This window comes from Dendrobates tinctorius, unplaced genomic scaffold (assembly GCF_039654945.1).
Source record: "Dendrobates tinctorius isolate UK_male_01 unplaced genomic scaffold, ASM3965494v1 ptg000075l, whole genome shotgun sequence".
NCBI lineage: Eukaryota > Metazoa > Chordata > Amphibia > Anura > Dendrobatidae > Dendrobates > Dendrobates tinctorius.
In genome coordinates this window covers 19,617,584-20,194,299 of record NW_027361743.1, presented here as the reverse complement: position 1 = coordinate 20,194,299, position 576,716 = coordinate 19,617,584, and the positions used below count along the sequence as shown (strand labels likewise).

At 45.2% G+C, this 576,716-nt stretch overlaps 3 protein-coding genes and 1 long non-coding RNA gene across 11 annotated transcripts in view; 1 reads left to right on the top strand and 3 right to left on the bottom strand.

Annotated features, from left to right (window-relative positions):
• Positions 1 to 110,672: 110,672 nt before the first annotated feature.
• GJB2 (gap junction protein beta 2) lies at positions 110,673 to 127,037 on the bottom strand. 3 transcript variants are annotated; one of them, XM_073583063.1, is made up of 2 exons: positions 126,879 to 127,037; positions 110,673 to 112,381 (listed from the first exon to the last, which is right to left on the bottom strand). In XM_073583063.1, the coding sequence occupies exon 2, from the start codon at positions 112,361 to 112,363 to the stop codon at positions 111,617 to 111,619; it is 747 nt and encodes a 248-aa protein (XP_073439164.1). In that variant the 5' UTR covers positions 112,364 to 112,381; positions 126,879 to 127,037; the 3' UTR covers positions 110,673 to 111,616. The 3 variants fall into 3 exon arrangements, with proteins under 3 accessions (XP_073439164.1, XP_073439163.1, XP_073439165.1); XM_073583062.1 differs by lacking the exon at positions 126,879 to 127,037 and adding an exon at positions 126,520 to 126,655; XM_073583064.1 differs by lacking the exon at positions 126,879 to 127,037 and adding an exon at positions 125,706 to 125,859.
• A 79,518-nt stretch (positions 127,038 to 206,555) lies between these two features.
• On the bottom strand, positions 206,556 to 474,536 carry CRYL1 (crystallin lambda 1). 4 transcript variants are annotated; one of them, XM_073583059.1, is made up of 8 exons: positions 474,190 to 474,536; positions 407,346 to 407,453; positions 352,656 to 352,782; positions 278,330 to 278,491; positions 276,817 to 277,011; positions 223,996 to 224,101; positions 215,277 to 215,383; positions 206,556 to 208,988 (listed from the first exon to the last, which is right to left on the bottom strand). In XM_073583059.1, exons 2-8 carry the CDS (start codon positions 407,426 to 407,428, stop codon positions 208,875 to 208,877), a joined length of 894 nt encoding a protein of 297 aa, XP_073439160.1. In that variant the 5' UTR covers positions 407,429 to 407,453; positions 474,190 to 474,536; the 3' UTR covers positions 206,556 to 208,874. The 4 variants fall into 4 exon arrangements, with proteins under 4 accessions (XP_073439160.1, XP_073439159.1, XP_073439162.1 ...); XM_073583058.1 differs by lacking the exon at positions 474,190 to 474,536 and adding an exon at positions 449,527 to 449,684; XM_073583061.1 differs by lacking the exon at positions 474,190 to 474,536 and adding an exon at positions 402,727 to 402,767.
• Positions 474,537 to 507,502: 32,966 nt separating this feature from the next.
• IFT88 (intraflagellar transport 88) overlaps positions 507,503 to 576,716 on the top strand; it is a 141,777-nt gene continuing 72,563 nt past the window's right edge. For 2 of the 3 annotated variants that reach the window (XM_073583056.1, XM_073583055.1), the window contains exons 1-16: positions 507,503 to 507,636; positions 511,750 to 511,873; positions 530,112 to 530,174; positions 536,479 to 536,535; positions 539,372 to 539,425; positions 539,975 to 540,038; positions 540,126 to 540,195; positions 544,238 to 544,328; positions 544,637 to 544,741; positions 544,977 to 545,079; positions 549,729 to 549,843; positions 550,042 to 550,273; positions 559,587 to 559,657; positions 560,206 to 560,292; positions 560,677 to 560,776; positions 575,908 to 575,994. In XM_073583056.1, the coding sequence (XP_073439157.1) occupies positions 511,787 to 511,873; positions 530,112 to 530,174; positions 536,479 to 536,535; positions 539,372 to 539,425; positions 539,975 to 540,038; positions 540,126 to 540,195; positions 544,238 to 544,328; positions 544,637 to 544,741; positions 544,977 to 545,079; positions 549,729 to 549,843; positions 550,042 to 550,273; positions 559,587 to 559,657; positions 560,206 to 560,292; positions 560,677 to 560,776; positions 575,908 to 575,994 (1,386 nt within the window). In that variant the 5' untranslated portion in view covers positions 507,503 to 507,636; positions 511,750 to 511,786. The remainder of the gene's footprint in view (positions 507,637 to 511,749; positions 511,874 to 530,111; positions 530,175 to 536,478; positions 536,536 to 539,371; positions 539,426 to 539,974; positions 540,039 to 540,125; positions 540,196 to 544,237; positions 544,329 to 544,636; positions 544,742 to 544,976; positions 545,080 to 549,728; positions 549,844 to 550,041; positions 550,274 to 559,586; positions 559,658 to 560,205; positions 560,293 to 560,676; positions 560,777 to 575,907; positions 575,995 to 576,716) is intronic. The other variant, XM_073583057.1, reaches the window with a different exon arrangement.
• LOC141096451 (uncharacterized) lies at positions 539,812 to 565,783 on the bottom strand. Its single transcript, XR_012233688.1, has 2 exons — positions 565,499 to 565,783; positions 539,812 to 540,244 (listed from the first exon to the last, which is right to left on the bottom strand). It is a non-coding gene; the product is annotated as an uncharacterized lncRNA (long non-coding RNA).

The following is a 576,716-nucleotide window of genomic DNA, read 5'->3' as shown; positions in this document are numbered from 1 at the left end:
CCATTTTTCAATTTGGCGTCATGGATAATGCAACCTTGAAGAGGTGAGTATCTCGGGAGCAAGCCAATGGACCCCAATTTCTCTCTTTGAGGCCACATACTTTCAAGTCCACTAGAAGAATGGTTTTATCTCTCACTTTCTTTATGACCATGATGCTTCTCACTACCAAAACATCCTAAAAGAAGACTGAAAGCGAGTGTAGTACCAGGACCCTTAAATTGCAAACTCTCTCCCTGTCTGGCCAGACCAGCCGTCGCCTTTGAAAAATTGAAGATAAATTGGGATTCTTCCTCTTAATCAAAGCGTAGTAAAGACTAGGAATGCGCAACCGTCTTGACATTCCTATCAGCCGTCCATCTGAGCATTTAGGATACCCTCTCTAGGTCCATCTTAACACCTGTGTCCTAAAAGATACATCTTCGAAACTGTGAGGATGCTGGAAGCATGTCTATGGAAGAATTGTTAGGTCTGTGTGGAGGCAACCAAGAAGTCAGCTCATGAACAGTCAGCAGACCTGGCGGAGAAGATGATATCACTGGTAGGCGGACTGGATGCTCATGGAGCAGGCATCTCTTTTGACATGATTATGCACAATGAATCATTTTCCTGGATCTCCTGTCCAGAACAAGCTCATGAGTTGCAACCTAGGAACACCCAGGAGGTGTGGATGCAACACACCAGACAACACATAGAAGGCAATCTTCTCCATATGCAGCATTCCTATTCGGAGTTCTACTTGCTCAGTAACAACTTGAATGACTTTGGATAGGGCCTATCCCTTGAGGGAGGACACCATCAAAGGACTCTGAAGGCATTAAATGGGAATTTGATACATATCCACCATGGCTTGCGGCAAAATATTTCCCTCCAAACCAAAGTCGAGGTAGGGCTAGTCGAACGAACCAGTCGCCTCCATATAATACAGATACATTCAGAGTCAACTGTGAGAGAAATTACTCTTGCCCAGGGTAGCTTCTCTGATAGACCCTAGGCTTTGGAGTTTCTATAGCTTCTAAAGACAAGAACAGATGAGATGTTGCGTGCTACAGCAGCAGTAGCACAATCCCTTGACATAACGGTGTTCTGGCTGCTGCTCAGCCAGCCTAACACGTTCAACCTGCATAGGTTCGGAGAAGATGGCTGCCTCAGAAGGCTGGGTAACAAGCGATCTCTGGAAGTACACAGCGATTTCCTCTCACGCGTCCCCTCTCTGGTTCGTTTCTGGAACCTGAGGTCAATCCATATTGTCAGGGAAATTAGGTTGTCTAGAGTAGCAGGGTTGTCTCAACCAGCCAGTGGCGGATTATAATGAGGTCAATTTGGGCAGTTGCCCCGGGCCCAGTGGGGTTAAGGGGCCCACAGCCCAGGCCAGTAAATTGCCCCATTATAATCCGCCACCGCGCAGGGCCGGATTATAGGCAGGGCAGGCGGGGCTTCAGCCCCAGGGCCCCCACCACAAGAGCTTCTAAGGAGGCCCCCACCACATTCCTGCTGGCTGCTGCAATGGCACTCCATCTTCTCCCCACCTAAAAGTGAGTGACCGTGGGGGCGGCATTATGTGCTCTGCTACCAGCAGCATCTACAAGTAGCGTGAACGCTGGTGCTGCTGGTAGCGTGCAAATGCTTGTGATGAGATCACAGGAGGGAAGGTGTCAGGGCCCCGATCATGTGACCCCTGTCTCCTCCCCTCCTGTGACCTCATCACAGGTCCTGTGCGCACAGCACAGAGCACTGAGAGCAGCCATGTATGTGGAGTGCGGCTCTGCGGGTGGAGGTAGGTGCTGGAGGCCCCATTATTCCCTATGTGGAGTGAGGCTCTGCGGGTGGAGGTCAGTGCTGGAGGCCCCATTATTCTCTATGTGGAGTGCGGCTCTGCGGGTGGAGGTCGGTGCTGGAGGCTCCATTATTCTCTATGTGGAGTGCGGGTGGAGGTCAGTGCTGGAGGCCCCATTATTCTCTATGTGGAGTGCGGCTCTGCGGGTGGAGGTCGGTGCTGGAGGCTCCATTATTCTCTATGTGGAGTGCGGCTCTGCGGGTGGAGGTCGGTGCCGGAGGCTCCATTATTCTCTATGTGGAGTGTGGCTCTGCGGGTGGAGGTCAGTGCTGGAGGCTCCATTATTCTCTATGTGGAGTGCGGCTCTGCGGGTGGAGGTCGGTGCTGGAGGCTCCATTATTCTCTATGTGGAGTGCGGCTCTGCGGGTGGAGGTCGGTGCCGGAGGCTCCATTATTCTCTATGTGGAGTGTGGCTCTGCGGGTGGAGGTCAGTGCTGGAGGCTCCATTATTCTCTATGTGGAGTGCGGCTCTGCGGGTGGAGGTCGGTGCTGGAGGCTCCATTATTCTCTATGTGGAGTGCGGCTCTGCGGGTGGAGGTCAGTGCTGGAGGCCCCATTATTCTCTATGTGGAGTGCGGCTCTGCAGGTGGAGGTAGGTGCTGGAGGCTCCATTATTCTCTATGTGGAGTGCGGCTCTGCGGGTGGAGGTCGGTGCTGGAGGCCCCATTATTCTCTATGTGGAGTGCGGCTCTGCGGGTGGAGGTCGGTGCTGGAGGCTCCATTATTCTCTATGTGGAGTGCGGCTCTGCGGGTGGAGGTCGGTGCTGGAGGCCCCATTATTCTCTATGTGGAGTGCGGCTCTGCAGGTGGAGGTAGGTGCTGGAGGCTCCATTATTCTCTATGTGGAGTGCGGCTCTGCGGGTGGAGGTCGGTGCTGGAGGCCCCATTATTCTCTATGTAGAGTGTGGCTCTACGATTCGTGACCCCCGTCACGTGACGAGGGGGGCCCACAGAGTCTGAACTGCCCCGGGCCCTGGCTACCCTTAATCCACCCCTGCAACCAGCCATTATAATGTGACGGAGCAGACAAACGAGAATTAACTACAGGAGCATAAGTTGCAAGCTGAGTAGTCACAGCCACAGTAACTACAACTTGGGCTAGAGTGGATGAAGGAACGTATTCACTGTCTGCAGAGAGAACAAAATTTTTGCCTCCTGATTTCGTTGATGGATTATCTCTTGGTATAACGCCAAGGTCTGAGGGGGTCTTGAGATCAGCGGGGTCCATAGCCTGTAAGAACTGTCCCGCACATGGATCCTGGACCCACTTTGCCGTGGTCTGTGCTTACCCTTGGAGGGGCATGACTAAGTGGCCACATGTTTTTTGCTAGAGCTCCCAATGGTGGAATAAGGCTGAAGCTGGAGGTGGCCGCCAGGTACCACTCCAAGGGCAGTAACTGGTACTGCAGATTCTGACCCCAATGGTCAGGATCGCAGGCACAGACTATGAGTCCAAGACAGGACCATCCGGTCCTGACAGTGTGGATCCTGAAACACTTGACAGGATAGACACAGATGTAGGCTCAGAAAGTGCAGATCAATCGTGGTGTAAGATCAAAAAAGAATAGTCAATGGGTCACCACTCCACTCCAGGTTGTGGTGCTCATGGAAAGGAAATGCAATGGAAGGTGATGGTCCTGGCACTCACGTATTGAGTAATTGCTGTTTATCCAATGCACAAATTCAATCAGACATTTCCGCCCATCACATGCTTTCTTCAATAGTGCAGTCAAGATATAAAGGTATACTTATATAGAATCACATTAAGGAAAAGACATCATATATAAAGATGAGCGGGGACCCCCTGATGTTCGGGTCAGGCAGGTTCTGCTGAACAGTTAAACAAAGTCTGGGTTCAGGTACTGGAAACAAACAGCAAGAATAAAGACAAAACACACTTTTCCTTTTTTATTTCAATATATCAAACAGTTATTCTCACCTAACGCCCATTCCATTGAATCTCTCGTCTCTTGTAATAAAACAAAAGTAAAAAAAACAACAATATCCCTCACCTGTCCGTTATTCTGTCCCATGCCGTAATCCATGTCTGGGGATTACTAATTTTGAACCTGGATGGTGTCAAGATGCGACCGTCCAGGTTGAGACCCAGTGGTGAATGAGCCACTGGTCACTGAGGCTGCGTACCCAGGAGGGCCAATGAACTGTGGTGACCTCCCTCCAGTGAGATCACCGCTAGCACAGTGAGGAAAATGTCTCACGGTGCAGAGGGGTGTTCACCGCAGTTCAAATTCATTGCAGTTAAATTCTCCTGGTGAACTGCAGGAGCCCGACTGGAAACGCAGCCTCAGTGATGCGCGGTAACCTCTATGAGGTTCTCAGCCTGGACGGTCGCATCTTGGCACCGTTCAGGTTGAAAACTATTAATCCTTAGACATGGCGTGTGACAGAACGTCGGACAGGTGAGGGATATTGTTGTTTTTTATTCTTGTTTTATTACAGGAGACATGGGATTCAATGGAATGGGCATTAAAGTAGGTGAGTATAAGGCTATGTGCACTCTGGAAGTTACCGCGAGAGTTCCGGAATTCCATTCCGCGGGAAAATCGCATTTTAAATTCCCACGATTTTCCGGCGGAAAAACTAGCGATTTGCAAGCGTAATTAGCTTGCAAAATGCTAGCGTTTTCCATGCGATCTGGAGCATCGCTTGAAGAACTGATTGACAGGCTGGTCACACTCGTCAAACATAGTGTTTGAAGAGTGTGACCCACTTTTTACTCCTGAGGCTGCCTCTGCAGCATCAGTAGTAAAAGATAAAATGTAAAAAATAATAAAAAAAAATAAAAATATTGTTATTCTCACCTTCCGGCGTCCAGCGCAGCCTTCCCGCCTCTCTCCACGCTCCCGCGACGTGATCACGAATGACCGCGAGACGTCGCACGCGAGATCTTGACGTCATCGCGGTCATTCTTGCAAAGGATTACTGGGACCGGGAGCGTGGAGAGAGGCGGGAAGGCTGCGCGGGACGCCGGAAGGTGAGAATAACAATATTTTTTATTTTAATTCTATTTTTTTACAGGGATATGGTACCCAAAGCCCGGAGGACAGTCTCCTCTCCTCCGGACCGTGGGTACCATCCGCAAATGTTCTGCTTACTTTTCGCATGGTGGGCACAGCCACATGCAGGAAGTAAGTGGAACAATGCAATCCTATGGGTGCGGGATTGCCGCAATTCCGCTAAATTAATGAGCATGCTGCGTTTTTTACCACAAAGCGATTCCACTGCGGAAAAAAACGCAGCATTAGCACAGCATTGCGGAATCCCATAGGATTGCATGGGATTCTTATTTTTCGCGTTTTCGCGGCAAAATCGCGCGTTTAAAACCGTGAAAAAACAGCAACGTGTTCACATAATAATAATAATAATAATACATTTTATTTTTATAGCGCCGACATATTCCGCAGCACTTTACATTTCATAGCCTAACTGTTTTTGTTATTTTTAAATAAAAAAGAAAAGTGTGTTTTGTTTTTATTTCAAATAAAATACTTTATTCTTGCAGTGTGTTTACTTGCAATATAACTATAGGATTAGTAATTGATAGGTGTCTTATAGACCCCTCTCTATTACTAATCCGTGGGCTTGATGTTACCAGACAATACAAAGGTAACATCAACCCCACAAATATTACCCCACTTGCCACAGCTACAGGGCAAGTGGAAAGATCCAGACAAAGCGCCAGAATTGACGCATCTAATAGATGTGCCTTTTCTGGGTGGCTTCGGGCCACTATTTTTATGCTGGGGGGTCAATATCCATGGCCCCTTACCAGCCTTAGAATACTAGCCCCCCCAGTTGTCTGCTTTAGCAAGGCTGGTTGTCAAAATTGTGGGGAAACCAACAAGCCATTTTTTAAATTAGTTATTTCAATAATTTAAAAAACAGCGTGGTGACCCCTCTATTCTTGATAACCAACCTTGTTAACGCTGACAGCTGAGGGTTGCAGCCCCCAGCTGTCAGTTTTCCCTGGCTGATTACCAAAAATACAAGGGAACCTATGCCACTTTTTAAAACTATTTATTTAGAGCGCAAGCACCGGCTGATGAATATTCCCATCAGTCGCTCCTGCTGTTATTAGTGGCAGCAGGCACAGACTGATAGTACAGTAGTCCCATCAGCCTACACCAGTGACCAGAGGTAAACTTTTTACTTCCGATCACAGCTACTACCACCTTCTTCTCGGGATTGTGACTTATTCAATTATTTGGAATTTAAATTGTACAATAGTATGTTTTTATCTTTCAAATAGGATGGAAATAATATATATACACACGTGGTCAAAATTGTTGGTACACATTTCCTAAGTTTTGGTTTTTTTTTAAATTTCTGTGGAAGCATGGATGAAAAGCAGTGTCTGACTTTCATATGTTCATTTTCATAGATTTTTGATTTATTATTACTTTTGTCAGATTCAAGTTATTTCTGTCACCATTGTGAGTTTTTCTGTCATTAAATGAGGGGTACCAACAATTTTGACCACGTGTGTATACTCACAAGGGAGTTTAATTAAATAAATAACATTATAAAACATTAAATAAAAATAGTTAATCCTATAAGATTTCCCTGTCTGGATGCGTAAAAAAACTCCCCCTCCCCTTTAATAACGTTACTACACTGCACAATTTAAACAATGGTACGTTCCATATTTCTTGGTAGAAATAAAGGAATATCTAGGTAACTTAATCTCACCTCCCATGTCGGCTCGAATCAATTTATTTCTAATACTAGGTAATGTTTTTTACAATTTATTACAAATTAATGGAGGATTTTAAAATTCCAAAATGTCGGGGTGCGCTTGATGTAAAATGTGCCAGTGCTTTTCAACTATTTGATCAACTTTAGTATTTATGGGATGAAATTCTCTAGATGTTGTCTTAGATGAACTTCTCTCAACTGCGGTATCCATTTCAGCTTTATCCAAAGGTGTATAGGAGAACACCTTGTACGAAAATTGGTTTTCATCTCTGTAAGTCTGAGTTCACATGTAAGGGGTACAGAAACAATCCTATGAGCCTTCTGAAACTTCGATCTCGGAATTGCCTTTAATGAGTAGGGATGTGCACTTTCAAAACATAGTACACTATTTTTACCTGTACTTTTTTTTTTTTAAAAAAAGGTCAATGTCAAAAACAAAATTATAAATTTTAATAATGAAAGTATCAAGAACATTATTTTATTATAAACTACATGACATGGTGAATTGTAAGTCACTTCAAATGCTATTCAAATAATCCTGAAAAATTCTCAACATTTCCAGTGGCTCCTCCCATATGCAAATAATATAATCTATAAACCTGTACCACATCTTTACATGTGACTGAAGCAAAGTGTGGTTATATTTAAAGTTTTCTTTAAAAAATAAAGCCATGCATCCATTTGTGTATTGTATTTACTCAATACGTGAGTCCCAGGACCTTTTCCTTCTACTGGTGCAAGCTCAGACAGTGCATATCCTGGAATGAAAACCCTTGACAGAATGGACACTGGTACTGGTTCAGGGAGTGGCTGCAGGGTCAGGTTCTGCCGGAGTGGCTTTCAGGTTCAGGTACCACTGAAGCAGCTTCAGGTGTACAGGCACCGCCAGAGCGTATTCAGTTTCAGGTACTGGTGGAATGGATTCAGGTCCAGGTGCTGCCAGAATAGATTCAGGTTCAGGTACTGCAGGAACGGTTTCAGGCTCAAGTACTGCTCGAGCGGCTTCAAATTTAGGTACCGCCAGAGCAGTTTCAGTTTAAGGTACTGCCAGAATGGAATCAGGCTCAAGTACCGCAGCAGTGGCTTCAGGCTCAGGTATCTCCGGAGCGGCCTCATGTTCTGGTAACACGAATAACAGGAACAGGTTAGAGTTCAGACTAGGCAGGCTCAGCAACAGTAATAGGTTCAGGGACCTGACAACTAACTAGCAGGGACAAGTTTAAACTAACACAAAAGACTGCATAGTACAGGCATCTCCATACAGAGGGGGATGCCTTAAGCACTAGATGCCTTCCAGCTATTGGCTGCAGGCAGATTCAAAGTGCACATGCTACCATTTTAAGAAGCAAGGAGCTCGCATACGCACTATTTCTGCCGGGAGATACGCCTGCCGTGTGCTGGCCCAAGAGCAGAAATTTGTGGCAGAACAGGGAAACCCCACCGAGCGGCCTTGAGTATGTCAGTATCCTTGCCTGAAAGAGGGAGAGGGAACATGCACGGATGCCAACATTATATACACATGGATGGTACACGAATGCCACATGGATGACGCACACATAGACAAATGGATAGCACACGGATGACACACGGTTTGAAAAAATGTATACACAGATTTTAAAACTGTGAAGACTGCAGATATACTGCTGACAACATGATACTGTTTGGGGACAGTTTTGATCTAATAGTGAATGTTCTGTCCTCGTTATTCTTTCTCAGCCAGTGGAAAGAGGCTGGGAAACAAGCGTTGAACGATTTCAATAATCACACGCGTTTAGCGGCCTGAACTCAGCGCATGTAACTACAACCGACATGTTTCTGTGTGATGTGCAATATGTTAGCATTTGGAGCCCCATTTTAAACTTTTTCCCATGGCCCCACTTTGCCTAAAACCGGCCCTGGATACATGCAGTTATTATTTTGGATTACACGATTAATAACATTAATTAACCCTAGAACGCATACCTGGGGCCTCGCAGGCCTGCCAGGTTACTTGTTTTCTATTTTCTGTAAAAGTACTTTAGTTAGAATTTTGAAAATCTAGGTAATCCTCAGGTATATAGTTGTTAGTAATTTCCAGTTATTCATATATTTTTATGCTACCTTTTTTTGGGACTACCCCATATTCACGCACCTGGGGCCTTTAAGGCCTGTACTAGGTTTACATGTGATACTCAGTCTTTTTGTCTGTATTGTTGCTGGGGAAGAACTTTTATGACTCTGCTATTGCTGGGAAGAGTGTGGGTTCTGCAAGACAACATGGTCATGTGATCTTGGAAGGGAGGCTCCCTCGCAAAGTCATGTGTCTCTGACCTCATCGCAGGTCTTTTTGTCCTAATTGCTGGAGAGACTTTGGAGGAAGAAGTCAGCTTTCTTTTGTCTGGAAATAGAAACTTTCTGAGCTCCAAAACCAGAGGCTTCTACTGCACTACAAGAAAGTGATCTGTTGGAGGTAAGAGGAGGGGGGCTGCACTTTACCTGCTTTATATCGCTTGGTGTGCTGGGACCCTAACAAAGAGTCTTATCACATACTGTTTACAGTGCACAAGCCTGATTGTAATATTTTTTTTTTTCTTTTTAGTTTACTGACATCTAAAATTACAATGGCACAGTCTACTTCCAGGGGATTGACTGACCATGAAATCGAGGTGATTGTTTTCAATAGTGATGAAGAAAGTGAAATTTCTTTGTCTGATGAAGAGTACATGCCACCAGCTAATGTATCAACTTCATCGTCCAGCGATTCTTCAGATGATGAAGAAGTAGTGGATCCAGCAGAACGTTCAAATAGAACATCTAAAATGAATATTTTTTGGAACAGTACTGCTGCGGCTCCTGCACGCACCCCATCACATAACATTATTAGAGTTGCTCAAGGAGCTGTCGGAATTCCCCAATTCATGTCCAAAAGAGATGTTTTCTGTAAATTTGTTTCGGATGATATTGCAGATGAGGTAGTTTTGTGTACTAACGTAGAAGGAAAACGTATCGCGTCAGGAAGAAAAAAAACATCGAAAAATATAGCTAAAGAGGAACTATATTGGCCTTACTCTTCTGGCAGGGTCGACAAAATCATACGATGTTCCAATCAGAGAGTTATTTCAGAACCCATTTGCAGATCCACACTACAAAGCTACTATGTCCATCAATAGATTTGAGGGTATTCGGAGATGCCTTCGTTTTGATGAAAAGAGAACTCGCCCTGTGAGGTTGGCAACCGATAAATTAGCCCCTATTAGCTATATCTGGAATCTTTTTATCAAGAACTGTACAAAGCTTTACCATTCCAGTGATAATGTGACAGTGGACGAGCAACTTCTTGCCTTTAGGGGACGTTGCAAATTCATTCAGTATATGCCCAGTAAGCCAGCTAAGTATTGCATAAAAATTTTCTGGATGTGCGATTCAGCAAGCTATTATGGGATGAATGGTCTGATTTACTGTGGCAAAGAAGCTGATGCTCTCGTCCAGAAAGACCTATGTTCCGACATAGTAAAAACACTTGCTCTACGGATTACGGATCCATTACGGATCACCTCCTGGCAGACTCCAGCGCTAGTGGGAATGCATCCTTACTTTGCAATTGTAAAATACATTTTGAAAAGTATTTTTATTTGAGTTATTCTGTGTTATTTGCACACAGGCCTAAAAGGCCCCAGGTGCGTGAATATCGGGTAGTCCCAAAAAAATGTTGTTATACCGAAATGCCTATAACATAAAAATATATGAACAACTGGAAATTACTAACAACTATATACCTAGAGTTACAAAACTCTAACTAAAGTAATTTTGCAGAAAATAGAAAACAAGTAACCTGGCAGGCCTGCGAGGCCCCAGGTATGCGTCCGCCAGCCTTAGCTGGGGTCACCAGGAGGTCAGATCCATTACGGAATCCCGTCCTGGCGGACCCCAGCGCTAGTGGGAATGCATCCTTACTTTGCAATAAACTTTGAAAAGTATTTTTATTTGAGTTATTCCATGATAATTGTAAACAGGCCTAAAAGGCCCCAGGTGCGTGAATGTGTAGATTTCTATGGGTATGCGTTCTAGGGTTAAAAGATTAATAAAGTTTGTTTCAAATTCATCTTGAGGCAACATCAATGCTTCCATGTTACGCTACCTGTTTTCTGATTCATCCCTGTCTCCCTTTCTTTCTTCTGTGTTCATTCCCTCCAGACACATTTCCTAATGAGGTCTGTGCATTAGTTGAGTCCATTATCATTGTTAGTAAAATCCAAGTTGCGACCTGTAGTGATAGCTACTGAATAAGAATCACACAGATATGCTAGTTCAAAACGCGTAGGCTATTGTTAGATTTTTCCAGGATGTCCTGTTTTTAATGGTCGCTATTTTTTATATCTGGATGTTCAATAAAACGTTTATACTTTTATCTAATTTTTGGAAATTAAGTGCTCGTTTCCTTAAGTGTTCTAACAAATTATGCGCTTCCCTTCCAACTGGAATTTCTCATCTGAGCACTTCCCATGAATTCATCATTTGTTTGAGAGGTGAGCTGAAAATATATCTACTTTTTCTATTGTGAGTGACATCTCCTGTCACCAAGCGCTGAAGTCCGTATTTTTTCATGGCAGTTTTTAATATAACAATTCTGTCTTTGGATAGCCCTGTTGAAAACATGTTCTGTATGTGAATTACTTTTTGTTCCGCAAAAACTTATAAATACATTTTTTCTCAAACTATATAAAAAAAACTGTTATAATTGATTCTCTGTGAGTCTGTTTCGGAGCTCTGTGTTGGATTTACAAATATCCATAGCAATCGAGGCATGTTCTTTTTCGTTTTGCTTAAGCACTAAATGCATCAAGTTACAGAAATGCTCAAGATGCTTTTGTTTCCATTATTTTTTGAACTGATCATTGAGAATAAATTGTGACAGTTCTCTGTAAAACCTTTTGGAACTCTATTGCATTCCTCGTAGGGGGGAACAAAGAAAAGTGCAAAAATAGTGGACTTCCCATTCTATTAAATGGCTGATTTTGAATCCATGTATTCTGGTGTTAATCACTTCTAACACGTCTTTAGAATTAGATTGTCAAAAAAATGTGTCTGCATCCTGTCTCCTCATAGTTACTAAGCACTTGTAGCTTCTACGATTGTCACAGCTATTTCCTGTCTACTTCCATATTAATTCAAGAATGGATAGACGTGTGCACAGATCAATAGAACGTAATTGCAAAAGTATATATATAAGAACGTGAAAGGAACTGGGTCGGCACTATGTTGCGATTAATGCAATGGTATAGTAGCTTGCTGGTTGAATATGAGAGCAGCAAAATAGCTTATAGGATGGTGCTCAATCCCCAATAATGAAGGGTATTGTATAGTCCAAGTGCTAAAGAAATGGCATGGCACTCAGCAGGTAAAATCAGATGCTGTATTATTTTTTTTAAGGTTTGCCTCCAGAAAATTGAGGGTAGGCAACACTATCAAACAAATTAGACTGTGGAAATTTTGAGTGTTCTTACCATTCGGAGCACTGAATGGTGGTCCTGTCCAGAGGCCTCTAAGAAGAGCAGGTACATGAGTTTCATCTGATGAAATGTTATATGCTTATCTGGTTTGTATTACTTGCCTAAAGTTGAAAAGGGTTAAAATATTTAGGAACCAATCTTCTGATGTTGTTTCAAGAGACAGGACTCAAACTTTTAGTCTAGATTATCTGCAGTTTGTAGAAGCCTAGCTTATTCTGGTAGTGTTCTTGGTCCAGTCCTCCCTAACCTACCATTTTAAGTCACTGAAGAGCATTAGGCTTGCTGTGGGAAGGCCAAAGAGACCCTAGGAGATTGATCTGTAGTGATTTTTTTTAAAAGGCGCCACTTGATGATTTCTGGCATGGAGTAAGACTTAATCTAATCTGTAGCTTTTACCAGGCTGTGCTGGATCACTTGATGCAGAAATGGCTTCTCTTAACAATATACCCCATGATGGAGACAGGGGGTCTTAAAAGGCTAATAGTGATTAATGGTCCACTGTGGCAGATTGCAAAACATTGAGGTTTGATTGCCAGAGCTCACACATCCTGCACATCGCCTAGTGGCAAGTAATGAGGAGGTATCCACTTGTGGTTTGCTGTGAGCAGTTGCAGCCAATTCTGACAGTAACCACACCCCTTTTCTTGATCCACCGTCTCCACTTGTCCAAGACCTGTCCCTGCATCCCTGAATGAAACTTGTTTCTGAGAGAGGGTTGAGGGTGGGGGAGAGGCAGATTTGCCTAGGAGACTTCCTGACTAGTGATGAGCAAGTATGCTTGTTGCTCGGGTGATCTCCGAGCATGTATTCAGGCTGTCAAGTAGCTGCAAATCATGCAGTTGCCGCGACAGAAACTGAATCTCCGAGCACTTCCAAATACTCGGAGACCACCCGAGCAACGAGCATAATCGCTCATCACTATTCCTGACTATTCCAGAAGCTCAGGAAATCATGGCTAGAGCCTACCAGATGTTCCAGGAGAGATGGAACTTGTTTCTGAGAGGGTTGAGGGTGGGGGAGAGGCAGACTTGCCTAGGAGACTTCCTGACTAGTGATGAGCAAGTATGCTCGTTGCTCGGGTGATCTCCGAGCATGTATTCAGGCTGTCAAGTAGCTGCAAATCATGCAATTGCCGCGACAGAAACGAAATCTCCGAGCACTTCCAAATACTCAGAGACCACCCGAGCAACGAGCATACTCGCTCATCACTATTCCTGACTATTCCAGAAGTCCAGGAAATCATGGCTAGAGCCTACCAGATGTTCCAGGAGAGATGGGAAGTATGCTGTGATATAAAGGTGAACTAGGCAACAAATAGCGCAGACACAAAATATTGGATGGTTTCTTTACTGAATTACTTTAGCACAAACTTTTCAAACAGTTGCAACTCTTGACTTAACTCACGATTTCAAGTAGAGGAATAGTTTCTTTTCTCTTAACAAAAGCAGGAACTGAACTATGCTGAAGACCACTACAACAGTCTCAGTATGGTAACAATATGGTAAGTATTGCTGGAACTGAACCGTGACAGTCTCTTAAATAATCAACATCACGCTTTTCCAAATTCTGGATTCTTTACCATCACTTGCATTCATTGTCTTTGCACATCAGATGCCCTTTCAATCTTTGTAGGTTCTCTTGTGTTTTATACTGCAGCGCCACTTTACCTCTCTGCATGTGTCTCCTAAATTCAGGACTTAGTGGCTATTGAGGGTGTCTATGTGTATGTTGCGGATAGCTCACTACTCTCTGTACTAAGCACCAAGACAACCTAGTCATCTCTACTCATCCTGTGATTCTGGTATCCTTCTGGTGCTTCTCTACTTTTGCTATTCAGTTGCACTTTTCTCATGCAAGTAAAGCTACTGTACCTTCACCAAAAGCACTATTTGGTTAGGCTTGGTACAGTGAATGAAATAATTATTTGTACCCTTGCTGATTTTGTAAGTTTGCCCACTGACAAAGACATGAGCAGTCTAATAGTTTAAAGATAGGCTAATTTTAATATTGAGATAGAATATCAAAAATAAAATCCAGAAAATCACATTGTATAAATTATATAAATTTATTTGCATTTTGCAGTGAGAAATAAGTATTTGATCCCTCTGGCAACCAAGACTTAATACTTTTTGGCAAAACCGTTATTGGCAAGCACAGCAGTCAGATGTTTTTTGTAGTTGATGATGCGGTTTGTGCATATGTCAGGAGGGATTTTGGTCCACTCCTCTTTGCAGATCATCTCTAAATCATTAAGATTTTGAGGCTGTTGCTTGGCAATCGGAGCTTCAACTCCCTCCATAAGTTTTCTATGGGATTAAGGTCTGAAGACTGGCTAGGCTGCAGGGGATCGCAGGGACTCCCCTATATATATCGCAAACATTTTTTGGTTTAGAATGTAAATATACTATTTATCTGTATGTATATTGTTGCCTTATAATGCTGCTAAAATGTATATTACATATTGTATTTTAGGGAGAGCGTTGTAACCTTATTAGGCCACTAGATGGGGCACATTAGTAAACTTAGGATAGGTTCTAGTTAACATAGGAGGGATTACTGTGGATAAAACTGAGGATTTCTGGATTTGTGGTCAGTAGGGCCAGGGTGCCCAGACAGCTCGGGTGGGCTTTAGAGTCCAGGCAGCACAGCAACGTTGGAAGTGAGAAGCCCAGCCATCCAGGGCCAGTGGTGCATCAGTACAGGGACACAGGTTGATCAAGATGTGGCAGATTACTACATGGGTAGATGCCCTAATGTCTGGGGTGAAATGGACGAGGGAACTCCTGAACGTAGTAAAGCCGAACAGGGAGGACGCTACGGTACCGGGTGAGATAGTACAACCCGGAAACCTACTGAATGATGTAGTAAAGAACACAGGGAAATAGAAGGATGTGAACTGTGTGGAATTCTATACCAATGCTGTAACTCATATGGACGTGCTGCGAATGAAAACAAGTTTAGTTCTTCGTTTAAAGTTGGAAATTAACTGTGTCTCTGTTTGTGCTCAATCGACCGGAAAGGGTCTTCAGCTACCCAGAGGAGACCCTGAAGGTGTGGGGAGCAGAGAGGCAGGTATACTGATAAAGAGACATTGTATTCATGTGGCAGGAGAACAGGGCACATTTTAGCAAATGCTGTCAGCCACGACTATGGCCCTGGCGTTCCCTCACAAGGCCATTACCTTAATGTGGTTCTTTTTGAACCACTCTTTTGTTGCTTTGGCTGTATGTTTTGGGTCATTGTCTTACTGGAAAACCCAGCCACGACCCATTTTTAATGTCCTGGCAGAGGGAAGGAGGTTGTCACTCAGGATTTTATGGTACATGGCTCCATCCATTCTCTCATTGATGTGTTGAAGTAGTCCTGTGCCTTTAGCAGAGAAACACCCCCATAACATAATGTTTCCACCTCAATGCTTGACAGTGGAGATGGTGTTCTTTGGGTCATAGGCAGCATTTCTCTTCCTCCAAACACGGCAAGTTGAGTTAATGCCAATGAGCTCAATTTTTGTCTCATCTGACCACAGCACCTTCTCCCAATCACTCACAACATCATCCAGGTGTTCATTGGCAAACTTCAGATGGGTGTGCACAAATGCCTTTTTGAGCAGGGGGACCAGGCGGGCACTGCAGGAATTTAAACCTTTACGGCGTAATGTGTAAACCAATGGTTTTCTTGGTGACTGTGGTCCCAGCTGCCTTGGGACCATTAACAAGTTCCCCCATGTAGTTTTAGGCTGATCTCTCACCTTTCTCATGATCAAGGATACCCCACGAGGTGAGATTTTGCATGGTGCCCCAGATCGATGTCGATTGACAGTCATTTTCTACTTCTTCCATTTTCTTACTATTGCACGAACAGTTGTCTTTTTCTTACCCAGCGTCTTACTTATGGTTTTGTAGCCCATTCCAGCTTTATGCAGGTCTATGATCTTGTCCGTGACATCCTTATAAAGCTCTTTGGTCTTGCTTGTAGAAGTTAGAGTCTCACTGATTAATTGAGTCTGTGGACATCAGTCTTTTGTAAAGGTGAATATGTAAGACAGCTGCCTTTAATGCAGGTAACGAGTTGATTAGGAGCATATAACTGGTCTGTAGGAGAAAGAACTCTTAATGGTTGGTAGGGGATCTAATACTTATTTCTCACTGCAAAATGCAAATAAATTTATATAATTTATACAATGTGCTTTTCTGGATTTTATTTTTGATATTCTTTCTCTCAATGTCAAAATTAACCTACCCTTAACCCCTTAATGACCGCCAATATGCCTTCATGGCGCCAGTTAAGGGTACTTAAACCACAGTGCCATTAATTAACGGTGCTGAGGTTTAAGGTTATAGCGCCCCCCAGCGTCAAAATTTCTCCGGGGTAGCCGAGACCCCAGAGAACAAGATTTGGGTCGGTTTTTACTGACCCCGGTGTTGCGATTGCCGTTATTAAAAGTAAGATTTGCCATTCAATCTCTCCTCTGATGTGATCGCACATCAGAGGAGAGAAAGGAATAGGGTCCCCCGATCACCCCCCCATTACCACCGGAGTCCCTCCATGCCCCGTGATGTAACCTTGCCTCTTCTTCCGGGAGATAGTGGCAGGCGCATGCACAGAGATCTGCCGGCCGGCACCCGGCAACAATAGGAATTTTTCCTATTGGTTCATTTTGATCACTCTGATAGACCCTATCACAGTGATCAAAATAAAAAAAATAAAAACCCCTTTTATCACCCCCTTAGTTAGGGAAAAATAATTAAATAAAAAATATATATTTATTTCCTTTTTTCCATTAGGGATAGAGTTGGGCTAAAGTGAGTTGGGCTAAAGTTAGGGTTAAGGTTGATCTAGTTAGGGTTAGGGTTGGGCTAAAGTTAGGGTTAGAGTTGGGCTAGAGTGAGTTGGGCTAAAGTTAGGGTTAGGGTTGGGCTAAATTTAGGGCTAGGGTTGGGCTAAAGTGAGTTGGGCTAAAGTTAGGGTTAGGGCTAGGGTTAGAGCTAGAACTTGGGCAAGGGCTAGGGTTATGGTTAGGATTACGGTTAGGGTTGGGATTAGGGATAGGGGTGTGTTGATGTTAGGTTTGTGGTTAGGGTTATGGATAGGGTTTGGATTAGGGTTAGGGGTGTGTTGGGGTTAGGTTTGTTGTTAGGGTTATGGTTAGGATTGGGATTAGGGTTAGAGATGTGTTGGGGTTAGGGTTGTGGATAGGGTTATGGTTAGGGTTGGGATTAGGGTTAGGGGAGTGTTTGGGTTGGGGTTGGAGTTAGAATTGGGGGGTTTCCACTGTTTAGGTACATCAGGGGGTCTCCAAACGCAACATGGCACAACCATTGATTCCAGACAATTTTGTGTTCTAAAAGTCAAACAGTGCTCCCTCCCTTCTGAGCCCTGCCATGCGCCCAAACAGTGGCTTTTCCTCACATATGAGGTATCGGCGTACTCAGGAGAAATTGCACAACAAATTTTGTAGTCCATTTTCTCCTGATACCCTTGTGAAAATAAAAAAAATGGTTCCAAAGTAAATTTTTTGTGAAAAAGTAAAATGTTAATTTTTTCCTTCCACATTGCTTTAGTATTTATTAAGCACCTGAAGGGTTAATGAACTTCTTGAATGTCATTTTGTGCACCTTGAGGGATGCAATTTTTAGAATGGTGTCACTTTGGGGTATTTTCTGTTACATTGATCCCCAAAACTCACTTCAAATGTGAGGTGGTCCCTAAAAAATGGTTTTGTAAATTTTGTTGGAAAAATGAGAAATCGCTGGTCAACTTTTAACCCTTATAACGTCCTAACAAAAAAATTTTTGTTTCCAAAATTGTGCTGATGTAAGGTAGACATGTGGAAAATGTTATTTAGTAACTATTTTGTGTGACACCACTCTCTGATTTAAGGCCATAAAAATTCAAAGTTTGAAAATTGCAAAATTTTCAAACTTTTCACCATATTTCTGTTTTTTTTCATAAATAAACGGAAGTCATATCGAAGACAGTTTACCATAACATGAAGTACAATATGTCACAGAAAAACATTCTCAGGGCAGTCTCACACGTCCAGATAATTCTGGTACCGTAGAAAACGGTACCGGAGCTATCCGTGTGGATGCGTGGCACCTCCGTGGTGCACACGTGTGGCAACCGTGTGCCACACATGTGCCGTATCAGGACCACACGGACGACCACCGGGAAAGAAGCGCTACAGTAAGCGCTGTTCCCCAGCGGTTGGAGCTGAACGCGGCTGTAATTCTTATCTCCTGCTCTGCCGGCAACAGCGCGCGGGAGAGAATGAATGAAAACCCAACGTGGGGTCTCCCTCAGTTTGTGAACCAACCCAGCAAAACTCACAGCTGGGGGCTGCTATTCTTAGGCTGGTAAGGGGCCATTGATCTTGGCCCCCAGCCTAAAAACAGCAGCCCACAGCAGCCTGCAGCAGCCCAGAAAAGGCACATCTATTAGATGAGCCTATTTTGGAGCTTTGTCGGGTTCTTCCCACTTTCCCTGTAGCCATGGCAAGTGGGGTCATAAGGGGTTAATGTCACCTTTCTATTGTAAGGTGACATTAAACCTGGATTAGTAATGGAGAGGTGTCAACAAGACACCTATCCATTACTAATCCTAGAGTTATTCAAGGGTTAAATAAACACACACACAATAAGAACAAAGTATTTTAATGAAACAATACACTACTCACAGTGTTTAAAACTTTATTATACTCCTAATTCCATATCGACGCCATCAGTCTCCTGTAAAAAAAATTATAATATAATAAACCAACAATATCCATACCTGTCCGGCGTTCAGTTATGTCCCACGGCGTAATCCATCTCAGGGGTTAATCAGTTTAGAGGCAGAACGCTGCTAATGTGACCGCTCCAACTGTAAACTACTGGGGAATGAATGGAAGCAGCCGGCGCAAGCTCAATAACAAGTGGTGACGTCACAGAGCCTGTGCGCGCTGCTTCTCCTTCATTCCCCAGTAGTTTACAGTTGGAACGGCCGCATTAGCAGTGCTCCGCCTGTAAACTGATTAATCCCCCCCTGACGAAGGTACGCCGAAATGCGCGTCGGGGCTGGCACATCCCGGGGACTAAAGCAGCTGAAAGGTATCCACACTGTGCTTGTAATTTTATTCATTTTTTCATCACTTTATTTATATTATAAGTGTTGATTCACCGCATTATTGTTGCACATTGCACTTAATTTGTGGTAATATATTTATTGCTAATCTGCTTTGCACTTTATTTGTGGCTATATATATTTTGCCTTTTGTACAGTTTTTTTTGACTGCACTTTATATGATATTATGAATTTATTTTGGCTGTTTTGCACAAAGATATTATATTGACACTAGCACTTTTTAATTTTGTTTTATTTAGCATTGTGTGATATTGTTTGAGAAATATATGATATCAAGTGACTACTACTGTCCCCAGGATGTGCCTTTATCTTGGCATTGGCCTCCCCTCATTATTACTAATTTTAATTATATATTTATATTTTATTATTGGATATCTAATAAAAATAAAGAATTTTATTATTGGACATAATTTCGTTTTTTCTCGTTTGTTTTATCTTATTATCCGAGTTGTCCCTTTTTTATCTTTCCATGGGTGCATTATTATTTTAAGGTGAATTAATTATGCATTGCACTTTCCTTGAGTCATTTTATCTTAATCCCCCCGAGATGGATTACACCGTGAGACGTGACTGATCGCCGGACAGGTATGGATATTGTTGGTTTATGATTTTATAATTTTTTACAGGAGAACAAATGCATGCAGTGGGCAGGCTCACTCACTTGTGTACATAAATACATATAAATATTATATGTTATATGTGTTGGCATTGAAATTGTGAAATATTTCTACTAGAAACTTATTGCAATTACATGTTTTATTATACACATGCTTATTTCCTTTGAATGTACTGCAACAACACAAAAAGAGAAAAAAGGGCAAATTGGACATAATTTCACACAAAACCCCCAAAATGGACAAAACTAAATTGTTGCACCTTTCCAAAAATGAGGGTAAACAACTTTGTTTCAAACACGTGATTCTAGTTTCTACTTGCCTATGGCAAGTAACAGGTGTGGCAATATGGAAACCAGATAAAAAGGGTAGAGGTTAACTCAGCCTTTGCATATTTTGTCTCAGTGTGCCACGCTAAGCATGGGAACAGAAAGAAGACAACTGTCTGAGTACTTGAGAACCAAAATTGTTGAAAAATATCAACAATCTCAAGGTTATAAGTCCATCTTCATTGATCTTGATGTTCCTTTGTAAACAGTACACAACATAATCAAGAAGTTTACAGCTTCCAATTCACACAAAGGAAATAAATGTGTATAACAAAACATGTAATTGCAGTAATTTTCTGGGAGAAATACTTCATTTTCTGGAACAATTTCAAGGGAGCCACACTGTTCAAAAAATAAAAGGAACACTAAAATACCATATCCTAGATATCTAGTGTGAGGTAGTGACCGGTGTCATATGTGAGGGTCGCTATGTGTCCCCCAGGATGCGCTCAGAAGCGTATTAGATCCGCTGGAGTACCTTGTGCTCACAGCAAGTTGCCTGAGAGTCACAAGGCAGAATAAAAGTGAGTGTGAACTTGGTCAAGTTATGTGACCAAGGAATTGTTCAGGAAAACCAGGTATGGGCTTTTATTTTTGAAACGGACTGCAGGAAGGTAGTGGGGCCAGTCCGTTTCCTCCAGCCCCGATCTTATAAGTAGCCCATGGCCACAGAGTCTGGTGGAAAAAAAAACTCTACAAGGGGGTTTTGGGTGTGTCAGTTTTGGTCCTGCAAGCAGACAGAGCAGTTGGTCTGCAGCGCACTCCCTGTGTGAGACAACACAGGGCCAAGTGGAGCTAAAGGGTCTGGCACCCCTGCATACACGGCAGTGCAGTTGCTTACGGCAACCGGTTCCGGACTGTTTTGTGTTTTTCCCGGCTTTGAGCTGGAAGATACAGCGTGCTGAGCACTGTGTTAGTTTTGGACATTAATCATGTTTTGTTTTGATCTTGCTTGGGTCACTGCCTCATCACTGCACAGCGTGGACACCGCTGCATTACACTAGATATCACTTAATGACTTATTCCAGTTGCAAATCTTTATTCATTACATAGTGGAATGCGTTGAGAACAATAAAACATAAAAATGATCAGTGTAAATCAAAATTAATATCCCATGGAGGTCTGGATTTGGAATAATACTCAAAATCAAACTGGAACATCAAATTACAGGCTAATCCAACTTCGGTGGAAATGCCTCAAGACAAGGAAAAGCATGTTCACACTGGCCATAAAAGCAAACAAAATCAAAGGAAAAAACAATGTGTGCATATACCCTAATGAAAATAAATAAGTAAAAAAGCACTTTGTTTATTTTCATTAGGGTATATGCACACACAGTTTTTTCCTTTGGTTTTGTTTGCTTTTATGGCCAGTGTGAACATGCTTTTACATCCTGCATGTCATTCAAGTCTACTCCAGTGCAGTTTTTTCAATTTTTTTGTTTTTCTTTAGCATTCAGTACAAATAGGGTGTGGCCTTCTTTCTACTGAGCTGAGTAGTTCATATATAGTCCCTCTCAAGCTGCGTGTCCGTTTGGGACCCGGAGACTCTCTGCCACTAGTCATACTAGGTAGGTTTTAATGTTAGAGAGTGTACTTACTGTCCCAAATGGGTACACCTTGCCGTGGTGGGACAGTTTTATGCTTTTTTGATCAAAACAGTGTTTATTAAGTACTCTATGTTAATTATTTAATGCACTTGCTTTTCTACTTATTTATTTTCATAAGGATATATGCACACATTGCTTTTTCCTTTGTTTTCTTTTATGGCCAGTGTGAACATGCTTTTACATCATGCATGTCATTTAAGTCCTGCCATGTAGTTCTGGGCTGATTCCTGACATTTCTCAGAATCATCCTTACCCCACGAGGCGAGATCTTGCATGGAGCCCTGAACCGATGAAGATTGACAGTCATCTTTTGTTTCTTCCATTTTCTAATAATTGTGCCAACAGTTGTTGCCTTCTCACTAAGCGACTTGCCTATTGTCCTGTAGCTGTCATGGGGTTACCGCAACAGTCTGGAGCCAAGTGACCGCAGCGTCTGATAGCTCCTAATCCAGGGCTGAGGAGTAGCACTTATCCTTCATTTTAAACGTGTTTATTTCTTTTGGCAGAACAGGGGTTAATTAGCCATGTTGGAAATCCCTGTGCTCACAGCTGAGCTCGGTTAGCTACTCCTTTCCCTTTTTCCCTGGCTGCACATCCAGTTGGAAGAATGTCTCAAGTGGGGTACCACAGGGCTCTGTCCTGGGCCCTGTATTGTTCAACATATTTATCAACGATTTAGATGAAGGAATTGAGGGTAAACTGATTAAATTTGCTGATGACACAAAGCTAGGAGGGATTGCTAATACTAGACAAGAGAGAGAGAGGATTCAAAACTATATAAATAAACTGGAGAAGTGGGCAGCAACTAACAGAATGGTTTTTAACAGGGAAAAATGCAAAGTACTACATCTGGGCAATAAAAATGAATAAAGCATATACAGAATGGGAGGAATAGGGCTAAGCAACAGCACATGTGAAAAAGACTTGGGTATACTAATAGATCACAGACTGAATATGAATCAACAGTGTGATGCAGCAGCAAAAAAGGCAAATGCAATTCTAGGATGTATTAACAGAAGCATACAATCTAGATCACGTGAAGTCATTATTGCCCTCTACTCCTCTTTGGTCAGACCTCATCTGGAATATCGTATCCAGTTTTGGGCGCCACATTATAAAAAAAGACATCAACAAACTGTAGCAAGTTCAGAAAAGAGCGACCAGAATGGTGACCGGTCTGCAAACCCTGTCTTATGAGGAAAGGTTGCAGGATTTGGGAATGTTTAGCTTGCAGAAGAGAAGACTGCGAGGAGACTTAATAGCTGTCTACAAATATCTCAAGGGCTGTCACATTGCAGAAGGATCATCTTTATTCTCATTTGCACAAGGAAACATACAGTTAGGTCCATATATATTTGGACAGAGACAACATTTTTCTAATTTTGGTTCTAGACATTACCACAATGAATTTTAAACAAAACAATTCAGATGCAGTTGAAGTTCAGACTTTCAGCTTTCATTTGAGGGTATCCACATTAAAATTGGATGAAGGGTTTAGGAGTTTCAGCTCCTTAACATGTGCCACCCTGTTTTTAAAGGGACCAAAAGTAATTGGACAATTGACTCCAAGGCTATATCATGGACAGGTGTGGGCAATTCCTTCGTTATGTCATTCTCAATTTAGTAGATAAAAGGCCTGGAGTTGATTTGAGGTGTGGTGCTTGCATTTGGAAGGTTTTGCTGTGTGTTTAATACAGGTAATGAGTAGTGATGGGCAAGCACTAAAATGCTCAGATGCTCGTTGCTAGGGTCAAGCAAATTGGAATGCGACCCCAATGTAAGTCTTTGGGAAACTCGAGCATTTTTCCGGCACCCCCCCGATGGTCTGCAAAGGGGCTAGAAATTAAGAAAATCGATGAGAACAGTGCTTAAATGACATGGAAACAGCATGGGGAAGACCCCTGGAAGCATTTCTGACTCCCAGGTCACTGCTGTGAACAATGTTGTCAGAGTCAGACTCACAATAAAACATACAGTACAAAAACGAAACCAAAATGGATTTTCTAGGGATGTATGTTATGGGTCTCCCATAGTGTTTGCCTATGCAGTGAATGCAAGGGCTGTCAAAAATTTGGAGGCACTCCAATGCCCCTTGGAAGAGACGTGGAGGAGGGCCTCATAAAGAAATGTTCCCATTAGAAAAGAGCGGGTCTCCAATACTTGTAATACCCATGCACTAAGTGTATGGGCTGACAAACATTTACCCCTGGGGGGTATACATGAACAAACTGTATATCAATTTTTTTTATGGGCATCATAAACACCCTATTATGTGGGTGTTGCATCACGGACCACAGTCACCCTGGTGATAGGTGATATGGTGGTGGAGGATGAGGAGAAGAAGGAGGGCAACAGCAAACAGCCAAAATCAGGAAGCGTGTACCCATGTGTGGGTTTGAAGAGGTGCATGGGAATAGACCTCCCAAAAAAAGACACTGGATTTGAGTTTATGTTAAGCTGCTATCATTCGGTGGTGTTGAGAAGTCTGGTCCAATCCAGCCCTTGTTCCTTTGTTTAGGAGTCAGCCTGTCAGCATTTTCAGCTGACAGGCGGATGCGCTTATCGGTTATAATTCATCCAGCTGCACTAAAAACCCGCTCTGAAAAAACGCTAGCGGCAGGGCTGGCCAGGACCTCCAAGGCGTTGAGAGCCAGTTCATCCCATGTGTCCAGCTTGGATACCCAATAATTATAAGGCACAAAGGAATCATGGAGGACATTGCTATGGTCAGCAAGGTACTCCCTCAGCATCTTCCCAAACTTTGAACTCCTTGTGAAAGTAGCCTGCGCCTCAGGTCCTGTGCGATGGGAGGATCTGCAAAAACTCTCCCAGAACTTTGACAGGGTTCCCCTGCCTCTGCTGGACTGGAGTTGTCTCTCTCGCTTGTACTCCTTGGCTGTCCAAAGAACCGTGACCTCTGCAGCCAGCATTTTCAGAAGGGAATTTTTTACTAATTCAGCAACAAGGGCCTTCTGGTACTGCCCCATTTTAGTAGACCTGTCTGCCTCATGAATAAGAGGTAGGACGTTCTCCTTGTAGTGTGGGTCTAGAAGTGTCATCAACCAGTAATGACTGTCACCCAAAATTTAGAGAACGTGAAGGTCACGGGAAAGGCAGTGTAACATAAACTCAGCCATGCGTTCCAGTCTGCTAACAAGCAAGACTTCCATATCCTCATCAAGAAGGATGACTGACCATACTCGCCTCCTCCTCCCTGTCCTCAGGCCAGCCACGCTGAACAGATGGTGTGACAGTTCTGCAGGTAGTACTGTCTATATAGAGCATGAAACTAGCTCCTGTTCTTCCTCCTCTTCCTCATTGTCACCCAATCCACGTTGGGATGAAATGAAGCTGGGCTGTGTGTAATCGCCCTGTAGGGTTCCTTGCTCCATCTCATCATGCTCGGCCTGCAATGCATCCTGTTTGATTGTGAGCAGAGAGCATTTCAGAACACAGAGAAGCGGGATGGTGATGCTAATTATGGCATCATCGCCGCTCACCATCTTGGTGGAGTCCCCAAAGTTTTGGAGCATGGCACATATGTCTGACATCCATGTTCACTCCTGAGGTTTTATGTATGGAGTCTGAACTCAATACTGATGGCCTTGTTGATGCTGGTAGTCAATAATTACCCTCTTCTGCTCACAAATCCTTTCCAATATATGCAGATCCAAGGTGTGGGGACATCACAGACCAGTTGGTGAGCCGGAAGCTGCAAATGCTGCTGAAGCACGGCAAGGGTAGCGGAAGCTGTAGCTGACCTTCTAAAATGGGCACACAGGCGGCGTACTTTGACAAGTAGATCCAGCAGCTCTGGGTAGGTTTTCAGAAACCGCTGAACCACGAGGTTAAGTACATGGGCCAGGCATGGTTTATGTGTGAGCTCGCCTCAAAGCCGCCACCAGGTTCCGGCCATTGTCACGCAGGACCATGCCTAGTTGTAGGTTCAGCGGTGTCAGCCACAGATCTGCCTGCTCTTTCAGAGCTGTTCACAACTCTTCAGCATTGTGCGGTGTGTCACCTAAGCATATTAGCTTCAGCACAGTCTGTTGCCGCTTGGCTGAGGCAGTGCTTCCAGCTTGTGACTGTAGAGGAAATCCTGATTGACCCAGGGCCCGCAATCCTCGGTATCGGAAAGACGTGTTCCATCCCAAGGTCCGACTGGGTTCCGGCTTCCACTATGTTAACCCAGTGTACCGTCAGCGAGTTATACCATCCCTGCCCACAAGCACTTGTCCATGTGTCCGTGGTTAGGTGGACTTTCCCAGTAACTACGTTGTTGAGGGCATGGCTAATCATAGAATCATAGAGTTGGTAGGGACCTCCTGGGCCATCTGGTCCAACCCCCTGCTCAAAGCAGGATTCGCTAAATCATCCTAGACAGATGTTTGTCCAGCCTCTGTTTGAAGACTTCCATTGAAGGAGAACTCACCACTTCTCGTGGCAGCCTGTTCCACTCATTGATCACTCTAACTGTCAAAAAGTTTTTTCTAATATCTAATCTGTGTCTCCTCCCATTCAGTTTCATCCCATTGCTTCTAGTCTTTCCTTGTGCAAATGAAAATAATGATGATTAGTGTTGAGCATTCCGATACCGCAAGTATCGGGTATCGGCCGATACTTGCTGTATCGGAATTCCGATACCGACTTCCGATATTTTTTCAATATCGGAATTCGGCATCGGAATCAGAAGTTCAAAGTTGATTGACGGCCTGACGTCATCATGATGCGCGGTGTGTGCGCATCATGATGCGCCGTCATTTCGGGCCTTCCGGGGGTCCCTGCCGGCCTGCCGGGGGGCTGTGTGGACTGCCCGGGGTCGGTACCGGCCTGCCGGGGGGCTGTGCCGGCCTGCCGGTGGTCTGTGCACCCTGTGGGGGTCTGTACCGGCCTGCCGGGGGGCTGTGCCGGCCTGCCGGTGGTCTGTGCACCCTGTGGGGGTCTGTACCGGCCTGCCGGGGGGCTGTGCCGGCCTGCCGGTGGTCTGTGCACCCTGTGGGGGTCTGTACCGGCCTGCCGGGGGGCTGTGCCGGCCTGCCGGTGGTCTGTGCACCCTGTGGGGGTCTGTACCGGCCTGCCGGGGGGCTGTGCCGGCCTGCCGGGGGGCTGTGCTGATGTCCGGGGGTCTGTGCAAGCATCGTCCGATGGGACTACAAGTCCCATCGGGCGATGCCTGCTACCATGACAGTGATTGACACATTAGCCAATGATGGGACAGTAGTAGTCCCATCATCCGGCTAATGTGTTAAATGTTAAAAAAAAAAAAAATACTACATACATACTACATACATACTACATGCTACATACATACTACATATATACTACATGCATGCTACATACATACTACATGCTACATACATACTACATATATACTACATACATACTACATACATGCTACATACATGCTACATACATACTGCATGCTACATACATACTACATACATACTACATACATACTACATACATACTACATGCATGCTACATACATACTACATACATACATACTACATGCATGCTACATACATACTACATGCTACATACATACCACATACATACTACATACATGCTACATGCTACATACATACTACATACATACTACATGCATGCTACATACATACTACATACATACTACATGCATGCTACATACATACTACATGCATGCTACATACATACTACATGCATGCTACATGCATGCTACATACATACTACATGCTACATACATACCACATACATACTACATACATACTACATACATACTACATGCTACATACATACTACATATATACTACATGCATGCTACATACATACTACATGCTACATACATACCACATACATGCTACATACATGCTACATACATACTACATACATACTACATACATACTACATGCATGCTACATACATACTACATACATACTACATGCATGCTACATACATACTACATGCATGCTACATGCATGCTACATACATACTACATGCTACATACATACCACATACATACTACATACATACTACATACATGCTACATACATACTACATATATACTACATGCATGCTACATACATACTACATATATACTACATGCATGCTACATACATACTGCATGCTACATACATACTACATACATACCACATACATACTACATACATACTACATACATGCTACATGCTACATACATACTACATATATACTACATGCATGCTACATACATACTACATATATACTACATGCATACTACATACATACTACATGCTACATACATACCACATATATACTACATACATACAATACATCCATACAATACATACATAGACATACAGTACATATAACATAGAGTAACATACTTACCAATACTTGTCACATTGTTCCCCGAAGCCATTGTCTTTTCCGGAATAAATATTAACATAACAAACCACAAAAATACTCACCCACGATCCGAAGCAGTCCACGAGTGTGTCCCACGACGATCTTGGGTAGAGAACGGCAGCATCAGATGATGCTGCCGTTCTCTACGGGCTGCAGGAATCCAATGACGGAAGGTAGGTATCCTTCCGCACTGTATTCCTCCGCCACTTAAAAAAAAAAAAAGTCCCTAGTCTCACTTTATGCCATTGCTGCGTGGGAATTTCCCACACAGCAATGGCATAAAGTGAGACTAGGGACTTTTTTTTTTTAAGTGGCGGAGGAATACAGTGCGGAAGGATACCTACCTTCCGTCATTGGATTCCTGCAGCCCGTAGAGAACGGCAGCAACAGCTGATGCTGCAGTTCTCTACCCAAGATCGTCGTGGGACACACTCGTGGACTGCTTCGGATCGTGGGTGAGTATTTTTGTGGTTTGTTATGTTAATATTTATTCCGGAAAAGACAATGGCTTCGGGGAACAATGTGACAAGTATTGGTAAGTATGTTACTCTATGTTATATGTACTGTATGTCTATGTATGTATTGTATGAATGTATTGTATGTAGTATGTATGTAGTATATATGTGGTATGTATGTAGCATGTAGTATGTATGTAGCATGCATGTAGCATGCTGTATGTATGTAGTATGTATGTAGTATGTATGTGGTATGTATGTAGCATGTAGTATGTATGTAGCATGCATGTAGCATGCATGTAGTATGTATGTAGTATGTATGTAGTATGTATGTAGTATGTATGTGGTATGTATGTAGCATGTAGTATGTATGTAGCATGCATGTAGTATGTATGTAGTATGTATGTAGTATGTATGTAGTATGTATGTAGCATGCAGTATGTATGTAGCATGCATGTAGCATGCATGTAGTATGTATGTAGCATGTAGTATGTATGTAGCATGCATGTAGTATGTATGTAGTATTTTTTTTTTTTTTTTTAACATTTAACACATTAGCCGGATGATGGGACTACTACTGTCCCATCATTGGCTAATGTGTCAATCACTGTCATGGTAGCAGGCATCGCCCGATGGGACTTGTAGTCCCATCGGACGATGCCTGCACAGACCCCCGAAGCCTGCACAGACCACCGGCAGGCCGGCACAGCCCCCCCGGCAGGCCGGCACAGCCCCCCGGAGCCTGCACAGACCACCGGCAGGCCGGCACAGCCCCCCGGCAGGCCGGCACAGCCCACCGGAGCCTGCACAGACCACCGGCAGGCCGGCACAGCCCCCCGGCAGGCCGGCACAGACCACCGGAGCCTGCACAGACCCCCTGGCAGGCCGGCACAGCCCCCCGAAAGGCCCGTACAGACCCCAGAGAGGCTGTACAAGGCAAAAACAGGGTTTTTCTTATTCCGATACCGGAAGTCCCATAGACTTGAATGGGACTTCCGGTATCGGAATCGGCGATACCGATACTTTTTTTAAAGATCGGCCGATCCATTCCGATCCGATACTTTGAAGTATCGGACGGTATCGCTCAAATCTAATGATGATCCTTCTACAATGTGACAGCCCTTGAGATATTTGTAGACAGCTATTAAGTCTCCTCTCAGTCTTCTCTTTTGCAAGCTAAACATTCCCAAATCATGCAACCTTTCCTCATAAGACAGGGTTTGCAGACCAGTCACCATTCTGGTCACTCTTTTCTGAACTTGCTACAGTTTGTTGATGTTTTTTTTAAGATGTGGCGTCCAAAACTGGACACAGTATTCCAGATGAGGTCTGACCAAAGAGGAGTAGAGGGCAATAATGACTTCACGTGATCTAGACTGTATGCTTCTGTTAATACATCCTAGAATTGCATTTGCCTTTTTTGCTGCTGCATCACACTGTTGACTCATATTCAGTCTGTGATCTATTACTATACCCAAGTCTTTTTCACATGTGCTGTTACTTAGCCCTATTCCTCCCATTCTGTATATGCTTTTTCATTTTTATTGCCTAGATGTAGTACTTTGCATTTTTCCCTGTTAAAAACCATTCTGTTAGTTGCTGCCCACTGCTCCAGTTTATTTATATCTTTTTGAATCCTCTCTCTCTTTTCTAGTATTAGCTATCCCTCCTAGCTTTGTGTCATCAGCAAATTTAATCAGTTTACCCTCAATTCCTTCATCTAAATCATTGATAAAGATGTTGAACAATACAGGGCCCAGGACAGAGCCCTGTGGTACCCCACTTGAGACATTCTTCCAACTGGATGTGCAGCCATTTACGACCACTCGTTGGGTCCGATCACTAAGCCAGTTATGAAGCCACCTAACAGTTGCCTTGTCCATTCCATACCTAGCCATTTTTTCAATAAGGATTGTGTGAGATACTTTGTCAAATGCTTTGCTGAAGTCAAGGTATACTATATATACAGCATTTCCCTGATCCACCCAATCAGTGATTCCGTCATAGAAGGAAATTAAGTTAGTCTGACATTGAATTAGACTTGAATTCATTTAGGTTAGCTAAGTGTTTCCTCACTATATTTCTGTTTATAGATATCCTGGATTTTTCTATTCCCTTCATAGGACAGTGAAGAACAGTTGATGTTACATTTCCTTTCTGAGAGAAAACAGATGCAAAATAGGAATTTAAAAGTTCGGCCTTCTCAACATCCTATCTTACTATTTCATCATTTTCATCCTGTAAAAATCCTATAGCATCTTTGACTTTTCTTTTACTTTTGACATATCCCCAAAATCCTTTGTTATTGCTTTTGACGTCTCTTGCAAGCCTAAATTCATTGTCAGCTTTAGTGAATCTGATTCGTGCCCTGCAGGTTCTGCAGACAGCATTATATTCTTTAGATATGCTTCCCTCTTTCCATTTTATAAACATTTCTTTCTTCCTTTTTAGCACGTGCTTAAGTTCTGTGTTCATCCATCCTGGTTTCCTTAAATGCTTCCTATTCTTCCCTCTTTTCGGAATTGTTAACAATTGTGCTTTGAGAATTTCATTTTTCAAGATTTCCCATCCTTCCTGGACATTTTTGTCTTTAAGGATATCCAGCCATTGGATCCCTCCAATTCTCTTTCTGAATCCCTTAAAATCTGCCTTTCTGAAATCTAACCTTGACGTCTGAGTCTTCACAGGTCTTCCTCTAGTTATCCAAAATTCTAAAATAGCATGGTCGCTACCTTCTAGGGTCCCAGCCACTTTTACCTCCTCAACCATTTCCTCCCTGTTTGTTAGGATTAGATCCAAGGTAGCAGATCCCCTTGTTTTCTCCCCTACCTTTTGGAAGATAAAGTTGTCAGCAAGAGAGGATAAGAATTTTCTTGACCTGTTATTTTTGCCTGAGAGAGATTCCCAACAAATGTCTGGATAGTTGAAATCTCCCATGACAACTATGTCATATTTTCTGGAGATAATGTTGTGAGACACATGCTTTTGTAATGCGGGGACAGCACAGAGGGAGAAATAGTGGCGGTGGGGGACCGGGTACCGAGGGATGGCTGCCGCCATCAGGTTGCGGAAAGCTTCCTTCTCCGCAAGCCTAAAAGGCAACATTTCGAGCATAAGCAGTCACGAAATGTGGGAATTTAGTAGTGTGGCCTGTGGGGCATTGGCTGTGTAATTGCGCTTGCATTCTGTTACGGGCTTGCGGAACACACCATAATATAATGATCGTAAGGTGCGCTCGCAGCCCGGGGTCCACCGTGCAGAGGTGGTAAACTTCTGCTTAGTAATGGCGGATGTATATAGTGGTATACAGAGGTCATACGCGGGTTAACATCACCCGGTGTGAACAGGAGCAGACTCTGTTACATCACAGAGCCGCAGTACCGCGAAACTTAAATGCTGGAGTCTGTTAGCACTCACAGAGCTCGGCAAGGGGGCACTCAGAATGTGGTCATGGAACTCTGCCCCAAGGACACGGGGTCAGAGTCCCTCTAGACCTTCTGAGCACGTGGCGTCGCACCTGCGGACACCACTATAGACGCTGACCATGGAGGAGTGTCGAGCACGTGCACCATGGCGAGTAGAGCCACCGGTGGACACTGATCCCAGTCCCTGACTCAGCCTCTACCTACACCTAGACCTGGGCGCTTGACAGGCTAGGCTGCACAACACATGCGTTCCAAGGGTAGGGGTTTCCAATGAGTCATTCACCAGAGACATTCATACATTCATACAACACTCACTCCACATGGTCTAATCTTTGTCTATACTAGTGCATGGCCATGCAGCCATGCGACTCTTTTATAGCAGCATCCTTCCGGGTCCTTCCTGATGGTCCAATCTGAGCTGGAGAAGGAACTGAGCATATGACCTCCGATCTCAAATGAGAGAACGTCCCACGGGCATGCTCAGTGGTCCGAAAAGAGGACTTAGTCCCTAGAGTAGCTCGCTGCTTACCAGCATGTGTTGCTATAGCTGTACCAGAGGTGTCAGCAGCAACCAAACCTACAGAGCTGGTCTGAGCAGCGTGCCTGGATCGACGAGTCTGCAGAGCAGCCTCCTGTGCAGCCGGAGAGGAATGGGAGACTGCCGAAAGCAAGGCTGCACAGGATTAGTGTAAATAGGAGGACAAAGGAGCAAATAAAATAGCAAAAAGTTTTATTAACATCATATCAATAACAACATGTCTAATAGTAAAGAATTGGTACAAAATAGCACAGTATAAGTTACACGAAAGGAGAAGGAGATAATGAGGGTAAGTATCTCAGGGCAAAGCGCTAGCACAGGTGGTATTGATGATTAGGTATATATGGACCCCCCAAAAAATAAGGTGCTGATTGCCCAGCAAAAATGACAGGGCATATGTGCAATATCAGTATTGGGGGCAACATGACCACTTTAAAAAAATAATAAGTGCTGCGCTCAGGGTGAGAACCATAGAACAAAGACCCCAGAGCTATGGTGTGCCACACCAGTTACACCAGTTATCTGTGGGAGACCCCCGACGCACGTTTCGCCCAGCATCAAACAGCTTTCTCAGCTTTTTCCACTTGAGAAAGCTGTTTGACGCTGGACGAAATGCGTGTCGGGGGTCTCCCACAGATCCTTCTTTGGTGTCTCACACTTGGTTCTCATTGGTAAGCGCCGTCCGTCTTTTTCACTCCTTTATGGGTTATATATAACCATCTTGGGCGGTTCAATGCTGGGACCTTCCACCTGTAACCGGTGTGGCACACCATAGCTCTGGGGTCTTTGTTCTATGGTTCTCACCCTGAGCGCAGCACTTATTATTTTTTTAAAGTGGTCATGTTTTCCCCAATACTGATATTGCACATATGCCCTGTCATTTTTGCAGGGCAATCAGCACCTTATTTTTTTACCTTTGTCCTCCTATTTACATGTTTACATGGAGCTTGAGTCCTTTTTCTAGCTTTTGTGTGCCAATTGGCACTGTTTGCCTCTTAACATATGATGCTACCTGATGTTCTCTAATATCTGTAATAGGCAGCAGAAACTACTGGAACGGATCCTCTTGCTATATGCACTGAAGTCTACCACATACACTGCCTGCCTAGCACTGATATCTATGCAGCTTTATTAGTACTCAGAAGGACTCAGAAGGTTAGTTGAGATCAATATGTGTATTATATATGGTACACCCACACTAAGTACGAACCAAACAAATCTCTCCCTAGCTCAGCAACAACTCTCCCTACACTGCCTGATTCCGGAGCAAACTGTGAAGAGCGTGGCGGCCAGGCCCGGATTGGTAATATGCCCAACCGGGCATTTTCCCGCCGGGCCGCTGTCATGTGGGCCGCGTGCGGCAGCGCCCGCTCATCTGACCGCTTGCCAGCTGATGTGGCCACTGGCCTGGCTGTTGTTCCTGCTGCTAGCCCTCTGCGCGCACTGCAGGGAGATAAGCCACCACGCCCCCCCACGCACCCCATCCTCGCCCTAGCATGAGACCTCCCCCCCCGCAGCCACTCACAGCGTCGCTTGCCTGCTCTCTTCTCTGTACACAGGACCTGTGATGAGGTCACAGGAGGGGAGGAGTAAGGGGTCACATGATCAGGAGCCTTTTTCCAGACCCCTGATCATGTGACCCCTGACTCCGCCCCTCCTGTGACCTCATCACAGGTCCTGTGCGCACAGCCCTGCCTCTTGGTGTCTGCCGGACTCTGCTGTGCTGGTTGTCATGGTGCTGGATGAGGTAAGTATGTGTGGGGTCAGGAGGGGTTTACAGGGTAGATGTAGCAGACTGTGTGTATGAGGTGTACAGAGCGGAGCCGTGTGTGTACGAGGTGTACGGAGAGGAGCCGCGCATGTGCGAGGTGTATGGAGCAGAGCCGTGTGTGTACAGAGTGAACAGAGAGGAGCTGCGCGTGTACGGGGTGTACAGAGAGGAGCCACGTGTGTACGAGCTGTACGGAGAGGAGCTGGATGTGTACAAGGTGTACGGAGCGGATCCACGTGTTTACAAGGTGTACGGAGCGGAGCTGGATGTGTACGAGGTGTGCGGAGCCGTGTGTGTATGAGGTGTACAGAACGGAGCCGCGTGTACGAGGTGTACGGAGCGGAGCCGCGAGTGTAATAGGTGTACGGAGCAGAGCCGCGTGTATACGAGGTGTACGGAGCGGAGCCGCGTGTGTACGAGGTGTACGGAGCGGAGCCGCGTGTGTACGAGGTGTACGGAGCGGAGCCGCGTGTGTACGAGGTGTACGGAGCGGAGCCGCTTGTGTACGAGGTGTACTGAGCGGAGCCGCGTGTGTACGAGGTGTACGGAGCGGAGCCGCGTGTGTACGAGGTGTACGGAGCGGAGCCGCGTGTGTACGAGGTGTACGGAGCGGAGCCGCGTGTGTACGAGGTGTACGGAGCGGAGCCGCGTGTGTACGAGGTGTACGGAGCGGAGCCGCGTGTGTACGAGGTGTACGGAGCGGAGCCGCGTGTGTACGAGGTGTACGGAGCGGAGCCGCGTGTGTACGAGGTGTACGGAGCGGAGCCGCGTGTGTACGAGGTGTACGGAACGGAGCCGCGTGTGTACGAGGTGTACGGAACGGAGCCGCGTGTGTACGAGGTGTACGGAGCGGAGCCGCGTGTATACGAGGTGTACGTAGCGGAACTGTGTTTGTACGGGGTGTACGGAGAGGAGCCGCGCGTGTACGGGGTGTACGGAGAGGAGCCGCGCGTATACGGGGTGTACGGAGAGGAGCCGCGCGTATACGGGGTGTACGGAGAGGAGCCGCGCGTATACGGGGTGTACAGAGAGGAGCCGCGCGTATACGGGGTGTACAGAGAGGAGCCGCGCGTATACGGGGTGTACAGAGAGGAGCCGCGCGTATACGGGGTGTACAGAGAGGAGCCGCGCGTATACGGGGTGTACAGAGAGGAGCCGCGCGTATACGGGGTGTACGGAGAGGAGCCGCGCGTATACGGGGTGTACGGAGAGGAGCCGCGCGTATACGGGGTGTACGGAGAGGAGCCGCGCGTATACGGGGTGTACGGAGAGGAGCCGCGCGTATACGGGGTGTACGGAGAGGAGCCGCGCGTGTACGGGGTGTACGGAGAGGAGCCGCGCGTGTACGGGGTGTACGGAGAGGAGCCGCGCGTGTACGGGGTGTACGGAGAGGAGCCGCGCGTGTACGGGGTGTACGGAGAGGAGCCGCGCGTGTACGGGGTGTACGGAGAGAAGCCGCGCGTGTACGAGGTGTACGGAGAGGAGCCGCGCGTGTACGGGGTGTACGGAGAGGAGCCGCGCGTGTACGGGGTGTACGGAGAGGAGCCGCGCGTGTACGGGGTGTACGGAGAGGAGCTGGATGTGTACGAGGTGTACGGAGCGGAGCTGGATGTGTACGAGGTGTACAGAGAGGAGCCGTGTGTGTATGAGGTGTACAAAACGGAGCCGTGTGTGTACGAGGTGTACAGAACGGAGTCGCGTGTACGAGGTGTACGGAGAGGAGCCGCGCATGTACGAGGTGTATGGAGCGGAGCCGTGTGTATACGGAGTGTACGGAGAGGAGCTGCGCGTGTACGGGGTGTACGGAGAGGAGCTGAATGTGTACGAGGTGTACGGAGAGGAGCCGTGTGTGTACGAGGTGTATGGAGAGGAGCCGCATGTGTACGAGGTGTATGGAGAGGAGCTGCGCGTGTACGAAGTGTATGGAGAGGAGCCACGCGTGTATAGGGTGTACGGAGAGGAGCCGCGCGTGTACGGGGTGTACGGAGAGGAGCCGCGCGTGTACGGGGTGTACGGAGAGGAGCCGCGCGTGTACGGGGTGTACGGAGAGGAGCCGCGCGTGTACGGGGTGTACGGAGAGAAGCCGCGCGTGTACGAGGTGTACGGAGAGGAGCCGCGCGTGTACGGGGTGTACGGAGAGGAGCCGCGCGTGTACGGGGTGTACGGAGAGGAGCCGCGCGTGTACGGGGTGTACGGAGAGGAGCTGGATGTGTACGAGGTGTACGGAGCGGAGCTGGATGTGTACGAGGTGTACAGAGAGGAGCCGTGTGTGTATGAGGTGTACAAAACGGAGCCGTGCGTGTACGAGGTGTACAGAACGGAGTCGCGTGTACGAGGTGTACGGAGAGGAGCCGCGCATGTACGAGGTGTATGGAGCGGAGCCGTGTGTATACGGAGTGTACGGAGAGGAGCTGCGCGTGTACGGGGTGTACGGAGAGGAGCTGAATGTGTACGAGGTGTACGGAGAGGAGCCGTGTGTGTACGAGGTGTATGGAGAGGAGCCGCATGTGTACGAGGTGTATGGAGAGGAGCTGCGCGTGTACGAAGTGTATGGAGAGGAGCCACGCGTGTATAGGGTGTACGGAGAGGAGCCACGCGTGTGCGGACCGGAGCCGTGTGTGTATTTGGTGTACGGAGCGGAACCGCATGTGTATGGGGTATGCGGAGCGGAGCCGTGTGTGTACGGAGTGGAGCCATATGTGTACGGGATGTACGGAGCGGAGTCAAGTGTGTACGAAGCATACAAAGCGGACTTTTCCCACGGACACAGGAGTACACGGCGGAGCCCCGAGGAGCATTTTAAAACTCACACATGACGTTCCACCGGAAGTGATGTGCTGGAAGCTGACCGGAAATGAGATAATTTCATGAGGAGATTGTGACGGAACTAGGAATGCTTCAGTTCCATCACCATGTCCTCCTCCGACAGCGCAGACAGCAGGATCGCCTTGGAATCGTGGATGCCGGCCATATGAGCGGATCATGATATGTTCTGCACCGGGAGGCTCAGGTGGGCACTACAATGGGAGCCGGGCTGCTATAATATCTTTATAGAACCTTTTATTTCATTCTCTCGTTTTCTTTCTTTCTCTGTTCTTTCTTTCTCATTCATTGTTCTGTCTTTCCCTCATTTTCTTCCTCTCTCTCTGTTCTTTCTATCTCTCTCTAATCTTTCGTTGTTCTTTCTATCTATCTCTCTGTTCTTTCCCCTTTTTATTTCTTTTTCTTTCCCCTCTTTCTTTCTCTCTGTTATTTCTTTCTTTTCTTTACTTCTTTCTTTCTCTCTCTGTTCTTTCTTTCCCCTCTTTCTTTCTCTCTGTTCTTTTTTTCTCTCTCGCTCTCCTTTCTTTCTCTCTGTTTTCTTTTTTCTCTCTCTCTGTTTTCTCTCTTCCTTAGTGCCAGTCAGTGTGCCCATAATGCCAGCCACTGTGCCCTCAGTACCAGTCAGTGTGATCAGCAGTGCTAAATGGGTGCGGTTGGGTGTGGACATCGGTGTGACTAGTTGTGAAATGGATGTGGCTGGGTTGTGGCCTAAAATTTGCAGCGGAGCGCTGCGCGCGCCACTGTCTTTCTCCCTCTTTCCCTTCTTCAAAAGTTGGGAGGTATGATAGGGGCGGCTGTGACCAGGGGGTCTGGTTGCCCAATGGATAGCAGTTCTGCCAGGAATTCTGTCACCGTGCTTACAAAAGGGACAGAGCTTTGGGAGGAGTACTGTACCTAAAAGCAATAAATAGGACTGAGCTGAAATACTGGGCACAGCTGTGACTACATGTTATATAGTCATGTTAATCTCCTCTCACTTCATGTAACCTACAAGTGTACAAAGATATTATATAGTCACCATATGACTAGTGGCCTGTGTAACTTCAAATGCCAGGGCTGAATTTTAGTCCCAGTCCGGCCCTGGTGGCGGCAACAGGTCTGATATAGCCCTCATGACGCTGTGCGGACAGACAATCACTGTAATGCCACAACCAACATGGCTGCAGCATTACAGTGTGTTGCAGACAATCCTTGCATGTTCTTTGGCTCTAAAGAGCGCCAAACATGCAGGGCGGGGAACTGAGCTCCCGCCAAGCAACCCCGGAAATACTCGGCGAGCGCCGAGGATCTTGAGCAGTGAGATGCTCTGGCGAGCACCGAATAGTGGCGAGCATACTCGTTCATCACTAGTGAAGAGTAGGAGGCTTCTTAAAGGAAAACTAACAGGTTTGTGCGAGCCAGAATTCTTGCTGGTTGGTAGGCGATCAAATACTTACTTCATGCAATAAAATGCAATTTAATTATTTAAAAATCATACAATGTTATTTTCTGTTTTTTTTTTTAATTTTTAAATTCTGACTCTCACGAGTCTACCTACAATAATAATAACAGGTCTCTCCATTCTTTGTAGGTGAGAAAACCTGCAAAATCGGCAGGGTATCAAATACTTATTTTCCCTACTGTATATGACTATATATGTATGTGGCGCCCCTGAGGCTCAGTCGCCACAGAGCTACTGCACCTTCTCCTAAGGTGTGGTGCCCCACCATCCAGGTAAGTTGGAGGCTCCTGATCACGCTCCAATACTCACACCCCACACAATAGAGTAGTTCAGCAAAGCCACATTGCGGCTCCTTGCTTAGAGAGAAGCAGAGCACCTTTGGTGGTTCCCTGCTTGGAACACTAGACGTGCTGGGAGGTGGGTGGAGTTTAGAATACATAAAAGAGCGGGATGGTTTAGGATTACAGGTCAGTCTGAGGGAGGAAGTCACTCAGAGAGGAGTGAGGAAAGGAGATTCCTGGAAGAGGGATGGAGGAAGGAGTGCTGCAGCTACCTCAGTGACCTGAGCCAGCTGGCACGGGAAAGGAAAGGAGAAAGACATTGAACTGAAGCCTGAGCTTCCATAGAAGGGAAAAGACAAGTACGGAACGTAGAAGTGAAAGGGAACACAGAGGACGTGGGTTAGAGGAAGAACCCTGCCTAGAAGTTTTAAGGGCAAGGCCGTGGCCCCGTCCCCGAGGTTGTATGGGCACTAATGGTTCTGCAGCAGACACCGGTGGAGTAGTGGGCTGTAAATGCACTACTCCCATCTAAGACTTGGGGGCACAACAGCAACACAGATAGAGAGCCGGGACTCAGGAGTAGAGAGTCCCCGAAGCAGGCTTCAGCTGTCTGCCATACAAGTAGAGTTCTTGGGAACATCTGTCAGGAGGAACTCCAGTGTAACTCAGTACTAGGAGATCTTCACACTTAAAGGCGCTATAGAGGAGACATTCAGAAAAGGCACATAAGTTGGCGAAGTGTTGGAAGGGAGCATTCCATCTTGCCTGGAGGTTGACTGAGTCCCTGACCCGGAGGACACGGCACAGAAGCGGGCACTACAAACTGTCAGTAAAGCTTTGGAACTACATGCCCTGGTGTCCTCCATTCCTTCCTGCGTCCATCCGCCTGGCACTGCTACATCCCCTGCGCCAAACACTACACCATCTAAGTGTCTCCACATCTACACTGCCCTGGGACAACAGCCCTGCCTGTGGAGGGCTATAACATCATTGCTGCACCACACCATCTGTCCCGGAGGATCTGTCTGCAGCGTCGGCTTAACACCTCCCTTGCCGAGCACCACAGGTGGCGTCACAAACTATTCATCTAACTACATTCCACCATTCCCATCTTTCTATTACTTGGGCGCCCAGGGCCACGGTCCGGGTCACCGCTGCTGTGACACATCCCGCTGATACCGGCCCAGTACCGAGTACCCCACGGCCCTGCGAGGGCAACCCATATTCATACAGTGGAAGGTGAAAGTTTGGGCACCCCTGGTCAAAATCACGGTTATCGTGAACAGTTAAGCAAGTTGATAATTAAATTATCTCTGAAAGGCCTAAAGTTAAAGATGACATATTTCCTCTGTATTTTGTGCAAAAAAATTTTTATTTATCTTTTACATTTTAAAAATTACAAAAAGGAAAATGGGTTGATGCAAAAGTTTTGACACCCTAGGAAAATTGTGTGCTTAGATAACATTAACCAAGTTTTCAGACCTCAATTAGCTTGTTATGGCTATGGCTTGTTCACTATCATCATTAGGAAAGTCCAGGTGATGCAAATTTCCCAGCTTTATATAAACTCAGCCTCCTTTAACATTGTGCCAAAAAACTGCTGCCATGGGTTCTTCTAAGCAGCTGCCCACAAAGCAAGAGAAGGCTATAATAAGATTGCAAAGCGTTTTCAAGTTGCCCTTTCCTCAGTACAAAATGTAATTAAGAAATGGCAGTTAACAGGAACAGTGGAGGTCACTATAAGGTGTGGAAGACCAAGGAAAATTTCAATGAGAGCTGCTCGTAGGATTGTAGAGAGTCAAATCAAAACCCCTGCTTGACTGCAAAAAAAACTTTCCGAAAGATATAGCATACTCGTTGTTTTACTGTACAGAGCCACCTGTACAAATATGGTCTTCATGGAAACGTCATCAGAAGAAAAGCTCTCCTGCGTCCTTGCCATCAAATTCAGAGTCAGAAGTATGCAAAAGAACATCTAAACAAGCCTGATGCATTTTGGAAACAAGTCCTGTGTGCTGATGAGGTTAAAGTAGAACTCTTTGGCCACAATGATCAAAGGTATGTAAGTCTAAGGGAATAAAATAAAATTACTGTTTTACTTTTATTCCCTAGTAGGTCCTGGTACAGTATGTTTTAGTGTAATATAAGTTAGTGTGTATTTGCTGCTATAATGTGGTACTGCTACATGATTATATGTAGTACCGCTTATAAATGATGGTACTGCTACAGTAATATGTGTATTACTGTTTTCTGTAATTATGTATAATTAATATGTTCTTTTGTACTGTAATGTATATCTAGTGTGTTAATACTGTATATTGTATTTGTGCTTATTATAGGGAAAGTGTAGTGCTTATGTTTGGCCACTAGATGGGGGCATTCTAGTGTCTAGAGCAGTGGTTCCCAACCTTTATGGTCTTGAGAGCCACATTCAGCTTAGAGAGAGGGTCGCGAGCCACATTCAGCATTGAGAGGGTTACGAACCACATCCAGCTCCCACCCCCCTCAAAGTAGTGTCAACCAAACCCCCATTACAGGTATAATCATAACCAAAGCTTTTCCACATAAATCACTCCAAAGCAGTACACAGATCCAGGGGTTCCCACATTCCCCCCTTACAATATTCTCCCATCAAAGACTCCCAACACACTGTCACATTCAGCTTCAAGAACCTCCTCTAACAGGTAGTACCATCCTTCAGCATACCATACCTAGAACATCTCTAAACACCAAGACAGTATATGTGCATCCAGATCTGCTCTTCTGTGCAGGGCTAATCACAAAATTCACCATTTTGAAATGCACTCTTTATACCTGTTTGCTAGACCTAGAGCTAACGCACCAAGCTGGCACACAGTCGCGAGCCACATGTGGCTCCCGAGCTACAGGTTGGGAACCCCTGGTCAAGAGCATTTAGTTAGGATTTAGTATAGGAAATAGTTAACTAGGAGGGGCATGCTGCAGGGTAAGCAGGAGCTTTTCCTGAAGCTTTTTCCCTTCCCCATGACAGCACTGTACATGAGAGATGGTATCTGCCCCCAGGAACAGGAAACCTGCAGCAGAGATAAAAGGGGTGGCACCTCTCCCACTCAGTTTGGTTTCCTGTTCCTGCAGGATGGATGCCTAAGGCACACTTCATACCTCCGAAGCAATCCCCCTCTGATGATTCCTGGTCCGGAGACCAAGGTCCGCGGTGTGGATGGCAGCTGGGCGTGGTGGCGCGCGCCTGTCATCCCGGCAATTAGGGAGCTGCTATGTCACGCGCCTCATCCCGGCGGCCGCTCCTGTCTGAAGGCTGGGGGTGGGGCCTGTCCATCTTGACGCTGGCGCCGAGTTGATGGGATGGCTTCCGGGTCGTGTGGGAAGTGACGTCACATGACGGGGGATGCGGTGTGCTGAACATTTCCGGGGGAAATTGCTTAAGAGGCATGCACACCGCTCCCACCGAATAACATATAAAGGCACAGTGTGCAGTGGATGTGGTGGCAGCAGCTTCTCAACAAACATGGCGGACCCTGCAGCAGAACTGCTTGTACCGATAGAGGAGACAAACCCACAGGCTACCGTGGTACCCCAAGGCTCTAGTGGGTGAGTGCAAGGCAAACATATCGCTAATAAATATTTCTGCGTCACGCATGATAACCTGTTCAATTTGATTAAGAGGGAATGAAAAATAAAACAAACAAAAAAATGTCAGTTTTGCAGACCCTGAAACGTAAATACCCATTTGATGAGGAAATGGGAGAAAGACCCTAGGTTGGATGCTGCTATTACTAGTACCGCTAGGGGGATAGTCCTTCCATTTGAGGACATGGATGCCCTAAAAGATCCCCTAAATAAAAAAGAGGATGCCTTCCTAAAATCAGCTTGGGAAGCGTCAGCGTGGTCATTTAAACCTGGGGTAGCTGCGAATTGTACAGTTCATGCTATGGTCAAGTGGTTAGAGGAGTTAAGTGAGCAAATAAAGGACAAATGTCCAAGAGAAAGACTAGTGGATGCTGCGGTTGACTCCGTCCGATGTGCCGCCCATGCATGCGGCCTACCAAATTCAGGTCGCAGAGCACTGTGGTTAAAAAAACTGGGATACAGGCTTTCAATCAAAAGTTAAGCTGTGTGCGGTCCCTTGTGAAGGACAGTATCTGTTCGGAAAAGCATTAGATGAAATCTTGGAGAAAGCGGTGGCCAAGAAAAAACGGTTCCGACCACTCCCCTACTCTAGACGTCATTGGGGTCACTCTCTGCTACCCTTTCAGGAGTCAGGGAATAGAGAGGTCGCGGTCGCTCAGACGATAGGTCCATGCGAGGAAAATCCTGGAGAGAGAGGAAAGACAGAGGGTTCCTCTTCAATAAGCCTCCCTCTAAACCAGATTCCAAGCACCAATGACGCCAAATTCCCGGTGGGAAGAAGACTTCGATTTTTCGTCCATCAGTGGTCAGCATTACCAGCCTCACAATGGATAACCAACCTGTTATCTGAGGGCCTATGGCTAAATTTCATCAGCCTACCATCTCAGCGAACGATGGCGACTCGTGTGGCCAAGAAAAATCAAGCCACACTAGAGAAGGAAGTTCGTCTCCTCATACAGAAGGAAGTGCTGATAGAAGTACCAGCGCAAGAAATAGGGAACGGATTCTACAGCACCTTGTTCCTCAAGCCAAAACCAGACGGTTCTCTGAGAACAATCTTCTATTTGAAAGCACTAAATCGTTATATCGGGTAGAGAAGTTCAAAATGGAAACTCTAAAGTCAGCAGTAAGGCTACTTTATCTAGGCTGTTACATGGCAGTAATAGATCTGACAGATGCTTACTACCATGTACCAATTTGTGGGGAATATCAGCAGTACCTAAGGTTGGACAAGTTCCCACTCATTTACAAGACCAATGTCTTCCCTTCGGGGTGGCGGTAGCCCCTCGGATTTTCACGAAGATAATTTCCGAAAAAGCATCCTTCGTGAGAAAAGAAGACATACTACTGGTCCCCTACTTGGACGACTTTCTTGTTGTGGCAGATAGCAAGGAAGACTGTGTAAGGGCAGTCACGAGAGTGCTAGAGGTTCTGACCAGACTGGGCTGGATGATGAATCTAAAAAAGTCAAGGTTAGTTCCAGCTCAGACACAGGAATTCCTCGGGATTCAGCTAAATTCGGTCAGGCAGATTGTGTCCTTCCGGAGAGGAAAATTCTGGCCATCCAACAGAAGATAAAGCAGATGCAACCTGGTCAATTCATTTCAGTGAGAGGGGCAATGTCTCTTCTGGGTATCCTAACAGCAACAATCCCAGTGGTCCGATGGGCGCAAGTCCATACGAGAGAATTACAGTGGCAAATACTGTCCGAAAAGGCGAAGGATCCTCACAATTTAAATCGAAAAATTCTCTTGTCACCACAAGTGTCAGACTCTTTAAAGTGGTGGCTGAGGGCCGAAAATCTAAACAATGGCGTACCTTGGTCAGTTCAGAACCCATTGGTGCTGACCACGAATGCAGGTCCGTTAGGTTGGGGAGCACATCTAGCAGGCCAGATTCTACAGGGCCAATGGGAACCCTCAATGAGAGCAGCATCCTCCAACCTAAAAGAGTTGGTGGCTGTAAGACAGGCAATTCTTCATGCAGAGGAAGAGATCAATGAGAGGCATTTGGCAGTTTTGTCCAACAACAGCACAACCGTGTCATACATAAATCGACAAGGAGGAACAAGGTCAAGGACTCTGATGGAAGAAACCAGAAAACTGTTCATATGGGCAGAAAGTAATCTTTTGTCCCTGTCAAGCACACACTTGAAAGTAGCGGACAATCTTGTGGCAGATTTCTTAAGCCGTCACGTGTTACACCAGGGAGAGTGGTCCTTAAGGCTATGTGCCCACGTTGCAGAAATGCTGTGGAAATGTCGGCAGCATTTCCGCAAGTCCCTGCTGCAGGTAAAACGCATGCGGAATTCGCATGCGTTTTCCTGCAAAACACTTGCGTTTTGCAAGCATTTTTAGCTTGCAGAATGTTAGCGATTTCCAAGCGATTTGTAGCATCGCTTGGAAAGGTGATTGCCATGTTGGTCACGCTTGTCAAGCATAGCGCTTAACAACTGTGATCAACTTTTTACTACTGATGCTGCCTATGCAGCATCAGTAGTAAAAGATAGAATGCAAAAAAAATTAAAAATAGGGATATGCTCACCTACTGTCGGCCCCCGGTCCTCAGCGACGCTGCCGGCAAGCTCCGTTCCCAGGGATGCATTGAGAGAATCACCTCAGATGACGTAGCGGTCAAGCGACCGTGACGTCATCTGGGGTGATTCGCGCAATTCATCCCTGGAACCGGAGGATGCTGGCAGCATGGCTGAGCGGTGGGAGGATTCCGGGGGCCATCAGAAGGTGAGTATATCCCGATTTTATTTTATTTTATTTTAATTCTATTTTTTACAGGGATATAGTACCCAGGGCCTGGAGGAGAATCTCCTCTCCTCCAGACCCTGGGTACCATCCGCACATGAAGCACTCACTTTACGCATGGTGGGCATAGCCACATGCATAAAGTGAGCATTTCAATGCAATCCTATGGATTTTACAGAAATAATGAACATGCTGCAGATTTTACCGCTATGCGATTCCGCAGCAGTAAAATCCGCAGTATGGGCACAGCAACTGCGGAATTCCATAGGATTGCATGGGGGTATATTTTATTAGCGTTTTTTAAGCGTTTCCACTGTGGCAAAAACGCGGCAGAAATGCATAAGAAACACAATGTGGGCACGCAGCCTAAATCAGGAAGTATTTGGAGAAAATTGTGCCATCTGGGGTATGCCAGAAGTGGATCTGTTTTCCACAAAAGAAAATCGAAAGGTAAACAGATTCTACTCCCTAAATCCAAGGGAAAACCCGAAGGGAATGGATGCGCTGCTGCACCGTTGGAAGTTTCAACTAGCTTATGCGTTTCCCCCGGTTCCGCTGATCCCGATAGTCCTGAAGAAAATTCGAGAAGACAAGACACGAATAATTCTCGATGCGAAATTCTGGCCAAAGAGGGCATGGTTCACGAGGCTCAGATGCATGTCCATCTCGGACCCATGGATCCTTCCGGATATCCCAAATCTCCTGAACCAGGGTCCAGTAGTACATCCTCAGGTGCACATACTCCATCTTACAGCTTGGAACTTGAGGGGGGACTCCTACTAGCAAAAGGGTTCTCAGACCCTTTAGTTGCCACTTTGCTCTCTAGCAGAAAGAAGGTCACATCGGACAAATATCAGAAAGTCTGGGAAAAATTCCTGGAATTTTCGGGACGACGGTTGTCCAATACAAACCAGGAAGTCCCAATAACTGAAGTTCTAGATTTTCTCCAGAAATGACTAGAAAGAGGATTATCTACTAGCACCCTAAAAGTGCAAGTTTCTGCCCTGGGTGCGTTGTTTGACCAAAAACTCGCTGATCACCCTTGGGTTTATAGATTCATTTGAGCCTCTTTTACAGCCAGACCCTTGAAATCACTGCCTAAGGTAGCTCCCTGAGATCTAAATGTAGTTTTAAATGCCTTAACTTCTCCTCCTTTTGAGCCTCTTACTTCTATATCGGTAAAGGCCTTGATGCTACAGACAGTTCTCCTGGTTGCCCTGACGTCGGCTCAACGTATTTGCGAGCTGCAGGCTATCTCGGTGAATCCCCCATATACTACTTTTCTGGATGACAAAGTAATTGTAAAGACTGACCCGGCCTTCCTTCCGAAGGTCAATTCAAAATTTCACAGGGATCAGGAAATAACCTTGCCATCCTTTTGTGCCAACCCAAAATCCCAGGGAGAACAAACCTTCCATTGTCTAGATGTCAGATGTTGCCTACTTCAATATCTAGAAGTATCAAAACCTTGGCGACAGTCGTCGGCCCTCTTTCTCTCCTTCCAGGGGACAAATGGCAAAAAAGGTCTCAAAATCAGCCACTGCACGGTGGCTTCGTATGACTATTTCACTTTCTTATTCTTTTTCAGGACGAGCTCCCCCACTGGGTGTAACGGCTCATTCTACAAGGGCTATTGTCACATCCTGGGCTGAAAGGGCGAATGCGTCTGTAGAACAGATTTGCAAAGCAGCGGTATGGTCTTCACCCTCCACTTTCTTCTGTCATTACAGGCTAGATCTAGGACTTTCAAATCTTGCCTTTTGGGAGAAAGGTGCTATCTGCTGTTGTCCCACTCTAGGAGTCTCTTCTATTTTTCCTCTCATGTACGGTGCTGTCATGGGGAAGGGAAAAAATGATAATTACTTAGCGGCAATTTGATTTTCCAGATCCATGACAGCACCGTAGTAATTCCCGCCCTGTCTTGGTGATGGTTGAGTGATGCACAAAAAAGGGGGTAAAATTTGTAGATAAGGTTTCGTTAAAAGTAAATATAATATACATATGTGAACTAATAAGGCGGTTACCTTGCATACTCTGAAACACACTGAGTGGGAGAGGTGCCACCCCCTTCTTTTATCTCTGCTACAGGTTTCCTGTTCCTGGGGGTGGATACCATCTCTCATGTATAATGCTGTCATGGATTTGGAAAATCAAATTACCTGTAAGTAATTATCATTTTTCCTGAAGAGTAGTTCTTTCGGGCCAGGGTGCCCTTCTGTGAGCATAGGCCTAAGGGCCCAGGATTAATACCCAATTCACTTGCATGAGCTTAAATGCTTAGATATAACTTAGCAGCTCCATAGCGTTCAAGCTAGAAGCCCAGCCATCCACATCATCAGGCCAGGACAGCAGCAGGCCAGTACAACAGGACTAGGAACAAAGACTTGAAACAGAAGTAGTGACAATGCGGGGACATCGGTGGCTCCAGAATATGGCAACTTATCACTTGGGCTGATAACCCCTCAGATCTGGGGCAAAACGGCTGAGATAACTTTCAGAAATAGTGAGTTTGAACCAGGAGGATGCTGTGTCATCGCAAAGGACAGTACAGAAGGGCAGGTCGCTCGCCATGTGGCAACTGACTTCGGGAGATGATAATCTTATGTCTGGGGCGAAACAGACAGGTGAATATTTACCCGTAGCAGAGCTGAACAGGGAGGATGCTGAGGACTCATCTGGGAGGGTCCGATCCAGGTACATGCTGTGTGTCAGTGACAGAAGTGCAGGGAAAGATGAAGAAACGTGTATTGTGAAACCTGTGATTAATGCTGTGAAGTACATGGATGTGCTGTGTAGCGAAACCAGTAAAGTTGCTCATGTAAAAGTTGGAATGGACTGTGTCTCAGTTAATGCAAAGCCCTTTGGAGAGGGTCTCCTGCAGCAGAGAGAAGACCCTGAAGTAGCTGGACCTGGAGACACATGTGTATTGACTAATGGACATTGTTTTCATGTAAGAGGAGGCCAGGGCACAGATGTACAAGAGTGCTCGGCCATAACTATGTAAGAAGATGAGCCAGGACAGAGTCAGCAGTTCCCTGTACACTCTAGGGCCAGAACTATCGGGACTGTCACCACTGTTGCCGGGGGACGATTCATCTGAGTGGAGAGGACCTTTGCACTGGACAGCAGGGGGCATGGGGGAGATAAAGGGGGTTGAGCGCGGGAATGGGAGAGATTTGGAGGGAAGGAGAAAGGGGAACAAGGAGAAGGTTGACTCACTCCCCACTGCTCCGACTAACGCCTCAGCCTTTAGTCCCTTGCAGATTGACTCACGAACAGACTGTGTCCTGACTGAGCTGCCCCTGAACGTTCCCGTACTGGTCAAATCCTTCCTGCCCCCAGTGAAAAATAGTTTTGTTCGCTCTACTCATAGCGAGTACTTCAGAGGTTCGCACACTGCCGCTGTCTGCGGGCCTGCATGCTGTCCGTGTTCTGCGCCATCCCAGAGGAATCAATGAAAGAGACTGTTTTTACATTCCAAGGTACTCAAGCCAAGCGAGTCCGGATACATCGGCTTGGTCAGGAGACATTGCATTTTGTTCCTCCATAACAGAGCCAGAGACATTGTGTACAATCTACGACGCCGGCGGGAGATATTCCAGCCTCTCCCCAACAAGAACTTCAAGTGACAAGTTACTTCCTTCGTACAACTTTTTCCCCCAAATATTGTTTTTGTTCAAATTCTGTTGTTGCACTCCGTGTTCCTGTGACTTTTCATTGTTGATCTTACCTCCCTGTGTGGATTATACCTTGTACATCAATAACCTTTATAAGTAAATTCTGTTAACCCCTTCTCTGCCTCCGGCTCTTCACTGCATTCCACGAACCTCACTCTAGTACCGTTACATTTTGGCGTAGTTGGCAGGATGCAGTCTAACAGCACAGAGGCGGCAGAACAGGCAGCTGGGCCCACAGCCAGTATTTCTCTGGGGTACATGTTAAATAACTTCAAACAAGAAAAATTATAGCCAGCTCACCCAGTTAGACGTCCTTAGTGGTTCTGCTCACTGCAAGGAAGCCGCATGGAGTTGTAATGGGAGAGGCACACCCATGTTGCAATAGAAACAAAAACCAGCAAATAATTCCAGCGGATGCTTCCTACTTGGCCATAAAATCCATTTTATTTTTATCTTTTAAAATAGTTCCATGTGGCAGAAACCCAAATATATACAGGGGGTCAGAAGAAAAAAAAGGGCACACTGCTGCTTTATGCGTGCAGACTACGCGTTTCGACCTTACTATTTTAAAAGATAAAAATAAAATGGATTTTATGGCCAAGTAGGAAGCATCCGCTGGAATTATTTGCTGGTTTTTGTTTCTACATGTTAAATAACTTGCCTAAATTTACGGGGTCCAACACTATGTTGCGGAGTTGGACAGAGCGCATAAGGGGTATGATGAGAATGCACCCTATGACCCCCACACTAGAGGCCGAGCAGGCCATTATGGCTTTGGATGGGGAGGCTAGAGACTCAGTGATGTTGCGTACCCCCCGAGACCGTGATACTTTTACCAAAGTACTCCAAATCTTTGAGGCGACCCATGGGGACCCCACTGACATAGGAGAACTTAGGACTCGCCTGTTTAGTGGCATGCAAAGAGAGGGGGAGAAGGTTACACAGTATATGAATGCGCTGCAAGAGTTACACACTGCCATTGTTAGAAAGGATGGAGTGGGAAAAGGGCTGGCAGATGTGTTGCGTGACTTGCCTGCGGGATGCCCTGACCAAGCAGACCCTGAGATAGCGGGTTCGGGTGGACCCTCGTATCACTTTTGCTGACAAAGGAAAAGATGCCCACTTACGTGAACAGGAGCAGAGGGTGACGGTCCCGGTAGGGAAGGTCCAGAGTGGTGAATTAGCAGTGAAGGCAGTTGCTGAACCCCAATGGGTTGAAGAGATGAGAAAGGAGCTGGTGAATATTCAAGGGGAATTGACTCAGATGAAAAAGAAAGTTGAAACCGGTCAGTATGCAGCCAGGGGCCAAGGTGATGCAGATGCCCGTAATGATGCCAGAAGGTTCCACAGACAGAGGCCTTTCGCTTGCTATAACTGCAGGGAAGTACGACATATGGCTAGGGAATGCCCACGGTGGAATGGGCCCCGGCCGCGCCGTCCGTTAAACTAGAGGGCTCCAAGCCAGGGGGGAAATCGCCCGGAGCCAGAATGGAAAGGAAGGATTAGTGAAAGTCCCACAAATCTGGTGTCTACGTGCCCGCTGGTCTGGGCCAAGTTCGATGGTCGGGCCGTGCATTGCCTGGTGGATACTGGGTCTCAAGGGGCCACGATGCCCGAAGCGTATTTCTGTCGACACTTCCCAGAGACTCTACGGCCTGAGTGGGACCCGTTAGTAAAACTGACATCGGCAAATCACTTCCCCATCCCGGTCTCAGGAGTGGTGTGGATGCAAGTCTCCTTGTGTGGGAAAGATCTTGGATGGAAGGGTATAGTGCTGACCCTGGGAGAAGCCCGTCACGGTCATACTGTCAGCCTGGGATGAATATCCTGAAAGAATTCGAAAAACTGCTCATCGATGAACCTTCTCATTTGTCCCTGAAACAGTGGAGTCCGCTTACCCCCCAGCAACAAGTGTTTCAACGTCTAATTCATACAGCTCGAACTCAGGAAGCCTCTAGTCATGGGGAAACACTAGGAAAAGTAGTTGTGCCGGCCTCCACTAAACTCACCCTACCACCAGGACAGACCGTCAGGGGTGGGCTGGGCCGGGGAGCAGAGGGGCAAATGCCCCCTGGGCCGGCCCCTCCACAGCTTATTCGGGCTGCCTGGTGTGCCCGGAGCCTAATGCCGGCACTGTGCATTTAAGCCTGTACAAGTGCTGGCGGCCGCGTCACAGGGTGCGCACGTCTGTAGGACTGACCCCTGCCAGCAGGAGAGGAGCTTGTCAACAGGAGAAAGAAGGTGAGCACAGGGCCGGAGAGGCAGGAGTTCGCTGATAATCTCCCAGTGAGTAGCTGACAGGATTGGCTCACCTCTTAGTATGTTCAGCGAGGGGGGGGAGGGGGTTCCACTCTGTCTGCAGCCGCTCTACCTGAGACAAAGTCTGATTTATAGCAGCAGCCTGAACCCTCACACAGATCAGGTTGCTGCTGTCAGTAGGGTCATCGGCTCCAGCGTTACCTGATCTGTATGTAAGGTCAGTCTGTAGCCATAACTCAGTAAGAGTCAGATAATAATTGTATCCATCCTGGCCCTATTCTGTAATAATATCCCCACTCTGTGCTCTGTATGTAATAATGTCCCCGTCAATTAAATAATATCCCCATTTTGGGCCCTCTATGTAATAACATCCTCATCCTGTAATAATGTTCTCTGTCCTAGCCCTATCCTGAAATAATATCTCCGCTCTGGATCCTGTGTGTAACAATGTCCCCGTCCTGTAATAAGGTCCCCATCCTGGGCCATGAATGTAATGTCCTAGGCCTTGTATGGAATAATGTTCTCATCCTGGGCCATTTTTGTAATAATGTCCCCATCCTGAGCCCCATCCTGTAATAATGTAGTGATCCTGTAATAATGTTCCCGGCTTGGGCCCTATATGTATTATTGTCCCCGTCCTGGGCACTGTATGGAATAATGTCCTTGTCCTAGGCCATGTATGTAATATTGTCTCCATCCTGTAATAATGTCCCCCGTCCATGGCCCTATTTGTAATAATGTCCTTGTCCTAGGCCCTGTATGTAATAATGTCCTTGTCCTAGGCCCTATATGTAATAATGTCCTTGTCCTGGGCCCTGGATGTAATACTGTCCTTGTCCGGCCCTGTATGTCATAATGTCCTTGAACCTAGGCCCTGGATGTCATAATGTCCTTCTCCTAGGCCCTGAATGTAATAATGTCCCCTGTCCTGGGCCCTATGTGTAATAATCTCCTTGTCCCTGTCTTGTAATAATGTCCCCTTCCTGGTGCTTTGCTTAAACACATTTAAACACACAAAAAAATATTTCCTCTCATCTTTCCTTGCTCATGGGGCAAGCAGCATCTTCTTTCTCCTCTATATCTGTTGTGGGGGAAAGAGCGGCACATGGCAGGGACGTCCAGCACCGTACATAACAGGCATGCCGCTGTCAGCTGCCGCCTCTGGTAGGGCAGTGGTCACTAGAGCACATTCCGCTGCAAATTGGGCAGGTGTAGACGGCCACCTTACTCCACAGGCTCAGTCATGGTTGCACCCTCATAGAGCCACTAGGTGTTACATACAAACGGCCAGTATAACATCTGATGTTCTGTAGCTATCACATATAGTAAATCAATACAGATGAACGAATCTATTCGCAGGACGCTGGTTCAGAATCCACATCGTGTGTCCGTGGCTACCAGACGGTGACACTGCAGCCCTCCTTCTATCTGCAAGCATCTCTTCTTTTGATTTGCAGCCTGACGCAATGACAATTTTGCAACGTCACACATACATGACATTGGGCCAGGTACAAACTAAAGGAAAAGCGATGTATGCCATCCAATAAGAGGAGTTTCAAAGGGCTGCCGTTCAGTGGCCACAGAATACTGTCAGGGTCCCCTTACCAAGATCCTGCAAATTAATTCACTTTCTCATGTATTCCCCTATATATTGTACTAGCTATTGAACCCGTTCTACGCCCGGGTGGCGAGTATTTATATTGGTATATGGTCTCCATCCTGGTATGTGCTGCTTCCATCCTGTGCCCTAATCTTGTCATGTGCTGTTACCATCTTGCGCCCCCATCCTGTCCTATGCTGCTCCCATCCTACGCCCCCTTCCTGTCATGTGCAGCCCCCATCCTGTGCCCTCATCCTGTTTTGTGCGCCTCCATCTTGTCATCCTGTAATGTGCTGCTCCTATCCTGCGCCCCCATTCTATCATGTGCTGCTCCAATCCTGCGCACCCATTCAGTCATGTGCTGCTCTCATCCTGTTTTGTGCGCCTCCATCTTGTCATCCTGTCATGCGTCATTCCCATCCTGCACCCCTATTCTGCAATGTGCAGGTCCTATCCTGGGGGCGAATTGTGGGCGTCAGTTGCATATTTAAATAAATCAGTGATGTGAGCAGGGGGAGCATGGGGACACGGGGACATTGTGGGGCCGGAATCATCACCTGCATAGACCGCGCTGTCCGGCGCCATTTTTTTGGTGGGCGAAAATGCCGTGATGTCAGGAGAGGGTGGGATTGTGCCGCCGAAATCGGCGCCTGCACAGTCCGTGCTTTCTGGCGCCCTTTTCTTTAAGACACACTGCAGTGTCTCTTCAAGAAAATGGCACCGGAAAGCGCGGACTGCGCAGGCGCCGATTCCGGTGCCACAACCTGCCCTCTCCTGACATCACGGCGAGACCCTATGGAAATACCGGATCGGTAAGTTGTTGTGCCGGAGCTTGCAGTATGCATTCAGTGCTTACGCATACCACGATCTCCTGGGCCACACTTCTCATCCCCGGATGTGTTACTCTGTGGGGTTCAGGCTGCGCAGGCGCGTCGTGTTTGCGCAGTCTATAAAGGCTTCGGACAGAGTGATGCTCCTAGCATTATATTATAGATGTGGTGTACTATGTGTACATTATGCACAGACATCAGATGCTATGCACAGGATAATATGTGATGAGTAAAAAAACACGAAAAAAGTAATTGGAGGTACAGTAACTATGTAGTGCCCAATATTTATGTGTGGCCAGCTTTACTCCAGGTATATGCTTTTTATCGAAATGTAGAAAAGCACGGTATACTCTGCTTTACTGCACTTCTAAAACGTATCCTTGACTGATACGGAAGCATAATGTGTACTACATCTGATCACTGCAATCTGTGACTTTGCAGAGCAAAACCTTTCAATTCATTTTTTGTGTTTTTCTATTTTGCAGATGTACTCACTTGGCTGATTTTTGCAACTGTAACATGAACAACCCTTAGGCCGGGACTGACGGCAGTGTATTCTCTCATGAGAGAATCAGGCCGATTATGCTAATGACAGTCGGCTGAATTTGAAACCTACAGCATGTCAATTCTTCATTTTGCAGCATTTTTATACCTAAAGAAAGCAATGAGAAAATGAAAAAATGCTGAAAAACAATGCAACAGCGTTTTTCGCTGCATTTTTGAGGTCTTTTGGTGAACAAAACTAATTTCATTAAACATGTACTGTAGACAAAGCACACATTTAATCTGCACCCAAAAATGCCACTAAAACACTGGAAATTTGGCGTTTTTACTGCTGAAAGAGCAGATTTTTGCTGCAGGAAAAAAAGCTACGTGTAAATATAGAATAAGCTTAGTTTTGGTAATGTATCTGTGTAGCAGGCATGGTGGTCTTACTGCTTCTATGTAGTGTGACAGTATCACTGGCACACTGTATGAAGGGACATACATGTCACTGCGTATACTACAGTCATTGATGTAGAACCAGATTATTTTTGCCTCCATCACGCCAAGTGCTGAGAGGGTTAATTTTAAAGTTACAATGGGTTGGTTTTATTTGAGCACCCATAGCATGGTAGGGAGGATGCTCATCATATCCCCTCTAGCCAGGGCCGGCCCGAGAGATTACGGTGCCCTAGGCGAAACTATTTTGTTGCGCCCCTACTATTCTTGGCAGTAGATGAAAACTTGGGATATAAATTTAGGAGCAAAATAAACCACAACAACAATGATTAATTAACTCTCTCCTAACTCTTTAATCTTCTGAGAAGTTGTATAGGACAAATATATACAAAGTAATCAATAACACAAAACAAAAACGACCATAGGTAATTAAAATTTTTGTTTCCTTGCCTTTTTTTTTGAAAAGGATGACACTAAGTCACCGAGATTAATTTGTTTAGCAACTTCAGATTCTATCGAAATTGTTGCCAACCCAACCAACCTCTCGCGTCATATTTGCCCTTAAATATGTACACTTTTCTTTCCATCCCTAAAACTTTTTGCCTTTTGAAAAGATTTTTTATAATTTTTTTCTATTTTTTCTCTGGCGCCCCCTTTGGGTCGGCGCCCTAGGCGGCCGCCTAGTTCGCGTATACGTTCGGGCCGGCCCTGCCTCTAGCAGAGCCACATCGGAATGTGTACTAGCAGGACCTGCGGTGATGTCAATGTCATGTAATCATCACATAGTCCTGGTTCAATACCTGGACATGAGAGACAGTCTGGGTGGTGTGTGGCTCCAGGAGGAGCGAAGAACATTGCCAGGTGTCTGCAGGTGGAACCTGCAGAGAAAAGGTTTCTGTTGCACTTTATTGGTTTTGTTTGTTTTCCGTTAAGCCAGGAAGGCTCTACTTTTCTTTTCTAAACCCTGCCTTGGTCTATGCTGACTTTAATAAACCAGCAGGTGTTTCACTATCAAAGTGTTTCTATGTCTACCTGAAGAAGCAGCTAAGTGTGTCAACCCCTCACAGTAGTTATGGTAGTTTGGTTCTCTCTGTGTAATGATCATCAGTCTTGATATACTGTAGTAAGCTCGCCTTATTGATGAATTTCATATTGTAAACACAATAAGGATGGGGCGCTGCTCATGGGCCACTGCTGTGTGCTTGCCCCCAAGGCCAAAATTTGCCAGCCAGCCTCTGCAGACCGTACTGACTCTGCCAGTCCAAGCACATGCCCCCCTAGAGGGGGTAGAAGTACAGTTGGAACCCTCTGTAACTGAACAATTGCCTGCAGGACTCTTAGTGGCATGGACACTGACCAATGTACATGAAGGGACGGTGCATGAACGCTGGGTTAATTTGACGGATCAGGAAATTGTCGTCCCACACAGGGGTGAAGTGGCGCGGATAGTGGGCACGCCTGAAGAAACCATACCGCCCCAGGCCATACATTTGGAAGTAAATCCAGAAGACCTGTGGTCAGTAAAGGTTACCACTTCTCTGACAGCCGAACCTCAATACATCTAAGAGGGTCGGCGCATACTGGATCAGATGAGCACCAAACTATCTGAACTCATGCCCACCCAAGTACAACAAGTGGAAGCGTTACTGGGGCGATACAAATCCATGTTTGCGAATCATGAGGATGACTTTGGCTGCACTACGGCTATTACTCATGAAATACCAATGGGGATACAATACCCATTCGAGAACATTATCAGCAAATTCCCCCTCAGTTATATCAGAAAGTAAGAGATATGCTCGGACAGATGCTACAGGCGGGCATCATCAGAGAGAGCCAAAGTCCTTGAACAGCCCCCATTGTGCTGGTGCGAAAGAAGGGTGGGACACTGAGGTTCTGTGTAGATTACTGTAAGCTCAATGCCTGCACCGTGAGGGATTCATACCCTCTGCCCCGGATTGAGGAATCCCTGTCTGCATTGGGGAAAGCCAAATTCTTCTCGATGCTGGATCTCGCCAGTGGCTACTGGCAAGTGCCCATGTCGGAGAAGGACCGGGCAAAGATGGCCTTTATATTACCTATGGGCCTCTTCAAATTCAATAGGATGCCATTTGGCCTGGCCAACGCCCCCGGTACGTTTCAACGATTGAGGGAGAGATGCTTAGATGATTTGAACTTTGAGGCCACACTCATTTACATGGATGACATCATAGTATATGCTGCCTCGTTTGAAGATCACCTGAGGAGATTAGAGCAAGTACTGAGCCGTCTGCAGAAATATGAACTAAAGGTGAAACACCAGAAGTGCCACTAGTTTCGGACCCAGATCGAGTATCTGGGCCATGTTGTTTCAGCTGAAGGAGTAAAGCCATCACGGGAGAAAATCACGGTAATTCACAATTGATCGACCCCGGAGACTGTAAAGGATGTCTGAGCGTTCCTGGAACTGACGGGATATTATCGTTGTTTCGTGAAGAACTTTGCCCGTGTGGTGAAACCTCTGCTCGAGCTTCTGAAAGGAGTACCTCTGAATGCAAAGGGCCGGTCCATCCGTTGGGAGGATTGGTAAGAGAAAGCGTTTCGTGACTTGAAGAAGGTGCTGACCGAAGCCCCGATACTGGTCTATGCGGGCTTCTCTATACCGTTCATTATCCACACCGACGGAAGCTTGCATGGACTTGGGGCTGTGTTGTCACAGGTGCAGGATGGGAAAGAGATGGTGATTGCTTATGCTAGTCGGTCCCTTCACGATTCCAAGCGCAAGCCGGACAACTACAGTTCCTTCAAGCTGGAATTGCTGGCATTGGTGTGGGCTATGACAGAGAGATTCGCAGAATACCTGTCCAGCATGGAGGTGTTGGTGTGCACGATAATCCGTTAGCGCATCTGGAGAACGCTAAGTTAGGGGCCCGGAACAGCACTGGGTGGACCGGATGGCGAAGTTTCTATATAGAATCGCTTACAGGAAGGGGGCGGAGAATACCCACACCGACGCCTTGTCCAGAGTAAGACGTGTGACACCTGGAGAGAGTAAAGATGAGATGCTGTAGGAGGAGATTACCAAATTCCAGAAGAGTGCTGGGACAGTGGTGGCTACGCTGGACCAGATATGAACCCCCCACCATGAAGGAGTGTTGGGAAAATCTCGACATGAGTGGGTCCTGTTGCAGCAGGAAGACCGTGATATTGCTTTGTTTAGACAACGGGTGACACTGAAGAAACTGCCCAGTCAAGAACAGAGGAGTACTCTGACTCCAGAAGTGCTGAAGATACTCTGGCTGTGGGAGCGCCTCCAGATGAGAAACAGGCTATTATATTGGAAAGTCCAATTGCAAAAAGAGTTGGGAGCCTCCTGGCAGGTGGTGATTCTGGGGACGGTGCTGTCTACAGTAGCCACTGAGGCTCATGGAAAAAGGGGCTCACTTTGGTCTTGAAAAAACTTTCCAGTGGCTACAGAGGTTAGTCTACCACTCTCGGTTAAGAGCAGCGGTTGAAGAGGCTTGTAGACTGTGTTGGGCATGTGAATTGGCCAAATCCCCAGAACAAAGTGCTCCTACGCAACCTATAGTGACATTAGCCCCCCTGTAATTGTTGACCGTCGACTACTTGACCATCGGGCCGGCCCAAGGATATGACCACTGTCTAGTGATGGTAGATCATTTCACGAAGTTCTCTGTTGTGACACCCACTCAGGATTAAACGGCCGAGTCTGCTGCACATGCCATCTGTAAAAATTTCAACCAGGTCTATGGATGTCCGCAGCGAATCCATTCTGATCAAGGAGCCTGTTTCTTGGGGAGAGTAATGGATGAGCTACATCAGATCTATCACGTACCACTCTTACGGAAACGGGGCCTGCGAACGATTTAACCATACTCTAATCCAGATGTTATGAACCCTGGAAGACGATAGGAAGGCTCGGTGACCCAAGTACGTGTCTGAGCTCATGTGGCTCTACAATAATCGAGTCCACCAAACCACTGGTTACACTCCCTACTCCTTGTTGTGCAGCCTGGGGGACCCGGGGGAGGACTACCCACAGACGGGGGTGTCAACCTGGGTCTGAGAACATCATCACCGGTTGCAGACCTTACATCGTCTAGTACAGACTCGGCTCTGGAAGTTGGAGCACCCTAAGAAGCTCCCTCTGTGGAGGACAGATCTTCAGGTTGGTGTGGGAAAAATGTCCACGGGAGGGACAAACTGGAAAACCGGTGGGAAGGTAGGCCCTACAGAGTGAAACGTTGTGTTGGTACAGAAGGACCTGTATATGAGATTTATCCAGAAGGAAAAGAAAATGCTCCCACTCGAGGAGTACACAGATGTATGCTCTGGCCATGCCTCTCAGAAGACCCTGTACAAGAGGAAGAAACACCTGAGATTCCTGAGGTGGTGCCTCCCATGACAGAGGAAGATGAAGAGGAAGAAAGTCCCAAGCAACAGCTTGAGGATATGCCTGTTAGTCAGGGCCCTGAGACCCCGGAAGAAAATGTTATGGTGGGTACAGTCTCCCAATCGTTACAACCAGGATCAGTTTATTTGGCAACAAGTCGCTAAGAGAGACAATCAACGGTCTAGTGTTTCTCAAGATGCCTCACCCGTGGAATGGCGAGTGAAAAGAGAGGGGGGTGTAAGAAGATGAGCCAGGACAGAGTCAGCGGTTCCCTGTACACTTTAGGGAGGGAACTATCAGGCCTGTCACCGCTGTTGTCGGGGAACGATTGATCTGAGTGGGGAGGACTTTTGTACTGGACAGCAGGGGGCATGTGGGAGATAAAAAGGTTGAGCGTGGGAACGGGAGATATTTGGCAGGAAGGCAACAGGAGAACAAGGAGAAGGTTGACTCCATCCCCACTGCTCTGAATGCTAACGCCTCATCCTTTAGTCCCCTGCAGATTAACTCACCAATAGACTGTGTCCTGACTGAGCTGCCACTGGACGTTCCCGTACCGGTCAGATCCTTCCTGCCCCCAGTGAAAGATAGTTTTGCTCGCTCTGCTCATAGAGAGTACTTCAGAGGTTTGCACGTTGCCGCGGTCTGCAGGTCTGCATGCTGTTCGTGTTCTGCGCGATCCCAGGGGAATCATTGAAAAAGACTGTTTTTTACATTCCAACTTACTCAAGCCAAGCGAGTCCAGATATATCGGCACAGTCGGGAGACAGTGAATTTCGTTCCTCCGTAACAGAGCCAGAGACATTATACACAATCTACGATGCCGGCGGGAGATAGTCCAGCCTCTTCCCAACAAGAACTTCAAGCGATAAGTTACCTCTTTCATACACCTTTTTCCCCCAAATATTGTGTTTTTGTTCAAATTCTGTTGTTACACTTAGTGTTCCTGTGACTTTTCATTGTTGATCTTACCTCCCTGTGTGTAAATAACCTGTATAAGTAAATTGTTAACCCCTTCTCTGCTTCCGGCTCTTCGCTGCATCCCACGAACCTCACTCTAGTACCTTTACAACTACACCCCTGGACCTTCCTTACATGTGGAGAAAAAAGGGCACAGAATTTCAGGAAAAGAACATCTTGCCACCATTAAGGATGGGGGTGAATCAATCAGGTTGTGTTGCAGCCAATGGCATGGGGAACATTTCACGGGTAGAGGAAAGAATGGATTCAATGAAATTTCAACAAATTCTTAATACAAACATAACACCATCTGTAAAAAAAAACAGACTTTGCAAAGAGGATGGCTTCTACGAATGGACAATGATTCTAAACACAAGTCAAAATTCACAATGGAATACCTCAAAAGGAGCAAGTTGAAGGTTTTACAATGGCCCTTACAGTCCCCTCATCTGAACAGCATTGAAAATCTGCGGCTAGACCTCAAGAGCTGTGCCTGCAATATGACCCCAGTAATCTCACAGAACTGGAAAATTTTTCCAAGGAAGAATGGATGAAAATCCCTCAAGCAAGGATTGAAAGACTATTGGCTGGCTACAAAAAGCGCTTACAAGCTGTGATTCTTGCTAAAGGGGGCGCTACTAGGCACTAGCCATGCAGGGTGCTGAAGCTTTTGCATTGTTCCATTTTCCTTTTTGCAGTTTTTAAAATGTAAAAGATGAAAAAAAGACTGTTGACTTGAGTTTAGTCTGTGTGCACATCCTCATAATCTCATATTTTGATTCTCCTTCCTCTACTTCCCGGTGTTCCACTGTGTTGTTTGTGACAGCATATTTGTATGATCTGTATTGTTGTTTATCCCTGTCCACCTTCCCTTGTTTTTCTGGTGGTGCATTCTCATACACTACGGTACTACTACTCCCCACATCCCTGGATGGGGGAGGGGACAGATCATGCTGATATAGGAGCTCAGCAAAGGCACATGACCCCGGGTCTTCACCATTAGAAGTAATTTGAGGAACAGGGATAGACTAGCGCGCCCCTTAGCTTTGAGGGATAGGGAAGGAGCCCCTAGCTCCGGGATATCCTGCTACCGAGCAGTGACAACTGCTCTAACGTTTTAGGCAGGTTTGAAAAAAGTCCATGCAGATACTTATCCATCATCATACAGTAAGATTAGGGAGATGTCTGACTCCAAATTTATTCTGCTGCAGAAAAACAACCCCAAAGACACAGCTAATATCATTAACAACTATCTTCAGTGTAAAGAAGAATAAGGAGTCCTGAAAGTGATGATAAAGCCCCACAAAACCCTTGTCTCAAAATCATCTAGTCTGTGTGGGATTACATGAAACAGCAGAAGGATTTACACAAGCCAACATTCACAGAAGATCTGTGGTTAGTTTTCCAAGATGTTTGGAACAGCTTCCCTGTCGAGTTCCTTCAAAGTCTGTGTGCATGTATACCTAGAAGAATTGATGCTGTTTTGAAAGCAAAGCACAGTCGCATCAAATATTATCATGATTTAGATTTCTATTTTATTCATTCACTTTGCCTGTAGTTAATTGATAAAAACAAACTATTAACACTTCTATTTTTCAAGCATTTTCACTTTGCATAATTTTTTTATTACCTGCCTCAAGCTTTTGCACAGTATTTTTACTATATACAAGTGCTTCTCACAAAAGTAGAATATCATAAAAACGATTGTGGCATTTGGTATACGCTGTTGCTGATTGCATTTTGCATCCTGCAACTATGTGTGGAACTGTTTCCGAGGCTTCTTTGCATAGTCTGGACCTTGGGTCTTTTCTTGTACGGCAGATCCCTGCCTCTATGGATCTGGTACTTAGTGCCTGTTCTTGTGCCACTATGAACAGTGCCTTTGTACTGTCTTGGAGTCCAGCTTTCTCTAGCTATTGATTGTATTTTCCCATATCAGTCACCTCCGGTATCTGTCGATGGAACAGTGGTTTGTAATAGTTTTTCTTGTTCCTGTTCTTCCTAACAGGACTGTTGTTGCTGCCTTAGTCTCTCAGCATTTCATCCACATCCTTTGATGCCATTTTTCTGATATATTCTTAGTCTTTCAGCATCTCATCCACATCCTTTGATGCCATTTTTCTGATATATTCCTGGATACTCATTGTTTCGTCCATGATGATGGCTTGGTTCCTCAACATCTGACACAGACTTTGTTAATCTTGGCGACGCCTGAGCCTGCATGTCTCTCTTTGTTCGTGATACTCGCACGTATGTAAATATACAGTACAGTGGGTATGGAAAGTATTCAGACCCCTTTAAATTTTTCACTCTTTGTTTCATTGCAGCCATTCAGTAAATTCAAAAAAGTTCATTTTATTCTCATTAATGTACACTCTGCACCCCATCTTGACTGAAAAAAACAGAAATGTAGAAATTGTTTAAAATTTATTAAAAAGGAAAACCTGAAATATCACATGGTCATAAGTATTCAGACCCTGTGCTTACACACTCATATTTAAGTCACATGCTGTCCATTTCCTTGTGAACCTCCTTGAGATGGTTCTACTCCTTCACTGGAGTCCAGCTGTGTTTAATTAAACTTATAAGACTTGATTTGTAAAGGCACACACCTGTCTATACAAGACATCACAGCTCACAGTGCATGTCAGACCAAATGAGAATCATGAGGTCAAAGGAACTGGTCAAGAAGCTCAGAGACAGAATTGTGGCAAGGCACAGATCTGGTCTGCAAAGGTTACAAAAGAATTTCTGCAGTACTCAAGGTTCCTAAGTGCACAATGGCCTCCATAATTTTTAAATGGAAGAAGTTTGGGACCACCAGAAGTCTTCCTAGACCTGGCCATCCAGCCAAACTGAACAATCATGGGAGAAGAGCCTTGGAGAGAGGTAAAGAAAAACCCCAAGATCACTGTGGCTGAGCTCCACAGATGCAGTAGGGAGATGGGAGAAAGTTCCTCAAAGTCAACTATCACAGGAACCCTCCACCAGCCGGCCTTTATGCCAGAGAGGCGGAACCCTCTCCTCAGTGCAAGAAATACGAAAGCCCGCATAGAGTTCGCTAAAAAAACGCATAAAGGACTCCCAGACTATGAGAAATAAGATTCTCTGGTCTGATGAGACGAAGATAGAACTTTTTGGTGATAATTCTAAGCGGTATGTGTGGAGAAAACCAGGCACTGCTCCTCACCTGCCCAATACAATCCCAACAGTGAAATATGGTGGTGGCAGCATCATGCTATGGGGTGTTTTTCAGCTGTAGGGACAGGATGACTGGTTGCAATTGAAGTGCAGAGATATCTTAGATGAAAACCTCTTCCAGAGTGCTCTGGACCTCAGACTTGGCCGAAGGTTCTCCTTCCAACAAGACAATGACCCTAAGGACACAGCTAAAATAAAGGAGTGGCTTCAGAACAACTCTGTGAACATTCTTGACTGGACCAGCCAGAGCTCTGACCTAAACCCAATTGAGCACCTCTGGAGAGGCCTGAAAATGGCTGTCCACCAACGTTCACCATCCAACCTGACGGAACTGGAGAGGATCTGCAAAAGAAGAATGGCAGAGGATCACCAAATAAAGGTGTGAAAAACTTGTTGCACCATTCCCAAGAAGACTCATGGCTGTACTAGCTTAAAATGGTGCAATGAAACAAAGAGTACAAAATTTAAAGGGGTCTGAATACTTTCCGTACCACTGTAAATATACTATGCAAAAGTTTGAGGCAGGTATGGAAAAAATTATGCAATGTAAGAGTGTTTTAAAAATAGAAGTGTTAATAGTTTGTTTTTATCAAGTAACAAAATGAAAAGTGAATGAATATACAGTACATATACACTCACTGGCCACTTTATTAGGTACACCATGCTAGTAACGGGTTGGACCCCCTTTTGCCTTCAGAACTGCCTCAATTCTTCGTGGCAGAGATTCAACAAGGTGCTGGAAGCATTCCTCAGAGATTTTGGACCATATTGACATGATGGCATCACACAGTTGGCGCAGATTTGTCGGCTGCACATCCCTGATGCGAATCTCCCGTTCCACCACATCCCAAAGATGCTCTATTGGATTGAGATCTGGTGACTGAGGAGGCCATTTGAGTACAGTGAACTCATTGTCATGTTCAAGAAACCAATCTGAGATGATTCGAGCTTTATGACATGGCGCATTTTCCTGCTGAAAGTAGCCATCAGATGTTGGGTACATTGTGGTCATAAAGGGATGGACATGGTCAGCAACAATACTCAGGTAGGCTGTGGCGTTGCAACGATGCTCAATTGGTACCAAGGGGCCCAAAGAGTGCCAAGAAAAAATTCCCCACACCATGACACCACCACCACCAGCCTGAACCGTTGCTACAAGGCAGGATGGATCCATGCTTTCATGTTGTTTACGCCAAATTCTGACCCTACCATCCGAATGTCGCAGCAGAAATCGAGACTCATCAGACCAGGCAACGTTTTTCCAATCTTCTACTGTCCAATTTCGATGAGCTTGTGCAAATTGTAGCCTCAGTTTCCTGTTCTTAGCTGAGAGGAGTGGTACCCGGTGTGGTCTTCTGCTGCTGTAGCCCATCTGCCTCAAAGTTCGACGCACTGTGCGTTCAGAGATGCTCTTCTGCCTACCTTGGTTGTAACGGGTGGCAATTTGAGTCACTGTTGCCTTTCTATCAGCTCGAACCAGTCTGCCCATTCTCCTCTGACCTCTGGCATCAACAAGGCATTTCCGGCCACAGAACTGCCGCTCACTGGATTTTTTTTCTTTTTCGGACCATTCTCTGTAAACCCTAGAGATGGTTGTGCGTGAAAATCCCAGTAGATCAGCAGTTTCTGAAATACTCAGACCAGCCCTTCTGGCACCAACAATCATGCCACGTTCAAAGGCACTCAAATCACCTTTCTTCCCCATACTGATGCTCGGTTTGAACTGCAGGAGATTGTCTTGACCATGTCTACATGCCTAAATGCACTGAGTTGCCGCCATGTGATTGGCTGATTAGAAATTAAGTCTTAACACACAGTTGGACAGGTGTACCTAATAAAGTGGCCAGTGAGTGTACATTAGTATTGAACTTGTCACTAATTTTCTAAGTTATTATATTTACAAAGGTGCTATTGACATGAAGCTCTCACCAGATGTCGGTAACGTCCCATCCAATACACACAGGTAAAGAACTTAAACAAAGATGTCCATAAATTAAGCTATTTGTAATAATGAGAAATGACACAGGGAAAAAGTACTGAACACATGAAGGAAGAAAGAAAGTGTCCGGTCTTGTGCTGAATTCAGCTATTTGTTCAGAACTAGTCTGATCGCTGTCAGTTTTTTTTTCTGTTCTATTTCCAGTGATGTCATTATATTATCTTTCAGGTCCACAGCAAAATGAACACTAAAAGTAACTGTCTATTCTATCCAGGATAGCATATTTGTCACCTTGGAATTTTACAGTGGGCCCTTTAGCTGTCATATTTTACAGAACACAGTCCTCCTTCTAGGCTGGGAATATACAACACGTCTTTTACCAGCATGGTTAAATTCTGTTCATTTGTACTGAGGCACATCAAGGTTCCATGTCCAGTATCAAGTGCTTTATATTATTTCCATTACCAACATAAATTATTTTCAGATTATGTAAGTTCTGTTAATTTAAAGGGAGTGTGTCACACCCAAAATTGCATTTTAAATGGCTGTACAGTATTGAAGAGGACTTATCCCCTATAACAGTCATACTAGCACTGTACCTGTTCCTGGTACACTGCCTGATAAAATAACTTTTAATTTATTTGCAAATGAGGAGGCTTCAGTGCACTTTTGGCATGACTAAGAGTTTGGTGCACTGTTATGCCTTCTCACTTGCATTTTAGGGCTGTACCCCTGGTTTTGTTTGACAGTGCTCGCTTTCCAGGGCAAGCACTGTTTGAATGCTGCTGGCATGTGTGTGGCCACCTACCCATGGCATGGCCATGCACTCTTTCCTCCCTACCTTCCTATGCCTATGCGGCCTCAATAGTAAAAGATAAAATGTTAAAAACGATTAAAAAATAAAAAATCGGGGTATATTTACCTTCCGACGTCCCGCGCTGCCATCCCGAGCCTCAGCGTTCCCAGTAATGCCTTGCGAGACCTGTGATGACGTTGGTCTCGCGTTGCTATAGTGATCTCGTGAGACCGCTAGAGTCACGCGAGACTACGTCATCACAGGACCTTGCCGCAAGGCATTACTGGGAATGCTGAGGCCGGGAATGCAGCGCGGGACATCGGAAGGTAAATATACCCCAATTTTTTATTTTTTATTCTTTTTTTTACAGGGGTATGGTGCCCAAGGCCTGGAGGACAGTCTCCTCTCCTCCACACCGTGGGTACCAACCGCACATGAGACGCTTAACTTCTCGCATGGTGGGCATAGCCACATGCGGGAAGTAAGTGATTCTCATGCATTCCTATGGGTGCGGAATCGCGGCAATTCTTTGCGATTCCGCACAAAAGAATGATCATGCTGCGATTTTTTCCGCGATGCGATTCCGCTGCGGAAAAAAGCGCAGCATTAGCACAGCATGTGCGGAATGCCATAGGAATGCATGGGGGGCGTTCTGTACACGATTTTTAAATGTTTTTGCAGCGTTTTCGTGCCGAAAATCGCGGCAAAAACGCTTAAAAATCGCATTGTGGGCACACAGCCTGAGGGTAAAATGTCACATTGGCAGATCCCCTGAGGTGTCAGAAGAGCAGAACCCCCCAAAATGACTATTTTACAAATTACACCTCTCAATTAATTCATCTAGGGGTGCATTAATCATATTGACACCACATGTTGGTCACAGAACCGCACACTACTGGGCAGCGAAGAAAAAATAATTATTTTTTTGCCACAAATATAAGTTTTAGCCCCAGATTTTACATTGTCACTTGGGGAAATAGATAAAAATTGCACCAAAAACATCACAATCCCCATATGCGGATGTACTGTGCTGTTTAGCCACACAGCAAGTCTTGGGGAAAAAAATGCTATTTGACACTTGGAGAACAAATTATCGTAGAATAATTTGCAGACTCCTTTAAGTGCCAGAAGAAGCAGAATCCCCCTCAAGTGACCCATTTTGAAAATTACACCCCTCTGGGAATTTATCTACAGATGTATTGACGATTTTGACTCCATGGGTGTTTGCTACAAACTAGCAGCAGTGAATGATGCAGAGTGAAAATTGCGAATCCGCGAGTGAAGTGCCCGTACGTTGTAGTGCCCATACATTGTAGTACCTATACATTGTGCCCAGCTTGTGCTTCTGGAGACATGCACCTGTAAATTAACTGGGTTCTCATCACTACCAAATGCCAAACTTGGATGCTAACTGCGGTTTAGGCATACTGTGGGGCTCAGAAGGGAAGGGGCATTTCGTTTTGGGAGCACAGAATTCACTGAATTTTATTTGGGGGTGAGGAGCCATAGTGCTTTTCCAGAGCCTTGGTGGTACCAGTAATGTGGAAGCCCCCTATATTTCCATTGAGAAATAACGAACTTGCTTTTTTTGTGTACTGAGTTGAAGCTTTTATTGGGAACATTTTACATAAAATGTGACATTTACCATGTGCTCTGAACACTTACATTGGGGTTTCTATCTAAATCTCTGAATGACATGATTCAGATGAAACCCTCAAGGGATCCATTAACTATAATGAGGTAGCAGAATTAATTACTTTGTACTCCATCTGGCGTCTGTTCAGCTGTTTCCATCTTTTCAGAGGTGCACAAACAGTGTGGCTGACCGTGCTTTTATGCATGCTTAAAAATATGGACACCACTGGATTTTAGGTCAGATAGCATCTACCGTGCCTCCATATGCCTCAATATAGGGAATATTCAGCTGGGGATTCTGCCTGAATCACATATTTAAGAGATTTACACGGAAACCCTGGCAAAAGCACTCGTCGAAGAGCTCAGGATAAATGTGAGCTGAGCCTTACTGCGATCTTTGGGAGGCAGAATGAACAAATCAACAGCAGGTGAAGAATTGGTTTTATTTATTCTTTACACCGTTCTTCGTGAGGTATAAGTGATTAGACAACTTTATTGTGCAGGTCGGTGCGATTACAGCGATACCAGATTTTTATAGTTTTTTATTGTTTGGTTGCTATCACACTAAAAGATGCTTTTTTGTACAAAACAAAGTTTTTGCATCGCCATATTTTGAGAGCTGTAATTATTTTTATATTTCTGCCAACAGGATCATGTGAGGGCTTGTTTTTTATGGGACGAGTTGACATTTTATTGATTGGTACTATTTTTGGTCACATAACGTTTCTTGATCGCTTTTATTTCGAATTTTTGGGAGGCGAAAATTAGCAATTCAGGAATTGTTTTTTGGGATTTTTTTTATGTCGTTCACCATGTGGTAAAATTGATAAGGTAGCTTTATTCTTACAGTCATTATGATTACAACAATACCCCACTTACATAATTTACATTTTTTTGCGTTTTTACACAAAAACTGTTTTATGCAAAAAATAATTATTTTTGCATCGCTTCATTCTGAGAGCTATATTTTTTTTAATTTATTTTTGCCTTGATGGAGCTGTATGGCAGCTTATTGTTTGCAGGATAAGATGATGTTTTCAGCTATACCATTTTTATTTACATTCGACTTTTTTGTCACGTTGTATTCCACTTTTTTATGGTGTTCACTGAAGGAGTTAACTAGTGGGACAGTTTTATAGATCAGGTCGTTCCGGAAGCGGCGATACCAAATATGTGTTCTTTATATTTTGTTTTTACATTAAATATATGTATTTATTTAATATGTTTTCATTTTGTTTGTTCTTTATTTTGTGATTTATTTTTCTTTTTTACTTTTGGACCTTGTCCCTCCACGGGACATCAAATTTCCCTGCCCTGATCGTTGATCAAATACTCTGCAATGCTTTTGCACGTGTTAGCTACTGCTCTGAGTAGCAGCTTGCAGGTCACCGTCCCTGGGTGACTTCGGGGCCGTCTTTTGGACAGTGGTCACCATGAAGAACATCGGTGCAATGTGATTGCAATTGTGTTGTGCCGATTGGAGCAGAGAAGGAGCCCCATCCCTCTGCAATGCCGATCGATGTTGCTGTCACTTTCAAAGGGGTTAAATGGCCGCAATCGGTTTCAGCACTAATCATGGGCATTGCAGCAGAATGTCAGTTCTCATATAGAACTGATACCCGCAGTTGATCGCTCGTCTTGACCCTTTGCGATCATCACGCCATGCATGTACTGCAGTTTGCGGGAATGCATCTACCTCGGCACCATACATGTACGGCAGATGTCGTGTAGTAATTAAGAATAATTACACTGTCAATTTCTGTGGAGTTTTCTGTTGAGTTCTGCACAAGCTTTTTTATTCTCTGATATTTATCTATTTCATGGAACTTTACAAATTCTAGTGACAGGTACAGTATGTCTCAAGTGTTGTCTATAGTGTAGTAATCAGTGCATCAGATGTGTTAGGTAAACTACATATGGCTGCAACATGAGCTTCCTTTATATCCTCACCCACTGACCACAGGTGTGTGATCACTTCCAACATTGCACTCAAGGTATGTGCTACTGCATATCTTTATCCTTGAGTCTCATACTTATAACAATTACTTTTCTTGTCCCATTTCTAATTATTATTCTCTAGTCTCTGAAGGAATAACTTCATAAAAGTCATCTCTGTGCAGTAACATTTCCACTTTAACCTCCCCAAGCTGGTAATTTTTATTATTCAATTTGGCCACTGTACATTCTGAGCTCTTGGCCATTTTCATTTTTTCCAAAACATGTATATCCTGAGTTTCTTATTTGTATTTGTGGCGCCCCTGAGGGTCCAGTCGCCACAGAGGTACTGCACCTCAACCTGAGGTGTAGTATCCCACCTTTCAGGTAAAGTGGAGACAACAGACCGCGCTCTTACAGCTACAACCAACACACACCCTAGAATAGCAGAGCACCCTAGTTGACCCCTGCTTGGTTCATAAAGGGTGTTGGGAGGTGGGTGAAGCTTAGGTTAAGAGCAGGAGAACTGAAGGAAGTCAGGAGCAGTTCCCCCTTGGGGGGAGAAGTGAGAGGACGTGTGCGCAGCCGCTCCCTGTTAGCAGGAGCTCCTGAGAAGGACGGTGATTGAAGGAAGCTCCCTGAAGTGGGAAAGGGATTCCCAGAGGCACGAGTGGAGAGAGTGCTCCCCGTGGGGCTCGTTCCACGCTGACGGACGTCAGGTGGGGGAAATCCAGGTCGCAGAAAGGTCTCAGCCCCTAGCCTAGCGGAGTGGACATCAGGACTTAACTAGAAAGCTGACAGCTGAGGCAACTTTAGAGGCCACAGCCACTAACCACAGTTATCTTCTCCGGAAAGGCAGCCAGAAAGGAGCAAGGAAACGCATTGGGCACGTTATCCGACAAGGTCCGCGGCAGCTGGCCTGGGACACTGACTGTGAGGTGCTGGGAAGGAAGAGGAGTAGAAATCAGCAAAGTGAGACTGCCAGGGAAGGTACACACTGAAGGGAATGCTGGAAAGGCGTTCTCCATCTGTCTGGAAGTTTGCTGGATCCCTCACCCAGAGGACGCAGCACCAAGCGGGTACCTGTGTACACCAGAACTGTGAGTAAAGCTTTGGAACTGCACCCAGCTGTGTCCTTTGAATTCTTCCCTCAGCCCTCCCTCAGCACTGCTACATCTCTTGCCCAACACTACATCACCATCTTCTATAACATACATCTGCCCTGGCACAAAGCTCTGCCTGTGGAGAGCTATTCCAACTCTGTTGCATCACACCATCAGTCCCAGAGGATCTGCACTGCAGCGCTGGTCGCCTCTGATCAGATACCACAGGTGGCGTCACAAACATTTATTACATTTATTGCAAAAACTCTTTACTTTCAGCCCTTGTAAATATACCCCCTTTTCTTGGACGCCCAGGGCCACGGACCGGGTCACCACTGCTGTGACACTGCCCTTTTAAGACGGGGCCCGGTACTGAGTATTCCCACTGCCCTGGCGGGCGCTCCATATTCAGAAAATGTGAACCTCTAGAATATTCCTTGTACTGTATCTCTTTGTTCATCAAGTTGCACAATGCTATTTCTCCGTTCAGGGCCAGTTTTAGGCAAAGTGGGACCCTAGGCAAAAGTTTAAAATGGGGCCCCAATTGCTAACGTATTACACTATCACACATAAACATTTTGGTTGCATTTACGTGTGCTGAGTTCAGTCTGCTAAACGAGTGTGATCGACAGTACTGAAGTCGTTCAACACATGTTTCCCAGCCTCTTTCCACCGGCTGAGGAATAATGATGGGACAAAACAATCACTAATAGATCAATCTGTCCCTATACATGTTATCAGCAGCATATCTGCAGTTTTCACAGGACGATGTACTGCTGAGAACAATGATTTTTGTTCCGACATAAACAATCCAATCACTCGATGAATATGCAGCATTTTGCTTGTTTAGTATAATAGTATAATGAACCCCATAGTCCTCCATATAGTATAATGTGCACCACAGTCCTCCATATTGTATAATGCACACCCCATAGTCCTCCATATAATATAATGTGCCCCATAGTCCTCCATCTAGTATAATACACTCCCTATAGTCGTACATAAAGTATAATACACTCCCTGTAGTCCTCCTTAGGCCAGGGTCAGACTTGTGAGAATCTCGCATGAGTCACGCATCTTAATACCCGGCACTGCCGTCGGAACTTGGGGCCGTAGTGTGCGGCTGCATGTATTTCTATGCAGCTGAGTGCTCCAGTCCCGAGTGCCAGCGGCAGTGCCGGGTATTAAGGTGCGTGACTCATGCGAGTTTCTCGCAAGTCTGACCCCGGCCATATAGTAAAATACACTCATCCATCCTCCATACAGTATAATACACTCCTCAGTCTTCCATATAGTATTATACACTCCCCATAGTCCTCCATATAGTATAATACACTCCTCATAGTCCTCCATATATTAAAATACACTCCTCAAGATGGTCGTTTCTTATTCCCTCCTTGGATACACAGTCTAGGAACAGACTTAGAAAACAATTTGAGAGCACCAGATGGTACCTGCTACAAAGCATTGGAGGACAAGCACCAATTTAAGGAATTTCTTTAAATGATGACATTTGCAGGAAGGGGAGGGAGGGGTGGGATAAGGGAAAAGGTGGGATTATGGTTTAATGTCATGAAAATACTGTAATTGTTTGTACCCCTTTTCCTTGTTGTTAAATTAATAAAAACAGTTTAAAAAAAATACACTCCTCAGTCCTCCAAATAGTATAATACACACCTTGTAGTGCGCCATATAGGATACTGCACCAAAAAATAAAGTGAACACTATTCCATTTGCAACATGCTGTTTGTGTTCCCTCTATTTCTTTGAGCAGTATACAATGCACCCCATGGTCCTCCATGTAGTACAATTCACTTCCCATAGTATAATGCACCCCATAGTTCTTCATATAGTATAATGTATTCCCCATAATCCTTAATACAGTATACTGCAGCCTCCATATAGTATAATGCAGCCACCCCATAGAGCATAATGCAGCCACTTCACAGAGTATAATGCAGCCACCCCACAAGAATAATGCAGCCACCCCACAGAATATAATGTAGCCTCCCAGAGTATAATACAGCCCCGCCATACAATATAATGTAGCCCCCAATAGAAAATAATGTTGCCTCCTCATAAGGTATAATGCTGCCCCCTTATATAGTATAATGTAGCCCCTCCATAAAATATAATGCAGCCCCCCATATAGTATAATGCACCCCATAGAATATAATGTAGCCCCCTCATAGAGTATAATGCAGCCCCCCATAAAATACAATGTAGCCACCTCATTTCGTATAATGTAGCCCCCATAGAATATAATGTAGCCCCCTCATAATCAGCCCCCTTACAGGATAAAATGCAGCCCCCCTCATATAATATAATGCAGCCCCCATAGAATACAATGTAGCCCCCTCATATAGTATAATGCAGCCCCATAGAATATAATGTAGCCCCCTCATAGAGTATAATGCAGCCCCCCACAGAATACAATGCAGCCCCCTCATATAGTATAATGTAGCCCTCTCATAGAGACTAATGAAGCCACCCCTTACATTATAATGTTGCCCCAATAGAATATAATGCAGCCCCCATAGAATATAATATAGCCCACCGGCCCATAAAAAATAATGTAGCCCCCTCATAGACTATGATGCAACTCCCCTCAGAATATAATACAGCCCCAAAGAATATAATGTAGCCCCCCAATAGAATATAAGGTAGCTCCCCCTCCCCCCGAGAATACAATTCAGCCCCACAGTCCAGTACTCACTCACTGATATTTAAAAAAAACCCAAAACAAATAAAACCACACAATACTCAACTCTCCTCTTTGTTCCCCACGCTGCTCCCGGCTCGACTCTGGTCTCAGCAGCTGCACTGCCCGGCACACAGTGGGTGCGCAATGAAGTGACGTCAGAGAGGGAGCATCATCTGACACTCTCTCCTCCATCATTGCTTTCAACTGTATCGACGTAATGACACCGATATAGTTGAATGCGGCGCTTGGGGGGGGAATCGGTGTCGGGCAAGCCCCTCAACTCAAGGGCCCCATAATGGCTGCGTGGTGTGCCATTTTTAGCGGCATGCCACTGGCTGGGGGCCCTTGGAGGAGCGGGGGCCGTGGGCAGCTGCCTAGTCTGCCTGCCGCTAACGCCGACCCTGTCTCTGTCTTTAATCTGGGCCCGTAACCTGTTGCAGATTTTGACCTTTCAGCATAATAATATTCAGCACTTAGACATTGAGGGAGAATGAGCTGTTTTACTTGAGATATTGTTTTCATCATCACAACATGGAGAATTACAAGAGGAAAACAATCACATAGTGAGAAGTCGTACAGTACAGTATTAACAAATAACAATTAACACAGTGCTATCTGCTGCCTGCTCAACGCAGTCCCCAAAAACATAAGCCTGTAGCTGTTGTTAATTCCATCAGTTTGGTCAAAGTCTACCATTCTGGATGACTGTTATCTTTTATCCATCGTTAGAGAGTTGAGATGAAAATGGAATATCAGCTCAATAAAAGTATTTAGAGGGGGAGGTTGATAAGGTATTGACACTTTTGTTAAGCGTTTATCTTAGTACAGCTCTAGATTCACAGTTACACTGCTCAGTATTAGTTAATTTTTTGCTGTAAATCTCACAAAAGGCCCAAAAATCTGGAAAAGCCCCAGTTTTCTTTAATTGATATGTGACAGTTTATAATATAAAGTTATTTATTTTGTGTTGCTCTAGATATATTTCTGTATCGATTACTTGGATAGCAGCTATGCACATGTCTTCAAATGTTTGTTTGTGTTTTCAAAAATTTGTGACATCTATGTTTATGCCTAGACTTGTTATAAATTAGGAAACATGAAGATACAAAGATGTTGCTGGATCCCAAATAATATTTGGCAGCACTATATGAAGGCTATTTTCTACATTTGCTGTGCAATTTCTGCAGTTGCAGTTCCATACATAGTATCAGAAGTAGCTCTTGCGGGGTCACTCCATAAAAATTTCCAGTCTGAAGTGGTCTGTGTGTCACTGTTTGAATCAGAACACAAGTTTTCCCTTTGCTGTAAATTATATGTTGCATTATCAAGTTACCTTATATAACATAATGTAACATTATAATAAAAAAACAACAGTCTACGACTTGCAGTAACCCTCGTTCGACCCCACTGCTGCACGACCAGCACTCCACTCACCTACTGTATCCTCACCCATCCCTTGTAGATTGTAAGCCCTCATGGGCAGGGTCCTCTCTCCTCCTGGACCAGTCGGTAACTTGTTTTGTTCAGGGTTATTGTACTTTTTTTCATTATATATACCACTTTTCACATGTAAAGCGTCATGGAATAAATGGTGCTATAATAATGATTAATAAATAATAGTATCAATGTTAAAAATCTTTTACTTTTCAGTTTATTACATTGCTTTGTTTATTATGTAATTATTACCTTAATCCTAACACTAACCATACCCCTAAAACTATTACCAACCCTAATCTTAACACTGGCAGTAGCCCTAACACCAATCCTAATCCTAGTTTTAGTAAAGAGTAAAAATAACATGTAAAATTTAAAATTTATTATGATTTGTGTTTTTTTTAATAATACGTTCATTATTAAAAAAATAATAATTCTGTTTTCATATTGGACATTGGGGCTTTTTTAGGCTCATACTTCCTGCCCTTTCAGGAAGATTTTTCAGCAGGTTCCTTATCATCAGAGACAGGATCCACCAATCACAATAGTTAATGTCACAGCTTCCCCTGCCACCCTCTCTTTGCAATAACCTTTGCAAACACTCACCTTGTGTCCCTACTTAAATCAGCTTAAGTCCGGGATCACACATGCGAGAAACACGGCCGAGTCTTGCATGTTAATACCTGGCACTTGGGAGCGGAGCATGCGACTGCATGTATTTCTATGCGGCTGCACGCTCTGATCCGATTGCCGGCTGCAGTGCCGGGTATTAACCCCTTCCTGACATCAGACGTACTATCCCGTACATGGGACCCGGGCCCCTATGCCCATGGACGGGATAGTACGTCTATCGCGATCAGCGGCGCCCACGTGGTGAGCGCCGCTGATCGCGGCTGGGTGTCAGCTGATTATCACAGCTGACACCCGGCACAATGTGTCAGGGGCAGTCACGGACCGCCCCGACACATTAACCCCTTGCACACCGCGATCAAACATGATCGCGGTGTACCGGGAGTTAAAGGGAAGCATCGGCAGGGAGGAGGCTCCCTCCGTGCTTCCCTGAGCCCCCCACGGCAGAGCAATGTGCAGCGCTGCTGCTGGGGGCTCCTTTCCTGCAGGCCCCCGAATCCAAGATGGCGACGGGGGCCTTCGGGGGCCTGCAGGAAGCTGGCTTCCTCAGTGCCTGCAAAGCGCAGGCATGAGGAAGCCTTGTGCACTGCCTGTGACAGATCGCTGATCTGTCACAGTGATCTGTGATGTGACAGATCAGCGATCTGTCACAGAACAGTGATGTCCCACGTGGGACTATTTAGTAAAGTAAAAAAAAATATAAAAATAAAGTGTTAAAATAATTTTAAAAAAATCGCCAAATAAATAAAAAAAAAAAATATTCCCCCAAATAAATCCATTTTTTGAAAAAAAAACAAAACAATAAAAGTACACATATTAGGTATCGCCGCGTCCGTAATGACCCGCCCTATAAAACTGTCCCATTAGTTAACCCCTTTAGCGAACCCCTTAAAAAATAAAAATAAAAAACGAAGCAAAAAATAATGATTTATTATCATACCGCCAAACAAAAAGTGTAATAACGCGCGATCAAAAAGACGCATATAAATATCCATGGTACCACTGAAAACATCATCTTGTCCCGCAAAAAACGAGCCGCCACACAGCATCATCAGCGAAAAAATAAAAAAGTTATAGCTCGCAGAATAAAGCGATGCAAAAATAATTATTTTTTATATAAAATAGTTTTCATTGCATAAAACCGACAAAAACATAAAAAAAGACCTAAATGAGGCATCGCTGTAACCGTACTGACCCGAAGAATAAAACCGCTTTATCAATTTTACCGCACGCGGAACGGTGTAAACGCACCCCCCCAAAAGAAATTCATGAAACGCTGGTTTTTGTTCATTCTGCGTCCCAAAAATCGGAATAAAAAGCAATCAAAAAATGTCTGTGCCCGAAAATGGTACCAATAAAAACGTCAATTCGTCCCGCAAAAAATAAGACCTCACATGACTCGGTGGATCAAAATACGGAAAAATTATAGCTCTCAATATGTGGTGATGCAAAAACTATTTTTACAATAAAAAGCGTCTTTTAGCGTGCGACAGCTGCCAAACATAAAAACCGCCATAAATAGTAAATCAAACCCCCCGTTATCTCCCCCTTAGTTAGGGAAAAATAATAAAATAAAAAAAATGTATTTATTTCCATTTTTCCATTAGGGTTAGGGTAGGGTTAGGGTTAGGGTTAGGGCTAGGGCTAGGGTTAGGGCTAGGGTTAGGGTTAGGGCTAGGGTTAGGGCTGAGATTAGGGTTAGGGGTGTGTTGGGGTTCGGGTTGGAGTTAGAATTGGGGGTTTCCACTGTTTGGGCACATCAGGGGCTCTCCAAATGCAACATGTCGTCTGATTTCAATTCCAGACAATTCTGAGTTGAAAAAGTCAAATGGTGCTCCTTCCCTTCCAAGCTCCGACATGCGCCCAAACAGTGTTTTACCCCCACATGTAGGGTATCAGCCTACTCAGGACAAATTGCAAAACAATTTTTGGGGTCCAATTTCTCCTGTTACCCTTAGGAAAATAAAAAATTGGGGGCAAAAATATCATTTTTGTGGAAAAAAATGATTTTTTTATTTTCACGTCCGAGCGTTATAAAATTCTGTGAAGCACTTGGGGGTTCAAAGTGCTCACCACACATCTAGATAAGTTCCGTGGGGGGTCTAGTGTCCAAAATGGGGTCACTTGTGGGGAGTTTCAATAGTTTAGGTACATCAGGCGCTCTCCAAACGCACATGACACCCGCAGACCATTCCATCAAAGTCTGCATTCCAAAACGTCACTACTTCCCTTCCGAGCCCCGACGTGTCCATACAGTAGTTTTCTCCCACATATGGGGTGTCAGCGTACTCATGACAAATTGGACAACAACTTTTGTGGTACAATTTCTCCTGTTACCCTTGGGAAAATGAAAATATTGGGGACTAATTGATCATCTTTGTGGAAAAAATACGATTTTTTTATTTTCATGCCCGGCATTATAAACTTCTGTGAAGCCCTTGGGGGTTCAAAGTGCTCACCACACATCTAGATAAGTTCCTTAGGGGGTCTCGTTTCCAAAATGGGGTCATCTGTGGGGGGTTTCCACTGTTTAGGTACATTAGGGGCTCTCCAAATGCAACATGACACCCGCAGAACATTCCCTCAAAGTCTGCATTCCAAAACGTCACTACTTCCCTTCCGAGCCCCGACGTGTGTCCATACAGTAGTTTTCTCCCACATATGGGGTGTCAGCGTACTCAGGACAAGTTGGACAACAACTTTTGGGGTTCAATTTCTCCTGTTACCCTTGGGAAAATAAAAAAATTGGGGACTAATTGATCATGTTTGTGGAAAAAATACGATTTTTTTATTTTCATGCCCGGGCATTATAAACTTCTGTGAAGCCCTTGGGGGTTCAAAGTTCTCACCTCACATCTAGATAAGTTCCTTAGGGGGTCTAGTTTTCAAAATGGGGTCATTTGTGGGGGGTTTCCACTGTTTAGGTACATTAGGGGCTCTCCAAAGGCAACATGACACCCGCAGACCATTCCATCAATGTCTGCATTCCAAAACGTAACTACTTCCCTTCCGAGCCCCGACGTGTGTCCATACAGTAGTTTTCTCCCACATATGGGGTATCAGCATACTCAGGACAAATTGGACAACAACTTTTGGGGTCCAATTTCTCCTGGTACCCTTGGGAAAATAAAAAAATGGTGACTAAAAGATCATGTTTGTGGAAAAAATGCGAATTTTTTATTTTCACGCCCGTGCGTTATAAACTTCTGTGAAGCACTGGGGGGTTCAAAGTTCTCACCACACATCTAGATAAGTTCCTTGGGGGGTCTAGTTTACAAAATGGTGTCATTTGTGGGGGGTTTCCACTGTTTAGGTACATCAGGGGTTTTCCAATCGCGACATGGTGTCCGATCTCAATTCCAGCCAAAAACGTCAAATGGCGCTGCTTCCCTTCCGAGCTCTGCCATGCGCCCAAATAGTGGTTTACCCCCACATGTGGGGTATCAGCGTACTCAGGACAAATTGCACAATAACTTTTAGGGTCCTGTTACCCTTGGAAAAATAAGAATTGAGGGTGAAAAGATCATTTTTGTGGAAAAAATATGATTTTTTAATTGTATGGCTTTATGTTATAAACTTCTGTGAAGCCCTTGGGGCTTCAAAGTTCTCACCACACATCTAGATAAGTTCCTTAGGGGGTCTAGTTTCCAAAATGGTGTCATTTGTTGGGGGTTTCCACTGTTTTGGTACATCAGGGGTTTTCCAATCGCGACATGGATCCGATCTCAATTCCAGCCAAAAACGTCAAATGGCGCTGCTTCTCTTCCGAGCTCTGCCATGCGCCCAAATAGTGGTTTACCCCCACATGTGGGGTATCAGCGTACTCAGGACAAATTGCACAATAACTTTTAGGGTCCTGTTACCCTTGGAAAAATAAGAATTGAGGGTGAAACGATCATTTTTGTGGAAAAAATATGATTTTTTAATTGTACGGCTTTATGTTATAAACTTCTGTGAAGCCCTTGTGGGTTCAAAGTTCTCCCCACATATCTAGATAAGTTCCTTGGGGGGTCTAGTTTCCAAAATGGGGTCACTTGTAGGGGGTTTCCACTCTTTAGGTACATCAGGGACTCTCCAAACGTGACATGGCGTCCGATCTGAATTCCAGACAATTTTGCATTGAAAAAGTCAAACGGCGCTCCTTCCATTCTGAGCTCTGCCATGCGCCGAAACAGTCGTTCCCCCCCACATGTCAGGTATCAGCGTACTCAGGACAAATTGCACAATAACTTTTGCAGTCCAATTTCTCCTGTTACCCTTGGTAAAATAAAAAAAATTGAACCTGAAGTACTTTTTTTGTGAAAAAAAGTTAGATGTTCATTTTTTTTTAAATATTCAAAAAAATTCCTGTGACGCACCTAAAGGGATAATAAACTTCTTGAATGTGGTTTTGACCACCTTAAGGGGTGCAGTTTTTAGAATGGTGTCACTTTTGGGTATTTTCTATCATATAGACCCCTCAAAGTGGCTTCAAATGTGATGTGGTCCGTAAAAATAAAATGGTGTTGTAAAAATGAGAAATCGCTGGTCAACTTTTAACCCTTATAACTTCCTAACAAAAAAAATTTTGGTTCCAAAATTGTGCTGATGTAAAGTAAACATGTGGGAAATGTTAGTTATCAAGTTTTTTGGGTGCCATATCTCTGTGATTTAAGGGCATAAAAATTCAAAGTTGGAAAATTGCAAAATTTTCAAAATTTTCGCCAAATTTCCATTTTTCTCACAAATAAACGCAAGTTATTTGAATGAAATTTTACCACTATCATGAAGTACAATATGTCACGAGAAAACAATGTCAGAATCACCGGGATCCATGGAAGCGTTCCAGAGTTATGACCTCATAAAGGTACAGTGGTCAGAATTGTAAAAATTGGCCCGGTCATGAACGCGCAAACCACCCTTGGGGGTGAAGGGGTTAAGATGCGAGACCCGGCCGTGTTTCTTGCATGTGTGATCCCGGCCTTAAGCTGATAAAAGAAGGGACATAAGACGGAACGTTCACTTTTGGGGTGTTTTATTTTTGCTATTTAAGACCGATATCGGGCAGAATTAACCTGAAAAAGACACAATGTGCACATACACAAATAGCTGCACAAAAAGACTAAATAAAACCACATTGGGCCATATTTATCAAGCTACATGCACCATAATTCAGGCACATTTTTATGACCTGCACCATATTTATCATGTATTTTAGACACTTTTTGCACCTTGCCCAACAAGGGGGCATGGCCCGGTTGAGAATGGGCGTGACATACAGGAAAAGAAGTATACCTATAGGTGATACAGCATGTGTTTAAAAGTGTGCAAAATTTGAAGCAAATTTCTGGCCTAAAGTAAGCCAACAAATGGGTTTCACATTTGCGCTTTATAGCGCAGCGACGGCCTGCGCACGGCCGCCGCTAAGCCCGCCCCCTGCCGGCTCCCTGCCCGCCCCATCTGGTCATCGCCGCCTACTAGCGCACATGGACGCTTGCGAACTGCGCACCCTATCTTTAGCATAGGGTGCGCTGGCCGTGCGCTAGCAGAATTTTGCCGTGCGCTGCGCTCTTTTGAAGGTGTGCTGTGCGCGCCGAAATGCAACATGCTGCATTCGGTGCACACGGCGCACCTTGAAAAGTGCGCAGCGCACGGCAAAATCCTGCTAGCGCACGGCCAGCGCACGATCTGCGCACCCTATGCTAAAGATAGGGTGCGCAGATCGCAAGCTTCCATGTGCGCTAGTAGGCGGCGATGACCGGATGGGGTGGGCAGGGAGCCAGCAGGGAGCGGGGCTTAGCGGCGGCCGTGCGCAGGCTGTCGCTGCGCTATATAGCGCAAATGTGAAACCGGCGTTAGACTATGGTTTTGATGCGATGTTTTTTTAGCCAAAGCCTGAAGTGGATTTAGAAGTAATAGTAAATATGAAGGAAGACCCAAGAGACACACAAAACACATTCCAGACTATAAATCTGAACAGAATTTTCTGCCAAATTTTAGCAAAATGACGAATTCAAATTTTGACAGTTTAGCTTATCATTATTATTAGTCCCTTAATGCAGAAGATTTTTTGGCCTATTTTTTTATTTTTAATATCAATAATTAGATATCTAATATTTTTTGTCATTGTTTTTGTTCCCATAAGAAAATTCCTTTTAAAATGTAATTTATTTAAAATGACATTTTATGACATTTTCTTTCTTAGTCTTCCTAAAAGGTAATAAAAGAACTCTGGGGACCCCATTTTTTATTTCTCAGTCTTTATGACTGTGGCCTAAATTGGAGCCTCTGGTACAGGGCGGACTAGTCCTAATCAGTTATGCAAGTCACTGACAGAGCTGATCTGCTAAGTCTGCGGTAACGGCAATAATTAGAGAGGGGCATGTGTCCCTAAAGTAAGTGTGCATGCCGTGTCAGGTACAACAGCTGAGCCATGGGACAGCATGGGGCCAGGGCAACAGGTATCCTCACATCTCCTGTAGCATCTCAGAGAGCCTTACAGAAGGGACATTTTGGCAGCAATGACACTCAGACGACGCAGAAAGCTGAAGATATGGTTTGTTCCAGAGAATTGCCAGCACCATTAGGTAGCTAGCAGTTGGGAAGAGTATTGGCCTAGGGTGTATTCCTCATTCCGACGATGTCTTATCCATGGTTTTCCTGGATATAATTCTATTATAGTCTATGGGGCTGTTCACATGTCCATGTTTTTTGTGCATCATGTGTCCACTAAAAAAAATCATGGAGACATGTTCATTTTTAATCACCGTGACAGATAAAAAGCCCCAATACAAGTCTATAGGTCTGTGGAAATCATGGACACCACACAGATGCATCAGTGTACTGTCCATGACCTCTCCATGATTAACATCGTAGTTTATTGGAAAAGCTTTCTCATTTATTAGTTTATCCATACATTAAGATGACTGATGAAACAATGGTAAAAACTGACCAAACACTGATGAAACTCGGATCCAAAAACACTGGTGACACTCAGACCACTAACAAAGACAGATGTCTAAATGAGGCCTACACAGGGCCACAGAGAATCAAGAAAAGCTTCAGCTTCAGAATTTCCAAAGCAAAATGGATCGCTACGGCATATTCCTGAATGATAAAACCCAAGGAAAAAAACAAACATGAACATATACTCTTCATCAAATAAATCTACTATTTACTTGTTGAAGGGAATAAGCTTTTTTTTTCTCGTTTTCGGTTTGGTCTATGAAGTGGCCACAGTGTGAAAGTGCTCTTGCACTTTGTATTATACCAGCTTATAGTGCAGCTCAGTATTTTGGCTTTGCTGTTATCTCTCCATTTTGTACAAACCGTGGGATGTGGCTCCCCTTTTTGAGCTAAGTATTCAATCTATATAGATTTCCATGGATGGTTGTCTAAGTCGGGCCCTGTCCTGCTCTGCCCTTATCCACATTGACATCATTTGACACATGGTAAGGTTTTAATACTAGAGACAGGTTAGGATCATCTCGATGGGTACACCTTGATGTGGTGGGATGAGTTTTATGCTATTTTCATCAAAATAGCATAACTAAGGCTGGTTTCACACTTGCGTTTTTTGTGCTGTTTTTTTCCCTATACTTTAACATGGGTGCGCATAGGTGCGCATACACATGCGTTTGTATGCGCATGCGTTTTTTGTAGTGTGCGCTCGGGCGCACAAAATGCATCCTGTTGCATTTTTTGTGCGTCCGACTTGCCCCCCAAAAACGCATGCGCACGCAATGCGTTTTTTTTTTACAGCAAAACACCCATTATAGTCTATGGGTGCGCATACGTGCGCATTGTAATGCGCACGTATGCGCAAAAAAATGCATGCTTTTTTAAAAAAAAAAAGTACCAAAACCCACAAACAATGCACACAAACGCATGATGCGTTTTTTTCATGCGTTTGTGTGCGCAAAAAAACGCGCAGCAAAAAACCACAAGTGTGAAAGTAGCCTAAGTACCCTATATTATTTATTACCATTCACTGATTTACATGCTGTAGGGTATATGCTTATGCAACAGCCCTGGTATGCGGCTTTCTGTTCACTGTTATCCACCTCCACGCAGCGTCCACAGCCGATAGAATTACCACAGACAACAGGTCTCGGGGATAACAGCTGCTTTACCTCAGCGGAACGGGGAGATATGAACCACTCTGGGATGACTCAGCACAGGCTTAGCTGAGTACATGGGTCCCTCAAACAACGGGGGCCATCTCTGCAATATTTCAGAATACAGTTCAACATATAATTTTACAGTCTTTTAGGATGAAAGGCTCCCCCTCTTGAATATTGTAATATTATCCGATATTTATTAGTTGTACGGTGTATATACTCGTATATTGTATTTTTGTTTTTTCCTTGAGTTTTGTCTATAAAATGGCCACAGTATGAATGTGCTCTTTGCATGTATACCAGCTTATAGTTCAACTCAGTTTTTTGGTTTTAGTTCAACTCAGTTTTTTGGTTTTAATATTGCTGAATTATAAGAGTGTGAGGGCCATGGGGTAGCCCCCCAGCGTAGTCTAGAAACTGATGCTCAAGTGTGAAAAAGAGATCCATACCAGAGTTAGTTATGAAAGACCAATGTGTGAAGAACTGTAGCCCTGTAACTGAGAAAGGTAGGCCGCAAGTGTGTGCAAAGTGTCAGAAAGCTATACTACATACTTTTACTGCCAGAGAGAGGTGACCTTGAAAGGGGTTGTGATCAACACAAGGAGCATGTGTTGCGCTCCTCAATTGATACAAAAGCAGTTGCAGAGTGACAGAAGTGTTGCTGAGGAGAGTGCCATCAGACTGTCGCATGTATCAGCCAATGGTCGCATGTGTGAACCAAATTTCATTAGGGTGAACTACCTTATTTTGTGGACTATAAGACCCACCCCAAATTTCAGGGAGGAAAATAGCAAAAAAAGTTTTTAAATAAAATGGAGGTTTGTATTATAGTCTGAATTTATGGCAGCTTACAGGGGGCGGCAGTGGTGGATAGGGTTCACAGGAGGAAGGGTCACTGATGCAGGAAGCTGGCTGCAGCAGTATGGCAATGCTGCAGGCCACGGGCTGGGAGAAGGGAGTGCTCCGACGGTGCAAGGCTTCGGGCTCCAGCAAGTAGGAGCGGAGTCCCCACTCTCCACATTAATTTCCCAGTGGTGGGCTTCAGGAACATGGCCGCTGGAGGCTGCGCATGTACAGATTAAGATCTCGCACTGCCGAGACTCCCCCCCCAGCCTGGGACTTGCAGCTTTGCCCTACTCCTGCCACCGCCAGCTGCCTGCGACAACGACCCCGCAACAAACCTGCCTCCAGGGACCCCACTCAACCGCCGCTGCACCATCTTGTAAACTACATTCAGACTATAAGATGCATCCCCATTTTCCTCACAAATTAAGGGTGGCAAAGTACGTCTTATAGTCCAAAAAATACAGCATCTCCCTTTTACGATCATTAATTCAAACTGTTGTCTTATGTAATATTGTAGAAACCATCAAGCTAGTTGTCTTCTTGTAGGTAAAGTGCTTAATTAACAACTATGTGTACCAACTATGTGTACCAATCTGAGTCTGGGAGGTGCTGAGCTCCCTTCAGGTGTTCCCTGTTCCAGTGATTACTTAGCTACTTAAAGGGAACCTGTCACCTCATTTTTCACATATAAGCTGTGGCCACTGCCATTAAGGGCTTATCTACAGCATTCTGTAGATATTACATGCTGTAGATAAACCCCCAATGTAACCTGAAAGATTAGAAAAACAAATTAGATTATACTCACCTAGTGGGGCAATCCGGTCTGAAGGGCGTAACAGGTCGGGGTCCAGCGCCTCCCATCTTCATGCGATGACGTCCTCTTCCTTGCTTCTGCCGCAGGCTCATGCGCCGGCGTACTGATTTGCCCTGTTGAAGGCAGAGTAATGTACTGCAGTGCGCAAGCGTCGGGCCTCTCTGACCTTTCCTGGCACCTGTGCACTTTGCTCTGCCTTCAACAGGGCAGAGAATTACGCCTGCGCAGGAGCCGCAACAGAAGCAAGGAAGAGGACGTCATCGCATGAAGATGGGAGGCACTGCACCCGGACCTGCAACGCCCTTCAGACCAGACCTCCCCTGGGTGAGTATAATCTAACCTGTTTTTCTTATTTCAGGTTACATCGGGGGCTTGTTGCTGTAGATAAGCCCCTAATGGCGGTGACCGCAGCTTATATGCGAAAAATGAGGTAACAGGTTCCCTTTAACTGAGTTGTCTGGCCCAGATAGCTGCCTGTCGTAGTTTTCAGCACTTTGTGTCTTGGTCCTCTGTGCCATGTTCTCAGCATTCTAACTTTCTGATACTTTGCTGACGGACCCTGGACTTTCCTATTGACTACCCGTTTGTATTACCCCTTTTGCTCTGAACTGCTATCTTCCTGGTATTCTGACCTTAAGGCCCCATCTCACTAAGCGATCTCGGTAGCGAGATCGCTGCTGAGTCACAACTTTTGTGACGTAACAGCGATCTCACCAGCGAGATCGCTGTGTGTGACAGCGATCAGCGAGCGGCCCCCCTGCCAGTATCGCTGATCGCTGGAAGAAACCTCTGGACATTTCTTTGGTCGCTGGTCTCCCGCTGGCCAGCACACATCGCTGTGTGTGACAGCTGGAGACCAGCGATCAGGTGTAAAAAATAATAAAAAAATAAAAAATATAGTTATTCTCACCTTCCGACGTCCTGTTCAGCTATCCTGCCTCTCTCCACGCTCCGGTCCCAGTGATCCTTTGCACGAATGACAGCGAGACTTTGTTATCCCGCGAGACCGTGACATCTCGCGGTCATTCTCGCAAAGGATCACTGGGACCGGAGCGTGGAGAGAGGCAGGATGGCTGAACGGGACGTCGGAAGGTGAGAATAACTATATTTTTTATTTTGATTCTATTTTTTACAGGATGGCAAGCGATGCCAGGCGCTCGGCATTGCTGTGCAGATCGCTGGTGAAGCTGTCTGTGTGACAGCTCACCAGCGATCACATAGCGACTTACCAGCGATCCTGACACCTTGATATCGGTGTCGGGATCGCTGGTAAGTCGCTTAGTGTGACGGGGCCTTTAGACTGTTTGTTTCTTCCCCCTGTTGATGACCTACCCTCCTGGCTCTTGACCTCCGACTCCTTGACTACCCTGACAGGTGGCTTGTCCATGATAGATGACTCAGCAACACAGCAGGTACTTGCTGCTTACCTGCCTGGTATGGCAGGTGCCAATCTCTTCAGGCAAAGAGGGGCCACAAATCACTACTGTAGGTGATTGTGCGGCATCCCCTGATGACAGGTCGTCAGAGCAGTGGATTCTCTTCTGCTCTGCTCTGTTAATGCGGTGTGACTAACATCAAAATGCTGTCAGACGGCTCCCAGCTTTCTAACTGCAGGGAGCCAGCTGTCAGTCAGCATGATGTTGGCAGTGACGCCCCTTCGACAGAGCAGCCCGGAAGACAAAGAGCTGCTCTGTTGATGTGCAACAGCTGAATCACCTGCAGGAGCAGTCAATGACTGCTCAATCGATGATGGATAAAACAGGTAGAAACTGTTATAAAAATGCCAAAGGGTGCAACATTTTTAAAATGCTTTGATGATTCGGCTCCACAGAGTAAACAGGTTTTTTTTTCCTCATTCACTCTCTGTCTCTTAGTTTGTGCTACAGGTTTCCTTTTTGCCAACACTAGTTTTCCTCTGCAATGTTATTAAAGGCCCCCATACAATTTAGACTAAAGGCAGAGGAACTGGCTCATATCATCGACATCATCCAACAGTCTAATGTGGATGTGGGTCTCAGGGAATTTATATTGAGCAAGAGAAGGTTCAGCACGTTGGAATTCTAACTGCCAACTCTTTTGTTCTTTCATGTGATAAGTTGCCACTGGGAAAGATAACCATTGTCCGATGGACCACTTGACTGACAGCTTTCTAATGTGTATGTGGGCATTAAAAGACATGGAAGACAGTTATCAGAGATATGTGAAGGATATACAAATAGTTTATGTTCTAAACTACATCTGACTAAGGCTGGTTTCACATTTGCGTTTTTTAGCGCTGGAAAAAAACGCACACCTGCGCATGCGTTTTTTCCCCTATATTTAACATGGGTGCGCATACCTGCGCACTGGTCAGCGCATGTATGCGATTTTCATGCGCTGCGTTTTTTTGGGGTGTGCGTTGGGATTTTCCAGACGCAGCATGATGCATTTTTTGGCCCTGCAAAAAAGCGCATGCGCACATATGCGCACGTTTTGCGCTAAAAATGGCCATTATAGCCTATGGATGCGCATATGTGCGCACTGGCATGCTCATGTATGCGTTTTTTTGCATATGCGTTTTTTTTTTTAAACCATGGAATTTAGGGGTTTGGGTTAGAGTTAGGGTTAGTTAAGGGGGTTTAGGGTTAGGGTTATGGTCAGGGTCAGGGTTGGGGTTAGGGTTAGGGTCAGGGTTAGGGTTAAGTATGGTTTTGTTAAGGATTAGGGTCATGGTTAGGGTCAGGATTAGGGTTAAGTATGGTTTTGTTAAGGGTTAGGGTCAGGGTTAGGGTTAGGGTCAGGGTTAGGGTTAGGGTTAGGGTTAGGGTCAGGGTTAGGGTCAGGATTAGGGTTAAGTATGGTTTTGTTAAGGATTAGGGTCAGGGTTAGGGTCAGGATTAGGGTTAAGTATGGTTTTGTTAAGGGTTAGGGTCAGGGTTAGGGTTAGGGTCAGGGTTAGGGTTAGGGTTAGGGTTAGGGTCAGGGTTAGGGTCAGGATTAGGGTTAAGTATGGTTTTGTTAAGGATTAGGGTCAGGGTTAGGGTCAGGATTAGGGTTAAGTATGGTTTTGTTAAGGGTTAGGGTCAGGGTTAGGGTTAGGGTTAGGGTTAGGGTCAGGGTTAGGGTCAGGATTAGGGTTAGGGTTAGGGTTAGGGTTAGGGTCAGGGTTAGGGTTAAGTATGGTTTTGTTAAGGGTTAGGGTCAGGGTTAGGGTTAGGGTTAGGGTCAGGGTTAGGGTTAGGGTTAGGGTTAGGGTCAGGGTTAGGGTTAGGGTTAGGGTTAGGGTTAGTTAGGGTTTAGGGTTTGGGTTAGGGTTAAGTATGATTTGGTTAAGGGTTAGGGTCAGGGTTAGGGTTAGGGTTAGGGTCAGGGTTAGGGTTAGGGTCAGGGTTAGGGTTAGTAAAGTCATGGTTTGGGTAGGGTTAGGGTTAGGGTTAGGGTTAGGGTTAGGGTTAGGGTCAGGATTAGGGTTAGGGTTAGGGTTAGGGTCAGGGTTAGGGTTAAGTATGGTTTTGTTAAGGGTTAGGGTCAGGGTTAGGGTTAGGGTTAGGGTCAGGGTTAGGGTTAGGGTTAGGGTTAGGGTCAGGGTTAGGGTTAGGGTTAGGGTCAGGGTTAGGGTTAGGGTTAGGGTTAGTTAGGGTTTAGGGTTTGGGTTAGGGTTAAGTATGATTTGGTTAAGGGTTAGGGTCAGGGTTAGGGTTAGGGTTAGGGTCAGGGTTAGGGTTAGTAAAGTCATGGTTTGGGTAGTGTGAGGGGCCACCTAAAAATGTTGGAAAAAAACGCAAACGCGGTAAAAACGCACTAAAAACGCATACAAACGCATAAAAACGCTGGGTTTTTTTCATGCATGCTCATAAAAATGCTTGAAAAAAACGCAGCAGTTGTATGCTTATGTATGCGTTTTTTCAATGCGTTTTTTTGCGGGAAAAACGCGCTGCAAAAAAAAGCAAGTGTGAAACTAGCCTAACACAGATGTGACATTTTGGGGAAATATTTTTATTTAACCTTTATAAACTAGTGTACCGATATAGTGATTGGAGTGACACAAATCTACAAGATTGGAGAAAAGTGAACTAAGCGCACCTCAATACATTTGTATATGCGGAGGCACTATCACTAGAAATTTCTTGGGGTGACATCCCTTTCAGGTGGAGATACTATATCACTGTGAGCAGATCAGTTGTGCCCATTTTTGAAGATTCACATAATTTAATTCAATTAAATGACCTATATAAAGGTTAACGGAATTGTCCAGACCCTGAATCATTGGCAGGAGTTGACTGTGACCGCTCTGTGCTGGGAGAGATCGGCGCAACAGGCAGGTAGTTAGAAACTACCTCCCTGTTAATTCTACAGCCCATAGTAAAAACATTACTCCTGGATAACCCTTGAAGAAATCCAAGAGTTTGTCTGGCATTTGATACAATAGTTTATAAATTTATACATGTTATTTCCTCAAAAAACTCAGATCTCTAAATGATCCAGAAGTGGTTCACAAAATAAACTTTTTATGACACGCTTGTAAACGTAGTTAACTTACGTGCCTACATGAATCCAAGTGTGGAACTACTTTTGAGAATTACAAACTATATTTTATTTTCCTTGAGATGTGTTTGGTGTTAATTGCAGCTATATGACTCCATATATTTTGTGCTATATGTATTTTCTATTATTATGATGTATTTCAAGTTGGATCCCTATTCAAGGGGTAACGTTTCTCCTTGCGGAGAATCACATGACAAACCTAGCATTAATTTCCCAGAGGAGCATTGCAAGGCTTAAAAGTCTCCTCCCCTTGGCATGCCAAGCTTGACATGTCACTCTCCACAAGGAAAAACGTTATCCCTTGGATCTCAGTCAGACTCCTCTCACCCAGCCAATCCAGATCTGACGTGTTGTACTGACGTCATCTCCCCTGTTGTGCCCCATGTAAAGATTCCTGCCCTTGGGAAGTACCCAAGTGATACCTGATAATGTCATCCCTCCACACCACACGACCTATCCCTACACGTATCGACCCTCTATTAGTGGCCTCTTCAGGGGAATATCGTAAGTTTTGGAGTAAAGATAAGATGGTAGCAAAAAATATATAAAAGGCTGTGCAGTGGCACTTGGCCTAATAAAGGGCATCTAATGCTGGGCCTCAGTGATGCCAGATGACCCCTATCCTATGTATGACCATGGAATGAAAACTAGAGGGATCTAGCTACAGTACATCATGCCACCTCACACTATAATTTCATTCCAGGTACACTAACAGTTCAGCATTATATTAATTTGGTAGTTTAACTAGTGGCATGACCATTTCTCTAAAGAGTTCCAGGATCTATTTTTGTACAGGACTGCTCCAGACTGCATGTTACTGGTGCTACTGCTTACAGCTTGCTTGAACTAAATGTGCTAAAATGGCACGCAGCGTTTCCAAAATGATCTCTCATCGAGCACATGTGGGATGTCATTGGTTGACAATAGCAAAGGAAGCTGCCACCAGCAGATCTTGATGATTTGCACAAAGGCATTCAGTGAGGCAGAGCATTCCTCAGACAACCAATAATAACCTCACTGACAGCAGCCAAGGTATGTAAGTGAGAGTATCTCTGCACATGGGGCTCATATTCGAGACTGAATAAATTGAGGTGTTTTGACATTTTTTTTTCCATTTTTCATCATTTGCATATCATTAACATTCCTACTGATCCTGTGATTTTCATAATTAGATGGCTCTTGCTTCTTGGTGTTGCAACTTCAATGTTGAGGTGTGTAGATAGACAGACATAAACCAGTCTGCCAAATTGCATACAAAAATGAAGGCACCAATCCCAGTATAGAAAATCTGAAAAATGGAATAGCCCATAGTGACAGAACATTACACAGAAAAGTTGATAGTTATCACATATAAATATTAGATAGTCAGAGTGACAGGTAGAGATGACAGAACTGTAGCCAGGTTTTTCTTCGTTAGTTCACAGCCCTCACCCTGTGCCGAAATAACCTGCCAAGCGGCCTATTGCACCCCCATTACTCCTATGGGAATCGGGCCCAGGGGACACATGCCTCGGCTGCACTCACCCCTTCTTGTCCTCTATGCCCCTAATATGATAGATATATAGACAAGGTAACAGAAGCGCTGACATTACACAAAATATCATTTGGATCACTCGATCTTTCCCTTTCAGGCTGTGACATTGTAATAAAACTCATCAATCCAATAAAGAGACACAATGAACTCAAGGACCTTCATACTGGAAAGGTGAGTGAGGCATACATAACATGGGTGGGCAGGCGCCCGTTCCCACCGGTCACCATAGCTGCGCCATATAAACACCAGAAGGAATGAGACAAATGGCGCCATGTTTGTACAGGCATGTTATTACAATACACTGGATGGCGGCTGAGCAGACAGGAATTTATTTCACCACTCAATCACAAGCATGACTCGATTTCTTTCGGACTTTTGATGATAAAACGGACCTTGATGCACATAAAATCCAACCTCAATTCAGTAAAACTAATTAGTAGGGTAACAAGACTAAAGGTTATAATATTACAGGGCATGTCAGTGGCGATTTACCACTGATGTCTGCAAATAATGTAGCACCAATAACGCACTCTTGTGTCAGAACCTGATTATTACAGAGGTGAGTAGCGTTACACGGGCATTGCTTATCTTTTCCGACTTTAACAGTCTGGCACAGATTACTTTTGTACAAAATTGACATGTGTATAGTCACTGTTTATAAAGAGTTTCTTCAGCAGCTGCAGCATGAGTTATACAGTTCAGTGCTGCAAGATAATACATAGCTAAACTGCTGCAAGAGCCTATAATACACAACTGAGCTGCTGCAGAACAATACTTAATACTTGTATAATACACACCTAGTATGCTGCAATACAATGTAATATGCTCCTGAGCTGCTGTAGAGCAATATAATACACATAATATGCTACAAAACAATATAATACACACCTGAGCTGCTGAAAAACATTATAATACACACATAACCTGCTGCAAAACAATATACTACACACCTATTATGCTGCAAAACAAAATACACCCGTGATGTACTGCAAAACAATATAATACACACCTAATATGCTGCAAAACAATATAATACACACCTAATATGCTGCAAAACAATATAATACACACCTAATATGCTGCAAAACAATATAATACACACCTAATATGCTGCAAAACAATATAATGCACACCTAATATGTTGCAAAACAATATAATACATATAATACACACCTATTATGCTGCAAAACAAAATACACCCGTGATGTACTGCAAAACAATATAATACACACCTAATATGCTGCAAAACAATATAATACACACCTAATATGTTGCAAATCCATATAATACATGCCTAACATGCTGCAAAACAATATAATGAACACCTAATATGCTGCAAATCCATATAATTCACGCCTAATATGTACAAAACAATATAATAGACACCTAATATGCTGCAAAACAATATAATACAGACCTAATATGCTGCAAAACAATATAATGCACACCTAATATGCTGCAAAATAATATAATACACACCTAATATGCTGCAAAACAATAATATACACCTGTGTTTTTGCAAAACAATATAACATACACCTAAAATGCTGCAAAGCATATAATATGCACCTAATATGCTAAAAAAAAAGTATAATATACACCTAATATGCGAAAGCACAATATAATACCCACCTAATATTCTGTAAACAATATATCACACAGCTGATCGGTTGTAAAACATAATAAACAAGTAGACTGCTGCAAACAATACAATACACATCTAAAATGCTGCAAAAGAATAGAATACACACCTGAGTTTCTGCAAAACATAATACACCTGTGCTGCTGAAAACAATATAATACACACCTAAAATGCTGCAAAACAATATAATACACACATAATACACTGCAAAACAATATGATATACACCTAAAATGCTGCAAAGCATATAATACACAGCTGTGCTTCTGCAAAACATAATACCCACCTGTGCTGCTCAAACAATATAATACATATCTAAACTGCTGCAAGGCATAAAATACACACATATGCATCTGCAAAACATAACACACACCTGTGCTGCTGCAAAACAGTATAGCACACACCTGTGCTGCTGCAAAACTGCAGACTTTTACTTTTATGTGGTCACATCGGGAGTTCTTGTAACTTACAGTACAAAACATACAACCCCATCTTCTGCCAACACTGGGTGCAATGTCTGGCGGTGACGCACAGGGTCACAATTCTGTTTTCTGGCTGGTGACTCTGATGACATATAATATACAGTATAGACTCTATATTGCATTCCTGTATATTACTGTTATGCTGTAATGTCTATTGTCTGCACAAGTCCCCTCTATAATGTAAAGTGCTGCGGAATATGTTGGCGCTATAGAAATAAAATTATTCTTATTCTGCATACCGATTGTAATCCTATAGCAATAGTACGATTACTCTTTATGGATGAATTGCGGCAGTGTAAATCCCAGGACTACGACACTGGAAGCATTTAACTCTCAGTTATCTTCTGTCATCTGATTAATAATTACACATTTATGTTACACACTCAGATTCTGATATACTTTGTACAAGCCGCATAACTAAATGACAAAATATCATTTATTGCACAAACTCTATGGCTTATGATAAAGTTAATTCACTTGATCAACATTTAGCACGAATCTAGGATCAGTTTATTAATAATCATCATCATCATCATCATCATCATCATCTTTAGATCCCGGCATCTTCCCATCGCACAGTGTTTACAGCATGCAATATAGTAAGGTTTGTATCTGATTGTGTCCAGCAATGCAGAAATAATCAGGCGTGATAAGTCTCCTATTCAACAGGAGTCCATGAAATATATGAATGCCGTTGCATCAACAACAAATGTATGTAGCAAATCCCCCCTGCTTTACATGTCTGTGTGCCGCCCTGGGACATGCTTATCTCAGCAAGTCTAGATGTGCTGAACCAGGGGAAATAGTGCCAGGTCAACGGATGCTTACAGTGAGCCGGGGGCCAAATCAGACATACCAGCACAATTACTCATTTGTACTGTTAATTCTTGCAGCTTTTTAATCATCCCTCCTATATGAAGCGATATATTCCTACTGGATCTATAGGTAACTCGGTGTCCCCAGGGACAGAGGTTGTCAGAGTACCATTACATAGTGACCTGACAAAGTGGAGAGTTCTAACAGGAACAGCTATGCTACAAGGATGAAAGTCTTAATCATCCCTCCTATATGAAGCGATATATTCCTACTGGATCTATAGGTAACTCGGTGTCCCCAGGGACAGAGGTTGTCAGAGTACCATTACATAGTGACCTGACAAAGTGGAGAGTTCTAACAGGAACAGCTATGCTACAAGGATGAAAGTCTTAATCATCCCTCCTATATGAAGCGATATATTCCTACTTGATGTATAGGTAACTCGGTGTCCCCAGGGACAGAGGTTGTCAGAGTACCATTACATAGTGACCTGACAAAGTGGAGAGTTCTAACTGGAACAGCTATGCTACAAGGATGAAAGTCACCTGGGAATGATCACATAATACCCCTATAGATATAGATCATCCAACACTGCTCTGTGCATGTTATCGATGACTTCATACTTCAAGGATGTAGTATGCAGCCCCAAATAGATTATATCAAACTTTTAGCAAATATCTAGTACAGATAGATATGAAATATGGAGATAGATATTATTAAATATGGTAAATATTAGATAAACATGAGACAGAAAGACCAATAGATAGATATTAGATGATATGCAAATATGAAATAAAGAAATATATTAAAGAGATATCAGATAGATAATAGATAAATAGATGATATATAGATAACAGATTGATGATAGATAGAAAGATGATGGACAAGTAACTATGAGATAAATAGATGGATAAAACATTAAATGAATACATATATGATAAATATATAAATATGAGAGATAAATAAATACATATAAATAGATAATAGATAGATAGATGATAGATAAATAGATAAATAGATAATAGGCAGATAATAAATAGATAATAGATGCACAAGAAACTATGAGATAAATAGATGGATAATAGATAGATACATATATGATAAATATATAAATATGAGAGATAAATAGACCGATACATATAGATAGATGATAATGATAGATAGATGACAGATAGATAATAGATAGACAAGTAACTATGAGATAAATAGGTGGATAAAACATATTAAATGATTACATATATGATAAATATATAAATATGAGAGCTAGATAGATGATAGATGATAGATAAATAGATAATAGATGATAGACAGATAATAGATAGATAGATACACAAGAAACTATGAGATAAATAGATGGATAATACATAATATATAGATACATATATGATAAATATATAAATATGAGAGATAAATAGACAGATACATATAGATAGATATTAGATAGCTATAAAATAAATAGATTTTAAATAAATATTAGATAGATGTGAGCTAAAAATAAGTTATAGTGCATAGATATTGATACTGATGAGTGGTAGGCTGTTATTTCTCCCATTAAATATATATGCATGCAAAAACTAAGAACAACGATAAAAAAAAACAACTATTCATAAACACACACACATTCTCTGTACACATTCACAGTATCAGTATAACTTCTCACTAGCAAACTAAATAAAGCTAAAATGCTCCGCAGCTCCGGCCGCCCCTTATGTATTCAGTAGAGGTTTTAGATAATGGTATGTGATCCTGGAACTGGCTGGAAATGTGATCTGCGTGATCGCCGGTGCACATTCACATCACATGCCTGCAGACTACACTGTGCTGTTATACAACCATTATAGATCCAGAGATCCATCATCCCCACCAGCAGACTGGTCATTGCTAAAGTCAGGGCTACCGGATGAAGTTGGGTAATTAAGAATCTATTCTACAGCCAGTTAAAGCTGAGCTCTAGTGTACAGGACGGCCAATGAGCAGGTGTGAATGGTACATTAGGGAAAGTTTCAGGACATCTTAAAAACCCAGCCCTCCCACTTGCCCACCACCCAGAACACCATATCTGCAGCTTACCCAACAGTCCTGACTGCAGCCAGCCAACTCTACTCATAGATCTCTTCTTCTGGGCATTTGGTGACAGCCAAGGTGGAAAAAACAAACTTTAGAAAAGTGTTTGCAGGTAACAGGGGTGTCTTAATGTTCCAAAGAGTCCAGGGTCTCCTCTTCACCCATCTCTGCTGTCACATTCTGTGAACATGCATGGCTGAACCCAACAAGTTAGCAGCCGGCTGGGCTAGACCACGCCCTTCATGCCACTTCTACACCCTGGTCTTTGTCCCCGGTGGGTGAAGCCGCCCTAATAGCCCACATCCCTGCTGTACACTCTGCATGCTGGATATTATGGAAGGGAGGAGACCCAGATAATACTGAAAAGGTCAGGATGTGACGTGGTCACTGACCCTGAGTACACGAATGCAGAAGAAACCTCCATCACTAAATAAGTTATTATATTCCGTTTGTGCTCCATAGTCTCATACAATGGATGTCAACACATTTTTTTCCTTTTTTAAAGTGATAAAACATATTTTTTGCATTCTTTGTATATGGTGCTACAGACGATGATACCACTATATAATGTATTTTAGGCCTCATTCAGACGTCCATAAGTCAAAAAGAGCTTTCCACAGCTGTAACCTGAACCCCTAAAAGTTTATGGTGCTCTTTACATGTCCGTGTTTCTCTGCCGACCCAGTATCTGTTTTTGAACAAAACTATCCATACACCTATGGATTTGTGAAAAGCAATTTGCATACTTCCAGTCACATTCCGACTAGACGTGCTCGGCCTCACTCAATACAAGTGAATTGAGCGAGGCTGAGCATGTCTAGTCCAAGGGCGGCTGTAAGGAGGTGGCGGGGACCCTCACGTGCCTCCTCTCCCCTGGACACTGTTCACATGATTACATGCCGCACCTCACTGTTTATTGATGTGAAATGTAATGTTTGTGGGTCGCCCTCCCAGGGCTGTGGGATACTCGGTACCGGGCCGGTGTCATTGGGATGTTTCACAGCAGCGGTGACCCGGTCCGTGGCCCTGGGCGCCCAAGTCAATGGGGGGTTTGTAGTGTAGTTTAAATGAATAGTTCGTGACGCCACCTGTGGTGTTCGGCAAATGAGGTGTTAAGCTGACGCTGCATGCAGATCCGCTGGGACTGATGGTGTGGTGCAGCAAAGATGGTGTAGCTCCCCACAGGTGGAGCTGTAGTCCCAAGGCAGTGTAGGCACAATGGATGAGGAGAGGCGCAGAATGAATGGAGGACATTGGTGCTTGTAGTTCCAAAGCTTTACTCACAGTCTGTAGTACACACAGGTGCCTGCCTCCGGGCCGTGTCCTCCGGGTCAGAGACTCAGTCAACCTCCAGGCAAGATGGTAGGCTCCCCTCCAACACTCCACCAACATGTACCTTTCTGAACGTCTCCTCTAGAGCGCCTTTATGTGTGAAGATCTCCTAGTACTGAGTTACACTGGAGTTCCTCCTGACAGATGTTCCCAAGAACTCTACTTGTATGGCAGACAGCTGTAGCCTGCTTCGGGGACTCCCTTCTCCTGAGACCCGGCTCACTATCCAAGTGCTGTTGTGCCCCAAGTCTTAGATGGGAGTAGTGCATTTACAGCCAACTACTCCACCGGTGTCTGCTGCAGAACCATAAGTGTCCATACAACCTCGGGGACCGGGCCCCGGCCTTGCGCTTAGAACCTATAGGCAGGGTGCTTCCTTCCAACCCACGTCCTCTCTGTTCTATTACTCCTTCGTTCCGTACTAATCTCTCTTTCCTATGGATGCTTAGATTACAGATCTATGTCTTTCTCCTTCTTCTCCTTTCCCGTGTCAGCTGGCTCAGGTCACTGAGGCAGCTGCAGCACTCCTTCCTCCATCCCTTCATCCAGGGATCCTCACTCCTATCCGGGTGGCTTCCTTCCTGACCGACCTCCTGTCAGCCCGTTCTCCAACTCCGACTGAGCCCTGAAATTCAAACCTTCCTGCTCTTGTATGTATTCTCAACTCCACCCACCTCCCAGCACGTCTAGTGTTCCAAGCAGGGAACCACCAAAGGTGCTCTGCTACCCTCTGAACATGGAGTCGCAATGTGGTTATGCTAAACTACTCTGTTGTGTGGGGTGTGAGTGTTGGAGTGTGGAAAGGAGTTCCCACCTTACCTGGATGGTGGGGTACTACACCCGGAGAGAGAAGGTTCAATACCTCTGTGGCGACTGAGCCTCAGGGGCGCCTCATACCCCCCACGTTAAACACAGCACATCCGCGGGCTGCAAGGTAAACAAAGTGGACAATACAGGAACATACAAAATTTTTGTAATGCTGAATAAACATTTCTTATACTATACTTCCCAATATGAGAGGCACTTGTTCTTGAACGTTGCAAACAATTCCTAATTATCTATCTAAAATTCCTACTATACGTAATTCAAAGTGCTATTTGTCTGTTACTCGCATCAACACATTTCTTTATCACTTTTCCCTTTTTCCATTTTCTACTTTCACTGTCTCTGCTAGACTTAGGACAACAACCGCAAATACCTGGTCCGTCACCTATCATTTTCAATTCTTTATTCATATCTCTCACTTCTTCATTAAAACATTCCTAATTCTATAATAAAGGCATTTCCTAGTTACCAATACTTTATAAGACACAACATTATCAAGTACTTCACATTAAAACATTCAAGAATTCTTGTAAGTGCTGGACACCGCTCCCAGCCGGGTGTTAGGCGTCAGATTCCTGGCACTGCACAGCGGGAGTCCAGAGACAGACATCCTGAGGTCTACCCATTCTTCCTCGACCGCTCCAGGTGTTGCTCAGCAAACACGGCGAGCCAGGCTTGCTGTTCAGACTCACTCTGACAGCCTGGATGTTGCTGCCACCTCTGGTGCAGTAATAGCAGCACAACCTGCTCTGCAGGGAACTGCTCCTGAGGCTAAGTCCTCATGCCGTGCTACTGGGCTTGCCCGCAACTTGACCTCTCACTGGAGAGCAGTGGTCACATGCTCAGGTCCTACGTTGGATCTGATTGGTCCTTCCCAAGCTAATGGAAGGTCCCGGAAGCGCATCGCTATAAAAAGCCCGCATGGCGGCTCGGCGATGCGCTAGTGTAGCATATTATGCTGTGTGTGTATGGTGACGGATGTGTGGACTGGTGACTGACGCATTATGAAACCCCTTCCCTCGGATATTACGAATGGTGACAGAGAGTTGGATAGTCAGTCTCAGCTTGTGGCAAGCTACACGCCACGTGATCCTCGCCTACACTAGCGTCTGTTGGCACCCGTATCTCAGCGCCGACGTCTGCGGCTTACCTGCCGCTGCGCTGCACTAGCCGCAGCTACTCTTGGTCGCTGTTGCGACGCCACACGCAGGCCTCTGTGACATTAACAGAGCCGCGTCTCAGCATCACATTGCCTCTTGCGACTCTGTGCCAGAACAGAGCCGTCCTTAGCGTTCGGGTGACGTTAACCCGAGCGCAGTACCTCATTGATTAGGTGCATCTGCCATTGTTCAGCAGCGGTCTTGTCACCTACCGCACGGTGGACTCCGGGCGGCGAACGCATCTTCTGTTATTTTATATTTGGTGCGTTCCGCCGTCCTAACACCGGGATTTCTTGCAGTGTCCTTTGAGGTAGACTCTATCTTCATAAAACGTCTTATGTAAAACCAAGAGAGGGCACCTAAAGAGGTGCAACTATTTACAAACACAGTTTTGGATCATACAGCGTCCATGATCTCCACAGTTCCAATTGTCGAAACGTTGCCAATCAAAACAGGGCAACACTGGAAAACCAAACTAGAACATGATGAAAAACAAAAGGCACAACGGTGCTAAATACCCTCCTGGGTAACGAGATTGTTAATGCTGATCCCCTCCTGCGGCTCTGGAAGCTGTTGAGGAACTGCTACCAGGTGTAATACTTTGGGTGTCCTCATCCTGTTGCTGGTTGCTTGCTAAACGCATGTAGTCTGCCTCCCAAAGGGTGAGATAGGGACTGGTCGGGGTAATGGAAAGGGCCATGGAAACATCAACTGCTTGCGGGGACGGCATATCCGCTACCACCGATGGTACCTCTGCTGCTGTTGGGGACTCAGCCGGTGCTGTCGCTAATTCCTCGGAATCTGACTCTTCTGTGTCCATCGGGACCTCGGCTGGCAGCACTGCAGCCTGGGGTCGTAGTCGGAGGTCAACCGGGCCATTCCTATTCGTGGGTTCCGCTCCCAAAGCTAGGGTCTGACCCAGAGCGGTAATCGACCCACCGCTCCCAGCCGCGGTTCTGGCCTTGGTACCTGGTGATGGACGGCGGCTGCCGCAACTCCCAGAGTTGGTGTTGGGATGGACCGCAGCTGAATTCGGGCAGATGCAAGATCAGTTCCTGCCGGGGTCGTCGGTGGAGGCTGGCGCAACCACTCCCGGTCCAGATGGGGACGCGGTCCTGGCCCTCCATTATGCTCCAGAGCCCTCATGTATCTCCTCCGAACTGGGCTCACCTAATGACAATATCGGTTGTGAGGTGGTGGCGGTCGCTGCAGAGGATGTATCAGCGGTCGCAGCCTCCGCAGGGGCAGCCTGGGGGCGAGAGACTTCTCCTCCCCCCTTCTTCTGACTTCTCTTTCCATCATGGCATTCTGGCGTTCTTCTTCCTGCCTCGGCCCCTTTCCCGCCACTTGCTTCTTCTGCCCCTCCTTCCGGGGGCGGCATCTTCTTCCAGCGCCTCCATACCAAGCCAGTATAAGAACCCCTTGGGGGGTGAGCTATGTTGCTGTCACATAATAATTCAGGCAGGGGAGGCCCAAGACTCTTCGCGGTATTTTCCTAGGACCTCCCATCTCTTCACGCCCTTCTCCGCGCCAGCGGCCATTTTTAAGATTCATGTCACAGTCTATTAAATTGGGTCTTCTGCACATTTTCAAAAGTTCAAAGTCCAACAAATCTTAGGCACACAGAACCCGATGGCATCGGGTCTCGTCATCCTGTTCGTGACGCCAAGTTGGGTTGCCCTCCCAGGGCTGTGGGGTACTCGGTACCGGGCCGGTGTCAGTGGGATGTGTCACAGCAGCGGTGACCCAGTCCGTGGCCCTGGGCGCCCAAGTCAATGGGGGGTTTGTAGTGTAGTTTAAATGAATAGTTCGTGACGCCACCTGTGGTGTTCGGCAAATGAGGTGTTAAGCCGACGCTGCATGCAGATCCACTGGGACTGATGGTGTGGTGCAGCAAAGATGGTGTAGTTCCCCACAGGTGGAGCTGTAGTCCCAGGGCAGTGTAGGCGCAATGGATAAGGAGAGGCGCAGAATGAATGGAGGACATTGGGGCTTGTAGTTCCAAAGCTTTACTCACAGTCTGTAGTACACACAGATGCCTGCCTCCGGGCCGTGTCCTCTGGGTCAGAGACTCAGTCAACCTCCAGGCATGATGGTAGGCTCCCCTCTAACACTCCGCCAACATGTACCTTTCTGAACGTCTCCTCTAGAGCGCCTTTATGTGTGAAGATCTCCTAGTACTGAGTTACACTGGAGTTCCTCCTGACAGGTGTTCCCAAGAACTCTACTTGTATGGCAGACAGCTGTAGCCTGCTTCGGGGACTCCCTTCTCCTGAGTCCCGGCTCACTATCTAAGTGCTATTGTGCCCCAATTCTTAGATGGGAGTAGTGCATTTACAGCCAACTACTCCACCGGTGTCTGCTGCAGAACCATAAGTGTCCATACAACCTCGGGGACCGGGCCCCGGCCTTGCGCTTAGAACCTATAGGCAGGGTGCTTCCTTCCAACCCACATCCTCTCTGTTCTATTACTCCTTCATTCCGTACTAATCTCTCTTTCCTATGGATGCTTAGATTACAGTTCTATGTCTTTCTCCTTCTTCTCCTTTCCCGTGCCAGCTGGCTCAGGTCACTGAGGCAGCTGCAGCACTCCTTCCTCCATCCCTTCATCCAGGGATCCTCACTCCTATCCGAGTGGCTTCCTTCCTGACCGACCTCCTGTCAGCCCATTCTCCAACTCCGACTGAGCCCTGAAATTCTAAACCTTCCCGCTCTTGTATGTATTATCAACTCCACCCACCTCCCAGCACGTCTATTGGTCCAACCAGGGAACCACCAAAGGTGCTCTGCTACCCTCTGAGCATGGAACTGCAATATGGTTATGCTAAACTACTCTGTTGTGTGGGGTGTGAGTGTTGGAGTGTGGAAAGGAGTTCCCACCTTACCTGCATGGTGGGGTACTACACCCGGAGAGAGAAGGTGCAGTGCCTCTGTGGCGACCGAGCCTCAGGGGCGCCACATACGTGTATTGTGATGTCATGTTGTCATGCTGCAGCACTGCAGGTAAATGCAGAGCAACGCAAACTCCACTAGATGGCAGCAGAGTAGAGATAGGGCTGAAATCCTGCTCAGAGCAGACCAGTAGAACTGCAGCGAGGCTACCACCAGGGGGCAGCAGAATAGTCAGACTAGCCGGGTCGATACCAGAGAGTAGCGTAGTACCAAGGGGAATCCCAAACACAGTCAGAGGAGCGCCAAAAGGTCAGTACCGGTCTGTAACAGAAGTACCAGAAGGAAGAGACAGAATCAGGTCAGAGCAAAAGCCGAGTCGAGTACCGGGGAATCCAAACACACAGGGACGCATTCGGGACGGGTAGGAGAAGAGTGAACAGACATGGGCAAAGTCAGCTAAACGCAGCAGGACAAATCAGGGTCTCACCAGAGCCAGCTACACACGCCGTAGGCAGGAAAAATAATTGGCACTGCCTGCAGGATGCAGCGCAGAGAAATAGCAGACCCAAAACTGGAACGAGGCAGAGAAAGTTAACCCCTGGCATGACCAGACCGGGAAAGGAGAGACAAGACCCAAAACCCGATCTGGATCATGATACATGTACCTGCGTATAGGGTTAGGATTAGGGATTGAAGTTAGCATAGAGTAACAGCAGGGTTAGAATTAAAGGGGGCATATTAGAGATAGGACTTGGAGTGTCAGTTACATCAGGCAGCATAGGGGTTAAACAGATGGGAGGGGCCACAGAGCTGAGCAGCACAGAATAGGGAGGTTTGGGATCGACATTTCCTGATTAAAGCCAGAGCTCAGGGAACCTTGCCCAGGACAAGGTGCATGCAGCAGTGAGTCCAGATAGTCTGCCGGCTGTGAGGCTAGAGTTGCTATGGCAGAAAAGGGCCTGAGGTGGAGAATCGTGAATGCAGGCACCAGCTTAGGAAATACAGTCCCAAGAAGGATCTGGGGTCTATAGACCTGGGCAGGAGTAGATGAGATGGCGTTCCTGGCACCTTTCCCAATTGGAACGGGATGAGAGGAGGGCAGAGAGCTGGTGACACAAGAAGCACGGATGGGACAGAGATTGTCCAGAGATACAGCAGGGAATGCCAGAAGGAAAAAGAGAGTTTACAGGAACAATGGAGGCTTCCCGGAAGGCAGGGAAAGTACAGAAAATGTTGCACTGTCTGAACTGTGCTGCCTATGTGATGAATGCACTGCTGTCCAGGAAAGTTAATATTTTGGAAAAAGACCTCGACTCCGAAGAGGTTTATGGGGCTCAGCTGAGAGCCCAGACTCCCAGAGCTCCCAACTTAGATGAATAACCCCTGTACTGCCAAAAGGAGTTTACTGCGCTGCGGTCTTCTGGCTCCTCTGTTGCTGTAACCCCATGACAGGTGTTCTCAAGTTCTTGAATAGCTTTAATTAAACAGCATGAAAAGAAGCAATTGACTTGCTTTTTCTGTCTGCTGTCATTCTCCTGCAATTAAAGCTTTTGTCTTTTATAGTGTACAGCTCGTTTCCACGGAGTCCGGCCTCTAGTGCCTGACCAAGTGTGTTCAGAAGCTACATTGCTGGAGAGAGGTTAACTTTTAACATCCCAGCCATTTCTCTCTATACAACAGTTCATGTATTCATCTCACTCCCAAAACCTCTCCCTTTCTTGCAACATCACCAGACAACAGCTTTCAGAGAAGGTCTAATCAACTCACTACTCTCTGCTCTTGGTATCCAGAGCTGTGTGCTTGTTTAAATGCCTTGATATCTTTATGTGTAAATGTGAGCAGGTTGCAGGATGCAGTGACAGACGGGAGACAGATCAAGGGTTAACGTATTTACTTGAACAGGGATATACTCCATGCAGTGAGTTAAGCAGTTTTGCAGAGTTATTGCAGTAATGGGGGAAAACAAACAAGGAAATAAGGTGAATGAAGCAACACTGGTGATCAGGTAGAAACGAGTTCAAAGGATAACTTATCCGGTCAGTCGGCTCCCAGATGCTGGATTCAACGATGTGGAGCGGTGACGCCGACAGCAGTCAGTGAAGGCTTGTTCTAGTGATGTCCTGATGGTGACAGCTCGTCTCTGATACCCCTCGCAGGGTTCTGAATCCGGGGATTGTGATCACGGGTAAAGTGTGGGCCGAAACACAGTTCAGACCCATCGTGGCTTGGCAGATATGGACCGGGGAGTCGGGGCACAGTTCACAATGAATAATAGGATATAGGGTGCACCATAATGTCAAATATCAATGTAAACATATGAGAGGGTGCATGGGATAATCCATGAAAAGGGTAAGAGAACAGACCAAGCAAAAGAATGGTATGCACACCTAATAAATCTATGAGAAATAGATATGTAAAAAATGCTTTATTTGGAAAAACAGAACACACAATTAAAACCATTTAAAAACAAGACAATCAATGTCCCAGGGCACAGTTCACAGTCACGTACCCGGTCTTTCTCTGAAGCGCTACAAACGCGGCACAAGCAGGACTACAGTGTTCGGCACCCTGGTTTGGGAGAGCCAGTGGGGGCACTCCAAGTCTCTATCCACAGTCGCTGTGGGTGGCCAAGAGGATTCTCAGGGGTGGGCCTGTGCTGCTTCCTTCTCCCTGCCACGCGCTGTCTGTTCCCACCAAGTCTGCTCGCTTTTGCGCATGCTCCGCTCACCCTGAGTTAACTATGCCCGCTGCTGCTGAGTGTAAAGATCAGTCTGGTTCCTTAAAGGGAATCTGTCACAGGATGTTGGAGGCCTATGTAAATGGCCTGGGTCCGGTCCGATGGGCAGTGTTTCTTCTTTTTTCTCCACCCCATCCGTGGCCTAATCCACGATCTTCTCTGGTATTAGAGTAGTTCTTCTCCATAGTTCGCACGTGCGCAAAGCAATCTTGCTTCGCGCATGCGTAGTATGCTTTGCCCAACTGCGGGCAAAGCCGATAATCATTACTGCGCATGCGCCGGTACACTATGTCCCGGAAGTATTTAGCTGTGTTCCGGGACATAGTGTACTGGCGCATACGCCAGTATGGGCCCTTCATACTGTGTATAGGGAAGCTGTGGGCCCCTCATACTGTGTATAGGGGAGCTGTGGGGTATCATACTGTGTATAGGGGAGCTGTGGGGCATCATACTGTGTATAGGGAAGCTGTGGGCCCTTCATAACTTGTATAGGGCAGCTGTGGACCCATCATACTGTGTATAGGGAAGCTGTGGACCCCTCATACTGTGTATAGGGAAGCTGTGGGGTATCATACTGTGTATAGGGGAGCTGTGGGGCATCATACTGTGTATAGGGAAGCTGTGGGCCCTTCATACTGTGTATAGGGCAGCTGTGGACCCATCATACTGTGTATAGGGAAGCTGTGGACCCCTCATACTGTGTATAGGGGATCTGCACATGTTGAGACTCAGGGGACACTATTAAATGTTAAGTGGGCACTTAAGAACCATTATTGTTATAGGGGCACTTAGAGTTTTGTGACTGTCAAAGGTGGCATCATTTCTTTATAGGGACTAAATGTGGATACTGTTATTACAGGGCCACAGTGGTGGCATTACTATGTGGGGCAGTAAGAGGAGCCCCGTTTTTTGTACAGCAGTTGCAGTAATAGGGACACATACGGCAGACACAGTTAAGTATTGGGGTATCAGTAGGATGAGGAGTTTGCGCGGGTTGGGAATAGATGGGAACATTCCTGGAAAAGTGAGAAATTATATGTGTCTTTGTTGTAATATCTACAGCTGAGTCCTGGCTGGAGAATTTGTTGTGCTGGTCTGGGCCAGATGGAAAAGTGAATGTTTCCGTCAAAAAGAACGTCACCTGTAAGTCCCTATTTATAACTGTACTGTAATCTCCTATATGTTCTGCAGTAGTGGTATCTAGCAACATATAGCAGTAATAACAGTGTTATTTTTTCATAGAGATTTATTTTCAGTAATACCACAGTCATTGACTGAGGTTCCCCTATGCCCACAATTAGGGTGCACCACTGTAGTTGTAATCAGGGTTACCTGGTTAGGTGTCCGCTCAGATGTTTCGCCCGCCCCTGAACTAAACCCCTAGCTACTCCTCTGTTATCAGTCCATATAAAATGCCGATGATCACTTGACAAATGAGCAAAATGCACATTTGTTGGGTTATTGGATTGTTTGTCATTTTTTAACATTTTTGTAATAGACAGCACATTGCCTAGTGTAGGTTGTGATGATGATAAAATAATACTGTATGGGGCAGCAAAAAATGATTTAAAGACTGTTCTGTCTCCATCAATGTTCGCCGGCCTATTTTAGACAAGCCTGTAAATAAGTGTCAATTGACTATATCATAGAAAAAAATTAAAATTCCAGAAGACATCTCCAGAGAGTGACATATCACCCTCACATTCAACATGTGGAAATGATTAATTGTTGCTGGTAAGAGATAAAACTAATTACAATTAGGGAAGAGAGAAGCAGCATAAAACTGGAAGTGGTTGAGAAAGAGTTATCATGTCAGCCTCCATTGAAGTCGGGACCTCCTGCAGTGTCCAGGTAATTACAGTAGATAAATGCTGTTGAGAAAAAAACAGCAAGACTGGGATTTGTTTATTGAGAGTTAGGGAAGTACCTTTCTCAGGGATAGAGCTTCCTCTGGTCAAAGAATCTTCTTATACATTTTGAAGTCAGTGGTCAGTGTTGAATATTGGGGTTTTGTTATTGGAGATATATTTTTGGCGTTGCAGCACAGGGATGTACATAACGTATTCAATCACATCACCGTAAGGCCAGCACAAAAGCTCCAACTTCATATCGTTCCAATGAATGGGGCTATCCATGCCATGTCTCATTTCAATAGACAGGTAAAATCGCGATAAGAAAAATGACGACAATATCTCTCACCTGGGACCTCCAGGGGTGAAGGTATACTGAAATTTTGGGATTTCATAAAATTCTAAAGGGTCAGCACATCCCACATTCAGCCCCCCACATAAGCTCATCGATGGGAGGTATGTGGATGTAGCCTTTATTGGATCTCTATCCTTGTTCATTCTGGAAGGCATACATTCGCAGTGAGAGTGGTCTATTTTCCCAATTGGAGTACTTCTCTCCTCTAAGCTCTAAGCCATTTCAGTGACATCAGGTCTAGTAATTTTCTTTCATTATTACTTTTTATCTCATGTAATTGTATATATTGCATTGTTTTGTTCCCATTTTTTCTAATCTTTGAATATTTTTATAGACACTGCGTACCTTTCTGGATTAAATATATAAAATTTAATAGCACTGTTCCTCTTGATCTGTAAACCGCACCCCTGAAGCTATATTCTACGTGTAGCGGGTGTCCAAACGGCCTGTGCTAAATGATTGGTGGTAGCAGCTAGTAGTTGTTCCCTTTTGCTATTGTGGAGTTGGCAGTGATCGCATAAGGGTACATACGTATAGTCATACGTATATATAGTGTATGTTTATATGTATATATATATGTGGAAGCAGCCTCAACCACATACATCCTTCATCCGTCAATTGCGTAATTGTCTTTATGATTGGAGGCAGCAGAGTGTCATCCCCTGACAACAGGTGATAGCGGAGGGATCTGTGTGATCTCTTCGATGTCATCTGTGACAAAATGGTAACGGCAGTGGGTTCTGCATGACCCCTCTGACTGTTATCCCTGACAACTGGTGGCAGCTGTGGGATCTGTGTGATCTCACCAGTGTCATCAGTGAGATCTATGATCTATCCCAGGCCATAGATCTTAACAGCTCATTTACATATTAAGAAAATTGTGGATTTCCTTTGAATAAAAGATCCGATCACAGAGATCAAGGTATGATTTTATTCAACTTTCTGTGACCTGTGTGCCCATACAGATGGCTTAAGAGGGTTGATTCAGTTTAAAAATGTATTTTTCAACAATTAAAATGCAAAGTAAATGAACAAAAGATAATCTAAATCAAACCAATAATGGTGTGACCTCCCTTTTCCTTTAAAATATCATCAAACCATCAATTCTTCTCGGTACACTTGCACACGGTTTTTGAAAGAATTACACAGGGAAGGCGCTATAAACATCTTGGAGAACCAACCACAGATCTTCTGCGGATGTCACTTGTGAAAATCGTTCTGTCTCTTCTTGTAATCCTAGACAGATTCGGTGATGAAATCAGGGCTTTGCGGGGCCATATCATCACCTCTAGGACTCCTCGTTCTACTTCACGTTGAAGATTGTTCTTAATAATGTTGGCTGTATTTTTGGGGTCATTGTTCTGCTGCAGAATAAATTTGGAGCAAATGAGATGCCTCTGTGATGGTATTGCATGTTGGATAAAACTCTGCCTGTATTTCTAAACATTGAGGACAACATTAATTCTGACCAATTCTCCAAACTCCATTTGTTGAAATTCATCCCCCAAACTTGCAAGTGACTTCCATAATGCTTCACAGCTACCTGCAGACATTATTGTACCGCTCTCCGGCACTTTTTGGCAAACAGACTGCCTTGAAAAGCCTCATCCTGAGGCAGAATATAGACCTACATTGTAAAAGTGCTTTCTGGTCAACACAGATCAACCTTGTGTGATCCAGCTAGTTGGAGTTGAAGTCACCTGACTCAGAAGAGGACCAGGGCGATGCTGAAAACAGGGGAAGGCGGTGATTTTATTTAATGACTGTGTGTTTCAACCTACATATGAAAACGAGGATCATTATCATCACTTTGGTATAAATGGTTACTCATACACCTGACTATAACTATGTAAAATCCCTGACTGTGCGAGTGTATCTGGAAGATCTGATGCTGTTTTGAAGTGAAATGATGATCACACCAAATATTACCCTTTTTTTTACATTTCTCTTTTCTTTGCATTTTGCTAATTGATAAAAAGAAACTATTAAGTTTTTGAAAACATTCTTACTTTGCAGCAAGTTTCCGCACCTGCCTGAAAGTTTTGCACAGCACTGTCCACACAACAATGAAATTGCAACACCAAGAAGGAAAATCGTGGAATTCTGGAAATCAAGGGATCGATAGACATTTTACTGATATGGAATTGATGACAAAATGGAAACAACATTTTTAAACCATCTCAATTTAGTCAGTTTTGAGTATGTGCGCCACCTGCAGAAATACCTGTACTTACACTACATGCCTTGGAGTTCAGTCGGTGAGGTTATTAATGATTGTCTAGCGGAAGAAACTGGACAAGCAAATTATAAAGATAAACTACACATCGGTGAGAGTCAAGCCCAGAGATTCTGCTGGATGTGGCTAAACATATGGGTCAGCCATGCTGCTCACAGTAGCACAAGCGACATGCTGCCTGGTGAAGTTCTGCTAAAAAAGTGCTCCTGAGATACTTTCAAGAAATGGCACTGGTTCTGATGCCTAAGGCATCAGTGTCTACACAAACCATCAGAAGGTGCTTGCGCTTCATTGGGATATGAGCCAGATGTTCAACTACAGATATTCCATTAACCTCACGCCACCGCTGTCAAAGGCTATCATGTTGCAGAGCAAGGAGGCAATGGAGGTCTAGCTTCTTCAGGGATGAGTCCCATTTTTACCTTGAAGACCAAATGGTCAACGTCATAGAGACTTTCACGAGGGAACATCACATTGGTTCTACTCCTAGGATTATGGTGTGGGGTAATATAATGTACGGTAGCCAAACTCCTCTAGTCTTCATTCCAGGTACACTAATAGTACACTAATAAAAGTGTTACATTAATTTGGTCATGGGGCCAATGATACAGCCATTTCTCCAAAGTATTCCAGAAGCATTTTTCAGCCTGACAATGTCAGGCTGCATGTTGCTTGTGCTACTGTGAGCAGCCTGCAGGACATGAATGTACTACCATGGCTCTCAGCGTTTAAAGGCTTGTATGCCATCTGTTACGTCATTGATAGGCAGTTGCAAAGGGAGCTGCCAGCAGCGGATCTTGATGATTTGCCCAAGTGCATTCAGCATGGCAGAATATTCCTTAGACAACCATTAATAACCTCATTGATAGCAGCCGAGGTGTATAAGTGTGGGAATTTCTACATGTGGCTCACTCAAGACTGAATAAATAGAGGTTTTAAAATTGTTGTTTCCATTTTTTCGCTTGCATATCATTAACATGTCTATCAGTCGTGTGATTTCCAGGACTTTTCCTACTTGGTATTGCAATTTCAATGTTGAGGAGTGTGTATATATAGTGCTCAAAAAAATACCACACACCCTAGTACATTGTGATGGTTAAGAGTTCCCTTTAAATTTTTGAGCAGTATATATATAAATTATTTTTTAATTATTCCCTGGCAGCGGATATCCACTATTTAAAGTTTTTGTCTAATTTTCAACAAACCTTATGTAGAATGAATGAGAAAAAAAGAGAATAAAAATTATTTATTCAAACTAAAACATACACAATAATACAAAAAACAATTTTACATTCTGACAATTGGACTTTCGGCGCTCCCTCTAGTGACCTATTGCCGGAAATACAGCTGTGAACAATTCGAAAAAGTACAGTATGTTCATCTCGCATTAACAATTGCCTTGTTCTTCTGAAGAAAGAATCAGTTCAGCTGTAAATCCAAAATACAAGCATGTGTAACCCCAAGGCAGAAAAAAACCCAATATAAATCCATTTGTATGCAGTGGTCAAATTAGCAGGTATCGTTCCTTATTTCATTCTGAAAGGTAAAATAAAACATAAACACTATACTTTGGATGCCAAGTTTCAAGTTCCACCATAAGTTAAGGAACGTCTAAACCTCTACGGTCCTCTTCTGAAGCAAATGTATCGTAGACAGCACTATGTACACTGCAAGGCAGTTCTAAGAAGGATAAGGACAATCCTTTTCTTATGTTAGTGCACGCTTTACTGCTACTTCAAATACTAACATGTATTTGTACAAAATATTCCAAGGCCGAAAAAAAGTTAATCAGGCAGTATATTCCAGGCTAGCCTCCCATCAGTCACCATTTCATTGCACAGGCCTGATAATAAAAAAAAAAGTGGCAGTGATTTCTTCAACATACAGTCAGAAAATTTGCAAAACTAAAGTTATCCACTTAAGTAGCAATTGTATCATATAAATAGTAAAAATAATACCCTCCAAAAAATACAGAAAATGCAAAAATACTAGTATGTCATTTATAATCTACAGTTTCATATTCTGTATTCCACAAGTTTTCCCATTTTGTCGTACAACTGATATTTTTTTTCAGAGCTATTCTGCTGGCGTACTATATGAAACATCATTTTGGCAGACTGGGTTCAACAACTAAAAAAAAGCCCCATATATGACAGCTTCTGTTGGGTTTTTGAATCATTGCTCCTTCTGTTCATTTAATATGTTCTGCTTTTCTTCTTTCCCAGAAATATGGTTGACGTGTTTCTTGGCGTTTCTCCGAGATCTTCTGAAAAAAGCTTGGATGATGAGATAGCACAGCTCTGCCACATTGAGTACCATGCAAATGCCAGACACAATGATCATAAAGAAGGTAAATATGGTCTTTTCAGTAGGCCGAGAAATAAAACAGTCAACGAGATTGGGACATGGCCAGTTTCCACATTTCACTAGACGTTGCATATGGAAACCAGTATAAAGGATGTGGAAGAGGTACATAAAAGCAGCTTCAAATATGACTCTGAACAGGATGCTGGTGGTGTATGTCCACCATAAGGTGCCTACAATTCTAATTTTACGTTGCCTCAGTTCTTCCAAGTTCTTTTCATCACATTGTCCCTTCCTTTGTAGTTGCTTTTTCTCTTCATGTTTTAAGTAGGCTACATGCATAGCAACCAGAAGAGCTGGCGTGGCTACAAAAATAAGTTGAAGGCACCAAAGCCTGATGTGAGACACTGGGAAGATGTGATCATAGCAAACGTTCTTACACCCAGGCTGTAAAGTGTTACAGACAAAATCTGACTGTTCATCACCCCAAACACTCTCTGCAGCCACCACCAGGATCATAATGCGGAATATGAAGAGAACAGAAAGCCAGATTTTGCCAATGCTGGTGGAATGTTTGTTGACTCCTCCAATGACCTCATAAAGTGTTCCCCAATCCATGTTGTTCGTAGACCGTTTCTGAAAAAAAAGATAGAAAGCATTTGATGAGCAAAAAGATATGTATTAAATATAGACAGGAAAAGGGTTGTTCACTTAAAAAAATTCAATATCTGGCATGAAATCAGAATAAACCTTTCCCGTTTTAGGTCAATTAGGATTACCATAATTATTAATATTTGCCAAATGCCAGAATAATGAGAGCGAGAAAATGATTTTGAGGCATTTTTATTACTTACTGCAAAGTCAAAAGTTTACATACACTAAGACTACTATGCCTTTAAACAATTCTGGACTGCCCATATGATGATGTCATGTGTTTGGAAGCTTCTGATTTCTGTTTTTTTGGTAATATCTGAGGAAATTAGGGACACACCTGTGGATGTATTTTAATGCACACCCTGCTTCTTTGTGTAGCATCAAGGGAAAGTCTTAAAGAAATCAGCCAAGATATCAGAAAGAGAATTGTGGACTTTCACAAGTCTGGCTCATCCTTGGGTACAATTTCAAGATACCTGAAGGTGCCTCATTCATCTGTACAAACAAGTATATGCAAGTACAATTAAGATAGGAATGTCCAGCCATCATACTGCTCAGGAAGGAGACAGGTTCCGTGTCCCAGAAATGAATGTGCTTTGGTCTGACATGTGCATATCAACACAAGGACAAAAGCAGAAGACCTTGTGAAGATGATGGCGGAAGCTGGTAAGATTGTGTCAATATCCACAGTGAAACAAATACTGTATCAACATGGGCTGAAAGGCCACTCTGCCATGAAGAAGCCATTACTCCAAAAGAAAACATAAAAAAGCCAGATTAATGTTTTCAAATGCACAAAGGAACAAAGACCTTAATTTGTGGAGACATGTCCTGTGGTCTGATGAAACTAAAATGTAATTTTTGGGCATAATGACCATTGTTACGTTTGGAGGAAAAAGAGAGAAGCTTGGAAGCCTAAGAACACCATCCCAACTGTGAAACATGGGGGTAGCAGCATTATGTTGTGGGATTGTTTTGCTGCAGGAGGGACTGGTGCACTTCAAAAAATAGATGGCTTCTTGAGAAAAGAAGATTGTGTGGCAATACTGAAACAACATCTCAAGAAGACATCAGTTAGGAAGTTAAAGCTTGGGTGGGAATGGGTCTTCCAAATGGACAATGACCCAAAGTGTACTGCCAAAATGGTAACAAAGAGGCTTAAGGATAACGAAGTCAATGTTTTGGAGAGACCATCACAAAGCCCTGATCTCAATCCTATTGAAAATTTATGGGCAAAGCTGAAAAGTAAGGTGCGAGCAAGTCGACCTACAAACCTGGATCAGTTACACCAGTTTTGTCAGGAGGAATGGGCCCAAATTCCGAACAACTATTGTGAGATGCTTGTGGAAGGAGATCCCAAACGTTTGACTCAAGTCGTTCAGTTTAAGGGCAATGGTACCAAATACAAATGAAATGGATGGAAACTTTTGACTTTGTAGTAATTAATAAAAATGCCTTAAAACATTCTCTTTCTCTCATTATTCTGGCATTTGGAAAATAATAATAATTATGGTAATCCTAATTGACCTATAACGGTAAAGGTTTATTCTGATTTCATATGCGTTATTGAGAAAAACATGCAGATGTGTCTTTTTATATAGTGTATGGAAACTTCTAGTTTCAATTGTATATATATTACTAATAAACACATGCAACAATCATCATTTATGTCTTCGTCGCAGCATTTGCCTCATTTCCGACTTGAGCTTGAAATAGGAAATTTTCTCCTATGTTTCCAAGCCATCAGTACTGTGTGTGAAGGGGGCTGGCTGACCGATTCATTTCAACAGGTCGAATTATAGACAAAGAATGGCTTGGCAATTAAAATTACCAGTAAATGTGTCAACACAAGAAACTTTCTCCTGTGTCAAGTCCAAGCCGGAATTGGATCTGCCATGACCGAAACTGGGACAAATGGGGAGCTTTGCTTCTACAAATCTATAAGGAAGTTGAATATATATATAGTTATATCTTTAAACATTTGGAAAATTAATTTTATTGGCCATCCTCTTTAACTTAATTTAGTTAAGTCCTAACTATTTAAACAAGACCCAGAAAACACTATTATGACCTATAAATAAGACATATCACATCAGTCCAAATGGACGGAGGTCCAGAAAATGGAACTTGCATTAATTCTGAAAAACTGAAAAAGTTGATTTTAAGGTGCTGTCACACTTAGCGATGCACCAGCGATCCCGACCAGCGATATGACGCGGTCAGGATCGCTGGTGCATCGCTAAATGGTCGCTAGTGAGCTGCCACACAGGCAGATCTCACCAGCGACATCGCAGGGGTCGGGGGCCGCTACTTACCTGTCAGACGAGGCGATCCTGACGTCCTCCCGCCCGGCTCCATGCGTCGCTCGTCGCCACAGCAGGAAGCGCCGCAGGAAGCTGACGACGAGAAATGGCTCAGGACGTTCTCGCGCGATCAGCAATAACCAGCGGGGGAGCCGGTCGGAGGTAAGTGTCAGACACAGCGATATCGCTAGCAATATCGCTGCTACGTCACAAGTTATAGCGATATTGCTACCGATATCGCTTAGTGTGACACGCCCTTTAGTTCAGACCTTATCTCATTGGAAAGATCGGCATGCCCTTACAGACTTTCACATTTTTTTGAGGGGACAGAATACAAAGCTATTTAACCTCTCCATTGAAAATTGAATTGAATAATTTCTTTTAATCAACTGGTTCCCAGATGCTAAATGATGCGAATTATGCGATATGGTAATCAGAGATGTCATGGGTGTTTTACATTAACATCTTTAATATAAAATTATACAGAATACCTGCTGAATATTTTATGAGAAGCTTGTGCATGACACAGATTAATAAAGCACCAGACAATTCTTCCACTTCTGTCTATATGTGACCCACTATATATAGTGTGATCCATTATTTATAATGTGAATATATATATATACATTGTATTGTTTAGTGTTCTCTTTATTTTTTTGAGCAGTATATATATATATATATACTGTATATATATATATATATATATATACATATATATATATATATATATATATACAGTACAGACCAAAAGTTTGGACACACCTTCTCATTCAAAGAGTTCTCTCTATTTTCATGAATATGAAAATTGTAGATTCACTCTGAAGGCATCAAAACTATGAATTAACACATGTGGAATTATATAATTAACAAAAATGTGTGAAACAACTGAAAATATGTCTTATATTCTAGGTTCTTCAAAGTAGCCACCTTTTGCTTTGATTACTGCTTTGCACATTCTTGGCATTCTCTTGGCATTAGCACTTGTTGGCCCTTTTGCCTTCACTCTGCGGTCCAGCTCACCCCAAACCATCTCGATTGGGTTCAGGTCTGGTGACTGTGGAGGCCAGGTCATCTGGCGTAGCACCCCATCACTCTCCTTCTTGGTCAAATAGCCCTTACACAGCCTGGAGGTGTGTTTGGGGTCATTGTCCTGTTGAAAAATAAATGATGGTCCAACTAAATGCAAAGCGGATGGAATAGCATGCCACTGCAAGATGCTGTGGTAGCCATGCTGGTTCAGTATGCCTGAATAAATCCCCAACACTGTCACCAGCAAAGCACCCCCACACCATCACACCTCCTCCTCCATGCTTCACCGTGGGAACCAGGCATGTAGAGTCCATCCGTTCACCTTTTCTGCGTCGCACAAAGACACGGTGGTTGGAACCAAAGATCTCAAACTTGGACTCATCAGACCAAAGCACAGATTTCCACTGGTCTAATGTCCATTCCTTGCGTTCTTTAGCCAAAACAAGTCTCTTCTGCTTGTTGCCTGTCCTTAGCAGTGGTTTCCTAGCAGCTATTTTACCATGAAGGCCTGCTGCACAAAGTCTCCTCTTAACAGTTGTTGTAGAGATGTGTCTGCTGCTAGAACTCTGTGTGGCATTGACCTGGTCTCTAATCTGAGCTGCTGTTAACCTGCGATTTCTGTGGCTGGTGACACGGATGAACTTATCCTCCGCAGCAGAGGTGACTCTTGGTCTTCCTTTCCTGGGGCGGACCTCATGTGAACCAGTTTCTTTGTAGTGCTTGATGGTTTTTGCCACTGCAAAAACTTTCAAAGTTTTCCCAATTTTTCGGACAGACTGACCTTCATTTCTTAAAGTAATGATGGCCACTCGTTTTTCTTTACTTAGCTGCTTTTTTCTTGCCATAATGCAAATTCTAACAGTCTATTCAGTAGGACTATCAGCTGTGTATCCACCAGACTTCTGCACAACACAGCTGATGGTCCCAACCCCATTTATAAGGCAAGAAATCCCACTTATTAAACCTGACAGGGCACACCTGTGAAGTGAAAACCATTTCTGGTGACTACCTCTTGAGGCTCTCGTCAAGAGAATGCCAAGAGCGTGCAAAGCAGTAATCAAAGAAAAAGGTGGCTACTTTGAAGAACCTAGAATATAAGACATATTTTCAGTTGTTTCACACTTTTTTGTTGTTAATTATATAATTGCACATGTGTTAATTCATACTTTTGATGCCTTCAGAGTGAATCTACAATTTTCATAGTCATGAAAATAAAGAAAATTCTTTGAATGAGAAGGTGTGTCCAAACTTTTGGTCTGTACTGTGTATATATATATATATATATATATATATATTTTTTTTTTATTTTTTTTTCAGGCCCCAAAACAAAGGATGCCCTAATAGCAACGTTAACAGGTCAATTTACCTACACCTATTTACTTTGTATGGCTGCTATCAGTGAAAATAGATATTGTTTCAGTTTTGATAACTCTCTTCTCGACCCTCTCCAATCCGGTTTCCACTCTTTTCACTCCACTGAAACTGCCCTCACTAAAGTCTCTAATGATCTACTAACAGCTAAATCAAATGGTCATTACTCCATGCTAATTCTTTTGGATCTCTCTGCAGCATTCGACACTGTGGATCATCAGCTCCTCCTCACTATGCTCTGTTCCATTGGCCTCAAGGACACCGTTCTCTCCTGGTTCTCCTCCTATCTCTCTGACCACTCCTTTACTGTATCTTTTGCCGGTTCCTCCTCCTCTCACCTTCCCCTTACTGTTGGGGTTCCTCAAGGATCAGTCCTAGGCCCCCTCCTCTTCTCCTTGTACACTGCCCCTATTGGTCAAACAATCAGTAGATTTGGTTTCCAGTACCATCTCTATGCTGATGACACCCAATTATACGCTTCTTCTCCTGACATCACGACAGCCTTTCTAGAAAACACCGGCGACTGTCTAAACGCTGTGTCTAATATCATGTCCTCACTATATCTGAAACTGAACCTGTCAAAGACTGAACTCCTTGTGTTTCCTCCCTCTACTAATGTACCTATATCCGACATTGCCATTTCTGTGTGTGGTTCCACTATTACTCCCCAGCAACATGCCCGCTGTCTTGGGGTCATACTTGACTCCGAGCTTTCCTTTGCCCCCACATTCGATCACTGGCTCGCTCTTGTCATCTGCACCTCAAAAACATTTCTAGAATTCGACCTTTTCTTACGTTTGACTCCGCAAAAATTCTTACTGTTTCTCTTATTCATTCTCGTCTTGACTATTGTAACTCTCTTCTAATCGGTCTCCCTCTTACCAAACTCTCCCCTCTCCAATCTGTCTTGAATGCTGCAGCCAGGATCATATTCCTCGCCAATCGTTACACCGATGCCTCTACCTTGTGCCAGTCAGTTCTGCTGATGACCTGAGGTTAGCATCCTCAATAATCAGAACCTCCCACTCCCGTCTCCAAGACTTTACACGTGCTGCGCCAATTCTTTGGAATGCACTTCCCAGGTCAATACGATTAGTCCCAAATCCCCACAATTTTAAGCGTGCCCTGAAAGCGCATTTATTCAGACTGGCCTACCTCCTCAACACATTAACCTAATCTATCCCTGGGTGTCACAGTCAAAAGTTTTACCATAACCAGGTTCCCCGCATCATGTTCCCACATGCTTTATGCATCCATTAGCCCTCTGTGTCTGTACTGTTACACACTTATTATGGCTGGTCCATACAATCAGGGCAACTGTTACCACCCACCTTTCGTGTCTCCCTCTTTCCTCATAGACTGTAAGCTTGCGAGCAGGGCCCTCTTTCCTCTTGGTATCTGTTATGATCTATGTGATTATTGTTATGCTGTAATGTATATTGTCTGTACAAGTCCCCTCTGAAATCTGAAGTGCTGCGGAATATGTCGGCGCTATAGAAATAAAATTTATTATTATTATTATTTGTTTTTTCCTACGAGACTGACACAGACAGACATGTCCAGACATCACAGATAAGGAATATTTCCTTGTGTTCCACACGGATTATTGACATGTGTACAATAAGACTAGATACGTGCAGCGATGACTAAGGTTTGGCGCTAACTAAGACGGTCTTAAGCTATTATGTGACTGGAGGATTCTCTGCCGGGAGCGGGCGGTCATGTGACTGAATTTATATGATATGCATACTCCCGCCACATTCCAACTCGATGGGCGCAGCTTCGCTCAATGTAAATGTATTGAGCTAGGCCAGAAACAGTCTAGTCATAATGTGGCCAGGAGTACGCACATCGAAGTGCGCGCAATGTGAAAATTTACAAGTCTACAGTTACACAGAGTGACTGCAGACTTCTTGTAGCTTAAGACCGGACAACTCCTTTAATTTAAAGGGGTTTTCTTTATTCCCAGTGCGAGTGGGGCTGTAAGGAAGTGGAGGTGTTTCCCACACTCCCCCTATGTGAAATGATGTAATGCATTATGGTGTTTGGAACGTTTAATGATTTTTATCGTTAGTGATAGAGTTGTGTTGTTCCCAGCACTAAATAGCAAACAGGGAGACAGAGTTAATAGTTGTGACTAGCCCAGAGTGGGAAAGGGTTAAGTGAGAAGACAGTAGAGTTTCCCGTCAGAATGACAAGGTTGAGCCTGCAGTAGTAGCACGCCTCTGGTCTGGCTAGTCAGCGGAATCGCATGCAGTAGTTGCTTTTGTGACAAGAGGGAGATGACCAAGTCAGGTAGCAATCTCCTATGAGAGAAACGACAATGAGAAGGAAGTGAGCAGTGTCCTGAGTCGTTCCAGAGCAAAAGAGAGGAAAGGAAGAAGTATTGGATCCTGGGACAGGAGGCCTAGCGGGACAGTACAGAGTTGGCTGTCAGACGGGTAACAGGACGGAGAAGGAAGGATAAGCAAGACGAAGCGGAAATGCCCCGCGTGGTGGTCCAAAGGCTTCAATAGAGTGGAAAGCTGAGTAGTGGCCATGTCGGCATAGAAAACTCCCCTATGGGGAGAAGGACACGTAACCACAGTTGGAAGTATAGGACTATTGCATGCTGGACTTTTGTGCCATTATTGGGGATGAGGAGGCTCGGGAATAATGTGCTGAGCTGTGTTGAGGCAGAAGAGCTAAAAGAAGGACAAATCGAGAGTGACTCCAGGATAGAGAAAGGACAGTGTGTGATAACATTCTATGTCAGAACAGAAATGTCCTTGAAGATGAATGCCTACTATCTGCTCTACATAGCTCCTCATAAGTTATTCTTAAGTAAAAATACATTCATTTATGAACTACGGTCTCCCTCACTGAACTCTGTAAATTCTGGCTGGCCTATGCGGTGGTCTGCAATCACAGCTAAAGTCCACACACCCAGTGAGACCCCCATTGTCATGTAGTATGCCGGGGTGTGAAGGTCGGGTGCCTCGCCCACAGCTACTGCCCTGCGCCACGTTGCCGGGCGGTTACGTGACTACAAGTCTGCGATTTGCCATCACGTCCCGATTATATTCATAACCATTTCATTCAATGTTCTATTAAAAGAGGCATAGGAGAATATTGTCAGCACATGATGGGAACTTTGCAAATCGCCTACGTGTGACCGACCACGTGATCGCTCACTCGTGCTGGGAATACAGGGGAATTAGGACAATGGGCACATTGCACACTATCACGATTTGACGATGTGCGGTCACATAGAGCGACTGCATAAGTTTATTTAGAGCCCTTTACATGATCGGTGGGAATTTGTTTTGTGGGTACTGCAGATGGGCTCATATTCATTTTTTAGGACCCTTTCGACTTTACAGAGATAGGTGATCAATATAAAAGTACTGCAAATCCCCGTACGGTACTATAAAGTATTGTAAAACACATTTTATTCATTGTTTGCTCTAATCTGGAAAGCGAAATCACTCCGGATTAATGTTTCATCTGTATTTGTGCATTGTGCTACCGCTAAAGTCCAAGGGTCAGGTGAGAATGCGATCTATTCGCCACTAGGTGGTGCTACAACATCACAACCAGTAGGAATGTCGCTGGTATTTTCCACCAGTATCTGGCTCATCCTATAGATCTATAAATGACTGATAACCTTATTGACTTTCGATTTTTGGGAAGATTCCTACGCCCACTATTCACATCATGCACTAAAACTGTCATCTGAGTCACGTAACAGGTGATGGTACAATCGAAGAAAACCATATCAGGCCAAAACAGTAACTACGTTGTAAAACAAAAGGATTTCACTTCACTGTGGTCAAAACCTGACCTATGAGAAATCTGCTTCTACCACAGAAGTTGCTTTTCACACCATCAGTGATCTCTGCACATTGAGGCAGACCTATTAAAACTGCAAAAATAAAAGTAGTCTTGGTGGCCCATGGCAACCAATCACAGTGCAGCTTTCATTCTAACTCTGTAGTTTAAGAAATAAAAGCAGAGCTCTGTTTGGTTGCTATGGACAACATTAATCGATCTACCTCATTGTGCGGTACACATCTCTGAATAATCTTCCCCCAACAATAAAGTGTATAACACAACAAAAATACCATAACAAGGAGTACGCACGCTGTGTAATATATATTACGTACATAATCTGTGTGACTAAACGTGACACAATGTGACTAATGATAGTAATAACTGGATACAACCTGTTCACGTTTGAAGATTTGGCTCTTCCGCTTATTAAATGCATAATTAATGGGTGACAGCCAAAATAAGGCTCTTGTTTGGTCAGACTGGAGAAACTTTGGGTCACCAGATACTATAGCTGATGGCTTTAGAAGAAAGTATCAGGGATGTTGAAACCCAACATGGCCGATCTTTCTAAACCTCAGTTTAGGCCAAAGGGACATGAGCTGAACATCTAATATACATTAGTCCAACTGAAATTTGCAGGGTCGGAGGACCTGAAAGCCTCCGTAATATTAGACCATTGTCGGCCAAACCCGCGGACATCTGTTGGCTCGACTGATGGTCTATTGTGTAAAGGGGTCTCCTGACAGGTGATATTGGGGGAGTTAAACATACAGAGCCAATCCTTTTGTTCCTGATCGCGGGCACGTAGCCTCTGTTTCCTCTTCAGCTTCTTTTTTTGCGAGCTAAACATGAGGAGTCCATTAACCAGTTTCTGAAAACTCAGTAATGATACAACTTACTGCTCGCTTAACGAGGCCTTGCTGTTTTATTAGGGGTGTCCAAATTCTTTAAAGCCTTTGTTCTGCCCTATAGAAGGAGGATATGGGTGCCTCGCAGGGTTAAAGAGACAGAATTCCCTATTTTAGGCCAGCCTCATATTTTACACTTACACACACTTTTGTACAGCCATAAACAACACTGTAATATCCCGAAAAGACGGCTAAGTAGCACTTAAAGGGATTGTCCAGTGAAAATAAGCTATTTCCTATCCACAGGACAGATAACTTGTTGATCGATGCAGGTCCTACTTTTATCCCCATTAAAATGGCATGGCAGTGCGCACGTGCGAACTATGCTCCATTCATTGCCTATGGAGCCGCGCTCGGGTTTTTCCAGCAGCCCCATAGAGAATGAATGGAGCAGCAATGACCTGTCACACCACTTTTACCCCCAATCTACCAATCAGTACATATTCTAGTGGTAGGAAACTCACCAATCAGCAACTTATTACTTATCCTGCAGATAGGTGATAACTTGATTTCACTGTACAATCCCTTTAAATATATAATGAGCCTGTGAAACAACTGTACTGAAAGTTGGGCCAGTTACGTCAGCAAATTGCAGACATGACTGGCTCCATATGCAGATCTCTGTGCTCATCCGCATAGCTGGTTATTGAGATGCCCCATTCTGGTCTATGAAACGGACAAAACTAGTGCATGCTGTGATTTAATGAAATCACTGGTGTGTGCAGGCGCACTTACAGCTCTGGCAAAAATTAAGAGACCACCACATCAAATCCCTGTCATGGCCAGCCCAATCTCCAGACCTGAAACCCAGTGAAAACCTCTGGAATGTAATCAAGAGGAAGATGGATGGTCACAAGCCATCAGACAAAGAAGAACTGCTTAAATTTTTGTACCAGGAGAGGCATAAGGTCACCCAAAAGCAGTGTGAAAGACTGGTGGAAAGCAGCCAAGAGGCATGAAAGCTGTGATTAACAATCAAGGTTATTCCACAAAATATTGATTTCTGAACTCTTCCTGAGTTAAAACATTAGTATTGTTGTTTCTAAATGATTATGATCTTGTTTTCTTTGCATTATTCGAGATCTGAAAGCACTGTTTTTTTTTTTTTAATTTTGACCATTTCTCCTTTTCAGAAAAAAAAAACAAATTATTGCTTAGAAATTCGGAGACATGTTGTCAGAAGTTTGTAGACTAAAAGAACAATTTACATTTTACTCAAAAATATACCGATAAAGAGAAAAATCAGACAAACTGAACATTTGGAAGTGGTCTCTTAATTTTTTCCAAAGCTGTATTATTTTTGGAATAGTGTGCTGTCCGTTGAACATATAGACGTATAGCACACTGACCGAAAATATAGCCTGCCTTAGGGTAAGTTCACACATAGTTTGTTTTTTTGAAGGTAGGCAAAACTGAAATTTTTGCAGAATCCAGTTCAGGAAACACTCCTTTTTATTAGTTTTTTTCTGCAACAGTTGATCTTTTACAGACTTTTTAACCTAAAGGGATATTCCCATCTCCAAGATCCTATCCCGAAATATAGTTGGTATAATAATAAGAATATTAACAAATACCTACAATTAGAAATGTAGTAAAGTTCTTCTGATTTGTTATGTCGCTTACCCCATGTGCAGGGCATTGAAGTAGCTTATGTATTCATGGTTACAACAACTCATATAGTGACAGTTAGCTAGTTAGTTAGTGATCATGACCATGGATATCTAAACTACTGCAATGCCCTGCACATGGGGAAAGTGACATAGAGAATCAGAAGAACTACACTACATTTCTAATTGGAGGCATTTGCTAATATTATCATTATTATTACCACACCTACTACATATTGGGATAGGCTCTTTGAGATAGGAATACCCCTTTATTGTGTCAAGTTTGGAGCAGATTCCAAGAGGAAGCCACTCAAAGTAGATTCGTGCAAATCTAGTTTTTTCAAACAGGCGTTTTTCAAAACCTTTGAAAGGAATAAAACAAATTCTGATATGAGAAACGAACTGAAACGAATAGGAAGAGTCTTTCACGCATTTTGTAGCACATATATTTAGGCAGATTGGCTCCAAAAAGACACATTAAAAACTGTATGTGAGCATGCCGTGGAGTTGTGTATGAGCATTTCTGCAACATAAATCTAGGGATGTACCCTCAGATCAACATAAATCTAGGGATGTACCCTCAGATCAACATAAATCTAGGGATGTACCCTCAGATCAACATAAATCTAGGGATGTACCCTCAGATCAACATAAATCTAGGGATGTACCCTCAGATCAACATAAATCTAGGGATGTACCCTCAGATCAACATAAATCTAGGGATGTACCCTCAGATCAACGTAAATCTAGGGATGTACCCTCAGATCAACGTAAATCTAGGGATGTACCCTCAGATCAACGTAAATCTAGGGATGTACCCTCAGATCAATATAAATCTAGGGATGTACCCTCAGATCAACGTAAATCTAGGGATGTACCCTCAGATCAACGTAAATCTAGGGATGTACCCTCAGATCAACGTAAATCTAGAGATGTACCCTCAGATCAATATAAATCTAGGGATGTACCCTCAGATCAACGTAAATCTAGGGATGTACCCTCAGATCAACGTAAATCTAGAGATGTACCCTCAGATCAATATAAATCTAGGGATGTACCCTCAGATCAACGTAAATCTAGGGATGTACCCTCAGATCAACGTAAATCTAGGGATGTACCCTCAGATCAACGTAAATCTAGGGATGTACCCTCAGATCAACGTAAATCTAGAGATGTACCCTCAGATCAATATAAATCTAGGGATGTACCCTCAGATCAACGTAAATCTAGGGATGTACCCTCAGATCAACGTAAATCTAGAGATGTACCCTCAGATCAATATAAATCTAGGGATGTACCCTCAGATCAACGTAAATCTAGGGATGTACCCTCAGATCAACGTAAATCTAGGGATGTACCCTCAGATCAACGTAAATCTAGAGATGTACCCTCAGATCAACATAAATCTAGGGATGTACCCTCAGATCAACATAAATCTAGGGATGTACCCTCAGATCAACATAAATCTAGGGATGTACCCTCAGATCAACATAAATCTAGGGATGCACCCTCAGATCAACATAAATCTAGGGATGTACCCTCAGATCAACATAAATCTAGGGATGTACCCTCAGATCAACATAAATCTAGGGATGTACCCTCAGATCAGCATAAATCTAGGGATGTACCCTCAGATCAACATAAATCTAGGGATGTACCCTCAGATCAACATAAATCTAGGGCTGTACCCTCAGATTTCTGATGCGGATGCGCAGTGCATTTTCCCCATACAATGGGTTTCTGAGTGACATGCCTTCTTATTTCTGCAGCAGATTTTTCCCACCTGCAGCCGGAGATGAGCACTGAAACTTTACGGAATATGCATGGGATACAGATTTTTTGGGGAGATTTAGGAATAAATTCCACTCCAAAAATTTCATAAATTCTGACATGTACAGTATAAATAGCAGTAAAGTACCAAAATGTTCTTCTCATTAGGTTCAGTCTTTAAGCCTATGACAATGGCTTGTCACATGCCCATCACAAATATTCTCTAAAACCTATCTGACTAAACTATACAAAAATCCCATATTATTAAAACCTAAGTAAGTGCAGAGTCCTTCTTAGTGTCCTTCTGCTTCAAATACCACCGAAAAGGTAGAAACTGATGTTACTCTATGTACGGTGTAAGGCAGCCACCCTTCCCTGACTATGATGAAAGCTTCTTGTCCTTGTGTTCACTGATTGAGACATCTATAGATTATGATTAATCTCTTACATACGTATCAATGATATGAAGATATCCCACCACCATCCCAGTATCAATCATACACACCTGAGATCTCCTTTCCGAAGAAAGTTATGGGCTGGATTTTTGAACCCTAAAATCTCACTGATCTGAGACGGACAATTCCATGTGACCTCAATAGGTTGGTACTTATATATTATAATCCAGGTGTGTCAACATACACCCTTAATGAGTGCGAGTTTTGTAATCAGTAGTTGAGCTCTGTCGAAACATGTAATAGGATCAGCCATATCCAACGCAGGATGTATGCTATAGCTGATGAGCATAGGCTGGAACCAGTGTAGGAGTTATTTTAATGGCAATAAATCCTGTCCCTACATCACGTGTATTAAATGTCTTACAGGTCATAAATCCACATTCACCCCAAGAATGAAATTCTATAAACCATACCATGTGCATAAACTGATAACTGTCCCAGAGACCCCAACCAGGACTGAAAATCTCAAGTTCCTTAAAGCCCCTACGAAACATTTAGGTCAGTTTTCCTCTTCTTGAAGTCGTAAAGACAACCTTCTTAGTAGACCAATCTTATGTTAAGTAGACTTCTAAGATGGTGATGAGTAATTAACCTTAATATTTTAATTCATTTGACAGAATTAACCCTCCCGTAAGATTTCCATCTATTATGGACCAGTATAGGTGTCACCCAAACAACAGCATTTCGTACATTCTCCAGCTAGATAGGCAAAGACGTTTCTGAAGACACTAGACACCGGCTGGTGGAGCTTGAAGTATCATATGCTAGGTAGACCCACAGAAGAGAAACCAAGTCCAGTAGAGGTAAAATCCCACCACCTTGACCCAATATCTGGACCTTTCCAGCCAGTTCTATCATCAGTACCTGCTTAGAGTCCATGCTGAGAAGGTTGAAATGGTCACAGACCCAATGTTAGCAGCTCATGCTAGATGTCCTTCCTCCGAAGCTAGTCTTCTATGTGAATTACATAGAAGATTCAGCCCGTATATTCATCAAATACTTTTGCTCTGGATGCTTCGTTTGTTGTGAACGATTATATCATATTTTTAATCTTGTTACCCGCGCGTGGAGGAGTGAATCACAACATATTTATGTACATCATGCGTATTTACTCCCAGTAGAGCGTGTGTTCTGGAAATGGAATGTCTATGCAACATAAGGTACACAGCACCAGTCCAAAGTCATGACAGGTGATAATGGAATGAGGAAGATGAAGGACTCACCTGTACACAGATGGGTGGCCAACGTATCCAATAAGCTGTGCCCACAGCACAGGGCACAGAACTGTCCCACAGGTGAGATCTAGTAGAAATCCAGAATGACTGCCTGCTTCCGAAGCCCAGGTAGGAGGTCACACCTCCACTCTCCAATCTGATGCTTCACTGGATTCCTCAGACTATTTATTAGTGCCTCTCTGGTCCCTCCCATTTTGCTCACACAGCTTAAGCTATTCACCTATGTCACCAGACCCAGTTGATCATTTATCCCGACTGAGAAGACACAAGTTTGCAGAAGTTGACAACCCGCTGCCCCAGGCTGCCTATCATTGACGGAATGACGTGAATAAAATACGTTTGATGAAATAATGAATGTAGATGCGATTTTTGTACACCAGTAGTTCACACCTAGCATTTTTGCAGCATTATTTTTCTTTCTGCGCATTTTTTTCGTGCTGAATATGCCACATTTTATAGTACCAGTAAGATAAATGATTTTTCAAAAATTTCATACACACTATGACGTGTTATTTCCTTGCTTTTTTTTTGAGCTGTTGTTTGTCTTATTTTTTTTTAATAAACTGCAGCATATCAATTCCGCGGAATTTTTGCCCTGCTTTTCAAGCACTCCTGCCAACACTGTGTTTTTCATGCAGCGAAAAATCGATGCAATCAAGCGCTGTCTGAATACGATCTTAAGGTCTGACTTACCCGATCGTATACATCCTACGAGTGCTATCTGATGCTTTATCGGATAGCACTCGGACCAATGTTATTCTATGGGGTAGAGCTGATGACCAATTTTTTTCACTGACAGAATCTCAGTGAAAAAAAAAATCACAACATGCTGAGATTTTATATTGAAATCGGATGCCACTCACCCATTCAAGTCTATGCGTGCTTGGAGAACATTGGACTGCACTCGGATGACCTCTGAGTGCAGTCCAGTTTTCGATGACTCGCAGAATTGAGAAGATGGAGAAATTTTGTTCTCCATCTTCTTCTTGCAGTGTGCTCCCATTCTCTCACCCTATGGCATCGGGTCACACTATGCTGACACTCTGAGCAAACTCTGATCAGAGTTTGATCAGTGTTTTTAGTATAATCGGCCCGATTTCCTTGGATGAGGGAATCTATGGTCACCTGACCGTAAGCCTCAGGCTCATCCAGACGTCCGTGCACATCAGTATGAGATCAGACCACAAATGCACGAACTTGCCATGGGTCTCCCGTCTCCAGCATGATAACTACATGGATTTCGATGAGGCTGTTGCATTGGGAGAGACACAACCGGTCCATGCTTTGTGGTCCAATCTCGGACCACTTTGCATCAATGTCTGAATGAGCCTTTAGGCCGGGATCACACATGTGAGAATCACAGCCGAGTCTCGCATGTTAATACCCAGCACTGCCGCCAGCACTCGGGAGTGTAGCGTGCAGCTGCATAGCAATACATGCAGTCGCATGCTCCGTTCCATAGTATTAACATGCGAGACTCAGCCGTGTTTCTCGCATGTGTGATCCCGGCCTTAGAGTGAATCTATGTGGGGGGGGGGTTTAGAATTTTTGGTGCTCTAGACAAATGGTTTATAATTTCTTTGTACGACCACCAATCCATAGCAGCCTCACACTGGGAGTTGTAGTGCCTCAACAACCAAACAAGGACTGGGCGCACACCAATGCTATCAATACATTAATAATTATGTATTTACTAGTTATTTCAATAATAGCGGTTGGTCTAGGAGTAGGTAAACCAAAATATTATGGGAAACTTTTCTTTACAAATCTTCCTCATTTCATGGCCTCAAAAGTAATAGGACAAGTTAACTTTACCATGAATGAAATGTTCATTTTTAATACTTTGTAGAGATTCCTTTACAGTCAATGACTGCCTGAAGTCTGGAAGCCATGGACATCACCAAACACCTGGTTTCCTGCTTTGCCAAACCATTACTGGGCCTTTCTGCCTTAAGATTTGCCTTAAGCATTTGAAATGCATCCTCTATGGGGCTGAGATCTGGCGATTGACTTCTCCATTGCAGAATATTCCTCTTCTTTGCCTTAAACTCCTGGGTTGCTTTCGCAGTATGATTTGGGTCATTGCCCATCTGTACTGTGAAGTGTCGTCCAAGCAACCTTGCTGCATTTGGTTAGATCTGAGCAGAAAATATAGCCGTGTACATTTCAGAATTCATCCTGTTGTTTTTGTGTTCAGTCACATCATCAATAAGCACTAGTAACCCAGCACCATTAGAAGCCATGCATGCCTATCCCATCACATGGCCTCCACCATGTTTTACAGATGATGTGCTGTGCTTTGGATCATGAGCCTTTCCAAGCCTTCTCCATACTTTCTACTTCCAATCATTCTAGTACAGGTTGATCTTAATTTCATCTGTCCAAAGAATGCTTTTATAGATTTGGGCTGGATTATTTAGATGTTTTTTGGCAAAGTTCAATCTGTCCAAACTGTTGTGTTGGCCACTCCTAACATTTATATGATCTCTCTGATGGATTTCTTCTTTTTTTCAGTCTAAGGGTATGTGCACACGTCGCGGATTTGTGTGCAGATTCACAAATGATGTACAGTACCATGTTAGGCTATGGAAAATAAAAAACGCTGTGCACATGCTGCAGAAAATACAGCGCAGAAACGAAGAGGTTTATTTTCTGCAACATGTCTATTTTTTGTGCGGATTCCGCAGCATTTTTACACCCATTCCATTATAGGAATCCGCAGGTTTAAAAACGCAGCCCAAATCTGGACAAAATCCGCTAGAAATCCGCACAGGAAAACGCGGGTCACTTTACCTGCGGATTCTGCAGATTCTGCACCGAAAAATCCGCACACTAATCCGCAAAGTGTGCACATACCCTAAGGATGGGTGGTTTCTCTTACAGCTCCTTTGACCACTTGTTGTGAGTTCACAGCAACAGCTTCCAAATGCAAATGCCACACATATAATCAGCTCCAGACCTTGTACCTGCTTTATTGATGGATTACTGAGGGAATAGCCCATGCAGCTCATTTAGCTTTGTAGAGGCAGCTGCATATTAAAGAGCTGGAATTCCTAAACTCTTACTCCAATTAGAATGTGAACACCCTCAAATTAAAGTTGAGAGTCTGCGCTTTAAGCCCATGTTGATTATATAACTGTATATTGAATATGTTTTGGTAAGCAACTAAAATGGCAAGACTTGTGTCACTGTCCAAATATTTCTAATATGCCTAAAATCAATTTTATAACTCTGCTAATTAGTGGGTGATTTGTTGTGAGGGGGTGGGAAGATTGCTTTCCCCAGAGTAATCCTCCCACTAATCATGTTTGTGGGAGTGACATGATTTGCAAAAGCGGTATCACCACTGGCTTTTTGCAAATCTCTGCCTCCTTGGAAATGTTCAGTAAGCAAGGTGTAAGCTCCCCGGCCTCATCGGCGCACTGAGCATGATTAATGTTGCATCGGTAAATGGGAGTAAAACACTTGTGAGTAACTTTAGAGCAAGTATAAGGAAGGGGGTGGTAAGGGGTGCGATACATTTTGGCTTTGGCATGACTCACACTATGAATGAGGATACAGACGCCTACAGAAATTATTTATATTACATAAAATGCTCTAGAATATACTATAGATAGGCAGGGATTGTGTGCGGCATTTTATAAAACTTTGCATGCAAGGGTCTATTAAACAGATAGCCTACCACCCACTAGGAGGATTGAGTGTTCCCTGATTTCTTGATATTCCCTAATTTCCCTATGACCGTCTTGGCTTGGCCAAGCATGTATAGCGTTTTATTTGGAAGGTGGTGGGGGGCTGCTGTCAGAGACCACTGATCCTGCTAACCCATACAGGAAAAAGTGGCAAATTTTTCTTATTTTAGATAAGTTCTTCTTCACACAAAGTTGTAGTCCCGTTTTTTAAAATATAGAAAAAAAAGTTTGTGGATTAAAGAGTTGGTAATCACATTTTTTCAGATTATGGCATTTTGTGCAAACATTTTCTAAGGATTTCTAAATTTCTCTTGTGAAGGATAAGGAGAAAAAATTCCATACTAAGTGCATGCTGCATTTTGATAAAAAATGCAATTAGCTTAAAAAATGCCACTAAAGAACCACAACGCAAAACACTGTTTATGTGAACATTTTATTAGAGACTGTAAAATCATATCTGGGCCCGTTTTTGTAGTAAGGTAAGGAAAAATAAAGACTAAAAAAAGAGGAGAATCAGGTCTTGTGCCTGTAAAGGCCCCATCACACTTAGTGAGATTGCTATGTGTGATACTTACCTCCGACCGCTCCCCCGCTGATTATCGCTGATCGCGCGAGAACGTCCTGTGCCGTTTCTCGGCGGCGGCTTCCAGCCGGGCTTCCTGTTGGCGCCGACGAGCGACGCGTGGACGCTGGCGGGAGGACACCTTCATCGCTGCGTCTGACAGGTAAGTAATGACCGCCGACCGCTGCTACATCGTTGGTGAGATCTGCCTGTGTGGCAGCTCACTAGTGACCATTTAGCGATGCACCAGCGATCCTGACCGGGTTGTATCTAAGATTGCAAACAGGGATTGATGCACATTGAATGCATTCAATATACTGATTCCTATGCATAATTAGATTTGTAATGGTTTTTGAATTTCCTTCTTTCCTTGCCAAAAGCAACCAATGCACTAATAAGCAAATAATATCACAATTAGCAGGTGTTGCTCAGTTTCCTGCACCTGTCCAAATCCAATTATTTACCAATTAATCAGTAGACAACACCTATAGCCACAATCTGTATGTCAATAGCCCATAAGTAACACTAATATAAACACATGTAATGCAAAAGAAAGTGCTGGGTAAAGTAGAACATGAAGTGAATCAATCACTTTATTGCATCGCATAAATATGGAAGACTATTATATCATAAAAATAACAAGATACGCACAAAAGGAGGAATCAAGGAAAACATTTGGGGTCGGGGAAACGAACCTGGAAACTGTGAAAACATAGCTAGGATTCAAGATCAATGAGAAAAGCATGATTAAATGGTGAGAGACTCTCCATAGAACACAGATGAACAGCGAAAGAACTCAGAAGAGCTTATATCTCAAAAGGAATACATATAGGTACATGGTACAGTTCAAGGAAGATCATTAATAAAGCCAAGTTTTTTGTTACCAAAGTACAAAGATATTTTATTATATAACTAGCAGAAGACCCCTGCGTTGCCCGGGCATAGTAAATAACTACGGTTAGTTATAACAAATTATAATGATTATATCTATATATATAAAGCTGAGTGTAGAGCACCGCCCTTTCCACATAGCCACATTCACTATAATATCCCACATCATCCCGTCAGCCAGAGCCACCAGACTACTACCACTAATATCCCAAATCATCCCGTCAGCCAGAGCCACTGGACTACTACCCCTAATATCCCACATCATCCCATCAAAGCCACCTGACTACTACCCCTAATATCGCACATCATCCCGTCAGCCAGAGCCACCGGACTACTACCCCTAATATCGCACATCATCCCGTCAGCCAGAGCCACCGGACAACTACCACTAATATCCCACATCATCCAGTCACAGCCGCCGGACTACTACCCCTAATATTCCACATCATTCCATCAGCCAGAGCCACCGGACAACTACCCCTAATATCCCACATCATCCCGTCAGCCAGAGCCACCGGACAACTACCCCTAATATCGCACATCATCCCGTCAGCCAGAGCCACCGGACTACTACCCCTAATATTCCACATCATTCCATCAGCCAGAGCCACCGGACTTCTACCCCTAATATTCCACATCATTCCATCAGCCAGAGCCACCGGACAACTACCACTAATATCCCACATCATCCCATCAGGCAGAGCCACCTGACAACTACCCCTAATATCCCACATCATCCCGTCAGCCAGAGCCACCGGACTACTACCACTAATATCCCACATCATCCCGTCAGCCAGAGCCACTGGACTACTACCCCTAATATCGCACATCATCCCATCAGCCAGAGCCACCGGGCTACTACCCCTAATATCCCACATCATCCCGTCAGCCTGAGCTACCGGATTACTACCCCTAATATCCCACATCATCCCGTCAGCCAGAGCCACTGGACTACTACCCCTAATATCGCACATCATCCCGTCAGCCTGAGCTACCGGATTACTACCCCTAATATCCCACATCATCCCATCAGCCAGAGCCACCGGACTACTACCCCTAATATCCCACATCGTCCCGTCAGCCAGAGCCACCGGACTACTCCCCCTAATATCCCACATCATCCCATCAGCCAGAGCCACCGGACTACTCCCCCTAATATCACACATCATCCCATCAGCCAGAGCCACCGGACTACTCCCCCTAATATCACACATCATCCCATCAGCCAGAGCCACCGGACTACTCCCCCTAATATCACACATCATCCCATCAGCCAGAGCCACCGGACTACTCCCCCTAATATCGCACATCATCCCGTCAGCCAGAGCCACCGGACTACTACCCCTAATATCGCACATCATCCCATCAGCCAGAGCCACCGGACTACTCCTCCTAATATCGCACATCATCCCATCAGCCAGAGCCACCGGACTACGCCCCCTAATATCGCACATCATCCCGTCAGCCAGAGCCACCGGACTACTACCCCTAATATCGCGCATCATCCCGTCAGCCAGAGCCACCGGACTACTCCCCCTAATATCCCGCATCATCCCGTCAGCCAGAGCCACCGGACTACTACCCCTAATATCCCACATCATCCCGACAGCCAGAGCCACCGGACTACTACCCCTAATATCCCACATCATCCCGTCAGCCTGGGGTCAGAACCAGAGCGCTGAGTGGATTTGCCCTGACTTCCATACCAATGATCCCTTTTATAGAACCCTGGGGTCAGAATCAGAGCGCTGAGGGATTTTCCCTAACTTCCATACAGGAAATCCCTTTAAGAGAGCTTGGGGTCAGTACCAGAGCATTTGAAGGCAATTGCCCTGAATTCCATACCCGGGGATCCCTTTAAGAGAGGCATGGGATCAGTACCAAAGTGCAGAGAGGATTTGCCCTAACTTCCATACCGGGGATCCCTTTAAGAAAACCTGGGATCAGAACCAGAGCGCTGGATGGATTTGCCCTGACTTGCATACCAATGATCCCTTTAATAGAACCCTGGGGTCAGAATCAGAGCACTGAGGGATTTGCCCTAACTTCCATACAGGAAATCCCTTTAAGAGAGCTTGGGGTCAGTACCAGAGCATTTGAAGGCAATTGCCCTGAAATCCATACCTGGGGATCCCTTTAAGAGAGGCATGGGGTCAGAACCAAAGCACTGGATGGATTTGCCCTGCCTTCCATACCGGAGATCCCTTTAAGAAAGGCATGGAGTCAGTACCAAAACGCTGAGTGGATTTGCCCCAACTTTCATACCAATGATCCCTTTAAGAGACCCTGGGGTCAGAACCACAGAGCTGAGTGGAACAGTCCTAACTTCCATACCGGAGATCCCTTTAAGAGAGGCCTGGGGTCACAACCAAAGCGCTGAATGGATTTGCCCTGACTTCCATACAGGAGATCCTTTTAAGAGGGAAGATTTGCCTATGGGATGGAGGATGTGTGATGTGTATATGGGCAGGAAGGGGGGGATTCATTTGTCATGTGCTCTGTGCTCCTTTCTGGGGGGCAGACAATGGCTGGGAGCTTATGTTCTCGGGGATGCTAGATTTCTCCCACCATATCAGTGTCTGCTGAGGTGTTGTCAAGTAGGAAAACTTGCTCATAGTAACCAATCACAGCTCAGCTTCTTTTAACCAGCTCTGGTGAAATGAGAGATGCTTAGTGTTTGGTTGCAAGGAAAACTGTTGCTCATAGCAACCAATCACAGCTCAGCTTCTTTTGAGCAGCTCTGGTGAAATGAAAGATGCTTTGTGATTGGTTGGTGATACACACACACATGCATACATACTGTACATACATACATTCAGTTTTATATATAGCTACAAAAAGGCAAAAAGTAGACATACAGTAGACACCATATACAAAGTTCATAAATGCTAAAAACCAGTAAACAATGATGCAACTTATGGTGTGACACAACAAGCATCAATAATAATACATCAGGGAAAAAGATATAGTAACGAGATTTTATATGTAAGTATTATTATATTCCACAGATGTTGGTAAAGAGCTATGAAAGCCCAAGTAAAACAGGGAGAGGGGAGGTTAATGACCACCAACAGTCGGGGGGATTAGTGGACTAATTCCACCCATGTAAATAATGAGACCCAGAATCCCAGGGCACACAAGTACAGGCCCCCATAAATAGGGATACCCAGCCGGCCCCACGTTGGTCTCAGGGAGATCCCCCTCAATTCCAATCCATAAACAGGGACCATGTAATATGGGGCTAACAGATAGTAAGAGTGTTCTTACCCATATTGAGATGCCTGCGTGTCACGCTGAGGCCCCAATGTGCGTTTCGCTACCCGCTTCGGGGGGCAGTGTGCTGAATGTTCCGCACAAGTATATATAGATGCGAACATAGAGGTAAGTATTAGAGATAAGCGGAACGATCCGCGGCGGATTGAGATTGAGTTCACATAAATTGGAACACTTAATAGCTGTCTACAAATATCTAAAGGGCTGTCACATTGTAGAAGGATCAACTTTATTCTCATTTGCACAAGGAAAGACTAGAAGCAATGGGATGAAACTGAATGGGAGGAGACACAGATTAGATATTAGAAAAAACTTTTTGACAGTTAGAGTGATCAATGAGTGGAACAGGCTGCCACGAGAAGTGGTGAGTTCTCCTTCAATGGAAGTCTTCAAACAGAGGCTGGACAGACATCTGACTGGGATGATTTAGCGAATCCTGCTTTGAGCAGGGGGTTGGACCAGATGGCCCAGGAGGTCCCTTCCAACTCTACGATTCTATGATTCTATGATTCTATGAGACTTGGTTTATGGATCACAAAAAAAAAAATTCTTGACATCATGTCCCTCACTGCTGAAGCATCAGAGAGCAGGCAAATTTCATTTTACATTGCTGCGTCGGCTTCCCCATAATGTCCTGCAGCTCTGACATCTAGCGGATCATACATTGTATATTAGTGGTCTGTACCTGGTCCATCACAGATCAGCGGCTCCCAAAGAAGCATAGTTTGTACAGCAGAGTTTATTTACATACTCCAAAGTAATTGTGTAAGTTACTGTCTTCTGTAGAGTATAAGCTTTTATGGTCAGTAGGGTCCTCTATCTCCTATAGGGTGTAAACTTTTATGTTCAGCGGGGTCCTCTCTCTCCTGTAGAGTGTAGGCTCTTATGGTTAGTAGGGTCCTCTCTCTACTAGTGTATTCTTTTTTGTTCAGCGGGGTCCACTCTCTCTAATGTATAGTGTAAGTTCTTATGATCAGCAGCGTCCTCTCTCCTGTAGAATGTAAGCCATTATGGTCAGCGAGGTCCTTTCTCTACTGTAGAGTGTAAGCTCTTATGATCAGCGGGGTCCTCTCTCTCTCTCCTGTAGAGTGTAAGCTGTTATGATCAGTGGGGTCCTCTCTCTCTCTAGTGTAGAGTGTAAGCTCTTATGGTCATTGGGGTCCTCTGTCCTGTAGAGTGTAAGCTCTTATGATCAGTGAGGTCCTCTCTCTCTCTCCTGTAGAGTGTAAGCTCTTATGGTCAGCGTGGTCCTTTCTCTCTGGTGTAGAGTGTAAGCTCTTATGGTCAGCGTGGTCCTTTCTCTCTGGTGTAGAGTGTAAGCTCTTATGGTCAGCGGGGTCCTTTCTCTGCTGTAGAGTGTAAGCTCTTATGTTCAATGGGGTCCTCTCTTTCTCGCTTGTAATGTGTGAGCTTTATGGTCAGTAAGATTCTCTCTCTGTCTCTCTTCTCCCCCATGTATATTTTATGTGCAATTACAAGCTTTCCAGAATTTAAATTCACGCAAATTTATTCGCTGCAAATCGAATTTTGGGGGGAAATTCAACGAAGTTGAGGAGGAATTCAAGTTTCAAAAGATTCGCTCATCCCTTTTAACCACTCGTCAAAGATGAGCCAAAAAATAGATACTTTTAGTGTTAATGAGGTGGGAGGCATGGATCACTGACCTATACACCAAATATGCCACCCACACCAGCAATACTAATAATAATAATCTTTCTTTTTATATAGCGCTAACAAATTCCGCAGCGCTTTGCACACATTAGCATCGCTGTCCCCATTGGGGCTCACAATCTAAATTTCCTATCAGTATGACTTTGGAATGTGGGAGGAAACTGACGTACCCAGAGGAAACCCACGCAAACAAGGGTAGAACATACAAACTCCTTGCAGATGTTTTCCTTGGTGGGATTCTTTTAACCAGCTAACCACTGAGCCACCGTGCCGCCCTAGAAACTAGATCATGAAAGCAGAAGTAGATCTGCTATGTGTATAGCAGTTACAGAAATATCAACAAATGGAACCAGGGATCAGCTGTACCAACACGCGTTTCACTAGAAATGCTTCGTCTGGGGGTTTTATTGACCAAAGGCAACCAGTGCGCTAATATACAAATAATATCACAATCAGCAAAGTGTTACACAGTTTCCTGCATTAGTCCAAATACAATTATTTGCCAATTAACCAGAAGATCTAACAGAGTAAAACCATGACTGGAGAAGGGTAAGACATTCATTCAAAGTTTATCCTCATAGTGTTCTAAAAATTAGTGGCTTCTTGACTAATGGGAATCCAAAATACCCACAGAAATTAGTTTTCTACTGACTTTTGCCACCAGATGGGAAAAATGTACACATTAGATAGACCAGCCTAAATCAGCAGGTCTCATTATCATAATGGATTGTCCATCTTTGGCAATGATTTTTTCTTACTTAAATACCTTTAATTGGGACTAACTATAATTTTTGCATTTGCGTTTGCACTGTTTTCCTTCTATAGATGTTGTCTATTTCTGGTTGCAAAATGAGTTAACTGAAAACTCATCAGTCAGCCTGTTATGATGCTCCAACAGGGAATTGGAAACTCTTATCTGTCTTTTCTGAGCTCCTCTCAGCTGCTTTATTACCATAGTTGAATGCGCAGGGACACGAATAGCGTGTAAGGCTATGTGCACACGTGTGGAATTGCTGTGGAAAGTTCCGCGTCAATTCCGCAATTTCCGCGTAAAACTAGTGTTTTGCAAGCGTAATTAGCTTGCAGAGTGCTAGCGTTCTCCAAGTGATCTGTAGCATTGCTTGGAAAACCGATTGACAAGTTGGTCACACTCATCAAACATAGTGTTTGACGAGTGTGACCAACTTTTTACTATTGAGGCCGCCTATGCGGCATCAGTAGTAATAAGATATAAAGTTAAAAACAATAAAAAAAATAAAAATTGTGATATTCTCACCTTCCGGCGTCCCCCGCAGCATTCCCGACCCTCACGATGCTCCTGGCAACTCCCGTTTCCAGCGATGCCTTGTGACAATGACCCCAGATGACGAAGCATCACGCGAGACCACTACATCATCACAGATCATTGTCGCAAGGCACCGTTGGGAACGGGACTTGCCGGGAGCATCGCGAGGATCGGGAAAGCTGCGAGGGCTGCCGGAAGGTGAGAATATCACGATTTTTTCTTTTAATTCTTTTTTTTAACAGGGATATGGTACCCAGAGCCTGGAGGAGAATCTCCTCTCCTCCAGACCGTGGGTACCATCCGCACATTTTCCGCTTACTTTGCGCATGGTGGGCATAGCCACATGCAGAAAGTAAGCGGAACAATGCAATCCTATGTGGGCGGAATCCTCGTGATTCCGCAAAAAGAATGAGCATGCTGCCTATTTTTCCGCGATGCGATTCCACCGCTGAAAAACACGCATCATTAGCACAGCATTGCGAAATCCCATTGAATTCAATGGGTTGCGTTGTGCAAGCGTTTTTGCAGCGTTCACGTCGCGAAAATACACGGCAAAAACGCTAAAAATCCGCAACGTGTGCACATAGCCTAAAAGTCAAGTGGTGTAATTTGTTTTATGAAACCCAATTGCAAAAGATTTTTAGCCCCAAGTAAATGCACTTAAGTTAAAAAAAATCACAAAGGTGGACAGTCCAAAAATGCACTGGATTTCACTGAACACTATACAAACAGCTTAACCTATTGATTAAATCAGTTTGGTGGTCCTCTTGTGATTGTCCCATTGTGATACAGTTTATCAGTTACAACAATGATATCTACAGGGAAGACATATTACAAAGAGTATCTTCTTTGGACAACACCTAACACAGATAATTAGGATTACTGAAATGACTGAATGTTTTATTGTCCTAAACTGAGACACAACAAGCGTATTTATCCACAGAAATGATGCGCCTCTCAGGTCCCATCACGCCCCTTTCTATGACATTATTTTATATCTTCTTGACGATATTGCAGTCATTAAGGTAATAACACTCTCACATACAAACATGTAGTGTTCATTGCTTAGCCGTAGGCCCAAAGAAGAGAAGAGTGCGGAGACAGCGGGGATTAAATATTCTCATTAGTAGATATAAGGTGGATATAGGAGACTATGAATTCGCAAAATCCTCACTTACTGTTCAACATGTTATAAAGTCCACATAATCAGGGAAAATGATCGAGATTTTATGTAGAGTACAATTATAATATAGTCACGACTACATTCTGTACACTACGTGCTAAAGTTCATGTGAAGCAGCAGCACGTTCTACACGTTGATGACTGGAAGCAGAATAATAATAGTATTGCATCAGAATTAAAAAGATATAATATTTAATAGAATATATAGTATATATACAAATATATATATATATATGTGCATCTCATAAAATTAGAATATCATCAAAAAGTTAATATATGTCACTGCGCATGATGGCATCAGTCTTGTAAAACCAGAATAGTTTTCCTCCAGCACACAGCGTGCTGGGTTAGTTTAGATTAAATTATATAATGGGCTGGTTTTCGTGGACATTCATAGAGCGGGGAGAAGAACGTCCATGTATCTCCTCCTGCAGCGCTGCCTGGACCTGTGTGATGTCAGAATCATGTGATCAGTCACATGATGGAGGAGTCACAAGGTCTGGGCTTAAATGGCTGACTGACAGAGTTTCCAGTGGTCAGTGGTTCCTGGAGAGATAGGACTCCGGGAAGGTGTGTGCTCAAACTAAACCAGGGACATTGCTGTCTGTGAGCAGGCTGACCCCACTAAGACTAAGAAAAGGACTGTGGGGTTTTTTTTTGTTTCTTTGTTTTGCCCAGAGGACTGTCTTTACTTTCCCAGCTTGGATTTTGCTGCTTCAATAAACCAAGCCTTTTCTTAAAGAGACAGTGTTCCAGTTTTACATCTGTGTCCAGCCGAGTGAGCTGCTCTACCGCAATATAAAGTATATACAGCTTTGGCAAAAATTAAGAGACCACTGCAAAATTTTCAGTTTGTCTGATTTTTCTCTTTATAGGTATACTTTGGAGTAAAATGTAAATTGCTCTTTTATTCTATAAACTACTGACAACATGTCTCCAAATTTCCAAGCACTAAGAGCAGCACCACCCCCTACATCTCCTCCCTCATTTCGGTCCATCAGCCTAACCGTCCGCTATGCTCTGCAAACTACTTTCAACTAACCTCTGCACTAATCTGTGCCTCCCACTCCCGACTCCAAGACTTCTCCCGTGCTGCTCCTATCCTCTGGAATGCTCTACCCCAAGAAATCAGGACTATCCACAATTTGCATAGTTTCAGGCGCTCCCTCAAAACACATTTGTTCAGAGCGGCCTATCACGTTCACTAATCAAAGTCATTCAATGTGTAAGTGTGCGTGTGTGGTACTAGCAGGTACGCAGGATGCAGTGACCAGTCACGAGACGATTTGGTGCTTTCTATAATAACGTTTATAGGGCTGGAGGGAACTTTCCTCAGTCCCGGCCTGATCAACAAAAGGGGTAACAAGGGTTGCCCTCGCAGGGGCTCTAAACAATCAAACACAAACGGGGTAGAACACGACTACGTCCGGCAATAGCCGGTCACTATAGGGCCACGGTATGGCCGACTACGGGTCCTTAATTATATAGTCAACTTAGCCGTCCAGACATCCCTAGCCATCCGGGATGGTGGTCTTTCGGTGTAGCAGTCACTGTGCCCAGTTGCTGAGGCGTTGACGAAGTCTTCGCGCGCTCCGGCGCTCTGATGACATGGGAGCCCCACAGGCCCCGGCGGAGTCCTTGGACAGGTAGACCGCAGCCCCCGGATTGGGAAAAGTGGCAGCGGCGTGGGGTGGCAAAGGGCAGGCCACCTGCGCAGCTAACGGCTGCAGCGGGGGATCCGCAGCAAGCAGAGGCTCGGCCCCTGCTGTGGCCCTGAGCGGGACAGTGGTGGCTGCCGACGGCACTGTACTCGCCGCGACCACCGGTGAGAGCAGGGCAGCTGCGGGTGGTGAGGAACAGGCCGCAGCCCCACGCTGGAGCAAGGCGGCAGCGGCCACGGGCGACCGCGGGTAGGCCACAGCCGCAGGCTGAGGTGAGGCGGCAGCGGCCGCGGGTAGAACTGAGGCCGCGGGCTGGAGCGGGGCAGCAAGTCTCGGATAATTGTCTTGGCGCCGTCCCTCTGGAGTCCTCAGTGAGCATCTTCCCTTACACTGGTAAGTCGCTCTAGCTTTCAGTCGCTCCCACGGTCTCCTCCTGCCTCTCTCCCGGTCTGCTGACTCATCGCCCCAGGAATTTCCTGCCCCCTTTATATTGGTCCCTCCCCCAGCCCATCTGTCTGTCAGAGCGGTCCATCCCTGAACTCTGTCCCCTGGGAATGGTTTCCCCCGGAACCCAGATGACGGCTTCCTTGGTTCCGGCCCGGACACTCGACGGGGGCCGTTCCTCCCACACGTGTGTAGCCCATTCACTATCTCCATCCATCCCTCACTCCCTCAAGAATGCTGGACCATCATTGTAAATACACCATTGTAAATACACACCTGTACTTTGTATCTCCCCCACCTCATTGTAGATTGTAAGCTCTCACGAGCAGGGTCATCTTATTTTGCTTTAGTTATTGTATTGCTAACGTTGTTACTTATGACTTGTGGTTTGAAACTGTTAAACTGTAAAGCGCTGCGGAATATGTTGGCGCTATATAAATAAAGATTATTATTATTATTTATTTTCAGAAAATGAGAAATTGTCAAAGTAACAAAAAAATTGCAGTGCTTGCAGACCTCAAATAATGCTAAGAAAACAAGTTCATAATCATTTAGAGACAACAATACTGATGTTTTAACTCTGCAAGAGTTCAGAAATCAATATTTTGTGGAATAACCATGATTTCCAATCACCGCTTTCATGCGTCTTGGCATGCTTTCCACCAGACTTTCACACTGCTTTTTGGTGACCTTATGCCACTCCTGGTACAAAAATTTAAGCAGTTGTTCTTTGTTTGATGGTTTGTGACTATCCATCTTCCTCTTGATTACATTTCAGAGGTTTTCAGTGGGGCTCAGGTCTGGAGATTGGGCTGGCCATGACAGGGAATTGATTTGGTGGTCCTTTATCCACACATTGATTGACCTAGCTGTGTGGCATGGCGCATTGTCCTGCTGGAAAAAAAAAACGTCCTCAGAGTTGGGGAACATTGCCTGAGCAGAAGGAATCAACTGTTTTTCCAGGATAACCTTGTATGCAGCTTGATTCATACGTCCTTCTCAAAGATTAACCTGCCCAATTCCAGTCTTGCTGAAGCATCCCCAGATCCTCACCGATCCACCACCAAATTTCACAGTGGGTGTAAGACACTGTGGCTTGTACGCCTCTCCAGGTCTCCGTCTAACTATTAGACAACCAGGTGTTGGGCAAAGCTGAAAATTAGACTCATCAGAGAAGATTACCTTACTCCAGTCCTCTATGGTCCAATCCTTATGGTCTTTGGCAAAATTCAGCCTGGCTCTCCTTTGCTTCTCATTGATGAAAGGCTTTTTTCTACCTTTACAAGACTTGAGCCCTTTTACGAACGGTTCTTGCCGTGCACTTCACCCCAGCTGCCATTTGCCATTCCTTTTGTAGGTAACTTGATGTTATCCTGAGGTTGCTGAGTGACATCCAAATAAGATGACATCATCCCGGTCAGTGGAGAGTCATTTTCACCCTCTGCTGGTCTGTAGCTTTGTTGTCCCCAATGTCTGCTGCTTGACATTGTTGTAATGGACTGCAATCTTAGAAATTTTAAGGATGGAGGCAACATGACGCTCACTGTATCCATCTGTTAATAAAGCTAGAATTGAGCCCTTCTTTTCCTCAATCAAGACTTTTCTTTTCAACTCCTTTGGCATGGTTAAAAGTTATTTTTCCATTCCTATGACTTTTGGGATATTACTAGCACTTGTTTTGCCATCCAGCTTGTCCTATTGCAAGAGGATTGTGAAAACCACAGCAGGGTTTTTTACACTTTCCTTCGTTAAATAAGATTTGGTTCAGGTGATCACCTAATCAGAAACACATTAAGTAGAATGAGGTGTACTCTGGTCAGGGCCGGACTGGGACAAAAAAGCAGCCCTGCCACACAAACCCCACCAGCCCACAAGCTATAACACTCCTCACCCCGATCAGTGAATTTTGCTTTATTTTGTCATGCCCCTCACTCTCCTAAAAGGAGATAATTGAAGAGCCACATGTGAATGCCGCCACAGTGCATATGATCGACCACAGCTGCATTTACATGGTGCTCTACAGAGCTCCGATTTTCAGGATCATAGGGGTCCCAGCAGTCGCATGTCCAGCAATTGGAAAATTATCCCCTATCCAGAGAAGAGGGGATTACTTGGGATAATCCATTTAAACAGCTTTTCCAATAATTTATTTTTATTTGGCCATAGTAATATTGAAAATGCTAAACCAATATTAAAGGTCCCAAAGTCCAATGTCGCCTCATCGACAACAGGACAGGAGAAGTGGTACTGCGCAGTGCATACAAGGCCGGCTCCAGGTTTTTGTGGGCCCCGGGTGAAAGTCTCAGTGGACCCTTCAATAAGTACCACAATTCATAATGCATAGATACAGCAGAGACATATATGTATAAAATGCCAAAGATTTCACTCCTTACATTACATGAGTGATAACTATTGTACATTCTACAGTAGGTCATAAATCAGACAGTATAGTCCTCCATACAGTATTGTGAGTATCACATAGCGCTCCATACAGTATTCTGGGCACCACATAGCACTCCATACAGAATAACATGCCCTATATATTGCTCCATACAGTATAATGAGCCGCATATATTGCTCCTTATAGAATAATGAGCCCCATATAATTCTCCACACAGTATTATGGGCACCACATATTGCTCCATTCAGAATAATGAGCCCCATGTATTGCTCCATACTGAATAATGAGCTCCATATATTGCTCCATACAGTATTATGGGTACCACATAGTGCTCTATATAGTATAATGAGCCCCATGTATTGCTATGGGGTGAAGAACTTACAGGTGGGTACTTAGAGAAGAAGCTACTCCGTGACTTCACTGGAAGTAGGAGAATTGGCAGCAGAGCGGTCAGTGATCGCTCTTAGCCAACAGAGATTGTCGCTGGGTAGAGCAGGCAGAGAGTTAACAACTACTTGCCTGTAATTTCTTGGACCCATAGGAAAAAATAAAAAAGTCCTGGATAACTTCTTTAACCTTGCTTAAAAATTATCATTTTTGCCAGCACATCCCCCTGTGTAAACAGGACATGTGCTGCCGAGTGCAATGATCTCCTATGCACACAGAACAGTCATTATTGATTGTTCTGTGCACATGGAAGGGAGGCCAGCTTGGCTAAACAAGCCATTAAATGACTGTTGACTGGCTTATATAGCTAATTGGTGATGGTTTAGCTGCTGTGATTGGCCACTGTTACATAGTATCTCAGTAAGTATTTCGCAAACACTACAGAAAAAATGAAGAGCTACAAGTATCTCCATGTCACCCATCCCAATGTAAAGTTATTAGATGGGAGAATCGATTTTCAGGACTACGGTCCATTGGCCAGGTCAGTAATCTGTGACTTCTGTATGGTAGGTCCAGAAATCTCCTTAGCTCCCCAAATTCCTGACTCCTCTTTTGATTCAGCTCAATTTGTGAGTCAAGCCGCGATGATGCCGTCTCGCCAACCAGGCCAACGAAGAGAAGCTGGGAATGGCGGGAAGTAAGGAGAATGGCAGCGGTCAGTGGTCACGGAGAAGTACAGACCTGGCCAATGGACCGAATGCCTGGGAATTGATTCTTCAATGTCCAAAAGTAATGCATCAATAACCAAATCCATTGGATGACGGGGACAGGAGCTTTGCTGGGTCACCTACAGCAGATGGTGGCAGCAATGAACTGCCAGGCCCCTGTATCAATGGGAGAAAAGGACACATGGAACAGACAGCGATGAAAAACTGATCCAAAACACTGACGACACGTTGACCATGTTTTCACAGACGTGTGAATGATGCCTTAAAGAGGGGAGGGCTCTGCCCATTGTATACGGCGTACACCGTAGAGCTAGAGAACAGTGATCACATTGTGCAGTCCCAAGTGGAAATAAAGCATAGATTCAAGTTCAATAACATTTACTTAAAAAAAGAAACAATGTTCACTTAAAGGCACATTGTTCAGTAGAAAGTGATTTTATTCAGGCGTCCAGTTTTCACGTCTGAGTGCTAACCATGAGCACTTGTGTCTATTATAGTCTATGGGGGGACTGGTAGAGAAATGGATCCAAATCGCCAATGCAAGTCAATGGGTCCGTGAAAAAAAAAATCAGTTTGTCATCATGGACTGTCAGAAAGGAGAAACTTTTTTTTTCTTAATTTCTCCACATAAGAGAAAAATGGATGATACTGAGCCCGCACTCCAATGTGTGAAAGTCTGATGGGAAGAATCGGTAAGTGGAAAAAGTGTACAATAAAAAATAAATACACAAAGTTATAACCAGAATAATGATGGACATGTAATAAATGTAACATCACGTCAGCCACATGGTGAATGGTGGACGGCAAAAAGGTGCACGAGAAAAGCACAATAAATATGGACAACAGCGAGAGCGAAGCAAGGCAAAGTCCCATAAAGCGAACCAAGCGCTGAAAAAGAAAAAGCTTATGGAATGAGGTCGCACAAAATAAAAAAAAAATGGCCCAGTAACATAGTTTTGAACATAGTAACATAGTTTTGAAGGCTGAAGAAAGACCTTATGTCCATCTAGTTCAGCCTATTTTTAGTGCAGCTGTTCTGCATTGTTGATCCTGGGGAAGGCAAAAAACCCACAGAGTAGAATCCACTTTTCTCAATAGGGAAAAAAAATTCCTTCCCCTAAGGTGGGTCAACCATCTACCTATAATATTCTGTTATTCGTAACCTTCTATACTGTTACTCACAAGAAAAGCATCCATTCCTTTCTTAAATTCATTCAGTGAGTTGGTCATCACCACTTCCTCAGGAAGAGAATTCCAGAGCCTCACTGCTCTTACCGTGAAGAACCCTCTTCTATGCTGGTGCAGAAATTGTCTTTCCTCCAAACGAAGAGAATGCCCCCTTGGTCTTGTCACAGTCCTTGGTACAAACAGTTCATTGGAGAGATCTCTGTATTGCCCTCTGATATACTTGTACATATATATTAGGTCTCCCCTAAGTCTTCTCTTTTCTAGAGTAAATAGACCTAATTTTGATAACCTTTCTCGGTATTGTAGTGAACCAACTCCATTTATTATTTTAGTAGCCCGCCTTTGAACCCTTTCAAGTTCTGTAATGTCATCTTGAGCACCGGCGTCCAAAATTGCACACAATTCTCCAAGTGTGGTCTGATGAGTGATTTGTACAGAGGGAGAATTATGTTTTCATCTCGTGTCCCCAGACCTCTTCTAATGCATCCCATGATGCTATTTGCTATGGTGGCAGCTGCCTTACACTGGGCACTCCAACTTAGCTTCTTATTGACTAAGATGCCTAAGTCTTTTTCCATGTCTGATTTCCCCAGCAGTTTCCCATTTATTAAGTAATTGTAGCATCTGTTTCTCCTTCCCATGTGCATAACCTTACACTTATCTGTGTTAAACCTCATTTGCCATTTTTCAGCCCAATTCTCCAATTTACTCAAATCTGTCTGTAGTTGCAAACTGTCCTCCTTTGTGTTAACTACCTTACATAGTTTTGTATCATCTGCAAATACTGATATTTTACTGTGTAAGCCATCCACTAGATCATTAATAAATATATTAAATAGTAGAGGGCCCAATACAGAACCCTGTGGTACCCCACTAGTAACCCTGGCCCAATCTGAGTATGCCCCATTAATAACCACTCTTTGTTTTCTATCACTAAGCCAGCTACCTACCCATCTACACACATTTTCCCCTAGCCCAAGCTTTCTCATCTTGCTTACCAATCTTTTATGTGGGACAGTGTCAAATACTTTAGAGAAGTCGAGATAAATTACATCCAATGATTCTCCTTGGTCCATTTGAGAGCTTACATCCTCATAGAAGCTGATCAGGTTAGTTTGACAGGAGCGATCCTTCATAAATCCATGTTGATATGGAGTTAAACATTTATTAACATTGAGATATTCCATAATGGTATCCCTTAGAAACCCTTCAAAAATTTTACCCACAACAGATGTTAAGCTTACCGGCCTATAGTTTCCAGGTTCCCTTTTACACCCCTTTTTGAATATTGGTACCACATTTGCTTGCCGCCAATCAAAAGGAACAGACCCTGTTTCTATAGTCTTTAAATATAAGGAATAGAGGCCTGTCTATTGGATTGCCCCGTGCCAGGGCTGTGGGGTACTCGGTACCGGGCCCGTTGGTTTCAATGGGAGATGTCACGGTAGCTGTGACCCGGTCCGTGGCCCTGGGCGTCCATTGTAAAAGGGAAATCGAGTGGATGATGATGTTTAAAGTTTATAAGTGAATGATTCGTGACGCCACCTGTGGTGTTCGGCAATGAAGATGTTAAGCCGACGCTGCAGACAGATCCTCTGGGACAGATGGTGTGGTGCAGCAATGGTGGTGTAGCCCTCCACAGGTAGGGCTGTAGTCCCAGGGCAGAGTAGATGAAGAAGATAGGTGTTAAGGGAGAGAGTGTAGTGTTCGGCACCAAGATGTAGCATTGCTGAGTGGGTTGGCGCAGGAATAAGCGGAGGACACCTGGGCATGTAGTTCCAAAGCTTTACTCACAGTCTGTTGAGTATACAGGTGCCCGCCTTGGTACCGTGTCCTCCAGGTCAGGGGCTCAGCCAACTTCCAGGCAAGATGAAGCACTCCCTTCCAACACTCCGCCAACATATGTGCCTTTTCTGAATGTCTCCCTTTTGCGCCTATAGTGAAGTACTCAGAGTACTGAGTTACACTGTAGTTCCTCCTGTCAGATGTTCCTATGAACTCTACTTGTACGGCAGACAGCTGTAGCCTGCTTCGGGGACTCTTTGCTACCAAGTCCTGGCTCACTATTGTTGCTGTTGTGCCCCCAAGTCTGGTGTGGGAATAAAGTGGTGACAACTTCTATTCCTCCGGTGTCTGCTGCAGGACCATTAGTATCCATACAACCTCGGGGACCGGACCCTGGCCTTGCGCTGTGAACTTGGGAAGGGTTCTGCTCTAACCCTAATCCTTAGTCCTCCTCTCCTTACGTTCCGTACTAATCCTTCCTTCTTATGGAGAGAGTCAGGCTTTCCATCAATGTCTCTTTCCTGCGCCAGCGGACCCAGGTCACTGAGGTCGGCTGCAGCGCTTCCTTCATCCATCCCACTCAGGGGATCTTCACTCTTCCACTGACTCTGTCAGACTGACCAAACTCTTCCCGCTCTTTTAGTGCCAACTAACTCCACCCGCCTCCCAGCAAGCTTTGTGTTCCAAGCAGGGAGCCACCAAAGGGTGCTTTGCTACACTACTATGTTGTGTGGGATGCAAGTGTTGGAGTGTGGTCAGGTGTCTCCACCTTACCTGAATGGTGGGGTACCACACCTCAGGAGGAGGTGCAGTACCTCTGTGGCGACTGAACCCTCAGGGGCGCCACACTATCACACTGTTACGCCATCCCTGCATACTCACCTGGCCATCGCTCCCACGCCGCAGCCTCCCGCCGTCCGACATCCACGGAGATCGCCTCTGGCAGGTGCGCGGCCGTGCCTCCCTCCTGCTTCTTGTGCTCTAGCTATGCCCTGACCCAGAAGCACCTCCCTGACCAATGTCAGACCAGACAGGAGCATATCAGGCCGCTTCCCCCTGAGGGAAGTGCCTGATTGTTGTGTCTCCTTGCACACTGGGCCTCGCTTCATCGTGTGCTCTCTGCTCCTGCAGTTCCATTCTTGTCTGCTCCCCGCAGCAGCCTCTCAGTCCTGCTACCCGTGTTCCTTGCTGTTTTCTCCAGTCCTGCCTCCAGTGTTCCTGTTCCATCCTACTCCAGTCCTGCCGTCCTACTCCAGTCCTGCCTCCAGTGTTCCTGTTCCATCCTGCTCCAGTCCTGCCGTCCTACTCCAGTCCTGCCTCCAGTGTTTCTGTTCTGTTATCTATACTTCAGTTTCACAGTCCTACTCTGGTCCATCCTGAGCCGCCCCTCTCGGTACAGGCTACCGTGGTACTCGAACCCCTGGGCCTTCTCCTAACGGTCCCTTTATAGGGATCGGTTCCACCTGGCAGCTCGCCCGGGGCCCCTCGGTGCCACGGTCCAGAGGGTCCACTCCTGGAGTTTCCGGCTCCAGACTACCCACGTTAACACACATTACTTAACTCCCTTAATACCCGAGGGTGAATGCCATCAGGGCCTGGTGATTTGTCAATTTTAATCTTACTAAGGCGGTTCTGCTCTTCTTCCTGGGTTAGGCAGGTAATACTTAATGGGGAGTTTACATTATCACTCTGCATTTCCCCTGGCAAATCCTTTTCCTGTGTGAACACTGTTGAGAAAAAAGTATTTAAAACATTTGCTTTTCCAACATCGCTCTCTATGATTTCACCCTCATTGTTCTTTAAAGGGCCAACACCATCAATTTTAATCATTTTACTGTTTATATAATTAAAGAATAGTTTGGGGTTTGTTTTACTTTCCTTAGTAATGAGTCTCTCAGTTTCCAATTTTGCTAAATGTATTTGTTTTTTACACATTTGTTTTTTTCTCTTTAACTTTTTAATGCTTCTTCATAGCCTTCTTGTTTTAGCTTCTTAAATGCCTTGTTCTTGTTATTTATTGCCCTTTTCACATCCTTATTTAGCCACATTGGTGTTCTCCTGTTCCTAGCCCTTTTACTTCTGTACGGTATGGCTAGCTCGCAGTGGGTGTGTAAAACTGATTTAAATATTTCCCAGTCATGGAGGAGTTTATGGATTTGCCATATGAACATATGAAGTTCCCAGACAAATTGCATAGAAGTTCAGCTGCTTCATGTGTTATACAGTTACCATGTGTGGAACTACAAACCACAATACAAGCAGACTGATGAAAGGCATGCTGGCACTAGTAGTCAATCTATGTTCTTACATATGACTCCCCATAGCAGGAGACAGCCTCCCATACTGAGCACAGGCAGCGTGCACATGGAGTATACACGTGACATCACACAGAGAGTATATACTTACACATGAGAGTGCTGAACGCGACCACAGCCAGCACCCCCAGGACACTGCGGGACAGGAAGGAACAAGCCCCAGGGAAAGCTTCAGGCGAGGGCGGCGGCGATGGGCTTTTCAAACTTCTGCACAGGCCCTGGTGTGCGCTCTTCTGCTTCTCCGCACTGACGAGGGCCGCGCTCATGAGCTGACATGGGCCACCGTGGCCCTGGTCAGCGCGTGCACCGAGAGAATACACGTGCACCCGGGCCTGTGCAGAAGATTTAAATGGCCGGCGGCCCATTTTGAAGCTCAGAGCCGCCAGCCTGGGCAGATTATCAATCCGGGCCTGACACTGGTTGGAATTCAACTGACACTGGAATGGAATGGCTGTCAGACATGTAGAGAAACTGATTTTTATAAAACTGTGCAGTGGTCTCTTAATTTTTGCCAGAGCTGTGTGTGTATATATATATATATATATATACATGTGTGTGTGTATACAGTATATATATATATATATATATATATATACACACAGTATATACTGTATATATATATACACTGCTCAAAAAAATAAAGGGAACAGTCAAATAACACATCCTAGATCTAAATGAATTAAATATTCTCATTGAATACTTTGTTCTGTACAAAGTTGAATGTGCTGTCAACATAATCACACAAAAATCATCAATGGAAATCAAATTTTTGAACCAATGGAGACCTGGATTTGGAGAGACCCCTAAAATGAAAGTGGAAACAAGTCAAAATGAAAATCAAAACAGACAAAATTAAAGTGGAAACAAGTCAAAATGATGCTCAGTATTGTGTGTGGCCTCCATGTGCCTCTCAGTATTGTGTGTGGCCTCCACATGCCTGTATAACTTTCCTACAATGCCTGGACATGCTCCTGATGAGGTTGCGGATGTTCTCCTGAGGGATCTCCTCCCAGACCTGGACTAAAGCATCCGTCAACTCCTGGACAGTCTGGTGCAACGTGACATTGGTGGATGGAGCGAGCATGCTGTCCCAGATGTGCTCAATCGGATTCAGGTCTGGGGAAGGGATGGGCCAATCCATAGCTTCAATGCCTTCATCTTGCAGGAACTGCTGACACACTCCAGCCACATGAGGTCTTGCATTGTCCTGCATTAGGAGGAACCCAGGGCCAGCGCACCAGCATATGGTCTCACAAGGGGTCTGAGGATCTCATCTCGGTACCTAATGGCAGTCAGGCTACCTCTGGCAAGCACATGGAGGGCTGTGTGGCCCTCCAAAGAAATGCCACCCCACACCATTACTGACCCACTGCCAAAGTGGTCATGCTGAAGGATGTTGCAGGTAGCAGGTTCACATTCAGCACATGTGACAGAAGTGACAGAGTCTGGAGATGCCGTGGAGAGCGATCTGCTGCCTGTAACATTAGAGGAGGGCAATTTTAGTACATAGTTTCCCCATAGACTGGGTAGTTGTAATTATGTTGCGGGCCACTAGATGGGGCATACTAGTGGGATTTGATAGGAGGTTGCTAGAGGGTTAATTATAGGAGGGGCTGCTGAGAGTTAAGGTTAGTGCTGAAGAGTGGTTTAGTCAGATGGAGCCAGGGCGCCCAAGAGTCCACATGGGCTATAGGACCGGACAGCTTGGCAGTCACGTAACGTTAAGTTGTTATTGCCCACGTTACCCACGGCCACTGCAGGTCTTAGCAGTGGGTCAGAACAGGAAAAGGAAGAAGTGGTATCTCACCGCATGGGCCAATGCTTTTAGGGCAGAAGTTGGCTGGACTAAAGAGATGAAAGGAGTTGGAACTTCGATGAGATGGGTACAGACGGGCCAGATGCTTCACCAGGGGTCCCCAAGCATAGTGATTGATGAATTCATGTCTGGGGCGAAACAGGCTGAAGGAAATGTCATTGTAATGACGTCAGACCTGGAATTAACTGGGAAGCAGTCTAGTACAGTCCGGTCCGGACGTGTACTGCACAGAAGAGACAACAAGCAAGGGAAAGATCAGGAAGCAAGCAAATGTTATGATGATGTAACAACTGTGGATGTAACATGCAAAATCCTAAGTAAAGAAAGTGTTAAAGTTGTCTCGGACTGTGTCTCCATTGTTGGGGGTCGCCTAGAAGAAGTTCCCAGGTGAAGATGAATCTGGAGATGCATGTATGCCGAGGAGCATAGTATTGTTTCATGTAGGTGAAGGGCTGAGAGCAGCTGCCACTGGAATACAGGTCACGACTACGGTCCTTGCCCTCCCTTACACAACTTTGAAACAAACCAGCAGATGGGGGGCATAACATAGGACAGCAAAAAATCTATAACCCAGAGGGAAGAAAAGGTATGCAATGTTAGAAAAAACACCCCTCTGAGACCAAAATATACATTTCTAACAAATACCCCCACAACACCAGCCATGAAGGAAAAGGAGGAAGAGCAAATGTAAAAGAGAGGGAGAAGGAGAAAACGGCACATCACCCAACATTACCCCAGTGCCTCAGCAGTCAAGGACCCCTTCTCAATGCGACTTATGGTCCACAGGGCCTCTAAGCTACAACAAATCCTTTCTTTCTCAGGGCACAAGAGGTTTATCTGAATTGAGAAAAAATGGCTGTTTTCAAGAAAAGAAAGAGTGTCACTATTGTCTAGAGGTGTACTTGAGGCTCCTGTGCCCTGATACAAAATATGTAACCTGGCGCTCCTCCATGTATTGATCTTTTTTGAATATTGATGTATTATTTTGTGCCAAAAAGCATATTAATCCTCCTTGACCACAGGGCCTGAGAGATATTGCTACCTCTACAACCTCTCTACCTATGCCCCTGACTATGTCGGTATTGCAACTTGGGCTACTTTCACACTAGCGTTTCCTGAAGCTGCGGAGGGATGCGCATGGCCACCGTGAAGCTCCGCCCACGGCCGCACCTCCTCCCGTCAGCTCCGCCTATGGGCGCATGACGCTTTGTGCGACCTGCGTACCCTATCTTTAGCATTGGGTACGCAGGCCGTGAGCAGGTATGCATTTGCCGATGCATGCGTCCTTTTGACGGTGCGCCGTGCGCACCAAAATGCAACACGGTGCGTTTGGCACAGGACGGCGCAACGTCAAAAGGACGCATGCGCCGGCAAACGCATACCTACTTTTGATACATCACAGAAAAATACAAACCAAACCTTCTTTGTACTATATATTTGAAGCTGGCACCTGCCTTCTTGTTTTGCTGAGCTGCTCCTATCAGTCTTGGGATTTTTAAATTATCATTGGATCCTACCTGCTCTTTAAATTTGTAGACATTTGACCAGGAGAAGCATGACTGATACAAATAGTTAGAGTCCCATGAGAGAAAAGTGGCCTTGTCGTGGTTGGTGGCCACACATGAATTGGCCAATTTCTCCTCTACGCACCTTAATGTTATAAGTATGTTCTATATAGTAGTAATGAAGTTTAAATTTCACATATTCATTGTTTCTATACATTTTAGCACACATGCACTTTTTGGTTTGTATATAATAGTCACAGTAACTTGCGAGTGTTCACAGTTCACAGTTTGACATCTGGACAGTTTTTTTTGTTTCTTTCTAAATCATAGAACCATGACAGCAACAGCGGACACAGATAAAAGAAGCCCCTGTGCAAGAATAGTATATGAGCCCTCTGCAGTCCAGTTGTCTATAGTGCACAATTCCACCTGCATTCGAAGTAGAAATGGCCACATTAACTCATGGTCCCTTGAGTGGCTTCAAAGGTTGCACCAATGGTATGTCCGCCCTTGCATGTTAGAAGTTATGATTGGTGGGAGCGGGGGTGCTAACATTCCCACCGACTCCTAAAAGAAGGAGAAAATGAGATAAGCCAGACTCTGCTATGAAAGTCACACAAACTTGCCAACAGTTTGTTGGGGGGCCTCCCAACTGTCCCCTGTCAAATTTTGACATAGAACATAGGGATCAGGCGATTGGACTTCAATTGCCCCATGCTTTTGTTTGATGGGGAGATAAGCTGCTGCCACATGAATCTGGCAGCACCTCTTTCATCGAGAACATGTGAGCGTTCCTGTGTATGGGAAAGATAGGTGTCAATCAAATAATAGTTCAGGCAATAGCTATCAAATGTGTATGGCCACCTTAAAAGCATACCTGTCATTGCTTGTGACTTTTCAGTATAATCTGTCATGTGTGTGAACATGAGAAATTACACTATTTCTGGACATTATAAGACTTTGTATCCTGCATTGTTCACCAGGTTTTGCTACTGCAGGCTCTCTCTCAAATTTTGAGTTGCCTCTGAACTACTGGGTAGAGACTAGCTGCTATGAGTTACCCCATACACAGTACCCACAATCATCTAGTTTTCAATTGTCTCTGAGCTAGTAGGTAGAGATTAGCTTCTATTATGTTTTCCACACAGAGAACAAACAGTCATGAGGGAATCATGCGCTCCTTTGTCTATGTATCACTTGTTTATAAACAGCAGGGTCATAGAGGGCATAATACTGTGGTAGGGGCCCAGATTGGGGGGTGGTCCACTGCTTACCGCGAACAGACGACACAGACACGAGACGGAGGCAGATTTCGGGTACAACAGGTCCGAGTTTATTGGCCTTCCTCCTGACGACCGCAGCAATACACCACAGCACTTCCACAGCTCTCCGTATTCAGGCCCGGGTACCTGTACCTTCCTTCTGTCATAGTGACATTCCTTGTGGCTCTTTCACTGGGGCTGCCCTAGGCCTATCTACCGCCAGCGCTTCACCAGTCCGAGGTCGTCCTCCATTTGGTACCCCCGAGGCCTCGTCTGTTCTGCAGTTCTTCGTGTCGGGGCCACCCCCTGACTGTCTTTTCTCCTCAGTACCCTGGTCGAGCTCTCCACTGCTGTCCGTTCTCCTTCACTGTCTCTTCTCCTTCTGAGCGAGCTCCTCCCGGGAATGGAATTGTCTGGAACCCCGTCCTGTCCTATTTATCTCCCTGCTCGGGAAATCCCCTTCTGAGTTCCTGTCTCCCCGCCCCCTATGACTAAGCGGTTTCTAAAGCCATAAGCTGCTGTCAAGTCCTGTACTCACGCTCCCCCCTGCCATCTTGGGGTCAAACTAAGGTACTGCACTCCTTTTCCATATTCCCCAGCTGTTTCCCTTCTGTCATTACAACCATCCGTCTACAGTGCACAAACCGTCTCTTCTCCTTACAGACAAGTCCGTCCGTCAGGTCACCTTCCCCACACTCCCCCTTCCTTTGTCCATTGTCGTCCTCGACAATCGTATTCCCTACCTTTGTCGTCCTGAAGCTTGTCCACCGTCTGTTGTCGGACCGGATGGTGGGCCAAACCCACAATACGCGGGGGGCTGATCCAAACCGGGAGCACCTTGCTCTGAGCAGTCTACCGCTACTCGCTGGCGCGCACGCCACGTGACAACTTCTTTCAAGTTGGGCTAGGTCCACCCGGACTACTCTACGGCGTGTACCTAAAAACTACTCTCCCCTTCTGTCACCCACAACTGTCCGGAACACCATGACCGAGGCCTTACGCCTACCAGGTCATCGTCAGCTTCCGCCTATCCTCCTGGGGTTCAACATCCGACACTGCGGAGACACCATCACGTGTTTCTCAACGCAGTGATTCTAGAGCACTGCCCCCATCCCTTATGGGAAATATGTAAAACATGCAAAATATAAGCCGCGGAGACACCATCACATGTTTCTCAACGCAAGCAATGACTAGCCAGGTCTTTCACCGGGAAGGAACCACCACGGGAAGGGCAGTCTCCAATGAAGGAAACCACCTATGCCAAAACATGGTATCCATCCACAGACAGCTGTTTCGGGGTATTGCCCCTCATCAGTGTGGAGTAGGAAACTGGCTAGTAGGAGCAATGTCTAGTGGAAGACTATGAAAAATGAGGATGATTGACCTCATGGAGATCAACATCCGACACTGCGGAGACACCATCACGTGTTTCTCAACGCAGGGATTCTAGAGCACTGCCCCCATCCCTTATGGGAAATATGTAAAACATGCAAAATATAAGCCGCGAAGACACCATCACATGTTTCTCAACGCAAGCAATGACTAGCCAGGTCTTTCACCGGGAAGGAACAACCACGGGAAGGGCAGTCTCCAATGAAGGAAACCACCTATGCCAAAACATGGTATCCATCCACAGACAGCTGTTTCGGGGTATTGCCCCTCATCAGTGTGGAGTAGGAAACTGGCTAGTAGGAGCAATGCCTAGTGGAAGACTATGAAAAATGAGGATGATTGACCTCATGGAGATCAACATCCGACACTGCGGAGACACCATCACGTGTTTCTCAACGCAGTGATTCTAGAGCACTGCCCCCATCCCTTATGGGAAATATGTAAAACATGCAAAATATAAGCCGCGGAGACACCATCACATGTTTCTCAACGCAAGCAATGACTAGCCAGGTCTTTCACCGGGAAGGAACAACCACGGGAAGGGCAGTCTCCAATGAAGGAAACCGCCACTCTCCCTTCCTTTAACATGAGTACCTTCCTGTATGCATCCCCGCTGTGTCAGGAGAAAACAAAAAACAAAAAAATATTTTTTTTCCTTATCTTGGACGTGAAACTGTCCTGCAGGCTGCACAACAGTGCACCGAAATCCCGATGGTCCGGGCCATCTCCTGACGGCCGATGTTACGCCAATCAGCAGGGAACGCCATAGCCGTGAAGTCCCGGAGATGCTTGAAGTGTCTCTGTGGGTCCTTTTACGGGGGCTCGTAGCCTTCGGGATAGGTGACCACTGCTACAGCGTAGTAGCTGCGGGGGCAGTACTCCTTGTAGTAGGAGACCAGGTCTCCCTCCCGCAGAGCCTGGCCGTGGCGAATGGAGGTCACATTTAGATATACCTTTTGGCCAGTGGCGAGGTCCCGAATGAACCCGTAGCCCTTCTCCATGTGTGTACCAGCCGCCCGGTGGACCGTGGAGCTGCCATGCCAGCCTCTCCTTTCTCGTGGAGCAGCCCCCAGATCTCCCGCTCTCTGGCCTTCTTTTTCTCAATGACCTCCGCAACCCAAGCGGAGGGTCTGGTGTAGGCCTCAGAGTCCGGTGGGTGGGCCGCGGTCAGGGTCGAGAGCGGGGCAGAGGTGGCAGCTGGGGCCGGGCGACAGGCAGTGGCAGCCACGGATCCTGATGAGTAGGCCGCAGCCGACTCCGGGAGTGAAGTCGGAGTGGCCGCATGGGAGGCCGCAGCTGGAACAACAGCGACCGCAGATGCCGGTGAGTCAACCGCGGCGGCTGACAGCCCGATTACAGCAGTGACTGGGAGTGGGGCAGACATGGCGGCAGGCCCTGATGGATAGGCCGCAGCTGAATGCTGGAACGCAGCAGGGGCGGCCGCGGGTTGGTTCCGCACCGGCGACACAGGACGCGATGCCGCCAGGCGGGGTGGCCTGGGGTCGTTGTCAGTGGCGACGGTCGGCCTGTCGGGGACCATGTAGTCGTCCGGAGCCGGGGTCACCGAAGAGTGGGATGTCGGGCGGGGAGGCTGAGGGCCGGTGTCGGGGCCCCGAGGCCTGTCTGGTGCACGGAGCGTGGGGATGGGATCTGCCGCGGCTCCCAGCAGGTTTTCCCGCTGCTCCTTCCACAGCCGTTGGTCTTCACCCCGCCATCCGGTGGGGCCAGCCTCCAGGCTCGATGATTCCGCGGGGAGGCTCCCTGACGCTTCCTTCAGCGGCTGTTTAAGCAAGGCCCGACGTCGCTGCTCTTCTCCGACCGATGTCCGTGGCATTGCAGGTGGCTCCCAAGGGCAGGTCTCCTGATGAGACTCGATCTCCTGGCGCCACCGCCATTCCAGGCGTCGGAGACCACGGCAGCTGCAGCGTCGCATTCCGTCCGGTGTCCAGTAGCTGAATGGCGCAAACAGCCGCAGCAGGTCTCTCCACCCGGGCCACTCCCGTTCTTGGATGGGGCAGTGGTCGGTTTCTCCACCCATCTTCCAGGGTCCAGCATGAGGGGGCGGCTGTCTCCAGATGAACACAGCTCCCCCCAGGGGCAGATTTGATATAGTCCCGGATTGTCCAGTCCAATTATAAACGCCTGTGTCTCTTTTTGGCGCCAAATCGCCACAGCCATTTTTCCAGTTTTTGTACCGCTCTGGATCCTCTGGTGACAGCCAATGATCCGGAAGCAAGTCCAAAATTTGTAATCCACAAGTAAAGCAATTCAAGTCCTTTTGATTTCTTCTGTCGCAGGCTTGCCGCTGAAGTTGTAGTATTGGCGGCGGCGATCCTGCCGACTACGCCAAATGTGGTAGGGGCCCAGATTGGGGGGTTGTCCACTGCTTACCACGAACAGACAACAAAGACATGAGACGGAGGCAGATTTCGGGTACAACAGGTCCGAGTTTATTAGCGGTCCTCCTGACGACCGCAGCAATACACTGCAGCACTTCCACAGCTCTCCGTATTCAGGCCCGGGTACCTGCACCTTCCTTCTGTCGTAGAGACGTTCCTCGCGGCTCTTTCACTGGGGCTGCCCTAGGCCTATCTACCGCCAGCGCTTCACCAGTCCGAGGTCGTCGTCCATTTGGTACCCCGGGGGCCTCGTCTGTTCAGGGCCACCCCCCTGACTGTCTTTTCTCCTCAGTCCCCTGGTCGAGCTCTCCACTGCTATCCGTTCTCCTTCACTATCTCTTCTCCTCCTGAGCTCCTCCCGGGACAGGACCTGTCTGGAACCCCATCCTGTCCCATTTATCTCCCTGCTCGGGAAATCCCCTCCTGGGTTCCTGTGCCCCCCATGACTAAGGCTAGTTTCACACTAGCGTTTATTCCATGCAGCGCATGGCGCCGCTAAGCCCTGCCCTCTGCCGGCTCCCTGCCCGCCCCATCTGGTCATCGCCGCCTACTATCGCACATGGACGCTTGCTATCTGCGCACCCTATCTTTAGCATAGGGTGCGCAAATCGTGCGCTAGCCGTGCGCTAGTAGGATTTTGTCATGCGCTGCGCACTTTTGAAGGTGCGCCCGTGTGCGCCAAACGCAGCATGTTGCATTTCGGTGCGCTCGGTGCACCTTCAAAAGTGCGCAGTGCACGCAAAAATCCTACTAGCGCACAGCCAGCACACGATCTGCGCATCCGATGCTAAAGATAGGGTGCGTAGATCGCAAGTGTCCATGTGCGATAGTAGGCGGCGATGACCGGATGGGGCGGGAAGGGAGGCGGCAGGGGGCGGGGCTTAGCGGCGCCGTGCGCTGCGTGGAATAAACGCTAGTGTGAAACTAGCCTAAGCGGTTTCTAAAGCCATAAGCTGCCGTCAAGTCCTGTACTCACGCTCCCCCCTGCCATCTTGTGGTCAAACTAAGGTACTGCACTCCTTTTCCATATTCCCCAGCTGTTTCCCTTCTGTCATTACAACCAGCCTTCTACAGTGCACAAACCGTCCCTTCTCCCTACAGACAAGTCCGTCCGTCGGGTCACCTTCCCCACACTACAGCAGTACTGAGCAGTGTAGCTGTGACTCCAGCTCTAGGATGAGGTAAAATATTCACTAGACTAATTTGTCTTCTGCTTGTTTCATTCTGATAATCCTTCCTCCGTCCGTCTCCCTTCTACATAGAGTTCAGATAGACAGCCTGATCCTTCAGTGAGCCGGCAGTGTATTATTTTGACTATGTGTGATTATTGTATTTTTCCAATTTTGAAGGTACGGGAAGAGGGGAAGAGAAGAAATGGAGAAAGAAGCATATTTCTCTGAAAAGTTTCTTATAATTATTTGTAATATTGAGTCATACATAGTACTTGGAAACAACAGTGAACATTTAACACAGACATTCGATAGAGCCCATCTTCAGTGTCAGAGGAGAACAGCTCTCGGCCAAAAGATTTTGCTCTTTCATTTTAGCGATCGACGAGAGATCTCAGTTATCAAGATCCCTCCCAAAAAGTTTTTCATACAGTGCAGTTAGACTTTTATTAACTAAGTTTTAATTAGGAAGATGTTACCATTTATGACTCGCTGTTGCCAAGTTGACTGTGCATCACAATAGCGACGGACTTTCCAGACCGTACCCATCAGTTCAATCCTCCATTTGTCTTTGCTGCCGAGAATCTCAGTCATCTGTTTTGAAGGCGAGCGATCAAATATCCCTTCCCTTGCATCCAGGTTATTATACTCAAGCCAGAATCAGTGAGTGCTCACAATTATCTGCTCTTTCCATGGTATTGGACACAAAGACCATTTGTTCCGCTACCCTTTTTTTTAACTTCTACGCGCCAAGAAGTTTTCATGACACGGATATTGGCTAGCTATGAAATATCAGGGAGAAGGAACCAGTCTCGCTCTATGTAGAACAGCTGCTAGAAACCCAAATCCTGTTCTATGTGCTCTCAGTGCAGTATTTAGTTATTTAAGCGTAAATGACTTGTTCTCATCTAACATATTTTTTGGAGGGTTTTTTAACTGCATTTTTGTACATTGGGAAAAATGCCCAGATTTTACCTGCGACCCAACAGCATTTTTAAAAAGTCGATCTTGTGGTATAATGGTTTGCAGGTTTTTGTGGGGGTTTTTTTTTACTGTGGATCTAACTTTGTTGTCAACACTTTGTTCCAGAGTGAACCTCATATTATGGGTATTCTGAGCTTAGACTTTTATGCCATAACTGTAGGATATGCCATAAATATTAGATCGGTGGTAACAGGGCCAGACTGGTCATCAGGCGATTCTGGCAAATGGCAGAAGGGCCTGTCTGGTCATGGTCCGCCTTGTCTGCTACATTGTTAACAGAATCGGTGTTTTCAAGACACGCATACTGTTAAAAGTTGTGATGGAGCACAAAATCGCTGACTACGTCCCTTACCCCAGCAGGCCATGGGTATCACTAGAAATATTGGTCTTGTAGTAAAACTTGCTTTCCTCCATCCAGGGTAATATTAGTAATATATCCCATCTGGTGCTTAGGGACGGGGACAGCATGGGCCTGTGTGATTACATATGCCAGGACTGAATTTTAGCCCCAGTCCGTACCTGGTGCTGGGCCTACCTGGGGAATGCCAAGTCAGTTGTCTGCCAAAGGAACCTCAAGAGACAAAAAAAACAATTGGATAATAATAATACTTGCACTACGCATTGATGAGTATGGCATAACACACAATTTAGGCTTTGTTCACAAAGGCTTTGATGCTTCATTTCATAACCAAGCCACGATGCTGTGCCAGTGCTACAGTCTGTACAATTAAAATGACGTGCTACTACATTTATCATTTCAGTAAAAGTGTATAATTAGGGAAATTCAGTAACAGTATAACTAGCTACCTAACATTCAAAGCTTCTGATATGTTGAAATCACTTAGAGGAATAATGCTTTCAGACTGGTATTCGGGAAGAGATCAAAGTCCTCCCAGATCTCACAAATCAGCGGGAAAAGTACCATCGGGCCAATACGGCTCGTATGACAAAACTGCCACATTTTATTACACCAAGGTCATCAGGGGACTCCCTAGCCTTATTTCATTCCTATACATCACCAAATCACAACCCAGTACTCACTGTCTACATAAAGTGGATGTCCACCGCTCTATCACCTTCCCCACATCAGTCCTACAAGCTTCAGTCAAGCATGCCGGAAATCATCTTTCTTTACATTGCATGCTGCAAATTTAACAAAATTGAGATTGTGTTGCATCAAATATTATGCTCACATCCAGATATTTGATTATTTCACTTGTCAAACAAGGAAAAAAAAACTGGTGAACAAATAGAAAATAGACTTTAAAAAAACAAAGAAAAAAAACAGCTTAAAAAAGACAAAAGTGGTAAAAAATAGGCATAAATGCAATAAGGAATCAGGCCCTTTAGCTTTCTAATAGCAGCATGGATTCCAAGGAATTGCATACATGGAGTGTGAGCTGATAATGGGGCTGTATAATATAGGTACATTGTACAAAGCAAAGTAATCCTCTTTACATTAACAATGGGGTAGAACAACCAACCTTAAAGTGGCCTCCCGCGCATTCAATACTCATCTGTTTGCAGGTTGTTATGGTCAGGTCAGGTGTCATTGTTTCTTTAAGGATTCCTTGCATTTAAAACATGTTTTAGTAATCTTAGTCATCAAATAACTACAAATAGTGATATCTCCTTTCTTCCACAATAGCACTTCTCTATAAGTATTCAGGAAACGGGGTTTCAGCTATTTAAATGCATTGAAAAGGAAACAGTCGAGGAAATCAGTGACAGAATTTAAAGGCTTTAAGGGATTTTAGTGTTTGAAGAGAATCAATGAAAAACAATGGAGGTCAACACGAAAGTCTGGACATTACAATGACACCTAACACATCACACATGGCAGGTTAGATTACATGGTTATATACATACAATTGTGGCCAAAAGTATTGACACCCCTGCAATTCTGTCAGATAATACTCAGTTTTTTCCTGAAAATGATTGCAAACACAAATTCTTTGGTATTATCTTCATTTAATTTGTCTTAAATGAAAAAACACAAAAAGAATTGTCCTAAAGCCAAATTGGATACAATTCCACACCAAACATAAAAAAGAGGGTGGACAAAAGTATTGGCACTGTTCGAAAAATCATGTGACGCTTCTCTAATTTGTGTAAATAACAGCACCTGTAAAGGGGGTTTTACACATAGCGATATTGCTGGCGATATCGCTATAACGTCACCGATTTTGTGACGTTATAGCGATATTGCTAGCGATATCGCTATGTGTGATACTTACCTCCGACCGGCTCCCCCGCTGTCCATCGCTGATCGCGCGAGAATGTCCAGCTCCATTTCTCGTCGTCAGCTTCCTGCTGGGCTTCCTGCTGTGACGACAAGCGACGTGTGGAGGCGGGCGGGAGGACGTCAGGATCGCTATGTGTGAAAGGTGAGTATCGTGCGCTGCGTCGCTACTGCATCGCTGTGAGGTCTGCCTGTGTGACAGCTCACTAGCGATCATTTAGCGATGCACCAGCGATCCTGTAAAAGGGCCTTAACTTACCTGTGGCACCTAACAGGTGTTGGCAATAACTAAATCACACATGCAGTCAGTTGACATGGATTAAAGTTGACTCAACCTCTGTCCTGTGTCCTTGTGTGTACCACATTGAGCATGGAGAAAAGAAAGAAGACCAAAGAACTGTCTGAGGACTTGAGAAACCAAATTGTGAGGAAGCATGAGCAATCTCAAGGCTACAAGTCCATCTCCAAAGACCTGAATGTTCCTGTGTCTACCGTGCGCAGTGTCATCAAGAAGTTTAAAGCCCATGGCACTGTGGCTAACCTCCCTAGATGTGGACGGAATAGAAAAATTGACAAGAGATTTCAACGCAAGATTGTGCGGATGTTGGATAAAGAACCTCGAATAACATCCAAACAAGTTCAAGCAGCCCTGCAGTCCGAGGGTACAACAGTGTCAACCCGTACTATCTGTCGGCATCTGAATGAAAAGGGACTGTATGGTAGGAGACCCAGGAAGACCCGACTTCTTACCCCGAGACATAAAAAAGCCAGGCTGGAGCTTGCCAAAACTTACCTGAAAAAGCCTAAAACGTTTTGGAAGAATGTTCTCTGGTCAGATGAGACAAAAGTAGAGCTTTTTGGGCAAAGGCATCAACATAGAGTTTACAGGAGAAAAAAAGAGGCATTCAAAGAAAAGAACACGGTCCCTACAGTCAAACATGTTGGAGGTTCCCTGATGTTTTGGGGTTGTTTTGCTGCCTCTAGCACTGGACTGCTTGACCGTGTGCATGGCATTTTGAAGTCAGAAGACTACCAACAAATTTTGCAGCATAATGTAGGGCCCAGTGTGAGAAAGCTGGGTCTCCCTCAGAGGTCATGGGTCTTCAGCAGGACAATGACCCAAAACACACTTCAAAAAGCACTAGAAAATGGTTTGAGAGAAAGCACTGGAGAATTCTAAGGTGGCCAGCAATGAGTCCAGAACTGAATCCCATAGAACATCTGTGGAGAGATCTAAAAATGGCAGTTTGGAGAAGGCACCCTTCAAATATCAGGGACCTGGAGCAGTTTGCCAAAGAAGAATGGTCTAAAATTCCAGCAGAGCATTGTAAGAAACTCATTGATGGTTAACGGAAGCGGTTGGTCGCAGTTATTTTGGCTAAAGGTTGTGCAACCAAGTATTAGGCTGAGGTGCCAATACTTTTGTCTGGCCCATTTTTGGAGTTTTGTGTGAAATGATCAATGTTTTGCTTTTTGCTTCATTCTCTTTTGTGTTTTTTCATTTAAGACAAATTAAATGAAGATAATAATACCAAAGAATTTGTGATTGCAATCATTTTCAGGAAGAAACTGAGCATTATCTGACAGAATTGCAGGGGTGTCAATACTTTTGGACACAAATGTAAAGGTTGATCACCTGGCTCTGGTTCATAGGGTTTTGCTCTTACAATAGGGTGTCAATGAGTAAGTGATGATACAAACATAATTAAGAGTGGAAGTAAAACCTATTTGGTTTATTAACATGTGTACACATGGCATGAGGCAAGTGGATGCAGAAAACTGCTTCCGAAAAAGTAAAGATTTAGCAGTCTGTCAATCAAATGCTCCTAAAGCCGGTTTCACACATCCTTTCCGTGTGCTGAATCAGATTTTCATTCAGTTTTTGATTAGTGTGGCAGCAGTTTTAGGCCTCTTTCAGATATCAGTGTGTCTGGTACATGTGGTGACAGTTTTCACTTACCGGAGATATTTGCACAAGTAGTAGACCCATTCAAGTGAACATATCTGAGCACGTCAGTGTGTTTCCACGGACCGTGTGTCCATGGGAAGAATACGCTGACATGTCCGCAGTTCAGGGGCCTGGCTATGAATGCAGCCTCCGTGACCAGCAGCAACCTCAATGAGGTCACCTCTGCTCACTGATGCTGCATTCGCAGCAGCTCATTCCCTATTGGTTCTCAGCCTGGACGGTCACATTTTGGCACCGTCCAGGTTGAAAACTATTTGTCCCCCAGACATGGATTACGTTGTGTGACAGTAAGTCAGACAAGTGAGGAATATTCTTTTTTTTATTTTTGTTTTATTACAGGAGACAAGGGATAAAATGGAATGAGTGTTAGGTGAGTATAACTATGTTATTTTTAAATAAAAATGGAAAACTGTTTTGTTTTGATTTAAAAATTTTTTTATACTTGCTGTGTCTTTATTTACCATTGATTAGTAATAGATAGGTATCTTATAGATGCCTCTCCATTTGTAACCTGTTGGCTTGATGTCACCTGAGAATACTGTACAAAGGTGTCATAAACCCCACAAATATTATCCCACATGCCACCGCTACAGGGCAAGTGGGAAGAGCTGGGCAAAGTGCCAGAATTGATGCATCTAACAGATACGCCTTTTCTGGGCGGCTGCAGGCTGCTATTTTTAGGCTGGGGAGGCTCAATGTCCATGACCCCTTACCAGCCTGTGAATACCAGTCACCAGCTGTGAGCTTTAGCAAGGGTGGTTGTCAAAAATGGGGGAGACTCCTAGCCAGTTTTTTTAACTTCATTATTTAAATAATTTAAAAAAACAAAGTGGGGACCCCTCTTCTTGATAACCAGCCGTACTGAAGCTGACAGCTGAGGGTTGCGGCCCCCAGTTGTCAGTTTTACCTGGCTAGTTATCAAAAATACAAGGGAACCCACGCCGGTTTTTATAGTTATTTATTTATAGCGCAGGCGGTGGATGATGAATACTCACATCAGCCTCTCTATGCTCTCACTGTTATTAGTGACAGCAGGTGTAGGCTGATGAGAGTAATAGTCCCATCAGCCGCCGCCGGCTGTAGCTGTTATCAGTTGAATATAACTCCCGTCATTTTCCCCTGTTTGCGCTGATCGCTGGCAGAGCAAGAGAGAATGATGGAGCAGTCTTCAGCGCTAACTCTACCACTGCTTCCCTGGTGCCGGTACATGTGGTACTGATGTGGCACATGGTTGCCACATGTGTGCTGCAAGTATTACACACACAGACACTGATATCCCCGGTACCATTTCATACCTTACTTGCATGAAAAAAAAAAAAATAATTCAAGCTTCTACTACTCAATAAAGGGGTTGTCGGGTCTGAAATGACAAGTCTGCAGTCACTCTTAAGTTCATTGCTCTAAACAGCCGGGCTCTCAATACCGGCTCTACGCAGCTTCAGATCGTTATTATCCTGCAGATTAACTCCAATATCTTCTGGTCAATAGCTTTTAGGGATGACAGGTTCCCTTTAGATACGCAGCGCTGGACAATTTACAATGCAGATGTTCTCGATTGTGTGCAAATTACATTTCATCAATCTCATCCAGAATGCAGGTAATGGCCGTAGATTTTCCTCCTGGAAAATTATTTGTACTTGCCCATGGGGAGCTTACCCTAGAGGACACTGGAGTTGTCTGTAACATTGCCATTTTTGTGTTGAATGGTTTTAGTAAAATAAATGAAAACTGTGTCCAAGAACTATATTCTTTTAGCACAGTTCAGAATATGTGGTCAGTTACAGACAAGTGCAATATTCTCTGATCAGTCTCGCCTATACAAGTCTATTGGGACGCATTTGATTTTTCTGGCTACATTGCCATCATTAACCCTAGGATATTATATTTGATTGTGTATTTTAAAATGTTGATGTGTAAATATGGATCCTATACGGATGGCACAAGGACGTAAAGTACGAACACATGAATGGCACTTGGATGACAATACAGATGTAAATCTTCCAAGTTTTCGGGATGAACAGCAAATGATTTTTAATATTCTCATCCGCACCTGGCCTAAAACTGCATTTACACAGTGAAGGTTTGACATTGTTTTTGAATGCAGATACTTGAGCCAATACTGGAATCAGATTTGGCTAAGCATTAAGAGAAGTGTGATTTAGGGTATGTGCACATAATGTCCTTTTCAGGCACATTCTGCCCAGAATCCACCTGCAAACTCTATGCAAAAGCGCCCATAAAAAGGACATAAAGTGCACTTGTTCCATTTTATGTAATTTCTTTTACCTGCTTCAGGCTTCAGAAATGGACACAGCATGCAAGAAGGAGACACCAGAAGCAAGACCGACGGCAAAACCTCCTGGGAAAACTCAGCTGCAGTGGTGTCTAAAGGCCCCGTTACACACAGCAATCTCGCTAGAGAGATCGCTGATTTTGTGACACATCAGCGATCTCTCCAGCGAGATCACTGTGTATGACATCCAGCAGCGATCGGCCCCCCTGCCGGGTATTGCTGATCGTGCTGGATCGTCCTGGGCCGTTTTTTCATCGCTGGTCTCCCGATGGCCAGCGCACATCGCTGCGTGTGGCAGCGGGAGCCAGCGATGAGTGATGCTGCACGCTGGTATCCAACGTAAACATCTGCTATCTGCTACTCCGGTCTGTCTGGGCGCCGCTCTGCCTCCACCTCCTGCCCTGCCTGCAGTGTACACTGGTATCTAGGGTAAACATCAGGTTTCTAAGAGCCCCGCGGCTCTTAGAAACCCGATGTTTATGTTGGATACCAGCGTGCTCGCTGGTCCTGATCGCTGGAGGGGCTGTCTATGTGCCAGCTCACCATCGATCAGCCTAACATGTCCCAGCAATCCCATCCATGTCGGATCGTTGGTGGGATCGCTGGGACATCGTTATGTGTAATGGGGCCCTAAGAGACACTGTGGGCACATGAATTAAATAAATTTTTCTATGCAGTCTTTACTTAGCTAATGTCAGAGGACAGAATCCAAAGCAAAAATGTATAACAAATAGGGCTAGTTGCAGACATGAATATGTGTAATGTGTATATTGTGACAGGGTCACTGGCACAGTGTATGAAGAGAGATATGTGCCACTGCGCATATTGGCATCAGTGATGTGAAACCAGGATATTTTTCCTCCAGCACACTAAGTGTTGAGAGGGTTAATTTAAAGTTTGTTACATGGGCTGGATTTAGGTGAGCACCCATAGAGTGGGTGGGAGGGTACTCGCTATATCTCCACTTGCAGAGCCGACACCAGCAGGTGTATTGACAGGACCTGGGATGATGTCACAGTCATGTGATCATCAGATGATTTATGTTAAATGCCTAGGCATGAAAGTCAGTGGGGTGTTGTGTCTTGGGAGAGGAGGAACTTCCATGTGGCTCCAGGAGGAGCTGTGGATGTTGTGTGTTACCCGTGGGTGACTCCTGCAGGGAAAGGACTCTCATGGACTTCATCTTTTGTTTTGCTTTACCATTATGCCAAAAAGGCTCTATTTACTTTGCTGAACCCTGGTAAGGTTTATGCTGTCCATAATACACCAACAGGTGATCTACTACCAGAACCATTCCTGTGTCTACCTTGTGAACCCCTCACAATATGTATTATATATATATATATATATATATATATATATATATATATATATACAGTACAGTACAGACCAAAAGTTTGGACACACCTTCTCATTCAAAGAGTTCTCTCTATTTTCATGACTATGAAAATTGTAGATTCACTCTGAAGGCATCAAAACTATGAATTAACACATGTGGAATTATATAATTAACAAAAAAGTGTGAACCAACTGAAAATATGTCTTATATTCTAGGTTCTTCAAAGTAGCCACCTTTTGCTTTGATTACTGCTTTGCACACTCTTGGCATTCTATTGATGAGCTTCAAGAGGTAGTCACCGGAAATGGTCTTCCAACAGTCTTGAAGGAGTTCCCAGAGATGCTTAGCACTTGTTGGCTCTTTTGCCTTCACTCTGCGGTCCAGCTCACCCCAAACCATCTCGATTGGATTCAGGTCTGGTGACTGTGGAGGCCAGGTCATCTGGCGTAGCACCCCATCACTCTCCTTCTTGGTCAAATAGCCCTTACACAGCCTGGAGGTGTGTTTGGGGTCATTGTCCTGTTGAAAAATAAATGATGGTCCAAATAAACGCAAACCGGATGGAATGGCATGCCGCTGCAAGATGCTGTGGTAGCCATGCTGGTTCAGTATGCCTTCAATTTTGAATAAATCCCCAACAGTGTCACCAGCAAAGCACCCCCCACACCATCACACCTCCTCCTCCATGCTTCACGGTGGGAACCAGGCATCTTAGTTGTTGTAGAGATGTGTCTGCTGCTAGAACTCTGTGTGGCATTGACCTGGTCTCTAATCTGAGCTGCTGTTAACCTGCAATTTCTGAGGCTGGTGACTCGGATGAACTTATCCTCCGCAGCAGAGGTGACTCTTGGTCTTCTTTTCCTGAGGCGGTCCTCATGTGAGCCAGTTTCTTTGTAGCGCTTGATGGTTTTTGCCAATGCACTTGGGGACACTTTCAAAGTTTTCCCAATTTTTCGGAGTGACTGACCTTGATTTCTTAAAGTAATGATGGCCACTCGTTTTTCTTTACTTAGCTGCTTTTTTCTAGCCATAATACAAATTCTAACAGTCTATTCAGTAGGACTATCAGCTGTGTATCCACCAGACTTCAGCACAACACAACTGATGGTCCCAACAAACATTTATAAGGCAAGAAATCCCACTTATTAAACCTGACAGGGCACACCTGTGAAGTGAAAACCATTTCTGGTGACTACCTCTTGAAGCTCATCAAGAGAATGCCAAGAGTGTGCAAAGCAGTAATGAAAGCAAAAGGTGGCTACTTTGAAGAACCTAGAATATAAGACATACAGTATTTTCAGTTGTTTCACACTTTTTTGCTAATTATATAATTGCATATGTGTTAATTCATAGTTTTGATGCCTTCAGAGTGAATCTACAATTTTCATAGTCATGAAAATAAAGAAAACTCTTTGAATGAGAAGGTGTGTCCAAACTTTTGGTCTGTACTGTATATACAGTGCCTTGCGAAAGTATTTGGCCCCCTGGAACATTTCAACCTTTTCTCACATATCATGCTTCAAACATAAAGATACCAAATGTAAATTTTTGGTGAAGAATCAAAAACAAGTGGGACACAATTGTGAAGTTGAACGAAATTTTTTGGATATTTTTAATTTTTGTGGAAATTCAAAAACTGAAAAGTGGGGCTTGCAATATTATTGCAATAAAATTGTATACAAGATGTATATTGTATATGGAGGTAGCTCCTCCTGGTATGCACCTATTCACACTAGTCTGGATGTGCCAGTCGGTTTTTTTTTTTTGTCATTTGTATGTTAGCTTACTGACCGAGCACTCCGCCCTCCACCAGGTGGTGATTTTAATTACAGCAGGTCCCTACTTACCCATAAATGCAGGCATTGCTGACAGAGGTGACCCCACATTCAGGATTTCAGACATCAGCCTTAGGCTACTTTCACACATCAGGTTTTCGGCGTCAGGCGCGATCCGGCGTCGTGCCGGAACGCCGGATCCGGCAAATGTTTAGTAAAACCGGATGTGACGGATCCGGTTTTCTACCGGATCCGTCTTGTTCTTGACAGACAAAACCGGATCCGTCTCATCCGGTTCATCCGTTTTTCTATCCGTTTTTCGACGGATTACGCCGGATCCGGTTTTTAAAATTGACCCTTGTGGCCTTCCGAACGGGATTGGCTACTGGAAAACTATATATAGAGTGTTCCTACAGCCCTTCTTTGACAGGTTGTCGAGGAGAAAGTGCAGGTTGGAGAGAAGAGCAAGTTACTGGCGAAGATGGATGTTGTGATTGGAAATATTTTGAAGAATTTGGCGGATTTTACAGCGGAGGCGAATCGTTTGAGGGTGATTGTTCTGGAGAAGGAGAGAGCGAGACAGCAGCGCATCAGGCATTGTAGACGACGTTTGTGGATCCACCCCATCACAGCCAAGAGAATGACGCGTGGGGTCTATTCTACACTCTGCATGGACCTTCGACGAAACCCGGATAAATTTTTTGGATATGTTCGGATGAAAATGGAGAATTTTGATTACTTGGTGGAGCGCATTGCACACCTCATAAGAAAAGCGGACACCTATTGCCGCTTCTCTGTTTCACCCAGAGAGCGTCTGATGGTGACTTTAAGGTAAGCCACATTTATTGGATGTGCTCGCATCAGAGCACACTTTCACTGCAATCTTGTTGGTGGTAGTTTGTATCTCCAAGTGTTATAGCTGAGTTTTGGTATGTAATGCTGTGATTTTAAACTAATTGATTGTTTTTTAATTCCCCACAGATTTCTTGCAACTGGAGAATCCCTTTCGTCACTGCATTTCCAGTACAGACTCGGGATTTCCACCATATCTGGAATTGTGAAGTACACATGCCGTGCACTGTGGGACTCCTTAGCTGAAGAGTTTTTACCAGAGCCCACAACAGAGAGGTGGATTGAAATTGCTGACAAGTTTCAACAGATATGTCAGTTTCCCAACTGCTTGGGCGCTGTGGACGGGAAACATATCCGCATTGTAAAGCCAGCCGGATCGGGATCGGAATATTTCAATTACAAGAAATATTTTTCAATTGTCCTCATGGCCATCGCTGACGCGGAATACAAATTTATTGCTGTGGATATTGGGGCCTATGGCCGCTCCAATGACTCTCAAGTTTTCAAACTGTCTGCCATGGGGCGTAAACTGTATGGAAACACCTTCCAGTTCCCACCACCTAGACCGCTGCCGCATACATCTGGTCCACCTATGCCATTTGTCTGTGTAGGGGATGAAGCCTTCCAGCTGTCAGAACACCTTTTGAAACCGTACTCTAGCAGAGGATTGACAAGACCAAAACGCATTTTTAATTACCGCCTCACAAGAGCAAGAAGAATGGTTGAATGTACCTTTGGTATTCTGACAGCCAAATGGCGGGTCCTATTGACTGCGATCAACCTCAAGACAGAAACTGTTGACGAGGTGATCAAAGCTTGCGTGGTACTCCACAATTTTGTTATCTGCAAGGAACCCATTTCCATTGAGGACACCTCTGAAGAAACCACCTTGCAAGATTACCATGACATTACCACTAGAAGTTCTGTGACGGTTTCAGTAATGAGGGACAATTTTGCACTATACTTTATGTCACCTCAAGGCAGAGTACACTGGCAGGATGACAGAGTGTGAAAGATTTGTGCCCTAACCAAACTTGTATACCTTCTGTACCAACAGTATATACCTTTGCCAACCAAAGTTGGCTATCTTGTCATGGTCTCTATTTTTAGCTTTAGGCCACAGGTGTGTACCTGGTTGTGTTTTATGCAAAGTATTTCACCTTTTAACAAAAGTTGTGTACATTGTTATGAAATCACCAACAATAAACACAACTTTTTAGGTGAAATACTTTGCTTCAAACACAACCAGGAACACAACTGTGGCAAAAAGCTAAAATTTACCCACAGTTATATACCTGGTTTTGAATACCTTTTTACCTTTTAAATACCCTTTATTTAACCTTTTTTTTAAACATATTTCGCCGCAGAAAGAAATGACAGACAACCAGTGTAAACAATAATTTAACTTTTATTTAAAATATTTTTTTGTTTGTAAACTGTTTTTAAAGTTAAAAAAACTTTTTTAATAAAGGTTTGAAAAAAAACTGGGCATTTTTATTACAAAACACATCATAAATCTGTATCTGTGTAGTGTGGGGTGGAAATACTGCTGGAGGGGCTGCGGGACACTTCGACACTGGGAGCGTGGAGAGAGGATTGGGATCGTGGTGGGGAAGGAACAGTTAGAGGTGATGGTGTGGAAAAAGCTACAGAATGGGAGGACATGTGGGAGGCAGAAGAGGTGGTGGGCGGTGGAGTGGAGGGTTGGGCAGGGACTGTAGGAGCAGATGATGTTGATGGAAAGTTGTATGGGGAAGGAGTTTGGTACGGGGAAGGAGTTTGGTACGGGGAAGGAGTTTGATACGGGGCAGGTTGCTGGAAGTGGGGAGATGTCTGGTACTGGGGAGGTTGCTGGTACTGGGGAGGTTGCTGGTACTGGGGAGGTTGCTGGTCTGTAATAGGAGGGGGAGGATGGAAAGTGGCTGGAGGGGGTGCAGATGTAATAGGAGGGGGAGGATGGAAAGTAGCTGGAGGGGGTGCAGATGTAATAGGAGGGGGAGGATGGAAAGTGGCTGGAGGGGGTGCAGGTGGAGGAACTACAGTGGTGGGAGGTGGAGGTTGGGAGGTAACCTGCTGTAGAGCACCGTGGCACGAATGCATTACATGCATCTGCTGGGTAGGAGATAGTGTTGCCATGCGCTCCACAACAGACCTGAAAAAGGTGTGGTTTGGCGAAGATCTTGCTTCTGAATGCATGGTTTGCAGAAGTGTCTTCACCTCCAGAATGCTGGAGTTGATCTGCTGAAAGCCTGCGGAGATTTGCTCTGACAAGACTTTTAGACAGTTCTGGAAAGATGCATTCAGATGCAAGAACTCTGGCGCATAACTCTTTTCCTGACCCCTCTGCCGCTGCCGCCCAGTACCCGCAGGTGTACTAGAGGTGGCAGGGGCAGAAGGGTGGGGTAAAGGGAAAGCGATCTCCTCACCAGCAGCTTCATGTAATGTAGGCGGCCACGATGCTCCTGTGCTGGTGGATGGGACAGATGGGTCGAATGTGTGGGAAGGCTGGGAAGGTGCAGATGTACCGGGGCGGTCGAAGTGTCCCTCGGTGCCGGTCTCTTCAGGGATCGCCTCAGAAGGGTCCAATCGTGCAGGCTCCCGAGTGCTGCTCACCGTGCTGTGGAATAAAGAGAAAAAAAACAATTAAAATAGTGACATGGTATGGCCCAGGCTGAAAAAAAAAAGTTACATCTAAACATTTTTTTGTCACATGTGGTGTGTAATATTTACCTTCTGGTGAGCATTGTCTCCCGGAGGAACGACAGGGCTCGTGCGTACTTGTACTTGCTCCTGCGTCCTCCAGATCCACTCGGGGCCCGCATCTCTTTATTGAACTCCTTCTTGAAACGATCCCTCACAGACCGCCACCGCTTCACAATTCTCTCCCCTGAAACGAGAAGGGACAAAGTGGTTAGTATACAACATCAGTGTTTCCCAAACTCCAGTCCTCATGGTCCCCAGGGGTCATGTTTTCAGGATTTCCAAAGTAAATAGAAATCCTGAACACATGATCCGTGGGGACCACGAGGACTGGAGTTCGGGAAACACTTGTTTAAATCAAGCAACCGGTACTGTATATACTTACGCTCTTTAATCTGGGCCCGAGCTTCGAGGTCCTCCCAGCGGTCCACAAGGAGCGAACAGATTTCCTCCCAGAGTCGTCGGGTAACGATCAGGTCAGCGTGGCGGCGGTCAGCCATATTCCAGAGCGGCTCCCTTTCTCTGACGAGATCGATGAGGCGGTCCACATCAATCCCTCCATCCTCACCGTCAGAGTCGGGAGCACGCTGTGAAGGCTGTTAAAGAAAAAGACAAAAATAACATAATTAGCCTCCACAAAAGAAATGAAATAAAAAGTGCAAAAAAAACAAAGCAAAAATATTTATACTTACACGCTGGTGACCGCCGCGTTGCTGTCGCCGACGACCCTGGGAGGCACTGTGAGGACCTCTTGGCCGAGCACCAGATTGGGAAGACTAGAGAAGAAAACAAAAAATGTTATGTCTTTGGATGTAGGCATTTGTTTGCTGTGTGTGGTCTGCAGAACATTGTTTTCTATGTGTTGTGTGTAGTGTGATGTTGTGTTTCTGCGTTTGATGCAAAAAACTTACCAATTGTGAGCCCACTCCAAGTGTCTGTCCACCCCTTCCTTCTTCTTCTGGGAGCTCCTCTTCATCTTGTGATTCCTGTTTTGAAATAAAAGGCAATGAATAGACATATATTACAGAGATGATGGATTTTGGAAATAAAAACTTACCGTCAAACGCTGACGATGCGAGGGAGGGCTCCCAGAAGAAGATGTGCTGTCTTCCTCATGGCCAGACTCCATGGCTGTGGGTGGTGTTTCTGCTGCTGCCATTGCTGCTGCTGCTGCTGCATCTATTGGTCGGCTGTTGAATAAAGAGAAACAAAGGGCCAATGAATATCTTGATATTCCATAGCCCTAGTTTGGAGGAATGGGGGATTTGATAATTACCGTCTCTCATCTGCTGCTGGACTCCCCTCCCATTGTTCAGCATGCTGCTCCATTTGGGGTGGTGCTGATGGTGCTGCTGCTGCAGATGTCTGCTGCCTTCTCCTGCTCCTGGTTCTTGGCTTGGGTGGCATGTTGGGTGTGGCTGAGGGTCCCACTGTCTTGCTTTTATATATGTCTTATGGGCAGAGCTACTGAGCATGCTCAGACCAAAGAAACCGGATCCGGCCGCCGGATCCGGCTGTCGCCGGATCAGGCGCATTGCGGCGCTCATAGGCTTTCATTGTATGAAAAAGCCGGACACACCGGATCCGGCGTGTCCGGCTTTTTCGCCGGAGACAGAAAACGTTACAGTAGCCGTTTTTTCCAGACGCCGGATCGCGTCACATTGCCGGATCCGGCGAAAATCGGATGAAACGCATGGCCATCCGGCTCGATCCGGCTCTAATGCAAGTCAATGGGGAAGAAACCGGATCCGGCATTGCATTTCGCCGGATCTGGTTTTAGTCAAAAGCTCCGGATCGCGCCTGACGCCGAAAACCTGATGTGTGAAAGAGGCCTTAGGCTGGTTTCACATTAACATTTTTTAGCGCAGCGCATCGTGCGCGTCCATGTGCATGCGCCATGTGCCCCTATGTTTAGCATGGCAGGTGCTTGGTCTAGCGTTTGCACACGTTCGTATGCGCTTTCGTGCGCATGCGTTTTTTGTAGTGTGTGCCTAGGCGCGCCAGACGCAACCTATTGCATTTTTGGGTCCGTCCAATGGCATAAAAAAACACATGCGCACAAATGCGCATGGAATGCGCCAAAATAACACATTACAGTCAATGGGAACGCAGGCGTGCGCATGGACATGCGCACGCCTGCGTTTGAAATCGCATGCATTTTAAGAGTTAACATGGCTACAAACTGGTTAAAACGCATGTGCCTAAAAAACGCAAACGCATGCAAAACGCATGATGTGTTTTTTGCATTTGTTTCTATTGCGCATGAAGGGCAGCGCTAAAAAACGCTAATGTGAAAGTAGCCTTAGAGAGGTATTCACACTGGTCAGAGACCCATCAGACTTTGAGACCACCTTGACGTTGGTTGATAGGGAGATATAATTTGGCCAAATTTTATGCTAAGAGTCTCATATTTTTTCCTAAAACTCCAAAGCTGTATTGCTATTTAAATTTTACATATTCCATATTGACATGCCTTAGCATGATAGAGCGCAACTTTATTTTGTATATTGTATATGGAGGTAGCTCCTCCTGGTACGCACCTATTCACACTAGTCTGGATGTGCCAGTCAGTTTTTGTCATTTGGAGCCAGGAATGAGACACACGGCCAGGATGGGGGATATTATTACCATAATTTATTTAATTTTTTTGAGGATACTGTTTTAAATGGGGGGAGGTCCTGTTACTGTGCAGAGCGACACTATGTTGCCTTTTTTTCTTCATCTGGTGTAGTGTAGAAGTTGGGAAAAAATTAAGTAATGTGTTCTGCAAGTGGAGCTCTAGATAGCTGTATTTTTTCCTGCAGAAACAAGCCCTGACTGGAAGATGTGATGGTGGCCTGTGCTGGATGAAAGATGAAAAGCGAAGCTGAAGGACTTCACCTAGAGACATCACTGGTATGTCAGTGTGTTATCTGTACACTGACACTATACTCTATATACAGAGTGCCTTTGTACAATGTCACCAGTGATCACTGTATTAACTGTACACTGACACTATATACAGAGTTCCTGTGTATAATGTCACTGGTGATCACTGTATTACCTGTATACTGACACTATATACAGAGGTCCTGTGTATAATGTCACCAGTGATCACTGTATTACCTGTACACTTGCACTATATACAGAGGTCCTGTGTATAATGTCACTGGTGATCACTGTATTACCTGTACACAGACACTGCATACTAAGTACAGATCTCCTGTGTATGATGGCACTTATGGTGATAGTAATATGTTTTTTTTATTAATGATCAGTATTGTAGTATTCAGTCATCATGTGGTAATATGTGGTCTGGGCATGGTGCGGTGGTATTTGTCCCTTGTATGTGCTATTATTCTGTCACTGGTGGTAATATGTGGTCTGGTCATGGTGTGGCGGTATTTGTTCCTTGTATGTGGTATTATTGGTCACTATGTGGTGGTAATATGGTGTCTGGTCATGGTGCCGTGGTATTTGTCCCTTTGGATGTGATATTATTGGTCATTTTAAAATAGAAAATAAATAAAAAATATACTTAAATTGTATTAGATATTTTAACAAATGTTTAATAGGTTAGAGTAGAGTAGGGCCTGGCCAAAAGAGTCTACCTTGTCGTGGTGGCAGATTTAAAAAATATTTTGGCCAAAACAAGAGCTGCTGGCTATGTGTGTGATCTGGAGATGGGAACTGTTAATGTGTGATTGGTGAGAAGTGGAGTTTTTCCAAGAGAGAGCGGTGGGACTGTGGACAGTTCGAGGGGTGGAGGGAGGGGCTGGGATGGAGCCTGGGCGGAGTCTCAATGGGGCCTCAAAAATTTTTCCAGTATGGGGCCCCGAAATTCCTGGAGGCAGCCCTGCAGGCATATGTGAGACAAACAGCTCCCAATTTTCAAAGTCAACCACACCCAGAGGTGGAGATATGGTGAGCAGTTGTCTCTTCCAACTCATCAGCTGTTCACAATCAAACTTTCATGGACGATTAACCCCTTTTAGTCCTATATGTGCTAAAGCATTACTTCAAGTTTATCACCCAACCACTAGGTGTCTGACAGCCACCTTATAATATATATATATATTTATTTTTATTTTTTCATGTATGTGCTATTCATGCCCAAGCTGGACAAACAACACCAGTCACATGTATGGAACAGATTTTCAGTTTCTGAAATTTGTGCTATAAATTTGCTGTATACGGTATCAAAGCACAAAATTGATATCTGTCCACAAATTGTGCATGTTACTGGCATTGTGTGCAGCTCCCTGTGCCCATTCTCTTAGCGGATTGGTATAGGAGCTGCCTGCAGTTTACGTGCACTAGTCTGCTTCGTAAATGTCGTCATGCCATCTCCCAGATGCTAGTGCACCCGCCGAGTTTTCCAAAGTGCTACACTGGCTGTCATTTTCTTGAAGGGGGTTCGACTTCAGTTTTGCCGTAGTTCTTGTGGCAGCTATGCCGCCTGCTTCTGTCCCTCCATACTTTCAGTAATAGAAAGCTGTCAGGCCACTTCATTTAACTGATTCAGGGCTATCGAACACTGAAGCATTTAAAAGAAATGACATAAGGCAACATGTGCACAGCAATGTCGTTTTGACATTGCTGTATATCATGTTCATTTGATGGGGTTTTTTTGTTGTGCTTTTTCAGTGTGCACATACTGGCCGGCGGCTCTCCTGACCCAAGCGTGACAGCTTGTATTTCGATGTAGCTGCCATGCCCTGGTCAGGCAAGCTACCGGGCAGTCCATACTCCTGCAATTTGATCATCATCCATATTATATGGCCGTCTGACTGTGTGACAATAGTTGAGATTTTGTATGGCCAAAAAAAAGCAACAAAAGCACATCATATAAACAACCAGGTTCCTGGAAGAAGTGACGTAGTCTGTGGTTTGGGTGTGGAAGTTGGTTTGTATATTGAGCTCCTTGTTGTGCCAAGATTCTGAGTGAGAAGTCAATAAAAAAATGTGCTAATTGTAGACCGGTACTGATAGCGAAGAATATTGTAAGATATTTAGTTTCTTGTTTTCTTCATGCTACAATCAACAACCAATAGGTAATTATTTGTAGCAATTTTTATGGAGCTGCAAATAAATGCTACTGCAGAACTCCAAGGCCCCACTGGCAGACAAGGTCGGACTGGGGTGTCTGGGGCGCACAGGAGAAATTGAATCTAGGGGCCCACTCTACAGCTATATGCAAATATCTCTAAGCCGTTATCCCCGTTATAGTGGAGCATCGGCTGTAAAACACAGGAGGCTCCTGCACATCTACTGATCTACTGTGCACCACCATAGCTGGGATGTACAATTATGGAAGTTTACATTAAAGGGGTTATTTTGTTAAAACAAGTCATCACTAGTGTTGAGCATTCCGATACCGCAAGTATCGGGTATCGGCCGATACTTGCTGTATCGGAATTCCGATACCGACTTCCGATATTTTTTCAATATCGGAATTCGGCATCGGAATCGGAAGTTCAAAGTTGATTGACAGACTGACGTCATCATGATGCGCGGTGTGTGCGCATCATGATGCGCCGTCATTTCGGGCCTTCCGGGGGTCTCTGCCGGCCTGCCGGGGGGCTGTGCCGGCCTGCCGGGGGGCTGTGTGGACTGCCCGGGGTCTGTACCGGCCTGCCGGGGGGCTGTGCCGGCCTGCCGGTGGTCTGTGCACCCTGTGGGGGTCTGTACCGGCCTGCCGGGGGGCTGTGCCGGCCTGCCGGTGGTCTGTGCACCCTGTGGGGGTCTGTACCGGCCTGCCGGGGGGCTGTGCCGGCCTGCCGGGGGGCTGTGCTGATGTCCGGGGGTCTGTGCAAGCATCGTCCGATGGGACTACAAGTCCCATCGGGCGATGCCTGCTACCATGACAGTGATTGACACATTAGCCAATGATGGGACAGTAGTAGTCCCATCATCCGGCTAATGTGTTAAATGTTAAAAAAAAAAAAAAAAAAAAAATACTACATACATACTACATGCATGCTACATACATACTACATGCTACATACATACTACATATATACTACATACATACTACATACATGCTACATACATACTACATGCATGCTACATACATACTACATGCTACATACATACTACATATATACTACATACATACTACATACATGCTACATACATACTACATGCATGCTACATACATACTACATGCTACATACATACTACATGCATGCTACATACATACTACATGCTACATACATACTACATATATACTACATACATACTACATACATGCTACATACATACTGCATGCTACATACATACTACATACATACTACATACATACTACATGCATGCTACATACATACTACATGCATGCTACATACATACTACATGCATGCTACATGCTACATACATACCACATACATACTACATACATACTACATACTACATATATACTACATGCATGCTACATACATACTACATGCTACATACATACCACATACATACTACATACATGCTACATACTACATACATACTACATGCATGCTACATACATACTACATGCCACATACATACCACATACATACTACATACATACTACATACATACTACATGCTACATACATACTACATATATACTACATGCATGCTACATACATACTACATGCTACATACATACTACATACATACTACATGCAACATACATACCACATATATACTACATACATACAATACATTCATACAATACATACATAGACATACAGTACATATAACATAGAGTAACATACTTACCAATACTTGTCACATTGTTCCCCGAAGCCATTGTCTTTTCCGGAATAAATATTAACATAACAAACCACAAAAATACTCACCCACGATCCGAAGCAGTCCACGAGTGTGTGCCACGACGATCTTGGGTAGAGAACGGCAGCATCAGATGATGCTGCCGTTCTCTACGGGCTGCAGGAATCCAATGACGGAAGGTAGGTATCCTTCCGCACTGTATTCCTCCGCCACTTAAAAAAAAAAAAGTCCCTAGTCTCACTTTATGCCATTGCTGCGTGGGAAATTCCCACACAGCAATGGCATAAAGTGAGACTAGGGACTTTTTTTTTTTTTAAGTGGCGGAGGAATACAGTGCGGAAGGATACCTACCTTCCGTCATTGGATTCCTGCAGCCCGTAGAGAACGGCAGCAACAGCTGATGCTGCAGTTCTCTACCCAAGATCGTCGTGGGACACACTCGTGGACTGCTTCGGATCGTGGGTGAGTATTTTTGTGGTTTGTTATGTTAATATTTATTCCGGAAAAGACAATGGCTTCGGGGAACAATGTGACAAGTATTGGTAAGTATGTTACTCTATGTTATATGTACTGTATGTCTATGTATGTATTGTATGAATGTATTGTATGTATGTAGTATATATGTGGTATGTATGTAGCATGTAGTATGTATGTAGTATGTATGTAGCATGCATGTAGCATGCAGTATGTATGTAGCATGCATGTAGTATATATGTAGTATGTATGTGGTATGTATGTAGCATGTAGTATGTATGTAGCATGCATGTAGTATGTATGTAGCATGCATGTAGCATGTAGTATGTAGCATGCATGTAGTATATATGTAGTATGTATGTAGCATGTAGTATGTAGCATGCATGTAGTATATATGTAGTATGTATGTAGCATGTAGTATGTATGTAGCATGCATGTAGTATATATGTAGTATGTATGTAGCATGTAGTATGTATGTAGCATGCATGTAGTATGTATGTAGCATGCATGTAGTATGTATATGGTATGTATGTAGCATTTAGTATGTATGTAGCATGCATGTAGTATATATGTGTTATGTATGTGGTATGTATGTAGCATGCATGTAGTATGTATGTAGTATGTATGTAGTATATATGTAGTATGTATGTAGCATGTAGTATGTATGTAGCATGCATGTAGTATATATGTAGTATGTATGTAGCATGTAGTATGTATGTAGCATACATGTAGTATATATGTAGTATGTAGCATGTAGTATGTATGTAGCATGCATGTAGTATATATGTAGTATGTAGCATGTAGTATGTATGTAGCATGCATGTAGTATATATGTTATGTATGTAGCATGCATGTAGCATGCATGTAGTATGTATGTAGTATATATGTGGTATGTATGTAGCATGCAGTATGTATGTAGCATGCATGTAGTATATACGTAGTATGTATGTTGCATGTAGTATGAATGTAGCATGTATGTAGTATGTAGTATGAATGTAGCATGTATGTAGTATGCATGTTGTATGTATGTAGCATGTAATTTTTTTTTTTTTTTTTTTTTTACATTTAACACATTAGCCGGATGATGGGTCTACTACTGTCCCATCATTGGCTAATGTGTCAATCACTGTCATGGTAGCAGGCATCGCCCGATGGGACTTGTAGTCCCATCGGACGATGCCTGCACAGACCCCCGGAGCCTGCACAGCCCCCCGGCAGGCCGGCACAGCCCCCCGGCAGGCCGGCACAGCCCCCCGGAGCCTGCACAGCCCCCCGGCAGGCCGGCACAGCCCCCCGGCAGGCCGGCACAGCCCCCCGGAGCCTGCACAGACCACCGGCAGGCCGGCACAGACCACCGGAGCCTGCACAGACCCCCTGGCAGGCCGGCACAGCCCCCCGAAAGGCCCGTACAGACCCCAGAGAGGCTGTACAAGGGCAGGAAAGGGTTTTTCTTATTCCGATACCGGAAGTCCCATAGACTTGAATGGGACTTCCGGTATCGGAATCGGCGATACCGATACTTTTTTTAAAGATCGGCCGATACCATCCGATACGATACTTTGAAGTATCGGACGGTATCGCTCAACTCTAGTCATCACCCTTCCATGGGCTCTACAGGATAGGTGATCACTTAGGTCCGACCATTACAAACTGCACTGATCGGAAGAATGAGGAAGTTTTATCCCTGACAGGACATTTTAAAATGTAGTGGCAGGTGGGATGTCTGACCACAGCTCCATTCATTCTCTTTGGGGCTTCCAGAAAAAACAAGTGTAGCCACTAAGGGAATGAATGAGGATGAAAAGTTCCACATTCTGCCGATTGAGTCCAAGCAGTCAGACCTCCACCAATTAATACGTTATCACTAATCCTGTGGAGAGATGATTACTTTTTCCGACAGGAGAACCCCTGTAAATGCATCTCTGCCTCTGTGTTCCAAGTACCTAATCTCTAATGGAAATAAATAATCTTCTCCTAATTAATATCAGAGAGAACAAATGACCACCATACACAGCACAATCCACTATACCGAGACCAATACTACAATATAGAGGGAAGAAATACCACCACACCATGACCAGACCACATAGTGACTGAATAATACCACATACAAGGAACAAATACAGCCACACCATGATCAGACCACATAGTGACCGAATAATACCACATACAAGGAACAAATACAGCCACACCATGACCACACTATAACTAGACTACATGTTCCACCACATAATGACCGAATAATACCACATACAGGGAAGAAATACTGCCACACCATAACTAGAATACATATTCCACCACATAATGACAGAATAATACCACATACAAGAGACAAATACCACCACACCATGACCAAACCACAAATTACCACCACATAGTGACCAAAAAATACCACATATAGGGGATAAATACCACCACACCGTGACCAGACCATAAATTACCACCAGACAGTGATTGGATAATACCACATACAGAGGATAATTACCACCACTTCATTAACAGACCACAAATTACCACCACATAGTGATTGAATGCTACCATACTGATCATGAATACTAACCACAATACTAACAACACTGTTATTACCACCAGTGATATTATACACAGGAGCTCTGTATATAGTGTATAGTGTACAGGCAATACAATCATCATCAGTGACATTATACACAGGAGCTCTGTATATAGTGTCAGGGTACAGGTAATTATACACAGGAGCTCTGTATATAGTTTACAATGTACAGATAATACAGTGATCACCGGTGAAATACACAGGAGCTCTGTTTATAGTGTCAGTGTATAGTTAATACAGTGATCACCAGTGGCATTATACACAGAAGCTCTGTATATATTGTCAGTGTACAGGTAATAAAGTGACCACCAGGGACATTATACACAGGAGCTGTGTATATAATGTATAGTGTACAGGTAATACAGTAACCACCAGTGACATTATACACAGGAGCTCTGTGTATAGTGTCAGTGTACAAGTAATATACAGTGACCACCAATGACATTATATTCAGGATCTCTGCATTTAGTGTCAGTGTACAGGTAATATAGTGATTACACAGGAGCTCTGTATATAGTGTCAGTGTAAAGGTAATTGTTGTGAATTCGCTTTCTGGCCTACCTCTGGTTACTAGTGAAAGTAGTGGAGCTGGTTATATTGACAGTAGGTCGCGAGTTCTCTTTCCAGGCTCCCTCTGGTGGTTACTGGAGGTAATGGAGCTGATCTAATTAACAGAGGCCTGCCACCTGATAATGAGGAGGATGACTGGAGATCTGGAGTTTCTGACTGGATTTAAGACAGCCGACTCCCTCTACCCCTGCTCCTGATTTTTCCTGCCTCCTGAGGTCTTAGATTCCAGCTCAGTCCCTACATGCTCAGCTAAGTGTTCTTTTGCTATTGTTCACATTTGATCTGGTTTTGTCTATTTCAGTTTTTGTGTGGTCAGCCAGCTCCGGCTGGGGCTGTGCTGAATTTCCATCCTTATGTTACTGCTTGTGCCAGTTTGTTTTTGTCCCTTATTAGATTGACCTCTTTTTGCTCTGCTTTCAGAATATACCAGAGTGCTGATATAGTAGGCGACGTCTAGTGACTTCAGTAGTTTTCTATCAGACGTGTTGGGCATTTTTTGCAGGGTTTTTTGCGTGATTGCAGACAGCGTCTTTCCTTTCCTGTCCTGTCTAGTTAGTGTGGGCCCCATCGTTTGCTCAGTCTATTTTCCTACCTGTGTTTGTGTTTTCATCTTGTCTCACCAACAATATATGTTTGGGAGCTATCTATTCCTTTGAGGTCTGCTCTGGGGCAGTTTAGATATCCCCTTTCTTGCTTTAGGCTTATTTAGCTCTCCGGCTGTGTCGAGGCGTCTAGGATCATCGTAGGTATGCTCCATGGCTACTGCTAGTTGTGTGGATAGGATCAGGGGTCTGCAATCCGCTTAGTTACCAACCTCTCTGGTTTTCTGTGGCTTAGCTTGGTCTTGCTTTCCTCCTCGGTGACCCAATCATAACAGGTAATATACAGTGACCACCAATGACATTATATTCAGGATCCCTGCATATAGTGTCAGTGCACAGGTAATATAGTGATTACCAGTGACATTATACACAGGAGCTCTGTATATAGTGTCAGTGTACAGGTAATACAGGGATCACCAGTGAAATTATTCACAGGAGCTCTATATATAGTGCTAGTGTACAGAAGGTAATACAGGTGTAGTGATAATGTAAGATATGACTTCTCCGGAACATTCCAGAATCTTCCATTCTCTACACTACAGATGAGACTGTCTGCACCTGCAACCCTCTTCCTCACCCACAGCTCACACACCAGTGTAACACAACTTGTAAGATGAGACAGCAGCCTCTGGCTGCTTCCTGCTAACTCCCCCTCCCCAGCTAAGGAATGTTAGCTAGCCAGGAAAGGATTTCTTTTCTTTGATGCAACATGTGCTTGGATAAGTATGGGAAATATTAAAGAGGCCGGATCTCAGAAACAATACGCGACAGAGAGATGAAAATTACATATTGGTAACATGCACCAATAGGGCTTCACTACAGTGGTTCTTGCTAAATCCTAGTATCGACAGAACCAGAGAAACGGAGTTCTCCTATACAGAGTGGAATAAACAGCTAGTGTTTGATGTCATTACAAAGCTAATTTCAATATAAGATGAATGATGGTTCTGCCGATATTCTGCTTCTCAAGCCCAGTTATACAGCCGAGAAGGTTTCAGAACCAAAAGTGTAACTTAGAGAAAGCAAATGTAAGTGTTGATTTCTGCTTTTAAACCTGTTTATTTTATATTTGCATTGTACATATCTAATGTCTCAACTTTGTAAGATCTTTTTATCTCTGTAAACACTACCCTTCTTTTGGGAATAAATTATAACTTTATCAGTCTGTCTTCGTGCTCTAAAAACGAATTTATGTGCCTTTAAGATAATTACGCTACTGATTTGGGTTGGCTTCGAACCCCTCTATTAAGTTTAAATATTAATCAGAGAAATCTGGAGCTGGTGGCGGCGAAGTGTGGTCTGGGTCCCGGGTACTGCTGACTGTGACGGAAAGGGATTTTATAAGCTAATTGGGTGGCATTCCCTCACTGCAGCGTGCCAGGTGGCCAGTCCTCATTAAAGCATCCGGCCGGCGACCAATTATCCTAGTGTAGTTCCCTGACTGACCTGAGGGTAAGGGGGGGTGCTGGAGAGCTGCGAGTTCCAAAGTGGAACTGAAAAGTGGGATATACATAAATCCTAGCAGTTTGTGAAGTATTGTTGGCAGTGGTGGGACATCCAAAATAACCCCCCTGCAATAAATTGTTAGGGCAAGACTAGCTTGCTGTTTTTTTTATTGCATTGTGGCAGCGGTGGGATAATTAATATAAGCCCCCTGTGCATGTGATAGCCGTGTGTCGGCAGTGCGTCGCGTCCCTCCGTCCGTGACATACCGGTGTCAGCGGCAGGATCATGACAACAGGGATCACCGTTGACATTTTACAAAGGAGCTCTTTATATAGTGTCAGGTTATTTTCTCTTCTGTCCTTCCTACCACCATCTCCCTGGTCCACTGCAAGGACCCACCAGGGATTTTCCCGATACTCCGCCAGGCTAGTCTGACCCTGCTGGCAGATGAGACTTCTTAAAGGAATCTGCCACCAAATTTTTGCTATGTAATATGACAGCGGCATGATGTAGGGGTTGAGACCCAGATTCCAGTCATGTGTCACTTGCTGGTCTGCATGTTGTCACTTTGGAACAATCACTGTTTTCTCTGCTGCAGACCTAGCATATCTCTGAATACTGAGACAAGTATAACCCTGCCCATACCACTGATTGGCAGCTTTCTGTGTGCACTGTATATTAAAAGAAAGCTGCTAATCAATGGTGCGGGCAGGGTTATACAGAAGAAGTTGACTAGGAGGCATGTAGTCCTGTAGTAATAATCTCTTGCTGATAAAACACTGATTGTATTGAAACAGCAACACATAGTCCAGTGACGCATTTCTTGAAAAGGGGTCTCAGCCCTTACACAGTGCAGCTCTCAGATTACATTGCAAACCCTACTGACAGATTTCCTTTAAGCCAATTTCAAACTGCTGTGATAAGACCACATTTCTACATCTTTATTACAGGTAATACAGATCTCTTACAGTTTTATTTGATTGAATTTAGATCATATTAGGGTTTTAGGATTATGCCAGTTAGGTACGGTAGAATCACAGAGTCTGGATGTTGGTGTATGACCCTGTAAAGAGTACAGGTCCGTTGGATGCAGTGAATAACCGGAGGCAGAAAAGGGTTTACTGACTGAACAGGCAATTAACAAGTAATACTCCACGCAGGGAGGCAAGACCAGTGAAGCAGCGGAAATTACATAGAAACACAATGCTCAGGAATAAGATATATAGAAATATGGTAAATTAACGCTTGCAGTTCTTGTAGGGGAAAGGCTGAAAAATCTTCTGATGGCGTCGCAAATTGTGGACAAAGTCTCTGGCTCTGCTGCGGAGATACGAGAAGCACTGTCTCCCGACAGTGCTGATGGGTTCGGTCCTGCTTGACTTGAGTGCGCCGGAACATGGAAACAGTCCTTTAGGCGGATTCCTCAGCAATGGCACGCTTACAGTCCGCGGCATCTGGCAGTCTTACATATTCTCTAGGCAGTTTATCCTCTATCACATTCACAACAGGGGCATCCGAAACTATGGGTTCAGATGGTAAATTAACAGTGTCAAAGGAATTCTTAAGGTCAGCACGCTGAGGATTGGGAGACGTGGAGTTGTCAGCGCGAGCAGCGGAGAGGGAGTCAACTGTCTCCTGTCGTTTTCCCGCCAAGTCTGACCCGTACCCGTGCTCAGGTCTCCTTATATACCCTGCGCCCCTGCTGTCCAACAGAAAGGTCTCTCCCTCCTAGAAGAAACCTCCCCCACCAACAGTGGTGACAGTCCTGATAGTTCTGGTCTTAAAGGGCACCAGATACCGCTGACTCTGACTCGGCTCATCTTCTTACAACCCTACCAGGCTTTCCAACTGTCCAGACATTCTAAAGGCCCCGTCACACTAAGTGACTCACCAGCGATCCCGACACCGATATGAAGGTGTCAGGATCTCTGGTAAGTCGCTATGTGATCGCTGGTGAGCTGTCACACAGACAGCTTCACCAGCGATCAGCACAGCGATGCCGAGCGCCCAGCGTTGCTGGCTATCGCTGTAGAAAATAGTATCAAAATAAAAAATATAGTTATTCTCACCTTCCGACGTCCCGTTTAGCCATCCCGCCTCTCTCCACGCTCCGGTCCCAGTGATCCTTTGCACGAATGACCGCGAGATGTCACGGTCTCGCGGGATAACAAAGTCTCGCGGTCATTCATGCAAAGGATCACTGGGACCGGAGCGTGGAGAGAGGCCGGATGGCTGAACGGGACATCGGAAGGTGAGAATACTATATTTTTTATTTTTTTTTATTATTTTTTTACACCTGATCGCTGGTCTCCCGCTGTCACACACAGCGATGCGTGCTGGCCAGCGGGAGACCAGCGACCAAAGAAATGTCCAGAGGTTTCTTCCAGCGATCAGCGTTACCGGAAGGGGAGCCGCTCGCTGATTGCTGTCACACACAGCGATCTCGCTGGTGAGATCGCTGTTACGTCACAAAAGTTGTGACTCAGCAGCGATCTCGCTACCGAGATTGCTTAGTGAGACGGGGCCTTAAGACATTATGTAGCAATAGGGTACTTTTTTGCTGTAAAAAATATTGAGGTGTCTTTGAATTTCTTGAGGCTGAAAGAAGTTACACAGATTTTTGGGGTTAATAATCATTATCATCTACAGGTCACAGTTAATGGGGTATATCTTCAAGATCCTATCCCAATATGTATTAGGTGTACTAATAATAATATTAGCAAATACTTTCAATTAGAAATGTAGTATATTTCTTCTAATTTACTATGTCACTTACCTCTTGTACAGGGCATTGCAGGGGCTTAGGTAGCCATAGAAATGACCACTCATGTAGTGAGTTATCTCATATCCATGGAAAACTAAGCTACTGCAATATCCTGCACATGGTGGAAGCAACATAGCAAATCAGAATAACTATCCTACATTTCTAATTGAAGGGATTTGCTATTATTATTATTATTATTACTACAGCTACTACATATTGGGATAGGATCGTGGAGATGGGAATACTCCTGTAATGTAGCTAATGTAAAATTTATGCGCTGTAGACATGTATCACTTATATTCATGTTTTATTATGGTTTCACAATGTGTCCATAAAAAATGTTATCTGTCCATGATTTTTCGATAAGCTGTCTAGAAAAAAATAAGACATCAAGGTGGCAACCCTGAAACCTACATACAGTTGTGGCCAAAAGTATTGACACCCCTGCAATTCTGTCAGATAATACTCAGTTTCTTCCTGAAAATGATTGCAAACAAATTCTTTGGTATTATTATCTTCATTTAATTTGCCTTAAATGAAAAAACACTAAAGAGAATGAAGCAAAAAGCAAAACATTGATCATTTCACACAAAACTCCAAAAATGGGCCAGACAAAAGTATTGGCACCCTCAGCCTAATACTTGGTTGCACAACCTTTAGCCAAAATAACTGCGACCAACCGCTTCCGGTAACCATCAATGAGTTTCTTACAATGCTCTGCTGGAATTTTAGACCATTCTTCTTTGGCAAACTGCTCCAGGTCCCTGATATTTGAAGGGTGCCTTCTCCAAACTGCCATTTTTAGATCTCTCCACAGGTGTTCTATGGGATTCAGGTCTGGACTCATTGCTGGCCACCTTAGAAGCCTCCAGTGCTTTCTCTCAAACCATTTTCTAGTGCTTTTTGAAGTGTGTTTTGGGTCATTGTCCTGCTGAAGACCCATGACCTCTGAGGGAGACCCAGCTTTCTCACACTGGGCCCTACATTATGCTGCAAAATTTGTTGGCAGTCTTCAGACTTCATAATGCCATGCACACGGTCAAGCAGTCCAGTGCCAGAGGCAGCAAAGCAACCCCAAAACATCAGGGAACCTCCGCCATGTTTGACTGTAGGGACCGTGTTCTTTTCTTTGAATGCCTCTTTTTTTCTCCTGTAAACTCTATGTTGATGCCTTTGCCCAAAAAGCTCTACTTTTGTCTCATCTGACCAGAGAACATTCTTCCAAAACGTTTTAGGCTTTTTCAGGTAAGTTTTGGCAAACTCCAGCCTGGCTTTTTTATGTCTCGGGGTAAGAAGTGGGGTCTTCCTGGGTCTCCTACCATACAGTCCCTTTTCATTCAGACGCCGACGGATAGTACGGGTTGACACTGTTGTACCCTCGGACTGCAGGGCAGCTTGAACTTGTTTGGATGTTAGTCGAGATTCTTTATCCAACATCCGCACAATCTTGCGTTGAAATCTCTTATCAATTTTTCTTTTCCGTCCACATCTAGGGAGGTTAGCCACAGTGCCATGGGCTTTAAACTTCTTGATGACACTGCACACGGTAGACACAGGAACATTCAGGTCTTTGGAGATGGACTTGTAGCCTTGAGATTGCTCATGCTTCCTCACAATTTGGTTTCTCAAGTCCTCAGACAGTTCTTTGGTCTTCTTTCTTTTCTCTATGCTCAATGTGGTACACACAAGGACACAGGACAGAGGTTGAGTCAACTTTAATCCATGTCAACTGGCTGCAAGTGTGATTTAGTTATTGCCAACACCTGTTAGGTGCCACAGGTAAGTTACAGGTGCTGTTAATTACACAAATTAGAGAAGCATCACATGATTTTTCGAACAGTGCCAATACTTTTGTCCACCATCTTTTTTATGTTTGGTGTGGAATTATATCCAATTTGGCTTTAGGACAATTCTTTTTGTGTTTTTTCATTTAAGACAAATTAAATGAAGATAATAATACCAAAGAATTTGTGTTTGCAATCATAGAGGGAAGACTGTCAATCACTGAGTAGGACCGCCCACTGGACTCATGCATACAAACACCAGGGATCACAATTAATAAAATAGAAGTGAAACCTTACCCATAAACATTAACTGAGCAAAGATTATATTATATTATATTATATTAACATCTTATCTCTCGGGTTGAAACATGGTCCAGAACCATAAAGAGCAATTTGGGAATAATTATTTTCACTATTTATTTTATAGAAATACTTTTAAGAAAAATAGATATAAATAATCTGCTTGAAATGTACAATTAAGAATATACAAGGAACAGACAAAAAAAAACTTCCCAATGGTATATCCTCATGAAATTCACAGAATGTGAACATGGCCTAATAGTTCAGTAAGTTTTAAAAGATCAAGGCTACGAAAATAATATTGCAAACTTATTCAAGCCCTTGTCATAGTATATCGACAGCTATGTAATTCTATGAATTCTATATATTCTTATATTCTATAGTCAGTGCTGGACTGGAACTAAAATTTGGCATAAAAAAAAACAGAGAAGGAATTGTCATGGAAATAAATGCATACAAAATAATTGTTTTTAAAAGTTAAAGCACCTACTAGCCAAAGTGTTTGGAATAGCACCTTGCAGCTACAGCAAACAGCTGAACAGCACTGTCCGAGGGGGAAGGGGGTTGGCAAGCACAGGCACTCCACTTCAAACTTTGTTTTTCCAAAAGTAAACAGAGATAACACTGATGTGACATCTGTATAAAGTAAGGAAAGGGATATAAAGTAAGGGCCCCGTCACACATAGCAACTCACCAGCGATCCCGACAACGATATGAACTTGTCAGGATCGCTGGTGTGTCGCTACATGATCGCTGGTGAGCTGCCAAACAGGCAAGTTCACCAGCGATCAGCACCAGCGACGACGAGCACGCGCGTCGCTGTGTACCTTAGATACCAGCGCGCTGGTGCAGGGAGCTGGTAAGCAAGGTAATTGTTTACCTTGGTTACCAGCTCCCTGCACCAGCGCGCTGGTAACTAAGGTACACAGAGGGTTTCTAAGCACCGTGCGGCGCTTAGAAACCCGATGTTTACCTTGGTTACCAGCGTCCAGCTCGCTGATCGCTGGTCTCCCGCCTGCCACACGCAGCGATGTGTGCTGGCCAGCGGGAGACCAACGATCAAAAAAATGTCCTCGCCATTACAGCACGATCAGCGATACCCGGCAGGGGGGCCCGTCGCTGATAAGTGTCACACACAGAACTTGTGACTCAGCTTAAGGTGCTTAAGGGTCCCGTTTCACTTAGTGACGCACCAGCGATCCCGACAACGATACAACCTGGTAGGGATCGCTGGTGCGTCGCTAAATGATTGCTAGTAAGCTGCCAAACAGGCAGATCTCTTCAGCGACGCAGCAGCGATCCAGCGATCAAACACAGCGATGCGCGCTGGCCAGCGGGACTCCGATGACGAAAAAATGGTCCAGTACATTCCTGCACGATCAGCGATATCCAGCAGGGGGGCCGGTCGCTGCTGCGTGTCACATGTAGCGAGATCGGTGACGCGCTAGCGATCTCGCTATGTGAGACGGGGCCTTAAGAAAAATAGGAAAAATTTTAGTTGACCCAAATTATATCAATTTTTTTAAATAATATATTCTACCTAAATAAGCACTAGAAAGAAGCAAAAGCTTTATTACTGGAACCGTCACCTCCTAAAAAACTATATTTATCTGCAGATGTAGGGTATTCTGCATGAAAATAGTGTTTAAATTAGGCCCGGCTGGCTAACTGGAGCAGCGGCTGCAGAGAGAACATGAAGTTTTATTCTCCCTACAGTAACTCGCTTCCAGGCATTGGGGCAGTGCAGGAAGATTGTAACAATCACGCTCACTGTACAGTGAGCATGCTGTAATTCCCCCCATGCACAATGATGGATACACACACTGCACAGCGGACTGTCAGTCAAGGTGCAGTGGAAGTGATTACGGCTGCGCTCACTGTGTAGTAAGCAGTGATTGTTACAACTCCTTGCACCACCCCAATGACTCTTAAGCGAGCAGCTGCAGGGAGGATAGAATTCATTTTCTCCCTGTAGCCACTGCTCCAGTAAACCTACCAGACATGATTTAAATTCTAATTATATACATATACTGTAACCATTGCATCTGTAGGTAAATAGTGTTTTGGGAAATGACAGGTTGCCTTTAAATACCATTGAAACCATTTCCCCATGTAGATTTTATCATTTGCCTCAATCTGATGAACGTGACTGAACAGGGAGGACTATTTGCACAACAAGTGAACACAATGTGCATCACAGTTACCTTTTAAAAGTTGACAAAGGGATTATATTCCAGCGAATTGAATTCCTCTGCAAATATTACATTGTACAGACACAGTATTCCTATCTAACATTATTGGTAATACTGGATGCTAAAACCTGTCACTGACAACTAGTGTAAAACAAAGGCTAACAAATCTTTATGATAGGAATAACTGCACTGTACATGACGAGACCGGTACAAATTAGTGTTATTGCTATTATGCTTTTAGGTAAGGATTATCTTTTTGTTACATACCATACATGCTTAAAGGTCAATAAGTAAAAGTTATAGACAACACATTTTTATAAAACGTAAAAAGGTCCACCATTAAAGGGGTTATCCATAAAACTTAAATTATTATATTATACTAGATGGTGGCCCGATTCTAACGCATCGGGTATTCTAGAATATATATGCAGTTTATTTTTGAAGATTTAATAATAATGCAATAATGCACCCCCCAATCCTGATATGTATGTTCTCTCACCCCCAATCCTGATATGCATGCTACCCCTCAACCCACTATCCTGGTATGCATGGTCCCCTGACCCCCCAATCCTGGAATGCATGGTCCTCTCACCCCCCAATCCTGGTATGCATGGTCCTCTTACCTCTCTTTCCTGGTATGCATGGTCTTCTTACTCCCCTTTCGGGGTATGCATGGTCCCCTCCCCCCAATCCTGGAATGCATGGTCCTCTCACCCCTCTTTCCTGGTATGCATGGTCCCCTCACCCCCCTTTGCAGGTATGCATGGTCCTCTCACACCCCAATCCTGGTATGTATGCTCACCGTCACCCCCCTTTCCTGGTATGTATGGTCCCCTCACCCCCCAATCCTGGAATGCATGGTATCCTCACCCCCCTTTCCTGGTATGCATGGTCCCCTCACCCCCCTATCCTGGTATGCATGGTCCTCTTACCCTCCTTTTGGGGTATGCATGGTCCCCTCACCCCCCAGTCCTGGTATGCATGGTCCTCTCACCCCCCAATCCTGGTATGCATGGTCCCCTCACCCCCTATCCTGGTATGCATGGTCCCCTTGCCCCCCTTTCTTGGTATACATGGTCCTCTCACACCCCAATCCTGGTATGTATGCTCACCGTCACCCCCAATCCGGGTATGCATGGTCCCCTCACCCCCCTTTCCTGATATGCATGGTCCCCTCACCCCCCTTTCCTGATATGCATGGTCCCCTCACTCCCCAATCCTGGTATGCATGGTCCTCTTACCCTCCTTTTGGGGTATGCATGGTCCCCTCACCCCCCAGTCCGGGTATGCATGGTCCTCTCACCCCCCCAATCCTGGCATGCATGGTCCCCTCACCCCCTATCCTGGTATGCATGGTCCCCTCACCCCCCTTTCTTGGTATGCATGGTCCTCTCACACACCAATCCTGGTATATATGCTCACCGTCACCCCCAATCCTGGTATGCATGGTATCCTCACCCCCCTTTCCTGGTATGCATGGTCCCCTCACCCCCCTTTCCTGATATGCATGGTCCCCTCACCCCCAATCCTGGTATGCATGGTCCTCTTACCCCCCTTTTGGGGTATGCATGGTCCCTTCACCCCCCAGTCCTGGTATGCATGTTCCTCTCACCTCCCAATCCTGGTATGCATGGTCCCCTCACCCCCAATCCTGATATGCATGGTCCCCTCACCCCCCCTTTGCAGGTATGCATGGTCCTCTCACACCCCAATCCTGGTATGTATGCTCACCGTCACCCCCAATCCTGGTATGCATGGTCCCCTCACCCCCCTTTCCTGATATGCATGGTCCCCTCACCCCCCTTTCCTGGTATGCATGGTCCCCTCACCCCCCAATCCTGGTATGCATGGTCCTCTTACCCTCCTTTTGGGGTATGCATGGTCCCCTCACCCCCCAGTCCTGGTATGCATGGTCCTCTCACCCCCCAATCCTGGCATGCATGGTCCCCTCACCCCCTATCCTGGTATGCATGGTCCCCTCACCCCCCTTTCTTGGTATGCATGGTCCTCTCACACCTCAATCCTGGTATATATGCTCACCGTCACCCCCAATCCTGGTATGCATGGTATCCTCACCCCCCTTTCCTGGTATGCATGGTCCCCTCACCCCCCTTTCCTGATATGCATGGTCCCCTCACCCCCAATCCTGGTATGCATGGTCCTCTTACCCCCCTTTTGGGGTATGCATGGTCCCTTCACCCCCCCAGTCCTGGTATGCATGTTCCTCTCACCCCCCAATCCTGGTATGCATGGTCCCCTCACCCCCAATCCTGATATGCATGGTCCCCTCACCCCCCTTTCCTGGTATGCATGGTCCCCTCACCCCCCTTTCTTGGTATGCATGGTCCCCTCACCCCCCTATCCTGGTATACATGGTCCCCTCACCCCACTTTCTTGGTATGCATGGTCCCCTCACCCCCCAATCCTGGTATGCATGGTCCCCTCAACCCCCTATCCTGGTATGCATGGTCCCCTCACCCCCCAATCCTGGTATGCATGGTCCCCTCACCCCCCAATCCTGGTATGCATGGTCCCCTCACCCCCCTATCCTGGTATGCATGGTCCCCTCACCCCCCTTTCTTGGTATGCATGGTCCCCTCACCCCCCAATCCTGGTATGCATTGTTCCCTCACCCCCCTTTCCTGGTATGCATGGTCCCCTCACCCCCAATCCTGGTATGCATGGTCCCCTCATCCCCCAATCCTGGTATGCATTGTTCCCTCACCTCCCTTTCCTGGTATGCATGGTCCCCTCACCCCCCTTTCCATGTAGCCGCAACCAATCAGCGTCGCGGCCCTCTGTCCGCGACCAATCAGCAACACGGACCTGTAGCCGTGACCAATCACTGCCGCGGCCCTGTACAAAAATAATATTAAAAAATTTTAAAAGGTTATTCTCACCTTCTGACGGCCTCCTGTCTTCTTTCCACGTGCCCGGCCTCGCGTTCCCAGTAATGCTTTGCGGCTTAGACCGCTGATGACGTCGGTCTTCTTTCTCGCTCTCGCGAGAGTGACGTCGGTCTTCTTTCTCGCTCTCGTGAGAGTGACGTCATCAGCGGTCTAAGCCGCAAAGCATTACTGGGAACGCGAGGCCGGGCACGTGGAAAGAAGACAGGAGGCCGTCGGAAGGTGAGAATAACTTTTTTATTTTAATTCTCTTTTTTACAGATTAAGGCCTGCGCCTGTCGCTGATTGGTCGCGGCCGCCATCAGCAGCAGGCGCAGCTTACCGTTACAAACAGCTGCGCCTGTCGCTGACTGGTTGCGGCCTGGCGGCCGCGACCAATCAGCGGCCCTCGATTTCGGTTACAGACAGACACGATAAGGCTATATTATATATATAGATATTATATTACCCCCAAGACTGACTTAAATAAAAAAGAAGGAATTCCCCAAAGATCCTGTTCTGGCCCCCTCCTGTTCCTGGCTGCTAAAGCGGGTTTTACACATAGCGATATCGCTAGCAATATCGCTAAAGCATCACCGATTTGGTGACGCAGCAGCGATATCGCTATGTGTGATACTTACCTCCGACCGGCTTCCCCGCTGTCTGTTGCTGATCGCGTGAGATCGCGGAGCTCCATTTCTCGTCGGGCGCTTCCTGCTGGGCTTCCTGCTGGCGCTGACGAGCGACGTGTGGACGCAAACGGGACGACGTGAGGATCGCTGCATGTGAAAGGTAAGTAACGACCGCTGTATCGCTGCTGCATTGCTGTGAGATCTGCCTGTGTGGCAGCTCACTAGCGACCATTTAGCGATGCACCAGCGATCCTGACCGGGTCGTATCGTGGTTGGGATCGCTGGTGCATAGCTAAATGTAAAGGGGCCTTAAGTCTTAGCTGGTGTCATCTTCAACAGACCAGAAATGGATGATGATGATCTCTCAGCCAATCAGTGACCTACCTCAGCCGGTGATTGGCTAAGCAGGCATCACTGTTCAATTCGGGTATATGTTGGAGACTGGGGGAGCATCACGAAAATACCTGCTCCAAAGCTGACCGCAGAAAAAGCTGATATCGCCCTAAAGGAGGCCAAATGTGACCTGCATTTTGCACTACTACTAACGGGAACACTTCTGCCAGTAGTGCCAGTGGTGTTGCTGCCGCCAGTAGTGCCAGTGGTGTTGCTACCGCCAGTAGTGCCAGTGGTGTTGCTGCCGCCAGCAGTGCCAGTGGTGTTGCTGCCACCAGCAGTGCCAGTGGTGTTGCTGCCGCCAGCAGTGCCAGTGGTGTTGCTGCTGCCAGTAGTGCCAATGGTGTTGCTGCTGCCAGCAGTGCCAGTGGTGCTGCTGCCAGTAGTGCCAGTGGTGTTGCTCCTGCCAGTAGTGCCAGTAGTGTTGCTGCTGCCAGCAGTGCCAGTGGTGTTGCTGCTGCCAGCAGTTAAGACATTCTTATCTGTGATATTACAAAAAAAAATTATCACACTACCATGTCCATGACATACGTGGATTTAGCCCACATTTTGGACACAAGTATAGGATTTAATTTATTTGTTTCTAAACTTTGTTAACAAACTTAGCCAACCCTGGAAAAATATGACCTCAATCAAAAATGCTAGACACTGGCAGGGTTCATGTAATAGACGAGAATGAATTAATAACAGGCTGCCTTTAATATCAGTGTGGCGTGTATGTGTCTCCAATTTGACAATTTAATTAGGTGTGACAAAACAGACCTGAACAGTGAAATGTCTCTATTTAGTGGAATGATTTATATACAAATTTTGGGTTAAAGCACATAGATTCCCACTGGCAAAAAAGAAAAACATAAAGGACATTGCCTAAAAGATGCTGCATTAGGCCACAGTATAGTTATGTGGTATAAAAGTTATGTGGTATAAAATAAAAATGGAATATTGAAATAGGTAGGCAGAAAGTAAAAGGGGAGATATTTTTGGTTTAAAATTCTCCTACCCGAGCGAGGAGTGAGGACGCACTTGGGAGAGCTCCCGCTCCCACACTGGTGACCGACCCGAACAGAGCCCGAAATACGTACCCCATATACAGATGTCGGCTAGGAGGACCAGGGGGAGCACGTCCGCAGGCCCTTCTGCACCCGATAGCGCTCCCAAAGGCATTTCCCGCTACTTTACAGGAGCGGGAAGAGGGAAGGCCGCGGGCGCCATGACAGGCGCGGAGACCGGAGCGCAGCAGGCCCCGCCGCCACCAGGAAGTAAGGTGCAGGCGGGGGGAGAACGGTCCGGAGAGACAGCAGACCGCAGAGGACCCTCTGGGAGAACTGGTGGCACGTCCGCAGGAGCCCCGCAGACAGTGAGGCGCTCTCCTCCGAAATCCCCCGGGCCCCAGGAGACCCGTCGTTCACAGGGGAGCCCCACGGACGGATCGGCGCAACCGCAGATCGGTGGGTCAGGCGGGAACCCCGGGGAGATGAATGTAGAACCCCCCCACACCACAGGGATCCGGCAGTGTCCCCCCAGACGCCGACATGACTAATACAGATGACTCTGCAGCAATAGGGGCAGCAGACCCCATGATGAAAGATACCACAGTATCCCATGCTCCTCAATCAGGTCTGCCATATAACACAGCTTATCGACCAGATGCACCCCTGACACCACAATATGGGAAGTCACCCTCTTTTTTGACAGGGCACTCCGCAGCACCCATGGGAGTTGATTTCAATCTATTATACAATAAGATAAAAGATATCCCGACGAAGCAGGATATGGAGCAGTACATTGCCCATTTGGAATCCTCCTACAAGGCTGAACTTTCCATACTAAGAGATGATATTCAACAATGTGGTGAGAATGTGGAATCTCATGATCAGCTTTTAGCCTCTTTGACCGAAAGAATGGAGGCTCAGGAATCTGCCACAGCCGCACAAGCTTGACAGTTACAAACTGTAGCAGAAATGCTGGATGATTCTGAGAACAGGGGACGTAGAAATAATATAAGAGTAAGGCTGAGTTCACACGTTGCATTTTTTTCGCGTTTCCGCGGCGGTTTTAACCGCGCGATTTTGCCGCGAAAACGCGAAAAATAAGCATCCCATGCATTCCTATGGGATTCCACAATGCTGTGCTAATGCTGCGGTTTTTACCGCGGCGGAATCGCTTTGCGGTAAAAACCGCAGCATGCTCATTAATTTGCGGAATCGTGGCGATCCCGCACCCATAGAAATGCATTGTTCCGCTTACTTCCCGCATGTGGCTGTGCCCACCATGCGGAAAGTAAGCAGAACATTTGCGGATGGTACCCACGGTCCGGAGGAGAGGAGACTGTCCTCCGGGCTTTGGGTACCATATCCCTGTAAAAAATAGAATTTAAAATAAAAAATATTGCTATTCTCACCCTCCGACGTTCCGCGCAGCCTTCTCGCTTCTCTTCACGCTCCGGTCCCAGTAGTCCTTTGCGAAAATGCTCGCGATGACGTCCGTTCTCGCGCGATCGCGAAGTCTCGCGGTCATTTGCGCGACGTCATCGCGAATTACCGCGAGACGTCGCGATCCCGCGAGAACTGACGTCATCGCGGGCATTTTCGCAAAGGATTACTGGGAACGGATGCGCGGGACGTCGGAGGGTGAGAATAACACCGTTTTTTTTTTTACATTCTATCTTTTACTACTGAGGCTGCATAGGCGGCCTCAGTAGTAAAAAGTTGGTCACACTCGTCAAACACTATGTTTGACGAGTGTGACCAACCTGTCAATCAGTTCTCCAAGCGATGCTACAGATCGCTTGGAGAACGCTAGCATTCTGCAAGCTAAATACGCTTGCAAAATGCTAGTTTTTCCGCGGGAAAATCGCGGGAATTTAAAATGCGATTTTCCCGTGGACTGGAATTCCGGAATTCTCGCGGTAATTTCCGCGAGAGTTCCGGTACGTGTGCACTTAGCCTTAGAGGACTGCCCGAATCTATACCCCCCCAGGAGTTGAACACCACTTTGAGAGGCATTTTTAACTCGGTACTAGATAGGCCTCCGGACGCCCCTTTGGAACTGGATCGCGCCCATAGGTCCTTGGGCCCACATCCCGGCGAGCAAGACCCGCCGAGAGATGTGATATGGTACCAACTTAAAGATGCTGTCATGGGAGCAGCTAGGAGATTAAAAACCATAAACCATTCGGGATCCCGTATACAGCTCTTCGCAGACCTGTTAAGATGGACTCTACAGAGACGCAGAGCTTTTCGCCCCCTCTTGGACGAACTATAGCGACACGGCCTTCCTTATACTTGGGGATTTCCATTTTGTCTTCGAGTTCGGAGGAGAGGTAGAGTGCATTGTTTGAGCCATCCTGGTGGAGTTCCGGCATTCTCGGCTGCCTTGGATATAACAGAAGTGGATATTCCTGATTGGCCATCCTTACCATCATTTTATAGACTGGAGGATCTCCGAAGAGGCCAGAACCCTCAGCAGCAGCGTCGTCGCAGGGGTCGGCCCAATGGTCCGGGGCACATGCATCTGGCAGAGGAAGAGGCTGACTAACATGCTTTGTCCTGAATTGCAGATTGTTCTGTGGTGTCATGTTTTGAGGGATAACTTGCTGTTTAAAAGATTATACTGGTTCTGAGTTTCAGAACGGGGTACTCATAATACTATTAGTGTTGTTGATATCGAAAATGGTTAAGAAACGGGGTATGTTTCATTCGCTTATAATTAGATAAAATATACATATTCTCTATCTGTTAAGTTCTCGATATAAAGGGAATACGACTGTCAGGTCATTACGGGGTTGGGAACCGGGGGAGACGGTGTCTCCAACTCCTCTTTTTGCTCTACACTTCACCCCTGGAGACGCTGTTTTGCCACTGAGGCACGCAGCTATTATAGTTTACCTCCAACAGGTTCTATTGGAGTGTGCCTACTTACACTCGTATTGTTAAAATTTCCTATACCTTTGTCTTCTTTTAACTTTTTATATACTTTCTTTGTCTATACCCACTTCCCTTGTTAGCTTCCCCTCCCTCTTCAACAGCGGGCGTTGGACTCCGAAGCCGATCCATCTTTGTAGCCGTAACTTGCATCCTCGACCTCGCACTACAGATACAATGTCTGGTAAGACCACTGCACAAAAGATAACACTGGGCTCTTTGAATACTAGAGGCTTTAATACCCCGCAGAAGCGGTCACATATTTTATATGGCATGCACAAGAAAAGAGTAAACGTATTAATCTTACAAGAGACACATTTTAAAGTTGGACATATCCCTAATATTCATGACCAATACTACACAACCTGGTTCCATAGTGCTAACCCGAATTCACGATCCCGTGGGGTATGTATAGCGCTCCATAAATCCCTCCAGCATAACATATTGGACACATTGGTTGATGCGGAGGACAGATATGTGATCTTGAAAATTCAAATTTTTTCAACCACATATACTATAGCGGGTTGGTACGCCCCGGCCGAGACCAAATACGAGCTGCTAGATCTTTCTTGAAGATCGTGGCTGAGTTTGCTGAGGGGGTGGTCATACTGGGAGGTGACTTCAACATGACTCTTAACCCGACTCTAGACTCCACGGCAGCAAAGTCTTACTTATCTCTTTGTCAGCTGTCCTCATTGAAAAGGGACCTCCAAGATTTACGACTCACTGACGTCTGGAGACTTTGTAACCCCAATGAGAAAAACTATACGTTCTTTTCCACACCACATAACTCATATGGTAGGATAGATTTCTTTCTCCTTAGTCACTGTGCATTGGCCTGGAACCCGAGACCTTCTATCGGGAGTTTTCTGTGGTCAGATCACGCTCCAGTGTTTCTGAACATTAGCCCTCCTGACTCAGGGAAGCGGCAGTGGACGTGGAGATTGAACGATAATCTTTTAAAAGATAATATTTGTGTGGCCGACATCAAGTCTACCATAACAGACTTTCTACAAGACCATGCACATGATAATACTGCCATTCCTATTAAATGGGAGGCCCTTAAATGTATCCTTAGAGGGGTTCTCATTAAAGATGGATCTCGCTTGAAACAAATAAAAAGTAAAGAGATTATAGACTTGACAGAAAAGATATTTACGTTAGAGATGAAGCATAAGACGAACAAGGAGGCGGAAACGTTGACTGACCTGATTAAATGCAGAGACGATCTGAAGTCCCTGCTAAATGAAAAATACCAACACCGCAGAAACCACTTTAAAAGTATATTATACGGTCAAGCTAACAAATGTGGACATCTGTTGGCTAGATTTTTGCATCCACGTAATCAGACTATATACATTTCATCTCTCCAGCAAAACGGGGGTCGAACAACGTCAAACTCGACAGAAATTTTGGATATAATGCGGCGTTACTATCATACATTATATAACATCGGCGGAGATTGTCCCCCCCAGTCACCCTTGGATCCTCAACCATACATAGAATCTTATATTCATGACACTGCCCTTCCTACACTGGCCACGGATTTAACTGTCCTGTTAGACTCGGACTTTACGACGGAGGAGATTGTTGAAGCCATCCAAAATACTCCGGCTAGTAAAAGCCCGGGACCGGATTGGTTTTCCCCTCATTTTTACAAAATGTTTCGAGAACAACTTAGCCCCATTATGACATGGGTGTTTAACTCCATCACAGCTGAGTCTCCGTTCATTCCACAGTCTTTAGAGGCTTTTATTACAGTGATACCGAAGCCGGGGAGGGACCCTAAATTAGTAACAAATTACCGCCCAATATCTCTCATCAATGTTGACGTAAAATTATACACAAAAATTCTAGCGAATCGACTAGCTCCTCTCTTGCCCTCAGTAATACATTCAGACCAGGTGGGGTTTGTGCGGGGAAGGGAGGCGAGAGACGGCATAAGCAAGACCCTCAACTTGACTGCATATGCTAAATCAAAATGTAAACCGTTGGTTGTGCTGTCGATGGATGCGGAGAAAGCCTTTGATCCTGTACACTGGGGCTTCATGTTCTCGGCCCTACGACAGATGGGCCTGGGAAACCGCTTTTTGCATAGGGTTGCAGCCTTATACTCTGGCCCGTCATAGAATCATAGAATCATAGAATCGTAGAGTTGGAAGGGACCTCCTGGGCCATCTGGTCCAACCCCCTGTACAAAGCAGGATTCGCTAAATCATCCCAGTCAGATGTCTGTCCAGCCTCTGTTTGAAGACATCCATTGAAGGAGAACTCACCACTTCTCGTGGCAGCTTGTTCCACTCATTGATCACTCTAACTGTCAAAAAGTTTTTTCTAATATCTAATCTGTGTCTCCTCCCATTCAGTTTCATCCCATTGCTTCTAGTCTTTCCTTGTGCAAATGAGAATAAAGATGATCCTTCTACAATGTGACAGCCCTTGAGATATTTGTAGACAGCTATTAAGTCTCCTCTCAGTCTTCTCTTTTGCAAACTAAACAATCCCAAATCCTGCAACCTCGGCAAGGGTTAAGGTAAACGGAGCAATGTCGGACTCTATGACCATTGGGAACGGGACCAGGCAAGGGTGCCTTTTGTCACCCCTTTTATATGCGATAGTTTTGGAACATTTGGAGGTGGCGATCAGGAAGAACCCCAGTGTACACGGTCTATGGGTAGACAATGTTCATTATAAGGTCTCTCTTTATGCGAACGACCTCCTACTGTATATATCCCAGCCACATATTACCCTCCCATCATTGATGTAAGAGTTCCAAAAATACGGAGCAGTCAGTAATTTTAAGATTAACTTTCAGAAAACTGAAGCCCTTAACATATCCCTAGGACAGACAGAACTCACAAGACTTATGGGAAATTTCCCCTTTCGGTGGAAGACTGGGGCCATTCAATATTTAGGCATTCAAATCCCTACTGACACGACTGACCTATATAAATTAAATTATGTGCCCCTGTTGGAGTCGACTTTGAAACGGTTGAGGGAATACGGACGGAAGAGTGTCTCATGGTTTGGCAGGATGAATTCATTTAAAATGGACATTCTTCCCAGATTCTTATACCTATTCCAGGCGGTCCCGATTGTGCCGCCGAAGACATTCTTCCAGACCATTAAATCTGCGTTAATCCGCTTTATCTGGCAGACATCTAAACCTCGTCTTAAATATTCTATTCTAACTGCCCCGAAACCCAGAGGTGGTGCAGGTCTTCCCGACCTGGAACTCTATCATAGAGCTTCCCTACTTGCACGTCTGTTTGACTGGCAGTTCGGCCACCGTTCTAAACAATGGGTTCAATTGGGACAGACGTCTTTTGGTGTCCCATTGCGCCATCTTCCGTGGATCAGACGCACTGAACAGGTCGCAAATGACTTTAAGGGACCAACAGGTTTCTTGACTCGAGAAGTTTTACAGACTTGGAATCGTGTTAAACATAAAAAGAAACTGATCAGCACTCTGAATCCGCTGTCACCAATATTTGGTAAGCCGGACTTTCCTCCAGGATGTCACAGAGACCAATTTTTAGGTTGGCATAGGAGTTCTGACTTACGACTGGGACAGACACTAGTGGACGGAAATTTTCCGACGTGGGACGCTTTACGGGAAAAATTTCCCAATAGGTCACTCTCCTGGATGGAATATAATCAGTTGAGATCGTTTATACGGGGACGTTTGGTCGACCGTACTTCTCGCCCTCCCACGTCGCGGTTGGAGGCTTTCTTACAACTGCAGGACCCTCCCTCTCATCTGATTTCCTTTTTATATAAGGAACTTCATTCAGGAGACTCGGACGTGGCTCCAAGTTACATCCGTGCATGGGAGGAGGAGATGGGTTGTAAATTTTCAGCGGAAGACCTTGACAAAGCATTTCTCTTTACACATAAAATGTCTCCGGCCGGGGGAGCACAGGAGAAAAATTTCAAGATACTGACTAGGTGGTATCTGTCCCCCGTTAGATTGAAGTCCATCTTTCCGACAGTGGATGACACATGCTGGTGCTGTACAATGGAAAGAGGCACGCTATACCATATATGGTGGCAATGCCCTGCTATACGACCCTTTTGGGAAGGGGTGTTTCGGGCCTACCGAGATCTCTGGAAAATGTGTCCCTCCCTCCCCACAAATTGCCATCCTATCAATTCTCCCGGGTTCCATATCCACTCAAAAGAAGAGCCTTCTCTGGTTTTGTATTACTGCGGCACGGATGGTGATCCCACGCCACTGGTGTACGACGACAAAGCCAACTATGGCAGAGTGGTTATCAGAGTTTACAGACATTTTTCGTATGGAGGAGTTGATGGCTGAATTGGAGGGAAATAACTCCCGTTTGATTCGAATATGGCAGCCTTGGATCGTGTTCAGGGAAACGCCTGGACTACTTCGATTGGTCGAAAATGCTTCTTAGAGGCCGGCTCGGAAGTCTGAAACCCGTCTCCTTTTCCCCCCTTTTCCCTCCACCCTTCTCCCCTTTCTCTTTCTTTCTATACTTCCTGTGAGTCTTCTTTCTCTTTCTAATTTCTTTCTCCCTTTGTTATTTGCAATATACATCCACAGGTTACGGGCAAACTGTTGTTGAAAACGAACCATTGTTGCTGTGATCTAGTATGGCTTGGTGTATAATCGTGTATCTTGTATCTTACGTCTTGTATGTTATATGTCAAATTCTTCTCAATAAAATAGATTCAACATAAAATTCTCCTACCCTTACCAGATATGCTTACCCTTAAATAAAGAGGTCGCTACATAGGTACAGGCATGGAAAGCAGTGTGTGAAATGGCGCTAGGCATGCATTTTCTTTATCTTGTGATCCTCGCGAATTGAATCACAGAATGTTCAAATTCACATGGAACCCCGAATTTCAGAACATTCGTCTCGAACACAATCCTTAGTATAAACATTGCTTGACGATTCCTAATGAGAAAAGTCAGGCTCTATCTATTCTTGCTTTAAATCTGAAAAAATGTTTCCATTCCATTTTTCGAATGTGAACACAAAACTCAACGTTATGCATCCGAAAAGATGTGTCTTGCCAAAACTGTAGGCTCCGATCTTTTGAATTAATTTTTGTTTTTTATACTTGTTTCCCAAAATGTCGAAGATCCAGTTGATCACATCATGTGCAACAAATAGCGAAAACTTGTCAGTCACATAGGCGCACATGCAATAGAACAAATATTTGTGAGCTGCAGAGAAACATTAGGTAACACAAGGGCAAAATCACATTCACCTTTATTGGAAGAGTTTTCAAAAATACAGTAAATGTTCTGTGATATTTGAAAGGGAATGTAATTGATTATCAAGCTGCAATTTTGTCTGAGCTGCTAACATTCAGAGATATGGTTTACAGCAGAGAAATGGACAATTGGAGACATCTGGAGATAACTCACTGACATTTATGGCAGAGTTGTTGTGATCTCCTAAGGGCCCCGTCACACATAGCGACTCACCAGCGATCCCGACAACGATATCAACTTGTCAGGATCGCTGGTGTGCCGCTACATGATCGCTGGTGAGCTGCCAAACAGGCAGCTTCACCAGCGATCAGCACCAGCTGACGCCAAGCGCTGGCGTCGCTGTGTACCTTAGTTACAAGCTCCTGCTCGCTGATCACTGGTCTCCCGCCTGCCACATGCAGCGATGCGTGCTGGCCAGCGGGAGACCAGCGACCAAAAAAATGTCCAGGCCATTCCAGGACGATCAGCAATACCCGGCAGGGGGGGCGGTCGCTGATAGGTGTCACACACAGCGATCTCGCTGGTGAGATCGCTGTTGCGTCACAAAACGCCGCGTGGCACTTAGAAACCCGCTGTTTACCAGCGATCCTGACAAGTTCATATCGTTGTCGGGATCGCTGGTGCATCGCTATGTGTGACTGGGCCCTTAGACCTCATTTTGCAGTGTGGGGGAGGAAACGATCTATGGCTGAGTGTCACCTATAGTAAATGGTGGAATCTGTGTTATGTGTATATACATTATAGAGGTCATTGTAATCCTGCCTGTGATAAAGGGGGATTCCTGCTGAGAAATAATCTCCACAGAACAAAAAGAATCAGCCTAATATGAGGTTCAGCATGAGAGCAAAAACTGCAAGTTTTCATGATTTTTTTTGGTCAAGATAGGGAAAAAAGAGAGAGAAAAAGCAGCAAACATTCTTAAAAATGTGTTTCACATAATCTTGATTTAGACAATAGGTAAGTTTCTGATAAGACATTCTTAATTTCAGAGTTTTGCAGTGAATTAATAAAAAAAATCTGCCTTGAGAGGTGATCGACTTCCTTTCCAGAATCTTCTTGAAAGTCATACAAGGTCTATTATGTATTGATTAGTTAACCATATTTGTTCGGAATAATGCTTGATTCCAGTAGAGAGAAGGAAGAAAATTTTCTTTTCTGGGATTTGGTAATGTCTCTCTTGTGGGAGTATGGTACAAATGGAAAATATGCCTTTAGGACACGGGGGTGAAAGTGAGTACAGCAGGATACTTGTCCCAACTAAAAAAAAAATTGGTACAAAAAGAAAATTGTCAACGACGATGTACTCTCGGATCAAGAAAAATTACTGATGGATAAAGAAGATGAACTTCATTCCTTTTCTTTGATCATACTGTGTTTTGGGTAGGTGTTTACACTTTCTCCAAACTAGATGATGAGTTAATCTGAATAAAGGGGTACATACGTCAAAAAAATCCAAAAATTGAGGATGAACCCTCACATATGGTCAGAACTGGTCAGCCATCTAATTTGTCAGGTCCTCCTGACTTTCCACGACAGCGACAGTAGAGATAGGAGTCGTGCCATTGGATTGCCCTTTCTTATTGTCCATAGGGAAATAATATCTTACCAGAGGTACATTTTGTTCAGTTGAGGCCCCATCTGACCACAGGAAAGGAATACAAGCCAACTGTCCCGAATTTGCTTGAACTGTTGTAATTTCTCAGAAAGTTTCAGCAAATCTATGTTGTCCAAGGCCAAAGAAGACAGAGTTTACACAAATCCTGCCCACAAATGGATTCTAAGCGGGATTGGGGACGGGACTAAAGCATCGCTAAATTGCCAAAAATAATTGATAGTTATGAAAAGATTAGGACAGGAAATCTAGCACTGTGTGATAGCGGTAGATGTTATCAACCCAGTTGTGAATGTACTTTCATAGTCGTGCTCGACCTAGTAGAAATCAGGAAGGTTTCTAATGAGAAAACCAAAATTTTTCCAGGAAAGAAAATACAAATTTAGTGAAAAAATTTCTAGCAGAAAATAAAACATTTTTTGATAATTGATCCCTGGTTATAAGCTAATATTATGCAGTAATGGCCTCTCCATATGGCACATAATCAGAAATGTAGCACATAAAATCATGAAAGAAACATAGAAGAAACATAAGATCTTCTCACTCGAGTTATATTCATTGTATATTTTGTCATATAAAACACCAGTGTCTTTTTGGCAGCACATGTATGCATTCAAGCCAAAGGGCAGGGATTAACAAGTTGTGCACTGAATGACATTTTGAATCATCTGGACGCAAACATGAATTAATTCTTCTTCAGCTCTTTCTTCAACTTGGCTAGGTGACTCAGACAGGCATCTCTCCATTCTCTCTGTGCCTTAAGCTGGTCAGGTTTATCAGTCTGTTCCTCCCACAATGCCTGCAAAAGAATGAAATATGGATTGAATCATCCCTTGTTAAGTTGCTTCATATGGATACAACCCAGGCTACTGTCTCCATCCTACATGGTGGAAATTATTTATGAGTAGTAGCTAAACGTCTAAGAGAATGATGTAACGTGTAGTCCACATTTCATCTGAAAGTATAGTAACAACTTAACAGAAGAAGGTGGGCAACAACATTTCTTACATAACTCATTGTAGATGATAATACTTGGTCCACACATAAAAACATATTTGCAGGGCACTGGTGGAGTCCATTTAATTCAAGCGTTGCAAAGACCAAAAGTCACTATCAACTTTTTTCAGGTATTACCATATTGAATGATGGTCTTCATGGCTCTAGTGGCAACCTATTTTCATTGGAGATCTTTAAAATTTCTAGTGATGAGCGAACGTACTCTGATAAAGTGTTATCCGCCATGCTTGGGTGCTAACCGAGTGTCTTCGGTCACTTGGTTAGCACACGGGCATGCAGGATAACATGCTGCAGGTTTTTAAAAACGCTATAGCTTTCCAATTCAGTCAGAAAAAAAAACATTTGTCTGCATGAGATTTCTGAAATCTCATAACTTTTTCTGGCAATGTAAAAAAATCTGTTTTTAATTTGCAAACATAAGCTGCAAAAGAATCGCCGCGAAAGCGCAACAAGTTATCATAGACTTAAAGAGGTATTCCCTTAACCAAGATCTTATCCCAAAATGTAGCAGGTGTAATAATAATAATATTAGCAAATACCTCCGATTAGAAATGTAGTTTAGTTCTTCTGATTTGCTATGTCGCTAACCCCATTGCAGTAGCTTAACTATTCATGGTTACGACCACTTAAAACTAACAGTCACTATATCAGTGGTCGCAACTAAGGATATTTAAGCTACTGCAATGCTCTTCATAGGGAAAGCGAGATAGCTAATCAGAAGATCTATACTACATTTGTAATTGGAGGTATGTGCTAATATTATTATTACACCTACTACATATTGGGATAGGATCTTTGAAATGGTAATCCCCCTTTAAGACCACCATACACATTAGACGAATGCAGCTGAACCAGCAGATACTGACAGTTTCTTCGACTGACTAACGTGTAAGGACGGTCAATGGATCACCGGGAGACATGTTGAGCGGACATGTCTAATTTCGGATTGTAAAGAGTAAACAAACGTGGCACTCAAAATGTGAAAAATTAAGCTCCTTTTTTATTATGCATCCATACAAAAATTAAACGTTTTCGGTCCGTCATAGGACCTTCATCAGAATAATCCTTGAGCAGAAGTTGGATGTAATGTGAGCTTTAAGGAGTGTCCTCCCCGAACAGCGGCGTTCACACACCTCGACCCGGACCCACAAGCGCGACTTCTCTGCAGGTTCCTGCCTTCTTAATATGCACTGAAGCCTCATTTTTGCTTGTTAAAGCTTACAGGGTCCAGTAAAAAGTCTGATACCAGATCTCTTACCAAATAGACGGGTTTTTATCCTTAAAGCTCACATTACATCCAGCTTCTGCTCAAGGAATATTCTGATGAAGGTCCTATGACGGACTAAAAACATTTACCATAATTTTTGTCTGGATGCATAATAAAAAAGGAGCTTAATTTTTCACATTTTGAATGCCAAGTTTGTTTACTCTGTATATTTTATGGGTTGGATACCCGACTTGAGCACCAACAGCAGCAGAGATCTTGAGTGCCGTGGTTACTATATCTATTAATTTCGGATTGGTGATCACATTGTTCTCCCAATGTGTCCATCGGTGGCTTTCTCATAGAAAACACAAGACCGCTCGGCTGAACAAACGTTCCTGTGCATAGGAGAGTCGACGAGAGTTTGTCTATGGGGCACGATAGGCTGCAGAAAACCTCCAAATACTCATTGTGGGAATTTAGCCTTAGGACTCATGCAGACGAGCGTATGCATTGGACATGTTCAGCCCAAGTTTTGATCAGATAGAACATAAACGCTGTTCAGATCAACTATTTTTCTCACAACCCACTGTGAGAAAAAAATAGCAGTATTCATTACTTTCTTGCGTATATACGATGAGATTCACCCATTCAAGTCTATGGGCACGTGAAAAAAATTGTATCGCACACAGAACATCCGTGTTGCATGCAATTTTTAAGGATGCATTTCTATTATAAACCTAGGAAACTATTTGATCATGTACATTTTTTTAATGTAGATGTATGAAAACAGATCACACATGAACATTGGACATCACACGGATGTAACCTTCTGGCTCTTACTGAAACCTGGATCCAGCAGTCAGACACTACCGCTGCTGCTGCTCTTTCATATGATGGACTACACTTCTCTCATACCCCAAGATTGGACAACAGAGCAGGTGGCAGTGTTGGTCTGCTCCTATCACCCACATGTACTTTTCAGGTTATCCCTCAAGTACAGGCACTTGTCTTCCCTTCTTTTGAGGTCCATGCTGTCAGACTCTACGTCCCCTTCTCCATGAGAGCAGCGGTGGTGTATCGTCCTCCGGGCCCCTCCCATCAGTTTCTAGATCACGTTGCCACCTGGCTTCCACACTATCTCTCCTGTGACATCCCCACCCTCATCATGGGAGACTTCAACATTCCCATTGCCATTCCCCTCTCCCCATCTGCTTCTCACCTTTTATCTCTAACCTCCTCCTTTGGCCTCTCGCAGCATACTAACTCTCCAACACATGAAGATGGAAACTCCCTCGACTTGGTCTTCTCCCGACTTCGCTCAGTGGATGATTTCACAAACCCACCTCTCCCGCTCTCTGACCACAACCTTCTATCATTCTCTATCAAGAATTGTCATCCCGCCAAGGTCACCCCCACTTTCCACACTTTTAGAAACTTACAGGCCATTAACACTCAGAATCTTATGAAAAACTTGCAGTCATCGTTGGCCTCCATCTCCTCCCTGTCATGTCCTGATTCTGCACTGAAGCATTACAATGAAACATTTCAAAGTGCCATGGATGAAATTGCACCTCCTATACATAGATCAACTAGGCACAGATGGCGACAACCGTGGCACACGCTGTAAACACGTTTCCTGCAGCGGTGCTCCAGGTGCGCCGAACGTCTGTGGAGAAAATCCAATCTACCAGAAGATTTCATCCTTTATAAGTTTATGCTTAAAACATACAACACTGCCCTTCACCTCTCAAAAAAAATCTTTTTCAACACCCTCATCACCTCACTATCCAATAACCCGAAACGTTTCTTTGACACTTTTCATTCCCTACTTAACCCAAGATTACAGGCCCCAACCACGGATCTCAATGCAGACGATCTGGCTAATTATTTCGAAGAAAAAATTTACCATATCCGACAGGAAATTATCTCCCAATCCCCTCAAACCATGCACTATCCTCCCTTCCCCCCACTGCATGTAGCTCACTCTCTGATTTTGTATCAGTCACAGAAGATGTAATCAGGCTCCTTCCATCACATCTCCTCCAGTACCTTTCCCCTGCTGTCACCACTCACATGACTAAAATATTTAACCTCTCTCTCTCTTCCGGTATCTTTCCTTCCTCATTTAAGCATGCCATCATATAGCCATTGCTTAAAAACCATCCCTTGACCAAAACTGTGCTGCTAACTATAGACCTGTCTCTAATCTTCCCTTCATCTCTAAACTCCTGGAAAGCCTGGTCCACACCCGTCTTATCCGCTATCTCTCAGATAACTCTCTCCTCGACCCTCTACAATCTAGTTTCTGCTCTCTACACTCTACTGAAACTGCCCTCACTAAAGTCTCTAATGATCTTCTAACAGCTAAATCTAATGGTCACTACTCCATGCTAATTCTCTTGGATCTCTCTGCAGCATTCGACACTGTGGATCATCAGCTTCATCTCACTATGCTCCATTCCATTGGCCTAAAGTGCACCGTTCTCTCTTGGTTCTCCTCCAATCTCTCTGACCACTTCTTTCCTGTATCTTTTGCTGGCTCCTCCTCCTCTCATTTTCCCCTTACTGTTGGGGTTCCTCAAGGATCGGTTCTAGGCCCCCTCCTCTTCTCTTTGTATACTGCCCCTATTGGTCAAGCACCAATGGTCTGGTGAACCTTATAAAGGAAATAAATAGCATCCAGTCCTTTGATCTTAGAATGGTCATGTGAACCTTGTGACTGAATTCTAATTTAAAGATGATCTAATAAACTGTAGAATTTTATGAAGCTGGAACGATGATTTTTTTCACATTGATTGCACATGTGGCCACACGAATTCTGTGCTTCATCACTCCGAGATGCCGCTGTAGGTGAGCTGGTTTCACTTCTATTTTTCTCATAATTGCACAAACAGCCCTGTACAACTCATTACAAACATTTGCAGCAGCACTTGTCCTCTCACAGTTCTGGGAGCTCTGCTGCAGAGCTGTGTCTGATGAGAACTAATACAGTACAGCAGAATTGAACCTTGTCTCATTACAAACACAGCAAGCACTTTGCAGTTGTCTTCTCACAGAGCTGTCAGTTCTGCTGTACTGCCCTTCCCCCACCTTGACTACCTGTAAGATGGAAGCTGTAGCTCTATGAGAGGACTGCAGCTATAAATGTTTTTGCAGTGAGACAAAATTCACTTATGTTGTACTGTTAGGGACGGCTGATCGCACTAAATATTAAATAACGTAAAGTGCGTTCGCCTCCCGGGGTGCACCGTGAAGAAGGTGTAAACACTGCTGCTAGATAATGGCGGACGTGTAATAAGGCGATATAACGCACGCGGGTTAGACGTCACCCGGGGAGCGCTGAGCGATCTCTGTTTATTCACAGAGACGCCAAAGTGTTAAACACAAAAGGCTGAGCCTGTTAACGTCACAGGTCTCAGAGGAGTGCACACACACGGTATATGGTCACAGGAGCTGGGCCCTAGGCAGAGGGTCAGAGTCGTCTAGACCTACGTGCGTGCGGCGTCGCAGCTGCGGATGCCAAGAGGAGCTGCAGACTGCAGCGCGGTGACAGACACTGCCCGGTAGCAGGCACACTGTCGAACGCTAGTACTGTGGAGGATGCTAATGTGGCTAGTAGCTTGCCACTGGGTGGTGCTGACTCTAAACCTAAGTCCCTATACACATTCATAATATCAGAGGGAGGGGATCTTAATGAGTCATTCGCAGGTTCATGCATCCATCATCTTTCACACAGTAAGCAACTAGAGACTCTGCTAGCTCATGGCCGAGCGGCCATGCGAACCTTTTATAGCCGGGACCTTCCGGAAGCTTCCAGATCCCTGAGATGGACCAATCAGATCATGAGAAGGACCTGGGCATGTGACTCCCGATCTCCAATGGGAGATCGTCTCGTGAGCATGCCCAGTAGAGCGACGGAGCGACTTAGCCTCTGGAGCAATTTGCTGCTGAGCAGCCTGCATTGCTATTGCTGACCCAAAGGTGGCAGCAACTGCCAGACTCACAGAGCAGGACTGGGCAGAGCGTCTGGGACGCCGGGACTGCTGAGCAATCTCCTCTGCGGTCTATAGATAATGGGAGACCGCAGAATGTGAGGCTCTGGATTCCTGTTGAGCCGCTGCAGAAACCTGACGCCTAATAGTACTATGTTAGCTCAGCTATGCTGTGTTAGCTCTGATCTCACTGCGGAGTTGTGTGTGATTATGAGAGCAAAGTGTCAGTCATTCCATGTCTCCCTCTGGTAACTCCCCCTTTGATTTAAAATAATCTCTGTAGGCAGATTCTCAGAGAGATCTATGTCCGGCCATAGATCTTAACAGTTTGCTTAAGGCCCTTTTCTATTCCACCATGGCTCTGTCCTAGTGCACAAAGCAAGGTCCATAAAGACATGGTTGGGGGATTTTGGTCTGGAAGAACATGATCGTCTGCACAGAGCCCTGACCTCAACCCATTGAACACTTTGGGATGAGCTATAATGGAGACTGTGAGACTGGTCTCTCATCAAACATCTGTGTCTCCTCTCACAAATTCTCATTTGGATGAATTGGCAAAAATTCCCAAAACACCCACTACTAATATCTTGTAGAAATCATTTCAAAAAGAGTGGAAGCTGTTACAGCTGAAAATGAGGAATGGGGTCCATATTAATGCCTATGGGTTTAGATGAGATGTCATAAAAGCTCATGTAGCAGATACATCTAAATGTGTAAGTTACTCAATACTTTTGTCCATACTAGTGCTTATGATAAAAAGAATTGGCACAGAAATTTGATCACGAAAACTTTTTGTGATTTAGTGGTGGTCATTATTTTTAAGTTTACCATGAGGCCAAGGAAGCCATTAGATTCAGAACATTATACATACCTGGTCAATTTTCTCTGCAACTTCACCTGAAAAATCTGGAACTGGTCCAAACGTCCCCAAGACTCGTTTTATACCTTCTCCATATCGTTCACAGTAACTTTTAAAGCCTGGAACATATCAATGAATATATACCATCATCTTATTTTGAATAATAATCTTTATTTTTATATAGCGCTAACAGATTCCGCAGCGCTTCACAGTTTGCACACATTAGCATCTCTGTCCCCAATGGGGCTCACAATCTAAATTCCCTATCAGTATGTCTTTGGAATGTGGGAGGAAACTGGAGTGCCCGGAGGAAACCCACGCAAACACGGGGAGAACATATAAACTCCTTGCAGATGTTGTCCTTGGTGGGATTTGAACCCAGGACCCACCGTGCCGCCAGCAAGTGATTTTTAATTTAAAAAAAACTATATATTTTTAGTTTATTAAATTTACAACAGGGAGAGAATGTAATTAGATAAGAAAATATGATTTAATAGAAGCATAATTAACTTATAATTCTGTGCACATCAATGATAGTAGAAGTGAAATGGCACAATTTCTACTTTACCACATAGACCAACACTGGTTTGTAGACAAGCATGTCTTCAAATAAATTTGATAAATTGGGCCATTTTCTTTTCACAGGTTGCTAAAAATTTTACCCCCATTTCTGCAGTTTACTGTAGTTTTTGATCTTCTTTAAGTTCAGTCAACAAATTTTTGCCTAATCATAAATTTAACAGACTCCTTCAGTGCCCAACCTGAAAGGCTAAGAAAGTCCCCCAGATGTGTGGCAAGACTAAACCTCCCTGGTCTTTAGGTAACTGTACTTTTTCGAATTTTGTTCTAGGGGTACCGTTTTTCCAAACCAAATCTCTGAAAATGCTATGCATCTTTTTAACCCAATATTTCGGAATTATGAAGAACATAGAGAATACAGGACATAAGGCACAAATTAACAAGATTCGTTCTTCCAAGGGCAGAAAGAGGTAATTTATCCCATGCACTGACTTTATTCCTCAACACCAAAGGGCTCAAATTTAAAGGGATATAATTGTTAACCTGTCTGGTAATATGAATACCTAGATACTTAAATTTGTGTACCACCAGAATTTCCTAGTTATTATTTAATAGGGAAGTATCTCTGTTATCCATGGGAAGAAGAGCGGACTTTGACCAGTTAATAGTTAAACCCAAAAAATACTGCAAACTTTTCTACAAATAGCAACAGGTCGTCCACCTACAGCGCAATCCGCTCCTCTCTATCTCCATTTTTAAAACCCTCAATCCCAGGGTGATTTCCAATAGTGAAAGCTATGTGTTCTTTTGCGAGTGCAAAAAGTAATGGCAGTAGAGGGCAGCCTTGTCTTGTTCCCTTTTAGAGCTCTAAGTTCTCTGATAAATTACCGTTGGCTCTAATTCTCTCAGTCGGGTCCATATACAATAGTATTAGCCATTTGATAAAGTAGAAGCCAAACCCCATTCCCCTTAGCACAGCTCAGATATATTTCCACTCCACACTATCAAATATCTTCTAGGGAAAGAATAGTTTTATTACCAGGTTCTGTTGGTGATGCTTTGAAATATAAAACAAATTTACGGAAACTTATAGTAGTTGATTTTGAGGGCATGAAGACAGACAGAGTTGGGTAAATTACTAAAGTAATAACAGAACTCAGCCAAGTTGCAAGAATGTTAGCAAGTATCTTAACATCTAACATCAAAAGCAGAATAGACCTGCATGAGTCTGGCATTTCTTCGTCATTTTCGACTTTAGGTAGGACAACTATTATCAAATCATATAACGACCTAGGCAACTTGACAGTCATGAACACATTATTAATTATTTCCAGGTAGTAAGGCAGAAGTTTCCCCTCAAATAACTTAAACATTTCTATTGGAAAGCCATCAGACCTCAGGGCTTTATCATTTGGCATTCTACCCACTCAAAGCCTGTTGGATTGCCTCCAGGGAAATCGTTAATTCCAAAAGATCTCTATCCTTATCACTGACCACAGGTTCTTACTGGGATTCAGATATGATGAGTTTCTTGGCCATGGATCCCAAATTTCAATGTTTTGTTTACCAAGCCACTTAAGTATCACTTCTGCCTTGAGATATGGTGCTTCGTTAAGCTGAAAAAGTATTGGCCAGTATGAAATTTTTCTTGGATCACTTGGTCAACTTGTTCTTGGAAGATGTTGGAAGATGTATACCATTCTTTATTCATGGTGATGTTGATAGGCAAAATTGTGAATGAGCCCACTTCCTTCGAAGAAAAGAATCTCCTCACCTGAATGGTTGCAGAATGCTGTAGTCTTAGCATGGCACAGGATTTATGGTAGCACTCACCTGTTCTTCTCCAGAAAATTATTCTTCTAGTTGTTCCAAATAGCCTGGAGAGGACTTCATCAGTGAAATACTATAACTCCATTCCTCTGCATTCCAATCCCTGTACTTCCTGAAAAATGTCAGTCTGTGATATTTTCATTAGAGAGAAGTGGCTTCTTTGTTCCTCTTGTCACAAGTCTAGCCTTCAAAAACATTTGCCTCACTGTACAGCAAATAAATCTGCATGAATCTCAATACTGAAAAGCTTGTAATTTCTCAGACAATACACTGGGAGAAAAGAGGTAAAAAGAACACTGCTGACCATAACAGCTTACACTCTATTGGAGAGAGGACCTTGCTGACCATAAAAGCTTACACTCTACAGGAGATAGAGGACCCCGCTCACCATAAGCATTTATAATCTACACGAGATAGAGGACCCTGCTGACCATAAGAGGTTATACTCTACAGGAGTTAGAGGACCCTGCTGACCATAAGAGGTTATACTCTACAGGAGAGAGAGGACCATGCTGACGATAAGAGCTTATACTCTACAGAAGATAGAGAGGACCCTGCTGACCATAAGCGCTTACACTCTACAAGAGATAGAGGACCCTGCTGACCATAAGAGCTTACACTGTACATGAGAGAGAGACTAGCCCAGTGAATATGGAAATAGAAAATGATTCTGCCATCAAACAGTGCTCCACTGAGATTCGCTGATTTGTGATTACCCTGCTACCAACCACCACTGTACAAGCTATGATAGTCCGTAAGATATCATTATGGGGATGACTGCATGGCCATGCAAAAATATATTAGCTTGCTCTCTGATGCTTCAGTAGTGTGGGAAATGGTGCAGGGCAAGCTTTTTGGCAAACTACAAATAGAACCTTCAAGTGTCTGAATTTGCGTGAAACTGTAAACTTCTGGAAGTTAGACTCGAACTCAATCCTCCGAGGATCGATCTGCTCTTCTCTACTATTTTTCCTTGTGATATATTTAAGTAAAGAAAAAATATTGCAATGGTGAACGTAACGTTCAAGAAATATATCTTCCAGTATAATTACCTCTAAATGTAGCACGCAGTTTCGATCATCAGTGCCTCTTGGTTACATGAATGAAAAGCTCTGGAACTTGTACATTACATGGATCGCAGACAACATCAGTACTGGAATCCGTTCACACTACTATCATGTTCTGCTGCTATTCTTACTAAAATAATGGACAGATTCTTCTTTTCGTGAGTTGCAGCATTATAGTCTATTCAGCACTCAGGTTTCCGTCTCACTAGAGTCTGGTGCTCTCATTGTCTTATTTATTTTGTCTTTAGGATTCAGTCCAATTTACCTTTTAGCCAAAAGGTCCCGTAGGATGTACAGGATTTTCTCGCTAGGTCACCTTTTGAACTAAGAGCAAGATAGGAGAACAACCTGTAGCCTCATGGTGACATATTACTGACATTTCTGTCTGTGATCCAGATATGATCTATTCTCTGATCTTACTTGACAACTTCTTGGCTAGATTTACACCCCTTGTGTTTATATTTGGTGGGAAATGGGAATGATTCAAATATGGAGGCAGACGTATAGTGGGGAAAATAAGTATTTGATACACTGCAAATTTTGCAAGTTCTTCCCACCTACAAAGAACGGAGAGGTCTGTAATTTTTATTGTAAGTACATTTCAACTGTGAGGGACAGAATCTGAAAAATAAATCTAGAAAATCACATTGTATGATTTTTACATAACTTTTATTTTATTGCATTACATAAGAACTTGATACAGTCGAAAAACAGAACTTATTATTTGGTACAGAAACCTTTGTTTGCAATTACAGAGGTCAGACTTTTCCTGTAGTTCTTGACCAAGTTTGAACACACTGCAGCAGGGATTTTGGCCCACTCCATACAGATCGTCTCCTGATCTTTCAGTTTTCAGGACTGTCACTGTGTAAAGTTGAGTTTCAGCTCCCTCCAAAGATTTTTTTTATTGGGTTCAGGCCAGGAAACTGGCTAGGCCACTCCAGGACCTTGAAATGCTTCTTCCGGAGCCACTCCTTAGTTGCTGTCGCTGTGTGTTTCTGGTCAATGTCATGCTGGAAGACCCAACCACGACCCACCTTTAATGGGTGAGGGAACGTGATTGTTGGTCAAAATCTCACGATACATGACTCCATCCTTTCTCCCTTCAATACGATGCAGCCGCCCTGTCCCCTTTGCAGAAAAGCACCTTGAAAGTATGATGTTTCCCCCACCGTCCTTCATGGTTGGGACGGTGTTCTTGGAGCTGTACTCATCTTTCTTCCTCCAAGCACGGCAAGTGGAGTTGATACCAAATGTTCTATTTTGGTGTCATCTGACCACATGACCTTCTCCCATGCCTCCTCTGCATCGTCCAGATGGTCATTGATGAACTTCAAACATGCCTGGACATGAGCAGGGGAACCTTGCGTGCCTTGCAGGATTTTAATCCACGACAGTGTAGTGTGTTACTAAAGGTAATGTTTGAGACTCTGGTCCCAGCTTTCTTCAGGTCATTGACCAGGTCCTCTCGTGTATTTCCGGGACGATTCTTGACTTTTCCACGAATTATCCTTACCCCATGAGACGAGAACTTGCATGGAGCAACAGACAGAGGAAGACTGACAGTCACCTTGTGTTTCTTCCATTTTCTAATAATTGTGCCAGCAGTTGTTGCCTTCTCACAAATCTGCTTGCCTATTGTCTTGTAGCCCATTCCAGCCTTGTGCCTGAGTGCAGTGTAGGAGGGCTTCTTAAAGAAAAACTAACAGGTCTCAGAGAAAAAATTCTTGCTGCTTGGTAGGTGATCAAATACTTATTTCATGCAATAAAATGCAATATAATAATGTAAAAATCATACAATGTGATTCTCTGGTCTCTCACAGGTGAAGTGTACCTACGATAAAAATTACATACCTCTCCATTCTTTTTAGGTAGGAAAACTTGCAAAATTGGCAGTGTATCAAATACTTATTTTTCCCACTGTACGCATCGGTATGCCTACCGAGATCCTTACATGTCTGCCGTTGATCACTATTAAAAAAGTATACTACATGGTATACATTTTGTACTTGTATACAAAAGCACAGTCAATTGCTCTTTTCAATACGCAGGTCTGTGGAAGTCAGGAATATCTCACTCAAATTGATGCCAAAAATACAATATTTAGGACTACAATTGAGCAAATCTATGGGCATGTCACCACACACATTGAGAGATTTTCATTGACAATACACCATAAATATAATGTGAACTGAGCCTTTAAGGATGGGTGATACCTTGCTGTTTGGTGTTGTCAGACCGATAGGAACCCCCACTAATCGCAAGAGCGAAGCTGTGAAATGTCCTGCCTGAACGGAGTGGTGGTCTCACAGGTGCAACACTGCTTCATTCATTCTCTATGGGACTGCTGGAAAAAAGCCAAGCATTGTGCAAGTGTAGGGTCGGTGGTCGAGCTGGGGGGTGGTCCCTCTTCTTACCGCACAGAGATGAAACAGAGACACGATGGAGACAGATTCTGGGTGCAACAGGTCCAAGCTTTATTCACTCGCTGTCCGCATGACAGCCTCACAGCACTCCGCAATTTTTCCTCAAGGCTCTCTAGTTACAATACGCCACAGAACACCGCACTTTCGTCAGGGACGTATATATACGTACCGTCCCTTTACTCTTGCTGACGCTTTTGACAGGTCCGTCACTGTGGCCGCCTTAGGCCCGTAAACCAACAGTAATTTCACTGGTCACAACGTCTTTCTTAACACGGTATCCGTAACCTCTGTGCCTTGTCGATATAACCTCTGTGTCTCGTCTATTTTGCGGTATTCCTGTCAGGACCACCCCCTGACGTTCTCTCTCCTCAGTCCCCCTGGTTTGGATTCTCTTCACAGCGCACAGACTGTCACAGTCCTCCTGTCACTGGAGCTCCCCCTGGGGACTGGAACCTTCTGGAACCCTCCCTCAGTATTTATAGCACTCCCGGTCCCCTGTCACTGTAACTCCGCCCCCCATGACCAACGGTTTCTAAAGCCCTAAGCTGATGTAAGGTCCTTTGTTCACACTCCTACCTGCCATCTAATGGTCAACCCAAGGTACTGCACGTCCACTACACTTTCCTAGCTGTTTCCCCACTGTAGTAACTGACACCTGTCTAAACTGTGAAAACCTATCTTTCTCTATACTGACACGTCCGTCCATCAGGTCACCTTCCCTACACAAGGCTACAGCCAACAGTCACATAGAGAATGAATGGCGAGGTAGGGCACGTGTTCAGCTGCCACTCAATTCAGACAAGGCATTTTGGAGTCCTGTTTTCATGATCGTGGGGGCCTCAGTAGTCAGAACCCTCCCTAGTTATCACCTTATGGTCACATATGGTAAATGTCCTTTATGTGTCAAACACCACTATAATAAAGTAATTTTTATCCTTAAACCCTACCTATTTAATGCTATAACCTAAACTGTTTTCTAATATACTTGAATTAAAAGTCCCCTGTCCTTCCCTAACTACACTGACGTTACTTGCAGGGGCGATGCTGGTCTCTGCGCACCGGGTAGAGTTAGAACACACACAAACAGTGCAATGCTGATCTGAGCCGGCAGCAGAGAGTGCGCTGTCATGCACATCGCACACTGACAGAGGAGGGACTAGCTCAGCCCCTGAAACGCCCGGCAGTGACCGCTGCTTCTGCTGCTGCATGCTGTATGTGTATGTGTGCTGAATCTTGCTGCAACCATGAAAGCAGCCCAATGATTTTGAGAATAGCTGTTAGTTACTTTTTGTAATAAACATTCCGGATAATACAAATGAATTAAATGCTAAAATATACACTGCAAATATTTACTACATTTGTTATTTTCAAACATTTTTATTGGATTTTAGTAAATAACAAGGGTTGGGAAAAGGGGAGGGAAAGAAGGGAAAGAAAGGGAATTAACAAAGGGAAAAGGGTGGGAAAGAGGATTAAGGGAATAAAAAGTAGAGAACTCAAGTCTTTTTAACAATGCCATACAAGTACATGAATATACATAAGTTATGTATCAAAACCCATACAATGCACATATATATGAAGCCAAGTTAGCGAATTCAAACCGCACCAAGTATAATTAAGTGTTACAGAATTTAGTGTTCATATTTACTACAATTGTAACCGATTTTTCAATTTCGGTTGCATGTATGTTTTAAAGAGAACCTGACACCATGAAAATGCCGTCCAATCTGCAGGCACCATGTTATAGTGTACGGGAAGTTGAGCAGATTGATATATAGTTTTGTGAAAGAATATTCAGTATAATCTTTGTTTTAATCATTTAATCCTCTGCTCTTTCTGGGATTTTAGGTCCAGTGGGCTGTCCTATCAGTGATTGACCATCCTCAGTCTAGTGGGCGGTCCTATCAGTGATTGACCATCCTCAGTCTAGTGGGCGGTCCTATCAGTGATTGACCATCCTCAGTGCAGTGGACGGTCCTATCAGTGATTAACTATCCTCAGTGCAGTGGGTGGTCCTATCAGTGATTGACTATCCTCAGTGCAGTGGGTGGTCCTATCAGTGATTGAGTATCCTCAGTCCAGTGGGTGGTCTTATCAGTGATTGACCATCCTCAGTCTAGTGGGCGGTCCTATCAGTGATTGACCATCTTCAGTCCAGTGGGAAGTCCTATCAGTGACTGACAGCTTTCTTTATATAAATGTGCAACAGAGAAAGCTGTCAGTCACTAATAGGGCCACCCACTGGACCTAAAATCCCAGAAAGGGAAGAGGTTTAAATGTTGAAAACATAAGATATACTGAGTCCTTTCTCATAAAACAAAATATCACTCTACTAATCTCCTCTTGCTCTATAACATGATGTCGGAAGACTCAACGCCATTTTCATTGTGACAGGTTCCCTGTAAAATGTGTTTTTATAAGATCGACATACAATTCTCATATTTGCAGGATCCTGTACTACAAGAAGCTATAGGATGCGGCTACATGGAGTATGTAATATACGTGCTCTACAGTAAGGTTGGACTTGACATGATAACATGTAAAAACAGACAGCACAGAGAATGATACACTTCAATAAAAACATTACATGGGAGAAAGAATCTTACTCATATATTTTACGGAAGGGCAGACACCTATTCCTTAAGGAAGACTCAAGAATATATACCTACAATCATACATTGTAAATTAGGATTCTAATACTCTGCATTTTTTTTTACTGTGGGTGGAGAGGAGTAAGTAAATCTTCATTTCTGGACATTATGACTTACAAAGCTGTAGTAAAAGTCTTTACAATAAGACAGACAGCCCAGATGTAAAGAAAAGGTGTTAACATTCAATGACGCTGAATTGCTATAGAACGGTGTGGTTTAATTAGATTCACGATATTACCTTCCGCATTGAGATGTGCAGTTTCCAGGGGACCAAGAAAAGCATATCTCATTCCAAGACCCTCAGACATGACAGTGTCCACATCTCTCGCTGATATCACTCCATCCTGTTTAGTAAAAACACAGAAAGAGAACCTGTTAACAATTTTAAATCTTCTGGGTTTTATTTTAGATTTTTATGCAATTGCGGCATTTCTATTTTTTTTTATGCATATAAGATTGCACCAAGGTATTCTAATTACGGTATATCAACTCACAACGGGACCACTGGTTGCTCACAATCTAGCCTCCCATCTCAGGCATACATACTTGATAGGAAAAATAAATAAATTGGGGGAATTCATCAAGATTGGAGTTTCATGCATCACTCTTGATTGCTGGATAAAGATGCGGCAAATTAGGAGGAAGAATATGTTGCTTAATAAATTTTGGATCATGTTTGGCCTGTCTTGACCCACTTTGGAAAAGAGGAGGACTGTTTTAAAAATGCTAAAAGTTGTAACGTTTTTGTGTACCTGCAGGTTATGAAAAAAAAATGTGGACTTTCTGTTGATTTTTTTGCTTTATCGGATGGGTAATGTGTGTTTTTCGTATTTAAAGAGTTTGCCCACTACCCCACTACTTTTTTATTGATGATGACCAATCCTTAGGATAAGCTTCAAAACAGTCCACCAAGTCAGCACTACTCATGCAATGTTTCTGCCGTGAGAAAATATGATATGATGTCAGTGCGTCAATTAATTAATCGTTGGTGCTCAGTAAGTAAACAGTGAAATAATTGTACAACACGAAGTAGAAAAAAAAGAAAGAATGCAGTTCTCATCTTAAGGCTATGTTCCCACGCTAGCCTTTTTAAACGCTCAGGAAAAGGATCCCCTTCCCAGAAATCGCGCGTCTTTTTCCGCGCGTTTTTTGTGCGTTTTTTGACGCAATTTTTGACGCGTTTTTGACGCGTTTTTTGACACGCGATTTCTGGGATCATTGGGGATGGCTAAAAACGCTGAGCAATGCCGGAATTAATGAGCATGCTGCGTTTTTAGCCGCTAAGCGATTCCTGGGCGGTTAAAAACGCATGCATTGGCACAAAAAGCCAAAAACGCATGCTAATTAATTTGATGCATCTTTTAAGCGTTTCTGCAGCGTCTGATCTAGCTCAAACGCTGCGGAAACGCTTAACAAAACGCATCGTGGGCACACAGCCTAAATGCAAAAAAACCCGCTTCTTTTAGTAGTCCAAACTGGAGTAGCTAGACGTAGGTCTGGAGCTGTCTCACTTCTCCTGACACAGCACGACGGCCGGTTCATGTTGACAAGCGTTTTTTTGCATTTATAGTGGGAGCCATAGCTCTTTTTATTTGCTATGTGAAGTACTAGCGTTAGGATAGGCCATCAATATCTGATTGGTGGTGTTAGGAACGGCGGAACGCACTAAATAAAAATATAAATAAAGTGTGTTCGCCGCTCGGGGTCCACAGTGCAGTAGGTGAAATAACCGCTGCTAAGTGGTGGCAGGAGCAATAAGGCGGAATTGCACACAGGGTTAAACTCCACCCAAGTGCGCAGAGTAATCTCAGTTAAACTCACGGAGATGCCAAAAGTACAAACACAAATAACTGAGCCTGTTATAGTCACAGTACTCAGTAAAAAACACACACACGGTATACGGTCACAGAAGTAGCACAAGACGGCGGCACTACATCCGTCTAGACCTACCGTGTGCGCGACGTTGCAACTACGAACGCAAAGGAGGCTGCTACTGCAGCGTGGCGTGGACACTGCCGCCAAACGACAAAGGCAAGGCGTAAGCGCAATGTCGGATGCTAGCAGCTGTGCAAGTTAAAGCAGAGGAGCGCAGAGACTAACTCAGTCCCTATTCACATGCGTAATATCAGAGGGAAGGGGTTTCAAATGAGTCAGTCACCAGAATCATGCATTCGTCCTCATACACACAGCAGCAAGTATGACTATACTAGCGCATGGCGGAACAGCCATGCGCACCTTTTATAGCAGTCGTGACCTTCTGCACGCTTACAGATCTCTGAGATGGACCAATGAGAACTAGAGAGGGACCTGAGCACATGACTCCCGATCTCCAATGGGAGATCGTCCCATGAGCATGCCCAGTAAGAGGACAGAAGGACTTAGCCTCAGGAGAGATTTGCTGCAAGGCAATCTCCTCTGCAATCTCCTCTGCAGTGGAAAAATAGGAGGAGAGTGCAGAATGTGAGGATCTGGATCCCTGCTGAGTAAACGCAGGAATCCGACTCCTAACAGGTGGAGGTGTGATACCGGGTATCCCCAGCCGGAGGTTCTAGGATGCTGCTGGAACGTAACTGCTCCATCATATCTATAGTGGCCACGGCCGGTTTCTATGGATTCACGCCTTATTCACTTGAATAGGGGGGTGTAACTGCAGTACTCAGCCGCGGCCACTACAGAGATGATGGAGCTGCTATGTTGTGGCAGCGCTTGAAAACTTCGGTCCGGCATCGGTAACAGCTGATTGGCGGGGATACCGGGTGTTGTACCATCACACTGACAAAGATACAATCTAATTGTTCTGAGTTATGACAACATTTGTAAGGAACAAAATAAAATATAGATAAGTAGCTATTATAACACTTCCAAAAATTAACACAAAGGAAAATAGTGGGTGTGACTTCCTTTTTTTTAATCAGTCTCTTCCTTGAATAGTTTGATGTGGCATAATTCTGGTTTTGTGAAAAAGCTTCCGATACATCGCAATGAAAACTTGCATAATCCCATTTGTCGAAGGTGGATAAACGTTGCCTGTGTTTAGATAATGACAAACATAATATAGACTAGATATGACATGCTATATAGACTAAAGTATTGGGACACCTTCACATTATACCCACAGGAGCTTTTAATCCTATTCTAAATCTATAGGCATCCATGTAAAAAGAAGGCGGACTCTGCTAAACAACCGGCAACGGACGGTAAATGATGTGATCGGAGCTGTCTCCCATCAGTTTACTTTATCTCCTTAGATGTTGCTGTCAAGTGTGACAATAGGCTTTAACATGGTAGCCATCGGCTCTGACGGCCAGTGAACCATGAGCCTTGTAATTTGTGAATTATCGCTTGCCATGGCAGCCAAGGGCCTTCTGAAGGCCTCTGTGCCTACCATGTCAAATTTACTATAATGCTATAATGCCAATACACTGGCTGGACGTCATAGGAAACCAATAAATTCACAATACACTGCAATACTGTAGGATTAAGTGTCCTAAAGCGACTAAAAATAAATGTTAAAAAAAATATAAAAGTTTATATCACTTCTCTTTTCCCCAAATGTAAAATGCAAGATGTAAAAAATAAAAAAAAATTACCGTACTTAGTTGGTACCGCTACACGTGCGGTTGCCTAAACTAATAAAATATAAAAATATTGCTCTTCAACAATTAAAATTGAAATGCCAGAATTGACGTGTTTTGGATACAGCAGTTCCCCTCAAAAAATACAATAAAAAACAGTCAAGACATCATGTATACCTTAATATGGTATTAATAAAAGCAACAGATCAACGCACAAAAAATGAGACCTTACACAGGTCAATGGACGGAAAGAAAAAAAAGTTATAGTTCAGAAAATGGCGACACTGACCAAATTTTTTCGGTCAGGGTTGCCATTTTTTTATATTTTTGGCGCAACAGGGGCTGATAGCCCTGACGAAGAAGGTCCGATTACCTTGGAAACGCGTTGGCACAGTTTCGGCCCACTCGCGCTCCCTTCCCTAGCCGTGGTGACGTCACCCTGACCCTGCTCCCTCATCCCCCGGAGTACGCCGCCGCTGTCTATCTACTCTAGCTTCCAGCAACATCGGAGGCACCGGCGCACCAACTAGGGGGGACGCCCCCTTGATGCCACGCCACCAATTCTACCATCCCCCTTCAGTGACTCCAGCCGCTGCTCCACGCGCCAGATGATCGCTGCATGCTGGCTAAGTTCCCTCAGCCACCACACTTCTCTATTAAAGTAAGTTTACCGCAATTTTTTGCCTTTACTTCAATCAATTTAGATTTATGACTTTTTGTTTGCAGCAAACACTAGACATTTTATTGATCTTTTCATACTTATATATCATATGTATTGTGTTTTGGCACCATTTGTTTACATAGCAATCAATTTTAAATAACTTTCCAATATTTATCGGTTGGACTCCACTAGGGGTTCTTTGGGAACACTGCACCTTGCTACAGAACTGCCATTCTAACAAATAGCCAGCATTTGTTACAGATTTTTTACAGCACAATGAAAGCCGTAAAAACAAATCCATAAAAACAATGGCGGAACTGCAATAATTTTTTTTTCACCATTTTATTGCATTTTGATTTTTTTTCTTGATTTTCAATCCTTTGTATAGCAAAACGAATGGCGTTATTTCCAAACTATAGCTCGTCCAGCAAAAAGCAAACCCTCAAGGCTATGTCGATGGAAATATTTGAAAGCTGTAAAAAACAGAAGGGCACAAAACTGAAAAATTGTGGATGATATGGAGTTGGTCCTCCATTTGCAGCTAAAACTGCCATCACTAGTCTGGGAAGACTTCTATAAGAGTTTGGGGTGTGTGTGTGGAAATATTTGCCTATTCATCCCCAAGAGCATTTGTGAGGTCAGACACTGATGATGGAGGAGAGGCCGGGCTCACAATCTCCATTCTAGTTCATTCCAAAGGTGTTGGATGGGGCTGAGGTCCGGGTTCGGTGCAGCCGGTAATGTTGTGCCACACCAATCTCCGCCAACCAAATCACAGTCACAGGGAACAGAATATAATCTTCCCCGAACTGTTCCCACAAAGTTGGAAGCTACAATTGTCCACAATCTCTTGTTGAAGCATTAAGATTTCCCTTCACTGGGACTAAGGTACCTAGTCCACCAACTAAAAAACATCTCACAGCATTATTTGTCCTCCACCAAAGTTTACAGTTTCATAGAATTACAATCTGGCATTTGCCAAAACCCAGACTTATCCATCAGACTGCCTGACAAAGAAGTCATTCCAAAGAATAGGCTTTCACTGCTCCAGAGTCCAGTGGCGACAGTTTTACATCGCTCTAACACTTAGCATTGTGCTTGGTGATATAAGGCTGCATGCAGCTCTTCGGTAATGAAATTCCATGTCATGAAGCTCCCGGTGCACAGTGTTTGTGCTGATGTTGATACCAGAGGACGTTTGGACTCTGCAGGTAAGGGAATCAGCAACGCGTTGGTGACTTTTATGCTCTCTGTTACTCAGCAATAGCTGACCCTGCTCTGTAACGTTATATGGTCTTCACTTTTGTGTGGTTTTTAAAATCTTACAGGTACCTATAATACCATTAACAGTTGATGACGGAATATTTAGGAGACAAGAAATTCCATAAACGGACAATGATAACATCCTACTACAGGACTGCATGCAGCTTCAGTCTCTTTACCTTTTCTTTCACAATTGTTTATAAGGGCAGGAGGCAGGGGCTGGAATCTATACCTGACGCGGTGGGACTGAATGAAAAATTCAATTATTAAGACACATGTCTCAATAGTGTATATGCGTGTCTGTGCATGTGTGTATTTTTGCAGTGTAATACTTTTTTCTCTCCATGGCTCATGTGCGTGGATATGTGCCAGGGTGTGACTAAAGGCTGGCAGAGCATATGCCCAAAGTGCAGGGCAGGGACTGGGTGAGATGAGTTACCGGTACTATTTTTCTGCAGAATCAATTGTGTAATGTAGTATATGATCAGCATTACTTTATAGGAACTGTGGTAGATTTGGAATAACATTGATGTCACTATGATATGACTAAAAATTGATCAATTCTGTATGACTAGTACAGCTATGTTTCACTTTGCGGAGATGAACTTCCAAAAGGAAGAAAGATGATTTGCATATCTTCTTCCACAAGCAGCATTGCCTACCCTATGTCTCTTTATGCCAACTTAGCATTCTTGATGAGTATAAACAGTTTCTCTAGAAATGTTGTGGGAAAGACCACGTGAAGGAAAGCAGAGTCCTGTCTCTGGGCTGTATTGGAGAATGTATAGTCCATTCCAGGGGCATACATAGAAATCATGGGGCCCCATAGCAAAAATCTGAATGCCCCCCCCCCCAAAAAAAAAAATAATAATCATCAGGTGCTCTTAACTCCCAACATGCATGTTATAAATATAGGCCAAACATTGTCCAAGAAAGAGATTGCCTTGAAATAGAAGACAATTAAAATTTTGTAGCTAGTCTTTAATTTTTTTTCTCATTTTACACTGATATTCACATCATACAGTGGGGAAAAAAAGTATTTAGTCAGTCAGCAATAGTGCAAGTTCCACCACTTAAAAAGATGAGAGGCGTCTGTAATTTACATCATTGGTAGACCTCAACTATGGGAGACAAACTGAGAAAAAAAAATCCAGAAAATCACATTGCCTGTTTTTTTTTTCATTTTATTTGCATATTATGGTGGAAAATAAGTATTTGGTCAGAAACAAAATTTCATCTCAATACTTTGTGATATATCCTTTGTTGGCAATGACAGAGGTCAAACGTTTTCTGTAAGTCTTCACAAGGTTGCCACACACTGTTGTTGGTATGTTGGCCCATTCCTCCATGCAGATCTCCTCTAGAGCAGTGATGTTTTTGGCTTTTCGCTTGGCAACACGGACTTTCAACTCCTTCCAAAGGTTTTCTATAGGGTTGAGATCTGGAGACTGGCTAGGCCACTCCAGGACCTTGAAATGCTTCTTACGAAGCCACTCCTTCGTTGCCCTGGCGGTGTGCTTTGGATCATTGTCATGTTGAAAGACCCAGCCACGTTTCATCTTCAATGCCCTTGCTGATGGAAGGAGGTTTGCACTCAAAATCTCATGATACATGGCCCCATTCATTCTTTCATGTACCCGGATCAGTCGTCCTGGCCCCTTTGCAGAGAAACAGCCCCAAAGCATGATGTTTCCACCACCATGCTTTACAGTAGGTATGGTGTTTGATGGATGCAACTCAGTATTCTTTTTCCTCCAAACACGACAAGTTGTTTTTCTACCAAACAGTTCCAGTTTGGTTTCATCAGACCATAGGACATTCTCCCAAAACTCCTCTGGATCATCCAAATGCTCTCTAGCAAACTTCAGACGGGCCCGGACATGTACAGGCTTAAGCAGTGGGACACGTCTGGCACTGCAGGATCTGAGTCCATGGTGGCGTAGTGTGTTACTTATGGTAGGCCTTGTTACATTGGTCCCAGCTCTCTGCAGTTCATTCACTAGGTCCCCCCGCGTGGTTCTGGGATTTTTGCTCACCGTTCTTGTGATCATTCTGACCCCACGGGGTGGGATTTTGCGTGGAGCACCAGATCGAGGGAGATTATCAGTGGTCTTGTATGTCTTCCATTTTCTAATTATTGCTCCCACAGTTGATTTCTTCACTCCAAGCTGGTTGGCTATTGCAGATTCAGTCTTCCCAGCCTGGTGCAGGGCTACAATTTTGTTTCTGGTGTCCTTTGACAGCTCTTTGGTCTTCACCATAGTGGAGTTTGGAGTCAGACTGTTTGAGGGTGTGCACAGGTGTCTTTTTATACTGATAACAAGTTTAAACAGGTGCCATTCCTACAGGTAATGAGTGGAGGAAAGAGGAGACTCTTAAAGAAGAAGTTACAAGTCTGTGAGAGCCAGAAATCTTGATTGCTTGTTTCTGACCAAATACTTATTTTCCACCATAATATGCAAATAAAATGAAAAAAAAAGAGACAATGTGATTTTCTGGATTTTTTTTTCTCAGTTTGTCTCCCATAGTTGAGGTCTACCTATGATGTAAATTACAGACGCCTCTCATCTTTTTAAGTGGTGGAACTTGCGCTATTGCTGACTGACTAAATACTTTTTTTCCCCACTGTACATGCACACACATGTGTTAGGGGCCGGGATTGGGGGGGTGGACCACTGCTTACCCTGTCCGGATGACACAGACACCAGGCGGCGCAAGGACGAGGCGGAGACAGATTTCATTATTAATAGTTCCGGATTTATTCGTCGTCCTCCTGACGACCACAACCACGCACCGCAGCTTCTTTACAGTTCTTTGTCCCCAGGCCCGGGTACCTGCATCTTTGCTCCAGTCGAAGTAACGTCCCTCGCGGATCTTTCGCTGGGGCTGTCCTAGACCAATCTACCGCCAGCACTTCACCTGCTCGAGGTCGTCGTCCAATCGGTACCCCCGGGGCCTCGTCTGTCCTGCGGTCCGTCGGGTCAGGGCCACCCCCATGACTGTCTCTTTGTTGTCTGTCCCCTGGTCGAGCTCCTCCCTGGACTTGACCGCTTGGAACCCTACCTTGTTCTATTTATCCCCTCTCTCACCGGGAATTCCCCTCCTGGGTTCCTATCTCCCCGCCCCCATGACTAAGCGTTTCTCAAGCCGTAAGCTGCTGTTAAGTCCTAAGCTACTCCCCCCTGCCATCTGGTGGTCATTTCTCAGTACTGCACTCTCCTATCTACCTTTCCTAGCTGTCACCCTTCTATCCTGTCAATTTCCGTCTCTTGTGCACAAACCGTCCCTTCCTTCTACCAGTCACGTCTGTCCGTCAAGTCACCTTCCCCCACACACACAATAGAATTATTTTTAATATGGGGATTGGGGAAGTTTGCAAGAAGCATCTCTCACCCCCAGCCTGTGTGTGTCCCATCCAGCTCCTCAGGCATGTGGTAGTGCAAGACCGCCACAGTCATAGACACGGCCCTGGACCATTAGAGGGGCCCACTCGCCGTCGGGGCCCAGGCCGCTCCCCCAGTGTTTGAGTGTGGTCACTTCAAAAGACATGGCGGCGCGCAGTAATAACGTGGCCGGGGCGACACACAAGCACAATTAAAATTGCAGTGTCGCCCCTGCCGCGTCATTACAACCAGACACAGCCGCATGGTGCACTGCGAGAGGCAATGGATTGTCTGGTGAATTGACAGCAATCAAGCACCTCCGGCGGTCCAGCAGAGCAGAGATGCTGGGAGAATGGCCTGTGCCCCAACTGTGAGTGGTCCCCTCTGATGGTCCAAGGCCCTGTTTACCCCTCCTCCTCCACACTAATGTGCAAATTGTGTGCAGGCAGAATATTCCCCTCCAGCACCCCCACACTATAAGGTGCAAACTGCAGCAGTGCAGCCACTATTTACCCCCTCCAAACTGTGTGCAGCAGTCAGACATATTATTTTCTAAGAAGTGCCAGCATAGTGGCAAAGAGACACATAAAAAAAAAAAAATTTCATCGCCAGGCCCAGCTCACCGTCTTGCATCTCCATGACATTCATCCACTCAATGCCGACTTTTATTCCCCATTGACTTGCATTAGGGTTGGGTTTCGGACGAAATTCCGACTTTTTTTGCCCTAGTCGGACCAGTTTCATCTGAAACAAATTTTGTTTCATGAAACCTGATCCGACCAAAGTCGCTCAACTCTACCTCGGAGAATTGAGGCTGTAAGGCTACTTTCACACTTGCGTTTTTTTGCGCTGCACACCGTGCGCAATGCAAACGCACAAAAAAACGCATCATGCGTTTTTTTAAAAAAATGCATGCTCCACTCCTGTGTCTCCATTCAATGTCAGCAAGCAGTTAATCCTGAATGCTATCTATGTGTTTTCAACTCTGCAAGCTTATATCTGGTATATAGTTTTTTCAACTTACTCTGCTTGTCCCCTTATGTTGTGAGGTCAAGAAACTTTTCAAAGTGCTTTATGATCCATGTAGTGCTGGACATGTGTTTATTTGACCACAACATTTTATTGGGTCCTGGTGTCTCAATTTAGTGTGATTGATTAACGAGCAGAGAGAGCCACAAACAAAAAAAAAAAAAATTTAGCCTTAACCTCCTATATATTCAGACCTAGCTAGGGGGAGCATTTATGCAGGGGTGGCATTTATGCACATGTAATCGAAGTACATGTATCAAAGTACTTCTGGCAGTTATAACATGGCAGTTAGACAGGGCAGGAGACAGGCAAGACATTTATATACATCTACTCCCTGTACATTAGGAGTACAACAAATATATACCATATGCATTTGTGTAATTTTTATCCTGGCCGCTGCATTCACACACATCCACCGCCCTGGCATTAACTCTCCACACTCCATCCATATTGGCCCCTCGCTTCTTTCCTCTCCTATGTATAGCACTCATGCTCTTTTCACATTGTTAAATTGCACAGATCCAGCCAGTCCCACCATTCAACACCAGAGACGCTCTCACAAATCACTTAACCATCTGCTCACTCTTTCTATCCTCCTTCTCCTAGTTGCAGGAGACATTGCTCCCAACCCTGGTCCCCCATGTTATAGAAAGTCAAACCCCCCCACTGCTACACTCAGAAACCCCTCTAATCTTATTAATATTCCCTGCATGCCATCTGTCTCTCTTAATTGTGCACTTTGGAATTCTCGCTCAGTGTGTAACAAACTCTCCTTCATTCATGACTTCTTCCTTTCTAATTCTCTTAACCTTCTGGCTCTTACTGAAACCTGGATCCAGCAGTCAGATACTACCGCTGCTGCTGCTCTTTCATACGGGGGGCTACACTTCTCTCATACCCCAAGATCAGACAATAGAGCTGGTGGAGGCGTTGGTCTGCTCCTATCACCAAAATGTACCTTTCAGGTTATCCCTCAAGTACCCTCACTTGTCTTTCCTACTTTTGAGGTCCATGCCGTCAGACTCTACACCCCCTTCTCCATGCGAGTGGCGGTGGTGTATCGTCCTCCCGGCCCCTCCCATCAGTTCCTGGATCATTTTGCCACTTGGCTTCCACATTTTCTCTCCTGTGACATCCCTACCCTCATCATGGGAGATTTCAACATCCCCATTGCTCTTCCCCTCTCCCCATCTGCTACTCACCTTTTATCTCTAACCTCCTCATTTGGCCTTTCGCAGCTTACTAATTCTCCAACGCATGAAGACGGAAACTCCCTCGACTTGGTCTTCTCTCGGCTTTGTGCAGTGGATGATTTTGCAAACTCCCCTCTCCCGCTCTCTGACCACAATCTTCTTTCATTCTCTATAAAGAACTGCCAGGCTGCTCAGGTCACCCCCACTGTCCAGACTTATAGAAACATACAGGCCATTAACACCCAGAAACTTCTGAAGAACTTGCAGTCTTCATTGGCCCCTCCCTCTCATGTCCTGATTCTGCATTGAAGCATTACAATGAAACACTTCAAACTGCCCTGGATGAATTTGCACCCCCTATAAATAGAACACCACAACGCAGACGGCGACAACCCTGGCACACGGTGCAAACACGTTTCCTGCAGCGGTGCTCCAGGTGCGCCGAACGTCTGTGGAGAAAATCCAATCTACACGAAGATTTCATCCATTTTAAGTTTATGCTTAGAACATACAACACTGCCCTTCACCTCTCCAAACAAACCTATTTCAACACCCTCATCATCTCACTGTCCAATAACCCGAAACGTCTCTTTGACACTTTTCATTCTCTACTCAATCCAAGAGTACAGGCCCCAACCACGGAGCTCCGAGCTGACGATCTGGCCAATTACTTCAAAGAAAAAATTGACCAGATCCGACAGGAAATTATCTCCAAATCCCCTCATACCATGCACTGTCCTCCTCCCCCACTGCATCTAACTCACTCTCTGATTTTGAACCAGTCACAGAAGAAGTAAGCAGGCTCCTTGCATCTTCTCGCCCAACTACTTGCACCAGTGACCCATTTCCGTCACATCTCCTCCAGTCCCTTTCCCCTGCTGTCACCCCTCACCTAGCTAAAATATTTAACCTCTCTCTCTCTTCTGGTATTTTTCCCTCCTCATTTAAGCATGCCATCATACATCCACTACTTAAAAAACCATCCCTCGACCAAAACTGTGCCGCTAACTATAGACCTGTCTCTAATCTTCCCTTCATCTCTAAACTCCTGGAACGCCTGGTCCACTCCCGTCTTATCCGCTATCTCTCAGAAAACTCTGTTCTCGACCCTCTCCAATCCGGTTTCCGCTCTTTACACTCCACTGAAACTGCCCTCACTAAAGTCTCTAATGATCTGCTAACAGCTAAATCAAATGGTCATTACTCCATGCTAATTCTCTTGGATCTCTCTGCAGCATTCGACACTGTGGATCATCAGCTCCTCCTCACTATGCTCCATTCCATTGGCCTCAAGGACACCGTTCTCTCCTGGTTCTCCTCCTATCTCTCCGACCGCTCCTTTACTGTTTCTTTTGCCGGTTCCTCCTCCTCTCACCTTCCCCTTACTGTTGGGGTTCCTCAAGGATCGGTTCTAGGCCCCCTCCTCTTCTCCTTGTACACTGCCCCTATTGGTCAAACAATCAGTAGATTTGGTTTCCATTACCATCTCTATGCTGATGACACCCAATTATACGCTTCTTCTCCTGACATCACGCCAGCCTTTCTAGAAAACACTGGCGATTGTCTAAACGCTGTGTCTAATATCATGTCCTCATTATATCTGAAACTGAACCTGTCAAAGACTGAACTCCTTGTGTTTCCTCCCGCTACTAATGTACCTACACCCGACATTGCCATTTCCGTCTGTGGTTCCACTATTACTCCCCAGCAACATGCCCGCTGTCTTGGTGTCATACTTGATTCCGAGCTTTCCTTTGCCCCCCACATTCGATCACTGGCTCGCTCTTGTCATCTGCACCTCAAAAACATTTCTAGAATTCGACCTTTTCTTACTTTTGACTCTGCAAAAACTCTTACTGTTTCTCTTATTCATTCTCGTCTCGACTATTGTAACTCTCTTCTAATCGGTCTCCCTCTTACAAAACTCTCCCCTCTCCAATCTGTCTTGAATGCTGCAGCCAGGATCATATTCCTCACCAATCGTTACACCGATGCCTCTACCTTGTGCCAGTCATTACACTGGCTACCCATCCACTCCAGAATTCAGTATAAACTTATTACCCTCACCCACAAAGCCCTCCATGGCTCAGCACCACCCTACATCTCCTCCCTTGTTTCAGTATACCACCCTACCCGCGCCCTCCGTTCTGCTGATGACCTGAGGTTAGTATCCTCAATAGTCAGAACCTCCCACTCCCGTCTCCAAGACTTTACACGTGCCGCGCCAATTCTTTGGAATGCACTTCCCAGGTCAATACGATTAGTCCCCAATCCCCACAATTTTAAGCGTGTCCTGAAAACGCATTTATTCAGACTGGCCTATCGCCTCAACACATTAACCTAACCTATCCCTGTGTGGCAGAGCCAAAAGTTTTACCATAACCAGGTTCCCAGCATCATGTTCCCACATGCTTTATGCATCCATTAGCCCTCTGTGTCTGTACTGTTACACACTTAACATTATGGCTGGTCCATACAATCAGGGCAACTGTTACCACCCACCTTTCGTGTCTACCTCTTTCCTCATAGACTGTAAGCTTGCGAGCAGGGCCCTCACTCCTCTTGGTATTTGTTATAATCTACTGTATGTGAATATTGTTATGCTGTAATGTCTATTGTCTGTACAAATCCCCTCTGAAATGTAAAGTGCTGCGGAATATGTCGGCGCTATAAAAATAAAATTTATTATTATTATTATTATTATTTTGCGCTGACGTGCACATTACCATGCGCACGTCAGCGCACCCATAAACTATAGTGAAAAAAAAACGCATTGCGTGCGCATGCGTTTTTTTGGGACAAGTAGGACGCACAAAAAATGCAACAGGATGCATTTTGTGTGCACACCACAAAAAAAACGCATGTGCATACAAACGCATGTGTAATGCGCACCCATGTAAAGTATAGGAAAAAAAAGCATGCTTTTTTTGTGCAAAAAAACAGCGCAAAAAAGCGCAAGTGTGAAACCAGCCTAATCGCCGCAAAAGGTGGACCTCACCATATTAAACTAACTTTTGTTGATGTTACTAGGGGTTTCCATTATTTTGTCCAACCCCTGTATGTCTGGTATGATTTAGCGAATCCTGCTTAGAGCAGGGGGTTGGACCAGATGGCCCAGGAGGTCCCTTCCAACTCTACGATTTTATGATTCTACATAGCTAGGGGGCACATAGCTGAAGGGGACAGAGATCACAGGGGTTACAGAGATCACATGGGAGCACAAATATCACAGGGGGGTACATAGCAGAAAGGCAAAGGGATCATAGGGGGTCACAAAGCAGGGAGCCACAGAGATCACACGGGAGAACATAGCTGGGGGGCACAGAGATCACATGGGGGCATATAGCTGGAGGGCACACAAGTCACAGGGGGGTATATAGCTGGGGGCAGGAAAATCTCAGGTGGAATAGAGATCACAGGGGGGCACATAGCTGGAGAGGCACAGAAATTACAGGGTGCGCATAGCTGGGGGCACACGGATCACAGGGGGATATATATGTGTGGGGCCCAGAAATCATGGGGGGGACACATAGCTGAGAGGCACAGAGATCACAGGGGGGCATATAGTTGGGGGGGCTTAGAGATCACATGGGGCAGAGGTGATATTGGGGAACATAGATGGGTGGGCACAGAGATCACAGTGGGGCACATAGCTGGGGGGCACAGAAATCACAGGGGGCATATAGCTGGGGGGCACAGGGATCACAGGGGGACATATAGCTATGGGGCACAGAGACCATGGGGGGGCACATAGCTGGGGCCACAGAGATCACAGGGGGGCACAGAGATCACATGGGGGCACATAACTGGGAGGCACAGGTCACAGGGGGCATATACTGTAGTTGGGGGCTCAGAAATCACATGGGGGCACAGAAATCATATTGGGGCATATAGCTGGGGGGGCACAGAGATCACAGGGGGGGCACTTAGCTGAGGGGCACAGATCACCAGCAGGCAGGCACAGAGCTGCCGGCACAGAGATCGCTCTGGACTTTCTGGCAGCAGCTCCTCTTCCGGGACAGGTGCACATTGGGAGCTAACCCCACACACCTCGATGACATCATCATTCATATGCATGCAACGTTCTGTAATGAATGCTGTGTGAACTTGGGGGTTAAAGGGCCAGTAGCTGGCCGGATATGGCTGCCGCCCGAGCACTACGGACTTTGGGGACCTTCCCACGGGCCACATTTTCATGTGGCCCGCGAGACGGAGATTCCCTGCTCCTGAATTAAAGGCACACAGCCCAGCCATTGTGGTTCGACTCCGGTGGTCCCCCTCACCCCTCCGGGCCCCATAGCAGTGGCGTGGCCTGCCGCCATTGGCAGTATGCCACTGGTCCATTCGATCAGTATTACTGGGATGTGGGTCACTTTACTATTCCCTAGAAGCATTATATTATATATAGAGTACATCCATAATGCAAATATTGGCATTCTTTGTACAGACACAGAGTAAGGCTACATTCACAATCACGTCTGTTTTCATTTCTGTATTCATGTAAAATGGACCATTTTTTCTCATGTCATCCGTTTTGCATCTGATTTTTTTCTCATCCCTTTTCTACTAAAGCAGATAGACTGTCTCAACATGTATTTATTTAACTAATTTAAGGATCTGCTAAAAATCTATGAAATACAGATGAAAAAGTAAAGTAGAAATAGTTGTCTTCCACTTTCTATTTTACATCGATCCCCATAGACTTTAATGGCTAAGTTTGATCAGCAAAACAGATGAGAATAGGACCTGCTCTTAGTCTTACAGATCTGACACAAGGATCCATTTTTAAGTGTGTATGGACCCGTAGGGATGTGGACTGTCTTACCCAGTTCCTGCCCCTGAAGACAACAGATGCATCATGTGAATACCGTCGTGCGGTTTTATGTAAAAGCAATGTGTGTAATGTAATATGGTGATGTACAGTATATAAAGTGTTAGAGCATAGTGCGAATATTGCATAAGGATAAGCTTAGGACACCATAGGAAATGGTTATGGTTAGGATAATTCCAGAGTGTGTGCATTAGGCATTAGTACTGATAAGAAGGGGACACTTCCTGGTGGGGAGGGAGTTTAGTGTTAGCCAGTGAAGTGTGGAGTGGAGTTCAAGCTCAGGTGGGATGATGGGTTGGTAGGGCCAGCATGGGCCAAACATTCAGGGCAGTGGGCGGCCAAATGAAGATCCCTGATAGATATGCTAACCATGGAATGGGCCTGATCTTCTGACATCATGAGGTCGGTGGACATGGATTTACATGGGGGGAAAGGTGGTAGGTCCCGAGTGCACTACTGGAATGGACAAGAAATCTCTAAGGCTGATGGAGTCACTGGGCTTGGTAGTAGTCCAGAATGAAAGTGTGGCAGAACAGAAGATGACTTGTGCTAAGAAGGAAGGAAGTCTGCATTGCTGTGCCCTATCCCATCTGTATCCACCTGATGAACTTGGACTATTTGGTAAAAGTTTGACTGTTTCAAAGAACCTGGTGTGCCATGTGTTGTGTCCGGCGGTTCCTGAGGACGGAAGCTTGGAGGCAGCGAAGGCCTGTGGCCAACAAGTGAGTGTAGTGCACTCCACACCCTACAGCATACTGGAACTGGGACACCCCTTGTCTGTAATGCGCCACAACGCAACTGAATAGCAGCTCGGTCGTGACTACCGCTCTGTAGAACTTTACAGATCAATCAAGCTCTATGGGTCAATTTGATGTTTGTTTTTAAACATGCGGATGTGTACAATGGATGTGTGACTCTAGCCTAACAAACAGCTTTAGTACGGACCCATTGAGATGTCCACCACACGAATTTGTAATCAAGTCATTGGCATTTTATTGTTGGTTTCGGGGTACATTCCAGTAACACAAATCCTTATTATAACTTACTGCAATACATTACTGTGAGTTTATTAATATCGTCATCCTCTTTTGTAATATTGTGGTTAGACGGAATTACATTTCACACCTGTATAAAACCTTGAACAACAAGTTTGCAAAATAGAACAACAGCGAGGAAAACCCCAGAACTGCACAATATCTATAGTAAATTCTTGCAACTTTTTCTTAACTCAAAAACAAAAACAGAAACTAACAAGTGACATATCTCATTTAAAGAGAAAAGTTCCACTGATTTGATTTTTGCTATCCTTATTGTAGCCCAAAGCCAACAATGTCCCTTGAAGTTTCTATCTTGTTTTAAAGTTGGCCAATTGGCTTGGATATGGATGTAGGGCGAGAACTTTCTGTGACTTGAACAAGATGCCAATTTAACCAATCATTCTAAGATACTGTATTTAGTGCTATAAAAAACAGGGCCATTTTTAAAGTGAACCTGTCTGCATGATTTTGCCACCTCTCCATGGGTGGCACCATAATAAGACCCCGGCAGCAGGCGCGCTGTCTGGGCATTATGTTTGACACCAATCTCTCCTTCACATCCCATATACAATCTCTTGCACGCTATTGCCGCTTACACCTAAAGAACATCTCTAGAATCCTCCCTATTCTCACCATGGAAACAACAAAAACCCTCACTGTAGTACTGATCCACTCCCGCTTGGACTACTGCAACACTCTATTAATTGGCCTCCCCATTACTCGACTTTCCCATCTCCAGTCCATACTTAATGCAGCAGCCAGGGTCATCCATCTGACTAATCGGTACTCAGACATGTCCTCTCTTCGCCAGTCGTTACACTGGCTGCCCATTCACTACAGGATGCAATTCAAAGTACTTGTTCTCACCCACAAAGCTCTCCACAGTGCGGCACCCCCCTACATTTCCTCCCTCATTTCTGTCTATCGGCCTAGCCGACCGCTGCGCTCTGCAAAAGACTTTCGACTAACCTCTGCACTAATCCGCACCTCCCACTCCTGACTCCAAGACTTCTCCCGTGCTGCGCCAATCCTCTGGAATGCTCTACCTCAAGAAATTAGGACTATCCACAATTTGCACAGTTTTAAGCGCTCCCTCAAAACACATCTGTTCAGAGCAGCCTATGACATTCACTAATCAAAGTCATTTTATGTGTAAGTGTGCGTGTGTAGCCCATTCACTATCTCTATCCCCCACCTTCTCAAGATGGCTGGACCATCATTGTAAATACATACCTTTACTCTGTATCTCCCCCACCTCATTGTAGATTGTAAGCTCTCACGAGCAGGGTCGTCTTATTTTACTTTAATTATTGTATTGTTAACGTTGTTACTTATGACTTGTGCTTTGAAACTGTTAAACTGTAAAGCGCTGCGGAATATGTTGGCGCTATATAAATAAAGATTATCATTATTAACATTATTATAAGTACGGTAAACTACAGACATTGTCAGGTTGATACTGTTATTGTTAGGCATCGGATTTCTGGCACTGCACAGCGGGAATCCCGAGCCTTGCCTCCGACGGTCTCCCATTCCTCCCCAGCCGCAGAGGAGCTTGCTCAGCAAACTCGTCGGTCCCGGCGCTCTGTCCAGACCAGCTCCGTGGGTTTGCTTGCTGCTGCCACCCCTGGTTCAGCTTTGGCAATGCATGCTGCTCAGCAGCAAGATCCTCCAGGGACTAAGTCCTCATGTCGGGCCACTGAGCATGCCTGTGGAGTGATCTCCCATTGGAGATCAAAGGTCATGTGCTCAGGTCCTGCTCATGTTCGGATTGGCCCATCCGAGAAGCAAGGAGGATCACGGACGCCTGCGGCTATAAAAGGTTCGCATGGCCGCTCGGCCATGCGCTAAGATAGACTCAAATAGTTTGGTGTGTATGATGATGGATGCATGTATCTGGTGTCTGACTCATTATGAAACACCTACCCTTTGATACGTCTGTTGTTAGGGTTTAGAGACTGAGTCAGCGCCTGCTAGTGGCTAGCCTGTAGGCCACAGTGCATACCGGCCATCTGCACACTTGCACACGCCATTTATTTGATCCCTGTTGGTATCGTCGTCGCGGTGCCGGGCGCTAGCGGTCTAGAGGGACTTCAGTCCTGCTGTCTAAGGGCTGAGTTCTGTGATGTCACGCTAGCGCTTACTCTGCCGAGCTCTGTGAGCGAAAACAGGCTACGGCATCTATTATTTGCGGTAGTGCGGCTCTAAGTCATAAGAGTTCGCCTCGGTACACCTTGGGTGAGGTTAACCCCGTGTGTGCCGTTATTGCACCGCCATATCGCGTCCGCCATTACCGAGCAGCAGTTAACACCTCTGCACGGTGAACCTCGGGCTGCGAACGCACCTAAACACCATCTTATTATTTGGTGTGTTCCGCCAGCCCTTAACATTATCTTAGCGCCAGGGTCTGGCCGATAATGGCGGATGAACAACGACTGCATAGGTACATCCAGCAGCTGGAGGGTAGGTTGGCAGCGCTAGAGCGTTCCACCTCAGCTGCGGATGTTACCTCGGTCGCCGTTCAGGCAGCTACAGAGGCTGTCACTCGTGTTTCCACGGCCAGTCCTGCCCCGACCTTGTCCCGCCTCCCGCTGCCCGAGAAGTTCTCAGGGGATAGTGCTTCGTGTAGGGGTTTCATGAGTCAGTGCTCCATTCACCTAGAGCTGCTGGCTACACGATTTCCCTCTGAGCGGGCCAAGGTGGGATTTATCATCTATAATAATAATAAATTTTTATTTTTATAGCGCCGACATATTCCGCAGCACTTTACATTTCAGAGGGGATTTGTACAGACAATAGACATTACAGCATAACAATAATCACATACAGTAGATTATAATAAATACCAAGAGGAGTGAGGGCCCTGCTCGCAAGCTTACAGTCTATGAGGAAAGAGGTAGACACGAAAGGTGGGTGGTAACAGTTGCCCTGATTGTATGGACCAGCCATAATGTTAAGTGTGTAACAGTACAGACACAGAGGGCTAATGGATGCATAAAGCATGTGGGAACATGATGCTGGGAACCTGGTTATGGTAAAATTTTTGGCTCTGCCACACAGGGATAGGTTAGGTTAATGTGTTGAGGCGATAGGCCAGTCTGAATAAATGCGTTTTCAGGACACGCTTAAAATTGTGGGGACTGGGGACTAATCGTATTGACCTGGGAAGTGCATTCCAAAGAATTGGCGCGGCACGTGTAAAGTCTTGGAGACGGGAGTGGGAGGTTCTGACTATTGAGGATACTAACCTCAGGTCATCAGCAGAACGGAGGGCGCGGGTAGGGTGGTATACTGAAACAAGGGAGGAGATGTAGGGTGGTGCTGAGCCATGGAGGGCTTTGTGGGTGAGGGTAATAAGTTTATACTGAATTCTGGAGTGGATGGGTAGCCAGTGTAATGACTGGCACAAGGTAGAGGCATCGGTGTAACGATTGGTGAGGAATATGATCCTGGCTGCAGCATTCAAGAAAGATTGGAGAGGGGAGAGTTTTGTAAGAGGGAGACCGATTAGAAGAGAGTTACAATAGTCGAGACGAGAATGAATAAGAGAAACAGTAAGAGTTTTTGCAGAGTCAAAAGTAAGAAAAGGTCGAATTCTAGAAATGTTTTTGAGGTGCAGATGACAAGAGCGAGCCAGTGATCGAATGTGGGGGGCAAAGGAAAGCTCGGAATCAAGTATGACCCCAAGACAGCGGGCATGTTGCTGGGGAGTAATAGTGGAACCACAGACGGAAATGGCAATGTCGGGTGTAGGTACATTAGTAGCGGGAGGAAACACAAGGAGTTCAGTCTTTGATAGGTTCAGTTTCAGATATAGTGAGGACATGATATTAGACACAGCGTTTAGACAATCGCCAGTGTTTTCTAGAAAGGCTGGCGTGATGTCAGGAGAAGAAGCGTATAATTGGGTGTCATCAGCATAGAGATGGTACTGGAAACCAAATCTACTGATTGTTTGACCAATAGGGGCAGTGTACAAGGAGAAGAGGAGGGGGCCTAGAACCGATCCTTGAGGAACCCCAACAGTAAGAGGAAGGTGAGAGGAGGAGGAACCGGCAAAAGAAACAGTAAAGGAGCGGTCGGAGAGATAGGAGGAGAACCAGGAGAGAACGGTGTCCTTGAGGCCAATGGAACGGAGCATAGTGAGGAGGAGCTGATGATCCACAGTGTCGAATGCTGCAGAGAGATCCAAGAGAATTAGCATGGAGTAATGACCATTTGATTTAGCTGTTAGCAGATCATTAGAGACTTTAGTGAGGGCAGTTTCAGTGGAGTGTAAAGAGCGGAAACCGGATTGGAGAGGGTCGAGAACAGAGTTTTCTGAGAGATAGCGGATAAGACGGGAGTGGACCAGGCGTTCCAGGAGTTTAGAGATGAAGGGAAGATTAGAGACAGGTCTATAGTTAGCGGCACAATTTTGGTCGAGGGATGGTTTTTTAAGTAGTGGATGTATGATGGCATGCTTAAATGAGGAGGGAAAAATACCAGAAGAGAGAGAGAGGTTAAATATTTTAGTTAGGTGAGGTCATCTCCCTCCTGTCGGGCAGGGCCTTGGAATGGGCCACTCCACTGTGGGAGCGTGGGGATCCCCTGGTACAGAGTGCCACCCACTTCTTGGTCGCTCTGAAACAGGTGTTCCTGGGACCTCAGGTCACACATGATACAGCACTCCAGTTGCTGGCGCTAGCCCAGGATTCGTCTTCGGTCAGCCAGTATGCCATCCTCTTCAGAACTCTGGCCTCTGAGCTGGAGTGGCCAGATAAGGTGCTCATACCCATATTCTGGAGAGGCCTGGCTGATCATGTCAAGGACGCCCTGGCCACCAGGGAGGTGCCCACCACCCTAGAGGAGCTCATTACAGTCTCCACCCGGATTGACGTTCGCTTCACTGAGCAAGGGTTGGAGCGCTCCAGGTCCCGCCAACGCTATAAGTTGGCTCCAAATTTTGCCAGACCGCTGGAACCCCTCGGCCCACCGCCTGAGCCTCCAGAGGCCATGGAGGTGTCCCGCACAGCGTCCAGGGCCCGGTCCGTGCGGGTACCCCCAGTCTGCTTCCGTTGTCGGCAGACTGGGCACCACGCTAACCAGTGCCCACAGCGGCCGGGAAACGCCCCCGTCTAGTGGTTATCGGAGGGGGCCTACTAGACACAGCTAATTTCTCCTCCAAGCTCCTGTTTAAAGGGGCGTTAGAGTTTGAGTCTTCCACTCTGATGGTGGAGGTTTGCGTGGACTCTGGGGCGGAGGGCAACTTTATGTCATCTGCCTTCGCTCAACAACATGCAGTCCCTCTGGTCTTGCTACCTCAGCCAGTCACCATTAGGGTGGTGAATGGGGCGACACTCCCGTCCCTAATTACCCACCAAATGGCTCCACTGAGACTCTCACTGTCTCCGTCTCATCAGGAGATGCTGTCTCTCCTTGTGATGCCAGAAGGTATCGACCAGGTCCTCCTAGGGGTTCCCTGGTTACGGGCCCACTCTCCCCACATAGACTGGTCCTCGGGGAAAATCCTCGCTTGGAGTAAGTCCTGCGAGGGTAGGTGTCTGAGGGACTGCATTCAGGTCGCTACTTCTGAGGTTCCTGCAGATCTCTCCTCGCTTACCAAGCCATATCGGCTGTATGCAGACGTTTTCTCCAAGAAGGCGGCGGAGATCCTTCCGCCGCACCGCCCTTACGACTGTCCTATTGACCTCTTGCCCGGCGCTGAGCCTCCCCGGGGTCGAGTATACCCCCTATCTCTCCCAGAGACTGAGGCCATGTCGCAGTATATCAGGGAGAATCTGGCAAGGGGATTCATTAGGAAGTCGGTGTCCCCGGAGGGAGCGGGATTCTTCTTTGTCCAAAAGAAGAATGGGGAATTACGTCCGTGCATCGATTACAGGGGACTTAACGCCATAACCGTTAAGAACAAGTATCCTCTGCCCCTGATATCGGAAGAATTTGATAGGCTACGGGGAGCGAGAGTGTTTACTAAGCTTGATCTGCGGGGAGCCTATAACCTGATTCGCATCCGTGATGGGGACGAATGGAAGACACCAGAGATGGGCACTATGAATATCTGGTGATACCCTTCGGGCTATGTAACGCCCAGGGGTGGATTAAGGGTAGTCAGGGCCCGGGGCAGTTCAGACTCTGTGGGCCCCCCTCGTCACGTGACGGGGGTCACGAATCGTAGAGCCACACTCTACATAGAGAATAATGGGGCCTCCAGCACCGACCTCCACCCGCAGAGCCACACTCTACATAGAGAATAATGGGGCCTCCAGCACCGACCTCCACCCGCAGAGCCGCACTCCACATAGAGAATAATGGAGCCTCCAGCACCGACCTCCACCAGCAGAGCCCCACTCCACATAGAGAATAATGGAGCCTCCAGCACCGACCTCCACCCGCAGAGCCGCACTCCACATAGAGAATAATGGGGCCTCCGGCACCGACCTCCACCCGCAGAGACACACTCCACATAGACAATAATGGAGCCTCCAGCACCGACCTCCACCCGCAGAGCCCCACTCCACATAGAGAATAATGGGGCCTCCAGCACCGACCTCCACCCGCAGAGCCGCACTCCACATAGAGAATAATGGGGCCTCCAGCACCGACCTCCACCCGCAGAGCCGCAATCCACATAGAGAATAATGGAGCCTCCAGCACCGACCTCCACCCGCAGAGCCGCACTCCACATAGAGAATAATGGAGCCTCCAGCACCGACCTCCACCCGCAGAGCCGCACTCCACATAGAGAATAATGGAGCCTCCAGCACCGATCTCCACCCGCAGAGCCCCACTCCACATAGAGAATAATGGAGCCTCCAGCACCGACCTCCACCCGCAGAGCCGCACTCCACATAGAGAATAATGGGGCCTCCGGCACCGACCTCCACCCGCAGAGACACACTCCACATAGACAATAATGGAGCCTCCGGCACCGACCTCCACCCGCAGAGACACACTCCACATAGACAATAATGGAGCCTGCAGCACCAACCTCCACCCGCAGAGCCCCACTCCACATAGAGAATAATGGGGCCTCCAGCACCGACCTCCACCCGCAGAGCCGCACTCCACATAGAGAATAATGGGGCCTCCAGCACCGACCTCCACCCGCAGAGCCGCACTCCACATAGAGAATAATGGAGCCTCCAGCACCGACCTCCACCCGCAGAGCCGCACTCCACATAGAGAATAATGGAGCCTCCAGCACCGACCTCCACCCGCAGAGCCCCACTCCACATAGAGAATAATGGAGCCTCCAGCACCGACCTCCACCTGCAGAGCCCCACTCCACATAGAGAATAATGGGGCCTCCAGCACCTACCTCCACCCGCAGAGCCCCACTCCACATAGAGAATAATGGAGCCTCCAGCACCGACCTCCACCCGCAGAGCCCCACTCCACATAGAGAATAATGGAGCCTCCAGCACCGACCTCCACCCGCAGAGCCACACTCCACATAGAGAATAATGGAGCCTCCAGCACCGACCTCCACCCGCAGAGCCCCACTCCACATACATGGCTGCTCTCAGTGCTCTGTGCTGTGCGCACAGGACCTGTGATGAGGTCACAGGAGGGGAGGAGACAGGGGTCACATGATCGGGGGCCCTGACACCTTACCTCCTGTGATCTCATCACAAGCCTTTGCACCCTACCAGCAGCATCAGCGTTCAGGCTACTTGTAGATGCTGCTGGTAGCAGAGCACATAATGCCGCCCCCACGGTCACTCACTTTTAGGTGGGAAGAAGATGGAGTGCCATTGCAGCAGCCAGCAGGAATGTGGTGGGGGCCCCCTTAGAAGCTCTTGTGGTGGGGGCCCTGGGGCTGAAGCCCCGCCTGCCCTGCCTATAATGCGGCCCTGCGCGGTGGCGGATTATAATGGGGCAATTTACTGGCCTGGGCTGTGGGCCCCTTAACCCCACTGGGCCCGGGGCAACTGCCCAAATTGACCTCATTATAATCCGCCACTGGTAACGCCCCAGCCGTCTTCCAAGATTTTGTGAACGATATCTTCCGGGATATGCTTGCCACCTCGGTAGTAGTCTATCTGGATGATATTCTTATTTTTTCTCAAGATATTGACTCCCACCGGAGAGATGTTCGGAAAGTTTTCGATCTCCTGCGGGCCAACTCCCTCTATGCCAAATTGGAGAAATGTGTGTTTGAGCAGGAGTCCTTGCCTTTCCTGGGTTACATCATCTCAGCCCAGGGTTTGGCCATGGATCCTGCCAAGCTACAGGCGGTGATGGATTGGCAGGAACCCCATTCTCTCAAAGCGGTGCAGCGCTTTATGGGGTTCATAAATTACTATCGCCAATTCATTCCCCATTTCTCAACTTTGGTTGCACCCGTGGTAGCCCTCACCAAGAAGGGTGCGAACCCCAAACTGTGGTCGGAGACTGTCTCCAAGGCTTTCGCCTCCATTAAGTCCCATTTTGCTAGCGCTCCCATTCTACATCGCCCTGATGTAGATAAGCCATTCATTCTAGAAGTGGATGCCTCCTCCGTCGGTGCTGGGGCGGTCCTTTTCCAGAAGGACTCGCAAGGTCGGAAGCACCCATGCTTCTTCTTCTCCAAGGCCTTCACACCGGCGGAGAGGAATTATTCCATCGGGGACAGGGAGTTGCTAGCAATGAAGCTGGCCTTCTCAGAATGGAGACATCTCCTGGAGGGGGCTCGCCATCCTTTCCAGGTGTTCACCGATCACAAAAATTTGGTCTATTTGCAGACGGCTCAGCGACTGAATTCTCGTCAGGCCAGATGGTCCTTGTTCTTCTCCCGGTTCCATTTCACACTACATTTTCTCTCCGGGGAGAAGAACGTCCGAGCCGATGCTCTTTCTCGCTCTGTGGTATCATCAGAGGAGGAGGAGGAGCCTCGACTGATAGTCCCATCGGAGAGCCTGAGGACCGTGGCTCCGGTTGCTCTTGAGTCTGTACCTCCGGGCAAGACTTTTGTCGCTGTCCATCTGCGACCGGAGGTCCTCTCGTGGGCTCATTCGTCCAGAGTGGGAGGTCATTTCGGGATCAAACGGACCACTGAACTACTGGCGAGGACGTACTGGTGGCCGCATATGGCCAGTGACGTCAAGGACTATATTCAGGCGTGCATCTCTTGCGCCCAGAATCGGCCCTCTCGGCAGCGGCCCGCTGGGTTACTCTATCCTCTGCCGGTTGCGGACAGGCCCTGGGAGATGGTTGGTATGGACTTTGTGGTGGGTCTGCCCAAGTCCAGTGGCAGCACCGTCACCTGGGTGATCACCGATCATTTCTCCAAGATGGTGCACCTAGTACCACTCTCTCGGTTACCGTCGGCACGAGGCCTAGCGGCATTGTTCATTAAACATGTTTTCCGCCTACACGGCATGCCGGATAAGATTGTCAGCGACCGGGGTCCCCAGTTTGCTTCTCGGTTCTGGAGAGAGCTCTGTTCTCTGCTCAGCATTGAGCTAAATCTCTCTTCGGCCTATCATCCCGAGATGAATGGGTTGGTGGAGAGAGCCAACCAGACCCTGGTGACATATCTGCGACATTTTGTCTCGGCTAGGCAGGATGATTGGGCATACTTACTGCCGTGGGCGGAGTTCGCCTTGAACAACGCGGTAGCCGATTCCACCGGTCAGACCCCATTTCTCTTAAATTACGGTCAGCATCCGCGCGTGCCCATGCCCGTGTCATCCACCGACTCTAGGGTGGCAGACTGGGCGGTGGAAGCACGTGACATTTGGGACCGCACGCAGGATGCTATCCGGGCCTCCAAGGAGAGAATGAGGTCCTCCGCTGATACCCGCCGGCGCCCTGCTCTGACCTTTGCCCCTGGCGACTTAGTGTGGCTCTCTGCCCGTAACATCAGGCTGCGGGTGGAATCTGCTAAGCTCGCACCACGCTACATCGGTCCTTTCAAGGTCCTCGAGCAGATTAATCCTGTGGTCTACCGTCTAGCCCTTCCACCACACTTGGCTATCTCGGACACGTTTCATGTGTCTCTCCTCAAGCCAGTTCACATGTCCCGGTTTTCTGAGCCAGCTGCCAGAACATCAGATCTGTCGTCTGACGAGTTTGAGGTCAATGCCATCGTGGGATGCAAGGTGATGCGGGGCAAAAAGTTTTACTTGGTGGATTGGAAGGGTCATGGTCCAGAGGCCCGGACCTGGGAGCCGGTGGAGAATATCCACGCTCCTCTTCTCATTGCAGAGTTTGAGCGGAGCGAGGCTCAGAGAGGAGGGGGCCCTAGGAGGGGGAGTAATGTTAGGCGTCGGATTTCCGGCGCTGCACAGCGGGAATCCCGAGCCTTGCCTCCGACGGTGTCCCATTCCTCCCCAGCCACAGAGGAGCTTGCTCAGCAAACTCGTCGGTCCCGGCGCTCTGTCCAGACCAGCTCCGTGGGTTTGCTTGCTGCTGCCACCCCTGGTTCAGCTTTGGCAATGCATGCTGCTCAGTAGCAAGATCCTCCAGGGACTAAGTCCTCATGTCGGGCCACTGAGCATGCCTGTGGAGTGATCTCCCATTGGAGATCAAAGGTCATGTGCTCAGGTCCTGCTCGTGTTCGGATTGGCCCATCCGAGAAGCAAGGAGGATCACGGACGCCTGCGACTATAAAAGGTTCGCATGGCCGCTCGGCCATGCGCTAAGATAGACTCAAATAGTTTGGTGTGTATGATGATGGATGCATGTATCTGGTGTCTGACTCATTATGAAACCCCTACCCTTTGATACGTCTGTTGTTAGGGTTTAGAGACTGAGTCAGCGCCTGCTAGTGGCTAGCCTGTAGGCCACAGTGCATACCGGCCGTCTGCACACTTGCACACGCCATTTATTTGATCCCTGTTGGTATCGCAGTCGCGGTGCCGGGCGCTAGCGGTCTAGAGGGACTTCAGTCCTGCTGTCTAAGGGCTGAGTTCTGTGACGTTACGCTAGCGCTTACTCTGCCGAGCTCTGTGAGCGAAAACAGGCTACGGCATCTATTATTTGCGGTAGTGCGGCTCTAAGTCATAAGAGTTCGCCTCGGTACACCTTGGGTGAGGTTAACCCCGTGTGTGCCGTTATTGCACCGCCATATCGCGTCCGCCATTACCGAGCAGCAGTTAACACCTCTGCACGGTGGACCTCAGGCTGCGAACGCACCTAAACACCATCTTATTATTTGGTGTGTTCCGCCAGCCCTTAACAGTTATACTGATTAAAATGATACATGGGATCAAGAAATCCATCTTGTGATTCTTGTGTAAAGTATTAAAATGTTTTAGTTAATGATATGCCTGTGCTCCAGGGCAGGACTGTATCTTCTTGCTCTAGGCCAGAGAAACCAAGGAAAAAACTGACCACAGGCCGCCCCAAAGCACAAAGAGTCTGTCTCTATGATGAGGAACATGTTTGTGCTTCGGGGTGGCCTGTGGACAGCTACAATTTCAACTGTGTATCTTTAACTCTGTAAGCATTACAGGGAAGAACATAATTTAATAGCTGCCGGGGAATAAGAAGCACAGAGACTAGAGAGATAGCGGTTCCCCAGACACTTTCTCCCCACTCACAACCCTGGAGTGGCAGGTCTCTTTCTGTGAGCATCTATTGGGAGAGACCTGTCAGTTACTGTCAGCAGGAGGGGAGAAGCAGAAGGGACCCACCTGTCCTACTAGTTTCCATGTGGTTTGGATCCCGACAGCCAATTATGTTTTTCTCTGCAACGCTGGAAGGTTTCAGAGGTAAACATATATGGCTGAAATCATGCAGCCACTGTCCAACACATGCTGCCTGTGCATCGGGTAGCATGTATCAGTTGTGAAGTCTGCTTTACGCTTATGCTCACATACAATCATGGCCAAAAATGTTGGCACCCTTGACATTGTTCCAGAAAATGAATTATTTCTCCCAGAAAATAATTGCAATTATACACGTTTTGTTATATACATGTTTATTTCCTTTGTGTGTATTGGAACCACACAAAAAAAAAAAACAAAGAAAAAAAAACGTAAATTGGACAACATTTCATACAAAACCCCCAAAATGGACCGGACAAAAATGTTAGCACTCTCAGCTTAACTTATTTTGTTGTACTGCCAGAAGCCCCAATAATTTGCTGGGAGAAATATTTAATTTTCTGGAACAATTTCAAAGGTGCCAACACGTTCGGCCGTGATTGTAAGTCTGTTAAGAATTCTAGAAAATATTTTCCATGTAAGCCCCATTTTCAGTCAGACTGCTCCCACGGCCAGTTATGGAAGACTCTATAATACCTTGCCAAGCAGAGACGTCCTGCATTAGCACTACAAGGCAGAAAGTGCTCTGAAAAGTAATGGCAATCAAAGAATACTGCTTTACATAGGGCCAGAGGCATGTGCCCCTGTACACAATGCCTAAGGGTATGTGCACATGCTGCGGATTCTGCTGCGGATCTGCAGCGGATTTGGCCCTGCGGATCCGCAGCAGAAGTAGCTGCATTGTACAGTACCATTATATTCTACGAAAAACAAAAAACGCTGTGCACATGCTGCAGATTTTTCCGCGTGGATTTGCTGCGGATTACAATTCGCAGCATGTCAATTGTTTGTGCGGAATCCGCAGCAGTTTCACACCTTCAACATTGTAGAGGTGTGAAACCGCAGGGCTAAACCGCAGGATAATCTGCAGATAAACAGCAGGTCTTTTGACCTGCGGATTTACCTGCGGAAAAATCCGCAGCCCAATCCGCAACGTGTGCACATAGCCTAAGTGTTAAACTTAACTGTGACAGAGTGACAGCATGTCACATCACCTCTACATAGAGCTAGAACTAACACCAATTTGTTTGAAAGAAGAAAACAAAAGTCTGATTTAATTTTTTTGTCATAAAACATGGTCTCTAGAGCAACCTGTAACAATAAAAAACATCTGAAATGTGAAATCTCTTTTGTAAAGCCTGAAAAAAAAATCATCATATTATACAATATGTTAAAAATACAATCCAAGAGGTAATTAACTAAGAATGGTACATATAAGACTGTCATTAGCTCAGAAAATATATTTATTTATAGGAATCATTCATACATTTCATATACGGTACATATTTCCTAGCTCAGTCTAAGGCTGGATTCACACATCTGGGTGAATGAGGCCGTCGAGTTCGGATCAGGAGACCCAAGGCCGACCAGGAAGCCTACAGACCCATAGAGTTTAATGAAAGTATGAGCGCATCCAATATTTTAATCGATTTGTTTGTTCTTTCTATTAAAATGTATTCGTGAATAATTTTTGCAAGTCACTTAAGTCTATGGGAATTGCTAACAATGGATGAAAAAAAGTTGACTGCTGTTTGGAGGTGCAGGCTGGCAGGAATGGCCAGGTAGCTGGATCAGAAATAGAAAAGGCAGATAATGTACAAATATGTCAGGCAAGATAATAGTCATTAAACAAGCAGAGGTCAGAAAAAGGGAAATCCACCAGAAAACAGTAGCAGAAGATCCGGGAGTGTAAACCAGACAAGCAGAACATATCTGGCAGCTTCCAGCAGGAAGGTAGGAGCTTTTACTTGGGTGCGGTGCAGTCCACTTGGTCATGTTAGGGAGCTAATGACTACAGCTGATAGCACACACACCCATACTACCAGACTGGACAACACTACAAGTCCCAGCCACCCTAGTCAGTGGCTGAATAGAACCTGCACCACCCAGAGCTTCTGGTCTCTACATCTTCCCTATCACCAGCACCGCTGGTATAATAAATAGGTTGTAGGAGCAGAAGTGTGACATCTCCCCCAGAACCTGTGACTTCTGCTTCTGTCACCAGGTGCCGCCGTATTCCCTCTGCTGGCAGCACTGGTGATAGAAGTGATATCAGAACTAGAAGCTCTAGATAGCAGACTCTGTCTAGTGTGATAAAACACTCCGGGATCACCTTTCAAAGGCCACGTGGGTTTAGCATGAAACTCAGGTGCACAGCCGGGATTCGGTCATAACTGACGCTGGGTCAGGTTTATTTCAGGTGAAAGCAAGCCAGCCAAACCAGCGTTACCATAAGCACAGCTTTCACGCACAAATGTTGCTCACACAGACAGGCTCTCAGTGTTCCCCAGGCTGAGCAACTAACACACCACCTGGCATCCTTTTATATCCGCTACTCATTAGTCACCAGGTGAGATACTGACCAGACTAGGCCACATAAGAAAGGTATCTGGGCGAGATATACCTGCCCTCATCCATGATTCTCACATATCCCCCCCTCTGCTCAGATCACTCCGGTCGAGCAATGACATCCGCCAAACAGTGCACTCGGGACAGGGCATCCGCATTCCCCATCTGTACCCCCGGGCGGTGCTCCACCGTAAAAGTGTAGGCCTGCAGGGCAAGGAACCACCGGGTCACTCGGCTATTCCGTTCCTTGTTTAAGTGGGTCGCCCTCACACCCAGGGCTGTGGGGTACTCGGTACCGGGCCCGGTGGATCTCAGTGGGAGTTGTCACGGCCCGTAGCCCTGGGTGCCCGTTGTAAATGTTCAGTGTCAATGAATAAGTTGTGACGCCACCTGTGGTATTCGGCAATGTAGATGTTAGGCCAACGCTGCAGACAGATCCTCTGGGACAGATGGTGTGGTGCAGCAGTGATGGTATATCCCTCCACAGGCAGGGCTGTTGTCCCAGGGCAGAGCAGATATGGTGACACTTAGATGGTGTAGTGTCAGGCGCAGGGGATATAGCAGTGCCGGGCAGGTTGACACATGAATAAGTGGAGGACACCAGAGCATGTAGTTCCAAAGCTTTACTCACAGTCTGTTGTACAAACAGGTGCCTACTTCCGTGCCATGTCCTCCGAGTCCGGGACTCCGTCAACCCCCAGGCCAGATGGAATACTCCTTTCCAACACTCCGACAACTTGTGCTTTTCTGAATGTCTCCTCTTATAGCGCCTTTAGATGAAGTACTCCTAGTACTGAGTTACACTGGAGTTCCTCTCGTCTGATGTTCCTATAAACTCTACTTGTACGGCAGACAGCTGTAGCCTGCTTCGGGGACTCCTTGCTACTAAGTCCCAGATCACTATCCAGTTGCTGTTGTGCCCCAAGTCTTGTGTGGGAATAAAGTGGTCACTACTTCTATTCCTCCGGTGTCTGCTGCAGGACCATTAGTATCTGTACAACCTCGGGGACCGGGCCCGGCCTTGCACTTAGAACTTCTAGGAAGGGTTCCCTTCTCACCCACGTCCTCTGTTCTCTTTTACTCCTCACATTCCGTACTAATCCTTTCTTTCTATGGAGAGTCAGGCTTTCAATCTATGTTGCTCTCTCTCCCGTTCCCGTGCCAGCAGACCCAGGTCACTGGGATCTGCTGCAGCACTTCCATCCATCTATCCCTCTCTCTAGGGATCTTCTTCTCTCCTCTCCAACCAACTACTGACTGACCAACTTAAACTCTTCCCGCTCCTAGAAATGTAATCTAACTCCACCCACCTCCCAGCACGTGTTCCAAGCAGGGAGCCAACAATGGGTGCTTTGCTACACTCCAAGCAAGGAGTAGCCGAAGGTGCTTTGCTACACTACTTTGTGGTGTGGGGGGCAGCTGTTGGAGCGTGGTCAGGAGTTTCCACCTTACCTGGATGGTGGGATACCACACCTCAGGAGGAGGTGCAGTACCTCTGTGGCGACTGAGCCTCAGAGGCGTCACATAAGTGCATCCACTTGAAAGAGGCATGGTCAGTGATCAGCCTGAACTTTCTGACCACCAGGTAATATTTGAGGGACTCTATAGCTCACTTAATGGCTAGGCACTCTTTTTCTACTACCGCATACTTTTGCTCATGTTTATTCAGCTTCCTGCTGAGATAGAGGACCGGATGTTCCACTCATAGAATCATAGAATCATAGAATCGTAGAGTTGGAAGGGACCTCCTGGGCCATCTGGTCCAACCCCCTGCTCAAAGCAGGATTCGCTAAATCATCCCAGTCAGATGCCTGTCCAGCCTCTGTTTGAAGACTTCCATTGAAGGAGAACTCACCACTTCTCGTGGCAGCCTGTTCCACTCATTGATCACTCTAACTGTCAAAAAGTTTTTTCTACTATCTAATCTGTGTCTCCTCCCATTCAGTTTCATCCCATTGCTTCTAGTCTTTCCTTGTGCAAATGAGAATAAAGTTGATCCTTCTACAATGTGACAGCCCTTTAGATATTTGTAGACAGCTATTAAGTCTCCTCTCAGTCTTCTCTTTTGCAAACTAAACAATCCCAAATCCTGCAACCTTTCCTCATAAGACAGGGTTTGCAGACCGGTCACCATTCTGGTCGCTCTTTTCTGAACTTGCTCCATTTTGTTGATGTCTTTTTTAAAATGTGGTGCCCAAAACTGGACACAATATTCCAGATGAGGTCTGACCAAAGAGGAGTAGAGGGAAATAATGACTTCACATGATCTAGACTGTATACTTCTGTTAATACATCCTAGAATTGCATTTGCCTTTTTTGCTGCTGCATCACATTGTTGACTCATATTCAGTCTGTGATCTATTAGTATACCCAAGTCTTTTTCACATGTGCTGTCACTAAGCCCTATTCCTCCCATTCTGTATATGCTTTTTTCATTTTTATTGCCCAGATGTAGTATTTTGCATTTCTCCCTGTTAAAAACCATTCTGTTAGTTGCTGCCCACTTCTCCAGTTTATTTAAATCTTTTTGAATCCTCTCTCTCTCTTCTCTAGTATTAGCTATCCCTCCCAGCTTTGTGTCATCAGCAAATTTAATCAGTTTACCCTCAATTCCTTCATCTAAATCGTTGATAAAGATGTTGAACAATACAGGGCCCAGGACAGAGCCCTGTGGTACCCCACTTGAGACATTCTTCCAACTGGATGTGCAGCCATTTACGACCACTCTCTGGGTCCGATCACCAAGCCAGTTATGAATCCACCTAACAGTTGCCTTGTCCATTCCATACTTAGTCATTTTTTCAATAAGGATTGTATGAGATACTTTGTCAAATGCTTTGCTGAAGTCAAGATATACTATATCTACAGCATTTCCTTGATCCACCCAATCAGTGATACCGTCATAGAAGGAAATTAAGTTAGTCTGACATGACTTATTAGTTACAAACCCATGCTGACTCTGTTTAATCACTTCATTCTTATCCAGGTATTGACATACATGTTGTTTAATAATTTGTTCAAAGATCTTTCCTGGTATAGAAGTCAGACTCACCGGCCTATAGTTGCCTGGGTCCACCTTCTTCCCCTTTTTGAAGATAGGAACAACATTTGCTCTTCTCCAGTCTTCTGGCACTTCTCCTGTTCTCCAAGAATTTTCAAAGATTATGGAGAGGGGTTCAAAAATTTCTTCTGCTATCTCCTTCAGTACTCTGGGGTGTAATTCATCTGGACATGGAGACTTGAATTCATTTAGGTTAGCTAAGTGTTTCCCCACTATCTTTCTGTTTATAGATATCCTGGATTCTTCTATTCCCTTAATAGGACAGTGAAGAACAGCTGATGTTACATTTCCTTTCTGAGAGAAAACAGATGCAAAATAGGAATTCAAAAGTTCAGCCTTCTCAACATCCTGTCTTACCATTTCATCATTTTCATCCTGTAAAAATCCTATAGCATCTTTGACTTTTCTTTTACTTTTGACATATCCCCAAAATCCTTTATTATTGCTTTTGACATCTCTTGCAAGCCTCAATTCATTTTCAGCTTTAGCTAATCTAATTTGTGCCCTGCAGGTTCTGCAGACAGCATTATATTCTTCTTTAGATATGCCTCCCTCTTTCCATTTTATAAACATTTTTTTCTTCCTTTTTAGCATGTGCTTAAGTTCTGTGTTCATCCATCCTGGTTTCCTTAAATGCTTCCTATTCTTCCCTCTTTTCGGAATTGTTAACAACTGTGCTTTGATAATTTCATTTTTCAAGATTTCCCATCCTTCCTGGACATTTTTGTCTTTAAGGATATCCAGCCATTGGATCCCTCCAATTCTCTTTCTGAATCCCTATAAAATCTGCCTTTCTGAAATCTAACCTTGATGTCTGAGTCTTCACAGGTCTTCTGCCTCTAGTTATCCAAAATTCTAAAATAGCATGGTCGCTACCTCCTAGGGTCCCAGCCACTTTTACCTCCTCAACCACTTCCTCCCTGTTTATAAGGATTAGATCCAAGGTAGCAGTTCCCCTTGTTTTCTCCCCTACCTTTTGGAAGATAAAGTTGTCAGCAAGAGAGGATAAGAATTTCCTTGACCTGTTAGTTTTGCCTGAGAGAGATTCCCAACAAATGTCTGGATAGTTGAAATCTCCCATGACAACTATGTCATATTTTTTGGAGAACTTGGCCATTTGATGCATAAAGAGTTCATCCATATCTTCAGCTTGCACAGGCGGCCTGTAGTAAATTCCTACAATGGTGTCCTTTCCATTGTTCTGTCCTTGTATTCTTAACAGTTTCCACAGAACTTCCAGTCTCTGAAGCTTCAATCTCTGTGCAGATATACGCGTTTCTAACATACAATGCGACACCCCCTCCTCGTTTATCAAGTCTGTTTCTTGCAAATAAGTTGTATCCTTCTAGTCTTGTATTCCAATCATGTGTATTGTCCCACCAAGTTTCAGTGATTCCAATGACATCATATTTCTTTTCCTGTGTTAGTAGTTCCAATTCTCCTTGTTTGTTGCACATGCTTTGTGCATTAGTATAGAAACATTTTAGTTTGTGATTGGTTTCTCTTTCCCCAATATTTTTATTAATTAGATTCTTTTGTCTTTGTTCTTCCTTTCCACTTCTAATAGCAGAGTTCTCAATAGCATTTGTCAGGTGCATGGCTTTTTCTGGTCTTTTGCTTCCCTTCCCATGTTGTTCTAGTTTAAAGCTCTCCTTACAAGTGTTGCAAGGCGACTTCCAAATACATGCTTTCTAGTCTTCGTAAGGTGCACCCCATCTCTAGCAAGTAGTCCATCGTATAAGTAATTCACTCCGTGATCCAGAAATCCAAATCGTTGCTGTCGGCACCATCGACGTAGCCAGTTGTTCACCTGCAGAATCTTATTCCACTCCGTCCTTCTCTTGTGACAGTACGGCCCCGATACCGGTCTCAGAGGCATCAGTTTGCACCACAAACTCGCTGCGGAAATCCAAAGTCACCAGTACGGGCTGAGAGCAAAGTGCCCGTTTTAGGCTATGGAAGGCTTCTTCAGCCGCTAAGTTCCATTTAACCATGACAGAATCTTTCCCTTTTGTAAGATCCGTCAGGGGGGTAGCAATGGCTGCAAAATTGGGAATGAACCGGCGATAACAGCCGGCGATCCCCAGAAAGGCTTGCACCTGCTTCTTGTTAACTGGTTGCGGTCAGTCCTGAACCGCTTGAACTTTATCGACCTGGGGTTTAACCATACCCCTCCCAATTACATAACCCAAATACCGGGCTTCTTCTAGCCTGATGTGACATTTCTTGGGATTAGCAGTTAGACCAGCCTCCCCCAGGTCCTCAATTACAGCTTGCACTTTCCCGAGGTGAGTCTCCCAGTCCAAGCTGTAAATGACAATGTCATACAAATAGGCAGAAGCGTACTGCCTGTGTGGCCTCAGGACTCGATCCATCAGTATCTGGAACGTAGCCGGCGCTCTGTGCAGTCCAAGCGGCATATACACATACTGAAATAACCCTTCCGGTGTAGCAAATGCCGTCTTCTCTCTGGCCGCCTCTGCCAGAGGGATCTGTCAATATCCCTTTGTTAAATCTAGGGTTGTAATATACCGGGCTTTCCCTAACTGATCTATTAACTCGTCGACCCGGGGCATAGGGTAGGCATCAAATTTTGAGACCGCATTCAGTTTCCTGAAATCATTGCAGAACCGAACGGTGCCGTCCGGTTTAGGAATTAACACAATCGGGCTGAACCAAGCACTGTGCGACTCCTCAATGACCCCTATCTCTAACATTGCCTTGACTTCTCGGGAGACGGCCTCACAGCGCGCTTCCAGGATTCTGTAGGATTTCACATGGACAGTGACCCCAGGTTCCGTTATGATGCCATGTTTCATTAGCATAGTCTGCCCGGATTTTTCCGAGAAAAACTTTTGGTTGTGACGTAAAATTTGCCTGACCTCAGTCTTTTGCCGCTCCGAGAGGGTCTCTGCAATCCGTACCGCCGGTACGGTATGCGAGCAGACGGGCCGGGCCAGATCCGCTGATAAGGCCGACCGATCTTTCCAGGGTTTTATCAGATTCACATGATAAATCTGTTCAGGTTTCCTTTTGCCTGCCTGATACACTTTGTAGTTTACTTCACCAACTTTTTCCTTAATCTCAAAGGGGCCCTGCCACTTTGCCAGGAACTTACTGTCGGCTGTGGGGACCAGGATCAACACCCTATCTCCGGGTGCAAATGTACGGATCTTGGCGCCCCTGTCATAGATTCATTCTGGGCTCCCTGAGCCTGCATCATGTGCTCTTTGACGATGGGCATAATGGCCGCAATACGGTCCTGCATTTGTGTTACATGATCTATCACCATTTTAAACAGAGTGACCTGACCCTCCCAGGTTTCTTTTGCGACGTCTAACAGTCCGCGGGGACGTCAGGCGTACAATAACTCGAAAGGCGAGAACCCGGTGGAACCCGGTGGAAGACTGGGGCACTTCCCTGATGGCAACAAGCAAATACGGAAGTACAGACCGTGGAAGAGACCCCACTAAATCCATCCCAATCCTCTCAAACAGGACTTCAATAATAGGCATGGGTACCAAAAGGGCTACAGAACCGGGGTTTAGGCGCAGAGGCTTGGCAGTCAGGACAAGACTCACAATATACACAAACATCATGATGCATGCCTGGCCAAACAAAACAGTGTAATATTCTTTCGGTGGTTTTCTGTACTCCCAAGTGACCTCCCATCACATGTCCGTGAGCCAGGACCAGCACTTTCCGCTGGTAGGGTTTTTGCACGACTAATCGTTGCACCGTGTCTTCCTCCTTTTTCTCTATCTGATATAACAAATCATTCTCCAGGACCATGTAAGGATATGCCAGCCTAGTGCCAGGTTCTACGGGTACCCCATTTATCACTTTTACATTTGTCCTAGCCTGAGAAAGGGTAGGATCCTTTACTTGCTCGCTTTGGAAGTCATCTTTCTGGACTTCCAAATCCGGCAAACGGGGAGGTGGACGGCTGCCTGCCCCTTCCTCCTCCCTGGTCTCCTCCGTATCCCCCGCCATGACCGAAAACGGGAACTGAAGGTCATTTTCAGTAGACTCGTCACTAGAGTCTTCCTGGGGAACCTCCTCCAGGTGTTCGAGACCCACCCGCGCCATGGGAGCGGAATCATGTACACTGTTACCCTGGGCCATCACTTGATTCTCCCACAATTGCCAGAAGTGGGGGAAATCCCGGCCCAAGATCACATCATGCAACAATGCGGGGGGATGAGTCCCACTTATGTTGCACCGTCCCATAGGAAGTAGAAATGCATACGACCGCGGTGAGGTACGAACAGGTGTCTCCATGCACACATGTTACAGAAAATCTGTCTAATGGTCCAGTCAGGGCTGACACCAGATTGGCCTTCACCAGAGTCACCACACTTCCCGAGTCCACCAATGCCACCACCTTTTCCCCATCCACCGATACATCACACAGGTGTTTTTCCACCTTACTTTGACCGGCATTCACAATCACTATCTGGGCAACCATAGACATGCTTTTTTTTGAGTCTGTGACGTCGCACTGCATGGGTTCAGTAGTGACCGGACAGTTCGCAGTGATGTGGCCCATCTCTTGGCAGCGAAAACACCTAACGGGCCCCTTGCCTAGACCAAAGTTCGTTACTCTTGGCCTCACCGTGCGAGCAGTCCCGTTTTCCTCCCCCACTGTCTTAGGGATTTTTCCTTCTCCCCTACTCCTGGGAACAGTCTTACCGGTTCCACGGGGAGATGATGAAGACGGAGGTGGGGTAGCGTTGTCTCTGAGTCCTTCCTCCACGGAGTAACGCTCAACCATATCCACCAGTTGATCTGCCGTCGTAAGATTTCCATGGCTTACCCACTTCCTCAGGGCCGGCGGTAGAGCTCTCAGGTACTTGTCCAGGACGACTCACTGGATGATCTCTGGTGCCGTCAGCACCTCGCGTTGTAGCCACTTTTTCGTCAGGTGAATCAGGTCAAACATCTGTGACCTCGGTGGTTTATCCGGCTGATAAGTCCATTGATACACTCTTTGTGCACGGACAGCGGTCGTCACACCCAGCCGGGCCAAGATCTCGGCTTTCAGTTTGTGAAAGTCCTGCGTGGCTTCAGGTTCTAGGTCATAATAAGCCTTTTGGGCCTCACCGGAAAGAAACGGGGCAATCAGGCCGGCCCAGCGGGCCTTTGGCCATTTTTCCAGTACCGACTCACGTGAATCACTCTCGACTCGGCTTCCAGGTTAACCTCAGGTAAGGTTGCCATGCGCTGCGCCACCTGCTGGAGAAGCGAACGATCTGTAGCTGTCATTTCCACCAACTCCGTCAGCTGGACCATCATCACCCGATTAGCTTCTTGCTGGACGGCGGTGGACTGTACCAGTGCTTTCACCACCTACTCCATGTTCATGCTCTCAACGTGGTGCCCGCATTCTCCACTAATTTGTGATAAAACACTCCGGGATCACCTTTGCTGGGGTCAAAGGACACGTGGGTTTAGCATGAAACTCAGGTGCACAGCCGGGATTCGGTCATAACTGACGCTGGGTCAGGTTTATTTCAGGTGAAAGCAAAACATACAGAAAATAAAACATAAAACAAATCCTTGCCTGTCCGGCACTAACTAAACAGGGTCCGCACTAACTACCAACTGGAGGGCTTCTCCCAGCCAGCCAAACCAGCGTTACCGTAAGCACAGCTTTCACTCACAAGTGTTGCTCACACAGACATTCTCTCTGAGTTCCCCAGGCTGAGCAACTAACACACCACCTGGCATCCTTTTATATCCGCTTCCCATTAGTCACCAGGTGAGATACTGACCAGACTAGGCCACATAGGAAAGGTATCTGGGCGAGATATACCTGCCCACATCCACTATTCCCCCATGATTCTCACACTAGCCACTAAGTGCCTGGGAAATGCAGTGTTGGGCAGTCTGGCAGTATGGGTGTCTGCTGTCCAGCTGAAGTTATCAGCTGCCTGCTCCAGCCAAATGAAGAGCACCACACCCTACTAAAGGCCCCGTCACACTAAACGACTCACCAGCGATCCCGACACCGATATGAAGGTGTCAGGATCGCTGGTAAGTCGCTATGTGATCGCTGGTGAGCTGTCACACAGACAGCTTCACCAGCGATCAGCACAGCGATGCCGAGCGCCCGGCATCGCTGGCTATCGCTGTAAAAAATAGTATCAAAATAAAAAATATAGTTATTCTCACCTTCCGACGTCCCGTTCAGCCATCCTGCCTCTCTCCACGCTCCAGTCCCAGTGATCCTTTGCACGAATGACCGCGAGATGTCACTGTCTCGCGGGATAACAAAGTCTCGCGGTCATTCGTGCAAAGGATCACTGGGACCGGAGCGTGGAGAGAGGCGGGATGGCTGAACGGGACATCGGAATGTGAGAATAACTATATTTTTTATTTTTTTTTATTATTTTTTAACACCTGATCGCTGGTCTCCCGCTGTCACACACAGCGATGCCTGCTGGCCAGCGGGAGACCAGCGACCAAAGAAATGTCCAGAGGTTTCTTCCAGCGATCAGCGATACCGGCAGGGGGGCCGCTCGCTGATCGCTGTCACACACAGCGATCTCGCTGGTGAGATCGCTGTTACGTCACAAAAGTTGTGACTCAGCAGCGATCTCGCTACCGAGATTGCTTAGTGAGACGGGGCCTTAAGGCTTCCAGCTTACTGCTGGAATCTGTCAGATATAGCTTTATGTCCTCTGCTCCTCCTGTTTGGTTTTAGTGTGTTCCTGTTTTGAACTTGGCTTATGTTTCTGACAATTCTTACAGATCCTGATTTTGTTCTTGATGTGACATCTCAGCTCTGACCTTGCTTGGTGACCCTTCCTTCCTCTGGACGGCAGCCCTCCCATGGCAGCATACCGCTGGGTCCCGTTGTAAAACTAGATCCCTGTACAGGGGTTACGGTGTATCGGGATATCGGGCCTGCCTGAGGCCACAGGCTCAAAAAATTACATCGGACAGACATGGCATGAGCCACTCCATCTAACAGATTCCGGAGAACTCCCAATACCTTTCAACCCATGTACAGGGATCTGGTTTTACAACAGGACCTTTCAGCTGGACAGCATACACATCCATACTGCAAAACTGGCCAGCATTGCAGGTCCAAGACATCTTTACCTTAGTAGATGGACAAAGCCTGCCATCCAGAGCTCCTGGTTCTGACATATCCTCTATCTGACCCCAGAGTGAATATGGTGGGGCCTGGTGACAGAAGCAGAAGTAACAGCAGCAGGTACTGGTGGAGATGTGACAAGGAGATGTGACAAACAAATAAAAAATGTCACACTGTTTACTTTGTTTTTAAAAAGAGATAAGAGTAATGGATGCAAATCAAATGACACATTAGATAAAAATGGTCAATTTTTTTCCAGACAAAAAAACAAACAAACACAAACTGATGTGTGAATGTACCTTGGATATAAACTATATCATTGGTATTAATGATAAAAAATGTAAATGATATCAAATATATAAAACGATAAGCAGCTTACATGTAACTGTGCCATGATAATCATGTAAGGCACGAAGGAATGCGATGAGAAACTGGTTACAGCTTTGCAGGAAACTATAGAGGAAATGGGAGTAAAGGAAGTAAAGGTGCTATTTTCACAATGTAATGACCTATTGTGAGAACTTAAGGGGTTTTCACGAATTTCAAAAAACATACTGTATGTGTGATGAACCCGCACCTCGCCACCCCACCTGACATCACTATTACATCAAAGGGGTCACGCAGTATGGTCTCCTCACTTGCACCAACAAGACATTTCGCACCCCTAGAGACACGTAAGGTCATCTTGGCTCAGTTTTGCACAGATATCCTCTGTCCACACAGGCCTAGGGAGGCACGGGATTGAGAGAAGGTGGCCTATGCATCCACTGACGTGGCATCACACTCGCTTACAACCCTGATAGGCTGAGAGGCCCCTTTCAGTAGCACCAGTGAAACACAGCGATGCCAGCCTGGTAGGACTGCCACCAGTTCCTCGTTAGATATAAGCCCGGTCCGTTAACGGGATTATATTGAGCAAGAAACCAGCCCTGGTAGCAAGGACAGATAAAACAGAGAACATGCATGTGTGGATTCGAGGATCGAGATAAAAGAGCAGTCCAAAATTAAATTATATATTTATTTGCCTGAAGGGCACACTAGACAAAACAATATATACACAATGGCTATACATATACAATGGTCAGATATGCAAATACAGGTGAGCAGTACAAAAGTATAAGCAGATGACACAAAGGTCAGTTACAGTCTTGATGTTTGGCATTGGATGGGAGGAGTGAGGGCCGGCTATTTCCAGTGCCTTCCAACACACTGCACAGCATGATCTCCCTTACAGAGAATGAAGGCTCACATCGTCACAAGTGCACTGTTAGGCAACAGGTTCCTGCCTCTGCAGAGGAGGAATCCCGATCCTTGCATTCTGCGGTCTCCCATTCCTCTCCAGCCGCAGAGGAGCCTGCTCAGCAAAGACGTCATTCCCGGCATCTTTCTCAGTCTACTACTGTTGGCTTGCTTACTGCTGCCAATCAAGGTTCAGCTATAGTAACCTGCAATAGCCATCAGCGAGCAGCTCTTGTGTCTAAAGGGGGTTTTACACATAGCGATATCGCTAGCAATATCGCTAAAGCATCACCGATTTGGTGACGCAGCAGCGATATCGCTAGCGATATCGCTATGTGTGATACTTACCTCCAATCGGCTCCCCCGCTGTCTGTCGCTGATCGCACGAGACGTGGGCGGGAGGACGTGAGGAACGCCTCGTCTGAAAGGTAAGTAACGACCGCTGTATCGCTGCTGCATCGCTGTGAGATCTGCCTGTGTGGCAGCTCACTAGCGACCATTTAGCGATGCACCAGCGATCCTGACCGGGTCGTATCGTGGTCGGGATCGCTGGTGCATCGCTAAATGTAAAGGGGCCTTAAGTCGTCCTTTCGGCCCACTGAGCATGCCCGTGGGAAGTACTCTCATTGGAAGTCTGAGTTCACATGCTCAGGTCCTATTGCTGCTCCCATTGGACCACTAGGAAGGTCCTAGAAGGACACTGCTATAAAAGGGTCGCACGGCCTCACGGCCATGCGCTAGTATGCACTGTAATTGGTAGAGATGTGTGTGATGATGGATGCTTGTCAACCGCTGAATGACTCATTATGAAACCCCTTCCCTTTGATACGCCTGTTAGTAGGGTTTAGAGCTCAGAGTCAGCGCCGAGTTGTGTGGCACTGCCTAGCGCCACAGTGCTCCCAGCTCATCACACATGCTAGCGCCTGTGTGCGCCAATCTACCTAAGGCACTACACTACCTCTGGTACTGCAGAATCCGTTAAATGTGGCGCCATGTTCGTCCTATGTGCTTTCCAGGCCTGAGTTTAGGCTGGTTAGTGGCATCCGCCAGAGCTGCGCTGTGCGGTAAGCAACATTCAGCTGCACCCTGTGACTTCTAACAGGGCACAGCATTCTATAGGTGTCTGTTCAGGCATCGCGGTTGCGGTGCTGAGCGCTAGTGGGGCTCTACCCCTGAGTCCTTGGGGCAGAGTCCTGTGTCTTAGCACTAACGCTCTCTTGCCAAGTCCTGTGAGGATAAACAGGCTCTGGTACTTGTTCCAGCGACTCTGTGAGGTAACAGAGTTTGCTCCTGTACACACCGGTTCAGCGGTTAACCCCCGGTGTTTAGTGCTCTGCCATTACTGAGCAGCAGTTTCCATCTCTGCACGGTGGACCCCGGGTTGTGATCGCACTTCCTTATATTTTATATTTAGTGCGATCCGCAACCCTAACATGCACTTAACCACTTGGTCAGTTACTTCCTTCCGCACCACCAGGGATGTTCCTAGTCTCCCTCCCACTTACTCTGGCAGGTGAAACTCCAAAACCTATGATGGCTCATAACTTCTCTATGGTACGTCATAGGGCGGCAGTTTTGGCATCATCGGATCCGGCCAGGTGCCAGTTAACCACTTTCCAACATCGGGCGCAATAGTACGCCGATGTCGGACACACGATGTGGGCTCCAGCGGTGATCTTTCCCGGCACGGTGATCTTTCCCGGCACATGTCAGCTGTTTTGAACAGCTGAAATGTGCCCGGAACATCGATGGGTGGAATTGCGATCCACCTGTGGCTGTTATGTCGCTGTCAAATACTGACAGCAGCATTTAATATGCACTTCCGGCAATCATGCCAGAAAACCACCCATCGGTGATCGCGGGTCACCGATGGGTTGGCATGACAACCAGAGGTCAATTTTTTTTAACAAAGTTTGGAATTTTTTTTCACCACTTAGATAAAAAATAATCTAAACATGTTTGGTGTCTATGAAATTGTAATGACCTGGAGAATCATAATGGCAGGTCAGTTTTAGCATTTAGTGAACCTAGTAAAAAAGCAAAACAAAAAACACTTTTTTTGCAATTTCACCGCACTTGGATTTTTTTTCCATTTTTTAGTACATGATATGTTAAAACCAATGGTGTTGTTCAAAAGTACAACTCGTCCCGCAAAAAATGAGCCCTCATATGGCCATATTGACGGAAAAATAAAAAAGTTAAGGCTCTGGGAAGAAGGGTAGCAAAAAACGAAAACGCAAAACCAAATATATATCCGGTCATGAAGGGGTTAAACTTGGACACCAAACACGGCTTTGCTACATGGCTTCTACTAGCTGTTCTACGTATCTGCCTACCCCTTGGGTTCTGGAGCATGTCGAGAAGCCCGGCGGGTGTTCGGCCCGTCCCGAGATTTCAAAAATGTAACAGGTATACTGCTAGGACGTACAATAAATCTATAACTCCATGAAATTAATGCTCCCGTCCAGCTGGGGGAATTCTCTCATCACTAAATTAGCTTTAGAATCTCAATAGAGATCCATCCTGCCAGGAAATACTTAGTCCCAGCGTGAATTTAGCTCGGTCACCTACAAAAATTATTTCCTGTCTCAGCTTCCCACATTGTAAGAGGACTATAATCTTGAACCGGATATGATAGTTGATTGAATAACCAAAATGAAAAAAAACGCTTAAAATGTAACTTTTAATATTTAGTATTGTTAAGAACAATACATCCACAATTTTCTATAAACTAAACATAAAAAGTAGCACCTCTCAGGCTCTTGGAATAGGGGAATATTGTCTGGATATTGGGCAGGGGGTTAGACACAGTATGGTGTAGCAGTCCTACACTGACTCTAAGGGGTCCCTTGTACACTGATGGTCTAGCTAACAGCAGAGTTTGGAACCCTAAAATTCGATATGGCGCCCCCACTCTATATCGGCAGTCCCTAAAAGTCCCTGACTGCCCCTATTCTAGACCCGTACCCATAAACCAGCATGCACACAGTATGATATCACTATGCTGTGTCTATAAGACAATATCTCTAGTGATTGACGGTCAGGAAGCCAGAGGTTAATATGTCTGTAAATAGCACCGCTTGCTAATTAACTAAATAGCTCCAAAGCTAGATCACAGCTTCATTAGTATATAATAAAGTGCATATGTGCATTTAATGCATTTAATACAAATGTATATAAGTCACCTATAGATGCAGTTTTAAGGTGTTCTATACAGACAGTAAATTGCTATATCAGTATTCATTTTAAATTCAAAAAAGATCACAATGGATCACTTAGCTGGTTGCAATAACTTCCAGTGTTGATGTCCTTATGCGTTTCACCCCCTCCTGTCATCGGGGCTCATCAAGGGACCACAAGTAGGAGTGTGCCATAATAGGAAAAGGATGGCATATTCCTACTTGTTAACCCCTATGTACCACCGCCACAGGACAAGAGGGAAGAACCGGGCAAAGAGACAGAACTGGGGCATCAAATAGATGTGCCTTTTCTGGGGCAGCTGTGGGCTGCTATTATTAGGTTGAGGAGGGCAATATACATGGCCCCTTACCAGCCTAAGAATACTATCCCCCAGCTGTCTGCTTTAGCTTGGCTGGTTGGCAAAAAATAGGGGGCACCACACACATTTTTTTTAATTATTTATTTAAATAATTAAAAAATACTGCATGGGAATCCTGCAATTCCTGATAACCAGCCTTGCTAAAGCTGACAGCTGAAGGTTGCAGCCCGCAGCTGTCACTTTTGCCTGGCTGTTTTTCAAAAATACAGGGTAATCCCATGTCATTTTTTTCTTTAAATTTATTTATTTATAGCACAAGCAGCGGCTGATGAAAAACTCCCATCGGCTGCTGCCTGATCTGGCTGTCAACAGTTGAATACGACTCTCAACATTGTCCTCTGTTAGGCTAGGTTCACATTTGTGGTTGAGTCCGCAGTGTATTGTCCGCAACCACAAACGCATGCAAAAAGGTATGCTAACACAGCGTTTTTTAGTCGCATCAGCTTACGCATGATGTCAAAACAACGCTGCGTTTGTATGTGTTCGCATGCAATTTTGCATGCGTTTGTGTTTTTTATGCGCATGCGTTACATACGGAAAAATTTTTCCAGGGGATTTTCCTTAACATAAGCCACGCCCAATGGGCCTGTCTCATGGGATTTCTGTATATAGACCCTTGTACAGATGGAATCCTCAGATTTTGCTCCTGTATCCTGCGTCAAGATGGATCTTCGCATGGAGAGTTTCTATTGGAATCTGGATTTGGATATAAACTTGTTTCTTGCCTTTGCCTTTGTTTGCGAGCAAGAACGGAAAAGAAAAAGACGGAGAAGACTGCGTCGGCGCTTTTGGCAACACCCCATTGTTGAAGTCCGGGATAGCTGTGGAGCCTACCACTCCTTATTCAGTGAGCTCCGTGAAAACCCGGATATTTTGAGTACACGAGGATGTCTCAAGAGAGAGTACACATGTGTTCCCATAGACTGTAATGCGTTGTTTAGCCGCACTCTTTCTGTAAGCGTCCGCATGCGTATGGCGGCGGCAATTTGACGCCTCCAAAATTGCTACATGTTGCGTTAGCCGCGCCCTGCCGCACAACCCGAAACGACGCATGTGTAAGCAAACGCGGTCGGACGCATACAAACGCATGTACCTGCATCCACAACGTAAAAGATAGGAAAACACGACGCATGCGGATGTATGCGTCAGAAACGCTGCGGACACAACCGCAAATGTGAACCCGGCCTTAGCGCTGATCGCAACATGAGCAGGGGACAATACTGTGAGATGTTTGCACTTTAGCACCCAGCGCTGGGGAACAGTGCAGACAGTACCGCTGATTTCCAGGCGCCGGTATGTGTCATACTGAAGACACAGGGCCAACTTTTGTTGATTTTTAGGAATAAAGTTTGGGAATCCGAACACGAAGAAGAATGTGCAACGTTCATGCTGAGTTTGAGATTGGCGAACGTTTTCCAAACAAATTCGCTCATCTCTGGTTACTACTTTATTTTTCCAAAAATTCCAGTGGCCATGTTATAAAGGGAATGTATCATTGTGGGCTATAACAAGGAATGCAATAAGCTTAGTTGCTGCTTTAAAAGAAAAAAATTGGTAGGAAACTACATAATGAAATTCTGTTACTATTCTAAACATGGTTTATCCATTCAAGAAACTCTTAAAAAATTGCAGTTTTCACAATGAGCAGATACAAAAGGCTGATATTTTATGTTTTCTGAACCTTTATGTCATAAACAAGTATAAGTGAATAATATAGAACAAGGACAACTTTATCTATTATGTTGCAACATAAACATAATGTATGAATGACACAGGAAGAGGGAAATAGTCATCTGGGCGGCTCCCACCAGACTTCCCTGTACATTTTATGATATTTCTTCATTTATGCTTTCCTCATCAGTGGTTCTATTGTATTAACTAATAAGACTTAATGCTATAGTAGATCTGTGAACCTGGAGGAACAAACCACAGATCAATAACATACATTTATTAGTATTCCCTGTGTTAGTTATACTGGTATTGTAATTTCAAAAGTTAGTATTTAAAAGAACAACCTCTTTTTAACGACTGTTTTGCCATGAAAGTGTTTCCATAAAAGCAAATCCTTCCCTTTTTAAAGATCGGACGCAGATTCGTCATTATACTTTGGAAATCTTAGCGTTAAAGGGCTTGTCCATGACTTTAACAATGATGACCTATCCATAGGCCAGGTCATAAATGTCTTATTGGTGAGACTGCAACACCCAGAATTCCCGCCGATCAGCTGTTCTCGATGCAGGCGGCAATCAGAACTGCTCAGTTGCAGAGCTACACAGCACAGCTACGTGTAATGTATAGTGGCCAGAAGTGGGTACCTCCTCTTCTAATCAATAGGGAGTGGATGTGCAGTACCTGACTGCAGCCACTATTACATTGATGGAGCAGTGGAGCTCGCAACTGAGCAGTTATGGCAGTGGCTGGCACTGGGAACAGTTAATCAGCACCAGTGCCGGGTATTGAAAACCCACCTATCCTAAAGCTGGAGTCACACACAGGGCTGTGGAGTCGGAGCTCATTTTGGTGGAGTCGGAGTCGGTATAAAATGGTCCGACTCCGACTCCTAAAATATATAATAAATTGGGTACAGTAATTCAATGCAGAATGTGCTGAATATTTTTTCATAGGAATTTGGGAAAGTTATGAAATGTCCTATAAATGGCTGCTCTATTCCTGATCTAAGGCTATATTCACACACAGCGCTTTTGCTGCGTTTTTTGAGGATACGTTTTTCAGCTGCAAAAGCAGATCAGCTTTTTAAAAAACTGCATCACCTGAAAGGTTTTTGAGCTCATAGATAATGTTTTCAATAGCAAAAGCAGATTAGAAATCTGCTCTATCTATCCATTTATCCATATCTGTCTATCCATATCTTATCTGTACCAAAAAGAATGAAATCCGGGTAGCACACAGACTAACACTCCTTTTTTTTTAGAACCAGTCAGGTACACCTCATAGCTGCCCAAAAGGACGCCCAGGACAGGCATTGCTCGTCTTCAGTAACACATCAACATCAATTGATAGTAGGAATAAATAGACTGCATTCACCACATCTTAAGGTGCAGGCTTTATTTTCAAGTGTAGGGGTGTGCAGTATAAGGTTCTACAGCAGCTGAGGTGTGCAGTATGAGATTCTGCGGAACAGTATGAGGTTCTGCCCCCCTAGTTTTGATCCTGGCTAAAACCGTTTCTTATAGATATGGCGAACCCTCAGGTAACCCTAAATGAAGGTCAATGGACACAGGTGGCTGAATTGAAGGAATTGCTTAATCACCTATTTACCGTGACTAAAAAAAATACAAGCTGAGGATTTAACTCCTGGCATTTTCATAAGGGAGTGGAAGAACTTGTTATTTTGACTGTCCCAAAGAGGAGATTTAATCGCAGATGGCATTTCTGCTTCAATGAAACGGAGACACAGCTATTGGAAAATAAATTTTTTCTGGCAGCTGTTTATGTGGACCCAAGTCATCGTATATTGCTTGATGATCAACAGCTTACTAAAGGAAAAGAAGCTCTGACTGAGGTAGCAGTTAGGAAAAGTGGCCTACAGGAGGACTGCCAGGCGCAAGAGGATTCGGGTCCTGACAGTGCCATATCTTCATCCTCATCAGGTGAGGAGTTTGACTTTGACAAGTATTTGGATGACATGGAGCAGGCAAAGCGTTGCTGCAAGGAAAAAGATTTCACTCCGTCTCCTATAGCAAGCAGATTGACCATATCTCAGCAAAATGTTTCACTTGCTCTCAAAGAAATATTCAACCGTTCATCAAAACTGTCTGTGCATGAGGCAATTCCTTTATACCAGGAAATTGTTAGAGATGTTGCCCATGTGGTTACGGCTTTGCCTCCAACCCAAGTTAGTGTAGGGAGGTTGTTCTCTGGCCTTAAAATTATTAGGTCAGATTTGAGGTCATCTATGAAGGAGGATCTGATGGAGGCAATTCTATTTCTTAGAACAAATTCATAGACTGCACAAATGTTATTTAGTATGTTTTTGTTGAAAACTGTTTTTTGCCACTTACATAGTTTATTACATAGTGTTTTATATATATATATATATATATATATATATTCAAACAATATGAAAAACTTATAGCCAGCTCACCATAAAGGAGTTCCTCTTGATGCAGTAATCGGTGTTCACCCTGTGCTTTGCACGGATCCAGGCAGGGAGCATGCCCCAACAAATAGAAATATGAGGAAATTGGGATCCAGCAAAAGGATGAAAGTTCACCAGATTTGTAAAAACTTCTTCTTTATAAATCCATTATGTCATAAAAAGTATGAGGAACTCCAATCAATTAGTAGCATTCCAGCAAGGGACTACATGTTTCAGCACTAAGTGCCTTCCTCACGCGATGCGTGCTGGCCAGCGGGAGACCAGCGACAAAAGAAATGTCCAGCGGTTTCCTACAGTGATCAGCGATACCGGCAGGGGGACCGGTCGCTGATCGCTGTCACACACAGAAATCTCGCTGGTGAGATCGCTGTTGTGTCACAAAACTTGTGACTCAGCAGCGATCTCGCTAGCGAGATCGCTATGTGTGTCGGAGCCCTAAGGGTAGCCCATCAATATTAAAAACCCAGACAATCCCTTCAGACTCATAATCGGCCAAAATGCCGACAAACACCCAACAAACGAGCACTGTACTCGTTTGTCAGGTTATTGAATTGTTCATGTTGGCATTAAAATAATAATCAGCAACACATCTTCTTCTGCAAACAGTAGATAAGCTTTTGCCGATAACATCGATACGCTAATCGCACAGAACAATCATGGTCCAAAAAGGCCATTAAACGACCTCCAGCAAGCCCGTACGTAGCTGATGGCGGGTCGTATAACGCATCTTTAGAGCATTTCCTCTTCTGCACTTCAAACATGCAATTTACGAAAGCCAAACTTTCATTATCAATTACCGTACTTATAACTTATTTAAGCTGTCTGCCATAGATTGGCTGGTCTTGAGGGAATCCGTTTTTTGATTGAGATATTGCCAGCATAAACTTTAGGCAGGCTAAGACAGTGACTAAACTTCAGGACATGGAAAAAGTGGTCAGATGATGGGAAGGCATCTCCAATGAGAGGAAGTGCCCCAAGAAATAGTTTCTACTGTTTAGTTGATGACAGGAGAATGTTTCTGATGCCAAAATAAGCCAAATAAAGAGCGGATTAATACATTTTGAAATTATGCATAAAGAAATTTGCTTCTGATAGATTGTTCCTACTTCCAGCAACAACATATGGTAATAAAGCAGATGGTATTTATAGATGATTGATTTGTTCGGAGTCACTGGGGTCTAGTGTTCAGAGATAAAGGTTTGATGAAAGAAGCAGAGTCCAGGAAAGCTTGTACTGAAACAAGAGACTTCTGAGAAGCCAGGGACACTGAAAAGTTATTCTACAAAAGGGAGAAAAATTTGCCACCAAAGAATCATTGTTCAAATTTAGCTCTGAAGCCAAAGAACAAAATTATATGGCATATAGGTCTACTGTGTAGCCATCATTGGATCATTATATTACCAGAGAGGAGTAAAGCAGTCAAACGCTTTACCAAATAAGGAAGGAATTATACAAGCAATCTTTGCTTGGTCAGAAGGAAAATGAGGAGCCAGAACTTTATGATGAATGATGTACTGGTCCAGGAACTCCTGGTAGGTTTCGGAATTACCCTCAATGTGAATATATAGACAAGTGAAAACACAGACTATTTATGATTAGATGGACAAGAACTAATGAAGTCAGTAGAGGAAAAGGTAAGAAATTCTCAGCATCAGGAGAAGACAAGACTTCCAAATGAGCGGTGATGTTTTGCTGGAAAACCGCTTCCTGGCATGAATGTTGATGAATGAGCTCACTAGTTAGCTCAATGACATCAGAATGTGGAGCATCAGTGGGGTCTAGGGCTTAAGTAAATTGTAAAAATGACCACATGGGCATGTACATCTACTAATTAACTTATGGATTTGATTTAAAGGGAATATGTCAGCAGGTTTTGCTATGTAATCCAACATCAGCAAGAGGTAGGGAAAGAGACTCTGACTCCAGTGATGTGTTACTTAGTTTACTGGGTGCAGCAGTTGTAATACAATCACAGTTTTCTCCGCTCAGCTCAGTTGTTGAGCATTGTATAACCACGTCCACACCACAGCTTTCTGTGTACAATATAACTTGTCATGTCTTTATTGTTTGTATAAGTCCCCTCTATAATGGAAAGTGCTGCGGAATATGTTGGCGCTATAGAAATAAAATTATTATTATTACATCATGTGCTCTCAGATTACATAGCAAAAACCTTCTGACAGATTCCCTTTAAGGCTAAACCAGGGCTTCAAGCATTAGGGATTGTGCATTTTTTACCCATGAAAACATTAAAAAGACATTATCACCAATCCAGAGGCTAAGTGATAACTCATAGATCAGTAGAGTTTGCTGAAACCCTCAAAGATTGCTGTCACCTTCTGCGCTCCCCTGGCACTATGCTAGATTGTTTGCAGGTCATATATAGTGTATGTTTACCAACTACTGTATTCATTCTGTATGGGCCTGCCAGAGATGGATGAGTACAGTGTCCTGCTATCTCCAGCAAACCGAGAGAGCATCGATGGAGCATGGACATGTGCCACCTGGTCTGGCATAGTGCCAGGAGAGCATGAAATGTGACAGCTGAACGCTCGACTACTAAGAGCCCCAATAATTGCCAGAATGGTGGACTTCTGTGCTTGGCTATCTACAGTAGTCGCATAGAGAATCAGTGGAGCATTTGTCAAGCATGCCCATTCAAGTGCACGTGTGACCTGTAGACTGACCGGCATGGCGCCAGGAGAGAGCTTGGCTCAGGCATTTATACAAGCTTTGATGTCATAAAAAGATATCAATACATAGAGAAATCCCATGGAAGCATGAGGAGATTACAAATTATATTCAGCTGCTGTTCCTAGTGGGAATCTCATAGAGCGGCATCAAACATAATATTACTCATGACTTTCTGCGACACGATGGATGGTGTCCACTGTGCCCCCATTGTACCTGGACAAGTCTCCATGCCTCGCTAATCACTGCATACTGGAGTCGATTCAGCGCAAACCCATCAGTCTCTTTCATTAATTTTACAGGTGACTGACCAATTTTCTTCATGAGAGAATATGTTCTCTCCACAATGACTGGTTCTGTCTGTGGGTGGGGAACCAATTCAACCAGAGGAACATAATACGGTGGATTTACCTGTTAAGCAGAAAAAGAAGAATAGAGACAAATTATTAATTCATTATCCATATTTGCACAGGGTCAGACTTGACTACCAGAGGTTCACCTTGGTTGGCCTAGGTTTTGACATAATTATGAGCCCCTAAGGATTAGCTTAAAGAGTAGCCCAGGCATAAAATATTAATAATGGCCTATCTTTAGCTTAGGACCTCAATATAAAATTGGTGGGTGTCCAACAACCAGAACGCCTATGGATCAGCTGCCATTAGCTGCTGAGACGGATGGAAACAGAACAGGGTTGACCAGTACATCTCTGTTTAATGTGTAGCAGTTGCTGCCGAGTACTGCAGATCAACTCCTACTGTATTAAGTGCAATATGCATGGTGACCACAGCCAAAGTGACCCAGGTGCCCAACAACATCTTTGCACCCAGGCAGGCATTTTTCTTCACAGCTGTGGTACATTAACATAATGTCTTTTATCTTCTTCTTGCCTTGGTTCCAGCAATGCAACAATTTTATCCAGGTATATTTAACATAGCAAGAGACTGAAAAAGTGATCCACCTATTTATGCCCAGTTTGTCATCTGAGACCAAATGGAAAGGTGAGTTTTTGCTATCCTTTCACTTGGTGTTGGTGTTGTGTGCCAGCCAATGTTGCTGTGGTGCTTTAACTTTACCTGTGGGCTGGTGTGACCCAGGGCCAAAGGGGTTTTGCTTGGCAGACAAATGGTTGTTGTTGGGCATCTGGGTCATGCCCTCACTGGTGCAGAGGTGGCAAAGTGCCGAACTTGATATAGTATGGCCTCGCCTAAAGAAGGTGCCATGATGTCCCTTTAAACACCCCATATATACTAGATGAAAATTGTCTGATGAGTTATTATTTGTCAATTAAACGAACATTAGTCGATGGATTAAAATTAAAGTCTACATGAACTAATACTAGCTTTTTTGGCCAACGGTGCTTCTAATTCCGATCATCAACCAAAAAATTCCAACAAGCCCAACCAATGTTTTGAACAATTGTGAATGGGTTTCACTAAACCAGTCGATGATGGTTTGTTATGGTCATCATTTCATTAGAGAGTTTTATTTAATGTGTATAAGCGCTCTCAATGGCCATCTTTAGACATGGTGCAGTGCTGGTTAAGCAGGGATTCAATTCTAACCTTTTACTCATTATGGGCCAACACTAGCTGGGATGTTCTAACATACACCCAAGCATCATGCAATTTCCCGGCTCCTAGACAGACTATTAAACAAAATTATTCCATTTTAATATATGTAAAAATCACAGGGATTATCTCCCAAACTAGTTGAAGTGTTTGGAACTCACGGGATGTGCAACTATGCAGTTCTTGACATGTTGGAGTCCATTAAACATTTTTGTTGGTGAGAGGCAAGATGTTGAGCTGCTTATTATGGCTGAATCGTTGATGTGACGGTCTATGTCAGAAAATATCTTCAGCTTTAATTCCAGATTCTCTGGGACGCATTCCTAAAAAACAATAAAAATAATCACCAGAAGCTCAATTATTTTTATTAGATGAACCATCAAGCCCTGGCAAGAACATTTTTTTAGCAGTGTTACAGTTTCACAATATAAAGTAATAAACATCTATTGAAAAAGACAGGGCCATTTTCCAAAGAGTGAAATAATGCACTTAAAGACTTATATGTTACACTGTTTATTCTCATTTCAACCTTCTTCTCACCAGATATCAAAATAATGTTAATTAGGAGTGCTAAATATGACAAAGTTAGATCGACTCCGGTTTAAAAATATTTGGTGTCTTGCCATCCAATGTTCTTCCATAAGTGGTTCAAATACTGGATTGTTCTTGATCTCTCTTTGGAAAAAAAAAACTTTAGTTTCCAGAAGTGGCACCTTTCCTATTTTTTTCCCACTTGACCATAGTTTCAATTCCTCCATGAAGCATTTTACAAAGGATTTCACCTTACCTTTCATCTCATGCTATGTAGTTTGAAAAACCCAGATTTGGCAACATTAAGGTTATGTGCACATAGTGTTTTTCAAAGAGTTTCTGGAGCGTAAATAATTTTTAAAAAAAAAACAGCGTGGGGACCCCTCTATTCTTGATAACCAGCCTTGCTGAAGCTGGCAGCTAAGGGTTGCAGACCCCAACTGTCATTATTGCCTGGCTGGTTATCAAAATTACAGGGGAACCCATGCTGTCTTTTAATTTATTTATTTAGAGGTCAGTCAGCGGCTGATGAATACTCCCATCAGCTGCCGCCTGCTTTCACTGTTATTAGTGGAAGCAGACATCGGCTGATGGGAGCAGTATTCCCATCAGCCGACGCCAGTGACCAGAAGTAAACTTTTTACCTCCGATCACAGCTGCAAGCTCATTTGACAGTGTGGGAACCACGGCTGTGTTACTGACGGTAATGATTTTACCGCCTATCAGAAGCAGTGTTTGCCACGCTGTCATGCACATGACAGCGTGGAAAACACTGAATGTTATGTTCGGGCCCCCCATTTAAGTGAATGGGGACCAGGTTCAAGTCCTGATACTATTTTAGCACCCGAACTTTTTGTAACTGTTCTGTCAAACCCGAACATCCAGGTGTCCGCCCATCTCTACTGATCATTATTTATATATCACATCTATTAAGTGGATCCTGAAGGAGACCTCACCAAACTAGGCACTGTCCAACCAAAGGCTGTAAAGAATGCTTCAGAAAAAACTTTTATAACTCTTCAAAACTACTTCAGGAAATCTCTTCAAGAAAAACTCTGAAAACTGTCCCCAAAAATAAGAGTTTCTTGAAGTGGTTTTTGCTTCAGTTTTTGAAAACCTCATATCTAGAGCACACAAATTTTCTAATCAATGGCCAATAGACCCCACTTCCATCTATAGTTGTCCCCCTAGTCTTCGTTGATTGATTCCTTGCTTATTGTGTGAAGTCAGATCTAGCTCTGCTCGGTGGAATGACCCTCAAGGAAGACCTGACATGGCGGTAACTATAGTATTATCAAGGAAAAATAACCCATTAATAAATAGTAAAACAAATACACTTATATATATAAATTACCAACCAATGGGATATAATTTATACAGACCTAGAGGACAATCGCAAAGAAATGTATAAAATATATAGAAAAAACAGCGAAAAAAGGAAGTCCAATACAGATTTAGCAAATTTGTAAACAATTTTATTCAAGTATATCAGGATAATCAAAAAAGGGGGGAAGTGAGACAATGATGACCATAAAAGGTACATGGGCAAAAACAATAGGGCACACAATGGTGTCAGGACATGGGAATATACATAGTATTACAAGTATATCATACAAAATTAGAACATGCATCATAATCAGAAATGTGTGCCCTCCCCAACGCACGTTTCGGCTAGATGGCCTTCATCAAGGGCACACTTGGGTGGACTCACTTTACTGACCAGTCTGAAGGTAATATGACGTTGTGTGAATATTTTGTGTTTAACTTGTTAGCACTTACCATGAGTGGTGGCTGGTTCCACAGCCTATGTTAGTGCTGTCTAGCCCGGATTAGGTGTCATTATGACTGGTTACTAACATTTTCTACATTTGGGATTATGATGCATGTTCTAATTTTGTATGATATACTTGTAATACTATGTATATTCCCATGTCCTGACACCATTGTGTGCCCTATTGTTTTTGCCCATGTACCTTTTATGGTCATCATTGTCTCACTTCCCCCCTTTTTTGATTATCCTGATATACTTGAATAAAATTGTTTACAAATTTGCTAAATCTGTATTGGACTTCCTTTTTTTGCTGTTTTTTCTGTATATTTTATGGCGGTAACTATGACTAGTCACACTGTAGCACTGGTCACATGGGTATTGAACAGTGGAGAACAGAAATGTAAAAGTCCTTATACTACCTAATAGTAACACTGAGTATGAAAACAAGGTTAGAACGTTGATCAGATTCCTGCAGCATGCAAGAAGTTAAATCGCGTCAATTATACTGATAGGTTCCCATTAAAGCTGTCTGCTTTGGACCTGAAACATCCAATCACTGGTTGCTGAGAACACCAGTAATTACCTATCAATATTGGAGGAACCTAACAGCAAAGGCCTGATTCATTATTGCATTTGTGCCTGTTTATTTGTTGTGTTTTTGGTGCTTTGATCCTTTTTTTTTATTTGCACTAAATTAATCTTTTTATTTGCGCCTTTTTTGCATTCTATTTTATATGTTTTCACCTATGGATTTTTTTTAGCTCTCTAGTGTGAATGGGGTTTAGGGTTTCCAGATGTTTTCGCCTGATTCATCATTTACGACTTGCAAAATTTTTGTCAAATATTCTCCAGTACACCACGGAATGATTTTCTGTACACCAAAAATGATTAAAAATGGGGGGGGAAAGATACATTTTGAATTTGCACAAAATTCATGAACCGCGTGCTCCATTTTGAATAATTTAGCATAATAAACATTAATAAATACCATAAGGTGAAAATAGAAAAGTGACTTAAAAAAAGAATGCAAATGATGAATTGGATTCCAAGTGTTTGATTAATCTACAGCGACACCTCTGGATTAGAGGTGAATGAACACAAACTGTAAAGTTCGGGGTTCGTACCACACCAGTGCTGAATTCTGAACACGGACTTCTCCTGGAACTCTGTGTTACAGTTCGGATAAGAGAGAGAGATATATATGCAAAAATTAAGAGACCACTGCACAGTTTTATAAAAATCAGCTTCTCTACAGGTCTCACAGCCATTCCAGTGTCAGTTGAATTCGAACCAGAGTACACCTGATTCTACTTAATGTGCTTCTGATTAGGTGATCACCTGAACCAAATCTTACTTAAAGGGAATCTGTCACCTATTTATAGCCCTATGAGCTGCTGCCATCGCCATCAGGGGCTTATCAACAGCATTCTGTAATGCTGTAGATAAGCCCCCGATGAAACCTGAAAGATAAGAAAAACGAGTTATATTATACTCACCCAGGGATCCGGTCCGGTCCGATTGGTGTCACCGTCCGGTCCGGCACCTCCCATCTTATAGCGATGTTCTCCTTCTTACTTCTGCCGCGGCTCCTGCGCAGGCGTACTTTATCTGCCCTGTTGAGGGCAGAGTAAAGTACTGCAGTGCGCAGGCGCCAGACCTCTCTGACCTTTCCCGGCGCCTGCGCACTGCAGTACTTTGGGTTGGGTACAAGTCTGGAACCCGAACCGAACTTTGGACTAAAGATCGGTTGAACCCGAACTTCCACAGGTCCGCTTATCTTTTTATGCTGTTCTCCACTCTGGTTGATAAACGAGGATCCTCAGTGCAGCAAATAGAACATTATTTCATTGCTGTAAATTCATAATGCATTGTGATGAAACATTTAGTTTTGCTCTTTGCTTTACAGGTTTTCACAAATCACAGTTATCCATTAAACATAGTTTGCATTGTGGCAATCACAACGTGTGTACTAGGCAAGCGTAAACAGTTACTCTTAGGATGGTAAGAGAGGTATCAAAAGTTTGAGTTTCTATGCAAAGCCATAAAAGGAGTCCAAAGAATGGACCCATTGTGTCAGCTAATAGTGAAAGGCAATGCCCTTCTGCCCAGATCGTATGAAAACTAGAAGTAAGAAACCTCAAGGTTGCAAGAAACCCAACCAGCTCTGATTATCCGGGACGCATGAATGGGCCGTTTGCTGAAAGGCTCATTTGCACTGGTATAATTATCGTGTGCTTTTTGGATCACTCCAATAAAGTTTTTGTCAGGCACCAGAGCATCCACCCCGATCAGGGACACCATGTCCTTTTAGACAATATGAACCTTGCACTTTACAGAGAATGTCACGACCCGCTGCTTAACTTCAGAAAGCATAGACAAGACCGATACTATTCTCTGTTTTCTGGGAAAGTTCATTTCACAAAAGGAAATTAAATACATTACAAGACTTTTCATAGAGACATACACAAGAAAAATAATAAAACAATGTAATCAGCCTCAGCTCTCCAGTTGCAAAATAATCTGCATTTTTGAAAATGAAGTTCCCTACCAAATGAAATAACTATTTGGAGACTACAGACACAGTGCCTTGAAAAAGTATTCATTCCCCGTTAACTTTCTCACATTTTTTCACTTGACACCCACAAACTTAAATGTATTTTATTGGGATTGTATGTGATATAACAACACAAAGTAGCAAGCATTTGTGAAGTGTTATGAATTTAGCCCAAAAGGTTTTACTTTGGTCTTGTCTGACCAGAGCACCTTCTTCCATGTCATGCAGCAGTAATTACAGTGAAAGGTGGTCCTAAAAGTATAGACTCAGGGGGTCTGAATACAAATGCACATCCCAATTTTCAGATTTATTCTTTGAAAATATTTAGAAAACCGTCTATTCTTTCCTTTACAGCTCACAAATATTTGCTACTATCACATACAAAATCCCAATAAAATACACTTAAGTTTGTGGGTGTAACGTGAAAAAAAATGTAGAAAAGTACTTGAGGTATGAATACTTTATCAAGGCAGGCTATACTCAGTGTTTTCTTCAATTGAATGTAGTTGCTTATTTGTTATTTTTTACTAGAAACCATAATTGCTAACAGACTTAACGGACCAATTTTTCTTACCGATGTCCTGTACAGTTGTCTATAATAGAGGTGAGGTTTATATCAAATTGACTATTCTGAAATTTTCTTTATTATTTCTATGCTCTTTCATGACTTAAACAAAAAAAATTAAAAACCTGCTCATAAAAATGACCAGTGGTCTGTAAAATTACAGAAAATTAATTTCTAGTTGTAATTATTTTGTTTTTAACCCCGTTCCGACGTTGGGCGTAATAGTAACACCAACATTGGATGGCCCCTGTTTACCTTTCCAGACACATGTCAGCTGATCTATACAGCTGACATGTGACCGCAACAGCCGTGGGTGGAATCATGATCCACTCGCAGCTGTTAACCAACTAAATGCCGCTGTCAATCTCTGACAGCAGCATTTAACTCACTCTTACCGGAAGTGCGTTCCTTATCCCGCCCATCGGTGACCCGTCACATGATTGCAGGTCACCGAGTTGGCATGAAAACCAGAGGTCTGAAGCAAACCTCTATGGTTGTCATAGGCAGATTGCTCTGAGCGCCGCCCTGTGTGTTGTGGAGATAATCAAAGTATTGCAGCGTCTAGTCTCCCACCAGGAGTATGGAAGCATGCAAAAAGTAAATTAAAAAATGTTTTTAAAAATATTTAAAAAAAATAAGAAAAATTGAAAAGTTCAAATCACCCCCCTTTCGCCCCATTCAAAATAAAACAATCAAACATACACATATTTGGTATCGCCACATTCAGAATCGCCCGATCTATCAATATAAAAAAATAATTAATCCGATTGCTAAACAGCGTATCGAGAAACAAATTCAAAACACCAGAATTATGTTTTTTATGGCAAATACCGGGCGATAAAAAAATTGTACCTACACCAAAATTGGATTAATAAAAACATCAGCTCGGTGTGCAAAACATATGCCCTCACCCAGCCCTGGATCACGAAAAATGGAGTCGCTGCGGGTCTTGGAAAATGAGGCCTTTTTTTAAAAACAAATTTTGGATTTTTTTTTACCACTTAAAAAAGAACCTAGACTTGTTTGGTGTCTATGAACTTGTATTGACCTGGAGAATCATAATGGCAGGTCAGTTTTAGAATTTAGTGAACATATTAAAAAAAAACAAAAAAAACTGTGGGATTGCACTTTTTTTTGCAATTTCACCATACTTAGAATTTTTTTCTCCTGTTTTCCAGTACACAATATGTTAAAACCAACGATGTCATTCAAAAGTACAACTTGTCCCGCAAAAAACAAGCCCTCACATAGCCATATTGATGGAAAAAAATAAAAAAAGTTCTGGGAAGAAGGGGAGCAAAAAAAAACAGAAATTCAAAAACTGAAATACCCCTGATCGTTAAGGGCTTAATTATGTTAGAGGGTTTTTAGGGGGGCAAAAATATAGTTGATCTTCAGGACAATCCATAGTTTGTGACAGGTAATTGTCTGACTCTCCAAAGATGTTGTGTCCTGATGAAGAAGTGGATCTCCAGAGTTATGCGTTGTACTCGGCGGTCTCATCTGGACTTCCCATGGAGAGGCACCAAACCTTACTCAACTACTGCTGCTTTCGAACTTCTGGCTAAGATTGTACATTGATGACTAATAGGGGGCTCAGGGTCCTAGATCTTGTGACTTGTGGGGGCCATGTGGTGGCGACAGATAATGTCTATTGTGAGAAAATCCTTTTACGCTATACTGCCAAGTACAGTGTAGAATTTATGAGTTAGTTGGGCAATTGCCGAAGCTAGAATCGCAAATGGAGCTGCCGGAATCTCAAGAGTTCTTAAGTACTTACACAAATGCATGCTGACAAATACAAAAATGGTCAAATGCACATTGCACAAAATAACCTGCCCAACAGGTCTAACTGGCACATCCTGTGGCTACTATCGTTGGCACTCAGAGGTTTTAGCTGGAACTGGAATTATCTTCAAGTTCTTCCACTGAAATAGTTGCTATGAATGCTTGGGTTTTTTAGACCCATTTAGATCAAGAGATCCGCTCTTCCTTACGTAATTTTTCTTATCAAAAGGAGGATCTTTTACTGGCACAAGGAGGAGAAGCATTCTCTAAGAAAATGCGAGAGAATGCTTCCCCTCGCTCTTGTGCAGAAATCAGATCCTCATTTTGATCCCCTCACAAAGATGGGGGAGCAGATCTGGCACAATATATTATTTTTTTTTTATTCTCTTCTATGAGATGTTTGTAACTAATGGGCTACTTACAAATGTCGGTGTTTCATCAGTATTTGAAAGGCAAACTCTTGAGAACAAAAAGTATAAATGAAATAATCAGACCAATTTGTGTTTTGGCTTATAAATACGGTTGACATACTGACCCCCCAAAAGTGATATGTGAATAGAGACTTAATTGGAAACAAATCTACTCTAAATAGGTATTAAAAAAAAAAATTAATAGATGATTCATAATCAGGACCAGAAAATAAACAGATCATGAAATTGAGGAAGTCTCACTACACTACTCTGAGTCTTCTCATGCACACCGCCACGTGGCCTCCACAGTTGTTTGGTATGTTGATTTTTCTGTCTGATTCTAAACAACTCTGAAAAATATCAAGGCACGCATCTATGGGAGAATATCTCTGTACGTACTAAGTCTAAAGGAGCCTGTATGGCAAGGCACAGAGTTAGCTCCATACTAAGCAGCCCCAATGCTTCCATCTAGTGCAGAAAACAGTCCTAGATTAAACCCTGTGGAGGACGCTAGTTGGTGGAAATCTTGGGGCCCCTCAAGCAAATTATTTCCAAATACGTTTTTAAATTTTCTAACAACAATTTTAGTACACCGATCACACTTCATTATAACTAAGAAAAAGTAATTACATTTTAATTTTTATTCCATAAATCCATAGTACATTTGAAAATAAGACACGTTGTAATATAGCGATCTGAGAAATCTGCTTTTTTCTCTGTCACAATTATCAAAATTCTTCATCAAGTGAAGTCAGACTTTCCCATTACTGAGAAAGGAAATGGCAGTTAGTGCTCATCAGATTCTATGTAGAAAGGAAAAGGTGGAGCTGTCTGTAGCTCCTCCCTCCTCCCATGTACATAGAATTGTATCCGTAGCAGCTGCCATCTCTTATCTCAAGAATGGGAGATTCCGTCTTCACTGAATACAAATTGACCTCAGAATTGAGAATTTTGATAATGATTGATCAATTCTGACAGAGAAAGAAGCAGATTTCTCTGATAAGATATAATGGAAAGTTTTCTTATTTTCACGTGCACTATTAATTTATGAGATTAAGAATTAAAACTCTAACTAACATGGACCTTGGGTGTAGGCTTATATATCTTCTACTCATGAATGTTCTATTATGATCTAGAGTCTGCGAGAAATCGCGGCCACTGACCTCTCCTCAACTCCCACTCTTCATTCTGGCCAATCACAAAGTTGTCACGCCCGATCGTATAGATGCTCCTCCTCTACTACTTGTGAATTCTCAAACATACCCGATAAACATCACGTCACTGCTCATTGCTTTAATGTTCACATTGGAGTTCTGTTGCTCCACCTGGCCTCCATTGTCCACGCTCTTTTAATACCAAAATGACATTATTTTTCATCTGTAGCATGGGGCCTCGAAATGACACAGGGCCCACTATGCCTAGCTGGCAATCCGGCACTGACAGTAATATTCCATGCCTGAACATTAGGCTCTAAGCTGTGATCTTACCAAGTTTTTGAAAACATTTAATTTTGGAATAAACATTAAGAATTGATCAATCCAAAAATGATACAATCAATGTAACATGCACCGTGTAATTAAAATGAAGCCAAAGACTTGTTTGGTCTTGCTTGTACTCAGATCATTCTGTACTGGTATCAGTGCCAGTCTCCAGTACTTGGAACAGGGAGGATACTACATGTATCTAATGAAGTAATTCCATGGCAATAGCTAATATATTTTCAGATTTATAATAACAGTCCTGTACAGAGCAACCTCTATGGTTATGGCCAAAATTTGGTCAACAGTATCCTGCATCACTATTAAAACGGATCTATCACTGATCATGCATTGCTTTTACCAACCAGGCTACCCAAACAAATGAAAGGTGCCAAGTCCAAAACTGAACAATATCTAATTGGTCCTTTAGATGGAGTGTACAATCTTTAAGCTGTTGTACTTTTATCCTAGTTGACAAGATGTCTCATAGAAAATCTGATACCTGCTAAGCTGCACCTCCATTAAAGGGGTTGTCCACAACTTGGACAGCCCCTAATGAATCCCTGTTTCCCCTCAGTAAAATAATAACACTTATACTCACTTTGGGGGTGATCCAGCTATCTCAGCTCTGGGTCTCCCGGGGATTACGTCATATTGTTATGTCAGGTGATCCCTGTAGCCGATCATTGCTGGCATCACTCTCCTCTCCAATAGACGTAATTGACATCTGGAGGAAGTGAGAGCTATGGCAACACTCTCACTTGTTTGTCTTGAAAATTCTAAAGGAGAGGAGAGCGAAGCGAGGGCTCATCAGCCACAGTGATCTCATGACATAACAATGTCATGCGATCCTCGGGAGAGCCAATGCCAGCACTGCTGAAACAGCACCGGAAGTGAATATAAGTGTTATTACTGGAGGAAAACATATGGATACTAACAAAAAACACAATGTATAAATGACTGTTAACAGATACATTATCATCTCAGTACATTATGTATGTTACATGTAGTTTCGACGTGTCTTGGTTTTCGTTATCTAAACATTCTGATATTTACATCGGCACATTCGCTGTGGTTTCTCTTCACCATTATGCATTTGATTCTTAAACATATAGGCTGAGCTGATTGTGCAAATCCACATATAAAACGTTATGCATTTTCAACATTTCATGTGTATTGTTTTAATAAGTAATAATTACCAGTTATAAAAAATGTTGCACTAAGTTTTACACTACAATCTGCATTGCTTTATTTAATTTCAACACCCTGACAGTCAGTTTGTCCCCAGGGGATATGATCTACAGTCAGAAATGTTTGACTACTGCTTAAGCCCTCTCTGTACAGAACACTTGCACACTCCGCTGAACTGAGAGTGCATGTGTTGGGAGGAGGGACAGAAAGTGAAAGGGTTCTGATTAATATGATCAGCCTCATAGGGAAGCAGACGCAAATGCTTTTCAGTCTGTTGGCTATTTAACGTACATTAAATGCTAAATAGCCTATGTGCCTATGCACAGAAAGCTGCCAATCATTGGTATTGGCGGGGTTATACGGAGCTCAGCATTCAGAGAACTGCTAAATGTGCATCAGATAAAACAGTGATTTTATCAAAACTGCAGCGATCAACTTAGTAAGTGATAAATTGCTGGAATCAGAGTCTATGGCCTTATATCATGCTGCTCTGAAATGGGGTAGTAAAATCCTGGTGACAGATTCCCTTAAAAAAATCCATTTTAAGTGTTATTTATTTTAAGTTTAGGGTATACTTAATCGAGGTTGGAGAAAGGCATCCATTACCCTTTGGGGAGCTGAGGAGGCATAGTCCAGCACTAGGCAGAACAAGACATACTTCTCCGGTACTTAGAGATTCAAGCTTAAAGAGATTGTTCATTACTTGGACAGCCCCTTGTTAAATTATGTAGTCTTCTGCGTAAGGGTGGTTTTACACTTACCGTATTTTTGCGGGCCGATTTTGCGGCCCCAATAGCTTTCAATGGGGCCACAAAATCGGCCCGCAAAAATTCAATGGTGCGCCATGTGCCGTGCTCGATATTTTTCACAGCGTATGGACACGGCGCCCATTTAAATCAATGGGGCCCCAAAAACAATTCAGAAGTTTGTTTTTATGGCCCGCTGTCACTTCCAGTTTGCGGAACACCCTTTTTTTCTCCAATACTATTTCCATAGTATTGGAGAAAAAAAAACTGTGATCTGCAAGCATTTTTTGCAATAACGGACCGCAAAAAATGCGGTAGGTGTAAAACCACAAAAATCTTATATTCATCACCTGCACCAGCTCCATTCCAGCTATGTCAGCACCGGGTCTCCAGTCACTTGTGTGACATTGTTATTACAAGTTAACGCTGTGGTCGCTGATGTGCTGCTGCGCTCACACTTCATTCGGACAAGCATGTTTCTTCTGTGGGAAGTGTAAGCGCTGCAAGCCATCAACGGCCCCTGACAGACTGCAGCGCTCACATGGTACAATAATGCTCCATGAGCACCAGGAGACTGGCACTGACATTGCTGGAGCAGTGGTGGTGCAGGAGGTAAGTATAAGGTTTTTTTTTATTTTATGTGGGTGACTGCAGCATTTAAAGCACCACTCCAGCAGTTTTTTTTTTATTGCAGCGCTGGTGTAGCGCTACTAATCTACGTTCCCTGCCCAATGTCATATACTTACCATCCGCCATCTTCTTCTGTTATCGGCGCTGCTCCGGTCTTTTTTCTACAGATTGTGACCTGGTGAATAGCTCCAGTGTTTGCTGGACGATCCGGAAGTCACAACTCAATGTAGGTTTATCAGAGGCAGGACGAGGCCAGGACAAGGTTCTCATAGACTGACATTGATAGCTTTTCACCGTTATCTTTGACTTCCAGGCAGTCAGATGCTGCGGTCACAAAATGACGGATCGGGACCAGACGGGTACTGGGAACAGATGAAGATGGCGGTTGGTGAGTATAATACTAGGGTCAGTGAACTTAGATTTGTGGCACCATTTTAGTGCTGATATAAAAAAAATGCCGGAGTGGTTCTTTAAATAAGTGGACATATTTTTCAGTCAGTCAATGATAGGGAATGTGCACATGTTGAATATTTGCAGCAGATTTTTCTGCAGCAAAACCAAAAGTGTGTGAAAAAAATATAGTAAGGGCCAGATTGGGGGGTGGTCCACTGCTTACTGCACACAGACGACACAGACGAGACGGAGGCAGATTTTCGGGTACAACAGGTCCAAGTTTATTAGCCGTCCTCCTGACGACCGTAGCAATACACCGCAGCACCTTTACAGCTCTCCGTATTCAGGCCCGGGTACCTGCACCTTCCTTCTGTCGTAATGATGTTCCTTGCGGCTCTTTCACTGGGGTTGCCCTAGGCCTACCTACCGCCAGCGCTTCACCAGTCCGAGGTCGTCGTCAATTTGGTACCCCCAGGGCCTCGTCTGTTCTGTGGTTCTTCGTGTCGGGGCAACCCCCCTGACTTCTTTTCTCCTCAGTTCCCTGGTCGAGCTCTCATCTACTGTTCGTTCTCCTTCACTGTCTCTTCTCCTCCTGAGCTCCTCCCAGGACTGGAACCCTCTGGAACCCTCTCCTGTCCTATTTATCTCCCTCCTCGGGAATTTCCCTCCTGGGTTCCTATCTCCCCGCCCCCCACGACTAAGCGTTTTCGTAGCCCTAAGCTGCTGTCAAGTCCTGTTCTCACGCTCCCCCCTGCCATCTTGTGGTCAAACTTAGGTACTGCACTCATTCTACACTTTTCCCAGCTGTTTCCCTTCTGTCATTACAAACGTTCATCTGTAGTGCACCAACAGTCCCTCCTCCCTACAGACAAGTCCGTCCATCAGGTCACCTTCCCTACAAAAACACTGCGTAAAATATGCATTTTTGATGTATTTAGGAGTGTTTTTTTCCCAAAAGCTGCAAAAAATTCACAGGTTTGCAAGGGTAAAAATGTTTGAAAAGTAAGGGGTAAATTTTATATACTTCCCATTGCTGAACTTAGTAAAAATATTGAAAAAATTACATCACGTACAGTTTTTTCTTTACAAACACTGACTCAATAGACATTTTCTTGAACTATACTTTGACCCATTTGCGTGACCTTTGGTGGTTGATTTTGGTATCATTAGATTGGATAGAAATTATTGGATGCTGTGCTGCGATTGGCTGCTGTGGGCAGAGAAGATTATCTTAACCCAGCTTCCAAAGAATGTGGTGTTATCCATAGCACCCAAATATAATCAGAAGTGGGCTTGTCATCCCACTAAGGACACACTCACTTTCCACACTTATAGAAACATATTATGTTATGTCATATTACAATAACATGTGTTATTGACCCACAGAAACTTATGAAGAATTTGCAGTCATCATTAGCCCCAATATCCTCCCTTTCACATCCAGACTCTGCACTGAAACATTATAATGATACATTGTAAAGTGCCCTGAATTAAGCTGCATCTTCTACACATAGAACAACTCGGCTCAGATGGCAACAACCTTGTCACATGCTGCAAACACGTATCCTACAGCGGTGCTCCAGGTGCGGCAAATGTCTATGGAGAAAATCCAATCTGGCAGAAGATTTAATCCATTATTATTATTATTATCCACACAACCTTGCCCTTCACCTCTCCAAACAAACCTAATTTAACACCCTCATTACTTCACTATCCAACAATCCTAAATGTTTCTTTGACTCTTTTCATTCCCTCCTCAATCCAATAGTGCAGGCCGCAATTACGGATCTCAGCACTGATGATCTGGTCAATTATTTCAAAGAAAATATTAACCATATCTAAAATTTTGTCCCAATCCCCTCATACCATGCACTGTTCTCCCTCCTTCACTGCATCTAGCTCACTTTGTGCCTTTGAACCAGTCACATAAGAAGAAGTGATCAGGCTTCTTGCATCTTCTCACCCTACTACTTGCACCAGTGACCCTATTCCCTCACATATCCTCCAGTCCATTTCCCCACCTGTCACCACTCACCTAACTAAAATATTCAGCCTCTGTCTCTCATCTGGTTTCTTTCCCTTCTCACTTAAACAGATCAGCATACATCCATTACTTATTAAACCATCCCTCGACGAAAACTACGCTGCTAAGTATAGACCTGTCTCTAATCTTCCTTTCAACTCTAAAGTCCTGGAACTCTTGGTCCACTCCAGTCTAATCCGCTATCTCTCAGATAACTCTCATCTTGACCCTCTACAATCCTGTTTCCGCTCTTTACACTCTACTGAAAATGCTCTCCCTTGTCTCTAATGATCTACTAACAACTAAATCTAATGGTCACTACTCCATACTGATTCTCCTGGATCTCTCTGCAGCATTCGACATTGTGGATCACAAGCTCCTCCTAACTATGCTTCTCTTGGTTCTCCTCCCATCTCTTTGCCTGCTCCTTCAATGTATCTTTTGTTTGCTCCTCTTCCTCTTACTGTCAGGGTTCCTGAAGGATCAGTCCTAGGCCCCCTCCTCTTCTCCTCGTATACTGCTACACTGACGCCTATATTCTGTGCCATTCATTGCACTCGTTACCCATATATATAGAGAGAGAATTAATAATAATCTTTATTCATAGTAATCTTAATTTTTATACAGCGCTAACATATTCCGCAGCGCTTTACAGTTTGCACACATTATTATCGCTGTCTCCGATGGGGCTCATAATCTAAATTCCCTACCAGTATGTCTTTGGAACGAAACCGCAGCACCCGGAGGAAACCCACGTAAACACAGGGAGAACATAAAAAAATCTTTGCAGATGTTGTCCTTGGTGGAATTTGAACCCAGGACCCCAGCGCTGCAAGGCTGTAGTGCTAACCACTGAGCCACCGCGCTGCCCGGAGTTCAACATAAACTTATCATTTTCACCTGCAAAGTGCTCCAAACTTCAACATCACCCTACAGCTCCTCCCTCATCTCAATCTACCACCCCACCTGTGTCCTCCGTTCTGTAATTGACCTAATACTAACATCCTCAATAATGCAAACCTCCCACTCCCATCTCCAAGACTTTTCGCGTGCTGCACTAATTCTTTGGAATGCACTACACTTTTATTAATCCCCAATACCCACATTTTTAAGTGTGCCCTAAAAACGCATTTCTTTAGACTGACCTATCGCCTCAACATACTAACTATCCATATATTGCCAATACAAAATTTTCTTCAATACCAGTACCCTCGTATCATCTGATCACACACCCTACATGCAGTTAATAGCCCTCTGTGTCTGTACACATATTGGTTGGTGACTTTCATGCAGCATGTCATGAATACCCTATTAATTATATTGATGACTTGACAATACAAGCAATTGTTACCATCCACCTTTTTGTTGTTTGTACAAGTTCCCTCTAAAAAGTAGTAGTCATATTTTTTTGTCACGGTTCATAACAGTGTTATGGTGTCAATAGCAACCAATCAGAGCTTTCATTTTACCTCAGCAGTATAAGAACTGAAAACCTCACTGTGATTGGTTGATATTGGGAGCAGAGGCAGATTTTCTTTTCGACAGAGTTCATAACAGTGAAGAGTGCAGCGGTGCGCTCACTACGATTCCTTTCAGTATTTAATGGTTGAGGTGGATTAAGCTTCTGTTTATAACATGATTGTCGTAATTTACCAGACAACTTTTGCTTCATTTGCAGTTGTTTTGTAGTGAAGAAAGAATGAAGGAAACTCAGTACAGACTTTGTTAGAATGGTGTATTATGCATACTTTGATGTAAAGCTTAGTGATCAGGACAAATCGTGAGCATCACATATAGTGTGTTCTGCTTGTTTAGAACTACGACAGTGGTCTAAATGGAAGAAAGACAGCTTTCATTTTGATGATTGCTACTTTTGTACGTAATAATAAAAAGGAAATTATATACCAGGATGTTATGATTGGGTCACCGAGGAGGAAAGCAAAACCAAGCTAAGCCACAGAAAATCAGAGAGGTTGGTAACTAAGCGGATTGCAGACCCCTGATCCTATCCACACAACTAGCAGTAGCCGTGGAGCATACCTACGATGATCCTAGACGCCTCGACACAGACGGAGAACTAAATAAACCTAAAGCAAGAAAGGAGAAATCTAAACTGCCCCAGAGCAGACCCCAAAGGAATAGATAGCCCCCAAACATATATTGTCGGTGAGACAAGATGAAAACACAAACGCAGGTAGGAAAATAGACTGAGCAAACGATGGGGCCCACACTAACTAGACAGGACAGGAAAGGAAAGACTCTGTCTGCAATCATGCAAAAAACCCTGCAAAAAATGCCCAACACGTCTGATAGAAAAATACTGAAGTCACTAGACTTCGCCCACTATATCAGCACTCTGGTATATTCTGAAAGCAGAGAAAAAGAGACCAATCTAATAAGGGACAAAAACAAACTGGCACAAGCAGTAACATAAGGATAGAAATTCAGCACAGCCCCAGCTGGAGCTGTCTGATCACACAAAACTGAAATAGACAAAACCAGATCAAATGTAAACAATAGCAAAAGAACACTTAGCTGAGCATGCAGGGACTGAGCTGGAAACTAAGACCTCAGGAGGCAGGAAAAATCACCAGCAGGGATAGAGGGAGTCGGCTGTCTTAAATCCAGTCGGAAACTCCAGATCTCCAGTCATCCTCCTCATTATCAGGTGGCAGGCCTCTGTTAATTAGATCAGCTCCACCACCTCCAGTAACCACCAGAGGGAGCCCTCCGTCAATATCACCAGCTCCACCACCTTCACTAGTAACCAGAAGCAGGCCAGAAAGCGAATTCACAACAGTACCCCCCCTTGAGGAGGGGTCACTGAACCCTCATCCACGCCGCCAGGCCGATCAGGATGGGCCCGGTGAAAAGCAGGAACCAATCTATCGGCATGAATGTCAGAAGCAGAGACCCAAGAATTATTCTCCTGGCCATAACCCTTCCAAACGAGAATCCAATATTTTCTCTACCTCATATTCCACATTGCCTTTAACCAATACAGGGTCAGGAGGAGCCGCCATAGGAAGTACTGGCTCCACATACCTCTTCAACAGAGATTTATGAAACACGTTATGGATCTTAAACGTAACTGGAAGAGCCAATCGAAGAGAAACAGGATTAAGAATCTCCAAAATCTTATAAGGTCCAATGAATCTTGGCTTGAACTTTGGAGATGCAACCTTCATAGGAATATTCTTTGACCACAACCAAACCATATCACCCACCTTAAACCGGGGACCAATGGTCCTATGCCGGTTGGAAAACCGTTGGGCTTTTTGCTGAGAGATGGACAACTTATAAACCACTTAGTCCCAAATCTGCTGCATTCTCTCTACCAGTGTCCACACTTGGGCAGGTCGAAGATTCCACTTGCCCTGAAGAAAATCGAGGATGAAACCCAAAGTTACAGAAAAAGGGCGACATCAAATTGGCAGAACTAGCTCTATTTTTTAGTGCGAATTCGGCCAAGGGCAAAAATGAGACCCAGTCATCCTGATCAGCAGATATAAAATATCTCAAATACGACTCCAAAGTCTGGTTTGTTCTCTCAGTCTGCCCATTGGTCTGAGGATGAAATGCAGAGGAGAAAGATAACTGAATTCCCAGTTTGGAACAAAAAGCTCTCCAAAATCTGGAAACAAACTGAACTCCTCTGTCCGACACAATGTTCTCAGGAATCCCATGCAACCGAACCACCTGTTGTAAAAACAAAGGCACCAACTCTGAAGAAGATGGCAACTTTGGGAGTGGTACAAGATGGATCATCTTAGAAAATCTATCACAAATCACCCAGATAAGTCATTCTCTGAGAGACAGTAAGATCAGAAAGAAAATCCATTGAGATATGGGTCCATGGCCTCCTGGGCAGCGGCAGGGGCATCAACAACCCACTAGAACGAGAACATGGTTTAGACCGAGAATAAGTCCCACACGACTGCACAAAATTCCTGACATCACGAGATAAGGCAGGCCACCAAAAAGACCGACTCACCAAATCTCTGGTACCAAAAATACCTGGATGACCAGCCAATGCGGAGCAATGAATTTCAGACATTACTCTCTTCCTCCACTGGTCAGGAACATACAATTTTCCCATAGGGCAACGTTCAGGATTGTCCTCCTGAAATTCCTCCAGGGCACGTCTCAAATCGGGTGAGATGGCGGAAAGAACTACCCCCTCATTTAGAATGGTAGTAGGCTCGGTCACAATAAGAGAATCCGCAAAGAAACTCCTAGAAAGGGTGTCCGCCTTAACATTCTTAGTGCCCGGAAGAAAAGAGACCACAAAATTAAAACGCGTAAAAAACAAGGCCCATCTAGCCTGTCTAGGATTCAAGCGTTTGGCTGATTCAAGATAAATCAAATTCTTGTGGTCGGTGAGGACCACAACTTGATGTCAAGCACCCTTCAACCAATGTCTCCACTCTTCAAATTCCCATTTCATGGCCAACAATTCCCGATTCCCCACGTCATAGTTACGTTCAGATGGGGAGAATTTTCGAGAAAAGAAGGCACAGGGATTCATTTTAGAAGTCACCGGATCTTTTTGGGACAAAACGGCTCCTGCACCAATCTCAGAAGCATCTACCTCCACCTGAAATGGGAGTGAGACATCAGGTTCCCGTAGAACTGGAGCAGAAGTGAATCTCCGCTTAAGCTCCTGAAATGCCGAGACTGCCTCTGGAGACCAATTCACCACATCAGCTCCCTTTTTGGTCAGATCAGTCAGTGGTTTGACAATACCAGAAAAATTACTTATAAATTTACAATAGAAATTAGCAAAACCCAAAAACTTCTGGAGAGCCTTCAAAGAAGTGGGCTGAACCCAATCATAAATGGCCTGTACCTTGGCCGGGTGAATTTCAATAGCCGACGGAGACAACATAAATCCCAAAAATGAAATCCTCTGTACACCAAAGAGGCACTTTGATCCCTTAACATACAGGGAATTTTTCCTCAAAATCCGGAATACAGTCCGGACATGTTCCACATGAGAATCCCAATCACTGGAAAAGATCAAAATATCATCCAGATAAATGATCAAAACTAATCCACAAAGTCCCGGAAAATATTCATGAAGCACTGGAAGACAGAAGGGGCATTAGTGAGCCCAAAAAGGCATCACCAGGTACTCAAAATGTCCCTCTGGAGTATTAAACGCCATCTTCCATGCATCCCCGTGCTTGATGCGAATAAGATTATACGCCCACCTGAGGTCAAGCTTGGTAAACCAGCAGGCACTTTTAACTCTGGAAAATAAATCAGAAATCAGGGGTAACGGGTACTGATATTTAACAGTGATATTGTTAAGGGAACGATAGTCAATACAAGGCCTTAATGAACCATCTTTCTTGGCCACAAAATAAAAACCAGCACCTAAAGGTGAAGAGGATGGTCTAATATGACCCTTCTCCAACGACTCCTAGATATAAGATTGCATAGCATCATGTTCGGGTACCGATAAGTTGAAAAGCCGACCTTTGGGAAATTTACACCCGGGCATTAACTCAATTGCACAGTCATAACTCCTATGAGGAGGCAAAGACGCAGACTTACTCTCACTAAATACATCAGAAAAATCAGCAAAATAATCAGGAATATCATGAGACTGGGGAGAGGTGGAGAAAACAGGAGTGTCACTAAGAACACACTGACAACCCCAACTCACCACAGACACAGATTTCCAATCCAAAACAAGATTATGAAGTTGCAACCAGGGAAAACCCAGAACAATAGTATCATGCAAATTGTGCAACACCAAAAATTTACAATTTTCTTGGTGTTCCGGGGCGACCCGCATTATCACCTGGGTCCAAAACTGGGGTTTAGTCTCCGCCAAAGGAGTAGCATCAATACCCCTCAAAGGGATAGGAGTCCGCAGGGGTATCATGTGAAAACCACAACATTTAGCAAAGTCTAAATCCATCAGATTCAAATCTGCTCCTGAATCTACAAAAGCCTTAACGGAAAATGTAGACAAGGAGCAGATCAGAGTAATTGCCAAAAGGAACTTAAGGCCCCATCACACATAACGACTACCAGCGATCCCGACAACGGTATCAACGTGTCAGGATCGCTGGTGAATCGCTATGTGATCGCTGGTCAGCTGTTAAACAGACAGCTTCACCAGCGATTAGCACAGCGACGCCGCGCATGCGGCATCGCTGTGTTCAGCGCTGATTCATGTCAAAAATAGAATTAAAATAAAAAATATTGTTATTCTCACCTTCCGACGTCCCGTGCAGCATTCCCGCCTCTCTCCACACTCCGGTCCCAGTAATCCTTTGCGAAAATTACCGCGATGACGTCCGTTCTCGCGGGATCGCGAAGTCTCACGGTCATTCTTGCAAAGGATTACTGGGACCAGAGCGCGGAGAGAGGCGGGAATGCTGCGCGGGACGTCGGAAGGTGAGAATAGTAATTTTTTTTCACAGCGACGAAAGAAATGTCCAGAGATTTCCCAGAGCGATCAGCGATACCGGCAGGGGGGCTGGTCGCTGATCGCTGTCACACACGGCGATCTCGCTGGTGAGATCGCTGTTGTGTCACAAAACTTGTGACTCAGCAGCGATCTCGCTAGCGAGATCGCTATGTGTGACGGGGCCTTTAGGTTGTACACTGCCCACAGCAAATGTGTGCGCAAAATGTTTTTATTGTTTAGGGCAGACAGAAATAGTATGAGAGGCGTCTCCACAGAAAAAACACAGCTTATTACGCCTTCTAAACTCCTGACGCTGCGCCCTAGACAAAACCCTATCACACTGCATGGGTTCAGACGTTCGTTCAAAAGGCGGCAACGCCTCTCGTGTAGTTTTACGTTCACGTAAACGCCAATCAACTTGATGGCTAATGACATAAAATCATCAAGACCAGAGGGAACAGGAAATCCCACCATAATATATTTTACGGTTTCTGCTAATCCCTTCCGAAAGAGCGCTGCTAGGGCATCATCATTCCATTTAGTAAGGACTGCCCACTTTTGGAATTTTTGACTGTATAGCTCTGCAGAATCCTGACCCTGGTTCAATGCCAATAGGGTTTTCTCAGCTTGATCAATAGCATTAGGTTCATCATACAACAACCCCAAGGCTTGAAAAAATGTGTCCACATTAGTCAGAATAGGATCTCTGGGTGTCAGAGAAAAAGCCCAATCCTGGGGATCGCCGCGCAGCAAGGAGATGACAATTTTACCCTGCTGCACAGAGCTCCCCGATGAATTAGGCTTCAAGGCAAGAAATAATTTACAATTGTTCTTAAAATTCCAAAATTTAGACCGATCCCCAGAAAACACATCAGGAGTAGGGATTTTTGGTTCAACAGCAGATAATTGAGCGAAATAGGTGGAAATTTCCCGCCCTTCAGCAGCGAGCTGCTCAACACGATCAGACAATTGCTTAATCTCCATTAAAGAAAAAAAAAATCCTCCTACAGCCCCAGAGAAAAAGAGGAAAAAATATATGAAAAAAAATTCTGACACTTTTTTTTTAACAATTCTCTCCTGCTTTTGAGTACCCTAGAATCTGCGGTTTAGGCTGGTGATTCTGTTATGATTGGGTCACCGAGGAGGAAAGCAAAACCAAGCTAAGCCACAGAAAATCAGAGAGGTTGGTAACTAAGCGGATTGCAGACCCCTGATCCTATCCACACAACTACCAGTAGCCGTGGAGCGTACCTACGATGATCTTAGATGCCTCGGCACAGCCGGAGAACTAAATAAGCCTAAAGCAAGAAAGGAGAAATCTAAACTGCCTCAGAGCAGACCCCAAAGGAATAGATAGCACCCAAACATATATTGTCGGTGAGACAAGATGAAAACACAAACGCAGGTAGGAAAATAGACTGAGCAAACGATGGAGCCCACACTAACTAGACAGGACAGGAAAGTTAAGACACTGTCTGCAATCACGCAAAAAACCCTGCAAAAAATGCCCAACACGTCTGAAAAATACTGAAGTCACTAGACTTCGCCCACTATATCAGCACTCTGGTATATTCTGAAAGCAGAGCAAAAAGAGGCCAATCTAATAAGGGACAAAAACAAACTGGCACAAGCAGTAACATAAGGATAGAAATTCAGCACAGCCCCAGCCGGAGCTGGCTGATCACACAAAACTGAAATAGAGAAAACCAGATCAAATGTGAACAATAGCAAAAGAACACTTAGCTAAGCATGCAGGGACTGAGCTGGAAACTAAGACCTCAGGAGGCAGGAAAAATCACCAGCAGGGATAGAGGGAGTCGGCTGTCTTAAATCCAGTCAGAAACTCCAGATCTCCAGTCATCCTCCTCATTGTCAGGTGGCAGGCCTTTGTTAATTAGATCAGCTCCACCACCTCCAGTAACCACCAGAGGGAGCCCGGAAAGAGAACTCGTGACCCCTCCGTCAATAAAACCAGCTCCACCACCTTCACTAGTAACCAGAGGCAGACCAGAAAGCGAATTCACAACACCAGGACCTCCCATCAGCAATTCGCCCTGTGCCTCACAGTTTAGGAATACCTGTTCCTTCACCTCCGAAGAAACTTGAAGATACACCTGATTTAGAAGATTCAGAACATGAAGAGCAGAAGTCTAACAAAGATTTTCATGCTAGTCCTAACGAGCCACAGCTTTTTTCACAGCTCGAATTAAATGATTTAGTCAGGAACTTGGACTTTCCTAAACATACTGCAGAACTTTTAGGCTTCAGACTAAAGGAAAAGAACCTCCTAGCATCCTGGTACCTGTTTTTCATGGTACAGAAGCAGAGAAAAGAATTTATTTCCATACTTTTCTCAAGATGGTGCTCTAGTGTATAGCAGTGATGTTACTGGGCTGATGGAAAAATGTATCACTGAGCACAATGTGAGGGAGAGGAGACTGTTTCATCTCAAAGAAGTCTGAAAGGCGTACTACTGCACAATGGCAGCGAGTATGCTTTAGTTTCTGTAGGGCATTCTCTGCACTTGAAGGAGAGCAATGAGAATTTAAACTTTATTCTCAAGAAACTTAATTATGAGGATCAAGGATGGTCAATATATGATGATCTCAAAATTCTCTCTTTGCTCCTTGGCAGCAAGGAGGATACACAAAGTACCTATGCTTTTTATGTGAATGGCACAGCTGGGTTTAGACTCATCACTGAAGTCAGAAAAATTGGCCAATGAGAACATCTTTGGAACTTGGACACAAGAACATAGCTGGGGAAAGTTTAGTTGATCCCACTAAAGTTCTGCCACCACTCCATATTAAGCTTGGACTAATGAAGCAGTTTGTGAAAGCTCTACAGAAAGGAGAGACTTTTAAGTACCTATGTACAACGTTTCAGGGACTGTCCTAAGCAAAACTGAATGAAGGCATTTTTGTGGGTTCGGATATTCAGAAACTCATGAAAGATGACGTGTTCAAAACAAAAATGAAAGCTGTTGAGAAAAGGGCTTGGGATTCTGATAAAGAAGAAATTTCTAGGTAACCACAAAGATCCAAAATTTAAGTCCATCGTGGAGAACATGCTGAAACTTTTCAAAGCCTTGGGTTGTCTGATTAATTTGAAGTTACAATTTTTATATTCCCATTTGGGCTACTTTTCTGAATCTCTTGGTGCTGCTAGTGAAGAGCAAGGAGAAAAATTTAATCAGGATATCAAAGAGATGGAATGACAATTCCATGGTAGATGGAATGTGAACATGATGGGGGGACTACTGCTGGATACTTCGCAGAGAAGGTCAGCAGGCTGTCATGCCTTCAGCTGCAGGCCCGGTCTCTGCTGCTCAGGGAGACCGGCGCTTATCTCACAGCTCCATTGGTACTACTCACCCTGTCCGGGGCTCCAGACAATCAGCGGCCCCTTTTTCTGCTAAGAACCTGCATGCTCTTGGCAGGTCTCCTGGTAATGCTCTTAGGAGACGTGCCCCGCTTCCTGCACATACTTAAAACAGCAGGGCACCTGTTCTCTATTAGGGCTATGATGCTCTGTGCATAAAAGGCATCCTCCCTTTGAGGGAGGTGCCTGAACAATGTGTTCATTCTGTGGAATCTCTGCCTTCCACTCAGGCCACACTCTACTTTGCTCTGCATACTGAAGGCTGTTGCAATATCCTAATCTCTCTGTCTCCTCAGAATCCTCTGCTGGCAGTACCCTCTCCTGGGTCCTTCTGGACACTTCGGTTTCTACCCCAGACTGACCAAGGCTCTCATCTTGGAATCAGCCAGTTACCATTGCCGGCTAGAAGTTCTCACAGACCGTCCAGGATTCCTGCCACCTCCTCTATTCGGTCTGTATGGGTCGTCCCTCTGGTCCGGGTATCGTGGCATTAAGGTCACCTGGTGTTGCGACGGAGGAGCCCCTGTATAGGGGTACACCTTGCCCGGAGCTCCACTACATGGTTCTGTGCCGTGGTCCAGAGGGTTCTTCCCTCAGGCACCTTTTCCGTTTGTTTGCTTCCTTTAATAAACATCCTTGGTTTGGAAGCTTATTCTCCTGTCTCTTGTGTATCGGGTATACAGCTACCACTGCACCACCAGTGGTCCAGTGAGCCCACTATACACCTTCACGCCCTGTGGGCGTAACACAGGCCTTCTATAAGAGAAAAGGTATGAAGAGAAGCTTTGAAAAGAAAAGGAAAAGGCGCAAGAATTAATTTCCAATAAAGTTGCAGAATGTTCAATAAATCAATAATTTTTATATATAATAATGTGTACATTTTTGCCTAAAATAAAGATTTATCTTGTACGTAATTTCACGCACGTTTTGTGCAAAATCCATACATGATGCTTAAAAATAGAATTATTTTTAAATCAGGGCATTAAAAAAAAGATAAAAATCATTTGGATTTGAAAATATTTTCATAAACCCAAATTTTGCATACCTGTGTTATGAAATTCTTTGGTACCTCAAATCTGCAAATAAAAATAAGTAGTGTGTCCATGAAATTTAAGAAATCTCACTCACTTTGCTGGGACTGTAAAACGCTGCGTTTTTCTGTGGCAAAAACATACTGCAAAATGCAGGGTGTGACCAGCCTAAATAGTATTTGTGAATCAACTCAAAAGAACTAGACCCGATTTGCAAAAGCTACAACCAATGTTGCATCCAGTTGAAACTTTTGGGCCTGAGAAGACTGGAGGACCCTTCAGCTCCCAAGTGAACCAGTCCAATTAAGCCTGGGCCCAAACCTTTTCCAGAAAGGAGCGGTGACTTTCACATGCAAAATCAAAGCCAGACAGGAATTTCCCCTACAGTTGCCATTTTTTATGACATGACCCTAACCTCTTTTAGGAAGGGGAACTCAAAATTGGAGCTAGAAAGGCATTTCTTATGTGATTTTTTTGTGTTAATTCATGTGATCATCATAATCATCATAATGTAACATTATCGACAATATTGTGCCATGTAACAATGCACTTGAACATGGTTGATAATTAATATTAAATCACAATGAATCTACTGCTGTAAAATGGAGATTTTACTAAAGGTGAAACTCAGTTTAGTTGTATAAGATTGGAATCTGTGTATCTGTGAGATTACATAGGGCTTATCATGGCGGCCAGGAAGATTAGATTGGGCACCAGAAGTTTGGTTTTCACAAAGGTGTTATCACGTGGAGTAAAACTGACAGATTTATCACACCAAAGTCTAATATTTGTTCAAGGTAAATGCCAAAAACTCAAATATTTAACACAAGATATAAGGTTTTATTTTTATTGTCCAAAAAGATTCAAATGAAAGTGGAATGGAGATGTTTTCTTATGAGGTGAAGACTTCTTAACCAATTCGATTAAATATAGGGGAATACAATAAAATATCCAAATGTGACTACAAATGCAACCACAGCCTCCAGCTCAGTAGCGAGGACAGTTCAGTTACATGGATGACAAGCACAGACAAGCAGGGGGATGCTTCATCAAGACAAACCTTTTCTAAATGCCTTATTAAAAGGATTGTCTGAACTGAGGTTACAAGTCTGCAGTCACTGTATACAACTGCAGACTTCTGAATCCTCCAGCGCCGGGAGCGGGCGGTCATGTGACCATCTAAACATGACCACATGTATGTAAATTATATACTTGTGGTCACTTGTGTGCGATGTGAGGATTCTCAAGTTAGTAGCCACATAGAGTGAGAAAGAGCCCCAGCTCTGGATCTTGTCCTCATGAGGCTTTTGCCTTCCTCCAGGTCAACATTGTTAGGTTATAGGTTGAACTCAATGGATTTGTGTCTTCTTTTCACCTTAAACCCATAAATCTATTAGCCTGAGCTACTCACAAAGAGCAGCCCTCTTCTGGTGGACCAGTCCTTTCTATGAATCACATTGATAGTTATCCTTTTGAATGGTGAGCCAGTGTTTTCCCCTGTCATAACATATGATCTGCCTAAATATTGTAGCAGATCAAGTACCCCTTAGTGAATATTGTATTCCTTAATGGCAGTGCTCTCTTTCTGCGGGGTAATGTGCAATTCTATATACTGAAAGAATTGTTCAAGAGTGGTTTGAGGAATATGACAGCGTTTTTGAGGCATCAACCTGGCCGCTAAGTTGCCCAGATCTCAGGAAAGTGCCAAGTCTGAATCATGGAGGCCTTATCTTAGTTACTGCTAACATCTTGGTGGCAAATACAGCAGGACAGGTTCAAAGCAGTGTAGAGTCCATGCTTCAATTGGTCAATTGTTTTGGAGACACAAGGTTGACCTACCTCACACCAGCCATTTCTTAGGGTTCTGTTACACTAAGCGACGCACCAGCGATCCCGACAACGATGCGACCTGGTAAGGATCGCTGGTGCGTCGCTACATGATCGCTAGTAAGCTGCCAAACAGACAGATCTACTCAACGACGCAGCAACGATCAAGCGATCCATATAACGACCTCGGCGGTCGTTGGGACGTTGTCACACAGCAGCTATTCTAACGAATCACGCCTGCGTCCATGAGTTCTGCATCGCCAACGAGGTCGCTCGTCGGCGTCAAACACAGGGATGCATGCTGGCCAGCGGGACGCCAACGATCAAAAAATGGCCTGGGACATTCGAGCACGATCAGCGTTATCCAGCGAGGGGGCCGGTCGCCGCTATGTGTCACACGTAGTGAGATCGCTAGCGAGATCGCTGTTGCGTCACAAAATCGGTAACTTTCCAGCGATCTCGCTAACGATCTCGTTATGTGAGACATGGCTCTTAGTTACATTAGTTTTTGAGTAAATAACAAGCAGGAAGGCCACTAAATAATTAAAGGATTAGTCCCAACTTTTAAAATGATCACCTATTCACAATGTAGATAGCAAATCGCGGATTATTTGTGGTCCAGCTGCTGGATCTCCCACTGTTGCCGAGAACAGGTGTCTGAAATTCAACCATCTGAATGGAGCAGCATAGAATTTGCCAGAGTATAGTTGGTAAAAACTGATCCGCAGGACCCAGTCCAGTGGCCCTGTTGGTAATCTGTGGTGGTTGGATGGGTGTCATGGTCCAGTCCGGAGTTTATCTTCTGCTGTCTTCACTCCGGACTGGTCATGCGGGGGTTAATCTCCCCAGCCTCGTTCTGGAGCTAGCTGGGCTATTTCAATCCCTCACAGCCTGCTGACCAGTGTTAGTGATAGCTCAAGCTTGCAGTTTAGAGCCGCTGACCCTTGTACCCTGGTGATCCTCCTGCCTTTGACTGATATTCTCATGTATGACCCGGACTGATTTCTGACCCCGTCTCTTGGTATTCGTCTCTGCTGTTACGTTCCCTCTCTGGCATCTGACTCCCTGGCTTGCACCCCGACCATGTATTTTGTCTCACGTTTTGGACCCCGTGCTCATGTTCTGGCTTTGACTCTCGGCTTTGGTATTTTGACTACGTGTATTGCTGCTCCTTCTGGTACGTCTGCTCCTGTTAGTTTCTGACTCGGTTCGTCTGACTATTCTCTCTCGTTACCTGTGGCACCTGTGCTGTTGCTCAGGGTTGCTGCTCTTAGTGTATAACCTCTCTTCCCTCACCAGCTCCCCCTGGTGGAGGTTTCACTACATTATCACTAACCCCACATTTAAACAGGATTTTGCATTTTTTTTTCTTTGGCCATGGATCTGCTGCATAACTTGGCAGATCAAGTGTCCAGTTTGACGCAGATGGCGCATGACTTTTCTGTGAAACATCAGTCCCTTTTCATGTCTCAGACCCACTTACAGAAAGAACTGACTGAGACTATTAAGACCATGCAGGGAAACACCTCTCATATTGTTTGTCCACCAGGTGACTCTGTAGATGTTATTTTGCACTCTCCTGAACCCTCAGTTAAACTTCCTGACACATTTTCTGGAGAAAAAGATACATTTCATATATTCAAGGAGAGTTGTAAATTATGGTTCTCTCTTAGACCCCGATCGTCTGGGGATGAGACTCAGCAGGTGGGGATTGTTATCTCCTTACTTAGGGAGGGTCCCCAATCCTGGGCTTTTTCGTTGCCCCCTACTGCCCCTGAATGGATGTCGGTAGATAGGTTCTTTGAGGCCCTAGGACTTATCTATGGCGAACCGGACCGTGTCTATTTCGGGTCTGGGGCAAGGGAAGCATTCAGCCGAATGGTACAAGCTCCGAATTCCGTCAATGGTCCACTGAGGTGTCCTGGGACGACTCTGCACTGAGATGTCTGTTCAGGAAGGGACTGTCGGATTGCTTGAAGGACGCTCTGGCTCTCCATCCACCTCCCAGTTCGTTGGAGGAGGCTATGAGTCAGGCTATCCGTATGAATCGGAGACTGCGAGAGAGAGGTGTTACTCAGAGAGGGGTTCCGTTTTTCCCTGCTAACCCTGATGTTTTGCTTCCATCTGAACCTATGGAGGTGGGAGCCACCAACCCCCAGGAGAAAGAGAGGAGACGGTGACGTGATGGAAAATTGTGTTTTTACTGCGGAGATCCCGGACATTGGAGAAAAGACTGCCCCTCCTGTCCTCCGACTAACAAGCGGCTGAGTCTGGGTGATAATCGTGGAGGTCACCCAGACTCTCAGGTACCTTTTTCTTCCTTTTCAAGAGTACTGCTAAAGGTGGAACTTGGTGTTGAGAACGGCTTTTTCCATACTTCGGCTTTTGTAGACTGTGGGTCATCCCTGAACCTGATTGACTCTAAGCTGGTGGCTCGCTGTAGATTAGGGACAGTTAGGTTGGGGACTCCCTTAAAAATTGTGGCTATTGATTCAACACTTCTCACTAAGGATGGTCTCCATTTCAGTTCTAAAGAATTTACCCTCAGGGTGGGGGCCCTACACCAGGAGCGCATGTCATGCTTTGTTTTGGATAACCTCCCTGCCGGCCTGGTGTTAGGGTTTCCCTGGTTGCAACGGCATAACCCAGTTATTGACTGGAGGTCCCGGGATATTGTTAAATGGGGACCTGGGTGTTCTGAAAATTGTCTTGCTACTGTGTCTATGTCATCCGTCAACCTGGAGGGTATTCCAGAGTACCTAAAGGGTTTTAAGGATGTGTTCTCCGAAAAGGAGGCTGAGGTTCTACCACCACACCGCCCATTCGATTGTGCCGTGGATCTTGTTCCCGGTGCCAAATTGCCCAAAGCCCGGCTGTACAATCTCTCCGGTCCTGAGCGGGCTGCTATGAAGGAGTATATCTCTGAGAGCCTCCGTAAAGGGCATATACGGCCATCTGTCTCTCCCGTGGCAGCGGGGTTCTTTTTTGTAAAAAAAAAAGGATGGTGGTTTACGCCCATGCCTCAATTTTCGAGAACTGAATAAAATAACCATAAGAAACGCCTACCCTCTCCCACTGATACCTGATTTGTACAATCAATTGTCGGGGGCCAGGTGGTTCTCTAAGTTGGACCTCAGGGGAGCATACAATCTCATCCGTATGCGGGAGGAGGATGAATGGAAAACTGCGTTTCTCACCTCTGAGGGTCTGTTTGAAAATTTGGTTATGCCCTTTGGTTTGACTACCGCACCAGCGGTATTCCAGAATTTCATTAACCATGTTTTTTCTGATTTTATTGGACGTTTTGTAGCTGTTTATCTTGACGATATACTTATATATTCTTCTGATAGACAAAGTCATATGGGTCATCTTCATGCGGTTCTCCAGAGGCTCAGGGAGAACTCACTCTTTGCCAAATTGGAGAAGTGTTCATTTTTAACTCAAGAAGTGTCCTTTCTAGGGGTCATCCTGTCCACTGAGGGGTTTCGTATGGACCCTAGGAAGGTACAGGCCATTGTGGATTGGGTGCAACCCAGAGATCTCAAGGGTCTTCAGCGATTTCTGGGTTTCGCCAATTATTACAGAAAATTCATCAAGGGGTTCTCTCAAGTGGTCAAACCCCTCACTGATCTCACCCAAAAGGGAGCGGATCTTAAAAACTGGTCAGCTCCAGCTGTGGCGGCGTTTTCTTTGTTAAAAGAACGTTTCATGACTGCTCCGGTACTGGTGCAACCTGACTTGTCTAAACCATTCATCGTAGAAGTGGATGCCTCTGAGGTGGGAGTGGGGGCTGTGTTGTCCCAGGGGCCCACCACATTAACTAACTTAAGACCCTGTGCCTTCTTTTCTAAAAAATTTTCCTCTGCTGAAAGGAATTATGATGTGGGTAACCGAGAGTTGTTGGCCATTAAATTGGCTTTTGAAGAATGGAGGCATTTTTTGGAGGGGGCTGTCCATCGTATCACTGTCATTACAGATCATAAGAATCTGTCTTACATCGAATCCGCCAAATGTCTGACTCCGAGACAGGCAAGGTGGTCACTTTTTTTTTCCCGATTTCAGTTTTCCATCACTTTCAGACCAGGTTCCAAGAATGTGAAGGCGGATGCCTTGTCTCGCAGCCTAGATCCGGTATCGCCTCTGGAGCCTCCTTCCTCGATTCTTCAGCACGGGGTGGTGGTGGCTTTGGTGTCCCAGAGATTGGAGCAGAAGATTCGTGAGGCCCAATCTCTTGTCCCCCCGTCCATACCTGAAAATAAGCTCTTTGTGCCTGTCCAGTATCGGTTAAGGGTGCTTCGGGAGTTCCACGACTCAGCTCTGAGTGGACATCCTGGAATCTCGGCCACTCGTAAAGCCATCACTAGGCTGTTCTGGTGGCCCTCGTTGACTTCTGACGTCACTGGTTTTGTGTCCTCCTGTGAAACTTGTGCCCGCGCTAAAGCCTCCCACAACCGGCCGGCCGGGGAATTGGTGCCACCAGGGCTGTGGAGTCGGTAAGCCACAGTTGCGACTCCGACTCCTGGATTTTATCAGGCTCCGACTCCGACTCCTTCATAAATGGCCAATTCATAACAACAAATTTACTGTTGTAAAATATTAAACATCGTGCTTATTCAGTTTCTCACCATCATGTAAGTAATCAGACCACTTAGAGCAAAAACTACATTTATTAGAATACAATTAGAATATAGCAAATAACTTTTATAAACTTTTCTAAACTGTAAGTAAATATGCAATAAACACTTTTATGCAGTTAATAAGAAGAAATCTATAAATTTGTCCTCAGAAAAAGTATTGCCTCTGTCAGATCCTCCTTCATGGATGCCCTCAAATCTGATCTAATTATTTTGAGAGCAGAGAACAACCTCTCTACACTAACTTGTGTTGGTGGCAAAGCAGTAACCACTCGGGCAACATCTCTGACAATGTCAGGATACAGAGGAATCGCTTGTTGCACTGTTATTTTTGATGAACGGTCAAATTTCTCAATTTCTTTTAGTGCACATGAAAAATTCTGCTGAAATGTACTGGCTGTGTTCCTTGATGGGGATGACTCTTCTTCTATGCGGGAACGCTTTGCACGGTCCTTGTGATCCAAATATTTTTCGAAATTAAATTCTTCATCAGTTGATGATGAGGGTGAAGATGTGGCAGGATGACCAAATTCTTCTTGTTCCTCCTGACTGTTCTGCAACCCTTTCATCCTTACTGCTATTTCAAACAGAGCTTCTTTTCCTTTACTTAGCTGTTGATCATCTAGAAGAATCCGATGCATTGGGTCTACATAAACAGCTGCCAAAAGAATGTTATTTTGTAATAGTAGCTCCTCTCTCCGTTTCATTGATGTAGCAATGCCACTTGCAATTAACCCTCCTCTTTGGGACAGGCGAAACATCAGGTTCTTCCACTCCTTTAAGAAAATACCTGGAGTTAAGTCCTCTGCTTGTAATTTTTTAGTCACTGTAAATGGGTGCTCTAGCAATTTTTCCAGCTCAGTCACCTGATTCCACTGACTTTCATTTAGCATCAGTTGAGGGTTAGCCATGTCTACAAGAAAGGTTTTCAGTTCAACCAAGCGCTGAATCATTAAGTAAGTACTGCCCCATCGTGTGGCTTGATCAATAATTGCCCCTTTTCCAGCATGTCTCTTCAAAATTGAGTCAACTTTAGGGGTTCTGGCAACAGTAGCCAATTTTCTCACCTTGCCAATCAGTGCAGCAGCATGTCCTTCTTGCAGACTGTCTCTTATAGCCAGTTGTAGCGTATGCACAACACAGCGCATGTGATGAATGAAAGAACATATTGACACAGTTTCAACAAGATCATCTAAACTATCATGTTGCTGTTCATCTGAAGCAACTTCAGTTTGCTCCTCAGTTACAATACTGTGTTCCTCTATTTCAAACATTTCTGTGTCTGTGGACCCAGAATGTTCTTCTAGCTGCTGGTCACCATCATTACTCTCATTCATTAGCTTAATAGTAATTATCATATTTGAAGCATTGTCAGTTACGACAGAAAGAACTTGCTCTTTTTTAAGTTCATAGTCTTGCAGAACCTTTTCCACCAAGACCTGGAGAAACTCAATGGTGTGATGAGCTTTGGTGTCTTTTACTGCCAATGTCTTGGTAACTATTTCATTTTTGTCACAAACAAATCAGACATTGATGGCAAAATAGTTCACTCTGTGACGTGTGCAGGCATCCATTTTAAGAAACAGAAAGCGTCCCTTGAGAGTTTTTTTAAGTTCTTCCTTTTGTTTAAAAGCTTCTTCGATTACTAATTTTCTAATACTCTCTCTCTCCAGAGAAACACCAAGCTTGCGGGCCAATTCCCCATTCAGACACATAAAAGCTGGTCGTGAAAATAATGAAATAGGCACACTATCCTTTACAACAAGCTCTATGATCTGTTTTTTAAATGTATCTACTGTCATTGTCACAGTAACTTTGTCACTGACAAAATATCTTGCAACTGATGGCTGCAAAGTTCTCTGCTCCTTTGTTTGGCTGGAAGAGCTGGGCACTGGTTCATTGGTTTGGATGCAGTCTTTCTCATCCACTGCTTTCAGTACTTCTGGATGAAAGCGCTGTAAATGTCTCTTTAGATTAGAAGCTCTGGTAGGAGCATTTTTATCTTTGCCTGAATATGCACTCATCTTGGCTTCACAGCATTTGTTTTCGTCTGGATCATTTGTCATACACTGAAAGACATAATGTTTTCTATCTTGAGTGATGGTGAAATGTTCAAGTACAGCTGATTTAATGTGATGCTTCTTTGACATTCTCAGGTTTTTAATTCTGCATTCACAATCCAAATGACAATTGTTTTTCCTAAAAACAATTGTACAAAATTATTGCCAGGTCATACAACTGATATAGTGGTCAGTAATACTGTTAATATTCCTCATGTACTCACAGTTAACTGATGCAAAGTTTGTTGAAAGGATAATACTTCTTACAGTCTTCTTCTTCTGAGTAGCAGGCAGCTGTGAGATGCTTGGAAGACGCACACCTAGTATGATCTAGTCTAGAGGAGGAGCTTTACTACTAAGAATTTGCAACACATTTTCACTTTCAGTTTCATACATTGTAAGTAGGGGGGTTGGGGCAGCATGAGGTTAACCAAGTATAAGATTAGATAAGGGCAGTGGAGAACAGTGACACACAAGAAGTAAGAAATGTCTCTATCTCCAGCAGAACTGCTTATCACTGTTGTTCATAGTTTGATAGAACATATATATTTGAGTAACATTTATAAAATTCATATGAAAGTTCAATTATGAAATATTAATACATTTTTTTTAAAGCTGGAGTCGGAGTCGGAGTCGGTACATTTCTACCGACTCCGACTCCAACCAAAACTAACTCCGACTCCGACTCCACGACTCCGACTCCACAGCCCTGGGTGCCACTGCCAATTCCGGATAGACCATGGACTCACCTGTCCATGGATTTTATCACCGATCTCCCACCCTCTAATGGCAAAACCGTGATCTGGGTAGTTGTGGATAGGTTCAGTAAACAAGCACATTTTGTACCCTTAACGGGCCTTCCTAATGCTGAGACTCTATCTAAGCTATTCATTGAGCATGTGATTCGGTTGCATGGTGTGCCTGTCAGTGTGGTGTCTGATAGAGGGGTGCAATTCGTGTCAAAATTCTGGAGAGCTTTTTGTAAAAGGCTGGGCATCAGTCTGACCTTTTCATCGGCCTACCATCCCGAGACCAATGGTCAGACTGAAAGGACCAATCAGTCTTTAGAGCAGATCCTGCGGTGTCTTGTCACATCCAGACAGGATGATTGGTGCTCTATGATACCTATGGCGGAATTCGCCTTCAATAATCGTGTCAATCAGTCTACTGGTACTTCTCCTTTCTTCTGCAACTATGGGTTTCACCCTCATTTTGGTGAATTCTCCAGACTAGATTCGGAGTGTCCAGGGGCTGATTCAGCCTTTTTGCGGTTGGAGGAGGTTTGGAGGGAAGTTCAGAGAAACATTGGGGAGGCTCAGGGCAAATATAAGTTTTTTGCAGATAAACGACGCTCGGTGGGGCCGACTTATCAGGTGGGGGATAAGGTATGGTTATCCACCAAAAACATAAGGCTGAGAATTCCCTCTGCTAAGTTGGGTCCCAAGTTTATTGGTCCGTATGAGATTTTAGAGGTGATTAATCCTGTGGTCTTTCGCCTGCGGTTGCCTCCGTCATTACGGATTCCTAATGTGTTCCATAAAGCGCTTCTGAAGCCGTCGGTGCCTTCCTCTGACGAGTCTCCCTCGCACCGCCGCCTGTTATGGTAGATGGGCAGACCGAGTACGAGGTGGTACAGGTGGTGGATTCTCGTATGCTCCGTCGTTCACTTCAGTACTTGGTCCATTGGAAAGGATACGGTCCTGAGGATCGGTCATGGGTGCCGGCGCGTTCGGTCCATGCGGATCGGTTGGTCCGGGCCTTTTACGCTCATCATCCAGGGAAGCCTGGGGGTCCAGTGGCCCCCCATTGAGAGGGGGGTACTGTCATGGTCCAGTCCGGAGTTTATCTTCTGCTGTCTTCACTCCGGACTGGTCATGCGGGGGTTAATTTCCCCAGCCTCTTTCTGGAGCTAGCTGGGCTATTTCAATCCCTCACAGCCTGCTGACCAGTGTTAGTGATAGCTCAAGCTTGCAGTTTAGAGCCGCTGACCCTTGTACCCTGGTGATCCTCCTGCCTTTGACTGATATTCTCGTGTATGACCCGGACTGATTTCTGACCCCGTCTCTTGGTATTCGTCTCTGCTGTTACGTTCCCTCTCTGGCATCTGACTCCCTGGCTTGCACCCAGACCACGTATTTTGTCTCATGTTTTGGACCCCGTGCTCATGTTCTGGCTTTGACTCTCGGCTTTGGTATTTTGACTACGTGTATTGCTGCTCCTTCTGGTACGTCTGCTCCTGTTAGTTTCTGACTCGGTTCGTCTGACTATTCTCTCTCGTTACCTGTGGCACCTGTGCTGTTGCTCAGGGTTGCTGCTCTTAGTGTATAACCTCTCTTCCCTCACCAGCTGCCCCTGGTGGAGGTTTCACTACAATGGGAACCCTGAGAACAAATTACTGCCACGACCGTACAGAAGTTGTACAGTAATACGGTTAACGCATTTGTCAGAGAAAACCCTTTTCAAACTTTAACCCACTGACATCACTTTTCGGTGTCATTCAGCACCCCAAACAGCTGATTCAGTGGCCAGCTAGGTACTTCCCCTGTAGATGAAAGTCAGACTGTGTAATACAAAACTATTTGAGGTTGCCAGATTAGGCAGCTCTTCACTCTGACTCATAGAGTAGTTCCCAGCTGGGGTTTCTTTATGAGGGAACCCCTTTAATAATGACAGTACATTCACAATAAAATATGTCACTTCAATTAGACAAAAACTGAAGGCGTTGAGCTCACTCCAGTATATTTCTCTATCTAACGTGTCACAAGATGGGTATGTATCTGGCATGGAATCTGGCATCGGTCTTAAGGTTGGCAAAGTGATGACATTTCATATCTGTTCCCTGTTGCATTTACTGGCAAATGTATTTGTTGTGATAACAAACCTACAAAACTTACATTTACTACGTCTAAATGTTTCCACTGATTTATGCTCCAACCAGGCTTTTTGTATTATAGAGGCGATGGTAACACAGGTATGTAAAATTTGGGTTTATGAATCTTTTTTCAAATCCAATGACTAATTGTTATTGTTTGTTATGCCCTGATATAAAAAAAAATCGCTTCTATTTTTAACCACCACGTACAGATTTTACACAAAACAAGCGTGAAATTAGAGACAAGAGAGATGAACAAGAAAAATCTTCATTGTAGGCAAATGTCATAAATCCATGAGAATTAATCAAATCTATTAGGCAGGACAAATGACAAACCCTTTGTCAGTACTTCTTGCTCTGTTGCGAGAATAATAATAATTATAATATTTTTTGGATAGTCCCTATGAACGCGGAGTGCCTGCTTGTCTCTCTCTCTCAGTAGATATGGTACCTTCTCCGTCCTTTCTAAAAAAGAAGACTAACCCAACATAGATGGCATAGGTAAAGAGGTTGAGAATTTGGTAGGCATTACTTGATCTTTCAGTACTTCTTTCTATTTTGGGGACCCTCTTTGGTTTGGTCTTCCCCATGTTGTCTTAATTTTAATCCTCCAATCTGACCTTTAATACCCAATCTGACCTTTATCTTTCTGTATCTGAGAGGTCAGTATTAGTCAATGACAGATTGGTCCACTCCTCTTCCTTATCCCCCTCAATAAAAGAGTAAGCCCTTTTACCTGTGAAGTTGGACAGGTCCTTAAGAAATTGCTTGTGTCTTTTTCCTTACGGTTTGCTCACACTTAAATGTGGGGATAGCCGTTTGTTAGGAAATCCCAGCATGTATTCAGGCTGTGTAGAAGCCGTAAATCATGCAGCTACGGCGACAGAAACTAAATCTCCGAGCACATCCAAATACTTGGAGGTCACCTGAGCATGCTCGGGAAAACACGAGTAATGAGTATACTCGCTCATCACTAAATACTACAAGTCGAATTGCAATCTGATTTTTTATCAGATTGCACTTGTCAAATTTTTTTTTTTTAAAGAGTCCAGTTTTTAATTAACATCTAGTAGCCTTCCACCAGAGTTTCATGATTGGCGTGCCTTCTATTAAAATCTGGGTTTGTCTTATACTTAAGGGTTTCATCTATAAATTCAGTTAGTTTACCTTACGTACACATCAAGTAAATCTTTGTTTCTGTTAATAAGGCTGGGTTCATATTGCGTTAAGGGGGTGTGTTTAATGCATCGGTTACATAGCGGCATTAACGCTATGTAACAGATGCGTTAACGCACCCATACACTGCTATAAACGAGCGCATCGCTAACGCATGTCATAACCGGCATGCGTTAGCGATGTGCCGTCATTCTGTGACGGACCCTCGGACGCGATTGCGTTAGGGAGTAGCGTTAACGCAGTCCGTCAATGCTATGCGTTGAACGGACTGCACCAACGCTATGTGAACCTGGCCTAAGATGTGCATAAATTTGAAGGAGCTTGTTTTCAATTTTGTAGAAGTTGAGGAGTACTAGAACGTCATGCCAGTACCACTGTGATGCTAAGACTGTTCAGTTTATTCTATTTTTAACGTGATTTTTAATGTGACTATTAATCTGTGAAATCATCTACCCCAAGAGCTGGTCACAGAAGGAACAGTCTATGGTTTAAAAAAAGAGTTGGCTGCTTTTTTAGAAGAAAATAATATAAATGTTCATGTAAATGTGCACAGATCTTTACTGAATGTTTGGTCCAGTGGATCAACATCGGGGATCAGAAGGGAATGATTAGCTCTTTTGGAGTGGAATGGATCATGCATTATGCTTAGGCTTGTGACCTTTAGAATTGTCCTTTTCCATCCTTTGGTTGAACTTAGTGGATATTTGTCCTTTTTTCAACCGTCAACTATGTAACAATGTAAGATTGGCCAATACAACTAATCAAGGGATGTTTCGCTTTGCCTGAAATATTAGTGTAAATATGGAAATATTATACTTTGCATTGTAGCCTAGAAACATGAGTCATTTTATGTCATTTTCTGATGATGTCTGCCTTTTAATTTGTTTAAAATGTCACAATGTCTCATTAGACATTCTTGTACTCCAGCCTGGGATAATAAGAACCATGTGGGGTTTTGGGCTTCTATCAGTTGACACAGAATGTGATCTTACATAATTTTTTATCTAAAGACAATGAAGGCAGGAACACCTTGTCAGTTCATCATGCCCTGGATTCCCAGCACATTTCATCATATGGTTTTAAAGTGATCATTTCAATAAATTAGCATTGTACTGTATTCAAGGAGGATACCGTAACTTAGATGGTAAAACATGTTGTCACTTGAAAATAATCATTTTTTAACTGAAGCTAGCCCATCATGCAGCTGATAAATGCAGGTCCAGAATCAGAAAGGGGGGGATGTCGGGGCCAACTGCAGCAAATCAGAATGGGACAAATCTGCGAGAGAGACAGCCAATCTGTAAATCAGTGTTCCCCAACTCCAGTCCTCAAGAGTCACCAACAGGTCAGCTTTTACGGGTTTCCTTAGCATCGCCCAGGTGATGGAAGTATTGCCTGTGCATGTGAGCAGATCTCACCTGTGCAATTTTAAGGGAAATCCTGAAAACATGACCTGTTGGTGGCTCTTGAGAACTGGTGTTGGGGAGCACTGATCTAGATCATTGAAGTCATGAGTGGTCTCAAATAGTAAATATGGAACTCTTTTATTAAGACCCTCATTCTCCATTGCGTATAACCCCTCACCACCCATCCTCACTAATATCATAAAAAAGACAAGATAGTCTACATCAAGCTCGAATTGTTCAGAAGTGTGAGTGCAAAGAGAGCTACTAGTAATCACAAATGTACATACACCAAGCTGAACTACAGACTCATGTCTACACAGATAAAATAACAAAATGTATGATTTAAGGACTGCAAATCATTGACTACCTTACATGGTGTTCATAACTAAAATGTCACATCATCTGGGACAAATATGAAAAACTCCTTTACAAAATATTTGCACCCAACAATGTAAAAACTCACACAAATTGGAAAAGTAGTTGTTAGAGCAAATGTGGCTTTTTTTTTCCTCCCTACACACAGCCGCAAGAGTGAAGTCATATTTGGTTATCACCTTTTAAGAAACTGACAAACTGTTAAGTGGTAATAAAAAATAGAGAAATTTACTAGCCAAACATAAATATTGTTTTGCTAAAATTAACAAAGCCAATTTTGACCTTAATGACCAAGCCCCAATTTATGGTGTAAAAACCCTGGAACGCTTCTATATTTCTTTGTGACACATTGTATATTATGTTACTAGTGATTTTAGTTCGATATGATTTGCATAATTTTATAAAAATATCTGCAATTTGTCAAATACTTTGAAACATCGCCAATTTTCAAACTTTGAATGTTTACACCCTTTACCAGATAGTCATACCACAGAAAGCAGTTTCGTATATACCCGAGTATAAGCCGACCCGAGTATGAGCCGACCCCCCTAATTTTGCCACAAAAAATGGGAAAACTTATTGACTCACGTATAAGCCTAGGGCGGAAAATGCAGCAGCTACTGGTACATTTCAAAAATAAAAATAGATACCAATAAAAGTGAAATTGAGACATCAGTAGGATAAACGTTTTTTAATAGCCATATTGAATCAGGAGCCCCATATAATGCTCCATACAGTTCATGATGGGCCCCATAAGGTGCTCCATACAAAATACACCCCATATAATGCTGCACAAAGGTTAATAATGGCCCCATAAGATGCTCCATAGAATAATATGCTCCATATGCTGCTCCATAAAGGTTATGGCCCCATATGATGCTCCATAGATTATGCCCCCATAAGATGCTCCATATATCATGCCCCCATATGCTGCCCCCATAAGATGCTCCATATATCATGCCGCCATATGCTGCCCCCATAAGATGATCCATACATTATGCCTCCATATGCTGCCACTGCTGCTGCAAATAAAAATAAAAAAATGACATACTCACCTCTCCGTCACTGAGGGCCAGGTGCCTGTGTCGCTGCTGGCTCAGGACCGGGCACCTGAGACATTCACCTGTCTCCGTTCCCACGCTGCTTGCCGCTGTCTGCCGAGTCATCTGTCAGTGACGTTCAGGCAGCAGAGGGCACGGCACGCAGTAACCATGTCACCGCGCCCTCTGCTGTCTGAATGTCACTGACAGGACACATCAGACAGCAGCAAGCAGCGATGGAGCGGGGACAGGTCAATATAGCCTATACTTTACCTGTCCTGGCACCGCCTCTGCAGCTCCGTTCTCCCACTGTCTCCCTTCCTGCCTTCAGCGGTCACGTGGTACCGCTCATTAAACTCATGAATGTGCGTATATTCATGAGTTTAATGAGCGGTACCATGTGACCGCTGAAGGAAGGAAGGGAGACCGTGGGACAAGCAGGGGGGCTGCAGAGACCGCGCCAGGAGGGGTAAGTATGACTAGACACCCCCGTTCCCCCTCCCCCCTGGTGTATATGACTCGCGTATAAGCCGAGAGGGGGGACTTTCAGCCCAAATATGGGCTGAAAATCTCGGCTTATATTCGAGTATATATGGTAATAAATAACATTTCGCATTTTTTGTGTTGGGATGGGATGTGTTGGGTTAAAGTTTTATCAGCAATTTTACATTTTTTAAGGGATATTTATAAATCTTACTTTTGTATGGATTTATTTACATTTTAATTGACTTGGGGTGGGATAATGGAGGGGTGGGAGAGGTCTATATACTGACATCTCTAATAGTGATACACTTTTGAAAACTACAGTGCTCAAATTTTTCAAAAATACTGCCAGGTTACTTCAGGTGCGTGATAGGCATTAATACAAATTGAAATGGAAAAATGAAAAATTTATTTTTCCACTAAAATATTTATTTAGTTCCAAATGTATCATTTCCACAAGGGGTATTAGAAGAAAATGGACTCCACAATTTGTTGTGCAACTTCTCCCAAATGTGGTAATACATACGTGTTCAAAAACTACTGGGCTTGGAAAGGAAGAAGCACTATTTGATTTTCAAAGTGAAAATTTGTCTGGCATAAATTGTGGATGCCATGTCTCATTTGCAGAGCAACCGAGGTTCCAAAACAGCAGAAACCCCCCACAATTTTGGAAACTAGACCACCCAAGGAATTCATCTAGCAGTGTAGAGAACATTGCAAAACCACAGGTGCTTTACAAAACTTTATAAAATTGGGACGTGAAAAAAAAAATTACTTTTTACAGTAAAATGTTGTTTATGCTCCAAGTTTGTCATTTTCACAAGGAGTAATAGGAGAAAATGAACAACACATTTTAGTAAGTAATTTCTTCCAAACTCTGTCATACCCGATATGTGGTCGACCACTAATATTTGGGCACATGGCAGGGTTCAGAAAGGAGCGCTATTTCATTTTTGGAGTGCAAGTTTGGCTGGAATAGATTGCAGATGACATACTGTATTTACAGCGTGCATTTGCAAATTACCAAAACAGCAGAACCCCCCACAAGTGACCCTATTTCGGAAACAAATCCCCTAAAGGAATTCATTTATAGGTGTAGTGAGCTTTTTTACCCATAAGTGCACTGGGCATAAAAAGGAAAGCTTACCTTTTTTCTGCTAACATGTTACTTTAGCCTAAATTTTTTCATTCTCACAATTGGTAATTGAAAATGGACCCCACAATTTCTTACGCATTTTTTCTTGTGTCACCATGTGTCATCGGAAACTACTTTTTGGCCTCACAGCACAGCTCAGAAAGAAGGGGTGCCATATAACTTTTGGAATAGAGATTTTGCTGGAATAGTTTGCAGGCAACATTCGCAGAGCCCTGAATGTGCCAGAACAGAAGAGAAAAAAAAAACAATGTGAGCCCATTTTGAAAACGAAACACTTTAAAGGGAACCTGCCACCTGTTTTGGCCCGCTATAAGATGCGGCCACCGCCTTTTAGGGCTTATCTACAGCATTCTATAATGCTGTATATAAGCCCCCGGTCCGACCTGAAAGATAAGACAAATAAGTTTTATTATAATCACCTGGGAGGGCGGTCCAATGCGGTCCAGTCCGATGGGTTTCGCAGGTCCGGGTCTAGAGTCTCCCATCTTCTTGTGACGCCGCCTTCCTGTTTTCTTCATCGCTCTCGGCATCACACTCCTGCGCAGGTGTACTACTCTGCCCTGTTGAGGGCAGACCAAAGTACTGCAGTGCACAGGCGCCAGGAAAGGTCAGAGAGGTCCAGTGCCTGCGCACTGCAGTACTTTGCTCTGCCCTCAACAGATCAGTACGCCTGCACAGGAGCATGATGCCAGGGAGCCATGAAGCAAGCAGGAGGGCGGCGTCACAAGAAGATGGGAGGCTCCAGACCCAGACCTGTGACATCCATTGGAATGGACCGCCATAGGATGAGTATAGTAAAACTTATTTTTATTATCTTTCAGGTTGGACCGGGGGCTTATCTACAGCATTATAGAATGCTTTAGATAAGCCCTGAAAGGTATAGCGGCCAAAACAGGTGACAGGTGCACTTTAATAAATTCTATTTTGGCCCAGTGTGTGACTTCCAGAGCACACAGTGGATGTTGTAGAGTGAAAATTGCACATCTTCCTGCTTAGTACCCAATACATTGTGCCAGTTTGTGCTTCTGGAGACAGCCACCCCATAAATTGTCAAGTGGGTCCCTTCTCCTACAGTAATGACACATGTGGACCCTAATTCGGGTTTAGGCACACAGTGAGGCTCAGCAGAAATTGGGGCATTTGAATTTGTGAGTGCAGATTTCACTGGATTTTATTTGGGAGGAGACATGACACTTTTCCGGAGCCTTTGTGCTAACAGTAACATGGAAGCCTCCTATTTTTCCATGGACAGATGATGGACCTGAATGGGGTCTTAATTTTTGCAGGATGAGTTAAAGTTTTTTATTGTCAGCATTTTGGGGTATATGACATTTTTTTGATTACTTTTACGGTTCGGTTCACATTCATCCTATCCATACTTTTGGGAGTTGAAAAGTTGCTTAAAAGGGGTATTCCCATCTCCAAGTTCCTATCCCAATATGTAGTAGGTGTAATAATAATATTAGCAAATACCTCCAATTAGAAATGTAGTGTAGTTTTTCTGATTCACTATGTCTCTTTCCTCATGTGCAAGCATTGCAGGACCTTAGGCATCCATGGTTACAACCACTGATAAAGTGACAGTTACTACTATTACTAGTTGCTAGTGGTTGTAACCATAGATACCTCAGGTCCTGCAATGCCTGCACATGAGAAAAGAGACATAGCGAATCAGAAAAATTATACTATACTACATTTCTAATTGGAAGTATATGCTAATATTATTATTATTATTATTATTATTATTATTATTATTATTATTACACCTTCTACACATCGAGGCAGGATCTTGGAGATGGGAATTCCACTTTAAGGCTACGTATGTGCCTACGCTGACTTTTTAGTGAGTTTTGACGCTCCGTATTTTCACTGCGTCAGAAACATAGCATCTTACAGTTCCAGCAGAGTGGATGGAAGTTATAGAAATCTCAATAAGTAAGAAGGAATCCTGGTGCAACAGGCCATAGTACACCCCGAGCTCAGACTATACCCGGGATTAAAGCGGTGTAGGCTTTATTAAACCCCGGGTATATAATAGCATGGGCTAATTTATACTCCAGGGTATAAATTGGCCTAGGCTACTTCATACGCCCTCATGCCAGATTATACCCCCCTTTGATATCAGCAATAATGAGTAATATACACAAGAATTACTTAATTTTTCAACATCTTATTAGGGGGTTCAGGTTTGTCAGGTAAGTTATGCGAGAAGATAACTGGTTTAAATCTTAAAGTTCTAAACACATACACTTTTATTACTTGAACCAGAAAAACTTTAATCAGTAAAAAATATCAGACTTCCACAAATACATAATGAGTTAAAGAATCTACCGCACTTCTCAGTAGTGCCACATTAAAAGCAGCTGTGTGCAAGTATGATAGAAAGAGTTCTGCACACCGTTCAGCCAAACAGAGACAGGGAGAGAAAAACCAGCGATGTGATGAAATCAAGTTACAATTTCATTGTAAGATAAAAGCACTTACCGTATATACTCGAGTATAAGCCGACCCGAGTATAAGCCGACCCCCCTAATTTTGCCACAAAAAACTGGGAAAACTTATTGACTCGAGTATAAGCCTAGGGTGGGAAATGCTCCAGAGATTATTCCCCCATATGGTGTCCCCAGAAGAAGCTCCATAGATTATTACCCAATATGCTGCCCCCATAAGAAGCTCCATAGATTGTTCCCCCCATATACTGCCCAAATGAGAAGCTCCATAGATTATTCCCCCATATGCTGCCCCCATAAGAAGCTCCATAGATTGCTCCCCCATATACTGCCCCATAAGAAGCTCCATAGATTATTCCCCCATATGCTGCCCCCATAAGAAGCTCCATATTGTTCCCCCATATTCTGCCCCCATAAGAAGCTCCATAGATTATTCCCCCATATGCTTCCCCCATAAGAAGCTCCATATTGTTCCCCCATATGCTGCCCCCATAAGAAGCTCCATAGATTGTTCCCCCCATATGCTGCCCCCATAAGAAGCTCCTTAGATTATTCCCCCATGTGCTGCTGCTGCATGTAAAAATAAAAAAAATGACATACTCACCTCTCCGTCGCTGGGTGTCAGATACTCACCTGTCCTGCGTCCATGGCTGCTCACCACTATCTGCCACGTCATCGGTCAGTGACGTTCAGACTGCAGGGGGCGCGGCGCGCACTAATCACGTCACCGCGCCCTCTGCTGTCTGAAGTCACTGACCGATGACAGACAGCAGCAAGCAGCCATGGACGCAGGACAGGTGAGTATCGCTATACTTACCCGTCCTGACGCTGTCGCTTGAGTCCCCAGCTTCTCCGCGCTCTCTCTTCCTGCATTCAGCGGTCTTGTGTTACCGCTCATTAAAACTCATGAATATGCGCATATTCATGAGTTTTAATGAGCGGTACCACGTGACCGCTGAAGGCAGGAAGAGAGAGCGCGGAGAAGCTGGGGGCTCAAGAGACAGAGTCAGGACGGGTAAGTATGACCTGACACCCCCGCCCCCCCTTCTCCTCCGACCCCCCGGTGTATATGACTCGAATATAAGCCAAGAGGGGGACTTTCAGCCCAAAAAAACGTGCTGAAAATCTCGGCTTATATTCGAGTATATACGGTATCTTACTGGGTAACAGTGTAATCTCAGATGCAAGGACTACTATCCATTACCAGTCACATTGTATTGTAAAATCAATCTTCATCATGTGATTAACAACACAAATACCTTCCTACAACGTGTAAGTCAGTTTTAAGTTATTAAAAAGTGGCATCTAAAATCTATCTCATTAACAAGGGCTGATAAAATAGAGGGGAATATTGTAGCCGGTAGGGGTATAGTTTGGCCTAGGACAGTTTGTCCCTCTGGGTGTACTCTGGCCTGGACCAATCTATACCTGGGTTTAATCTGGACAGGGGTTAATTTGGCCTGTTACACGGGCACTCACATGTGAATGAAATTTTTTTTAAACCAGTACGTAATTTTTCGAACTATAAGACGCACCTAAGCTTTAGAGGAGGAAATTAGAAAAAAAAATTGAAGCAAAAAAATGTGGTCAATTCTATACTTAATATCCCATATCCTGGCATGCATGGCCCCATCCTTATCCTGGTATGATTGGCCCCAATCCCTCCTGTTATGCAGGGACCCCATCTCCGTCCTGGTATGCATGGCCCCAATCCCTATCCTGGTATGCAGGGACCCCATCTTCGTCCTGGTATACATGGCCCCATCCTTATACTGGTATGATTGGTCCCCATCCCCATACTGGTATGCATGGCTCCATCCTTATCTTGGTATGACTGGCCCCCGCCCCCATCCTGGTATGCATGGCTCCATCCTTATCTTGGTATGATTGGCCCCAATCTCTATCCTAGTATGCAGGGACCCCTTCTCTATCCTGGCATGCATGGCCTCATCATAATCCTGGTATACATAGCCCCATCCTTATGCTGGTATGATTGGCCCATCCTTATCCTGGTGTGCATGGCCCCATCCTTATCCTGGTATGATTGACCCCAATCCCTATCCTGGTATGCAGGGACCCCATCTCCATCCTGGTATGCATGGCCACATCCTTATCCTGGTATGCATGGCCCCATCCTTATGCAGGTATGATTGGCCCCATCCTTATCCTGGGTCAAATATCAGGGTGCAGCTAGGCCCATTTTGTCTTGGAAACTGTGGTGCCTGTTCACATAGGATGCATTTTCATAGCGCTGGGCAGCCCGCCTGATCTAATAGAAGGGCGTCACTAATAGGCTGGTAACCTGGATGCTGTGCAATACCATTGTGTGAACAGCGCCACATACAAGTCTTCAATGTGCAATCACATACTAAGCAACCCCCCCTCCATGGATTGGTAGGCCGTGAGTGACTGTCTCATCAGTATTTTTGCACCTGTGTTACTGCCATCTTAACTACATGGGCCTGCTTCGCCCTGAGAGTGCATTTGTCAGGAGGCCTAGGCAGGTAAATACATTGCTGCCTTTTTTCTGCTGTCTTTTGAATTTTTGGAGGATTTTAGTCCTCTTTTAGTTGCTGTTTAGTGTACCTGAAAAAAGAACCATCATGGAGGCAATCAGTTATGTGATCAACGCTGTACTTCAGAGCTGGTGCCAAGCACTGTAGCATTACCAGTGAGTTCATTGCAGGCAGTCATATTAATATCATGATCTCAGGTCAGGGTGCTACGTCTATGATACCAAATATAAAAAATGGCCTTTCTGTGGGTATGCTGTTCCACCCAGGTAGCCAAAAGCTCAGTGGGTAAGTTCACATGTAGAAATTATTCCCAGCAGAAATGCCACAAATCCACATTAAAGTCTGCAGAGGTCACATGTGGATTTGTAGAAATTTGCATTGCAAGTTTGACATTTGGGCCGGGGTCACACTTGCGAGTGTGATGCGAGAAACTCGCACGAGTCTCTTGCCTCAAAACCCGGCGCTGCCACTGGCACTCGGTACTGGTACGATACAAACACTGTAATTGCTTAATAATCAGCTGTTACGAACCCACAGAGAATAATCATGTAGTAAAAATGAGAGAGCGGGTCATCCGCGCTGCCGATGATTCTAGTAAGAGATCCACGAGACAGAAGATAATTCAAAGTGGCTTAATGTCAACGCGTTTCAAAGTCATCGGGACTTCTTCTTCAGGACAACATGTATAATAATATCTGTACATAGGTAACCAAAGAGAAAATTGGTCACAAATAAGTCACACTTCCTATCAAACAATATACCCCCCCTAAAAAAAATAGGAAGATTTTATTATCCTCCACTCAGCTTTTTCTTCAGTCAGATGACTTTAAAACGCGTTGACATTAAACCACTTTGAATTATCTTCTCTCGTGGATCTCTTACTGGAATCATCAGCAGCGCAGATAACCTGCTATCCCATCTTTACTACATATGTACAGTGTACACAGAAAGCTGCCAATTATTGGTGGGGCCGGGATTAAACTGCGCTCATGAATATGGAGGACTACCTGGTAGCAGGTTTACTAGTCCTCTTGTGATAATCTCCTGCTGATAAAACAGTAATTTTTATGAAAATTACACTAAGCAGCCCAGTAAGTGACATATCACTGGAATAAGGGTCTCTGTCTCTACATCATTCTGCCTTCAGATTAGGTAGAAAAAACTTGACGACAGATTCCCTTTAAACAATGTAATTGGTCTGGTGACAATAACTAGGTCCAAAAAGGGGCTGATATCTTGAGAAAAAAAAAGCAATGTGCTAGTAACAATTTATTACAAATCTTTATGATTTTGTATACTTCTCTGACTAGACAAAGGTTGCCCAAATGGGGAGTTCCAGTTAATTCTAATGATTTCTTTGTATTTCAAACCAAATTTTACTTCCTCTGACGTGATTTTTACTGTACACTTTCTTCTTGTTGTGAGCAGCCTAAGATAATACGCTACTACACAATATAGAACTTAAGATACTATGGTAGAATAACAGGTAAAGGTATACAGTGATATAGGTCAAGTTCTGAACAATGTGATGCCTACCTACATCATTTGAAGCAAAGGGTAAGTAGGTCAAATAAGGTCCTACCGGGCTGTTTTCTGGCATGAGTACAAGTATTCACAGCTTATCCAAAATGTACAGTAGGATCCTAAGCTGAAGGTGGAGTTCTTTTCATACTAATGTGAACACATTGTTCTCCAGTGCAATGTCATGACTCGGTTGTCGGGTGACCCGGGATCAGGGGCTCCTTCCCTGTCCCTAAGGCTAGGGGCGCTCTAGTTCGCCTTGGTCCCCGGGTTACTTCTGAAGGTGAAGATGCCGGGGCCATGTAGTTTGCCTTATCTCCTGAATCCACCCCTGTCTGTACCCTTCCCCTACCCAGGGAAGAGGGGAGTAGTTGTGCACCATAGTACACCAACCAGACGAATGTGGTAACATGAACAAGGGTAACAGAAAATACCAGGCATACAAATATTCACTCACATATAACAAAGACATGCAACGGGGAGTTGAGGATGGAGGAAAACTAAAGTAGGGGAAGGAAATGGAATTATCACACTTACTAAAGCAAGCACTGATAAACCCACCATATGCCTACTCATATACTGTAACCACTAATTCCTATCCTCCCAGCTGTACAGCAAAAGCTATTTCTGACGATGTGTGTCAGTCAGGACCCAAATTATATAAGTGATAGGAGTGGCTAACCAAGCTCAGCTGAGAGCCCAGACTCCCAGAGCTCCCAACAGAGCCGATTAACCCCTGTACTGCCAAAAGAAAGTTACACAATTTAAAAAGAAGGTGAAGTGCATCTTTTCAGCGCAGTAGTAAGAGCAATCAGTCGCTGCAATATTTTAGCCCCTCTCTGTCGCGTTAACCTCGTGACATGCAGGTTTTACTTTAACCCCTTAATGTCTATTGATGTGCACAGTCCGTCATGGCCGGGTGTAGTTACATAATGTCCATAATGGACTGTGCACGTCATGCATTTGAACTGTCACTGCGTGTAAACATGCAGTGACAGTTCAGTGTTGACAGCTGTCTATGACAGCTTACAGGCACGGTAAGGGGTGCAGGGACCCGTTCAGTCGGTCCCCGCACCCAGAGCGCTGTGATTGGTCAGTCAATTTGACCAAACACAGCGCGATCGGGCAGGAGATGCTAAAATTTTAGCATCTCCTGCCAGATCAGTGCAGGAGCTCAGCGCTGCAGTGGCTGAGCATCCTGCACTGACAGCCAGGAGCGGCGTCTGTGCCACCCCTGGCTGTTAACCCCCCCGACTGCTGCGATCGAGCGCGATCGCAGCGCTCGGAGGAGAGGCAGAAGGGCGGGGGCTCCCTCTGCCTCAGATCGGCGTCTCCGCAATGTAATCGCGGGGCCCGATCTCTGCCATGACGACCCGGGGTTGTCATGACAATCTCCGGGTCATCCAGCTACGGAAAGCCGCTGAGACCATGCTCACAGCATGATCTCAGAAGCTTTCTGCATAGGTATGATACATTGCAATGCTGGAGCATTGCAATGTATTATACCATTAATTAAAAGTGAAAAAGTGAAAGTCCCATAAAGGGACTAGGTAAAAAAAACCATTTAAAAAAAATGTAAAAAAAATAATAAAAAAATTCCCCTAAAAAAATACACATTTTTATGTAAAATAAAAAAATAAAAAAATACACGTTTGGTATTGCCGCCTCCGTAAAAATCCCATCTATAAAAGTGTCATCCGAATTAACCCCTTCAGTGAACGCTGTAAATAAAAAAAACACAAAAAAGTAGCAAATTATACTTTTTCCAAGCGGTATCATCATACCGCTTTGAAAAAGTGCAATAACACGCGATCAAAAAGTCGTATATAAATAAACATGGTAGTGCGGAAAATTTCATCTTATCCCGCAAAAAAAAAAACAACAAACTGCTCCATCAGCGGAAAAATAAAAAAGTTATAGCTCGCAGAATAATGTGATGCAAAAATAATTATTTTTTTCTATAAAAGTTTTTGTGTAAAAAACGCCAAAAGATATAAATGAGGTATCGCTGTAATCATAGCAACCCGAAGAATAAAGCTGCTATACTACTAATTTTACCACACGCGGAATGGAGGGAAAAAAAAAAAAATAACTCCTGAATTGTCGGTTTTTGATCCTTCTGCCTCCACAAAAATCAGAATACAAAGCGATCAAAAAATGTTCTGTCCCCGAAAATGGTACCAATAGAAACGTCAGTTTCTCCCGCAAAAAGACAAGCCCGCACATGACTCTGTCGGACGAAATATGCAAAAATTATAGCTCTTAAAATACAGCTATGCAAAAATTTCTTACAAAAAATTCTTCCAAAAAAAAGCGTCTTTTAGGCTAGTTTCACACTTGCTTTTTTTTGCAGCGCGTTTTACCCGCAAAAAAACGCATTGAAAAAACGCATACAAAAGCATACAACTGCTGCGTTTTTTTCAAGCATTTTTATGAGCATGCATGAAAAAAACGCAGCGTTTTTATGCGTTTGTATGCGTTTTTAGTGCGTTTTTACCGCGTTTGCGTTTTTTCCAAACATTAGGTGGCCCCTCACACTAACCCAAACCATGACTTTACTAACCCTGACCCTAACCCTGACCCTAACCCTTAACCAAACCATACCCTAACCCTAACCCTAACCCTGACCCTAACCCTAACCCTGACCCTAACCCTTAACCAAACCATACCCTAACCCTAACCCTAACCCTGACCCTAACCCTAACCCTAACCCTGACCCTTAACCAAACCATACCCTAACCCTAACCCTGACCCTAACCCTAACCCTAACCCTAACCCTGACCCTAACCCTGACCCTAACCCTAACCCTGACCCTGACCCTAACCCTAACCCTAACCCTTAACCAAACCATACCCTGATCCTAACCCTAACCCTGACCCTAACCCTAACCCTAACCCTAAACCCCCTTAACTAACCCTAACTCTAACCCAAACCCCTAAATTCCATTGTCTAAACTAATGGTAAAAAAAAAAACGCATGTGCAAAAAAACGCATACATAAGCATGCCAATGCGCACATATGCTCACCATAGACTTATAATGGGTGTCTTGCTGTAAAAAAACGCAGTGCGCGCGCATGCGTTTTTTTGAGGCAAGTCGGACGCACAAAAAATGCAACAGGTTGCATTTTGTGCGCCCGAGCGCATACCGCAAAAAAACGCAAGCGCGGAAAAACGCGTACAAACGCATGTGTATGCGCACATAAGCGCATCCCATGCAAAGTATAGGGAAAAAAACGCATGCGCTATTTAGCGCTAAAATACCGCGAAAAAAAACGCAAATGTGAAACCAGCCTTAGGCTATGTGCACACGTAGCGTTTTAAAACGCTCACTAAAAACCGGACTCCTTCCCAGAAATCGCGCGTTTTTTTCTGCACGAGTTCACCGCGATTTTACCGCGATTATGATCGCGATTTTGCCGCGATTTTCGCGTGCGATATTCAAGCACTTTCCAAGCGATTTGAAGCATCACTTGGAAAGTGATTGACAGGTTGGTCACACTCGTCAAACATAGTGTTTGACAAGTGTGACCAGGTTTTTACTATTGAGGCCGCCTATGCGGCCTCAATAGTAAAAGATAGGATGTTAAAATGCTAAAAAAAAATACAAAATCGGGGTATATTTACCTTCCGGCGTCCCGCGCTGCATTCCCGGGCCTCAGCGTTCCCAGTAATGCCTTGCGAGACCTGTGATGACGTAGTCTCGCGTTGCTATAGCGTTCTCGCGAGACCGCTAGAGTCACGCGAGACTACGTCATTACAGGGCCTTGCCACAAGGCATTACTGGGAACGCTTAGGCCGGGAATGCAGCGCGGGACATCGGAAGGTAAATATACCCCGATTTTTTATTTTTAATTCTTTTTTTTTACAGGGGTATGGTACCCAGGGCCTGGAGGACAGTCTCCTCTCCTCCACACCGTGGGTACCAACCGCACATGAGACACTTAACTTCCCACATGGTGGGCATAGCCACATGCGGGAAGTAAGCGATTCTCATGCATTCCTATGGGTGCGGAATCGCGGCAATTCTTTGCGATTCCGCACAAAAGAATGAGCATGCTGCGATTTTTTCCGCGATGCGATTCCGCCGCGGAAAAAAGCACAGCATTAGCACAGCATGTGCGGAATGCCATAGGAATGCATGGGGTGCGTTCTGTACATGATTTTTAAGCGTTTTCGCAGCGTTTTCGCACCGAAAATCGCGGCAAAAACGCTTAAAAATCGCTACGTGTGCACACAGCCTTAATGTGTGACAGAGGCTAAACACGAAAAAAGGATATAAATCTACTATCGCTGTAATCGCACCGACCAAAAGAATAAAGTCACCATATCACTAATACCGCACGAGGATCGGCGTAAAAAAATAAAACCAATTCTTCACCTTTTGTGGATTTGTTCACTCTGCCTCCCAAAGATCGCAGTAAGGCGATCACAGTGGTCCCCCCCCCACATATGGGGTATCAGCGTACTCAGGACAAATTGCAAAACAACTTTTGGGGTCCAAATGCAACACGATGCCCGCAGACATTCCATCAAAGTCTGCATTCCAAAACAGAGCTCCTTCCCTTCTGAGCTCTGCCATGTGCCCAAACGGTGGTTCCACCCCACATATGGGGTATCAGCGTACTAAGGACGAATTACACAATAACTTTTGGGGTTCTATTTCTCCTTTTACCCATGTGAAAATAAAAATTTGGGGGCAAAAAGATCATTTTTGTGGAAAAAAAATATGATTTGTTTATTTTACAGCTCTATGTTATAAACTTCTGTGAAGCCCTTGAGGGTTCAGAGCTCTCACCACACATCTAGATAAGTTCCTTTGGGGTCTAGTTTCCAAAATGGGGTCACTTATGGGGGGTTTCCACTGTTTAGGTACATCAGGGGCTCTCCAAACATGACATGGCATCCGCTCTCGATTCCAGCCAATTTGACATTCAAAATCTCAAATGATGCTCCTTCCCTTCTGAGCATTGCCGTGCACCTAAAGATTGGTCTTCCTACACACATGGGGTATCGGTGTACTCAGGAGAAATTGCACAACAAATATTGTGGTTCATTTTCTCCCGATACCCTTGACAAAATAAAAAAATTGTGTCCAAAGTAAAATTTTGGGGAAAAAAGTTAAATGTTGATTTTTTCCTTCCACATTGCTTCAATTCTTGTGAAGTACCTAAAGGGTTAATAAACTTCTTGAATGTGGTTTTGAACACATTGAGGGGTGCAGTTTTTAGAATGGTGTCACTTTTGGGTATTGTTTGTTATACTGAGCCCCCAAACTCACTTGAAATGTGAGGTGGTCCCTAAAAAAATTGGTTTTGTAAATTTTGTTGGAAAAATGAGAAATCGCTGGTCAACTTTTAACTTAACTTCCTAACAAAAAAATTTTTTGGTTCCAAAATTGTGCTGATGTAAAGTAGACATGTGGGAAATGTTATTTATTAACTATTTTTTTGTGACATATCTCTCTGACTTAAGGGCATAAAAATTGAAGTTTTGAAAATTGCAAAATTTTAAATATTTTCGTCATATTTCCACTTTTTTCATAAATAAATGCAAGTCATATCGAAGAAATGTTAACACTATCATGAAGTACAATATGTCATGAAAAAACAGTCTCAGAATCAGAGGGATCCGTTGAAGCATTCCAGAGTTATAAGCACATAAAGTGACAGTGGTCCGATTTCAAAATTAAGGCCTGGTTATTAAATGGTTTGGTCCTTAAGGGGTTAATATAATCCTGGCTTTAGAAAACAGCCTAACAAAAAATATTTAGTATATATGTACTTAAGATGATATACATCCTGAAAGTACTCCTAATAATGATAATAAACGGTAAACCAGGGGAAAGGTCCTGAGGAGAGAATTTGCATATTCCCAGTGCCTTCTGGGATAAGTGAAGAGTCTCCGCGAGCTCAAAGAATACTGGATTTTGGCCGTTGCAGCTGAAAGTAGGACATCTAAAGAAGAAGGGAGGCATATCTAAAGAAGAATATAATGCAGTCTGCAGAACCTGCAGGACAAGAATCTGATTATCTAAAGCTGACAATGAATTAAGGATCGCAAGAGACATCAAAAGCAATAAAAAAGGATTTGGGGGATATGTCAAAAGTAAAAGAAAAGTCATAGATGCTATAGGATTTGTACAGGATGAAAATGATGAAATGGTAAGACAGGATGTTGAGAAGGCCGAACTTTTAAATTCCTATTTTGCATCTGTTTTCTCTCAAAAAGGAAAAGTAACATCAACTGATCTTCACTGTCCTATTAAGGGAATAGAAGAATCCAGGATATCTATAAACAGAAATATAGTGAGGAAACAATTAGATAACCTAAATGAATTCAAGTCTCCAGGTCCAGACGAATTACACCCCAGAGTACTGAAGGAGATAGCAGAAGACATAACTGAACCACTCTCCATAATCTTTGAAAATTCTTGGAGAACAGGAGAAGTCCCAGAAGACTGGAGAAGAGCAAATGTTGTTCCTATCTTCAAAAAGGGGAAGAAGGTGGACCCAGGGAACTATAGGCCGGTGAATCTGACTTCTACACCAGGAAAGATCTTTGATGAAATTATTAAACAACATGTATGTCAGTACCTGGATAAGAATGAAGTGATTAAAAAGAGTCAGCTTGGGTTTGTAACTAATAAGTCATGTCAGACTAACGCAGTTTCCTTCTATGACAGAATCACTGACTGGGTGGACCAGGGACATGCTGTAGATATAGTATATCTTGACTTCAGCAAAGCATTTTTATCAATGATTTAGATGAAGTAATTGAGGGTAAACTGATTAAATTTGCTGATGACACAAAGCTAGGAGGGATAGCTAAGACTTGAGATGAGAGTGAGAGGATTCAAAAAGATATAAATAAGCTGGAGCAGTGGGTAGCAACTAACAGAATGTTTTTAACAGGGAAAAATGCAAAGTACTACATCTGGGCAATAAAAATGAAAAAAACATATACGGTACATAATGGGAGGAATAGGGCTAAGCAACAGCACATGTGAAAAAAACTTGGGTATACTAATAGATCACAGGCTGAACATGAGTCAACAGTGTGATGCAGCAGCAAAAAAGGCAAATACAATTTCTAGGATGTATTAACAGAAGCATACAGTCTAGATCACATGAAGTCATTATTGGTCTCTTTGGTCAGGCCTCATCTGGAATACTATGCACAGTTTTGAGCATGATATTTTAAAAAAGACATAAACAAACTGGAGCAAGTTCAGAAAAGAGCGACCAGAATGGTGACCGGTCTGCAAACCATGTCCTATGGGGAAGAGTTGCAGGATTTGGGAATGTTTAGCTTGCAAAAGAGAAGACTGAGAGACTTAATAGCTTTCTACAAATCTCAAGGGCTGTCACATTGTAGAAGGATGATCTTTATTCTCATTTTCACAAGCAAAGACTAGAAGCAATGGGATGAAACTGAATGGGAGGAGACACAGATTAGATATTAAAAAAAACTTTTGGACAGTGAGGGTGATCAATGAGTTGAACAGGCTGCCACGGGAGGTGGCGAGTTCTCCTTCAATAGAAGTCGTCAAACAGAGGCTGGACAGACATCTGTCTGGGATGATTTAGTGAATCCTGCTTTGAGCAGGGGGTTGGACCAGATGGCCCAGGAGGTGCCTTCCAACGCTACCATTCTATGATTCTATGAATGAGAAGCAAAATAACACATACAGTGCCTTGAACCAGGGGAAGAGTCCTGAGGAGATTATTTGCATATTCCCAGTGCTCTCTGGGATAAGTGAAGAGTCTCCTCGAGCTCAACGATCACTGGGTTTTGGCCGTTGCAGCTGAAAAGAGGAAATCGGAAAACCAGGGGAAGAGTCATAAGGAGATTATTTGCATATTCCCAGTGCCTTCTGGGATAAGTGAAGAGTCTCCGCGAGCTCAACGATAACTGGGTTTTGGCCGTTGCAGCTGATAAGAGGAAATCGGAAAACCGAATTTTGGCTCATCTTTCATCGTTTTTAAGAAATCTCAATATGGAAGAGAACAGGAGCCATTTGGTGAGCTGCATTTCTTGCTACATGTTCACAGACTTACCAGTGGAAAAGCCAAACTTCACATGCCACAAATGCAAGCTTGTGTCCCTGTTGGAGGAAAAGTTGCAAAATCTCAAAGAGAGGTTAGCTACGTTGAAGATCATAAAGGAAGGTGAAGAGTTCTTGGACAGAGCAGAATTATCTCTTCATGTTACAGAAAGAGAAGAAATTCGAAGTGCACCTGAAGAAACAGAGGAATGGAGACATGTGACCCAGAGAAGCAGGAGGATCAGGAGGCAGTCAGCACCCATACTTCTCAGGAACCAGTACCAGGCTCTCACGCAGGAAAACGATGAAGAAATACATCAGGATAAGACTTTGCCCACAAACAACCTTGTACGCCTTCAGAGTCCTCCTGGATGGAGAAAGAAAAATGTTGTGAAGAAGAAACGGAGAGTGGTGGTCAAGGGGGATTCCCTATTGAGAGGAACAGAGGCCGCTATCTGCAGACCGGATATAACTTCAAGAGAAATGTGCTGTCTTCCAGGTGCAAAAATTAAAGATGTGTCTGACAGGATATCAGGACTCTTCAGACCTACAGATGACTACCCATTCCTGCTACTACATGTGGGGACAAATGACACCGCAAGAAACGACCTGGAAATCATCTGCAGAGACTTTGAAGACTTAGGCAAGAAAGTGAAAGAACTGGGAGCGCAGGTGGTCTTCTCTTCCATCCTCCCAGTGGATGGCCATGGAACAAGGAGGTGGAATAAGATTCTGCAGGTGAACAACTGGCTACGTCGATGGTGCCGTCAGCAATGATTTGGATTTCTGGATCACGGAGTGAATTACCTATACGATGGACTACTTGCTAGAGATGGGGTGCACCTTACGAAGACTGGAAAACATGTATTTGGAAGTCGCCTTGCTACACTTGTAAGGAGACCTTTAAACTAGAACAACATGGGAAGGGAAGCAAAAGACCAGAAAAAGCCATACACCTGACAAATGCTATTGAGAACTCTGCTATTAGAAGTGAAAAGGAAGAACAAAGACAAAAGAATCTAATTAATAAAAATATTGGAGAAAGAGAAACCAATCACAAACTAAAATGTTTCTATACTAATGCACAAAGCATGGGCAACAAACAAGGAGAATTGGAACTACTAACACAGGAAAAGAAATATGATGTCATTGGAATCACTGAAACTTGGTGGGACAATACACATGATTGGAATACAAGACTAGAAGGATACAACTTATTTGCAAGAAACAGACTTGATAAACGAGGAGGAGGTGTCGCATTGTATGTTAGAAACGCGTATATCTGCACAGAGATTGAAGCTTCAGAGACTGGGAGTTCTGTGGAAACTGTTTGAGTAAGAATACAAGGACAGAACAATGGAAAGGACACCATTGTAGGCATTTACTACAGGCCGCCTGTGCAAGCTGAAGATATGGATGAACTCTTTATGCATCAAATGGCCAAGTTCTCCAAAAAATATGACATAGTTGTCATTGGAGATTTCAACTATCCAGCCATTTGTTGGGAATCTCTCTCAGGCAAAACTAACAGATCAAGGAAATTCTTATCCTCTCTTGCTGACAACTTTATCTTCCAAAAGGTAGGGGAGAAAACAAGGGGAACTGCTACCTTGGATCTAATCCTTATAAACAGGGAGGAAATGGTTGAGGAGGTAAAAGTGGCTGGGACCCTAGGAGGTAGCGACCATGCTATTTTAGAATTTTGGATAACTAGAGGAGGAAGACCTGTGAAGACTCAGACGTCAAGGTTAGATTTCAGAAAGGCAGATTTTAAGGGATTCAGAAAGAGAATTGGAGGGATCCAATGGCTGGATATCCTTAAAGACAAAAAAGTCCAGGAAGGATGGGAGATCTTGAAAAATGAAATTCTCAAAGCACAATTGTTAACAATTCCGAAAAGAGGGATGAATAGGAAGCATTTAAGGAAACCAGGATGGATGAACACAGAACTTAAGCATATGCTAAAAAGGAAGAAAAAAATGTTTATAAAATGGAAAGAGGGAGGCATATCTAAAGAAGAATATAATGCTGTCTGCAGAACCTGCAGGGCACAAATCAGATTATCTAAAGCTGACAATGAATTAAGGCTTGCAAGAGATGTCAAAAGCAATAATAAAGGATTTTGGGGATATGTCAAAAGTAAAAGAAAAGTCAAAGATGCTATAGGATTTTTACAGGATGAAAATGATGAAATGTTAAAACAGGATGTTGAGAAGGCCGAACTTTTAAATTCCTATTTTGCATCTGTTTTCGCTCAGAAACGAAATGTAACATCAACTGTTCTTCACTGTCCTATTAAGGGAATAGAAGAATCCAGGATATCTATAAACGGAAAGGTGGTGAGGAAACACTTAGCTAACCTAAATGAATTCAAGTCTCCAGGTCCAGATGAATTACACCCCAGAGTACTGAAGGAGATAGCAGAAGAAATTTTGAACCCCTCTCCATAATCTTTGAAAATTCTTGGAGAACAGGAGAAGTGCCAGAAGACTGGAGAAGAGCAAATGTTGTTCCTATCTTCAAAAAGGGGAAGAAGGTGGACCCAGGCAACTATAGGCCGGTGAGTCTGACTTCTATACCAGGAAAGATCTTTGAACAAATTATTAAACAACATGTATGTCAATACCTGGATAAGAATGAAGTGATTAAACAGAGTCAACATGGGTTTGTAACTAATAAGTCATGTCAGACTAACTTAATTTCCTTCTATGATGGAATCACTGATTGGGTGGATCAAGGAAATACTGTAGATATAGTATACCTTGACTTCAGCAAAGCATTTGACAAAGTATCTCATACAATCCTTATTGAAAAAATGACTAAGTATGGAATGGACAAGGCAACTGTTAGGTGGATTCATAACTGGCTTAGTGATCGAACCCAAGAGTGGTCGTAAATGGCTGCACATCCAGTTGGAAGAATGTCTCAAGTGGGGTACCACAGGGCTCTGTCCTGGGCCCTGTATTGTTCAACATCTTTATCAACGATTTAGATGAAGGAGGGTAAACTGATTAAATTTGCTGATGACACAAAGCTAGGAGGGATAGCTAAAAGTAGAGAAGAGAGAGAGAGGGGATTCAAAAAGATATAAATAAACTGGAGAAGTGGGCAGCAACTAACAGAATGGTTTTTAACAGGGAAAAATGCAAAGTACTACATCTGGGCAATAAAAATGAAAAAAGCATATACAGAATGGGAGGAATAGGGCTAAGCAACAGCACATGTGAAAAAGACTTGGGTATACTAATAACAGACTGAATATGAGTCAACAGTGTGATGCAGCAGCAAAAAAGGCAAATGCAAGTCTAGGATGTATTAACAGAAGCATACAGTCTAGATCACGTGAAGTCATTATTTCCCTCTACTCCTCTTTGGTCAGACCTCATCTGGAATATTGTGTCCAGTTTTGGGCGCCACATTTTAAAAAAGACATCAACAAACTGGAGCAAGTTCAGAAAAGAGCGACCAGAATGGTGACCGGTCTGCAAACCCTGTCTTATGAGGAAAGGTTGCAGGATTTGGGAATGTTTAGTTTGCAAAAGAAAAGACTGAGATGAGACTTAATAGCTGTCTACAAATATCTAAAGGGCTGTCACATTGTAGAAGGATCATCTTTATTCTGATTTGCACAAGGAAAGACTAGAAGCAATGGGATGAAACTGAATGGGAGGAGACACAGATTAGATATTAGAAAAAACTTTTTGACAGAGTGATCAATGAGTGGAACAGGCTGCCACGAGAAGTGGTGAGTTCTCCTTCAATGGAAGTCTTCAAACAAAGGCTGGACAGACATCTGACTGGGATGATTTAGCGAATCCTGCTTTGAGCAGGGGGTTGGACCAGATGGCCCAGGAGGTCCCTCCCAACTCTACGATTCTATGATTCTATGAACCATCCCCACTATCAAACATGTTGGTGGCATCATCATGCTGTTAAGATGCTTTTTTTCAGCAGACACAGGGAAGCTGGTCAGAGTTGATGGGAAAATGGATGGATTTAGATACAGGGAAATCCTGGAGGAAAACCTGTTAGAGGCTACAAAAGACTCAAGACTGGGGCGTAGGTTCACCTTCCATAATGGAATGGTTGAGGTCAACGCATATTCATATGTGTGAATGGCCCAGTCACAGTCCAGACCTAAATCCCATTAAGAATCTGTGGAAAAACTTGACAATTGCTGCTCACAGATTCTTCCATCCAATCTCACTTTCAGCCACTAAAGCTATGTTTCCCCAATGAGTATTTAGGGAGTTTTTACGCTGCATATTTTCAAAAAAATGAAAGCAACCTAACTTAAGTAATGGGTGCAGATATGGTGCAGAAGATCTGCAATCTCAAAAGCTCATCATAGAAATGTAGCCTAAATGTGCAAAGCTGGTAGAGAAATACCCCAAAACACTTGCAGCACAAATTGCAGCGAAAAGTGGTTCTACAAAATATTGATTCAGGGGTACTGTACACAAATGCACGTCACAATTTTCAGATTTGTATTTTTAAAAAATAATTGGAAAACTATGTTTCATTTCCTTTTATACTTTACACATACTTGCTACTTTGTGTTGGTAAAATACAAATAAAATACATTTAGGTTTGTGTAACATGAAAAATGCACTAAAGTTCACTAGGTATGAAGAGAAGACGTTTTCAAGGCAATGTATACTATTGTATATATATATTTTTATAGCAAAGGATAGCATTTTAAATGAAGATAACCATCCTTTCCTACAGTACACTGTACATGTAAACAATAGGAATATATTCCATATTGAGAAATAAATGTGCTTAAAAAATGTTGAAAGTAATACCTTTTATTAAAAAGTCATCAACTACAAAATATGAACAACCATGTAAAGTGTGAGGCTGATAAATATCAAACATATTATTGTAGGTGAAACTGAAGACAATATATTCACTAGACTCGAATAATATATCTAATGACCACTGACAATTACGGTGCATTTCCAAGTGCAAATGCCTGTAACAAAAAAGGAAGATTTAGGCTATGTGCACACGCGTGGAATTGCCGCGGTAATTTCCGCGGCAATTCAGCAACTCTATGCCGCGGGAAAATCGCGATCATTCGCGCAAAGCATTACTGGGACCGGAACATGCTGGGAGCGTGGTGAGAGGCGGGAAGGACTCCGGCGGCCGTCGGAAGGTGAGAATAACAATATTTTTATTTACATTCTATTTTTTACAGGATTATGGTACCCAGAGTCTCTCCTCCTCCAGACCCTGAATACCATCCGCACATGAAGTGCTCACTTCACGCATGGTGGGCACAGCCACAGGCGAAATATGCGCGTTTCAATGCAATCCTATGGGTGCGGAATCCTTGCGATTCCGCAAAAAGAATGAGCATGCTGTGGATTTTTCCGCATTAGCACAGCATTGCGGAATCCCATAGGATTGCATGGGATGCGGGTTTTTGCGTTTTCGTGGCGATTCCGCCTGTAAAAAAATCCACGAAAACGCAAAGAAACTGCTACGTGTGAACACAGCCTTAGGCTGATTGCAGACGGACTTTTTAGCCCTGCGGATTTTTCCGCGCAGAATGGAAGAAATTCGCAGGTCAAATGACCTGCATTTGTCCTGCGGATTTCTTCCATTTTTTCAGCGGTTTTCGTGCAGTTTTCCACTGCGGATTCCCCCCTGCGGATTTGGAGACAGGGGAGGTGGAAAACCGCACAAAAGAAGTAACATGCTGCGGATTTTGTACCGCAGGAAAACCGCGCGGAAAAATCCGCAGCGTCTGCACAGCGGTTTTTTCTCTCTTTGCTTTCTATGGTACTGTACATCACAATGCGGATATGCAGCGTTTCTGCGTGGAAAAATCCGCTGCGGATCCGCTGGATATCGGCATCGTGTGCACACAGCCTTAATGTGCTTGGCCAACTTGTACACAAACCTCGATATTAGCTACAAAAGCTGTGATGTCCAGTCCATACCCAATCCAACCTTAGTTTAGTCAGATGTACCCAGATGATGGTAGAGTTTTTGTTGGTCCTTTAAGACTTCATTTCCACTATGAGATTTTGGTGAGTTTTTGATGTTGTAGATTTTCTGCACCATTTCTGCACCCAAGTAAAATAGGTTACTTGCATTTGTTCATAAATACGCAGCATAAAAAAGTCACCAAAAACTCATTGTGGTAACATTGCCTAAGGTCATGTTCAGTATTTGGTCAGTATCTTACATCAGTATTCACAAGCCAAATCCACTAACAGACTGTCCAGGAGTTGGCGGATGCTTTAGTCCAGCTCTGGGAGGAGATCCCTCAGGAGAACATCCACCGCCTCATCAGAAGCATGCCCAGGCGTTGTAGGGAGGTCATACAGGCACGTGGAGGTCACACACACTACTGAGCATCAATTCCTTGTCTTGAGGCATTTCCACTGAAGTTGGATCTGCCTGTAATTTGATTTTCCACTTTGATTTTGAGTACCATTCCAAATCCAAACGTCCATGGGATATTAATTTTGATTTACATTGATCATTTTTATGTTTTATTGTTCTCAACGCATTCCACTATGTAATGAATAAAGATTTGCAACAGGAATATTTAATCCAGTGATATCTAGGATGTGGCATCTTCGTGTTCCCTTTATTTTTTTGAGCACTGTATGAGCAAAAGCCTTATGAGTTTAGTATCATCGTAATCATTATGACCTGAAGAATCAGACTGCCAGAACAATTGCATCACAGAATAAATGCTGTAAAATATAAACTCAAGAAACAATGGGGGGAATTGCATCTTTTGATGTAAAAATAAAAAATTAATGGCACCTGAAACAAGCCGAGAAAACAACGAAAGAGCGAAATTGAAAATCGTCCGGGTCCTTAATGGGTTGAACTTCCCATGAAGGGAATTCTAGTTTACCACTTTAGTCTGTGATAAATCTTGGTTTGATGTTATTTAGTCAATACCCTGGACTGGTAAGATTACCAATCCATCAATTGCTTAAATTAAGTCCTCTGATAGGGAGTCTAAACTGGGAATAATGCAAAAGGAGGAAGGCTTGGTGAATGCAAGCTTTTAATAAGCGTCAAATGGTAAAAATGGCCTAATCTGGTAATTGAAGTGCTTAGTACGAGTAAATTCTTAGGAGACACACAACATTTTCATAATCGGGAATAAAACCGTTGTTAAAAGTCTTACAGTCTCAGTCTCCTTAATAATTAGATCATTTCAAGAGATTATCACAACGTGTAAAAACATAGAGTGTATTCCTTTGTTTAATCTCATTGCATTGTCACCTGAAACAATAACGTGACATTAAATTCCCTTCTCCGGTTACAAGGCATCAAAGTTTGCTGCACCCACCCTCAATACAGTCTTGTACTATATTTTCAAGGAAATGTCATATGAAATTCACCATTAGCATAAATCTAACCTTGTAGATATGTCCCATTTTACACAGGGGCCCAAAATGTTTATTCTCTAACCTTGTTCCCACATACACAGCAGACTAATGTAGGCCCAAATAATGTGTACGGGGGAGCCGACCAACTGATTGTCTGATTTCAGACTGCTGATCACATTTTTCATTGATCACAATGAGATAAGCCTCCAGCAGAGATGTCGGTCAGCGACTTTCTAATAGAGATCATAGAAGTGTTCGGCTGAGCAAGCACTACTGTGCATGGAAGAGATGGTCGTAGGCCGAACGATCATTCGTCCGATTGTCATCTAATGTGTATGGCCGGGTTTACAAATGCTTTGTTGTTCTTTGATGTTTCTGACCTTTTCACTGAGTTTTGGTTCAAGTTCAAAAATAGTAAAATTGCCTTTGACGAGTCCTTTGTCAGTTCTCTAGGCACAGGGATATCAGAAGTAGCTCAATATTCCATTTGGAACATACATTATTGTGAACTCGACTTTCACTTAGGCCTGTTTCACACATCAGTTTTTTTCGTCAGTTAAAATCCGCTAAAATGGCGGACAACGGATCCGTTCCTGTACTGACCACAACGTTTGGCACCGGACCGTTGTTTTAACGGATCCGTCGAAGGAAGAATTTTAAAGGAACCGCTGCCGAGAGAGAGAGAGAATTTGTTTTCAGCCGGCAGAACAGGGTTTAGGGTTAAATTTGCGGCCGAGGCAAATCCTCCGGGCATGTGCAATGTAAAATGCGGATCCGGCCCCCCGAAAAAACGTTGCAATGTCCGTCCAGGCATGTCGGCGGACGCCAAAATTTTGGCGGATCTGCAAAAAAACGGATCCAACGGATGGCCATCCGTCAAGATCCGCCGGTAATGCAACTCAATGGGGAAAAAAACGGATCCGCCAAGAAAAATGGCAGATCCATTTTTTTTGCAAAACAGCAGATTTTGACTGATGGTAAAATACGGATGTGTGAATCAGGCCTTACCCGATGTATAAGGTTTCTATGCATTTAAATTTAGATTAGAACATTAGAAAAGGTGTGGCAGAGTTCTATGCAAAGTGATTTTTGCCTTGAGAGATTTTATGGGAAGCAGCAATTAACGTCACGTTTTCCAACACATGCATGGATAAGTGAAAGCCATATTAACATAACAGGAAAACCTTTGCTAACAGAAAACGTATTGGAAAACTGCATTGATAATTGAGCGGACTGGGGACATGAGACATTGAAGTAGCTGTCCACTACATAGACAACCCTTTCTTTTAGCTTATTCTCACCTCCTGTGCCATGGACAACCCTATTAATCATCAAAATTCAATTTTACAATATTTTATTTTACAAAAATTGATCAGATCTTATCAGCTCTGGTGCTAGACAGATGTAAGCAGTGAACAAGTTCAGAACAGCCCATCTCCATTCACTGTGTAGTGGCTGCTGCCGAGAACAGAAGCTCAAGGGAATAGGATCGGAGATACCGTTCTCGGAAGCGGCAGCTACATAGTGAACAGAGGTGGGCTGATCCAGCTTAGTTCTCTCCATGCTCCTTGGCTGTCTCTGATGGCCAGAATCCCAATCTGCTCCTGCTAGACAGTGGGTGGTGGGAAATAGGTAAAAAAAGGATAACTGTTGATTCTCACTTGCCCATCCATGACTGCCAGATTTTGTGCATGGCCGGCAAGGATCATGCTCTCGTCCTGTTCTAAGAGGCAAGATTACTGCCGGTTGTTCAAGAGACCTGACAATTCCTGACAGGAGGACTTCGATGCCATATCAGCAGTGTCTCTCACCTCCCGATGCAAAAGTGAATGGTTCTGGAAAACATCTTTAAGTGGCAGTAATGTGTGTTATGCAGAACTATTGTTACGGTTCTGCAGCACAGAACTAGGGTAGGAGGGGGAAAACTAACCCTGCACTGTGACTAGGCTGATACCCTACGATGGGGTGGGCGACCCATTCCTTGTGAATAGACCCACCGACGATCCAAGGTTAATCTCAAGCGAAGACCTATAGATAGGGGGAAGGGGGTCCCTGAAAGATCTAAGGACTGGGTACAAAAACGGGTGACCTCCTAATATGAAAACAAAGAGAAGGCTGCAGAAACAAACTGAAAACAGAAACTAAAGCCCCCGTTACACATAGCGATATCGCTAGCAATATCGCTGTAATGTCACCGATTTTGTGACGTAGCAGCGATATTGCTAGCGATGTCGCTGCATGTGATACTTACCTCCGACCCGCTCCCCCGCTGCTCATCGTTGGTCACGCGAGAACGTCCTGGACCATTCCTCGTCAGCCACTTCCTGCTGAGCTTCCTGTGGCGCCGACGAGCGAGGCGTGGACGCGGGCGGGAGGACGTCAGGATCACCGCGTCTGACAGGTAAGTAGCGACCGCCGACCGCTGCGATCTGCCTGTGTGGCAGCTCACTAGCAACCACTTAGCGATGCACCAGCGATCCATATAGTTGTCAGGATCGCTGGTGCATCGCTAAGTGTAACGGTACCCTAAGACGTCCACAGCTTTTACCCAGGAATTGTCCTCGGGACCGAAACCCTTCCAGGGCACGAGATAAGCCTCCTCTGTGCCACCTGGAATCAAGAATGCATGAAATCTCAAACTCACAGTCCTCATCAATTGGAGGAGCAGACGGTATAGCCACCTTATCAGGCATGTCAACTTTCTTCAGCAAAGATACATGAAAAACTGAATTAATTTTCCATGACGAAGGAATGTCAAATCTGACCACTGCCAAGTTGACAATCTGAACCACCTTGAAGGGTCCTACAAACTTAGGCCCCAACTTTTTAGACGGGATCTTTAAATGCAGATTCCTAGAGGACAACCAAACCATGTCCCCAACAACAAACCTCGCCTCTCTTCTTTTCTTGTCAAAATATTTCTTAGACCTCCTATTAGTCAGATTCAGATTATGGCGCACACTGGTCCAAACCCTTTCCAAATTTCCAGAAAAACTCTCCTCCTCCGGCACCGTTACCCCCAATCCTAGAAAAAAGACCGAAAGATGGATGCTTCCCAATACAACAAAAAAAGGAGAACGCCCAGCCGAAGATGTATAATTATTGAGAGCAAACTCAGCTAATGGTAGATATTCCGACCACATCTCCTGATTATCTGCTACAAAACATCTCAAAAACTGCTCAACATCCTAGTTCTTCCTCTCGGTCTGTCCATCGGACTCTGGATGATAACCCGACGAAAATGACAAATGAACCTTAAGTCTGTCACAAAAGGCACGCCAAAATCGAGCCACAAACTGTGGTCCCCTATCGGAGAAAATGTCCTTGGGGACACCATGGAGTCTGACAATCTCTTTCACAAATGCCCTGGCAAGTGTCTTAGCGCAGGGTAATTTATTGAACGGGACCAGATGACACATCTTACTAAACCAGTCTACCACAATCCAAATGACAGAAAAACCCTCAGAGACCGTCAGGTCGGTGATAAAATCCATTGCAAGATGCGTCCATGGGGAACTAGGAACCTCTAATGGCCACAGCAACCCTGCCGCTGGAGCATAAGAAGCCTTAGACCTAGCGCACACGGTACACTGACACACCCACTTGACGATCTCTCTTAGCCACCCCGGCCACCAGAAATTCCGGCCGATTGACTTTCTAGTTTCGGCAATCCCTGGATGACCCACCAAACAAGACTCATGACATTCCGTAAAAAAAGCCCTCCTCAGGGCTTTAGGCACAAATAATTTCCCATACGGAGTGTTGGTTGGTGCTGCATCCTGGGCTTTAAGAATGCTATTTTCCAACTCAGAACCTAAAGCTGCCACCACCACCCTTTTCTGCAGAATATATTCCTCCTTTTCAGTATTAACCGCTGGAGAGAAACTTCGAGACAAAGCATCAGCTTTAACATTCTTTGTCCCAGGGATATACAGTATGTTACAGAGAAATGGAACCGGGCAAAAAACAATGCAAAATTCTCGGTTCCCAACATCGCAGTTGAGCTCCGCATCCAAAAATTTCTTAGAAAAGAACGCACAGGGATGTATCCCATCCTCTCCCTCCTGTGACAACTATAAACCAAGTGAAAAAGACCAACACTGGAATCTTCATAAAAAACTTCTTACCGTGTGGGTCCCAAATGCGTTGCCTGGAGGCTTGTACATGTTAACCTCCTGTAATTTAGTTTTTAAATCTGGATTGAATAAAAACTTTTTTATGAAGATGCAAGTGCCGTCTTTTTCACTTGGTTTATCACTTGTTGGAGTACCCTTGCCGAGCACCGGACAGATGAGCTGATTGCTTTTATCTCCTGCATTATTATGCAGAACTGTGCCACAGCTCCTGCAGACCTGCTTTGTAAAAGAAATAAATGGACAAAAATGCTCCTTATTCTCTCTTAATGGCTCACTCACATGAGCAATGATTCTCTCTTCTGAGAGAATTGGATCAATAATGGTAATGACCCAAGACTCAAACGCTGATCAGAGTGTCATTACCATAATTGATCCGAGAGTCAGATTACCGTGATCCGTTTCTCTCGGAATTTAAAGGAGCTTCCCCACGAACAAAAGTTCATTTTAATCAATAGATCTTGGAATAATAATAACTTCAACATTTGGATGTGTTTAAATAGAATTGTCATGATCCATGCTGGATTATGACAAGTTTTGAATAAGTAACCTTTTTTTTCCTTTGAGCTGGTTGCTTGGAGTTGGTTTTGCCCCGGTGGCCATTGGGGTCATTGCACAGTGGTGTCTTTTGTTCTAGTTTGCCCCCGGTGGTGGCTAGCGTTATTACACGGGAATCACTAGCAGGTGTTATTGCTCTGGCTTTCCTATAAAGGAGTGTCAGGTGGTTGCAATCACTGTTGGTGATATTGGTCTTTTCCAGCCATCCTTGGTGAAGGAAGGAGCTAGAGAGAGTTCCTGGCAGCTCAGTCGGAATCCTGCAGTGGCAGCTATGGTGACAGCGAGGAGGCCTGGCAAAGCTTGGAGGAGTGGCAGCTATGGTGTGAGCGAGGAGTTCTTGTAAAGCATGGTGGAGTGGCAGCTATGGTGTCAGCGAGGACTTCTTGCAAAGCTTGGTGGAGTGGGAGCTATGGTGAAAGCTGCACTCAGATGTTGGACTCTGTTGCTGGAAGAGAGCTGCACTCAGATGCTGGACTCAGTTGCTGGAAAACTACACTCAGATGCTGGACTCTGCTGCTGGAAGGCTGCACTCGGGTGCTGGACTCTGTTGCTGTAAAGCTGCACTCAGATGCGGGATTCTGTTGCTGGAAAGCTGCACTCAGGTGTTGGATCCAGTTGGAGGAAACGATGCACTCAGGTGTCGGACTCTGCTGCTGGGAGCATTAGCAACAGAGCAAAGCTAAGTGGTGTTTCCCTGTTTGTCACTTTCCTCAATGTGTGTTTTAGTGCAGTGGTGGGATTAGTTTCTGCACCGTCCACTTCACTAGTAAGGGATTGGGTCAGGGCGAGCTAGGGATTTCAAGTATCCTGATCGGCGCCCGATGCGGAACCAGCCTAGGGATCGTTAGGAGTGTAGAGTCACTGACTCAGGGGAGTGCAGGAGGTCTCCACGTCCCCGTTCCCTATCGCAGGGCCACCATTGTAATTGTTTCCCCTTCCCCCGTGTCTTGTTGTTTTAGTTACCGGCCTGCGGGTCGTGTCACACAGGACAGTTACACGTGCCGTGTCTTGTTGTTTTAGTTACCGACCTGCGGGTCGTGTCACACAGTACGGGTCCACGTGACAAGAATGTTCTTGTGCCGAGATAATCTTATAAATGTGACCCTGCTGTGTACTGTGTAATGTCTGTGTCTGACTGTACAGGAACATGGTCTGATCATACTACAGCTCCTGGGCAGAGGAGGAAAGCAAAAGAGTATACAGACATTACAGCACATGTTCCCAGCTGAAGCCCCGTATAACATTGCTATCTAATAACACAATGCATAGCACTCATCTGAGTTATACACTCGTATGAGAGAGCCTTGAAAAGATGTTCTACAGTAGATGAGATATCTCAGAGTTACATTTTCTGTATTAATAGTTATTATATATATATTGAACCTGATACACAAATAATGTCCTGTTATGCTATCGCTGTCTGTATTATAAAGCTTCACTAGTCGCTGGTCACATTGATCAAGAATGATTATTATTTTATTAGCCAATAAAGATCTGACATAAACCTATCTGTCACAGCGACGACTTACACGGAAATACCATTATGCAGTAAGTGCACCCATTAGCTGGACCAGGGACTCGTCCCAATCCTGTGTCGCTTATTCAAGTAATGGCACGTTTTATCCAGGACGAAATTGCGGCCACACTAAGTCGTAATAAAACATAAAAGCAGGTTCCTAAGAAGTTCTGCAATTGCTGCTACTTATACCACACCTCAGGAACAGGGGCAGGAAAGGATTTACATTAAGATCAGCCTGTGTCATCATTTCTCCCAGCGTTTATAGCTGCATCTCTTCAAACCATTATCTTCCCTTAATACTCGGTAATCACGACTATTATCACATACGCCGCAGGGAAGGTGCAAATTAGAAAGAAAGTACGATAGAAAGAGTAGAAAACTAATTGGATTTTTGATTAATTTTATTTACATCTCACTTAAAGAGGTTGTCTCAAAAACATCTTTCCATATGGCCCCATAGAGGGTGAGTGCTCGTAAAAAGGAGTTCTGGTGGGTCTGGTGCGTTACGTTTCAGTCGCTGTAAGCAATTCTACTTTTTCCCTGCAGTTGAACAGCAAATTCTCTCCAGCTTTTCACTTTTGTATCCTTTATGGTTCATTTTCACAAGCAGATAATTGTTTAAATGATGAAAGATGCAATTGTAACTCACGAAGAGCAAACAATGTGAGACGAGAATCGTGAATGGGATGGTTGAATAACGATTAGTGATGAGTAGTAATGAGCGAACGTGCTCCATAAGGTGTTATCAGAGCATGCCTGTGTGTTATCCGTGCTCAAAAAATTTGTTCGAGTACCCGCGGCTGCATGCGTAACAAACAGGAAATCCCTGCATGTGTTGCAGCTGTCGATCAGCAGCGAGATATGCAGCCGCGGGGACTCAAACATATTATTTGAGCACGCCGAAGTCACCCGGTTAGCACCCGAGCATGGCGGATGACATCTTATCCCAGCATGTTCGCTCATCATCAATAACGATTGTTTCATCAGACATCGTGTTCTATAGACACACAGACACATACCAATTTAGGATGTCTCCTTTTCCTCAGCTAAAACAGTCATCATTATACAATCTTAAAAAGTTTAACGAGAATTTTTTTGCCCACCTAAATGATTTTATGCACAATGAACGAGCGTTTTTGGGCACATTGCTCATTCACTCAACCAATTCTGGATCATGCAGACATCTATGCAGCATGGTCCTAGCACAGACCGCAATGCGAGAACTGGCCGCAGGTCTCCTGGCCTGAGCATGACATCCTCAGAAAATTATATCAGGTCGCGAGTCTGTGCATTGTGATCCGTGCTTGGACCGTGCGGCACGGATGTCCGCGTGAGTCCTTATCATCAATGGTGGGGTCAGTAGCGTTAGAATCTGACTTATTATCGGCGACTGTAAATGCCCCTTTTGGGCTGGTCATCCATAAATGATTGTGAAAGCTGAACATCACGGCACCTCACCGAACAAAACAAAAGAGCAGAGTCGCTCACTCAACAACTCAACCCAACAACTTCTTTATGAGTGTGGCTAGCCGGAGCTGGGGCCAAGTTGTAAAATTGCAGCTCAGCCCCATGCAATTTAATGAGCTAAGCCGCATTACCACAAATATACGGATGCCACCGTGCAGGGTAACGCAATGAAGTCTAGCTGTGCCACAGTTATTGCGGTACTCCTTTAGTTTTCTGACTTTGTGAGGGTTGTTGGCTATTTATTTCTGTCTCATGAGTAAAGATACCAAGAATAATGTTATGTTTTAAGTTGCCAAGCCTTTGGTTTTTCTTGTAATGCCTGGCCGCAGCTTAATCTGCCTACTGAAATAAGCACGCATGCTCGGCTCATCTGAGCATGCTTTTTTAATGCAGAAGCCCAAGATCTAATTTGCCAGCCAGGCAAGTAAAGAGATGGTCATAATTTAGCATTTAACCTCAAATTTTAGGATTCTTGCCCTCCACAAATACTCCTACAGATGTTGTGACGTTTACAGTGAGAAACCACTTGACTGTAATCAGGGTGTCATGATTTTAGAGCGGCCCATTCTACCACATTGCAACAAGCACAGCAAACAGAAATTGGCACAAATTCATTCAAAGGATGTTAATCCTCTCACGTACAGGCTTTAACGAAAACCTCAGGTAAACTTTATTGCACAAGCTGGCACGTTACGAATATCCAGAACATGGCATATGCCCCTACTTGTCTATGCTAGACGTCAAGGACGTTGGATGAGGTTAAATTATGTGTTCCAAATTGTCCTTTACATGAATACATACCATAACGAAGGTAAATACACAGTTCTACACGTCAGAGACTCGGTTACAGGGTACAGGCGGGCAAGACAGAAGCATAGTCAGACTGTCCGAGGTCAGGATAAACGAAAAGGCAAGGCGGGCAGATAACAGGTGAGACAAAACAGGAATACGCCAATACAGGAAGCTAGACACTGAGCTACTATGAACCTAAGTTCAGGCAAGGACTGGAGGGAGCAGAGACAGTGTGACCCGTGAACCATAGGACAAGATCAGGTTCAATCAATGCCAGCACTAATATACAGATCCTGCAAGGGTCTACAATAAGTCTGTATGAACAGAGCCTAAAACCATACGCAGTTTATTCCCCCTGAAACCCATATAGTTGAAGCTGCAGAATTTGAGTTCCACAGCAAAGAAGTCAAACTATGACCCTTATTTTTATGTTCTAATAAATTACAAATGGAACAGCTTAAAATGGTTACGTGTTCTATCCACGTTTATCACGTAAGTAATAGACGTCTGAATGAGGTCCAATATGTTATACAGTGGGGCAAAAAAGTATTTAGTCAGTCAGCAATAGTGCAAGTTCCACCACTTAAAAAGATGAGAGGCGTCTGTAATTTACATCATAGGTAGACCTCAACTATGGGAGACAAACTGAGAAAAAAAAATCCAGAAAATCACATTGTCTGGTTTTTTTTCATTTTATTTGCATATTATGGTGGAAAATAAGTATTTGGTCAGAAACAAGCAATCAAGATTTCTGGCTCTCACAGACCTGTAACTTCTTCTTTAAGAGTCTCCTCTTTCCTCCACTCATTACCTGTAGTAATGGCACCTGTTTAAACTTGTTATCAGTATAAAAAGACACCTGTGCACACCCTCAAACAGTCTGACTCCAAACTCCACTATGGTGAAGACCAAAGAGCTGTCAAAGGACACCAGAAACAAAATTGTAGCCCTGCACCAGGCTGGGAAGACTGAATCTGCAATAGCCAACCAGCTTGGAGTGAAGAAATCAACTGTGGGAGCAATAATTAGAAAATGGAAGACATACAAGACCACTGATAATCTCCCTCGATCTGGTGCTCCACGCAAAATCCCACCCCGTGGGGTCAGAATGATCACAAGAACGGTGAGCAAAAATCCCAGAACCACGCGGGGGGACCTAGTGAATGAACTGCAGAGAGCTGGGACCAATGTAACAAGGCCTACCATAAGTAACACACTACGCCACCATGGACTCAGATCCTGCAGTGCCAGACGTGTCCCACTGCTTAAGCCTGTACATGTCCGGGCCCGTCTGAAGTTTGCTAGAGAGCATTTGGATGATCCAGAGGAGTTTTGGGAGAATGTCCTATGGTCTGATGAAACCAAACTGGAACTGTTTGGTAGAAACACAACTTGTCGTGTTTGGAGGAAAAAGAATACTGAGTTGCATCCATCAAACACCATACCTACTGTAAAGCATGGTGGTGGAAACATCATGCTTTGGGGCTGTTTCTCTGCAAAGGGGCCAGGACGACTGATCCGGGTACATGAAAGAATGAATGGGGCCATGTATCGTGAGATTTTGAGTGCAAACCTCCTTCCATCAGCAAGGGCATTGAATATGAAACGTGGCTGGGTCTTTCAACATGACAATGATCCAAAGCACACCGCCAGGGCAACGAAGGAGTGGCTTCGTAAGAAGCATTTCAAGGTCCTGGAGTGGCCTAGCCAGTCTCCAGATCTCAACCCTATAGAAAACCTTTGGAGGGAGTTGAAAGTCCGTGTTGCCAAGCGAAAAGCCAAAAACATCACTGCTCTAGAGGAGATCTGCATGGAGGAATGGGCCAACATACCAACAACAGTGTGTGGCAACCTTGTGAAGACTTACAGAAAACGTTTGACCTCTGTCATTGCCAACAAAGGATATATCACAAAGTATTGAGATGAAATTTTGTTTCTGACCAAATACTTATTTTCCACCATAATATGCAAATAAAATGAAAAAAAAACAGACAATGTGATTTTCTGGATTTTTTTTTCTCAGTTTGTCTCCCATAGTTGAGGTCTACCTATGATGTAAATTACAGACGCCTCTCGTCTTTTTAAGTGGTGGAACTTGCACTATTGCTGACTGACTAAATACTTTTTTGCCCCACTGTATATACGGTATATACGCTATAGCAAATCTAGTAACTTACTTGAATGAATATGGCGCCCTCTAATGCCGATTTCAAATCACTGAAGCCACTAATCAGAGAGATTTGCTCCTCAGAGCTCAGACTTCCTCTTAGCATTCCTGATTTTCTCAATTCTTTCATCTGCTTCCTAAAAGGGGAAAAGAATAACACAGAATTGTAAAATTGAAAAAAAAAGCTTCTTATTTCTTGTGTTCAGACATTGCTTGTTTTATGATCAGAATAGCTAAAAATCAGCAATATATTACGAGATAACTCTGGCTGTATGCCGTATTAATATTGTGGTCAATACTAAGCCTGTCTTAAAAAAAAAGTTAAGAAAAAAAAGCTGGATGAGAATTTAATTAATACGTTAGTAGTATATAGATGAGGGTAGAGACTGAATAAGGTCAAGGTCACACTACCGTATTACACGGCCAAGTGCTATGCGATAAAACACCGGAGAGCACTCTGCCCAGTGTTATTCCATGGGCCAGATTACATCTGCAATTATTTTCTCATGCTGATTCGGTGCTCATACCCATTAGCGTTAATAAAATTAGTCCGATGTTGCTGAAAAGTTAGACGTGTGTCATGTGAGTACAATGCGATTTTTCTCACCTAGCATTTGTACAACATCCGTATGACATGCATATGCAATCTGTATGCAATGCGAATTTAACATGAGCTTTTACATAGGGTAATTCTCTATGTCATTTAAAGATAGGCTTCTTACAAAACATTCTTTAATATTGATAGATAGAAATATGTGAGATACACTGCTCAAAAAAATAAAGGGAACACTTAAACAACAGCATGTAAATCAAACTTCTGTGAAATCAAACAGTCCACTTAGGAAGCAACACTGATTGACAATCAGTTTCACATGCTGTTGTGCAAATGGAATAGACAACAGATGGAAATTATTGGCAATTATCAAGACATCCTCAATAAAGGAGTGGTTCTGCAGGTGGGGACCACAGACCACATCTCAGTACCAATGCTTTCTGGCTGATGTTCTGGTCACTTTTGAATGTTGGTTGTGCTTTCACACTCATGGAAGGAGTGCAAGGAGGAACAGGAGGAGCGCTGCCAGACCCCTGCAAAATGACCTCCAGCAGGCCACAAATGTGCATGTGTCTGCACAAACGGTTAGAAACCAACTCCGCAGAAGGGGGTTGTGCTCACAGCCCAACACCGTGCGGCCCTCCTAAGAAATGCCACCCCACACCATTACTGACCCACTGCCAAACCGGTCAGGCTGAAGGATGTTGCAGGCAGCAGATCGCTCTCCACGGCGTCTCCAGACTCTGTCACATCTGTCACATGTGCTCAGTGTGAGCCTACTTTCATCTGTGAAGAGCACAGGGCACCAGTGGCGAATTTTCCAATCCTGGTGATCTGTGGCAAATGCCAAGCATCCTGCACAGTGTTGTGCAGTGAGCGCAACCTCCATCTGTGGACGTCGGGCACTCAGACCATCCTCATGGAGTCGGTTTCTAACCATTTGAGCAGACACATGCACATTTGTGGCCTGCTGGAGGTCATTTTGCAGGGCTCTGGCAATGCTCCTCCTGTTCCTCCTTGCACAAAGGCTGAGGAAGCAGTCCTGCTGCTAGGTTGTTGCCCTCCTACGGCCCCCTCCACGTCTCCTGGTGTACTGGCCTGTCTCCTGGTAGTGCCTCCAGCCTCTGGACACTACGCTGACAGACACAGCAAATCTTCTTGCCATAGCTCGCATTGATGTGCCATCCTGGATGAGCTGCACTACCTGAGCCACTTGTGTGGTTTGCAGAGTCCGTCTCATGCTACCACGAGTGTGAAAGCACAACCAACATTCAAAAGTGACCAAAACATCAGCCAGAAAGCATTGGTACTGAGATGTGGTCTGTGGTCCCCACTTGTAGAACCACTCCTTTATTGAGGTTGTCTTGATAATTGCCAATAATTTCCATCAGTTGTCTATTCCATTTGCACAACAGCATGTGAAATTGATTGTCAGTGTTGCTTCCTAAAAGGACAGTTTTCCATTCTTCTATTGCTTCTGATGGTGCACTACATAGATACAGGTGAGAAGGAATCTCTCCTGTCTGTGTGCTGTATATGGGAGATATCATAGCAGCTACTCTCCACCCACCAGCTCTGAGAGAGATGCCGTCCGATTTGTACGCACCAATTTCCAACAAAACCCAACATTTCATCAGCCGAGTACAGTAAGTTCATTGTGTGACCCATCAGAATAGAATAGATGGAGTAGATATATACATTGAATAGATTAATAGAAAGATGTCATTGACATATATAATTAGTGCAAACAATTGAAATCATCCACAGGAGCTTGACTTTCACTTGCAGAGCAATAGACCAGAACATCAGCCAGAATGCATTGGTACTGAGATGTGGTCTGTGGTCCCCACCTGCAGAACCACTTCTTTATTGAGGGTGTCTTGATAATTACCAATAATTTCCATCTGTTGTTTAAGTGTTCCCTTTATTTTTTGAGCAGTGTATATAATCATTGCTTTTCATGTGTAGCTTACTGAACATGTATTTAAGTCGTAAATAAATAAAAGAAAAAAATGGCATGGAATCCCTCAAAAGTTTAATAACCAGCTGAGGGAAAATCAACAACCAAGGGCTGATGTTTATAGCCTGGGAAAGGGGAAAAAATTATGGAGCTTCCCAGGCAATTAATATCAACTCATAACTGTATACTTAGCCTTTACTGTTTATTAAAAAGGGTACCCCCTAAAAAAATCACATGGGGTCCCCTATAATTAATAACCAGCAAAGGCTAGGCAGACAGCTGCGGGCTGATATTAATAGGGTATTAATTTGGGAAGGGGCCATGGATATTGGCCCATCCCAAACTAAAAACATCAGCTCTCAGCCACCCCAGAACTGGCACATCCATAACCACTTGTCCTGGTGCGGTGGCAAGTGGGGTAATAGTACTGGGGTTGATGTCAGCTTTGTATGGACAGCTGACATCAAGCCCAGGGGTTAGTAATAGAGAGGTGTCTATAAGAAGCTACCATTACTAACCTCATAGTTAAATTAGAAAAAAAAAACACTGACTAAATAAAGTCGTTTATTTGAAAAAAAACACTTTTACCCATTTATTATTGAAAAATTAAAAATAGACCACCATATTCCTCACCTGTCCGATGAGAGGATAATCCATTTGTCTTGCGACAAGTCTATCTCTGCTACATCTAGATGCCATGCTGAATGCTGGCATGATGCGAGCGTTGAGCCTGGCATCCAGCAGAGACACTGAGATGCGCGTGATAGCGCAGCATCAGTGTCTCGCAATGACGTGAATAAGCTGAGCGGCGTTCATAGCCAATGAACTCCGTTCACCTCACTGATGTGCTAGTGGTGGGAAAAGTTTCTCACGCTAGCAGTGACGTCTGTGAGGTCAGAGCGGAACTCGTTGAAGCACAGCTTTGCGAAATGGCTGTCTTTCTCTGTTCTGCTCCTGCACACTCCCTGCCCTCCACGCTGCTAGTCTCTGTTTCAATGAATTGGAAATAAAGGGCTTTTTGAATCACATACCTAGTGAGTGCTGCTTTTGATTTCTTTCCTTGGATGCATGATTTAGAATTCTTATTTGAGCAACACCTATAAATGTGATATACGTCATATTGCTCTGCAAGTGAGAGTCCAGCTTCTCTGGATGCTTTCAATTGTTTGCACTAATTATATATGTCAATGACATCTTTCTATCGATCTATTCAATGTATATATCTACTCCATCTATTCAATTCTGACGGGTCACACAATGAATTTACTGTACTCGGCTGATGAAATGTTGGGTTTTGTTGGAGATGGGTGCGTACAAATCGGATGGCATCTCTCTCACAGCTGGTGGGTGAAGAGTAGCTGCTATGATGTCTCCCATATACAGAACACAGACATGAGAGATTCCTTGTCACCTGTGTCTATGTAGTGCAAACTCAGAAGCAATAGAAGCATGGAAAATATTATATAGTAATACTATGCAATGTAGCTGTGAATCCAGCACTTTACTAGAAAGCAGCGAAAGGGTAACTCTGCTTCTCTCTCATTTTGTGACGCTCCACCATCATTATCCCTCCCCACCTTCCTTCTTGTTATAGATTTCAGTAGATATTTGTATTCTGATCTTTAAGTTATCAGGCAGACAGTATTATTTTTAGACATGGAATTTAGCAGTTGTCAGAGTGGATGGTGAATTCAGGAGGCGGGGAAGAAGTGGCTCATAAGTGGAGAAAGGAGCCTTTTTCTTTGTACTAGTGAGCGATAGAAAGTTTGTTGAAGCAACAGTGATCATATAAAAGGAAACAAGTCATGACATGAGGAAATGTTTACATGACTACTGAGCCACATAGTAGGGTGATAATCCTGCTCTTCAGAGATCACTTCTCAGAATATCTCATTATCATCACAGACAGGATTAGAATGCAAAGAAAAACCCATATACAGAGGACACGGGGTCACTCCACTCACAATATGTCATGTGCAAAAAAATAAATACTTGATACACTACCACTAATTAATTAAGATGGCAAACCCTTAAATTAGTCATTGCAATTCAAAAAGATTTATACATAATATCGTCTTTTAGTTTACAGGAGTGTTATGCTACAATATAGAATAGGCTGAAGTTTAAAGCTGTAATCTGTGAATAAAAGGCAAAACCACTATGAAAGCCTGCGGTCTGCAGGAACTTTTTCTCTCTCCAGAGCAGAACTGAATATTTGCAGAGAATCTGCACTGCTCCAGAAGGAAAAGTGAACCGCACACGCGACCAGGAGCAGGACGGCATCCTGCCTTCTTAATCACTTCCCCAGGAAATGAAGGTATTTCTCTACCTGACAAATGGTGCAATATTTTTCATTGATGCAATTTACAAAAGGGGTTTTATTCTCTAAAAGGGGCTTTATTAAGTGAGTTTGAAGTATTGGGAAAACCACAGTAGCCAGTGCAACACTGGAATTCTTCTCACATTGATCACACTGAACATTGGAACAGTATTGTTGTTGTTAGTAGTAAACTAGATGGCATTGTCATATTACTGTCACAGTGCCATTTACTTTTTATTGATTCCCTGAGTATTCTGGGACAAACAGCAAATTATTTCTCCAGGGTCATTATTGATTTTTATCTCAGATCAACTTAGGAAAAAGTAATATTAAACTGAACTGGATGGACTTTGGCACTATGCATTGTCAGCCGGTACCAGAAACATCGCCTGAAATGTATGCTGAATGGAGTATCAAAATCAGATTTAAACAACATGAAACATTTATCACCTACTCATAGGGTATACCAAAGCATGGAACCCCACCGATTGTCAGAACTGGAGTCCCAGGACCACCGTATAAATGGAGTATGGTCACACACGGGTACAACCTTTCTATTCAGTGTCTAGGGGAGTCGTGAGCACAGCACTTGGCCATCTTCATCAGTCCTGTAGACACTGAATAGAGTGGTAATGTGAACACCTAACAATAGTTTGTGTCATGACTTTGACCGCGGATGTGGCCCAGCCGACGCCTCCATGTCGCCCGACCACGACGACGTGGGGCGAGCATACCAGGTGGGGATGGAATGTGGACCCACTGGACCACATAGGGTAACCTGGACCTACCCAGACTAGGGAAGGGCAGCGAGCAGGGTCTGTGGCAGCTGAGCATGTGGACAAGGTGGCAGGACTACATGACACGGCACAACTTCAGGTATGAAGACATAAAGTTTACTCAAATAGAAACACAGTACAAGCACGAAACATAATTATGTCAGGCTCCCGATTCCGCACATCAGGGAAAGGTACACGTCTCAGGATAACAGATGAAGGCATAAGGACATCACGGATTGATGCAGTCCAGGGTCATCTGGCACGGGCATACTAGGAAGGCCTCTCTCTCAGGCCTCAGACGTAGCACAGGCTCAGCAGGAGAACATCAGACACCGACCTCGGATAGACATCAGACGATGGCAGGGGTAATCACGGGTTGATGCAGTCCAAGGTCATCTGGCACGGGCATACTAGGACGGCCTATCTCTCAGGCATCAGGCATAGCACAGGCTCAGCAGGAGAACATCAGACACCGACCTCGGATAGATGGCAGGGGTAATCACGGGTTGATGAAGTCCAGGGTCATCTGGCACGGGCATATCAGGATGGCCTCTCTCTCAAGCCTCAGGCATGGCACAGGCTCAATTAGAAATAGGACAATATGGTAATAAAATAAAATTAGAAATAGCCGGTGGATAAATAAGTGACCAGTGTGCCCTCTCCCAAAAATGGATGGCAGACCATCCGGTATGAAATAAAACACCTAACTGGAGATGGTGAGAGAAAACCTGAAAAAAGCCAAGCAAGTAAAATAGTAATAATAATAAGGAAAATAAAAATATCAGATAAGAGAACAATGTGGCAGAATAAAATAGCCTTTATTGTAAAAAATGGCTCAACAATGTCAAAAAAATACAATTAGTGCATTAGTACATATTAGGCAATGAAAACTGCTTTAATATAATGGATATAAAGGATCATAAAGCATGTGTGTATAATGGATCCAAATAATGCTTACTAAAAAATGCCTGTACCACCCAGGCCTGTAGCAGGCATGTATATACATATAAATAACACCACTGGTTAAAGCCTCAGAAAAGTGTATAAAGTGCTCAACATATTACAAAACCAATATAATGGTGGAAAATATAAAGTGCAAAAAATATATATATATTATGCAAAATTGCAAAAAAATCACTCAGTGACGGTGCAACAATGCTAATGAGCAAAAATTTGAATAAGTAAAGAAACACAGGTGCACTTATGTGCTAAAAGGTAAATATCCTCATGATGCTACCAGCGGTGGTAATATAAAAAATTTTAATTACCTGCAATGCCAGGACAAAGGAGGGAAGCGGTATGCCTATATGACGCACCCCGACGTGCGTTTCGGATGTCTCCTTCCCCCTGTATTTTTTTAATGTTGTTGAGCCATTTCTTACAATAAAGGCTATTTTATTCTGCCACATTGTTCTCTTGTCTGATATTTTTTATTTTCCTTATTATTATTACTATTTTACTTGCTTGGCTTTTTTCAGGTTTTCTCTCACCATCTCCAGTTAGTTGTTTTATAGCACAGGCTCAGCAGGAGAACATGGACCATCAGACACCAACCCAGGACAGACGTCATCACAGGGTGGACCCCAGGGAACCGGCGGAACATGGGGCCACAGGCAAGACAGGACCAGGAACACCGGCATGGCGACACAGGTCATCGACTGATTAGATACAGGCAGAGCCGTCACCGGGAAACAAGGCTGGAGACTCCCCAGGAACACAGGCGGGACCGACTCTGGAACACAGGCTGGACTACCAGGACCACGGTCCAGACATCTGGACTCAGGCAGGACAACCTGGACCGGACATCGAGACACATCAGGACACAGACAGGACATCAGGACACAGGCTGGACATCAGGACACAGGCTGGACATCAGGACACAGGCTGGACATCAGGACACAGGCAGGACATCAGGACACAGGCAGGACATCAGAACTCGAGCCAGACATCAGGAAACAGGCAGGACATCGGGACACCAGGACATCAAGGCACCAGGCGGACATCAGGTCATCAGGAAGAACATCTAGACATCAGGATATCAAGGCACCAGGCGGACATCAGGACATCAGGTCTCAGACAGGACATCTGGATAGAGTTGAGCGAAACGGGTCAAAAAATTTCAAAAGTCGCCGACTTTTGGCAAAGTCGGTTTCATGAAACGAAACCCGACTCTAGGATGAGGTCGGCCATGAGGTCGGCGAATTAAGCGCCAAAGTCGCATTTCAAAAGTTTGTTTTGCGCTCTTTTTCAGCCAATCAGGATCCACGGACACTGTGGGCAACGTGATGACATAGGCAGGGGTCACCACCATCTTTCAGAAGGGCATGCAAGTTATTGGCTTGCTTTGGTGGGCGTCACAGGGGGTATAAAAGGGCGTGCACGCCGACCGCCATGTTACTCATGCTGATCTCAGAATAGGGAGAGCTGCTGCTGATGATGATTTTGTAGGGAGAGGGTTAGGCAGGGAAGAAGACACCAAAAACTGCTTCTGCTGCTAGCGATTTTGCCTGTACAACACACCAGTCACTGTGTGTGCAGTGCAAGTGGAGGCTATATTTTGCTGGATCAGCGGTGTTGGTTGTTAGGCTGCCTTCTAAGGCTTCCTGACGGCTGCATTGCTGTCTACCCACTGCTCTGCAAACTGCTTTTTTAAAAGCAATCCCAATTTTTTTTTTTTGTCCAGGTGAGGTACTGAGCGTGCATTTTTTCACACCATACAGCGGTGCACACTCCTCACACAGTACCGTGTAATGGCTGTTATTGTGACATCGGCGGCCGTACCCGCCGATGCCCCTTTAGCGGCGGTGCCCGCCGCAGCTTCCTCTCACCTGCCTCCCCCTGCTCGCGCGTCCTTCCGCGCTGCTTGCCGCTCTGCTGCGGGTAACCGCGCCGGCCTTAGGCCGCGCGCGCGCGTTCCTCCGGCCTCTGTTGGCAGGGGGCGTCGCTAGGGGAGGGTCTGTAGGGCGCACTTCCGGTCTCCGCATATATCAGGCGCCCGCTCCATTCTGAGGGCGCCTGATGATTGTTTGTGACTCGCAGCACCCATCGGCCTTACCTTTTTCAGTGTTCCCTGCCTATCCTTGTTGCTCCGTTGTCTGCCCTGTTCCTGGTCCTTGTCCGTCAGCCTGTCTCCTTCCGTGGTCCTCCCTGTACCTTTTCTGTAGTCTTCCTGCCATCACCTTCTGCCTTCCTCCCCGCTACTCCTGCTCTGTCTGCCAGTCCTCCGAGTCGTCCCTGCTGGCTCCGGCTGTCGCGGTTCCGCCCCCTGTGGTCCTGCCCCTAACGATCCCTGTACAGGGGTCGGTCTTCACCAGGTGCGCTCGGCCCAGGGGCTCCGGATCCGCGATCCAGGGGGTCCACTCTTGGACGTATTGCCAGAGGCGTCACAGTATCATCAGGCCATGGATCCCGCCGGTGCCGCAGCCGCCACACAAAAGGAATTGCTTTTCCTTCGTGAAAATCAGAGCCGGATAATGTCCTTTATGAAGTCTATGGACACCCGGTTGTCCGCCCTGCAGACCTCTGACCCCGGACACGCTCCCCTCTTAGTCAGCCTTCAGCAGGAGCTCGCGCAGCAGCGCGACGCCCAATCCCACATCTTGGGTTACATGGCATCCGTGGATGACCGATTACAGGCCCTGCAATCCTCTGCTGCCGCTGCAACTTCCTCCCCGGATGTAGCCTCTACCCCGGCTCCCCGTCTGGGCAAACCCCCCAGGTACAGTGGAGATCCCAAGTTATGCCGGGGCTTTTTAAATCAATGCAGGCTACATTTTGAGCTTGCCCCCCTTCAGTACCCCACTGACCGCGCCAAGGTGGCGTTCGTTGTGTCCCATCTCGAGGGTGAGGCCCTGTCCTGGGTGAACCCCTTATGGGAGAGAGATGACCCCGTCGTGTTAAGCATACAGACCTTCTTAGAAACCTTTCGCAAGGTATTCGATGAACCGGGTCGCTTAGCGTCCTCCACTGAGGCCCTTTTTAACCTCCGCCAGGGTTCCCTCACAGTGGGGCAATATGCCATCCGCTTCCGGACCCTCTCTTCTGAGTTGGGGTGGAACAATGAGGCCCTTGTAGGAGCCTTTTGGAGAGGCCTCTCCAGTAAGATCAAGGATGAGCTTGCCGGGCGTGACACCCCCACCACTCTGGAGGACCTTATTTCGCTAGCCACTCGCATAGACCTCCGCTTTCAGGAGCGCGCTCGAGAGGCAGTCGGAGAGAGGAGGTCCTTTAGGCTGTATCAGGCTCCTGTCCCCCGTTTCCCGGTATCTCCCGTTAGCACCGCTCCTGAGCCTATGCAGGTCGATCGTGTCAGGCTGTCCGAGCAACGCCGCAGGGAGAGGATGACCAAGGGTCTCTGCCTGTACTGTGGGGGTGCCAACCATTTTGTGCGTACTTGTCCGGAGAAGCCAGAGAGATCGGGAAATGCCTCCACCTAGGTCAGGTAAGAGAGGACCCCCTAGGTGATCAAAATTCCTCTCTTCCCCTTACCCTTTCTGCTTTGCTAATTACAGGTCGGGGGCGTGGATCTGTGGAGGCGTATGTGGACTCGGGTGCTGCCGGTAATTTCATCCGCCAGGAGGAGGTTGACAAACTCCAGATTCCGGTGTTGGTATTGAAGAACCCTCGCGCTATTTCCTCCGTTGACGGTAAACCTTTACCCGGACTCATCACCATGGTTACCGCCGAAGTAGACCTTCAAATCGGAGCTCTCCACCTCGAGAAGATAGCCTTCTATGTCTTGCCACAACTAGCCCATGCTGTTCTCCTAGGGCTTCCCTGGCTCAGACGGCACGAGCCTGTGATTGACTGGCGCTCTGGGGAAGTTCTCCGTTGGGGGCACTCCTGCCAGGAGCACTGCCTACGGGCTCTCACGCGTCCCCGTCCATGCTTGAAGCCTGCCGACCTCCCGGGCCTACCCGCACCCTATCACACGTTTGCCGACGTGTTTAGCAAGAAGGAGGCGGATTCCTTACCCCCTCATCGCTCCTATGACTGCCCTATCGACCTAGTTCCTGGTGCCACTCCTCCCAGAGGGAGAACTTATCCTTTGTCCCCAGCAGAGACCTCGGCTATGTCGGAATATATACAGGAAAATCTGGCCAAGGGGTTCATCCGGAAGTCCTCGTCCCCTGCGGGCGCAGGCTTCTTCTTCGTCCGGAAGAAAGATGGGTCCCTGCGACCTTGTATTGATTACCGGGGCCTGAACAACATCACGGTTAAAAACCGGTACCCGCTCCCGCTGATTCCTGAACTCTTCGACCGGCTGAGGGGGGCCAGAATCTTCACGAAGTTGGATCTGCGGGGAGCTTACAACTTAGTCCGAATCCGAGCGGGGGACGAGTGGAAGACGGCCTTCAATACCCGGGACGGCCATTATGAATACTTGGTCATGCCGTTCGGTCTCTGCAATGCTCCAGCGGTGTTTCAGGAATTCGTAAATGAGGTGTTCCGAGACCTACTCTATTCCTGCGTGGTGGTGTATTTGGACGATATCCTCGTTTTCTCGACCGACCTCTCCTCCCATCGGAGAAGTGTACGCATGGTCCTGCAGCGCCTTCGAGAAAATCGTCTTTACGCCAAGATCGAGAAGTGCCTTTTTGAGCAAACAGCCTTACCCTTCTTGGGGTATATCATCACGGAGTCCGGTCTTAGGATGGATCCGGAGAAGCTGTCCGCGGTACTCCAGTGGCCTCGTCCAGTTGGCATAAAGGCCATCCAGCGTTTCCTCGGCTTCGCTAATTATTACCGGCAGTTTGTACCCCACTTCTCTACAGTCACCAAGCCCATTACGATCCTGACCCGTAAGGGGACGAAGCCTAACGTCTGGCCTTCTGAAGCCGAGGACGCCTTTCTGACCCTGAAACGCTCGTTTGCTTCTGCTCCGATCTTACACCGTCCAGTGGCTAGTAGGCCCTTCATCCTGGAAGTTGACGCCTCCTCCACTGGAGCTGGGGCAGTTCTCTCCCAACAGGCTCCATCTGGACGTCTTGTCCCCTGCGGGTTCTTCTCCAAATCCTTTTCTCCCGCGGAGTGCAACTACTCCATTGGGGACCGGGAATTATTGGCCATTAAGATGGCGCTGGAGGAATGGCGATATCTGCTCGAGGGGGCAGTGCACCCCTTTACTATCTTCACTGACCACAAGAACCTGGCCTACCTGCAATCTGCCCAGAGACTCAACTCCAGACAAGCCAGGTGGGCTCTGTATTTTTCCCGTTTTGAGTTTAAGCTCCATTTCCGGCCCGGCAGTAAGAACATCAAAGCTGACGCGCTTTCCAGGTCTTTGCAGCCACCAGAGAAGGAGGAGGACCCATCTTATATCATCGAGCCGGCTAAAGTTATCTCCGTGGCCCCCGTGAGGTTCTCTAACCCTCCGCCTGGCAAGACCTTCGTTCCTCCAAACAAACGTCTGGAAGTACTGCGCTGGGGTCATTCTTCCAAGGTTGCTGGGCACGTTGGGATTAAGAAGACTCTTTTGCTTCTGTCCCGGTATTACTGGTGGTCCTCTCTCCACCAGGATGCAAAGGACTTTGTAGCCTCCTGCAGGACTTGTGCTCAGAACAAGATTCCAAGGACTCTGCCCTCCGGCCTCCTTCATCCGTTGCCTGTGCCAGAGGCTCCTTGGCAGCAAATCGCCATGGACTTCGTGACTGATCTGCCCCGCTCTGCTGGATGTACTACCATCTTGGTCGTCGCTGACCGCTTTTCCAAAATGGCCCATTTTATTCCCCTGGTCGGACTGCCATCTGCTCCAAAGTTGGCCGAGATCTTTATCCACCACGTGTTCCGACTACATGGTCTCCCTCTGCGAATCGTGACCGATCGTGGGGTCCAGTTTACTTCCCGATTCTGGAGGGCCCTCTGTCGGCTCCTGGGCACGTCTCTCGACTTCTCCTCAGCGTATCATCCTCAAACCAACGGCCAAGTGGAACGGATTAACCAAATTCTGACCACCTACCTACGCCACTTTTCTAACGCCCATCAAGATAATTGGGTCTCTCTTCTACCTTGGGCGGAATTCGCTCATAATAATCATTCCAGCGAATCAACGTCCAAGACACCGTTCTTTGTGGTAACTGGGCTAAATCCTGGGGTTCCATTGCCTTTTTCCGCATCATCCGGAGTTCCTGCAGCAGACACTCTCGCCAAGGAGTTTTCACAAATTTGGAAGGAGACCAGAGAGGCGCTCGAGCTGGCCAACGTCCGAATTAAGAGACACGCGGACAAAAGACGAAGGGATCTACCCCCGTACCAGCCCGGGGACAAAGTCTGGCTTTCTACCAAACATATCCGCCTGAAGGCCCCTGCTTACAAATTAAGTCCTCGGTACATCGGGCCTTTTGAAATACTTGGGCGCATTAACAAGGTAGCCTACAAATTGAGGTTGCCGGCGTCACTCCGGGTCCCTAACGCCTTCCATATCTCGCTCCTCAAACCTGTGGTCTTGAATCGGTTCCAACCAACCTCCATGTCTTCTCCCTCGCCCATTTGTTCTAACAATGTCTTTGAAGTAAAGGACATCCTGGCTATGAAAAGGGTCAAGGGTAAAACTCTTTTTCTTATCGACTGGAAGGGTTTTGGCCCAGAGGAGAGGTCCTGGGAGCCCCGAGAGAATGTCGATGCCCCCCTTATCATGAAAAGATTTCTGACCAGCCTCAGAAGGAGAGGGCATATGGGAGGGGGTACTGTGACATCGGCGGCCGTACCCGCCGATGCCCCTTTAGCGGCGGTGCCCGCCGCAGCTTCCTCTCACCTGCCTCCCCCTGCTCGCGCGTCCTTCCGCGCTGCTTGCCGCTCTGCTGCGGGTAACCGCGCCGGCCTTAGGCCGCGCGCGCGCGTTCCTCCGGCCTCTGTTGGCAGGGGGCGTCGCTAGGGGAGGGTCTGTAGGGCGCACTTCCGGTCTCCGCATATATCAGGCGCCCGCTCCATTCTGAGGGCGCCTGATGATTGTTTGTGACTCGCAGCACCCATCGGCCTTACCTTTTTCAGTGTTCCCTGCCTATCCTTGTTGCTCCGTTGTCTGCCCTGTTCCTGGTCCTTGTCCGTCAGCCTGTCTCCTTCCGTGGTCCTCCCTGTACCTTTTCTGTAGTCTTCCTGCCATCACCTTCTGCCTTCCTCCCCGCTACTCCTGCTCTGTCTGCCAGTCCTCCGAGTCGTCCCTGCTGGCTCCGGCTGTCGCGGTTCCGCCCCCTGTGGTCCTGCCCCTAACGATCCCTGTACAGGGGTCGGTCTTCACCAGGTGCGCTCGGCCCAGGGGCTCCGGATCCGCGATCCAGGGGGTCCACTCTTGGACGTATTGCCAGAGGCGTCACAGTTATCACAGCCACAGTGAAGCTATCTGTGTGTCACTCTGTAAGGATAAGTCGAGGACATGTTCCGTTCTTACAGACCTGCACCTTCTAGTTTTGTCTAGCTTTCAAACAGTTAAATATATTTGCTGTTTGATCACATTCAAAACTATAGAGAGACAGCGTGTGTCAGTCCGTATACTTAAAAAACACGGAGCTTGACAATTTTACGTACACCGGACAGCCGTGTACGTGCACGCTCCTCTCTCAGTACCGTGTAACGGCTGTTATCACGGCCACAGTGAAGCTATCTGTGTGTCGCCCTGTAAGGATAAGTCGAGGACATGTTCCGTTCTTACAGACCTGCACCTTCTAGTTTTGTCTAGTTTTCAAACAGTTAAATATATTTGCTGTTTGATCATATTCAAAACTATAGAGAAACAGCATGTGTCAGTCCGTATACTTAAAAAACACGGAGCTTGACAATTTTACGTACACCGGACAGTCGTGTACGTGCACGCTCCTCTCTCAGTATCGTGTAATGGCTGTTATCACGACAACAGTGAAGCTGTATGTCGCACTGTAAGGATAAGTCAAGGACATGTTCCGTTCTTACAGACCTGCACCTTCTAGTTTTGTCTAGTTTTCAAGCAGTTAAATATATTTGCTGTTTGATCACATTCAAAACTATAGAGAGACAGCGTGTGTCAGTCCGTATACTTAAAAAACACGTAGCTTGACAATTTTACGTACACCGAACAGCCATGTACGTGCACGCTCCTCTCTCAGTACCGTGTAATGGCTGTTATCACGGCCACAGTGAAGCTATCTGTGTGTCGCTCTGTAAGGATAAGTCGAGGACTTGTTCCGTTCTTACAGACCTACACTCTAGGGAGATTCCTATTCTGCCCAATTCTATATACACCTTGTAGTTTGTCATACACTAGCCAATTTCTGCCTGTGACATAGCGCTGTGATATTCACTGGGCCTCACACAATCCAAAAGTGTCCAGTGTCCAAGTGTGTGCAGAAATTCAAAATCTCCGTTATCCTCTAGTGACATTTTTCACACCTGCGACATCGAGCCTGTGACATAGCACTGTGATATTCAGTGGGCCTCACACAAGCCAAAAGTGTCCAGTGTCCACAAGTGTGTGCAGAAATTCAAAATCTCCGTTATCCTCTAGTGACATTTTTCACACCTGCGACATCGAGCCTGTGACATAGCACTGTGATATTCAGTGGGCCTCACACAATCCAAAAGTGTCCAGTGTCCACAAGTGTGTGCAGAAATTCAAAATCTCCGTTATCCTCTAGTGACATTTTTCACACCTGCGACATCGAGCCTGTGACATAGCGCTGTGATATTCAGTGGGCCTCACACAATCCAAAAGTGTCCAGTTTCCACAAGTGTGTGCAGAAATTCAAAATCTCCCCTGTCCTATAGACACCTTGTACCTTGTTTTACATTACTATATAGTTTGTTGGATTTTGTCTACATTTCTACCAAAAATGAGGAAGGCTGGTGGAAGAGGCCGTGGAATTGGGCGGGGGTTGGCAGCTGGTAATGATGGTGTTGGTGGTGGATCTGATGGTAGTGGCAAAAGCAAAATAGGACTGAATGCAGGAGGCGTTGAGCCTGCGTCATCGTCTGGCTCCACAAGGCCTCGAAGGCTTAGTTTTCTAGGAGTTGGCAAACCGCTTTTAAAGCCAGAGCTTCAGGAAAAAGTTTTGGCTTACATTGCTGACTCAGCCTCCAGCTCTATCGCCTCCTCTTCTGAAGTTGTAAAAAATAAAAGCACTGAGTCGTCATTGGAGGCTCATGTTCATGAACCACACCTTTCATTGTGTCCTTCACCCCAATCAAGATTGAAGGATGATGCAGGCCATACTACTGATTACTCCATGGAGCTGTTTTCACATACCATGCCTGGATTATCAAGTGAAATGGTGAATTACCCAGGCCAAGATGAATCTGACATGGACTGCACTGATGCACAGCCACTGATAGATGATTCTGCTGGTACATTCACTCAGAGCACTACATTGTCCTCGCAGTGTACAGAGCCAGATTCTGACCCTGATGAGACTCAGGTGCCCTTTCCCGCACACTATACCACCATACACAGTGACACAGAGGAAGGTGCACATGACATTGAAGAGGAGGTGATGGATGACCCAGTTGTTGACCCAGATTGGCATCCATTGGGGGAAGAGGGTGCTGCTTCCAATAGCTCAGATGAGGAGGAGGAGCATCCACAGCAGACATCGACATCGCAACAGCTGTTATCTGGCAGGCCCGGAGCACTCCAAAGACAGGTTCCAAAAATCAAAAGAGTTGCTGGACAGCTTGTCCAGAGGGTCAAAATATCACAGCGTGCTAGGCCGCAAAATGTCTGCCAAAGTAGGAAGAGTGCAGTGTGGCACTTTTTTGAACAAAATCCTCATGATCAGGCCAAGGTTATCTGTAAGAAGTGCACAAAGACCTTTAGCCGAGGGAAAAATCTGCAAAATTTGAATACCAGTTGCATGCTTAGACATTTAACCAGCATGCACTTGCAAGCGTGGACACAACACCAAACCTCAAGTACCACATGTGCAACTGATCACAAAGAAGGTAGTCAGCAACGCTACATTGTTTCCCCCACTGTAAGCCCACCGGTTAGCACAGCAGCAAATGTTGAGGTGTCGTTGCAAGGCCACAGCAGTCAGGGAATCCCACTGTTATATCAACGAAAGACTGAATCTAGGCCATCAGAAAGAACACCAACTCCATCACCATCATCAACCCTCTCTCAGTCCGCCCTGTCCACCGCTAGTTCCACCATATGCAGCTCTCAAGTCCAGCTCACCCTCCCAGACACTATGAGTAGGTCAAGAAAGTACTCAGTCTCTCATCCGCGTACACTGGGTTTGAACACCCACACTGCCAAACTAATCTTGTTAGAGATGATGCCCTATCGGTTGGTGGAAAGCGCAGCTTTCCGCGAACTCATGCCCTATGCAGTACCACGCTATGACCTACCCAGTCGCCACTTCTTCTCTCGCAAAGCCATCCCAGCCCTCCACCATCATGTGAAAGACCGCATTGTCCATGCACTCAAGCAGTCAGTGAGTGGAAAGGTGCACCTCACAACTGATGCATGGTCCTGTCGGCATGGCCATGGCCGTTACGTGTCCATCACTGCGCACTGGGTTAATGTGGTGGATGCAGGGTCCACAGGGGACAGCGGTGGTGGGACAGTGCTGCCTAGCCCACGGTATAGGAAACAGTTGGCTGTAGGCGTTCGACCCTCCTACTCCTCCTCCTCCAGAAGCGAAAGCTCGTCCACAGAGCGCAGTCGTACGAGCACTCCATCTGCAGCTGCCAATGTTGCACACGAGGTGTCCCCCTATCGAGCAGCTAGTGGAAAGCGTCAGCAGGCTGTGTTGTAGATGATGTGTTTGGGCAACAGACACACCGCCGAGGTGCTGGCCGAGTACTTGAAGCGACAAACTGAGTCATGGCTGGGCAGTGTACATCTTGAGGCAGGCAAGGTAGTTAGTGACAACGGCCGTAATTTTGTGGCAGCCATAGCCCTTTCAAAACTCAGCCACATACATTGCTTGGCTCACACCTTGAACCTGGTGGTGCAGTGCTTCCTCAATAATTATCCGGAGTTAACAGCCCTGCTCCAGAAGGTGCGAAGACTGTGCGCGCACATCCGCCGGTCGCCTGTACACTCCATTCTTATGCAGAAGCTGCAGCGATTGCTCCACCTTCCCAACCACCGCCTCATTATCGACATTGCAACAAGGTGGAACTCCACCCTGCACATGGTTGAGCAGCTGTGCGAGCAGAGGCAGGCCATAATGCATTTGTGCGAGGATACACGGCCAGGCACTTTGAGAGCAGACATGGAGTTGACAGGTGTGCAGTGGTCGAAGCTGAAAGACCTCTGTAAAGTCCTTCAGTGTTTTGAGGAATGCACACGTCTGGTAAGCGCAGACGACGCCATCCTAAGCATGAGCATCCCACTTATGCGTCTTCTCATGCAAACTTTGATGCACCTTAAGGAGCAGGTGTCTGCAGCCAATGTTGACGAGGAGGAAGAGGTGGAGGGAATCCTTGATGACATTCAGCCATTGTCTGCTCAGGGACCTCTCCTGGACGAGGTGGAGGAAGAAGAGGAGGAGGATGATGATGGGGATGATTACTTAGGGGAGGAGGATGCATCTCGTGGGGCAAGTGAAAATGTTGGCGTGGCAAGGTCTGGTACAGGGTTTGTGCGTGACTGGAGGGATGTGGATTTGCCAGAAAGTGCTCCTCCACCCAGCACTCGCAGTGCATCATTGACACCGGGAACATTGGCCCACATGTCAGATTATGCCTTGTAGATCCTAAAAAGGGACCCACGCATTGCCAAAATGATGAACGATGACGACTACTGGTTGGCCAGCATCCTGGATCCACGCTATAAAGGCAAATTACAAAACATCATGCCACAGGAGAACCTTGACCTAATATTGGCTACTAAACAAGCAACTCTGGTTAACCGGTTGGTTGAGGCATTCCCAGCACACAGAAGCGGTGATGGTTCTCACACGAGCCGTACGGGCCGGGGGCATCTTGGCAGAGGTGTTCGTGGTGCACACAGCAGAAGTGGCGTTGGAGACAGGGGTTTCATGACAATGTTGTGGACTGATTTTTCACGGACCGCTCACACAACTGGTAATACTGCATCGATGGAAAGTGACAGGAGACAGCAGTTGTCAACTATGGTTAACAACTACTTTTCCTCCCATATCGATGTTCTCCCGCACAGGTCATTCCCCTTTGACTATTGGGCCGCTAAACTGGACACCAGGCCTGAATTGGCACAATATGCCTTACAGGAGCTTGCTTGCCCAGCTGCAAGTGTGCTATCGGAAAGAGTCTTCAGTGCAGCTGGATCAATCCTGACAGAAAAAAGGACCCGTCTGTCAACCCAAAATGTGGATGATCTAACCTTCATTAAAATGAACCATGCATGGGTTTCCAAGGATTTTGTCCCACCTTCCCTTGATGACACATAGGTTGCCAGAAAAATGGCTTGCTTTGGTCCTCCTCCTATTCCGCGAACTTGACCTATTTCGCCTTTTGCAGCAGCTGAATGACCCACATCTACATATGCCACTTTGTAAACCTCCCTAAGTGGGCGCCCCCCCCATGGCCGGGGTCACCACCTAGCGCACAAAACCGTGCGAGTGCCGTTGCCCTGGACAGGTGGGTAGGCCGACTCTTGGGCGCGGGCACTGGCATAGGGTTCCTCATAGTGCAATCAAGTGTCTCTGACAGTGGTGGTGCACACCCGCCGTCAGACACACCGCCGTACTATGAGGGGCCCAGTGCCAGTACCGACGCCCACGAGTTTGCCCCCCTTGCTTGGGCAGGGCCCCAGCATTTGCAATGTTTACCTCTCCCCGCTCCTCCGCTGTGTAGTCTGGCCTGTCAAATCCTTCACTGGGTCTGCCACTACAAATTGATTGAACTGAAAGATGATGGTTAAGATGTAGCTATGCCCTGTCCTGCTGGCCGGGCTTTAGCTCCAGATGATCAGTGGCTTCCATTTCTTATGGACGTCGACTCACAATTACATGCAGTGGTGGTTTATCATCAGCTTTCACAGTTTTCCTACTCACAAACGTGTGACATTCAAAATGTGCCCTCTCATGCCAATCAAATAGAATCGTCTACGGCCTGTGGCTTCTGTCTTTTGCACTCCAAAGTTACGTGACAGATCATGATAGCCAGTGAGCACCATGTTTACATCGCTCCCTGTGATAAAAATTGGATTGAGATGAGTAACAGTGATGGAATCCACAGAAGTGCGATACAGCAAGACTTTATTTACAAAAAAATGTTTTCACTGTCTCAACACACAAATTAATTGATGGTCAGCATCGCCTATGAGAATTGTGACGGAAGTTTATTGAATAATAATTCCTAGATTTCTGCAATCAATAGCCTTTATGTCACTAATTGTATGCATCTCATTTCCTATTGCGGAGAGGCTGGACTGTATTACTGAGACAGAAATATATATAAAGATTTAAAAATAACACCAAAAGTATATAGTTGTGTACGCCTCAAATGCATTTCCTTTTTTCCACTTTTTAGATTGCTGTGTAATCCATACTGAGAACACGGAGATTTTACATGTTTAAACTATGCTATATACTGTATACCTGCTATCCAGTGATAAAGTACCCTTTCTCAACTTTGTACAATCTGGTCAAATCCATACTGGGCCTGAGAACATCTGAGTCTGCCTCCTGATCTATAGACATATATTTTTAATGTGTAAACTAGGCTAGATATATACGTGTTATCCGGTGAAACTGTACCCTTTATCAACTTTCCACAATGTTGTTGAATCCATACTGGGCCTGAGAACGGCTGCCGAGCTGTTAAGCAAGCTACAGAACCTGTGGTTTGGACACGTAATTTTTTCAGGAATGACGGTTAGGCCTAACTCCGGAATTGCGGTTGACCTGAACTTACTGGGAAATCATCGTTCGCGGGGAATAATCTGAATCCCAGATCCCCATCACTAATGGAGTTCAGCAGGTTATCTGCACCTGTAAGCGACAAAAGCTGGTCCTTTCAGTGTAGCGTGCATGCAGCCCCGGACATGTACTGGAATGCTAGACCTGTTATTGCTCGATCCCATGTGCCACAGCCTCACGTATCCCTCTAGTAAGCTTGACGCGTACCGCGGGGCCATGCCGGAGTCTCGGTCGTTAACGGAATAAAGCTGAGAAATCGCTAGCACAACTACAAACGGACATACCACACCACCCACAGAATCGACAAAGCTTGCAATCTGTCCATCTTTTCTGTACCTTGTATGGTAGTGGTTTCCCGGGTGCAGTCCAATTAAGCCACAGGCTCCACTCCTGGTGGTGCCCTTTTGGACATTCCTTTAAGGTTCAGCTTTGCAATCATACTGCCCCCGGAAACCAAAAACTTTGCCTTCAGGGACGCTGTTTGGAGGTTCGTGGGAATAACGCCGCCCGATCAGCAGTCGGCATGTGGGTCGCCCTTCCAGGGCTGTGGGGTACTCGGTACCGGGCCGGTGTCAGTGGGATGTGTCACAGCAGCGGTGACCCGGACGGTGGCCCTGGGCGCCCATGTAAATGGCGTGGTATAATGGTAAAGAGTTTATATAGATAGTTTGACGCCACCTGTGGTGTTCGTCAACATAGATGTTAGGCCGACGCTGCATGCAGATCCTCTGGGACTGATGGTGTTGTGCAGCAAAGATGGTGAAACTCCCCACAGGTCGAGCTGGAGTCCCAGGGAAGTGGAGATGTAGTGATGGGGGAAAGGCACAGGCGGTGTTGGTGCTGGTACCCAGATGTAGCGGTGCTGGAATAACTGTTGGACACCAGAGCGTGCAGTTCCAAAGCTTTACTCACAGTCTGCAGGTTACACAGATGCCTGCCTCCGTGCTGTGTCCTCCGAGTCAGGACCTCTGCCAACCTCCGGGACCAGAATGGAAAGCTCCCTTCCAACACTCCGCCAACATGTACCTTCCTGAACGTCTCCTTTCTAGCGCTTGTGGAGGAAGCACTCACAGGACCGTGGTTCACTGAAACGCCTCCTGTCAGACTTTACTTGTATGGCAGACAGCTGTAGCCTTTTCCTTCTGCCTCGCACACGTCAATGCTGGGGCCTCCGAGCCTTAGTTGGGTACAGAGCATTTATAGCTGCTACTTCCCTTGGTTTCTGCTGCAGGAACGTCAGTGTCCCTACAAACTCGGAGACCGGAATCCGGACCATGCGCTCCAGCTAGGAGTGAGCCTTAACTCTGCTCATCCTCCAGCTCCCCTTCTCACGTCCACACACTTCCCCTTCCCTGCACAGAGTGCCCTAACTTACCTCCTCCCGACCACAGAGAGCAGCTCCTCAGCAGTCAGGTTCAGAGGTCTCCCTGCTGGCCTGGAGTGGGAAATGTGTTGTGTGTTGGTTTCACTGCTAGAGAGATCCTTCGTTGCTCCCAAGCTTGATAACACACTCCCTAGGAGGAAGGCAATGCCACAGTGGCGACCGTACTCTTGGGGACGCCACAAGTGCACTGAGGCCCAGCCACTGCTGGATGATACTGCTGGTACATTGACCCAGACCACTACATTCCCCTCGCACTCTACACAGCCAGAATCTGACCCAGAGGAAACTCAGGTTCCCCTTCCCGCATACTATACCACCTTACACGGTGACAAAGAGGAAGGTGCAGATGAAAGTGCAGGTTCCTTGAGCAGGTGGGGGGGCATACTCATGGGCGATGGCACTGGCACAGGGCACCGCATAGTACGCAAAAGTGTCTCTGCCGGTGGGAGGGCCTAAACAGCCAAGTGCAGTGAGATGGAAGATGGGGACGACAAGGAGTTCAGAGTAGTGCAGGGATTCCCTAGCAAGGAGACTTATGCAATTGTTTTCAATGTTGGGACAGCAATTTTTGGGGAGCACTATACTCTGGTGAATGATATATGGGGCCCACCATACACTGGAGCATTCCAAAGGTGGACATCAGACACTGGAGCAGCATTTACAGGGCCCATTATACACTAGAGCAGTAGAAATGGGACCCATTATATATGGAGCATTATTTGGGCCCATAAGACAGTGGAGCTTCATCCATTGGGACCAACATATACTGTAGCATTATGTGGAGCTCATCATATACGGTTTGAAACATTATATGGGAATAATGATTCCGTATGGAGAAATATATGGGCCTCATTACTCTGTATAGCGCACTAAGCGCTGGCCATAATACTGTATGGAGTTATATACTGTCCGTTTTTGGAGGTATTGGAGAATTTAAAATGGATATCAGTCATGAGATGTAAGAAGTGAAGTATTTTTCATTGTACTATACTGCTATTTCTCTGCCGTATTGGAGCATCATGAGTTGTGGTATGTGTTAAAGGGGCGCTCTTTGGCCCTGTGCCCACGAAAACCTGGAGCCAGCCCTCCCCCCCCACAACTGTAGCCAAATAACCCCCATTTTTCAGTGCGTAACTAGTATTATGAAGTTAATTAAGGTTGACAAGCTTCAGTAACAAGAATTTATGCTTTTGGCATTCAAATGGGCACTGTTGGTGTGTTTCCTGTCCTCCTCTCACTGCCGACTTTAATTCTCCATTGACTTACATTGGGTTTTGTGTTTCGGGACGACCCAGATGTTTCCCTATAGTTGGCCGATTTTGCTCGACCCGACTTTTGGAAAAGTCGGGTTTCATGAAACGAAACTCGACCCTAAAAAACCAAAAGTCGCTCAACACTACATCTGGACATCAGGACGCTAGGCGGACATCAGGTGTCAGGCAGGACATCAGGACATCAGGACTCAGATCTCAGATAGAACATCAGAACACTGGCATTGGACTCTGGACATCTGGCAGCGATCGACAGGCTTCAGACATCAGGCTGCGGACATCAGGCTCTAGACTTGAGGCTGCAGTCATCAGGCTCCGGACATCTGGCAGCGATCGGCAGGCTCCGGATATCGCGCAGGGAAGCATAGGATCCGGGCATCTAGAAGTGGTCGACAGACACCGGACATCAGGCCGCGGTCATCAAACTCGGGACAAGAGGCCACGGACATCTGGCTCCGGACATCTGGCAGCGACCTAAAAAGGAACCCAAGCGGTCTGGTGCAAGCCCCACCGGGTTGGACTGAAATCGGCCGGGGATTGCACCGAATAACAAGCTGAGCACAGAGTAGCAGAAAATCAGTGGACACACCAGACTCCTACTTCCAAGATGAACCCAGGTTAGATCACAGAAAGTCAGTTAGCAAAGAGTCACAGTCACTGGGCACAGGGTTCAAGACACAGAAGGACCTCAGGAACATAACACAGAGGACACAGTTCAGACAGGGTCAGGTACAGGAACAGGATCCAGGATCAAGGATTCAAGAAACAAGACACAACAGGAACGGGCCTGGATAAGCAGCCTCCAGGAAAGGCGATCTGGGTATTCTGCCCCCAGAGCAGGCGGGAAAACAAGACAGGACAAAGAACATCAGCTCTCCCAGAACTGATAGCAATTAGAGCAGGAGCTGAACACACAAACATACATGGCTAGGTTCAGGAACTCAATGCGAAGCTCTGGCCACACACACAGGGCAGGGAAAGTTTATATAGGAGCTGCCTCACAGCGATAGGCTGCAGCAGCAATTCTAACACACACCCATTCCTCATAAAAGCAAGGGAGGTGTGGCAGCACGCACCCTAAGCACAGCCAGACACAAATCAGCATTGCAAAACACACCTGGCAAGAGCTGCAAGCCTGAACACACATGGTAAGTCATGCACAGTGCAGAGGACCTTGCAACCCATGGATAGCTTTCCACAGCGGCAGCCAGGGACCGCACAAGCGGGTGGTCATGCAGCGCAGCGGAGCCACACACGCATGAACAGCTACGCAGCGAAGCCGGGAACTGAGCAGCATCCATATAGGCAACAGACAACAAGATCCCAGCTAATAAGGGGAAAAGGAGCAAAGGGTTAATGCAGAGGCATGCAGAGTAACGTTGGAGAAACAAGGTACAAATACACCGGCGTTTCAGTTTGCATCCTAAAGAATCCACACTCTCAAGAATGATGGAGGTCCTCGTGTTCACCTATATATAACAGATCCTGTTGATATACAGTTGTGGCCAAAAGTATTGACACCCCTGCAATTCTGTCAGATAATACTCAGTTTCTTCCTGAAAATGATTGCAAACACAAATTCTTTGGTATTATTATCTTCATTTAATTTGTCTTAAATGAAAAAAACACAAAAGAGAATGAAGCAAAAAGCAAAACATTGATCATTTCACACAAATTCCAAAAATGAGCCAGACAAAAGTATTGGCACCCTCAGACGAATACTTGGTTGCACAACCTTTAGCCAAAATAACTGCGACCAACCGCTTCCGGTAACCATCAATGAGTTTCTTACAATGCTCTGCTGGAATTTTAGACCATTCTTCTTTGGCAAACTGCTCCAGGTCCCTGATATTTGAAGGGTGCCTTCTCCAAACTGCCATTTTTAGATCTCTCCACAGATGTTCTATGGGATTCAGGTCTGGACTCATTGCTGGCCACCTTAGAAGTCTCCAGTGCTTTCTCTCAAACCATTTTCTAGTGCTTTTTGAAGTGCGTTTTGGGTCATTGTCCTGCTGGAAGACCCATGACCTCTGAGGGAGGCCCAGCTTTCTCACACTGGGCCCTACATTATGCTGCAAAATTTGTTGGTAGTCTTCAGACTTCATAATGCCTTGCACACGATCAAGCAGTCCAGTGCCAGAGGCAGCAAAGCAACCCCAAAACATCAGGGAACCTCCGCCATGTTTGACTATAGGGACCGTGTTCTTTTCTTTGAATGCCTCTTTTATTCTCCTGTAAACTCTATGTTGATGCCTTTGCCCAAAAAGCTCTACTTTTGTCTCATCTGACCAGAGAACATTCTTCCAAAACGTTTTAGGCTTTTTCAGGTAAGTGTTGGCAAACTCCAGCCTGGCTTTTTTATGTCTCGGGGTAAGAAGTGGGGTCTTCCTGGGTCTCCTACCATACAGTCCCTTTTCATTCAGACGCCGACGGATAGTACGGGTTGACACTGTTGTACCCTCAGACTGCAGGGCAGCTTGAACTTGTTTGGATGTTATTCGAGGTTCTTTATCCAACATCCGCACAATCTTGCGTTGAAATCTCTTGTCAATTTTTCTTTTCCGTCCACATCTAGGGAGGTTAGCCACGGTGCCATGGGCTTTAAACTTCTTGATGACACTGCGCACGGTAGACACAGGAACATTCAGGTCTTTGGAGATGGACTTGTAGCCTTGAGATTGCTCATGCTTCCTCACAATTTGGTTTCTCAAGTCCTCAGACAGTTCTTTGGTCTTCTTTCATTTCTCCATGCTCAATGTGGTACACACAAGGACACAGGACAGAGGTTGAGTCAACTTTAAACCATGTCAACTGGCTGCAAGTGTGATTTAGTTATTGCCAACACCTGTTAGGTGCCACAGGTAAGTTACAGGTGCTGTTAATTACACAAATTAGAGAAGCATCACATGATTTTTCGAACAGTGCCAATACTTTTGTCCACCCTCTTTTTTATGTTTGGTGTGGAATTATATCCAATTTGGCTTTAGGACAATTCTTTTTGTGTTTTTTCATTTAAGACAAATTAAATGAAGATAATAATACCAAAGAATTTGTGTTTGCAATCATTTTCAGGAAGAAACTGAGTATTATCTGACAGAATTGCAGGGGTGTCAATACTTTTGGCCACAACTGTATGATCAATGCAATTAACGGGTTACTCCTTCTGAGGCAGTAAGGGGAATCAAAAATGAGGGTCATTATGTGTCCCCCAGGATGTACATAGAAACATCCTAAACCCGCTAGAGTGCATTGTAATCACAGCTACAGCTGTGATTACAATGCAAAATAAAAGAGAATATGGACTTAGTTAAGCTATTTGACCAAGTCAGATTTAGGAAAACCTGACATGGGAGATCTGCATGATGTCAGTGGGGCAGATTTCTCCCTTCGGTCCAGGTGTTGGGAGTGGCCCATGTCCACGAATCCCATTTAAACTTTCAGATAAGGTTTGGGTGTGTCAGTGTTTGTTTTGGCAGCAGAGAAGGTCAAACGGGCCAGAGAAGGAAAAAGCCATTGTTATGCCGCGCTCACCAGGAGGCGGGGCTTCGGCCCCGACGTCACTCCCTCCGGTACGGCGGTCCCTCGGGGGTTCCCGTCGGGTGCGCACGCGCAGCTCTCGTCCCCGGGTCTCCTCCTCCATGTCACGATTGCGCTTGCGCGCTCCTGTCAGTGCTGTATAGGGCTCGGTCCTCTCTATGGTAATGGAGGACCTGACCCGAAACCTGTAGTGGTCATGTGCTTTCCGGCTAGGTCCTGATCCGGAACCAGTAGTAGTCATGTGCTATATCAGACGACCTCCCCCTAGGGGAGGTGCCTGATTATTGTTGTGCTTCCTGGCTGGGTCAGCTGTGTCCCAGCCTGGCTGTGCGCTGTTCTCAGGTCCTCTGCTCCGTCTGCTATTCTGTGGTGCTCCTAGCACTTGCTCTGATCCCTTGTTGCTTCATGCTCAGTTGTGCCTCCTGGCACATCCTCTCGTATCCTGTCCCTTGTTTCTTGCTCAGTCGTGCCTCCTGGCATTCACTCTATTTCTGTGTTCTGTTACACTTCCTTGCACGACTGCTGTCTCATTCTGTACCCTGTCGTGCTCCTTGCACGCGTCCTGCTTTGTTTACCTCCGGATGTGTTACTCGCTACACGCCTTATGTGCCCACGTGTACCCGTCTTGCACTATCCTGTATTCAGCGCACTCCCGTGTATTCTCCTGTGTTCCCTAGTATCCTGCACCCTCCAGTCACACAGTCTCGTTATCTCCTGTGAGCCGGCCGCCTGGTGCCAGCAGTCGTGGTATCGTATCCCCTGGGGCTTGCTCCTGACACTCCCTGTATAGGGGGTGGTCCTCACTAGGCTAGCTCGTCCTGGGAGGGTTGGTGCCGCGACCCAGAGGGTCCACTCCAGGAGTCGCAAACACTCTAACACTCTAACAGCCATTGACACACCTACGAGTGATATGGCGGTGCAGTCACCCACGGCAATAGATTTGATGTGGACTGTTATGGACGATCTGACTGCAAACCGGAGGACCGATTTTGAGTTATTTTTGTAAGTTGACAAAATAAAGACATTCAATTTGGACTAGCCTAGGTCACTGCCTCTTTGCTAACACTCTAACACTCTAACAGTGTAATCAGGCCATGGACCCCGCTGGTACTGCGGCTTCCGTCCAAAAGGAGCTGACGTTCCTCCGGGAAAACCAGATTAGGATTATGGCATTTCTCAAGTCCATGGAGTCCGGTTTATCTGCCTCTCAGTCCTCTGAGCCTGGGAATGCTGCCCAGTTGGCTAGTCTCCAGCAGGAACTTGCGCAGCAACGCGACTCCCAGGCTCAGATTCTCAACTATATAGCGTCGGTAGATAATCGGCTCCTTTCCATACAATCTGCCCAGGCCATGCTTCCACACTCGCTTCCGCGCCTATGCAAGCCACCCCGGTATAGTGGTGACCCTGTGTTGTGTCGCGGGTTCTTGAACCAGTGTCGTTTGCATTTTGAGTTTTTGCCGCAGCTTTATCCCACCGATCGTGCTAAAATAGCATTTATAGTTTCTCACTTAGAGGGTAAGGCTCTTGTGTGGGTGAATCCCCTTTGGGAGCGTGATGATCCGCTCGTCGCTCAGCTTTCCATCTTTTTGGACACTTTCCGTAAGGTGTTCGACGAGTCGGGTCGCCTTGCTTCCACCACCGAGTCCCTCTTAAATCTTCTTCAAGGTTCTCTGTCGGTTGGACAATACGCAATATGTTTTCGCACTTTGTCCTCTGAGCTAGGTTGGAATAATGATGCCCTTGTAGGGGCCTTTTGGCGTGGTCTGTCCGGTCGGATCAAAGACGAACTGGCAGGCCAAGATACCCCTACCAATTTGGAGGATCTTATCTCTCTTGCGTCATGCATTGATTTGCGCTTCCAGGAGCGCACCCGCGAGTCAGCCCGAGAGAGAGGGTCCTCTCGCCTCTCTTCGTCCACTCGTAGTTTTTCTCAGCCGTTACCCGGGTTATTTTCGGCAGATCCGGTACCTGAGCCTATGCAGGTGGATCGCCTCCAGATAGCTCAACGACGTCGTGTGAAGAGGCAGGCACAAGGTCTCTGTTTCTATTGTGGGGATGATTCCCATTTTCTACGTTCATGTCCCAAGAGACCGGAGAAGTGTCTCCGCCTGGGACTGTTAAGTGAGGTCTCCTCAAGTGTATGCGATTCCTCTCTACCCCTGACTGTGCCTGTTTCCCTGAATTTTGGTTTCGAGACTTTTACTGTGAAAGCTATTGTGGACACTGGCGCAGTGGGTAACTTTATTAGTCTCGAGGCAGTTAAGAAGTTTTGTATTCCTGTCAGATCCCTGGAGTCTCCTAGGTCAGTAGTTCCGGTCGACGGTAAGCCCTTGCAGGACACCGTTAACCAGGTCACTGAGGAAGTTGAGTTGCAGATTGGCACATGTCATCGGGAGCGGATCTCCTTCCACGTATTGCCGACTTCGCCTCATACCCTTCTTCTTGGCCTTCCCTGGTTACGTACTCATGGGCCGACCCTGGACTGGCAATCCGGTGACATACTCCGTTGGGGACTGTCCTGTCAAAAGAGTTGCCTGCTGTTCGTTCATCCTAAGAACCCCGCTTGCTCGTCTTCGACGGTTACAGGTCCGCCGTCCGCCATCCGGTCTGTGACTTGTGACTTTGTCGAGAAGGAGGCTGAGAGTCAGTCTCCACATCCATCAAGCAACCCGTCTGTGACTTGTGACTTTGTCAAGAAGGAGGCTGAGAGTCAGTCTCCACATCCATCAAGCAACCGGTCTGTGACTTGTGACATTATCAACAGGGGGGCTGAGAGTCAGTCTCCACCTCCATCAAGTGACCGGCCCAAGGTAATTACCGTGGCTTCCCTCAAGTTGACGCCCCAGCGCCCAGGGGAGACCTTTGTGTCTAAAGGTAACCGTAAAGGTGTGTTATCCTGGGGACATTCTTCTCCGGCTGCCGGCCATGTTGGTGCCAAGAGGACACTCTCCCGTTTATCCCACGATTACTGGTGGCCGTCTATTGCTCAGGACGTCAAAGACTTCGTGGCTGCTTGTCCATCGTGTGCCAAGAAGAGACTTCCCAAGCAACCATCCTCCGACAGCTCGCCTCTTAAGGATGAATTGACTTCCAATGACTGCACCACCGCTTCGGTCTCCGAGCTTGTCAGTGTGCCTCTGCCGGTTCGACCTGTCTCGGGAATACCTGCCTCCGACTCTCTGTCCGTGGAGCTCTCCAGGGTTGGCAGGAGACCAAATTTTCTTGTATTGAGACTCTGGATCTGATTGGTCCTCATGCAGTTAGGAAGTGTCTGGATCCCGCTCCTAGTGTCAAGGTGCTATTTTCCAGTTCAAGAGAGAGGGGGCTTAAAGGAGGGGGTACTGTTATGCCGCGCTCACCAGGAGGCGGGGCTTCGGCCCCGACGTCACTCCCTCCGGTACGGCGGTCCCTCGGGGGTTCCCGTCGGGTGCGCACGCGCAGCTCTCGTCCCCGGGTCTCCTACTCCATGTCACGTTTGCGCTTGCGCGCTCCTGTCAGTGCTGTATAGGGCTCGGTCCTCTCTATGGTAATGGAGGACCTGACCCGGAACCTGTAGTGGTCATGTGCTTTCTGGCTAGGTCCTGACTCGGAACCAGTAGTAGTCATGTGCTATATCAGACGACCTCCCCTAGGGGAGGTGCCTGATTATTGTTGTGCTTCCTGGCTGGGTCAGCTGTGTCCCAGCCTGGCTGTGCGCTGTTCTCAGGTCCTCTGCTCTGTCTGCTATTCTGTGGTGCTCCTAGCACTTGCTCTGAACCCTTGTTGCTTCATGCTCAGTTGTGCCTCCTGGCACATCCTCTCGAATCCTGTCCCTTGTTTCTTGCTCAGTCGTGCCTCCTGGCATTCACTCTATTTCTGTGTTCTGTTACACTTCCTTGCACGACTGCTGTCTCATTCTGTACCCTGTCGTGCTCCTTGCACATGTCCTGCTTTGTTTACCTCCGGATGTGTTACTCGCTACACGCCTTATGTGCCCACGTGTACCCATCTTGCACTATCCTGTATTCAGCGCACTCCCGTGTATTCTCCTGTGTTCCCTAGTATCCTGCACCCTCCAGTCACACAGTCTCATTATCTCCTGTGAGCCGGCCGCCTGGTGCCAGCAGTCGTGGTATCGTATCCCCTGGGGCTTGCTCCTGACACTCCCTGTATAGGGGGTGGTCCTCACTAGGCTAGCTCGTCCTGGGAGGGTTGGTGCCGCGACCCAGAGGGTCCACTCCAGGAGTCGCTAACACTCTAACACTCTAACAGCCATTAACACACCTACGAGTGATATGGCGGTGCAGTCACCCACGGCAATAGATTTGATGTGGACTGTTATGGACGATCTGACTGCAAACCGGAGGACCGAGTTTGAGTTATTTTTGTAAGTTTACAAAATAAAGACATTCAATTTGGACTAGCCTAGGTCACTGCCTCTTTACTGCACTTTCATGGAGACCGCTGCATTGCATATGGTGGAGAATGCAGCCAGTGTGAACAAAGGCATACCCCAAGGAAAACCAAATGTCGGTAATCAAACCTACAATGCTACAGCTCAGGCCCGCCAACAAGATGGTGGAGGTAATAAAGCAGTTGATCTTCATCCTATAGCAGCTACTGTTTCAGCGACAACAGCAGGAGCTGTATCAGCAGCAGCAGTGGCAGCAGCCTGATTCTGCAACAGATTGTGGCCCTGCAAGAGACTCTCCCACCATCACCCCGGTTCATCCTGAGGCCCGGAACAAAGTCAGAGCAGCGCTGTGGAAAATCAGACGGGAGGACAACCTGGAAGCCTTCTTCACTATCTTCAAAAGAACCCCGGGACAGGAGAACTTGCCAGTCGACCAGTGGTCTGAAGTGGTGGCCCTGTTCTGATGGGCGATGCCCAGAAGGTGTACTGTGATCTCGGCTGCGAGGACACTGAGGACTATGAATGCCTCAAAGGTGAGATCCCTGGGCGTCAACACATATGTAGGGGCACAGCAGGTATATCAGTGTACTTTTCTGGAAGCCCGACCAGCTAGGTCTCATGCATTTGACTTTTTGAACCTGAGAAAAAATGGCTGCAGACTGAGACCTTGACCCCAGCCCAGATGATAGAGTGGTGGCCGACCGGCTTGTGAGAGCTCTGCCAGCAGCCATACAGCGTTGGGTGGTGCAAGGGGACCCAGGCAACCTAGACCAAGTAGTTAGCTTGATTTAGTGTTATACAGCCAACCAGGACTTCGTATGGGACTCTGCCCCACTGCGGCTATTACGCCAGCACCTACAAGACAAAGAGCCTGGAAAAGGGACACGACCCTCTGCTGGGGTCAGTCAGACCCGAGCTCATACTGAGGTGGTACCCCAGACTTAGGGTGGGAGGAGACCAGTTTCCCCTAAAATGGTCTCTTGGACTAGCGGTGCCGCGCTATCAGGTGCTGGTTGTGTCAAGAGGCAGAACATGTGGCTGCCAACTGCTCCCTGACTGCTGAACCCATTTACTGTGGGCTTACTCGCCGTGTATCAATGTATGCCTCCTCCGTCTACACTGCGGATGCCATCCTAGCAGGTGAAACCCATTTGTGCCAGGTGCGCGTCAATAGACACCGGGAGGAGGCTCTCTTGGACTCAGGAAGCCTAGTGACATTCGTCCATGGGCAATTGATCTCTGGGTTAGAACCCACTGGCGGAAAAGTCAGGGTAATTTTTATAAACGGTGAACTCCGCGAGTATCCGACGGCAGAGGTTACCTTGTGCATTCCGTGCGGGGAGGTGAAGACCCTTTCTTACGTGAATGTTTTGGGAAGAGACTTGCCCCTTTTCTGGTCCCTCTGGGAGAGTAAAATTAACCCTGCAATGTCTGTCCAGGCAAAGAACCCAAAGATCCAGAGTCAGGGATACCTGTCACAGGGGTCACCCACATAGGGAAACAGTGTAAACCCGACAAGATTCCCCTAAAGGTGCTGGCAGGAGATTTTAAGGAGACCACATTGTTCCCCGAGCTGGAAGTATCCCATGGGACTTTTGGGATCCCACTCTGACTCAGGGTGATAGAGGTAAATGGGGTGGCTCAGCAACTTATGTTGGTCAACCAGGAGTTATCAAATTGGGTTGACAAAATCTGGGACAAAGTAGTGGAACAGCAGGTAGTGCCCCAATCGTATTGATATGCAGTGCTCAAGATGGCTCACAAACACATGTTGGGTGGTCACCTTGGGGGTTAAAAGGCGCAAGAGCGCATTCTTCAACAGTTCTTTTGGCCCGGGATTTATGCCAAGGTTCAGAGGTTTTGTTTTGTGAGTCATGCGCAGTGCCAGCTAACCCCATCTCACCGCAAGTTTCCATAATCCATTGGTGCCACTGCCTATTATAGAGGTACCTTTTCTTGGCTATGTGCACACGTAGTTGAAAGTGCTGTGGATTTTTCAGCCTGGATTTGGAAAAATCTGCAGGTAAATCCCCAGGTCAAAATACCTGCGGTTTACCTGCGCATTAGCCTGTGGTTTAGCCCTGCGGTTTCACACCTCACATGTCAGGATCCTGTCAGCGCCGCGTGCAGCCTCCGCTGAGCAGGGACTCACCCGCACTGTAGGGGGGCCCGCGGTCAGGTACAGCCGGAAAGTACAGATACACAGGACCTGTGGACGCTGAAGTTTAGCAAGCAGTCACTGGACCTACAGTCATGTGACTGCAAGGGGGCGGGGCTTAGCATCCTGCTTTCAGAGATGGCAGGACACTATACAGAAATAAACGGAGGTCATACACAGAGATATCAGTAAAGTACCAGGGATGAGACAGAACGGATAGTCAGGGTCAAGCAGAAGTCAAAACCAAACAGACATAGAAGGTACCAAGCAGAATCCAAAGCAATATCCAGAGAACAGACCGAGTCGTACACAGAGAATCATGCAACCAGAACACAGCACAAACACACTCAGGGCTCACCACACAATGCCAAGGGCGAAAGTATAACTGACGGGGATGGGAGCATCCTGAGGCTATAAGAAGCCTCTCCCAGAACCAGGGAGAGGCCACAATCATAGCCCCAGGTGTGCAGGTAAGCCTGCACTGGGATCACAACCTTTAACCCCAGAAATGCCAGTCATCAGCACTGGTTCCAGACATTAACCCCACGTGTGCGAGTCAAACCCACACTGAGATCATGACAGTACCCCCCTCTCAATGGGGGGCCTCTGGGCCCCCAGGCTTGCCTGGGTACTTAGCATGGAAAGCACGCACCAGGCGATCAGCATGCATCAACCGGGCCGGTAACCAGGACCTGTCTTCTGGTCCATACCCCTTCCAATGAACCAGGTACTGTACCGACTGCCGTACCAACCTGGAATCTACGATATGACCAACCTCGTACTCCACCTGCCCCTTGACCAAAACAGGAGGAGCAGCGGACTCGGAGTCTCCCCGGACTGCTTCAAAAGGTTTCAGTAGAGATTTGTGGAAGACGTTAGGGATCTTGAAAGAGGGTGGAAGGCACAGCTTATACGCCACTGGATTGATTTTTTCCACAATCTTGTATGGGCCAATGAATTTGGGCCCCAACTTGGCTGAAGGAACCTTCAACTTAATGTTTCACGTGGAGAGCCAAACCTTGTCTCCAACCTGAAACGTGGGCCCTGGTGTTCGTTTCCTGTCCGCGAAAAACTTATACCTGCCCTGAGACCTAGATATACTCCGCTGAACTTCTGCCCACATATTCTGTAATCGCTGAACAGAGCCCTCAGCCCCGGGACACCCCGAGTCCAGACGAGAAAACTCACCAAAATGAGGACTGAACCCATAATGATCAAAAAAGGAGTCATACCCGTGGATTGACTCACCCGACTATTCAAGACAAATTCAGCCAACGGCAGTGCATTGCACCAGTCATTCTGTCTAGCAGAGGTTAGACACCTGAGGATCTGTTCCAGGGACTGGTTAGTGCGCTCCGTCTGACCATTGCTCTCAGGATGGTATGCAGACGAAAAGGACAGAGACATCCCAAATTTTTTGCAGAAAGAACACCAAAACTTAGCCACAAACTGCACACCACGATCAGACATCACATTCAGGGGTACCCCATGCAACCGGATCACATGCTGCACAAACAACCTGGACAACGTCTCAGCTGATGGTATTGCGGACAGGGGTACAAAATGAGCCTGCTTAGAAAACCAGTCCACCACTACCCATACCACTGTATTACCCTTAGATGGAGGGAGATTGGTAACAAAATCCATGGATAAGTGAGTCCATGGTCTTTCGGGCACTGCCAAGGGCATCAGCTCCCCTGCCGGCCGGCTAAGAGAGCTTTTAGAACGAGGGCAGACCCCACAACCAGCAATGAATTTTTTTATGTCCGAACCAAGGGTAGGCCACCAAAAGATCCTAGCAACCGCCAGACGCGTGGCTGAAATATCAGGGTGAGCACTCAGCTTGGATTCATGGAACTCCTGCAAGAGTTTCAGGCGAAGTTGCTCTGGGACAAACAACTTCCCCTCCGGCTTGGCCGCCGGGGCCCGCGACTGGGCCCCCTGAATCTCCCGTTCCAATTCAGACGAGACCTCTGCTATCACAACCCCAGGGAGAAGAATGGAGGACGATGGCTCAGGGGGCGACACCGGCTGAAAACTGCGCGATAAGGCGTCAGCCTTGACATTCTTAGACCCTGGACGAAATGTAATCGTAAACTGAAAATGGGAAAAAAAAAAAGTGACCAACGGGCCTGTCTGGGCGTTAGTCTTTTAGCAGACTCAATGTATGACAAATTTTTGTGATCCGTGATCACCGTAACCAGGTGACAGGCCCCCTCCAAAAAGTACCTCCATTCTTCAAACGCCAATTTGACCACAAGAAGCTCTCTATTGCCTATGTCGTAATTTCTTTCCGCAGCAGAGAACTTCTTGGAAAAGAAAGCACATGGCCTGAGGTTGGTTAGAGTGGCAGGCCCTTGGGACAACACCGCCCCCACCCCCACCTCAGAGGCGTCCACTTCCACGACGAATGGTTTGGACAGATCTGGCTGTACTAACACGGGAGCAGACATAAAGCTTCTTTTCAGGGTCGCAAAGGCCTCTTTTGCGAGCGAGGACCAGTTTCTCACATCCGCACCTTTACAAGTAAGATCTATGAGTGGTTTGACCACCTGTGAAAACCCCCGAATAAATTTGCAGTAATAATTGGCGAACCCCAAGAAGCGCTGAAGACCCTTAAGGTCTCGGGGTTGCACCCAATCCTCAATGGCCTGCACCTTCTTGGGGTCCATGCGAAAACCCTCACAGGACACAATTAATCCCAAAAAAGACAATTCTTGAACAAAAAACACACATTTCTCCAATTTGGCATACAGATGATTTTCCCTCAGTCTTTGGAGAACGGTTCGTACATGATTCAGATGAGATTGACTGTCGGGAGAGTATATCAGAATATCGTCTAAGTAAATAACAACAAAACGACCAATGAGATCCGAGAATACCACGTTGATGAAATTCTGAAATATGGCTGGGGCATTGGTAAGACCAAACGTCATGACTAAATTTTCAAACAGTCCCTCGGTCGTGAGAAACGCGGTTTTCCATTCATCCCCCTCCCGGACCCTTATCAAATTATATGCCCCCCGAAGATCCAGTTTGGAGAACCATTTTGCCCCTGAAAGTTGGTTACACAAATCGGGAATCAACGGAAGGGGGTACGTATTTCGTACAGTAATCTTGTTGAGCTCACGAAAATCGAGGCAGGGACGTAAACCACCATCTTTTTTCTTTGCAAAAAAAACCCTGCCGCCACAGATGAGACTGAGGGACGTATGTGTCCTTTGCGAAGACTCTCAGCAATGTAATCCTTCATGGCCAAGCGCTCAGGGCCAGATAAATTGAACAGACGGGCTTTAGGCAATTTAGCCCCCTGGACTAACTCGATAGCGCAGTCAAAGGGTCTATGTGGCGGCAACGTCTTGGCCTCGTTTTCAGAGAACACATCTTCGAATTCTTTCAGGTACTCCGGAATACCTTCCAGCTCGACAGGTGACACAGTGTTGTGAGCTCATCTGTTCATTCATCTTTTGTGTTCGAGGATCTCCCTCTTCTGGTGAAGGAAGGTAGTGAGGCTGATTACCAAACACCTGATCAGGTGGATGTGACTGGGTAATGGGAACTTCTGACTGGATATAAGGCAGCCGACGCCCTTCTGAGTTGCTGGTGATTTCTCTGCTGGATTCTTGGAGACCAGTCTGATTCCTGCTTCCAAAGATAAGTTTTTGCTCTGCTATTGAACTTATTAGTTTTGGTTTTGTTTACCTTGTTTTTTGGAGTTCAGCCATCCCCGGCCAGGGGTGTGCTGGATTCTTTTCCTTGATCAGTGTTCTCTTTTGCTCTGCTTCCAGAATATTCTGAGTGCTGATATAGGGTTTGAAGTCTAGTGACTTCAGGGTCCTTTTTGCTTATCAGTTGTGGTGGTAATATTTTTTAGCAGGGTTTTCTCGGATTGCAGACAGCAGCTTTTCTATCCTGTCCTTTTTAGTTAGCTTGGGCCCCATCGTTTGCTCAACCTATCTTTCTATCTGTGTTAGTTATTTCATCTTGCTTCACCGTCATTATATGTTGGGGGCTGCCTATTGCTTTGGGGTCTGCTCTGGGGCAGTCAGTTTTTCCCTTTTCTCTCTTTAGGCTTATGTAGATCTCCGGCTGTGACGAGGTGTCTAGGATCACCGTAGGAACATTCCACGGCTACTGCTAGATGTGTGATAGGATTAGGGGTCTGCAATCCGCTAGTTTCCAACCTCTCTGTTTTTCTGGGCTGAGCTTGTGTTTTGTTTTTTCCTCCTCGGTGACTCAATCATAACAACACAGATACAGATTTAACAGGTTCAACCAATAGTGCAGACTTATCACATAACATCGAATCATTAAACCCCCACTGAACAATCTCCCCCGTTTTCCAGTTAATGACTGGGTTATGGCGTTGTAACCAGGGCATGCCCAACACCAATCCTGCTGGTAGATTGTCCAGAACCAAACAACTTAATTTTTCCACATGGGTAGCACCCACTTTGAGCGAAAACAAGTCAGACATAAAGAGAATTCCCTCTTTAGTGAGGGGGGGAGGAGTCAATGGCCACCACTTTGATCGGAACCTTAAGTCTAACTGTCCCTATCTTACAGCGTGTGACCAATTGGGAGTCAATGAGATTGATGGATGATCCGCAGTCCACGAAAGCTGTAGAGGGAAAACAACAATTGTCCACTAACAGTTCCACATGAAGCAACAACTTAGAAAACGAGGAAAAGGGTACCTGAGGGTCTGAGTAGTCTCCCCAATGACTATCCAGACCTAGTCGTTTCCCGTCGACCGGGTTGAGGATGGACAATCAGGACACTGCCTTTTCCAATGTCCCGTTTTACCACAGTAGAAGCATAACTGCTTTTCTCTCCGGTGTTATCTCTCCTTTTCCTTCAGGGAGAGAGCCCCTACGTCCATGGGCACAGAAACAGTCTCCTTTCCACTAGGGAACAATGGAGTCTCCGCCTGCATCACCCCCCTGGCCCGCAGCCTGTGGTCCATCCGGACGGCCTGGGTCATGACGTCCTCGAGTGAGTTAGGTGGGGGATGTAATGCCAAGGCATCCTGTAACCTCAGAGTGCGGCGGCGTCCCAAGAGACCTCTGCGGCCCAGCGGCGGAATTCTGTACAAAACCACTCAGCCGAGTGTTTCCCGACAGACACTCATCACCATGTCCTCTGCCAATCGCACTTGGTCCGGCTCATCATATATGTGCCCGAGGGCCTCAAAAACCGCATTCACAGACACTCTCTCAGGGGCAGTGGGAGGAAGGGAGAAAGCCCAAGCTTGTGGGAACCCTCTTAACAGAGACATAATGACCCCAACCTTCTGACTTTCGTCCCCAGAGGAACGTGGCCTCAAACTAAAGAAGAGTTTGCACCCCTCCATGAAGACCCTGAACTCCTTTTTGTTCCCAGAAAAGAAATCAGGCAGTTTAACAGGTGGTTCTGGGGACACCAAAACAACATCACTCGCCCCAGCCCCCAGAGACCCAGCAGCTAAAGCCCCCCCGCACTGTCTCAGAAACCTGCTGCTGAGAACGAGCCAGAGCTTGCTGCCCCAGAGATAAACCCTGAACATCTGACTCAGATTTTTCATTTGCTCAGCAAGAGATTGTATGGGATCCATATTTCTCAGCAGAAAAAGAAAAAAAAAAAACAAAAACTTAACTGTCAGGATCCTGTCAGCGCCGGCGTGCAGCCTCTGCTGAGCAGGGACTCACCCGCACTGTAGGGGGGCCCGCGGTCAGGTACAGCCGGAAAGTACAGATACACAGGACCTGTGGACGCTGAAGTTTAGCAAGCAGTCACAGGACCTACGGTCATGTGACTGCAAGGGGGCGGGGCTTAGCGTCCTGCTTTCAGAGATGGCAGGACACTATACAGAAATACTCAGAGTCAGGCAAAACGGAGGTCATACACAGAGATATCAGTAAAGTACCAGGGATGAGACAGAACGGATAGTCAGGGCCAAGCAGAAGTCAAAACCAAACAGACATAGAAGGTACCAAGCAGAATCCAAAGCAATATCCAGAGAACAGACCGAGTCGTACACAGAGAATCAAGCAACCAGAACACAGCACAAACACACTCAGGGGTCACTACACAATGCCAAGGGCGAAAGTATAACTGACGGGGATGGGAGCATCCTGAGGCTATAAGAAGCCTCTCCCAGAACCAGGGAGAGGCCACAATCATAGCTCAGGTGTGCAGGTAAGCCTGCACTGGGATCACAACCTTTAACCCCAGAAATGCCAGTCATCAGCACAGGTTCCAGACATTAACCCCACGTGTGCGAGTCAAACCCGCACTGAGATCATGACATCACAATGGTGAAGGTGTGAAACCGCAGCGGATTCCGCATAAAGAATTGACATGCTGCGGATTGTAACCCGCAGCAAATCCACGCGGAAAAATCCACAGCATGTGCACAGCGTTTTTGGTTTTACCTCTGAAAACAATGGTACTGTACAACGCAGCAGAAACTACTGCGAACCCGCAGGGCCAGAAACGCTGCGGATCCGCAGCAGAATCCGCAACGTGTGCACATAGCCTTTGAGTGGATTGCTATGGATCTGGTAGGGCCCATAGCAAAGTCAACTCGTGGCCACCAACACATATTAGTGGTTGTAGACTATGTTACTCATTACCCGGAGGCAATTCTGCTTCATCACACCTCGGCTAAACTTATTGCCTGGGAGCTGCTTTCCATGTTTTGTCGACTTTGGCTACCTAAGGAGATCTTTATTTATCAGGGGACTCCTTTTATGTCCAAGGTTACAAAGGAACTGTGTAAACTGCTCCAGATAAAACAGTTGTGCACATTGGTGTACCACCCACAGACAGATGGTCTAGTAGAGAGATTCAACAAGACCCTTAAATCTATGTTAAAGAAAATGGTCTCCAAAGAAGAGAAGGATTGGAATATGCGACTTCCCTAATTAATGTTTGATGTCCAAGAGATACCACAGTCATCAATGGGGTTCTCTCCATTTGAACTATAATACGGTAGACATCCCAGGGGCCTGCTATGCAAAGAGAAGTGAGAACAAGAGCCTACTCCCCATAAAAACATATAGAGCACATGGCGACTGTGCAGGACCGCATCGCGGTGGTAATGCCCATAGTAAAGGAACACCTTCTGGATGCCCAAGAAGCGCAGATCCAAGCATATAATAGAAAGGCCATAGTTAGGTCCTCCTTTAAACAAGGGGATCGGGTATTAGTTTTAGTGCCCACCGCAGAAAATAAGCTCTTGGCCAAATTTCAAGGGCCATATGAAGTCCGGGAAAAGGTTGGAGAAGTGAATTACAGAGTATTTCAGCCTGGGAAGAGGAAACCAGAACAACTATGTCATGTAAATCTGCTAAAAGCATGGAAAGACTGGGAATGTATGATTACGGATGCAACTCTGGTCGTATTATCTGTGGACCCTCAGACAACAGCCTGGGAGGAGCCCGGGGAGAGGTAAAGATAAGTGATACACTATCTAAATTGCAGCGATGGGAGACACGGAAATTTGTGCAGCAGAATGCAAATGTATTCTCGAAACTGCCTGGTCGAATATCTGTAATCCAACATGACATTGACACCGAGCCTCAGGTAAGAATAAGAATGTAAGAATGAAACCGTACCGTGTGCCGGAGGCAAACCATCGGTTAAGATGAAACAAATGCTCCTGCTAGGAGTTATTGAGGAGTTCAGGAGTAAGATGGCTAGCTCTATTGTACTGATTGCAAAGCAGGACGGATTGTTACGACTTTGTAACGACGTCCGAAAATTGAATGAAGTGAAAATTGACCTTTATCCGATGTCACGGGTGGACGAGCTGATTGAGAGCCTAGGGCAAGAACAGTACTTCAAGACGCGCGATCTGACCAAGGGTTACTGGCAAGTGCCTCTGACAGAGTCGGTGAAAGAAAAAACTGCCTTCATAAAACCGGAGGGTCTGTAACACTGTCGTCTTGCCTTTTGGACTACATGGGGCACCAGCTACGTTCCAGAAGCTGATTGACATAGTTTTAGAGCCCCATTAGAAGTATGCATCGGCATATTTGGATGATATTATCATCTTTAGTACAGACTGGCATACCCACTTGTCCCAAATGCAAGTGGTACTCGATTCACTCCAAACCGCGGGCTTGACGATGAACCCAAACAAATGTGCAATAGGTCTCAAGGAAAGCCGGCACTTGGGGTACGCGATTGGCCGTGGGGTTATTAAGACTAAAATCAACAAAATCAAGACCATTCATATCTGGCCCCAACCGCCTACTACAAAATAAGCAAGAGCATTCCTTGGCATCGTTGGGTATTACCAATGATTTATACCTAACTTTCACAGGAGATCGGCACCCTTGACCGATCTCTTAAAGTGAAGGAAATCGGTCATGATTTGGTGGAATCCTCAGGTGGAGGAAGCATTCCAGTCCATGAAGTTGGAGTTGCACAGACAGCCCATCCTCACCAGTCCCAACTTCAAGAAAGACTTTATCATGCAAACGGATGCATCTGAGGTAGGCCTAGGAACTGTTCTGACACAGGAGGTGAACGAACAAGAACATTAGGTCACCTACTTGAGTAGGAAGCTTACCCCGACAGAGAAAAATTATAGCATAGTGGAGAGGGAGTGCATGGACATTAAGCGGGCCTTGGAGTCCCTACACTATTATTTGCTCGGGCTACAGTTTTACTTGGCTATGGATCATTCGACCTTTGTCTGGATGAGAAATGCCAAGGAGAGGAATGCTTGAGTTACCAAATGGTTTCTGTCTTTGCAAAACTTCTCGATGGAACACCGAGCTGGGAAAGCGCAATGAAATGAGTATGACCTGTCAGCACCTGGTATGGTAACAGGTGTGCAACCCAAAAGTTTGAACAGATATGAGGATATGTGGGGCATTATGAGTCCCCCACGATGCACATAGGAACATACTAAACCCAATTGAGCCACAGCTGTGGTTACATTGCAAAATAAAAGAGTGTGGACTTGGTTAAGCTATTTGATCAATTCAGATTTAGGAAAATCTGACATGGGCTTTTATTTTTGGAGAGATCTGCAAGATGGCAGATCTCTCCTTCCACTCTGGATCTTGGGAGTGGCCCATGTTCATAATTTCCATTTAAACGTTCAGTTAAATTTCTGGTGTGTCAGTGTTTGTTTTGCAAGAATCAGAGCAGGAGGCTCTATGCAGGACTAGTCTGTGTTAGTCTGAACACAGGCTAGAGAAGGCAAAGCCATCGACGCACCCACGAGTGACACAGTGGTGCAGTTGCCACGGCAACAGATTTGATACGGACTGTTCTGGACAATCCGGCTACGAACCAGAGGAAAAAATTTGAGCTATTTTTGTAAGTTGCCAAAATAAAGACATTTAAGTTGGATTAACCTGGGTCACTGCCTCTATACCACACTGTAGTGAAAACCGCTGCATTACACCCTTGCACAGTAATTCACCACATGAGCAATGTCACTAACTGGAAATATACACTATAGGGGTAATTTACAAATTGGATTGTGTCTCCTTATGTAAAAAAAAAGATGCAGATTTGGTATACGTTTGTTTTGTGCAAAAAGAAGAAAGCAAACTTTAACTTTTTCTACGTTCAAAGCATTTTTCTACCAAGTCAAGTGGATAGAGTCTAGTGGGAGAGGTAGACATATCACAATTTGGCAAGTACATAAAATTGTTTGCCAGAAGGTAGCTGGTGTAAATTTGACAAATCTATGAGAAGCATTTTTTTAAAACACGTAAAACGCTGTCTAAGTTAAATTACCTACAGTATGTGTGAATATAATTGTATTTGACTTGGGAAGTTGACATAACAGAGTGGCCATTATGCAGTTTTAGCATCAAATATAGCCTTATGCCCTCTATACACATTAGACCATTGACTGAGCCCCCAATATCGACAGGTTCGGCCGAATGTCTAATGTGTATGCGGGCACCGGCTGACTGATGGTCGGTAATGATGTCGATCTGACATGTCTGATGTTGAACCGGCAACATGTCAGCCGGTGGCTTTCTCATAGAGAACTCAGCCGACAGATTACAGAGCGAGCATTTCTGCAAATGGGAGAGTCCGCCATCTAATGTGTATGGCCAGTCTTAGCTCACTTAGGGCAAGTTAGGATAGGATATGGGTTGAACTAGATGGACTTAAAGTCTTCCTTCAACCTTAATAACTATGTTACTATGTTACTTTGACTTTGCAGAGGCAAGGAAATTCTTGGATCTCTTCACTCTTTCATGACCCCAGTCATGAGTCACCAGTGGGTCAGCCAAAAAATGTCATTTTTTGAGGATAGAATGACAGGTAAACTGTTCTCTTTGTAGTCATCAGTGTTGTAAAATAGTTACAATGGTAAAAGACACTTTCACAAGCTTGTATAGGACATATTTAACTCTGTAATCCAATATTCTCATTGAATGATCAGTGATTGCTTCTTCAGGCAGGAAAAGAAAATGGAGAAAAAAAATCGATTAGAATAAAGTAACTTGTAATTATCGGCCCGTGGAGTGGGACAGCCAAAGAGCTTTATGCAGTGGCATCCCGCACCACATGGCTGCCCTCTGCCCAGCATCTCACTCTCACTGATATCTGGATCCTCAGGATACATACAGATACTGGTGAAATCAGTGATGGAACAGGGAACAGACAGCTCCCTCTTCCTTCACCGAGCCTGTATGTAAGAGAGCGCAGCAAGCGTGATGATGTCACTACGTCATGCCAGGTGTGCCTCAGTACACAGCGCAGACCAGTGCCGTGGAGGAATGGGGTGAGGTGAGTAGTTTTTTTTAAATTTATTACATCTTACTGCACATGAGGTCTGTGTGGGGGACACCATACTGCACGAGGTCTGTGTGGGAGACATCATTCTGCACATGGAGCCTATGTGGGGGACATCATACTGCGCATGGGAGCTGCATGGGGGACATCATACTGCGCATGGGGGTTGTGTGGGGGACATCATACTGCGCATGGGAGCTGCGTGGGGGACATCATACAGCGCATGGGGGCTGTGTGGGGGACATCATACTGTGCATGGGGGCTGTGTGGGGGACACCTTACTGCATATGGGGACTTTGTGGGGGACATCATACTGCGCATGGGGGCTGTGTGGGGGACATCATACTGTGCATGGGGGCTGTGTGGGGGACATCATACTGCGCATGGGGGCTGTGTGGTGGACATCATACTGCAAATGGGGGCTGTGTGGGGGACATCATACTGCGCATGGGGGCTGTGTGGGGAACACCTTACTGCACATGGGGGCTGTGTGGGGGACATCATACTGCGCATGGGGGCTGTGTGGGGAACACCTTACTGCACATGGGGGCTGTGTGGGGGACATCATACTGCACATCGGGTCTGCGTGGGGGGACATTATACTGAATGGGGGCTGTGTGGACACAATATTATGTAGTGAGGCTGAGTGGAGACATAATACTGTGTAGAGGGTTTTGTTTGGGAGATTATACTGTTAAGGGGATATCTTACTGTTTTAGATGCTGTGTGGTGACATCATACTATGTTGGGACTGTGGGAGCTTCATTTTGTGTAGGGAGCTGTTGATCAAGGTATAAGGACTGCATAACAGGAGCTGTATGATTTACTGCTTTATATACATTTTATAAAAAGCTGTGAATTGTGTTGATTCATTGCTACAGGTGAGAATGAATACAGGTTACAATAAGGCCTTTCGTAACATGTATTAACAGTAGCAGCAAGTCTTCATACATAATTCTACTCAAGACTAAGTGATAAAAAATTAATATAAAACAATAATACTAAGCAGAATTAAGTTTGGCCGATTGGTGCGATCCTCCACAACAGTCACAGTCTCTCATATGGCCTCTTGGAAAAATGAATTGCCCACCCCTGCTCTAGACTACCCATTCTAATGGGCTATTGGTGCTTTAATAAATATCCAGCTATTACAGTAATTCTAATTGGCTATTGGAGCCTGAAAGTACCCTTTTACTGTCAACACTTCTTTTTCGTAACCTTATTTCTGATAGCCTATTGGAGCCAGGAAGCCCCACAAGGCTACTGTGCTAAATAATTCAAACACACTCTCAACCTGCTTGCTGTAATAATATTGCCCAATACAAGCAGTACTCTTACGCCATCTTTTGCTGATACTTATTAGTGCACATACTTTAGACAATTATATGAAGTTATTGTTAGTGATCTACCAGCCATGGCTTGTGCTATGCTCAATTTTTTTTTTTTGTTTCTGCTAACCCCATACCATTACTCATCTGACAAAACTGAGAGGCGGGTCACCTACCATCAGACCCCGGGTGATCTGCTTAAGCACAATTGTCTTTTATATGTGCCTCTTTTAGCGGACTTTAGGTTGAGAGGGCTTGACAATGCCGGAATACAGTAAGTACTATTCCATCTACATAGCTCCTGAAATCCATGGCCTGACTCAAGGCACACACACAATACATGTAGCTGAATTCTTCGGGCTTGGTCTGTACAAGGAGGTACTCTGTCACCAAACATTCATTCATGGCTGAAACTAGTCCTATTGAAATGAAAGTTTCCTATCTCATTCATCTCCGATATCCGAGGTGGCCCTTCGCCACTTCCCCACACTACAACACAAGTGAATACGGCTTCTCTCTTTCCTTGTGAGTTGTCCCACATGATGACATCCTACCCTGCATCAACTGATTCAGAAGACAGTATCGGCCCCAACAGGTCTTCATCAGATATGCTCCACAAAGCTCACCCTTCAACTACTGACAAAAATGATAGCAAACCTCTTCAACATTCGGTAAGGGAAGACTGGGACTGGAAAGTTCACATCTTTGACATGGTGGCTACTAAACAGGAAATAGAAGGCAACTTTCATAGGCTTCCAGTATCTGTCAAAAATGACATGGAAAACCTACTAATAAAACATGTGGGCAAAAGAATTGCTAATATAGATTAACCCTTAGGTGTAAGGAAATGACCATACTGCCCACGTTCTCCTTGAAGACAAATGTATTGTTGCATTTGTTGTGTATTTTAATGTGTATTGTGACATTCAGGGACAGACTGGCCATTTGGAAATTGTGGCACATGCCAGATGGGCTGGTTTCGGCGTGGGACACATTAATTGAGACTATGTTAACAGTATAGAACAGGATGCCAGTACTGTTAACAACTATGGTGGAGCAAGGAGCCGCCGACACAATACTCCGACACTTATTCCGGCAGGCCACATGATGCTTCTGGCCTGTGGCTTGCTAGAGGCTGACACCATGCAGGTGACGTCATCTGGGGTGATGATGTCACTGTGTAATACTATGACCGCCGGGGGGGTAGCTTCTGCAGTCGCTCCAGTACTCACTGTGCTAGAAGGGGGTTCCATCTCTGGTACGCTGTTCACTTTGAGGACTCAATTGACTGCAGACAGAGGCTGGAAACAACTTTAACAACTCAGCTTTATTCTCTTCAGGGCACAGCATATCCACAATGGCTACAGGAGTCTTTACTCGGTAACAGCAATACATCTTCATCTACAGCAGTATGTTACTTCTTCCTTCACTTCACACGTATGAACCACACAAGCAAGCTGACACGTCACACGGAACATGGAACTACTTCCATTCTTCCTGAGACCGACTTCAGCCCACGAAGGCACCTGTCTTATCCATTACAGCTCACCCTTTACGGCACTGTTGCTCCTGTACGTGTCCTAGATTTGCAGCTCACTAGACTCTTCACAAAGCTCCCGTACTCCAGCTGCCACGTCTACAGGGGCTCACTCACTGACCTCCCTGGCTTGCACGATTCCAGACACGGGCTGGTTCCCATAGACTGGCTTGGTTGTCACTTCAGCTCTTTCCTTGATAGCTGACTTGACCACTGAGACTATGCCGTTAGTCTCCCTAGTCCTGCAATTCCCAGTCTCTAATTGCAGGACCTCCAGTGACCTCTCCTCACTGGCTACTGCTGTAGGCATTTGCTGTGCTTCACTTCTATCCAGTATAGCTACCCCCAGCACAACTCACTCATGAGGGAAAAACATCTCCGTTTTGCTCAGGCTAGCCACTCCTCTAAATTAACCCTCTCCACAGGTTCCCTCAGTTATGCTCGGTGCCCCATCTAGTGTCCCTTAATGATATTACAACTAACTCTATCTCTAACTAACTGTTATGCGGCTGCAAACACACACACATACATGACATATATACTGCACACAGACATGGAAGGAACACAGTTAATGCATAATAACAATATTTACAGGGCTAGGCCTTTGACCTCCTTACAACTGCATCGCACTGCCGGCGACCACTGAAACACAGGATTGAAGAGGAGACAAGAAGCTGCAGTGGACGCAAAGGATGGATTAGGTGAGCATAAATTTTTTGGTTTTTTTGTGTGCTTTGGTTCCAATAATACTCTTTGGAGGACCATCATACAATATAGGGATCATCAAACTACATAAGGGCCTGTGGAGGGACCATAATACTATAGAGAAGCCTATGGGGGGACCATCATACCATATAGGTGCGGCTGGGGGGACCATCATACTATATAGGTGCATTTGGCGGATGATCATACAGTATAGGGAGCTGTGAGGTGGATAATCATACTACATAGGAGCCTGTAGGAGGACGATAATAGTAAGTGGAAATCTATAGAAATCTGGAGTTCGCCAGACAGAGAGTTGATGGGCTAGGATGGAACAGGGAGCTTAAGAAGAAGAGAGTGTCCCGAGCGGGTGTTCCAAGGCGTCAGCAGGCAGAGAAGCTAAGTAAAGCCTATAGTGGCAAGCTAACTCTCCTAAGGGAACTAAGGGAAAAAAGGGATTGATGTACAGGAGTCTCAGTTACTGGACGGTAGTACTGTGCTGGGTTGTGGTGAAGACAAAGGAAATTGAAGCAGAAGTAAGTAAGCTTGGAAGAAGTAGAGAGACTGTGTGTGAAGATGCTCCATATTGTAAAGGAAACGTGTAGAGGGGTAGAAGAAGACGTCGGGTCAAGAATCAGATAAATTAATGTGAACAGTGATAAATATGAATGCTTTGTGGTAATATATTTAATTAAAGTTTTGCATTTTATTCTTATGACCGGTTTGTGTTTCGGTTTTCCTAGAGGTTCTACCTCAAGGCCGTTCCCGGGGATTTGGGAGGTCTGTCCACTAGGGGAACCATTACAAGGCATAGGGATATAGTTTGCATCACTAAGGGTAGTATATAGTTAACAACTTGGGATTAGCCCTCACAATGAAGGGGGTTACACTAGATAAGAAGGAAAGCACTTCCTGTTTCTATGCCGTTGAGAGTCAGGCGCTAGTGGAGGAGAGGTCAGCCAGAGGAAGTGTTCAACAGTGTATGACAGGTTTCAAGGCAGTGATACAGCAGCAGTGAAGAGGTCCTGTCAGTGCCAAGTCTCCAAACAGTATGAGGACACATATGAAGTCTTGTACAAATCCTGAGGCAGTCTCGAGCCTATGCCAAGAAGAGACATTGGGTGCCATGTTTGTATTTCAACTGAGAGAAAGATGCCATTTGGGTCCCATCGAGATAGAAAGCTGGTAGATCTCAGGAATGCTGTTATGCTGGATGGAAGGTCCCTGGTATCAACAGGAGCTGTTGAGGCGGGGGCAGGTTGGGCAGAACGGAGTCAAGGACTGATAGTAGACTGGACAAAGGGAACATCATCAGGAGCACAGTAAAATCGAACCTGCTGAACCGGACCTAAGGTCTCCTGTCATGTGTGCAGTTGAGTCCGATCCCATGGACTGGGAGGTAATAAGGACTCCAGGACTACAAGTGAGTACAGAAAGAATTCCACAGCACATCACACCCATGTCACATATTTGTTTAAAGGAGGTGTTTCAGGGCAAAGAGAACTCAGTTCCGGCCCACAGCAAAGGGCCCTGGACCCCCCTTCAAATGTTTGTGAAGTTATTGACCTGCTATCTATTGTACATAGTTCCCATCAAGTTTTAAGTAAAAGACTGTTTATTTTCGGGTGGTGGTCTCCACCATTGAACAGTTCAACAACCGGTCCTGACCAGCCAAAGATACTGGCATCATGTGTCCGGCAAAGGCGTAGGTCCCACATAGACGAACCCCACACACTCAGCCAGGACCATCATCTTCATGCAGCATGCCGAGGAGTAAGAAACAAGTAATAATTCTATTATCAAATGGGACAGCATTACACTTAGGTGTACACCACAAGCAGACAGTAGATATTAGAAAAAGAAAAGAAAATAGGAATATGTAATTAAAATTTAACTTTTATTCCATATAAATTTAAGACAATTTTAAAATATTTTCTTACATCCAATTAGGATGTATAGTATCTTGGGTCACAATGTGATGTTATAACCAGTGTGACTCACTAAATCCTGGTTAGTGATAGATGTCGGTAAATAAAATTTAGTCAAATGGGATTCTTAACTATTGTCCCTTTGAATTATTAGTCAAATTAATTCCCATATTATATAAGGTGCCGAGTCTTATGACAATAGGATGAGAATTGATCTTAATGGATGAAAACAATAAAAAAAATACATATATTTGGTATCACGTGTTTGTAAAAGTCTGATCTAAAAGTATAAAATAAATTAATCCAATCGGCAAATGGTGTAACGAAAAAAATCGAAATGCCAGAATTACATTTTCTGTTAGCCATAACATTGCAATAAAATGCAATAAGAGGTGACCAAAACATTGTATCTACCCAAAAATGGTATCAGTAAAAATGTAAACTCAGGGAGTAAAATATAAGTTAACACACAGCCACAGAAAATGGAAATGCTATGGCTCATGGAAAATGGTGACAAAAGCAAATTTCTTTCTATCATTCATCTTTGCAGCATATATAATGGTATTTAACTCTTTCCAGCAACTTCACTGAATCCTGCATGTGTCCAACCTCTATCATTCATCTTTGCAGCATATATAATGGTATATAGTTATTTCAACTCACCCTGCTTGTCCCCTGCTATTGAGGTCAAGTTTGATTGATTGCTAACGAGTAGGGAGAGAAAAAAAAAAAAAAAGGAAGATCTTAGAAGTGGCCTTCTATAAATTCAGAGCTAGCCTGGGGAAGGCATTTATGCAGGGGTGGCATTTATGTACATGTAATCAAAGTACATGTATCTAAGTACGCTGGCAGTTATAACATGGCAGTTGGACAGGAGACAGGTAAGACAAATAAATAAATCTATTCCCTGTACATTTGGACTACCACAAATATTTACCATATGCATTTGTATAACTTATATCCTGGCCGCTGCATTTACACACATCCACCGCCCTGGTATTAACTCTCTACACTCCGTCCATATTGGCCCCTCACTCCTTTCCTCTCCTATGTATAGCACTCACGCTCTTTTCACATTACTAAATTGCACAGATCCATTCAGTCCCACCATTCAACATAAGAGACGCTCTCACAAATCACTTAACCATCTGCTCACTCTTTCTATCCTCCTTCTCCTAGTCGCAGGAGACATTGCTCCCAACCCTGGTCCCCCATGTTATAGAAAGTCAAACCCCTCAACTGCTACACTCAGAAACCCCTCTAATCTTATTAATATTCCCTGCATGCCATCTGTCTCTCTTAATTGTGCACTTTGGAATTCTCGCTCAGTGTGTAACAAACTCTCCTTCACTCATGACTTTTTCCTTTCTAATTCTCTTAACCTCCTGGCTCTTACTGAAACCTGGATCCAGCAGTCAGACACTACCGCTGCTGCTGCTCTTTCATACGGGGGACTACACTTCGATCATACCCCAAGATCAGAAAATAGAGCAGGTGGAGGCGTTGGTCTGCTCCTATCATCAAAATGTACCTTTCAGGTTCTCCCTCAAGTACCCTCACTTGTCTTTCCTTCTTTTGAGGTCCATGCCGTCAGACTCTACACCCCCTTCTCCATGCGAGTGGACGTGGTATATCGTCCTCCCGGCCCCTCCCATCAGTTCCTGGATCATTTTGTCACTTGGCTTCCACATTTTCTCTCCTGTGACATCCCTACCCTCATCATGGGCGATTTCAACATCCCCATTGCTCTTCCCCTCTCCCCATCTGCTACTCACCTTTTATCTCTAACCTCCTCGTTTGGCCTTTTGCAGCTTACTAATTCTCCAACGCATGAAGACAGGAACTCCCTCGACTTGGTCTTCTCTCGGCTTTGTGCAGTGGATGATTTTGCAAACTCCCCTCTCCCGCTCTCTGACCACAACCTTCTTTCATTCTCTATCAAGAACTGCCAGGCTGCTCAGGTCACCTCCACTGTCCATATTTATAGAAACATACAGGCCATTAACACCCAGAAACTTATGAAAAACTTGCAGTCTTCATTGGCCCCTATCTCCTCCCTTTCATGTCCTGATTCTGCATTGAAGCATTACAATGAAACACTTCAAAGTGCCCTGAATGAATTTGCTCCTCCTATACATAGAACACCACAACACAGATGGCGACAATTCTGGCACACCCTGCAAACACGTTTCCTGCAGCGGTGCTCCAGGTGCGTCGAACGTCTGTGGAGAAAATCCAACCTACCTGAAGATTTCATCCATTATAAGTTTATGCTTCGAACATACAACACTGCCCTTCACCTCTCAAAACAAACCTATTTCAACACCCTCATAACTTCACTGTCCAATAACCCTAAATGTCTCTTTGACACTTTACATTCTCTACTCAACCCAAGAGTACAGGCCCCTACCACGGAGCTTCGAGCTGACGATCTGGCCAATTACTTCAAAGAAAAAATTGACCAGATCCGACAGGAAATTATCTCCCAATCACCTCATACCATGCACTGTCCTCCCTCCCCCACTGCATTTAGCTCACTCTCTGACTTTGAACCAGTCACAGAAGAAGAAGTAAGCAGGCTCCTTGCATCTTCCCGCCCAACCACTTGCACCAGTGACCCATTTCCGTCACATCTACTCCAGACCCTTTCCCCTGCTGTCACCCCTCGCCTAACTAAAATATTTAACATCTCTCTCTCTTCTGGTATCTTTCCCTCCTCATTTAAGCATGTCATCATACATCCACTACTTAAAAAACCATCCCTCAACCAAAACTGTGCCGCTAACTATAGACCTGTTTCTAATCTTCCCTTCTTCTCTAAACTCCTGGAACGCCTGTCCACTCCCGTCTTATCCGCTATCTCTCAGAAAACTCTCTTCTCGACCCTCTACAATCTGGTTTCCGCTCTTTACATTCTACTGAAACTGCTCTCACTAAAGTGTCTGATGATCTACTAACAGCTAAATCAAATGGTCATTACTCCATGCTTATTCTCTTGGATCTCTCTGCAGCATTCGACACTGTGGATCATCAGCTCCTCTTCACTATGCTCCGTTCCATTGGCCTCAAGGACACCGTTCTCTCCTGGTTCTCCTCCTATCTTTCTGACCGCTCCTTTACTGTATCTTTTGCTGGCTCCTCCTCCTCTCATCTTCCCCTTACTGTTGGGGTTCCTCAAGGATCAGTCCTAGGCCCCCTCCTCTTCTCTTTGTATACTGCCCCTATTGGTCAAACAATCAGTAGATTTGGTTTCCAGTACCATCTCTATGCTGACGAAACCCAATTATACGCTTCTCCTGACATCACGCCAGCCTTTCTAGAAAACACCGGCAATTGTCTAAACGCTGTGTCTAACATCATGTCCTCACTATATCTGAAACTGAACCTGTCAAAGACTGAACTACTTGTGTTTCCTCCCGCTACTAATGTACCTATACCCGACATTGCCATTTCCGTGTGTGGTTCTACTATTACTCCCCAGCAACATGCCCGCTGTCTTGGGGTTATACTTGACTCCGAGCTTTCCTTTGTCCCCCACATCTGATCACTGGCTCGCTCTTGTTATCTGCACCTCAAGAACATTTCTAGAATTCGACCTTTTCTTACTTTTGACTCTGCAAAAACTCTGACTGCTTCTCTTATTCATTCTCATCTCAACTATTGTAACTCCCTTCTAATCGGTCTCCCTCTTACCAAACTCTCCCCTCTCCAATCTGTCTTGAATGCAGCTGCCAGGATCATATTCCTCGACAATCGTTACACTGATGCCTCTACCTTGTGCCAGTCATTACACTGGCTACCCATCCACTACAGAATCCAGTACAAACTTATTACCCTCACCCACAAAGCTCTTCATTGCTCAGCACCACCCTACATCTCCTCCCTTGTTTCAGTATACCATCCTACCCGCGCCCTCCATTCTGCTGATGACCTGAGGTTAGCATCCTCAATAATCAGAACCTCCCACTCCCGTCTTCAAGACTATACACGTGCTGCGCCAATTCTTTGGAATGCACTTCCCAGGTCAATACGATTAGTCCCCAATCCCCACAATTTTAAGCGTGCCCTGAAAACTCATTTATTCAGACTGGCCTACCGCCTCAACACATTAACCTAATCTATCCCTATGTGGCACAGCCAAAAGTTTTTTACCATAACCAGGTTCCCTGCATCATGTTCCCACATGCTTTATGCATCCATTAGCCCTCTGCATCCGTACTGTTACACACTTAACATTATGGCTGGTTCATACAATCAGGGCAACTGTTACCACCCACCTTTCGTGTCTTCCCTTTTTTTTTTTTTTTCCTCATAGATTGTAAGCTTGTGAGCAGGGCCCTCATTCCTCTTGGTATCTGTTATGATCTATGTGATTATTGTTATGCTGTAGTGTATATTGTCTGTACAAGTCCCCTCTGAAATGTAAAGTGCTGCGGATTATGTCAGCGCTATAGAAATAAAATTTATTATTATTATTATTCTTTTTTTTTTGTTTGTTTGTTTTTTTTTACAAACTTCAGAATTTTTTTTTTACCACTTAAATAAAAGAAAACTATACATGTTTGGTATGTGTGTACTCATACTGACCTGGACAATCACAAAGACTGGTCAGTTTTACCATATAGTGAACATTCTAAATAAAAAAAAAAAACAATCATGAAATTGCAATTTTTTTGCAGTTTCAACGCACTGGGAATTTTTTTCCTGCTTTAAAGTGTATCACATGATAAAATGAATGGTGTCATTCAAAACTACAACTCGTGCAGCAAAAAACAAGCCCTCATACGGTTATCTGGATGGAAAAATTTAAAAGTTATGGCTCTTGGAAAAAGGAGAGGAAAAAACAAAAACAAAAAAAACAGAAATCGCCCTGTCGTGAAAGAGTTAAAGATGAGGTGAAATGACACACTGTCCTCTAAAAGTCATAAAATTCACTAATCTTAGTTAAAAGCAATATCCTATTCCGTTTTAGCCAACAGTTCCACAGACATACGTTACCGCTGCGTAATTGGCCTCTTCCAAGGGGAAGAAAACAGGCTCTCTCTTGGAGGTAACCACCCTATAAGCGGACCCCCACTAATCTGACATTGATAACCACCATTCTGATAATGATTACCTACATAAGGATATCTCATCCATATACTGTAGCAATCCAACACCCCTTTAATTTACAGAAGCTGTTTAGTAGGTTTCTGTTCACTTGGTTCATTCTGTTTATTTGACTTATGATTAGATAGCAAAGTCTGTCTCTAGTATTTATAAAATCCCAAATTCTATCATACCGTATATCCTCCAGAGCGGCAGTGACTTGTTCTTTCACAATATCATAAAGTCTGACTTTAAAGCCACCACTTGCAAACACCATAGCCCAGCTGCGACCAATGAGACCACTGAAAAGGAAAAAAAAAAGTTAGTAAGAATTTTCATATATTATATAAATTTTGGACTTACTGTATGTTAAGACTATGTTCCCATTGAACCTATTTATAATAGAGTCATGTGATCTGGGGCGCCGCCTCATTGGTTGTTGTAGCGGCAGCGCAGAGGATCCCGGGAACACGGGGTATGTCTCCTGCCTGCAATACCTTCATCACCCATCTCTCCTGAACCCCAATCAATCACCCCTGTATGTTTCTTATCAATGCTTTATCTGTCCTTTTAGATCTGACCATTTGGTTATTTTTTTTTTTTCTCTGAGTTCTAATTAATCGTCTCATGTGTCTGACCAGTCTCCCTACTGCTCCTCCCTCCTTCTGATCACACCTGGCTTGTTTGATGTGCAATTGACTTCTTATAAATTCAGACTCTAAGGTCTGTCTGACCTCGGTCTGTCTTTCCAAGGATGTCGTCTAAGGATAATATCTGAAATAATGCCTGAAATGAGCCTCAAGTGACCAGAAGCTACAACAAAATGCTGCATTTAAATGTACTAAGTTTCTTTTGCCTTCAAAATTACTCTTACAATGATGACATACGCTGTAACTGTTTTGGCTCCTTTAATCCACATTCTCCTTCGCTATCCACAAACCCCAGCACCCGCTAACCAAATAGTAATCTCTCCTTCCCTCTTGCCTCCCCATCTGACCTCCTCAGCTGACCTGCTCCTCAACCTCAGAGCTCTCCTAATAAAATACAAAACAAGCCACCCACCCTCCTTCTCCACATGCTCTCCCTCTCTCTGCTTCTCCTCACTGCTGGCGACATATCTCCCAACCCTGGACCCCCATAGTGTGACGTCTGCCTGCGGTCTGGGCTGCAGCCGGACAACACCCCGAGAAACACTGATACCCTTTACCCCTATACAGGGATCTGGATTTATAGCAGAGCCCAGGAGTTGCTGTCTGAATAGGAGCAAAGACCAGAGCAGGACGGTCGCCAGAAAGGTGTTCCAACACAGGACACAAAGGTAATGATATCTGAGACTAAACCAGTCAGGCAGAAATGGTATAAGCACGGTAGACAGAAGCAAAGACAGATACCAGGTCGAAGCCAGAGTCATAAACCAGGAGAGTAGCAGAGGTACCGAATCGTTAGACAGAAGCAGAGTCAGAATCCAGGCCGAAGTCAGTGTCATAAACCAGGAGAGTCGCAGAGGTACAGAATCGTTAGGCAGAAGAAGAGTCAGAATCCAGGCCGAAGTCAGAGTCATAAACCAGGAGAGTCGCAGAGGTACAGAATCGTTAGGCAGAAGAAGAGTCAGAATCCAGGCCGAAGTCAGTGTCATAAACCAGGAGAGTCGCAGAGGTACAGAATCGTTAGGCAGAAGAAGGGTCAGAAGTCCAGGCAAAAGTCAGAGTCAGTCAACAGTAATTCACACAGTAACACGCAGGGGAACCAAGAATATATCCGGCGGCCTGCAAGAGCAGTCCCAAGGTATTTGAGGGATCAGGTCATCCCTTACAGGCCCGTGGCCTGATGATGTCATCCGGACCGCCCCCAGGACCAGGCTGGATGGTAACGCACCAGCCCCTTCATGACTGACCGAGGAGCGAAGCCTGCGTCCAGCGGACGCCTGCGCAGGAGCCTCATGACTAACGCCGCCACCACTCGGGGTTGAAGCACAACGCCTCCCAGAGACCAAGGCCGAGACTGCAGGCCACGGGTCAGACGGTGATAGGACAGTCCGGCGCCTCCTAGTGGTCGAGGCCGGAACAGCAGGCCCTGAGTCTGACGGTGATGTGATAGTCCGGCGCCTCCTACTGGCCGAGGCCGGAACAGTAGGCCCTGAGTCTGACGGTGATGTGATAGTCCGGCGCCTCCTACTGGCCGAGGCCGGGACAGCAGGCCCTGAGTCTGGCGGTGCCGTGACACATAGCTCATACCTCCCATTACTACCCCCTTCTATCGTTCCCAAACCAACACAAACACCAGAAATCTTTCCCACCTCAAATCCGTGCCCTCTGACAACCACCACCCTGTTCCCACTCTCTGGATCACTCTGGAATGCCCGCTCCGTCTGCAATAAACTCCATGTGATTCATGACCTCTTTACCTCTCATAACTTTTCCTTCCTTGGCCTCACCGAAACATGGCTGACACCCTCCGACACCACCTCCGCTGCTGCGCTATGTTACGGCGGCCTCCACTTTACCCACACTCCTCGCCCTGGCAACAGACATGGCGGAGGAGTGGGCCTTCTCCTTTCTTCCAACTGCACCTTCAGCCCAATCCCACCTCTTCCCTCCCTTGTCCTCCCCTCTTTTGAAGTCCACTCCATCCGCATCTACTCTCCCTTCAACCTCCAAGTCACAGTCATATACCGACCTCCAGGCCCGACCACTTCTTTATTGACCAATTCTCTACCTGGCTCCTTCACTTTCTCTCTGCTGACATTCCCACCATCATCATGGGTGACTTCAACATCCCCATTGACACCCACCAGTCGGCAGCCTCTAAACTTCTGTCTCTTACTTCATCCTTTGGACTTACTCAGTGGTCCTCCTCAGCCACCCACACAGATGGACATACATTAGACCTGGTCTTCACCCGCCTCTGCTCTCTTTCTAACTTCACCACCTCCCCTCTCCCTTTATCTGACCATCATCTACTCACTTTCTCATCCCTGTCCTCCTCACCTGTCAGCCGCGTCCAGCAGCATGCGCACCAACGCAGAAACCTTGCACATCTAGACACTCGCACACTCTCTGACTCTATTCTACCACTGTCCTCCATAGCTTCACTCCACGACACTGACACTGCCACTAGTTTCTACAATGCCACTCTTGCATCAGCCATCGACTCAGTCGCCCCTGTCATGCATAACAGAGTGCGACGAACCAATAGACAACCCTGGCACAATAACACCACTAAAAAGCTTCGGCAAGCATCCAGAATTGCAGAACAGCGCTGGAAGAAAACACATTTGCAAGACGACTTCACTGCACTCAAACAAGCAACAACTCACCGCTGCTAAACAGGCCTTCTTTACATCCCTTGTATCTTCCTTATTCCACAACCTCAAACAGTTGTTCAATACTTTTAACTCCCTCCTCCGCCCACCACTGCCCCCTCCGACTTCCCTAATCTCTGCCGAGGACTTTGCCGCACACTTCAAAAACAAGATAAACCAAACACGGCAAGTCTTTATTGCCCAACCACCTCAACCCCTTTGTATACCAGACCAATGCCCAAACCCCATAAGTTCTCTCTCCAACATCACTGAAGAGGAGCTTAATCCCCTCTTCTCCAAATCACACCTCACAACCTGTGCAATTGACCCCATCCCATCACACCTCCTCCCCAACCTTACCACCACACTTATCCCATCCCTAACCCACCTCTTCAACTTATCACTAACTTCTGGTACCTTCCCTTCTGCTTTCAAACATGCCACAATCACACCTATCCTTAAAAAGCCAACCCTCGATCCAACAGTCACGTCCAGCTATCGCCCAATATCGCTGCTCCCATTCGCTTCTAAACTCCTGGAGCAGCATGTCCACACTGAACTTTCCTCCCACATCTCATCTAACTTGCTCTTTGACAATCTACAATCTGGATTCCGCCCCCATCATTCCACTGAGACAGCCCTGACCAAAATTACCAACGACCTACATACAGCCAACGCTAACGGACAATACTCTATACTCCTGCTTCTAGACCTGTCTGTCAGAGACACCGCACTGAGCCAGTGCGCGTGCCCTGAGTAAAGCGAAAGCGTGCTCAAAGCTACCTGTGGAGCGGGCAGCAACCGAATAGATGCGTACTTCAGAGCCGCAGCACCTGAAGCACGTGACTGCTAGAGGCGTGGCCTAAACTCCACAGAGCTAGGAGCTGCAAGACAATTCCTAGCAGAGTAACTGCGAGACAAAGTTACCAAGGGGCATAGACAGGGAGAATAGTCAGGACATAGCCAATGAGTCACACACAGAGATAGCTGCAAGGTACCAGAGGGGCGAGCAGAGAGTAGTCAGGTCACAGGCAATGAGTCATACACAGATAGCTGCAAGGTACCAGAGGGGCGAGCAGAGAGTAGTCAGGTCACAGGCAATGAGTCATACACAGATAGCTGCAAGGTACAAGAGGGGCGAGCAGAGAGTAGTCAGGTCACAGGCAATGAGTCATACACAGATAATAACGCAGTACAAAAACAACAGGCAAACTCACAACGGGAAACAGAATCTGGTCAGAACCATATAAACAAGCTATAGCAACAAACAGGCACACGGGGGTCAGCACACTAGGCCAAAGGCAAAAGTGTAAGGCCTCTTTCACACATCAGGTTTTCGCCGTCAGGCGCGATCCGGCGCTTTTGACAGAAACCGGATCCGGCGAAATGCAATGCCGGATCCGGTTTCCCCCCCATTGACTTGCATTTGCGCCGGATCGCGCCGGATGGCCATGCGTTTCATCCGGTTTTCGCCGGATCCGGCAATGTGTCGCGATCCGGCGTCTGGAAAAAATGGCTACTGTAACGTTTTTTGTCTCCGGCGAAAAAGCCGGACACGCCGGATCCGGCGCGTCCGGCTTTTTCACACAATGAAAGCCTATGAGCGCCGCAATGCGCCGGATCCGGCGAAAGCCGGATCCGGCGGCCGGATCCGGTTTTTTGGTCTGAGCATGCTCAGTAGCTCTGCCCACAAGACATATATAAAAGCAAGACAGTGGGACCCACAGCCACACCCAACATGCCACCCAAGAAAGCAACCAAGCGAAGCAGGAGAAGGCAGGAGACCACTGCAGCACCATCAGCACCACAACCACCCCAAATGGAGCAGCAAATGCAACATGCTGAGGAGGGGAGGCCAGCAGCAGATGAGAGACGGTAATTATCAAATCCCCCATTCCTCCAAACTAGGGCTATTGAATATCAAGATATTCATTGGCCCTTTGTTTCTCTTTATTCAACAGCCGCCCAATAGATGCAGCAGCAGCAGCAGCAATGGCAGCAGCTGGAACACCACCCACAGGCATGGAGTGTGGCCACCAGGAAGACAGCACATCATCTTCTGGGAGCCCTCCCTCGCATCGTCAGCGTTTGACGGTAAGTTTTTATTTCCAAAATCCATCTTCTCTGTAATATATGTCTATTCATTGCCTTTTATTTCAAAACAGGATTCACAAGATGAAGAGGAGCTCCCAGAAGAAGAAGGAAGGGGTGGACAGACACCTGGAGTGGGCTCACAATTGGTAAGTTTTTTGCATCAAACGCAGAAACACAACATCACACTACACACAACACATAGAAAACAATGTTCTGCAGACCACACACAGCAAACAAATGCCTACATCCAAAGACATAACATTTTTTGTTTTCTTCTCTAGTCTTCCCAATCTGGTGCTCGGCCAAGAGGTCCTCGCAGTGCCTCCCAGGGTCGTCGGCGACAGCAACGCGGCGGTCACCAGCGTGTAAGTATAAATATTTTTGCTTTGTTTTTTTGCACTTTCTATTTCATTTCTTATGTGGAGGCTAATTATGTTATTTTTGTCTTTTTCTTTAACAGCCTTCACAGCGTGCTCCCGACTCTGACGGTGAGGATGGAGGACTCGATGTGGACCACCTCATCGATCTCGTCCGAGAAAGGGAGCCGCTCTGGAATATGGCTGACCGCCGCCACGCTGACCTTATCGTTACCCGACGACTCTGGGAGGAAATCTGTTCGCTCCTTGTGGGCCGCTGGGAGGACCTCGATGTTCGGGCCCAGATTACAGAGCGTAAGTATATACAGTACCGGTTGCTTGATGTAAACCAGTGTTTCCCGAACTCCAGTCCTCGTGGTCCCCACGGATCATGTGTTCAGGATTTCTATTTACTATGGAAATCCTGAAAACATGACCCCTGGGGACCATGAGGACTGGAGTTTGGGAAACACTGATGTTGTATACTAACCACTCCTTTCTCGTTTCAGGGAACAGAATTGTGAATCGGTGGCGGTCTGTGAGGGATCGTTTCAAGAAGGAGTTCAATAAAGAGATGCGGGCCCCGAGTGGATCTGGAGGACGCAGGAGCAAGTACAAGTACGCAGAAGCCCTGTCGTTCCTCCGGGAAACAATGGTCACCAGAAGGTAAATATTACACACCACATGTGAAAAAAAATGTTAGATGTAAATTTTTTTTTCAGCCAGGGCCATACCATGTCAGTATTTTAATTGTTTTTTTTTCTCTTTATTCCACAGCACGGTGAGCAGCACTTGGGAGCCTGCACGATTGGACCCTTCTGAGGCGATCCATGAGGAGACCGGCACCGAGGGACACTTCGACCGCCCCGGTACATCTGCACCTTCCCAGCCTTACCACACATTCGACCCATCTGTCCCATCCACCAGCACAGGAGCATCGTGGCCGCCTACATTACATGAAGCTGCTGGTGAGGAGATCGCTTTCCCTTTACCCCACCCTTCTGCCCCTGCCACCTCTAGTACACCTGCGGGTACTGGGCGGCAGCGGCAGAGGGGTTAGGAAAAGACTTATGCGCCAGAGTTCTTGCATCTGAATGCATCTTTCCAGAACTGTCTAAAAGTCTTGTCAGAGCAAATCTCCGCAGGCTATCAGCAGATCAACTCCAGCATTCTGGAGGTGAAGACACTTCTGCAAACCATGCATTCAGAAGCAAGAACTTCGCCAAACCACACCTTTTTCAGGTCTGTTGTGGAGCGCATGGAAACGCTCTCTCCTGCCCAGCAGATGCATGTAATGCATTCATGCCACGCTGCTCTCCAGCAAGTTACCTCCCAACCTCCTCCTCCCACCACAGTAGTTCCTCCACCTGCACCCCCTCCAGCCACTTTCCATCCTCTCCCTCCTATTACATCTACACCCCCTCCAGCCACTTTCCATCCTCCCCCTCCTATTACATCTACACCCCCTCCAGCCACTTTCCATCCTCCCCCCTCCTATTACATACCATCCACCTCCCCAGCACCATCCACCTCCCCAGCACCATCCACCTCCCCAGCACCATCCACCTCCCCAGCACCAGCAACCTCCCCAGCACCAGCAACCTCCCCAGCACCAGCAACCTCCCCAGTACCAGCAACCTCCCCAGTACCAGCAACCTCCCCAGTACCTGCAAACTCCCCAGTACCAGCAACCTCACCAGTACCAGACATCTCCCCACTTCCAGCAACCTGCCCCGTACCAGACATCTCCCCACTTCCAGCAACCTGCCCCGTACCAGACATCTCCCCACTTCCAGCAACCTGCCCCGTACCAGACATCTCCCCACTTCCAGCAACCTGCCCCGTACCAAACTCCTTCCCCATACAACTTGCCATCAACATCTTCTGCTCCTACAGTCCCTGCCCAACCCTCCACTCCACCACCCACCACCTCTTCTGCTTCCCACATGTCCACCCATTCTGTAGTTTTTTCCACACCTTCACCTCTAACTGTTCCTTCCCCACCACGATCCCAGTCCTCTCTCCACACTCCCAGTGTCGAAGTGTCCCGCAGCCCCTACAGCAGTATTTCCACCACACACTACACAGATTTATAATGTGTGTATTTAAATAAAAATGACCAGTTTTATGGTTTCAGTTTTATAGTTTCAAAGTTTTATTAAACAAGTTTATTAAATTTTTAAAAAAGTTTACTAAAAAAACATTTTTCAATAAAAGTTAAATTATTTTACACTGGTTGTCTGTCATTTCTTTCTGCGGCGAAAAAGGTTAAATACAGGGTATTTAAAAGGTGAAATGGTATTCAAAACTAGGTATATAACTGTGGGTAAATTTTAGCTTTTTGCCACAGTTGTGTTCCTGGTTGTGTTTGAAGCAAAGTATTTCACCTAAAAAGTTGTGTTTATTGTTGGTGATTTCCTAACAATGTACACAACTTTTGTTAAAAGGTGAAATACTTTGCATAAAACACAACCAGGTACACACCTGTGGCCTAAAGCTAAAAATAGAGACCATGACAAGATAGCCAACTTTGGTTGGCAAAGGTATATACTGTTGGTACAGAAGGTACACAAGTTTGGTTGGGCACAAATCTTTCACACTCTGTCATCCTGCCAGTGTACTCTGCCTTGAGGTGACATAAAGTATAGTGCAAAATTGTCCCTCATTACTGAAACCGTCACAGAACTTCTAGTGGTAATGTCATGGTAATCTTGCAAGGTGGTTTCTTCAGAGGTGTCCTCAATGGAAATGGGTTCCTTGCAGATAACAAAATTGTGGAGTACCACGCAAGCTTTGATCACCTCGTCCACAGTTTCTGTCTTGAGGTTGATCGCAGTCAATAGGACCCACCATTTGGCTGTCAGAATACCAAAGGTACATTCAACCATTCTTCTTGCTCTTGTGAGGCGGTAATTAAAAATGCGTTTTGGTCTTGTCAATCCTCTGCTAGAGTACGGTTTCAAAAGGTGTTCTGACAGCTGGAAGGCTTCATCCCCTACACAGACAAATGGCATAGGTGGACCAGATGTTTGCGGCAGCGGTCTAGGTGGTGGGAACTGGAAGGTGTTTCCATACAGTTTACGCCCCATGGCAGACAGTTTGAAAACTTGAGAGTCATTGGAGTGGCCATAGGCCCCAATATCAACCGCAATAAATTTGTATTCCGCGTCATCGATGGCCATGAGGACAATTGAAAAATATTTCTTGTAATTGAAATATTCCGATCCCGATCCAGCTGGCTTTACAATGCGGATATGTTTCCCGTCCACAGCGCCCAAGCAGTTTTGAAACTGACATATCTGTTGAAACTTGTCAGCAATTTCAATCCACCTCTCTGTTGTGGGCTCTGGTAAAAACTCTTCAGCTAAGGAGTCCCACAGTGCACGGCATGTGTACTTCACAATTCCAGATATGGTGGAAATCCCGAGTCTGTACTGGAAATGCAGTGACGAAAGGGATTCTCCAGTTGCAAGAAATCTGTGGGGAATTAAAAAACAATAAATTAGTTTTAAATCACAGCATTACATACCAAAACTGACCTATAACACTTGGAGATGCAAACTACCACCAACAAGATTGCAGTGAAAGTGTGCTCTGATGCGAGCATATCCAATAAATGTGGCTTACCTTAAAGTCACCATCAGACGCTCTGCGGGTGAAACAGAGAAGCGGCAATAGGTGTCCGCTTTTCTTATGAGGTGTGCAATGCGCTCCACCAAGTAATCAAAATTCTCCATTTTCATCCTAACATATCCAAAAAATTTATCCGGGTTTCGTCGAAGGTCCATGCATAGTGTAGAATAGACCCCACGCGTCATTCTCTTGGCTGTGATGGGGTGGATCCACAAACGTCGTCTACGATGCCTGATGCGCTGCTGTCTCGCTCTCTCCTTCTCCAGAACAATCACCCTCAAACGATTCGCCTCCGCTGTAAAATCCGCCAAATTCTTCAAAATATTTCCAATGACAACATCCATCTTCGCCAGTAACTTGCTCTTCTCTCCAACCTGCACTTTCTCCTCTACAACCTGTCAAAGAAGGGCTGTAGGAACATGCTATATATAGTTTTCCAGTAGCCAATCCCGTTCGGAAGGCCACAAGGGTCAATTTTAAAAACCGGATCCGGCGTAATCCGTCGAAAAACGGATAGAAAAACGGATGAACCGGATGAGACGGATCCGGTTTTGTCTGTCAAGAAAAAGACGGATCCGGCAGAAAACCGGATCCGTCACATCCGGTTTTACAAAACATTTGCCGGATCCGGCGTTCCGGCACGACGCCGGATCGCGCCTGACGCCGAAAACCTGATGTGTGAAAGTAGCCTAACTGGCAGGGATTGAAGCTACCCAGAGGTTTATGAAGCTCTCCCAGAACCAGAAAGAGGCCACAATCATTAACCCCAAGTGTGCAGGTCAAAACCTGCACAGAGCTCCAGACATTAACCCCCGGTGTGCAGCTCAAAAACCTGCACTGGGATCATAACAGTACCCCCCTCTCAACGGGGGGCCTCTGGACCCCCAGGCTTCCCCGGGTACTTGGCATGGAACGCCTGAACCAGGCGATCTGCATGTACCGAACGAGCAGGGACCCATGAGCGCTCTTCTGGTCCATATCCCTTCCAGTGGACCAGGTACTGCAAAGAGCGGCGCACCCGCCGAGAGTCCACAATATGTCCGACCTCATACTCCAATTGACCCTCCACCAGCACTGGAGAAACAACAGTCTCAGAGTTCTCTTTGACAGATCCTGCTGGTTTCAACAGGGACTTATGGAACACATTAGATATTTTTAAGGAGGCGGGGAGACGCAACCTATATGCCACAGGGTTTACTATCTCCATAATCTCGTACGGACCAATGAACTTTGGTCCCAACTTAACTGATGGTACCTTTAAGTTGATGTTACGCGTGGAGAGCCAAACCTTCTCTCCCACCTGAAACATGTCTCCCGAGGCTCTCTTTTTGTCCGCAAAATATTTGTATCTCCCCTGGGCCCGAGAGATATTACGCCGGACTTCAGCCCAGAGGTTTTTTAACCGTTGAACGGACCCCTCTGCTCCTGGACAAACGGAATCCACCCGAGAAAACTCCCCAAAATGCGGATTAAAGCCGTAGTTAATCAGGAATGGGGACATGTTGGTGGACTGACTCACCCGGTTGTTAAAAGCGAATTCAGCCAACGGTAACGCATCACACCAATCCTCCTGTCTGGCAGAGGTCAGACACCTGAGAATTTGTTCCAGGGATTGATTGGTGCGTTCCGTCTGACCATTGCTCTCCGGGTGATATGCCGACGAGAAGGAGAGTGAGATGCCCAATTTCATACAGAACGCCCTCCAAAATTTGGCCACAAACTGCACACCTCTGTCAGACACAACATTCAGGGGTACCCCATGCAATCGGACCACATGCTGCACAAACAACCTTGACAATGTTTCTGCTGAAGGTAATGCTGCCAAGGGAATGAAATAGGCCTGTTTAGAAAACCTGTCCACCACCACCCAGATCACGGTATTGCCCCTGGAAGGTGGAAGACGGTAATAATATCCATGGAAAGATGAGTCCATGGCCTATCAGGAACCGGTAAAGGTATGAGTTCCCCAGCCGGTCGGTTATGCGAGCTTTTGGAACGGGCACACATGCCACAAGCAGAAACAAATTCCTTGACATCGGACCTTAATGAAGGCCACCAAAAACCCCTGGTTACTGCCTCTCTAGTGACCGTGATACCTGGATGAGCACACAGCCTAGAATCATGAAACTCCTGCAGAAGTCTAGGCCGCAATGAATCTGGAACAAACAGTTTATCGCTTGGCCTGGTTGCCGGAGCTAGGGCCTGAGCCCTTAGGATTTCTTGTTCCAACTCAGTTGAGACCCCCGCCACTACCACCCCTGGGGGAAGAATGGAGGACGGCGGCTCAGGGGGAGACACTGGATCAAAACTTCTGGACAGGGCATCCGCTTTAACATTTTTGGATCCCGGTCGAAAAGTAATTGAGAACTGAAATCGTGAAAAAAAAAGTGACCAACGGGCCTGTCTAGGAGTAAGCCTCTTAGCAGATTCAAGGTATGCCAAATTTTTGTGATCCGTGACAACCGTGATAGGGTGAGCCGCCCCTTCCAAAAAGTGCCTCCATTCCTCAAATGCCAGCTTGACCGCAAGAAGTTCTCTATTGCCTACATCATAGTTTTTCTCAGCTGAAGAGAACTTCTTGGAGAAGAAGGCACAGGGTTTGAGATTGGTAAGGGTGGCCGGACCCTGGGACAGCACAGACCCCACCCCCACTTCAGAAGCATCCACCTCCACAATGAATGGTTTGGACGGGTCAGGTTGCACCAACACCGGGGCAGACATAAAACATTTCTTAATTGCTGAGAAGGATTCCTTAGCGAGTACAGACCAATTTTTTGCATCAGCTCCCTTCTGGGTAAGATCCATGAGTGGTTTAACCACTTGTGAGAAACCTTTAATGAATCTCCGGTAATAGTTCGCAAATCCTAAGAAGCGCTGGAGCCCCTTGAGATCTCGAGGCTGAACCCAGTCAGCGATCGCCAGCACCTTCTTAGGATCCATACGAAACCCCTCACAGGACACAATCAACCCCAAAAAAGACAGCTCCTGTACAAAAAACGAACATTTTTCCAATTTGGCGAACAATTGGTTCTCCCTGAGTCTCTGGAGAACAGTCTTTAGATGTTGCAAGTGAGATTGACTATCCGGGGAATACACCAAAATATCATCCAAATAAATAATAACAAAATGGTCTAACAGATCAGAAAACACAACATTGATGAAATTTTGATAAATAGCAGTTGCATTAGTTAACCCAAATGGCATTACCAGGTTCTCGAAGAGTCCTTCTGATGTGAGGAATGCCGTTTTCCACTCGTCCCCTTCCCGAACCCTTATCAGATTGTAGGCCCCCCGCAGATCCAACTTGGAGAACCATTGGGACCCAGCTAACTGGTTACATAAGTCTGGGATGAGGGGAAGCGGGTAAGAGTTCCTAACCGTTATCTTGTTCAGTTCCCAAAAGTCGAGGCACGGCCGCAAACCACCATCTTTTTTCTTCACAAAGAAGAACCCTACTGCCACAGGTGACACAGAAGGCCTGATATGCCCTTTGCGGAGACTCTCAGCTATGTACTCCTTCATGGCTTGGCGCTCAGGCCCAGACAAATTGAACAATCGAGCCTTAGGTAACTTGGCTCCGGGTACTAAATGAATGGCACAATCATAGGGTCTATGTGGTGGCAGCGCCTCAGCCTCACTTTCGGAAAAAACGTCTTCGAAATCTTTCAGGTACTCCGGAATACCTTCCAGATCGACAGACGACACAGACACTGATTTAACAGCGTTAACAAGATGTCCCCGGTTACCACATTTACTATTGCATCCCCATTGAGTGATTTCCCCTGTAACCCAATCAATGGTAGGATTATGACGTTGAAGCCAAGGCATCCCCAGTACCAGTCCTGCAGGCAAGTTATCTACCACCAGACAACTTAGTTTCTCCACATGAGTGGAACCCACTTTTAGAGAAAAAAGTTCAGACCTGCAACAGATACCGTTTTGGGTAAGAGGAGATGAGTCAATTGCCACAAGTTTAACAGGATCGTGAAGCCTGACTGTCCCTATCTTATAAAGAGTCATAACCTTGGTATCAATCAGGTTCACAGCAGAACCGCAGTCAATAAAAGCAGTAGTCTGAACAGGACCATAACCAAGTTCCAGTTCCACCTGCAGCACCATTTTTGCACATGAGGAAAATTGTACCTGAAGGTCTGGGTAGCCTCCTCGATTACTACCCAGACCTCGTCGTTTCCCGCCATCTTGGAGGATGACGGACAGGAGGGGCAGTCCTTCTTCCAATGTCCAGATTTCCCACAATAGAAGCACAACTGCTTTTCCCGGCGGCGTCTTCTTTCCTTTCCCTCACAGGTGACAGCGTTCACCTCCATAGCCATAGGAAGAGTCTGGGTCTCATCTCCACTGAAGAATAAGGGCGTTTCCCATTGCATAATGCCTCTAGCCCGCAGCCTGCGATCCATGCGAACCGCTTGGACCATGGCATCCTCCAGGGAGTCAGGCGGAGGATGAAGTGCCAAAGCATCCTTCAGACGTTCACACAGGCCTCTGTGGAACAGCCCCCGCAAGGCGGCGTCACTCCAGGAAATCTCCGCTGCCCAACGTCTGAATTCAGTACAGAACCATTCGGCCGAGTGCTCCCCCTGACAGACACTCATCACTTTGTCCTCAGCCAACCGCACTCTATCAAGCTCATCATAAATAAGCCCTAAGGCTTCAAAAAATGCATCCACAGACATTCTCTCAGGGGCAGAAGAGGAAAGTGAGAATGCCCAGGCTTGTGGGGACCCCCTAAGCAGGGACATCACCACCCCCACCCTCTGTTTCTCATCCCCAGAGGAGCGGGGTCTCAAAGAAAAAAAAAGCTTACAGCCCTCCTTAAATGCCCTGAAATCATCCTTGTTACCAGAAAACATATCTGGTAATTTAACCGGGGAATCAGGTGGGACTAAAATGACATCTCTAATAGAATAGTCAGGACGTAGCCAATGAGTCACACACAGAGATAGCTGCAAGGTACCAGAGGGGCGAGCAGAGAGTAGTCAGGTCACAGGCAATGAGTCATACACAGATAGCTGAAAGGTACCAGAGGGGCGAGCAGAGAGTAGTCAGGTCACAGGCAATGAGTCATACACAGATAGCTGCAAGGTACAAGAGGGGTGAGCAGAGAGTAGTCAGGTCACAGGCAATGAGTCATACACAGATAATAACGCAGTACAAAAACAACAGGCAAACTCACAACGGGAAACAGAATCGGGTCCGAACCATATAAACAAGCTATAGCAACAAACAGGCACACGGGGGTCAGCACACTAGGCCAAAGGCAAAAGTATAACTGGCAGGGATTGAAGCTACCCAGAGGTTTATGAAGCTCTCCCAGAAACAGAAAGAGGCCACAATCATTAACCCCAAGTGTGCAGCTCAAAACCTGCACAGAGCTCCAGACATTAACCCCTGGTGTGCAGCTCAAAAACCTGCACTGGGATCATGACACTGTCCTCTGCTTTCGACACAGTTGACCACTGCCTCCTACTACAGATCCTCTCCTCCTTTGGCATCAAAGACCTCGCCCTATTCAGGATCTCCTCATACCTTTCCAACCGGACATTCAGCGTCTCCCACTCCCACACTAACCCCTCATCCCACCCTCTCTCTGTTGGAGTCCCCCAAGGCTCTGTTCTAGGACCCCTACTCTTCTCAATCTACACACTTGGTCTGGGGCAACTCATAAAATCCCACGGATTACAGTACCCCCTTTATGCCGATGATACTCAGATCTACCTCTCTGGCCCAGACATCACCTCTCTGCTCTCCAGAATCCCAGAGTGTCTATCAGCCATATCCTCCTTCTTCCCCTCTCGCTTCCTCAATCTCAATGTGGACAAATCTGAACTGATCATCTTTCCCCCATCTCACAGATCTTCCTTACCTGACCTTTCTATAACAATTGACAACATCACGCTTTCCCCCGTACCGGAGGTCCGCTGCCTCGGAGTAACCCTTGACTCTGCCATGTCCTTCAAACCACACATCCAAGCTCTCTCCACCTACTGTCGCCTCCAGCTCAAAAATATTTCCAGAATCCGTTCCTTCCTCAACCCTCAATCTACTAAAATGCTTGTGCATGTCCTCATCATCTACCGCCTCGACTATTGCAACATCCTTTTCTGTGGCCTCCCCACTAACACCCTTGCACCTCTCCAGTCCATTCTCAATTCTGCCGCCCGACTAATTCATCTCTCTCCTCGCTACTCCTCCACTTCATCCCTCTGCAAATCTCTTCACTGGCTCCCATTCCCTCAGCGCATCCAGTTCAAATTACTAATACTGACCTACAAGGCAATCTACAACCTGTCTCCGCCATACATCTCTGAACTAATCTCCAGATACCTTCCCTCAAGGAATCTCCGGTCCTCCCAAGACCTCCTTCTCTCCTCCACACTTATTCGCTCCTCACCCAACCGCCTCCAAGACTTTTCCCGAATAGTCCCCATCCTCTGGAATTCCCTGCCCCAACACGTCCGGCTATCAACCACACTCGGATCCTTCAGACGGAACCTGAAAACCCACCTCTTCAGGAAAGCCTACAGCCTGCAGTGATCCCCGCTGTCTCCTCACCACTACTGGAGCTACCGCCTCACCATCACTGGAACTGCTGTAACCCCCCAACCTACTGTCTCCTTCCCCACCATCCTGTAGCATGTAAGCCCGAAAGGGCAGGGTCCTCTCTCCCCTTTATATCAGTCTGTGATTGTTAGTTTGTTTGCTGTAAGTGATATCTGTAATCTGTATGTAACCCCTCCTCATATACAGCACCATGGAACCAATGGTGCTATATAAATAAATAAATAATAATAGAGCTCCCGTAGCGGAGGTCCAGCAGAAAACCCCTTAGCAGTATTTACCACTGTGGATATCATTGTGAAGAAGGTACAGGGGAAACTTCACATTTCACCCTTTGTATCACACTGCCATCTGCGGAATAAATTGACATGCTTCAGATCTCCTACTCACAGTTCCCGTCAATTTACGTTACAGGTTTGGTGAATGGTCTAATGTGTATTGGGCGCTAAGAAAATGATGGTCAGGAGAGATGCTGAGCAGGTATGTAGAACTCCATCAGTCCCATAGACACTGAATGGAGAAATAGAGTGCATGCGCCACCAATGTTTTCATTCACACAGCAGACTGTCATCAGCTGAGTCCCCAATGTTCACACATCACCTCTTCTGGTAATAGGTGAGAAATTGCAATCTTTGTACAATTCTTTGGAGGATACAATTTTTGTCTGGCTTCTCCCAGAGCTGCTTTAGGTGATGGACTGGTCTCTCACTATGGCCGGGGTCACACTTGCGAGAAACTCGCAAGAGTCTCGTGTCTCAATACCCGGCACTGCCGCCGGCACTCGGGATCAGAGCGCTCAGCTGCACAGAAATACATGCACCCTCCCAAGTGCTGGCGGCAGTGCCGGGTATTGAGACGTGAGACTCGTGCGAGTTTCTCTCTAGTGTGACCCCGGCCTATAGAAGAGACAATCACCTGTACCAGTGATAGGAGAAGCAGGCCTGATGTGGAACCAGACTTGTTTTGTTTTCAGCTATTGTCCCTGGAATCTTTAAATTATTTTTTCTTTGGAATGTCGGAATGTTTTGGAGAACAACAATATTCATAGCTGTAATTGTGCAGCCAGGCCCTAATTCGTGGTGCAGCATGAATCACAAGACAGGTTCCTTTTAAATCAGGGATCCATAAGTCAAAACCATTATCCAATATAAACTGAAAAAAAAAGAGTATTTTACAAAGCAAAATGAGAAATGATAGAAGTTGAATCCCAGGACAGGACCACCAGATATATGATCCGTGAATATATATGCAGTCTATCTGGCATCCTGTGCCATCATATAAGCTCATTTCTTGTAATTTATAGGGAGTAAAGGAGCAGTAAGTCGAAGGTTTTTCGCCCTAAAATGTTACTTCCTTCTCCAATTTCGGCAATACATTCATTTTGTTGGCTACCCTTTAACCAATTTGCAGCTACAGCTTGGTCATAAGCTAGCAGCAATTTATAAAACTAGTACGTAAACTTTCAATTACTGAAATGAACTTGCACAGTGTTTGTTCAGTAAGTGGCCGACACTTGAGTGAAGACTTTATATTACTAATTGCTTAAACTGTGATCTATCGCTAAAGTCCACCGGGGGCATGAAATCTCACAACAATAACAATCTTATAGTTACTGATTATTAGCCTTTGTGCATATACTAGGGGGGAAGGAATAAAATATTTTGCAGTAAATGGGGAGTTACTATATCATGTCATCAAGCAGAGGGGTGAGGTGATTGAGGTGTTACTGGTGCTAGGACCATAAAGATGTACTGTAAGTTGTTAGACATGGCCCATACTCATGTGTTAGGTGGTCATCTGGGGTAGACAAAACCCAGAAACGCATCCTTCAGAGGTTCTACTGAACCGGTTGTCACCTAAAAATTATGATCTATTGTAGGTTCTGTCCCACTTGCCAGCTGACCTCCCCAGTGACTCACTTCTATAGTCCTTTAGTGTCGTTGCCATCACTGAAGTCCAAGTTGATGGCATAGCTTTGGATCTAGTGTGACCCCCGGTCAAGTTCCACCAGAGGGCATCAGTATATCCTGGTAGTCCTGAACTATAGTACACAGTACCCAGAGGCCATACCATTACAAAACTGCCCCGCTAAATGTATAGCTCAGGAGTTGGTCCATATCTTTTCAAGAACAGGGTTGCCTAAAATGATCCCAACCGACCAAGGGACTTTATTCATGTTGAAGGTGATGAGAAAGTTGTGCAAAACCCTGCAAATTACACAACTCAGGACCTCAGCGTCCCATCCATAAAACGACGGACTGGTGGAAAGGGTTAATAAAACCTTAAAGGCCATGTTATAAAAAAAGGATGGCCAAGACTGGGACTGTCTACTGCCACACCTATTATCCTTCATCAGAGAAGTTTCACAGGCCTCTACTGATTTCTCACCATTTGAACTGTTGTATGGCCAACACTCACGTGGAATCCTGGATGTCGCAAAGGAGACCTGGGAAGTGAAGTACATACTTTACAGGAGTATAATCAAACATGTAGCCTAGTTGCAAGAAAGGATTGCTGAGGTGATGCCCATTTTGAATAAGCATCTCCTCGAAGCACAAGAGGCACAGTTGAGAGTGTACACTTGGTCATCGATGGTAAGTCACTTCAACCCTGGAGATTGTGTTTATGTTGTCAGATCTCATTGAATATACTTAAACATTGGTGTACACCACCAATAGACTGGAAGTTATAGGAGAGGGTAAGGAAAGGGGGAAAGAATGTGTAATTAGAATTTTACTCTGATTTTGTATTAATTTAAGACCTTATAAATTCACATACATCCATTAAGGATGTATATTGGAACACAGTTGTGACAGTTGTTTGTGGTTATTACAGCTGCAATCCACTAAATCCTGATAACTGTCAAATCTAGAATATATTGTAAATTGAAATGGGTTCCCTGTCCCTTGTAAATTGTAATTCAGGTTATATTCACTCCACTGAGGTAGCCGTATCTGCGTGGCTAACATGAGTGATCACGTATTATTATAACAACTGTATGACTCACTCTATGTCAAATTAAGAGGCAGCTTAAGTTATATGCAGTGCAATGTAGCTACTCCTCTGATCTCATGCCACATACCCCGAAATTTACTCCACTATGATAGCCGCATCTACTAGTGTGCACCTAGTATGAGTGATTGCGTATAAATATATCTGATGCAGGCGCGGTCTCACTGACATAGCCCCCACACCGGCATTACGGTTAAGCAGCACTGCTATGCAGACGAGCTGCCTCTGCATTCGCGGTTTGCTGTCCTGTGACGGTGCACATGTAAACTGTTACTGGATCAATTACATGTGGATGCAATCATGATCTTGCATTAGACATATTATCGGGAATTGTGTCCCTGACGTGCATTTTGCTGGAATACCGGCTTTTTCTAAGGACATATTGACAGCAAGCATGCAGCCTGCCACAGGGTTATTGGATCCAACTACGGCTTGTTTGCAACTGTGTTAACGGCTGAGCCATGTTTATTCCAGAAACAGAGACATGTTCTGGTAAATTTGAAGCCGTATTAGATCCCGGAAGCCTGCGGAGAGGTAGTCTCGAAAGAGGTGAAGCAGTTACTGAACTTGGGAGTCATTGAGGATTCTAAGAGTGACGAATTCAGTCCCATAGTCTTAATGCCGAAATCAGACGGTGAATAGCGGTTTTGCAAGAACTACAGGAAGTTGAATGAAGTCTCTAAGTTTGATACGTATCTAATGCCCCGTGTTGATGAACTAAGCGAAAGGTTAGGGCCAGCCCATTATATTACTACCCTTGACCACACAAAAGAGTATTGGCAAATTCCTCGAAAGACACCATGGAGAAGATGAGCCTTCTCAATGCCAGACGGATGTTTCCGGTACACAAGAATGCCATTTGAGTTGCAAGTAGCTCTGGCCACCTTTCAGAGAAGAGACATGGACCGGTACCTAACCCTCCACAAAAAGTATGCAGCGGCCTACCTGGATGACATTGTGATCTTCAGTCAGGATTGGGGAAGCCACCTGAGCAAAGTCTAGGTGATATTTGTTGCTCTAAGGAAGGTGTGGTTTTCCATAAACCTGAAGAAATGTGCAAGGGGGATGGAGGAATCCAAATATTTGGGCTATGTTATAGGCAAAGTGAATGCAATCCAGAGTTAGCCATAAACTCTCTCAAAGAAGCAGGTCAGAGCATTCCTGAACATCATGGGGCTACCAACGATGTGTTATCCCTAACTGTACCACTGAAGCAGCCCCTCTGACAGACCTCATTAAAGGTACAAAGTCAGCTATGGCTAGGTGGTCTCCAGAACCAGAGACACTAAGGGTATGTGCACACGTTGCGGATTATGCTGCGGATCCGGCCCTGCGGATCTACAGCAGAATCTCCTGCGTTGTACAGTACCATTATATCCTATGTAAAATAAAAAACGCTGTGCACATGCTGCGTAAAAATCCGCAGCAGAAACGCTGCGGGTTCATTTCTGCAGCATGTCAATTCTTTGTGCGGATTCTGCAGCGTTTTACACCTGCTCCATTATAGAAATCCACAGGTGTAAAAACGCAGGTGAAATCCGCACAAAATCTGCAGTAAATCTGCACTAAATCCGCAGGTAAAACGCAAGTCATTTTACCGGCGAATTTAGCAAAATCCGTGCGGAAAAATGCGCAGCACAATCCGTAAAGTGTGCACATACCCTGAGACGGTCTTTAAGGAACTGAAGTTATCCCTGTATAAAAAGCCAGTCTAGGTGGCACCAGACTTCTCCAAAGAGTCTGCGGTCCAGCCTGACTTGTCAGATGTCAGCTTGAGTGCTATCTTGTCTCAGGAGGTGAACGGGGCAGAACATCCGATAACGTACCTAAGTCGGAAGCTATCTTCCTGAGAGAAGAACTACTCCATAGTGGAGATGGAATGTTAGGCCATCATGTGCGCATTGGACACTCTTAGGTACTACCTGTTAGGCAGGAAGTTCAGATTAGTGTCAGACCATGCCCCACTGAGGTGGATGCAAAAACAATGATTGAGTGACCAGGTGGTTCCTAGCACGTCAGTACTTTAGCTAACATGTGGAACATAGGCCCAGGAAACTACATGGAAATGCAGATACTGTGCCAAGGGTGCGTTGTATGTTGGCAGAAAGTGTCGGCTTTGGGCAAAGGGGGTATGTAAGATGAATGCCACGCAAGTCCTCGAGTGGAGATATGTATCATCGAGTTTGGTAACCTCAGTGATGTAAGCGCGACAAGGAAGCTCCAGCACATATGTGCTGAGAGAATTAATAGGGCATGTTAAGGAACGGGTTTTTGAGCATATCAAAGAGATGGGTTGGACTTGTTGCTCACATATCCCCACCCTTGGAGAAGCCACACTCACACCCTATTGGTCCCTGTACAGACTAGACAATCCCTAGCCACACAACTAAAAACACCACCTCAAACCTGGCTCCCTAAAAGCCCGTTGAGGGGTTTCTCGTACCTCTTGAGGAACTTGAAGTGAGGTCACTGTGCACCGCTAACGAAAAGAGGGAAAGTGCACAAAGGGATACGAGAACCAAGGGTGAGGAAACTTAAAGCATGTGCATGAAAGGGAAATAAGGAGAACAAAAGGAAACTAACAAATTAAACAAGAATAATCTCCCACAATCCTAACTAAGGAGAAAGGAATGATACTGGGAAGGCAGAGAAACAAACACACAGCAGAAATACGCACAACATTTTCCTAGCACGGAAAATTCCTTCGCTGAAGAGCTGGAACTCCGTAGCACTAATCCACTTAAAAATATAGCTAGCAAGTAAGTGTAGTGAAGGGAGAATATACAGGTGCTTCTCTCAAAATTAGAATATAATCAAAAAGTTACTTTATGTCAGTTCTACAATACAAAAAGTGAAACTGATATATTATATAGAGTCATTACAAACAGAGTGATCTATTTCAAGTGTTTATTTTTATTAATGTTGATGATTATGGCTTACAGCCAATGAAAACCCAAGAGTCATTATATCAGTAAATTAGAATACTTTATAACACCAGCTTGAAAAATTATTTTAAAATCCGAAATGTTGGCCTACTGAAATGTATGTTCAGTAAATGTGCTCAATACTTGGTCGGGCTCCTTTTACATCGATTATTGCATTAATGAGGTGTGGCATGGAGGGCATCAGCCTGTGGCACTGCTGAGGTGTTATGGAAGCCCAGGTTGCTTTGATAGCAGCCTTCAGGTCATCTGCATTGTTGGGTCTGATGTCTCTCATCTTCCTCTTGACAATACCCCATAGATTCTCTATTGGCTTAAGGTCAGGCGAGTTTGTTGGCCAATCAAGCACAGTGATACCGTTGTTTTCAAATAGGTATTGGTACTTTTGGAAGTGTGGACAGGTGCCAAGTCCTGTTGGAGAATAACATTTCCATCTCCAAAAAACTTATCGGCAGAGGGAAGCATGAAGCGCTCTAAATTTTCATGGTAGACGGCTGCAGTGACCTTGGTCTTGATAAAACACAGTGGACCTACACCAGCAGATGACATGGCTCTACAAACAATCACTGATTGTGGAAGCTTCACACGAGACCTCAAGCAGCTTGGATTTAGGCTTCTCCACTCTTCCTCCAGACTCTGGGACCTTGATTTCCAAATGAAATGCAAAATTTACTTTCATCTGAAAACACCTTGGACCACTGAGCAACAGTCCAGTACTTTTTCTCCAGGTAAGACTCTTCTGGCGTTGTCTATTGATCATGAATGGCTTGACACAAGGAATGCGACACTTGTAGCCCATGTCCTGAATACGTCTGTGTGTGGTGGCTCTTGAAGCAATAACTCCAGCAGCAGTCCATTCCTTGCGAATCTCCCCAAAATTTTTGAATGGCCTTTTCTTAACAATCCTTTCAAGGCTGTGGTTATCCCGGTTGCTTGTGTACATTTTCCTACCACATTTTTTCCTTCTACTTAACTTTCCATTAATATGCTTGGATACAGCACTCTGAGAACAGCCTGCTTCTTTAGCAGTGACCTTTTGTGGCTTACCCTCCTTGTGGAGTGTGTCAATGACTGCCTTCTGGACAACAGTCAAGTCAGCAGTTTTCCCAATAATTGTGGAGCCTACTGAAACACACTAAGGGACCTTTTTAAATGCTTTGGAAGCCTTTGCAGGTGTTGCATTAATTATTCTAATTACCGTAACTGAGATAATGATTTTTGGGTTTTCATTAGCTGTAAGCCATAATCATCAACATTAAAGGGGTTGTCCGGGCTTTTCACATAATCTCAGTACATATCTGGGATGCAGAATGGTGACAATAAGTATTTTACCTTCTGTCACCAGTTTGCAGGGTTTTCTAGATATCACTCTCTTGCTTCTGAGCAGAACGTCCAAGGGGGGGGGGGTGTTCTGGCATTGAAATGAGAACTGGTCATTTCCTCCTACTCTACTAAAAACCTGCCCTCTATTGCAACAACCCCACCCTCCATAGCAACAGGTCCTCCATATCCACATGAACAAGCCCTCCTCACACAGTAACAAATCCTCCCCCTCTAGCAGCCTCAGTGCAGAGAGCAGCTGCTCCTCACCCAGACACACACTGAACAGTGATCTACGGAAAGTGAAACTCTAGTGAGGAGGGAAAATCATCCTGTATTCTGGACCATTCCATGGTTACAATACATAACTCACTCATTATCAGTGATTTCTTCCCTCAGTGTCCCAGGCTGCTGGCAGTGATGGGGCTTGGGCTGGCAGTGATAGGGCTCGGCTGCTGGCAGCAGTGAGAACAGACTGTGTGATGGCCAGTGATGGGGGTCTGCAGATTCTAATCTGCACAGGGGATGGCAGTCACTGATGTAATCTGTTCTGTGACAAAGCCTCTGCTGTGTGAATAAGACAGCTCTGTGTCACTGATGTCTTCACACAGGAGCAGATTTGGTGCAGTGTATGTGTGAGCATGTCTATTTGGTATACAGCCTGCAGCAGCCATCTATTCTGTATACAGCCTGCAGCAGACATCTGTAACCCTTCACACTATTGTGTATACAGCCTGCAGCAGCCGTCTATTGGGTATACAGCCTGCAGCAGCCATCCATTGGGTATACAGCCTGCAGCAGACATCTATTGTGTATACAGCCTACAGCAGCTGTCTATTGGGTATACAGCCTGCAGCAGTCTCTATAGTGTATACAGCCAGCAACAATCTATATTGTGTGTGTATGTGTAATATATATATATATATATATATATATATATATTATGCTGGAATGGAGGCAGAGCTGGAGTGGAGGATGGGCGGCATCTCCAGGGGACCCGAATATGTTGTCAGTAAGGGACCCTGAAATTTCGAGTGTCAGCCCTGCAGGGATGAGAGCATAGATGGAAGAAGACATAGTAACATAGTAACATAGTTAGTAAGGCCGAAAAAAGACATTAGTCCATCCAGTTCAGCCTATAAAATTCTGTCAGAATAAATCCCCAGATCTACGTCCTTCTAAAGAACCTAGCAATAACTGTAAGATACAATATTGTTACACTCCAGGAAGACATCCAGGCCTCTCTTGAACCCTTCGACTGAGTTCGCCATCACCACCTCCTCAGGTAAGGAATTCCAGATTCTCACTGCCCTAATAGTAAAGAATCCTCTTCTATGTTGGTGGAAAAACCTTCTCTCCTCCAGACGCAGAGAATGCCCCCTTGTGACTGTCACCTTCCTTGGTATAAACAGATCCTCGGAGAGATATTTGTATTGTCCCCTTATATACTTATACATGGTTATTAGATCGCCACTCAGTCGTCTTTTTTCTAGACTAAATAATCCTAATTTTGCTAATCTCTCTTGGTATTGTAGTTCCCCCATCCCCTTTATTAATTTTGTTGCCCTCCTTTGTACCCGCTCTAGTTCCATTATATCCTTCCTGAGCACCGGTGCCCAAAACTGTGCACAGTACTCCATGTGTGGTCTAACCAGAGATTTGTACAGAGGCAGTATAATGCCCTCATCATGTGTATCCAGACCTCTTTTAATGCACCCCATGATCCTGACATCAAGGTGGAGAGAGCACAGAGGGGAGAAGACAGCACAGGGGAAGAGCACACAGGGGGAGACAGCACAAAGGAGAGAGCACATGAGGGGAGAAGACAGCACAGGAAGAGGAGAGAGAGGACAGGGTGAAAGACAGCTCCACAGAGCTCACCCCATCATGACATCACTGCCCTCCTGATGCAATAGCATCGGTCCCTCATCTAGTATATATATTATACACATATATCTATTATAGACTAGCATTAGGTGCTATATATAGTTTTCATTACACAATATACAATTATCTACAAGGAGTATGGCATGGAACATGTAATGGCCCTATCTATTACCATTGTGGATGTGATGTAGATTGTGCTGCTTTCACAACTACAGGATCACTGCTGTGTTCTTTCCAATGCTGGAATAATGATAAAGATGAGTGCTGGTGCAGTTTACTGACAGCCAATCAGTGGGCAGTGGGTGGTGCTGGTCACTGGAGCTTGCTGGGAGTTTGGTGGAGCTTCGCACATACACTGCACCAAATCTGCTGCTGTGTGAAGACATAAGTGACACAGAGCTGTCTCATTCACACAGCAGAGGCTTTGTCACACAACAGATTACATCAGTGACTGCCATCCCCTGTGCAGATTAGAAGCTGCAGACCCCCATCACTGGCCATCACACAGTATGTTCTCACTTCTGATGGTGGACTCATGAACATTAACATTAGATAATGTGAAAGAGGCCGATAGTTGCTTAGAGGCTACCTTTGGATCCTTTGTGACGTTGCAGACTATTATACGCCTTGCTCTTTGAGTGATCTTTGTTGGTCGAACACTACTGGGGAAGGTTTATATTGGTCTTGAATTTCATGCATCACAATATGACTGAGATTGAGATTATTTTATAACCTTTTCCAGCCTGTTGAACATCAACAACTCTTCTACTGAGGTCTACAGAAATCTTCTTTGTTTGTTCCATGATAACTAACACAAACATGTTGTGAAGATCAAACTTTGATGAGTCCCCTCGTTCTTTAACCCCTTAACCCCCAAGGGTGGTTTGCACGTTCATTTTTACAATTCTGACCACTGTCCCTTTATGAGGTAATAACTCTGAAACGCTTCCATGGATCCTGGTGATTCTGACATTGTTTTCTCGTGACATATTGTACTTCATGTTGGTGGTAAAATTTCATTCAAATAACTTGCGTTTATTGGTGAAAAAAATGGAAATTTGGCGAAAATGTTTAAAATTTTGCAATTTTCCAACTCTGAATTCTTATGCCCTTAAATCACAGAGATACGGCACACAAAAAACCAAAAAACTTAATAAGTAACATTTCCCACATGTTTACTTTACATCAGCACAATTTTGGAACCAAAATTGTCTTTTGCTAGGAAGTTATAAGGGTTAAAAGTTGACCAGCGATTTCTCATTTTTGCAACACCATTTTATTTTAACGGACCACATCACATTTGAAGCCACTCTGAGGGGTCTATATGATAGAAAATACCCAAAAGTGACACCATTCTAAAAACTGCACCCCTTAAGGTGCTCAAAACCACATTCAAGAAGTTTATTAACCTTTCAGGTGCGTCACAGGGATTTTTCGAATATTTAAAAAAAAATAAACATTTTTTTTTCACAAAAAAAATACTTCAGGTTCCATTTTTTTTATTTTACCAAGGGTAACAGGAGAAATTGGACTGCAAAAGTTATTGTGCAGTTTGTCCTGAGTACGCTGATACCCAATATGTGGGGGGGACCACTGTTTCGGCGCATGGCAGAGCTCAGAAGGGAAGGAGCGCCGTTTGACTTTTTCAATGCAAAATTGCCTGGAATTCAGATCGGACGCCATGTCACGTTTGGAGAGCCCCTGATGTACCTAAACAGTGGAAACCCCCAACAAGTGACCCCATTTTGGAAACTAGACCCCCCAAGGAACTTATATAGATATGTGGTGAGAACTTCGAACCCACAAGGGCTTCACAAAAGTTTATAACGTACAGCGGTACAATTAAAAAAATCATATTTTTTCCACAAAAATGATCTTTTCACCCTCTTATTTTTCCAAGGGTAACAGGACACTAAAAGTTATTGTGCAATTTGTCCTGAGTACGCTGATACCTCACATGTGGGGGTAAACCACTATTTGGGCGCATGGCAGAGCTCGGAAGGGAAGCAGTGCCATTTGACGGTTTTGGCTGGAATAGAGATCGGACACCATGTCGCGTTTGGAAAGCCCCTGATGTACCAAAACAGTGAAAACCCCCAACAACTGACACCATTTTGGAAACTAGACCCCTTAAGGAACTTATCTAGATGTGTGGTGAGCACTTTGAACCCCCCCATGCTTCACAGAAGTTTATAACGCCCGGGCGTGAAAATAAAAAAAATTGTGTTTTTTCCACAAACATGATCTTTTAGTCACCAATTTTTTATTTTCCCAAGGGTACCAGGAGAAATTGGACTCCAAAAGTTGTTGTCCAATTTGTCCTGAGTACGCTGATACCCCATATGTGGGAGAAAACTACTGTATGGGCACACGTCGGGGCTCGAAAGGGAAGTAGTGACGTTTTGGAATGCAGACTTTGATGGAATGCTCTGCGGGTGTCATGTTGCATTTGCAGAGCCCCTAACAGAGGCGTATCTAGGCTTCCTGGCACCCGGGGCAAGAATTTGGTTCGGCGCCCCCCCCCCCCCCAAGTACATATGCGACTTGCACTCTTAGCCATGTACCCACGCGCCGCTCTCCCTAATGCTCTCAATGTTCAGTAAAAAACTGAAAGCAGGAAGAGAAGCTCGTTGTCACAAGACCATAGCTATGAAAATTGCATATGAGTGAAGTGTCCATGTGATGACTACTGGAACCTGCAGAGCTGAATCCTGACATTGCAGCTTCTGAATTCTCACAATGAATGCACCTGCACACTTAGGATTCTCCCTTGCCGATGTACAGTCATGTCAGCACAAGTATGTGATTTGTATACTTCTGGCCACATTCCGACTAGACGTGCCCGGCCTCGCTCTGTTCATTATCATTGAGTGAGGCCATGTCTAGTCGGCATATGACCGCATGTATGTAAATTACCAGCATGAGAGAATCCTAACAGCGTGCAGTGAGCACTGTGAGAATTCAGAAGTCTGCAGTCACATAGAATGTCTGCAGACTCAGCACAAACCTGGACAACCCTTTTAATGCTCCTAACAAATAAAAACATGAGAATTAGTCAGTAGCACAAATAACATTTACATCCAGGTACCTTATAGATGATGTCGTCTCTGGAGTCGTTCTCCTTTTCTTCTTCTTGTCCAGACCCCATGATGAGTTTTCTCATCCACAGCTGTCTCTGCAGACTTCCATCTTCTCCGGTCTTCTGCAGCAAATCTTCACACGATGCCCTTAAAGATAAAAGTGTCATTATAATGCTCCTAAATAAAAATGCCTGCAATATACTGTCGCCTCACACTATTCCCCTCCCTCCTCTAACATCCCTCTGTTCATCATACTGTCTCATCATATATTTACCCCCTCACTCTCTATACTGTCTGCTCACACATATCCCTGACTCCCCGTACTGTGTCCACATACATTAACCCGTTCGCTCCCCATACTGTCTGCACCCAACCCCCATACTGTTTCCTCATTCATACTCTGTGTCCTCAAATCTCCCCACACACATTAAATCCCCCCATTCCCACTCCAAATCCCTCACACACATTAAATAACCACCCATCCACACTCCAAATCCCTCACACACATTAAATACCCCCCATCCACACTCCAAATCCTCCACACATTAAATAACCCCCATCCCCACTCCCAAATCCCCCCCACACATTATGTACCCCCCACTCCAAATCCCCCACACATTAACACCATCCCCACTCATTAACCCCCGTCCCTACTCCCAAATCCCCCAACACATTATGTACCCCCACTCATTAACCCCCCACACATTAACCCCCATCCCCACTCATTAACCCCCCACACATTAACCCCCATCCCCACTCATTAACCCCCATCCCCACTCATTAACCCCCCACACATTAACCCCCATCCCCACTCATTAACCCCCCACACATTAACCCCATCCCCACTCATTAACCCCCATCATCCACACATTAACACCACCCCATCTCCCATCTTCGGTGGTTTCTTCAGCTCCACATTGGAGCACACTTACCACCAGCACTGAGCGCTCGCTCTGGGCACCGGGGAGTGATGTCAGCAGCGTGATCACATGACATGTCACGCTGCTGACGTCACTCTGGCCCGGCGGTCAGAGCTGCAATTGTACTGGCGTCTATACAGACGCCAGTACAATTGTTCTCTGGGAGCCGGCACGTGCACCTTCTCTGCGCCAGCTGTCAGATTGACAGCTGACACAGAGAACCGCCGACTCTCAGGCCGGGGGGCGGCAGAACACAGCCGCCAGGGAGGACACTGTGGACCGCTGCATTAGGCGGCCCGGACTGCGCCCCCTGCCGGCTGCGCCCGTGGCAACTGCCCCGGTTGCCCCCCCCTAGATACGCCCCTGGCCCCTAATGTACCTAAACAGTGGAAACCCCCCACAAATGACACCATTTTGGAAACTAGACCCCCTAAGGAACTTATCTAGATGTGTGGTGAGCACTTTGAACTCCCAAGGGCTTCACAGAAGTTTATAACGCCTGGGCGTGAAAATAAAAAAATCATATTTTTTCCACAAACATGATCATTTAGTCCCCAATTTTTTTATTTTCCCAAGGGTAACAGGAGAAATTGGACCCCAAAAGTTGTTGTCCAATTTGTCCTGAGTACGCTGATACCTCATATGTGGGAGAAAACTACTGTATGGGCACACGTCGGGGCTCGGAAGGGAAGTAGTGACGTTTTGGAATGCAGACTTTGATGGAATGGTCTGTGGGTGTCATGTGCGTTTGGACAGCCCCTGATGTACCTAAACTATTGAAACTCCCCACAAGTGACCCCATTTTGGAAACTAGACCCCCCACGGAACTTATCTAGATGTGTGATGAGCACTTTGAACCCCCAAGTGCTTCACAGAAGTTTATAACGTCCGGGCGTGAAAATAAAAAAATCATTTTTTTCCACAAAAATGATATTTTTGCCCCCAATTTTTTATTTTTCTAAGGGTAACAGGATAAATTGGACCCCAAAAGTTGTTTTGCAATTTGTCCTGAGTAGGCTGATACCCCATATGTGGGGGTAAAACACTGTTTGGGTGCATGGCAGAGCTTGGAAGGGAAGGAGCACCATTTGACTTTTTCAACTCAGAATTGGCTGGAATTGAGATCAGACGCCATGTTGCATTTGGAGAGCACCTGATGTGCCCAAACAGTGGAAACCCCCCAATTCTAACTCCAACCCTAACCCCAACACACCCCTAACCCTAATCTCAGCCCTAACCCTAGCCCTAACCCTAATGGAAAAATGGAAATAAATACATTTTCTTTTAATTTTATTACTTTTCCCTAACTAAGGGGGTGATAACGGGGGGTTTGATTTACTATTTATGGTGGTTTTTATGTTTGGCAGCTGTCACATGTTAAAGACGCTTTTTATTGTAAAAATAGTTTTTGCATCACCACATATTGAGAGCTATAATTTTTCCATATTTTGACCCACCGAGTCATGTCAGGTCTTATTTTTTGCGGGACCAGTTGACGTTTTTATTGGTACCATTTTTGGGCACGTGACATCTTTTGATCGCTTTTTATTCCGATTTTTGGGACGGAGAATGAACAAAAACCAGCGTTTCATGAATTTCTTTTGGGGGGTGCGTTTACATCGTTCCGCCTGCGGTAAAATTGATAAGGTGGCTATATTCTTTGGGTCAGTACAATTACAGCGATACCTCATTTAGGTTGTTTTTTTATGTTTTGGCGCTTTTATGCAATGAAAACAATTTTATATAAAAAAGAATTATTTTTGCATCACTTTATTCTGCGAGCTAACTTTTTTATTTTTTTGCTGATGATGCTGTATGGTGGCTCGTTTTTTGCGGGTCAAGATGACGTTTTCAGCGGTACCATGGATATTTATATGCGTCTTTTTGATCGCGCGATATTGCACTTTTTGTTTGGCGGTATGATAATAAATCATTATTTTTGCTTAGTTTATTTTTATTTTTTTAGGGGTTCGCTACAGGGGTTAACTAGTGGGACAGATTTATAGGGCGGGTCGTTACGGACGCGGCAATACCAAATATGTGTACTTTTATTGTTTGTTTGTTTTTTTATTCCCAAAAAATGAATTTATTAGGGAGTTTGTTTTTTTTTCAATTTATTTAGCGATTTTTAAAAAATTATTTTTACACTTTTTTTTTTTTACTTTATTACATTGTCCCAGGGGGGACATACCTGTCATGTGACAGATCGCTGCTCTGTCACATATCACAGATCACTGTGACAAATCAGCGATCTGTCACAGGCACTGCACAGGCTTTCCTCATGCCTGCGCTTTGCAGGCACTGAGGAAGCCAGCTCGCTGCAGGCCCCCGAAGGTCCCCGTCGCCATCTTGGATTTGGGGACCTGCAGGGATGGAGCCCCCCGCAGCAGCGCTGCACATTGCGCTGCTGTGGGGGGCTCAGGGAAGCCCGGAGAGAGCCCCCTCCCTGCCGATGTTTCCCTTTAACCCCCGGTACACCGCGATCGTGTTTGATCGCGGTGTGCAAGGGGTTAATGTGTCGGGGCGGTCAGTGACCGCCCCTGACACATTGTGCCGGGTGTCAACTGTGATAATCAGTTGACACCCGGCCGTGATCAGCGGCGCTCACCACGTGGGTGCCGCTGATCGCTGTGACGTACTATCTCGTCCCTGGGAATTAAGTCCCAGGGCACATGGACGGGATAGTACGTCACATGACAGAAAGGGGTTAAATAAATGGTTGCTGCTGACTCAAACTTGATTGTCATCCCATTGATTGAAAACACCACACTAATTTCACCTTCAAGCTATCTGCTAATCCTAAAGGTAACATACATTTGCCACTCAGAGACATGTGATATTAGATCACAAAGATTTTCATCAAGTCTGTAATTAATCTAAGCTACATCGTAGGAAAAAAATATAAATCAAACAAGAATTTGGCTTAGCTACAGGAGAGATAAGAAGCTGCAGGAATTACCATCAGAGAAATACTAGTAGTATTATGGGATCTAGCAGCCTGCACTGTATTGTCTTTCATGCAAGCTCTGTAAGGCTCATATTTGTAAAAATACGTTCAATAATAAAAAAAAGTATTCAAAAGGTTTATAACAGCACTGTCCATGTAGCGCTCCGGCCGGCGGGTCCCGTCTCCAAGGTACAGGGAGATCGGGTCCCGTCTGCCTGCAGGCATTCCCCTGGTCCCCGCAATCCTTCTCACCCAGTCCACTCTCCTGCGACGCTCCATCAGGGTGCAGCGTCTGCCCGACATGTCTCCTCCACTCTCTCACTTCCACAGAGTCCTCTGTAGTCCAGTGGGTTCACTAACCTCATTCCGCCTACCTTGGTGTGACATATTTTGCCCAGGCCATGGACCCCGCTGATGCCCGATTCTCTGCCCAAAGGGATCTAGCCGGACTTCGACAAACTCAGGACCAACTGGTAACTTTCAAGCAGATGCTGGATGCCCGTGTCAGTTCTCTTCAGGCTGCTGAACCCACCAATGCTATCCAACTACTGATTAACATCAGAAAATTGACAAGCAACAAGAAATGCAGACCCGGATGCTGAATTTCATGTCTTCTGTGGAAGAACGCCTCACCAGCCTGCAAATAGCTGCCACTCCTCCTTCTGTTTCGGTTCTAGTGCTTGATCCGGCGGTTGCCGCTGCATCCGGTCCAGCTCGTCGCCTCTGCAAACCCACTCGGTATTTTGGTGATCCCAAGCTGTGCAGAAGGTTTTTTAATCAGTGTCAGCTGCATTTTCGGTTGTTGCCCCAGCAGTATCCAATGGACGTAGCTACAGTGGCATTCCTATCTCTGACTTGGAGAGAGAAGCCTTGGCATGGTTTAATCCCTTACTGGAGTGGAATAATCCCATTGTGTCTCATCTCCAAAACTTCCTGGATACCTTCCGCAAGATCTTTGATGAGCCAGGACGAGTGGCGTCGTTAATGGAAGCCCTTTTCAACCTGCAACCAGGTTCTCATTCTCAGTCGGTCAGTATGCCATCCAGTTCCATACTCTGGCTTCTGAGTTACAGTGGACCGACGAACCTTTGATTGGAGTCTTCCGACGTGGGCTATCCGGGAGACTTAAGGACGAATTGGTGGTTCGAGGGCTACCGATACTCCGGATGACTTAATCTCTCTCGCCATCTGAATTGATCTCCGCCTACAGGAACGAGCCAAAGAAAGAACCCATGAAAGGTGATTTCCCCATCTAGCTCCATCCTTCCAAAGCCCCCTCATCCCATCTCTTCCTGCTCCAACTTTGGTCTCCGAGCCCATGAAGGTTGACTGCATCAAGTTGGATGAACGAGAACATGGGGAGAGGTTTGCCAAAAAGCTGTGCCTATACTTTGGGAGTGCTACCCATTTTTGCCGCCGATGTCCCAAGATGCTGGAAAACTTCTCCACCTAGATCAGGTAAGAGAGGCCTTCCAAGGTGAGAGCAATTCCTCTCTACCTCTGTCTCTATACAGGTGTTGGCTGGAGGTGGGAGATTTTCTGAGACAGCGTACTTGGATTCCGGTTCTGCAGGTAGTGTCATGCAGCAAGCTTTGGATCATCAGTTTGGAATTCCTTTGTTCCTTTGCAGCATCCACGTCTCATCACCTCCGTGGATGGAAGACCCTTGCAGGACTCTATCATAGGCATCACTGAGGAGGTGGAACTTCAGATTGTGGCTCTCCATAAGGAGAGGATTGCCTTCTATATACTACCAAACCTTTCTCCTCCAATTCTCCTAGGTCTTCCCTGGCTTTGCATCCAAGAACTGGTTCTGGATTGTCAGACAGGAGACGTCCTTCGTTGGGGTCAGTCGTGTCATCATCACTATCTCACCCCTGTTCAGCTAGGTTATACTCTGCAACATCCCCCATCCCTACCCGGGTTACCTGCGGCCTACTGGTCCTTTGCGGATGTGTTCGACAAACGTGAGGTGGAGACTCTACCACCACACAGGCCAAACGACTGCCCCATCGATCTCATTCCAGGTTCTACTCCTCCCAAAGGCCAGATTTACCCTGTCGAGACTCAAGCTATGTCTGGCTACAATCAGGCAGAACCTGGCCCAAGGGTTCATCCAGAAATCCTCTGCCTGTGCGGGGTTCTTCTTTGTGAATAAAGAAGGAGGGGTCTTTGTGTCCATGCATCGACAATCGAGGTCTTAATGCCATCACAGTGAATAATAAGTATCCTCTGCCTCTTATTCCAGAACTCTTTGATCGCCTTTGTGGATCCAGGGTCTTTACCAAGTTAAACCTCCAAGGAGCCTACAATCTTGTTAGGATTTGTTCCGAGGGATGAGTGGAAAACTGCCTTCAACACTTGTGATGGTCACTATGAATACCGGGTAATGCCTTTTTGGGCTAAGTAACGTGCCAGCGGTATTCAGAATTCGTCAATGATGTCTTCCGTGACCTTCTCTATGTCTGTGTAGTTGTTTTTCTGGATGATATCTTGGTGTTTTTTCTGGATCTCTCTACTCTAAGAAGAAATGTCCGCTACGTCCTTCTAATCGTCTGTATTCCAAGTTTGAGAAGTGCCTCTTCTAGCGGAGCTCTCTACCCTTCCTGGGTTACATAATCTCTGACACAGGTTTTGAAATGGATCCTGAGAAGGTGTTGGCTGTTCTCAAGTGGCCACATCCTGTTGGAGTCAAAGCAATTCAGTGATTCCTAGGGTTCGCCAACTACTACCGGCAGTTTATCCCGCAATTCTCGGATCTGACCAAACTGTTCACCGCTCTGACTCGAAAAGGATCCAATCCTAACTAGTGGCCTCCAGAGGCAGAGTCTTCTTTTTTGTCCCTCAAACAAGCCTTCTCTACTTCTCCGGCTCTCCATAGGCCAATGGTCAATAAGCAGTTCTTCATGGAGGTGGATGCTTCCTCTCCTGGAGCTGGAGCCACACTCATGCAGAAGCTTCCTTCCGGAAGGATGGTGACCTGTGGGTTCTTCTCCAAAGCGTTCTCGCCCTGTGCATGGAACTGCTCCATTGGTGACACAGGGAATTGTTGGCTGTCAAGCTGGCCTTGGAGGAATGGCGTTATCTCCTGGAGAGTGCAGTTCATCCGGTCATTATCTACACCGATCGTAAAAACTTCGCCTGCCTTCAGTCGGCTCAGAAGTCTTAACCCTCGCCAGGCTCGATGGTCGTAATTCTTTGCTCGGTTTGCCATCTCCACTTCCATCCAGCTGAGAAGAACATCAAGGCTGATGCTTTATCCAGGTCTTTTATCTCCGGCGACCAAGAGGAGGAACCCCACCACATCATTGATCACTGTTGCACCAGTCCGGCTGTTGTAACCTCCTCCAGGTAAGACGTTCGTTTCTGTCCCAGACAGAAGATGTAGACTGCTGTGGGGGCATTCTTCTAAACTTGCTGGTCATGCGGGACAGAGAAAGACCATTCAGCTGATTTCGCGGCACTACTGGTGGCACAAGATGCGTGTAGATTTCTGTGATTTTGTCGCCGCTTGTCTCTTGTGTGCTCACAATAAGACCCCAAAAGGCTTCCCACTTTGTCATCTGCTCCTTCCCGTGCCGTCTGCTCCCTGGAGGCACATCGCTATGGATTTCATCACCGACTTGCCAGTGTCTTCTGGTTATACCGTGATATTGGTTGTGATGGATCGATTCTCCAAGATGGGTCACTTCGTCCCTTTGTCCAGTCTTCCCTCTGCACCCAAGTTGGCCGAGTTGATTGTTCAAAATGTTCTTCATCTTCATGGTTTACCTATTCATATTGTGTCCGACAGGGGAGTGCAGTTCGTGTCCTGGCTCTGGAGATCACTCTGCAAGCAGCTGGATGTCTCACTGTATTTCTCCTCGGCCTATCACCCGCAAGCCAACGGTCAGGTGGAACGGGTGAATCAGATACTCACCAACTACCTGCGACATTTTGTCAACGCACACCACAGTGACTAGGTTGCTTTGTTGCCATGGGCAGAGTTCTCCTACAATAACTGTTAGGCGTCAGGTTTCTGCGTCTGCTCTGCAGGAATCCAGAGCCTCACATTCTGCGGTCTCCTGCTATCTACAGCAGAGAATATTACTTTGCAGCAGACCGCTCCAGAGACTAAGTTCCTCTGTGCTCATACTGGGCATGCTCATGAGACGATCTCCCATTGGAGATCGGGAGTTATGTGCCCAGGTCCTGCTCCAGATCTCATTGGTCCATCTCGGAGATCTTGAAGGTCCCGCACGGCTATAAAAAGAGCGCATGACCGTATAGACTATACTTGCTATGTGTGAATGGTGATGAATGTATGATTCTGGTGACTGACTTATAAAGAAACCCCTTCCCTCTGATATTACGCATGTGGTTAGGGAATTAGTTCAGCAGTCAGCGCCAGTCAGTGGCAAGCCTTAAGCCACTGTGCACACTGCACCTCTGCGCTAGCGTCTGACATTGCACTTGCTTTGTAGCTGTGTCGTCCTGCGGCAGTGTCCTACATCCCTGTGTTTTGGAGAGGTTTGGCGGAGCATGTTAAGGATGCTCTCTCTACCAGAGAGGTTCCTGCAAGTTTGGAAGAGCTGATTGCCATTTCCACCCGCATTGATCTCCGTTTTTCGGAGCGCGGCCTGGAGCATGCTCAATCCAAACGGAAGGTTACCTCGGCTCCCAACTTTTTTGAGCCTCTGGAACCACCCAAGCCAGAGACTCCACTCCCAGAGCCAATGGAGGTGTCTCGCGTTCTCGAGGCGCGTCCGGCACAAAACTCCATTTGCGGTTACCATTGTCAACACGCTGTTCCCCAGGATAACGGGGCCCCGCAATGGCCAAACTCTGTGCCGCCGGGCAAGACCTTTATCCCCCCTCACCTTCGGCCGAAGGTTCTCGCGTGGGCACACGCATCCAGGGCGGGTGGTCACTGTGGCTACATGCAGACCACAAAACTCCTGGCAGGGTCTTATTGGTGGCCACACAGGGCTCGGGACATTAAAAAATATATTCAGGCATGCGCCTCATGTGCTCGGGTTAGCCTCCTTAAACAGAGAGTGGAGACGTCCGCCGACACACCACTTCACCTTATGCTCCGGGAGGTTCTGCCGCTCCCGTTGTCTCCCACGTGTCCCTTCTTAAACCTGGCGATCTTGCCGCCTCTGATACCTTCCACGTGTCCCGGTTTTCCGTGTCGCCTACCGGGACATCAGACTTGCCTTCGGACGAGTCTGAGGCCTATGCCTCTGATGGGCACAAGGTGGTGGATTGGAAGGCTCAGAGGGGAGGGGGCCCGGGAGGGGTAATGTTAGGCGTCAGGTTTCTGCATCTGCGCTGCAGGAATCCAGAGCCTCACATTCTGCGGTCTCCTGCTGTCTATCTACTGCAGAGAAGATTACTTTGCAGCAGACCGCTCCAGAGACTAAGTTCCTCTGTGCTCATACTGGGCATGCTCATGAGACGATCTCCCATTGGAGATTGGGAGTTATGTGCCCAGGTCCTGCTCCAGATCTCATTGGTCCATCTCGAAGATCTGGAAGGTCTCGCACGGCTATAAAAAGCGGGCATGACCGTTCGGCTATGCGCTAGTATAGACTATACTTGCTATGTGTGAATGGTGACGGATGTATGGTTCTGGTGACTGACTTATAAAGAAACCCCTTCCCTCTGATATTACGCATGTGGATAGGGAATTAGTTCAGCAGTCAGCGCCAGTCAGTGGCAAGCCTTAGGCCACTGTGCACACCGCACCTCTGCGCTAGCGTCCGACATTGCGCTTGCTTTGTAGCTGTGTCGTCATGCGGCAGTGTACTACGCCGCACTGCAGTTGCAGCCCTTCTTGGCGCTCGCAGTAGCGACGCCACACACACGGTAGGTCTAGACGGACGCAGCTCCTGTCTTAGGTCCTGCTCCTGTGACCTGATACCGTGTGTGCATTTACCTGAGGCCTGTGATACTAACAGGCTCAGTGTTTTTGTATGTTTATGTTGCGGCACCTCTGTGTGTGAACAGAGCCCGCTTTGTGCACTTCAGGTGAAGTCTAACCCGTGTGCATTATACCGCCATATTGCTTGTCTGTCGTTACCTAGCAGCGGAGTAACATCTACTGCACGGTGGACCCCGAGCGGCGAACGCCCTTTATTATTTATTTTTATTTAGTGCGTTCCGCCGTTCCTAACAATAACCATATCGGGAGTCTTCTTCCAATTCCCCAATTTTTGTTGCTTATAGGTGCCACCCTAGGAATCCAACTCCCTTGAACACCCCTTCCAGTAATCCAGCAGCCAAAGATCTGGCTAGGGATTTCTCCAGGACCTGGTCAGAGACCAAGGCTTCCTTGGAACAGGCATCCGTGTGGATGAAAGACTATGCAGATAAGAGATGTCTGGATTCCCATCCATTCCAACCTGTGGACAAGGTATGGCTCTCTTCTAGACATATTCGCCTCAAGGTTCCCTCCTACAAGTTTGCTCCTTGATTTATTGGTCCATTTGAAGTACTTCAGAGAATCAATGAGGTATGCTACCGGCTGAAGTTTCCTTCCTTTTTGCGAATCCACAACTCTTTTCATGTCTCTCCCCTTAAGCTTGTCGTCCTCAGAAGCTACTTCCGGGACCCTGATACCCTTCCTTTCCTTGTCTCTATTGGCAATGTCTTCGAGGTCAAGGCCATAATTGACATGAAACGGAGAGGGAGCAAGACACTGTTTTTGGTCGACTGGAAGGGTCTTGGTCCAGAGGAGAGGTCTTGGGAGCCAAGAGAAAATATTAATGCTCCCCGTCTCATGCATAGGCTTCTGGCTGGCTTGAAAAGGAGGCGTAAGGGAGGGGGTACTGTAGCGCTCCGGCTGACGGGTCCCATCTCCAATGTACAGTGAGATTGGGTCCCATCTGCCCCCAGGCATTCCCCTGGTCCCTGCAATCCTTCTCACCCAGTCCAAGCTCCCTCGAAGCCCCCTCAGGCTGCAGCGTCTGCTCGACGTGTCTCCTCCTCTCCCTCACTTCCTGGTTGCAGGGGAGCGAGCATAGGGTGCACGCGCGTCGCTGTCAAATCATTTAAAGGGTCAGCACACCCTTTTTCCTGAATCTCCTCTCAGCAAACCGCTGAGAGATCTGTGTGTATTTAAGGTCCTCACTTTGTTTGGGAGGTGCCTGGGCAATTTTGTGCTTTGTTCTCAGTTGCCATCTTCAGGTCTCAGACCAATGCCTGCTAGTGCAGTTTTTGTCTTTCCTTGCATTAACACTCAGTGTTTTCTTATAGTGCCATGTCCTGTCCATCCATCATCTGTCTGCGGACTCGGGCGGTATCCTCTGGACCATCTGGTACTCCTCCTCCAGTTCCTAGGACCTCTTGCTCCCTTCCCTAGTGAGTCACTATTCCTCTTGGGTCTGACCCTCTGGTCTTGGAACTGTTTCACTCGAGCCTCCTAGGTTGTGTCGGGACAATCCCTGTTAAGGGTTTCCCTGTGGGTTCTCGTGTTTGAAATCCCAAATAAAGTATTGCAATTTATCTTACGTGCTTGTCTGGCTGGTTCCTAGGGTTCAGCTTCCACAGAGTCCTCTGTGGTCCAGTGGGTTCACTAATCTCATTCTGCCTGCCTTGGAGTGACAGTCCATAGGTTGTGGTTGGCGTTTCCTCTCAACCCATTACCAGGCAAAAAACAAGTATGGCACTAACTCTGGAAGAAAGGAGAGATCTTTTACCTGTTGTGCCTTCTTTAAGAAAGACTGCAACCAAAAATCTTTCAATAGCTGGAGTTAACACTTTCTCATTTCTATGGAGTCATGGTTCACTTTACAAAATTGTTTTATTCAGTGACTTACCGATACAACAAGGAATTTCAACTAGACTTGAATTTATTTTTTTTGAGTTACAAAAAAGTGGAATTGTTTTATACTTTGGATCATTGTCTTGCTGCACAAGCCAATTGTACTTGAGCTTCAAGACAATGAAGTGATGACCACATGTTGTCCATTAGGTAAACACCGGAATTTAATGCCACCACTAAAGTTGCTATGATGTTCTTCTCGCTCTGTATGGTCTTAAAAGGCAGTCAGAGCAGTATAAATGAATGATGCCCATCTTATACCTTCATGCTAATCAACTGGTACTCTTGGATGGGGACAGTAGTCAGAGTGACACTGTGTGTCTAATATGCAGTATTCGATTCTTCAAAGAACTGTGATAATGGTTGTACTCACAGGCTCATTTACAGAAACAAAGGATTATTTTGATACACAATTTCAGGGTCTCCCTGTCCTATCAGTTTAGATGTTTTGCTATTAGTATTCGGAGTGTGGATCCAGTATTCTTCGATGAACATGTAGACAGAGCTATGTACATGGACACCTTTGAGCAATTCTATTAAGGCAAAATGATCCCAAGCATTGGTGTGGTTTCTATCAACAGGAAACAGGGTTGTGTATTTCATGGCCCATCCTTTTTCTAGTACCACCTTCAGAAATCTCATAGCTTTGTGTTCCTTTTTTTTCCCCTTTGTGATGAACCACTTGGTTATCAGCGATGCTTCACTGGAGAGAGGGCCACTAAATGATTTTTATTTTTCAATCATTATGGCTAAATAAAGATATCCTTAAGAGCAGGCTCACACGATTGTATTTGACAATTGGCATATGAATCTCAATACCTGGATTAACCGCGGATTTCACAACCTGAGCTCATGTTGGGAGACACCACACCACCATAGACCAGGTATAGCAGTCTGCATACGAACAGTGAAATACACTTGTGTGAACACGGCCTTAAAATGTCTTATAAACAATATAATTCCATTTCCACCGCTTTTTTTTCTGGCAACTGTATTTTTCGAGTTGGACATACTCTGAATGGTTTCATATAATATTTTTGTTTTTTTGCAAAAAATAGTCTTTTTTTTTTTTTTTTTACACGTTTTGCTTTAAAAAATGCTGCAGTCAGATGTATTAACAAACAGTGCATTTCGTTAAACAATATGCTAATGCATATCAGCCAGACAGAAGCCATTAGCATTTTTCTGGTCAATAGTAGGTAATGGAATTGTTAGTGTATATGCCAGTACCATTTCCTGGTGTACATATTTAACCTAGGCCTGATTCAAACATCAGTTAAGCTACAGTAAGCAAAAAAAAACAAAAAACATACCGTATTTCCTCAATATGCTAGATTCAATTTACAACCGCTCTAAGTTCCTACGTCCATTTTTACCATCTATGTGTTATTCATTTTTCTCATAAAAGTGAAAAGATGCAGAAAACCAGTCTGGAGCCGGCTCTCCCGAAAATTATATCCTGTGCTATATTGGTTTATAAAAAAGTTTTTTATTCTAAATATACAAGGTAAAAACAACGCGTTTCGGCTTGAAGAGAGCAAAAGCCTTCATCCCCTTAATACCAGGCACTGCCGTCGGCACTCGGGACAGGAGTGTGCGGCTGCATGTATTTCTATGCAGCCGAACGCTCCGGTCCGAGTGTCGGCGGCGGTGCCGAGTATTGATACGAGAGACTTGCACTCGCAAGTGTGATCCCGGCCATAGATAAGTATGGCAACAATGCAATTGTCTGACACATTGGCAACATGATGGAATTTAAATTCTTCTGCATCTTGCAAGTTTACTTTGGAAATGCTTGCACTTAAAAAGAGCAAATGCACATAACAGCAATAAGCAATGCACATAATATATCAGGAATTGCTATTAATGCAATATACCAATTACCAATATATTACTGTGATTTCAAGTTGCTGAATAACTTGAAATCAGAGGATGTGTTTCCGCAACTTAGCTGTATGGAAAGGCACACATACACTAATATGTGGAAAATAAGCCGGGATCAGCGGCTTTTGCTTCCTGTTTTTGGAGGGGGATGGGAATTTTGGAAACTTGAATCTGAGCTTTAAAGAAATTATACAAGTTATAGAAGTCAGATAAAAGCCAGATATTCTCTGCATAATCTAAAATTATAATTTTAATAATGAATCAATTCTGTTAAAATAATACATCTATAAAGAATAAATATTTATTAAAATATCTTTAAAAATATCTATATTCTACAGGTATATTTAAAATAAATTAGTTTTTCCTTTGGGTTCCTGCATTAAATTTGATATCAGATTATCCCGCATTAGGTATAAACCGTCTCTTGTGCTTCAAATATTGTAGAACTACAAAACCCAGCATGTCACTTTTGGGATTTCAAATTTCTACAGCAGCTAGCTTGTGAAAAATCAAAATTGCTTCATTCTGCAGTAAACTCACACACAATCTAGATAGAAGCAGAATGCACGCAGGAATTGCAATTCTAGCAATATGTTTTCTCTAAGTAAATTACCTTCCAATAATCACAATACTCCCTTCCTTTGGGTCAGGCATGTTCACCGGTAGTGTATTGTGTCTACAAGTGCAGATTGCAGGAAGGATCCAGACTAGCAGCAGAGATTCACAACCCTGACTATTTACGTGGTGTCTGCACGACCTCTCTTACAATCTGTGCTCTGATTGGCTGTCCTGAAAGGCTCCAGCCTGAAACATGACATGTGCACGGGGATTGGCTGCTGATATCCAGTCCAGTGCCCCACCTTCATTTCATACAGATCTGGCATGGCAAACACAAGATTGCTCTTTATCTCCATGGTTGGAGGGCAGCCCTTCCTGACGCAAACTGTCAGAAGCGTAGCATGAAAACTAGGCTCACTGAGCCAGTCGGTTAACCCTTCAGTGGCCTGAAGATCCCCCTGACTCAGTATGTCTATTATACAATTATATTTATAAGACACTAGCTGAAGAGCCCGGCGCTGCCCGGGTACAGTAACTAACTACGGTTAGTCATAATAATAATACATTTTATTTCTATAGTGCCGACATATTCCGCAGCACTTTACATTTCAGAGGGGATTTGTACAGACGATAGACATTACAGCATAACAATAATCACATAGATCATAACAGATACCAAGAGGAAAGAGGGCCCTGCTAGCAAGCTTACAGTCTATGAGGAAAAAAGGGGAGACACGAAAGGTGGGTGGTAACAGTTTCCCTGATTGTATGGACCAGCCATAATGTTAAGTGTGTGACAGTACAGACGCAGAGGGCTAATGGATGCATAAAGCATGTGGGAACATGATGCAGGGAACCTGGTTATGGTAAAACTTTTGGCTGTGCCACACAGGGATAGATTAGGTTAATGTGTTGAGGCGATAGGCCAGTCTGAATAAATGCGTTTTCAGGGCACACTTAAAATTGTAGGGATTGGGGACTAATCATATTGACCTGGGAAGTGCATTCCAAAGAATTGGCACAGCACGTGTAAAGTCTTGGAGACGGGAGTGGGAGGTTCTGATTATTGAGGATGCCAACTTCAGGTCATCAGCAGAATGGAGGGCACAGGTAGGGTGATATACTGAAACAAGGGAGGAGATGTAGGGTGGTGCTGAGCCATGGAGGGCTTTGTGGGTGAGGGTAATAAGTTTATACTGAATTCTGGAGTGGATGGGTAGCCAGTGTAATGACTGGCACAAGGTAGAGGCATCGGTGTAACGATTGGCGAGGAATATGATCCTGGCTGCAGCATTCAAGACAGATTGGAGAGGGGAGAGTTTGGTAAGAGGAAGACCGATTAGAAGAGAGTTACAATAGTCGAGATGAGAATGAATAAGAGAAACAGTAAGAGTTTTTGCAGAGTCAAAAGTAAGAAAAGGTCGAATTCTAGAGATGTTTTTGAGGTGCAGATGACATGAGCGAGCCAGTGATCGAATGTGGGGGGCGAAGGAAAGCTCGGAGTCAAGTATGACCCCAAGACAGCGGGCATGTTGCTGGGGAGTAATAGTGGAACCATACACAGAAATGGCAATGTCGGGTATAGGTACATTAGTAGAGGAAGAAAACACAAGGAGTTCAGTCTTTGACAGGTTCAGTTTCAGATATAGTGAGGACATGATGTTAGACACAGCGTTTAGACAATCGCCAGTGTTTTCTAGAAAGGCTGGCGTAATGTCAGGAGAAGAAGCGTATAATCGGGTTTCATCAGCATAGAGATGGTACTGGAAACCAAATCTACTGATCTAGTCATAACAAATTATAATGATTATATATATATATATATATATATATATATATATATATATAAAAAGCTGAGTGTAGGGCCCCGCCCACTCCGCATAGCCACATTCACTATAATATCCCACATCATCCCGTCAGCCAGAGCCACCGGACTACTACCCCTAATATCCCACATCATCCCATCAGCCAGAGCCACCGGACTACTAATATCCCACATCATCTCGTCAAAGCCACCAGACTACTACCCCTAATATCCTACATCATCCCGTCAGCCAGAGCCACCGGACTACTACCCCTAATATCTCACATCATCCCGTCAGCCAGAGCCACCGGACTACTACCCCTAATATCCTACATCATCCCGTCAGCCAGAGCCACCGGACTACTACCCCTAATATCCCACATCATCCCATCAGAGCCACCGGACAACTACCACTAATATCCCACATCCTCCCGTTGTTACTCGGGGCACCGCACCAAGCAGGGCGGAGTTCTCCGGAGTGGATCCTCTGGACCGTGGCACCGAGGGACCCCGAACGAGCAACCAGGTGTGGCCGACCCCTATACAGGGACCGTTAGGCGCAGGTCCGGGGGTTCGAATGCCATGGTAGCCGGAACCAAGAGGGGCGGCTCGGAATGGATGCGGTAGACTGGACTGGAACAGGACAGCGAGCTGGAACCCGGGTTGGCACGGCTTGTGACGGACAGCAGGTATGGACTCGGGTAGGCAGTGCTGGAGCAGGTACGGAGACTGGACTGGAACAGGTACAGATGCAGGACTGGAGCTAGTACGGACCCAGAACTGGGACAGGTGCGAACACGGAACTTGAGCAGGTGCGGACACTGGACTGGAACAGGTACAACCACAGGACTGGAGCAGGTGTGGACACAGGACTGGAGTAGGGGCGGACACAGGGCTGGAGCAGGTACGGACACAGGGCTGATGACAGGCGAGCGTATGGACCCAAGAGTGCTGACGGAACAACAGCGGTCAGGCGTCTCCACTAAGGGAGGACGACCTGATATAGCTGCCGCTGCGCCCCCATTGGCCCGGCGGCGCTATCGGGGCAGGGCGCCGCCGGAGGCCGGGTCAGATGGGGAGAGCCGACCGCGGCCTACGGCGCATGTGCGAGGCCCGCGGTGACGTCACCAGCCGCGGGCCGCACAGAGGGGGAAGCCGACGTCGGGGCTGGGAGGAGCGCGGCTGCCGGACGCGGTAAGTATGGCCGCGCGCGCTGGGACACCTGGCGGGGAGCGTGGCAGGGGACCCAGGAGCCGAGACAGCAGGGCCAGGGACCGTGACACCCGTCAGCCAGAGCCACCGGACTACTACCACTAATATCCCACATCATCCCATCAGCCAGAGCCACCGGACTACTACCCCTAAAATACCACATCATCCCGTCACAGTCGCCGGACTACTACCCCTAATATACCACATCATCCTGTTACAGCCGCCAGACTACTACCCCTAATATCCAACATCATCCCGTCACAGCCGCCGGACTACTACACCTAATATCCTACATCATCCCATCAGCCAGAGCCACCGGACTACTACCCCTAATATCCCACATCATCCCATCTGTCTAGGGTCAGAACCAGAGCGCTGAGTGGAATGGTTCTAACTTCCATTCCGGGGATCCCTTTAAGAGAGGCCTGGTGTCAGAACCAGAGTGCTGAGTGGATTTGCCCTGACTTCCATACCAATGATCCCTTTAAGAGAGACTGGGGTCAGTACCAAAGCACAGAGTGGAATTGCCCTAACTTCCATACTAATGATCCCTTTAAGAGAGAATGGGGTCAGAACCAAAGCGCTGGATGGATTTGCCTTGACTTCCATACCAATGATCCCTTTAATAGAAGCCTGGGGTCAGAATCAGAGTGCTGAGGGATTTGCCCTAACTTCCATACCAGAGATCCCTTTAAGAGAGGTGTGGGGTCAGTACCAAAGCGCAGAGTGGAATTGCCCTAACTTCCATACCAATGATCCATTTAAGAGAGCCTAGGGTCAGAACCAGAGACCTGAGTGGAACGGTCCTAATTCCATACCGGGAATCCCTTTAATACAGGCCTAGGGTCAAAATCAAAGCGCTGAATGGATTTGCCCTGACTTCCATACCAATGATCCCTTTAAGAGAGGCCTGTCATTTAGGACAACATTGGATCATTCAGAGATCCACAATGAACTTCTGGAGTGAGTTTGCTGCAATGAAAGTAAAGGGGCCGAATAATATTGCACACCCCTCTTTTCAGTTTTTGAATTTCCACAAAAAAATTTAAATAACCAATAAATTTCGTTCAACTTCACAATTGTGTCCCACTTCTTGTTGATTCTTCATTAAAAATTTACATTTGGTATCTTTATGTTTGAAGCATGATATGTGGGAAAAGGTTGAAAAGTTCCAGGGGGCCGAATACTTTCGCAAGGCACTGTATAGCACCATTAATTCCACAGCGCTTTACACATCACTGTCCCCATTGGGGCTCACAATCTGTATGTCTGTGGAGTGTGGGAGGAAACCGGAGGACTCAGAGAGAACCCTCATAAATATGGAGAGAACATACAAACTCTTTGCAAATGTTTTCCTTGGTGGGATTTGAACCCAGGACCCCAGCACTGCAGTGCTAACCACTGAGCCACCGTGCTGCCCATCAGATTGTGTAAATGCTGGCAATCTATTCCAGCATCTCATTAGGAAGATAATCCGTTCACAAAGTGTCCTCAGACTGATCATTTGTAGTCTGCAGGGAAATGTACAATCCCTCTACACCGCTACCATAGTAAAAATGGAGTGTGGCTGATGCCCACTGAAAGCAACGGTCTGTCCCATGTCATTTGCATATGTGCCGGATCCCACAGAGAGAGACATTCTTCATAGGTGATCTACAGTCCAACTAATATTCATTTCCCATAATGTGACAATGCTGGAGCAAATTTTATTATTATAAGTCTGTTGTTCCATTCCTTTGTTATTCCCAATAGAAGTTGACAACTGAGTGTTACCAGTAGGGGATGTCGCTACACAGTCTGACACTGCCCAACCAGTGCTACCAGTGTAAGAGCTTATTCAGATATCCATTGCTTCAAACATGGACTGCAATTCACGGACTGTGCGCAGGTCTCCCGATCCAAGAGTGATAGCTTCATATAGACATCCTTGAAACTTGGTCCGACCACAGACTAGAATGCGTGGACTGTCCGAACGTCCCCCAACCCTGTGCGGGCTGCCTTTTCACATGGCATGCGTCTCTTTTTTTATGTGATGTGGAAAATTAAAGATGTGAATGATGGAGACACAAATCATCTCTACATCTATCATTTAACATAAATTTGGATATATATTTCATATTGTCTATTTTTCTATTTTGAAAGCAGTCTATATGTTCCTCCAGGTTGTCTATTGTACTACTTAGGCCGGTTTCATACCTCCGTCATCGGCGGTCAGTTGAAATCCACCAAAGGTTGAAACCAGCTGATCCGTGACGGACGAATGTCAGTGGAGCACGTAGTAGGAAGGATCCGTGGGAGAAGCGATGCGGCGTAATTTAAAGCGACCGCGGCGGCCGCGATTTGGATGTAGATCGCGGCAGGGATTTGGAGCGAGATCGCGGGAGGGACGGGTGAGTTGGAGCGCGATCGCGGGAGTTAGAGCGCGATCGGGAGAGGGACGTGAGAGTTGGAGCGAGATCACGTGAGGTGGAGAGCGATCGCGGGAGCTGGAGTAGCGTGATCGAGAGCGATCGCGGGAGGGATGGGTGAGTTGGAGCGCGATCGCGGGAGCTGGAGGAGAGAGATAGAGAGAGAGAGATTTTTAGCGGCTTCCGGAGCGGCATTTATGCGTTAATGCTGAAATTAGCAAACCGTCAAAGCAAAAAAAGTTGCATGGTCCGATTTATCCGCCCGGGAGCCGCTAAAATCTTGGCGGATCCGTAAAAAACCGGGTGGGACGGACGACTGTCAGTCAAGATCCGCCAATAATGTAAGTCTATGGGGGAAAAAAGCGGATCCGTTTTTTAAAAAAATTGGCGGATTTTGACTGACGGGTAAATACGGAAGTGTGAAACAGGCCTTAGCAAATAAGAATCAAATTAGGGAAGCAGCCCTGAAAATGATTGTCTATCTCTGGTGTGCATAAAAGTCTATTGAATAAACAGGCGTACAGTCTGATGGATACAAATAGTCTGTAAAAAATAGCCCTAAACACAGAACAGTGTTTAAAAGTAACACATTTAGTCAATCATATATTCTTAGGTATAAATAAAACTGACACCTCGGAGTGTAACATATTGTTGCCTCTTTGACCTGCTCTGCTTACAGAGGAGGAATTATAATTGTAGATTGGTTACCTAATAACAATACAGGTTGCCAAATGTGATGACAAGCATACAATTGTTAGTGCAGTAAAACATAAGACCAAAAAGAGCATAGATGCAGCTCTTTAAAGGGGTTGTCCCCACTGCTGACTTCATCCCATATGCAGACTGTACTGTTTACATATACTTTGTTTCCTGTCTTTAACCAGTTTTTTACCTATTTGCATATAGTTTCCCCTAGCCCTCGCTTTTGAAGCTTTAGTACTAGACTGTTATGTGGTACAGTATCAAATGCCTTTGCAAAGTCCAGATATATCACATCAGCCACATGACGAACATCCAGATTTGCACTTACCTCCTCATAGAAATCCAGCATGTTATTTAGATATGATTTGTCTTTTATGAAGCCATGCTGGTTTTCATTTATTATATTATTCTCTGCAACATACAATATAGCCGTGGCAACTGACCCCTGAAGGGGCAAGGAAGCAGGACCGGTCAGGAACTGGATAACAAGGGGACGTGCGATGGGTAGACAGAACAGGTCGTACTCAGGTACAGGATCACAGATGTAGGTTCAGAGTGGACTGGTGAGGGTAGCGGTACAGGTGAGGTCAAGACGGATAAGCTCTGGACTTGGTAAAGGTAGGACGCACTCAGGAACAGATTATAGCAGGGCGGACCGGAGTCAGTTGAAACAGGGCAGGCAGGACCAGGCGCAGGCAGGGCGGACAAGCGCAGGTTCAGACAGGACAGGCATGATGGACAGAATCAGGTTCAAAAGGGCACACAGTATCAGATTCAGGGAGCACAGGTACAGGGACCTTACAACCTGGTAGCAGGAAACACATTAAATATGGAAGTTGCTAAGGCACCTCCAAATTGGGGAGGGTGCCTTAAATATAAGACATCTCCCAGTTATTGGCTGGGGATGTTTTCAGAATCGCACACGCTTCCCCTTTAAGAGGCAGGAAGTGCACCTGTGCCCTAAGCACACGTCCAAGAGGACTGTGCACAGTTCATGGGAGGAAACAGAAGCTCGGGGAGTGCGGACGAGTTAGTGAACACATTGGTGTCCCTGCTGGGAGGAGGAAGGGGACATGTGAAGGGGCGCCGGCACTGTTGTAACAGTACCTCCATTAAGCCCTCTCTTCCTCGAGCCCGCTAGGAATTTCTATAGAAGTGGAGCATGGATATTTGCTGTCAGCTCCCAAGACCTTTCTTCAGGTCCAAATCCCTTCCATTGACCAAAGAAAAATGTTTTTCCTCTCACCTTCTTCAAGGCTAAGATACTCTTCACCTCAAAGACATCCTTGAGCTGATGGGAGCAGGCATAACACCAGGATCCTTGAAGAAGGGACTCAGGATTACCAGCTTCAAGAGGGAGACATGAAAGGAACTGGGTACTTGAAAAGAGGCTGGCAGCTTCAACATATAAGACACAGCATTAATTTGCTTGATGACTTCAAAGGTACCGATGAAGCGAGGACCTAACTTGTAGGATGGAATCTTGAGACGTATGCGCTTAGAAAATAGCCACGCCTTCTCACCCAGACGAAAACAAGGTGGAGCTAAGTGTCTCTTGTCCGTATGCCTCTTCATAAGCTCAGAGAATTTCTCTAAAGTGGCCTTGGTGTGTTCTCATATCTTCAAGAAATTCTTTGTGAAAGCATCAGCTGCTGGTACGTCAGAAACTGGAATAGAGATTCCTGGCTGCTTCCCAAATACCATAAAGAATGGAGAACTTGCTGAAGACTCACCTATGTGGTTGTTATAAGAGAACTCTTCCCATGGTAAGAGCTTGACCCAATCGTCATGAGCCTCAGGAAGTTGGCCAGATTCTGGCTGATTCACTCTAATTGTCCGTTGGATTGAGGGTGGTATGCAGATGAGAAATCCAGCACTAAGTTGAGAAGCTTGCACAAATTTTACCAGAATCTGGATGTGAACTTGACACCTTGGTCAGGCGTGACGAGGAAACCCATGAAGATGGAAGATGTGTTGGATGAATTTCTCCACAAGCTCCGGAGCGGACGGAAGTCCTCTCAATGGGGTAAAAGGTGCAATTTTCAAGAAGCGATCCACCACTACCAAGATGATGGAACAGCCCGAGGACACTGGAAAGTCTGTAATAAAGTCCATGGTGATATGCTGCCAAGGCACCGAGGGTCGCCGGACGAGAGTTGCCTACGAATTTTGTTGTGGGCACAGGAAGGAAAGGCGGAAACTAACTCCATGATCTCCTTACGCATGGTGGGCCATCAATAGTGATGTGATATGAGCTGCAATATCTTTCTCTGCTTGTCATGACCGCCCACCTTGAAGGAGTGCCCCCATAGCAGAACTCGTCTCTTTTCTATTCTGAAGCAAGTTTACCGGCGCCACAGTAACCATCTTAGATGGCTTGATGAGGAGTTGGGGTGCCTCCTTTTGGTCGGTGGGCAGGAAGGAGTGGGAAAAGGCATCAGCCTTATTGTTCTTGTCAGCTGGACAAAAATGCAGAACAAAGTCAAAACAGGCAAAAATAGCAACCACCTAGCCTTGCGCGGGTTCAGTATTTTCGCAAACCGCAGATAGACCAGGTTCTTATGGTCTGTGTAAATGATGACCAAATGAACTGTTCCCTTGAGAAGATACCGCCACTCCTTTAGAGCTATCTGAATTGCCAACAACTCTCAGTTGCCAATCGAGTAGTTACGCCGCAGGACATAGAAGGCCTTGGAGAAGAAACCACAGGTCACCATACAGCCAGAAGACTTTTGTGTTACAATTGCTCCGGCCCCAGAAGATGAAACGTCTACCTCCAGAAAGAATAGCTTATTCACTTCCTGTCAATGTAATATTGGAGAGGAGGAAAAGGCCTGCTTCAGGGAGAGAAAAGCATTTTCAGCCTCTGAAGTCTATTCCTTTGGAAAGGCACCCTTACGGATCATAGTGGAGATGGCAGCGGTCCAGGACGAGAAATTTGTAATGAATTGTTGGTAGTAATTGGCACATCCTACAAATTGCTGGATAGCTTTAATGCCGGTGGTCTGCGGCCACATGAGGATGGAAGACACTTTCTCCAAATCCATCTGCAGGCTTGTGTCAGAGATGTTATAGTGTAGGAAAGGCAAAGAAGATTGCTCAAACACGCATTTTTCAAATTTAGCGTACAGGCTATTTTCTCTGTCACTGCAAGACTTGACAAAAGTTCCGCCTATGAGAGGTCTGATCTGTTGAGAGGACCAAGATATTGTCCGGATAAATCACAACACAAGTATAGAGGAAGTCTTGGAAGATGTCGTTCATAAATTCTTGGAAGGCAGCTGGGGAATTGCTGAGCCCAAACAGCATAACTCGGTAATCATAATGTCCGTCCCGTGTGTTAAAAGCCGTTTTCCATTCATCTCAACATATCCAGATTAGATTGTATGCTCCTTTCAGATCCAGTTTGGCAAAAATCCTGGCACCTCTGAGGTGATTGAACAACACCGGGATCAACAGGCAACGGATATTTGTTCTAGATATTTGTTCTTGACAGTGATCTGATTGAGGCCCCTATAATCTATGCAAGACCAGAGAGTTACATCCTTTTTCTTGACAAAGAAGAAGCCGGTTACTGCTGGTGAAGAGGACTTCTGAATGAATTCCCTTGCCAGATTTTACATAACATACTTGGAAATGGCTAGGGACTCTGCCTGGAACAGGGGTTAAATACGGCCTTGTGGAGGTGAGGATCCTGGAATCAGGTCTATAGGGCAGTCACACAGCCTATGTGGAGGTAGCATCTCTTCTTCCTTCTAGTCGAAGACGTCAGTAGAAGACCAATAAGGGGATGGTAACCCTGGCAGAAAGATGGTGCAACCGGTGGCCGAACAGGTCGTACAGGTACAAGACACTTCTCATGACAAGACTGTCGATAACAAACCCCTCTCCAGTTCTCCAGTCAAGGAAAGGTGTATACACGCCAACCCGTGGAAGACCCAGGAGAAGTGGATGAGGAAGACTAGGAAGAACGTAGAAGGCGCAGAAGAAAATCCTGCCATTGCGCAGTCAGCGCCACACTGTCAACCTGCATTGGCTCTAGAGAGGCTGCGGCCATGGACGGCTGAGGAATGAGTGTCATTTGGAAGGATGGAGCGTTTTTGTTTTTTCACGCGACGTCTCTCGAGAGCGCTCCTAGAACCGGAGGTTAATTTGGATTTTCAGGGAAACTAGATCATCTAGACTAGTGGGAATATCTCGACCTGCTAGCTCATCCTTGATTTTTCCAGACAATCCTTCCAAGAAGGCAGCTACCAGAGCCTCGTTCTTCCAGCTGAGTTCAGAAGCCAGGGTGTGGAACCAGACAGCATATTGGCCTAATGACAGACTGTAAAAAGAAAATGTATACAGAGGCGCAAGTCATTAAATCCCACTACCAGCAGCAGCAAATATGGACAAAACCACCTAATTTGTCCTGTAATAAAAATCCATTAACATATAGTAACTATTTGCGCTAGCTAGGTAAATCCGGGATAAAGGTGCACATAAATCTGGATGTTTGTAATGAATGCACTCTCCTATTCTTCCAAGCAGTATGATTGCGTCCCACAATAATTATGGCATCGTTTTATAGACGATATTTTCTTTATATGGTCTGGTGGTCCTCTTTTATTGGAACAATTTTTTAATGTATTAAATAAAAATTCTTATTTTTTAAAATTTTCTATGACCACTAGTTCAAAAGAGATTAATTTTTTAGATTTAAAATTTTTTGTAGAGAATCATGTCATAGGTACGCAATTGTACCATAAGCCAACTGATTCCAACAATTTTATTGCACTGGATAGCTGCCACCTACCAAGCTGGTTGCTCAATGTTCCAAAAAGCCAATTCATCAGAGCACATCGTAATTGCTCCAGAAGGGAGGATTTTAATAAAGAAACAGAGACAATGATAAAAATGTTTTCAAATAAAGGGTATGATCCAATCTCGTTGCAAAGAACAAAAGAACTAGTAGAAAAGATACCAAGGGACCAACTATTGGGACAACGGAAGAGAAGATATGATAACTCCATCATGGAAGAGATCCCAATAATTACACAATATAATGCTAACAGTATAATCCTTAAAAAAATCGTGAAGAAGCATTGGAATATTTTGAGGAATGACAAAGTCATAGGGGAATCTTTACTGACACACCCCAAGATTGCACTAAATCGAGAACAATTACCTATTGGATTTTTTCCATGTAAAAAATGTGGTCCCTGTAAAAAATTGGCTATTAAGAAACAATTGGCGATTACCAATAGATTTGCGGAGGTACAAATTAAAGATTTTATCACATGCGACACCACAGGGGTTCTATATGGGATTACCTGCCCATGTGGGAAATTGTATATTGGGCGCACTATACGCCCGATGCATGTAAGGATAGCTGAACATCTGCGTAATATTGGGAACAAATTTACTGGCCATCCCCTTTCACATCACTTCACTAGTTTCCATGGAGGCGCCACTAAAAATATTAAAGTTACCGGTATATGAGTAGTTAAAAAAAGTTGGAGGAGAGGTAACTTTATCCAACAAATGTCAAGGGAAGAAAGCAGATTGATATTTGAAATGAACACATTGGTCCCCAATGGTTTAAATAGTGAAATCGAATTGTTTGCTTTTAACGTATGAACATAGAGGCGGGAATTCGTGGGTATATAAGCGCTCAATTGACTACTATGGACCATCTCTGAGGAAGGAATCCGACGATTCCGAAACGCGTAAGACAGTATTGTGGTCTAGTCCACGCTCAGTAGCCAGTCACGTGGTTCTCCACATGACCGTGACGTCACGCAAGGTCCTGCGGGGATCGCTGCACCTTGCTGGCTCTGAACTTACACGCGCTGTGCATTTGCCGCCTCCAGCGGCTGCCATGCGTGTAGAGGGACGTCTGTCACCGGCCGGGACAGCGTCTGATACTCACGGTTGTGACCTGCACTCTAAAAGACCTGAGAGTCGGTACTCGAAACCAGTCTGGTCCGTCTGAACTGTTGCCCAGAAATAGGGAACTGTGCTTCGGGGATTTGGACTGCGGACTTCATTATCTGAACTATCGCTGCTGGAATTTTTTTTTATTGGGACACTTTGGAGCCAGGATTCTTCTCAATTATATTGCATTCCATGTGAATGAAGGTACTGCTCTGTTTGTGTTGCGATCTATTATAGCGCTGTTTTTTAATTATTGTGGGACGCTATCATACTGCTTGGAAGAATTGGAGAGTGCATTAATGACAGACTGGCCTGTTGACTGAGGAGGTAAGAGGCAGCAGAGGTAACTTGTACCGGCTTGTCAAAGTTGTGCTGAAAAGATAACATACCCAGACAGAATTTTTGCTCTCTTGCCCTTTTTTCAGAGAATATGAATGATAACACCAAACCTTTTTCTCCACTTATGGTTAGTGGTTGGGTGAAGCCATTTATTGTCAAACTAATGTGTTTTCTCTTTTTAAATCATAATGACAACCCAAAACGTTCAAATTACCCTGATCAAAAGTTCACATACCCTGGTGATTTTGGCCTGATAACATGCACAGAAGTTGACACAAATGGGTTTGAATGGCTACTAAAGGTAATATCCTCAACTGTGACCTGTTTGCTTGTAATCAGTGTGTGTGCATAAAAACTAAGTGAGTTTCTGGGATCCAGACAGACTCTTGCATCTTTCATCCAGCCACTGACATTTCTGGAATGTGAGTCATGCGGAAAGCCAAAGAATTGTCAACAGATCTACGGGTAGAGGTAGTTGAACTGTATAAAACAGTAAAGGGATACAAAAAGATATCCAAGGAATTTATAACGCTAGTCAGCAGCGTTCAAACTGTGATTAACAAGTGTTTCCAGGGGCTCTGTAAAAACAAAACCACGGTCAGGTGAACCAACAAAAATTTTGTCCACAACTGCCAGGAAAATTGTTCGGGATGCAAAGAAAAACCCACAAATAACATCAGTTGAAATACTGGACTCTCTGAAAACTAGCTATTTCAAGATGCACAATAAGGAGGCAGAAAATGGGCTGCATGGTCGAGTCGCCAGAAGAAAGCCATTACTGCGCAAATGCCACAAAGTATTTTGCCTACAATATGCAAAACAGCACAAAGACAAGCCTTAACACTTCTGAAACAAGGTAATTTGGAGTGATGAAACCAAAATTGAACTTTTTGGCCACAACCATAAATGTTACATTTGGAGAGAGGTCAACAAGGCCTATGATGAAAAGAACACCATTCTTACTGTAAAGCACGGAGGTGGATCGCTGATGTTTTGGGGATGTGTGAGCTACAAAGGCACAGGAAACTTGGTCACAGTTCAAGGAAAGATGAATACAGCACGTTTTCAGCAAATACTGGTGGTAAATTTGCATTCATCAGCCTGGAAGCTGCGCATGGGACGTACTTGGACGTTCCAACATGATAACGATCCAAAATACAAGGTCAAGTCGACCTGTCATTAGCTACAGAGAACAAAGTTCTGAAGTGGCCATCTCAGTCTCCTGACCTCAATATAATTGAGCCACTCTGAGGAGATCTTAAGCACAGATCATGCTAGACAGACCAGGAATTTACTAGAACTGGAGGCTTTTTGTCAAAAAGAGTGGGCAGCTTTACCATCTGAGAAAATAAAGAACCTCATCCACAACTACCACAAAATACTTCAGGCTGTCATTGATGATAGAGGGGGCAATACACAGTATTATGAAATAGGGTATGGGAACTTTTGATCAGGTTCATTTGGATGTTTTGGGTTGTCATTATGATTTAAAAGGAGAAAACACAGCAGTTTGACAATAAATGGCTTCACACAACCACTAACCATGAGTGGATAAAAAGGTTTGTTGTTATCATTCACATTCTCTGAAAAGAGGCCAAGAAAGTACAAATTTTGCCAGGGTATGTAAATTTTTGAGCACAATTGTATATGAGAATTTAAAAATAATATATATATATATATATATATATATATATATATATATATATATATATATAAAATATTCATTACGTAAAATAAGGGGCAGGTCACTGAGTGATCACTGACTTGTCAGAAGCCATAGTGATGAATACCTAATCAGCACACCACATGAAGACCCTTCCCCGGAGCATGAGCATATCATTAACTGAAAACTGAAAATAAAGATTAAACAACAACTACAAGACGGATTTCATCAACCAAGGTATCATTGCAATCAGTATAACGGCACGAACCTGCCAGTGTCTGTAGGTTACTGAGCACATTCCTACTTACAGGTTCCCTTTTTTAATGTCCTAATATCTAGACACCTTTTTCAGGATTCATATATGAACTTTTATACTAAGGTGTTTTTGATGTACTAATTTACATCCATTGTAAACTTCAGTTTTGTTAGTAATCTTTGGTGCAATTATTTATGTATTTTTAACAATATATCAGTATGATATGGAGTAATGATTGCAATTTACTTGGGTACCCTATGTGGTCCCTGCCTCTGACATTATTTTAATGAAAATTGATCTTCATTTTTGTACTTAATAAAGAATTAATATCCATACACATTAGACTGTTGGCTGAACCGGCCACTATCGACAGGTTCGGCCGACATAAGTCTATTGTGTACAGCCAGCTTTCGTTTTTTTGTTAACATCTATCTAAGGTGTGCGCACTCTTAGGGTATGTTTCCACTTTCAGTACTGGACGCTGCGGAAACCCCGCTCCGCCCAAAGCGCCACCCCCCTTTCTACGCGCGGTCATTGAACACATGCGGTATCACCGCATCGTATCCATAGTCTGTGTAATTTATCTTGCGTAGATGGAGCGTCTACGCAAGATAAATAGACATGCTGCGGTCTAAAAAGACACGACGCATGTCCATAATTTCGGGTGTGTCACCCACGTTCTAGAACGCATAGTGGAGACGGGATTTCATAAAATCCCCTCCACTATGCTGTAACATCTGGACGCTGCGGATTGGACACTGTGGCTGTACGCAGCAAATCCTGATGTAATCCTGAACGTGGAAACATACCCTTAGGCTTATATCTGCCAAAAAGCTAGTAATGGCAATTCAGGTACGTCAGATGTGACTGCCCCACACTCCCATCTACAATTTAGAAGAGCGAGCAACAGGGTAAATAAGGGCTCACGCTCAAATTTTTGTATTGGAATGCTTATTGATCTATGGCTACTGCACCAAACTACTACTATTGTTTCTTTTCTGGAGAGAAATTTCCCATAGTTAGTAGTAACCTTAAAGTAACTCACACAGAAAATGACCCACAGTCACCAGCACTAAACTCTTTCACACATTAACAGAATTACTGAAGAGATAAAGCACTGGCCAGAGGACAGTTATGGAAATAACCATGCTACAACTTAGTGCAAAACTCCCCCGCTGCAAAAACATCCAGCGCAGGCTGGACCCACTGTCCCTGAGGTCACAACTCTGCTTAGCTTAGCAATGACTTTTTATATCACAGCCACAACAATGTCACGTGGGGACAACATCTGCAATGTGATAGTAGGTAACTTTAGGTCACGTCCTTCCACTGCAGGGATATCAATACCTTCCTCTATACTGTGCATCTACTTTTATTGCTTTTTATTTTCTGAATGTACAAATTCATCAGGAAATTACAATATTTTTTGGATGAAAAAAATGTGTCAATAAATCAATTCTGACCTAAAATGAGCAATCAAACTATTGAGACATTGTTCTGATAGTATTATTACTTGATGTCTTTCATGACGTGTTATGAATGATATTACTTCTTTTTTCTCTCTCTAATTCTGGAGTGCTGTGCCCCTGGAGTAAGTATGCCACTCCACTTTGGGCTGCTGTTGTTTCTGGCCCTACTAATAATGGGTCGGCACACCTTAGCCCACATAATGGTCAACGGTTGTGACCGTTTCTCCTGTTACCTTATTTCTGTTCACCTTACCACCCCACCTTTCCTTACCAGAGTGTTGATGAGATTTAAACATGTAACCAGATTGTTAGTCGACGTGAGACAACCTATTCCAAGTGTTACCTCATTAGTCAATTTAATTAGAAACCCTTTAAACAAACTAAATGTATAGGACGCTGTCACACAATGTAAGGGGGTTCAATTCCCCAATAAAAAGAAAACGCGCCTTTATTGACTACCTGAAACATTCCCCTGATGTGTTATTTCTACAGGAAACTCATTTTTCCAATAACTCATCTCCCAAATAATTTTATAAGCTTTACACAAGATTTTTCCTGGCTTCTCATGATAAAAAAAACGAGAGGAGTCGCCATATTACTTCATAACTCTTTTCCATTTATACAAGAGGGTATGGTTGCAGACACAGCGGGTAGATATATAATTCTTTGGGGAACGGTACAAGAGAAACGAATCTGTCTTGTCAACTACTATGCCCCTCCAACGTTACAAATGAAAACAATCAAATCTATTGCTAGATCCTTAATTTCCATTTCCTACGTCACTATCATATGGGGTGGCGATTTTAATTTGACTGTAAACCCAACCCTTGATAGCTCCAATAATAAGAGGCCTGACATGTCAAAGAAGGAAAAAACTATACTTGAGAATATCCTCCATCATTTAGTTGATACATGGAGAGAATCTCATAGACAAACAAGAGGTTATACCTATTTCTCTAATGTTTACCACTCATATTCCAGGATAGATTGGATTCTTACTAACTCAGAGAACATACCTTCACTGATGTATTCTAGACATGTCCCCTCCTCATGGTCTGATCATGACGGTGTACTTTCTGTGTTCAAATTAGAAGTAGCAAATACAAGGTTATATACATGGAGGTTAAATGAATCTTTGTTATCTGACCCCCATACAAGAATAACGATTGAGCAAGAGCTCAAAGCCTTTTTTCTTTCAAACATCACCCCCGATACCTCTATAGGCAATACATGAATGACCCATAAAAAATATATCACTGGCGTACTCAATAGGATAGCTTCTCAAAAGAAAAGAAACCGCCTCCAAGAGCAACTCACCCTCGAAAATGAACTTTATAAATTAGAAATTGCCAATCAATCAAATCCTTCACTATATCTCACTAAGCGTATCTACGATTTAAAACTACAATTAAAAACTTTACTAACGACTCGTACTGAAAAAGCAATCAGGTGGACACAAGCAACATTTTATCGATTTTCTAACAAAATGGACAGAATGCTTGCACGAAAATTAAAACAAAAAGAGAGATTAAATTCCATATTCTTCATAAAAGATGATCAGTCTCAAATTACTTTCAACCCAAACAGAATTTATGAAACATTTAAAAAATATTATCAAAAACTGTATACAGATAGTACGAATTTCTCTTTACCAAAAATTGGATGATTTCCTAACTAATGTACCAATACCGTTCCTAAGCCCGACTTTCGCCGCTACACGACATTCTCCTATTTCCGAAGAGGAAATAAATTCCACCATAAATCATCTAAAAACTGGGAAAGCTCCAGGCCCCGATGGGCTGACTGCACTATATTGTAAAAAATTCTCAAACATCCTGCTCAAGCATATACAAACATACTGTAATAGCATGCTAACAGGTCAAGCCATGCCACCAGAATACTACACAGCACATGTCACAGTTATTCCAAAACAAGGGAGGGACCCATTACTTACAAAAAACTACAGGCCCATTTCCTTATTGAATTTGGATCTCAAGATCTCCTCTATAATTGCCAATAGGATTAATAGATGTTTGCCTAACCTCATTCACAAAGATCAGGTCAGATTCATTCCAACAAGACAAGCCCTGGACAATATCCGCAAGAATCTAAATCTTTTTCATACCGCCAATAAACGTAAACCCCCCATGACAGTACTGGCTTTAGATATAGAAAAAGCTTTCGACACCGTTATATGGCCATACATGTTTAATATATTGCATAGAATGGGGATATTGCAACAGCTGATTGATTCGCTTAAACTTCTCTACAATAATCCAGTAGAATATTTCAAACTGCCTTCGACCATTCCTAAACCAATAACACAGGTCTGCAAAAAAAAATTTTTCAAGAGCTGTTTTGGTTATTCCACGTAATCTTTATGTTTTTGATTGCGCTGAATCCGAAAATGACCTCCGTTTTGTCATAGGACATCGCGTTTTCTGACAATGTAAGTAACTATGTTAAATAAGACAATACCTCAAAATAAATGAAAATAGACTCATAAAATTAATTTTTTATTACAAATGTTTCATGAAAATCATTTTTTTAACTGCAATGAGCTCACTAACACACACTAAAATCGATTCTTCTTCCCTGTGAGGCTTCTCTTGTTACATTTACGCTTGTGAGTAGCATCTGTAATGTCTCTCTGAAGCGTCCAACAGTAGTCTACCATCATTGTAATGCTCCATCTTCCCTGGTATCTTCTTTCCATCTCTTTAATGTCCTGGTGGAATCATTCACCTTGCTCTTCACTCACAGCTCCCAAATTTTCAGGAAAGTTGTCAAGGTGGGAATGGAGGAAATGCACTTTCAAACGCATCAGGCAACCTAAAGCTTGAAATGCTTTCAGCATTCGTTCGACGATTTTTTTGTAGTCAGGGTCTTTGTTATTGCCTAAAAATTTCTCTACGACCTCTTTAAATGCAATCCACCCTTCTTTTTGAGGATGCGTCATGGCATTGATAAACTCTTGATCAGCTATAAGCCTTCTAATGTCTGTTCCGACGAACACACCTTCCTTCAATTTTGCCTCCGAGAGGCCTGGAAACTTGGTGACCAAGTATTTGAAGCATTCTCCATCTTTTGGAAGTGATTTTACGAATTGCTTGATCAATCCCATTTTGATGTGGAGAGGTGGTAGAAGAACTTTATGGAGAGGAACCAAAGTTTCTCGGAGGACATTTTTTTCACCTACTGTGAGCACCCTCGGCTGCCAATTCTTCTTGGTCCAGTGATATTGTCGGTCTCGACTGTCCCATAGACACAGAAAACAAGGGTATTTGGTATACGCAGCTTGTTGCCCGAGCAGCATGCACAAGACTTTCAAATCCCCGCACACTTGCCAACCATGGTCTTCATATTTAAGTTTATGAAGAACCAATTCCAAATTCTCGTAGGTTTCCTTGAGGTGTACGGAATGACCTACAGGGATGGAAGCATAAAAACCGCCGTTGTGGAGTAAAACTGCTTTGAGACTTCTTTTTGAAGAATCTATAAAAAGACACCATTGCGCTGAATCATATTGGATTTTGAATTGACCCATCAAACCTTCGACATCGATGCAATAAACCAACTTATCTTCCTGGGCAAAGTAAGGAACGAACTCGTCTTCACGATGTCTGAATCATGAAAAAGACACTTCTGGCAACAATAAATTCTTACTTTTGAGCCTTGATCCGAGTAACTCAGCGGCATCTTTGGGAAGATTCAAGTCTCTTACTAAATCATTCATCTCCTCCTGGGAAAACAATTTTGGTCTTGTATTATCTTCAAAGTCAGAACTTGATTCATCATCTGGTTCAGGTATGACTCCACCTTCATCAGAGCTAGTTATCTCTTCCAAGGTAGCAGGGGCCTTGGGTACTGGTATATCTGTGCCATGGGGGATGGGACGAATTGCTGAGTGAATATTGGGGTATGAAATGGAATGCTTCCATTTTGAATTATACCCTTTCACATCGCATGAACAAAAGTAACAATCGTCACTATGGTTCTTTTGCTCTCGCCATACCATAGGAATCCCATAACGGAAAGCTTTTTTCTTACCCTTGAACCAATTTCGGAGGTCCTCAACACACCATTTGCACACTTTATGAGGCGCCCAAGCTTTATCTTGATCTCCAAGCTTTAGTCCGAAATATGCGAAGTATACTTTTTTCACAAAGTCTGTAATATTCAGCTGTTGCTTCAACACTGTATATTCACCACAAATGTAACAGAAACTGTCAGGCGAATTAATACACTTCCGCTGAGCCATAATGCTAATTTTGGGAAACACGGTTGAATATGACGAACTAAGACGAATAGGGGAACTAGGCAAGGTTGCCTCCTATCCCCAGCCCTATTCGCTATGGTAATGGTACCTTTGGCGCAAAAGATACGTTTACACCCTGATATCTCAGGTCAAACTATTGGTAAACAGGAATACAAGGTCAGTCTGTTTGCCAACGACCTCCTTTTAACTCTGACAAATCCCCATGTATCTCTGCCTAATCTTATAAGCACACTTAAACATGTTGAGGAAATTTCAGGTTTAAAGGTTAATGTTGATAAATCAGAAATTATGTTCATGAACACCCCTTCGAATGAACAAGCCTCAATAATAGAGAACTTCCGTTTCCGACACGCGAAGCGATATATCACCTACCTAGGAATAAATCTTACGCCATCTAAATCCACTCTATTTAAGCATAACTATACCCCCCTACTTCAAAACCTAACACAATCCCTATCAAAATGGTCCTCTCCGTCTCTCTCGTTCCTGGGAAGAGTGCACTCGATAAAAATGGTCTCATTGCCTCAATTTCTATATTTATTCCGATCTCTACCCATCCCAGTATCTCTAGTGACCTTCAAAACGATAAACTCACACATAACACGTTTTATCTGGAACAATAAAAAACCTCGTATCTCCCAGCAAATACTGTTCAGACACAAAAGACAGGGAGGAGTTTCGCTGCCGAACTTCAATATTTACTATAAGGCTGCTCAGATTGCTCAGCTGGCAGGGGTAAACGCAGAACAACATGCGCCCATCTGGCCACAAATAGAAAACTCCCATATAGCACCATACTCCTTGGAAAGCTTAATTTGGGCTACAGGACCTTTGCCGAAAGATCTAGCTCTGCATTCGCCATACACTTTTCATTCTCTACCTGTCTGGAGAGCAAATAGATTTCAATTTGCATTACAATCCCACTCCTCTCCACTTCTAAACCTGTTTAACAATCCCATGTTCCCACCAGGAGTTACCTCGAGGAATCACGCATGGTGACAACAGAATAAATTAACCAGACTGCAAAGTCTATCTACTCACTTTAAACTAATGTCAAAACAAGAGTTCATCACAAAATATCAAGTACCAAGATCGGAAGCTTTCAGACTGGAGCAAATTTTTCATTTTTTACAAAATCTAACAGTAAACTCTACAAATACAAAGCATACAACTTACAAATTAAAATGTCTATACGAGCCATTGGGTAACGGCCTTATATCTCATCTTTATTCCACATTTAACCAACCTAGAGAATGCTTGAAACTGAAGTCTATGGAGCAATGGGAAGCAGATCTACAAATCTCCCTCACACCACAAAGGTGGTACAGGTGCTACGAAAATATTGTGAAGGGTAGCAATCAAATTTCGCTTACTGAGACATCCCTTAAATTGTTCCATAGAATTCACTATGTACCTAGCTTCCTACACAACATCTACCACAAAATCCCAGGCAACTCTTTTACGGGGTGTAATGATAGTGGGGACATGCTCCACACATGGTGGACTTGTCCGATAGTGAAATCTCTCTGGAAGGATGTGGTCAAATTAATTAATACAGCCCTAAATAGGAAATTATTTTTATCTCCGTCGATATTACTGCTGGGGGACAGACCAGTCAATGCCAATAATAAGACTTGTCATCTTATTGATTTTATTACTATGGCAACCAGGAACCACATAGCTAGCAGTTGGAAAACTAAGACGCTTTCAATAACGCAGGTGAAAAGAAGGGTTAATTTGATAATGCTTTATGAAAAAATAGAAGCCATTAGATCCGATACTTTCGATGCTTTCCAAGGTGTATGGGAACCTTGGATCCCTGCATTTAATGGTGAGGACCTCTCTAGGACGATATCTTTATCTATATAGTTTATCGACAAGGGAGTTACTGTCTATATTTACATACTCTGAACCGCTTTTGCTAGTATTTCATATTATTGACACTCAATGTATACCCCCCCCCTCCCCCCCTCTTTTATGTTGAAACTGTTGTTTAGCAATTATTTCAAACTAAGACGACGAAGTCAAGGATACTATATAGGTTTCCCGTGCTTTTTCTTTAATATTTCCCCCTGCGAGGGGATCCTTGTACTCTAATGTGAATGTATTTCATGTTAAATGATGTTTTCTTTTCAATAAAAACGTTGAAACTAATAAATCAATTCTGTAGAAAATCTGTTCTAAATATTTGCGCTTTCTGTACTTAGGAGTCTCGTGGGCAGTCCTAATCAGTGATTCACAGTTATAGATTTACTGTTAGGCTATGTGCCTGCCCACGCTAGCGTTTTTAAACGCTCAGGAATCGTATCCCCTTTCCCAGAAAACGAGCGTCTTTTCCCGCGCGATTCTTGCGCGGTTTTTGCCAAAAAGCTGCGCGTTTTTGACGCGTTTTTTGACACGTGTTTTCTGGGAACATTGGGGGAATGCTAAAAACGCTCAGCAATGCGGAAATTAATGAGCATGCTGCGTTTTTAGCCGCTAAGCGATTCCTGAGCGGTTAAAAACGCATGCATTGGCACAAAAAGCCAAAAATGCATGCAAATTAATTGGAAGCATCTTGTAAGCGTTTCTGCAGCGTCTGATCCGGCACATATGCTGCGGAAACGCTTACAAAAACGCAACGTGGGCACACAGCCTTAAAGGGTTTATCTAAGACTATCTTTTTACTATGCGCCTAAGAACTAGCAGGCAGGTAGTTGCGGAAACAGAAGTCATTCACCATTCCTGCCCGCGATTCATCTACTACACATCAACAGAGCATCAGTTCTTCTTCCGTGCTGCTCCTTCAATGGGGTGTGACTGCCAAAGTCATACTGATTGACAGTTGGCTTTCTGCGGCTTTAGGCTGCGCCGGCTGTCAATCAGCATGACATCAGCAGTCAAGCCCCGTCGACAGAGCAGAGCGGATGAGAAGCCGCAGATCTGTTGACATCACATCGACAGAAGCTTTCAACTAACCTCTGCACTAATCCGTACCTCCCACTCGCGACTCCAAGACTTCTCCCGCGCTGCGCCAATCCTCTGGAATGCTCTACCCCAAGAAATTAGGACTATCCACAATTTGCATAGTTTCAGGTGCTCCCTCAAAACACATTTGTTAAGAGCGGCCTATCATGTTCACTAATCAAAGTCATTCTGTGTTAAGGGCCTGTTACACAAAGCGATATCGCTAGCAATATCGCTATAACGTCACTAGTTTTGTGACACAGCAGCGATATTGCTAGCGATATCGCTATGTGTGATACTTACCTCCGACCGGCTCCCCCGCTGATTATCGCTGATTGCGCGAGAACGTCCTGGGCCGTTTCTCGTCGGCCACTTCCTGCTGGGCTTCCTGCTGTGGCGACGAGCGACGCGTGGACGCGGGCAGGAGGACGTCAGGATCGCCTCGTCTGACAGGTAAGTAGCGACCCCCGACCGCTGCTATGTCGCTGGTGAGATCTGCCTGTGTGGCAGCTCACTAGAGACCACTTAACGATGCACCAGCGATCCTGACCGCGTCATATCATGGTCGGGATCGCTGGTGCATCGCTAAGTGTAACGGTACCCTAAGTGTGCATGTGTAGCCCAGTCACTATCTCCATCCATCCCTCACTCCCTCAAGATGGCTGGACCTTCATTGTAAATACACCATTGTAAATACACACCTGTGCTTTGTATCTCCCCCACCTCATTGTACATTGTAAGCTCTCACGGGCAGGGTCGTCTTATTTTGCTTTAATTATTGTATTCTTAACGTTGTTACTTATGACTTGTGTTTTGAAACTTAAACTGTAAAGCGCTGCGGAATATGTTGGCGCTATATAAATAAAGATTATTATTATTAAGCCGCTGAATCGCCAGTAGGAGCAATCTATGACCACTATGTGTCGGCAGAGATTGGCTCCAAGCACCACAGGCAGATAGGTAGCAACTACCTGAATACACAAAAAAAATTAGCAAAATTGTTCAAAATTAATTAAAACAAAATTTAATGAAAAATGTAGAGAACATACTATACTAAGCATAAAACATAAAAATTACAATAACGATGACAAAGTAGATAGTTTGGACACAAGTGTAAAGCATAATATCCCAGCAATATTATTCGTGGGTGGCAAGACTAGTAAATAGCAGAAAAATAAATAAAGTGCCAGTGCTTATAAGGTTAATATCCCCCCTCTTGCATGTCTCCATAAAGATAAACGCATTAGGGTCTAGTAATATAATGTATATAATTATACAGTGGGTGCAGAAAGTAAATTTTTCACTCTTTTTCTCATAGCAGCCATTTGGTAAATTCAAAAAAGTTCATTTTTCTTCTCATTATTGTACACTCTGCACCCCATCTTGACTAAAAAAAAGCAAACAAATGTATAACTTTTTTGCAAATTTAATAAAAAAGAAAAACTGAAATATCACATGGTCATAAGTATTCAGACCCTTTGCTCAGACACTCATATTTAAGTCACATGCTGTCCATTTCCTTGTTATCCTCCTTGAGATGGTTCTACTCCTTCATTGGAGTCCAGCTGTGTTTAATTGAACTGTTAGTACTTGATTTGTAAAGGCACACACCTGTCTATATAAGAGCTCACAGTGCATGTCAGACCAAATGAGAATCATGAGGTCAAAGGAACTGGCCAAGTGTGACGTGAGTCACGATAGTAAATATATATATTACTTACTGTAAGTACAGGGAGGTCAAACAATCCGAAGTCAGGTCCAGGAAAAGGCGTAGTACGACAAAGGGAAGTCAGAGACGAAGTCCAATACATGAGCCAAGGTCAGGAAAGCCAGAGAGACATAACAGTTTACAGGAAGCAGGCACAAGCAAAGTCAGGTCACAAGCAAAGGGTCTGAGTCCGGGAAGAAAATCAAATCAAACTGGGTTAGGCACAGAGCGCAGAGGGATCAATGTTCCACAGGCAACAGCAAGTGTATGATTGACACTGGGGGAAGGAACTAGCATGCTTAAGTAGAAGCCTGATTAAGGAAAATGAACAGAGGTGATTGCAGCACAGACCCAGCACAGATACAGCCCGACTGTCATGATCCAGTGTTGGATCTGGCGGTATTAAAAGCACAAAGTGAACTTTTTTTACTTTGGAAAGTTCCAAGGTGTCTTGACTGTCCCCGGTGGTGGTTAGCAGTATTGCACTTTAGGTTTTTGTGCACTTAATTAGGGATCAGGTGTTACACCCTATAAAGGTGTGCTAGAGGGGTGCAATCACTGCCTGTGATATTGTGAGAGTGTGTTCACTCTGTTTTTGGAGAGCCTGGATGAAGGATGGAGCTGGTGAGGAGTCCTGCGCAGCTTAGCCAGGGGGGATGTGTTTCAGCTATGGTGTCTGGACGAAGGGCTGGCATGGCGTGGTGGAGTCGCAGTGATGGTGTCAGCGGGAAGTGTCTGCATGGGCTGGTGGAGTGGCGACTATGGAGAGTGGCACTCACCATGTGGGACTTGGCCGCTGAGCTGGACTCAAGCATGCTCGACTTCGTGTCAGCAGCTGAACTCTTCCTTGGGACTCTGGTACTAAGCAGCTGCAACTGGTTTTGGACTCTGCTCCAAGGCTGCACTAAGGTGAAGGATCCTGTTATGGTGATGGATCCAGGTGGAGGAGAAGATGCACTCAGGTGGAGGGCTCTGTTGCTAGGAGCGCATGCAACAGAGCAAAGCTAAGTGGTGTTTCCCCTGTATTGTCTCTTTCCTCATGTGTGTTATTAGTGCAGTGGTGGGATTAGTTTCCGCACCGACCTATTCCCTAGTGAGGGTTTAGGTTCAGGGTGAGCTAGGGCGTTGAGGTACGCGTGCGGCGCCCGGTGCGAAACCGGCATAGGGAACGTTAGGAGTGCAGGGACACTGGCTCAGGGGAGCTCAGGAGGTCTCCAATTCCCTTTTCCCTATCACAGGGCCCACCATTGTTAAAGTTACCCAGGTTCCCCCCTTTATTATTTAAATGCGCCTTACTGGAGGCGGTGTTTCCAGATATTGTATGTATAACGTGTAATACCTAAATTCGCCAGGTGGAGGCGGCGTATCCACCTGCACGTTTTTATTATTTAAATGCGCCCCACTGGAGGCGGTGTATCCAGGGTCACGTGTGTTATGGGTCCGCCTTGCGGTAACATCTGCGTCCTGACACACGTGATCATGACACCGACACAAAGTAACAAAAAGACAGAAACAGAGTGTAGTGTCGTGATGTCGGCGATAAAGAATTCAGAGACATACACGGATGTGCTAGTGCTTGGCTGCCAGGCCGTGCTTTGCTTTATTCCTTACTTCCTCCTTCCTCTCCACGTCCCTCCCCCGACTCCTCCTCTCCCCTACATCACTGTTACTAGGCAAAGAATGCAAACAAGGGCAACAGCCCACAAACAGCAGGAGATGTGACAACATCACACCTCTTCTTTTCTCACAACAAAAAAAAAACTGAAACATTTGAAGAATATTGTCGTTCAAACATTAAGTCTCACTGCAAAACATAGTCTGTAAGGTGGGCAGGTGGTCTTCGATAGGTCCTGGTCGGATAGCGGTGAGACAGCCCATCACCAGATGAGCCCTGAGTATCCCCGGAGACATCCCCTGTTAGGCTTACGGCATCTCCAGTCTCTGGCAGGGAGTCGTCGCTCTCCGCTTCCTCACTAGGCGTGGTTTTTGGGACGTGGCCCCGGAGTTTTTTAAAGTGGGATACATTCCGTGTGACCTGACGACTTTGATTCCGGGCAGTAACCATGGTGCCTTTAACGTCTATAACTTGAAAGGGTTCCGGATAGTACGGTGACACAAACTTTCTAGTCGCTTTTAACCTTTGTGCCAGGACCCAATCGCCCACCTGTATTGCCGGCTGTCTGCCTCGATGGTTGCGCTTATCTGCATACCGTTTCATCTTTTCCTTTGATATGGAGTCATTGATAGAAATCGGGGTCTGGTCGGAGATTGCTGGAATGCTTGGAAGTTTGACCCGTAAGGGCCTGTTGAACAGTGCCGTTGCAGGTGGTATTCCCGTTGTAGAGTGGGGTGTAGCCCTGTACTGTCTGAGGAATGCGTTCAACTCTTGCTGTAAGTCCTTGTGCTCCATGGTAGCAATCCTTAGGGTCTTGTTGAGCGATTCCATGAATCGTTCGACTTCACCGTTGGCCTGAGGCCAGCAAGGAGTTATTTTCCGGTGTGTGAAACCCAGGTAGGTTGCGAAGGACTGAAAGTCTGTGCTATTGAAAGGCAGTCCATTGTCAGATTTCACGATCTCAGGTATGCCATATGCTGAGAAGATCTTGTCTAATTTTGGTAAAACAGCCTTGGCCGAGGTTGTAGAAACATGTTCGATGACTGGAAACCTTGAAAAGTCATCCATGATCACCAGCAGATAGGAGCTATCTGGTAAACTGCAGAAATCGATGATAACAGCTATCCATGGGCCGGCTGGCAGGGGTGTCATTTGTAATGGTGCACGTCTATGGGCAACTGTAGTGGCTTGGCACGGTATGCATGTTTCAACGAGTGCCTCTACCTTTTTGTCAAGTCCGGGAAACCACACTTTCTCCCGAAGTAGCTGCTTCATTTTCACGACCCCTTGATGAGCTTCATGCGCCAGATCCAGTACCCTGCTCTGAAGTTTCTGAGGTATCACCAGGCGATTATCTCTTAAGAGCATATTTGAGTCTGATACTGATAGTGAATGTCTCGCGTTAAAGAAAACCTCCAGGTACCCAGCCTGATAAGGAGGGTGAAGGCGGGCCTCAGCGAGAAAACTGCTCCAGTTCTTGGACCGAACCGTCTCTATCACAAATTGAAGTTGGTGATCGGCATCCAGCGCTTGCTTAATTTCCTGTATGGTCATAGCTTTCGGTACCGAATGGGCGACGACAAAGTTGACATGCTCCTCCGCCAGAATCGTCGCGGGGATGTCATCTGTGGTGGGCTGTGGTGCTGGGTGTCTCGAGAAATAGTCTGTGGGATTTCCAGCTCCCGCCTCATATCTCAACTGGAGATGATAGTTCTGTAAGTGGAGCAACCAGCGTTCAAGACGCGGGGGAGGCTTTGACGAGGGCTTATTGAAAATTGGAACGAGTGGCTTGTGGTCAGTTATCACTGTGAATTGATGTCCAAAAAGGTATAAATGGAAATGAAGGCACCCCCACACAACTGCCAGGGCTTCTCTCTCAGTTTGTGAATATCGCTGCTCTGTATCCGTTAGTGTCTTGCTGGCATATGAGATTGTGGATATGTCGCCTGCGCTAGACACTTGTGTGAGAATTGCCCCTAGGCCTACTGGACTAGCATCCACCAGTAGCTGTGTGGGTTTTGACGGGTCAAAATAGGCCATGACAGTGTCGCTGGTTAGGTTGGTTTTCAATGCGTCAAAAGCTGCTTGCTGCTCAGTACCCCATGTCCACGGAGAGTCTTTCTTTGTGAGCTTTCGCAGAGGTTCTGAAACAGTGGCTAGGTCAGGTATAAATCGCCCACAGTATGTGACCAGTCCTAGGAAGCTGCGAACATCTGACACATTTTGCGGTGGGCTAGCCGATTTTATGGCAGCCACTTTCTGTGGGTCAGCTGAAACTCCTTGTTCAGAAAAGATGTATCCAAAAAAAGTTAATGATTTTTGGTTAAATTCACATTTCGACGGATTGACAGTGAGATTGCAGGCTTGGAGTCTTTGAAACACTTGTTCTAGGCGATTGTCATGTTCCTCTTGGGTTGTGCCATAAATGAGAATGTCATCACTGACGTTGAGGACTCCTGCAATGCCAGACAGAACCTGGCTGACGATATTCTGAAAAATTACTGCGGCCGATGAGATGCCAAAGTTCAATCTCTTAAATCTGCGCAGGCCCACATGCGTGCTAAAAGTTGTAATGTACCTGGAGTCTGGATGCAATTCAAGTTGATGATAGCCTGAGTTTAGGTCAATTTTTGAAAATACCTTCGCACCATTCAGGTCTGCGAGAATGTCATCAATAGTGGGCGTGATGTGCCTTTCTCTTTGGATCGCCCGATTGGCGTGGCGCATATCCACACATAGTCGGATTTTACCTGGCTGCTTCGGTTTAGGTGCAACAACGATTGGTGAAACCCAGGGGGTCGGGCCTTCAACGCGTTCAACGACATCGGACGCCTCCAGGTCTTGCAGTTCTTGCTCCACAAGCTTGCGGACAAGGAATGGAATGCGCCTGTGGGGCTGAATAGAGGGCTGTACTGACGGATCTATATGCAATTTTATTTGAACATCCTTTAGCTTACCTAGGCCTTTAAAGAGATTTGGGTACTTCTGCATAATGTGGTGGGCCGAAGGACCTGTAATGCTGTTGACAAGGTTCACAAGGCCCAGAGATATTGCACTGGTACAGCTGAGAAGTGTGTCCGCAGAGCATTCTACCACATAAAAGGTGTCAGTGATGGACTTTCCTTCAGCTGCAACTTCTGACTGAAATTTTCCGCACAGGGGCAGTGCAGCTGCTGAGCCATAAGGAAAAATCTTTATATTAGTACTTTGTAGAGTAGGTTTGTTTAGGAGCTGGTTGTAGACTGTATGACTGATGACGTTGACTGATGCCCCCGTGTCCACCAGGGCTTCTATTGGATTGCCATTCACTAGGATTACTCGTTTTGGATTAGTAACTGCGTGCACAGTATTAGATCCCTCTTCCGTCACGGAGAATAAATAGGTGCTGTGGGACTCGTCATTAATCTGCAGTGTTTGGATCTTCGGTGGCCTAGGTTGTGCGGTGGTATGAGGAGATTGTGGCTTGGATCTACACACCTTTGCAAAATGATTTTGCTTTCCGCAATTATGACAAGTTCCTCCCTTTGCTGGGCAGACATTCTGGTGAGGATACGATCCACCGCAGTTGTAACATGTGGCTGCCTGCGTGCGAGGCACATTTGGTTTCTGTGTAAGCTTTGCTATAGAAGATGTCGCGTCTGGCTCATGCTCGATGTTCTCTATCAGTTTAGCTTGTTTGTCTGCAGCATCATTTATACGCGCTGTATCTAGCAACTTCGCTAACGTCATGGTGGGGTCTCTGAGTGCTTGTCTCCTTAACTTGGAGGAAATACATCCTTGTACCATCTGCATTTGGATTTCTTTGTCTATTTCCGCAAATTCACAGTGCGCTGCAAGGTGTCGTAGCCGGACATGATACTCAGCCATGCTTTCTGTTGGCGACTGCTTTGACTGCCTGAACTTAAAAATTTCAAATGCCGGATTTCTGTGAGGGGAGAAGTGCTTGCTTAACGCAGCTTTGCTGAGCTCATAGTCCTTGTCCTCCCCTGTATTCGGCAGAGTAATGAATATATCGTAAACCTGCTCCCCTGCGTAGTGTAACAGCATGGCTTTTTTCCGGGTATCATCAGAGACATTCATGGCTTGCAGAAATATCTCGAATCGCTTTAGCCATTTATCCCAAGATACTGCCAGGTTTGCTTGGGACTGATGCACATCAAAAGCAGGAAATGCGGGTAGACAAGCCATAGTGAGTGCTGATAGCCTTGTAGACTGTTCGTGGGACTGAAATACCTGTGGCTGATGAATGAACGCTTCCTCGTCGCCAGTTGTAGTGTCGTGATGTCGGCGATAAAGAATTCAGAGACATACACGGATGTGCTAGTACTTGGCTGCCAGGCCGTGCTTTGCTTTATTCCTTACTTCCTCCTTCCTCTCCACGTCCCTCCCCGACTCCTCCTCTCCCCTACATCACTGTTACTAGGCAAAGAATGCAAACAAGGGCAACAGCCCACAAACAGCAGGAGATGTGACAACATCACACAGAGTGGAAATCTTGACAGTACCCCCTCTTCAAGGGGGCCACCGGACCCCCATGTTTCCCAGGAAACCTCCGATGAAAGGCCTGGACTAACCAGCCCTTACAGAATGAGCTGGAACCCAGGATCGTTCCTCAGGTCCATACCCCTTCCAATATAACCAGGTATTGAAGGGAATTCCGGACCATTCAGGAATCCATGACCCTTTGTACCTCAGCTTCCCACGATAGAAACCGGAGGAGGCTGGGGCGAAGAAGACAGAACAGGGGGAATAAATTCCTTCAACAACGACTTGTTGAACACATTTGAAATACAGAAAGACCGAGGGAGCTTTAACAGGAAGGCAACTGGATTGACCACCTCCAGAATTTCATACCAGTAACGTAGCTACTGGGGGAACAGAGGGAGCCACTGCCACGGGCCTAGTAACATGCAGGGGCCCACTGGGAGACAGGGCCACTTATGTAATGAGGCCGTGTCTGAGGTGCAGGGAGAGAGAGGCACAATGCCGGCTCCCCATCTGACAGACTGCACAACGGCAGATTACAGAGCCAGAGTCTCAGTCGCTGCAGTGTGCTGCTATCTCACCCAAGAAGCTCCTTCCTAGCCGGCAGCAGCTGCATTTAGAGTACGTCTCCATGGGCCGTATTGTCGGCGCTTTGGACGGAGCAGAAACCCCCTTCCGCCCAAAGCGCCGCCCACCTCTGTACGCGCGGTGATTCTGGATGTGTTCACTTAACACATACGGAATCGCAGCACCATATATATAGGACTGTGTTATTTACCTTGCGGGGACGGAGCGTCGCCGCAAGGTAAACAGACATGCTGTGGTCTAAAAAGACGCACCGCATGTCCAGAAATGCAGGGCCGCTGAATGCGTGTTCGCACGCATAGTGGAGACGGGATTTCATAAAATCCCCTCCACTATGCTGTAACATCTGAACGCGGCGGATTGAACGCTGTGGCTGTACGCAGCATTCAATCCGCAGCTAATCCAGATGTAATCCGGCCCGTGGAAACATACCGTTACTTTCTCTCTGTGCAGACTCTGATTGGCTTAGGCACGCTGGGTGCTAGTGCCCTCCTCGCATTAAACTGGACACTTCCTGGTCCTACTTCACTGTGCCTGCAAACTTCATTGGTAAGTGGGGTTGGAAATGATTAGATTCATTTAGTTTGGGCATGTCATGATCACTGTGGGTTGAATGGGGGTATGGGGGTATTGTGGGGGGATAGGGCACTGGGGGGGTGGATGTGAGAGGATGGGAGTATTATGGGGGAGAGGAGACAGGGCACTGAGGGTAAATGTGAGAGGATGGGGGTATTATGGGGGGAGGAGACAGGGCACTGGGGGTGAATGTGAGAGGATGGGGTATTATGGGGGCTGAAGTGTGGGACAGGGCACTGGGGGGTTAATGTGAGAGGATGGGGGTATTGTAGGGACTAGGGCACTGGATGGGTTAATGTGAGAGAATGGGGTATTGTGGGGGCTAGGGCACTGGGGGTGAATGTGAGAAGATGGGGAGAGGAGACATTGTGCTGTAGTGTGAATGTGAGTGGATGGGAGTATTGCGGGTGTTGGGGTATTGGAGATGAGATAGGGCACTGGGGGGTGAATGTGAGAGGATGAGGGTATTGTGGGGGAGGGGGACAGGGCACTAGGGACTGATTATTATACTGTTTTGATATGAAATTATATGCACTCCCATCACATGTCATAGTTGCGGTCTTGGGGGGCTGGAGATAGGGGGCTTTTTATACTTGGGGCTTTTATAAGTATTGGTATAATAAGCATAACAATACAGGTTAATAGTAATAATGCATTAATAAGGGGTTAATATCTAAGTATTAGTATAACCAGGATAAGTATAAGGCCAGGGTCAGACCTGCGAGTGTGATGCGAGAAACGCGTGCAAATCTCTCGCATCAACACCCGGCACTGCCGCCGACACTCGGACCGGCGTGTGTGGCTGCATAGAAATACATGCAGCCGCACACTCCGATCCCGAGTGCCGGCGGCAGTGCCGGGTATTGAGGTGAGAGACTCGTGTGAGTTTCTCGCAAGTGTGACCCCGGCCTTAGCATAAGGGTGCAGGCAGATGGCCGTATAACTCATGCGAGAATTGCTTCGCAATCCTCGGACTGGCCGCTGATGCTCCTGACATGAGTGTGACAGTGTGATGGATTACTATGCAGCTGTTACACTCAGGTCAGGAGAGCCAACTGTCAGACCGAGGATTGCGATACGATCCTCGCACGAGAAGTACATCTGTCTTTCTGCCCCCTAACAAGTATAACAATACAGTAACCACGAGCTGCATTCTATTTAATAATTTATTGTTACTAAAAGCATGGGAAAAATGTCTGCAGTTACTGTACTCTGAGACTACAGACGGCCAAATCGTGATATGGTGCACCTGCTGTCATGAGACCACAATATCACTGGTGTGATCAGGCGGTCATGCGACCACGATTGCCATGTGCCTGTGTTGATTAGATAAGTTTGACTTTTCTCAGTAGAAGATAATTGGGAGAAGCCGAGCAAGTCATCATCAGACCCCCTGCTCACATCAGAAATGCTGGGGCCATGTTACTGTACATGAGGGGACTCGGTTAAATATTAAGTGGGCAATTAAGAAGCATTATTATTTATAGGGGCACCAGTAGGGTAGCTACTCTGTGGCAGACGGTGCTGAACAGGCTGTCAGTCAGTGCTGTGTTGATGTTACTGCCAAGGCCGCCATCAGGGCATTACGTCACTGTCAGTCGCCGGCGACTGTGCGCTTCAGTTGCGTGGAGGGAGCATCGCCGCTGGAGCGCGGCCAGGTAAGAAGAACTTGTTTTTTCATTTTTTTTTTTTTTTTTTTGAGAGCGGGCCCGGGGCAGAATGCTGGATACTGGGGCAGAATGCTGGACACTGGGGCAGAATGCAGACACGGGGTAGAATGCTGGACGCTGGGGCAGAATGCTGGAGACTGGGGCAGAATGCTGGACGCTGGGGCAGAATGCAGACACGGAGGTAGAATGCTGGACACTGGGGCAGAATGCTGGACATGGGGCAGAATGCTGGATGCTGGGGCAGAATGCAGACATGGGGGCAGAATGCTGGACACTGGGGCAGAATGCTGGACACTGGGGCAGAATGCAGACACGGGGGTAGAATGCTGGACGATGAGCCAGAATGCTGTATGCTGGGGCAGAATGCAGACATAGGGGCAGAATGCTGGACACTGGGGCAGAATGCTGGATGCTGGGGCAGAATGCTGGATGCTGGGGCAGAATGCTGGACGCTGGGGCAGAATGCTGAACACTGGGGCAGAATGCAGACATGGGGCAGAATGCTGGATGCTGGGGCAGAATGCTGGACACTGGGGCAGAATGCTGGACACTGGGGCATAATGCAGACTCGGGGGTAGAATGCTGGATGCTGGGGCAGAATACTGGAGACTGGGGCAGAATGCAGATGGGGGCAGAATGCTGGACACTGAGGCAGAATGCTGGACACTGGGGCAGAATGCAGACACGGGGGTAGAATGCTGGACGCTGTGGCAGAATGCTGGATGCTGGGGCTGAATGCAGACATGGGGGCAGAATGCTTGACACTGGGGCAGAATGCTGGAAACTGGGGCAGAATGCAGACACGGGGTAGAATGCTGGACGCTGGGGCAGAATACTGTATGCTGGGGCAGAATGCAGACATAGGGGCAGAATGCTGGACAGTGGGGCAGAATGCTGGACGCTGGGGCAGAATGCTGGATGCTGGGGTAGAATGCTTGGCGCTGGGGCAGAATGCTGGACGCTGGGGCAGAATGCAGACACGGAGGAAGAATGCTGGACACTGGGGCAGAATGCTGGACATTGCGCAGAATGCTGGAGACTGGGGCAGAATGCAGACACGGGGGTAGAATGCTGGACACTGGGGCAGAATGCAGACACGGGGGTAGAATGCTGGACACTGGGGCAGAATGCTGGACATTGCGCAGAATGCTGGAGACTGGGGCAGAATGCAGACACGGGGGTAGAATGCTGGACACTGGGGCAGAATGCAGACATGGGGCAGAATGCAGACATGGGGGCAGAATGCTGGACACTGGGGCAGAATGCAGACATGGGGGCAGAATGCTGGATGCTGGGGCAGAATGCTGTTCACTGGGGCAGAATGCAGACACGGGGGTAGAATGCTGGACACTGGGGCAGAATGCAAGACATGGGGCAGAATGCTGGATGCTGGGGCAGAATGCAGACACTGGGGTAGAATGCTGGACACTGGGGCAGAATGCTGGACGCTGGGGAAGAATGCTGGATGGTGGGGCAGAATGATGGACGCTGGGGCAGAATGCAAGACATGGGGCAGAATGCGAGACACGGGGCATGTTTGGAGACATGGGGCAGAATTGAGAGACGGGGCATGAATGGAGACAGATGGGGCAGGCTTGGAGACAGATCGCACAGGATCATGGGGCAGGATGGATACGATGGAGACAGATGGGGCAGAATGGATACTCATGAGGGTGGGATGGGAGAACATATGGCTGAAGCCAGGAATGAGACTCACGGGGGTCAGGATGGGGGATATTATTACCATAGGGGCTAATAAAGGGATATTATTACTGCAGTGATGTATTTAATTTTTTGAGTATACTGTTTTAAATGGGGGGCGGTCCTGTTACTGTGTAGAGTGATACTATGTCGCCTTTTTTTCTTCATGTGGTGTAATGTAGAAGTTGGGAAAAAATAAGTACTGTGTTCTGAAAGCGGAGCTCTAGATAACTGTGTTATTTCCTACAGAGACGAGCCCTGGCTAAAAGACGTGATGGCGATCTGTGCTGGATGAAAGATGACAAGCAAGGATGAAGGACTTCACCTAGAGACATTACTAGTGAGTTAGTGTGTTACCTATACACTGACACTATACACTGTATACTATATACAGAGGTCCTGTGTATAATGTCACCAGTGATCACTGTGATACCTGTACATTATACACTCACTGGCCACTTTATTAGGTACACCTGTCCAACTGTGTGTTAAGACTTAATTTCTAATCAGCCAATCACATGGCGGCAACTCAGTGCATTTAGGCATGTAGACATGGTCAAGACAATCTCCTGCAGTTCAAACCGAGCATCAGTATGGGGAAGAAAGGTGATTTGAGTGCCTTTGAACGTGGCATGATTGTTGGTGCCAGAAGGGCTGGTCTGAGAATTTCAGAAACTGCTGATCTACTGGGATTTTCACGCACAACCATCTCTAGGGTTTACAGAGAATGGTCCGAAAAAGAAAAAAAATCCAGTGAGCGGCAGTTCTGTGGCCGGAAATGCCATGTTGATGCCAGAGGTCAGAGGAGAATGGGCAGACTGGTTCGAGCTGATAGAAAGGCAACAGTGACTCAAATTGCCACCCGTTACAACCAAGGTAGGCAGAAGAGCATCTCTGAACGCACAGTGCGTCGAACTTTGAGGCAGATGGGCTACAGCAGCAGAAGACCACACTGGGTACCACTCCTCTCAGCTAAGAACAGGAAACTGAGGCTACAATTTGCACAAGCTCATCGAAATTGGACAGTAGAAGATTGGAAAAACGTTGCCTGGTCTGATGAGTCTCGATTTCTGCTGCGACATTCGGATGGTAGGGTCAGAATTTGGCGTAAACAACATGAAAGCATGAATCCATCCTGCCTTGTATCAACGGTTCAGGCTGGTGGTGGTGGTGTCATGGTGTGGGGAATTTTTTCTGGGCACTCTTTGGGCCCCTTGGTACCAATTGAGCATCGTTGCAACGCCACAGCCTACCTGAGTATTGTTGCTGACCATGTCCATCCCTTTATGACCACAATGTACCCAACATCTGATGGCTACTTTCAGCAGGATAATGCGCCATGTCATAAAGCTCGAATCATCTCAGATTGGTTTCTTGAACATGACAATGAGTTTACTGTACTCAAATGGCCTCCTCAGTCACCAGATCTCAATCCAATAGAGCATCTTTGGGATGTGGTGGAACGGGAGATTCGCATCAGGGATGTGCAGCCGACAAATCTGCGCCAACTGTGTGATGCCATCATGTCAATATGGTCCAAAATCTCTGAGGAATGCTTCCAGCACCTTGTTGAATCTCTGCCACGAAGAATTGAGGCAGTTCTGAAGGCAAAAGGGGGTCCAACCCCTTACTAGCATGGTGTACCTAATAAAGTGGCCAGTGAGTGTATACAGAGCTCCTGTGTATAATGTCATTAATCACTATATTACCTGTACACAGACACTGCATACTAAGTACAGATCTCCTGTGTATAATGCCACCTATGGTGATAGTATTATTTTTTCTTATTAATGATCAGTATTGTAGTATTCAGTCACCATGTTGTGGTAATATGTGGTCTGGGCATGGTGCAGTGGTATTTGTTCCTTGCATGTGATATTATTCGGTTATTATGATAGTAATATGTGGTCTGGTCATGGTGTGGTGGTATGTGTTCTTTGAATTTGGTATTATAGGTCACTATGTGGTGGTAATATGTGGTCTGGACAAGGTGCGGTGGTATTTGTTCCTTGTATGTGATATTATTGGTCATTTTAAAAATTGAAAATAAATAAAAATATACCTAAAATGTATTGCATATTTTAACAAATATTTAATAGGGTACAGTAGAGTAGGGCCTGGCCAATAGTGTCTGCCCTGCTATGGTGGCAGCTTAAAAAAATCTTTTGGCCAAAGCAAAAGCTGCTGACTATATGTGTGATCTGGTGATGGGAACTGTTAATGTGTGATAGGTGAGAAGTGGAGTTTTTCCAAGAGAGGTCAGTGGGACTGTGGACAGTTCGAGGGGTGGAGGCGGGGCTGGGCGGAGCCTGGGCGGAGTCTCAAGAGGGCCCTGAAAATTTTGCCAGTATGGGGCCCCAAAATTCCTAGTGGGAGCCCTGGTTACAGCCGCCACTTTTTATACACAGAGCGGTGACTGAAACCGTGCCAGCTCAACCACTATGACTGGGAGAGCAAGGCTGCCGGGAGGAATAAAGATAATTTCCTGCCTGCAGAGGGGCTTTCAGTGCAGGCGCAGCACGGTGTCAGAACACTATTAACAATTATACTGTGTATTGGAGAAGTGGGGACATCATTCTATATATAGGAGAACTCTAGGGCAGGGGTCCCCAACCACCGGTCCGCGGCCCAGGACCGGGCCGTTGGGGTTCTTTTGCCGATCCGCGGAGCTGCCGCAGACCTTCAGTAAACACTGACAGTGTGCAGTGCGGTGGCTCAGAGCACACTGCAGGTACCTGCCCTGGCTGTTCATGTTCACCGTGGCGAGTCGCGCGTAGAGGTGGGAACACGCTGACATTGTTATGTGTCAGCGGCAGCGCTGTCTGTGGGCAGGGAGCAAGCCCTCTGCTTTCCAGTCCGTGGCCATAGTAACCCTGGAGCCGTGGCCCGACTGAAGCAGCAGGGAATGAAGAGAGGAAGAGAGGTATTTTTTTTGTATATATGTATATGTGTGTGTTTATGTATGTGTGTGTATCTATATGTGTGTATCTGTGTGTGTGTATGTACGTGTGTGTATATTTGTATCTGTGTATGTATTTATCTGTGTGTATATCTGTGCATGTATGTGTATGTATGTGTGTGTATCTGTGTGTATCTGTGTGTGTATACTGTATGTGTATGTGTGTTTGTATCTGTGTATGTATGTGTGTGTATGTGTGTTTATCTATGTGTATGTATGTGTGTGCATCTGTGCATGTGTGTGTGTATCTGTGTATGTTTGTTTATCTGTGTATGTGTGTGTATGTATGTGTGTTTATCTGTGTGTGTGTCTGTGCACGCATGTGTGTGTATGTATGTGTGTTTATCTGTGTATGTGTATCTGTGTGTGTGTTTATGTGTATCTGTGTGTGTGTGTATGTGCGTGTATATGTATATATATATACTTTATATATACACATATATATACACATATATATATATATATATATATATATATAAAGCCCCCCCCGCCCCACCTCCACCCCGCTGGGCCATGGAAGAATGGTCTTGCTGGAAGCCAGTCCCTGGAGCGAAAAATGTTGGGGACCACTGCTCTAGGGGACATTATACTGTATGTACGACAGCTGTGGGATCATCATATGGGGTATAGGGGAGCTGTGGGATCATCATAGGGGAGTTGTACATGGGGAACTTAGGGGACATAATTAAATGTTAAGTGGGCACTTAAACATTATTGTTATATGGGCACTAAGTATTGTGACCATGAAAGTTGCACATAGAGTATTATTACTTTCTAGGGACAAAATGTGGAGGGCACATGGAATTAATATTTTCTTGGAGGCAATTTTACCATCTAGAGATAACAAAGGAGGCGTTATTACGATGTAAGGGGCACAGTGTTGGCATTACTATATGGGGCAGTAAGAGGAGCTCTGTTTTTGTACCACACAGTAGGTGTAGTAATAGGGAATCATATGGCAGCAGCGGCTCAGTATTGGGGTATCAGCAGGATGAGGAGTTTGTGCAGGTTGGGAATACATTTGCACATGGAAACACGAGAAGCAATGGGATGAAACTGAAAGGGAGAAGATACAGATTAGATATTAGAAAAATCTTTTTGACAGTGAGGGTGATCAATGAGTGGAACAGGCTGCCAGTGGTACAGTTCTCCTTCAATGGAGGTCTTCAAACAGAGGCTGGACAGACATCTGTCTGAGATGGTTTAGTGAATCCAGCATTGAGCAGGTGGTTGGACACGAGGATTATGATTCTACATATGAATGGTGCTGAAAATGTGAGAAGTCAGATGTGTCTTTGTTGTAATCTCTGCAGATGAGACCTGGCTGGAGAAGTAGACATGTGTATCTGGGCCACATGGAATAGATGGGAAAAGTGAATGACTCCACCTGAAAGAATGTCAGCTGTAAGTCACCATTTATAACTGTACTGTAATCTCTTATATGTTCTGTAGGACTGGTATCTACCACTATGTGTCACCGTGTCACCATATGGCGGTAATATCAGTGCTGGTCTTTGTATAGAGCTTTATTTTCAATAACAGTGTGGTCATCTCCTGAGGCTCCCCTATACCACCATAGCTATAATCATGATTACCTGGCTAGGTGCCACAAGGAGGCACAGACAGAAAGGGCCCCTATGCAAGAACAATATATGGGCCCTTTGCAGCCCAAGAGCACCTTCTTTGGAGGTAGATATGGGTCCCCTTACCTCTTGCGCCCATGTGCGGTTGCGCAGGTTGCACAAATGATATGTCCTCCTGTTAGGGGCGCACTCAGATGTTTTGCCCCCCCCCTGCGCTGAACCCCTATCTACGCTTCTGTTTCATACGGACCAATGAATCTAGGACCTAACTTCAGCGAGGGCACCTTCAACTTAGTATTCTTAGAGGAAAGCTTTACCTTATCTCCCACTTTGAAGGCAACTCTTGACAAGTGCCTCCTATCGGCCTTCCGCTTCTGCCGATGCTGAGCCACCCCAATGTTCTTTTTAACCTTCCTCCAAACATCCCCCAGCTCTTGAATTGTGACATCCACCCCAGGACACACAGAACTTACACAGGAAAACTCACCAAAATGAGGATGAAACTCGTAATTACAGAAAAACGGCATGGTCCCAGTGGACTGATTAACCGGATTGTTAAAGGCAAACTCAGCCAGCGGAAGAAATGATGACCAATTCTCCTGCTGACCGGCGAAAAAACATCTTAAAATTTGATCACAAGACTGATTTGTCCTCTCTGTCTGACCGTTAGTCTCAGGGTGATAAGCAGAGGAAAAGGGCAAATCAATCCCCAGCTTTCTGCAGAAAGCCCTCCAAAAGCTAGAGACGAATTGTACACCCCTACCAGATATAATATTTAGAGGAATCCCATGCAATCATACCACATGAATAATAAACTGTATGGAGAAAGTTTCAGCATTGGGTAATCCAGATAATGGGACGAAGTTAGCTTGTTTGCTGAAGCTATCGACTACCACCCAAATAGCAGTCATCCCCCCAGACCGCGGTAAATCTGAAATGAAATTCATGGACAAATGAGTCCATGGCCTTTCCGGAACAGGCAAAGGAGCCAATTGCCCGGTCGGCCGGCAATGCTGTACTTTGGTGCGTGCACAAGTTTCACAAGCAGACACAAAATCTCTAATATCCTTATGCATAGCAGATCACCAAAAGAGTCTAGCAACTGCCTTCTGGGTGGCAGTGACCCCAGGATGACCACTCAACACAGAATCATGGAATTCCTGCAAGAGGCATAATCTGAGAAACACAGGGACAAACAGCTTGCCTTCAGGGGTATTGGAAAGAGCCAAGGACTGAGCAGTACGGATCTCAGCTTCCAGCTCAGAGGAAACCATGGCCACAACAACACCCTGAGGAAGAATGGAGGAAGGAGGTTCTGGAGGAGACACAGAATCAAGACTAAGAGACAGGGCATCCACCTTCACGTTCTTAGACCCTGGTCTGTACATAATAGAAAAATTGAATCGTGAAAAAAATAAAGACCATAGGGCCTGTCTAGGTGTCAACCACTTGGTAGATTCAATATAAGAAAGATTTTTGTGATCTGTCACCACGGTGACTGGATGAACAGCTCCCTCCAAAAAATGCATCCACTCTTCAAAGGCCAACTTGACCACAAGCAACTCCAAAATTACCCACATCATAGTTTCTCTCAGCAGGAGAAAATTTTTTAGAGAAGAAGGCACATGGTCGCAGATTAGTTAAAGTCTCAGGACCTTGAGACAATACAGCCCCCACCCCGACCTCAGAAGCATCTACCTCCACAATAAACGGCCTCTGGAGGTCTGGTTGCACAAGAACAGGAGCAGACATAAAACATTTCTTCAAATTATCAAAAACCTCAACCGCTTCTGGCGACCAAACCTTTAGCTCCGCCCCTTTACGAGTGAGGTCCGTAAGAGGCTTGACGATATGAGAAAATCCTCTAATAATTTTTTTGCGAACCCTAAAAAGTGCTGCAGAGCCTTAAGGTCACTGGGTTGAACCCAAACAATGATGGCCTGAACTTTCCCAGGATCCATCTTAAACCCGGAGGCTGACACAATGAAACCCAAAAATGATATTTCTTGAACAGAAAAGGTAAATTTTTCAATTTTAGTGAACTAATCATCCCTCAACCTTTGCAAAACCAAACGGACATGTTTATGATGTGAGTGCAGGTCAGGTGAGAAAATCAGAATGTCATCCAAATAAACCACAATAAATCTCCCAATATAATCAGAAAAAATATTATTCATAAAATTTTGAAAAACTGCAGGTGCATTCGTTAGACCAAAAGGCATGACAAGATCTTCAAAGTGACCTTCAGACGTTAAAAATGCTGTCTTCCACTCATCACCCTCACGAGTCCGTATAAGATTATATGCCCCTCTAAGATCCAGTTTGGAAAACCATTTGGCCCCAAAAGTTGATTATATAGATCGGGGATAAGTGGAAGTGGATAAGTATTTTTAACCGCTATTTTGTTTAATTCTCAGAAATCAAGGCAGGGACGAAGAACTTCATCTTTCTTTTTAGCAAAAAAGAATCCGGCAGCTACCGGCGATGAAGAAGGTGAATATGACATTTTCGTAAACTCTAGCTAATATAGACTTTCATGGCTGACTGCTCTGGGCCAGACAAGTTATACAAGCGAGCCTTGGGTAATTTGGCATTAGGAATGAGATTAATTGCACAGTCATAGGGGCGGTGAGGAGTTAATATCTCAGATTCTTTTTCCAAAAAAACATCTCCGAAGTCTTTCAAGTATTCTGGCAGACCCTCCAGACTAACGGAACCAACATGCACAGGTTTAAGACATTTTTCAATACAATAAGGACCCCATTTGACAAAATCTCTCCGATTCCAGTCAATAATCGGATTATGCGTATGCAGCCAAGGAATACCCAACACAATTCCAGCAGGTAAATTGTCCAAAATATAACAGGAGATAAATTCCGTATGAAGAAACCCCACCTTGAGTGTGAACTCCACCATAACTAACCGAACCAGATTTTTGAGCAACAGTGTTCTGCCAATGGCCTCGATTTGAATAGGGCTTTCTAGCTTAACTGTCCCTAATCTTAACTTCAGAACAATTTCCGCATCTATGAAATCAGCAGCAGATCCGCAGTCAATAAAGGCAAATGTGAACAGACACTGATCTTGAAAAAGAAGTTCAGCATTCAACAAAACCTTATCAGAGGAGTAAAAGGGTACCTGTAAGTCTGAGTGACCTCCTCGACAATCACCCAGACTTAGGCGTTTCCCGATGGCTTGTTTTCTGTAGGTCATGCCAAGCAATCCTTTAAGAAATGTCCACCTTGGCAACAATAGAAATAAACGCCAAGTTCCCGACGGCGTCTCCTCTCCTTAATCATTGAGCTGGCAGAACCCACCTCAGAAGCATAAACCGGGCCAGTTGGACAAAATGGAGCCTCTTTTTGCACCTCACGTCTCTCCTGCATCCTCCGATCCATGCAGATAGCCTGAGTCATGGCCTCCACCAATCAACCAGCCATAGTGTCCTTAAGAGACTCCGAAAGACCCCTGAGGAATTGGCATCTGAGAGCTGCGTCAATCCACAGGACCTCAGAAGACCACTGACGAAACTCAGTAAAATAGTCTTCTGCTGCGCGGTTCCCGTGTCAGGTTCATGATTCTTCAAAAAAAAAATTGCACAGAGAGGCGCAATGAGTGTACCTGTATTAAGTTGCTTTCCTAACTAAATCAATAAGGTGCTCACTTTGCAGGGTTGTGCCACCCTTGCACAACCACAGTGTTAACATAAATGGTAGTTGGGGAGCGTGTCCTCGCAGCCTAGAAGGGCACTGCACGTGGCTGTCAGCAACCTCCGCTCTCCTGGTCAGTCCATCTCACAACGGCTTCCGGACGTGGTGTTGAGATTGATCCCAGCCGCAAGTGAACACCAGGGGTCCCGGAGCTTCCCAGCACCGCCCAGCAAACGCAGGATCTCCCACAAACAACTGCCCTCCAAGCTGCTCCTGCCGCTAATCCTCAAGGAGGAAAAGACAATGTGAAAAAAAGCGGTCTGTAGGAGCGCTAAAGGAGAGGCAGAAACCAGAAAAAAGGGTAAAAAACAACTTTTACTCTTCCTCCAATACCCACAACGCGTTTCTACGGTCACAGCCGTCTTCCTCAGGTGGAATAAAGGAAGCATCAGTTATTACAGCCTTTATAGGTAAGCCCTAGTTGGAACAACCCACAATCCTATGCGACCTCCGCTTGATATTGCGCATTAACCCTTACATCCCCAATAAAACATTAAAAATGAAAACATTATAGAAAAACATTCGTTAGACAATCATTCTACATTTTGCAGGTTACAACATTCATCAATATTCCATAAAAAACTAATAATAAACCCTGTCCAAATAAAAAAAAAAAAAATCCCCCCCCAAAAAAAATAGTCTCCTTTTTAAAAAACTACCTGTTGCACATAAAAAGAGAAATCAATCATAATCACTAAACCATTAACCCTACCTGGAAACTTTCTCTATAGTGAGATTCAACCCTTCTGGATATAACGTACCCAACTTAAACATCCAGTAGCTTTCTCTCCTAATAAGGTTACTCAACCTCCCTTCACCAAGTTCCTTAATATGGTCAATGATGGTCAATTTTATCTTTCCTGGATCCTTATTGTGACTCCCTGCAAAGTGTCGGGACACACTGTGTAATTGGTAACCCGAGCGGATGTTCTGTCTGTGCTTATTCAATCTTGCATGCGCTGTTTGGATAGTCCTTCCCACATATTGAAGCCCACAAGGGCATTCTAATAGATAAATTATATATGTGGCCTGACAAGTAACCTTGTGCTTGATCTGGAATGTCTCATTGGTAGTATTAGGGTATGTGCACACGCTGCGGATTCTGCTGCGTTTCCGCAGCGTTTTTGGCTCTGCAGAAACGCAGTAGATTTTGCTGCGTTGTACAGTACCTTTATTTCCTATGGAAATAAAAAAAAGCTGTGCACATGCTGCGTTTTTTTCCGCGCGGTTTTGCTGCGGTTTACAATCCGCAGCATGTCAATTGTTTGGTGCAGAAACGCTGCGGTTTTACACCTCATCCATTATGAGGTGTAAAACCGCAGGGCAAAACCGCAGAAAAAACGCAGATAATCCGCAGATAAACCGCAGAAAAACCGCACCACTTTGTCCTGCGGATTTCCTGCGGTTTTCTCTACAAAATCCGCAGAGACTAAAAACTACGTGTGCACATAGCCTTAGAATGAAAATTCCTCGCATTAGCCTGAATCACTCCACAACACAAGCATTTGGGTACTTTACATGCAAAACAGCCCCAGCTGCTATTATCATTTTCATATGGCGTTTTATATTTCCGTGTTATATTGCTTGGTGCTACCAAATTTTTTAAACTTCTATTTGTTCTATAAATAATATTTGGTTTATCGGGAATCATTGTGGCCAAAAGACGATCTCCTTGTAAGATGAACCAATGTTTCTCCAGCAATTTACGCACAATTGATCTCGAATGACAGAAGGTGGTTATCAAACTCCATTTATTCCTCTCCAGATTTCCCCCCGGTGTCCTATTTTTATCCTCCATTTTTTTTAAGCACAAATCTTGTGTAAAATTACATGTCCTCTTATAAGCATCTTTTAAAAGATATTTTTTTGGGTATCCTTTCTCCACAAACCTCTTCCTGAGTATTCTAGATTCAGTTTGGAAGTCTTGATCAGAAGTGCAATTTTTCCTTATTCTCCAGTATTGGCCATAGGGTACATTCTTCACCCACCCGGGGAGGTGCCCACTGTCAAACCTGAGGTAACTGTTGGCATCAACCGGTTTGAAGTGTGTTGCAGTGGACACCATCCCCAGGTCGTCAAGCCGCACCCACAAGTCCAAATACTGAATGGAATCGGTGGAAATGTTAGCCGTAAAGGATAGTCCCCAATCATTCATATTGAGATTGTTAGCAAATGTTTCTGCCTCTTCAACCGACCCCCTCCATAGGATAAACAAATCATCAATAAACCTTCGGTAAAAGGCCACCCCTTTTTCAAGACTGGGCTGCGCAATGAGGACGGACTCCACCGCACCCATGAATAGATTGGCATAACTGGGTGCGAATCTCGTCCCCATTGCGCAGCCCTTTAACTGGCGGTAGAGTTCTCCCTCAAAAGAGAACACATTGTTACTAAGGATGAACGAGATGGCTTTCAGTATAAATTCCTGCTGTTCAACTGGCATGGTAGTATCATTCATTAAGCAGTCATTAACCACTTTGAGGCCTAGTTCATGCGATATATTGTTATAAAGGGCTGTAACATTCAATGTTATCAGAATGCATCCCCTCATGGGGGGTAAATTCTTCAGCTCACTAATAAGTTGCGATGAATTCCGCAAGAAAGATTTTAACCGTTTTACATATTTCTGTAAGAATAAATCAACGTAGTGAGATAACTTGCATGTTATGGACCCGATGCCCGATATGATGGGCCTACCTGGGGGGTTAATCGGGTCCTTGTGCAATTTAGGTAAAAAATATAAAAAAGGTACTTTATATTGTGCAATATCAAGAAATTTACGTTCTCTTTTGTTAATGATTTCCCTCTCATAGGCTCCCTTAATCAAAGAGTTATAATGCAAAAGAGGGTTGTACTGAAAAGGAATTGGGGATTTATAATCTTTCCAAATACACTCCTACACAGGAAGAGAAATCCCATTTCGGAAAGGGACTCTCCTTTTGCCCCACTGCGGATTTAGATACTTTTTCATTGTATTTGGATCTCAATGAAATTTTCCAGAAACTCACCATACAAAGGCATTTTATATTAGAACAGAAAAACAAAAGTAGAACCAATATACAGAAATTTCCTAGTGTTCAAGAAGAATCAGAGCCCATTAAGAACATGCTACATGTTGATGTTAGGAATCACAACGATAAATTTTATCCTCTTCATCATAAGGGGTCCCATATTGAGACATTCCAGCAACTTGTTTTGAAGGAAATTAGGGCAATTTCACAACCAAAAAGGAGGTGCAATTTAAGTAAGGGTGAAAGAGAAGCTATTACCTCTATTAGGGATAATGAAAATATCGTCATACGTAGTGCCGATAAGGGAGGGGGATAGTTATAATAGACAGGGCATGGTATATAGAGGAAGGGAGAAGGATTTTGGAAGATGAGGATTTTTATGAGTAATTAGAAGATGATCCAAATATTGACTTTTTTTGCATTATAACTCTTTGATTAAGGGAGCCTAAGAGAGGGAAATCATTAACAAAAAAGAACTTAAATTTCTTGATATTGCACAATATAAAGTACCTTTTTTATATTTTTTACCCAAATTGCACAAGGACCCGATTAACCCCCCAGGTAGGCCCATCATATCGGGCATCGGGTCCATAACATGCAAGTTATCTCACTACGTTGATTTATTCTTACAGAAATATGTAAACCAGTTAAAATCTTTCTTGCGGGATTCATCGCAACTTATTAGTGAGCTGAAGAATTTACCCCCCATGAGGGGATGCATTCTGATAACATTGAATGTTACAGCCCTTTATAACAATATATCGCATGAACTAGGCCTCAAAGTGGTTAATGACTGCTTAATGAATGATACTACCATGCCAGTTGAACAGCGGGAATTTATACTGAAAGCCATCTCGTTCATCCTTAGTAACAATGTGTTCTCTTTTGAGGGAGAACTCTACCGCCAGTTAAAGGGCTGCGCAATGGGGACGAGATTCGCACCCAGTTATGCCAATCTATTCATGGGTGCGGTGGAGTCCGTCCTCATTGCGCAGCCCAGTCTTGAAAAAGAAGGGGTGGCCTTTTACCGAAGGTTTATTGATGATTTGTTTATCCTATGGAGGGGGTCGGTTGAAGAGGCAGAAACATTTGCTAACAATCTCAATATGAATGATTGGGGACTATCCTTTACGGCTAACATTTCCACCGATTCCATTCAGTATTTGGACTTGTGGGTGCGGCTTGACGACCTGGGGATGGTGTCCACTGCAACACACTTCAAACCGGTTGATGCCAACAGTTACCTCAGGTTTGACAGTGGGCACCTCCCCGGGTGGGTGAAGAATGTACCCTATGGCCAATACTGGAGAATAAGGAAAAATTGCACTTCTGATCAAGACTTCCAAACTGAATCTAGAATACTCAGGAAGAGGTTTGTGGAGAAAGGATACCCAAAAAATCTTTTAAAAGATGCTTATAAGAGGACATGTAATTTTACACAAGATTTGTGCTTAAAAAAAATGGAGGATAAAAATAGGACACCGGGGGGAAATCTGGAGAGGAATAAATGGAGTTTGATAACCACCTTCTGTCATTCGAGATCAATTGTGCGTAAATTGCTGGAGAAACATTGGTTCATCTTACAAGGAGATCGTCTTTTGGCCACAATGATTCCCGATAAACCAAATATTATTTATAGAACAAATAGAAGTTTAAAAAATTTGGTAGCACCAAGCAATATAATACAGAAATATAAAACGCCATATGAAAATGATAATATCAGCTGGGGCTGTTTTGCATGTAAAGTACCCAAATGCTTGTGTTGTGGAGTGATTCAGGATAATGCGAGGAATTTTCATTCTAATACTACCATTCAGATATTCCAGATCAAGCACAAGGTTACTTGTCAGGCCACATATATAATTTATCTATTGGAATGCCCTTGTGGGCTTCAATATGTGGGAAGGACTATCCAAACAGCGCATGCAAGATTGAATAAGCACAGACAGAACATCCGCTCGGGTTACCAATTACACAGTGTGTCCCGACACTTTGCAGGGAGTCACAATAAGGATCCAGGAAAGATAAAATTGACCATCATTGACCATATTAAGGAACTTGGTGAAGGGAGATTGAGTAACCTTATTAGGAGAGAAAGCTACTGGATGTTTAAGTTGGGTACGTTATATCCAGAAGGGTTGAATCTCACTATAGAGAAAGTTTCCAGGTAGGGTTAATGGTTTAGTGATTATGATTGTTTTCTCTTTTTATGTGCAACAGGTAGTTTTTTTTAAAAAGGAGAGGTTTTTTTTTTGTGGGGGGGGGGAATTTTTTTTTTTTTATTTGGACAGGGTTTATTATTAGTTTTTTATGGAATATTGATGAATGTTGTAACCTGCAAAATGTATAATGATTGTCTAACGAAAGTTTTTTTATAATGTTTTTATTGGGGATGTAAGTGTTAACGCACAATATCAAGGGGAGGTCGCATAGGATTGTGGGTTGTTCCAACTAGGGCTTACCTATAAAGGCTGTAATAACTGATGCTTCCTTTATTCCACCTGAGGAAAACGGCAGTGACCGTAGAAACCCGTTGTGGGTATTGGAGGAAGAATAAAAGGTTTTTTTTACCCTTTTTTTCTGGTTTCTGCCTCTCCTTTAGCGCTCCTACAGACCGCTTTTTTTTTTTCACAGGTTCATGATCCTTGTCTCTGCCGCCTTGACTCTGGCTGGTTGGTCATAGATCTGCCCTAACGCATCAAAAAAGGTGCTCTCCGAAAGATGTTCAGGAGCAAGAGATGGTAGAGAAAATGCCCACGCATGAGGACCCCCCCTCCCCCGCAAAAGTGACATTATAATTCCCTCCCGCTGTGACTCACTCCCTAATCCTAATGACCAGGGGCGAAAGGTAAACAACAATTTGCAACTCTCTTGAAAAATTCTGAACTGGTCCTTTACTCCTGAAAATTTGTCAGGGCGTGCAATAGCAAGTTCAGGGGGGATGAAAGAGATGTCAGATGGTACAGAAGTCATAACAGCGGACTGAGGATGGGGATTCTGAGGGGCAGTAAGAGTACCAGAAATCTGGCCCTGTAACTGAGCATGAGAGGAAACCAGTTAGTGTTGCTCCAAGGCCAAATCTGGACTAACTGAGTCAGATTCGCTACCTGATCATACAAAGTATGTAACGGATCCATAGGTGGGAAACTGAAAAAATTTTAATGGTCAATCGTAATGTGACATGAGTCACAATAGTGAATATATATATACTACTTACTGTAAGTAAAGGGAGGTCAAACAATCCGAGTTCAGGTCCAGGAAAAGGCGTAGTACAACAAAGGGAAGTCAGAGACGAAGTCCAATACACGAGCCAAGGTCAAGAAAGCCAGAGAGACAAAACAGTTTACAGGGAGCAGGCACAAGCAAAGTCAGGTCACAAGCAAAGGGTCTGAGTCCGGGAAGAAAATCAAGTCAAGCTGCGTCATGCACAGAGCGCAGAGGGATCAATGTTCCACAGGCAACAGCAAGTGTACGATTGACACTGGGAGAGGAACTAGCATGCTTACTGGAAGCCTGATTAAGGAAAATAAACACAGGTGATAGCAGCACAGACCCAGCACAGACTGACAGCCCCGACACAAAGTAACAAAAAGACAGAAACAGAGTGGAAAACAGACATCAAGGAGCTCAGAGACAGAAATGTGGCAAGGTACAGATCTGGTCAAGGTTATAAAAGAATTTCTGCAGTACTCAAGGTTCCTAAGAGCACAGTGGCCACCATAATCCTTAAATTGAAAAAGGTTGGGACCACCAGAAGTCTTCCTAGACCTGGCAGTCCAGCCAAACTGGGCAATCATGGGAGAAGCACCTTGGTGAGAGAGGTAAAGAAGAACTCCAAGATCACTGTGGCTGAGCTCCAGAGATGCAGTAGAGAAAGGGAGAAGGTTCCACAAAGTCAAATATCACCATCAGTTGGGCCTTTATAGCAGAGTGGCCCGACCGAAGCCTCTCCTCAGTGCAAGACATATGAAAGCCCGCATAGAGTTTGCTAAAAAACATATGAAGGACTCCCAGACTATGAGAAATAAGATTCTCTGGTCTGATGAGACAAAGATAGAACTTTTTGGTAATAATTCTAAGTGGTATGTGTAGAGAAAACCAGGCACTGCTCATCACCTGCCTAATACAATCCGAACAGTGAAACATGGTGGTAGCAACATCATGCTATGGGGTGTTTTTCAGCTTCATGGACAGGACGACTGGTTGCAAATGAAGGAAACATGAATGCGGCCAAGTACAGAGATATCCTGGATGAAAACCTCTGAACCTCAGACTTGGCCGAAGGTTCACCTTCCAACAAGACAATGACCCTAAGCACACAGCTATAATAGCAAAGGAGTGGCTTCAGAACAACTCTGTGACCATTCTTGACTGGCCCAGCCAGAACCCTGACCTAAACCCAATTGAGCATCTCTGGAGAGACCAGAAAATGTCTGTCCACCAACTTCACCATCCAACCTGACGGAACTGGAGAGAATCTGCAAGGAAGAATGGCAGAGGATCCCCAAATCCAGGTGTGAAAAACTTGTTGCATCATTCCCAAGAAGACTCATGGCTGTACTAGCTCAAATGGGTGCTTCTACTCAATACTGAGCAAACAGTCTGAATACTTATGACCATGTGATATTATAGTTTTTCTTTTTTCAATAAATTTGCAAAAATTTCTACATTTCTATTTTTTTTTCAGTCAAGATGAGGTGCAGAATGTACATTATTGAGAAAAAATGAACTTTTTATAATTTAGCAAATGGCTGCAATGAAACAAAGAGTGAAAAATTTAAAGGGGTCTGAATACTTTCTGCATCCACTCTAAGAATGACTGATATTGCTACACAAAAGTGATCAATCATAAATAAAGAGGTGTAAATCCCTTTAAGAAAACATGATTATCAAGGATAGTATTTTTTCAGTAGGTCTTACCCATAGTTCACACTTTAGGACTGTGTGTCGCCAGCCCGAATGCGCGTTTCGTGTGGGCTTCCCCAGGGAGCCTGCCTGTTAGTTCTTACAGGAAAGATATATATCTTTGTACCGTGTTAGCCAGTAGATTGAAGAATATTTAGAATTGAGAGTCCTCAGTGGTTGATACCTTTTAATGGCTAACTGAAAAGATGGTAACAATTTGCAAGCTTTCGAGACTACGCAGGTCTCTTCATCAGGCAAGACTAATACAAAATCTGAAGAATCACATATTTATACACAAGACAGCAGAAATAACGCAATAGCTAACGTAGCGCCCCTGAGGCTCAGTCGCCACAGAGGTACTGCACCTCCTCCTGAGGTGTGGTGCCCCACCATCCAGGTAAGGTGGAGACTCCTGACCACGCTCCAACACCTGCACCCCACACCACAAAGTAGTGTAGCAAAGCACCTTTGGCGGCTCCCTGCTTGGAGTGTAGCATAGCACCCATTGGTGGCTCCCTGCTTGGAACACGAAACGTGCTGGGAGGTGGGTGGAGTTAGACTACATTTCAAGGAGCGAGAAGAGTTTAAGTGGGTCAGTCAGTAGTTGGTTGGAGAGAGAAGAAGATCCCTAGAGAGAGGGATAGATGGATGGAAGTGCTGCATCAGATCCCAGTGATCTGGGTCTGCTGGCACGGGAAAGGGAAAAAGAGAGCAACATAGACTGAAAGCCTGACTCTCCATAGAAAGAAAGGATTAGTACGGAGCGTGAGGAGTAAATGAGAACAGAGGACGTGGGTGAGAAGAGAACCCTTCCTAGAAGTTCTAAGCGCAAGGCCGGGGCCCGGTCCCCGAGGTTGTACGGATACTAATGGTCCTGCAGCAGACACCGGAGGAATAGAAGTAGTGACCACTTTATTCTCACACAAGACTTGTGGGCACAACAGCAACTGGATAGTGAGCTGGGACTTAGTAGCAAGGAGTCCCCGAAGCAGGCTACAGCTGTCTGCCGTACAAGTAGAGTTCATATGAACATCAAACAGGAGGAACTCCAGTGTAACTCAGTACTAGGAGTACTTCATCTAAAGGCGCTATAAGAGGAGACGTTCAGAAAGGCACAAGTTGGCGGAGTGTTGGAAAGGAGTATTCCATCTGGCCTGGGGATTGACTGAGTCCCAGACCCGGAGGACCTGGCACGGAAGCGGGCACCTGTTTGTACAACAGACTGTGAGTAAAGCTTTGGAACTACATGCCCGGGTGTCCTCCACTTATTCCAGCGTCAACCTGCCCGGCACTGCTACATCCCCTGCGCCTGACACTACACCACCTAAGTGTCACCATATCTACTCTGCCCTGGGACAACAGCCCTGCCTGTGGAGGGCTATACCATCACTGCTGCACCACACCATCTGTCCCAGAGGATCTGTCTGCAGCGTCGGCCTAACATCTACATTGCCGAACACCACAGGTGGCGTCACGACTTATTCATTCACACTGAACATTTACAATGGGCGCCCAGGGCCACGGGCCGGGTCACAGCTACAGTGACAACTTCCATTGAGATCCACCGGGCCCGGTACCGACACCCCACAGCCCTGGGTGTAAGGGCATCCCACAAAAACAAGTAATGTGAAGCGCAGGGCTGTGGAGTCGGTAAGCCACAGTTGCGACTCCGACTCCGACTCCTGGATTTTATCAGGCTCCGACTCCGACTCCGGCTCCGACTCCTTCATAAATGGCCAATTCATAACAACAAATTTACTGTTGTAAAATATTAAACATCGTGCTTATTCAGTTTCTCACCATCATATAAGTAATCAGACCACTTAGAGCAAAAACTACATTTATTAGAATACAATTAGAATATAGCAAATAACTTTTATAAACTTTTCTAAACTGTAAGTAAATATGCAATAAACACTTTTATGCAGTTAATAAGAAGAAATCTATAAATTTGTCCTCAGAAAAAGTATTGCCGTTGTCAGATCCTCCTTCATGGATCCCCTCAAATCTGATCTAATTATTTTGAGTGCAGAGAACAACCTCTCTACACTAACTTGTGTTGGTGGCAAAGCAGTAACCACTCGGGCAACATCTCTGACAATGTCAGGATACAGAGGAATCGCTTGTTGCACTGTTATTTTTGATGAACGGTCAAATTTCTCAATTTCTTTTAGTGCACATGAAAAATTCTGCTGAAATGTACTGGATGTGTTCCTTGATGGGGATGACTCTTCTTCTATGCGGGAACGCTTTGCACGGTCCTTGTGATCCAAATATTTTTCGAAATTAAATTCTTCATCAGTTGATGATGAGGGTGAAGATGTGGCAGGACGACCAAATTCTTCTTGTTCCTCCTGACTGTTCTGCAACCCTTTCATCCTTACTGCTATTTCAAACAGAGCTTCTTTTCCTTTACTTAGCTGTTGATCATCTAGAAGAATCCGATGCATTGGGTCTACATAAACAGCTGCCAAAAGAATGTTATTTTGTAATAGTAGCTCCTCTCTCCGTTTCATTGATGTAGCAATGCCACTTGCAATTAACCCTCCTCTTTGGGACAGGCAAAACATCAGGTTCTTCCACTCCTTTAAGAAAATACCTGGAGTTAAGTCCTCTGCTTGTAATTTTTTAGTCACTGTAAATGGGTGCTCTAGCAATTTTTCCAGCTCAGTCACCTGATTCCACTGACTTTCATATAGCGTCAGTTGAGGGTTAGCCATGTCTACAAGAAAGGTTTTCAGTTCAATCAAGCGCTGAATCATTAAGTAAGTACTGCCCCATCGTGTGGCTTGATCAATAATTGCCCCTTTTCCAGCACGTCTCTTCAAAATTGAGTCAACTTTAGGGGTTCTGGCAACAGTAGCCAATTTTCTCACCTTGCCAATCAGTGCAGCAGCATGTCCTTCTTGCAGACTGTCTCTTATAGCCAGCTGTAGCGTATACACAACACAGCGCATGTGATGAATGAAAGAACATATTGACACAGTTTCAACAAGATCATCTAAACTATCATGTTGCTGTTCATCTGAAGCAACTTCAGTTTGCTCCTCAGTTACAATACTGTGTTCCTCTATTTCAAACATTTCTGTGTCTGTGGACCCAGAATGTTCTTCTAGCTGCTGGTCACCATCATTACTCTCATTCATTAGCTTAATAGTACTTATCATATTTGAAGCATTGTCAGTTACGACAGAAAGAACTTGCTCTTTTTTAAGTTCATAGTCTTGCAGAACCTTTTCCACCAAGACCTGGAGAAACTCACTGGTGTGATGAGCTTTGGTGTCTTTTACTGCCAATGTCTTGGTAACTATTTCATTTTTGTCACAAACAAATCGGACATTGATGGCAAAATAGTTCACTCTGTGACGTGTGCAGGCATCCATTTTAAGAAACAGAAAGCGTCCCTTGAGAGTTTTTTTAAGTTCTTCCTTTTGTTTAAAAGCTTCTTCGATTACTAATTTTCTAATACTCTCTCTCTCCAGAGAAACACCAAGCTTGCGGGCCATTTCCCCATTCAGACACATAAAAGCTGGTCGTGAAAATAATGAAATAGGCACACTATCCTTTACAACAAGCTCTATGATCTGTTTTTTAAATGTATCTACTGTAATTGTCACAGTAACTTTGTCACTGACAAATATCTTGCAACTGATGGCTGCAAAGTTCTCTGCTCCTTTGTTTGGCTGGAAGAGCTGGGCACTGGTTCATTGGTTTGGATGCAGTCTTTCTCATCCACTGCTTTCAGTACTTCTGGATGAAAGCGCTGTAAATGTCTCTTTAGATTAGAAGCTCTGGTAGGAGCATTTTTATCTTTGCCTGAATATGTACTCATCTTGGCTTCACAGCATTTGTTTTCGTCTGGATCATTTGTCATACACTGACAGACATAATGTTTTCTATCTTGAGTGATGGTGAAATGTTCAAATACAGCTGATTTAATGTGATGCTTCTTTGACATTCTCAGGTTTTTAATTCTGCATTCACAATCCAAATGACAATTGTTTTTCCTAAAAACAATTGTACAAAATTATTGTCAGGTCGTACAACTGATATCGTGGTCAGTAATACTGTTATTATTCCTCATGTATTCACAGTTAACTGATGCAAAGTTTGTTGAAAGGATAATACTTCTTACAGTCTTCCTCTTCTGAGTAGCAGGCAGCTGTGAGATGCTTGGAAGACGCACACCTAGTATGATCTAGTCTAGAGGAGGAGCTTTACTACTAAGAATTTGCAACACATTTTCACTTTCAGTTTCATACATTGTAAGTAGGGGGGTTGGGGCAGCATGAGGTTAACCAAGTATAAGATTAGATAAGGGCAGTGGAGAACAGTGACACACAAGAAGTAAGAAATGTCTCTATCTCCAGCAGAACTGCTTATCACTGTTGTTCATAGTTTGATAGAACATATATATTTGAGTAACATTTATAAAATTCATATGAAAGTTCAATTATGAAATATTAATACATTTTTTTTAAAGCTGGAGTCGGAGTCGGTACATTTCTACCGACTCCGACCAAAACTAACTCCGACTCCGACTCCACGACTCCACAGCCCTGGTGAAGCGGAATAGTCATTATAGGAGAGATATAAGCATAAATATTGGAGCAGTTCACACTCCTTATCTATGAACTGCTCTAATATTTATGCTTATCCCTCACTCATAATGACTATTCCACTTTACATCACTTGTCTTAGCTATTGCATTTTTTCTGTGCTGTATTGTGCATAAATATGTGACTCTTCAGATGTTGTATTAGTCAAGCCTGATGAAGAGACCTGAGTAGTCTCGAAAGCATGCAATGTGTTACCATCTTTTCAGTTAGCTATAAAAAGGTATCAACCACTGAGGACTCTCAATTCTAAATATTCTGTTAGTTCTTAGGCACATAGTAGAAAAAAAAGTCCCAAATAACTCATGTAAAGTGGCTTGTACGTGCCACACAATGGGCTATTACGAGCCATCTTGGCACTGAACCCAGATCTGTTGGCTATCCTCATGGCAAGTCCATGAGTAGAGTCACAGTGAGGGGTGACTAGTGACACATTGAGTGGTGACTAGGGTTTCCCTCCTTGCAACAACACCAGGTATTATTTATATTTCAGCAGCATTTTGCACAGCCAATTGAGACTATTTCTTCTGCCAGCAGACTGCAGCACTTTTGTACTTGATTTAGCTTCTGGACATTACTTCAGATACAGGGATTGTGTACACGTATATATATTTACAGCACTTTGGCACATTGCCCTTTTCCCTTTGTACTATTTTGTTATCTTGCTATATTGCTGCTATTGTTGTTTGGTTTTCAGTCCAGTCTCTCACCCTTATTAGCTTTACAACCCACATGGGTATTATAATTTAAGAGAGTGGGTATCTGTTTTTGGTCTCTAAACTATGTACTGCAATATATACCTGGTACACTTGATTTTTATTGTTGCTTGGAGCTCACTCTGCCTTGTTCTGCACAATTTTGTCTACTTTTGATGTAATTTTAAATAAATTTTGATAATAAACTATATTTTTTTTTGTCTGATACTTCGCCTCTGCTTGGGTTTATTGTCATCTTTTGGAAGTTGATACATTATATTTATGGACTTTTTGGTTTTTTAGTGTCACATTGAGTGGTGACTAGTGTCACACTGAGTGGTGACTAGTTCATATTGAGCAGCGACTAGGGTCACAATTCTAAGGCTGAGCAGAGGCCAGACAACCTGAGTGTTATCCTGAAGCACCTATCTTTAACCACAGCATTTAAATCCCTGGTGTGGCATCCATTCAGGCGCGCCTTGGCCCCCCGTGACGTGATCATGGGGTGCTGACGGGTTGCCATGGCAGCCAGCCCTTGTTGCCATAGATACTACAAACGTCATCAAACTATTAACAAAGAAAAGTATCCACGTTTGGTATGGCTGAGTTGGCACAGTGCAGAGGGATCACATTAGCAGGTCGTTATTACGGCACAATGAGCGCTGTAGAAACAAAACTCACAAATGACAACGTCGTAGTGTTTTTTTCTTCACCCTTTCGCTGCATTTTGATTTTTTTCTTGATTTCCAGTACATTATAAGGTAAAATCAATGGTGTCATTACAAATATGAGGACGGAAAAATGAAATAGGGCGCGGACACTGCGCTGGGGCTCTGTATACAGGTGAAGGGATTATAAACACAGGTGACATGCACAAATGTGAACAAGTCGGTCGGACAGTGTTCACACCACCCACTGACTGAAACACAAAGAATGACAAATGTGCAGAAATACCCTGCAGTAGGGGAGCAGCAGCTCTGGCCATGAGGAGGCACATCACTCCACTGCAGTGCAAAACACTACACGGCGCATGTGCAGAATAGAGAGGGGAAAAAACCGCGAAAATACAGAGCAGACCCGCCCACATACGTTACCACCATGGAACCGCCCCCTTCTACTCGCGTGCTCCCAGTCTGTCCCCGCCTCCTCTCGTTTCATTGGTTCTTTCAGTCTGCTTCCACGGTTGCTCAGCAACTAGAGTAGCGGCTACAGGCGCTGGAAGATCAGAATCACGTGAGTCGGCACTGACCAATCAGAGCACTACGATACAGTTGCGCGGTGCATGCTGGGAATCATCTCCTTGGAGCTTTCTTTGGCATCAACAAAAGTGACGTCTGCACCGGGCTGAGGTAATAGGAGCACCGGCGGAGAGCGGGAAATTGCGGGGGAGGGCTTGCTGGGTCTTGTAGTGCTGCCACACTGTGCAGGGCTTGTGTTATATACTGCTGAGGGCCTTCATTGTGATCCCCCAGCCTTATCAGTAGGACAACTGTGCAGGGAATGAAGGGTAGAAAGCAGGAGGAAGGTGCAAAGGTCTGATGGTGGCCTGCCTGGGTCTGAGACCCTCCAAAGCTGCAGGTCCTAAAAGTGACCCAAGAAACGATCAGCACAAGGGGGCTGTCGTTGCTCAAAAGGCCTGTGAGAGAGCGGTGACAGGACACGCAGAGCATCGCAGCCTGACGTGTGCGGGGCTGTGTACTGAGAATGGTGACAGGACACGCAGAGCATCGCAGCCTGACGTGTGCGGGGCTGTGTACTGAGAACGGTGACAGGACACGCAGAGCATCGCAGCCTGACGTGTGCAGGGCTGTGTACTGAGAACGGTGACAGGACACGCAGAGCATCGCAGCCTGACGTGTGCGGGGCTGTGTACTGAGAGCGGTGACAGGACGCGCAGAGCATCGCAGCCTTTCGTGTGCAGGGCTGTGTACTGAGAACGGTGACAGGACACGCAGAGCATCGCAGCCTGACGTGTGCGGGGCTGTGTACTGAGAGCGGTGACAGGACGCGCAGAGCATCGCAGCCTGACGTGTGCAGGGCTGTGTACTGAGAACGGTGACAGGACACGCAGAGCATCGCAGCCTGACGTGTGCGGGGCTGTGTACTGAGAACGGTGACAGGACACGCAGAGCATCGCAGCCTGACGTGTGCGGGGCTGTGTACTGAGAGCGGTGACAGGACACACAGAGCATCGCAGCCTGACGTGTGCGGGGCTGTGTACTGAGAGCGCAGCCTGACGTGTGCGGGGCTGTGTACTGAGAGCGCAGCCTGACGTGTGCGGGGGTGTGTACTGAGAAAGGTGACAGGACACGCAGAGCATCGCAGCCTGACGTGTGCGGGGCTGTGTACTGAGAACGGTGACAGGACACGCAGAGCATCGCAGCCTGACGTGTGCGGGGCTGTGTACTGAGAATGGTGACAGGACACGCAGAGCATCGCAGCCTGACGTGTGCGGGGCTGTGTACTGAGAACGGTAACAGGACACGCAGAGCATCGCAGCCTGACGTGTGCGGGGCTGTGTACTGAGAACGGTGACAGGACACGCAGAGCATCGCAGCCTGACGTGTGCGGGGCTATGTACTGAGAGCGGTGACAGGACACGCAGAGCATCGCAGCCTGACGTGTGCGGGGCTGTGTACTGAGAGCGGTGACAGGACACGCAGAGCATCGCACCCTGACGTGTGCGGGGCTGTGTACTGAGAGCGCAGCCTGACGTGTGCGGGGGTGTGTACTGAGAGCGGTGTCAGGACACGCAGAGCATCGCAGCCTGACGTGTGCGGGGCTGTGTACTGAGAGCGGTGTCAGGACACGCAGAGCATCGCAGCCTGACGTGTGCGGGGCTGTGTACTGAGAGCGGTGTCAGGACACGCAGAGCATCGCAGCCTGACATGTGCGGAGCTGTGTACTCGGTCACAGGATGAATCCTGACCCCTGTCCACATCTGAATGCACACGACCATCAGAACGGCCATGGAGGAAGGTGATGAGGCCGGTGCAGTGAAGCGCTTCAGATTGGCTGCATAATTATTTATGAAAGTTTATTTTCAGGTGATGTTAAAGGGAACCTGTCTGGCGTCTTAATCCCCCATTATAGTACATAGCACTATTTCTGCAGTATAAGGGGAACTTGTCACTAGGTTTTTGGTGCCCAAGGCAGAGAACCTGATTCCAGCAATGTCACTTACTGGGCTGCTTGCTATAATTTTGATAAAATGCCTGTTTTGTCTGCTGCAGATCTCTGAATGCTGAGCTCTGTATAACCCCGCCCACACATCTTATTGGCTCGTTTCTGTGCATAGCTGGAAAGCAGCTAATCAGTAATATGGCCGGAGTTATACACAGCTCAACATTTGGAGAGCTGCTAGATTTGCAGCAGAGAAAATGGGGATTTTATCAAAATGACATCATGCAACGGTTATATCGCTTCAATCAGGGTCTTTGTCCCTACATCATGCTGTTTTCACATGGAGCGGCAAAAACCTGTTGATAGGTTCCCTTTAAAAACGCTACTATTGGTGGGGAATAATACTCAAATTAATCTCCCATGACCCGTATGCTCCATACGAGCATAACTTGAATAACCCCAATCTTCTCCAAGCGATGACATGATTTTTTGGACCTCTTTATGGAGCAGATCACTTTAATTACTTCTGAATAACATGTGGCATATTTGGGCATATGTGAGATCCCACAGTTCACTATTATTCAGGTGCTTCTCACAAAATTAGAATATAATCAAAAAGTTAATTTATTTCAGTTCCTCAATACAAAAAGTGAAGCTCATATATTATATAGAGTCATTACAGAGTGATCTATTTCACGTGTTTATTTCTGTTAATGTTGATGATTATGGCTTACAGCCAATGTAAACCCAGAAGTCATTATCTCAGTAAATTAGAATGCTTTATAACACCAGATTGAAAAATGATTTTAAAATCTGAAATGTTGGCCTACTGAAATGTATGATCAGTAAATGCACTCAATACTTGGTCGGGGCTCCTTCTGCATCAATTAGTGCATCATTGCGGCGTGGCATGGAGGTGATCAGCCTGTGGCACTGCTGAGGGGTTATGGAAGCCCAGGTTGCTTTGATAGCAGCCTTCAGCTCATCTGCATTGTTGGGTCTGGTTTCTCTCATCTTCCTCTTGACAATGCCCCATAGATTATGGGGTTGAGGTCAGGAGAGTTTTCTGGCCAATCAAGCACAGTGATACTGTTGTTTGTAAACCAGGTATTGGTACTTTTGGCAGTGTGGACAGGTGCCAAGTCCTGCTGGAGAGTGATATTTCCATCTCCAAAAAGCTTGTTGGCAGGGGGAAGCATGAAGTGCTCTAAAATTTCCTGGTAGACGGCTGTGCTGACTTTGGTCTTGATAAAACAAACCTACGCCAGCAGATGACATGGCTCCCCAAACTATCACTGATTCTGGCCTCTTCACTCTTCCTCCAGACTCTGGGATCTTGATTTCCAAATGAAACTTAAAATTTACCCTCCTTGTGGACTGTGTCAGTGACTGCCTTCTGGACATCTGTCAAGTCAGCAGTCTTCCCCATGATTGTAGCGCCTAAGGGACCTTTTTAAACGCTTAGGAAGCCTTTGCAGGTTCTTTTTGTTAATTCTGATTTACTGGGATATTGGCTTTTGGGTTGTCTTTGGCTGTAAGCCATAATCATCAACATCAACAAGCACCTGAAATAGAAAACTGTGTGTAATGACTCTATCTAATATATGGAGTTTCACTTTTTGTATTGAAGAACTGAAATAAATAAACTTTTTGATGATATTCTAATTTTGTGAGAAGCAGCTGTATGTTCTCTCTACAATATTTTGTCATTTCTAATATTTACTCTTGTCATGTATTGAGATGTGATATTTGTTTTTCAAAAATGGAAAATTGTGGCATTACGGTCTGTCAATAAAATAAATAAAGGAAGACCTGATTTGGGGGTTTCGGCTCTCGGACATTATTTCTGTAGACGACTTCACATTTCTTCTTCAGCCCCATAGTCACCCTGAGACCTCCAGAAACTTGTGTATTTTAGTTAGTCTTCAGGGAATAGTCTCACAGGGTTTTTGCCACGAATTTCAAGCAGGTCCACTTTAAAATAGACGTAGGAATATTTGAAGAGGATCTACTTTAACACCACATAAAAATGCTTTAGGCACATACTCTCATATTCCCTGTGAAATAACAGTCCTGCAGCATCTTATAATGGAGCTCAGTGTTTTGCTATTCTATTATTCGTTCCTCTAGTGATATGCATAATTTTCCAACTTGGTGTTAACCTTTCAATTGCCAATAAGGTGTGTCCACACAGAGCCCGGCAGTGTCAGCATTGATTGAACATAGGGTGTAGATCTACATAGTTTTCACTGTGTGAATGAGACCTTACAAAATACCGTCCGATATTTTTAGGAAGTGTTAGAAGTGACGTGCATTTTACCTTTCTTGTTATTATGCAGTTTTCCAATTCCAAGTCCCCCAGTTTCTGCACACAAAATGCGACATGTTCATCTGGCAACAGAGGAGGATGAAGAGGATTTATATTCTGGTTACAATGATTACAATCCAACCTACGACACCGAGGTTAGACTGGGATTGTGCTGGGTTATTTTTACCCCTTTATCTTCAGTTACACTGCACATATACAGTTGTGTTCAAAAGTTTACATACCCGGCAGAATTTTTGCTTTCTTGGCCTTTTTTTTTAGACAATATGAGTGATAGCACCAAAGCTTTTTCTGGTTAGTGGTTGGGTGAAGCCATTTATTGTCAAACTACTGTGTTTTCTCTTTTTAAATCATAATGACAACTCAAAACATCTAAATGACCCTGATCAAAAGCTCACATACCCCATTTCTTAATACTGTGTATTGCCCCCTCTAACATCAATGACAGCTTGAAGTCTTTTGTGGTAGTTGTGGATGAGGTTCTTTATTTTCTCAGATCGTAAAGCTGCCCACTCTTCTTGACAAAAAGTCTCCAGTTCCTGTAAATTCCTGGGCTGTCTAGCATGAACTGTACGCTTGAGATCTCCCCAGAGTGGCTCAATGATATTGAGGTCAGGAGACTGAGATGGCCACTCCAGAACCTTCACTTTGTTCTGCTGTAGCCAATGACTGGTCGACTTGGCCTTGTGTTTTGGATCGCTGACATGTTGGAATGTCCAAGTATGTCCCATGCGCAGCTTCCAGGCTAATTATAGCAAAATTTACCTCCAGTATTTACTGCTCAACTTTGACCAAGCTTCCTGTGCCTTTGTAGCTCAAACATCCCCAAAACATCAGCAAGCCACCTTCGTGCTTTATAGTAGGAATGGTGTTCCTTTCATCATAGTCCTTGTTGACCTCTCTCCAAATGTAACATTTATGGTTGTGCCCAAAAAGTTCAATTTTGGTCTCATCACTCCAAATTACCTTGTTCCAGAAGTTTTGAGGCTTGTCTCTGTGCTGTTTTGCGTACTGTAGGCGAAATACTTTGTGGCATTTATACAGTAATGGCTTTCTTCTGGCGACTCGACCATGCAGCCCATTTTTCTTTAACCCCTTCACGACCTTTGATGCCATATAGGCGTCATGAAAAGTCGTGCCAAAACAACCCATGACGCCTATGTTGCGTCATGACTTTAAAGCCCCCCTGCGGGTCGGGTGACCGGGGTCACTGAAAGGTCACCCGACCCGCAAATACAGGGGGCTTTGTTCGCCCCCACGTGGCTACGATCGCTCTGATTGGCTGTTAAAAGTGAAACAGCCAATCAGAGCGATAGTAATATTTCATCAATGGAAATTGATGAAATATTACAATCCAGCCATGGCCGATGCTGCAGTAGCATGGCTGGAGACCGTGATCCGACCCTCCCCCCCCCCCCCACTGACTCACGGGGCCGATCGGCCCCCGATACCGACTGACAGCGGCAATGTGCCACCGTCGTCATCATCTGCTCCCCTCCCCCTTCTCTAGGCTCCCCCCACCCCCCCGGTACCTCCGATGTCCCTCTCCTGCTCCCGGTGTCCTGCGGTCCTGCTTCATGGCCGGCTGCAGATTCATTCATTCTATTTTGATCACTGTGAGAGTTTATCACAGTGATCAAAATAGAATGAAAAGTAAATAAACCCCCCGTTTATCACCCCCATAGGCAGGAACAACTAATAAAATAAAGAAATTATTTCTATTTTTATTTTTCCATTAGGGTTAGGGTTGGAAAGAGGGCTAGGGTTGGAACGAGGGTTAGGGTTGGAAATAGGGTTAGGGTTGGAATTAGGGTTAGGCTGGAATTAGGGTTAGAGTGGAATTAGGTTTAGGGTTAGAACTAGGTTTAGGTTGGAATTAGGGTTAGGGGTGTGTTGGGGTTATGGTTAGGGTTAGGGATGTGTTGGGGTTAGGGCTGTGGTTAGGGGTGTGTTTGGGTTAGGGTTGGAGTTAGAATTGAGGGGTTTCCACTGTTTAGGCACATCAGGGGGTCTCCAAACGCGACATGGTGCAACCATTGATTCCAGCCAATTTTGCGTTCAAAAAGTCAAACTTTGCTCCCTCCCTTCCAAGCCCCGACGTGTGCCCAAACAGTGGTTTATCCCAACATATGGGGTATCAGCGTACTCAGGAAAAATTGCACAACAACTTTGGTGGTCTAATTTCTCCTGTTACCCTTGGGAAAATAAAAAAATTGAGGGCAAAAAAAATGATTTTTGTGGAAAAAAAATGATTTTTTTTTTTATTTTCTCGTCTCTGCGTTATAAACTTCTGTGAAGCACTTGGGGGTTCAAAGTGCTCACCAGACATCTAGATAAGTTCCTTGGAAGGTCTAGTTTCCAAAATGGGGTCACTTGTGGGGGGTTTCTACAGTGTAGGCACATCAGGGACTCTGCAAACGTAACGGCGACCGCAGACCTTTCCATCAAAGTCTGCATTTCAAAACGTCACTACTTCTATTCTCAGCCCTTACGTGCGCTCAAACAATGGTTCCCCCCCACATATGGGGCATCAGCGTACTCAGGACAAACTGGACAACAACTTTTGGGGTCCATTTTCTCCTTTTATCCTTGTGAAAATAAAAATTTGCAAGCTAAAAAATCATTTTTTGAGGAAAAAAAATGATTTTTTATTTTCACAGCTTTGCGTTATAAACTTCTGTGAAGCACTTGGGGGTTCAAAGTGCTCACCACACATCTAGATAAGTTCCTTGGGGGGTCTAGTTTCCAAAATGGGGTCACTTGTGGGGGGGTTCCACAGTTTAGGTACATCAGGGGCTCTGCAAATGTAACATGACGCCCACAGACCATTCCATCAAAGTCAGCATTTCATAATGTCACTACTTCCCTTCCGAGCCCCGATGTGTGCCCAAGCAGTGGTCCACACCCACAAATGGGGTACCAGCGTATTCAGGACAAACTGGACAACAACTTTTGGGGTCCAATTTATCCTGTTATCCTTGTGGAAAAAAAATTGCTGGCTAAAAATCATTTTTTTTGAGGAAAAAAAATGATTTTTTGTTTTCACGGCTCTGCGTTATAAACTTCTGTGAAGCACTTGGGTTCAAGGTGCTCACCACACATCTAGATAAGTTCCTTGGGGGGTCTAGTTTCCAAAATGGGGTCACTTGTGTGGGGTTTCCACAGTTTAGGTGCATCAGGGGCTCTGCAAATGTAACATGATGCCCGCATACCATTCCATCAAAGTCAGCATTTCAAAATGTCACTACTTCTCTTCCGAGCCCCGACCTGTGCCCAAACGGTGTCCCCCCCCCCCCCCCCCACACACACATATGGGATACCAGCGTACTCAGGACAAACTGGACAACAACTTTTGGGGTCCAGTTTCTCCTGGTACCCTTGTGAAAATAAAAAATTGCGCACTAAAAAATAATTTTTTGAGGGAAAAATTTTTTTTTTATTTTCATGGCAGTGCGTTATAATCTTTTGTGAAGCACTTGGGGGTTCAAAGTGCTCACTATACATCTAGATAAGTTTCTTTGGGGGTCTAGTTTCCAAAATGGGGTCATTTGTGGGGGTGCTCCAATGTTTAGGCACATTAGGGGCTCTCCAAACACGACATGGTGTCCGCTAACGATTAGAGGTAATTTTCATTTCAAAAAGTCAAATGGCGCTCCTTCCCTTCTGAGCCCTGCCGTGCGCCCAAACATTGGTCCCCCCCCACATATGGGGTATCGGTGTACTCAGAACAAATTGCACAACAACTTTTGTGGTCCAATTTCTACTGTTACCCTTGTGAAAATAAAAAATAGTGTGCTAAAAAATCATTTTTGAGGAAAAAAAATGATTTTTTATTTTCACTGCTCTGCGTTATAAACTTCTGTGGAGCACTTGGGTGTTCAAAGTGCTCACCACACATCTAGATAAGTTCCATAAGGGGTCTTGTTTCCAAAATGGTGTTATGGGGGGGTTTTCACTGTTTAGGCACACAGGGGCTCTGCAAACGCGACATGGTGTCCGATAACGATTGGAGCTAATTTTCCATTCAAAAAGTCAAATAGCGCTCCTTCCTTTCCGGACCCTGCCGTGTGCCCAAACAGTGGTTTATGACCACATATGAGGTATCTGTGCACTCAGGAGAAATTGCCCAACAAATTTTAGCATCCATTTTATCCTGTTGCCCATGTGAAAATGAAAAAACTGAGGCTAAAAGAAAATTTTTGTGAAAAAAAAAAAGTACTTTTTATTTTTACTGATCATTTTGTGAAGCACCTGGGGGGTTCAAAGTGATCATTATGCGTGTAGATAAGTTCCTTGGGGGGTCTAGTTTCCAAAATGGGGTCACTTGTGGGGGAGCTCCAATGTTTAGGCACACAGGGCCTCTCCAAATGTGACATGGCAACCGCTAAATATTCCAGCATGCTTTCCATTCAAAAAGTCAAATGGCGCTCCTTCCCTTCTGAGCCCTGCCATGTACCCAAACAGTGGTTTATGACCACATATGAGGTATCGGTGTACTCAGGAGAAATTGCCCAACAAATTTTAGGATCCATTTTATCCTGTTGCCCATGTGAAAATGAAAAAATTGATGCTAAAAGAAAATTTTTGTTGTAAAACTTAAAATGTCCATTTTTTCTTTCCACGTTGCTTTAGTTCCTGTGAAACACCTGAAGGGTTAATAATCTTCTTGAATGTAGTTTTGAGTAGCTTGAGGGGTGCAGTTTCTAGAATGGTGTCACTTTTGGGTATTTTCTGCCATATAGACCCCTCAAAGTGACTTCAAATGTGAGGTGGTCCCTAAAAAAAAATGGTTTTGCAAATTTTGTGGTAAAAATGAGAAATCGCTGGTCAAATTTTAACCCTTATAACTTCCTAACAAAAAAAAAAAATTGTTTCCAGAATTGTGCTGATGTAAAGTAGACATGTGGGAAATGTTATTTAGTAACCACTTTGTGTCACATAACTCTCTGGTTTAACAGTATAAAAATTCAAAATTTGAAAATTGCGAAATTTTCTAAATTTTTGCCAAATTTCTGATTTTTTTCACAAACGCAAAAATTATCGACCTAAATTTACCACTCACATGAAGCCCAATATGTTACGAAAAAACAATCTTAGAATCGCTAGGATCCGTTGAAGCGTTCCTGAGTTATTACCTCATAAAGAGACACTGGTCAGAATTGCAAAAAATGGCCAGGTCATTAAGGTCAAAATAGGCTGGGTCATGAAGGGGTTAAGTGCCTCCTTATTGTACATCTTGAAACAGCCACACCGCTAGTTTTCAGAGAGTCCAGTATTTCAGCTGATGTTATTTGTGGGTTTTTCTTTGCATCCCGAACAATTTTCCTGGCAGTTGTTGACAAAATTTTTGTTGGTTTACCTGAGCGTGGTTTTGTTTTTACTGTTAAGCCGCCACATATTTTTTAAATGAGTTTGACATTTTACCCCATGAACAAATTTCTTTTATTTCTGAGTGTATGTTATTCATTTTAACCCATAACTATTTTCGTTTTGAGGCGGACTACTACTCCTAGCAATGGGGAACAGCCATGGGGACCAGGTTTGCACCTAGTTACGCTAATTTGTATGTGGGAATCCCAGACCATTTATACCCACGGCGAACTATGTGCGAACCTGGTTCTCTGGTGCCGCTTCATTGACGATATTCTTTTTATTTGGTTTGGGGTCCTGAAACACTTGCACAATTTTTAATCAAAATTAATAAAAATGATTATTTTTAAAAATTCACTGCAGTTACCAGCACGAAATCTATACATTTTTTAGACCCTAACATTGTCGTAGATGGGGGAACTATCCAGACTCGAACATATCATAAACCTACAGATTCGCATAATTACATCTCCATGGAAAGCTGTCATCTGGCAAGCTGGCTTATTAATGTCCCCAAGAGTCAGTTCATACGTGCACATAGGAATTTCTCCAAAAGTCAAGACTTTTTAGAAGAAACTAATTTATTAATTAATACATTTATTGGTAAAGGTTATGATAGGGAATTTCTTGTAAATGAAAGACAAAAAATACAAGATCGACCAAGGGATTGTCTTTTACAAAGTACATCTAGACTTGACACACAGCAGGATATCAATGAAGATTTTCCAATCATAGCCCAATACAATGCAAATACCCACATTTTGAGAAATATCGTGAGAAAACATTGGGGAATCCTAAGAGAAGATAAATAGGAGAGATATTTCCAACAAAACACAAATTCATATATAGGAAGTTGTGATGAGCCAGTATACTCATTACTCGGGTTTTCCCCAGCATGCTTGTCTGTCCTCCAAGTATTTTGGTGTGCTCAGAGATTTAGTTTTCGTAGTCTCAGCTGCATGATCTGCGACTTGTAGACAGCCTGAGTACATGTGGGGATTCCCTAACAAACAGGCATTCCACACATGTATTCATGCTGTCTAGCAGTCGCAAATCGTGCAGCTGAGACAACGAAAACTAAATCTCCGAGCACGCCAAAATACTCGGAGGACACCCGAGCAACGAGTATACTCGCTCATCACTAATAGGAAGGAAAAAAATTTAGGTAACCTTGTAGCACCATCTGCCCCTAATTATAATGCAGCTAAAAAATCTCATATGGAGTTACTTGGAAACAGAGTTGGTTTTTACCATTGCTACAAATGTAAGACCTGCAAATCCCTTAAAACAGTAAAACAATCTACCGTTTCAAATGGCAATATGGAATTATTACTTGTATCACACCAAGGGTGATTAGATGCCCCTGTGATAAGTTATATGTGGGGCGTACAAAACGACCTCTCAACGGTCGAATAAATGAGCATCTTAGAAATATAAAAAATAAATTTGTAGGGCATCCCCTATCAAAGCAATACTTAGATCAACCTGGGGGATCAGCCTCAGGTACAGTAATCACAGGTCTCCAAATCGTCAAAAGAAGCTGGAGAAAGGGGAATTTTATTAAACAAATGTCACGCGCAGAGAGTCATTGGATTTTTAATTTGGACTCACTAATACCAAGAGTACTAAACTGTGAAATCGAACTGTTTCCATTTACATAATAATGGTGATAAGAGGCAATGTGAAATGTAAAAGTCGACCAATTCCTCCAGTGGACCATCCCTGATGAAAGAAACCGTGAGTTTCCAAAACTAGTCAGAAGGAATTGGTCCGCAATGCGCCCCGCTGACGTCACGAAGGTCCTGCCGGCTGCTCAGACCCCGAGGATCATTGCTAGCGCACCGTTGGAGTTTGGAGGGCTTGGAGCGTCTGTCACCGGCCAGGACAGCTGTCATGGTCACTGTGTGTCTGGACGCAGATGTTTCCGCAAGGCGAACCCATAACACACATGACCCTGGATACAGCGCCTCCAGTGGGGCGAATTTAAATAATAAAACGTGCAGATGGATACACCGCCTCCACCTGGCGAATTTAAGAATTACACGTTATACATACATTCTGGAAACCTCACCTCCAGTAAGGCAAATTAAATAATAAGGGGGACCTGGGAAACATTAACAATGGTGGGCCCTGCGATAGGGAATGGGGACGTGGAGACCTCCTAAGCTCCCCTGAGCCAGCGTCCCTGCACTCCTTACGTTCCTTATACAGGCTCCGCGCCTGTCGCCGCACGCGAACCTTAAACCCTTGCTCGCCCTGACCCTAAACCCTCACTAGGGAATTGGTCGGTGCGGAGACTAATCCCACCACTGCACTAACAACACACATGAGGAAAGAAGACAATACAGGGGGACACCACTTAGCTTTATGCTCTGTGCTTATGCTCCTGCAACAGAGCCCTCGACCTGCGTGCGTCTTCTCCTAAACCCGGATCCATCACCATAACAGGATCCTTCACCATAGTGCAGCCTTGGAGCAGAGTCCACCACCAGTTGCTGCTGCTTAGTAACAGAGTCCCAAAGATGAGTTCAGCTTCTGCCACGAAGGCAAGCATGCTTGAGTCCAGCTCAGCAGCCAAGTCCCACATGGTGAGTGCCACTCTCCATAGTCGCCACTCCACCAGTCCATGCAGACACTTCCTGCCGACACCATCACTGCGACCCCACCACGCCATGCCAGCCCATCGTCCAGACACCATAGCTGACACACGTCCCCCCTGGCTAAGCTGCGCAGGACTCCTCCTCAGCTCCATCCTTCCACCAGGCTCTCATCAACTCAGAATCAATCCATGAATGAATATCACCAGCAATGATTACACACCCTGAGACTCATTTATAGAGCCCCACACCTGATTCATAATTATGTGCGCATTAAACCTAAAGTGCGATACCACTAACCACCACCCGGGACAGTCAAGTCACTTTGGCAACTTGCCAAAAGGAAAAAAAAGTTCACTCTGTGCTTTTAAAACTGTCAGATCAAATTCAGATCATGACAACAGCGCTCCAGAAAATCACTCAAAGTGATTTTTGGCAAGACCGTGGATATTAACACGTCTCTTGCAGAGGTATACCCCAGAACAATGTCTGCAATCATTTAAATAAGGTACTGTAATTAAGACATTTTCCTCGCGTCTTTGCTTTTCTATGAATGTTGTGATATGTAAATTAGCTCTACTAAGAGTTCTATATTGGAAAAGGATAATTCCAGTGCAATCAATTTTTATTTTTTATTCTCATGTTTTTACTAAGCCCCTGATTTTCCATTTGTTAATCACAGTTTGAACGCTGCTGACTGGCATTATCAATTCCTTGGATTTCTTTTTGTATCACTTTCCTGTTTTAAACAGTTCAACTACCTTTTCCCGTAGATCCGTTGACAATTTTTTTGCTTTCCCTATGACTCACAATCCAGAAACATCAGTGGCTGAATGAAAGATGCAAGAGTCTCTCTGGATCCCAGAAACTAACTCAGCTTTTATGCGCACACAGTGATTACAAGCAAACAGGTCACCATTAGTAGCCATTCAAACCCATTTGTGTCAACTTCTGTGCATGTTATCTGGCCAAAATCACCAGAGTATGTAAACTTTTGATCAGGGTCATTTGGATGTTTTGGGTTGTCATTATGATTTAAAAAGAGAAAACACAGTAGTTTGACAATAAATGGCTTTACCCAACCACTAACCATGAGTGGAGAAAAAGTTTTGGTGTTATCATTCATATTCTCTGAAAAAAGGCCAAGAAAGCAAAAATTCTGCTGGGGTATGTAAACTTTTGAGCACAACTGTAGCAATTTTTTTCCCATGTGGTATAGTAGAATTAATTATCAGCTGTAATACAGTGATTGTCTGTGACTGCCGGACATTTTATAAGAGATTGGCACAGTAGACTATTATTTCAGAAACTAGATGGAGGGCGGTAGTGTCACAATGGGGGCAGACTTTGCAGCGTTGCGAATCTCTTCCCCCCCCCAATGTGGTCACCCACCTATCCACTCTCTCTTTTCCCATGTGCTGACTTCTCCCGTCTGTGCTCTCTTCTTTGACCTGTCTACCCCATGTGCCTTCCCCCTTATCTGCTGTCTCTCTCCTTCCTGTGCAGTGTTCTCCCCTCATGTGTTGTCCCGTTTGAGCTGTCTCCCCCTTGTGCTCTGTCTCTCTCACCCCTTTGTCTGACCGTGTAGAGAACATACCACATCTCCTGGGCAGGGGAGGAAGCAAAAGACAATACTGGCATTACAGCAGGGGATGACAGAGGATACATTTTGTGAGGTAAAATATTGTTTAAAAATAGTCAGTGAAATATTTTACCTCACAAAATGAATCCTCTGCGATCCCCTGCTGTAATGTCAGTATTGTATTTTGATTCCTCCCCTGCCCAGGAGATGTGGTATGCTCCGTACGGTCAGACAGAGACAATTTTTAAAATGTACTTTTGTTCGTGGGAAAACCCCTTTAATGTGACCGGCTTCCTCTGCCTGTAGACACATCGCGCATCTGCCTCCGGATCAGCCGAATGATTCACTGCTCATACGCTGAATTTGTGCAGACGCAGTGCGACGGTGTTCTGCTGGTGGTACCGCTCAAGAGGCTGCATGAGTGTGGTACCGCGCAATAGGTTGGTACCAGCAGCAGCAGTTTCCATACTGAGACAGCCATCACTTAGGTGTCCCAATATGGTGGTCAGTGAACTTCCTCCACTAGGAATTCTGGGATTCGGTGACTTCTGGACAGAACTGGAAATGAAAACATTACAAGGAAATTATATAAATAGATTATTATGGATATATTATCAAAACCTAATTGGTGGGGGTTCATCTCGGGTCACTAGTCCAAGTTCTATAAAATATGTTACCCCAAAACCTGGGAGTAGTACACTCATAGCTTAGGATAAGAAGAGAGTCAAGCACATATATTAAAACATTGAATTTTTATTGAATCAATGCATAAAAGTTAATATATTAAAAACTAGCTGAAGAGCCCGGCGTTGCCTGGGCATAGTAACCAACTGTGGTTAGTTATAACAAATTATAATGATTATATTGCACATAAAAACATTTCACATCATATAGTCAACACTACAGATTTAACTAAACGATTATCCAATAATGATAGTATTTTATTTTCAACTCATTCAAGAGCCTTTTGATAAACAACATGTTTGGTTTTTCCTTTCGGTGCAAAGATGAACAGATTTTTGGCAGTTCCAACTCTTGAACAGATCACGTAAAGTTGACCATGAGAAAAGCATGGAGATTGCAAATCGATCCCTACTACTTTCAAGGACTGTCCCTGAGCCTTGTTAATGGACATTGTAAATAGCAGTTGAACTGGAAACTGGAGGCGTTTAAAATCAAAAAACAAATCAGATGGAATGAGAGGAATTCTTGGAATGAAAATGTCATCTCCTTTTTGCACATCCTGTTTCTGAGCTGTGTATCTAACCCTATCCTGTGTGATAATGTCTGCTGAGCTGTGTACCTAATCCTATCGTGTGTTACTGACTGCTCAGCTGTGTATCTAACCATATCCTGTGTGATACTGACTGCTGCGCCGTGTACCTAATCATATCCTGTGTGATACTGACTGCTGAGCCGTGTATCTAATCCTATCCTGTGTGATACTGGCTGCTGAGCTGTGTATCTAATCCTATCCTGTGTGATACTGACTGCTGAACTGTGTATCTAATCCTATCCTGTGTGATACTGCCTGCTGAGCCATATGTCTAATCCTCTCCTGTGTGATACTGACTGCTGCGCCGTGTACCTAATCATATCCTGTGTGATACTGACTGCTGAGCTGTGTATCTAATCCTATCCTGTGTGATACTGGCTGCTGAGCTGTGTATCTAATCCTATCCTGTGTGATACTGACTGCTGAACTGTGTATCTAATCCTATCCTGTGTGATACTGCCTGCTGAGCCATATGTCTAATCCTCTCCTGTGTGATACTGATTGCTGAGCCGTGTATCTAATCCTATCCTGTGTGATACTGACTGATGAGCCATGTGTCTAATCCTCTCCTGTGTGATACTGCCTGCTGAGCTGTGTATCTATCTAATCCTATCCTGTGTGATACTGACTGCTGAGCCATGTATCTAATCCTATCATACTGGGCTCCCCCTGCAGTCTGTGTCAGAGGGTGGTCTGTGTTGGCACGGTAATAAATTGTGTTATTTCCAGCTTTACAGAAGGACGATAACACCATAGAAATGATAAGAATAATAGGCCTCAGTTACCACAACTGTGTACAAAGAAAACTGTTGCTGATAGCAACCAATCACAGCTCAACTTTCATCTTTTAAACAGCTCTGGGACAGCGTGGCGAGTTTTGAGTGGCGACTTTTGTGTTTCGACTTTTATGTGGCGAGGTTGGTGTATGTGTGGTGAAATGTGTGCTGAGGGTGGTATATGTGTTGAAGCACGTGGTAGTGTGTGGCGCATTTTGTGTGTGTGTTCATATCCCCGTGTGTGGTGAGTATCCCATGTCAGGGCCCCACCTTAGCAACTGTACGGTATATACTGTTTGGCGCCATCGCTCTCATTCTTTAAGTCCCCCTTGTTCACATCTGGCAGCTGTCAATTTGCCTCCAACACTTTTCCTTTCACTTTTTCCCCATTATGTAGATAGGGGCAAAATTCTTTGGTTAATTGGAATGCGTGGGGTTAAAATTTTGCCTCACAACATAGCCCATGACGCTTTCGGGGTCCAGACGTGTGACTGTGCAAAATTTTGTGGCTGTAGCTACAACGGTGCAGATGCCAATCCCGGACATACACACTTACATACATACACACCCACATTGAGCTTTGTATATTAGATGACACAAGTCAAAGAAAATGACTGTAGAACCAAGAAAACATGGTATAGAGCAGTGGTCCCCAACCTTTTTTTGCACAAGCAAGACCATTCTTCCATGGCCCGGCAGGGCGGGGATGGAGGTGTGGCAGGGGTGGGGCTTTGGTCATAAGGGGGCGGGGCTATGGACGGGGTTGTAGTTTAGTAGTGCATACTTATTTAATTACTATAAATACCACAGGGAGGCTATCAATAATAAAGCTCATCCATTAAAGCAATATACAAACCAAAAAGAAAATGGAGCCAGGAGCAATAAATAAAATATAACATTTTTTTATTGCTTTACTCAATAAAATACAATTTTGAGAAAAATTAGTGTGAGAAATACAAAATAAGGGAATCAGCGACACCCAGTTGCCACACACAGGTTTAGGTAATAGTATAAATCGCGATATCTAGACAAAGGCATATGGCAATAACAAAAAAAACCACTCTCTCTATATTATCCCTTAAATACAACGGCACACAATATCCTCTCAGTGTTTTAACATAAAGTGCATAGTGCATAAAAATGGGCCCAAAAATAGGACTGTGCTAAGTATATAAAGAGGATTATATAATCAAACATTCATTATTGCCAGTATCTGAAAGAGATAAAAATATCTGCCAGTGTGAAGAAGGTATATATAATGCGAATAATCCTCAAATGGTAACCTAATAACCGCAGACAGGAAGGCTGTCAGCCGATGTAAAGAGCAATAGATACTGGAAGGGATGGAGCCAAAGATAGATACAGTTGTGGCCAAAAGTATTGACACCCCTGCAATTCTGTCAGATAATACTCAGTTTCTTCCTGAAAATGATTGCAAACACAAATTCTTTGGTATTATTATCTTCATTTAATTTGTCTTAAATGAAAAAACACAAAAAGAATTGTCCTAAAGCCAAATTGGATATAATTCCACACCAAACATAAAAAAGAGGGTGGACAAAAGTATTGGCACTGTTCGAAAAATCATGTGATGCTTCTCTAATTTGTGTAATTAACAGCACCTGTAACTTACCTGTGGCACCTAACAGGTGTTGGCAATAACTAAATCACACTTGCAGCCAGTTGACATGGATTAAAGTTGACTCAACCTCTGTCCTGTGTCCTTGTGTGTACCACATTGAGCATGGAGAAAAGAAAGAAGACCAAAGAACTGTCTGAGGACTTGAGAAACCAAATTGTGAGGAAGCATGAGCAATCTCAAGGCTACAAGTCCATCTCCAAAGACCTGAATGTTCCTGTGTCTACCGTGCGCAGTGTCATCAAGAAGTTTAAAGCCCATGGCACTGTGGCTAACCTCCCTAGATGTGGACGGAAAAGAAAAATTGACAAGAGATTTCAACGCAAGATTGTGCGGATGTTGGATAAAGAACCTCGACTAACATCCAAACAAGTTCAAGCTGCCCTGCAGTCCGAGGGTACAACAGTGTCAACTCGTACTATCCGTCGGCGTCTGAATGAAAAGGGATTGTATGGTAGGAGACCCAGGAAGACCCCACTTCTTACCTCGAGACATAAAAAAGCCAGGCTGGAGTTTGCCAAAACTTACCTGAAAAAGCCTAAAGCGTTTTGCAAGAATGTTCTCTGGTCAGATGAGACAAAAGTAGAGCTTTTTGGGCAAAGGCATCAACATAGAGTTTACAGGAGAATAAAAGAGGCATTCAAAGAAAAGAACATGGTCCCTACAGTCAAACATGGCGGAGGTTCCCTGATGTTTTGGAATTGCTTTGCTGCTTCTGGCACTGGACTGCTTGACCGTGTGCATGGCATTATGAAGTCAGAAAACTACCAACAAATTTTGCAGCATAATGTAGGGCCCAGTGTGAGAAAGCTGGGTCTCCCTCAGAGGTCATGGGTCTTCCAGCAGGACAATGACCCAAAACACACTTCAAAAAGCACTAGAAAATGGTTTGCGAGAAAGCACTGGAGACTTCTAAGGTGGCCAGCAATGAGTCCAGACCTGAATCCCATAGAACACCTGTGGAGAGATCTAAAAATGGCAGTTTGGAGAAGGCACCCTTCAAATATCAGGGACCTGGAGCAGTTTGCCAAAGAAGAATGGTCTAAAATTCCAGCAGAGCATTGTAACAAACTCATTGATGGTTACCGGAAGCGGTTGGTCGCAGTTATTTTGGCTAAAGGTTGTGCAACCAAGTATTAGGCTGAGGGTGCCAATACTTTTGTCTGGCCCATTTTTGGAGTTTTGTGTGAAATGATCAATGTTTTGCTTTTTGCTTCATTCTCTTTTGTGTTTTTTCATTTAAGACAAATTAAATGAAGATAATAATACCAAAGAATTTGTGTTTGCAATCATTTTCAGGAAGAAACTGAGTATTATCTGTCAAAATTGCAGGGGTGTCAATACTTTTGGCCACAACTGTAAATGCCAAAGAATCAATAATAAGTATATGAGCAAGTACCAACCTATCTGTAGTGTGGACTGCGGGACCCCTACGCGAGTTTCGCTTCTTGCTTCTTCGGGGGGGGGGGCAATTGGGTGTCGCTGATTCCCTTATTTTGTATTTCTCACACTAATTTTTCTCAAAATTGTATTTTATTGAGTATAACAATAAAAAATCTTATATTTTATTTATTGCTCCTGGCTCCATTTTCTTTTTGTGCTGAGCTGTGTATCTAATCCAATCCTGTGTGATACTGTCTGCTGAGCTGTGTATCTATTCTTATTCTGTGTGATACTGACTGCTGAGCTGTGTATGTAATCCTATCCTGTGTGATACTGTCTGCTGAGCCGTGTATCTAATCCTATCCTGTGTAATACTGACTGCTGAGCTGTGTATCGAATCCTATCCTGTGTGATACTGACTGCTGAGCCGTGTATCTAATCCTATTCTGTGTGATACTGGGCTCCTCCTGCAGTCTGTGTCAGAGGGTGGTCTGTGTTGGCACGGTAATAAATTGTGTTATTTCCAGCTTTACAAAAGGACGATAACACCATAGAAATGATAAAAATAATAGGCAAAATTGTTTGGTGAATTGTAACGCGCAGGGTTAAAATTTCGCCTCACAACATAGCCTATGACGCTCTCGGGGTCCTGATGTGTGACTGCAAAATTTTGTGGCTGTAGCTGCGACGGTGCAGATGCCAATCCCGGACATACACACATACATACAGTTGTGGCCAAAAGTATTGACACCCCTGCAATTCTGTCAGATAATACTCAGTTTCTTCCTGAAAATGATTGCAAACACAAATTCTTTGGTATTATTATCTTCATTTAATTTGTCTTAAATGAAAACACACAAAAGAGAATGAAGCAAAAAGCAAAACATTGATCATTTTACACAAAACTCCAAAAATGGGCCATAAAAAAGTATTGGCACCCTCAGCCTAATACTTGGTTGCACAACCTTTAGCCAAAATAACTGCGACCAACCGCTTCCGGTAACCATCAATGAGTTTCTTACAATGCTCTGCTGGAATTTTAGACCATTCTTCTTTGGCAAACTGCTCCAGGTCCCTGATATTAGAAGGGTGCCTTCTCCAAACTGCCATTTTTAGATCTCTCCACAGGTGTTCTAGGGGATTCAGGTCTGGACTCATTGCTGGCCACCTTTAGAAGTCTCCAGTGCTTTCTCGCAAACCATTTTCTAGTGCTTTTTGAAGTGTGTTTTGGGTCATTGTCCTGCTAGAAGACCCATGACCTCTGAGCGAGACCCAGCTTTCTCACACTGGGCCCTAAATTATGCTGCAAAATTTGTTGGTAGTCTTCTGACTTCATAATGCCATGCTCACGGTCAAGCAGTCCAGTGCCAGAGGCAGCAAAGCAACCCCAAAACATCAGGGAACCTCCGCCATGTTTGACTGTAGGGACCGTGTTTATTTCTTTGAATGCCTCTTTTTTTCTCCTGTAAACTCTATGTTGATGCCTTTGCCCAAAAAGCTCTACTTTTGTCTCATCTGACCAGAGAACATTCTTCCAAAACGTTTTAGGCTTTTTCAGGTAAGTTTTGGCAAACTCCAGCCTGGCTTTTTTATGTCTCGGGGTAAGAAGTGGGGTCTTCCTGGGTCTCCTACCATACAGTCCCTTTTCATTCAGACGCCGACGGATAGTACGGGTTGACACTGTTGTACCCTCGGACTGCAGGGCAGCTTGAACTTGTTTGGATGTTAGTCGAGGTTCTTTATCCAACATCCGCACAATCTTGCGTTGAAATCTCTTGTCAATTTTTCTTTTCCGTCCACATCTAGGGAGGTTAGCCACAGTGCCATGGGCTTTAAACTTCTTGATGACACTGCGCACGGTAGACACAGGAACATTCAGGTCTTTGGAGATGGACTTGTAGCCTTGAGATTGCTCATGCTTTCTCACAATTTGGTTTCTCAAGTCCTCAGACAGTTATTTGGTCTTCTTTCTTTTCTCCATGCTCAATGTGGTACACACAAGGACACAGGACAGAGGTTGAGTCAACTTTAATCCATGTCAACTGGCTGCAAGTGTGATTTAGTTATTGCCAACACCTGTTAGGTACCACAGGTAAGTTACAGGTGCTATTAATTACACAAATTAGAGAAGCATCACATGATTTTTCGAACAGTGCCAATACTTTTGTCCACCCTCTTTTTTATGTTTGGTGTGGAATTATATCCAATTTGGCTTTAGGACAATTCTTTTTGTATTTTTTCATTTTAAGGCAAATTAAATGAAGATAATAATACCAAAGAATTTGTGTTTGCAATCATTTTCAGGAAGAAACTGAGTATTAGCTGACAGAATTGCAGGGGTGTCAATACTTTTGGCCACCACTGTATGTCCCTCACTAATAATGTTAGTAGTGTATGTGTGTAAAATATTGAAGCTGGAGGTGTTAAATTAAAGGATTAATTAACGGAAAAAACTTGCGTGGGCTCCCGCTCAATTTTCTCCACCAGAGAGGGCAAGCCAGTAACTGAGGGCAGATATTAATAGCCTAGAGAGGGACAATTGTTTTTGATCCCCCGGCTTAAAAAAATCTGCCTCTAGCCACCCCAGAAATGGCGCACCTGTAAGATGCGCCAATTCTGGCACTTACCCTCTCTCTTCCCATTGCCCTGTAGAGGATGGCATATGGGGTAATAAGGAGTTAATGTTACCTTGCTATTGTAGGGTGACATTAAGCCTGATTAATAATGGAGAGGTGTCAGTAAGACACCTACCCATTATTAAGCCACTAATCTAAAATGGTTAAAAAACACACACATTAAGAATAAAGTAAATAATCACACATTTTTTTACCATCTTTATTTAACTCCCAATCCATTCAAAGCCATTGTTCTCCTGTAACAAAATTCAAAATAAAAAAGCAACAATATCCCATACCTGTCCGCCGTACAGTCAAGTCCCACGCCCCAATCCATCTTAAGTGGTTAAATAGTTTACAACCGGGACCGGTGCTAATGCGACCGACCCGGCTGTAAACCACGGAGGAATGAAGGAAAAGCTGCATGCGCAGCCTCCCCGCCTGACTGGAGATGAACTGATTAGCGTGGGAAAGTTTCTGAACGTTTTCCCACCCTGTCAGTTCACCGCGGGTCAGGCGAGGAGTCAGCGCAACCTCACTGACGTCAGCAATTTCCTCTGCACATATAATACAGGTGAGAAAAAAACGGATGATGGGAGCTCCCCCTTAGAATTACATTGTTCCGAGTGCTATGCGATTTTTTTTCTCGCATAGCACTCGCCCGTATTTATGTCTAGTGTGACTCCGGCCTTAAGCAGCATTAAACTTGTTCATAGTCGTGTCCTTGCTGTATGTCAGTGTGCACAAGTTTCTGCATGTTTCAGAATTGCTAAATTCAGCAAATAATTCATGAATTCATATAAATGGACACCACTTGTTCAAATGATGAAGAATAAGGGAAGGGAAAAGGGGGGAGGATGTGAATTAAAATTTAACTTTTAATAATCAACAGTTAAAATTAACAAAATATCTTGCTACAGTTATCTATTATATAAAACCAATGGCGTAATAAATTGCCAGATTTATTAAACAAAATTCTCAGTATAGTCCCATAGATGACCGTGAATAATTTTTTGTCAGTCTATATGTAATAATGGCCTATGATAATTGTGAAAATTAATTTGCAAAAAAAATACTGAAACTCAGAAATAACGTCAACAATTTTAACATTTTTTTTCTCTCTTTCTGTCTTTTAAGGATTTAGATAACGATGTGGCCTTTCAGCAGGCTGTCAAGACAAGTCATGGACGGAGACCTCCGGTATGATGCGTTTCACCTCTATCATCTCAGTTTTGAATACATTTGCTAATAGAAACCTTGCAAACTCTTTCTGCAGTGATGCGCAAGTTCAATGGTTGTGTCGAAGTAGCTATTGAGGGAGGGCCAAATTAACCCTTCACGGTTGACCAAGTGATTTCCAAATTAATCCACAAAATGTTGCTAGCAACTGAGAATGACCAGACGGAGACGTGTGCCTCTGAATGGGAGGATCAAGGCAGATCACTAACCCCGTTTATTATGTCACCTTTTTTATTGTGTTTTGCTTAATTATGCAAAGTACATAGCTACCAATAGCATCGTCGTAACACATTTACTTTTTAAGCCAATAGTATTGCAAGAAAACCGGAAACTACATTTATGTCCATATCTACGTAGCATAGAGAATAGAACAATAGCACATTCTTCAGGGTCTCATATCTTGTCCGGACTGGGACAGTCTGGTTTTATTACAGCCGTGAACTTTACTTCCAAAATTTAACTCGTAAACAACAAAATGGCGTCGCAAGCACAAAAATGGAGTCTTTGAGAACAAGACATCCCGTACATCTGAATACTGTACTTCACAATCCCCCCTAGATAAATTTTGTTAACTAATATGCAGCATCAGAGGTGAGGGGTACTGGTCTTCACATGGCTGATACCGTGTTATCAGTCATGGCTGTTGCGGTGCACCCATCCCCCCTGTATACTGCAATTTAGTAATAACAATTTTTGATAACGGTGGTGGTGATCTTTTGAAGGTAGCCATGCGCTTGGCTTCAACATCTTCGAGTAACCTTTTGAGATCGGTGTAGAGAAGAGCAGGGGCGACGACGCCTTTGGTATCATCATTAGCTGTCCTAGTGCAGAATTTCCAAATACATACAGAAATACACCAAAGAACAAGTTTTAGTATCACGTATACAACAAGGATACAGGCAGCAATGTGTAACAAGCTTTGTAAGATCCCACCTATCCAGCCCCCCAATTCCCTTAAACCAATTGGCTGGATTGAGAAAGGAGAAGGTGTCTGACCACCAACTGTCCCTTATTACGATCATTGTCTTTATCATATTGATCTCTGAGTCTTTGAATGTCTTCTAACTTTAACTTCTACCAATAATAATATGGAAAATACGAAAAACCAAAACATTATGCCCCCTTTATTTGCTATTGGCTTGTTGGGTGATGAGGAGAACTTGATAGGGACCGTCATACAAGGGTTCTAGTCCATGCTTTCTGACATGCCTTTTCACGACTACAAAATCACCAGGCTTCAGATTATGACAGATGTCGGTTTCTGCTGAATCTGGAAGAGAAAAAGAAACTAGAGCATGGGTGTTAGCAAGATTTTTACTAAGCTGAATAACATATTGAACAGCACAGTCAGTTTCTTCTGATAACTGCTGAGGCTGGAAATTTGCAAGTGGGGGCCTAGCACCAAACAATATCTCATATGGGGATAAGCCATGTTTTGCAATAGGGGTAGTATGAATGTGCTATAGTACAATGGGTAGGAGCTCTGGCCATGGAGCCGTAGTCTCCTGCATCATTTTGGTCAATTGTCCCCTCAGTGTCCCGTTCAGCCTCTCAACTTTCCCACTGGATTGTGGGTGGTACGGAGTATGGAGGGTTACAGTGGATCCAAGCATTGTCAGAACTTCTTGGTACACATGAGAAAAAAAAAGGCTGGACCTTGATCACTTTCAACAACTTCTGGAACCCCATATCTGCATATGACTTCCATCACCAGTTTCTTCGCTGTGGTTTTTGCAGTCATGTTGGTAACAGAGAATGCTTCCGGCCAACTGGAGAACATGTCAACAACAACCAAACAGTATTCATACCTTCCAGACTTAGGTAACGTGATATGGTCCACCTGGAGCCGTTGGAAAGGATAGTCGGGCTTAGCAAGTTGCTTCGGGGGTACACGTTGAAGTTGACTGGGATTGCAAGTCTGACAGATATTACAGGCACGGTTGAGCACTGTCAAAACTGTTGAAATTCCTGGGGCCCAGTAGAATTTTTGCACCAGTGCGAGGGCATGATTCTTTCCTCGATGTGTAGGCCCATGTGCCCATGTGGCAATAGCAGGGTACATCCGCTTAGGGAGACACACGAGTTGGTCCTTTTTCCAGAGACCATTATCCATACGTGCCCCATCTTCCATTGCTTCACCTCTTCCTTTGGAGACATTCTCTGCATCGTCATTAAGCGGTCTCGCGGGGTCCGACAGAAAACTTTAGTCTGTTGTAGATCATCAGGTTCTTGTAGGGTCAGTGCTTCTTGTAACTGTTTACGCTGAGAGCATGTGGTCACCATAGCTGGTATGGTTGGATCAACGGGTAAAAGAGCAGCGGCTTTTGCTTTCATATCCGCAAATGCGTTGCCAACAGTCTGTGGACTGTTCCTGGGACCGTGCGCCTTAACTTTGATAATGGCCACCTGAGTAGGTAATTTGATCGAATCCATGAGGGTTTTAACAGCTTCAGCATTTTTCACTGGGGTTCCGGCAGTAGTAATAAACCCTCGATTGGCCCATAGAGCCCCAAAATCATGAGCAATACCAAATGCATACCGTGAATCCGTGTATATATTAGCCCGTCTGTTCTTTGCCAAAATACATGCAGTAGACAAAGCCTGAAGTTCTGCTTCTTGTGCTGACTGTGAGGGCGGGAGCACAGCTGCGTGCACTACAGTGTCCTCTGTGGTAACAGCATATCTGGTGTGGAATCTACCAAACTCGTCAGGATATCTTGAACCATCTGTGTATAACACCAGATCGGGATTTGGAAGTGGATTCTCACTGACATTTGGTGGAGTAGCTGTTTCTTCAGTCAGAAGTTGGGAACAATCATGTTGGAGATAATCCTCATCACTGCCATCTTTCTTGGGGACCGGCAGTAAAGTAGCGGGGTTGATTGTGGTACAGCGATGTAACTTGACATAGTCAGACAAAAGGAGTGAACACTGCAGCTGTAAGTGTCATTGCACAGTCAAATGTCTTGGTTGCTGAATTGTCAGTATTGCTGCAATGTCATGCGGGGCAAAAATGTGCGTTTCATATCCAAGAAAACGTTGGAGTTCAGCTTCATCTTTTGGGAAAGAAAGGGAGCTGATAGCTATTTTTCTTTCTTCTGTGAGGTGTCTGACACCCTGAAGGAGACAGTGACCTAAGAATATCACTTGACCAAGGCAGAACAGATGTTTCGAGGCCGAAACCTGACAGTTGAGTGGTGCCAGATGCTTGAGGAGGCTAATAGTGGCAGCAATGGCTTCCTGCTCCGTCCGTGCACACAACAAAAAATCATCCACATACTGAAGGAGCGTAACCTGAGGGTGATCTAACTGCCAGGGCAAGAGACATTCGCTCATATTTTTTGCAAACTGGTTGGGACTGTTTTGGGCCCCTTGTGGCATAACTGTCCATGTTAACTGTCGTTCCTAATAAGTGAATGCAAACAGAAACTGGCAATCTGGGTGTAACGGAATGCTAAAGAAGGCATTGGTAAGGTCGATGACTGTAAACCAAGCAGCATCCTGGGGTATTTGGGACAAAAGAGTATGTGGATTAGGCACCACTGGAGTTTCCAGAACAGTAGCTGCATTAACTGCCCGTAGATCTTGTACCAGCCGGTACACAGGGGGCTGGCCAGGCGGGGTCCTTTTCTTAACGGGAAACAAGGGCGTATTACATAGAGAAACACAGGGTGCCAGAGCACCGTTATCAAGTAACGTTTGTATTTGTCCCTGAAGGCCCCGCTCCTGATCATGTTTCAAAGGATATTGATGGACTTTGGGAAAAGGGACACCAGGTTTGAGAAACACTTTTACTTGTTCTACAGGCATTTTCCCTATCTCATTTGGCCCTTTTGACTAAAGTTTAGATGGTATCTCTGAGAGGTATGGGGTGAGTCGTTGATCCTCAGGCAATATTGGGGGTGGATCTGGGCCTATCAGGGCCATCATAACTGTGGGAAGGGCATGCAAAATACAGATTTCCTCACTGTCTTCATCTGCATAAGGATTATGTAACGTAAGAACCATCTGACCATCATCTTGGAATTGTATTCTGGAGCGGAACTGTGATAATAAATCTGCCCCCAGTAAATTTACTGGACATGTGGGAGAGATTACGAACTGAGCAGTAACCTCGGGGAAAGGTCCCACAGGGATGGGTTTTGTAAGAGTATGTTTATTGGGTCTGCCATCTACTCCGATTAAAACAGCGGGGGTATGACATTCTCTCTGAAAGTGACCAAGTCGGCCACAGCGCCAGCATCGCAGACGAGAATTGGCACGGCTGATCTGGGGAGTAAGGTTCCCAGTCATAGGATTGGGAGAGATTTTGGAGTAGGGAGCTGAAGTTGTGTATGGTTGGAGCGCGGGAGCTGGAGTTTGCTGTGTGCCACTTATAAGGAAGAGCTATGTGCCTGCAGCTGCGGTGGGGGCTGAGATTGGAGGGGGAAGCGGTGGGGGCTGTAACTACTGCATCTGCTGGTTTTGTTTTGTTTTCTTTCCCTGCTTATACAGAGCGGGTTAAATTCTTCTGAAAACTTTTTTTTCTTCTTTTAATGCATCGTCCGGAGTCTTTCTGGCACGTTACTCTGTCACTTTCTCAGTTCCACAGTCACTTTCTTGCACCACAAAACATCCATTCCTTGTCATAATAATAGACAATTTTCCTTATTCAACATAGCAGTAACAGAAACAATCAGAATTCACTTCCTCTGTTCTTCCTAACACCTTCGTCACATAATTCATGTGCCAAGCCACAGAATTCTTCTTTTTCTTCCACGGAAACAGGATTCTCTCCTTTAGAGCTAAATATCCTTACTTCAGTTGTGCACAGTACTGGAGCGGCCGGCCGTTCAGTCTGTTCCACTGGGTCTATCCCCCTCTGAGATGCCCAAAATTCCAACGCGGTACTCAGTGAAAGGAGGAGGGCGTCTCAGACTATTCCTCCGGACACCTCTGGTTATATGTATGTGTGTGTGTGTGTGTGTGTGTGTGTGTGTATATATATATATATATATATATATATATTATATATAAACCTGAGTTGCGTATCCTACCCAATCTTCCATCACCTCACCACGCCCGATTCTAACAGTGATCAGGATTTCAGGATATTTTGACTATAAGGAGAGCCACAATCACTGGTCAATCCGGGGTGTCCGTCCCTTATGAGGTACGGTTCGAACATTGGGCCCCCAACGGGATTGCACCTCTATATGATTCCACCCAAGAATCACCCCACCATCAAGGACAAACCTCAGATCCTCTTTGCAGTAACAAGCACAGGAAAACCACACCAACGGTCAGTCTGAACAGTATAACTGCCAACTTACTGTGGTTGTCGTGGAGGATGATCAGTCCCAATTTTCCAGTGCCTGTGTCCGGTCCGAGGGTCCTTTGTCTTGTTGTCCTCCAGGGGCAGTGGAGAACCTATTCGAGGGCCCCACGTTGGGCAGCCAGCTGTCGAGGTAGCTATTGAGGGAGGGCCAAATTAACCCTTCACGGTTGACCAAGTGATTTCCAAATTAATCCACAAAATGTTGCTAGCAACTGAGAATGACTAGACGGAGACGTGTGCCTCTGTATGGGAGGATCAAGGCAGATCACTAACCCTGTTTATTATGTCACCTTTTTTATAGTATTTTGCTTAATTATGCAAAATACATAGTTACCAATAGCATCATCGTGACACATTTACTTTATAAGCCAATAGTATTGCAAGAAAACCGGAAACTACATTTATGTCCATATCTATGTAGCATAGAGAGTAGAACAATAGCACATTCTTCAGGGTCTCATATCTCATGTCTTGTTCGGACTGGGACAGTCTGGTTTTATTACAGCCGTGAACTTTCCCTTAGTTACAAAATTTAACTGGTAAACAACAAAATGGCGTCGCAAGCACAAAAATGGAGTCTTTGAGAACAAGAGGTCCCGTACATCTGAATACTGTACTTCACAGTTGTAGGCAGCTCAAAGCACCCAAGGCTCACTCATGCTTAACAGGGTGTTTCATCGGGACAACCTCTTTTAGACTGATGTCAACTTAGCCATCCGCTGTTATCTGCAGAGTTAGCTAGGTAATATAAAGGGGTCCTACATGAAGAACCCACCACCATAGCATCCATATTCATACACACATTTGGAAGGGACTTAACACGCATGTAATAAAACGCATATGGGCAATACCAGAATGTGAAAAAGTATTGACAGATAAGTAACGAGTGGTGTCTGATTTATTTATTTTTCCCATTATTGTAACACGTCTGTTTTATTTGATTCTTAGATTACAGCCAAAGTACCAGGAACCGCGTTAGCCCGTCCCCTGGGAACTGGATTTGCCGTAAGAATTTTTTTTTTTGCGGTCAGATAATGTCTAGCTTTTTCAGTCTGCCATGGATCAGGTACTGCAATAAATGATGTGTACAACTAAAGGTAAGATCTGAATGCAGATCTCATTATGATAGGCCATCAATATTACAGTATATCAGGGAGGACCTGGCTCTTGGCACCCCCCGCTCACTCTGGTGAGTGCCACGACCCTTTCATTGTGTAGAAAGTTGTGTTCTAGACTTTTTTACAGGGGTTGTCTACTACTCAGACAACACTTTCTCATTCACTATATTTCTATCATGTAAAAATAATAGTATCCATACTCACCTCAGGTGATGGTGCCAGCAGTGTCACTGCCTGCTCTTACAGGGCTCCTGTGACTATTCACTTGAGCCTGCAATCAGCAGCCACTTCCCTCTCACTTCCTTTGGATGTAGCTGACACCCAGAAGAATTCAGAGAGCTGCAGCAGCTCTAAGTCCTTCCAGGTGTTAGTTTCATATGAAGGAACTAAGGCAGAAGCAACCGCTAATTGGCTGCAGAGTTCACGTATCATAATGTTACACAAACCCTGGGAGAGCAGGCCCTGACATCGCTGGAAAGGTGCCCCGCACCATAGCGGAGTTTAGCTGTTATTATTCTACATAGGGAAACTTTGGTGATTGAGAAAGGGTTGTCCGAGTAGTGGGCAACCCCTTTAAACAAAGCTACACGAAGCTTAAAACTTCTATATGAGAGTAACGCTGGTTTCACAGTCCAGGGAATCACTGACCATTTCTGCAAAAAGAAAGGCTTGACAGAACAGACTATCCAAATCAAGGCACATTATTTATTGCCCTTTTCCACTGTGGACAAAAAATGAGGACCTATTAATTCTATTCCCTAATGGGGTATGTGAAGCTAGGGGTTTTAAAGTGGACAACCACTTTAGGGGAAAAAATCTGTAAAAAAAACAAAGCAAATGTAATGCGATATTGAAATTTATATGAGATGAGAACACATCGCTATATGGCTGCTTCTTTACCTCTTCACAGCATATGATGTACAGTTGTGTCATATGTCGTGTCACTGCCTTTGATGCAGGCCCACACACCTAGCCCTCAACTTTCTTGGCAGATGATGGCTGATTTAATTAGCCATCATGTGCCTCTAACAACTGCTGGTGCAGCGGAGCTCTGCCTGCACCTCTTAACCTGTTAAATGCTGTTGTCAAAGCAACATTTAACACGTGCCGGAAGGGGAGCGTGTAATTCCTCCCTCCCGTGACGTCATTGCGGTGCACCGATGGGTTGCCATGACAGCCAGGGGTCTGCTGAATACCCCTGTACCTGTCATGACAATTCTCCTGTGAAAGCCAGCCTGTAGCTGGTGTTCATAGGAGATCGTGATTTTCTCTATACATAGCAGTGCTCATGTACTGCTATGTATAGCACAGGCGATCGGACGATCTCGGCTATAAGTCCCCTAAGAGGACTATTAAATACTGTGTGTCCATAAAGTCATGGTGCACATTTGTCCAGTCACAGGAAACCAACAAAAGACGATAGAAATGTGATATCTGCACCAAATAAAATGAAAACCCTTCCAGTTTCTGAAGGATAATGTGGCAGCATGTGCACATGCGCAGATGATGACGTAACACCGTGTAAACAGACGTTATTCACTCTGTTACACCACACATCCCACCCGTGTGTGGCAAGAACTTCACTATTGTTTGGATGTGTGTAGGGTAACAAATGGAGCCCACATCGAACTGCACTGAATAGGTATGAAACTGGGAGAGCTTCTCTTTTATTTGGAGCAGATTTCACATTTCTATCATCTTTTGTTGCTTTCCAGTGACTGATCAAAAGTGCACCACGATGTTACGGGCACACTGTATAGTAAAAAGTGTGTGTGGGGGGGAGTATTTAAAAATCTGAAAAAATTAAAATCACCGCTTTTGCTGCATTAAAAGTAAAACAAAAAAAATAAAAATTAAAACACATGTATTTGGTATCTCTGTGTTCGCAAAAGTCCGATCTATCAAAATATAAAATAATCTGAACCGTTGATGACTTAACGAGAAGAAAATGAAAAACATCTCAGTCACATTTTTTTTGGCCACCACAACTTTGCCATAAGATGCGATCAAAACATTATACCTACCCCAAAATGGTATCCGTAAAAATGTCATCTCAGGGCGCAAAAAAATAAGCCATTAAACAGAACTATATCCCGAAAAATGAAAGTCTTATGGCTCTCAGAGAATGGCGACACAAGCAAAATTTGTAAAAAAAATAAATAAATAATAGTAAAAAAAATTCTGAATTTTTTCACCACTTAAATGAAAAAAAAACAAAAAAAAAACTATACAGGTTTAATATCTGCATACGCATACTGAGCTGCAGAATCATATTGGCAGGTCAGTATTACCTATAAAGTAGTGAACATGGCAAATAAAAAAAAAATATATAGATATATATATATAGATATATAGATATATATATATATATATATATATATATATATATATATATATATGTGTATGTATATATATATATATATATGCACTTTTTTTTCATAATTTCAAAGCATTTGGAATTTTTTTTCCTGTGCATCTAATGATAAAATGAATGATCTTATTCAAAAGTCCAACTCGGCTCGCAAAAGCAACCCCTTATACAGCTACCTGGACTGAAAAATAAAAAGTCATGACTCTTGGAAAATGGGGAGGAAAAATGGAAAACCGCTCAGGGGTGAAAGGGTTAAACTACATAGTTTTGCGGAAAATTCCTACAAAGGCTCATGACGTAGATTTTCTTATAAAATATTCAATTTCCCTGTGTGATGTTTTCTTTATTACAGCCCAGATTGAACCTTTCTTCATCCATGGGAAGGCCTATGACTGGGGCTGTCCAGGTACTGTATGACAGATACTTATACCTAGGCAGACGATCATGGTCGGACTAGTGCAGAATGGGACATCTTTATGAAACTGTCACCAGTGGCCTCAGAGGGCTCGTTCTTTGTAATACTTAGGCTAATGTCCGGCTAAGACACTGATCACATCAAGTTAAGAGCCTTTCCTCAATGTTTTACGTTGGGAGGATCTTTGGACATACACCTACGCTGCGCTGTATGCTGCCATGATCCCACTCAAGATGGGTTTTTTTTTAAATTTCTTTGTTTTATCATTGTGAGTAGGTCAGTCCACGTCTGTTCTTCACCACCAAAAAGGGTCTACTGGTATATAAGGGTATACCTGCCAGATGTGAGGCCACAAAGAGACACTTTTGGACTTTGGGTGAATGGAGCTCTATAGATATGTTTGATTTATTGAAGGAGGAGTGTCTGGCAAATAATACTCATGCAGGGCTAAACATGATGTGAATGGAGCTGTAGCTGATTATTTGGTGCAGGCGCTGTCTTGGTTTATTTCTTATATGTATACATATCTATGTTTTGCAGGATGGAGCAGCCCGACCGATGACAGCTGTCCGTGCGGCTGGCTTCACTAAAGCCGCATTTCGTGGTACGTTTGCATTCTGTGGATAATGTGGGGAGGGAAGAAAGCTATGGCAAATAGTTCATTTACTCAGGAAACTTCTTTAATCTGCAGGTTCTTCTTTTGATCCCCTGGGTCAGTCCCGAGGCCCTGCTCCACCACTGGAGGCCAAGAACGAAGACACGTAAGTCTTTGTTTGCTTCTTAATGTCTCAGTTTAGAAACCTTGATAACCTGATAGGAAAAGAGAAAAATTGATGGTCTGGCACATTGTATCATCGGCGCTGATGATTACATTTGGTCTGCGGGCAACGATCATCGGTATGTGCAAAATTGCCAACCTATCTAATATATACTTACCTTGTAATGTCTTCACATCCTGTTCCGTCCAAATGTGTCCGGATCCCAGAATTCCAAGCCGCGGAAGTTCACCGACCGCCATATTGAGACACCCAAGTGATGGGTGTCTCAATATGGAAACTGCAGCCTCTTGCGCGGTACCACCAGTGGAACACCGTCGCACCACACACACACACACTGTATACGCTGTACGCACCACACACACACTCACTGTATATGCCGTACCCACCACACACTCTCTGTATATGCCGTACCCACCACACATACTCTGTATATGCTGTTCGCACCACACACAGACTGTATACGCGGTACGCAGCCTCTTGTGCGGTACCGCTAGCGAAACACCATCGCGAACACGCCGCTGGGATCAGCTGAATGATTCACTGACCGCCGCCATCTTTGTACAGGAGGAGCGCATGCGCAGTTTTAATGTGACCGCCGCTGTCTGTCTGCACAAAGATGGTGGCGGTCTGATTTACTGCGCCTGTGCAAATTCCGCGCAGATGCAGTGAATCATTCGGCTGATCCCGGCGGCAAATGCGCGACGTGTCTACAGGCAGAGGAAGCCGGTCACATTACAGGGGTTTTCCCACGAACGAAAGTTCATTTTAAAAATTGTCTATGTCTGACCGTGCACATACCACAGCTCCTGGGCAGGGGAGGAAGCAAAAGACAATACTGACATTACAGCAGGAGATCACAGAGGATTCATTTTGTGAGGTAAAATATATCACTGACTGTTTTTAAACAATATTTTACCTCACAAAATGTATCCTCTGCGATCTCCTGCTGTAATGTCAGTATTGCCTTTTGCTTCCTCCCCTGCCCAGGAGCTGTGGTATGTCCTGTACAGACAATTTGAGTGCACATAGGAAAGAGGACACAGCTCAAACGAGAGAACACATGAGGGAAGAAGGCAGCACAGAGGTGGAGAGAGAGTGCAGATAAGGGGGAGAGCACATGGGGTACACAGGTCAAAGAAGAGATGATATGAGAGGAGAAGACAACAGATGGGGGAGATAGAAAGTGCACCAGGGGTGAGAGACAGAGAACAGGGGGGAGACAGCTCAAATGGGACATCACGTGAGGGGAGAACACAGCACAGGAAGGAGAGAGACAGCAGACAAGGGGGAAGGCACATGGGATAGACAGGTCAAAGAAGAGAGCACAGACGGGAGACGTCAGCACATGGGGAAAGAGAGAGTGGATAGGTGGGTGAGCACATGGGGGGGAGATTATCAACGCTGCAAAGCCTGCCCCCATCGTGACATTACCGCCCTCCCGATGCAATAGCATCGGTCCTCCATCTAGTGCTTTAATATCTGTAATAAGCCCTAACATCCTTGGTGTAAAGGCACTTTATTTACCCATTCATCCATAAAAGCATTTGTGAGGTCAGACACTGATGTTGGGGGAGAGGCCGAGCTCACAGTCTACGCTTATGTCCATCCCAAAGGTGTTGGATGGGGTTGAGGTCAGGGGTCTGTGCAGACCCTTTTTTCTCCACCAGTTTCCCCAACCATGTCTGTATGGACCTTTCTTTGTGCACTGGGGCACTGTTATGGGGAACAGAAAAAAGGCTTTTTCACAAGCTGTTCCCACAAAGTTGGAAGCTACAATTGTCTAAATATATATTGTATGTTGAAGCATTAAGATTTCTCTCCACTGGCACAAAGGGGCTAAGACCAACCTGTGAAAAACAGGTAGCAAAATCCCTCCTCCACCAAACCTGACCGAAGCACAATAGAGTCAGGTAGGTATTCTTTTCCTTGTATTCACCATCCCAGGCTTTTCCATCAGACGTCAGATAGAGAAGCGTTATCCATCACTCCACAGACCATGTTTCCACTGTTCCAGAGTCCAGTGGTGACGGCTTTACACCACTACGTCTGATGCTTGTCATTGTGGTTGGTGATGTGAGGGTTTTTTCACACTACTTTTTGGCACCCATTCATTGATCCCGCCAGGGCTTACATCCGAATCCCCCGCAAAATGGGATTCAGACGTATGCGCCGACAGGGCCATAGACTACAATGGTGCTGACAGAGCGAACACGTGTTCTGATGGGCATCATTTTTGGGGGTGTTTGCCTACTGGAGACAGACACCCTGATGCAGTCTACTATGTCTCAGTATTCGCCTCCAGTAGGCATACACATCTGTTCTGTCGGCACCATGCCGCCAAATCCCTTTTTGTGGGGGCTCGGATGTAAGCCCTGACGAGACCAACAAATGGGTGCCTGAACGCAGGCTTGCATCTGCTGCTCAGCAAGGGAAAGCTGTGTCATGAAGCTCCCAGGACGCAGTGTTTGCGTTGATATAATAGCAGGAGGTCTGGACTTAGTGACCCAACTCTAACCTAACGCATAGCCGAAAGGTTTATTGGTTCTTTATTTTCTATATTCGTGTACTTTGATAAATAATATAGTTAACATTGTTTACTCATAACTCCGATGTGGAGTTCGGGGATTCATTCTATGGTGGGAGAAGGGTCTTTTTATTTTCATGTCCCATTTATTTTGCCCTCTTTGGGAAAAGTATGTTTTTCTATGTATGCTTCATAGACAATGACTGTCGTATATTGACTAAAGCCCGCACTGTTTGCTTTTCTATGCTTGTAATGTGCATTTGAACTTATATCCTAAATAAAGTTTATTTGTTTAAAAAATCTGCTTCCTTTTGGGAGGGGGGTTGTAGTTTTGCACAAGTCACTTGTATTGCCAATTTTCAACCACAAGTTTAGTGTAGTAAACACTAGGGGGAGCCACTGCATGCAGACATTGGAAAGAGCGTTTTGTTTTTAAGTCCTAGTGAGGCTTTTGCACAAAGATTCACACAAACATTTAGTATATATTCTGCTGTGTAAAGGTTTTATTTAAAAAAATAAATAAATTGGTAAGGAGAACCTTTCACTTGGATTCATGGTGCCTGTGATTTGGGCAGCCTGAATCATCCCGAATGAACAGACTATTAATATTAAAGAGCTGTGATAGTTGGGATCGCTGTTGGAGATTTTGCATTGGGACCCACAAGCTTCAGGTTATTCCACTAGCCACCAGGGGAGGCGCCTGTTCCCGTCTGGATCTTCTAACTACCGTTTATTTTCTCTGAAGGGTTCCAGAGAAAAATATACCTGGCTGCAGTCGTGCAGACAGGCCCTTATTCATGGTGCCGATGGTCTGAGCAGCATGCATCTGCTGACGGGTTCCCTTTAATATATATATACATTTTTTTTTTTTTACTTAAGGGGCTCATTCTCATTAAGTTTGCCATACACATTAGAAAGGGGTGCTTTAATAGTTTTATATAGTTGATCTATCCCTAGGATAGGTCATCAATATAAAATTGCTGGGGGTCCGATCACCTCTACCAAAGACCAGCTGTACAGAAGTGTATGGAGTGGAGCACAAACCTCCGCACGCTGTTTATTGACCGTTGCCGGGTATGTACCTAAAATTCATATCAGATCCTTACGTTTTCAGGAGAGAAAAGCGCCTACAGTCACAGGTGCTTAGTAGCGGCTTTCTCCCCTCTTCTTATTCAGAACACATGCACGCTCAGTCAAGTGGAGTGTACATGTGTGTACTCTGACAGCTATTCTCCCCGTTCCACGTACATACATATTTGTATTGGCCGAACATTCGTGTAGTTTTGAGTAGGGAGAGTGGATTAAGCCTTTTTTTTCCACCAAAATGAAAAGGATCTGACGGAGATTTGGGAGGCCCCATACACATTAGAAACCGCATGTTCAGCCGACACTAACATGTATGAGGACTGTACACTTTATAAATGCACTAGAAATGCAAACTAATGAATCTCAATGTAATGTCGTTTTTTGATAATCACCTCTTGGATTCTCCCCCCATAGGCCAGAAGAAAGAATACGACATTTGGAGAAGAAGGTGAATGAATTAATAGAAGAAAGTTGTATTGCCAACAGTAATGGTGACTTGAAGCTGGTGAGCAGTATGGTTAATAATATAATAATCTTTATTTTTTATATAGCGCTAACATATTCCGCAGCGCTTTACAGTTTGCACACATTAGCATCGCTGTCCCTGATGGGGCTCCAAATCTAAATTCCCTATCAGTATGTCTTTGGAATGTGGGAGGAAACCGGAGTACCCAGAGGAAACCCACGCAACACGGGGAGAACATACAAACTCCTTGCACTAACCACTGAGCCACTCAGGTTATACGCCAAGTTCTTGGCTTCTACGTTTACTACTGTGCATAATGTATTAATGAATTTAATACTGTCCTACAGGCTCTGGAGAAAGCAAAGGAAGGCGGGAGGAAGGAGAGGGTGTTGGTCAGACAGAGAGAAGAGATTCTGTCCCCGGAGAACATTAATCTGGATCTCACATACTCTGTAAGTGTAATGATCGGGATCACGGCGTGGCACGTTTCATCTAATCAGTCAAAAGTAAAACTGCTATCACGATAATAAAACCTACAGAAAGTGAGCTATGACCGTGGCATCACTGCTGCATCATAGAAATGTTACTGTACATTACATAAAAGCAGGATTCCTTTTAAGATGTTTCTTTCCCTTTACTGGGTAAATCAGTCATTTATTTATATATTTTCTATGGATTATTTGACAGGTGCTGCTTAATTTGGCAACCCAGTATTCTGCCAACGAGATGTACGCCGAAGCGCTCAACACTTACCAAGTGATCGTGAAGAATAAAATGTTCAGTAACGCAGGTCTGTACTTCATGCACAGTTGGTAGCACTGGGGTAAAAGTCAGAATTTGTACAATTAGGGCATCTGCTAGAACTAAAATGTAGCTGCTTACAAGTAGTAACTTGGAGTAATAAAAATATTATTATTACAAGTTATTCATTAATTCAGGTATCATTATAGCCCCGATTCATCAAAGCGATCATGCCAGAATTCTGGAGTAAAATGTCTTTGAAAAGTTGCAGAGTTTTTGCACAAGGTGAAGTGGCACAAAAAATGTTGCAACTTTTGGCAGTTTTCCCCAGCACCACCAAAATGGGCAGGGTGGGGGATATGCTTGGGGCCTGATGTCACAGCTCATCTAATTCATGGTTGTGATTGCTGCGGGATTTCAGAGTAAACACGCTTTGAAAAAACAGATGGATACTACTCTGTATCTCCTACAGATTAGTCCGAGGCTGGTCCCTGACCGCTTCTCCTCTCCCTGATTCCTTTGACAAGTCTCTTACCACAGTACATATCAATATAGCGAGAGACCTGTCAGGCTACTGGGGAACAGCCTTGGACTAGTCAGCCGAGACAGTCTCTGGCCAGCTTTTATAGTATAGTGTTTGCTCTGAAACACTGTAGTTTTTGAGTTTAAAACGTACATGGTTGCAATCGCACATTTAGTGTCTGATTAATGCTGCCCGTAGTTCGAGCAGCATGAATCTGATAACCGGGTCATTTTAACTTTTAAAAGCCTATAGTGGTGCAAAGGTGGAAAATCACAATCTCTGCTATGCTTTCTCCCCCAGGTCCAGCGATGTCTCTCTGCTGCCCCAGTATTTGTTGACAGTTTGCAGCGGTGACCTCTTGACTACAGCGCATGTGACCACTGCAGCCAATCTAGATAGCATGAGCTGCTGAGTAAGGCTAGTTTCACACTAGTGTATGGAGGAGCTGCGGAGGGATGCAGACTTCCTCCGTGAAGCTCCACCCCCTTCCGCGCCTCCTGTTCAGCTCCGCCTCCATCGGCATTCGACCTGCGTACCCTATCTTTAGCATTGGGTACGCAGGCCATGCTGAAGTATGCGGATGCCTCCGCATGCGTCGTTTTGTGTCGATCTGCGCCAAACGCAACGTGTTGCATTTTGGTGCGGTCGCCGCACCGTCAAAATGATGCATGTGGAGGCATCCGCATGCATCGGCATGGCCTGCGTACCCAATGCTAAAGATAGGTACGCCGGCCGCATGCCGATGGAGGCGGAGCTGAACAGATGAGTCGCGGCAGGGGGCGGAGCTTCATGGAGGAAGTCAGCATCCCTCCGCAGCTCCTCATTACGCTAGTGTGAAACTAGCCTAAGTGATTGGCTACATCAGTCTTGTGCACTGCAGTCACAGCTGCAGCCTGTGAACAAAGACCGGAGTAGCAGACACGGCAGCGCTGGACACTGGAAGGGTTAGTATAGCGGTGTTAGTTTTCTGCTTCTGCAAGCCAGCGGCCAATATAAACTTCATCCTGTAAAACCTTGTTAATTCTGTCATTTTCGCCGGTATGATTTCATATTTGTAGATAAACCTGCCGTGTTCTCTGCACAGGGATCAGTGTCACAGTTTAGAGCGATGATCTTCTAGCTCTGTACATTTGAGTTAATTCTGTTCTTGATTTCGCGCTGTAAAAATAAGGGCGATGTAGGTCACAGATTGGGTTTTCAAGCCTGAAAAACACTGAGTTAATAGTTTGCGTTTGGCTTGGAATCGCTCGGTGTTTCAGCCACAGGAATGTGACTGACACAGGGTAGGGCTTGTTTTGCGTTCGAGGGTCTTATTTACCGTCCAAACCCGAGACCTTGTGATTTCCATTTCACCGGATGAGGCAACGTTCTGCTTATACGTTCTGCCTTGATTTTGCAGACGCTTATTTTTAATGGTAAGAAGCCTTGTTCATCTCGGACGTTATATTGGGCAGTATAGATGGTTTAGTGTTTCCACACATTCATTTTTTGGTGTGCTTTTTTTAAGCCTAATGCAGAGAAGGAAACCTGTAAAGGAAAGGCTTTTCTTCTCTTTTGTATCCTTTATTGGCTTAAAACAACTGCATTAAAATCATAATCATGTGAACTTAGCCTAACAAGGAAAAACTTGAATTTACACTGAAAGATTATCTTGAAGATTGTACTGTTAAGAACACTTGTTTCTTGATAATTTTTCCATGTAAACAGGCAGCTGAAGCAAAACACTTGTTTATTGGGTAAAATGATCTTTCGTGCAGCACAAAAGATCTTTGTCCTCGGCAGCACATTGTCTTTTGAAAACAGGATTCACACCGCCAAAAACCATGGCGGCCTGTGTGCACAGAGCGATCTTATACTGATCATCAGTGCACGTCATTTACTGCGCTCTGCCTGTGTAAACAGGCTATTAGACGACCGCTGTTCAATATATGCTTACCGATTGGTAGTTGGTTAGTGCAATTGGTCACTCCATGCAACCGGAGTCTACTTTTACAAAAACCAAATACCAAAAATGTAAATAGCCAAGCGATGTCATTCTAAGGCCGGGGTCACACTAGCGATTAAATCGGATGAATGCAATGCGATAAAAAATCGCATTGCATTCGTCCCAATGTTATTCTATGGGGCAGCTCCCATCATCCGATTTTTTTTTTTTCTGAACGTTTCCTCGGACCGAGACAATCGCAGCATGCTGCGATTGTCACTGATTTTTGGATCGGACTCGTCAATGCAAGTCTATGGGGGCGATAAAAAATCGGATTACAAACGGACCAGATATGTGAGTTGCGATAAAATCGCACCCGGTGTCCTCTACAAAAAGCTGGCAATTCATTTAGCAATACAGTAAAATCACACTGACAGGTTAAATAAAGAAACGAAAGAATAGATATTGACACATATAATATATATATATATATATATATATATATATATATATATATATTCATGCAGTTCTTCATAGCAGAATAGCCACTGTAACATTTGCCAGCTTCTGTAAATTCATTCCCCTACCCGACATGAAATGAAACATGGTTTACATATAGTTAACCATTTCATTTCATGTTTTTTTTTTTATGTCTATCCCTAGTAATTAGATGAGGGTTTTTGTGTAAAATTTTAGAGTTGTAGTGTTAATTTAAGGGGTTAATTCGTTGTAAAAAATTGCGGGGAATTCCGCTTACGTCACTGAGGCTGCAGGCCGCTTACAACGAATTAACCCCTTAAATTAACACCTACAACTCCAAAATTTTACATAAAAACCCTCATCTAATTACTAGACATAGACATAAAAAAACCCCATGAATTGAAATGGTTAACTATATGTAAACCATGTGTCATTTCATGTCAGGTAGGGGAATGAATTTACAGAAGCCGGCAAATGTTACAGTGGCTATTCTGCTATGAAGAACTGCATGAATTATATATATATTCTATGTGTCTATATCTATTCTTTCCTTTGTGTTTGAAAACCAGTCATAGGGCTCCATTAGATGTCCATTTTGCAAGTCTGCGAGAAAATCTCGCCAGATGGATGTCAAACGGATGGTTACATGCGATTAAAATCGGATGAATGAAGAAAAATCGCATCAAAAACAGATCACTGGTCAAGAAACATTTGTGCGATTTCGGACCGTTAAAATCGGACCGATTTTTTATTCGTTGTGTGTGACTCCAGCCTAACAATGATTCAGTCTCGTGTTTGGGTGGTCTCTCCATTCCTAATGCCTCGCTGTACATGAGATGGGCGCTCACTACAGATATTTGGACCAATTTAGACCTTTTCTGTTGACCATCAGCACCTCTTGTGTCAGATGCTGACCAATTCAGGTAGTTTTTTTTTTCACCTAGGTACTATATGCCCAATTACAGTTCTGCATCATTGAAATCCCAGATTAGACCGCCGATGACCCATTGGTGCTTGTGGTTCAGAATGACAACTTTACAGGCCAACCACGAGGATAAGTCATTCAGGAAACGTCCATCCGAGGTCACGTATAGAATATATAGCCAGCTATAGTGGCAGGGAACACAGCGATCCAATCTCTTCTATTTTTACTTTATTCCTGCATTGACCTTGTCTTGTTAAGTGAGTGTTCCCATTGCCAAGATCCTATCCCAATATGTAATATTGTATAATAATAATAGCAAGTACCTCCATTTATAGATGTAGTATAGTTCTTGTGATTTCGCTATGTCGCTTACCCTATGTACAGGGCATTGCATGGTTACGACCACTCATATAGTGACAGTAAGTTGTTAGTGGTCGTAACCATGAATACCTAAGCTAATGCAATGTCCTGCACATGGGGTAAGAGACATAACGCATCAGAAGAACTATAGTACACTTTTAATTCGAGGTATTTGCTAATATTATTATTATCACACTTACTACATATTGCGATAGGATCTTGGAGATGGGAATACCCCTTTTAAGGTTGAAAAAAAATCCATCAATTCAACATATAGTCCTAACCTCTTGAGCCAGAGGAAAGCTGACACTTCGGGAACCAAATGTTAATTGCCTGATATTAGAGGAGAAAACTTCTCCTAACAGGCGGTAACATTATAATAAAATACAACAGAAACATGAACGATTGGCTGGAAGTGTGAATTTGATGTTACTTATGAAACTAAACCTAAAGTATTGATTTTAAAATATATATTTTTTCTTTTAGGTCGCCTAAAAGTGAACATGGCAAACATTTATCTGAAGCAGAAGAACTACTCCAAAGCAATTAAGTTTTATCGTATGGCTCTTGATCAAATCCCAGGTGCCCACAAGGAGATGAGGCCAGTCTTTATCTTATTTTATTAAATCCTATTAATTGTTTTCTGCTCATCAGTGTTTTTGTAGGTTGAAGCTATTTTGCACTAAATGCACGGACTTTATAATACACGCAAAACATTATACTAAAGAGTGCAATAAATCTGCACACTCTGCAGTATCGCATGGCTCGTGAATATTAACAGTCGCATTGGTTTATACAGGATAAAGATAATGCAGAACATTGGGGTGACTTTCGTCCGGACCGGTCAGTACGCAGATGCTATCAACTCCTTTGAGCACATCATGAGCGAGTCTCCGAATCTCAAGGCCGGTTTCAATCTGATCTTGTCCTATTTTGCTGTCGGAGACAGAGACAAAATGAAAAAGGCTTTTCAGAAGTTAATCTCTGCACCTCTTGGAATTGACGATGAAGATAAATATATTTCACCTGGTGTAAGTAGTTGTATGTTTCTATATGGATTGGGCACAGTAATGTTTGAACGAACAGGAGAGGGCCCTCCTTAAACTGTTGGAATTGAGAATTGTCAAAAATGTAGCAGTAACCTTATCCTTTTACTGGAATTAAGGGACTAAATGCTGAAAAACAACCCCACACCATTATACCTCCTTCACCAAATAGTACAGTAGGCACTTTACATTCTGGTAGGCAGCATTCTCCATACTTCTACCAAACCCAGATTCATCCATCAGACTGCCAGATCAGGAAGCGACTGCCAGATCCTGCTGTTACCCCTGCGTCGGCGTGCCTTGTACAGTACCACCTGTTGCTAGCATTGTGAACCCGGCAATCTATTCCCCCACCCACCACAGTGAATATGAGTGGTCTGCCTCTCTGTGGCTGGCATGTTACTGCTAGATTAGTCATTTCTCAATAAATGCAGTTTACAGGGCAGATCTAGCAGAAGTGTCCAAAACTGACTTGAGGTAAAGGCGCCATCATATGACCTTGTGACATATTTAGGCTGGAGCTACAGTTTTGGCCACAACACAGGTCGCACAGCCTAAAATAGCTTTCTGCAACATAATGCAGGTCAAAAGAGGTCGTATCACGACCGGCAAGGTACCGTGACCACAACAAGCAAGTAGCAAAAAGTCATAAATATTGGGATATTTTTCCTCTTGCTTGTCATGGTCACCATACCTTTCAATGTGACCCCATTCACCAATATTATGTTGCAATGTAGCATCTTCATACAGCACTTTTTGGATTTGCATCCTGTTTGACTATCAAAATTGTCGTATAGCCCTAGCCTTAATGGAGTATTATAATCTCCAAGATCCTATCCCAATATACAGAGTAGGTATAATAATATTATCAAATCCCTCCAATTAGATATGTAGTATAGTTCTTCTGATTCGCTATGTCTCTTTGCTCATGTGCAGGCATTGCAGGACCTTAGGTATCCATGGTTACGACCACTAGCAACTAGCTAACTAACTGTCACTATATGGCCGTAACCATGAATACCTAAGCTCCTGCAATCAATGTACATGAGGAAAGAGACATTTTTGAATCAGAAGAACTATACTACATTTCTAATTGGAGGTATTTGATAACATTATTTTCTCTTCGCCACGACAGCACCCATTGAGAGAGGTGATCCGCCCCTAGGAACAGGAAACCTACAGAGAGATAAAAGGGGCGGTCCCCCTCGCTCCCTCAGTTGGTTTCCTGTTCCTAAGGGAACCTGTAGAGAGAAGAGGATACCTGGGCTGTGTTGCTGCCTGTGCAGTTTCCATGAGAGCGGCACGGGCCCCAGCACCAGAAGCAGCGTCGGGGAAGATCTGATTTTCAGCTCCCTCCTCAGATGGTAATGCAGCGTGAGGCCAGGTTACGGCTGTGGCCGCCCTGGCTCACGTATGGAGCATGGTGCGGCGGAAGAGCCGGCACTTATGGAGAGCTCCCCGTGGTGGACGCAGCATTACGGGCCAGGATCCGGAAAAGGCCGTCCTGGCTTATATTGAGAGCGCAGCACAGCGTCGTGGCTACTACCGGTAGTATGGTGGCCCATCCCCCGGTATACTGCGAGGCCAGGAACGGAGGAAGCCGCCGAGCTCGCGGAGGACACGGTAAGATGCTGAGCGCAAAAGGGATAAGCCCATGCCTGACTCCCTGCGGATGGTTAGCGGTACGGTCCGGTCTGGCGGCGCGGAAGCAGCGGTGGCCACAAAGAGCTCGGCGGGGCATAATACCGGCGCTCTCGTGCAGACAGCAGAGCAACCCGGAAGTTGATCCTTGAACTTCCGAGGGAGGAATCACAGAGCGCGGCGTTGCCTGCAGAGAGCGGCCGCGCATGCACAGAGCACAACCCTGAAGTGAGTACCGCTTCCGTGTGAAGGGGGGAGGAGAAGAAAAAAAAAAGGGGGAAAACAGGGAAAGCTGCATAAAAGCACCGGCCAGAGGGATACCGGTGCGCAGCAATGTTGTCCACAAACGACCATGTTTCGCTCCCGCTGGAACAGCCAGGGGAATCCCCATGTGGCAGTACCAGAACAAGTGCCAGAACCAGAAGAAGTGGCAGTACCAGGAGAAGTAGCAGTGGACGCTCCAAACAGAGTGAGTCCACGGGAAAAAACGGAAAGGAGAAAAAGTCAAGCCACTCCAAGTCCCAGCCTGTGCCTCTACCCCCGCAGCCGGTAACATGCTGACAAATTCACTGGTGAGTGTTTTTTAGTCACGCTTACATAGCTGATGGCGTCTTCCTTCTGTATACCCCTTTGGCCAAAAGGACGAAAAAAATCCAAGCATAAAAAGTGTGCCTTATGCTCCCAACCTCTCCCGTATAGCTACCCTAATGAAAACTGAAAGAAAAAGAGCGCAATAGGGTCTTACCCGAGAAAATAAGAATATAAAACAATAAGTTATACTCACCCTGTGTAGGAGAGTATTAAGCATAAAGGAACAAAGTCAGCTTGCTGCACATCCAAATGACCACGCCGTGGCCATAGATCATCAGATTCAAAGAAGTCATTTGACATTGCAACACTGATGAACTTTGACTTCTGTCTCTCTTGCAACATGTGACCCTTGGCGCCAATTTTTGAACTGTGTGTATATAAAACCGGCAATGTCTATACCTGTCTGTATATGTCATCCCCTGAGGAAGAAGTTTTTAACTTTGAAACGCGTTGGGAAATAAATGTTTTAAAGCACACAACTTGTGAGGAGTGATGGTCCGGCAGCGCACGGTTAATCCATAAAAATTCCTTCTTTGAATCTGTATAGCTACCCTAAGAAGTTATACAAGATGTGTATTGGACAGACCCTGCAGGAGGAATCCTCAGTGAGAACAGAGGAGATCCGTTCAATGATTAGACGAGCTACAGGCCCTAGAGGGTTCTAGCAGTATTGGAGGACAAATGTCCAGCAGGGAAATCGCCTCACCAAGGTCCAGATCACCTTCAGAGGCTGGGGAGCTTGATTCGGATACATCCCGAGAATACCTATCCTCAGAAGAGGAGGATCACACTTGCTTCCCCACCGACAGTATTAATAACCTAGTCAAGTCGGTGCGCAATACTATGGGGCTGTCAGACACTAAAGACCCCAAAACCCCTCAGGAAATAATGTTTGCGGGCCTCTCCCAAAAGAAAGTCCGAGCTTTTCCAGTAATCCCGGCAATAAAGGAGCTGGTGAGGAAAGAGTGGGAAAAACAGGGGCAGAGAAATTTTCCCCCAGCAACATCTAAGCGGAGATAATCCGTTTGATGATGAGGAACTGGCCTCTTGGGCCAAAGCTCCCAAGATTGATGCGGCCGTAGCCTCCACTTCTCGCCGATCTTCCCTGCCAGTGGAGGATTCGGGTATGCTGTCTGACCCCTTAGATCGCAAAGCTGATACACTCCTCAGGAGATCCTGGGAGACGTGCACGGGGGCCTTCAAACCGGCAATATCAGCCACGTGTACTGGGAGGTCCATGTTGATATGGTTAGACCAGTTGGAGGAGAAAATAAAGAACGGGACGTCTATAGACAAACTTCGCTCTTCCTGTAATCAGAGGTGCAGCCGCCTTCTTGTCAGACGCCTCAAACGACTCCCTCCGACTAGCTGCTAGAACGGCAGGATTAACCAACGCAGCCCGTCGGGCATTATGGTTGAAGGGGTGGAAAGGTGATACGCAGACGAAATCCAAGCTCTGCGCTATGCCCTGTCAGGGTGAGTACCTGTTTGGCACGGTACTAGATAAAATCCTGACTAAGGCGGGAGAAAGGAAAAAGGGATTCCCTAACCCGTACGTTCCCTTCTACAGGAGGGCCTTCAGGAAGCCTTCGTTTTGCAAAAAGAAGGATTACAGGTCCCAAGACCGCTGGGGCAACAAGGATCCCAAACAGAAGGGAAACCTATTTGGTAAACGCCCCTTCAGATCCGGGGACAAATTCCGGTAGCTCCAATCTACTGGTAGGTGGCAGGTTATTATACTTTTGCCATCAATGGGAAAGAATAACGGCTAAACCCTGGGCCATTAACATCGTGGCTAAACCCTTGGTCATTAACATCGTTACATCGGGCCTGAGATTAGAATTTGTCCGGTACCCACCGGACTCCTTCCTATTGACTTCTCCAAAGTCCCCAGCTCAGCAGGAGGCATTGGAATTAAAGATTGCAGCCCTCTTAACCAAACACGTCCTTATAGAGGTTCCGGCAGAGGAAAGGGGAAAGGGCTTCTACTCTCCCTTGTTTCTGGTCCCTAAGCCAGATGGCTCATTTAGGACCATAATTAATTTAAAAAAACTAAATACCTTTCTTTTGCCGTGATCCTTTAAAATGGAATCTATACGATCAGCTATAAAACTCTTGTTCCCCAGGTGCTACATGGCAGTCTTGGACCTCAAAGATGCCTACTACCATCTTCCAATACACAGGGGCCATCAACAGTTCCTCCGAGTGGCAGTTATGTTAGGAGGCCAGATACGTCATCTTCAGTTTACGGGGATGCCCTTCGGGCTGTCCATGGCACCCCGCGTCTTCACCAAGTTAATGCTGGAGGTGATGTCACATTTACGACTAAAGGACACCTTAATAGTCCCGTTCTTGGACGATCTGCAGATAGTGGGAAAGTCTAATTCTCAATGCAAACATAGGCTAGCTGATATTATCTCATCCTTCCAGGCGCTTGGCTGGTTAATCAACTGGGAAAATCCAGACTACACCCGGTAACCTGCCAGACGTTCCTAGGCCTTCATCTAGACTCAGTAAGTCTAAAATGCCTCCTGCCGGAAACAAAAAGAGTGGCTATAATTAATAAAGTACGAATGGCAATCAGTAGGCCTAGAATGTCCTTGAGGGAGGGCATGTCCTTGCTAGGCTCCCTAACATCATGTATTCCGGCAGTTCAGTGAGCCCAATTCCATGCTAGGAAGTTGCAGTGGTCCATTTTACTGGAGGTAGAAAGGTTGCAGGAACAGTTGGAAGGCAGAATGTCCCTGTCATCAGAAGTGACCAGCTCCCTATAGTGGTGCCTAGACCCAGACAACCTCTCGGGAGGAGTTCCATGGGTAGTTGTTCCCTCAAAGATAGTCACTACGGACGCTAGCCCCTTTGGGTGGTGGGCCCATCTAAATAAGGGCATGGTTCAGGGACAGTGGTCCGAGACCAAAGCAGAAGATTCATCAAACGTGAGGGAGTTAAAGGCGATATATTATGCCATATCTAAATTTCTCACACAGCTGCAATGAACCCATACAAGGATTCAATCGGACACCACCACCTCCGTGGCATACCGAAAGCGGCAAGGAGGCACACGATAAGGGCCACTCATGTCTATCGAGGAGAAAATCTGAAATATGGCCGAAATCACCTCCACTCCTTGTCTGCTCTCCATGTCAGAGGGGTGGACAATTCCAGAGCAGACTTTCTCAGCCGCCATACACTTCATCAGGGGGAATGGGTGCTCAGCCAGCGCATCTTCGGGATGATAGCAGCCAGGTGGCTCAGACCGGAGATAGACCTGTTCGCCACAAGGGCCAACAGGCATGTAGAAAGGTTCGCTTCGCTGTACAGGGCAGACAATCCAGACATGCTCGACGCTCTCCAAGTACCCTGGATGTTTCGGCAGGCCTATGCCTTCCCTCCAATGATACTGTTGCCAACTGTCATCAGGAAAATAAGGGAGGAAGGAGCGAGGGTCATCCTGATAGCCCCATTTTGGCCCAAGAGGACGTAGTTTTCATGGCTGAGAGCCATGTCGATCTCCGACCCATGGATCTCCTGCTGGATCGGGACCTACTCTCGCAAAGTCCCTGTTACCACCCTCAGGTCAAAGGTCTACACCTCACGGCATGGAATTTGAGAGGGAGTTATTAAAGCTAAGAGGATTCTCAAATAACTTAATTGATACCCTCCTACAGAGTAGGAAAGAAACCACAACAAAAATCTATGCCAGGGTGTGGGAAAAATTTTTATCTTTCCATTCAGCGGGGCTTTCAATGAAGTACCTATCCCGGCCATCTTAGAATTCCTGCAAAAGGGGCACGAGTTGAAACTTTCAGTTAACACTCTAAAGGTCCAAGGGTCGGCCTTAGGGGCCTTGTATAATTATGACGTTGCAGGCAATAAGTGGGTGGCTTGATTTATTTCAGCTTGCCAGCGAGCGAACCCGGTCCACATTCCTCAGCTACCACCATGGGACCTTAGCCTAGTCTTAGATGCCTTCACACAGCCCTTACACTCGGCATCCATAAAATGTGTTTCATTAAAAACTGCCCTCTTGGTACCTCTGGTGTCAGCAAGGAGAGTGAGTGACCTCCAGGCCTTGTCGGTAGATCCCCCCCTTCCTATCAATATACCGGGATAGGCTAGTGTTAAAGACGGACCCGTTCTATCTTCCTAAAAGAGCTACTAAATTTCATAGATCCCAAGAAATCTACCTACATTCCTTCTTTGATAACCCAACAACACCAGAGGAGGAAAGATATCATACCTTAGACGTGAAAAGATCAGTCTTAGCCTACTTAGGACCAGGCACTGGAAGCAGAGCAGGGCTCTTTTTGTCTCCTTCCAGGGTAACAAGAAGGGGTCTAGGGTTACGAGAGGCACGCTGTCCAGATGGATATGGGACGCGATTACATTAGCATATTCGGCGAAAGGAGAAGACCCGCCACAGGGTGTGAAGGCACATTCCGCACGAGCCATATCTTCCTCCCGGGCCGAAAGAGCGGATGTCCCGATTGAGCTAATATGTAAGGTCGCAACCTGGTCTTCTCCTTCTACCTTTTATAGTCACTATAGGCTGGATTTATCTTCCTCCGATGACTTAGCCTTTGGTAGATCTGTCCTTGACACGGTGGGCCATCCCAGGTGATTGTCTCTGGAAATCTCTCAGTGGGTGCTGTCGTTGCGAAGAGAAAAAAACGGATTACTTACCAGTAATACTCTTTTATAGAGTCCACGACAGCACCCACTCACTTCCCTCCCTTAATATATGTACATGTGGTTCACTCCGGTGGTGAAGGATAGAAATTGTAGCTAGATATGTAAAATATGTATCGGAAAAGGTATAAGGATGTATATACTAGAATCGCTTACTGAGCAAATTAACTAAAGCATGTGTGGCGGTTCCTCTTGTTCTCTGTAATCCAACTGAGGGAGCGAGGGGGACCGCCCCTTTTATCTCTTTGTAGGTTTGTAGGTTTCCTGTTCCTAGGGGCGGATCCCCTCTCTCAGTGGGTGCTTTCGTGGACTCTATAAAAGAGTATTACCGGTAAGTAATCCGTTTTTTTTTACACCTACTACATATTAGGATAGGAGCTTGGAGATGGGAATACCCCTTTAAAGTCGGTGGGGTCTTTGGTTCAACCAATAAGGCTACATTCACACACAGTGGTAATCTTGCGGCTTTAAACCCTTACATTGGCGATCTCGCTGGTGAAACAGCTGTTTCCCTGCAATGTTTTTTGATTGTCCAGGGAAATAGTAGGACGGACGGCCGCAGCGGCACCTCACTGCCCCGGTGATTTACAGTCACAGCATGACCGCTGTGTGTGAATCCAGCTTTATATTGCAATTGTTTGTCTATGGAGATTGCACAGCTTGATTTGTACATGTCTAGGCATAATTGAAATTACTGATCTCAATAATTAGGAGGGATGCGCACTTAGGGCCCCGTCACACATAGCGACGCACCAGCGATCCCGACAACGATATGACCTTGTCAGGATCGCTGGTGAGTCGCTACATGATCGCTGGTGAGCTGCCAAACAGGCAGCTTCACCAGCGATCAGAACCAGCGACACGCGGGTAACAAGCGACGCACGTCGACTAGTTACCCACTGTGTACCTTAGTTACCAGCGAGCTGGTGCAGGGAGCTGGTAACCAAGGTACACATCGGGTTTCTAAGCGGCGTGCGGCACTTACAAACCTGATGTGTACCTTGGATACCAGCTCCCTGCACCAGCGCGCTGGTAACTAAGGTACACATCGGGTTTCTAAGCGCTGCACGCTGCTTAGAAACCCGATGTGTACCTTAGTTACCAGCGCCAGCTCGCTGATTGCTGGTCTCCCGCCTGTCACACGCAGCGATGGGTGCTGGCCAGTGGGAGACCATCGATCAAAAAAATGTCCTGGCCATTCCAGGACGATCAGCGATAACCGGCAGGGGGGCCGGTCGCTGGTAAGTGCCACACACAGCGATCTTGCTGGTGAGATGGCTGTTGCGTCACAAAACTTGTGACTCAGCAGCGATCTCGCTAGCGAGATCGCTGTGTGTGACGGGGGCTTTAGACAGCGATCTTGCTGGTGAGATGGCTGTTGCGTCACAAAACTTGTGACTCAGCAGCGATCTCGCTAGCGAGATCGCTGTGTGTGACGGGGGCTTTAGACTGGGGTCCTACAAAGCTATCGGCTGAGCTATATACGGCTGTGATCCAGCCCGTGACTTTTATTAAGGCCCCGTTACCCATAACGATGTCCCAGCGATCCCACCAATGATCCGACATGGATGGGATTGCTAGGACATCTTTAGGCTTATCGCTGGTAAGCTGGCACATAGACAGCCCCTCCAACGATCAGGACCAGCGAGCAAGCTGGTTTCTAATGTAAACATCGGTTATCCAGAAGCTGCAGCTCTTGGATACCCGCTGTTTACCTTGTAAACTGGCATACACGCCGGTTTCCAACATAAACATCGGGTATCTAAGAGTCGCGCGGCTCCTGGATACCCGCTGTTTACCTTGGAAACCAGCGTGTACGCCGGTTTCCAAGGTAAACAGCGGGTATCCAAGAGCTGCGGCTCCGGGATACCTGATGTTTACATTAGAAACCAGCGTCCAGCATCGCTGGTCTCTCACTGCCATACGCAGCGATGCGCGCTGGCAAGCGGGAGACCAGCGATCAAAAAATGGCCCAGACCGATCGAGCACGATCAGCGATACCCGGCAGGGGGGCCGGTCGCTGATCCCTGTCACACACAGCGATCTCGCTGGCGAGATCGCTGTGGCGTCACAAAATCAGCAATCTCGCTAGCGAGATCACTGTGTGTGACGGGGCCTTTAGAAATATATTGCAAATTATTTGCTTCTGTTTAATGGCTATGTGTTTTGTGCACTGATATGCTCCCGATAACATTGAGCAAGAAACTTGCATTGCTAATAATTTCTGTGCAAATCCTCTGTGACTTTTATAAAGGGGCGACATTGCAGCTGCACTGTAGCTGGGTGCCAACTGTATTATGCGACCCCAGCCGAATGTTTATCATTTCATTTTTTACTAAATATAGTCTCTTTTTTTTTTTTTTTTTTTTACTTTTAGGATGATCCTCATACAAATTTACTGATGGAAGCTATTAAAAATGATAGTCTGTATCAAATGGAACGAGAAAGGTAAGCAAACCTTCTGATTGCAGGATATCGTGAAAGAAACTTACCATGCAGGGTTTAAGAGAGTCCTTGTCATCTCTCCCGTTGATTTAGTGACTTATACAATATATACATGACACAATCTACTGATCCTTCTGTTTATAATGTCACAAAGGCTTTTCCCTTGGCTTAGCTTCTCAATGACTTTACTTACTGTACATTCTGGACATAGTCATTCAGGGATAAATGGAAAAATAATTTTGCATATAAACCTACTGGTCTAAAACCTAAACCTTCAGGTTGCAGTCGATGGACTTGGGTCTACCCTCAACCTTAAACACCAAAGAAGTTCTGTTGGCAGAATACCATCCCTGTACCCTCTGCCATATTTGTTCTACACTAGAAAGCTCAGATTTATGGGGTTGTTTTCAGGATCCTTTCATTGGGCGAAATGTCTGTGTCCAATGTTTTCCTTCAATGATTTGGGCATAACTTATTGATGAAAAATGCCATATTGTTTTATACCATGCACATTTCTTTTAACTCTTAATCTTATTTTTCCCACTTATTAGGAAAGAATTGGCTGAAAAGTATATTATGACAGCAGCAAAATTGATAGCACCTGTTATTGAAACCTCGTTTGATGTTGGGTATGACTGGTAAGAACTGTTTAGTAGTGATGAGCGAACGTTCTTGGATAAGGTGTTATCCGCCATGCTTGGGTGCTAACCAAGTGACTTTGGCGTGCTTGAAAAATATGTTCGAGTCCACGCGTCTGCATGTCTTGGGGCTGTTCGACAGCTGCAACACATGCAGGGGTTGCTTAACAAACAGGAAATCCCTGCATGTGTTGCGGCTGTCAAACAGACGTGAAATATGCAGCCGAGGGGACTGGAACATTTTTCGAGCACGCCAAAGACACTCGGTTAGCACCCAATCATGACGGATAGCACCGTATCCCAGTACGCTCACTCATCACTTACTGGTATGTTGCAGTGCTTTTTTATGTAGAACAATGAATTTAATATACTTTGGACTCTTAGGTGCGTGGAGGTTGTCAAAACATCACAATATGTGGAATTAGCTAATGATCTGGAGATCAATAAAGCTATTACTTTCCTGAAACAGAAGAACTTCACCCAGGTATATTCTGCTCACTGCTTCCAGTTTTCTTTGTGAATTATCTATATACTTGTTATAACCCCATCATTTAAGTTATTAAAGAGGTTGTCCAGTACTTTTATAATGATGGCCTGTCCTAAGGATAGTTAATCAATATCAGATGGGTGAGGGTGCAACATCCAGCACCCTCGCCGATCAGCAATTGTTAGGAACAGCGGAACGCACTAAATAAAATAAATAATAAAGTGCATTCGCCGCTCGGGGTCCACCGTGCAGAAGGTGTTATAACTGCTGCTGAGTAATGGCAGACGTGCTATATGGCGGTATAATGCTCACTGGGTTAAACGTCTCCCAGGTGCGCAGAGCAATCACTGTTTAATCACAGAGATGCCAGTAGGGGTAAACACAAAAAGGCTGAGCCTGTTAGCGGCACAGGTCTCAGATATATGCACACACGGTATCGGGTCACAGGTGCAGGACCAAAGGCAGAAGGAACTGCGTCCATCTATACCTACCGTGTGTGCGGCGTCGCTACTGCGGGAGCCAAAGAGAGCTGCAGCGCGGCGTAGGACACTGCCGCGAGATGATAGTGCCGTGAGGAGTAGCACAATCGGACGCTAGTGTAGAGGCGCGGTGTGCACAGTGGCCTAAGGCTTGCCACTGACTGGTGCTGACTGCTGAACGAATTCCCTATCCACATGCGTAATATCAGAGGGAAGGGCTTTCAAATGAGTTGGTCACCAGAATCATACATCCGTCACCATTCACACATCTAGCAAGTAATGTCTATACTAGCGCATGGCCAAACGGCCATGCGGTCCTTTTATAGCCGTGCGCTGCCGGGACCTTCCAGATCTCTGAGATGGACCAATCAGATCAGGGGAAGGACCTGAGCACGTGACTCCCGAGCTCCAGTGGGAGATCGTCTCATGAGCATGCTCAGTGGAGCGGCAGTTGGACTTAGCCTCAGGAATGACTTGCTGCAAAGCTGTATGTGAGGCTCTGGACTCCTTCTGTGTAGCGACAGGAATCCGACGCCTAACAGCAATACCCGCCGATGCTGGTGGTAGCCCAATATGATCAGTTGCAGAGAGATGACGCTAGCCAAAGACGACACTATCCCAGTGGCTTCTCCCCGTACTGCTCTTTGTGATTGACAGGTCTCTCATACACACAAGGAGAAGACCCTATCAATCACTTAGAGCAGTTCAGGGACAAGCTGACCAGGAGAGGTGCCGGACTAAAGTCCTCTCTAACTATGGTCCTCATCTGAATCTCCTAACTCTATTTTATCTGAATTCCCGAGAGTTTCAGAGCAAAATATACCTTGCTGCAATTGTGGTTTGGGCAGCATGAATCGATTAATAGGTTCCCTGTAAAACCCATTTAATATAAGTTACCCACAGCCTTTGAAAGAGTCGTTTCATCTCGACAATCCATTTTTAAAAGAAAGTTGGCACATTGAACTGCTCTTAATGCGTGTGTCCCAATTAATGCGGCTGGCTCGCTGCTTTAGTTATCTGTACGATCACAAGAATCCTCATCAGTGGCCAATTCTGGAACTAGAATAACAGTTATAAAAAATATAAAATAAAATATTTTTGGAATTTTTTTTCTCTCTCGCTTCATTGGGTAACACAGGAAACCATGGGTGTATGCTGCTGCCACTAGGAGGTTGACACTATGCAAAAAAAGGGTTAGCTCCTCCCCAGCAGTCAGTAGCTGACCTAACCAAGGTGTCTCATACTTTGGTCTCAGTTTTGGAATGGCTTCCTAATCCTGCACCTGCTAGCGGGTCTCAGCTACCCCCCTCGGATGTGTCCGCTATTAACCCCTTGCATATCCAAAGGGATTCCCCTCGCAGGAAGTCCAGAACTTCAAAAAAGCGCGCCCACGTTAGCTCACCGTCCAGCTCATCGTCTCCATCACAGCCTTCCAGGACTCCAGCTCCCTCCCTGTTTCTTTCATCCGACGCTCCAGAGGCGCTACAGTCAGGCCCACGTTCTGAGTCAGATTCAGATCCGGACTCAGCACAGGTCTCCAAACTGCACGACAAGGTGGATAGCTTGATTGTTGCTGTTAATGAGACTCTTAACATTAAAGACTCTGAGTTCTCTCCTTCTGAACAGACTGTGTCTTTCAGGAAAACAAAGCGCCTTTCTCGTTTCTTTGCCAACCATGACGAGTTCAACAGGACCTTCGCGATGGAATGGCAGCACCCAGACAATCGTTTCCAGAGAAGAAAATGCATGAGTGTCCTGTACTCTTTTCAGCCTGGCCTGCTTAACAAGTGGGCAGCGTCTCCTTCAGTGGACCCTCCGGCCTCCCGGCTGGCCACAAAGACCTTACTTCCTCTGTCTGACAGTTCCTCTCTAAAGGAACCCTTCGACAGACACATCGAGTCTCTGGCCAAGTCCGCCTTTGAAGCCGTGGGCTCTTCCCTCTGCCCATTCTTCGCCACTACCCGGGTGGCCAAGGCAATCTCCGCCTGGGCAAAGCATCTCCTCCAAGGTATCGTCGCCGGGGCCCCCGGCCGACAATCTGGCAGATCTGGAGGACCAGAGCGGCCACACGGGAAAATACCTTTTGTCTGTGTTTCTTGATGCAGCCGCCTGCTCAGCCATAGCAGCCAGCAACATCATCACTATCCGCAGGGTACTGTGGCTTAAAGCCTGGAACGCGGACTCCGCATCAAAGAAGTTCCTCACTGGTCTTCCCTTCCACGTGTCTTGCCTATTTGGAGAAGAGCTGAACAAGATAATTACCAATGCCACGGGAGGGAAAAGTATACTTCTATCACAGCAGAGGGTTAAGCGTACACCCCGTCGCACAGTTCCTTTTCTCTTTTCGGAGGTTTCAACCACAGAGTAACCCCCTACAGGACAAGTCCCCAGTGCGTCAACAAAGGAAAGGTCCCTCCTTTAAGCCAGCCCTGACCTGGCGCTCAAGACTTACCCAACGCCGGTCTTTCAGGTCAGGTACCAACAGATTTTCCTGAGCATGATGGGTCACCCCCACCTGGGAAGCCTCTCAGGGTGGGCGGTGGTCTCCTTCAGTTTCAGGACGAGTGGCTATCCATAGTCGACGACGCCTGGGTCCGAGACGTAGTCTCCTATGGTTGCAAGATCTCATTTTTTCGAGTCCTGTCCACCGAAAAATACCTTTCTCATTTCGGGCTTTTTCAAGGCTATCGACTCCCTCCTCAAAACCGGCATCATTGTCTCCGTTCCCACATGAGAGTGCTTCTCAGGGTTTTATTCCAACCTGTTTGTGGTTACAAAGAAGGATGGCTCAGTTCATCCCATTCTGGACCTCAAACTCCTGAACAAATATGTACGACTGCATCACTGCAAGATGGAGTCCCTTCGATCCGTGATAGCCTCCATGGAACCAGAGGAATTCCTGTGCTCGGTGGACATTCAAGATGCCTACCTGCACATTCCCATCTTTCCCCCGCACCAGAGATTCCTTCGTTTCGCCATTCAGGGGCTTCACTTCCAATTCACAGCACTACCATTTGGCTTAGCCACCGCCCCCAGAGTTTTTACCAAAGTAATGGCGACAGTGATGACCATTCTATGCAGCAGGGGCATCCTCGTCATTCCCTATTTAGACAACATCCTCATCAAGGCCGCAACCCCCTCGGTGTGTCAGGAGAGTCTGCAGATCACCCTGGACACTCTTGCTCAGCTGAGCTGGATTGTCAACACCGCAAAGTCCTTTCTGATCCCGGGCCAACGTCTTCTTTTTCTGGGAAAGCTCTTCGACACCGCCCAAGCAAAGATCTTCCTACCCAAGGAAAAATCTCTAGCTCTCATGCGCGGAGTACGGTCTCTCAGAGGTTACTCTCTTCGCTCCCTCCGCTTCTGCATTAGCATACTAGGCAAGGTGGTTGCTTCAATGGAAGCAGTTCCGTTTGCTCAGTTTCTCCTTCGTCTCATTGGGGGACACAGAGATTGTGGGTGTATGCTACTGCCGTCTGGAGGCTGACACTAGGCATACAAAAAACAAGTTAGCTCCTCCTCCGCCGCATACACCCTCGCCCCGATAGCGGGCGGAAACCAGTTTTTTGCTTAGTGTCTTATGGAGGCACACGCAGTCTGGATCTCCCCAGACTATTTTTTTCTAGTTTACCATGAAGATGAGACAGGGGCGACGGATCCTATAGAAAGGGTCCGATCTCCCCAAACTAACAACGGGCGAGCACGCGTTGAGTATCGCCTCTGCGTATCCTTTCCCGCACCGAGGGACATATCTGGGACTTTTCCCCAGACATCTATTTTTTTTCTTTGTTTTTTGTTTTATGAAGATAAGAGGGGCAACGCATCCTATTGAAAGGATCCGATTTCCCCAAACCAGCAACGGGCGACCACGTGCGAGTGTCCCTCCATGTTTCCTCTCCCGCGACGTGGGACATTATGCCAGACTTAGCCCTGTCCACCCCTAGGTATTGAAAACATGGGCTTGCACAGAGGCACAAGACTAGTCTGTGCGGCCCCCATGACTCCAACGCATGACGGCGGTGCTGCATAGCGGCAGACGGTCCCTCTCCTCGCCCCTGCAAGGCGGTCGGAGCTAGGGTGCCTGCACCGTCTTAAACAGAGTACCTCAGGTATGAGCTGGAGCGAGTGGAGGGCCCTGGGCAGCGTTTTCGGAGAAGTCTGGGGCGGAGGAACAGCTATTCGGATAGCCCGCACTCGCTTCCCCCCTTTCCTCACCCCCCCTTCCCTCCGCTCCTCTAACCTGGTTCCGGGTATTGGCGCGGTCCGGGAGAAGTGGGGGGAGCTGCAGCCGGATGGCCGAGGTAGCGGTCTGCCGGCGTGCCAAGCGGGCGGACCGGCTCTAATTTAGCCCGCGGCTTCGGCCTGGGCCGCGGGCGGAAGTACCGCCCTGGGCGCATGTCATTTCCGGCGCCGCCCCCCCATCACCAGCCGGGCATGGGGAGGTGGCCGGCCGGGGTAGCGGTCGGGCGGACCGTTTGTAAATTTAGCCCACGGCTTCGGCCTGGGCCGCGGGCGGAAGCGCCGCCTTGGGCGCACGTCATTTCCGGCGCCGCCCCCGTCACCAGCCGGGCATGGGGAGGCGGGCGGCCGGGGTAGCGGTCGGGCGGACCGTTTCTAAATTTAGCCCGCGGCTTCGGCCTGGGCCACGGGTGGAAGCGCCGCCCTGCGCGTGACGTCATTTCCGGCGCCGCCCCCATCTCCAGGGCGGGCGCCGGATTAAATTGAGGCCCCGGCGGCAAGGCAGGGTAGGCCGCGATAACAGAAGAATCGCAGCCTACCAGGAGTGAGGCAGGCGAACTGGAGCACGGGGAGAGACGCGCAAGAGCGGGTAAGTGCGACCCCCGTCCCGGAGCCACACTAGGGCGCTACAGGGTTACCCTCCTCCCCCTCCTCCTACCCCCCCCCAACCATTAAGGGATTTTTTGTGTGTGGGCCGACGCCAGCAGTATGTCTGGAAAAGGAAAAACGCACACGTTCCTTTATGCCGCATGCGTTTCCTGTGGGGTTATGTTCCCACGAGCGCAGACTATTAAGTTATGTGAAGCCTGCGACTCCGAACGCGCCCAGGAGCCCTCCCCTGCGACAGAGCCCAGGGGTCTGGATCCCCCAGAATGGGCATTATCACTCTCTCGGTCCATGGTTTCGCTCACGAAGGCGATTGAGACCCTTCAGGCCCCGGATAGGGGTAGAGACGACGACTCACCTGTTTGGGAGGGGTCATCCACCTCACAAGAGCCTCCGGCCTGCAGGGGCCGCACACTCACTAGGCAGACGCACAGGAAAAGAACCCGTACTGCGTCTCCAGGCCCCTCCGGTGCCTCAGCATCCGTGAGTGCGGCATCTCGCTCACCGTCACCATTTTCTGGGTGCGAGCTGAGTTCAGGTGATGACTTGGAAGAATCCTTGGACCTGGATACCCCGGGGTACCGGGAGACGGTAGACAGTCTTATTGAAGCAGTCAATCAGACTCTGGGGATTGACGATGATGTCTCCCTAACCGCAGGTCATAAGGTATCCTTTAAGAAGACCAGGAGACCACATAGAGTGTTTAGCACTCATCCTGAGTTCGAGGATATAGTGCAGCGGCATAGGGAACGTCCAGACAAACGTTTTTCAGGACAAAAAACGCTGGAAACGAGATATCCGTTCGCATCGGAACTTTGTAAAAAATGGACAGAATCTCCGGTAGTGGATCCCCCAGTATCACGCCTGGCTTCAAGGTCCTTGTTGTCAGTACCTAGCGGTTCTTCCATTAAGGACCCCACGGATCGACTCATAGAAGGTTTAGCTCGCTCGGTGTATGAGGCATCGGGATCAGCGCTCTTTCCTTCTTTTGCGGCAACGTGGGTAGCCAAAGCCATGATGTCATGGTCAGATTCTTTAAGCAAGGTCCTACAGGATAGAGATTTGCCGACGGAAGTGGCTGAGATAGCAAGTCAGATCGCGATGGCGGGTGACTATTTAATTAATACATCCTTGGATGCGGCTAATGGCGCGGCTCTAGCGGCAGCAAATGCAATAGCCATTAGGAAAGCCTTGTGGTTAAGGTTATGGCGGGCTGATTCTATTTCTAAGAAGTCTTTGACTTCCCTGCCTTTTCAGGGTAATCGGCTATTTGGGGAGAAATTAGACAAGCTCATTTCAGATGCTACAGGGGGAAAAAGCAGCTTCCTTCCACAGCAAAAGACTAGGCCGCCTTTTCTTCAACCTCAGGCACGCTTTCGAGCATTTCGCACCCCCGGGTGGATGGCAACGGCCAGTACCTCCGCCCCAGCGCGCTATAGCCAAGACAAGGAGCGTCAGGTCACGTATAGAACCAACCCGCTGGGTAGGATGCGGAGCCGCCCGCCCAGATCAAGGGGGGCCAGGTCCCATAAGCCCTCAGCGAAATCACTCGAGGCATCTAGTACCAGAGGACAGCAGAGTAGGCGGACGTCTGCGCAGGTTCTGCCACGTCTGGGTCGCAGTGGCGCGCGACGCATGAGTGGCAGAATTAGTGTGTTCCGGGTACAAAATAGAGTTTGTCAAAGATCCGCCAAGACGATTTTTTCTTTCCCGGCTTCCCAAAACGGAATCCCGGGCAGAGGCATTGCTAGGGGCCATCGAGGTGTTGCAGCGCAACGGGGTCATTGTCCCTGTACCAGAGTGCGAGAAGTCCCAAGGATTTTATTCCAATCTGTTCGCAGTCCCCAAGAAGGACGGAACAGTAAGGCCAGTTCTGGACTTAAAGCTCCTGAACAGGTTCATCAGGGTCAGGCGTTTTTGCATGGAATCTCTCCGGTTGGTCATGTCGTCCATGGAGCACGGAGAATATTTGGCCTCGATCGATGTCCAGGATGCCTACCTGCACATCCCTATTTTTCCCCCGCATCAAAGGTTCCTTCGGTTTGCAATCGATGGCCGGCATTTTCAATTTGTGGCCCTACCTTTCGGGTTGGCCACGGCCCCCAGAATATTCACGAAAGTGATGGCGGTCGTCATGGCCATTCTACATTCTCGGGGCATAGTGGTTTTGCCGTACTTAGACGACCTCTTAGTAAAGGGGCCGTCCTTTCGGGCATGCGAGGAGAATGTCAGCATCACACTGGATACCCTATCTCGCCTAGGATGGTTGATCAACGGGAAGAAATCATCCCTTACCCCAGCTCAGAGGATTCTATTCCTGGGGATGATTTTCGACACTTCCTGAGGGTTGGTAATTCTCCCTCAGGACAAGGCTCGGGTGCTCCGGCAGGGAGTCCGAAGTCTTCAACAACCGGGCCCTCGCACTATCTGGTTCGGGATGAGGGTTCTAGGAAGGATGTTGGCGGCGATGGAAGCAATTCCGTTTGCTCAATTTCATCTCCGTCCCCTGCAGCATGCTCTCTTAGCGGCTTGGGACTGGAGTACGTTCTCCCTCGATCATCAGTGCAGGCTGCCCTCTCAGGTTCGATGGGCGCTTCAGTGGTGGACACGCGACTTCTCTCTTCGTCAGGGGAAGCCCTTTCCCCCAGATCATTGGTTGGTGATCACGACCGCTGCGAGTCTTTTTGGCTGGGGGGCAATCTTCCGGCATCACACGGCCCAGGGGCAATGGTCGCCTCAGGAGGCTCGTCTTCCGATCAACCTGTTGGAGATTCGAGCAGTGCGGTTGGCGCTGCAGCGTTTTCAGCACTTGCTAGCAGGACGCCCAGTTCGGGTTCAGTCAGACAACGCCACGGCAGTGGCGTATGTGAATCACCAGGAAGGCACGCGCAGCAGGGCAACCATGCGCGAGATAGAGCATGTGCTCTGTTGGGCCGAGAGGCACCACTCAGTAATCTCAGCAGTTCACATACCAGGTGTGGAAAATTGGGCAGCAGATTTCCTAAGCCGGCAGGGTGTCGCGGCCGGGGTATGGTCCCTTCACCGCGAGGTCTTCCAGCAGATTTGCCAACGGTGGGGGACTCCAGACGTGGATCTGATGGCGTCCAGGGAGAACGCCAAGGTGGGCAAGTTTGTCGCTCGGTCTCAGGACCCGCAAGCAATCGCGGTGGATGCGTTGGTCCTACCGTGGAGCCAGTTTCGGCTCCCATACCTGTTTCCCCCACTGTCGCTTCTCCCAAGGGTCATCAGAAAGATCAAGACAGAGGGGGTCCCGGCAATTCTGCTGGCCCCGGACTGGCCCCGTCGAGTATGGTACGCGGATCTAGTGCAGCTCCTCGCAGACGTGCCTTGGCGTCTACCGGAACGGCCAGACTTACTTTCATTGTCATATCTCTCCAGGAAGGTTGTATTCTTGGTAGCCATAACTTCCATTAGGCGGGTCTCGGAGTTAGGAGCATTATCTTGCAGAGCTCCTTTTCTGACTTTTTTTAAGGATAAAGTAGTCCTTAGACCACCGCCGCGTTTTCTGCCGAAGGTCGTGTCCTCTTTCCATATTAATGAGGACATTGTTCTGCCTTTGTTTTGTCCAGTGCCAGTACACAGAGCACCTTTTCGCCAGACGGACTCGTTGTTTGTGATTCCCGAAGGGCGCAGGAAGGGTCTCGCAGCCTCACGGTCAACCATAACCAGATGGATTCGCCTAACTATTCAGGAGGCTTACCGTATTGGAGGCGCACCGATTCCAACAGGGATAAGGGCGCACTCTACTCGGGCAGTGGGCGCCTCTTGGGCGCTTCGGCACCAGGCTTCGGCAGAGCAGGTATGCAAAGCAGCAACCTGGTCCAGCCTGCACACTTTTTGTAAGCATTACAATGTGCATACTCAGGCCTCGTCGGATGCGAGCCTGGGTAGGAAAATTGTCCAAGCAGCAGTGGCACACCTTTAGACAGGAGGGCATGCGGCTTGGATCGTTGAGTTTTCCTACCACCCAGGGACTGCTTTAGGACGTCCCACAGTCTCTGTGTCCCCCAATGAGACGAAGGAGAAACATGGATTTTTGTGAGTACTCACCGTAAAATGCTTTTCTCCGAGACGCTCATTGGGGGACACAGCACCCACCGTGATAGCCAGTTGGCTCTTGTTTATTTAATTAGTATAATTCCTTATTTAATGTAGGGTGGTCCTTTTTCAGACATATGATTTTCTGCGTTAAGGCTAATTTATGGATGTTCTCCTACTGCTTTTGCACTAAACTGGTTTCCGCCCGCTATCGGGGCGAGGGTGTATGCGGCGGAGGAGGAGCTAACTTCTTTTTTGTATGCTTAGTGTCAGCCTCCAGACGGCAGTAGCATACACCCACAGTCTCTGTGTCCCCCAATGAGCGTCTCGGAGAAAAGGATTTTACGGTGAGTACTCACAAAAATCCATATTTCACACGCGTCCTGTCCAACTCTTCCTTCTGGCGAGATGGGACAAGTCGATCCGTTCCCTGGATCGGGTGGTCTCTATTCCACCGCGGATAAAACAGTCCCTGATATGGTGGGAGCATTCCCAGTCGATCCATCTCGGGAGGTCCTTCCTTCTCAATCATTGGAAGATAGTAACGACGGACACCAGCCTTCTCGGTTGGGGAGCAGTGCTCCAAGATTTGACAGTCCAGGGTTGGTGGTCAGCTCAGGAATCTTCCCTCCCAATCAGCATTCTAGAACTTCGAGCAACATTCCTTTCCCTGCTGCATTGGCAGGAGCTCCTTCACGGATGTCTGATTCGAGTCCAGTCCGACAGTGCCACGGCGGTGGCAAACGTCAACCACCAAGGGGGAACTCGAAGTCGGGCAGTGATGTCAGAGGTTGCTTGAATCTTGTCTTGGGCTGAGCAGAATGTTCCAGCAATTTCTGCAGTGCACATACCAGGAGTCGAAAAGTGGGCTGCAGACTTTCTCAGCCTTGAGGGGCTCGCTGCAGGCGAATGGTCTCTGAATCCGTCAGTCTTTCAGAGAATCTGCCTCAGATGGGAGACTTCGGTCATCGACCTAATGGCGTCCAGGCTCAACCACAAAGTTTCTCAGTTTGTGTTCAGATCTCGCGACCCGCTAGCAATCAGATCCGATGCGCTAGCGATATCCTGAGAACAGTTTTAGTCAAAAATATAAAAGTGGAGGTAATTCCCGTAATCCTCATCGCCCCGGATTGGCCATGAAGACCCTGGTACACAGAGTTGGTCAACCTCCTAGCGGACATGCCATGGAGACTTTCGGATCGCCTGGACCTTTTGTCGCAGGGGCCCCTCTTCCACCAGAGTTCTCAGTCGCTTAATTTATCGGCATGGCTGTTGAAGCCGCGGTTTTGAAATTGGATGGGTTCTCCGATCAGGTCATCCAGACTATGATTAAAGCAAGGAGGCCTTCGTCTTCCCGAATTTACCACCGAACACAGAAAGCATATTTCCGCTGGTGTGAAGCTTTGGCGTCTACCGGAACGGCCAGACTTACTGTCTCAGGGGCCGATCTGCCACCTGAACTTAGGGGCCCTGGCTTTGACGGCATGGCCGTTGAATCTTGGATTCTGACCCAGGCGGGATTTGGGCGTGAAGTGGTTGCGACAATGGTTAGCTCCCAGAAGCCGGCCTCGGCGAGAATTTATCATAACACTTGGAAGGTTTTCTTTCGTTGGTGTCGAGAACACGGGGTTGCGCCATTATCCTTTTTGGTCCCCAACATCCTGGCTTTTCTGCAGTCCGGCCTAGACGCAGGGTTGGCGCCGAGTTCCCTTAGGAGGCAGATATCGGCCTTGTCGGTCCTTTTTCAGCGAAAGATCGCTACCAATATGCAGGTCAGGACGTTCATTCAGGGGGTCTCTCATTTGGTGCCCCCCTATAGAGCACCCATAGACGCCTGGGACCTTAACCTGGTCCTGGGTGTCCTACAGGAAGCCCCGTTTGAACCGTTACAGGAAATTTCATTGTCATATCTCTCCAGGAAGGTTGTATTCTTGGTAGCCATAACTTCCATTAGGCGGGTCTCGGAGTTAGGAGCATTATCTTGCAGAGCTCCTTTTCTGACTTTTTTTAAGGATAAAGTAGTCCTTAGACCACCGCCGCGTTTTCTGCCGAAGGTCGTGTCCTCTTTCCATATTAATGAGGACATTGTTCTGCCTTCGTTTTGTCCAGCGCCAGTGCACAGAGTGGAAAGGGCGCTCCACTCTTTAGATCTGGTAAGAGCTCTCAGGAGGTACGTGTCAAGGACAGCACCTTTTCGCCAGACGGACTCGTTGTTTGTGATTCCCGAAGGGCGCAGGAAGGGTCTCGCAGCCTCACGGTCAACCATAACCAGATGGATTCGCCTAACTATTCAGGAGGCTTACCATATTAGAGGCGCACCGATTTCAACAGGGATAAGGGCGCACTCTACTCGGGCAGTGGGCGCCTCTTGGGCGCTTCGGCACCAGGCTTCGGCAGAGCAGGTATGCAAAGCAGCAACCTGGTCCAGCCTGCACACTTTTTGTAAGCATTACAATGTGCATACTCATGCCTCGTCGGATGCGAGCCTGGGTAGGAAAATTGTCCAAGCAGCAGTGGCACACCTTTAGACAGGAGGGCATGCGGCTTGGATCGGTGAGTTGTCCTCCCACCCAGGGACTGCTTTAGGACGTCCAACAGTCTCTGTGTCCCCCAATGAGACGAAGGAGAAACATGGATTTTTGTGAGTACTCACCGTAAAATCCTTTTCTCCGAGACGCTCATTGGGGGACACAGCACCCACTGTGATAGCCAGTTGGCTCTTGTTTATTTAATTAGTATAATTCCTTATTTAATGTAGGGTGGTCCTTTTTCAGACATATGATTTTCTGCGTTAAGGCTAATTTATGGATGTTCTCCTACTGCTTTTGCACTAAACTGGTTTCCGCCCGCTATCGGGGCGAGGGTGTATGCGGCGGAGGAGGAGCTAACTTTTTTGTATGCTTAGTGTCAGCCTCCAGACGGCAGTAGCATACACCCACAGTCTCTGTGTCCCCCAACGAGCGTCTCGGAGAAAAGGATTTTACGGTGAGTACTCACAAAAATCCATGTTTCACACGCGTCCTGTCCAACTCTTCCTTCTGGTGAGATGGGACAAGTCGATCCGTTCCCTGGATCGGGTGGTCTCTATTCCACCGCGGATAAAACAGTCCCTGATATGGTGGGAGCATTCCCAGTCGATCCATCTCGGGAGGTCCTTCCTTCTCAATCATTGGAAGATAGTAACGACGGACACCAGCCTTCTCGGTTGGGGAGCAGTGCTCCAAGATTTGACAGTCCAGGGTTGGTGGTCAGCTCAGGAATCTTCCCTCCCAATCAGCATTCTAGAACTTCGAGCAACATTCCTTTCCCTGCTGCATTGGCAGGAGCTCCTTCACGGATGTCTGATTCGAGTCCAGTCCGACAGTGCCACGGCGGTGGCGAACGTCAACCACCTAGGGGGGAACTCGAAGTCGGGCAGTGATGTCAGAGGTTGCTTGGATCTTGTCTTGGGCTGAGCAGAATGTTCCAGCAATTTCTGCAGTGCACATACCAGGAGTCGAAAAGTGGGCTGCAGACTTTCTCAGCCTTGAGGGGCTCGCTGCAGGCGAATGGTCTCTGAATCCGTCAGTCTTTCAGAGAATCTGCCTCAAATGGGAGACTTCGGTCATCGACCTAATGGCGTCCAGGCTCAACCACAAAGTTTCTCAGTTTGTGTCCAGATCTCGCGACCCGCTAGCAATCGGATCCGATGCGCTAGCGATATCCTGAGAACAGTTTTAGTCAAAAAGATAAAAGTGGAGGTAATTCCCGTAATCCTCATCGCCCCGGATTGGCCATGAAGACCCTGGTACACAGAGTTGGTCAACCTCCTAGCGGACATGCCATGGAGACTTTCGGATCGCCTGGACCTTTTGTCGCAGGGGCCCCTCTTCCACCAGAGTTCTCAGTCGCTCAATTTATCGGCATGGCTGTTGAAGCCGCGGTTTTGAAATTGGATGGGTTCTCCGATCAGGTCATCCAGACTATGATTAAAGCAAGGAGGCCTTCGTCTTCCCGAATTTACCACCGAACATGGAAAGCATATTTCCGCTGGTGTGAAGCTCACCAAATCTCTCCAATGGGTTTTCACGTCCCATCCATCCTGTCTTTTCTGCAGTCGGATCTGGAGTCCGGACTGTCCCTTAGACCAGGATCACACATGCGAGAAACACAGCCGAGTCTCACATGTTAATACCCGGCACTGCCATCGGCACTTGGATCGGAGTTTCCGGCCGCATAGCAATACATGCAGCCCCACGCTCCGCTCCCGAGTGCCGGCGGCAGTGCCTGGTATTAACATGTGAGACTTGGCTGTGTTTCTCACATGTGTGATCCCATCCTTAGTTCTATTGAGGGATACGTTTCGGCTCTGTCAGTCCTGTTCCAAAGGAGTTTGGCAGTTCGCCGACAGCTCATAACGTTCATCCAGGGAGTCGCTCACTCCATTCCCCCCTACCAACCCCCAGTGGATCCTTGGCATCTTAATATGGTACTCGACGTCTTACAGGAGTCTCCGTTTGATCCACTGCGTGAGATCTCTTCCACATTCCTTTCCTGGAAGATTGCTTTCCTGGTCGCTATCACTTCAGTTAGACCGGTCTCTGAGCTAGCAGTGCTTTACCTGATCTTTCACCAGGACAAGGTGGCCCTACGTCCGGTTCCATCCTTTCTTCCCAAGATGGTTTCCGGTTTTCATCTAAATGAGGACATTGTGCTTCCATCTTTGTGTCCATCTCCTTCTCACCCCCGAGAGTGGTTGTTGCACAAACTGGATCTAGTGAGAGCTCTAGGTGTTTATCTGTCCAGGACTGAGCCTTTCCGGCGCTCAGATTTTCTGTTCATCATCCCAGAGGATTTATGAAGGGGTCTCCCTGCGTCCCTGTCTACGATTGCTGGATGGATCCGTTCCACCGTACTGGAAGCTTACCGTCTAAGAGGTAGAGCATGCCCACTGAGGATCACAGCACACTCCACGCATTCGGTGGGGGCCTCCTGGGAAGTTTACAATCAGGCATTGGCCTCTCAGCTCTGCAAAGCTGCTACATGGGCCTCCCTTCATACCTTTACTAAGTTCTACAGGGTTCACACTCATGCTTCATCGGATGTGAACCTTGGTAGAAAGGTCCTGCAAGCTCTGACTTGAGGGTATTATTCTTCTTCCCACCCTTGGGACTGCTTTGGGACATCCCATGGTTTCCTGTATCCTCCAATGAAGTGAGAGAGAAAGCCTTCAATGGGGGACACAGCACCCGCCCTTGTTTATTGTTGTATCAGGTCCTGCTGTTATCTGTTACATTGTTTCTGTTACATTCTCTATTTCTTCTACTGCTTTCTCACTAACTGATTAGCTTTCTGCCAGTTGGTGAGTATATACTGCTGGGGAGGAGCTAACCCTTTTTTGCATAGTGTCAAGTCAACATCTTAGGGGCAGCAGCATACACCCATAGTTTCCTGTGTCCCTCAATGAAGGTTCCGAGAAAATGATTTGATCGTGAGTACCCAAAATCTTGCTTTTTGTTTTACAGTAATTGTACTTTTTTTTTTACTATTTGCTTGACATTGTCAAAACAATATGGTATGTACTTGACTGTTCTGTTAAGTAAGTAGATTAGTGTGTAGATATAAGGGGGTTAAGGCTGAAAGGAACATTATTAGCTCTATGATCATCCAATGACCTGATGATGTAATGTTATCTTCTGTTTAGCTTTCTGAGTGGTGTCTCCATTTTTATAAGTCATTTATGTTAAGATTTTTTTTCACTTTTAGGCTGTAGAAACTTTAAAAATGTTTGAGAAAAAAGACACCAGAGTAAAAAGTGCAGCAGCAACTAACCTGTCATTCCTATACTTCCTGGTAAGTTCTAATGTGTAATTTGTAACCAAGAAAATATTGAAATTGATCTAGAGACTGGGGTCTCATTTAGTAGTGCTACCTCCAGCATGTTGCAGGACGGGGACTGTATCCATTCTGGGAGCTGTATCTGTGTAATGACGTGATGTCCTATAGTGCTACCTCCAGTATGTGCTCCACTAGGACACAGCATGGGACTGTATCCAGTATCCATTCTGGGAGCTATAGCTGTGTAATGACGTTATGTCCTATAGTTCTACCTCCACCATGTGCTGCTACACTAGGACACAGCATGGGACTGTATGCAATCCAGGAGCTGTAGCTGTGCAATGACATTATATCCTATAGTGCTACCTCCAGCATGTGCTGCATTATAACACAGCACAGGACTGTATCCAGTCCAGGAGCTGTAGCTGTGTAATGATGTTATGTCCTACATTGCTACCTCCACCATGTGCTTCATTAGAGCACGGGACTGTATCCAGTATCCAGTCCAGGAGCTGTATCTGTGCAATGACATTATATCCTATAGTGCTACCTCCAGCATGTGCTGACTTATGACACAGCACAGCACAGACCTGTATCCAGGCTCCAGTATCCAGTCCAGGAGCTGTAGCTGTGTAATGACATTATGTCCTATAGTGCTACCTCCTGTACTGGAGATGGGAAACGCAGCATCTGTGCTGCTGTTTAGCAACATGATCATAAATGGTTTCTTCTTTTAT

What these genes read in the sequence shown, in the direction of transcription:
- CRYL1 (XM_073583058.1), bottom strand. Translation starts at nt 449,567, where the DNA reads ATGCCTGACCCAAAGGAAGGGAGTATTGTGATTATTGGAAG. An exon ending in GCCGCTCTGGAGGATATACG is followed by an intron (nt 352,783 to 407,345) that starts GTATGATAGAAT and finishes TTCCCCTTTTAG; the next exon opens with GAAGCAGATGAAAGAATTGA. An exon ending in AGGCATGGAGACTTGTCCAG is followed by an intron (nt 224,102 to 276,816) that starts GTACAATGGGGG and finishes TTTACTAAACAG; the next exon opens with GATGGAGTGATATCAGCGAG.